The following is a 576,716-nucleotide window of genomic DNA, read 5'->3' on the forward strand; positions in this document are numbered from 1 at the left end:
CAAGGACAGAGGAGGCGTGGTAGGCCCACATTGAGGTGGCAAGATGGCGTGGAGGCGTCCGCCATTAAGACCGGGATAACGGACTGGCAGACGAAGGCGCGAGACCGTGAGCGGTTTCGGACACTCCTGAGGCAGGCCAAGACCGCAAAGCGGTTGTAGCGCCGGATAAGTAAGTAAGTAAGCATGGTTTTGTTCATATGCTTGGTTCTTTTGTTGAGTTCTTTTCTACATTTTATTTTCTTTTAATTTAACCCAGTTTTTGTTACATTTAATCTGTGCTTAACATGTTTCGTAGTTTTCAAATACATTTTACCGCATGTAATTAATTTTAAAACCAAACAAAAAGGTCAAACATCAATCCATTTCGTCAGCCCTAGGTAGGCCCTAGGTAGTTAGCTCGGCAAGTAAGCAAACATACATATCTACACATACTCATACACACTGACGCCCACTTCAGCCGTGGCATGATAAATAATGTCCAATTAATTTAGTCGCCGGTTGGCTTAATTGTTTGCGCTCACTTTTACATTTAAAGCACACCCGCTGCTCCGACCACTCGAACACTCATGTTACCGTGCATTTGGGGCGTTTTGCTTCTCATCCTCAACTGCCCTGCCGATGCCGATGGAGGGGCAGCACATTTTCCCACGACAGCATGGCGCACGTTTCGCGGCTCCTAAACCGTCCCAACAGCGTCCCTTCAAATGCCGAATGTTTGTATATTTGTTTGTTGGCTTGTTTCGGTTTCCATTACCGCGTGCGCGTGTGTGTGTGTGTGTGTGTCCACTCTTAAATTGGCGTTAATTATTCAGGGCCGGGTCGGGTTAAATAAGTTTGCATAATTTTACACATCCGGGGAGTGGTGGTGGGAAAGGGGGGGTCGGGATGGCTGGCCGGGATAAATTGACGCTCCCAAACGCAAAGCGAACCTATACTTCCGGCCCACAAATGCTGAGTGTGATGTAAGCCGCTGCCGGATGATACGGTCGGCGTGGTCGGCCGGAGATGTCATACCGCGCAGTGTGCGCATCAGCCAGTCCACCGAGATACTACATCGGAGGGCAGTAGGGATAGATTTCCCCAAAGTTAATCATAAAACCGCGCACACCACCGCGCCGTGATGTATTCTCGCTTCTCGGCGTACTCGGTTGCGCCAGCAGGATCGATGGCAGCCAGTAATTCCACCCCATTGCTGCCGTGGGTACGATTTTATGAGCGATCAAGAGCTCCCGGCGAGAAAGGGGTGTTAGCCATATGCGCAACAGCATACCGCTAATGCTTTGGTCAATGTAAGGGCTATTTCTAGCGAAACACAAAACCGTCCCGCACTTGGTGCAGCGTTCTGCGACGACGATATCCTTGGGGATAGCATCAGTGCCCTGGAATGGGAAACCGTCCGGGGGGGAGCGAGGGGAAATAAAAAGATCAAAAGTCGATTCTGAACACACATCGCAAACGGGCACACACTGCACTGCATCGTTAGGTAGGTTGAATTGCGCGGAACGTGTGCGAGCTTTTAATGGTCCACTCGATTTGCCGTTGGTGCGGCGGATTTCCCAAAAGGAAACACGTTTGCAGGCAATTTGCCCGTGGCAAACTCCCCTTCTCCCCTCTCCAAGCTCAGCGGCCCTTTTGGTCGACTGGTGGAGAGAAAACTGTGGTAAAAGCAATTTACGCTACACTTTGGGCCGGTAATGTTCGATTCTGAATGCGAGCTGTCAGAGACAGCGCGGCGAAAACAGGAGAGCGAGCAAAATATAAAACCCCTTACGGCTATCGCCTGCAATGGACTTCCCTGCTCAGGAAAAAGGCTCAGGGGTGAGGTTTGGGGCAGTGGCAAGGAGGTGAAAAATTTATTCCTTTTTTGTGTGTATGTGTCTGAATGCTTGTTTACTTCCTCTCTAGCAAGCGGCAAGCGAAATGCGGACAAAGTATATGAATGGAATTTGAAGAAGAGGAAGAAAAAAAAGGTAAACTGTTCACGTACGTTCAATGCAAAAGCACTCTATGTTCGAGATGGACTGATTTCCCAGGACAGATTGTTGTTTTTTTGTTTGGTTTAGGATCGACTAAGTGAAAATATGGCAATCGTTACATGAGTACACCGTACAGCGATACGGTCTGACTGATCAATGGCTGTACAAATCAGTCTACAGAAAATGGACCTGAATCGCAACTTTGCAATGGAAATTTGAAACGAATTTTAATACATGTTTTACATACGTATCAAGCTTAGTATTACGTTGTGTGAAATAAATATCGATATAAAACACATTTTATAGTTTACAGAAACCGTGTCGTCGTTTTGATTTATTGGAAACACTTTTCCATAGCAAACATCACCATTTGGTGCAAAACAAATACCGACTCAAGTTCAAATCCCGTTTACGTGAAGTGATCTAACATTATTTATAGTACCAATAAAAGCCCTACAAAATAGATGGTTGTTATGCAAATAGGATTTAAACCAGCGAATTGGTTTAAATCGTTGACGTGATACAATAATACATTCAGGGGTGGATGTGGGGGGTTTTGCAGCATCAAAAATCGTCGTAAATGTTTACGACATTCAAATGCTTCCGGCTAGGGTCACTCGGGCTATATTTTATTTGCCCATTACTGCATTGGGACAAAGCGAGTCGGTAGAAGTCAATTTGCCAACGTCCGACCGTAACGTAAGTGATCGACCGGTTCGGTTTAAGGATTATTGTTGTTACGCAAAGCATCATTACGCATTATTCTGACATCATGCTGAACAGAACTTTATTTCAACAACAATGGACAACGTTTTGTTTTTTGATGGCAGCAAACGCCATTTGCAATTGCAATTCTTGCTAGCACAAGCACCCAACAAACCAACCGGTACCGATTGACAGCACAACACACTCGATAGGGCTAACAGGGCACAGTGTGTCGTAAATTCAATCTTCACGAAATGTGCACTTCGAAAACAATCCAATACGTACACTTTTACCCCTTCAGCACTCAAACTGTGGGTGTGAAAGTTCAATTCAATTAAACTGGACGACAGTGGGTCGATCGACACACAGCCGTGACTGAAGCACCGAAACTGCGCTGTCTTACTGCTCTCTCCTTTCTGTCAACAGTCTTCTGTCAATGGTCAGCACCATTTCGTTCTGCCGCCGATTTAGTGTGAATCGGTGTCGGTTTGTGTCGGCCTTGGAGAGGATACATGTGCTATTGCAATAGTAGTGAAAAGTTAACTAACAGCATCCGGTCGCAAAACGAAGACGAAACGAAGCTCAGCAGCAACCCTTGTGCCCCGTGTGCCGAGATTATATCAATCAGGCGTCAGCAAACAGAATCCCCCTTGCGGGATTGGTACAGGGGGGTGCAGACCGTGTCGCCCGCCCGTGTCCGCATTGTTGACAACGTGGTGCAGTAGAAATACAGTGCTTACACCGGTTACGGATTCCGTAACATTATCCTGCCCTGCTGGGTATAAGACGTGCCAGCAGCGTACGCGTGGAATGGGGTTTTGACATAATGGTCACCGAGGCAGTCTCCTGTTTGTGCACCACAAACAGCATTCGGAAACGCATGCCAGGCGCAAGTATTACCCTTGTGCACGGGTCCAAAATGAAGACGGATTAGATCTGCACGTCCCGGAGAGTACTTGGGAATGCTAGTTCTTTGCCGGCGAAAACCTCGAAATCTTCGTACGTTTCCTACTCCCTGCAGGCGATCAGTAGCACAGCAAAAAAAAAAAAATGGGGGTAAAAGAACAAACAAGTGCTGGAAAGCATCAAAGGACGAAAACAACACACGAACGAAACCAGAACCAGAATGCTCCACAACAATGGATAAAAACAAAGGCCACAGTTCGCTGTAACCTAATCCTGTCCATCAAATCAGTGCAACAAACACACACACACCAAAACACGCACATACATGTAAGAGAACTGCATAAGAAACTGCACACGAAACGAGCAAAAGTACAATAAAGCACATCCAACTGGCAGCAGAAGGATCACAGAAGAACTTCGTATAGCTCAATCAGACCGGTCGGTTTGATAAAAGCTGCCCACTGGATAAGTCCGGGAAAAGCGATGGTACGAAGCGTTTAGGTTAATAAAAAATGAGACAATAGAGCATCAGAGGGATGGAGAGAGAGAGAGAGAGAGAGAAGGAGAGTCAAAGAGCACGCACAAAAAGTACTTGGTAGAAGCACAATAAATAAAGGTAAGCTTAGGGGTAACTTTTATTGGATTTTGGTGTCACGTGCAAATTGTTTGCAGCGGTACGATATTTAATTTTGAAGCAGGTTTAGGAGTTGTTTCTTTTTTTTACGGGGATGTGAGCGCTTCCAGCTACATTGATCATGTTTGGACGTTTTCTATCTTCTGGAATCATGGATTATTCGCACAACAGCATTGCTCCTACACGATACACGTGAGGAAACCTTATTACGAAAAGATCTATTTCTTTTACAATTTTACCAACACATAATCTTTACCCCTGCGTTGTATTTCCAGAATGTGCTTAGGTAGAAGATGCGGGACATGATTGGGTGGAATTACTAATCAGGTAAGTGACTACGCAATATGTATTACAAGGCTGCAAAGGCTGGCACCTGAGGTGACGATCAATTATGCTATTTCTTTTAACGGAATTAATTGTGCACTGAATTTAGCAATGCATATATTCAGCTTATCTAATGGTATTTTGAAACATCGAATTTCTTAACTTGTGTAACTCTACATGTTAGAATGTTGCTACTGCTCTGCTTCTTTTGGAGGAACAATGTACAATTATGATTTAGCCTCGTGAAGGAAAGCCTTTTTCTTTGCTGTTAAAGGTCAGGAGAGAAGCGATAATGCTTTAGCTTCGCAGAAGTACTTGCTAAAGGCAGTGTTTACTTCCATTAATCTAGTTCTGAGTAATCAACCCAACCCTGATGTAGGAGATGCGGGAAGATAAAAACTCTTCTTGCTCTTAAGAAACATTTATAGCTTCTTTGAATTAAACCCATCGTCACAACCTGTAAGCCAGCTGTAGTCAAGCAACACATTAATGAATTAAATGTACTGATCAAATCCAAAGAGCCTTTGAATGGCAGCTCCATCAAGCTGTAACTAATATTCGATACATTTATTCCATTAGCAAATACGTTTTAATTAAACAAAGTGACCCATACACCAATACACCATACACCCCGAAGGAAGAGAAACATGCGACCTTCCACAATCACAATACATACCCGAACTTGTTGCTTGTCTGTCGGCCAGTCTACGGCTCTACTCCCAACGCCAAGCAAACCTGGCAACCAACTGCTTTAAACGCGCACGCGGTTCACGCTTCCAGCATTGCGGTCCTAGTCAGCATAATTTGTGCCAATAACAAGTAAAAGTACTTTCCCTCCAGCCGACGCGTGTCCTTCATTTCCTTTCATTGGCGCTAAATTTAGGACATAATTCCGGTGCGCGACGGTGCTCGCGTACCTCGGCCGGCCCCGGAAGGAGCATGAAACTGATGATACGTGTGCTAATAAAAATCGATCATCATCACGTGACCGGAATGGTGGAGGCAAAATTTCACCGATGAAGGTTATTAAGTCGATGCCAAAACACCGTACGGAGGCACGATTTTCCCACAGTACATTGGGGCGAAGGAGCCGCCGGACGCGTGGGAAACTGGAAAAAACCCTTGTTCAAAAATCAGGATAAGAAGTCGCAGCCAGCTCGTAATGCGGCACTTGGGGAGCGGGCCTTGGAAGTTAGGCTCGTTTGCACGTAATGGCATTTTTATGGGATCGTTACACCCGGTGGGTGGGTGAACGGGTGGCTGATGGGGGGGGATTGGTGGGGCTCGTTGAAGTCGGAATTATCGAAATGCAAGTGCTCGAGTGTGTCGAGTGTTTGATTAGCTCGGGGAGGGGGAAAACACAGGGAAATGTTCAGTGTGTAAGAAGTCAGTGTTGCTGTGAGTGCTTTAAGTTTTGTACTACGTTGGACTCAATGATGATAGTGTGCCAATAAGACAATACAGAGTGATGGAGAAACATGTTTGGAGAGAACAAAAAATACTTGGATTTTCACAACATTTAGAATGAATTTTGATAAATTAATTTAATTCAAACTCGATGCAGACATTCAATGTTTAGTAGCGTTAGAATAATGTTCAGATATGCATCAGGATTTCCGTTGGATTCCACATGTTTGCTTATGGTTGAGGAATGTTTAAATGCTTTCACACACTTGTTCTTGGACATGAAAATGATGTAAGTATCCACCTGAAATACCTTGCTAGAGGCTATGTTTTACCGAAGCAGTATAGCACAATACAGCAGCATGTTAATGCATGTTCCACGAATTGTGCTTGAACTAAACCCCGTTCAGTTCGAACGACTGACACAAATACAGCCAGCAACAAAGTACTTTTCTATGAATGCATCGCAACGTTTCGCCACATTTTCCGAAATGCATGTTTCATTCATTGCGCTGTGTTTCATTCCATTCAATGCCGATGCCAAAGGCAGAGCCCCGCAAGAGTCCTGCTGGTAATGGTGCTGGTCCGTTGCACAGCTCCCCTTCCCCGTGCAACGATACCTTCCGCCTCAGATCCAGGGCGTCCCATTGTGCAATACCTTGCGGGTAAGTACACCTGCATGGAGGTGCCTCCAGTCCAAGCCCAATCCTATGCATCCTGTGGAGAGGATTGTGGGTGAATTTACGGTTCAATCCTCACCTCAGCGTCGTACCGTCGTTAGTGAATTTGCACCGCGGCAAGCGAGAACGGACAGGCTGGCGGATGTAGTGAGGGCTGTTGGATGGTGGGTTTTAAGTGAGTGTTATTTTTCTCAATTTGCCTTCAGCATATAAATGACAGCGAAGCGTCACACGGCCCCCGGAAACGGGCTGCCGGGTGCTCGGGGACCTCGGGTGCCCGGGGACTCGCGACAAATCCTTCCCGCCCGGGATGCCAGGTGGGCTGGCTGTCGGTCGGCCGGAGACACACGCAAATGGGCCGAAGAAATATGAGATCGTTATCGCAAAGAATGATTACGTGCCGTTGTTAGCATTTATTAGCGATGGTTGCGACACAGCGCCACACACCCTGCCGGCTCTGCTGAGGCGACTGTGACTGTGTAATATCGCAGCACAAACAGCGCCTTTCGCGCCACCGTTCGCGTTCACGTGTGGAAAAGGAGGGTGCTATCAAGAGACTGCGGATAGCGTTCTTGGGTTTTGTCTTTTTTTGTTTTGTTTATCATTACAACCCGACGACATGCAAATGTGCTTTTGAGGGTAGATTCCGGGGTGTCACTGTTCGCGACATTGCCGTGACGGTTTATGACAGCTTGACGGGGGCCCGGTGCCACTGCTCCAGTCTGCTACGCGATGGCTGAAAAGCTCTTTCCACTGTGTATTCGGCTTTTGGAATTTGGCGAGCAAGATACATAGCAAAGGAAGAAGAAAAAAAATGGCAGCCACAATTGAGTTAGAAAATAAGGCATTATTCGATCGTGGAGCGTAATTTCATTTTAAAGGGCGTTTGCCAAATCATCCAAGCGCCCGGAGAAATTGACCTTGCAATCGATTATCGAAGAGCATTTGCATAACCGAATCGCATCGAAGTGGCAATTTCCCGTGCGGTGGGAGGTTTGAGCACAAGTTATCGATTTTCAATGATCCTTTAGAGCAAAGGAGCTAGACAGTGAGAAGAAAGGAGGCGATTATGCTCTTCCATGGTAATGTTTTATTTTTATTTGAAGTTTTTTGATATTACAATTTTGCTATTTTTTGAAACCAATTTTTACCCTAATGCAGTGTAAGTGGATGATAATGAGGGTAATATTTACTTTCCTCTCATCAACCAAAGCCCGTGGACCGTTTTTTACGGCGAAGTGAGTGAGTTCCCCCCCCCCCCCCCCCTTCCAATAGCACCCCAAATTTCCCACTTATCCTTTGGCAACGTAATGGGTTGAAATATAGCCCACAAATCTTGCGGCCATCTCATTGCCGCTACCGTGGCGCACTCGTGAATCACGTACCGTGAAACCCATAATATATCGTTATTGTTTTCAGATTTGTGTATGCGTCTCACACCGCACACGGAAAATAAACCACGGAAACCGCGTGGAAACGCGTGGAAAAAGCATGACTTCCACGCAGGATCACCGCACCGCACATTCGTCCGTTCCCTTTTTTGTATTTTGTGCTCCCGTTAGTAAAGGTGAACAACACACAACCAGTGTGGGCCTGCGCTGTGAGAGGGTGTCTCATAAATCTCAACTTTTCGCCAAATAGCGAATTGATGAAGCACATCGATTAACGATCGGTTCAAACTAGGGGCAGCCGCGTGAAGCATGATATCCGACCGGCGCGCTTAACTGCTCTAATGAACTCCTTCCGGGCGGTTCACTTAACGATCGGGCTGATTCGCTCCCTTCTGATTAATGTGCTTAGGTGAATGTGTGTGTGTGTGTGTAGCCAAGGATGCGTAAAGGATGTGTTACGAGGTAACGCTATGCACATTAGCTGTAAACATTAAGCAACCGAAAAAGGAGTATTGCCGACACCCTTCAAACAATAGAAAAGTGCTTCTGTTTTGCGCGTTTTCCACCCTCAAAACGACGACAAAAGCCGCACCAAATCTGTGCCCAGCATTTGGCGTAAAAAGGAACGACACGAACTCAAATTTATAACGCTTACAGCATGCGCATTACTGGCGTGAGAAATGAAGTAATTATTCGCCGTTAGCTTTTCGGCTAACCCGATGGGCAATGGGGAGGTTTTGGGTGGGCTGAACACAAAAAAAAGGCTTAGCGGGGGTTAGCTAAGCAATCATCCACCCACTTTCATCAAAACGGTTGGCTTGCTCGGTACGGGTTGGTCTTAAATCTAAGCCTTATCTGCATCGTTATCACCGGCCTGCTGTGGGTAGCTGGAACCATTGCATTTGCTACACAAATTGTGGCCAGAATTTCAAAAGGCAGCAGCATAAACGATACTTTTGAGCCGCTTTTTTTGGTTGATGGTGGATGCTTTAAATTTCCGCACCGACCCCCGCATTCGTGGCTAGTTAGAGGCGGCCCCATCTCACAAAAGCCCACTCATTTTCATGGACTGTTTATGGTTGTGATGTATTATTTTTAGTTGCTGTGCTTATCACCCTTTTTTTACAGAAAAAAAGAAGAAGAAGAAGCGACGGTAGGTTGCTTTTTTTGCACAATCATTCGGCAAATAGATTTTGCTCGGGGGTGCCGACGGAACAGACCGTTACCACAGTGATGAAGCGTTTTTTATGCCAATTTTTCGTTCAATCATTGGGAGGCAATCATCGAGTGGTTTTGCAGCCAAGTGAAGGGATAATGAAAAGGGATTGAACTACTATCGTGATGAATGATCGTAAGCGCCAACAACAGTCGTAAGCGGTTATCGTGACGGATGGGGAAAGCGGGGGTATAAGAGGATTAGAGTGTTTTATTTTGGGAACGTGCAATTTGAAACTGGTAATTTGTTACCATTTCCAAGCACTCGAAACGTTTCTATGGACGCATATGTGTAGCTTATTATTTGTCGGACTATATTATGAGTCAAATGCCACGTAACGTAACGTATCTACTGAAATCTTTCAACCCATTCGTACCTTAAACAGCTACATTGCGTCTCCTTTACCCGCACTCAACCTTACTGCGTGTGTGTTCTAATGAGCACACATAAAACCTGACCCATACCCTCACTACCATACCATGCTCATCGCAAAATGGTGGGCAATAAATTTTAATTACCATCACGCGTAACATTGCACCCGCGCGAACATCCACTCCCACAGGAGCTGGCACGTTACAAAGTTACAAGAATGAATCCCGCAAGGGACTTCTACTTCCGCTGCGTTTAGTCCACTGCGGTAATGGAAAATCAATACTTCGTGACATTGGTCACACGGAGTTAAGGTGCAAGAATGTAAATTGCATCATTAAAGCATTCTTTCCTGTTGCGATGTGCACAGTTGTACTATTGATACGTGACACATTTGCACACATTATTGTGTATGTAAATCATGGATTTGAGATTAAAAGAAAAATGTCTGACGGTGAGCTTTGAACGATGGATGATAAAGGAGAGCAAGAAAGGGACACGCAACTAACAGGAGTTACGATCGAACAGCGTTGAGTTTGTTTCATTTCATTGCCGTTTAATTGAGAACAATCCCAGGAGTGAGTTATTGCCATAGGATTCGGCGAATTGTCAATCTGATGCCGTACGCCTGCCAACGACAGCATCGACGCAGATGATGCAGCTATGTCCTGCAGCTGGCTAGCTATTACAAGCTGCACAGAAATGCACTCTCATTTGTGGTGTGGTTTATTAGTCAGAAACATGATTATTGATATTGGCATCTATTTTACCGTGTCCTGGTCACAGTGCTACGTGCTCACTGTGACACACCACTGCTGATCATCGCATCGTGCAAAGCAAAATGGTACAAGCTTGCAATGCCACTGCCCTTGCAGTATTCTAGGAAGCAATTGACAGGAGAAGCTTCGTGTATTTCGAATCAATTTACAATAGATAGTTGAATCAGCAGAAATTGATGTATATCCGATGGAAAATTGTCTCCAACGTTGTTTGTGTGAGAGAGCAAAGAAAAAATAAATCGTTGATCCCGGTTTAGGCTTGTAATTTACTGCAGTTTTGAGCGAGTTTCCGAAGTGTAGAGATGTGAGCAAAAAAAGGTTCTGGGACGCCTACGAATGATAGGGTCTAATAATTACATTTCCGCAGCAGCAAGCAAAATGACTTTTGCGAACAAAAACCATCAGAAAAAAGGGCCGTTTTACTTTGGCACGATGCAAATAAGCGCTTAAGGAGCTCAATTTCTATTGTTTTTTTTTCTCCCCCGCGTGTCCTTTCAATGTAAGCAGGTTGCGAGGATCAGGTTGTTTTTTAAATATGTTTTTTTGTAATGTTTGCTTTACGTTTTGCACCACCATAATCGAATTTCATTCCACGAACTAACACGAGTGACACGTACCGTTGTCGAGTGTCTTCTTTGTTCATTTTGTGTATGTGTTTGTGTGTGTTTGAGTGTGTGTGTGTGTGCTTTTCCCATCCACAAACGCCACCCCGAGCGGATCGAAGCTGTTAAAGATGCGCCCCGGCGATGCGTGGCCAGGAGAATCATAATTAAGTAATTTGAGAAAGTGCCCGGGTGCGCACCAGGAATGTGACCGTGTTCCTCTCCATGCCCGAGCAGCATGCCGCGTACGTACGAAGTTCCCGATCGCCCAAAGGGAATTAAAAATCATCAAAGGAAAAATTCTCCTGCGGGTGGAGTGAGCGCTCCGGTTCGTTTTTCGCCATTTACAATATTGAATTAACATTCAGCGCCACGTCGAGGGCCGTGTGATGATGCGATGCCCCGGTTGCCTGGGGTAGTGGTGACATAAATAGATCCTGTCATGCTTTTGCCTAGCTTTTTCGTACCGTACCGTTGTACGAGGTGTTTGTTTTGTAATAATTTCAATGAAAAGTTTGCTCGTTGAGTTATTCGTACGACATTAAAATTATTAATTTAATATACCATATTTTTAAACTATTTTTGGGAAGCGAATCTAACGCAACTGTAGTACACTGTACAGTCTGAAAGCATGCACCGTTTGTTATTTCAACTTTGCAGAGCATTTATTCAAACACTCCTTGAAAGGCGTTTTTACTTTTATTATATATTGCGGCATACGATGCAATACTGCACGGGTAGGGCCATTCTTACATAGTTCTCTCGTGAGAAATAGTTTCGCCTATCAGGCAGCAGTGGGTAGGTTCACTCCTGAGTACTTCACACCATGAACTTTACCCCTTGACTTTGTTTAGAACTTTGTGGCACCGGGCTTGTGTTGTGTGCACCGGGACCGGGAGAACCTTGGGGTACAAGAGGCATAACCTCCGGGGGAAGGGGGTTTAGATTGCATCGCATTCCGACACCTCGGCATGCGTACCGTTTCATCTTCCCAAGATCCGATACGATGCCGGAACGAACACAGGCTGGAAACACTCATTCTTCAAAATATGCTCCGCGCTAGCGTACTGTGTACATGAGTGCATGTGTTGAAGCGATTGTGGCACTTATAAGTGCTCTTCAACAACTCAATGGGTCAGTGAGGCAGCTGTAGTGCGCAAAACGTCTACGTCTTTAACACTTTAAGCGCCGCGTCATATGAAATCGCACGACGGCTTTGTTCACCGCTCAGCTCTGTATCTGACGCTCACCAATTCTCTTGATAACGAATGAGGTAGGAAAGAGAGAACTAGAACGACATGTGCTACGCCGTTATCGAAATGAAACAAAAGAGTGATAATAGTCGCACGAACAATTGTCGCTCTCATCGCTCTCTTGTCATGCGCTACGTGCTCACTCGCAAACTGTGACGTCAGGCCGGCGGTCAAAGTGTTAATGCTGTGTGAACACCAACACAAACACCAGCGCGATGGAAAATCACTGCGTCGGTGACAAAAGGTGAACAAGCAAACAATGGGCGAGAAAACGTAAAACAAGCGACTGAATCACCACTCCGGTGCACTTTGATTTGCTAGTTGATGTACAGTGTGTAGTGCACACCTTTACAGTATTCGCAAATGCTGTTCAAAACACGTCCACAGCAAAGGACCACAGCTTGAATACATTTCTTTACATTTACCGTCTAGATCAGGGGTCTCCAAACTGAGCCCGCGAGCCTCTAAGATTCTTTAATGCGGCCCGCGATGACTAGGTAAAGGTAAAATTAAATAGCTGTCTTTTCTGACTAGTTAATCAAAATATATTTTTTTACTTCTGAAAGACGAAAATCAAGATTCAATACAATAAAGCTGCAGAAATTTAATATATTTTGTTAGTATTTTCTTATTAAAACGAGTTTTGTACTTTCACTCATTCTAAAGGTAGCGTCAAAATGGCCCTCAACAACGTTGATTGTGAAACAATGCGGCCCGCAAACTGAAAAGTTTGGAGACCCCTGGTCTAGATCAAGAGATGATCCAACAGCAAAATCCTGTGATAAAATACGAAAGTAATTTCTCTCATCTTTACACATAACCCTGTGCATTAGATAGGATATACGTTTTGAATCAAAACCAACTAGCAGCAATCATAAAAAAATATGGACAAATCCTTACATGATGCAGTGCTGATATCAAGAAAAGGCAAAAAAAACCCACCCTGCCGTCTTCCTGCGACAACAGACCGCTCCAAAACGATGTGTGAATACGCTTCATGAATTTCTTAAAGCCTGCCAAACCGGCGCCAGGTCGGTGCAAAAGTTACCTTCTTCAAAACGGCCGTAACACGCGCGCCGCCCGGCTAGCTCCGGGAGAAGAGATTGCAAAAAGATTGGATTGATATTTGCTTGGGCGGTTTTGCCGAGCACACCGGGAAAAATATAATACAGATTTTAAAAATGAATATGCTTACGGAAATCCTCACCACAATAGGAACACAGGCAAGCAAGCAAACGAACGCAGAAAAACACCTACCAGCAGCACACAAACAAAACCCGAAGCCCGATTCGAATGCAGCGAGAGTGAGAGAGCGGAGAGAAAGAGGGATAGAAGAAGAAGAATAAAAAATCAAAGCACCAAGTAGACACCGTGTTTTTTCCCCGTGCGTGATAAACAACAACATTAGAATTTGTAGCGGTCGCGAAACGGCCATCCGAACTGCATGGGATGCCCATTCAACGGTGGGACCGTGCAACATAAGAAACCGTTTTCTGCAAGATAAAAGATCCATACAGTTGTGCGACGACGGGAGGCCCCGGCGTGCCCGGGAAGTTTATCGGATAAGAAATATTCAAAAGGCGGCTAAGAGCAGTAACAAAACAGAAGGAATGTAAAAACCGACCATGACGAAATAAAAACGGGAAGCAAATGTGAAAGCAAAAACAGAAGGTGGGGAAGGTGAAGAAGAAAAAGAAGAAAGAGAAAAAACAGCGACAAACAACAACGCGGTTGTTTTGCACACACTTTACTGTTGCTGGGCTGAGTGTCGTTTTTGGAGTGTCGTAAAATTTTACATTCTCCACGTTACGCGCGCCCGCCCGTTACGGGTGTTGCATAATGAAGTGGATGGGTGGTGGTGGTGGTGGTGAGAGTAGCAGTGGGTGGAAAAATCTGCCAGGCAGTGCTTTCTTTTAATGGCAGTGCTGCGGCAGTGTCCTCGGCAAAGGAGCCCAGATGAAGCGCGCGAACAATATGCGAAGCGAAAATATTACACTCGTCGAGAGGAATAAAGCCGCATTACCAACCCGTAACGCTACTGTAAGATGTAACGGAGCATCCTTGCCTGGCGCATAGAAATGGTTCGCTTTGTTGTGTAAAGTACTGTGCAGTATCCTTTCTTCAAAGGGGCTTGCAGCCTCTCAATGCGCCCGATGAGTCAGCCTTTGCACCCCGTTTCGTAAGGCGGATAATCGTTACCCAACCGCCGCTGGGGCTGCATCAGTAGCTCAGTCCCGAATAAAGCTGCTCAGCTCCTAATAAGTGGTCAATCGAGCGCGTACATTCCGGCCGATTAATTAGCCGCCCGCAAGGTACCGGCTCTCGGCAAGCGGCTTATGTGCCCAGCACTGTCCAATTAAAAATGTAGCAAACAAATTGCGAACCGAAGCGAACCTGGGATTAAGTCGCTCTCTCTCCAGTGCATGGGGATGCAGGCAGGGGGCGGATTGCTGTTATCCGGTTGCAGTAACGAGCATTGTTTGGCCTGCCCCGCAACATTCGGCTCATGACAGTTCATGACTAACCCGATATAGGAGGGCGCGGAAAAAATAACAATCTAAAGAGAGGACATGAGTAAAAAGGACACGAGCACCACGCGCGGTTACAGTGCTGGAAGTTCTGGAACCCGTTCCGTGGCCGTGCGGTCAGTTTATACTGCTTTCCCATATTTGTACGTATCTTTGCATCTGGACGCCTTGTTTTTTTTTTTTTTTCATTTTCGTTGGCGTTATTCGGAAAATGATCAGTCTTTATCAGATACGGGGCGGTTTATGGTAGGACTCGGTTATGGTTATGGTAGGACTCAGGAAAAGGGGTTCCTCGCCTGAGGCAAATGTAAGGGTAAGTGTAGTGGGACAGACAGTTACACGATTAAAAACATTAACGTCACTTATTGTGTCTTGCTTTCAATCGAGCTTTTGATTGCATGATGCCAATGGTTATGATATGAATCCATGAACGAACCACAAATGACACATGCAAGTATCTCTTTGCCCCTTTACATGTATTATTCATAGTTATGATAATATAAAAATAAATAAAATGTTGTTTTTTGAATGGCAGATTCTATATTTCAGCTTTTTTTATTGTAATAGTCTTGCCTGTCTAGAAACTGATAGTAAGTCATAGGAATGGTGAGCACTCTGTCTATACGAGACTTCAGAATTACACAGTCATCGTGTGGTTCAATTGTCAACTCGTACGACTCAATATCATGCCCGTCATGGGTTCTAAATTAGAATGGACCGTTTCCCCGTAGCAAGCATTGACTCTCAGGCTGTGCGAGGTAACGAATTAAGTCTCGAAAGTCTGTATGGGCCGGCATGTCCGCTTTAGGACGCTACGCGAAATAGAAGAAGAACCCATCAGAGGCTTGTTGTTAGATCGTATGACTTAGCGTCTAAATGCACAAATACATTGCAAGCTAACTTTTCGTTTGCTTAAGTTAGTTTCCATACAGCATTCTCCTATTCAACACATTGCAAACTGAACGCTGCAATGTATCACCTCCTTCGTTATGTTATTTATTCCAACAGATTGCTTTGACGTATGACGGAATGACGATTGAACCACCGCACCACCCATCTGCTACACGGCCAATGAGGCGCCTCAGCCATTGCTGCCGCTGCTGATTCACCGAAAACGTGACCGAACAGTGCTGCTGTCGGAAGCTGTCCTCATCCAGGGAGCAGTCTAGCTCAATTGACAGATCGTGCTTTCGTTGCAGCAAAGTGCATCCTAACAAAAGCTGCAACTTCAGTTTTCCGCTTGATCAACTCAATCGCCAAGGGTAAGGCATGGTTCGATGCCGGTCCCGGTTTTGATTCCAGTAGCCCATCGCTATGACGAATTGCTGATGTGGAAGAACGCATTGTAAACGCGTTGATCGAGGTTCCGATCCGAGTGTTTGTATGCTTTGGAGTTGTGGTTAGGTGTCCGCCCGAGCGGTAACTAGTAACGCTCGGTTCGCTGTGCTTGAGTGCCGCCGGTTTGGGTTGAGATTGAGATGACGTGCCAGGGACAACGGGGCAAACACATGGGTGGAAATGTCAAGCGATTGGATGATTGAGCTTGATTCCGGCATTAACGGTTGAGCAAATTACTATTAAGAAATGGCAAGCACCCGTACTGCAATGGTGGTATGGCCTTCAATCGGAGCATATTACAATGAATGTTTCAAACACTGACGGTAGGAAAGGGCGTGCCAATGTAATGGTGACGATGGAATAGTTCAAATGATTTCAAGGATGCAATTCATGTGACATTGTATGCCACTGTCCTTCATGGAATGAATTTTGCAATCTGTTTAATGATTGTTACAATCGAATGTAACTTAATGCTGCCTGTTCTGTGTGTTGTAAAATAAAAGCCTCACCATTTTCTTCATGAAAAATGCATCAATCGCTGGTTAATAAATTGCACACGTAAAAAAGCCCCCAAACGATGTGAAAAGTGCAAAAGCAATAGAATCGAATTCCACCGAAAAATTGCTGTTCATTTCAGCCCCAGCGCACAGCACCATCAATTTCAAGCTAAATGGGTAACGAGAATGGTTATTAGTTTCGTTGGAAGTTGCTGAAGACCATTCCGAAACGCGCGGCGGAAAGAAAACAGGCCACACCGTGCCGCCGATGGAAGCGCCACGGAATTGTGGTTGACTTTGTCGAACGGGGCAATAATAATCGATTGCTACAGCTGCATCGATTGCAAATCTGCAATCAAACTAATAACAGGCTTGATTGGTTACTAGCGCGGTTACATTGAACGGACACCGCGCGTTACACGCAAGCGTGCATTTGATCGCAAAAAAACGTGTTTACTTTGTTAAGCTTTTCTTTTTATTCTGTGAAGAATATGGGTTCAATTTCAGAAACAAAGTGTTTGAAGTGGTCTTTTTCTCTCGCCGCTAATGGAATAGAAATGTTGCAGTGGAAAACTTGCTCATTTTTATGCGGGTTTCATTTGATTTATTTTAAACCCCTCATACCGGTGGTGCAATATGGTGGTGATGATATGAAAATTCGTATTTGATATTAAACCCGATAATCGAACAATTTGCATCAGCACCATCGTCAGCAATTATGGATGCAATGCAATTTCAGCATCGCCACTCTTCATTACTTTCTCTCTCACTCTCTATCTCTCGTCGTAATGCATGGTTTCTTTTCGCTTAGTTCCAAAAAGTTACTACAAACCGTGGGTTAAAGGGTAATAAATTTTCTCATTATCTCTGCCAGTGCCTTTTTTGTTTAATCGCCCAGGTGTAACAGTGCACTTCAACACTTGGAAAGGAAACCAATTTCCGCGTTTCGTTTGCTATCTGCCTTCACACGTGTGCATTCAATCGGGCTGCCCTGTTCCGAGCGTTATCGGTTCATTGATTTAAATTGGTTCCGAAGCTTTTGGCCCATTTGTGGCCATAACCATCCGACCCGAAAACCGCACAATTCGGTGGACTGCGAAATTTGGTGGCCGTTTCGGGCAGACCTGGGCTTACCAAAGCGTGGAGAAAATAATTTTCATTTGCTCAGTGCAGCGGTGGAGCGTTTTTTTGTTCTTCTTCTTCTATTTCCCCGTGTAAGATGGTGTGCAGTCTGCATTATCTTTTACGTCTTTGGTGTGTTTTAAAGGGAGGTGAGAGAATGTAGTCTTACATCGTTCCCGTGGTAGCTCTTTTCCTCATAGCTGGAGCTTTTGTCTTTGTTACATTAAATCGGTTCATTAGCCAGATAATTTTTATCTAAAGTGTGTTCTGTGAAAATGATATGGTTCGCAACACTTCTTTTATTATACGGCCGTTAGACGATGTATCCAGCAAAATGTGTTGATATTTTACATACTTTAGGTTTAGTTTTGCTTTCTTTGCAATTTTATTTTGTCGTATTGCTTTGCAACTACTATCTTCAAAATATTGTTACCATTCAAACTTACAAAATGAAAACGAAGCTTACAATGATGAGCTGACTAGAGAATTCCTGTATCAATTTAATGTTTAAAGGCCGGGGGACATTGCCCGTACTCGCTAGTGTAATTTTGATTTTCACTAGCACATCTGGCGGCGGCTGGTGGACGCTTTTTTTGGTCGTCGGGAGAATGATCGTGTCGGATCGGAAAATATATTAGTTTTTTCACCGTTTTTTTGATGCGAAAACGGCTGAATTACTTGCACAACATATTTATCTATCAATTACAAAGCTTTTCCAGTTAAGTTAAAGTGAAAAACATGGAAAAATAACGTATTTTCTGGAGTGCCTCCAAATTGTTTGGCAAAATGCTTCGGTCAGACGCCGCTAGAAGCGCTAGTGAAAATCGAAATTACACTTGCGAGTACGATCAATGTGCCTCGGCCTTACGAATTCAAAAAAAAAAAAGAAGTCACATTTTACCAACAAGGATGGCAACATCTCGATCCATTTAAAATTATCGGGTTTGAAAGAGAACGACCCGTTATACTGAGTTGTTCAAGTCAGTTTCGAATGTAATTATTGTTAATCGCCACGAACAAAATGTTATTCCACATCGATCTGATGTTTCATTTCCATCATAATAAATTTTAATTTCTTCAGCATGATTTTCAACACTTTTACGTGCTGCTACCATCGTTTTTTAAACGGGGTTTCAAGCCGGATCTTATGACCCGTTGACAGATGAAGTGTTGAAAATCATGCTGCAGGAATAAAAATTTATTATGGTACAAATGAAATATCAGATCGATGTAGAATAACATTTTGTTCGTGGCGAATAACAATATTTACATTCGAACGTGACTTGGAAACCCCTATAAAAATTTAGCAATTTTTACGTTACGTAATTCAAGGATGACAATACTTTGAATTTTAGTTAGCGCTAGCAGTGTTCCGATTGGATGCAGCATCCTTAAAGGGTAGTGGAAGGAGTGAGAGAAAGTATACACGCTCCGCTCGTCATCTTTGCAATTTTTGCGTTACGTAATTGATGGATGACGCCTAAGTGAAAAATATACACAAATATTGCAAAACCGTTTCATTACCACACACTCTGAATGTGACTTTGATTAATTTGCAGGAAAAAACTACCAGTAAAGTACAACAGAGCTTCAAAAACCACACTCAAACTAACGTTGAATTTTCCACCCTTGACCACAAAATCGATGCCTCGTTTGACCTCTTTTGTAGCGTGTAAAATCGATACTACTACACGATAGTCATTAGCTAGTACACCACACTGGTGCTTCCTATACGAGACAGACGGAACAAAACTCACACAATAAAAACCATCATCACCATCACCATCACCACCACTACTACGAACCCCTGCTCCACCAAAAAGCTCAACAGTTCAATCGATTTCCACACCGTAACGTAACGAACGGACACCAGTCAGCCCAGCCCCGTGCCCGATGGTTGCAGCAGGAGGGCATTAATAATTAAATTTTCACCAATCCAATTGCGATCATAATTAGCCCATTGAGTACCAACACCTGCACACACCGTAGGATGAGGGAGGGTATGTGGCGAGCGGACACACAGGAAGCAATAGCAGAAAATGGAATTTAATTGAGCGATAGTACACTTACACTTACGACCGCTATAGCTGGATTAGAAAGTGTCGCCGGCCGATGTCAGCTGTCAAGCGAGTTCTGAGTGTTCGTGCGGCTGTGCTGTGCGCACTTTCATGTTCTTGGTACGTTCTGCTCAGCTTGGTTCGTAATGGAATTGTTTAATTTCACCCGTACCCAAACCCGTCCACCCGGGGATCCGGTTTGGTAGGCAAATAATGGAATCTTTCGATTAGAAGCATGCGGCTGGATGGAGATTCTCGCCCGTTTGGAATGTGCTAAAGCTCATGTGTGTTTGGCTTGTTTCGTACGAATCAATATCAGCACAAATCCAAACGAAACGGTGTTGATTTATTGATGAGCAACCCCTTTTCATCCTTCTACGGAATGTGCCGGTATGTGCCGGAGGCCAACGTCTGGTATCCTGGCTCGATGGTATGCTACGGAGGTATGCTACGGGAAATGTACAGCAAAGCTACGTCACTCCCATTGTCAGATTGCCATCTAATTCTTATTACAAAATGCACACAGCACAAGACAAAGGCCGGGCGTTATGCAATCAACTTTTTGTTGCTTACGCACAAGCACACACACACACACACACACTAGGACAATCACCGGTAAACCAAGTGAGGGTAACGTCTTCATTGGCGGGCAAGCAGGCACCCTGGCTGAGTCAGTACCGAATGGTGGAAAAGTTAAACTTCACCCCCTTGCTTTACTACTACCGCAACGGCATAAGAAGCCGGCCAACAACTAACAAGCACCCACACACACACACACACACACACACACACACACACACACACACACACACACACACACACACACACACACTGGCCCGTGGACTATTTGTTCTGCAAATAGACACATTATTTTAGCTTATCACACTGCGCCACCACACCGTTGCCTGCAAACAGGCCGTAACCGTTGTACGTACGGCCAGTTCGATTGGCAATAGCTCTTCGTCCGATGGGAAACCATCGCACGGGAAAGTACATACTTTACTCACAAAGTACATACGTACCCCGGGCACCACACCGTACCCTATCGGCCGTGGAAAGGTCGGTATTGTTTAACAGCAGCCCGGCGGTAAAATATGGTGCACCTCATGACCAGCTGTCACGTGTCGTGTGAGCACGTGCGTATGTATGGGCGATAAATAGCATAATTTTATTTCATCGCAAGGTGTACAATGTGACTCGGATTCAACCGAGTAGTGGAACGAAACGGTTTACTGCTTACATGTGCTGGTGTGCTGGTGGAAGGAAAACAACAAATCAACAATGAAAATTAAATGTTTAGCTAGCTGCTATCTTTAGAGCAAATGCCATTGTCGTTTAGCTTGTGTATGAAATGTGTGTATGCAATATCAAGTTTAGAAGTTTAAGTATAAAAAAGATGAACATAAAAAATGTATATTCTTTTACAATCTATCATACGGTTTACTCTATCGTTTCTTTGGCTTAAACACACATTATTATACTTGTTTTAGCAAATATTCTTTTTGAACGCATTCGACTGATTACTTTCACGAATAAAAAATAAAACAAAAATACTTTTGCCATCGGTATACCACGTAACAGCAGTTTAAACCAACCCTCTCGGAGTGTCTACCGATGTATTGTTTGCGTCGTAATTTGATCACTTCGGTAAGGAATGACAACAGAGTCTCGGCATCCTCGAGTTTTTTTTGCCCTCCGAAAGAAGAGGCTAAAGTGCGTCCAGAGTGCAACGGCATTCCTGTGCCCTCCTGTTCTCTTGGGGTTGTGAACATTTGAGTGACACACTACCGACCTCCCTACTACCTTTCACACCTTTCCCGGTGCGTGTAAAAATTCGCATTTGTCCCGTGCTGACAAAATCTGTATTATTTTACCAGCATCCATCATCAGCACCTGTCAGTGACAGCGACACAGCAACCTTTTACCCTCCTGGAACCTGTTTAAGTTCTTGTTATTTCTGGCGTGCGTACGTGAGTATGAGTCCTGCCTTTCACACACTTTTCCATTCTCCTCAGCAAAAACCCATCTCCCTCTAATGCTATTGTTTTACTCAATTGTCGACCGGGTGGACGGACGTTCGCTGTGACATACGCTTGTGCTCTCGGGAGCGCACCGTCAGTGAAGTACGCGCAGTGGGAGACTGGCAACCCTTGTCGTGGCATCCTGTCATAAGTTGCGTGCTCGTCACCATTGTCATCATCGTTGTAGTCATCATCAGTCTTCCACGGCTCACACCCGAGCTGGCGGGAGCGATTGTAAACGCTCGCTCACAACGCAAAACCCTACGGCATGCTGCTGAGTTCGGCGAAGCGTCACCACCGGCACCGGCATAAGGGCTTTTGGGCCGCAAGGCATCGCAAATCGGTGCTCCAAAGAGGAAGGAAGCGCCCGAAGGAGCGTCTGTGGGACGGCTGCGACCAGCGAAAACGACTATCATAAAAGCGGCACCTTAGGACTCCAATTAACCCCGCCTTATGAAGAGGTCCTGGCGACGTGCACCAATCCTCCCGGATGCGATCAACAAGCACACATCCCCGACAGGACGGTGCGAAACACGCGAAACGGTCCCGGGGCTTGACGAAAACATGCTATCAAATCATAAATAGGTATGTGGTGTTCAGCATGAAACATAATTAAACCCGATTTCCAGCCTGCCCACGAGGGATCCGATTCTAGCGAAACGACAAACGATCCGACGACATGTTAATCGTTGGCCCGCAGGCTCCAAGTCCTTGGTCGCGAACGGCCCGGCGGGCAGCATGGAACATTTGGACGTCTGCCATGCGGTGCATGCGGTCGGCATCGGTGTGATCGTGCGCGTGCAAACAAAACTAGCGTTGATTTACGAGTGGCTTCGGGGAAGAAATCAATTAGACCTTTGCGAGTGTGCGGTCTTTGATTTGTTGTGCCGTCGAAATCCCACGTTAAGCATCTGCCCCCTTCCCAATAGATCATCGGTTTCGGCTCACGCCCGCCGGTTGCCAGGTAAAACGAGAACGATGTGGCTCCACCATCAACGGCACGCTCAAAATCGCTACGAAATACGCTGTAGCGATTGTCCGTTCTGCGATTCCGGTAATTCTACGACTGGAAATGTGTACTAGAGTGCGTGTTTCCTGAACGGGATGCCGGTGCCGAACGAATGGCGCCAACTTGGTGCTAATGAGTGATGCTTTATTCGCCAGCAGAAGTAAGCGCTCCTGGAAGCTACGTGGGAAGTTTGAACATTATGCCACCACACGTGTTGCGATGCGTAAGATTTTTTGCTCATTTTCCCCCTCATATATGCCACGGCACAAATTGCGAAAGTGTTCCAGATTATTCTACGCAGGATGCAACAGTGTTGTAGAGACTTAAACTATACAAGCGTATGATGTTCTACATTTGACGTTCCAACGATAAAGCGGTTTAGGGGCTTGGTTTCGGATGCTTTTATCATTTGAATCAATTAGATGGTATTATTACTTGTTCCCGGCTCATATAAGTAAATTGGGAATGAGTGGAGTTTGTCTAAATGCAAACCTTCATAATAGCTTTGATAAGATCTAATGATCTTCTAACATATAAAAAGGTTAACGGGATCGGTTGTTTTATAGCTAACGAAAATGTCTCTCTGTGAACTAATGATAATTACTCGGTATAGCAAAGCAAAAGTCACAGAGTGTCATCCTCATTAGTCAAGCCTAAGACATTCAAGCGAAATTACATTGCTGTTTCCACTGTACTGCAACATGTAGCATACATTATGCATCTCTTTTGCGGACACACTTAATTGGATGTAGGCATGCTAATTGCAAGTAAAACTGTAAATGTCAAACCATCAGGTTACGAATGATTCTACTGCTGACGACGATAGCATTAGAGGCTTAAGCAATTAAGATATCATTAATTCTTTCAACTGGAAGTTTGACGTTGATCGAAATATTGAGGATAAAAAATGCACCGATGTTGCTAGTACGGCAGAAAAACTGTAAAATTAAATTAACTGAAATATTCAATTGTATTTTGACAAGGATTGCATTGCAGCGTTGAGTGCACAACGGTTGATTCTGGAACCAAGAGAATCAATATTTTCCTTTTATATTTTTTATCGATCTTCACTGAATTTTGCCATTAGTTGGGCAAACACAACGTTTGTTCGGTTTAGCGTCCTAACATGTCTTGCAGATGTAGAACTTTTGTCCTCTCCTTGCATGTAGTCTTCGTAACGTCTCTGGTTCATCCTTGCAGCTACTTTTCAAACTAATAACGAAGACAATGTTGGGTTTAGAATAATTTCGTTATGATTTTCTGTGCAAACAAAAACATAAACTTAAGCGATGTGCAACTTCAGCTGCAGCTTTCAAAATCATTCAAACAATCATGTTCGAGGAAAACGCAAATATTACCACAGTTGCTTCTGTTGGTTTCACACGTTCCGCATGTGTTGCTCGCAGAGGGAGTAAGATGCCGTTGGCCACAGTGCCCAGGACGTTCGCACCGTGTGAGCCGAAACAAATGAAGCTTCTTTTTCAAATTAGTACCATTGTAATCAACGTACTCAGTGCTCTCGCCGGTATACCACCACCCCGCGGCGGGTAAAGTTTTCACCAGCGAGGTCATTGTTCGGGTTGCACAAATGCATCGGAGAGGGGGAGATGATACAGTCAACGGGTTTGCTCTGCTCCTGCCCGGAAGGTGCAGCAGTCTGTCAAAAGTGTACTTCCATCAAAGCATCGCTCGGAAACATTCCTTCATTGACTGCCCGGTCTGTGGCCCGGTTGCAGGTGGATGGAACGGATCACCTTAGGCAATGTTGTTGTTTTGTCACTGTTTGCTATTGTACGGGGCTGCATATCAAAGGGAAACGAACTCGACAAGCAGGCTAGAGTTCAAATTGTACTCTGCTCCTTGCTGACGGGACGGAGAAGATGTTGAGCGCATTGTTTCGAAAGGTTAATTCCAGGCTCAATCTTAGCGGGAATTTTCATCATTTTCAAAAGCATCCGCTAAGATATCTCCCGTAGAACGCCAGTGACAGAAACATCCCGTTGGGAACTAAAAATATCTAGTCCTATTTTTGGAACCATCTTCATTAGATCCCAAAGAATAGGCTTGGCTTTTCTGACGCGTGTTAAACGTCATTTCGTTTGGTTTGTCAGATGAACCGGAAACGAATTCGCGATTGAGCCAATGGCAGTGTCAAAATCGGTGCTAGCTATCGGTCTATTGTTTGCCCTGCTCTGGTTACTACATTATCCTTCCCGCCGGAAAGCTTCCTGCCATTATTAACAACGGCCATTTTATCGTGCATTACCGCATTTCAATAGTTGTCCTAAAACGACCAGTCCAAAGACGGTTGCGGGAGGTGCGTGGGCACTGTAATGACGGATTGTGGTTGGGGTGGACAGCGGACAATACCTTCAAATTTCACCCCTCCTGCTCCTCCTCCTCCTCCTCTTCTTCCGTACCCTAACAGTTGGGGCCATTTGCTCTACCGGACATTATTTGTCCGAAACAGAACTGTCCCAGCACTGTACAAGCAAGACCCATGCAAGGTTGGGCGCAAGAAAAGCGCCCGGGACGTGCGGGTTTGTGTGTATGTGTGTGCGGTCGACAGGATATGTTTCCAGCACAATGACCATTGTTTGGTCGTTCGTTTGTCTCCACCGGGAGCTTTTGTTCTTAGCTTTTTCATTACCGCAGAGTGTATGTAGGGCAAACACAGCGACCGTAGGCAGCCGGTAGGGTGCAGGGAGGCATTATTCAGTTTTCGGGAGGCAGGTCTCGCGTCATTACACGGAAAAGTTATCACAGAGGCATATATTCGTCTAGTTTTTTTTGTAGTAGTAGTTTGTTTGCTGCGGTTCGTTGTACGCTCCATATTCGTAGCAGTTCCATTGTTTGCAGCTACATTCAGCCTGAACCGGCCAGAGGCATCACCGGTTCAACGACCGGCTGCTTGATATTGGCTACAGGGCGATTGGCTTCGGCATGAGGGACACCTCGTCCTGTTCTTGCCTTGCATCCGTTTGGAGGTTATGACCGAAGCAGCTGTGAAACCAGGTTGATGCAGTACGTGACAATCACTACGGACCTGGGATGGGGTGGGTTTTTGTGTTCGTTGTCGTAAATTCATTGCTGATTCTATGGCTTGCAAATGATGGTTATCCTTAGTGCGCGACTACGCCATGCACCTCAGTTCCCTCGGGCAACTTCTCAAACTCAAGCTCAGGCTCTAGTAGGGTCATAAAATGGAACGATGTGTCACTGTCCGCTGTAGTGAGGTCATAAAAGTACAGTACAGTCGCGGTTTTTATGGGCTCCAGCTTCAGATTTCTTTAGTTAGTTAGACATAATTTTGCATGCACAACCAGTTAGAACGCATTCCTGGTGTAGCCATATGGGCTCGAGAAGGCTTCAAAACATACTGTCCAGACACGGAATCATAGCATCAAATGCAAGACCATACAAGTGGGTCCAATTACGCCAAAGATGCGATGAATTGCACAAGTTGCTCGCCATCGACTCCGCCCATAAGCCATGGTGAGCCCGTCTTTAGCTCGCTTGTCGTCGCCCCTTTCCGGCACTTAAACGTCAATTGCTCATTAACGAGAATGAGTTGCGTGATGATTTGATAGTGCGGACTTTCTACGGGTCAGGGGCGTTTTGGGGCGAAGATGTTTATCGTCCATCCCTGACGTCCGCATCCCGTGTGGAGCCATCATCTCGAATGGCTCTTTGCGGTGGACACCGCAGGCGGAGGTTTTATCGTGCCGGCGAGTGGAAGAAATTATTTTTATGGTGGGAAGATGTTTTATTTTTTGGAGCTGGTCGCAATCCTGCACATTTGCTTTGGAGATAGACGGCACAACACGGTACAATAAGAACGCAATAACGAATTACTTTATGCTGTCTTTGCTATGGGTCAATAAAATATGCCCTAATATGATTGATTTTCAAGTTGCGGCACTGAATAAGCTTGATAAAATATTTAAATCACAATTCTTTGTAATCAAAATTTAGCGTACGTCATGTAGATACGCCCTGGTTAGTTTTTTTCCCCAGTAACACACATTCCATCCCCAATCGGTCGATGGACTATTTGACAAGGGCTTGTATTACGCACCAGCCGCCCACGTTCGGTTCATTATGTCATTTCCATCGAATGTAGCTACGAACCGTTGGTTCAACCTCAATCGACCCGCACTGCTAGCCCCTGTAAAGACGTTTGTGTGTGTGTTAAGAGGAATCGTGTGGCACTTACAGCGCGCAAGGACACAAAACCACCGGCTTAGCTGGTTGAGGTTGGCTTGAAACCATTCCGCCTACCATGCGGTCTACGGTCATCTCGAGAACGTACAAGGAAGCACTTTCGGCATCGAAATTCGGTACAGGTCTGAGCACGATAGTACCTACCTACTCTTCATCTTCATCCACAATGGTCAAGCCGGAAACTTGTCGAAACTATCCACAGAGGCAGAGGTTTGATTATTTGGAATTCAAACCCCGTACGAGTGATTGGTTAGGAGTGGGGAGGCAATTCTTGTAGCGGTTAACTCCTGTCAGCTGTACCAACCCGGGGGGATACCCAGAAGCCACCACTCAACGCACACACTCCACTCGCACACTGACTTTTGGGGCAGCAGGCGGAGCGGTTACCGCAGGAACTGAACGCATCAAACCAATCCCTGTGTTCACTCAAACGTCCGTATAGGTAAATGCGTGTGTTGTGTGTGGTTGTGTTTGCTTTTGACATGCCCACCGAAATGTGGCCAATTTCCCACAGAACAACAGTGCCACTCGAGGTCGATATAATGCTGAAATGCATATCAATTATGCATCGTGCCTTTTGCTTTCTACTCCCTACCTGCCCTACGACCGCACTGGCGATACTGTGGATGCATCTTAATTGGTGGATTGATCAGCGCAACGAAGGAACTGTATTGTTTGCGCAATCAGTGAAGGGCGATCACACCCGGACGTAGATTCGGTATGCACGAGCCGGATGGCCGTAATGACTGTTCAAATTTCAATTAGTGCATAACTGTAGACACTTGAAACATTCGTCAACCGACAGCCCGTTCGCAACGTGCCGACCGACTAATGGGTTAATGATGTACTGATTTACCGTGATAGCATCGAGCTTTGGTTTATTTAAAATTTAAATAATAAGTTTTGAAAAGATGCATCATTCCTTGGTTTTATTTGTTGTTGGTATCACACCTGTTGTGTCGTGGGTTCTGTTGAGCGTTGCTACCACAGGACATTTACCACACCAACATATCCACAATTGCATTATTTCCATCACCCACAGGTCCAACTTTGTCCGACCAGGAACACGGACCCCATTCTAATGCCCCATTACACCCCTGATTGTAGATTGTTTTCAATAAATCAGGGATGTCATGGCAAGGAATGGTTTATTAGAAAACAAACAAATAACTGCTCCTGGGCTCGTTAGCCGGGAGAAGTCAGGAGTAGGTAGAACTTCTGTAAGCTAATGGCTAGGGAGCCTTTGTAATAACCTTGTCCTGGATGTGTCCTGGAAATTCTCTGTTTGAAGGTAACGGCCAACCACAATCGATGGTTTGGTATCATTTGAATGTTATGCGTTTTGAAGAATGGCTAACGGGAGACATAGGACTGAAAAAGGCAAACTTTACCAGGGTATGGTATAAATTTAGATCCGATTATTGAACAAATAGCTGCAAGCAATAATCAAATGAACTGTTCCTGGTATTGAAGAAGGATGGTGCAGTTATTTTCTGCAGCCTTCAAAAGCATATAAAAATATTGTTTATTATTAGAAGCAAAAGAAAAATCGATTGTAGGGTGCTACAAACTCGGAATACCTTGAACTATTTCGCCGCACGAATATCTTCTTCACAAGCACATACTTTTACTCCAACATTTTAATGCAATTTAAACAGAAAGTGCCAATTATCACAATTCTAGCTAAATACCACTACTTAACGCTGCTGCGTTACGCCGTTTCGTACTGGCCCTGTGCCGCCCGGCTGCCATTTAACGCTGCTGTTACGCTCATTTTTTTCTTTTGCACTCTTAATTTCCACGACGGTGTGATTAATTTAACGCTCCACGCGGTAAAGCGACTGTGGTTAACGCCTCTGCCCGGCTCGCCAGTATTATTGCTGCGAGAAATGGTAGTACAAAAAATATAATAAATGTAATTACATTCTGTTTTAAAGCTTTCCTCCCTTGCCTCTAACAAAATATGCCCAGTGTGCCGTCGAGTGCATTTGAAGCCGTCGTTCCCCGAACGCCACCCTATGGAGGCCGTCTCCCGCTCATCCCACACTACAGCTCCCTGACCCTTCTGACCATCCACAGCGCCAAGAACGACCCAACTGACGTCAGCCCAGTTTGGGTGTAAAGTGTAGGAAGCCTTTAACTCGATGTCAAACGAATGTATCGTGCGGTGTCAAAATTAATCATTAATTCTGTGTTATTAGTCACTTTTGAAGTGACCCGCTGACGAGCACGAGGAGTCCCCGGTGAAGGGGACGCCACCCATACAAATGACATTCTTTCGCCCCTCCCCTCTGCTCTTGTTTTTATTTCACTGGCCCTTAATACTCGACGCTACTAACGATCCAATCGACGGTCGGACCACCCGGTGCGAAAAATGCGGCTCACTCGATGGCCTGTGAAGCATAGACTGCGGAGGTTTGGGGATAGAAGAAGAGAAAAAAAGCTGGAAGCCCCAGAACCCACTCGCGGCCATGCCAGTGCAACCATTGTGCTACCTTCACTCGGGACGACCTGGTGAGTACTTCACCGCCCCACAGGTATCGTTATAAATTACAGAGCAAACGCAAAACATGACCCCAAACCGAGAGCATGTGGTCCCGGAATGGATGGGATTTTGTTGTGCGCTAGATACAATGCACTTGGAACGTTTAGAGCCTCCGGACGTCGAACGAACGCGCTGCGTTCAGCGTTGCTTCTGTGTGCTGTTCGCTCAAGATAAGAACGGTGCAATCTATCTTTAACCATCGATCTAGAACGCTTAAACGGCAACCCAAGCATTACCAGCGCATTAAACACAAAGCTTCTTGATGCGATGCACTCGAAGGATGGTCGACCGAGAAGCAGCCGAGTAAAAAGGGATGATGATTAATTGACGGTCAAATTTCACCGCAAAATCATCCCGCACAGGCGAGGGCTTCGAGCTGGAGGGCTTCGAGGGTCGGGATAAAACAGTACGCCGTCAAGCTAAAAGGGGTCAACAGTTTCGACCGGATTGATCTAGGACGTTGTGTAGGGAGCCAAAAGGAGCTAAAGCTAACCTACGAGAAAGCTAAGGAGCTGAATGTCGCTTTTAATTTATATGCCACCGACAGAAAGAAATGGAAAAGATTGACCGTAAAATATAATTTCGAAACCATTGTGCATCATCATTCTTCATTTGCGGAAGCTCTCTCGACGCTCGCTTTGGGAACTCCCGAGAACCCGAACGGTGAAATCGGTGGGATGTCTTTAGTTCAATTTGAAGCGCAGCAGAGTGACGGCTGAAAGTTCTCGAAACTTTCTACCGGCTAGCAAGCCAGTGGCGTGTGCTTACACAGGATAGCTGAATAGTGCTACAGAATTCTACGGTTGAGCACGAGACAGCGTAAATGCTAGAACCATTGAACGTTCGACGCTTGGCACAACAAATGCATTAATCACAGCACAACCATTCTGGCGGCATACCAACCAACATCTTCCAAACCCTCCAAACGGATGGTAGTGCGTGAAACGTTTCAAGCCCCGTCCGAACGAAACCACAGGGTGCTCTCGTTTCAACGCGTTTCTCATCCGCTTTGCGCGAAGTGGCCGAAGAAATGGAACAATTGGCTCAAATCAAGCGGTAAGAGAGTGCGGTCGGTCGGTCGATAAGTACGTGAAGAAGGCGTGATTTTCAACACCCGCGCCCTTATCGTTTTTAACGTACGCGACTTTGATTGACGATTATTCTCCATTCTTCGATTCACCGCGGTGACTGACAAGGATCTGCTGGAGCTCATCGAGCAGCCCTACCTTACCTTACCTTTGCGGCGAAAGCGAAAGAGCTTGTGCAGGACAAAGATCTACCACCTTCCTTCATCCATGGCACTTCAAACATCGGAGGAAAGAAACGAAAGGCTAAGATAACAAATCACCAAACGATAGTGTAAAGCGAGATGCCGATGGATAAAGTGCAGATACGCCACAAATGCACCGCAGTCGGTGTTAAGGTAAAGTGCAGTATCATCGAGCCTCCTAGGTCAATCGGTCTTCCGTTTACACTCGCCCTATTTAAACACGATCCAAACAGGCGACGACGGTCGTGCACATACTTCAAGTGCTTTTCTGGGCTTTCCCGAGGGATGCCTTGCTGTACGCCGTATCATTCTTGCCCACCTCCGCAAAAGGCTTCCTTCCATGTCAATCTATCAAAATGTTTATCCAAATATGTTCGCTTTTTCGGTTGCGGTCACTCAATTATTATGATTTATTCTGATCCATTCTGACTCTCTGGTACTCTCTGTCACTGGAACACTGAAACACTTTCACGGCCGGATTTGCCAGAAATATATGATTCAGAGTGACTGTTAACGAGGTAAGGAATGAAATAAAATTAAGCCAGTACTTTGCAGCTGATTATATATCCATCAACGTCACAGTAATGTTTAGCTTGCACTGGTAGTACATCGTTTGCAATGAAATGGCTGTTTTTAGAATTTATCGAGAATGTTCTATGACATCAGTAATAACATTGTGGCATAATATAATTAGGTACATAGTTTAGGACTTGACTGTTAGCGAGTATGAGAAGGACCGATATAAATAGAGCTTTTGTTTATGCTAAAAATACTTTGGATCACCAAATAAGCTCCAATAAATTGTATTTTTTGATACAAAATAACTTAAATTGCTTACATTCTGTGGTGGATGATTAATTCGGCAGCTACATCTTGAAGCTTTTTCCCTTATCAATGTGTCAGTTTACTATTCAAACGAAACTGTCAGGCTGGAAGCTTTCTGTTTCCCTTCCGCTGCGCACTGCTGAGAGTGAAAGTTCAAACGCCTGGACTGCACGAACGTGCTGTTCTGTTTATTTTATTTTCTTTCTTTTATGCTTCCTTTTTTTTTGCTCCACCACGGTCCAGAATGCCTCATGATATCGATTGGCTTTTGTAAAATATTAATGCCACTTGGTGGCAGCCCAGAAGTGTTCGCAGGAACTCATTTCCCTCTACCAGCTCAAGCTGGTGGAGCCCGTAAATATAAGCCACGAGAACACTAAGCTCCTTTCACTATCGTTTTGGGGGCAGCGTGCTCTGGGCCAGAAAGAAAGAAAAGAAAAAAAAAACAAAACAAAAAGAAAAACAATCTTCCACCGGAAAACACTAAAGGGGCGTGAAAGCGACCACAAACGAAAGCGACAACCACAAGGACGTGATTAGGTACGTAGGTCGGTTAGAGATGGGAGGTGGATGAACAAGCTTCCGCAAAAACTAGCCGGCGACGTGGCCGGCACGAAATGATCGTATTTTTCCAAACTATACACCATGGTGCCACATGGTGGCCGTCGCTTCCGAAACAAATTTGTTACTGCACAGAATGGAACCCGCGCGTGGGGTTTTGTTCCTTTCGCATCGAGGCATTGTTGGAGGTGATGTTGGGACTGCTAACTAGTAGATGGTATTAGAAAAAGGGGGAAAGAGAAAGTAGAAGAAAGTGATAAACAAGCGTGGTAAATAGTATGCAGCAAAGAAGCAAACAGTTACATTCAGCTACAATAAAGTTGGATTGAAACGAGCTATAGAACGATTCTGCAGTGAATACGTTTAATGCATTCAAAGAACATGCACACACTGGTGGTCTTAATTTCAATGCATCGGTAATGCAATTCAAATAGCAATATTTAAACATACATGCCAGGCCACAGGTTAGGTAAACGAGCATACCCGCAAACTGGGCAACACAGTTGGACAAGTTAATTAATTACATTCCCATCAGCACGGGCTAATCAATTTTCTCCCACTTTCTGCTCTCTTTCGTCTTGCGTGCTTGCGTTGCGATCCTGCACATGTGTGTGTGTGTGTGTGTGTGTGTGTGTGTGTGTGTGTGTGTGTGTGTGTGTGTGTGTGTGTGTGTGTGTGTGTGTGTGTGTGTGTATGTGTGTGTGTTTGTGTGGTGGCATAGGATTTGTACAATGTATGCCATTGTACATACATGCCTGCTGGTGGTGTGTCCAATAGGACTTGTTTGCCCAAAAACCGAACAACACATTTAAAGCCATGCCTTCGTTGGCCCAACCTGCCGGTCCAATTACTTGGGAAATCAATATCGATGATAATTAGTTTTTCCGTGTGATTCCGAGTGATAATTAGTGATTGAAGTTTTTCCGGCCAATCGGGAAGCGTTGCGAAGGCAGCGGGCATTGGATTCGCATGGCATATCAAAGCAAATCCGTTCCGGTTGATTTGCTCACCGGGCGATTGCTCGGTATCGGTATCAGTTGCAGTGGTTTGTGAGCATATATTTGGAAAATCAATAATAATTATAAATTATAAATTGATTACATTTATATCCTCCTAGTGCATGTTTGATGTTGAATGTGGCGGTTTTAACGAACATTTAAATTCTCCAACAAAGAGTCTTACCGGGCACATGTTACCCCTCCGGATGGGATTTAAGTGTGTTGGTTGGTTGAAACAAGAAAAAAAAAAAAACGTCGAGCCCCGCCCCAGCACACACACAAAATGGGAATGAAATTTTAAAGTGTGAAGGTGCGAAAATTATCTCCCTAGGTGCTGAATATGCAGGAGCGCTGCTTTCAGCGGGAAGCTCAGAAGCGGCCTTTTTAAAATCGCTACCGCTCATTATGCTGCCATATTTATTAACATAATTGCAGCACGGTTGAGACGAAAGCAGCAAACACGTTTCATCTTTTGGTAGCTCCGGTAATAAGTGTGTGTGTGTGAAGGAAACGGTTTAAAGAACAAAACCTACACATAACGCAAGCCAGTTAACACGCTCAAGGATGCTGCTTGAGACGTCACTTTCGGCCCTTCGCAAGCTGAAGCAAGCGTGGCGTGGCTGGTTGTTTAGCGTGTTCATTTGCTGCTTTGCATACCCTGCCTACCGCATGCACCGTTGCATGTGCCCGCAATCATTTTAATGGGGCTGAATGGTACAAGAGCGTACCGTATTTTTTGTTTGAGGTGTATAAAATTTAAACTGGACCGTTAAGGGAAACGGGGTAAGCTGTTCAAAACGTGAGAGAAAGAACTCACCGTAACCGCAGTCTTTGAAGAAGCGTTCGTTTTATCTCCCTTTACGCCTCAATTCCATGCTCTCCGCCTGGTGTGACGTGGACGTGGTAAAAAAAAATATGAATTCGAAGCCAAACCGCCCCAAAGGTTAGCTCTTTGACTTCTTATTGCCTCGTTTCCCGTTTTCCCGGCCCTCCCCGGCAAGCGGCCCGTGGTGTGTGAGAGAATGGTCCATTTTAACTCATTTATTGGAAAGCAGTAAACATTCATCGCAACGGCGGCGCGTACCATTTAAGGGAGTTTGGTTCGTATTTTTGCTTGGGACGGGAGCTTGGGCAAAGGAAAAAGCCGTTCCGAAACGGTGCCGAGCCGCCGCCTGACACGGTAATACGGTTTAATGTCACCCTGCGACTCGGGTGCTGCGTATCGGTTGGCCCAACGGGGACGAGGGCTACGATGGTGTTGTGCTGTGTTCGATTAACTGGCGACACCGAAAGCTGTGTATGAACGGGGGTGGAGGACTGTCGGATGGGCGGCACGGGTGCACTGGGCCGTAAGCTTGGGAAGATAATTAAATTAATTTTTACGATACCACTAACCGACACCGATGGCAGGGTCCATTGGCTCGCCGAAAAGTCGATCAACGCGGGCTTGGCTCTATTTCGGAGCTCGTGGGCAGGTTCGTTGTTTCACCCATTGCTTTCCCGGTTGGTATTTCCCGGTACGTCTATCTTACGCTACCCGAAAGCTAATCCTTCACGGGCGGGGGCGCTTGGGGAATACTGGGTTTTTGGGGGAGAGAACGTTGCAGCTGAGCTACCCTTGGGTGGTCGGGATGCAATAAAGGGCCATTAGTAGCCACACGAGCTGGGTTTCGGCTCGCAACGGTCGGAACGGACCGGTGGTGCAGCGGTTTCGCATGGGGGAGTGTGGCGCGCGACGCAACATCGTGCCGCACGTTGGACAGTTTTGCGATAGTCGATTCGATTAGGTTTTTAGGGAAATTTGATGGAGAGAGTTTTTGGTCGGTCGAGTTCGAGAGAACGAGGTTCTGTGTGAATGTTGTCGGAAATGGCAATAAAATTGGAAAATAGAATAACGTTGTGTTTCTTTTTTTTTTCGTCTAACCATCCCGAGGTTATTGCGATCGTTCGCTTTTGTTTTGCGTGACAGCTGGTTAATGGTTCTATTAAATAGAGCTACTATTTAATTTGATATGCTCATCCTTCCTTGAAGAGATGCGTAAATGTTTTCTGTAATGTCCACAAAGCTTTCCAAAATAAACTGGGAGATATTGTTCAAAAATACTTTGAAAAAAAAATCACAACTTTATAAAATGTTTGATTTGAAAATAAAGGATAAAACTATGCCAAAGGATCATATTAATGACCATTAAAAAGGAAAATATTGCCACTATACCGTTCCTGTTGATGAGTGCTCAACAAAGCGAGACAAGTCTGGCAAAGTCTAACGAACTGTAACTAATTGTTTTGAAAAATTACAACGAACTACGGCTGTAGAAAATTATCCCACTTACCAGTTGAGCGTTAGTTTTCCTCCCCAAAACGATCAATAATCGATCTTACCCGTCGATCGTTATGACATTTTGCTCACTGATTGACGGCTGTTATGCTCTGAAAAATGGTTTACGTTCCCAGGGGTATGAACACAACTAAAATCATATAGAGAATAAGGAGAAGTAGAGATCATAGGGAAAAGTTTTAATTGAACTTCCGCATCGATCAATCGCATCTTACGAACTGCTAGGATAAGCTGAAAAGGCGTACAGCAGTAAATAATTACTAACAGCAGAAAAAAAAACGATGGGATCGATTGATTTTTTCAAAACTAGCGCTGCACGCAATGATGTTAAATGATGTTAAAGCGAAAAATGTTAAATGGCAGTACCAAAGCGATAAGAAAAACCCGTCTGTGTAAAAGAGAAAAGTCCACGAAACGTAAAAGCAGATTAGAGTGGAGTGAACATTACAAAAAAAAAAATAGTCTTGTTAGTAGCATTTCATGCTGGGGGACGGAATTAATGAGCTGATCAACGTTCAAGCAGGAGTGGTGAGCATTCAAAGGAAGATTGCATTTGCAAATTAAGAGTGGCTGACTGGTTGTGTGGGAAAAGAGAAGCCGTAAGCTGCAACTCGGCCACCCTGCAACGAAAGTGATAAGCGTCATTCAAGAATTGGCCAATCAAAAGGTCAATTTGAATTGGAAGTCTCCTAACTAGACGCCGAGAGAAAGAGAGAGAGAGAGAGAGAGAGAGATAGAGAGAGATTATGTGCCAATGAAAAGAGCTTTGCAATCGTAATCGAATCAAACGACGGTTGCATTGGTGTCGATAAGGATACATTGTTTTGTGAGACAAAAAGGGAGCGAGTTGCATCCAATGAAAAACGCATTAAGAATCCTTTTCATTGGGAAATGTCATTAGTCGCTGAAAGGGATTAGGAAGAAAGGAAAAGTTATTTACGGTCGAGTGCATCTAGTGTAAGAGAAAAGTTTTAATAGATGCAAAGGAACAAAGCTTCTTCGATTGATGAAATTGATTAGTTGTATGAAGCATTCCTTTGTGTGAAACATATTTTGTAAGGAAATGTTCTTGAGAACACATTTAAATCATCAAAGTCTGCGCATTTACATACTAAAGCTTCTCCAATCGGCTCATTTCATGGCTTAACAGCGTGAGCAATGTAAGGGCACGCACTCGCATCCTGAGGATTGTTTGATATGCATGAAGGGTACGTTTTGCAAAAAAACACAAGAGAAACAAAACAGAAAAAGACCAGCGTTTGCTCTTCCCTGCCTGCAGCTCACCTTACTGCCACATCCCGTTGAGGAAAGAAGGAAAGTTAATGCGTAGCCAACGCTTGCTGGGATCTTTCGTCGCTTCAGGGAGACGATGTGTGGAATTTAAAGTACGCGAAATTCCCTTTCCTTAGCGTACAACACAGTGCCCCTGGTTGGCATGCATCGATTAAAAGCTGCTTGATGGATGTTAGACCACCGACCATGGTTGGCAAAGAGAAAATTCACACGTTTCTGCATTGCTCGAAAGTATGGGAAAGATGGATGTAAATAAATTTGCTGCCCAATGCAAACCCATATTGCAATGCGATTGCTATCAGCCAGTGGCTGCACTGTCAATTAATCACGGAAGGTGATTAAAATGTCTGCAGGAGTTGGAAATGTATAGGTCTCTGGTTTATATGTAAAAGCTTTGATTTATGCTAATTAAAGAAAAGATTGATGTTCAAATAAAAGTAGAAAAGCTAAGGACTATAAATAGAAAACTGGTAACATGAACTTGTTATCTTACTGAGGAAATTACTTACTGTATTATGTATCCAAGAACAATAAACCAAACTCTTATTGATGTTTAGCTTCTTGGAAACCAAAGGCCCTGTTTCGATCATTTCAGCAGAGCTATTCTTAGCACGGAATGATTTATTTTCGTGCAGGAGTTACCAAGTTCCCAAGAATACGCACTCTTGCCGTACGAATTCCACGACCTGTCGCCGAAGCGGGCGAAGCCCACCAACGACACCGTAACATCGATGTCATAACCCCTACAAATAGAACTCATTGACACTGGGCGGTGACATCTTCACGGGTCATCGGGTGTGTAGCGAAGTCCCCCCCTGGTTGTTTGTGCCGTAAGGAGAACATTCCCCTGCAGGTGCGGTAAGACGCAAGAGAAGGCATTGTTGTGATGTAAATCCGATTAGGATTGACACGAAGAAAATAATAAACACCTTGCCCGTATCAATGGACCTATTTTCCCGAGCCTTCGTAGAGTGGGCCGTAAGCCCACCATCCCCATCACCAGTACCACCAGAAGCCACTGACCTGGACAGCTTTGTCAACGCACACAACAATCGATTGCAATCTATGACATGCCTGTGACCTGCATCGAACGTGTAGGAACCGTGTTGATGGTGCTGGTGGCAAAAAAGCCCCCTTTTCGGAATGGCTACACTCGGAGCGGGGTGGATTTCTTCCCCTAACTAATGGCTTCTGGGAGCTCTGGCGAGGGGAACTGCGCCTTGAGCCGCAGTGTCCAGTGGAAGCGCACACAAATCCATTAATTATCCAGCAGTTGCAGCTGAGGAGTGCTTTTCCGTGTGAATTAAGGCTACTTGGAACGGGGGGGCTGCTGCTCTCGCTCAACTTTGATCGCAGTGGGCGATGAATTCTGACGAAAGCGCCTACCGGGGCAACTGGATTTTGATGAATTCGACGAAAGCCCATCAATATACCAGCACCAGCGAGAAATTCCGCGCGAAGAAAAGCGTCGTTTCTAGCGCCTACATAAATCATAACTAATTCATTAGCACGTGCGAGATTGAACAAATGGATGGGTAAATGGGGGGACAAAAACACCGGGCGTCATTTTCCTGCGTCCAGCCATGTGGAATTTCTTTTGGGTACCGAAATTGTGGGGGTCAGTCATTTCCATTCCCCGGGTCTGGGTCATCGAGGGGTAAGGTTTCGTCTGCAGGAATTACTCCCAGCGGGGAATTATGCGCACGATTCTACGCAGGACCGGGTGCGGTTCGCATCGTGCAATGGTCCAATAAATTCACCGGACATTGTAACAGATGTCCAGGTGCGGCCTCCAGGTGGGAAGTCGGATCTTTGACAGGATTAACCAAAAAAAATATAAAAAATAAAACAACCTCGTGTTAGCCGTGGTTAATTCGGGCGATAAAGTTGTATTTGGAAGTGGTCCCGTTTTTTCCCTCGTTGGCTCGCAATGGTGGATGATTTACAACCCGACACCAACACACGTACGGGTACATTTGCTATCGTGACTACTGGATTTCTGGAGATGGCGGAATGTTGGGAACATTCGTTTAGGGACACTTTTTGGGCATGTTTATGTGCGTGTTTATCAGAATGTAGTGTAATAAAATGCCTTGTAAACCTGCCGGTCAAGAATTAGCTTACACTTGAGTGATAGTTTTAGCTACGTTCTAGGCTTGATGGCATTTTGAGCTAGCATTGAAAAATAATTTATATTTTAGTAGAACATTAGATACATTTATATTTTAGTATAAAGATGATTTGCAATAAAACAATCTCATGAACGTATTACTGATTCAATAAAAAATGTTTAAACGCCTGATGAAAAATGTTGCTTCCTTCTCAGGAAAATATTCCTTAAGCACAATAAAACACCCCAAAACTCCACCGCAGGCGAGACACTGTTTTTTACAGCGATCATAAAAATGTGGAGAAGATTAAATCGGACATTTTACATACGCGAATTGAGACACGCACGGCGGATGAGCATGCTCGCGCCTGATCGGACGACCCGATCAACATCAGGTTTCGCGCTGCAGATGCCCTGCCTTTCGCCCGGCTCGGCATCGTTCGGCACCGCTTACCCATTGTTTTTCCTGTCAGTCTGGGTCGGGTTTTGTTTTGATTAACGTTTTTATTTCCCATGATCATTGCGTCGGCTTTGTTTCGCGCCGCCGGCGTCTGCACCCACGGGCAAGCATTAACGTTCGCCAGACCGTCTGGCGCATGCCAGCATGCCGGGGCAGCATGAGTGGAATTCAAAATTTCATACCACCGGTTAGGCAGACATCACCGCAAGTGAGTTCATATTTTGACCGATGAAAAATGCTAAACCGCAGTCGGACGCTTGTGGTTAAATGCGATACGTAAAGGAATTGTGTTACAAAAAAAAAAAGAAAATCACCCCTGAATGTTCAAATCATCGATTGCCTCCTGATCGATCCGTGCAGTTGTTGGCTGGGGTAGAAAAATCGTTTTTCCATATCAACGAATAGACAGACACACACTCAGACACACACACGCAACACTTCACACGATCATGCACGTGCACATCACCGAGCGCCTAATGGTGCGGCAATATATTAACTCGCATGGCGATGGGCGCAAGAGCAAATGTGCGGATGTGCTGTGCGCCAAATTTATGACCCTGCACCGGGGAAGTGCAACGATTATACGCGACTGGTGCAGCGCCAAAATTGTCCGCTTTGTGCATGTGTGTAGACGTGTCTGTCTTTAAGCTGGCAAGATTAAGACGTTCCGTTCGACGGGGCCACTCTCCATCCGACGGAGCAATAAAAAAGTGCACATAAAAAGATCGATTTTATGGATTATGAGTTTTCGTTGGACAGTTTGGCGAAAAGCACACGCTGGAATGGTGCACAAAATGCCGTAAAATGGAGCATGATGCTCGAATTTGCGAGGCGATTAACACTTAACGATGGTGAGGTGAGTGGATTCGCTTGAGCATGTAAGCCGATCACATTAAAATCGGCCTCAGCACCATTTTTCGATCGAAAAAATTCGATAGGCGCTCACGTAAAACTGACAGTATAACTATTTCTTTCATACTCCTGCATGAAGTCGATTCCCATCGAGTTCAGTACTTAGTGTAGGCAAACCATTTTTTAAAATATTTAATAAATGATTTTTTATTACCCAAAATATTGAAAAAGAACCAGCACAATTACCAACTTGCTTTTACATAACGTTTTTCAAAACCATTAACCTTGATTTATGGCATTTTTCTGATATTCGAAAATTTCCGCAGCTCAATGAGTTGCGGATTTTTCGCCATACAAAGCGGAACGATCGAATTTTTGTAGCATAGTTCATTTTGCTCGTGAGTGTCATGGTATACCAGTTTTCAAAAAGACCAGTAAAATGAACACCTTGGCGTCGAAATGAGTGTCAAATGACACCAAAATGACAGCCGGATCGATCGAATTTTTTCGATCGAAAAATTGTGCTGAGGCCGAATAACTTGTCGCGCAGTGAAATCTACTTCCACTTGGGCAGTTTATTGTGAGCAGCTTAACAACATACTGCTGACTTGATTGTGCGTTTTACATTTCCACTTAAAAACACCATTTTTTCAAACGTTTGCTCTTCAACAGCGCTTGGAAATGACATATCATCGCACAGCAACATACAATTGTAGCGTTTTTCGTTTGATGATTCAATCGCATCCACATGGTTCTCGGTCCAAACCCGATCGGCATAGTACAAATATTTATCCTATGCAACGACCTACTTTCGTAGCGCTTCGTTGTTTATCACACACTTTGGTTGGGGAAGCATACTCACTTCAAAGGAATTTGTGATATTTCTACCCACAACCTACGGTGTCGATCAATGCGAAGCTGCCTTGCCTTTCGATTGCAACATACACCGGAAATGTTTGCCCCTTTCTGTCTTGCCATTCATGTGCTGGCATGCAGCCCGTAGATGAAAGCTATTACACGCCGATGCGTACACACGCATCATTCGTCAATCTAAATATTGTTCTTGTACCATCGCAATCGCTCCACTGGTTTCAAGTGCAAATGGGTGGGTTTTGGCAAGTCCCATCCCCTCCCTCCAAATGGGAAAGAAATTGTGTTTGAGCATTTGAAATCATGTTGCTGAAGCATCTATTTCTCTGCCTCCTCTCACTTCTAATGGCTTGCTGACACTGTAGCTGCGAGGCGAACCGTTCCGGCCGGATGCTTGTAAACGAAATCCAAACCCAAGCTGCCGCAAGCGCTACGACAGTGCCGCGACGGAAAAGAACTACATCTGGAGCGCAAATTATGAACACAAACAATACGGAAGCGGAACGGAAACAGCAGCCAACTTTTGGTACGTGCAATAAATCGTGCACGCTTTCTAGCTGCACGGTTTCGGTCGGTGCATAATGCTTTTGGGTATGGTTGTTGCTGCGTTCGTTGTTGCTTTCCTTTACAATGCTGCTGACAGTCAAAACTTTTCCTACGACCGAACGCGGAACCGCGTAGCGTGTAGATTGTGCAGTTTTGGTGTGCGTTGGTTGCTGCAAAAACGGAAACCGAGAAAGGATCGAGGGACGATGATCAAATGGCAAAAGTATCCGGTAAATGTGTGTAAGAAGCAGGAATAATTGCATTATGTGCGGATTGTTTCGGTCGTTTACATCCGAGACAGGGAAGACGCAGTGATAGAATAGGCGAAGAAATGGTTTGCATGAGGAAAGTTTCCGGAATGAAGTACAAATAGTTGATAGTGGCAAAATTAAAACTTTGTCAGTTTGTGTCTCCAAACCCGCTTATGGGTGTGATGATAAGTTTAAAAAATGTTGATACGTAAAGTTTAGTTAGTGCTGAACAAAAAAGTACATATTTTTATTGTTTTTAACTCATTTTGAATGTTCAGGAAATCTTCAAACTTTAATGTAGCTTAAATCCACCTAGGTTCGTAGCGATATCGCTTAGCCCGTCCAAGGGCCATGGCTCTACGAAAGCTTCTTCCCTCCTCCCAAAAAAGGACATCAAATGCGATATTTTTATTAACTGCCTGTAGCAACCAGCATCCACAATGATAACAAACGATGGATGCCTTGCACACCAAAACCCAACGTGAAAAAGCCTTTTCCCTTAGTTTAAAAATCCAGTAGCAAAATATACACTACGCAGCTGGAAAAAAGCAACTACTGCTGCCCTGGTGTACAGGCACCATTGGCTTTAGTTGTGTACTCCATGTGGACCCAGTTGAACGAAACCTTAGAAATGAAGAAAAATGAGAATATCAACTCCAACCAAGGCAGTGCAGAATGTTGTTGGTTGTTATGTTTTGGGTGAAAACAGAAATGACCCAAGGCGAAGGAAAATGGGAATATTTATGTTTTATTCCCTCTTTCTCTCGGTGGCTCCTTCGCTCTTCTGTACATGCTTGTCTTAGAGAAGTTAACAAATTTTGATCCAATTATTTACTCAACCCCTACTTTTTGATGACCAATGGTGCTCTCTCACACACACACATACACACACACACACACGCACATACACAGCTAGCAAATCAAATTGCGTTTGGAGAAAATGAACGCTTGCTGTACGCGTGTTGTTTCATCATATTAATTGTGAGGCTGTTTTCGCCTTGTTGTGGCCCATAACACACTCTCACCGGTTAAGGCTTAAACAACGCACGGGGGTCAGCCTAAGAACTTTTTGTGCCGTTTCCTTGCCAACCCCAGGGGAACCACAGCAAAAGGCCTACGTTCGTTTGCTTTCCGAGTAACAAAAGGGTACACAGAAACCGTAAATTGGGCACACTGAAACAACACGACAGCGAGCGCTACCAGCCGACCATTCCGTGTAGTGTCGTCCCCATTGGCGATGGGTTCTGAAAATAGGAAGACTACGCTACACAAAACCTTTCCAGTGGTAATTTCTTCGAAATGATCCAACGGTTTTTTGAAGGCCGGGGAAGCCAAGCTAAAGTACGACTTTGCTTTCACTTGCCGGATGGGATGGGGGAATGCCGTTGCGTTTAGCGCAATGAAGACATCTTCCTTTCATCATCATCATCAGCTTGCGAACAGTGTAACGCTCTCCTGCTGCAGAGCATTCCCCGATTGCATTGCTGTGACATTGCATTTGAAGTGCGCCGAAATTATCTGCACAGTCCGGTTGGCCATGAGCATGGGAATGCAATTCCGTGGGCCCAATTAAGGAGGGAAAAGGATGTGAAGCTTTTAAGCGCTTGCTGTGATCGGATGTTTCACATTTTTTAATGGTATCTTGTCAACAGATGAAGTGAGCTGCTACAATCACCGAAAGTGTTGTTGGGAAAAGGTTAAAAAAAGTATATTGAAAGGACGACCAGAAGATGTGTCCAAACCAGAAGAAGATAAAAATAAGATAAAGCGATATTATTGCTGGCTCGAAGTGTCACAGTTTTGACAGGCGATGTTGCAAAAACCGAAAGCAATTAACAAAGGGTGAGAGTTACACAAATGAAAAGGATGGAAGCGAACAACGTGCATGAAAAATGCAACTTATATTTCATGTTATTGCTCTTATGTGTCGTTATGAGAAGTGTTAGGTCACTCTGTTAGTATCTTACCAGTGTCTTCAGTCGCAGTATCTTGTCAGTAATTGTCAATTGAATTTGTTGAATTACCCTGAACATACACGTTCAAAACTACATTTATTGCTCGTGTGTTGAGCAACTTCGTACCTTCACTACAACCATTCATAAAATGCACGACATGTACAGCCTTAAGAGGGAAATGGTACAAATTTTACGATGTCCAGCTTGGGGTGTGAACTGAAAATGTAGATCGATATCGATCGAACGCCAACAATGCGTCCACATACATACATGAAACGTGGGAGGGGGGGGGGATGAGAGAAGAAACACAACCAACCGTGACCAAAACACCTAAACACGACGAAATAAAAGCAGGATAAACAATTCTAGTCACGTAGTGAATTTTTGTATTCGCTTCCTTGTTGTCAACCGCTGCCCAGGCAGCCCAGGCCCAGAATGCATGCATGTCGACACGCCAACCATCGTGGCAGTGGCAAAGAGAATGTCACCCAAACAAAACAGAACAACAACACACACACAAAATCACTCACACGATCCCTCTTCCACAAACAAGCAAAAAATCCCCCAAATGGAGTGGACCGCTACTGTATCGAATGCGCGTTCGTAAACCGTGCCGGAACTCGGGAAGTTCCACTGTCTGTGCCGGTGTGGCTGTGTGCACGATGCTGCCGGACACGTGCGTTCAATTACCGACCACTCCCAAGGCACGCACGCAGTGGGCCGCCTTTCTTTGGTATATAACTCCGACAGTGGTTGTCCAGCGGGCTGTCGTCGGATCACAAACGCGCGTCGTTCGATCCCAATATGTCGCTAATTAAAAAGTTTGTCTCTGAACATGCTTTTCCCTTTCGTACCCATGCGCGGCGCCGTACGGCGATCTCACCCTGCCCCAAACGCAGCCGGGCGACAAATGGCTCGTAACAAATGGGTCGTACACCGATGTAACGTAGCGTTAGTAATCGATTTCGCTAAGCGAAGTCCTTTGTTTAGTTTCCGAGTGGTTAGTGAGTTTAGGGTTAGAGCCACACAAAAAAGGTTGAGAATGAGATAGTTTTGCAACTGGTAGGTGCTTGGCAACTGGTTCCACCGTGAACCACCGTTGCGCACTGTCCAACTATCGCTCGAACCCGGCGAATAACAGTGCCAATTTTGGCTTCCTTGATTACGGAACTGAAGCTTTTAGCACAGACTGTTTAAATTGAAAAATGGTTAAACGGTTCATAGATAGCCACAATCCCCGGTTGCAGCAATCCCATTTGTCAGCGGGAGTTGTTACCGGATAGCGTTTAGCTTTGTTTGCGTCTAATCTTTATTGTTTATGCACACGATGTGAATGCGTCTTATAGCGCAGATAGCCTTAACAAGAGTGCGTATGTGTAACTGCTATAGTTTGTTGAAATTAGAGCAGTGAATCATGCTGCACAAAACATTGCAAATATGCCTTTTATTACTAGTATGAATTGTTGCTTTCATCCCTGAACGATATGTACATCTATGCCTTTTGCGGAGTAACTCCAAAATAATAATAATAATAATAATAATAATAATAGAAATAATTAAAAAAAAAAAAAATAATAATAATAATAATAATAATAATAATAATAATAACAATAATAATAATAATAATAATAATAATAATAATAATAACAATATTAATAATAATAATAATAATAATAATAATAATAACAATATTAATAATAATAATAATAATAATAATAATAATAGAAATAATTAAAAAAAAATAAAATAATAATAATAATAATAATAATAATAATAATAATAATAATAATAATAATAATAATAATAATAATAATAATAATAATAATAATAATAATAATAATAATAATAATAATAATAATAATATTAACAATAATAATAATAATAATAATAATAATAATAATAATAATTTTTCAGCAGCTCAGCCGTCACAAATAATGACAGCTGTTGAGAAATATCTTGTAAGTTTTGAGTAATGTTTTTCACATTAAAAACTGTGCTGAAACAGTGCTATCAAAATAAAAAATAACTTGTAAAGCATATGGGCTGCATCTTGAAAAAACATGAAAAACAACTGGTAAAGGAACCCTATTTTACGTTTGAATAAGAAAGTCTAGGACTTTCAACGGTCATATTGTTCAGATATATGTTTTCTTTACTTAAAAAAAAGATCTGCTTTAATTCCACATGATGAGCCACATTTCAATCTGAGTTTAGTGTGCCAGAGCACGCTTCTTTAATTTAAATATTTACTGCCAGTTAGGCTGTGCCGCGTGTCTAAAATAAATATATATTGTTTCTAACGCAACATGAAAATGGCAGTTTTCATATCAAACTGAACAAAAAACCCTCGCCGCTTCTATGGGGTCTATCGGATGGGTCACACATTTTTGCAGCGACACGAGGCCCGAGAGCGACACTAATCGTGCGAATTATTGACAGCTGATAGGGAAAATCCCTTTAACCACATACAACCATTCTGTGATGGTCCACTCACACACACAATAGTGGTTTAAATTTGCACAAGCCAAAAAAAAACCCTCAAAACTAACCACAAACGCGCGTTATCTTGCGCGTTCGTAACCACACATGCACACACAAGCAACACACGCATGCAAACACAGCAATCGGGTTGGCTCCAATCGGAAAAGGGGTGCACGTTCGCTCGTCCGGTTTGGCATGGTTCATGGATCGATTGGGGATGTGGCAGTCTGGGATGAGGGTTTGACCGCAAAAATTGAAAAAGGGAGAAGAACAGGGGGAAAAAAGTATCTGCACACACACACACACACAGACGCGCACACAGACGCACACGCACAAATCTGTGCAACAAAGCCTAACCGATGAACAGACGAGCAACGCGCCCAAAGGCCACTCTATCGGACCGAAAGCAGCGTGACATTTGTTTGTTTACGATTATTCCACCATTTATGCCATTATCCTTGTCTGGATCGAGCGCCCTCCAGGAAGTGAACCAGTGGCGAAAAAGCCCGTAAAATGGACCCAGCGTGTGGACGACGGTATGTGTGTGTGAGGGACTACTATCGCAGTGTCATGGCGGAAGTCGAAACGGTCCAGTGGGCCGAGGGCCGATGGGGACCGGTCGCTTGACATGTTTTACAATTCAGCCAACCTGTTGATGATACGCGTGATTTAACATGCGCTTGCAGGCGGTTCACGTGTGCCGGTGTGTGTGCATTCTGTTGTTCTGACTCGTAAGGGTAGCAGTGGCTCAGTTTCAGGGGTTTTTTTTCTTCCAAAATTCCGATAGCCCACCGCTTCAGAGCGTGTCGCTTTAGCTGTGGTTTGGATAATTTTGACGACAAACAGCACCCGCCTCCCTTTGCCCAGGCTCAGACCCTTCGTTGCAAAATCGTTATGTTGGATCAATGTTTGCGAAAAAAACGAACGCACACAAACACACGCTAACTATAAACGCAAACAAACCCGATAATAATGAGGGAAAGGAAAACAGAACATGGAGGGAGAGAAAAAAGCGATTCAGTGTTGAAACTAACACTCCCGAGTGCTCCTTACCACCCTCCACACCGGTACCGCATCCGCTGACAATCTGTTTCAACAAATTAAATCAACAAAATGTCACGCTTAATCCACACGTACGGAAGGCACCAGTAGAAGGGGGCGAAAAGTGTAACGACGAGATAAATAGTGCAAAAGAACTATCATTCTGTGTTGATTTCATCTGTCCTTGCAAGCGTTTTCCAATGTATGTACCCTATGTATCCATGTGTGTGTGTGTGTGTGTGTGTGTGTATTTTTTAATCCGATAAAAACCTGTACAGCGCACCCACCCCATCCCCGAATGTATTAAATTAACCATGTCAGATTAGGGTGGATCAATGGCGTTCGAACGCAATCGTGGGTACGTTTTGAACGTTGTGTCAACAGTGGCGAGAATGACCTCCGCCGGGTGGGAAGAGCTGACGAGCCCCATATCGCAATGGCAATTAGGCAAATCCTCCATGGTATCGGAGCTAAATAGGATCGAACCAAGATAAGGGGCCGGTTTGGCTCGAGCTGTGCCGTGCGCGACAGATACATGCGCCAAAGGGGCCTTCCAGTGGCCGGGCCGAGACGCAACTGGTGGGTATCTTCGCTGATAGTTAATGTGATTATAAGCTCATTGCTGGCTGTGGTTTAATCACTACCAAGACCCTCACGTATCGTCTAGCTTGGCTGCCGTATCGTGGAAGGAAAGGGCCACCGACCACTGCAGCCTGCGAAATGTAATAGCTTGCTAATCCCATTGTACAGAGGATACGTTAAGATAAGGTGCCGAGGTTTTGGTATCTAATTGGAGAAATTATATTCTCGCTACACGTTGAGGGAAGGGGTAGCATTTTTGTGTAATAAAAGGATTAAGCTCGTGCTAGAAAGTATTGGAAGTGTTTGAAGGAAACTAAGATTTGAAATTATCAAATAAGTTTTCAACACTTTCTTAGAATGTCATCTTACAGTTAGAGGTGAATGGCGTTTTTATTGCACATTTCTCACCACGACACCTTGACAGCTGTCAACGGAAACTCATTGCACGATCAAGTTGCACGAGATTAGTGCGCTATAAAGCTTTTGTTTACGTGCAAACGTACTAATAACAATGTAATTCTTTATTATCTTCGTAAAGCGTGGGTCCGTTCTTTGTAGCACTGTGGTAAGCTCTTGAAGAAAGGTGACTCATTGTGCGCTTGCAACCCAATACCCATGCCGTACCAGTATTAACGAGCTTACAGACTTGGTAAAACAACTGTTCAGGAAATGTAACTCTATTTTTAGGACACAAAACACACCATTTTCATTTCACTATTTTGCGGTTGAACTGTGGGTCACAGCAACCCGTCGTTTTGGTTATACACCTCACCCCAACCAGGCCCGTGTGGAATTAATAGCTTCCACTGCATCCGTCCACTCCTGGGGTGAGCTTCCGAGTTGCAAAACGCAGACCGCAGGCCTCCCAGTGGGCCGAAGGTATTGGAGCATTCCCATACCCTGGTTAGGACCACCAACAGATCGCAATTCTCGATTCCAAAAATTACCCATACCCGTGCTCCCGGGAACACATCCCCGTTGCACAATAATTACATCGTTTGGATTGCCGTCCGTCCTCTGTACCAACTCAACCCACACCATCTCTCTAGCGGTGTTAGAGCTTTGTTGAACGTGGAGCGCGCACACACACACACACAACCCAAAACGTGCACAGCGCACCTCACGCGGCGTCGCTTTTAATAATTTCCAAGTTATTAGTCATTTAGACACGACGACGCCAGCATTTTTACGAGCCTCCCATTACCGACGCCCGTGGTGGGCGTTTGCTGGATGAAGGCCGGCACATTGACGTGGCGGTGCGATGCGTATACCGAAATATTAGAGCGTGAGGGGTTGTATGCAGAACCGTCACCTCCACGAGGGGTGGTTTGTGCTTTGTTTCTCGCGGGCCTGGGTCATAAATTTCGTTCCGGTTTTAGCGGGGGCTTGCTGTTGCTGCTGCGGCGGCGGCTGGAGTGCCATTCGGACCACCCGCCGTTTGGCGACCCCGGGCGCACTCCCGGATTGGACAGCGCAGAACGCGTTCCACAGGGAGTGTGTGTGTGTGTGTGTATGTGCGAGAGCGCGGTTTCATTTTATTTATCGTCTATTAGTGTGGCTGTTGATATTCGCTTTATCTTTTTCGCCGCTTTCGCACCAGCCGCGCGGCCCTCGACAGACGAGTTTGATCATCCGCAGGCATCCCGGGGGTGGGGTGAAGATTGCTGGGATGCTGGGGTGTCCTTTTGCTCGCGTTAGAAGAAAGAAACGCACGGACCATATGGGCGCTCTTATTTTTTATTGTGTCGCTTTAATGGTTTAGCCTAGCCTAGTCGATCTATCATGCCGCCTAGTTGCTAGGGATGGTCTACCGTGGAATGCAACAAATTGTCTAATTTTTTAACAGACTTGTCACAAAATTATAAACACCTTATTGAAATGCCACGCAGCTCCCTGTTTGACTTTCTCACGAATTCTACTTTAAGATCGCCATGTTCTACCTTGACTGAAGAGAAGCGTGCATCTTATGGTTCTCGGGAAATTCTAGCCAACACAGGCGTTTGGATGTTTTCGATAATAAGCCGCGCCTCGCGTGTTGATGTGTTGACATTTCTCACCTTCACGCACAACTTCAATGCAATAAGACGGCCCGCTATCGAACGCGTCCAAATCATTAATCAGTTCGAGAGCCGTCCTCCCCCTCGGCTGCCCTTCGATCGAACCCCACCGCCGACTAGGGGTGAAAAATCATGCTCCACCTGCCAGCACATGCCGCGGGAGCATAGGAGAGTGCCGAGCCGCGCGAGAAGTCGTCACACCGTACAATGGCGTTGTACGCCTGTTGTACGCTACACTTTCAGCGTGCCCATTCTCCTCCTGAGCGCAATAATAAATGTGTTCACATATATTTCGGGTTCAGCTTCTACCTAGAAGGGGCCCCAAAACGGCAACCAATATCCAGATACTTTGGTGCAGCTTTCCCCGTGCGTTAGTCGACTCTTCGATCGGGAATCGGGACGGGAGTTCCAAAGGAGATTAATACCGGTGCTGGGATCGTGGTGATAGAGCGGTGAAAATTGTACGCCAGCATTTGACACCTTCCTTCACACAGAGTGTGGCACAAAGGGCGGACGCACGATGAGGTGGTTGGTTGAAGAATGATGATCTCTTTAGGCGATGGTTTGCACCTTTTTGATGGATTGAAGTGTAACTGGATGAAATTAGTTTTCCGTTTTCCGGCACCAGTTTCCCACGCATCGGCCTAGCTGTGAGAAGGTAGTGGATGTTTTTTTTTGAAAGATTAATTTACTCTTTTCACGCGTACGAGCATACGAAAAGCGTGAAACGATACATCATGGGTAAATGTCTTTAGTGTGGAGTTGAAAGAAATCCAAGACCATTTGGTGCGTTCCATTCATTCAATCGAAAGCTTCACTCCCAGTGTTATAAACATAATTTAGTGTTCAAAAACTGTCGTACGAACAACTATCGACCACTAAAACTGTTTTCTTTTGCCCACTAAACTCGATCTAACTTTGCGCGAACGCTTCAACTCACTCAAATCAAACTCCACGCCACGCAACTACACCCGAATCCACCGAATAGACCCCGTGTGTATGGCACACAATTTCCCCATGCAGGTCGGCCCTTCTATTTTTCTAACACTCGACACAAATCCGTCGACCTGTCACCATATTTACACTGCATGCGGCGACCACTCTCGAGTGCATCGCACGGCTTCAATTGCAATTTTAACCCGGAGTGCACCGAGCACGAACGATTCCGCAACGGTAGCAGCATCATCCGCTAGTCTTCCGGGATGTTTGACGGGGGACGGTGCAGAAAATTCCTTCACAAACGCGCGCGCTTCAAAATGAAACCTTCTCCTGCCGCCAAACGCCATCCGTTACGGCCGTTTGGCCTCGACACACAGGCGTGTGCGAGATTTTGCCTCGGAATAGAAAATTTGCTGACTATAACAGTGAGCTGCAACCGTTATCGTCGAAGTTGCGGAAATTCATTCCAGCGAGACGGTGGAGGTGGATTTATTTTCGTCAAGCGATCGGGCAATGCTTTCCCATCAAACCCCTTTCGCTCGCTTCTTGCACCGAACCGGGGAGAGATGATCCGGCAGTGAATCGGAAAGACGGCACACGGTGTACGCACGATACCACGTACCAATACGTCATCATGTTGTGGGATAAGTTGTGCTGGTAGATATTGAGGAGTAAGAAAATAACGTAACTGCATGCAAACGCAAACGCGAAGAACGATGGCTTAATACCCAGCGTAGCCGAGGCAGAACGTGTGGAGCAAGGTAACATGTTCATTTCCCTCAACACGTGACTGGTATTTTATTATTTTTTCGTACTCTACACTCGTGGATACGAAACGATCAGTTCGGGGTTTTTTATTCTCGGATATGCGGATGTGTTTATCTATCAGCGGGAAAAACAGTTTTGCGAACCTGTGCAAAGGAGAGGATAGGGGAAAAAAACGGAAAGGTAATCCTTTCGATGCCGGTAAACCCTCTCAAGGTTTAATCCTGGCAGTTGCTCTTGCCCGGTGGAGGAAATAAAAAAGATGCATCAAGGTAGGTTATTTTCAAAGTTTTACTACAAATTCTTATGTCAAATTTATAACTACAAATAAAATAAAACTTTCGTTCAGATTACGATCACACGTGATACGCTCGGAAAAAGCGTGGCGATCTCACCAGTGAAGCCAGCGACGAAATGAGCAGCTGCTGATGGAAATGATTGTTTTCCATCCGTCAAACGACGCTCCTTCGCACCATTGCTTTCCCAAAACCCACAAAGCTCGGGTCTGTGTGATGTGTATTCGCATATTTTCGCCCTCCCATCATACTGTGCAGCTGATCCTTCTTTCGAATCCCCGCGGAAACGAGCCTGGAAATGGGAAGAAAAAAAGCAGCGAAACTGCGGTACAATCCAAGCTGATTATCCTTTCGCATCGAAAGGCAGCCGAAATCCCGAAATCCGTACAGCCACTTCCGAAATGTACGGTTTGTATAGCGCCGCACCGCAAACCCACACCGAGGAGATAGCGATATCGCAAGCGGCTCAATATCGAGCGCCAAACATGTTTGTATGTTAACACACACCGGCACGCGGCAAATAAAGGCGCTAGACGGGGGAATGAATTTTCCAATTCGCAGCCGTTGTTTGCGATCCGGCTTCGGAAGGATTGAACCGTGGCATGATCCGCGTTGCCACCCCCCTCCAGAGGGTGTGTATGTGTGTGCGAAAACGATGAGTTTATTGATATTTCTTTCCCGAAAGCGGCCTGTCAACATGCTGACGAGGTACAGTTCGGCGTCTTGCTTGGGCGGTGGGTAGTGCTGTTTCGATTGGTTCGTGCGCTCGGTCGAAGGATATGTTCTATTTTCTTACCACCTATACGAACCGCACACATAAGCTACAAAACTCATATCGAGCGAATTGCGTTAGTATAGTGCCAATTCCCGGGCATGTTTGGGCAGGCGAATGAAAAATGTTGACGCAACTGGAGCAGTTGTTCGAGCAGTTGTTCGTGCGGAGCAATCAGACAGATGGGAACATGATCGTAGGTTATTGCTTCGGTTTGGTACGGCGGTTTGCTAACGGCGTGACAGAGGCGTTTCGTGGGGCAGGTTGAAGGTTGATTGTTGTAAAATGTAGCAGATGTACCATTATCGATGGGTGACATCAAGCAGGAGGTTCAATGGCGTATAAGTCGTAGGAAGCATTATCGCAGTTGCTTTGCGAGCATCATAAACATGTATGCGGAACATAATAATGCGACTGCATAACATACGGTTTATAAAGTGAGATTCCACTATGATCTTGTGCTTGCTGAGGCAAGCATTACCTAGAAATTAAATCTTTGGAACTGAGATTGCAATGAAGATGTCTGAATAGTGCCTTGTCGTGCAAGATGATGAGCCTAAAGGAAAAATACCTGAGGAAGATATTGTATGCTGCAATTTTTGGTGCAGCTGTTAAGTACTCATTCTCTTACGAAATCCAACAAAGCGAGAGATTTATTTGTGTACTTCATCAGAAAACAAATACTCTTATTTATTATTCAGAAAGAACGGCTTCGGCCGTATTGCTTAATGTTAGGGTATAATCATACAATTCAAATGATTGCGAGACATTTCCTTCTCGCAATTATGGAAGGACTCCTTGTTCCGGGCGTACTCGGACAGTGCAGATCCAATCCTAGTCCTTCTCGAATGGCCTAATTTTTCGTAGCAGAGGTCGAGATCGTGCAATTCGTCGTCGTCCAATCCAGTTTGTTTTGTGAAGTCCATTCGTGGCAGGGGTCGAGATCGTGTTGTACGTTGTCATCCGGCGTACTTGTCCGGGTCATCATATGGAGAGTCTTGGAGTTTCCGAAATATCCATTGCAGGTTCGATCCAGTCCGTTTTGAATGGTCCAGTAAGCGTAGCAGGGGCCTTTAAAAGGTTTAGCTTCCAACGCTTTCGAGTGACGGTATGCATCTAGCATGTTTTTAGAGACCCTTTTTTACGAAGGACCTTGTCTTTGCCCTTGGCGAGGATCTATATGCCAGGATCGAGGGTTAAAATCTTTGCAAGGACCTCATCCATGCAAAGATCTTCTGTCTCAAGCCGTGTCTGAACCTCCAGCCATACACATCACGCACATTCATTCTACAAATACTCTTAGACATGCTAAAAATCTTCTTAATTCTGATTGGAAATCCGTAAATCTGTAGAAATCAACGCATGACCCTTCAAGTTTATCACTGCGGAGATTATATTAATTTACAATATTATGTATCTGGTTGATGTCTTGAAACCTTCGAGTTTGTAATGCCTCTTATTTATCTGTTTTCCTTATCAACCAAACAATAATTTAGTTTCTTTACCCTTTTCATTGGCAATCAGATTATGTTTCTGGAATTAATTTTTTCGCTTAAATTATTTGAGCAACAATGGCCGGCCTTTATCTTCGGCTGCAATCGATGATCAGTTTAACATCAAGAGTTCGTCAAGCAGACCATTAAACTATTGCCCCTACATCCACTATTCTTCATAATTATAGCTCTCAACGCAGCAAAAGCACATGTCACAACGGAGCTTTTCTTTCTGCTCGGGGTCTTTTGCAGCATAAATCAATGCCGTCTAAAAATGTCAACGTTGGTCAGCTGGTGCAAATTTGCTCCTGTCAAAACCACCTTCAGGCGGGACAACACTTCAAACTACAAAAAAACAAAATTCCTGCCAGCCAATGCAAAAGCGTGTTCTTGCTGACCCGAAATCCGATCCGTCATCACGATCATCTCGGTTTGTCACGTAACTAATAAATTAAACCATAAGCGTACGCACCAACCAACCATCACGCATGTCCTCGGCGTGCTGTGGGCACATTCATCCAAGCATGCCAGCGGTCCACCAGTAGTCTGGACGGGCTGAAGCACAGATCAATAAACCATCTTGATAAACGATCTGCTTAACCGATCTGCCACCTGAAGCTGGCGCGCGCGCGCTCTTTCTCACACAATCGGAAGGCGGAATCTCTCGTGCAGCGTCTGGCGCTAATAACAACGTCTGGCGCAGTGTCTTCTTCCATTCCCCGGGAGCGTTGAGGATGTGGTGCTGCAGATCATGCAGCGAGCGAGCAAAACCAATTCGCCAAACGGCGCCTGATTTATGTGACTTAATCGTGGCTCCCGGGCAGTAAACGGTAGACACACACACACACACAAACTGCCGATCGGCACAGCGTTCCGGAAGCCAACATTAGTGCGCAGCGATGGGAAGCCCGAGATCGGTATGATCTCGTTCCCGATCGGTTGCTTGTGCCATTACTGTGCGAATGTGAATGGGTTTGGGGCTCGAAGATGGGCACCATCATATCTTTATTTTGAATTGCACGATACCGCCGTGTTTCGATGAAACATTAGACTCATTTTTATAAAAAAAATAAAACCGAAACCAATCACGCAGCAGGTCTTTAAGACGAACCAAACAAAAAAGGGACGATTATCATGAACGATTATTATTGTTATTACCCGTAGCAGGTTACCACCGATAAAGTGCGACCATCGTTGATATTTCATTTTCGTTGGAGTTTTTTTTTCCTTTACGATCAAATCTCGTGGTGTTTTGCGATCGTGCTTGGAAGAGCGAGTAAGATGAATCCATTACCGTCTCACCACCGATATACCCTTTACTTTCGGACTGGAAAGGACCGTACCGAGGTTTACGATGCGACACGCGGTGCGTGGGTTTTCCGTTTCCAGCGAGGAAGGTTTCTCAAATTATATCGTTACGGTTTAAAGACCGGCCGTTAAAGTAAGTACCACGGGTGTACGATGCAGCAACGGCAACAGCAGCCGGCATGTTGATAGGCCGTAAGCCTTCCGTAGTGACGATCGAATCGAACCGGGTGCGTAATAAATACACCAATAATGTTCCCCGCCGTCTATCATCGAGCACCGACAGCACCGGTGTCGGTGGAAGAATTTCTTTTTTTTTTTTGGGAGGAGAGCCTCCTATGCTAAGGGTTGGAACTCATGCCCATGACGAGCTGGGATGACGGCACGGTGATGATGACGGTATTTAAAAATGGGGGAAAAATCACAGCTCGAAACGGCTCATGTTACGCGTCGAAACTAGGGCCCGCCGGTTGCATCGTTTCTAATGAAGCTCGTTCCCGAACCGTACCGTGCGCTGGGATGGGATGATTGAAACAGACCGATCGAGATCTGTCAAAGCTGTCAGTTGTGGAGTGGAGTCATGATCGAAAACATCAAATAAACAAACATATTTCATCGGTCGAGCGAGAGGCGAACAGTATTGGGCTGCATTCAAATGTTCGCTTCTTCTGTTTTCGATACCTTTTTTTCTTCTTCCTCCAGAAGCATACTCAATCACAACAATCGCCTAAGGGATCTTTTCATTTGGGTTGTTTTTTTCCTATTCGTTCTGAATCCCAGGTTTACTTTACCTTCAACACGTAAAAATCACACATACACACACGCGCGCGCGGACAGTAGCAGTTGGCGAGAACACGCAAACACGGTTTTGGGGCTTGTCAGAAATTACGACAATCAAAAATTACGTGTTGATAACTACCTTGCCCTATCGGTGCCTTATTTTTGACGCCGATTTTTGTTCACATCTTGCCTTCTCGGTTGGCCTGAAACCCGTTTCTGTTCCGTTCAAAATTGGTGGAATTATAAGCTAGCCAGTGTGTGAGTGTGTGTGCCTTGAACATAGACCTCGCTGCTCTAAAACGAAGCAAGCAAAAGAACGATGCACAGCGAAGCCTTTCCGGGATAACGAGGTTTGACGTATGGGATGTGCTGCAAGGCACAATAAAGAGCGAGAATTGAGTAAAAAACAGCAACACTAAAAAGAGAAACAACAACAGAAAAAAAACATTATAACAAGAAACTGATAGCAAGAAGGAGAGTGTTTCATTCTTGCATGCATATTACACACTGCCGTGCATATTTATCGGTCAAATCCTCGTCCTCCGTCATTCCGCAGGGTACGTGGTTTCATAAATTCCACACCCAGAGGAGTAAAGCGCCAACAGAACCGTTTCCACAAGTCCTTAAAACATGCCACAGAAGAAATGAAGAACGTAAACGATATGAAGCCGGCTTTCGGATCGAGCAAAAAAGAACGATGAAGAAACAACAACAAAAAAGACACAGCAAAACATACGATAAATGGTTCCAGAAGGTGAGAAAGGTGTGAAAAAACGTGGTCAAACCGCTTCACAGCACGGAAAAGGACCCTGCGTTTATCGGGAGGCAGATAAAAAAAACTAAACGAAACCGAACCAACCAGATAGTTGGTGATTTGTTTACAAGGAATTCCATAATGAGGATCGCGATCGACTGGATGAGAAGAAGAAGAGCTCACCTCGATCGAGCGAAGGATGAAAAAATGGGATAAAATAAATAGGGAACAAAAACTATCTCCTAAAATCAATATCGTTGAAGTTGAAGATAAGAGGAAAAAATTGGATCGATCGGTTTGCTGGTTCTACCACATTCTGGCTGCACCGAGCCAAGAACCTTTACCGTCTTTTTTATCATTTTTCAGTCTGGAGCTTTGTGTGAAACGCTCCCTGAACCCCGGGTCCAACAATCTGCTCCTAAAACGTTCTTATTAATTTAATGAACCCCGAAAGCGCTAACCGTGATTAAGATTAGCAAATATTTGCTTAATGGCGATGCGAGGGCCCGTTCGGGTGCACCGGTTGGCGATCGTTGGAAGTTTGGGGTTACACGCTCAAGAAGCTGGGAGATCGGCAGATCGTTTATCGGTTCGATGTTTGGCTGATTCTTAGCTCAAGTAGCTCGTGTTTATCAGGCATGCGTACGAACGGCCTGTTCTTTCTTCCGCACAGCCAATCTCACAGCACGAATATCGATGACCAAAGGATCACAACGCATCGCGGACAACAATGAGCTCATAAATTTTACGCTCATCCTTCTCTCGAGGCAGCGCCCGTGAAGCTGAAGCGGCGCCTGCGACACATGTACCAAACATAATAATGCTGGTGCCGATCTTTATGCATTCAACGTTAACAGCTCTTTCACGCTGGATGTGCGCTACCACGATGGATCGGGAGGGGGGACACGAGCAGTGTCATCTCATTTTTTTGTGTTCCTTTTGGTTTATGGGCGAGATTGTGTATACGTTTTCGAAGGTTTCAATTGTTTTGTATTGTGATCGCTGGGTTGATTTTGTTTAGGCTTTTGCAGGGCACATTGGTGAACGGACGTATATCTTTATTGGTCGATGAAAGGGGTAATGTTAAGAAATAGCTATGCGATAGAGAAAAATAAAAGTAAATAAATTCAGGTTTAAGAGCAGAAAACCAGCAGCTTTTTGATTGAATATGTTTACTTCACTACTAAATGCCACTCATACAAAAATTGAGTTGTGTGTGATCACTGCTTTCAGTGTTTGAAACTCGAGCAGCTAAATAAATAAGACACAACATATCATGTGTCATGTGGCATGAGCGATACTGGCAAACGGGAGCATATACAACCAATCCCAGGAAGTGGTTCGGATGCCACAATTCCAAGGCAACGTGTTTTTGGTCATTAACTGTTGCCCAACACTGGCGCCCATCGAGATATCATTTTTAACCATGGTGAGCTCCCGCTCCAAAACCGACGCTCCACTTTCGAGCGATCGAACCATCTCTTACCGCAAAGGGCAGGGGCAACCTCTAGCTAAAAAGCTACACAGCTCACCCGATACCATAATGAACATCGTCAGTCCCATTTTTTGCTGCTGTCTCTATGCCGGATATCTTCACTATGGTTCACGCTCCCGTGCGTCCGTGAAATGGTGGCAGTTTTAATGGGTTGAAGATGTCCGCACGACCAGCTAGCCACGCTCCGAACATCGAACGACGCATCGAAACCGTCCCCTCGGTGGAATTTGTATTCCTTTCCATACGAAAATGTATATCTTTCCTGTAACCGGCAGCCTTTCGATTGGTGATTAGTTTTGTTTTAATTAATTAGGAGCCACTACCACTCCCGGGCTGGCCGATTGTGGTGTGCCGGGATTTAAAATACGTCCTCCCGCATACGCACAAACTACCCTCGTTTCGGATGAGCGTTTTCACGGGAGGAGGAATGTTTTGCTCCACTAAATGATCCTATCCACCACTAGCGGGCACCAAACGGAATGACCAAAAAGCGGTCTGCCGCCCTGTAACCTGGATCAACTTCACAACCAAATTGCTTGTCACCAGATAAGAGATGTGTTTCAAGCGATATGCAACCACGAACAGCCCAACCACCCATTAGGGAAAGCCCCTTATCCGTCCACTGGCAAGCTTACGTTTATATGAGCTCTCTTTCGGCTTTCGTAGAGACATCGCAAACAAGCAGAATGGTTCTAAGCAAGAACCAAGTGGTCATGTAAATCGATGAGATTCGAAACCGTCAACGGCGAAACGGTCACCGGTTTTGAACAGCATCTTTCGAATGCGTTTCGAAAGATTGCGCTTGCGTTCCGAAACGCACTTTGACCCGATAACCTCGTGTCCCCACGTCAGGTTATCGATACGTCATGTGGGAGCGTGCGTGAGAGAGAATTTTGTGCGTAAATTCTCTCTCAGCATCCTGGGGAATCGGCTTTCGTGGGCTTCGTGCGATCGATCAGCGGATCGATCGAGGATTCGTATACGTGTAGTTGAGTGGAATAAATCGTATGATTATAACGGTGTAAAGACATTCTACGTTCTAGTGTTTTTTTATCCCTTTTTGCGACTTCGTGAAAGAACATTTGGTGACCCCGACGTGATACGTTCTACGTGAAAAAGGTTAAATAATAGTGAGTTGTGCTACGTGCTAGTGAAAAGAAGGCAATATGCCGACGGAGGATCAAACAGCAGACGAAAACCAGCGGATCAAGTTGGAAGCGACTCGCCAACTGACAGGCCTAGAAAGCGCGCTGCAAAACATTTTATCGCAAGTGCGCGAAGGTAGATTGAGCCAGCAAATGGCTAAGAGTAAGGATGAGATCGCAGCGTTATTGTGGAGCGAAGGCAATAAAGCGCTGTTGCAGCTGGAAGCAATATCGGGTCCGCAACCGCGACGCGATACGTTCGTTGAGGCCTACGCGCAAGTGAAAACCGAACTGAGGAAAGTGTATGCGGTGGAAGTGCCGCCTACTCCGCAGTTAGATGTAACACTTGCATCAACCCCTTCCCGCTCCGATCACCTTCCGCGCATCGAACTTCCGAAGTTTAACGGTGATCCTTCGGAATGGCCAGCGTTCGCGGGACGGTTCGAAAAGCGGATTGTCGGTTTGACAGGTGATGCGGAGCGGTACGCGTTCCTTATAAAGTGTTTCGATCGGTGCGATATTGCGCGGAACAGTTGCGAAGCCTTCGAAAACGCTGGTATGCCCTTCGAAAGGGCATGGAGTAAGTTGGAGGAAAGGTTCTACAAGAAACGGGTAGCTTTCCTCAGCCACTTTAACTATCTCAGAGACCTTCCAAAAATGACTGTGGCGTCTTCCAACGGGCTTATGCGGATAATAGATGTGGTCGAAACATCAACCTCCGCAGCGAAGCAAATTGCAGGCGCAAGCGGACAACGGCCTAGCGTGGTGGAGGATGGAATGCTAGTGAGCCTGGTTATGTCCAAGATAGACGATGAAACCATAACCAGAATATCCCGTAGGCTGGACGTCCACACCATTCCGACGTGGAAGGAACTGCGCGACGAGCTCGATAGGTTGTCGAGTTCGCTATACTATGAGCCGCGGAAAAGCGCCGCGTCCCGTCCTGACCGCGCTTCTACTAGTAGCACGCGCCCAATACGTGCGGCATTCGTAGCCACGGTGGATACAGTAAGTACCAGTCAGACGCCAACCCCGCAAACCCAGCGAACTAGATACAGCTCGGTGGATCACCAGCCAGGCACGCGACGCTGCTATGCGTGCGACAAGCCGGGCCACACGGGCCCGCTGTGTCCAGAGCTGCAGGTTCGGTCGGAATGTGAACGCATCAACTACGTGATGAGCAAAGGCAAGTGCGTGAATTGCCTTTCCAGCCAGCACCCCGCTTCGCAGTGCCCCAGCAACAAAAGATGCCAAGTGTGTAGACAAAAGCATCATACTCTTTTGCACGTGAAAGCTTCCGAAGCTGCGAAGTGACAACCACATTCCGTTTCGCCACCACGTGGTGTCCGGCGTCCCTGCTCCGTGCTTCCGTCGCCGCGTTCCCGCTCCGTGCCGCCATCCACAAGCGTTAGTGCCGTGCTTTCAGCGATGGCCGATCCACGTGGTGTCCGGCGTTCCTGCTCCGTGCTGCCGTCCCCGCGTTCCCGCTCCGTACCGCCATCCACAAGCATTCGTGCCGTGCTTTCAGCGATGGCCGATCCACGTGGTGTCCGACGTTCCTGCTCCGTGCTACCGTCCCCGCGTTCCCGCTCCGTGCCGCCATCCACAAGCATTAGTGCCGTGCTTTCAGCGATGGCCGATCCACGTGGTGTCCGGCGTTCCTGCTCCGTGCCTTCGTCGCCGCGTTCCCGCTCCGTGCCGCCATCCACAAGCACTAGTGCCATGCTTTCAGCGATGGCCGATCCACGTGGTGTCCGGCGTTCCTGCTCCGTGCTGCCGTCCCCGCGTTCCCGCTCCGTACCGCCATCCACAAGCATTCGTGCCGTGCTTTCAGCGATGGCCGATCCACGTGGTGTCCGACGTTCCTGCTCCGTGCTACCGTCCCCGCGTTCCCGCTCCGATCCACGTGGTGTCCGGCGTTCCTGCTCCGTGCCTTCGTCGCCGCGTTCCCGCTCCGTGCCGCCATCCACAAGCACTAGTGCCATGCTTTCAGCGATGGCCGATCCACGTGGTGTCCGGCGTTCCTGCTCCGTGCCTTCGTCGCCGCGTTCCCGCTCCGTGCCGCCATCCACAAGCATTAGTGCCGTGCTTTCAGCGATGGCCGATCCACGTGGTGTCCGGCGTTCCTGCTCCGTGCCTTCGTCGCCGCGTTCCCGCTCCGTGCCGCCATCCACAAGCATTAGTGCCGTGCTTTCAGCGATGGCCGATCCACTTGGTGTCCGGCGTTCCTGCTCCGTGCTTCCGTCGCCGCGTTCCCGCTCCGTGCCGCCATCCACAAGCACTAGTGCCGTGCTTTCAGCGATGGCCGATCCACGTGGTGTCCGGCGTTCCGGCTCCGTGCTGCCGTCCCCGCGTTCCCGCTCCGTGCCGCCATCCAAAAGCACTAGTGCCGTACTTTCAGCGATGACCGATCCACGCGCTCGGTCCGATTCGCCGCCGCGTGGTGTCCTGCGTTCCTGCTCCGTGCTGCCGTCCCCGCGTTCCCGCTCCGTGCTGCCATCCCCAAGCACTAGTGCCGTGCTTTCAGCGATGACCGATCCACGCGCTCGGTCCGTTTCGCCGCCGCGTGGTGTCCTGCGTTCCTGCTCCGTGCTGCCGTCCCCGAGTACTAGTGCCGTGCTTTCAGCGATGGCCGATCCACGCGCTCGGTCCGTTTCGTCGCCGCGTGGTGTCTTGCATTCCCGCTCTGCTCAGCCATTGCTAAGTGTGCGCGCCTCTTCCCCTGCAATGGATGATGGTGGTATCGTATCCTCCTGTTCCAATCTAAGCCATCCCCTAGCAGTGAGGATGGCTCCAGCTGCCCAGCGTTCCGCTACGTGTGGTTCAATGCATCTGTCTGGTGTATCATCTCGTGACGTCTCCAACCTTGCCAACCACGTTTTGCTAGCAACTGTTGCGGTGCTTATTCAAGACGGCCTGGGGGAGTGGCAACGAATCCGTTGCCTGCTAGATTCTGGGTGCCAAATCCAAGCCATCACGGCGTCCGCTGTGAAACGGTTGAGGTTACCGTTACTGTCTGAGAAAATTACGCTAATGGGGATAAGTGGTAAACTCCCTGTATCGAATAAAATTCGTACAAAAGTCATAGCAATTAATGGATCCTACCGTTTCAGCTCCAATTTCTACGTCATACCGGAACTCAGTGCGCAACCCTATCGCACAATCAAGCAGGACGAACTGAGCCTCCCACCTGGCAAGCGACTCGCCGATGAAAACTTCAGTCATACAGGGCCAGTTGATGCGATATTAGGGGCCGGAATATGCTATGACTCGCTCGGTGCAGGACTTCATCGCTTACCTAATGGACTCACTTTACAAAACACCAAATTCGGTTGGATAGTTGGAGGGTTGCTATGCAATATGACCTCCACTAATCTCCACTCGCGGAGTTGTCATAAGGCGACCTATATTGACGACCTGGAAGTGAGCCTTGAGCGATTTTGGAAGGTGGAAGAACTGCCACCTGACGTCCCAGACCGGTTAGCTTTACAAGACCATGAGCTCGAGGAACATTTCAGAGCTCACACGAAGATTGCTGAGGATGGTCGATACGTCGTCCGGATTCCCCTACGGGGGGAGTTGACGCAACTGGGAGACTCCATCGAACAGGCTCAACGACGATTATTATCACTCGAGCGGAAGCTGGCTCGGCATGAAGACACTTATGAGGAGTACCGAAAGTTCATGCGCGAATATCTTGAGCTAAGACACATGACTCCTGTACCGGCAGACGAACTACATAAGGTTCGATACGTAATCCCACATTCGTGTGTGATAAAACCAGATTCTACAACCACGAAGCTGCGAGTAGTCTTCGACGCGAGTGCGAAGTCCACCACTGGAATTTCGCTTAACGACCTACAAGCCATCGGGCCAGTGATACAACCGGATCTCCTTCACTTATGGTTGCATTTTCGGACGCAAACAGTGGTGGTTACAGCGGACATTGCGAAGATGTATCGCCAAATCTGGGTAGCTGACTCGGACACCTGGATGCAGTGCATATTATGGCGCGAAGATGCAAGAGATACCGCTCAAATGTATAGGCTCCGTACCGTCACTTACGGCGAGGCCTCCTCGTCGTATCTTGCGTGTAGAGCGTTATATGAGGCGGGCGAGGAAGTGCGTTCATCCAATCCGGAAATCGCTGACGCCATTCAGCGCTCATTCTACGTGGATAACCTGTCCTTGGGTGCTGCGACTCCGGACGAATTACGTATGCTTAGCTGCGGGATTGAACGGGCACTTATGAATAGAGGAATGCCTTTACGGAAATGGGCATCCAATGTCCCTGCAGTAGTACATGATGTGCCAGAAGAACACCTTGACTCTCCGGTGCAAATCGGCGACAGACAGGCTATCAAAATGCTGGGTCTAGCGTGGTGTCCTTCAGAAGACACATTCCAGCTTATCATTGACAATGATTGCCACCTGCCCGTAAACTCCATGACCAAACGATGCTTAGTGGCAAGAATTGCCAAACTTTACGATCCAGTTGGAATCCTGCAACCCGTGATCATCACCGCAAAAATCCTCATGCAAAATCTATGGCGCGACAATCTTACATGGGACGAAAATGTACCACCTCATGCCCTTGCTAAGTGGAACGAGTTTGCGGCTCAACTACCAGTCCTTCGGCAGCTACACATCCCAAGAATGGCGCTGCCAAGTGAAGCAGAAAATAGTACCATCTATGGTTTTTGTGATGCCTCAACAAAAGCATATGGGTGTGCAATATACGTTCGCTACTTGGATGGTAATGGAGAAAGACGATCGCGACTCCTATGTGCCAAGTCAAGAGTTGCACCGCTGAAGGAACTGACTTTGCCCAGACTAGAACTCCAAGCAGCACTCTTGCTAGCTGAACTCTACGTGAAAATAAAGGACGTATTCGGCACCCGAGTCCAACAAACTAGATGGTGGACTGACTCGCAAGTCGTATTAGCCTGGATACGTTCCGATAATTCGAAATTAGACGTCTTCGTAAAAAATCGAGTATCCAAGATATGCGCTGCGACCAATGCATGTGATTGGCACTATGTGCCAACAAAGCTAAACCCGGCAGACATCGTATCCAGGGGACTTCCAGCTAGCAAATTGGTGAGAGGGGAAAATATGAAATTCTGGTTAAACGGTCCGAATTTTATCATTACAGATTCCTGCCCACAAACCAATGATGGTTACGAGACCATATCAGAAGAGGTTGCAGCCCCACCACAAGCTTTAGCGGCAACCGTAGGCCCCGCTTGTGAAGATTTGATAGCTCAATATAAGTACCACAATTCCTTCATTAAGACGAGGCGACATTTCGCATGGCTTAGCAGAATCATCCACAACTTCAAAGTTAATTCTGCCAGGCTCCGTGTGACCTCTTCTACGGTGGAAAGAAAAACCGGTCCCTTGCTGCTGGACGAATTGGAATCCGGACTTCAATTGTTGCTACGGGTAATGCAGGCCACAGCATTCCCCAATGAGGTACGAGAAATGCACGAATCTGGACAGGTTAGCTCAAAAGGTCCTCTTCAGCACCTTAACCCGATCGTTCGAGACAACCTGATACGCGTGAAGGGACGATTGGAGAACGCAGAAATGACGGATGATGCGAGAGTGCCGATCTTAGTGCCGAAATCACATCCCTTTTCTCGCACTATTGTACGGTACCTTCATGAATACAATCACCACGCCGGTACGGACCTAGTTATGGCAGAATTTAGGGCAAGGTTCTGGATGCGAGATCTTCGACGCACAGTTATCGGTGTGACATCGCGATGTATCGTATGTATACGAGCCAGACCTAAACAATTCGTGCAGCAAATGGGCCAATTGCCTGCTGCCCGGGTAACTGTGTCACCCGCTTTCACCCACACGGGGGTGGACTTATGTGGACCTTTCTACGTCATCCCTCACACCAGATCGACACGGCGGATAGAAGTCTACGCGTGCTTATTCGTCTGCTTTGCTACCAAGGCAATTCATCTGGAAGTGGTGGAAAACCTTTCAACGTCTGCTTTCATCTCAGCACTGATTCGTTTCGTATCCCTTCGTGGCAGACCAGACACGATATATTCAGATAACGGCCGAAACTTCGTTGGAGCAGCCAAAGAGTTGCGCCTGCTACGTGAAGCCTACAACAACCGCGCCTTCCAGGACGAGATAGTGAATCTAGCTGCCGAAAAGGGGATACGGTTCTCCTTCATTCCGCCGCGGAGCCCGAATTTCGGCGGCCTTTGGGAGGCCAACATTAAAGTGGCCAAACGCCTTTTCAAGGCTGCAGCGAGGGGCGCCCATCTCAAATTGGTTGAGTTGCAAACGTTACTCTATCAAATTTCATCAATTCTCAATTCCAGGCCACTTACTGCTGTCCATGCCAATCCTGGCTCCGTCGAAGCGCTCACTCCAGCACACTTTTTGATCGCGCGGGCCTCATTCTCCATTCCTGCTACCATCCAAAACGATGATACGGACGGTGTCAAGACGAGATGGAAGCGCGTGCAAAAATTGTCCCAGCAATTTTGGTCTCGCTGGCAAGCCGATTACCTGTCCCAGCTACGATGCCACGCCAAATGGACAAAACGAACTTCGAACGTGCAAGTTGGGCAGATTGTACTGGTTGGCGACGACAACCTCCCGGTCGGTCGATGGCCCATGGGGATAGTTACGAGAACTTACGTGGGACCTGACGATATGGTACGCGTTGCTGACATTCGGACAAGCAGCGGTACTTACAAGCGAAACGTGAGGCTGTTGGCTCCGCTTCCGATAGACGCCACAGAGAAGGACGCCGACGAGACACCGGCTGACCTGCTGGCCCTATCCACCGAGAAAACAGATGAAATTGGCCAGCGTGGATCCCAGCATACGATGCATAATGCGATCTCTGAACTTGAGGATGACCAACCACCTTCGTGCAGCGTTTGGGACGGCCGACTGCGTCCCAAAGGGGGGAGAAATGGTCATGTAAATCGATGAGATTCGAAACCGTCAACGGCGAAACGGTCACCGGTTTTGAACAGCATCTTTCGAATGCGTTTCGAAAGATTGCGCTTGCGTTCCGAAACGCACTTTGACCCGATAACCTCGTGTCCCCACGTCAGGTTATCGATACGTCATGTGGGAGCGTGCGTGAGAGAGAATTTTGTGCGTAAATTCTCTCTCAGCATCCTGGGGAATCGGCTTTCGTGGGCTTCGTGCGATCGATCAGCGGATCGATCGAGGATTCGTATACGTGTAGTTGAGTGGAATAAATCGTATGATTATAACGGTGTAAAGACATTCTACGTTCTAGTGTTTTTTTATCCCTTTTTGCGACTTCGTGAAAGAACACCAAGAGATACCCCGGATAGTTCACCGGCTGCCCGCCAAAACGGTGGCCCGCCCTGCTGGGTCCGACAATGTGTGACTTCTCGCTGGTGACTCCATCAGCATAAAGAGCGTGATTTTATTGGCCGACGTAAAGACAAGCCACATATGGAGAGGAGACCGCACGTGACAGGAAGAGACAAAAAATAAAATTAAAACAACTATTTAATGCGTCCAATCGAGAACAGTCACTCTGCAAAGGAGGAACATTCTGTCGACTTTAGGATTAATTAATGTGAATGATAACAACCGCGTGCGTGCTAAATGGGTGGCAGGGGTTTGTATTGGTAAACCTTTAGTGGAGATTAGTATTGAAGCGCAGAATTAAATGATGTTTTACTTATTATCTTAATCCAATTTTATGTACAACGATTGCTTAAACGCAGAATAAGTACGAAAATGGTTCCGTTACGTTGAATGTATTTTATGCGAGCTGTTTGTTGATCGCTTTTATATTTGCATACTCTCGTAAATAGACTCTGTTAGTGTTTTGCGTGTGAATAGCGTTTTTTTTTAAATTGTCTAAACTTTATGTGATTAATGCAATCAAGTTTCGTGATTTTTGATAACTCTAAACATGTTTTAAAAAAATCAAGGTTAAAATAAAGGATTAGCGCCTGTTTTCAGCTTGCTGGTCCATACAATCCATGCACAAAGCATCACGTAACCGAAGAAGCCCAAATAAGCTGCGGGTGTATGGTAGAAAGCCTCACCATTAAGGCTCATCAATGGAAACCCAGCGTGTCCAATGCCAAGTTCATCCATTCTGAGGTGTTTTAGTTTTTTTTTCGTGTGTGAGTGCTTTTTTGCTCAATACATTCACTTCGATTACTTCAGCCTAAAAACAGTGTATTTTTGAGAGCATGCTTGATTATGCTCCAAAGCTATCAAACTCTCTCACTTTCTCTCTCTTATGTTTCTCTGGAGCGGCCGAATTTCTCCTCCGCTGCAGCACCGTTCGTAGGGAGCCGCTTGCTCTTTAGTACAGACCAGCCGGTTGTACTAAAAATCGGTGCCCGAACGCCGAACCCGAAAATCCGAACGATCCTGCCCTACCGCGGGAGCGAACCGCGTGAGAGAACCGTCAAAACCGCCCGCAACATCATGGCGCACGAGAGAGAGAGAGAGAGAGAGAGAGAGAGAGAGAGAGAGAGAGAGGGGGAAGAAGACAGCTCCGATCCGTGCGAGAGCATGCCAGCCGCAGCAACAGCAGGTTGGGTAGCGCCTGCAACCAGCAGCATCGGGACGGGTCGCGACCACGGCACACGGCAGTGCTGTTTAAATGCTGACGCGCTTCGGTTCGGGGTTTCGGTACGGCGTGCGTTTCCCGTGCCAAGAGTGCGCATACACACGGGGTGGCTAATTTAAGACGCGTTAATCGAACCGCGTACTTGCGTGTACGTGTGTGTATATGTGAGAGAATGTATGTGTGCACCAGTTTGGAGTGAGTTTTTTTTTAATTTGTTTGCTCTGCTACTAGGAAGTTTTGGTGCAGTTTATGTGCATGGTCAGTGCAAGGACGAAAGGTTTCAAAAGATCGAAGCCTAGCCTAGTGTCCAAGGATGTTGCGAAAACGTTCTTCGTTAACCGTAATGGTGAGTTTTGCGGCTAGATGGATGTGGGGGAAATGGTGCACCGGCATACCGGGTTTGCAGGAAGCAGTTGTTGATGCGAAACAGGGTGGTGAAGTGTGTCTTGCAAAGTGAAAAATATATCATTTGCTGCTTTTAAACTGAACGCAATATCTCTTCATACAGTTACAATAAGTGAAACAGTATGCATGTTCCTAAGGATAAACATATGCAAGCGAGTTCAAGGGAACTACAGTTGTGTGCCGTTATACATACAACATACTGTTTTCTTAACAACAACAACCAAAATGCATGGTTGTGTACGTCGTTCACGCTCGTGCTGCTTTCGAATTCAATTACATGATTGATTAAATTCATACCACATGAAGGGTGAATGGAGGGATCGATCGATTGGCGTGGAAATGGTGAATCACATTGCTGACAAATTGTGACGCAAAACAAACCATACAGTATAAGCAACCTGTATGCAACCGAAGTACCAGCAGTACGCTGAACCTGCGCGGAATTCAAACTCATCTCAGGATCTCAGGATATTACAGTTTTCCTGCATGCGTGTATCTATGGTTTAGCTGAAACGCGTTACTTAAACGCAAACAGCCAATAATTGGTACGTGCGCCGGTGTTGACTGTGCCACCAACTGTTAATATCCGGCGAATGATATGAAAATAAACGAATATTAGTTCAATTATCATAATCCAGTGTGTGTATGCTGTGCTAATCAATTCACTGCTACTGTGCGTGTGTGTGTGTGTGTGTTTGTGCAAATAAGCATCAGTGAGTGAAAAGTGCACAGCTTAGTGTGTCAATTTTGATGAAAAATCATAAATAATGTCATTCATCATCTGAAACGGATGTTAATTGTCTGCACCGTACTGTTTGTGTTGTACCTTTTTGTCCAACCATCTCATCAACCGTGGAATTAATCTGCTCAACTGTTCATGATGATAAATTAGTTATGCATCATCATCATCATCATCATCGCAGTAAAGCAGACAGTATTGCAGAGAGAGTGGCATGGTCTCGTGCAGTTGGCTCATCGATGATACCTTCCTGCTTCATAGGTCCGTGTGTGTGCGTGTGTGTATGTGTGTGTGATTGTAATAAGCGTTGCAATGTCCCGGCTGGATGAAAATTGATTTAAAAAAAGCGTATGCAATGCATCATGATATATGGCCAAGGATTAACATGCACCGGCGGACTGTGCTGTGCTAGATTAAGTGAAAACGCAAGAGCCTTATCGGGCCCAACAACCGAGGATTAAGTGATGGAAAAGTGATTCGTACTATAGAAATTTCTTTGAAAAGCATGCATGTTTATCGGCAAATTAATCGGCCGGTGTGTTTATTTTTTTGTTTTGTGTTGGAACGAAACGACCGTTCCGCAGTCGAATGCGCCCACACACCAATTTCCAGCGTTAATTTCCATATTTATCGCTGCAAAATGTGTATTGGAATAATCGGGCAACAACGAGGTCAGCCAATATTGCCCTACCAGGAATACATTACTCGAAAACTACTCCAGCGTGCATGATTGCGGGACGTTTTTCCACAATTTCCCGACTATTTCCGGCAACGAATTAATGCTCCGAAACGTTAAATTTCGGCCAACAATGATATAGGCCGGGAGTTACATTATGCAAAAGCGGCATCGGCGGCGATGAAGCCTTGTGCCGGAGTGAAAGAGCCAGCGTAAATCACGCGCCCGATACAGATCCTCCCGGAAAGCTCTTAAAACACACCTAAATAATGTCTTAATCGGTAGCTTTTGGGTCCCAACGTGCTTCATCTGATTTGTGTTTCGTGAGCCCGTTTGTTAGAAAAAAGGGCCCACACTGTTTGATTCGAACATTTGGACAAATAGCAAGGTGGAAAAAAAGGAACCAGATTAGTAAGAAATGTGAGGTTAAGGGTGCTGGCACAACTTTTCCCTGTTTTGGAGCGAGTCGCTCACATTCCTAGAACGGTGTGTAGTACCTTTAGCCGATTGCAGGTTGCATGCAAATTTCTCAAAGTCCCCGCGCTTGAAGGGCCAGTTTCTTGGAAAGCTTACCTCGTTCACATACACACCGTTCGCGGAATACATAAATTGTGCGCTTCCTGTGCGCTCCTGGAATTCGCCCGACCGCCTAACGACCGCGTGGCTGTAACCGGGTCCGAGGGGGTGTTGAAGATTAACCGAGCTTTCCGTCCGCCAACTTCACACTTACCAACTGCTTGTACCCTTTCCACTTACATGTTTGAAGTTTTGCTTGCATGAGCACCCACCACCACCACCACTATTCAAGGACTAAAGGTTGAGGTGGTTGAGGTTTTGTTGCTCCCATTGCACCCGGCTAGCGTGCATAAACCATTGGAGTTGAAAAATATAAAAAAAACGTTCAGTGCAAATAAAAAGTCCTGGCAAAAATAGTACAAATGCTCTCTAACAATCGATGATAAAACCAACACATCGGAAACAGCTTTCTGCTGCTCTCTGTCCCTTGCCCTCTTTCAGGTACGTTCCAGCTACACTACGAGAGCTGCGAAAAGCATACAACAATGCAACAATGGAAAAAGTAGGCCATGACTTGCACATGAGCGCTGCAACCGGGGTTGCAGGAGGAGGTTGGGGAAAATGGTGTGGAAAAGCTTTTAAAGGGATTATGATAAGATTTATGAAGCGATTTTACGCACCGGCAAGCACACTGGCGCTGATGCCTCGTGACCTCGTCGTGAACTTCTCGGCTTCTTAGTGGAATATTGAACTATCCTACAGAGCACGCAATACGAGGAACTTGTGTAAACCGACCGGAGTAGAGAGGCATTTGGAGCTGTTCGAAAGAATGTCTCGTCGGTCGAGAGGATGCAAACAATTCCAAATAGCATTATTAATGTTACACAAGTTCATAAAGTCATTGACATTGTTTTAGATATTAGCAGAGACTGCAATAGAACGGCTAATGGTGGCATTGTTTGAAGAAATCTTACACTTACACTTACAGAAGAAATAATCAAACAATGTTAACGAGACGAGCTGGCAAGCACGTTTCACCAGTATTTGCAGTAAAGTTTTGTTTTTTCAGCTGTGTTCGTTTCAAATTGAAAACTCAAACAAAAGTGAAGCGAGGAAGAAAGGTAATATAATCTTTCGCCCCGCCTCTTTTGCTCGGAAACTTTCAGCGAAAAGTTGCAGTTTTCCAAACGTCGTAGAAAACTCCAGCCCCCGACGCTCAAAAGCTTAAAGCCGAAACCACTCTTTCCACGCACGAGTGGAAGCGCTGTTTCGAGCGCAAAGTTTCGATCCGTTCAAAAAGCGTCACGCCAGCAGCAAGAACCGATTGACCCTTTTTTCCCCCAGCCCCAATTCCGCTAACAAAATAACCCCACACAGCACGCACCTTTAAGGCTGATTCAATCATTCAACCCGAACGGCGGAACGCACCAACACGGCCAGCATCGTGCCCCGGCATCACTTCCGGGCAGAGAGCTTGCGCCTGTCCCTTCCTGCGCTTTCCGTGGCACGGTTCCGTCCCCGCGTAGGCAAGGCTTTTCCGCATTTGTTCACCGAAAAGGGGAAATTGTAAAATTTGCGGTAACAACTTCCTCCGCCGCTGCCACATAAACCACACCGTCTCCACCAACCGGACTCAATTTACAAGTTTTCTAGTTTGCCCGCGCGAGATCATTGGGTGGTATGAAGGGGGAAAGAAGGAACCGTGGTACGGTGTGGGATGAATTTCCGTACTTTCTGCCAACAAAAAAAGGGGAGGCTGTAAATGCGAACCTCCAAAGCAGCCGCAAATGAAGGTTCGACCGGTTGGGCCCAATCGCCCGGTAAGGTGTCCTTCTGCTTCTGCCGTTGTTTTTCACTTAGCGCGCTAGCGCCCCTTTTTGGTGAGCCAGGTCGGACATCAAGGTCGGACGTTGTTTTTGGGTGGAACCGCCCGTCCCGAAGATGAAAACCGCAACGCAATCGACCTTTTCTTTGGCATCCTTCCATCTGCTGCCCCGATTCGAATGGCCAGGGTGGAATGGAGAGCCTCCTCTAAACCGTACGCCGTCACAGTACCCACAGCCATTCACAGCTCACAATTGTAGTCAGAAAGTGAGGTACAAAAAGGATGCTGCTCGTAACCGTGCTTTGGGACGCATGCAAAGACGAACGCTAGCGAAAGGAGCATTTTCTCACTCACAGTGCGACGGAAAACGTCTTTAAGCCTGTTTGCCTGCGGCCCAGTGGCTTGAGGAGAAGATCCTTGAGAACCGTTTCATTTTCCCTGCCTCGGGCAAATAAAACCACAACCTGGTGGCCAGGTAGCCAGGCCAGGCTTTGAATGATAGACATTTTAACTGCAACCAACCGTGGGCATTCCGTTCTACCAAGGCCTACTAGTAAAGCGCATCGGTAGCAAATTGTATCATTTCCTTCCCCATGTACATTTTGTACCCTGTGCACGTGGTCGCATTTATTTGATGATTTACTCGTTGCCTCTGTTTCGCCAGCCGTTGCGCACTGGTACATCCCCAATGGGGAAAGGTATCCATTTTATTGTTTTCGTTTTTTTACGCAAAAAAGTAGCTTCAAAGAGGAATATTACAGCAAACAAACGGTCTCTCTCGATGAAGCAAATGCGAAGGACCCAAGGACAGCAAAATTGTTCTCTAAACAGCAGCACGTGCGCTGCGACATGAAAAAAAGCGACGAGTAAACCCTGGAAGTACGAAAAAGAACGCAGCCAAACAATAAAGACACCTCTCCAAATCATCAGGCCACGGTGAGACAAAACCTCAGATGAACCTTATAAAATATGGAATCAGCGCGAGAGAGAGAGAGAGAAAAAGGTGGCCAACAAACGTACCTACGAAAATAATTCACATTTATCTCTCTGTTTTGGGTTTTATGAAGCAACCCTCGCCAGGGCCTCGCCGTGTAAATTGCCGGAGAAAATAAAGCCAAAAGTTCCGTGCCAAATTTAATGCGGGCCGCGTGCTTCCTTGCTCTTCCCGCCAGGCTGCCCTGCCCGGGCCCAACCAGTATGGCTTACGGAACTTTCAACGATTTGCGCGCTGCTTTAGTTTTATTCCGCCCGCGTTGTGCAAATAGCATTTGCCGCCACACATCCTTCCTTCTCACACATCTCCTCCATCGTTAAAGCTCCGTGGCGCACGGTGCCGGCAAAGCTCGGTAAGGATTATAAATTAAAAAAGTTTTCCACCTTTAGCGTGAGCGCGAAATTATACGCGAATGCTTAAATGGTTTTAGATTTTGAATGGTTGATGAAAACTGGGAAATGGGAGAGAGAGCAGAAAATATGGGGCAAAACAATGCATCGTCTTTCTTCGAATTCACTTAGGCAAATTAAAAACGTATCGCTAAGGCTCAGTGTTCCGCTTGTGTTTGTGATAAAAATAACGTTCTCTTAATGCCATTCAAAATTGCCCTCCGCGTCCGCGTATGGTTTAGTAATGCGCAGGAAGCTGAGCGCTGGCTCAGGCTCGCCCCACACGAAAGTCTGGACCGCAGTTTGCAGTTTGCACTAATCCACTCACAATCGAGCAACAGCCGCGCGAGTATTTACGCTTAATCCGGTTTGGTTTCGGTAGCTGTGGGGAGCTTTTCCTCCTGTGTGGAAGGAGCGAACTGGAAAGGTGAAATTTTCCAAAGCGAATAAAAAATTAACCCCAAAGCTGGCGGAAATCTTCACCGAACGTTTAGCGGCTTGGGCAATGGAGAGAGAGAGAGAGAGAGCGACACGGGCCAAGATTCCAGTAAGCTGACTTAATCCTTCGGGCGCTATCACTTCGCGCTACCCAGTGGCACTTGCGGAAGGGAAAGGGAACCGACGACGACGAAGCCGTACCACCAGGCACCAGGGCGGTGATGTTCTGTGTGGTCACTTTCGTTAGAACAATCCACCAACCACTTGCCAACGCTACCGTATACACACACACACACACACACACGCTCTAAAGCCCTCGGTTTTGGTTTGGATTGTGAGGTGGAATTTTTATTTAACTAGAAGCACCAAAATAAAGAAAAGAACAAACCGCGGTTCGCCATAATACACAGGGGGAACGAATGTTGAGTGGATTTTTATAATAATGTGGATGTTTTTTTCTTTCTTTCAAATTTGGTTTACCGACCAACTCCAAGCAAGATAAAAATGGCAGACTGGCAAATCCAAGCTAAGCTTACAAAGCTTTTTTCTCCCTCAACTGCTGGTAAGCTACCATTCTTTAAAAAAAAAGTCCTTGTGGATGGAGAGCTTTATTTGGAAGGGAGGAGTACTGTTTTTGTGGCTTTTTTCCTTACAATAAATTACTCCACCAGAAATGTTTTACATGGTGTAATTTTGTTTTTTAGAGACACCATCATCAATGGGGTTTGATTTTGTAGAAGAATCATTGCCACTGACACATGAAAACAGAGTAATGTTTCCTGAATCTTGCATTAACCATTCCATGTACAAAGCAAAGTAAAACTTTGGCGTGATCGATAGCTCGTTAAATGGCATCGTCCAGCTAGCAATGCCCTATTATTCGCACCCCATAATTACGGCCAGATAAGAAAAATAGCTCCATCACACACACACACACACACACACACACACACACACACACACACACACACACACACACACACACACACACACACACACACACACACACACACACACACACACCCACATACACACACACACACACACACACACACACACACACACACACACACACACACATGCGTATTCATTTTTCCCTTACGTCACAGCCGATCAATTATAATTAACTAATCAATTACCGCACTCCCACGGCACCGAAGAAGGTGGTCATTGCTGCTTCCCTCTCGCAGCCCCTAACTAAAAGACCAACCAAACATTGGCGAAAGTAAAAGTTTCTCCAGCCTCACCGCCCCTCAATCACTTGGGGTTGCGTTTTTGGTCCATTAGAGCGAAAATGGTACCTTCGTCTTATTAGTTTCCACAAACGTGTCCGCTTCCCTGAAACATCCTAAATGGTTGCGTTACTCACAGTTTTCCTTCACTTTGCTAAGCTCCAACGGAAAGGGACGCCATGCAAGCGACGGATTATTGTCATAATCTAAGGAAGTGAATTAATAAATTTCGCTCACCATACCGTCAGTTTTGGAAACGTGAGACACTGTTTCACCACCTGCCAGGACGATGGTCGGTGTGGTAAAACTGCCCCGTCCAGGTTAAAGCACGTAAGAGGAAAAATTGGAAAAGTTTCACCAAAAACCAAACAATGTGTTTTTCCTTCCCATCTTGGTTTCCCCGCTTTCCCATTACAGTTGTCTGTTGAGCGATGCTAGTGAGGGGGGAAATATTTCCACATCCTTGCTGTACTGGGCTGAGCTGACGTCCAAGGGGATGAATATGAATTCCAGCATCGGTAAAAAGTGAGCGAAAACGAGTACACAAAGACAACGGTGACTACAAAAAAAGAAGCACAAACTACAATAAAGCCACGCCAAAACGGGATATTGATGGTTGGGAGCAAATGGTTGAAAAAAAAAGTGCAAAATTCTTTGAGTGTTTTTCACACACACAAAACAAAGTGAGGAAAAATGCACCGACAAAGTTATTTAAATAACTTCCCACAACTCCCAAATCCCAGCTCCGGTGCCATCCGGGGAAGTTAATCAAAACAAGTGTCAAACGGTTCTGTTGCTGAGCAGGAAGGTAAAATGCACCAATAAAGTGAAAGTGAGACCGGAAGCTCGACAAAGGTTAACAAGTGAACAAAGAAGATGCTGGAAGGAAGGAATGTTAGAAAAGTGCTTTTTTGTTGTTTTGTTTTGGCCATGACTTTGACAACATATTGGAGTGAGACATTCGATTTTGGTCCTTCGAACCGGATTCGTTGAACTAATAAAGTGATCAAGCTGGCGGTTTCGGATGGCAAGCTGTTAATTTCAGGTGTCCCCCCCAGGTCCAGATTCGGACGAAGTACACGTTTGTGGTTTCGTGCTTGCAGTCAATCGTACTAATCGCTACAGCATCGAAGTACCCTTTGCTAATGCACCAACCTTTTTCTTTCTCTTTCTTCTCTTCTTGTTTGTAGCATAAAGAATGAAGAAAAGTGATGTGAAGTGTCTGAAACTGCAGGTCAGTTTGGTGCATGAAAGATGATGCCAGTGTGTGTGTGTGTGTGTAATTGATACAGAGAAAATCCTCTTTACCGCTTTAACGTGAAAGAAAAAAAACACGCCCCTAACAAAGGTAAACGCGTTGAAAGGTGTAGAGGGGTGGGGAGAGCAGGTGCTAAGTGATCCAAAACCCTGTACCAATGGCTGGTGTTGTGTTTACACTGTGTCTTCTATTGCATCGTTAGAATTGTGAGCTTGTGAGCGTATACTTTTCAGTTTTCTTTCGTTTGCATTATTCTGTGAAAAGAAACGAAGTGAGTTTCCAGTTGGGAAGTGTACCACCATCGCCACATGCCACGTTCAAGAAGAAAAAGAAAAGTGTCCAGTGTGAATGATTATTAGTTTGGAAAAGCACAAAAAATTAAAAAAAAATAATAATACATATCCCAACATGGTGTCGTCTGTGGCCGGGCCGGTTGCCACAACGCTTCGACGGTGTTGTGCAAAAACGCTACCGGCGGCGCTGCTGTTCGCGCTTATCGCGCTTTCCGGAAGGATAAAACCCACCGCAGCCAGCAGTTCCATCATTGGCGACGAAAATGGTAAGTGATTTCATGTTTTGACAGGTCAACCCAACCCAAGCAGCTAGCACCTGGATATGCGGGGAGACATTATTCTTACGATAACGCTTTTACAGCGCTAACCCGTCGCGCTCAGCGTTGGAACGAAATTATAGGCAAAAAAAAAACGGGAATGGGGATTTACTTCTTCCCTCCCCCTACTTTGCATATGATTGTGTGCCAGTTTTATTACTTCTACATTTTAATTACAAATTCGCACGCAACTGAACCCGTTGAAGCCAGAGGCGAATCGCTGCTGCCCTGGACCCGAAAGGGAAGCCGAAAAAACACATACACTCCTATGCTCAAATATCAAACGCTAATCCATCATTCCGAAAAGCTGTGTATCGGTGGGTGTAGCTTTGTCGCGGCCGTGTGTGTGTGTGCTGCTCTTAAGCTTCCTTTCGACCCAACCAGCCACAATCCGATTGAGCGCCGATTATTGGTGCCAGGCATGCCAATATGCAATTACAGAAAATCATACGTCAGTCGGCGCAAAGCAGGACGATAATCTGCAACCGGAGCGTGCTGGACGGAAATCAATAACGCCTCACAGAGGTCATGGTTGGAACCGTCATGTCAGCTGTGTATGTGTTTGTATATTCCGCTCAAGGTAATACTGAGTATGTTAATTCCGTTTTGTCCTTAAAGGAAAGAAAAAAGAATCAGTTTAGATTTTCCGTTTGCAGGATTAAATTGGAAAACTTATTCATAACAGCACACAAACAAACAAGCACCGAAATGAAATCGAAATTCAGCTCCAATTACTTTCTGACGGATGGAAAATTAACTCGAAATTGCTTCATCGGTGCAACTCCCGAAACATTTGTTCGTTCGGGCAGAAAAGAGCTGAGCGATTCTTATCATCCGCCACTAGCGCTATCGCAGCAAAGCAATCTAAAAATCGTTGCCTAAAACAACGATGTAATAATAATGCACAACAGCAAAACAACGGTCCCTTCTGCTTCCTTTCCGAATCTGCCCAGATGGATCAATGTTTTGAAGGCCACTGTGTACACACACCGAAGGAATGGGGGCAAGGCAGCAAACTAACGTCTAAGGATCAAGACTAAGGGTAAAGCGCTTCGCTGACGTACTTGGCAGAGCGAGGCGATCCAGTGCGGGACTGTATTCTGCAGGAAGGAAGAAGCAGAACAAAATCACTCGCTGCCTTGCCGAAGAGATTGTGTGTTCTTACCTTTCTGTAGGAGGTGGTTGAAGTGTGTGTGTTTCTTTTTCCTCGTCCTTTGTTTTTACCTCTCTTGCCAATTCGCATTGAAAGCAAACCACATAGCGCCACACCGAACGTAACACGTTCTGCCCTGCTGCACAGCAATCTTACTGATAGCGTTACCAAAGGACGAAAGAAAATGAAGTTCGATTTTTCCGATCGAATACCGTCTTCGCTGCGGAGGGAGCTTTTCCGCCCCGCATGGCCAGCTATCTAGCCTAGCTGCGAGTGCAGGATAAGGGGGTTTGTTTGTTTGTGCTAAGCGAAGAACTTCGCCAGTCTTCCCCGTGCTCGAGCTGCCGTCGTTACATTAAGATCGATGGCAACGTAATCGAAAGATAATTCCCTTTACTGGATTTATTCTCGGTCCGTGTGTCTGTGTGTGTGTGCATAGCTACTGGACACTGCACTCCGAGGGGTATGAATTAAGCCTTAGTGAATGATATCGATTCACAAAGACGAATGAGGTCTCTTGCAATCATCGCACACACATAGACTAGCAGTTACGTCCGCAAGCGAAGAGAAAATCGATCCCTACGTTGAGTGTTCGCTGGAAGGCTTATCCAGGATAAAAATGGGTAGGATGGCTTTTTCCCCCCATTTCTTTCCTTCCAGCCCTACAGCGGCGAATGCATCAACACGTTAAAGGGAGGGAAGGAGATTTTCGGCGAAGGCTCGCGAACGGCTGGATCATGCCCTCTAAATCCCGGGCCTGTCATCTTTTCGATCCAGTTTTATTTCGTTGTTGCTGTGTCTGGTTTGCCCAAGTTCGCAATCGCTTTGTTTGATTGTTTTTGGAGTATGAGAAAGGCTTTGCGGGTGTGTCTTTCATTTTCAAATCCAGCCGTTTGATCGTGTGCAATTTCAATTCGTTCGTTTTCAATTGTTTGTATCGAGGCCAATTGTAGGATTATGTTTAATTGACCTACCAAGCCTACGGATCCGTTCAAATGTGAAATCAATTCGAATGTGGATTAATTATCAATTCAAATTTTAAATACCATTTTGAGATTAATTGCTCATAGTGCATTTCAAATTTGAATTTATGAAACACCGTATTAACATTGCCGGCAAGAAAGAATTGTTTATTGCATAAGCTATCTCGATTGTTCGTTGTAAACCAACTCAATCACAGGGCAGTGATAAAACAAATGGCCGATAATCGGACCGCCAATTAAAACATTGTAATCCCAATAATAAAAACCCCCGATAAACCATCGCTCTTCGTTCGGATTAATTGATTAGAACAAAGCGATTCTGTCCGTCCCTGGTAAGGCCTTTCGAAGACACCTGCGCCTGCGATCGTTCGCTTCACCTTAAGCTGTCATTAAAGTAGCCTGCATCCCATCATTTCACTCGCGGCATCTCGGTATCACATCGGAATCAAACGAGATGCCGCCCGTAAACATCGACCCATCGGCAATAGGCGAAAAAGTCCCGGCGGAGAAATGGCCGGTGAAAGGGGTTTCACCGCGCGCTGCTCTTCGGTTGAAGATGCGGTAAAAAGAAAGCAGCGCAGCCTCCTCCCCGGACACATCGTAAAATGGAAGCCCCTTGTTTCCCTTTCCTTCACACAAGTGCTGTGTGAGAACTTTTGTGCGCGAGCCGACCGAATGTCGCTCTCCCGACAGGGCAAGATCAAACGGGGTCTCCTTCGGCAGACGGTGGTTCGAACGGTGGTTCGAAGAGAAGGGACCAACCAAAAAAAAGGAGTAAGAAAAGGGCAAAATCGAACCATTTATAACCGTTTGATATGAATGAGAGGCAACTGCTTGCTCGCTGTTGATAAGACGGAGACAGACAACCCCTGACCGTTCCGTCCCTGGGTATAATCGATGAATTGGCTATTGGGTGGACTGAAAAGGCACGCAGGGGAAAAGTGAAAAGGCACGCAGGGGAAGCGATTGGTTCAGAAACGGTAAGCAAAGAACAGACAACAGGCAACCGGACCCGGCCCTTCCGGACCGAAACGTGTCAACAAATCATCATCGTTTCAAACATTTCCATCAGCTTCTCGTGCATTCGTCGAATCGTTCGTCTTTTGCTCCGAACGTCGTGGTGTGTGCCGTTTTCTTCAAAGCGTCAGTCGGAACCGGCCGGAGCATTCCAGTTCTGTGTGTTTTTTTATTTTTTATTTCTTTAGTTTTATTATCATTTGAAATCGGTTTCCATTCCTCTTCGCTACACTGCTACACAAGACAGGTTACGGGCACGGAGAAAATTTAATCAACAACCTTTAGAGTGATTTTTATTGATTTCCTCCACAGTTCCTTACTTCTTACGGAGCATGGTTTCGAGCAGTAAAACAAAATTAGAATCTCATCTCGCTTGCAGACATTCCAGTATCCAAGAGAATAGACCTATTTATTCGTAGCTGAAATGTGAGCAAGTAACTATTTATGTTTAGTTCTTGGAAGGGTTTTTGGAATCTTTAACGCTCGTCAAATTCCCACTTGCCGGGAAGGACCCACAATTGATCCCAAAAAATCGACCGAAAAGGTGTTGCGATGCATAGGTTCGTTTAATTCGGAACCCTTATTTAGACCGTACAATAGCATCAACGGCGTTTGACGTTTGACCACTCGCGTTTAGCCTGATTTGTTCCCATAATTCTTATTATAGAATAAGCGTTTCGGTTTCGATGTCTGGGAAGATCGTCATGTACTGTGATAGACCCTGTTTTTTAAAGATTTTAAATCGTTTAAAAAAAGCCTTAAACCTAACACGGTTCAACCTGAAGCAACCTCCACACGCACGTACGTGCCCCATATTATTCATGCACAACGCAGTCCTCCTTCCGAACCCCAAAGTGTATCGATTTTGGGTAACGAAGTGTGGACCACCGCGTGCGACAGTATCATTCGGTTGAAGATGGAGATCGAAATGAAGTAACCTTCCTTGAAAAGAGAAAAACAGCTACTAGACCGGACATGCCAACGAAGACGAACGTTAGACGGTTAGAGTCGTGGTTGATGTTTTTGTGTTTGTGTATGTGTGTCTGCTGTGTCATAAATTATGTGCCCGGCAATTTATATTTTGCCGCATCCCATTGGGTTCGGGTCCTTTTTTTTTGAAGGATCGTTTTTGTTCTGTTTTATGTATATATCGGGGCCAACTTTTCGCCAAACTACCCTTCAAGGTGGTCGGTAGGATCGATCTTCAGTTCGTCAAGCCAGATCTATGTCAATGTGGTATGGAAAAAAACACGCAAAACTGTGCTTTAATGTGCGGTGAGAAGCTACGTGAACCAGACAAATAAGCTAAAGATGAGGAAAAAATACCAAAACCAAGTCACACCGACACAAAAGGAGGAAAAGATTTCGCAATCATCATCATTGGAGGGCGGATGCCCGGTCCGAGATCCACACATAACTCATCGCTTTCAGCTGGAAATGTGTAAGCGATGGTTTCATCTACCGTCATAAAAGCCGCACAGCTGTCACCTGCATTAAATTGCCACTATCTTGGGTGGTTTATGTACGGTCACACCTTTGAAAAGACTCTCTAATGCCGCTACGCGCCCAGCACACACCCAGGTGAGGAAGTTGAGCTATTTGGTTGATGTACCCCTTTTCCTCGGACCATAACGTTAAGCCGCTTAACGCCAAAACATCAATCGGTTGGAGATGCTTCACGATTGCGGTCTTTTTTCTTCAAATTAAACGCAATGTGGCCCGGGACTGTATACATGACTCAGAAGACGAAGAAGTGTTCGAAAATCCCAAGTATTAAAAATGGCTATTACCATATGTCGATAAATGTTGGGATAATTTAAATTATATCTCTCATTTCGAAGACACCTTCAAAATGTCTGTGTTTAGTCTAGCGCTCCCATCAAGAGTATCCCTCATCGTCCATCTTAATAGCGCACGGTTTGTGGCTTTGGCTGGGAACACAATCGGGGGGCAGCTGTACAGCGCTCGCAAATTGGAAATCCCTCGCGAGTTCCGCCACACGGAATTGTGGTACGTTAATTATGCGAGAAATCCCAAATTCAAACCCTACCCGAAAACATACTCCCCCTTTGACAGGCGGTCAACCGGCCACATCCGTCCTCCGTAACGTAAGCAAGTAGCGTACGCCCTCGTTTCCACCATACATAATGGATGCCACAATTTCCGAATGCTCTTCAACCGGCTGATTACCGATCTCGGGTTGGGCGAGGGCAGTGGTGTGCTTTGTCGTGTTCTCATCGGATTCCCAATTTCCGCAACTTCAAATACCATGGATGACCTACATAGGCGAGGTTTGAAGCGTACAAACACACACACACACCAGGATGTGCTCTTTTTGTACTATTCACTAGTCAGAGCTCGATTGTACAAAATGGCCCGAGGTTTGAAAGTTTGGGCAGCCCGTAGTTCGTTCGTCGTTGGAAATAAAATGGTTCTCCAAAATTTCGTTCGAAGTACAAACACACAAATATGTGTTCATTCATCAATCATTCACAGAAATTCCCTCTTTTCCTGATTACTGCTACAGAGACACACAAACAACGAACATACGCTACGACTTCTGCAAAGGATGTTTGCGTGCTGCGATTCGTAATAGCATCGCACTTGCACACCGACGACCGAAAACGATTCTTGGGACAAAAAAGAGCACCAAACAAACCCGCATGCAAATGGATTCGTGATCGATTGAAAAACTTTCGCACAAACAGCTAATCTCCCGCAGCTAAAACTTTGCTGCGAGTCTGAGTTTTGGATGGCGAACGACGCTGCCAAAACACTACCGGAATCGGGTCCCGGTTCTCGATCGATATGTCAGGCATGCTGGGAGGGGCGTACTTGATCACCGTGTCGGAAACGGGGTGAAGTTTTGTGGAACCATTTTACATCCCAAGTAATTACTAATTGATCACACACAGAAGCTACATGCACTCCCAATAAGAAGATTGTTTGCCTTTCTTCTCGTTATTCTGCACGAGCAGTAATTCTGCTGGAAGCTGCCAGCATGATAAAATACACATTATCATAGTGGAAAGAAAATAAAATCCAGAAAGAAAGAGTGAACGCAAGAGCATCTACTCGCTAATCACATAACACATTCAGACTCTTCTGTTGGATAATTGAAACGATCCTTCGGCTCCCCTCAGTTAGTAACATTTCAGCGCGCAGTTATTTAATGCCCAGCCATAAATCTCGCCCTCGGTGTAGCCTGCGAGTTGTCTGAGCTGCCTGCGAACGATAGGGAGGAACTTAGGTTAGGTCCTACCGCCCCATTCGTGAAAGACATTCGGGCAAGTCCTTCCGCCAACTACTACTCGCTCGCTCGCGTGAAACTAATTTGAATTGCAATGGCTTTGCTGGCTGCCATCACTGGCTCCCGGTTGCAACCCGGTGCACCTAAAATCCGTGGCTCTGAAAGTGGCACGTTGTAAATGGTGTTTCATGCTTGCTCAATCTTGAGCTGCCGTCCCATCTTATTTCGGGCTTCGTGCCTTTTTTTCTATCGGATCCGACGCGATCCCCGTTTTGCATATTACTGCCTCCCAAAAGCGCTGCGCTCTTGGCGCTTGTAAGAAGCTTCACTTCACTCTTTGCCAAACACTTTGCCATTGCACAAAGGGGCGGCAAACCTAGTCAGACTCAGTCTACACACACAGACACACACCTACAGTACCATACTCTCTTTTTAAACTTCAACCCCAAAGAAGGATGTTTACGCGGTACACGGAACTTAAATCCTTCCCGTATCATTACACTCGAAAACGCCTTCCGCTTGTACGTGCATGTTTGCGCTGCTTCCGCCAAGTGGGTCCTTAGCTAAACCTATTCAAACATACACACACAAACACACATATGCAGAGAGACTTATACAGTCGCACGTATTTTTTCCTCCCATTTTCGCATGTTTTCGACGACCGTTCGCGTGGGCTGCTCGGTCGTATTTCAAGGATCACGCGTGCAGGATGGTTTCTCTCCAGTTGTGTAAAATGTGTACGCCCTGGCACGTTCTCGTCCAGGGGGAGCTCGCGCCCGTGCCTGCTGTCGTATTCAATTTAGAACCGTGTGCTTGTGTGTTGTTGCCGATGTTGCTGACTTTAATTACACTCTTCTTTTCACGTTTACCCTACCGACAAACTTTTCCAACAACATTCAGCGTTTGGGAGCGCAAAATTGAACCATAGCAAAGGCCAACAAAGCGGATGAGAAAAGTTTATGATTCTTAGTTTATGCTGGACGTAAGTAAAACACTGCAACCAGCTAGCATTGCAAACGCCGCACAGAATCAACCGTTATAAATCATGTCCGCTACATAACTCACATCAAGCAATCTCAATCAAGCGATGGTGAAGGATTCCTGGCGAAGAATTCCATCATCCTTGAGTCGAGTGCCTTGAACGTGGATTTCATAATAACACTTAACTATATACACACACACGCTGACCTTAGCCCGTTCGACAAGGGCCGAAGTGAACTCGCAATTCTCGGTCACGTAAAACGGAAGTTTACAAGTAGTTCCGGGTGTTTTTCCTCCGTTTTGTGCACGTCGTCGTCGGACCGTCGGACTGGGGCTGCGCGGTTGCTCTTTATTTATTAGAACCGCACAATGACGAAGGAGGCTCCAGGGTGGGCAGCCTGAAATTACAATCTCTCCGCGTGGGTCGGTGGCTCAACTTCTTGCAGTGATGTCCGCAACAGGTTGGTAAGGGGAACGAAGTGGCATGCAACAAGAAAAGTTAAATCACGTCCATGTAACCCGGCTCGTGGTTGTGGTTGTAAAATTGTGGTTGTAAAACGAACAGGGGAGGGGGGGGGGAGGTGGCAAAGCAACGCGGCAAGATACTTGTAGCTCTGTGGGTTTGTATGCGAACGGCCGGATCCAGTTTCCAATTCCCCCGTCGTCGGTACGCGAGCATATCAGATCAGATGCGTCTGGAAGTGCAGGAAGTAAAACGCCAAACAGGGAGTAGCGTTCCATTGTTTCAGCAACAGCGAGCACTGCTTCAGAACCGATATGATAAGAGGTTGTTGCAAGAGCCTGTAAAAAGAGCTGAACCATTCCAAGAAGAAGTTCGGTGATGCCTGCCGCCAACTACGACTACGGGATCCTGTCCTGGTAAGGGTTTAATACTGGTAGCAAACGGTACGGTTTGCACTACGACCTGCAATAAAACGGGAAGACATTGGGTTTGCACTACCGAAAGAGGGTGCACCACTGCTGCCGGTAGCGTACGGGTTTCGATGTAGCGGATATGCTTCAGCGATGAGGTTGCAATTACACCGTGTACACCTTTCTGGAGCCGTTGCAATCGTAGAGCTTCCACCGTCGACCACCATTCAGCGATTCGGCAAGATAAGCCTGTACTGCACACAGGGTGCTGCACAGCCTGGTAATGCATAAGAGGTGTACTACGCTTTGCTCAGTAAATGCTCAGTAACAAGCGGAGGCATGCGGAAGCGAGCTATTTTAAATGCAAGCATTCCATTGTTGTACCGAGATGTTGCAGCTTGGCAAAGCGGTTGATTTACGGCAACAAGCACCAAAGAGCACCAAGAGTGATGCCTAAGGATGTAAAGAAAAAGGTACTTCAAAAATCGTGCCAAAATGGATTGAAAATAAAACCCAATAGAATACAAAGGACAAGTAAAGAACTGTGTAGTGTGTTTGCCACTTTTCCCAATCATCAACGCGCCTGATGGGTGTCGATCTCTTTCCACCCTTTTTAATCATCGTTCATCGCCGGCGGATGTTAATTCATTTGAACCATTAGGCGTTGTTTAATTGATGCCACATCCACGTACCAAGTGCCCATCGTGTGCCCATCCACCGACAGTGGTGGCGTACATCCATTAGCCAGATTGCAATGCTCATACCACTAGAAACGCACACAACAGCACATGTGGTAAATGCTTTATGCAGTAAAACCATCATGCAATTGATTAATGCTCTCAGTTCCAACGGCCGGTGATAGATGATTAGAGTGGTGCAATTCGAGGCAATTAATGGTCTGCTGAGCACAGCACAGCCGACCAGTGCGCTCCCGCTGAAATAGGAAGAACCACATAAAACATTCAAAAAATGGTCTGTTCATTAAGTGAGACCAACGCGTTTGACAAGTGTTTTTGGTACAAGAGTGGCCTTTCGCAAAACTCATGGTTGTTCAAATTTAATAAGTGATTGTGGTTGGTGACCGGGTTTGAAGCCGGGCGTTTTTCAACCAAACAAACGCCGGTACAGTCGTTACCGTGTACCGTCGTGCGAGTGTTTAATGATTTAAAACATAACACCAACCCGCGCCTGTTGTCTATTCAAATGTACGGACAGGGAGTGCATGCAGTGTCCACAATTCTATCAACCCGCATCAACCCACGAGGCACGAGATGGAAAGGTTCATAAAGACAAACGCATACATTATGCAAGGGAAGAGCATGCACGTGGAGAAATGAAGGGGTAGTGTGTACTTCTGCTGTGTGTATCTTCGCATAGTTAATTGAAACCATACCATACATGCCACGGAACTCATCCATTCATCCGCACAAACGCTGTTACGCTGCGGCAATAGCGCTTTCAATATTTTAACGATGCATTCAACATTTTGCTCCAGCTGCAAACTTTTATGTCCCCCAGCCCCGTGGCGCAGTCTAACACACTCCTGGGGTATTTCACCCCTCTCCTTGCCCTGATATACGTTACTAAGCCGATTCCTGCGTCTGTTTCATTCAAGTAAACTGCGACGCTATGCTATCACGCTTTAGAAGCATCAGCGCCAGCACGCGAAACAGAAAAGCATCATTATCCTTTGCGGAGAGAACCGTCTACACGTGGCTTGATATGTCGGCGCGCGTGTAAGTGTTTTTGTCGGTGCGAACAATCAGAAAAACAGCAACTCACCTACCTGTTTTAACAACCCAGTTTTTTCCCATTTTTGCATGTGGCACGACGCGGGGAAAGATTTGTCGGTACGATATGAGAGGGGACACACACACACAAAAAAGCGGGAATAAGGATGCATCATTATGTTCCATGCTGTTGAGGCGCGTAGAAAAGAGCGTTGCTGAAGATATTCTGTACAGGATATACACACAACGTACTTACTGGATGGCATTGAAAGGAAATAGAATAGGACGAAACAAAGCAAAGAAAACTGTCGACTAGACAACGTGGAGGATTTGAATTTAAAAGAGCCCAACACATCCTTGCGCCTGCCTGACACTGGTCAGGAGCCTTTGACATTGCTCTCTCATCTCTCTCCCTATCTCTTCGCTTACACTCCAAAACAACTTCCATCACTTTTCACCCCATCGTGGAGCTATATCTACTTGTCCTAGGGATCTCAACACTCACCCCAACCCACAATCAACCCCGGGGGCGTTTGGCGCAGGTGCCACTGATCCGTGCCGTGGTCGCACTTGAAAGCGCTGTGGATAAGCACAGTGCGGTGAAAGGGCACCGCGGAAGAGAAGGGGTGGTTATTGCCATTGTTTTCTCGTTCGTCCGTGCACCCTCGGGTCGGTCCACTCGACTCGGCGACAGTGAAGATATGGTGTAGGTGACGGTGGTAGCACATTTCGACCATGGACAGAACCCTAGGATGCAGGATGTGTTAAAGTCATTGACATTCATATTCATAGGGCGATCGGGTACCGGTGGCCATTAAGGTCGTGAATCGCAATGGTGCCGACGGGCAGTTAAGGGCTCCGTACTGTATATAGAAAAGGGATTCAAGTGGATGAACTGTGCCATAGCTAGCGTTTTGGTCTGTCCAACATTCTACGAGCGCTGTGCTCGTTCACCAACTTCAAGTGTGAAGATTTTATGTTCTCAAGCACGTGTTAGGCCCAGAAACCGATACTCTTGGACCTGTCTTGCGTCTCGGTTGTCTGTACAATCCAGCTTAAATTGCACACTCAATTTAGCGCCCAGCTAACGAGCTATACGAGCAAAACAAACAATTGCATTAGATCCGGTTTTATTCTCAGCATATTGCACTCCCTCTCTCTCTCCAGCTCTTGCGAACCAAGGTCGTGCCGGTGTTAATTAATTCGCTTCCCAACCCGTACGCTACCGCCCCAATCCAGCCGCAACCGGAGCGGCATCAATCATTGGCACGCGAAACTCTCATCGTCCTAACCGTCCGTGTTAATGCTAGCATAAATTGCGATAAACGCGCTCCGTTCCCGCTCTTCCCGGTTTTTCGCTTCGCGCTTCCAACGCGAAAAGCACTCGTAGAGCTTTCGCACGTACTATGTATGGTAGTGGGCAAAAACTAACACAAAAAAGGGATGTGGTAGCGATCGATCGTACTAGTTTTTTCTGGTGCTCGTTGGGTTTCCTTTTGCCCATCCAATTACCTGCCGAGTGGAATATATGCGGTCTGTTTTTTTCTATTTTTTTGTTTTGTGCTGAGCAAATATTTTCCTACGCTAAACTTAATCCACGTCCCCACGTTGCCGGCGCGCTGCTGTTCCGGATCCTTGACGCGGTTAATTACGCGGTAGAAATAATCGATACCATTTTGCCAGTCACTGCTGCTTCACTGCTGCTGTTGCCCGGTTGAACCTGACAGCAGAAGGACAAAGTTAATCCTTTCGCCGAAGCCGTTCCGAGCACACATACACACACAAACACAGACTGTTCCACTTTCGTGCGGTAACTTTGGACAGCGAGGCAAAGGACTAAAATAGAAGCGCAGTATGAGTGGAAAAATAAATTCACATCCACTAGAAAACTATCCTCCACCGCGCCCCTGTTGCCAGGAAGATCGCGTGCCTTCGTGGCTGGTTAGTATTCATATTTTATGTCTCATCACCGTTTCCCATCGTTTGCTCAACTTTTCTAAGGGTGTGTGTTGTTGTGTTTTTTTTTTGTTCACTCTTTAAACTTCCTTCGCGATCGATTTTGATTAGTATGAGCTCTACTGCTGGTCTTCTACTGTGCCCTTTCATCAAAGGTAGAACACGATAGGGTTATAATTAGACTACTACACGAAGAAAATGACAGCGTTTCGGTTCACGTTCAAATTGATCACAAGATCGAAAGATTTCCCACGCACAGGACTGTCTGTTGTTACCGTTTTTCCCAGCAAGAAAAAGGGTGTGGACAGGGGTGGTGTCGAATTATTTGGGAAAACTTTGGTTACTCGGTTGCCCGGCTACGTAAGCTGAGTCGAGCCGAGCGTGTTCACCCCGGTCTGCCTTTCTTCAAGAGGTTTCTTGTCTCAGCTCAAAGAAACGTTGAAAGGCCAACTACACAACCGTTCGAGCGCTCGAGTAAAAGGGTAACTTTAATGACCTTCACTTAAACTTCTACCACACACACACAGACACTCACATCGGGTGCAACTCCCAGTACTCCCAGCAAGGGAGTGCACACAAATGCACCAGATTTGACTTGAGATTATCGACTCGGAGGTAACATAAAATTGTGTGCCGCACGACGGAATCAATTAAACAGTGCCGGGGCACCATAATTTTCAAACCAGACATCTCAATTAACCAACCAAGAAGCTGCCTCGCCCGTTTTGCCCATTTGTTTGCTGCCCTCGCGCTGTGCGCACACACAGTGCCGCATTATTGCATTTATCGATCCTCACACACACACTCATCAACGCCGCGTTTCCCTTTTGCACTCCATGCTCTGGCGCAGCATTTCAGGCCCGACGATGATTGTTTTCAGAATTCGGGTGTTTGTGGTAAAAATCCAACACCGCGCCCTGCTCCACCAGTCCACCACCAGTCAGGGGATAATGTACAATCCAGCACCAGAAACCAGATACGAGATACCGAGCGGAAGCCCAAGCGCGAGTGAGCGCGACATCTGAGCCGGTTAAAGAGTTGTTGTTTTCTTCTTCTTCTTGGGCCGCATGAAACGCGTAGAATGCGAGAGAAAGCATAAAAATGCACTGGTGCAGCGCGATTACACCGCGTTAAAGTGCACATTCCATTGGACGGTGAATGGGATGGGTTTCTTTTTGTGTTCGCGTTCGGTTTGTTTTTTTTTGTTCTTATGCCCTCTGTTGATCGTTAGGCAGTTACGATTTTTTTTGTTTTTCACAAGCAAAAGGATCGTCGCTGTCGCTGGCACACAGCAGCATAAACCTTCATCAAGTGTCACCGAGTGGTGAAATTATTCCATATTGAAATTAATTATAATTCAACCATTCATTGTGCTGGCGTGCATGTGACTGCTCTTTCACAGCTTTTCCCGTGGTGTGTTGCCATTGTTTGCTTGCCCCACTGTTCGTTTATCAGCGATATTAAGGATGAGAAAATTCATTCAGCTCTTGTTTTTGTACAGATGATTCTTAGCTGGAGGCATATTTTCGTTGTTGGAAGGATAGAATTTTTCTTTAATTTTATGTTTATTGTTAAAGAGACAAACACCATCAAAAAGATTATTTTTATTCAGCCATTATTGTTTAGTGCATTTTAAGCAAAAAAGGCTGCAGATAGGGAGAGGGAAGCTTTAAAGCAAGAGGTTTTTTTTCTACCAAACATGCAATGAAGCTTATGACACAAACTATGTACAAATGTACAGACACTCAAACAATATTTTAAGTATTTTTCTAGACCCTGGAGATACAACGTTTACCGTTTGCTCAATTCTTTTGCCATTTTAATCTTTGAAAGCCTAAGCAGATGATGAACATCACGACTATTTTTAGCAAAAGTTTTCACCCAAATTTGTTACAAATTTGTCACAAAAGATGACAGTTTTCATCAATCAATGTTTTTTTTTTGTGGCAAGCGCCTATAAATTATGCCGCCAAACGCCGAACTTGTTTGATGTTTCGTCGCTCTCTTGCTTTGAGCTGTCAAATCTAAAGTGTGGTTAGCGCTGCTGCTGGATCCTCCAAAGTCCTTCCAAAGCGACCTTGGCGGAGATTGATAACGCTGCCGGCAGCCGTAACCGCAATGAAAACTGTGAAGTGCCTGATAGCGCCATCAGTCACCTAATGGCAGTGGAACCCGTTTGAAGTGTTCAGTTCGCGATTATGGTTTTGATCACAAATTGTGTGTTATTTCTTCGAGCAAAACAATAATTGGTGTTTGGTGTTGCTTGCGGGGGTCGGGAAAACACACAAAACGGCATCACGGTTTCCTCGGTTACAAATTACCAGTGCCTGAAATAATAATAATAAGCCACGCTGTCGTATCTTTTCCGCCTCCTTTACTGCTAATCACTCTGGAAACTCATACCATTTGGGAAATATTTTCAATTTGCACTTGCCAGCGACACTTTGCGAAAATGACAACAAGAAAAAAGCCAATGAAAGAGAAAAAAAAAACACACACACAAGAGAATAAAATACCGACGCAAATTAAAATTGATTCAATGTCATACTTTCACTGGGCAATCGAAAGCAGAGAGCAGCGAAAGAAAAGGCACCGAACCGGGGAGGCATTAAACGTCTCATTTGTACGTCCGCTCATAATTAGCAGCCGACCTTGTACAGTCCATCTCCACCACCATTTCTCGTCCTGTTTGCGTGTCGTTCTTGTATTTTTTTTTATCTTTTTCTTGAACTGAAGCACCAACTTCCCCTTGCTGCAGGATGCTGCTTAATCCTGTTTTGCCAGTTCAATTTAATTAAAAGCTCCGGGGCAGCATTATGCTCACCAGTGGGCGAGGTATAACGAGCGACGGAAAACTAAAAATAATAAACACATTCTCTCGGTCTCTCCCTCTCGCTGGCCGGTTGCTGCACCCGCTTGGTGGGTCCCAGTTCCCCAAAAAACCGGTGCCAATTAAATTTTACCATCACAGAATGGGCAAAGAATCGAAACGAAGCGGCAACGAAAGGGCATCATCCTTTGGCCTCCTTCTGCGGACACTACTCACCGGGCCGCTGGCGTTTCGCTTCCGCTCCATTAAATCATACCGCTGGTGGCCCAGGGAGGAGCCCGTCCTGACGCCGTGGTTTGAAAATTTATTGAACCCTGAGCGAAACGGGGCCCCTTCACTGCTGCTGCCTTTACGTGTCTTGGTGGCGGGTGAGCGCCTGCGACCCATATCGACCGTCGCCACCGTAATGGTGATTAATTTCGCGAGTGACATTTTAATGAATTATTTTGCAACACAGCGGACCCTAGTAAGGGCGGGCAAACAGCAACGAAAAAGCAGGGACGCAATCGAAACAACACACCATGCCAATTCGTGAATTACGAATAATCGATGGAATATGCTTTCAATCGCAAGCAGCTGGAATATGCAATCCTAAAGGGTTTTTATGTGCATTTTGCAGCAGCATGAACTCGATAAAATGGCATTCCAAAGGGCGCATAAGAGGTCGATTGTTTACTTATATTTTTTGCATTATTCATACCGTTCCTCGACGGTAAACATTTTAAACATTAAAACAGATTAAACTTGTTAGAAAATAATACAGATAATTGATATCATAGTTTCTTGTTAACTTGCTCGAGATGGCGGGAACTCTTCCCTGAGAGAACGCAAAACAGAGTCACAACCGCTTATCCCTTTCAATCCATCTTCAACCCACAAAGCCGCTCTTAATTACCAACCATAACCAAGCTCCTCCCGCACCAAAACCCGGTGGCATTGGTGAAATGAAATATATACGCCTCGACCTGGGGCGTGCTGTAGCGATTAATCATTTGTTTTTCAATTATCGCAAAAATCGTTCATCCCCTAGCTTGCTCGGCTTTCGACATTTTCTCACGATCGGCTTCATCATCTCGAGCGAGTGTGTGGCTGTGTTTCCTGCGAAACACACCAGTCAAACGAGGGTGTCTGGACACGATGTTCCAGCACACATACTTACCAACACACACACATATGTGAGTCCACGCCTCCGAGAGGCTGGATTATCTTCTCCATCTTGAAGCATCCGGGGCAAGGTTCCGGGCACGACGACTCGTGCCACGCAGAACGGTACAATGCATCTTGTTGCCATGGTCACGGGTGCAACATAAAAACAAGAGCACCCTTCCATTCCCATCGCTCCCATCACTGCTCGGGGTGCCCCCCCTCCATAAAGGGGTGGCAATGCAGCTCATGGCGTCGCCAGCGAACTGGAACGGAGTGGAAAAACAGCAATCGGGTACAAGAACGAACGTACAAATCAGTACACGGGAAAAGGCTCACTGCACAAACAAACGCCTGCGCGCAACAAACGAATTGTTTCCGATACTTTCGATCGTCGAAAAATGCACTCAGCAGAGGGAGGGAGGGTTGGCCCCGGAATGCATCGCAAGCCGTTGCTTGCGTCCGCTTTTCCCTGGGCACGTTTTTCCCGCTTTCCTCCGCTGCCCGCGTGTCGGAGCCAATTGGTGCGCGTTCTTGCACAATTTATGTCGCCCATAATTACAATTTATATCGATACGGAGTCACGCAGACGCTGGGGGAGGATGCAGGGTTGAGAATGATGTCGCCGGACGCCAATGTGTGTGTGTGTGTGTGTGTGTGTGTGTGTGTGTGTGCGGATGGGATTTTACGCTTACGACCAAAACACGCCGTCATTTGTTCGCCCCATTCGTTAACGTTCGACCTTCGACCATCAACATTTGCTCGCTCGCCGGGGGAAAATGTAAGGGCGCAACGAGTGAGTGAGTTAGCTTTATGCTCATGCATGCAGAGCAGGAAGGGAGGAAACAAGGGAGAAGCAGGGGCGTGTTCGTGAAGAGGAAAATTAGTCGTTTGTTCGCGCTATTGCGCTTTTCCAGCAGCGCACCAAAGCGGGGCAATTTACTCACTGCGGCACAGTACGCTTGGGCGTTGGGCGCGCTCGAGTGCCGGCGGTGGTGGCGCGCGAGTCGTTAGGGCTGATTGAAATGGAAATGAAACTGCAGTTTCGCAACTGAAATTCGAACCACGATACTTAAGTACAGTGACTACAGAACAGAGCGGCATGATGTTTGGTGAAAAATTGAAAGAAAACATCATTTTCACTGCGTTTAATTTATCGACATTATATATATTCCAAAAATTGTCATTTCATACTTTACGTTTTTTCATAATTTTGACCATCAAACTGTGTTAAAAAATAAAACATTAAATCATCATCATCAGCCAGCAAGTAAGGGGAAAAAACTCTGTAAACAACACCATTCCATTAAAATTCTGTACGACATCACACCCGCCTTAAACTCTACCATAAAAGCAAACAATAAAAGTTGCATTTTATTTGTGCAACTGTAAAACATTGCGCCCCACCGTTTGCCGTTGCTATCCACCACCGTGCACCGGCGTGCAATTTATGGGAGCATTCGAGCTATTTATAATCATTTTTAATGATAACCGTTAATTTTAGAGCGCACCGTCACGGGAGATTTGTGTGTTTCCGAGCCGAATTTTCACTCGGACGCATGGTGCTCGGACCCAACGCACCCCCAAAATGTGACACACAGGCACACACACACACCAAGCTCACCAACGCCCCGGTTAAGGGCAAGCATTTGTTCGGACTCCCGTGGGCAAAGCCGGCGGGCAGCGTTCGGCGGGAAAAGAATTATTGGCATTGACTGCATCGTAACTTTCCTTTCGAGGGGGCTCTCCCGTTTTTAGACACTTTTTCCCTTCTTAAGATCGTACGAGCCTGGCTCGCTCGGTTGGGAGGGGGGGTGGGGGCTCGCCCGAGGATCGCTCCATCTCGATCCAAAGTCATCACCATCAATGTCCATCAGCAGCCGCAACATTCGTGCCACAACCACTCGAGAAATGGGGAGAGTAAGCAAGCAAAGACCCGGTGGCAGATGGCACTTAGCAGGGCGGCACAAGACATGCGGAAGCAGCACCACGAAGCGGTTGCGATCGGAACTTTAATTCGAGATCCGTTTCAACCGAAAATAGCACCATTAAAGAGCGAAAACGTTTCTAATGCACCTTTGACATGATCCAAGCGCTGAGCTACGAACAATACCATCCCAACCGATCGCGATACCGTGCTGCTGCTGCTGCTACTACGCACTACTGCTGCTTGTCATTCCGGTCCCATTATGACCTCGCTGGAACGGTCAGGGAAAATGAGCAACATTAAAATTGATAATAAAAACAAATTGCTGCTCCAAGCGAAATGAAATACTCCTGGGACACACGAGAACCAGCTACCTTTTTTTTTGGGCGGCTGACGCCATTCATTCGCAGTGAGCCTAACGCGGCACGTTCGGTATACTCTCAGGAGTGGTGTGTGGTGTGCGTTTAGGAAAGCAGACAAGTAAAAGGGGCTAAAATTCATGTCCAAATAGAATTGAATAATTTTCCCCCGCGTTCTTCTTGCTGCCCTTTATAAAACTCTTCATCCTGTGCGCCCTAATGCCTAGCCAGGTTCGTCATCATCATCGTCGTCGACGTCGTTGTTGTCCGGGTAAAGCACAAACACACATTTTTGGAAATTGTGGCCGGAATTCAGCAGACAGCCAGCGGTAAAACAACGCACGCACAGGCGCTGGACGAGTCATAACGAGTCAATAAATCAACCGTAGCAATAGAATCCAACCGGGCGAAGAGCACAACATCGAGCCACGGATGTCTGTGCAGTGTTGAATGGTGGTGGTGGTGGTGGTGGTCCTGTATTAATGGCCATCAGACCGACAGGGGACTCCCGGGCGCCACCTTGGGGAAATTCTCGCACACGCTCCCGACCTTCCCCGAAATTCCATTTTTACGTACGAATGTGCTCACCACTCCAGGGACACAGCAAAACCCGTGTCGCGTTTCGGGCGAGTGCCGTTCAACCTTTTCCCCTCTCTTCTTCACAAGTGACACGCTTGTCCACGTGTCGTACGTGTCTTTTTTCCAGACAAACACACGCACACACATGGGGTGGAGTGAAAGAAAATAATGCTTAATTCGTTTCCGGTAAATAAACATTCCAACCGTGTGTTCCCCGGGAGAAGGCGGAATGCCTGGGCGAGCATCCTACGCGGCCCGAGTGTTTCATTTTTTTTTGTTTTAGGACCTGTGTACATACATATGCGTCCCAGCACGGAAGGTGATGATACACGCGAGACATTCGGCGAAGAAAAAGGTACACACACACACACACACACACACACACGGCACAGCAAACACACAGTGAAAACATAAAACATTTTCCCAGCGGAATGACACACATTTCATGATGGGGAGGTAGGGAGGATCTTTTTCCGGTAACAAAACGGGGAAAACAAATCGAAAGGCTATATCCGTCCGGTGACAATTGACATCGAGCACCGTGCACCGGACTGTCGGATCGGATGGAAGCATCTCTTCCGGTTATCTACTGTGCAACACGAAAAACTGATACTGGCGCCGCAATGGATGGCCCAGCAAGGCTTATTGAATTCTGGGAGCGATTTGGAAGGTTTTTCTTAGATTCGAGTGCCACCCTCATCCTGTAGCTTGCTGGATGAAACGAACGCCCGATCTACGCCCCCGATGGGTCTATTTTTAAAAGAATCTTTCAACAAACAATCAATTTATCTCACGACGAATCCTCTGCTTTATCGAAGGCCTCCAGAAGAACTCCCCCGTCGTACGGCGTCTCTTCAGGGAAGATCTCATTAAAATAGTTTTGGAAATTGAAATAACTCCTCACCCGTATGACTTTCATGGAATGGATTGTTTGGTCTCAAAAATAAACACACGGGGACGGTACGATAACGTGCTATTGCCACTTGGAAAGCCTGGGAAACCTTTCAGGCCTCAAGCTGAACGGATGAACCAAAATCGCTAACAAAGCACCCAAAACAAAGCGCCCGTAATGAATTATCCAGCGTCCCGGTGTGACTTCTGGTGCTTCTTCCAACCATCGCGACAAAGTGTGCCATGTTATCAAGACATGCTTCATGCTACGCGTAGGCCACCGGCGAAGAATATCTTGTTGAAAAATTACACTCACCGTGACCTTTACAAACCTTCCTGCACCGGAAAGAAGCACTTGAACGCATCTGGAGCTCGGGTTCGGGTCTGGTTTTTCGTAGGACGACTACGACGATTGTGGGAAGGAGAAAATAGGACACACAAATGCGTATTCCGTGCTCTGCCGTTTGAAACGTGTCCAAGAAAATGAGTTTACCGAGAAGTTCTCTCACACAAACACATACAGTATGATACAGATAAACCCACTCGTAAGCAAATGTGTCCTTGCTTCACTGCTCACTGCCGCCTGTTGACGTCCTGGGGTTGTGGGTGTCGAATTACACGAAACGGCAACCGGTCGCCGCTTGACACCGACCGACAGCTCGGCGAGGTGCCCGTAATCGGAGCATCTTGCACTGCTCAAAGCGGACGGGCCACGTGTCTTACCGCTCAGCGTGTGAGCGCATCATCCTGATTTGATAGTAGTTTTTACACCTTACAAAGCGACGTTACGTTAAAAAAAATCCAATCCAATCCGTGATAACGCAAAATTCAATCTATTACAATCGACGGCACGGCTTCAACCTGAATGCGCATCGACCTGAAATAATCGGGACGGCTAGATTCAATTTGAGTAATCTTTCTAGAGGATGGAGAGGGGTGGGTGTGAAGGAAGAAAAAACGCAAATCCCATGTTTAAAGGTCACGGGTAGCAAAGAAAACCCCCTCCGAGCAGAAACCATTTTACACTGCAGCACGTCTTCGTGAGCCAATCAACCGACAAGCATTTTGTTTTTGCTTGTCCTTTTTCATTCCTTTTGACTCCTGTCCCGAAACCCGTCAACGCCAGCAAGGCCCGCTCACCCACACCCGCTTTCGATCAATCAGGAATTGTGTTACATCCCGCGGTGTGATGGAAATGGAAATGGAAAAAAACAGCTCAAACACGAAACCTTTTACATGGTGCAGAACACATTGTACACAGAAAAACGCGCAATGAATTTTGAATCGATGAATGAATTCGGGAAAATTCTATGCTCCGCTGACAGTAGTAGAAAAAAAAACACACAGAAGAAACACTCCGACACCCACTGTCAGAGTTTCGGCGCTGTAACACAAAACCCCCGGTCGCTCATTAAGCGAAATGTCAGCAGCAGAAGCCGTGCAGCGCCCTGTAGTTCGTCATTCGTCTTCGGCCGCGCTTCTTAAGATTACTTGCCAGCGGTGGAAGAAGACCAAATAGCACAGCTACGACCACAGCCCGAAAGGAAGCGGTGAAACTCACCAACCTCGCACGGGCGAACCATTAAAATCTTTTCTTTTATCATCCTGCCAGCCAGGGCGCGATGGAAGAAAGGGAAGCGTGCAGCTAGGGCTTACTGCGTGCGAATATTATTGCTCCCCGAAGGACATTCGCACCTTGGGGTAGGGCGGTCACGGTCGGGCGGGAAGCGAGCGAGGTCTAAATTTACTGAACCATTGCATGTTTAGATGGCCGCGTGGCCGTGTGCTGATTGTTCTCAGGAGGCTGCCAAACAAAAAAGCGAACACCGAAAATGAGGTTCGATTGATTCTGCCCCCAAAAACATAAAGCTTACCTTATGGTGGCCGGCTAGGCGCTTTAGTGCTCCATTGGTGCAAAAATCAAACGATAATAGACTTTAGTGATTTTGCTTCCCCCATTTCTTCGTGCCAAAAATGGGCTGGTGCGAAGACTGGGAAGAGGGGAGCAAATTTGAGCACAGTAGATGGCCTCACCCACATCGGTAAAGTAAAGTCCTACATCAATAGATTGTGAAGCATTTCAAGCTAGTTTATGTGTTTTTCCCACCCAATAGCAATGAGTACAAATCTTTACAAAGCGTCACAAATTACACGGCCCAAAAGATTAGTAAGGAACGCAACGCGAGCACATCCTCGGCAGTGGTTTGAAAGCTCCAGGCAACAGATTTTTGTAATTCAGTTGAGTGAACCTTCCCGGCAGAAAGCAATCATCTGCACCTGAAGCGTACAAAGTGGATGGAACAATCTGAAATGCATTGCCAGTTTTAGTTCCTGCTCACTGATTACGGTCCCAATGGGGGTTGGTTTTCCACCTGAAGCACAGCATATTGAATCAAAATGTACAAAAAAAAAAAACAAATACACATTTGCAGGATTTCATTCTATGCAAGAGGATTATGGTTTCTATGTCTTACCGTCCTAATAGAGGATTTAAATTCACTTCATTGTTTCCAGCAGAAAGGGGCTATGAAGTGATCATGTAATTGAAATGTTGTTTTGCTTTACAAACCTTGCAACAAAAAGCTTCACAATGAGTTCGAATTGATGCTCCAGCAATATATCCAAGCCAACCAAGCAGACAGACAACCGTTTGTTTCTTGCGTAATGTTCTATTACCCAAATATTACGCGCACACACACTGGCCAAGCTTCCAGCCAGCGGATAGTCAATATAGTCAAACAACCAAGCGTAGATTCTGTCTCTCTCTCTGTCTGTCTCTCTCTCTGTCTCTCTCTCTCCCTCTCTCTCTCTCTCTCTCTCTCTCTCTCTCTCTCTCTCTCTCTCTTTCTCTCTCTCGCTCTCTCTCCCTGTTTCACTCCTGCACGGTATCTTCAACCTGGCTCATCCGCCGTATCGAGATTGAGAATTGAGTACGAACATATCTATTTATCGCTCTCGTAAATACTGCTCCGGGCGGGATGGGGGAGGGGGGGGGCAGGGGGTGAAATTCAATTTTCCGGTAGTTGTTTTTTGTGTTCCGCCGCATAAAGATAATGGTTTTCCATTCCCGCGCTCCAATCGACCGTTGTGTCTCATTTTTCCACGCATTTGCGCTCTGCTCTGCTTCGCAAATGCCCGCTATGTGTGTCTGTGTGCATATAACAAAAAAAGGAAATCGTATCCCCATCGTACCTGTTAGTAACTCATCAGTAACCCTAAAAGCCCGAAAAGGATCTGCCAGTTAGTCGAGTCGGTCTACTGCGAGTAAAACGATATGTGCCGTTGCCTTTTTTGTGTTATATCTTTTCCACCCCAAAAGCCAACACTCTGGCGATGTGGGATGAACCTGAGCTGAGACCGATTTCTTCATTTGCTCCGCAGCGCACACGAAAAGGAGACAGAGCGAAAGAATGTGCTTAATAAAATAAAACACTCCCCGGCTCGGAAAAGCACACGTTAGGAAGGAGCTTTAGCGTCCTTTCTACGTCCACTCACTCGGCAAAGTAACTTCGTTTGGCAAGCTCTTGTACTTGGATTACCATTTTTGCTTCCGTTACGCGATACGAACCCTTAATCGCCCGGCGGGACGATGAGCAGCAATCAGTTGCGAAATACACCCCGCGCACCCAAGCAGGACGCACCGAAGTGAGCATCATTTTCCATTCTTTTTCTTTTCTCCATTTTCATTCCCTCATCCTAGGGGGTTCCGGTTGCCCCACTCGACCGTCGTCAGCTACTAGCTAGGGGTGGATCGATTTCAAACGTCAGACAAGGAGACGTACGCCGGTACGGTTCATCGGTACCAAGGGCGCGCTCACTTTACGCACTTATCGCGTAGACAGTCGCTTGCGATCCTACGCCAACCACCGATCTCTTCCTTTGCTGCTGGCAGCAGGTGTGGAAATAGGCAGGCGTTTTCCACCCGTTTTGTCTAGTTTTCTGCTCGCTAGAAGAGACGGGCTTCTGCTTAATGCAAGAATACGAGCAAATCAAGGACGATGAATGAAACATTAGCCAAAGAGCGATACCGTTCGCGCGGCGTGCAATATAGATCGAGTTAATAAATGCCCTTTGCTTTCTTGGAGTTGGCTTGCGTCCTTCTACCCGGGGGCTAACATTACAATTATCTTCAATAGGCACCGCTCCGGCATCGGCGAGGGATGGATCTATGGCCTGGAGAAATTAAACTTTTATTAACATGGTCCCCATCAGCTTCTGCCGCCTGTTTCCTGTCTCGTTTTTGTGGCACGTTCTGGGTCGTGTCTTTTCTTTCCCACCAGAAACTAATGGAATATTTTAACCCCCGTCTGTCCTCTACCGCCTATCCCCATTTGGTTGACTTTCTGACGCTTGGTGGCCGTTCGTCTGTATGGTAATGTTTCTTCGGCAATACAAAAGAAGATCTGATTGCAGCTAACACACACAAAAAACCTTGGCGTGGAACGGAAAAGCAAGTAAGAGCGATTAAAAAAGGGTTAAATTAATTTTAGCTTTTATTGTTTCGGAATACCTTTCCCGGTTCTGGATGGAAAATCCGGAAACATTGCTCTGCCACAGGGTGCAAAAACGCCGGCTCGAAATAATAGCCAACATAGCGTAGAGTTTATCATTGTTCTTTTCCGGAAAAGAATACGACTCCTGCTCCAGGGTCGTGGGTGCTATCGGTGGTGGAGTATCGTTTTTCGTGATATTTTCCCATCCATTCAAAAAGGGAAATTGAAATGTAGAGGCACGCTTTTGTGTTTTAATGCCAAGCATAAAACGGGTTACGGCTAACAAAGAAACGCACCGTACAATCTCTTCTGCGCGTACATTCTCTGTTTGCAAATGCCTCCGTTTATCATTGAACGAGAAGAAGGCAACGTACCATTCCAAACTCAATGTCCTGGAGTGGTCCTGGATGGTAGAATGTCAAAAAAACCCTTTCAATCCGGTGTGTCCCTTCGGAGAATTGCGGTACGCCACCAGCAGCGCTCACAAGTGGCATGTAAATAAACGATTTCGTTGGAATTTGTTTCATTATGGGGGAAATGCTTTACCACCGAAAGGTGCAGCCGGTAAAGAATATGTTTTTCCCTCCCCATACGCGTACATACAGCCAAAACCGCAACCGAAACATACACACATGCTTCGCATTCATTGCTCGAGATTGTATTCGAACCCGCGGAGACGGCGAGCTGTGCTGGGCAACCTCCCAGGGCAACGATTTCGCGAAGCTTTCCTCATTACATTACAGCCCCACAGCTCGGGGCTGGCAGCATTTTTTTTTGTTTTTTACTTGTATTCCACCCGAAACGAATCTATTCATCATTCCTCTAATGGTGTGTAAAGCAAAGACTTGCGGTGTTTCCGTGGGTGGTCGAGTTGTACAAGGGAAGATTGTCGTGTCAATACGCTCCATATGGTTGCCGCTTATTTGTCGATTTATCCCCGCCCATGTTTCACTGGAACAATTATCATTTTCAATTGTTACGGGTGTAGCCTCACGGGTTTTGCTTTGCGAGGATTTTCGCGGTTTGGTTCGAATGGTCGGGGGTAGGAAATGTTCAAAAAATCGCTTAAATGGCACGTAAATTATGCAATGAAGGTTGTGCTAATTGGCCAATGCTTTGTGGCCTCAAGCATAATGCATCGAATTGGAGACACAGTGTCCGAAAAACAGGCCAAATTGGAAACAAAGTAGTGTTTTCCAGGTTCGGCAAGATTGGGAAAAATTCACATATTTTCACTGACAGTTTACAGTGGTTTTGTTCTACTTACTGTTTAATTTTGTCTATGAAAAATGAATTAAATTAAACAAATTATTAAACGTATTGGTGAGATGTTGTAACGAGCAACATTAGCCCACACATTGAAGTATGTTTGGGATTTATTTTAAGTGAAAAGCTTTGGTAGCCGTTGGAAAAGGCACAAAAGCGTCAACCCCGAACAATTGGTGATAACCTTTTTGCAAGGGCGTGGCATCTCTTTGGTGCATGCCCGCAGGCAGGGTATTGTTTCAATTTGTACATTATTTTGAAACCTCAATTTAATTAGCGTACGCATGTAAAATTTAACACACCAAAAAGCTCCGTTTCCGACGGTACACATTACCTGTTACACAGGCCCTATCAATCATTACACGTGCAGGCTTTATGCTTTCCAGGCAGCATGAAGTCATAAACCCCTACCGTGCATGTTTCCGTTCATTGTGTCGTATCCTCGTACGTGGAAGTGGAAACTGCACCACCTCCCATTTGATGGGCAAACCCCAACAGCCATCACGGCGGTCAGTGAAATGCTGTGTGCCTTTTGTTTCACCGCCACAACCTTACAGCGAGTTTTCCTTATCCGTCAATTACAACGAAACCCCCTCTCTGGTTCGGTGTATTTGTTTGTGGGTGTGTACGTTTTGTTCCCAAACATAAAGCATTATTTGAAACAATTATGCTTGAATGCAATACCATTATTAGCATAGGAAGCAATGTTTTTTTGCGAACGCGATACGCTCACCCACCCTCGGTGCTCGGTGCGCTTGTTTTACAACATGTTTTACCTTGCTCGAGCGACGAGTGCGGGGAAATATTGTATATTGTGTAGTTCGTACGTGTTTTCATGCTTTCGTACCCGTCGCACCGAGGTCAAACACAGTGCCCGATTAACGATGGTGTTGATGCGCGTCCAGGCGGTTGCCGGGTTGATTGAACAGAAACAAAAGCAGCGAGCAGCATCAGAGGCAGCAGCAGTCATGCAAACAAACGAACAAAAAGTCAATCAATTCCACTCACCACACCATGGACAACAAGCATATGGACGGAAAAGCCGTGAAACAAACGCAGCGGCACTTGAAAAACAGCCGGGTGTTGATCTTTAAATCGCTCATTCAGCGACGGGGTAGGTGTAAAATATGAATGGGGCTTAATTGTCGGTCGATTTCCATTACGCTGTGCATTTATTTTTAAAACATCAAATTGTGGGGTTTTTCTTTAAAGATGCAGGAGCATCGAATTGCTTTATGAATGCAAATTTTATTTAAAGCGTGTGTTGTACTACTGTCTAGGATTGGGGAAGGAGTTTTCTGCTGTTCGTTGCCTTCAAAGTCCTTTTTCCAGTCTGCTTACGTTTTTACGCTTAAAAGTCCTTCGCCGCATGATCAAGTTAACTGTTTTACCTTGCCTCAGGATGCGTACTTCCATTCTCCTCTTCCCAAAAAGTCAAATTTTACATAAAAACCCAGAATTAAAAAAAACTAGAACCAAAACTGGAACCATAAACCATTGCCATCCTTACGGCATTGTTTTTTTTTAACTTCTAAATAAAAAAAATCCTAGAAACGGCTCACAAAAACGTAGGACAAACCATAACGCTTTTGCCCATTGGGCATGGTACGTAAAACGAAAACAACTATACAAATGTTTCTAATTAAAAGCCATAATGCCATGCCCAAGAGGTTCATCCACCGGCCGTTCGCTCAACAGAACAAACCGAACTGAAAACGCTCCCTGCACACGATAAAAGGGTGGGTTGCAGGTTTTGAAAACGATTCCAAAAAGGGATTTTAATTAAATTATGCTCGCTGGCAAAACAAAAAAAAGAAGGAGCCTGTTGTCTGTTCATTTACTTTTTTTGCACACTAAATTTCCATACATAATGTGCGCAATTAGTGTGTTCATCAGGCATTGTTCCCAGTATGCCCCGCTGGCACACCGGTTAGCAGCAGGTCTACCAACGTGATGTAAAAAAAATATGAAAAAATGGATTCCAAACCTTTAACTGCACTGCAAAAGCGATTCCCTTTCGTTCGCGGCTGAACGTTTTCACTTTCAACCATTTCAAGGTTTTACAAGTAACATTTTCCACTCACGTCCACACGGAGCTTTTCTTTCGCTTGGCTTAGTAGCGCTCACGTACCCTACGTCAATCTTATGGCAATAACTCACCGGTCTCTTTCCGGTCTCTCTATCCTTCCCTCAAGCAAGAGAGCCAGAGAGAGAGAGAGAGAGAGAGAAAAAAGAGAGAGAGAAAAAGAAAGAGAGAGAGAACAAAACCGTACCCATCAATTTCATCAACAAAAAAATAAATACTAAAAACCCTCAGCCCAAAACCCTACGGCAAATAGCACAAAGCGAGTGTGGTTACGAAAAGGGAAAATTTATTGCTTTTTCCACACATTCAACTCGTTCGTTCGTTCGCTGTTTCCACTGCACACGTGGCAGCAAAAGCAAGCAGCGGCAAGTCGGCGAACCAACGGCAAGTCTCACTCACGGTCCCAATTTCTTCCCCAAATGTCTATTTACCTTCATTTGGGTGCTGATTTGCGAAAGGTCGACCCATGAGAGTTCTCTGTTTTGGGGCCGTGGCGTTTTTGTGAAGTTTTTGTCATACGTGTTATCGTGTGTGTGTGTGTGTGTGTGTGTGTCTCAAGCTCTCTTTCTGTGCTGTGCTTGTTAGTGGCGGTGCTTCATTTTTCCCCCCTTCTATTTGCAGTGCAAAGTTCGTTACACTATGTTGTGTGCCAATGTTTAGGGGCAATAAGAGAGAGGCAAACAAAGCGAAAGCAAACCGCTCCCTACATCGGATAGAAAACATTCAAAATCCTACCTTCATTTTTTTTTGTTCGGTCGCTTCCTAACAGGATCTGCGACATGAATAGAAACAGTGGAAATAAATCCTTTATTCGTTGAAATAAATAATGCACCAACTACAAAGCTCGTACAGGTGAAACCGTACCGCACACAGCACGCACGTACGTGAGCTTGTGCTAGGGCAAAGAAAAAATGATGAATTGTGCCACGAAAAAAAAACCGTTCCCATTTTGCGACGACAACAAGCAGAAAAAGAAAGAAACACTCCCAAAACCACCAGAAAAGGCCCCGGAGGTCGCTATTCCCGGAAGTTAGCCTTCCGTTTGCTTTCAGCTCGACGATCCGAAAGTAATTCGGGTGTGACGGGCACGGGAGAGCGGCGTCACACGCCAATAAGAAAATTCGCTTTTCCGCTTCCAATTTTCGACTACTCCCGGTGTTACGCCCAGCTTTGCGCGGCTAAGCGTAACGCGGGCAGGCAGAAGAGTTAGTAAAAGTTCCTGGGGAGTTCCTGGATTCGGGTAGCAGCTTCTTGCCCTCTCGTGAAAGACGAAGGACGTGCCTTTCCCTTAGCAAAGACTTTTACACCGAGACCAACTTGAGTGATTTTGCTCCAGGTTGAGAGGCAAACCGTAATAACACTTACCCTCCCATTTAAACGAAGAAAAACGCTTCAAAGTGCTTCTAGAAAGCGGTACATAATCCGTCAAACATAATAAGGAAGAGGAAACCCGACAGGAGGGTGAAAGACTACCAAATTGGTGGTAATATTTTACACGCACCTTCTCGGTGCGCACACGAAATGAGCTGCTGCCCTCTCATTCTCTCACACACACACCCACAGTAGATGGATGGGGTGGCCTGGTGGGAACACAATTTGTCATACTAGTCAGAAAGGAAAGCATATGCTTCACGGGCAAGAGCGCGTCAATATTTGCCAATTGTGCTGGAAAATCACATATCTGTGTGGTGGTGGTGGTGCATGGCTATAAGGCCTGTTCCGCCAAACAAGAGCCGCTGCTGAAATGGGGCGTTATTAATCTTTTCAAAAAGCGTTTCAGTGAAAGGCTTTCCGTTACAAAGGCAACACGAAAGGGGTTTCTTTGTCGTCTTTTGATGTCGTCTTGGGATGTGTTTTTACAACATTTTTGCATACATGTTTAACTCGGCATTGTTCCAAAATGTTGCACACAATCATGTTTTTTGCATTGTTGAACTTAACACAAGATAATAATGGAATCACAGACTTACGGGAGTTCATGCTTAGTTCATCATTGAATATTTCTCCATTTTCCCATACTGCATAAGCTTCGAAAAGCTCAACGCACTAAAAATAGAAACCCCGTTTCAATAAGATGCTTTGCAATCGATTTTGTCAGCTCCACTTGATACGCTACCCTGCGCGGAACAAAGTCCCAAAAAACGAACAACGCTCTTCCACCGCACCGCCAAGGCAAAGGGAAAACTACCGAAAACAAAGCTTCCTTTGCCATCTTCCCACCTCCACACACGCAGCATGAATGTGTCATCCGTACGGGGCACACCATATTGTGATAACTTTCCACATGTTTTCCTTGCATTAGCATAGAAAAACATTAATACCTCATTTCCAATTCAAATACCTGTGACCCTCGCACCCCTTCCCCGCCAGTGTCACCATCCGTCTGCTTCCCACCACGACCGACACCTCCGAACCCGGGGCCCGTATCGTACCTGCGCTAACGGCAGATACAATGGTGCTAGCGTACAACATACGAGTGCGTCCATTCGGCAGCTTTCCTTTGCACACAGAACAACCACAAAACCACCGTAGAAGATAAAAACGAACGAGAAAAAGCTCACATCCTTTCCAAGAAACCACCTACCATCACCAACACTACCACTATCACAACGTAGGGGAAAATCTTTCATCCTTTTCGTGTTCTTAGCTTTACCAATCCCCCTTTCAAATCCGAATTGATACGATCCCAAGGGAACTGGTCCTAGGGTGGAAAATTCTTTTTTCTGCCCCATCTCAACCAATCACAAACAAACAACAATTCCCTTACAGTTGCTGCAGGAAACAACTTACTGAGCTGCTTGCGTTCCGGGGCCAAATGCTTATCTGCGGCAGAAGGTAGGCACGGTGCTTCTTCAACCCGGCAAGCGCAAAAGGGGCAGCCAGTAATATGCTAATAATAGTCTCCTGTGTGTGTTTTTCTTTGGCACTGGTGAATAATTTTGGCAAAGCATATTCATCGATTATTCAATGGTCGCAAATGGTTCTGCTTGTGTAGCAAGAAGAAGTACCGTTTGCAGTGGAATGCTGTTCGTTGCTTGAATAAACACCACCACCGTCCGGCACAGTATGCAGATTTCTTAATGTATCAAAACCACAACAAAGAGGCAGCTCTGATTGTTTCTAGCACATGAGCTTTGCAGGGAGCGGGTTGGTTTGAGTACGTTAAATTAGGCCAAACACGAACAGTATAGTACACTGGATGGGGAGAGCATTTTTTTACTGGAAAATCGTACCTTTACCTAGGTAGACCTGTATCAAGATTCGTATCGGTGCTCTTATCCGCATCCAAATCCCAGCTCTATTTTGCATTACAAGTCAGATTCAGGCTTTCGTTGTTTGAACACACGTTTTGAGTGCTTTTCTGAGCATTATGTTTTTTTACATATTATCGTATCATCTAGATGTATCTATATTCCTTTCCGAAATTATTCGAGAAAGCTTCCGAGACAGTTTAAACTTATAAAGCGAAATTCCAGTACGGACAGGTCTTGCATTTAGATTATTGCAAAGCTCTTATGCAAACATCAGATAGCCGAAGTACACACAACTTTTAAACGATATTCATGTTTTATCTTAATCGCAAAATGAATCTCAAACCAAACGTAACGAGTATGCGGCCGTGAAAGAGGTTGCTTTGGATTGCTGAAGAGCAAACCGGTATTGCACTGTTGGATTTATTTAATTTTATTTAATACTCTTCCGGTGGTTTTTGCTCTCCTTTTTTGAAGGTAACTCAACAAAATTCAATAAAAACAAGCCTTCATTGGTACATTTTTGTTGTTCCATTCATCCATGCACGTCGTGCAAAAGTGGATGGTGAAATACAAGCTGTTGAAATTAAATCAGCCCAAATACGACAGCACTACGCTCAACAATCATTACACGCCCAGTCGATTAATCTCAAGCACGCGGTTACGCTGCCCTCAATGCACCAGCGCATTATGTCAATAAAAGTCCATTTTTTTTTAAGATACTGCTGTACGAATGAAAGCATCACCGCCGAACAAAAATAAAAAAGGGACACAATGCTCTAGCAGCACACAGCAAATTTCGCTGCCAATTCAATAGTCGTCCGCACCCAGCACAAACAGCATAAAAAGGGTGGTCGAGTTGCATTCCAATACCGATCTGAGCACCCATCCCAGGTGCAAAACGGACAGACAGACAGACATTGGCAGACAGCATGTAGCATAATGCACTTGTGTGTCGCTGGCTCAACAAACACATGCTTCCTTTCACGTGTTATGTATGTGTTTGAAAGGCACAACAGCAGCACTATGTAGGTCAGTACCGGAACCGGAGAATAATAAATCAATAAAATAAATAACAGCTAGCTGCTGCTGGCGATGGGGTGATGGTGGTTCCCTTGGCTGCTAGTGCTACTACTACTACTACTACTACTGCCACTCCAACCCGTACCACACAAACTGTTGCACTGACAGTTGGAATGGGATGCACTTTTTGACGGATCGCAATGGGGAGAAGATGCACCACCCCGTCGTTTGGCAGCACCAGGTGCGCCCCGATTATTTTGAGCACAATTCAATGTGTTTTCCCTTTTATCGATTCTGCCCGTTTGAATGCGGTACCCCGCCAACTTCAACGTCAACCGGGTCGGATACGGTCCCGGGATTTATGCGCACATAAGTGGACGGAAAAACGTTCACGCGAGGCGGTAATAGAAGAATATCTACAAACAAATGGTGGCTGTTATTCAAAGCGATTCGGTAAAAAAAAAATGCTGTTTCGTTCAATTTATCTACCACGTGTTAACATAACTGGATAGCATAAACGACATCAATTTGGCCGTGCGCTTGTTGAATCGTGTCTGGCGTTCAAGTATGCGAGTGGGATAGCAAAAAAAAATGAGCAATCCAGGAAACAACTTTAAAACAACAAACGCGTTCGCGGCGTCACTTACGCGCACGGATGAGCACACTTTCAAGCGCTCATCTCGATGCCGCACCGTGCGCGGTGATTTCAAGTGCATCGAGACAACACGCATGAAAGCCTCTTCTCATACACGTGTGTGTGTGTGTGTGTGTGTGTGGCTGTGTGTGTCTGGGAGTGCACGAGGCCGCTCGGTAATCAACAATCATCTTCCGAATCAATAATTGGCGCGGAGGAGTACTATGATGGCAAATTTCATTTCCAAACGTTTTGAGTTTTGAGAGGCACTGGATATATTTGCCGAGCGCTGGAGGAACGGTGGAGGACCCCTTGTGTATGCATGACGTGTCGATCCACTCGGGCCATAATTGGAGAGGGGCGCTACAATCATATTTTCCTTAATTAAGTGATCCATCGCCGGGAGGCCTTCCAGCGTTTGCGGAGCAAATATTCCTATCAACGGCGGGCATATGTGTGTGCACAGTGTTATCAAACCCCTGCAACTTCGGGCAAGTGCATGTGTGTTATTTGTTCGATATTGTCATTAATTATGCAGCAAAAAGGCATTGAAGGAAGGGTAGTATTCCTACTCAAAAGCTACCGGGTAGATCGAAATTAGAGCAATTAATCATGATAACAACTGTGAGCGGTAAAACTACACTCAATGCCGTATGCCGTCTTGTTGTGGTACGGTTCGGTCACTGTATTAATTTCTGATCGATTCAACTTGAAGTTGATTGCGCAGGTAATTGGGAGCAACATTTTGTTTTAAGAAAATACAAATTAAATGCTATGCTGGAAAACACGTTAACTCTGTTTTAATCATATCCGGCACTAATACCCTGTATTGTTATTGTTACAAATTCTGAACTATCCAATCATAATAATGACCCACATTTACTAGCTCTAGGAACGTTTCGTTGTTCGAAAAATCCACAGACTCGTCTAACAGAAAACCTATCAGTAAGTTTGCACCGCCCTCTTTACTCTTGTCCAGTAGCGCTGGAAGCCTTGTTAGGGCATTGCGATTCTTTTCAGGCTCCACTAATTGCGCACAAATAACACTGCCATCATCTATTGAAAATGCCTCTTTTGTAGGAAGAACAACCTTCTTGTGACAAAACTCATTGTCCACTACACGAATCCTCCAATTTTCTAGGTTTGTGAAGAACTTTTTTCTTCCAAATAAGGACAGTACCGTATCATTTTGAATATGAGGTCCATGCGGTAAGCATATTGGATTCACAGTGCCATCGTATATGATGGCCTTTTTACGTAGTTTTAAGATAGCTAAGTCATTCTGATAACCCTGTTTACTGTATTTGCTGTGCACGATCACTTTCTCCACGTAACGGATCTGTTGTTTCGGCAGTTCTGAACTGTTAAAGCCTCCAAGTCGTACAAAAATCCTAAAATTAAAAGGAATCGGTTACATTATATCACGGTAGCGATGGCGTTGCATCTCTGTAGTCACTTACTCTTGCTCGTTTTCCTGCACTTCTTGTACGCACGTGGCCGATGTTAGTAGATGCCACTCGGTAATCAAATAGGCAAGGCACTCATTCTGTCGCCTGTAGTCGATACCGACAAACTCGATCGTCGTAGCCCAAGGAAAGATGAAACTGTTTGTCTCCGTTCGCTCGCGGACAATCTGTGCCGATTCTTTACCACACTCAGCGGAGTTTATCATGCTCTGTGCAGCGACTGGTTTATTTGTTATTCGCAACGCACTCACCAGAGTACCATTCCCGTCAGCCTCCACTATCCAGTCTAAATACTTTGCCACATCCGTGAACACCGTGTACTGGGTAGAATCACACTTCGGGACACCGTCCAAGTTGGGAGCAAATGACACAATGCCACGGACGTACCACACGCCTCCAATCTCAAGGAACAATCCTCCCCCACTGTCACCATTGCATGGCCCAACACCATCTCGTCCACCGGCACAGAGCATTGTGCGGGCAAGATGCGTCCCGAACGCGCCACGGTTGCTTTCCAAACAGCTCCACAGATCTACGACCGGTACTTCCGCGTCCAGCATAACATCGGACGGCTTATCGACATCGGTTAATCCAAACCCAACGACAGCACCACGCCGTCCAACAATATCCGTGCCGGAAATTGGTTCCGACGGCCACAAACACACCGGCTGAATGAAGCCACTCATGTCGATTTCTTTCGTCACTTTAATCAGCGCAATATCATCCCGCACGTGCAGCTGACTGTAGCCAGTATGAACAATGAACCGCTCGGCTGAGTACGATCTACTCCGGTCGTCTATGACGGATAGTTGTGTTCGGCCAACGTACACCTGTAGCCTGTTTCGCGCAATCACTCCGTGGGTGGTGTAGAGACAATGAGCCGCTACAAGGAAAAAAACATAAATAACGGTTGTAGTATAACACTCTCAGACGCCGGTCTCGTGGTACAGTCGTCAACTCGTACGACTTAACAACATGCCCGTCGTCATGGGTTCAAGCTCCAAACGAACCGTGCCGTCATACGTAGGACTGACTATCCTACTATGGGGGGTAATCCATAAGTCACTGAAACCCCGACCCCACAAGTGGTACAGGCAGGCCTTGCCCGGCAACGGTTGTTAAGCCATAGAAGAAGAATAATAAGAATTCAGCTCTCAGAAAGGCGAATTCAGCTCCCAACACTTACCAGTCAGAATAGTGTACTTATCGATAATTGAACCTCCGCAAACGGCCTGCACGGTATCTCCCGCCCGATGCACTATGATTGCATGCCAAGGCCATTTCCCAGCAGGTGCTTTCTGTCCACCAAGTATGAGATTGTTGTAATGCACTTTGCACACACCACAGCCTCGACGCAAACCGTTAACTGATGCGATAGTGGAACCTAAAACTGCTAAAGCCACCAAAGCACCTAACCCACATGACACCTTCATGTTAACCAGTCGCAAACGCTATTGATTATGCCGAAATAAAACGAATCCCCTATGCTGTAACATCGTTTATTTGGAAACCAGTTTTCGGAACCCCTTTAGCAGTCATTCTTTAGTCCGCTCGAGTAAGGCTAAAAACCAGTTTGAGCGATATGATTTTTGAAGACGAATCTGGTTATGTTATGTATGTTATCCACAACTCACTTCGTCAAAACAAAATATGATCTTCTATCCAACTTCGGTAGAAACTTACATTTGTAACGGTAAGGTATTGGAAGCTTGTTTCAGGGTCTCCCACTGTTGAAGGGATGGGCAGAAAGCTGGAAACTAAACCCAACAGGTATATCTTTTCGCGCCAATATATCGTCACACGGCCCGGCACAGTGATATGCGTCAACGGTAAAGGATGGTATTGGTATAGTTGTCCGAAACATACAAAACTGTCGTCTGACGGTAGGTACCTCCCTAGTTGCGCATACTCCTCTCTGCAAGCCTCTGTATCGAACCGTGTTAAAATGGAATAAGCTGAGCGTGTAGTATTCTTATTTTTTCCTTCCAGTTCATACGTAATCCAATCATTCCCCTCAAACATTGCCGGTGCCAAACAGATCGAGTTTACGAATCCCTCGTCAACGTTTGCTTTTTTACGCAGCTTCAGCAGCGCCACATCGTTGGCATTGTTGGATTTTTTGAACCGCTCGTGAATAATGATCTGCTCCACGTACCGGATCTGGGGTTTGGGTAAGCCTGGAATGCTAAATTTACCCAACCGCACGTAGAGTCTGCAAGTACAAAGCATATAATATAGGCAAGTGGACAAGCGGAAATGTACAAACAGATATGACAACTTACTCCTGCTCGTTCTGATCCACGTCTGCAACGCATGAGGCTAGTGTTAGGAGATGCCATTCGGTAATCAGATATGCTTGACACTCATTGTCACGCCCCGCCCGTTCTTCACCTACGTATTCGATTTTCGCCACCCAAGGTGCAACAAAAGCACTGGCGCTGTGTCGTAAATTCGTGTACACGGGTGCTTCCAAGCCACATCCGTCCCGATTGACCGTGAGCCACGTCTGACCCTCTCGAAAATCGGTCGAATTTGCCATACTTTCGGATGTGGTGCCTTGCGTCACATTGCCCAGTTCGTTCGCAATCCAATCCAAATACTTGGCCACGTCCGTGTAGATCGCGTACTGCTTTGGATCACACTTGTCGGTACCGTCCAGATTGGGAGCGAAAGAGACAATGCCTCGAATATGCCACTCATTACCTGCCCTGAAGAACATTCCACCGCCACTATCACCATTACAGGGGCCCACACCGTCCCGTGCCCCGGCACACAGCATCGTCGAGGCCAGCTGGGAACTGAGCGTACCTCGGTTGCTCTCCAAACAGGTCCAGCGATCGACGACGGGCACCTCCACATCTAGCAGGTGGTTCGATGTGCTACCGGCATCGTTCAATCCGTACCCAACCACAAACCCTTTGCGACCGGTGATGTCCTCGTGACCGAGACCCCGCGGCCACAGGCATACCGGGAAGATGTAGTCACTCATCGTGATCTCGCTCGCTAGCTTTACCATCGCAATGTCGTCCTTCACGTTGGCCTGCTTGTAGCCTGGGTGTAGGATGAGGCGCTCCGGCACATAGGAGTGACTCCACGGTTCTTCAACGGACAGCTCAGTCCGTCCCAAAATTACCACCAAGCGATCTAGCGCGATCAATTTATGCCGATCGTACAAACAATGAGCCGCTTTGATGAAAAGTAAAAAAAAAATGCAAAGATTATTTACAATGAAGAGTAATTTCATCGCTTGCAGATGAGTACTACCGGTTAAAATTGTATGCTTATCGATGACGTTTCCTCCACAAGCGAGCTTTTTTGCGTCTCCCGTCCGATGCATTAGCGTTGCGTGCCAGGGCCATTTACCGGCCGTTGCATTCCGTCCACCAAGAATTAAATTCACACGTTTCACCTTACGCATGCCACAGTGCTGAATCGCTTCAGCTGATAGCAAACTGATCGTCAGCAACAATGCCAGAGGCAAAACAAAACGACACTCCAGCATCGCTCGTGTCGTGTTCGGAACTGAGCTGGTTTATCGCACAGACCAAGGTCCGCAAGGCGGGAACAAGACGTGTTTTGAAAGGACCGGTTTATGTTAAACCTGTTTGAATATGAAGATGATTACAACGCTTCAACACGCGGTTACTTTGCGGGCCTACAATAATCATTGCAAATATCATAATTTGTCAAAACTTATAACAGCATAACCCAATCTGGACATCAAAATGATTTTCCAAAAAATCGACATTTGCCGAAACTTACAAGAAACATCCCATCGTTTGTCAAACTTGTCCATCGTGACACACCAAGTGCCCTTTCCTTCGGTTCTGTTCTGGGAGGTCAAAAATAGCTCTCCTTTTAGGATATTAATGACCTTGCGGTGGTGGTGGATGGAGGTGAAACGCATCGCTTCCGGCATCGGGCTGCCAACGTTATGATGGTCTCTGTTGGTGCCTTCTAGTCTGGACGTCACGGACTGCCCGTACCAGTGATTAATTGATGATCTTTGATGAAATTTGTCATTCATAGCGATCACGCGCCTTTGCCCACCGAATGTGTTCAAAACCACCAAAGAAACTTTCTTACCGCTGCCAAAGTAGAAGCCGCATTAGACAGACCGCGACAGAGTTCTCCTGCCTCCCAGACTGCCCATTCCAGCCGCATTGTGAAAAGGTGGAGGTAAAAGAAGACCACAAAAGGAAATGATCGGTTCGGTTGCACCATTACATTGCCTTAAATCAATAAATCGTCACCGCCACAATTCAAGTGGCAAGGGCGCGTGGTTCCGCTTTACCGAAACGCACCACACTCCATTGTCATTTCTCCCTTCAGCTTCGCAACTGAATAGAACGTGTCGATTTCGGTTCCCGCTAACGTGTGATAAAAAAAACTGGCAAAAGGAAGATGGAAAGGAAATATTTCAATTAACCGTGAAAACCTTCACGTCCAAACGTCGTCGCTTGGGTGGAAAAGTTTGCCCCCTCCACTCCATATCTTGCTACCCCCCCCCCCCCCCCCCCCCCCTATCTCCCTCTCTCTCCCTTGCTGTTACGTTTAGGGTGTGTCTCTTTTCGCATTCCCTTCCCTCGAACGGATTCATCGTTTGCGCCTTCCACTTCCGGCCGTTGGAAGCATGGCCGCACGTGGCGCACGTCCCTCCGATTGGTCCATTTCCGTCCACGGGGCTGAGTGTGCTTTCGGAAAATTTCTTCATCGAGCACCGTGCACCGTCCCCATGGGGCACGCACAACACCGTTCCTCCCATCCTCTGCCACCCACGGTGGCAGTTCATTTGTTTGCCACTTACGGGCCTGCGTTCCTACCGACCGAAAACCAAACAAAAAACTCACACCGTGCGCCGTGGTAAAAGAAGAAAAAAGAAAAGAAAAACTCTAAAAAAACACCTCACTCGCTCGCTCGCCCATTTTCCCGAGGGAAATCTTCAATATTTGTGCTTTGACTTTCCCGTTGTTTCCCCCGTTGCTTGCTCCATTTACTGACCCGTGCCCGTCCCGTCCCGTGGCAGTGCGCAAGGCGTTGAAATATGACGTAATTTATCTCCCCCCTTCCGGGCACACTTCACGCCGTCACGCCACGGTGTGCGTCCGCCGGTCCGATCGGCAGGTTCCCGATGACTGTTTCGGAGTGCCCAGCGAAGTGTAAGGGAATGCTGCTCCCGTGGCGTTGCCGCCCAGTGTTGTCTGTCTGGAGTGGTGAAACGCAATCGTGTGCCGCACGCGTTAGAAATTCGAGCCGGGGTCCGCTTCTTCACATAATTTCCTCCGGCATCATGTTTTTTATTTTTTTGCTCACGTTTTCTAAGTGTGGAACGTGCAGGCATTATGTATCGCTTGAGTTCACTATGCCCGTCTTTTCTTACACCTGCAGTGTATCGATTTTTACTCAGCGTTAAGTAAAGACATCTGGAGCTGCCTGCCAGCAATGGGAGGAACCATCCGCTGTGTAGGGGGCATGAAGTGTCCTTCACCCTGCCGCTCAAGGTGCCTCCTCGCATAGCTGTCCTTCAATGAGAGAGAGAGAGAGAGAGAGAGAGAGAGAGAGAGAAGAACATCGTACAAAAGTTGCTTCAAAAACTTATACAAAGCGATGGGGCAGCAAGAGGCACTGCGATTAAATGAGCAAGAGGCAAGCTAAAAGAATGGCTCCCCTCTTGCGACGTAAAACATTTGGATGCAATCGATAGAGAGTGCCATTGTAGCGGACTGGCAGGCTGTATCCAGCTGGAACCACTCAGCCCTGTCCTAACGCGGACGGCGGCAGCAAGTTTATTTGCTGCCAGCAAAGAGCAAACCATCCGACCTGCGATAGGCCGCCCGACGATCGAGGTATCGTTTCTTGACAACTCGCTTACCGGCTAGGTGAACGAAAGGTGAAAGAAATGAGTTGAGGAAACCCCGTATCGGAAACCCCGGGTAGTCACCATGTCTAGGAAATTGACTGTCTTACTTTGAACGAAACTCGGCACCAGCTTCATGCTGTTCCGTTTTACTTGAAACGAAATGATGATGTCCTTCGTCTGTCGTCGTTATGAACGCTTTTCTCGGTACAGTAAGCAGCACCGGTTTCTCGGTACACAGAGTTGCGTTCTGTGTCCGTGCAAGCGTACTCAGGCTGCAAGTCGAGCGCCGCCACGAAAAGCAAACAAGGTTTGTCAAGACGCCTCCCCAAGACGCTCCACGATGTCGGAAACTCGGTCAGCAGGGCACAAGTGAAAAATCAACAAACCGGAAATTGACGCCGGGTGTGCTGCATATCCTTCTCAGTGCTTTCGGCGACGGCAGGACTGCAGTTTAAAGTTTCCTCGTCGGCATGAAATTGGTGACATGACATAAAAATGGTTCCCCGTCAACAAAAGGAACAGAATTAAGCCGAGGTTTGCTAGCTGTCGAAGGAAATGATAGGCAAACAATTTCCGCGAAGATCTTTCAGCTCTTAAGATGATTGTTGTTTGCGCTTGTTTTTTTATTCGACAGATTCAGATAAACTATTGCCATGAAAAACAGCGATTCCTACAGTACGCTTTCAAATTTTGTAAAATTGTAAAAACAGATGCATCATCGCACTTTTATGGCGTAAAACATGGCATCATCATCCGGATGGCTTTCTACACTATTACGGGGCTTAGTCTTTTTTTCGCGAAAACAATAGCAAATCAGAGACAAGTAAAGAACACCAGCAGATGCAAGAGCATTTCAAGAAGATTAAAGGTAAAGAAGAGTGCTCCGACACGCAATCACCTAGACGCCTGGAGCTACTGTCATGCTCTGCTTTCTCATGGCACTGAAGCGAAGCAATTGCGATGATGGTTTTTGGGGCCATGCATCATCATGGCGCCAGCGTTACAATGCTGAGCCATCACTCTAATGATAAAAAATAAGTAATAAAAAAATAGCACACCTTTCGACGAGTCACGAGTCGCTGTCGGAAACGGTGTAACATTTCAATTTTCCATCACAGCATTGCACACATTTTTCAAACTAACATCAACCTTAGCCACTGTCGGCCACAGCTTCGACAGTCACCCGCACAATAACGGGCAGGCAAACGAGCATCTTTACGATGGTTTAGCACGCGCCGCCCAACACACCCGTGCTCACGTACGCGTACGAAAGATAAGTGCTTTGGCACCTTTCCTGCTGCAGCAGAGCTGTCACTCATCTGGTGAAAGAAAAATCTGGCGTCACTTAGAATGTGGAGCAGGCGGGGAAAAAAATGTTACTCCAAAGGGGCAGGAGATGGTTTTCTTCTTTCTATGCAACGAAACTGTGTCAGGCGAAACGATTACACACACACACACGGGCGCGAGAAGAAATATAGCACCGAATAGCATAGGACCGATGCTCGGAAGTGGATAGTGATACAGCACACACCACTTACCAGGAGGGTTGTGGCAGCTCGGCTTGGGGTCATCGTGCTCCGCCCGGGAAGATCGTCTTCTGTCGGTGTGGATTAGCAGGGGATTATGGGAATTGCTCTGACGAGCTGACTTGTGTACGATGAAGACGTTACCCCGACCGCAGGAATTACCGATTGCTTTTTTTTCGTTCTGGTGCTCGTTACTTCCGTCGCCGGCGTGCTTAAGCGTTCTTTCACCAGCTGGTAGACCTCAAGAAAATCCCTTCCCAATGGAGAGCAAGAGAGCAAGAGCCTGACGTTTAGAACGATTGATGTTTGGTCGAGTTTTGTGGCAAGTTATAACATTCGTTAAGGTGTAGGCCGGTCTCGTAGTACAGTCGTCAACTCGTACGACTTAACAACATGCCCGTCATGGGTTCAAGCCCCAAATAGACCGTGCCGCCATACGTAGGATTGACTATCCTGCTATGGGGGGAAATCAATTAGTCACTGAAAGCCAAACCCACAAGAGGTAAAGGCAGGACTTGACCGACAACGGTTGTTGAGCCAAACAAGAAGAAGAAGGTGTATGCCATATGGATGAAGTTTTTAGAGTAACCCTCTCCAATACGTTTCAAACGAGCAACATAATCGAACCCTTTTTCTACTATCTTAACCTCCTTTATAACCAATTCAAACTACAAAGTCATCATTTAATGACCAAAAAGGCAAAAAGATGCCTTTCCGAACCGTCCCGACCCGACCTGGACAGCGTATCATAAGCATATCCATAAGCTCGTCCTTCTCCAAAACAATGGCTCAAACGGTGCACAAAACCGCTATTATGCCGAGCAATTGGCCTGCGTTCAATGCTTTTAGCATGCTAAATTAAACCCAAATTGTAATATTTCCCATTGTTCTTACCATTTATCTCTCATACCCATTTCTCTCTCCCCCTTCCCCCCTTCGATTTCTCTTCGCAGGTCCACTAATAGACGTCCAAACGGCGGTCGGGCTGGATGTGTCCTTACCGTGCGATCTACTGCCAACGACCATGGCCATGATGACGGACAAGGTCTACCTGGTCATCTGGTACAAGGAGGGCAACACGAAGCCAATCTACTCGTAAGTAGCTTCCACTCCACTTACCACAAGGGGGACAAGGGGGTCACATCGGCAAAGGGCGCGCCTGAGACGTCTGTGTCGCTTTAGCTTGTCATGGAAAGTACATTGTGCTGAACGAACTGGACAATGCTGGGGGCAATCATCGTCTAATCAACCTTTCCAACCACCGCAAATGGACTGGAAATTGGAGCAGACTGCAACGAGTTACGAATGTGGTGATAATTTTACAATGCACTTACAAGTGATCCTAACTAACTGGCTCTTCAAATAAGCTGCTTTCACTTTCACCTTGGCAAACAATCTTTTTTTTTTGTCGAAGAACGTACAATTGGCAGAAGGGGGCAACAAACGTTGTGCTCGTCAACATTTGTCCTTCACGTGCCTTGTTTATCCAGTCACTTGATTCCAGCGTGTCTCCGATCAGAAAGTAAAGTGTCTTTTCTTCGGCCTTTTTTAAGCAATACACCCTTGCACAGTAGCTTACGTACCAACCTGCGAGTACCACACCACAGGCAGCTGAGAGACGGTTTGCAAACAAATTTCCATTCACTGCTTTTTCTTCCCAGACAAACACTTGTAGCGTACAAAAGTCCTTAAGAGCAGCACTCCTTCTCCGGCTGCATCCGAAGCAAACTCTTCCCGGGGTTTCACTTAAAACGGATTTTCACTTTGAGCACAAGCCGCGCAAGCACGGATCGGCACACGCGCCAACAGAAGCTTTGCCAAAGTATAAGCAAATAACGCGCTTGCTACGATCCGATCCGCACTGCAAACTGTCAAACAGGACCTGCTGCACCGCTGCGCAGCCCGGAGACTGGTGACAGTTCTCGAGAGCAGTGTAAATAAATTAAACTGAAACCGTTACAACCTCCGGCCGGGCACGCCGGGCGGGATGTGACAAAATTAGAAGCGAAGCGAACGATACAAGCATCCGGGAGGGTATGCACGCGTGCCGAAACTGTACGGACGGAGCTGTTTGCATTGGTCTGGGTTTGCACCCTCCCGGACGTTGCGATTCGATTTGCGCGAAAAAGCTCCTTTCCCATTTCGCCGTCAGCCTTACGCCGGTAATCTGCTCCAAAGAGCAATCACAAACGATAAACATCGGCATGCTAATGCAGTGGAGAGGTTTGCAGGATGGCGACTGCAAGCAAGCCCAAGCCCGAGCGTGTACAAACAAGGATTGCTTCTTCGCCCTGTTTTTGAAGGGATGGACACACAAGACACACGCAACCGTGGACAAACCGTCAGCAAACGGTCGGACAAACCGTTTGGGTCGTTATCGTAATCGAATAAAATGATCAAGCACCACAGTCCCGCCCGCCCATCACGCGCTGACTGTGCACAGAGTATTATCCATTGTTGACATTTTGTCAGTATGTAGATTACTGTTGATTTTAAATAATTCACTTACGCATCGCTGCTTTGCAAAATGGTGAGACATTTGTGTCCATTCCGGTGAGCATCCGGCAAGCCAGTGATCCATTTTTGGCGCACTGGCTTGGCCGCGCACTGGTTGGCAGTTGATTGGCAGTGGATCTTGATATGTCACGCGAGCCGTGCTCTCGATTGGGACGTTTTGATAGTACCGCTGAAAATGCTCATTAATTCTGGCATGCTCGACTTGCCAGGCTTGCAGCTTGTAAAAACAGCATACCGACGACATGCCGGACACCGGTAGCGGGCAGCGTGCCATCGTTACGCTTGCTTAACTGACCATAAATCAGCGGCCGGCGGTCCCGGACATGACATTCGCGCCCTTCGGTACAAGCGCGCCCGGCCATAAAACTGTCGCGGGAACGTTAAATGCTAATGATGGGCGCGTTCGGCAACAGCATCTTAAAATCAATCTTACAGACCGGGGATGGGGGTGGGCGCACCGATACCTGGTGGGAGCCCACCGTCAGGAGCGTTACCATTTTATGGTAGAGATTTTATTAAATCTTTCTTAACGACTTTTCCCCGGGACCGCTGCTTGGGCGCAGTGCCCTGTAGTGGCGTTTATTTGTTTCTCTCTCTCTTTTTTTGTGTGCGTGGAAGCGGTCCTTCCGGCCACCTGAGCAAACCGAAAACCGAACGATGATGTACTATCGGGGCCTTATCGGTGGCAGAACATGACTCCCACACACGGAGCACACACCACACACACACATGGCCCGTGTAGGCTGAAAAGGCGAAAAAGTCATATTCTAATCTATCCGTCAGCGTTCGAAGTCAATATATGAGCTGTTCGTTGCGTCCTTTGCCACCATGCGGAACCCGCCGCAGCCGCATAAGCCGTGATAAAAATCCCAGTTCAAACAAACTCCACTCGAAGAAGCACTGTCCGGGGCGACAAGGGTTGTAGCAGAAGGAAGGTGCTCTGTGTTTGCAGAGCAAATAGCATATGCTCGTTGAATATTCCGTCCAATCGTTTGGAGCTTTCGCCTACTTCCCTATCCTTTTGCCAACGGTCTTACTGGAAGGAGCGATATCATGGAGCGTGTTAAAGTGTTAAACTGCGTCGTCGTCGTAGGTCGTTAACTCGCTTCAGTCGGTGTAGTTGTGTGCGGGTTGAAAAGATATATTTAGAAATATGACTTTTGCCCCGCCAGGTTCTTATCGCACACCCACTGTCAACTATTGAAGAGATTTGATGCTCGAGGACATTAGTTGCCATTCCATTCGCCGAACCAGGATGGGGCTAAGGTAGAAATCAAATACGTATTAGAACCCACCGGTTTCTCATTAACCCTGTACCTATTTAACCGATCACCTACGCAGCAACCTTTGAGGGATGTGTTAATGCAAAATTTAATTAAAAGTGCCGGTGCGCTCTTCTCCCACAGCATGGTTTATTTCTGTATTTTAGTTGATTCTGCAACCCACCTACCTTTTTTGTTTGGTAATTTCAAACAACTGCAGCTGGTATTTCATCTCACGGGCTGAATGATTTTGATGACATTGTAAAACGCGATCCGAAAAATAACAAACCCTCATGCCACGTGCTTTTTGATGAACATTTCGTGTTACCCTTTCAGGCTATAACAGAAAAAAGTCACACACCCCACTTCACTTCATTTTAATTCCATTCCTACCATACCGAAGCGGATTAACCCACTGATCTAAAACCGTTCCCGGCACGTACGTACGATTGTGTTTGCATGTGAACGCCCCACACCCGCACCAAATGTGTCGCGATCGATTTTGATTGAAATGATGGGAATTCAAAGAGCAACAATAAAAAAAGAGAACCAAGTAGCCAGCCCTCCAACACGCTATTAAAAACTGTACCGGCATGCCTGGCCGAAAATAAGCACCACCGGACATTATCGAACGAAACAAAAAAAAAAAAGGAAAGCCACACGGAAGCCAAAAATCCCCGCCCGGCGCGGCTGAGTGTGGGACTCGCTTCATCCTCATCTCGGGCACGTTTCGATGGCATTCTGTACGACATCTGTTTTAATCGGATTATCAGCTTTAGACGTTTTTCTAATTCTTTTTTAAACATTATGTTTGCCTTTTTTCTTTCTCTTTCTCTCTTTCTCTCTATTGGGTTCATACACACTCCCATCGGGGATGCCAGGTGTGATGTCACCGCAAGGGGGAATGAGCCATCGCTTGAGCCATCCGATTGTCAAAAGTCATCTATCGGCTACTCGAAACTTGAGCTAATGTATCACTGTTACGAAACCTCTCGGGAGGATACTGTTCATGGGGAGGTGTTTGTGTTTGGTGTTTCCTCTGTTTGATGTGTGCTGCAATCAATCGGGTCCCGGGACGGGTTTGTTCGATTTTCTGACCCGGACGGGTTTGTCAGCATCCGGGAGATTTCATTTACGGAAGGTTTTATTAGTAAAGTAGGATTATTTGCTGTCGCTTTTAATCGCTTTTCTCTTGCCTCAAACATCCGCAATCCTTTCGATGGTTGAGCACACATCCAGCACTTCGTCAATGTTAAGTGCTTTCAATTTAATGGTTCAGTTGAAAAAAAGAATGACTTTTTTATGATAAATAATACCATTTTTATGTTTCCCACTATTAAAATTCTATTTAAAATAAAATAACATATACAGCGATGAAAATTAAAATATTTCAACAAATGTGTTCCTGCGCTACAATTTAGTCCACTCCTTGCTAGCTGAGCGTGGAAGGGAATTTAATTCGATTTATTGATTGATTTCCATTAGTAAATTACCCGCCCCGAGCCAGAAGTGTCTATTAGGAGCTTAAAATCTGCTTCCCATGCGCTGCTTGCGTAGATTATTCCACCCAGTGCCACTTCTCTGCTCTTCATTTGTCTCATCGAACGTGAACTACCCTTCCAACCTAAGCTAAGCACGCGTAAGCGTATGCCCCTCCCGTACCATGCCTTCTCGCCCTTCGACACGGCGTCCTACCAACCCGTTCAATGTTTATGCAGCCAGGTGAATGATATTTGTAAACTTCCCTCATCAATCGATCACTTCGCATCAGTCCTTTGCCCCTTTGCTTACAATGCTATTGCCCCTCCGCATACGCTCAGAACACCCGCTTTGGCCCTATTTGTGTGTGTGTGTACACAAGCCACAAAAGACAAACAGCATTGATGAAGAGCGGCATGAATGTGTGCGCAAACAAGCGCACACCGTACGAACACACGAGTACGCCAGTAGCTTCTATGCCAAGGTACGGGCATTCGAGGCGACTGGAACAAAGTCAAACTACCGGAAATTATTGTTTTGAAGCGGTTTCAACTCTTCCCTCGAAGCAGGGTAAACGTATTGTGTAGAGGATGCTAAAAATAAAGCTGGATCATACGATTCATACACGATCTAGCGCTAACGAGTTGCCGCTTAACGAACATTGAGGTATGCAGTTTAATGCTTGGCTCATTTTGATGGAACTCGTGCTCAGTTCACCTTACAAGTCACATCAAGAATTACTGAAAAGAACCCCTTTAAGGCTATGATCATTCGCCCGCATTCACCTTTCCTTTAATAAATGTTGTGATACCAAGTCTTCCATCCAAGGATAGATTTTATTGCCACACACACATCTTACCATAATACAGCACATAACTCCTTCCTTGCGAGACTGCTGCGAAACGGCAGTCAATAACACATCAAATCGACCGAGCAAACAAACACCAGCACAACTAATCTGGGTGAGTTCCACTTCCCAACTTTCGGCAACATCGGCATGTGGGGTGTGATCAAATCGCCACCATTCGAGTTGGCTGATCCACTCATTCAAACTTGCTCACGTGCTACTCCGGTGCTTCTTTTTCTTTTGCCGCTCCTTCTGCCAAGAACTTTGCCCAAAAGTTCGATACCCTACGACCTCCCAGGCTTATCTTATCGGAGTGCCGGAGTGCCCGAATAAGTAAGGCTGATGGCAAGCAGAAGAGAGAAAAAAAAAAGAAATAAGAACTTCTTTTACGATACCCTGCCACACCAGGTCCTTGGTGGTGGTGCTAACCCATCACCGCGCCTAATGGACCACATTCACTGCAAACACACATTCTCCGTCCAACCCCCGGGTCCCCCCCCCACAAGTCCGCCTGGTCGAACGGGGTTTACACAAACCCTCCTCCCGGGTTTGTCACTTTCATTAGCCGGCAGCGTCTCGGAAAATTACCCTTCGCTATCAATTCCCGATGTTTACGTAAGTGATCAACACTTGGATTTTATTGGTCCCGCAAGTCCAACCGCAGGCTTTCCACCACCGGGCATCACCATTTTCCCTCCCGTCCTTTCCGTTTGTCCCACCAGCAGGCCCTGTCAAGCGCAGTACGTTGCCACATTCGTTCACTCGTTCGCAGTTCAACACGTTTCGACAGCTTATTTCCCAAACCCAAGCTACCCAGGTCCGGGAGGACCTACCGGACGTATCGTTGGCTCGTGGAAGTCATCGAAGTCAGCTCGCGTCCGCACAAACACGTACGCCGGTACCTCGTACGTTTGCGGCCTATCGCTTGCTGCTGCTGCTATTCAAGTGCGATCGCTTCATCGCAGCTGGGAATTCGCTTTTAGTTTCCCTTCGCACACTGTTCTCCGCAATGTGTTCTATTTCATGTGTCTTTTCTTTTCGATTTACCTTTCCAGCTTCGATGCACGGGGCAAGAGCCTTCAGCAGGCGATCCACTGGTCGGACGAGGCGGTGCTCAAATCGAAGGCGTACTTCTACTACGACACCAACCCACCGGCCCTGCGCATCAAGGGCGTCAAGCAGGAGGATGCCGGTCTGTACAGGTAGGTGTTGTGCAACGGTTTTTTTCTTCCTCCCATCTAGCGTTTCTTTCTTCGGGTTTGAGTCGTGAGAAGTTCCTGCAGGGCTAGCAACACCGTGGCCGTCGAAAATATTACGAAACTGTTCAGTTGATGCAAGCACCAGCGGGGGAGGGCAAAAGTCCTAAGCTAGGATTTTGCAAACGTTCGGTAAACCGGACCAAATGCACACTGCCGGCACGTGAGAGCGGGGGGGGGGGGGGGGGGAAGTTATAAACGCACACAACTTCGCAGTGCCTCTCAGCAGTTCCGTCAGCAGCAGTATCGAGCTTCTTCAGCATAAAATGGAATCAAGAAAGCGCAACATTATCCTTTCCCTGCTGAGTGCGGGCCAACATCCACCGGCAGCGAACTAAGCGAGCGCAGAATGTAGCGCCATTATGGTGCAATTGGAACGAAATTTATCAAAACCATAAAATAAGCCATAATATCAATCAGGTACAAATCGTTGGTAGAGAAGTGGCTACCGGCTACTCCCTGGAGTTGGGATCTGCATTGGCAGCAGATTTTGGTCGGTGGTAAAAATGGTTCTCAGAACGAAGGTTTTGTTGAAGCTTTGGCGAGGTCCTTTGCTACTGAACGGTGGATTGGAACTCTCTTCATTTCGTCCTACTGTTGGTTGTAATAAAAGCTTGTATTTTGATGCAATTTTTCCACATTTTCTTAAACCATACCGTAGTAATTCAATCGGAAAAACGCTTTGGTGTAAATACTGAAAGTACTTCAATCATTTCAAATGTTGTTCGTGTGAATGGTTGCAGAAGTACTCAAGATTTGACCTGCAATCTTTAAAACAGCTGTACGGTACGCTTCCAACAAAACCGAACCCTTATACGCTGACATTTCACATAAGCATAGAGTGCTTCTTGGATGGTGTGCACTGTAAGAAAACAGGCCAATTATTTAAAGTAACACATTGCTATCCCCGTTCTAGGCGTTAAATTCCTTAAGCATATCCTCGCTAGTCTCATTTGCCCAAAAAGCTTAACTGTTTATTTTACGCCAAACGACTACTGTCGCTACAGTCGTTTCCCTTCCCATACGGAACGTTACCTGCTTATACGTTCGCCTAGAGCTAAGAAGCCATCGTCAGCGAAGAGTGTATTATCCTGTACCACTATTAAGCTCCAATTGCTTCAAACGATGGCGCAGGGCTTTGGAGTGGGCCTTTTTTGTTTTCCTAAAAAGCATTCTCAAACTCATGGATGCTACTTTCTGCTACACCGTAAGGATCATTTTTCCGCCGAATGCTGCTCGTGTTTATTTCAACGCTCGAAACGCATCGTAACCGTTAACTGTGGGCCAAAGTGGCTTTCTCCGTGCGGCACCCCTTCTACAGCCCCTGTCGCAATCCACTTATCAATGCTGGCAGCTAAAATATTCAGCATCTTAGCAAATGTTTGCCACCAAATCAGTGGGCTGCATGCAATGCCGGCGCCTCATCGGAGAGTGGAGAGAGAGAAAACTTGGATCGGAATGGAGCGAAATTGGAATGGGAAAAAAGAACTCAACGACGTGCAATGATAGCGTGTTTCGTGTTATGGCCAACATTCTTTATTCAGCAAACAACCCCTTTGGCAAAACTTTTCGTTTCCGGATTCCGAAAAATTTCGCAACCGGGAACAGCAACAACAAAGAAAGAAAAACCGACTACCGAAGCGAAATCTGAAATTTTGTAGAAAAGCCATTGCTTTTGCGTTGAGGGAGGGGGGGGGGGAGAAGGGAAGCAAAAGCGATGTGATTGAATCAATGGGTTCAGGTTTTTGGTCCGGTGCGTATTTTGCTGACCTCTCGATGGGGCGGCAACTCCCCAGCAATCGAGCTAACATTTCGGGAAACATTGCAATCGAACCGTAACCATCTTAACCTCTTAAACTCCCCTCCTGCCTCCCTTCCTCGATTTTGGATTGCTTGGAAGGCAATCCCAAGCCGGGGGGTGGAAAAAAGGACCAGAAAAGAAGCCAACATTGAACCACTTGGCCCCGAAGCGGTTCGTGTGCTATTTCCAACGCAATTCGAAAGCTTTTCGAACTTAAGGGGCGAAAGAGGTTTCCGTCTGCTCCTTCGTCGAATCGATTGTCGGGGCTCGGCAACTTGATCCACCATAACACTAAACTATGCCGGCACATCGTTTTGCTGCAAAGCACGGCCTGTAGGGCTGCCAACATAATATGGCACTGGCGCACCTTCAACCCACGGCCCTGGCGCCCCCTCCCTGTTACCCTGTATCTGGGTGCAGGTGTACCAAATCGTTGTGCCCAGAGTACGAGAGTCAAATATTGGTGCAGTTTGAGAAGCGGGAAGAAGGAAAGGGATGTGCAGAAAGTTATGTGAAGAACAGAACAAATATGGTGGCGTTTCATAAGATTTTACGAGTTTACGCATTCACGCCTGAGTGTTATGCCACCCGCAGCACACCTATAGCTGTGGAGCTGTGGAGCCGACGAAAAGAATTATTGCAATTAACAGTGGTACGGGCGTGTATGTGGTAATGTTTTTGATATTCGGTCTTTTTTTGAACACTTGAAATAAATTTAAAAAAAAACATACACAGCCACACACAAGTGTTAGTGCGTTTGGTTTCGCCGGCATTGAATATTCTATGCGCTCTTGTACGTTTCAAGCACGATTATGTCCCGAAAATTGGGCGCCAAATTGCTTGAAGGTCATAAGGCGCGGGCCCCGGGGGCTTTACCCATTTTACTTATCTTGCATGGGCGACTACTACTACTCGTGGGTCGATTTGGTTGAATTGGTTGCTACATGACATTGGCTTCTAAGCGAAATGATTGCGAAACACGCAAGAAGCCGGTGCAGGGCGTTTCGCAGCGACTCCTGTACAATTAATTGCATGCCATGCCAAAGAAACATATTGTACTATTGTTTGCGTATTTATGTTTAAAGCATGGTCTCAAATGTTTAATGCTGCCAGACTCTTGTTGACATTTCGCACAGCAGCTCTTCGAGACTGTACGCAATTGACATTGTCAAGTGATTGTTATTACTTTTTTATTACATTCAAATGCGCTTCAACATTTTCTGGAATTTATTCTCGGCCTACTAGAGTGATACTGGAGGATTATGGATAAAATATTGCCATAAATAGGCAGAGTTATTACTATTCCCATTCCTGGTACAATATCATCCCTACCTCTCGCCTGTTTTCATCGAAATGTATCCCTTTGATGCGCTGTGCCCAAGTAGTACCCAATGGCAACGTTAACCAGCCCGAACGAATCCTGTCAATATCCACTTTGACCACTTATCGGTCCCATTTTCTTGGGTCTGCCCTGTCGCACTTCAAACTCCTTCTATCCGGGATCCCCGGAAAGTATACTATCATTCAAATCTTCCCCCCTAGCCCACTTGTTGTTGTCAAGTGTATGTTTCTATGTCTCCCTGTCTATTTGCCATCAACTTGCCAACACTGGCATCCCACATTGTCGGGAAGGTCCCCGTTCCTGGCGATGGATTGACATTCGTTTAAATTCACCACTGCCACGAGTGTGTCCTTGGTGCGACATTTCCTCTCTAGTTTGGCTTCTTTCTTTTTTTTTTGTTTTTGCCTGTATCACAGCGTCGCTTCCAACTACCGGATGCAAATATTCAAATCCAATTTCCGTCGCTAGAAAGGCTAGAAATCGAATCGAGAGCGCTTGCGACAACAACCGAAACTGAAACACGCTGCAAACATGATGGTAGGAAAACGAACAACGCAAGATGACGGTCGCAACAACTCGTTCGCTGGGAGAAAATGGCTAGTGGCTATGGCAGAGCTCCGCTTTGCGGGCCAGGAACCGGGGATATTTGTTAATACAACGAACAGAAAAGAATGCGAAACTTTCACAATAAAATGCAAAAATGATCCAACAGTAGAGGAACAACGGAAAGCATCAGGAGAGAGAAAAAAAGACACTTGCTTGCTTTGGGAGCCTTTTTTCTGGGATTTCTTTGCATTTAATAGCCTTCCCCGAAACAAAACACAAAGCTCAATCGTACATCGAAATCGAAAGGAAGCGCTCAAATTGATCCCTAACAAGCAAACCCCGGGAATGGAGCAGCCGACGCGTTGGCGTTGGTGGGCACATTTGGCAAAACATCTTCCATCCCCAACGACCAAAGGAAGTGGGCTTGCTTTCACGAAGGACATGGCAACACAAAAAAAAGGGATGCATCCTGCCGACCACGAAGGACGAGCCGAAGGCGAAGCAAACTGGCTGTGTTTTTTATTCGATCGTTCGAAAAGGCACAAACATGGAGCCGCTTGTTCGCCGTCGCTTGTCCTTCTCAAGCATTCCGAGCTTATGTTCCGAGTCCCTGCCCGCTACACGTTACTGTACATCGCCGAAGCATTGCAAAAACGAGCAGCAAAAAACCCCCCGGAAGGGATGCCTGTAAGTCGTTGAAAAACAATAAAAGCAACAACAACAGCAGCAAAAAAGCCCCCATCGATAATGGTTCCGATAAGAGAGTGGAGTCGAAAGAAAAAAAAAGGGTGCACACAAAAAAACAACAAAACAGAAAGAGTTATAAATTTTGAATCAATTACAAATATCCTTTCTAGTCAGAGAAACGACAACAAAGAGCAAGACTTCGTGGAAGGAAATGGAAACTTAAGGGGAAAAGGGCGCAAAAGATCATCCGATGAAGATTTAGTTCCGAAAGGGAACAAGCATATTGAAGGTATATCTACAGGGCGCGCATGGGAAATTGTTTACAAGTCAGCACACGGTGGCATATTGTGGAACTAATCCGTTTCGAAATATGAGAGCTAAAGGGAAGTGTCGGGTAATGGACATGTTTTGCTTAAGTTGGTTCTATTATAGAAATTACAAAGATACTTTCTATAATGATTTTAAGATATTATTTGCCAGATAAATTGAAATTAAACGAAGACCCTTTGATAAAACATTGCTGAGATAAATTAAAAAGCTCCTATCCATTCATGAATCCAAGCATACAAGCAATACTATGTATTGCCATGATCCTTGTCACTACTAAACAAAATGTTTTTTTTTCTCTTAATCTGCTTTCCATTCTTTAAACATGCAAAAATAAACCCCTAAACAACGACCCACGATCCAGATGTCGGGTGGATTTTCACAAATCGCCCACGAAAAACTGTCGGATCCAGCTGGATGTTCTTGGTAAGTATCGTACCACCCAAGCGCCCCAAAGCGAGAAGTAGGGAACGTCCCATGTCCCATTGTGCCATCATCACCATCACCACCACCACCACCACCAAGCAAGATGGCCGGAAATTGTGTTTCTTGAGCTTTTCCTCCAAAAGTCACAAGAAAAGAAGCTCAGCACATATCTTCTAGAAAGATAACGCGTACCCCACTATTTCCCTACTTCTCGCTTCACGTGTGCGTTAGCGGGTTATCGGCAGGTTATCTCGTGCTGCCGCTCGCTTTCTTTCTCCACCTATCTGTACAAACCGTCAGTGCTTGTGACACAATTTCCATCCAATCTCTCACACTCTCTCTCTCATCCCTGCACCATCCCAACAGTACCGCCGGCGAAGATTACCATCCTGGACGAGCAGGGGGCGGCCGTGCTGAACAACGTCGTCGGACCGTACCGGGAGAATGCGGACATTAATATGACCTGCATCTCGAGCGGTGGCCAGCCGGCCCCGAAGGTAACCTGGTGGCGGGAGCATGCCCTGCTGGACGATTCGTACCTCGTGCTGCCGGACGGTACGGTTAAGAACGTCCTCTATCTGGAGAAGCTGTCACGCCACGATCTACACTCGGTAAGTTGTGTCAACGTTGTGTGATGGGCCGGATGGGTATGTGTTTGTGTGCTTTTTTGCTTCTTCCCCGCCCGAGACTTTCTTTAGGGCAGGCGGGTTTATTCCCGCATTATGCTAATACGATCCTGTGTCATATCCTGTGTGCACACAGGGATGCGGGAAGCTTTTTTTTGTCTGTCCACCAGTGGGGGGTTTCGTTTTTCCCACACTCCATTCCCTGCCTCCTCTACTGCGGGGCGATGAAATCTTGTTAGGTCGGTGACTTAAAGTTACCGCCTGCCAACGTTTGACAAGTGCGCCAGCGTTCGTCCTTTGGCGTGTCCAAGGAGATGATTGATCGTGTTTAGTAGCACTGTTACGGAGCACTATCATCATCCCCGGGGGGAGGAGAGAGTGTGAATGTCACTAAGTGAATTGTATCAATTTGCGAAATGTTCTCTGTTCGTTGGGCTGTGCTTTTTCTCTGCCCCGTTTTTTGATGCTATTCAATGACGATGACGGTGACAGCTTTTTTTCGGCCCCTACTATCTCGATGAGAAGTGATAAAAATACTTACTTAAGGCAAGGACATCACAAAAATAGAACCAAATAGACAACATTCATGATTTACGATTTTGTGGGCCCAGAAATACACTGGATGACTTACATATTCCTTCCCCGAATGAGTCACTAATCTTAGAAAAGGTGTCTTACAAATAGAAAGATAAAAAAATCCAATGATACTGATATTAAGCAAAGTATTTTTAGTCCAAACACATTGCATCCTACATGACCTAACAATAGCCAGCACAAAACTACATCATTATGAATCGCAAACGACAGGAACCTGTCCTACCCTGTTCAATGGTGTCCTTCGGCTAATCCTCCTTTGAACCTACTTCAATTGAGCCACCTTAAAGACGCTTTTCGTCGCAACTAAGCCCGTCGCGACAACGATGGCCCAGCATACGCCATTGACAACCTTATTTCCTCACCTTAAGCACAAACTACCCACAGAGCACAGCGGCGACATCGATGACCCATGGCTTTGCCCAATGACCTTTACAATTGGATTACTCGTAACAGCCCGATACGTGTTCGGTCGTAGCGTTCGGGTGTGAGGGGCAGTTTTCTTGGAGATTTTAAATAACACAGCACATCGAACAACGACTTTGTCACCACTAATAACAGCCCCTAGGTAATGGTACAATGCTCACCTTACCGCCTCCAACGCAACATTGCAAGAAAGTTCGTGTGTCTCGCGGGTATGCCGGTCCGGTACCGATAATTATCCCTGGGACAAATGGCTACCCATTCCAACCTTCCGCAAGGCTTCGGAATCGGAAAACCTATCGGGTTTCCGTTCGCCAGCCAAGCCCAACCCTTGGCTGAGCCAGCCGTCTTGCCGTCGTGCGGTGTAATACTGTGTCTGAAAGACGTTAAGCCATTTGTGGTTTTGTGGAACGACCACAAAGCTGGTGGTAGTTCACTTTTTGAGGTCAGCCAAAGCAACGCAAGCTACAGAACCGTTTTCACACTCTGCTGAGAAGGGAATATCGTTCCGATTGCTCGCTCTCTTTCTCTCTCTTAGGATCTCTCTCTCTCTCTTCCTCTATTTCTTTGGTTTTCAATCATCGTTTGCTTACCAAAGATTGACCTTTGTATAAGCCCTAAAGGAAGGTTTGATAAAATCCAGAAGGAAGAAAAAGTCCTAAACTTAACCCGAGTGACGTAAACTATCCTTCCTTGGTTTTCGCTTTTTCGGTTAAGTACGGTTGATTGATTAACCTCTGTCGGTTTTGAAGCGGAGGGCAGGGAGAAATGCAAACCTTCCCTCGCTTACCTCTCGCTCTGTCGGTTACGAGGAACCCCATTTCTGCGCTCTTTTAGCGCCGAATATCCTTAGCATGGGCGTGGGATGGCTCAAGAGTGCGCCTCCAGCTTTCCTTACGGCGGTATGTATTTTCCCCCAAAAAAAAAAACGTGTTCCAGCGCGAAAGTGTTTCTCTCGCTTGACCTTGCGTTGCTTTGGCTGTGGCCTGTTCATACCACACGCACCGGAAGTGGTCGAGACCGGAGTTTGAATAGTGTTTATTTTACGCTTATACTTCCTGCCAAGTTGAACCTGCTAGAGAGTGTTCGTGTGAATATGTATTTTTCCTGCCCGCATGAAGCTAGTCCGGATGCGTCCAGGAGAGGTAGCACGTGGTAGCAGGAAACCGATTTATGATTTTCGTAACACTAATAATAATAACGATGATGTTGATGATGATGATGACGAGCATAATGATGTTGATGTTGGTAAGCTTTTTTCGATTGTTATGACCCCCCCGTGCCCGTGGATCGATAAATGCCCGCTCATGGCTAGTGGCCAGCGTTAGCCGAAAGTCATCGTCAGCACACAAAAACCAACGGTTTCACCGGAAACCCATTTTGGAAGGGGTGGATGGATAATGGGTGGATGATGGGGTGGAACAAAATCCGATCGGATAACTCGGTAACGATGCACTGACACTAAACCCCTCACGAACTCCATTGTGTTGTCATTATCATGCATCGGGAGCACACACACACACACACACACATACGCACAAAAGAAAACAATACAAGAGTAAGAAACGGGTCCGACAACAAAAAAATAAATCCCCATTTCAACCGGCTACGAAGCAACGAATCGAACAAAACGGCCCCGTAATCGGGCGGGGGTTGGATTTTCGGATGTACGGAACCACACCACCGGAAGGAACGATAAATCATTCCACCACACATGAGTGTGGGTGTGTGTGTTTGCTCCATTGTTTCGGGAAGGAAGAGCGATGGAATTGAAAGATTTGGCTTAATCCTTGCGATTGAATCGTTCAATATAAAGCGCAGCCCCCGTGGGTGTGTGCGCGCTATCGGTGCATCAGGTACCGACGGTGGCTGAGCTTGCTGACCGGAAGGAAAATCCGAGTGCAGTAAATTCGAGGAGTCCGAGGGTTTTGGTGGTGGGCGGAATGAGAAACAAACAATTGAACATTAATCACCGTTTTGTTCATAAATTGTCCATGGTGTTTCCATGGGGAGGAGGAAGAATGCAATGCAAAAGGTGATTACATTCAGGATACGTTATTTATTCAAGGGTTTTGAGGGGTTTAGGCTTTCAAGTAGTGTACAAATATTGGGCTAATTTCCTTTCTTTTCAATTAAACCGTACAATTTGTGAAATTTGTGTTCATTTTTTATTTTGACTTTAATAGGATTTTTTAAATATTTTGTAATTACATACATAGCCTACATAACGTTCCAGTTTTTTACCATTTTCGAATGAATTTTGAGTAACTAAGAAAACTATCCAAATCATGTTCTTTGCTTGCGGATTTCAATTTAAAAAAGATACATTTATTAAACAACGCTTACATTTATTATCCTTCCACTTAACGATCGAGCAAAGTAATTGCCCCAATCATTGGCAGCCAGTGGCAAAACTTTCAACTCTACTACCAATGCCGTTGCTGGATTGAACTTTCACACGAACACTAATCAATCACGTCCTGTTTCGAGTGGTGTTTCGACCAAAAAAAACCATCCACCAAGCCCACCGTAGATCAGTTCCGTGCTAAACCTTCTTATTCCCCGCCAACTGCGCGAGCTTTGCTTATCGGAATCGCATGTCCACCAGTCCCGGTTGAACAGTGGCAAACCATCGACAATCATCAGACTTGTGCTGGCGGTTGTTTTGTGCAATAAATACAACAACCCGCGATGGGTACCATACCACTACTCCCACCTACCGCCTCCGTGAACCACCCGCCAATCCCGCTTGGCTGCGATGCGTCAGCCAAGGGAGCGGGCTATTCGGGCGTTTCGGAAAGGTAAAGTTTTAATTATGAACAAATGTTTATCGTACCCTCGTTTCTCTTCCCTTCCATTTGCAGGTTTACACGTGCCAAGCGAGCAACGGTCACGTCGTGCCACCGCTTTCCAGCGCCGTCAAGCTGGACATGAAGCGTAAGTATATATATATCTGAGAAATGAGTAGCGCTCTGCCAGCGGGCTCGCGCAATCTTCCATCATCCATTTGCACCCATCGTCACACACTCGCTCCCTCCAGGTTTCGGTTTCGGTTTCGGTTTGTTGCGGTAAACTTTTCCAATCATTAACGCTCGCATTAGATCGTTTACCAAGTGAGCCAAATTCATTTCCCAAGGCTCGAACATCGTGCGCGAGCGAACATCGTGAACCTGTTCAAGAAATGTTAAACTACATTTTCCAGCCACCGAAAAATGGTCCCATCGACTGGACTGTTTTCGCAAGCGCACTGTGCCCTAGTGCTGGTTGGGAAAACTTTCCCTTGTCATAATCACTACCAGCAACAACAATAATGCCAGTACAACAACACAGTCAAATGTAGTCATTTTTCCCGGTAGAGCAAGTTTTAATAGCGGCACGATCCTATCGCGCAAAACAAAACGCAACTGCCCGGAACCGCTCTTCGCAAAGTTGGTTTCGCAAGCGGTGCTTAGAATGTGTTAATTAAAAATTGAAACCATTTCCAATCCAATCCATTTGTGTGTCTAGCGAGCGCGCTACAGGTGGACTAGCGGTGAGGGCATAGTTTTCCAATTGGAAGCAATTGGATCGATTAACAACGGATCGACCACACTTTTCCGACTGCATGTGCATGATTGTGTAGCAATGGTAGAATGCGGCGGATATTAATGTGTTTGGTATGGTTGCAGACTGTTGTAAAATTCAATCGGACATCAATTTGTACAATGATTTGTTTGTGTATTGTAAATTTAATAAGCAATTCAATTAAATCATGTTTCACATCGCTGTGATATTCATTCCATATGTCTCCATTCGAAACATGCACACACACAGATAATATGGCTTCATTTGTTTCGTTATTTTGCAAATCCCATGAAATTGATTGAATGCCGCACGTTTGTGGTTTGTGTTGGCGGTCTTCGACGGTTCGGAGTGTATAATTAAATCCATCGCATCCTTTAATAATGTGGCAACATATGTTTTAAACGCTTCGCAAAGGAGTGTGTTCAGTTGATAGCATTGTAATAGCATACTCTTCAAAGCATTGCTACCTTTTGCTGCGAAACCAAGCGAATGCAATACATTGCGCATAAAAATCAACTCAATCTTAACGTACGTTAAACCACCACTAGCTCCCGCTTTCTTCCCATTTCTTTACACTACTAACGAAGCCGCAGGCAAAGAAAGCTTTCTCGATCCACGCACCAATTATCCACCAGCAAGGGCAGGCACCACGGCAGGAGTCAGTCTCATACATCGAAAATTACCATCGTTGTCAGCGAACGTGAGACATCTCACTTCCTTCCGTGTGCTCGGTTGCTGCTTCCAATTTGTTCCAAGTCAAGTCAAGTATGGTCACCTACACACAGACAGACTCCTATGCGCCATTAAATAGATTTCCGCCAACGTTCCAATCCATTGTTATGCTATTTTTTCTCCTCCAACTTGCTACATCAATCTCCGGACAAATCCGCGCGAAGAAAACACAACCTACGACAAATTCTACGAAACGTGACACACACCCACACCAACCCGAAGCGGGTCGTACTTGATCCTGGTATGTTGCTTTTACGCGATCGAAAAGCGATAGTTTTGTGACCTCACTATCACTGCTCGCAGCAAGCCCGAGAGATGCTGCGCTGCCTGCCTTCGCCAACGACTGCAGCTGTGGGCACAAAACACCGAAGCAGCTAACCAGCAAAAAAATGAAGCGAAATCTGCCCTCGATGCCCTCGATTCCCAACGCTAAAATTGCTAACATATCACGGCACACGAAACGGCACCACCGGATGGATTAGAACGTGCAGTTAGATATTGCGATACCATAAGCGGTAGAAAGGTAGAAAAAAAGCAACGGTTCACCAAAAAAAAGTACACACACACACACGTTCACTCACCCTTCAAAAGGATCCTCCATTGAGCGGTAAGCATCCTTGAAGCGTTGGAACCAACCTCTGGACGCCGTTTGCACATGCACATGCCACGAGTTTGCTCGAGCGGCATTAGAATCACCGAAGGCATGCAGCTCGCACCTCGCCATCCTTCACACCAAAGGAAAGGAAGCTCGTGCACGCGGTGCTGCGTTGCGAACCGGTCAGAAGAGTGCCACACAGGCAGAAGAGTGGTAGCAAAAACACTTGAGGACGCCGACATTGCCATCCTGTGCCGTGCCGGCTATGCGTTCCTTTGATTGTCCGTATCTGTGTGCAGGCCGTGTTGGAATGGAAAAGCAGCAAATGTGATTTTCCCTATTTTGTTTCAAGTGCAGTCGCTCGTTCCCGTTTCGAAAGGGCCAAACAAACGGTGCTAGAACGCTGCACAAACGGACGCACACAATGTTCGCAGTGTGTGTGTGTGTGTGTGTGTTTTTTTATGAGCTGCTAAGCATCGTCAAGTGGTCATCCGGTCATCCGAGGAAATTGAAAAAGCGCTTTTTGATCCACTGCCCGGTTTCGGAAAGGTTAAGTGGGTTTTTCAGTTGTTGTGACTGCGTTAGAGTGTTGTACAGCAACATGCTTACACATGGGTTTGTGCGCTGCCTTTGTGAAACTTAATTCATTGCACATGCAAATACATCTTGATATGTTGTAAAAATAGCGTTGAACGGTAATAGTTATTGTCCTTTGTATTATTAAATGACTTTGCAACACGTGCTAAAAGTTCTCGCTAGCTAACGAAAAGTGCTCACAATCTCCTTCTGTTCAACACTAACTCCACGGCACGGCGGCAACACGCCTTGACAAATAACTTCAAAACCCTTTCATCAAACCAGTCGGATGTTTCCGATCGCGTGCACAGCAGCAAAACAAACAGTCCGAAGCACCAAATATTTTTAAACCAACCAAAGTGAACCCCAATCTACGGTATTTCGTCAGCCGGGGAAGGCTCAAATGCGGAACTAGAATCCGTTCTATCCTACCCGCCCAAAACCTCTCTTTCGGCCCAAGCGGCGTGACGTTTCGTTGCCATCGGTTCGCCCGGATAATGATGTCATTTCGTCGATCCCGAACACGTTTGCCGCTGGTCGCAGCGCTCTGGCTTTAAAGCACCCGCCCCACTCCTTTCGGAGCTGTCAGGCGACGATTTCGATAAAATGCACCCGCGGCTCGAGGTTTGTGAATGCGGTTTTTATTACCGTTGCCGTGCTGCACCCCATAAAGCTGTAGATTAGTAGATGGGCTAGATGAGGGAGAAGACGATGGCGATGCTGCCTGGTTGGGTGATAAAACTGTTCGAGGACGCTGGGGGCTAGGAAACATGCAACAGCATCGCGATAGCACGGCGCATCATAATTGAATCGTGTAGTCTCTCTCTCTCTCTCTCTCTCTGTGTCTCTCTCGGCTTGGATGCGGTTTTATGGTGGCACGGTTTGGTGACGATAGAAGAATTTATGATACAGCCGCGTCTTTTACTAACAACTCCTCCGTTGTTTGAAGAGTGTGACCCGCAAAAAGCGTGCCCTTTTGCCGAGTTTTCGATCATGGCCGAACATGAACCCCCGTGTGCCGGGAGGAGCTCGGGTAAACAGTAGAGCAGCAGCAGCAGCAGCAGCAGCAGGAAATGATGATTCGGATGTCATAACTCACCCGTTCGCTTTAATAGCTAATGGTGAGCCTTTGACGACAGAAGACTCGTGCTCCACTCTACTACCGGGCACTACTGGGAGGGTAGATATCGTGTAGCCGCAAGGGGTTAGGTGGCAAGATACACCCGTTTGCGGAATAATATAAACATTCGTAACCCAAACTCTCTGCACACACACAACACAAACACACTCTAAAACAACGAACATGGTGTGACACAACCGTTTGTTTCACTCATCACCTCTGCATCTTAGGAGGCGGTGTGTGCTGCCGCCCGTTGCTGTAGTTGTGGTTCCGATCTATTTAGGTTTCCAAACACCCTCACCATTGGCTTGCAGACCCTTTCCACAAGCCTCATTGATTTGCTTACGTTTGCGAGATTTCCTGCCAAAATTGGGAAGCAATTTGGTGCGTTGAAGCGGCAAAAACGCTAGACCTAGATTTGCGTACGGTTTGCGCTGCTGCCGCAGCACACACACGCGTATCGGATGTTTGGGTTAATTTCCGTTTCCTGACAAACCCATTCCCCACTATGTGTCGATGCCTAATCGTGGTGGGTAACGCTGTTAGTGCTAATGAAATATTTATTAGTCTTCCAAAAAGATGTCACACACCACCAGTGTGCGCTGGTTGTTGGGTGTAATTAAAATTCATTTATCTATTCAAAAGGCTAAACCTTTTAAGAAGCCGCTTATCAGCACTTAACGCGCGCATAGCATTGAGAGATTGAGATTGGAAGAGAGAGTACGCGCACCCGATAGCCCTTATCACTCACCCAAGCAGTGTGGGCAATTTGGTTAATTGTTGCAGTTGCAATCGAACGTTGATTTTAGTGCTTTAAAATGTCACCTCGAGCTGCCTCACAGTTTAAAGGGCAAATTTTATTTACGCGCTGCAGCTAAACGATCGGTTCAGTTTGAGTGCGCGTAAACGCTATCGTAATTGTTATTGCCCATTATCTGCTTAATGGAATTAACGTCTCACGTCTCAAAGTGTTGCGCCCGAAAGGTAGCGACCGAACAGATTAAAAGCGTTTTAAGCTGAACACATTTGCAGACATTTGTTTGATTCCAATTTGAAAAGCAATCAGTCCCGGCAATTGCCTTCATTAAAGCTACCCCACTGAAAGGCAAATTCATTAACATGTATAAAATGCCCCTTTTTTCCTAACAGCATAACATAATTAACTGAAGGAAGTATCATTTTTCATCGCCTTCTTAAGAAACATCAAAACAAAACAACAGCGACCCTGTACCGAACCGTGACCCTCATTGTGGAGGGGGATTGAAAAATTTGATTCCACTTGCGGCCCATCCCGTTTGCTTCCAACTCATCCCATCCAACCACCTCTCACCTCCCTGTTGCTATCAAAAATTATCGATCCAACGACCAACGTCAAATCAACCTCGCACGCGCTTGAAAATCGATCGAACGAACTGGAAGCTGCAAGAACGATTGATGTCAGCTTTCCAGGGTTTTTGCTACCCCAAACTCGTTACCAACTCTTGCAACACCCTTCCTCGGCGGCGTACACCGCTCGGAAAACATCCAGCACCAGCCCCAGCACCAGTCGAAAGAAGATAAACGGGGTGAAACGAAAGAAGAGGAAGCAAGAAACTACGCATCCGAAAAACATCGCTTCAATCACTGTCAGTTTCGATCCAATTAGTTACAAAACAACATTCATTTCCCTACGTCCCCCACCCATCTCACCGTACCCACTTCCGAAAAAATGCCTCCCAGAAAGGCGCTCTCGTCTAGTGCCTGCCGTCTTTCTAATCCTGTGTGTGCTTGTTTTTTTTTTCTCCCCTTTTCTAATTCTTTTGCAGTACCACCACTGTACGTGCGGATGCAGGGCTTGCGGGAAACGCTAACGGCGGGCGTGAAGACGCAAGTATCCTGCACCACAGCCGGCAGCCGGCCGGCACCGAGCGTTGTCTGGACGAAGGGATCATCCGTCATCCGTGGCTCATCGCAAACGGTACGTACTATGGCGGTTCTATGGCGGCTGCTCTCACCGGCCGGCCGTCCCGACATTCTTTTGTGTCGGTGCTCGTGGGAGGCGAGGACCCAACCGGCGCGGTGACCTACATCGGTGGGAGGAAGAGCTTTCCTGTTCGTCTGCTTGCGGGAGACTTGATTGGGAGGGAGAGAAAGGTTTTCGGCGTTTTTCGCTCGCATGGTTGGGCTTTTTTGAAATGATGTCGGCTTGATGTGCAGCTCGCTGAAGCTCTTGTAGGAAGCAAAAGTGTTACAAAAAAAAGGTCTAAAGACACACCCACACATACACACACAACAACAAGCTTTTCATGTCGGCTTTTTGGCTATCCCAAGCAACAGCCTTTATACCCTTTTGCTTAACTTTTCCAAGAAATCTCAAATTAATTATTCTAGCAAGATTTGCCTCTCCCTATTCAACCGGCCCCAATTTTGTTGGTGTTCTACTGCAGTACGTAAAGCATCGATTTTATACAGGTACACTACACACCTACACCCAAACACACATACATAAACACTCGTACTTACGGAAAAGTTTGTCATTTGTCGGGGCGGAAACTTTTGGCTCGGTTGTCGCGTGAGATAATCTCACTTCGAACGTTGCAACGCGTCGACTTACAAATTATCGTGATATCTTGCCGTAAAGTCCACTCCATTAACCTCCAGTATCCTGTGTATTCTCTTCTCCCTGTTTCTCTCTCTCTCTCTCTCTCTCTCTTTCTCTCGCTCTCTTTCTCCCACACCTCGTGTGTAGACGTCCAACGACGGAAATGTCACCGTATCGGAGCTGGTGTTCGTGCCCGGTCCGGAGGATAATGAAAAATCAATTACATGCTCAATTAGCTACAGCGAGGGAGACGGTCCGACCGTACTGCTCAAGGATACCCACGTGCTGAACGTCAAGCGTAAGTAGTCCAAACCGTCGAGCGTGCGTGCGTCCTTGAGCTTGAGCTCCCTTGGCCCAGTGGGTGTAAATTAGTCAAAAACTCTCCTGCATCAATTACCTGCCGGGCATGGTTTTGCCGTGTCGTTCTTGTGATGCTAGCACGCAGCACAGTATCAAATGATCATACCTTACCTTTAGCATGGACACTTACTAAAGCAGCGTCATTTCTTTCGCGCCATTTCTCGGGCCACCTTTTTCACGCCGTACAGACGTGCCAGTGATATCGCTGGCGCTCGGGGCGCCCCTCAACTCGCAAAACCTGATGGAAGGCTCGGACGTGTACCTCGAGTGCGACATCAAGGCGAACCCACCGGTGAAGAAAATTGAATGGTTTCACAACGTAAGTACAGCAGCGCACGCCTGCACGTCATTGATGCGCGTGGCGAATGCTTGCGTGGTAGATTGGTCTTTGTCTTTTGGAAAATGGAATAGTGTTGTTTGCAGAGCCTGTAATTTCAATGATTTATGATGAATAACTGTTTAAAGATGCACGTCCGCGAGAGATTTTAAAAGAATTTAGAAACTTTAATAATGTAGCTTCCAATATTTACACACAGATGGCGCTCAACACTTTAGTGCAGTGCTAAAAGTCACTTACACAAAAATTATTAAACTCAAAAAAATAATCGATTTAAGAGCCGAGCAATCATCTGACAACATAATCAGCGCCCAATGAAAGGACAAAGATCAATTTGCGCCACCGCCAGAAAAAAGTCACGTTCAAACGAAGCTTATCCCTTACGGCCGTAAAGTAATATCCTCATCGTTCATTCTTTGCTTATCGGTTTACTTACAGAACAAGCTGCTACAGTCGGCACGCGGCATTATCGTGTCCAATCAGACGCTCGTACTGCAGAGCATCACCAAATCCACGCACGGCGAGTACATGTGCCGGGCGTCAAACAGCGAAGGCACCGTCAACAGTAATCAGCTCTATTTGGATATCAAATGTAATTAATAACTTTCCACTACAATCCAATCACGCTACATGCTCTGCATCACGTACCCTCAATCCAGCGGGATGAATTTGTTACACTTTTAATGTTCTTGTTTGTGTGCCATGGTACATACTGTACATACCACCGACGAGAGCTTAATTTGTTTCGTCCGTTTTTTGATCGCTGCCTTGTCCGGAACAATGCACTTTTTTCTCTCCAAGCTGATCGAAATTGCGCCATCAGTGGTAGATTACGGGCATCCGTAGCCCAAACTCATCAAGCTCGTATTTCATGTCCGGTCCTCTTATTTGCACGAGCCTCTTCTTGCGCACGGATGCATCTGCCAACAAAGAATGGATGTGATTTTTTTTGGTCATCAATGAAAGAAATGGTGAAATTTCGCTCCCACACCCGATACCATCATTGATTCATTGTCAGTGAGGAACACATTTTATTGCGAGTGGCATTGGTTGTTGTTTTTTTGCCATCCCTCGCTTCAATGTATTAATGAACAGCGGAAATTAATGCTTGCTGGTGTTTTTTTTTCAGGCCGGACAACCCCATTCTTTAGCCGGAACAGATTTCGTGCTGAAACTGGAAGCGAATGGGGTGTCCTGTTCGGCTCGTAAATAATTTGACCGTCCAGTGTATAAATCTCCTACCCTTCGGTTGCAATGCGTAACGTAATTTATTGAGGTTGAGTTGTGCGTGAAAAATGTGCAACATCTTTATAAGCTATGAAATGTATCGAATATGAGGAGGGAGCTATCCAAATCTAGGGCATGCCAAAAAAGTTTGTAGACATGAGTTGCAACATAGAAGAAAAAGCTTCAAATGTGGATTATCCGATATACATTCTGGATTTGTAATGAATCAGCCAAATGTTTGAGCTCCATCGTTTGGTGTGGCTAAAATCCAGCTTCCACCATCGTAATACCTATATGCCTTCAATTCAAACAATTTAATACATATAAATTCCCCATCACGTTCATTGTTTGTTCTCAACATTAATACCCTCACACCAGCACAGCACTGGCACAGCACCCAACCATTCTGTTTCAACCGCAGATAGTTTGTGCAAGCTAGCGCATTGAAATGACCAAACAAAGGCCACCATTCTCCCGAAATGGCAGCTATTGTTACCGCGCTGACAATGGTGAAAACTAGACCAAACCCCCACCAACCAATGTTTGAGGTTTTATTTTATAAACATCTCGTTGCACCGTTGAAAGCGAAGCTGCAATTATGCTGATGCATCCTAACATTGCAACGTGCATTTGGTGTTACAATGGCCCGGTATCATCAGCTCATCTCATTTCAGGTTTCCGGTTAAGCTTATCCAAAATATCCAACAAGTTAGACGAGCAAATTTAATAGGCCAACGTTGAAACGGCCTACGAAATTCGACGAAATTCAACACACCGGATCTTGTGTCTGTCGTTGGAATTAGGGATTATTGCCGGTTCACCTTATTATTGCAGTCTCACCAGCGCTTCTCACATTTGTGGTCATTCCGAGAGCTCGATCCAATAGTAATTTGCATTTCCAATATCTCACTGACACATACTGATAAACTCCCTCATCACATTGGGTTTTCGTGGAATCGTGATGAGTTTTCAAGCCAGGAAGGTTTACTGAAATGCATTCATTTCATCCATAGTTACTGAAATAATTTAAATAATGCAACCGGAGCTAACGCGCTGAACGGTGTCAATTGCTTTCTAATTAATGACACTTGCCCCTAATTAAACGATGACACATTGTTTAAATAAAACGCCCAAATGCCTGCAATACGCAGTACAAAATCATTCGTCAAATTGCTGACAAAGCAGTAATGCGATCCGCCATGTAATGAAGTTAGGATCAACATGACACTTCTTTATCGTAAATATCGGAACGAGCAAGCGGTGAAAAGTTAAGCTCAAACTAACTACCATCACAGACCGTTTTCACGTTGCCCCCTTTCCCTAACTGACAACAAAACTCAACACATCACCACACTCCCATTCCGATCCACTTCCAGATCCGCCGGTGTGCAAATCGGAGGCGCAAATTATCCGTGCCGCGGTAAAGCAAACGGTCAACATAACCTGCGACATCGACGCCAACCCGATGGTAATGCATCTTGAGCGTCCCCACACAGCGTGGTGGCGTTACGGTGTTCGCAAAACGCAATTATTTCACGCTCTCTATCGTATCCACTTTCCCCCCACATTCTAGCCAAATCTGTTGTTCCGGTGGCAGTTTAACAACTCGCTCGAAAGTATGCTCGAGCTGCCACCGTACACGAACGTCGAGTCGGAAGCGGCCAACCTGGCGCTGGCCGAGATTGACCTCGAGACCAATCACATGGGCCCCAGCCTGGAGGAGATGGTACGGAAGAAGCTGGAACGGTTAGAGCACTCCGTGCGGCAACAGCAGCTGCAGCAGCAGCAGCAACATCATCATCACCTGCTGCACTCGGGCTCGCACAAGGAGGAGGTGCCGCTGGTCGACGGCCAGCTGTACATGTACCGGGTGGACACGTTCAACAGCTTCGGTACGATCACCTGCACGGCAACCAATTCCTACGGCCAGAGTGGACACTGTGCCTATCACATACTGGTCGCTGGTGAGTATTTTGTAGCAGCCCGTGAGCAGTGTGTGGGAAAATCTGATTTTCTATTGAGTTACCGTCACCGTCACCGCCTGTGGACGATTCTAACACGTGTCGTTTTTCTACACGACCTTCTTTTTTTGTTTTTGTTTGGCAGATGTACCCGATCCCATCAAGAGCTGTACCGTGTCGAATGTGACCGCGTACACCGTGCACATATCCTGCGTTGCTGGCAAGGACGGTGGAATACCGCAGCAGTTTCACATCGATGTAAGTATGGGGCAAAGAAGCATTGTTCGAGCGACAATGCTGCACCGCTAAGCCAGAAAGTTATGAATTATTTATCGAAAAATTAAATAAGCAGCTACACTGGCCCACCGTGAAACCGATTTCCCCGAATTTAAGCCACACTAGTAACAGCGCTTGTGGGTTGTTAGTTGCCTAAAGCTGCTCCACTATCCCTCCCCCTGGTCGGCTGGTTGATGGTGTCACAACAAGAAGTGTGAAAAGTCGTTGTCAGTTTTGCACGGTTCGTGTCATGCATGATGGATGTGCTTTATCTGAAATCACACAGCGCGCCACGTTTCGCAAACATCAACCTGTCAGAACGTGACAGATCATTTGACCTACATCTCTGCCCCATTCTGTTTGTCCCGTTTTTTTCTCTCTCTCATATTAATGTATCATTTGTAAAGAAAACAAGAGCAAGAAAGTGCTTTCTGACAGGCAGTTGTTTGAGCGATGCCTCTTGTTGTCTCTTTGAAGAGCATTGACGTGCGTTTGATGTTTAAAGCTTAATGAGTAGCAAGCAAATTTCAGTGAAAGTTGATGAATAATTGAGCACCGTTACTGTGTAAGCAAGCTAAGCTAAGCAAGGCTTTAAAAATATTAACTGTTTTAGCATTTTCAACACTAACTAGCTAAAGAAAGCATAAACATCGTAACTGTCATATCAAACGGTTAACTCAATTACATTCAACAGCGTAAATTATACCATACGTAAATCATTCCTTCGCCTATGAGCGTAGTGCAGCACCTTACAAAAATGGTCCTCCGGTAATTGCTTTATGGCCATCCACTGCCATCCATGTGCCTGCCGAAAAATGTGTGTCCAGTAAAGTCAGCAGAAAATAGCGGACTGAATGGACTTTTGGAGAACCTTTGCTGTGCAACAGTCCACCCTTAACGATGCATCATCCTTTGCGTTCTATCTATGCCCGCTCAGCAGAGCTGGCACTTGGGCGAGCAGAATAAATAGTTAGTCCAATTACAAATACCATTTGGAGAATGAAAAAAAACCATCTTCTCCATACAGCTAAACTAGCAAACCATGCTAAATGTTGCTTCAACGCAGTAACATCATCCTTCATCCTTCGCGGACAACGGCACGGAAATAAAAACTCATACAGTGCGCCACACAAACGCGTCCACCGTCCAACTAACCGAGCAAACAGATCGCAGCCCGCCTTCTACTAAACAAAAAAAACTAGCGCAAAACTGGCGGACGCCTTTTGCCGCGCAAAAGATGCATAATCATCACGCCAAACCATTATCCCGACTGCTCATTCACCGGCGGAGTGCTGTCCCGAGAGCTGAGAATGTAATCCTTTCCATTCCACTGCCGTACTGCAACCGGAAGGGCAAAGCCGCTGTGCAACAAAGAAAGAAAAAAGCAAAAGGTACACGCGCGAAAAAGCTTCACCACCACCCACCAGGCAGGAGCAGCGCCCGAGAGCTTGCGCTTATTAAAAAGTTGCATCGTTACCTTGCTCGCGCGAACGAACCGTCGACACACGGTGTATGGGCGGCGGCGAAGGGGTAATGGGGAGAAATGGTCCTTTAAGGTTTTCACTACGCAAGCTTTTTTTTTGTGCCAGCGCTCTGTTTTGCTTTGAAGAGCAGAGAAAATTAAATTTTTCGGCTACGGATGGTTAGTGAAGCCGGTCCGTCAGATCTGTCTGTTACCCGGCCACTGCGAGGGAAACCCACTCGCAAGGAAAACACGATTCGAGCAGACGGGGTAAGACAGTAACAGCACTGGCTAGCGGAAAAGCACCGCGAACATAAAACGGAAATAACAATTCCACTGTAATAAAAAAAAAACAATGCATAAGCTGCCACGAGATGCGCATTCGGTCAGCAAGGATGTTTCCTTGCCGTACAATGTTTAGCATTTCCAAAGGTACATTGAACAACGCCCTGAAGCAGCAGTGTGGCAGTGGCTGGAACGATAGCAACCATAAAAAATGCTTCTAGTAGTCCATGCGCAGCAATCCCTTTGACAGCACCGAATCTCCCAAAAGGGGAAGGCAAAAATCTGCATCACAGCGTGATGCACATTCAGTCAACATTGTTGCTTACCATTTCCGTTGCACCCACGTTGGGTGTCGTTGGGTTTGCACCATTTTTCTCAACCCAAGTGCAAGTGCCGTATCGTTATGGGCATCGGGTAACGGGGTCGAAAGGGCAGTAAAGATAATTTCCACCGACATTGCAGGGTAGACAGGCAACCTGTAAGCGATGGTTAACGTGTTGTTTCCGCTCGTTTGCTCTCCCTTTTCCCACTTTTCCCGCACAGGTGTTCGAGGAGTCGAAGCGAAAGTTGCTGCAAAGCGTCAGCTACCAGAGCCCCGAGATGCTGCTGAAGAAGCTGCCAAGTGACACGAAGTTCATCATCAAGGTAAGGCAGCTGACACATTTCAAACTTCTGTGCTCGTGTCTCTTTTTTCCCTCAGTAATTTACCACCCAGCAGCAGAGTGATGTCAAGTGAAGCGAACCCCAAACCGACCGGGGACAGAGTGTTCGTTCCGCTTTGCACTGTCAATTATTTCCTTCCCGGTGGTACATTTTTATTAAAATTGTTTACTGTTGGGCTTTATCGTTCATGTTGCACGCTTATGTACATTGTGTCTCATTTGTGTGTGTGTGTGTTTTTTTCTCTTCTTTTTCTTAGATTACGCCCTACAACCTGCAAGGTACGGCACCGACAAGCTACCGAGTGAAGGCACAAACGCTACCGGCTCCGCTGTTAAGGACGGGTAAGTACATTCTAGGGGGAGGGAATGTTCGTTTGTTGACAACAAAAACGAGTTAATAACAAACGTTTGATCAATTCTGGTGACATGAAACAATGTCAAATGTCCATTAGTTTCGTTTTATACCGCGAATGCTGAAAATCCTGCCAATAAACGATTGAACCGATAAAATTTGAAAGCGTAAAGGGCATTCGCGTATAACACGAGTGACAAAACGCCTGCAAGCATGCAATCGGCAAAGCAATGTTTCTTTTATAATGCCATTACTCTATTGCATTATGCATTACCGAGTAATGTCAATAGTTTTAAAGGCATTTATTTCTCCTAAAATTGCCAAAAATGCAAATTTTATATGAATGTTTCGTTCCATTTCTTCATTCACCTTTCAACAATGAAAGTCCTCACTTTGAAAGCCATAATTATGATAGCACTAAGTGTGTGAACTGTCATATCTATTTGTGAAAGCCATTCCAACCTGCACTAATACTTTGTACGCTTGTGTGCTGGTGTTTTAAGGGAGAGAAAGAGCGCCTTTACCCCGTTCCATGCTTCAATACAATCGATCGGCTGGTAGCAAAAAGTCAGCAGCGCTCCATGAGACTCACGCCACGCCACTAACTTACCAGTCGCAGCATCATCGAAACAAGCTATCAGCTAAGAGGCAAACAAATTTTCCAACCATTTTCTACCACAACCACTTTTACCACCGCTGCCACTGCCGAGTGCCATCCCCCCCCCCCCCCCCCCCCCCCCAAGCGCGGATGGTTATTTGGCTTAAAGGTGCTGCTGCTAGTGCTTCCAGCGGAGCGCAGATCAAAACGAACATAAGTGAGCGCCATAAGTTGTGCCGGTGGCCCATTTTCAATAACGAGCAGCTGTGTACGTGTGTGTGTTTGTGAATGCTGGCTGTAAGAAGCGAATGGCATGGGGCAGAATGGCCAAGTGCCGAGAAGCGTACAGCAGCCGCCCCACGGGATCCCATTATGGTCGCTCCCAGCTACCGGTGGTGCTGTTGGGACCGTCTCCGTCTGCTACGGTTTTGTTTCATAAATTATGCTCTAGTTTTACGTCGTTTTCATGTGCTCTTTTTTCGTTCTCCTTTTCCTCCCACTCTCCCCGCAGCTCCATCGAAGGCCGTGCTCGTGCAGCTTACGCCCCTGCTGGGGGCTCTCGTCGGGGCCGCCGTGACACTCTGCCTGGTCGCACTGTGCATCATCGTTTTCGTAAAGTTCAAAACGAAGGTAAGTAAGGATGGTTCTGTGTTCTGGAAGCGTCTTGAATTTTCAGTCCTTCTCCATAAACACACGCCCACACACACACACCCACACACACCCACACCGACATGCATGTAATACATGCTGTGTGTGATATGCAAGTAAAAAAAAAAAACCTCACACCACGGAATGTCTCTCGAGAGCACAAAGTCCAACGGAAAACAAGGATATGCGACACACTTAAGGTGCTTGATGCCTTCGTGCTGGGCAAAACTTCTGCAAAGACACATGCTGAAGATTTTTTTCTTGCGAACTTGCCCCGTACACAGATCACACTTAAAGGCAGCTGAGCTTAAAGGGCTAGAGATTTATGTCGCACATCAGTAGACCAGCAGCTGCCGTAACGCGTTCCCTGTGCACTAACCTTCGCTGTTGTTTTCCTTTCCCCGTACTTCCGGCGCAGAAGAAGCACCACCAGACGGCCAGCACCGAGCAGGACAAGGGCAGCGCGGAACCGCTCAGCCGCAACATCGGCAGCCACTCGAGCATCGACGACAAGAACCCGGACGTGATACCGCACGAGAACAGCGAGGACGACGACGAGAAGCAGTTCGAACGGTTGGCGCTGAATGCGGACGGGCTCAAGTTTGCCGGACACACGGCCACCGCATCGTCCGGTGCGTACTCGCCCACCCACCACCATCTGATGTCGCCGAGCGGGAATGGCTTCAAGAAGGTAAGGAAGCGTACCTTTAGTTACGAATGGCATTTCTTGCTCCGACTGAGCGGAAGGAGACGAGTTTGCCTTTACTTTGAGACAAGTATTTTCACACAAACAACAACGCGCGCCGCTCATGATTTCAGTTCGGTGAGCTATCGCTCACAACCAACCCGGGCTATGCGATATACAGCTCGCCGATACGGAGCTACGGTAAGCCGAGCCCTGGCCAGCAGCAGCAGCACCAGCTCGGCTCCCTGCTGCTCTCGACGACGGCGGGCCCCCAGGGCACCACCACCACGACGACGAGCGCACCGGCCGGCGCCAGCCTGCTGCTCACGTCCGGTGGCCCGGGTGCGGTCACCACGCTGCCCACGCGCACCTCGCCCAACATCTACACAAGACTGCCGCTGCGCGACTTTACGCCGAACAGCTACGACAGCATGCTCAGCACCTCGCAGACGACCTCCTGTTCGTCCTCGTCGAACGGTGGGTACGCGACGTCGCAGATCTACACCGCCAAGATGCCGCTGCTGACGACCAACTACACCGCGCTGGACAGTACGGTCGGGCCCGGGCTCGGTCTCGGCGTCGACAAGTGTTGATAGTGTGTGTAAAAGGTAAGCCGTGGGGGACGGTGTGGGCACGGCACGTGTGTGTAGCTAGGGTAGCTGTGAAAAGCGACGGAACATGTAGCCGCCATGACATCGATCGCGGTCGAGCCGGTGCTGCCCGGGTGCTAACGAATAGGGCAATGCTTTCCGGGCACAAACGCGGCCTACGTCCTTCGTTTGTGGTTAAGTTTTTGCTAAAAAGCGCTTCCAATTTTGCATGCAAAAAGATGAAACTGCAAACTGGAAGTGAATTGCTACAACTAAGATGTGCCATTTTCACGAGTAGAAGAGGAAAGCAACAGATAGAGAGAGAGAGAGGGAGTCACGAGAGAGAAATAGAAATTAAGGAAATCCGCTGGCAAACACAGGGTATACCAGGAATTGGCGTAATGGACATTAAAATCCAGCCGGACGAGAAACACAAACGCTCAATTTTTAGTTCCAATACTCTCCACTATTCTTATGTAGCAGAAGTTTCCGGAATTAAGTTACTTTCACACTACACAATTGAAGCTTAACTTAGTCTAATTGGTAGTAATTTGTTTTTCTTCACTCCTATCACAAATCAAGCCTATTTTCATACAACTACAACAACAGTAACTCATCCTTAGTTAGTTTTATGTTCATTTATTTCAACACACTGCTCCTTTGAGTTGTGAAAAGTACACGAAGCACGTGCGAGTGAACTGATAATTTAATGATTAACTGAGCTGATCAATACTGACGAAAAGCGGAAGAGGAACGTGCACGATCACTCAATTGATACATTTACTGCGCTACACTCGACTCGTGGTGGCCATGTCAAACGGCTCCCATAAAACCCCTTATTCCTTCCCCATCCTCTGTTAGCTCATCGGAAGTGTGTATTTACTCCACAATGGACCGCTCACCCGGCTGCAATGCCGGACAGTGGTAACTGTGGTGTGAAACTAACGCTCTTCGATTTATGTACATTACATTGACACCGCAATTCGATTCGATTATGTAGCCTGTTGTTGCCTCACCATTGCCTTGTTCCTCATATCATTCGTTTCGGTGCCAGTGCGACGTGCTCCGTTAATTGGAACCTACAACCTATTACAACGCGTAATTGGGAAAGCTGTTGAACCACTGTTTCACTGTTTGTCTGTTATCTATGGATCGAAGCGTTCACTAGCCCCTCGTCGGCCTGAATCGAACGTTGTTTTGGAGAATCAAAAGTATTATTTAGTTAAATTTTTACAGAAACACACACTCTCCAGTTCAGAGTTTATTTACGGTGCAGAGTAGTAGAAATAGTAGTGTAGCGTAATTGTATGCGTGGGCAAAGGACGAAGGATTGTGCGGGCTGCCCTCTCCGCACGTGTGTAACATAATGGTAGGCTAAGCTTAGGTAACAATGCGAACGACAAAAGAAACGCGGAGAAGGACAGCAAGGGACAATAAACAGATAGCGCCCACGAGTTATACCGATAGAGTGTAAGTGTGCAGCAGCACACTGTATATAGCACCCCCTCACTTTGTACATATCCTATGCAAAAGATAGTCTAAAGAATCAATTGAACGTGTGGCGTGTATATCCAACCGGAACCGGCGCTGGAAGCATACCCGTAGCGTAGTCAGTACTCAGAGCCGGCCTGAACCGCCGGCCTGAAAAACCGGGGGGAAACAATTACCTAGCTAACGATGTAGGTGATGGAAGGTTATTTTCAAATTAAAAAGAGAAAAAACAAACAAAACAAAGTGATAGGGAAGTCCCCTAACCAGCTAGCAGAACATGAGTGAGTGAATGTAAACGAAGAAGCGAAGGAGGATGGGTGAGTGAGTATTCCACCCTTTTTTCTGCCATCGAAGCATGGGGGTTTTAAAATCGAATCGAATTCTTGTAACAAATGCAGGTGCAAAATGCCACCAACCATGACAACAATGCCAATCAAGGACGATTTCTTCATTCAATGTATCGATGTATTCAATGTTGAGGTGCATGGTGAGTAAAGAGAGAGAGAGAGAGGCGCAAATGAGACAAACCCCACAGCACCGGGTGGGTATGATCGTCCACCAAAAAAGAATTAATCATCAAACGACAAGCATTGAGATCGCGCTAGGAGCTGCTTTTAATTTGGATTTTTTTCCGTTAAACACTAATCAATCGTTCATATATATGAGGGCGTACACGATATAAAGACGAAGGTGAGGCAGTGCGGCGGGGAACAGGAGTGGCAAAATAAACAAAGTAAAACTATTGTGCAGGGAAAGGGAGCGTTCGTTACGGAGAGTTTCATTTTTTTATGTAAAAAAAAAACAGAATGGAAAATAAAATGATGTACAAATAAACAAGGTTTTTCAGACTTTTATTTAACTTTTTACCATACACGGGGCTTGAACTGAAGCTCCATTTCCCACCCCTCGCCACCCACCGGCCTTTGGTTCGTAAGTAAACCATAACCTGCAAGTAACTATGATTAGTTCCACTTAACTTCCCTCGCAATGCAAACGATGACAACGCGAAACTGGCGCGTAAACTTTCCCGTCGACAACGCAGAAACCGTCAATAGAACTTTGTGGAAAGGATCCACCTTTGCTGAGTTACCTTTGCTTTTGCTCGGTTGCGATGGTATTGCGAAGTAAAAGCCGTACTCCCCCACCGCGATATGCTGTCATTCCTTCCCGCGGAAAGGTGATCGTTAATTTTCGTAAGTATCATAAGTTTCACTGCCGGCACAGTTATTTACTTCTATACCCTCTATGCCACACTTCTCTACCGGCCAAAGCAAAGCCGTCCGTGTGTCGTGCGGGGTCACGGAAAATCATTTTTTCCAATGACGGTGCCGCTTTTTATCGCAATGCCCTCGCAACATGGGAACTGAGCTGAACTTATCTTTCGCTTTCGACTCTCGACTTCTCAAACGCTTTCCAGTAAAGTGTGCGTTTCCGACCGAACTTTCCACCCAGGATGCCACCCCGAAACCTCGAACTGTAAACATATCGTCACCGGTGTATGTCGGTGTCTTCGTGCTGTGGCCTGTTGTGTAATGCCATCCCGCTCTGGCACTCAGCCGGCAAAAGCGCGGCTCGCCCGAACAAAACTAACGACCGGACGGAACTCGGAAGCACGGACCGGATTTTCAACAAGTTTGCTCCCTTGCTTTGCTGGTTTTCTGCTTCCCCGTCGCCTCGTAAACGGTGGTATCATGGTGGTCCGGTGGAATAATCGGGTCCGTCTTTCTTTTTTTTCTTTGCACCCGAACGTCCTTGTTTTCGGTGCCACTCGCTCGGTAAACAGCGCTTGGGACATTCGACAAGGTTGATTTTGGTGTGTTGCCTAGTTGTTTTTTTTTTACAAACGATCCCTCGCATACAATATCTCCGGTTTGTGTAGCTCCACCGGGAATGTTTTCACATTGCTTCTGTTGAGCATTATATTTTCATATTCTCATTCCGCTTTAACGAGAACGAGAATGGGCAGAAAGTATGTAGCGTGCCGAGGGCAGCCGAAACCACTAGCCCAACACTAAGAGCACAAAATGTAGCACAAATGTTCATTAGAATCCCTTTTATTGTACGATAACCACGGTTTGCTTTTGGGACCTTCCGGAGGTTGTCATTTTCGAACGTTTCGACCCAACCCACGAGCGTTCCTTTCCGCTTTCCGCTACCGAATAGTGGCCGGTTGCTCTCGACATCGTGCTAGCAAAACTTGTAGAGCGCGCTGGGGAAAGTAGCAAAAGTAGCATTCGCCGTGTTTGCTTCTTGCGTTTTTATTTCTTACTCTTTTGCGTAGCGCAAAACTTCCGCAAAACAGTACACACCGAGGACCGTTATCATGCTGCCATACACACAGCCACAGGTAAGAAACACGCCCGAAGCACGGTGCGGGAGTCGCAGTAGGCGTGCGGGGCTTGGCTGGCTAATTGCTATTTAATTAGCAGCCCGGGGGGCGCTTGGACGAGCTTGCACATTAGCTTCACTTTTGAATCGATACATTCGAATGGCACACTGTGACGAAAAAGGCTTTTCTGATCGTTTATCACAATTGCTTTTGCAGAAAATAGTGCAAAATAAATAGCAGGCTGAAGATGATATTGAAACTGTTGTAAACTTTTACCTTTTTTAATTTAAATATTACACGAAAATGCCATTGAGTGCCATGTTGTTAAGTATAATTTAGGCAAATGAGTAAGTTTATTTGTTATAGTAAAATTCTATAGAATGTTCAGAACAGAAACTACTAACAACATTAAAACTTCATGTTCACTTCGGTAAAAGTTCGGTTCGGTTTACTTTCCTTCACAAACGCTTAATATGATTAAGCTACTAATTTACTGTAAAAAGCTCGTTGCGCACGACTTCCTTCTTCAAAACGGCTCATTAGTGAACTTTTGGGGCCATAATTCAATTTTACCCGCTCCAATGTCCGATGTCCAAGCGCTCACCCCCATTAGAGAGAGCTGCCCACATCGAAACGACTGTTCCGCAACTAAATCGATCATTCAATTATCGGCGAGCTACACCACCACGCACGTGAAACGGTTGATTTATTTCGATTTCTGCAAATATGGTTCGTTTGATAGTGATCCGGGAGCAAACGGGGGGGGGGGGCGAGAACGGTGACACGGCCCCATCCCCGTGCAGCACCCGCCGAACTGTTGCTCATTAATTGCCTTCACAACAAGATACTAATGACTGGCGAACGAGTCCCGCGGCTGGCCGGTTGACACGTAGCCTGGATGGTGAAATGACAATGAAGCTTCTTCCGAACCCGCTCGCTACAACTTTCTTGATTGAGTTTTCTCTTCATCCTTGCATGTTGGCACTTTCTAGGACAAGAACATGCCACCAAGAGAGTCTTGGTGGATGAAAGAATTAATGTTTTTTTTAAATAATTTTTTATGTTTATAGCATTGAAAGCAACTCCAATGCTACATTTTTACCTCATTTACAGAGAACTCAACCACCATCACATGTTGTGCAAAAACATCCAAAGCATAGTGTGCGTGAAAGCACCTAGCACACAACCTCAAACTACATCACTGCCAGCTCTATAAAGAATCTAATAAACTTTGACATAAATTGTGTTCTCATCGCTGGAGAGTCCCTCCCGGAAAACAGCAACACTAATAAGGGTGTTTGATGGAAAAGTTTCCCTTCGCAGTGCAACAGAAAAAGAAGAAGAAGGATGCATTACCCACAAACACACTGGCCCAGCCACACTTCCCTCTCCTTGAGCATTGAGTTGCCGTCCATAACGACCACCTTCTGCTTCCACTAGGAAATATAAATCGGGAAAAACACCGCATTCATTTCATAAGTCACAAGAAGGCCAAAGCATTCCGGCAACGATGTGCCGAAAATCAGTTTCCCCAAGTAATGCTCTTACCACCTTTGCCGTATAGTTTCATTTGCACAGTGGCCACTGCACTGCATGCTATACGGGGGCACTTGGGTATTGGTTTTCAGCGTTCGGGTAGCTCATAATTTCTCACCCATTCTAGCTGGCGAACGTTTGGAAGCGTTGGAAAGTTTTCTCATTTCATCTCGAAAGGCACCCTTTTTTTTTGTGCAGCTCCTCCGGTCCCGGAAGAATTGCCCGGGTTTGGAATGTCCAGGGCGGTTATAAAGTTTTCCCTTTTGCGTTGCGTTCTTTTCTTTTCGGCGTGTTTTATCCTGTGTTAAGCTCTCTCGTTCTTTATTTCTTCTCTCTCTCTCTCTCTCTCGCCGTTGCACCCACCGGTCCGATGAAGGGCACACTATTTACTGGCCACAAAACTTATTCACTGGCCCTGAAGCGAAGTCGTGTCCGTTTCCTCTGCCCAGCTAGAGCGTTTTTCCCTAAGTTGGTGTGCAAACCACTGCAAGATAAACAGACGATGACGAAAAAAGTATACATTGAAACCACTGCATTATTGCACTTTTTATCCTTTCTGATGAGTTTAACGTATCTCGTTTCTTCCTCTACTTTTCAACTGAATCACTGCATAACCTTGCTCTGCACAATCGCTAAACGAAAAATTGAATAAAATCGAATACTTCTGTTTTTGAACTAAAAAAAAATGAGCAAAAAAGGATATTATACAATTGTATTCCTCTTTCGATTATTTATCTTTCGATCTGTGGGAATATTATTGCTATGCATCGCTCTATCTCTCTTGCGGTATAACCTTGAAACCATACTCTCTCTCTCCCTCTCACACACTTGTTTCCATTGATTTCGTTTGCCCATTTTTTCTACATTTCAAAACCCCGTTCTTACGGAGCTTTTGTTCAAGCAATGCTGGAAAACGATCCGGCTCGTTTGCTTTCGCTTCTCCCCCGGGGGGGAGCTAGCATAAATAAACCTAAGCTAGAATGAAAGGTTTCCAAATATCATTCTCAAATCTTCGGGCTTGTATTAAAAACGCATCCCACACAACGAAACGAATGTGGATTTTCGATTTTGGCCCAATAAAACGGAAGGTCCATTTGCGACCCCATAGCGAAACAATCCTGCGCACTGACGTTCACAATCACGGTCCTAATCATTTATCGATGAGTTTGCAAAATGAATAGCTTCATTTTTTTGTGCTTTTGTTTTAATACTACAAACGTTCTTTTTTTAAGGAAAAGTTTCATATTATTACTTTCAATATGTTAGTGTATAACGATGCCATGGATTTTTGTTTCACACTACAAGCTTTGAAAAAGATGTTGTATTTTTTCTAGCTTTAATTTTCATTATTTATAATATCAACTGAAGTTTTATAACAGAATGTAAATGCCGCAGACTTGTGTTTGCTCTTCATGAAAGTAAAGGTTTCTGGTATTTAATAACTATGATTTACATTATGATTAACATATGATTTAAATAAATAAATAAATAAATATTTTCCTATACTATAGCTTAAAACTCCACTATAAAAAAAAACATAATAAATGGCAAACATTTAATAATTTAATAATTTCCATTGAAAAAATTAAAATTATTATGTACATTAAAACGTGCAGCGATGCAATCAAATTCAATCCAAAATGAATCTCTTGCCGGTACTGCTTGCGATATGATCCCACATGTTGATGGAGAAGCATGGTTGTTTCTGTGAATTAAATAAAGTTTTCCATGGAGACGCCTAGTGCCTTGTTTGCTGCAACGTACTTTTCTGCGGAATTATTCAAACCGCTTAATTAGCATTTTATGGAAGCAACACGCACAAATCGAATCCTGCAAAAAGTTTGTGCATCTTTAAGTGCGTGATTATAAACCTGTTATAACAAACTAATGAAGGGTAACATACCACTCCTGGCCCACAAGCAACAACTTTCCCAAACCGTCTGAACCAATTTCCGCTTTCTAAAAAAAAACAACCAACCAACACCCCTCCCAATCAAATCAAACGGCACAGATTGCGCAAAACCAGTCAAACAGTCACCAGTTACGGCACATGGATTGCGTTTTAGCTTCGGCAGTAACACCAACGAAGAAAGGAAGGGAGAGAAAACAGTCAACCCAGTCATGCAAAAAGCTACACCCGAGGATTTCGATCGTACGCTCCATCGAGCCGAGAGGAAATTAAATTTCCCCAAAAAATACGAACCAAAGCCTCGAAACGACCCGCTACGGTACCTGCAAACATGGCTCCACGCACAGCGGCTACACGCACCTCGTTGTAACAACAGTGTGTGTACGCAGGGTATCGACGCACTACGGGAACCAAGTTTTAATCGATTTTATGCACACTTTCCACACGGCATATGCAGCTTTATTTACTTTCCCGAGCGTGTTCCACTTGAGCTTGCAATGCATCCAGAGGCAGCAAAAGGAAGCAGACAAAACACGTGCTTTAAAAAAGCACCTCCACAGTAGCGTTCTGATCGGATGGCGTTTCATTCTGGCAATTTGAAACCGTACACCGAAAGCGTCAATACGATAGGTTGGTTTGATTAGGTTGGAAGAAAACAGGCAACGTTGTTCTTTTGAGCAATTTATTGTTGGATGAATGAATGAGTATTTTCTTTATCGCTGCAAATCATAACCATGAACCGGATGATTTTCGCCCGCGGGTAGTGGATGCAGACAAATTTTGCTTCCATGCGTACTAAACCATGCTGTTTGAAGCGTGAAGTGGCATTGGCACGTTTTTGGTAGTGAGTAGGAGTGTATGCTAAATGCTTGGCAAGCAGTTTGTGTGCATGCAAGACGATGAAACAAACTGTAGGAACACATTCAGTGCTGGCAACTTATCTTTAAAACAACAATTGAGATACAACTATCTTGTTTATAGAGCAAAGATAATAGCAAAGACTTCTGTAGAAGAGTATGATAATGCACTTCATTTTGATTGCAAACCCCCAAAAACGCTACAGCTGATGTGCTTTCAATGTGCAAAAAAAGAACCGTTCCTCTTGCAGTTGATTAAGAGAGCACGAGCACGATGATCCCATTATTCAGCAATGTCGTAAAAAACTAAACGTTTTATCATGTTCACTAAAAATGCAACGAACGTACCCTGGCCATGCCATGAATAATGCTAACGCTTCGTTTTTATTTATGCACTTCATCCAATCAACAGTGTCATACAGTTGAAGAATGTGCATGTCCTCCTATCGTCAACGGACATTCTTGCCGCCTTATGCTTTTATATAACGAAAAAAAAACCCCCGCCGGATCCAAATGAACCCATCACGAACCGCTGCACACGGATATACGGCATGCTGATGAATGGACGTGCTCGACATTTCGATTAGCGCTTTAAAATTTTTATCATCACTCAGGCGTAACATAAACAAAGAAGAAAAAAACACACACACTACCAAGCAATGCCATCGGCTCGCTAACTGGACAGACATGGGAAGCTAGGCAGCTAGGCGCAGCGTACACACACAAAAAACCTTTAGACCCCCATCAGAATGCTTTTTTACAGTCGTGCTTGTCAGCTTCAGATGTCATCATCATCATCATCATCATCATCATCATCACGATGACCATCCTTTGCGGGTGGACTTCGAGTGAGGCTTTCTACTATCGAAAGACATTTAATTTTGCTCCCGCAATCATCCACTCATCACGAGCGCACGTGTAGCGGCGCTGCTGATTGGAACGCACGTCGTTCACTAGCCAAACAAAGCAAAAAAACAACAACCAAACGTTGAAGTTGATTACTTTCAGTCGTTCCGGTTGAAAGTGTGTGGTTCCTACGAAGTGGCAGCTTTTTTGTGACATTAGTTCATTATGAAGTGTTAATTTCTACACGTGTTATCATCACCATTATGTATGCAATGTGTAGGAGAAATCAAAATTGTCTTACTTTTCAGTCACTCACGGTGTTAATATGTAAGATACAGGCTGGTATTATTGAATCCGTTCGTAGCGGCGGCGTACGTCCCGACACTCATTTTCCTAACGTACTAGATGGTTGCTACAGTTATTCACCGCGGCGTTGTATGACCGAGCTCAAGAAATGTGTTGCCATCCCTAAAATTTCATGTGAGCGCCGTACGTTCCCGCTACGAACGGATTCAATAATACCAGCCACAGTGCTTTAAATTGATTTTGAAGCATGCTTTCGGATGCAACTTGGTATTGTAACAAGCAAACCTTTACTGTTTCATTCACTCCATCCATTTTGGGAAGAACACAAAAACGCAAACAAAAAAACAGATACACTCGTAACTTGCATGCAGCATTCTCAAGTAATCGACCTCGTTTTCAACTGTTTTTTTTTTTTTGTATGTATGAAACCCATCACTAGACGCCAACGAGCCAGAAACGCGAAACAATTAGCATGTTCCAGTAGGAGATTGCAAAGTACGTGGCGTGCCATTTTTTACCCAAATGCTCTACACTTTTTGATGGGTATCGTTCAACGCGCGAGTGATTGATTCGTAAATTGAATGGATCGGTTGGTGCTAGTCGAGTTGAGGCAGCATGGCTGAGATCATGCACCATGGCATCGGGAAGGCAATGAAGATGCTGGATGAACATTTGCCAATTCAATCGCTCGATTTATAAGCACAGTGAGGGATAATGCTTCAATTTAAAGCTTTTAGAAAGAGAGCAGCTTCAACTTTGTGCATTGAAAAAAAATGCATAAATCTCTTTGGAGTCTCAAGTTTTACAGTTGAAAAGGTTCAATTATATTATTTAATATATTAACATCTTAAAATTAATATTAATACTAACATAAGCACAAAAAAAGCGCTTCTATTGGCAAGCATAAATATGCGTATCAATTCTTTTCGAATATAGCAAAACCAAACGGTATTTAACACAGATGACACACGTTCGGCACGCCATGCATTAAAGAAAGCTTAACTTTGCCTTTTGCATAGCGCTCGTCCCACTGTATCAGCTAACCGAACGGAGCTAGCCTTCTATGTCAAAGTTCGCAAAAGCGCCCGGCACGCGTAATCCGATCGCAGTCGAATGGCTCTCGCTTCAGTTTCGCATTCAACCGTCCGACCGCCCTTGGACCAATCAGCCCGAAAACACGTTCCTGATGACAATTTAATTTTCATCTGTCAAACCACTACAACCGGACCACTGCCGTCTGAGGGTGCCCCCACCCTGGTGTGACCGCCACCAACTGCCAAATCGAAAAGCGACATTTATTGCTCTGCAAATTGGTGCAGCAGCCAAGGGCTGCGTAGAAACGATACGAGAATGACTACTGCTTAGCGACTAGCAGGACAACTGCTACAAACACGAGAAAGAGAAGGAAAGCAGTCACTAGCTGTTAGCGTACGTTCGTGCAAACCCCCGAGTGGCTTATCGAACGGTTCGCCCTTAGTGAGACAGCTGACGGGACTGATACACCAGCACCGCAACGATGTACAGAGCAACGCGCAGCGAACGCTTTTGATGTATTCAGTATGATTAAACCCTCATTATCGGTTTAGTTGGTGATAATTTCAATTTAATTGCCCTAAGCCGACTTAACGGTTGATTTGGTGAAGCGGGGTCACATCAAACGATCATTTCATTGTGGGTTATAATAAAAGGATATTTAATGCTTGGAACAAGACATGGTTATTGATTTTCATACATGTATTTATGTTTTAACGTTACCAAATTGTATTGAAAATTGAAAAAAAAACTCCTGTCAAATGGGAATTTATTCCATAAAATACAATAAATCGAAGCAAAAGAATGTGCGCGGCTCTTTACCTGCTGCCGAAACCCGGGATTGAACCGGGGACCTTTAGATCTTCAGTCTAACGCTCTCCCAACTGAGCTATTTCGGCTGATGTGTTCAGGTGTGCATTATTACCCGATGCAGCAAGTTGCGATTACGATTTAACTGCAACGATGCGCCTAGTTATTACCTTCCGTTCGCCTTATCAATGACTCTCAGTTACTTTGCGTTTGCCGATCGTCAACACACACACACACACACACAAACACACGGGTTTAATCACGCACAATTAAACGCAAGATGCTGCCCATAGCCCTGACGCTAAGCGGCATTAGGTCAACTGATTAGCAAATAGCTCAAAGAGTAACAGGAGCAGCTATACACTGACGAACGCCTTCCAATGGGCGCTGTAATGGGGCAACAGTAGACGGCAATGGCTTAGCGGATGCAATCAACGCAATCCGCTGCCAGCAAACGCCCCGAATCATTACCAGGAGCACACAATTAAGCTGAGCACTGAGCAGAACACACACTGCCCATCATCGAGGATGAGGATAAAAGTCAAGCGCAGTTTTGCTAGCTAGGATGTTAGCTGCCATGGATCTAGTCCGCCCAGCCCCGGACTTTTGCGAAGCAAAAGATCAAACAGCAAATTCCTCATCCGTGCCAGCGCTGGTGCACAGAGCAGCCGGCAAATCGCTGGCCTGATAAGGCTTGGTGAGAAGATGTTTACCATTTAAGCCCTTACGCCGCTGGCGGTTGGCAAGCGAACAAAGCGCTGCTACTTGCGATATTGCCCTGGTGGAAAGAATCTGGCCGATGGGAGATGTGGAGCAATTAGGAAAAAAAACATCGCCTCTACGCTGTATATGCTCTACACGTGGCTGGAGTAAGCATTAAGGAAAGGCAATTGTTTCCAGCACCGCTTCCTGAAGTCACAAATAATCACTCTAGCATCACAGGTGTTTTTGCCAGCAAATGTCTTAAAACGAGCTAATCAATCTACCATCACTCAAGGCTTTAATGTGAATTAAGTATGTCGACAGGAAGTTCACTCACAATTCCCATCAATTCCCACCAGCGCTGGATTTATGTTCACACAGCCCGTTATGAGTTGGGAAAAGTAGTTTTTGGGACATTGGACAGCTTTTTTTGGGTGAAACAATCCAATTTTCTTAAAAGCAACTGAACCGGATGGCAAGACTCAGCTGAGAGAGAGCTTCCTTCCTTCATTGTATGGGGTGTTTAGTGTCTTCCTCTGAAGAAAATATCAACAAAACAAAAAACACACACACTGTGCTTGCTGGCACAAAATTTCAATATGCAACCGACTCACCGGAAGCGACTTCAATATTCGCAAAGTGTAGCAAAACTTTCACCGCACCGATTCATTCGCACCATCTAGCGCGGGCGCCCGATAACGGGTGTGTGTGTGTGTGTTTGTTTTTGGCGCACATTTCTCCCAAAACCTTAAACGGGTGCAGCAAAAACAAGAGCAAACAAAAAAATCGCATGGCCAAAATGGCATGGCCAAACGTTCGGACCTGATCTCCCGCTCGTGCTGGTGAGTGGGGCAACTCGGAGCCAAAAAGGGTTGGTGTTTGTGGGGTGTGGTGTAAACGCGTAAGGAAATTTATCACTACCAGGTTAGTGCTGCGCTGTAAATATTTTGCACTTGCGCTCCGTGAACTTGCTCCAGCGAAAAGGCTGGCCCAACCTTCTCGCACCAAATCGTATCAGGTAATGGTTAGGCAGTAGGTTGCATTCTACTCTTTACAACACAACGTAAGTAACTAAAGAAGATGTTTTTTTTGTTTGCTTAATATAAATCATGTTTTCTCGTTAAAAGGATGTAGTGTAAACATATAAAAATATTAGTAAAAATACACTGAAACCAAACACCAAACATAATCAATAGCAGTGGAACGTTGTCTATGTTATGTACTAAGAAACTATTTACAACGCTGTCACTTTGGAAAATTTATACCAATTATGGTTCGAGTCACTCTATCATAAGTTTTATATAGGCCTTATTCATACTTAGGTAAAGCTTTTGTAATAAATTTCACTAATATTAAAACCAATCCTTACACTTTGTTCCTTCCGATAGATAACTCCCTTTTTATCAAGCAAACAAGCTGAACGTTCAGTTCCGTTATTCGGGAGCTTTTTTACACTCTTTTGCCAAGCATGTTTGCCCGCCCAGACGCAATCTCATGATATAAGTCACACGCACACACACACACGCACGCACATACCCCCAAAATGGTGAAAGAAGAAGCGATAATAAAAATATACATTCACCCGTACTATAAACGCCCGAAACCACGTTGATAACGAGCTGGCGGCAGCTTTCAGCAAATGTGCCAGAGTTTTCTTCCTTCTCTGTATCGGCTTGTATCTTCTTATTGTGCAAGTATGTGTGTATGTGCATGTGTGTGTGCGTGTGTGGGTCTGATATTCGTGCTTTCCAGCTTTTCTGACACCTTGATCGTTTCGGTAACCGAATTGCAAAACTCGTAAATTTCTGCCACCAGTTAATCCTTCCATCGGTTGCATCCCGAGGACGCGAACGCGAACCGGGCGCACGAAACTTCCTGTACGCAAGCACGCGGCCAAACTTATCCGGGCACCAAAACCATTCCGGCCCTTCTACCCTTTTCCACCCCTCCGGGTATTATATTGCGTTACTTAACGCTCGCCCACACTCCCGTGCTTGCGTCCCTGGGAAGACTTATTTTCGCTGACGCTGGTGAAACTAGCTCGCCCAACAGATAGCGGGAACAGCAGCTGCTTTAAAGCAACAAGGCTAACAAGGCGATACCATTAATGCGAAACTGCACGATCTAATACTTATGGACGTTGCTTCAAAAAATATTGTGCCCCCCTCTCACAGTCAAGCGAAACTTTTCCGCTCATCAGCACTAGGGTGAAAAGTTTTGACGACACAAAGTAATTCAATTAAAAGTGTCCTCCAAAGTCTTTCGCTACATCGGCTCGAGGCTTTTTTCCTATTCATTCTTCCTCTTTTACTCTCTCTCTCTCTCTCTCTCTCTCTCTCTCTCTCTCTCTCCCTCTCTCTCTCTCGGTCTAAAAAAATGTTCATATCTAACCTCCAGTTCCTCTAATGGGCGAGATGAAGGACCGTGTAACGAAAAAGCCAATTTTTGTGCCCCAATTTGTAAAAGGATATTTTACGCTCGGCACCACACCGGTGGAATGAATTCACTCTTACGGCACATTAATTGTCATTTAACTTATTACACACTCATGCTAGCACGGCAGGGAAGGGAAAACTTTCTCTTGGCAACTCTGTGGCGGCTCTGTGCGACCGAGAAGTGAAGACAAAACGGCGGCTGCCTTCCACTGAAGAAAGCTCTGCTAATAAACTCGTGTACAGCGGGGTGATATTGCTCGCTGGCAGTGCCAGTTGCGGAGGTTTTTGCTTTATTTTTCACCTCGAATAGATACCACGATACGATGCATGCCACTTGGAGACACAGGGAGAGAGAGAGAGAGAGAGAGAGAGAGAGAGAGAGAGAGAGAGGGCAGCTAATTTCAAATGATTGGAACAGCTCCAAGTGCTGCACTGCTCGGTGCTCATTACCATTTCCAGACACCAGAGCGTCACCAGCATGGAAGAAGACAGCAGCACGCCATTTCGAAAGGTAGGGATGGCGGAGAGGGAAAGTTATGGTGTTGAACTTACGAAGCTCAAACTTGGCTCAAAGTTTCACCGAAATACACAATGGCTTGCTTAATCGGAGCAGCAGTAGCTAATATTGCAACTACCGTTGTACGTTCACTCCCGCCTGCTACGTTGCCTTCTTGAGCTTTTGCTGAAAATCCTGCCCAAACCACACCCGTTGGACGTTAAATGTTTGATGGGCTCCATTTTGCTTCTTCACAAACAAAAACAAATCTTACCCTACACGGTACAGGGTAGGGAAAACTTTTAATTCAAACATATTTTCCACGAAACCAACCCACAACACTTTGATGGAAATTTTGTGCCACCATGCCACTAAAAAAAACCTCCATCCAATGGCAAGTATTGTGCTTTCCACGGTATTTTTCCCGTGAAAACAAACTTGCTTTTTTGTTCACAAAATGACCACAAAGAGCTGGATCCAGTGCGTGCGTCCGTGTGTAAGTTTTCTGTATTTAAATTTTCGCTTAAATAGTAACATTTTACCTTACATCGCTCCGAGCCCCCCCCCCGCTCATTCTAGGGGTCACAGCAACAGTGTCCACAAACAGTCGACAACTGGTTTGGCTGACACCAAGACACAACAGCACTGACTGAAAAGGGAGGGCCACAGAAAGAATCGCTACCCACGTACACTTCAGGGGCGATCCACAGAGGCGCAATACATGAACAAGCGACACAACAACTTTTCCATATTTTAGCACCCAAGCATCCTGTCCCGGTCTGCATCCTCCCCTTGTGCTGTAATGTTTTGACCTTGCGTAAACATTAAAGTGGCTGTTACTGGCGTACCGGGGGAGTGGGGGACAACAATTGTTCGTCCTGTGTTTCAGCTCGCTGGCTCACGTTTTGCGCGGGTTTTCCCCAACGAATACTGGCTGTGTGTGTTTGTGTAGGTGATATTTAAAGCGAAATGGAAATTTGAAACTAAGTAAACTTCTTTGATTTCCTTGCCGTGCTACAGAAACCGCCTCCACTGTCACGGGGGCGCTAGACTTTGGGGAAGATTGTGTCATCGTACGATTTTATGCACGCGATTTTGATACACATTTTAAGCCTTGGTCCCCAGTAAGATACCGTAATTTATGGCGTATTGTCTGGTAGAGTTAGCGCCAAATGTTTAATTTTTTTTGATCGTGATTAACCCACACAGGAAAAGGGGGAATAAAAATCATCAACAAACGTTCGCGTACAGATGAAACATTGCATAGTGAAGAACGTGCGCGTCACGCCATCTAGTGGCAAAACACATTAAGCACACTAGCTTCTTAACGATATCAGCAGCCACTGGAGCGGAAGGAGTGGAGCAAAGCGGACCATTTGTTGCTAAGGAAACAGCACCTAAACACATCCTATTCTACTTTACTCAACACAAACGCTGCACACGTTCGCCGGGAGGCGTAGATGCGGCGATCCATTTCTATTTCCTTAGCAGCAGCAGCAGCAGCAGCTCACACATTATGACAAACGAGCTATGGCTGACGTTTGCTTTCCACCCAAAATTCTAACCCAAGGTGACCCCGGCCAAAGCCATCACACTGTGTTCGATGCTTTATCAGCGCTGCTGTCCCGGGTCCGGCCAAACACCGTGCGCCATTTGGTCGATGAGCCGGAACGTACGGAATTCACTTTTGGATAACTGCCAATCATACGCATACGGGCAAACCGTTTCGTCGGCCAACTCTCGTTGGACCCGGCTCTTCGACTCTTCGACTCGCTTTGGTTTTGTTTGCTTCCGTTCCGTTCCGTTCGGATATTAACAGCTCTCGACGCGTTAACACGGGCCACTTTCGGCTCAGCAGAGTCGGACATATGTCGAGAATGGTCTTACGCTCTCGAAACGTCCGCCCGCCCCAAAGAGCATTTTCGGTTCTAATCGACCGGCCCGACAAAAAGGGAACCCATGTGCTGCTTCTGGGGATGGATGTATGCTTGTATGTGTTTAGATGGCCTAAAGCCTCAGCAGGCTCAGGAAGCTGGTACTGAAAATAGAATTTCTTTTCCACTATAGAGGCGAAGGAGGCCCTCGGCGATTAACCTCTATAGTATCCGCCCTTCACTCGTTTGTTATATGCTCACTTTAATCCACTCACTCTTGACTGTGGACTGTGTTTGACCATCCTCAGAGGGGGGAGGGGGGGGGGGGTTTAAGGTTGGTTGCTCATTTCTTTTTACTTTTGGATTCGATTTGCGGATCCGGTTCCTGTGATTTCTGTGTTCCAAAGTGTTTTCTTGCTTTTTCTCTACCTCTATTCTATTAGTCAGTTCGTCGTCATCGATCTCTACACGCGCGCCATCGATTTCATGGTTGCTTCTGAAAACTAACCTCAAAAAAATCTATGCCGAAACCCGGGATTGAACCGGGGACCTTTAGATCTTCAGTCTAACGCTCTCCCAACTGAGCTATTTCGGCTGCTGCGCTATTTCCATGCGAGTGAGCATTATAACGCTCGAACCAAAATGCAACCAGTCGTATCACGCGATAAGCACGAGTCAATGCACGAGCTAAACAGTAATTTACACACCGTTGCTTACTTTTGCAATTCAAATTCAAATAAAAGTTCAACTCCCAGGTGCATCGATCCGTATCCACATTGTACATGATAATTGGCCCGCGGCTGCGGCACGCGCGCTGCAAGTTTGGGGCCCATGGGTAGATAAAAGCAACATTAACACCAAACAACAAAGTAGCACAACCGTGTGCTGTGTCACGTTCGGTGGTACGGTAAGCGATTAAAGTTAGCACACTATCAGCACTATCTGCCCAAATCGCGTTGCCTCGCCAATGGCATTTACCGGGTTGGGTAGGGTGAGCCGCTACTCGTTCGTTGTCAAGCGGCAAATCGCTGAGCAGACATAATAAATATTTATTTTTACCTCGAATCGATTTCATTTCTTTTCGATCGTTCCTGTGTTGCACCAGCCCGGTTTGTATTAGAGCGAGTAAAACAGTTTCATATTCAAGTGACACCTTTCTAACAGGTTGTCAGGTCTGTTGGAACAGATATTCCAAGCTACCCAGTGATGCCCATGGCAAGGGCAAAGTGTATTACCACCATCTCCCAACAACATATTTCGACATTCGAAATAACAGATGAAAACTGATAAACCCTTTATTTCGGGTGTGCTCGAAATTTCGCGCCACACATTTCGCGCCACAACTTCCATTTCATCTCTGAACCGGTCTGTTGGTTGTAATATGGCGCATGATTTTCCACCGAAACCGCGCTCACGGACTGAATGTGAACTGGCATTGAGAGAGCATGATTTGCGAGCACCGTGCATTGATACACATCACATCGAAAACAAATATGTAACTTTGTTTTGGCCTGTTCAATGAAAAAAAAAGATAAAACGCTCCCACTCGTACCGTGGGCTGGAACCAACGAACCATCGCGATGGGAATGTAACATTTCTGCCTACGGCAGTGTGCTAACGTAATGAATATTGGAAAGTACTCCACAAACAGCTAGCCTACGCTCACCGCGGAAGAAACGTTCGAGTGGATGTATTGAAAATAAATATTTGCAAGCTCGTGCAAGCTTTGCACTGCATCAGAATATTAGAAATAAGGCGAATTGACTGTCGAAAATCTTCATGCTAACAGAATCGTATTTTTGTGCAAAAAGAAAGCAAGGCATTTTCAAATTTTGGTTCCTCCCACATGCTTTATCCATTTCTTGGTATTCATAACTTTCCTTCCATAACTACATTTCTCACTAAACTTAATCTTTAAACTCCCTTTCCATCACTAAACTCCCTTTCCAAGGCATCCTCCCAGTCCATTCCGCATGCTGCAAACCATTGTCACGTGGTAAAGCCTTTTCTTCGGGGCTCTTCGGGTTAGGACTGCCTCGCAGCAAATAATATTCACATACCGAATTCCGATTTCCGATTGGTGAAAGTGAGTGCCTAAAGTGGCACTTTGATTTGATTTTTCCCACCCGAAAAAGCCAGGTTCACGAGAACAGAGTTTTTTTCTCTCCAGGCCCATCGCAGGCATCCCTTGGACTGGGCACAAAAAAACCTGTGGGCAGACTTGTGAATTCATTCATATATTAACTTTGAAATTCAATATGTATGTATGTACGCAGCATCCACACCGGCAACGGTGACATCGGTGAAACACAAAGCGTATGCCCATCCGCGGCATAGCCGCGGTACACAATTTCTTTTTCCTAGGCCAAGGCCTGCGACGTAAACATGCCGGCAGTCGACAATGACGTGTGAATGTTACCATCACCACACCAAGCGAAACGATCATGTGGAAAGGATGGGGACGTGTACAATGCCACATACACACACACCCAGACAGAGTCAGAAAAAAGGGGCCAGAGCGTGCAGGATGTGGCGAGAAAATTCCCAGAGAATCCAATATGCGTCTGCAAGAGGCAACATTCCACATTCACGCCTTCTCGATAGGATCTAAGATAAGGCGTCCGGTGCCGTACGCGAACACACTTTGGATGAAGCAGGATGAGCAGAAGACAACGGCCAGACGACGACGTGTGGTAGATTTATGAATGTCACCCCACGGGCGCTGGAAACTTCTATCGTATGCCTGCAGTGGTAGGTACTGGGTTCCGGGCCACTCGAACCACCCGACATCAGTTTCACATCAGCCGGAGCCAAATTGGAGGAAAGGTGGGGCTAGCATTTTCGTTAGTCTCATTGTTTGCTGGAGCCACATCTGTGCGATGTCAGCATTTGATCCTGCCGGGTATGGCCAGCAAGCAGTAGATCTTAATCTTGTTTCTTCCGAATGAGCGATTCTCGCACGGCCGAAGACAGGGCACCAGACGTTGCTTCTCTTTTCCAAAAAAAAAAAACACACACACACAATCAATAGCAAGTGTAACCGTTGAAACGTTTCTGTTTCGTGCATTCGTGGCCCCTTTGATGAGACGGTATATGCACCGTACGGCCCCCCTGATCAAATGGGACCGGCAAGGTTGCATGAACACTTACCCACTCCCATCAACATATCACCTTCAGCTACAGCTCTGCTCAGTCCAACACACCAACAAGGCTCATGCAATGTAACAGCCCCGAAATGGTGGCTCATATGTGCATCCGGGACCGTACATCACCGTGCTTGCCGTGTATTGATCAACGTTGCTTCCCTTCTGCTGTATGTTGATGAAAATCGACACATAAATAGCAGCAGAAACTCATCGCCTAGCAAACGATCTTAACCGGCTTTCGGGCCGTGTAGTAGCAACGATGCTACTACTCTGAGAATACGCAAGATGGCGCTTTAGTGTCACATCCAAGAGGATGCTGATTGAAATAATATTTGCTTGTCCTGGTTTGCCGGTAGCAATGCACCGCCGGCTTAAAATTCATCTTCCATCGCCCGCACACACACACACACACACACACACACACACACACACACACACTCAAATGGCCTGCAGGGGGAGTAGGTGATTCCATCTTGCCAGCCTTCTTAATCAGAAATTCTGTTCGATGTTCTTATAAACACTAAATAAAAGTTCATTATCTTTTCATGAGATGAGCCACGATCAAACGCGGGTGAAAGCGGTGAAACAGTCCGCTTTCCACACGTTTTGCCACGGCTATCCGTGGGGTAGTGCCCGCCAGCGTTCGTTAGCTTTTTGGGTTGATACAGATTTGCGCTACACCTTTTCGGTGCTTTTTGTTGGACTCCCCTTTTTGCTGTGGTGTGTTTTGCATAAATTACTTAAACGTGACAAACTATTACCTACGGCGGAATGGGGTTTCTTGCATATTGAGGCCGAAGCTTTTAGCTTTACTCGCTGCCTGCTGCTGTCGAGCCACTTTGCTGCTGTTGATGATACTTCCCGGAGTGAATGGAAAGAAACACCACCCTCCCCCTTCCCTGTCTACCATACTGATTTCACTTGCGTTGGTAAATAGAGCTACGTTAAACTTCCGTCAAACATTGATCGGGAAAAATGAAAGTCTTCTTGAAAACCAATACCGAACCGAACCAGCGTAGGGCAAAACGCAAACGCGTCTGCCAGAAATGGCTTCAAAAAATTGACTTTTTCATCCGCTCATTCACGTCCCCCCCCCCCCCTCCCCAACCCCTTTCACTCTTTTTACATACAGTTTTTGTCCATCATAACGAACACAGCGCTGCTTTCCGGAAGACGAGCGCTATCGATGCGTGCCGTGGCACACTGATCGTGGCACACCTTTCGCACACTCATAACCGATCGTTTGTTGCAAAGTTTTCCATGTACCGGTTGATGGCAAAGTTCTTTGCCCAACCGTGGGAGCCAAATGGAGGAAACCCTTTTTTCGTCGGGTTTCGGTTTTGGTAAACAAAAGCGCCTAAAAATATTCACTTCCGGCACTCGCGGTGCGCTAAAAGTGCTTTTTTCAATACGGTGAAGAACCTCATCGGGATCGCGAACTTTTCGCAGGGCGCGAGCGGGCAGATGAGTGCAACCACGGTTGTGAGGTGGTATCTAGCTGACGCTGAGGTAACTTTCATAAAAGGGAGGAGATGTTGTACATTTTGCTTCCATTTGTTTCTTCCCCCTCCCGTGCCATTTATAACGTTGCCTGCTCTCCGGTAATACTCTACGAACGAATCAGGATTGAACGGTTTTTATAAAAATATGCCTTAACTCGCGTAGCGTAAGTATTTCCACTTCGACGTGAAGGTCTTGTTGAGATGAAACAGTATACTGCCAATATTGTATCCACAATGCGTGTGCAAGCAACGCTATTAAAGATGAAGCATGAGCGGGAAAGAAAAGAAAGTGGTTATCCCTACACTGCAATAATAATCTATCTGCTATGCTCCAAGCGCAATGCATTGTGGTGCAACTTGAGCTTTTCTCTTCTACCTTTCTTTGTAAGGTTTCGGGAGTGAAACAACGAAAAAAGACTTCCCAAAAATACATTAATTTTGTCTCCTGTAAAATGTGCTCTAAAGCAAAGATGTGTTTTTGAAGCGAGATTAAAGAGAGATTGAGTTTCATGTAATATCAACAGCAACGCTTTGTGTAACATTGCTCGCAACGCCACACCGAGCAGTGTGTGTGTGTGTTCAATTCTTTAAACATTCGTCCTCTTTAAACAATTACGAACCACGTAATGAATTTTCGGAAGGCCTGCAGGCTTGTGATGCTTTAAATCTCCCCAGAGAGAAGCCGGTAGCTCATTTTCCCCAGGAGCATGTGCCATGTGCGCTTGGTTCTTGGTGGTTTTGTTCTTTCGTTCCTTCGTTTGCCTCCACTATGGAACGGGGCCACCCGAAGAACGGGAAAACCAACAGACTGATCACTCGGTGGACCATTAAAAGCTCCCAGCTCCTCACCAACCATTGGAAGCAGGGTGAACATCGCAACCGAGGCATGACCGGAAGGTGTCCTCACACACGTAAATGAAAGATAAATGTTGACCGTTCGAGGGCAAACGTACTAATATTGTTTCGAACGTTCTCCGCATATTTGGACACCCTCGAAATCGCGCTGGTTGGCTGGTGCACACATACGTCAAAGGTTTGGTGGCTGGCATGGGCATCCAAAACTACCATGTGCAGTAACCATGAGTGTATGTGGTCGAACGACACTCGAAAGAAGGGAATGAGACACACCGGTACAGCGCAATCGGTGCAAAAGTGCCACCAAATATGGCATCACACACAAGGTACTAAACCCCCGGGCGTGCGGCATTGGTGGTGCTATCGAGATAAAGAAGTCGCCGAGCAAGCGACAGAGCGTGGTGGACAGTTTAACGCCTCCGGGGCGTCCGTTCTTGCTTTATCCGAACCGTGTCGACCACGGCAGGCTGGCGATGGTCCTGGACCTTGGTTTTGACCTACAAACTTATCCCGGCCCGGAGGCCATTAAAGCAAACGTCGTACTTTGGGAGGCTAGCTGGCACACAAACACACAACCCCCAGATTCCCAGACCCTGGGACGTTCCGGCAGGGCTGCCGTCCAACCGGCTAACCGCTGCTTTCAGAGCTTCTGCTTAAATAAACTCTATCTCTAGCAGCTTCAGCTCCCATCGGGTTCTTCTTCGTTTAGCAAAACCCGTGGACAAAACCGACAAACTACAGTCACCACCACCACCGCCACGCAAGGATCAGGTGTTCTCAAGGGAACTATAAAACACTTCCCTCCGTCGGACACTGCGATCCACTGCGGCTGAAGGACCCGTACCCGTGTTTATCCAGCATCCCGATCAAATTAGTACCACACCGAGACTGAAAGAGAGAGAGAGAGAGAGAGAGAGAGAGAGAATCCCATTTTCTTTAGCAACATTTTTGCCTTCCGGTTTTTGCAATTGTTAACGGTTAGCCGCCATGGTTCACCTGCGTGTCAGCGCCGTGGTCTCTCGGGCATTCTCGGGTAGCACGAGCGCCGTCGTCATCGCAGAGTGTGATAAATGGTCACTACCCGGCACGAACTTCCCTTGTGTGCCGATGCAATCAATAGTAACACGTTTCAACACATTTTACACACACACACTCGGCAATGGTAAGCTCGAAGCAGAGCTACTTGGCCTAATACAACTCGGAAATGCATCCCCACTGTCCGCATGCATTATTCATCACCACTTACAGTGATACCCGGACACGGTTGCCCGTGCTATTCACGGAGGAACTACAGAAAGAAGAGTAATGCCATTAGATGTTGTGGTAGTATGAGCGTTTCCGTTCCGTCCTGCGATGCTGGAGGGACAAAGCAACGGTAATTGTCGATTCAATTGTGCACCGGCAGTAAAATGAATTTAAAAACGTTCGTCAATGTAAAATTCATCCTAACAGTAATGTTAATTTGTGTACACCGGTTGGTTACGCTTGCCGTGTTTCCTATCCCATCCCACCCTCTCCTTAGCGAGGGGCTAAGGGCAAATTTAGTTAGCAGCATGTTTTACCACGCAATATTATCAACCGAATCATGCTTTTTTTTTTGTTTTGGTGTGCACAGCGAGCCAATTCGAATTGGCAAACGAACCGAAAGCAACCGATAATGAGGTTTGCACAGCGCTCATTTCACCTTTCATATTCGTGTAATGCAAATTCAATTTTCACTTCATTCCATATTAATAGGCACCGTACACCGTTAGGCATTTTGCCCGCGGCGTGCAACAAGAAGAAAAAAAAGCTCCCCGAACCGGTTTTGTTGGACGCAGTAGTGTACACAGTTTTAAAACAAAAGCTTACCCGCGATATAACCCGCGCCCCTGAGCGAGTCGAGAATTAGGCCAATTTAAATGCATTATGCTGTACTTCCTCGCACAAAGTAGAGTGCTTATTGTGTGAAAATATTGAATGAATTAAAACGCTTTTTTCATTATTCTTTAAGCCAAGGCGGTAAGTAGAGGTTATGGATTTTTACATTATTTTTATTGTTATTATATTTTAAAGTACTAAAATTGTGATGAGCTTGTTGATATAAACTAACACAACCCAAGCGAAACACTTGTCTTTCGTTGCACTAGCTGCTGGGTTGGCTACATTTAACTGTTTTTTTTTCATTTTCATCGTCAGGTAACCCACTACACGTTCGTGCTAGCTTGTTGCAATAGTCACGATTGCTTTTTTGTATAAACTTATTCTATTTGGTGTAATGTCTTCATACGCAGACATGCTGGTGTGTACAGGCTTTCGAGATTTAATTCATTACCACACAGCCGGATAATAGATAGTCAATCTTTGCAACGGGAGGTCGCGGTCCATTTCAGGTTTGAACTCATGACCCCATGACGGGCGTGTTATTGAGTTGTTCGAGTTGACCACTGTACCACGGGATCGCCCGATAAACAAAGAGCATTTTATTCATACATATAGCAACACTGTCTTATGTACTAGCGTAATTACATTGCGTATACTAGCTCAGTGTATTGTAGTTTTAAAAAGTTTATTTTCATTTTAATTCTTCTTAAATATCCTTAAATATTTGATTAAATAATCTACATCGTTGTAATCGTTGTGCATTCTTTAAATTTGTGCTCAAGATCATCGTTAAATCCACATTATTCACAACCGGTGCTTGATTTCACTTCAAATTTATTTTTAAGTTCTTCAGTTATTAATTTTTCATTACCCAATAGAGAGTGATAGTTTCGCTGTTTTAAATTCAGTTCGGTATGATTGATATTACGCCACATCCTGTTCCTGTTTTAGTGACGGTGCTTTCTCATTGTATGTGTGGTAGGGGAAGTGAATTTATAGTTTGGTGGTATATGTCTTTAGCTGACGAAATAACTTTATTTTATTTTATTTTATTTTATCCATTTTATTAGGCTATTACTGTTCTTATAAGCACTAACAACTGATAAAATTATGTTAAATATTTAGGCTTTAGAGCTTAACTGTACAAGTTCTGTTTCAGATACTAGCGTACGAAATTCAGCGAAGCGTTCAGCAGGATTGGCCCTCAGCCTTCTAGCCCCACTAGTAGCAGCAATTTATGTGAGCATAATTCCCAGCTGCATTTAAAGCCGAACAAACTGTTTCACTAGCATTACCTTTATGCCTCTCCTGTTTATAGTTAGGCTACAGTTTACTGTTTTTTGTGGAACCATTTTTGCAACAATGAATTGAACTGTATCTGTCAGACAGGCAGACGAACAAAGCTAGAATAATTAAGATATGTTCCAGTTTTTTCTCATTTTCCTCTTGAAATCGACTGTTGAAATACGATTCGCCGAGCGCACTGGAAACTGCAACGAATGCATCCAGTACAGCGCCTGTACGCAACACAACAAACCGGAACGCTCACCCACACAACGCACATCAAATGAAGCCATCTGCTGTGAAGTGTATGTGTGTGTGTGCTTGGCTTCTTTTTTCAACCCCCAAAACGAAACGAAACCTCTTCATTCCAATTGACGCCGCGTGAATTTGCACGGCATTGCGCGTTTCTGCCTCTCTCTCTCTCTACGATAATCTTGTCGGTCAGCTTTCGCGCAAACCAGAAAAACCACCCATCAGCATCGCAAAAGCTGGCCACCGTTTCAATCAATTTTAATTACTGTTTGAAAAATTACACCCTCCATACCTTCCCTTCCTTTTGCACCTTCCAACCCGCCCCCGCTCGGGTGCTCGCTGTGCAGCTTTTTTGAGTGATGACGTTCGAACCGCGTGCGTGCGTGAAATATTTCACCATTTTGCACCGAACCGAAGGGGCAGACTCGAACGAGCCATCAGAAACAGTTGCCGAATAAATAACGCACAAAAAAACACACTCACTCACAAGCTTCGTTGCGCCTTTCGAACGGCAAACCACGGGCTAATGGCTGACGGGGAAGAACAACATCGAGAACGTTGTTGCCGTGTCACCGCTCGAGGCCGCTCCTTCACTCCCCTGCGCACGGGACGCGAACCAATCGGCACTCGACCGGCTCGGAAACAACACACGGGACGAGAAATAATTTGAAAAGTTTTAATTAAATTTATTCATTGTGCGACGTTTTCGGATGGTGGAAAGACTACCCTCGGGCTAGCCATACTTTCCCATACTTTCGCCCATTCGCCCGCTGCCTTGCTCCCATCGCTCTTACTTTTCACTCTCCTTGGGTCCTTTCCACCGCTCCAAATACGCTCCGAACGAAATCGTACACACACACCCCCCGATTAATGCACCCGACTGCATATGGGTTCCGGCGTGTTTTGAGCCCACTTGCTCAAGCCGTGGGCTCAACCACCCCAAAACTTTTGCACTGCACAGGGGAGTGGGACGTTTAAGGCATCTCCGGAGAGCTCAAGGCTCCCGTAATGCTTCGCGCTCCCCTCCCCTTCACGACCTGATAATTAAGAGTAAAAATCATGTCAACAGCAAGTTGTACGGCGCAAACGGGCGCAGTTAATCGCCCAACTAGAGCCAGCCGCACTCGAATTGGGGATCGCAACATCCAAAACTACCCGCAAAAAAAAAACACGGGAAAGGGAAAACTTTGCACAAACCCCTGCACATCCCCAAAGTGCTGAGCCGAAACGGGAAAAGTTCCTTGGCAAATGTTTTGTCTCCCCGGTGGTGGTTCAAAGCGAAGAGGAACTATTAATTGAAGACATTTATTATCACTTGGTCTGGCGGCGAAAAAAGGGTGTAATGGGTGGATTTGTAAGGCATCTGCTTGTTGTTTTATTCTTCCTTGTGAGCCTTTTGCTGTTGCTGCTTTTGTTTAGGTACCATTTTAGGATATGTCACTCCGGGCCCAAACAAAGGACACTTCAAATGTGTACGAATGTGAGATGTAATTTTCCAACCGACTGACTGCTGTACCGACCAACAAGGAGTTGTAAACTTTTCGCCTCGTTTGCCCTTTTTTTTGGTGCTGTTGTTTCAAAGACACTTTGTCAAAATGTATGCTTTCAGCCGTTAAGCATGTAACTTGTGCACAGCCATTGAAATTCATTTCGTGCGACAGCTGTGCCAGTGGCTTGAGGGAATGGTTCCCGATGTGTATGGAACGAACATTTTTCACTGGGGGGAAATGCACAACATAGAATGCTGCTCGGTTGGATTTACAGGATCAAACCAATCCCACATGTCTCTTCCATTCCGAATCATTTGCTAATTGGGTCAAATTTCAAATAGGTTTGCTGTTGACTGCTATTGCTGACAGCTGCTGTTGTCTCTGCTCTATGCGGCATTCATCAGTATGCTAATGTGCCACGAAAATGGGGTTTTGGCTCAAACAGCTTCTGCTAGTTTATATAATTAGTGTTGTAGAATTGTGAGGTAGTTGTGGATATCTATTCTTTTTTTCCGCACATCTGGTCACATCTGTAATCAATCAAGAAGGTATCAGCTGCAATGTACTCACGTTTGCACCAACTTAAAGTAACATATACCCTCTACTATTCAGGCATTGCTCTTACAAACGGGGTAAACCACATAAAACAAATGTGTCGCCTGAAGGTATGCAATTGGCGATACAATTTGTGCAAAAAATAGCAATATGGTCTTTTTTAGACTTTAAAAGCTAAATGTATTGATGTAATGATGTAAAATTTAAATACATGATCGTAAATAAGCCCTAAAACACAGAAATGATTACCTTGGTCGATGCCAGTCTCAACCGGTACCACTAAAATCCTCTATAAAGAATCCACTCTGCGGCAGTACATAATTGCCCCCCGCGCAAGTGCCCTTAAGTAGACGGTAATTTAATGTAAAAGTAAATGCACCACTCTTCATCGATGCGAGAAAGTGCATCATAGCACCAGTAGCTAGTAAAACGTGTCGTCTTGCGCTACACTTTCGCCAGCCAGCACTGCTTGCCGTATCCATCAGCTTCGTGTAACGCGATAAGCTTGAATCTCGTAGAAAGTATGCTAAAGCAGAGCTCCGTTAAACTTTACTACCACCACTCGTGCCGCCAGATTCGAGGAGGCAAATCAGCGCACCGGAGTGAAATGAATGATGGCACTTGCTGTCCGCCAGTTCGTCGTTGGGCAGTCCTGGCAGTCCTTGCCCACCTTTATGGGCGGACTGGGTGGTCTGCATTATCTGCAATTTATTTCAGCATAAAATTAGCCCGAATCTTCGCGGACGGCCAAAACTCGCTACTAGATCGTGGAGGTACCGTGCGGAGGTGTCAAAACGGAGCAAGTGAGGTCTAAAACTGATCTAAAACGATGGTTTAATCCTTTCGATTGACTTCAGCAAAATCCCATCCACGAACCGTAAAACAAACGCTACCGATACGCGAACGGCACGACACGGAGCAGTCTGATGTCTTGCCTGATTTGCCACGCCAACGAAGGAAAAACTTAGAGCGAACTTATGCGGGTGATGCGTCTGGACCAATTTCCGCAACGTCTAGCAACGTTCATAGCTGCGTCCTGCAAGGGATGCTTCACACAAAATCCACCACTCAATGGCATTGCAGTGAAGCGCTCCGATCTTATCGATCGATGAATGCAAACCTTCCAACCGTCGATCCGCCGTACGTCTGCTTCCTGTCCATAGCAGGGCAGCCCTAATTGAATGGTTCGGACAAATTAAATTACATTTATCACCCATTCACGCGCAAGAATGGTATGGTTTATCTTGCCTCTAGTTTACGGTCAGCTGGACCCGAGCTGACCAGCAAACCCTTTGGAAGTTTACCCTTTTTGGTGATCAGACTACAACGGGTGATGCAGTAGACGGCACTGAAAAGCGCTTCAAACTCACCACAGCATGCTTTTACCACGTCTTCTAGATGTACTTTCTGTAACGATTGTTGGTTGATTTTTCTTTCCAGCAAAATCATGGTTCAGCTCGTTGAGGCAGTAATTCCTGGGCAGTTTTGCGAGCAACCCGACTGAAGAAGGCGAATGTCAGAAGCAAACTTTGGGGATAGTATTAACATTTCTTCGTAGAGCACAGGGAAACATTCGATGGGAAAACGGAGAAACAGAGCAAGGTCAAACGTTTCCCGGATTTTTCAAGACTTTTACAAGTTTTGTTGAATGTATTCTTTTTTTTCTAAATATAAAATACATGTCATGTTCATGTTATTTCCTTTCTAATGGATAAAAATGTACAATTGCTAGTTACAACTGTAAAGAAAGAACCTACAAAAAAGAAGTTTTTTGTCAAGTATCGATTATTTCTGGGGGGAACAAAAACACCACCAAAAGCATGATGTCTTACTGCTGAACTAAGCTCCAGCAATGCAACACTCACGACATGCTGAACACACTGCAGGCCACTTTTACTTCATTCAAGAAAAGCGAAAAAGGGTATCAAAGAAGCTGTTGAATCGCAACGAACACCAACACCAAAAAGTAGCTCACAAAAACTCATTCAATGTCGCTCGACCTAAGGTACATTAAAAAGCTTGCTAATGTATCCTCTTTGTCACAGTGGCTCGTCCGGGCAAGCTCGTTTTTATTCCTTTTCTTTTGAAAGTACCATGTCGAGCGGTCCATTTCATGCTCGGACATGTGTTTACGGGGCGAAACATAGCATATCATCAGCACAGTGCCCGGAAAGAAAGCGAGCAAATATAATTAATCAGTGTTTTCTGTGCGAATGGTTTCACCACGCCCGATCGGTTACAGCCAGCCAGCATGCATGTTCACCGATCCGATGCACATTGCATTGTAACGTCCGGCAACAGGAAGTGCGCTTCATTACGATTTCGGATTGATGCAGATGGTTTCTTCCGATAAAGTTTGATTGATTTTTAAATCATCAAACTCGGTACCGAACCACTCGCTTACCGGTTAGACCACTTACGTAGAAATTGTTTCATTATTCAAGCAGCATTTAATTTAATTCGGTATTTTTTATCTGTCTTACGATTGCAAAATTTGTAAAATATTTTATTCTATTCCAAAATGTGGCATCAAGCTGATGCTACCCACTCATAAAATGAATGCAAGCGAACCAAACCCATACCCACTTACGCCTGTAAGTGCTTCCACTCCCGTCCACTCTTCACTCCCTCACTGAAACGAGTCCACCACCGGGCTCCACCGGGCATCTGTAAACTGGAACGTGCAACAATTCGCCATTTTCCAGCAAAATAAAATGCCAACCATTTAACCATGCTACATTCCCGTCCCGGCAAAGTTTCCTCCATTCCTTTCAATGCCTTCTGCTACTGCTGCTGTCAGTAAAGCAATGCACCGCATTCCGACAAAATGGAACCGAACGAACGCACGGCCTGTCGCCCGGCCCCGAGCACAATCAAACGCCCGGAAATCTGAGCACAGTAAATGTGCAGCAATTAGGGGAAGGAATTCGCACTGCACTTTGGGCGCACACAGTTTGCGCCAATGCCAAATTGCCGGCTGAAAGGCACACCCGAAAGCAACAGATAGAGCGTGGAGAGCAACGAGAGAGAGAGAGAGAGAACGAGAGAGAAGGGTGCCGGCGGAGGAGGGAAATTGAATCACGAGATAACGAAGAAAAGTTTAACCAGTTTCAACGATTTTCACTCAACCCAAACCGCTCAAACTCACCCCATCCCTACCCCGCTTTGGTTTCTTCTATTCAATTTTTATCCATTTTTTTTTTTTTGCAGTGGCAGAAGCTCAACCAACATAAACGACAGCACATTTTAAATGCACTTTCCAGCGTTTTAGAGTTATTTCCTCCGTTACCGGAAGCACTAAAACTGGGCAGCAAAAATGAACAACAGCAACAACAACGAAAAACACATTCTACAATTTGGACAGTTAATAAACTAACTTCTGAAACAGAACGGAATGGGATGGGCAAAAACTGTGCAGATGCATCGCACGGAAAGTGAGTGGAAAGGCCGATTTTTAAGCTGATCTATATGTGTGTTTGTGCCCAAAAAAAAATGGATTGTGTTATAGCCTGTATGCACACCGTCACACCGCCACAGCACTCATATCGCCGATCAGTGCGGGGGTAATATGCAGTCCCCAACAGCAAAGCCTTCCCACCGACCCAACAAAACGAAAGACAGAAACGAAAAAAAAACAGCACAACGAAGCGGCGACCGGTGGATGAAACTTTCCAACAATTCGTATGGCGCAACGCGCCGCACAATCTTTCCGTTTCGATGAATCATTTTAATGAGAATACAGCAGCCAGTGCCGATGCGAGCCGGAATGTTGGCTAAATTGAAGCGTAGTGGGCGGGCGAGGGGTGGAGGTGGAGGTGGTATAAGGAGCTGGTTATGGAAAAGGGAGAAGCTATTTTGACGCATCCCCACCCCAGTGCCGAATTCTCCACACCGGCAGCGAAATGAATCGAGCCAGCAGGCTCTCGTTAGTTCGAGATGAAGCGCCAGCCAATCAACCAAACTGAGCCAGGGCTGGCAAAATTCCACAAGTACCAGGTGTCAATGGACAATTTTCTCTCTCTAGTTCTCTCTCTCTCTCTCTCTCTCTCTCTCTCTTTCTCTCTCTCTCTCTCTCTATCTCCCATTAAAAAATAAATAAAACACGACTCGTGATCGATCGAGGCCGACAAACGATCAGATATTGGTGCGACATTTCGAACAAAATTTTCAGTAATCTTCGATAATGATGATGGGTAGGCTTGGGTAGGGAAGAAAAAATGATAAGTTGGCGAAGGGGAGCTTGCGAACAATGGGCGAATAATGGGGGAGATGGCAAAATAATAATAACATAACTTCCGCCGCCTGCAGCAGCGGGCCTTGTACACCATTTCGTTTCGATTTTTCACACCAATGAGCTTCCGATTGGTTGGTGTGGAGATGGCGGAACCAAACAACAACAACAACGTTAGCCCTCCCCCAAACCTGCCAGATCGAATAATGCAGATTCTGTCCCATTTAAGGAAGGGCAATTATTTAAACACCTGATAGGTGTACACAAGCTTTTTCGATATTTTTTTTTTGTTGATAGGTAAAATTAAAAATCCTTATTTTGTGCTCTCCTTTGCGCCAGTAACCGTACCGTGACAGCATAGCGCACCAAACGCGTAATGACACTTTTTCCACCCCGCCCGAACAGCTCACCTGTGATTGCTATCGCGACCGGGCTCTGCTTCAACAGCGTCACGCTTCGCCGCACACACGCCGCGGAAGTTGAACGTGAAATGCTTATCGGGAGAACTCACCAACTCGCCCAGTTGAGCGCTTTTTGGAGTTTCATTCTGTAATTGAATTGGTAAGAAACGCTGCACATTGGGCTGGGGGGATACGCAATGGGGCCAGCTGTCGCAAGGTTTTGCGAAAAGTGCACCAACCACAGTGCTGTCATGCCGGGAAGGAAGCACCTTGTGCTGGATACAATCGCAGTTGGCCGTGGGGAAAATTAATCACCGCCGCATCGTTGTGTATTTCTTTCTCTCTTTCTCTTCTGCTGTTTAACTTTCAGCATCATTCAAGCGGACGGGTTGTTTCTTTTCACACTCTTTTCCATTTTCGATACAAAAAAGAAGGTTGAATCGATAAATCTTGCTCCACTGCGCGGAGACTGTCGCCGTTCGCCGATCGATCGTCTGAGAATGACAGCCATCCAGTAAGTGTACGCGGTGGTGGGTGCTGCTGCCATCTGGCGGGAAGTCGGAACCGCGCTAAACCGGCTCCGAAGTGTCATGCCGTCTCGAGACGGAAACAGTTGCTGCCCATGCAATCCCATGAAAGGCAAGATGTGGTGGTATGATTTAGAGCGCCTGTTACAAATCAATTCGTTGCATCCTTCATTCAGAATTCTATTTAGCAATTTGTTTGACTTCTAGCCCCGAGCTGCTTGCCACTGCCTTGAGCTCGCCCCCGGCCCAACACTGCACACGGAAGGGAAATTGAATTTGAAACTTACGACAGGACACGACATGAAATAAATCAAAAGTCCCCGGTCACCCACGCCCCGGACAACTGGTGCCGAACTGATGTCCAAGCCCTTCTTCCCCGCTGTGCCTTTTCCTCGCCACCCGAACGGGGGAGCAATGCCGCAGCGATCGTCAACTGCGAAGCCCACTACTGCCTGCAAACCACGCCTGGATCAAGTGGGTGAAATTGAATAAAATCTCGGTACAAGGCAAAGGAGCAAAAATCTGCCTATGACTGTAAGGTTTGAAGATCAAAAATTCAATAGCCAAATAAGCAGTTGCCTGTAACTGGGGTGCCGAAGCCGGCGGCACTTTGCCTAGCCTTCGCTTTGATCGTGGTGGACGAACGGATCCGGCCCACCGGAACGGGGTGTACATGTTGATTTATTCATACCATACCATACCGTACGGATGCCGTTCGAACTTTCGAGCCGTTCGTGGGGGAGTGGATATATTCTGCAATATCAATTCGATTGGTTTGCCGGTACTGGCGGTCAACATGGCGAGCTCCCGGGAAGCTCCCAGTTTTGCAATGGCTAGCAAGCATGGCACGAAAGAGAAAGCAAGAGCACCGAAACGTGTTCGGTGCTGTCAAGTGGCAAAAAGCTTGAAATATTTACCTCCTCACTTGTTCTTTCGGCGTGGCGTTCTGCTTCATTGCTTCGAGAATGCACCGTGGCGGTAGATCACCTCGTGCACTCTGCCCCAGAAATGACAGGTCAACAGGCACCAAGCACAAGCGTGTGATTTGGGGGGAAGAAAGATCCGAAGGGACAGAGGAGTGACGTACGGCACATATGGTACATATTATGTCCAGTGCATTAATCTTACCAATCTTCCCTTCCAAGTGTGTGGGGCCCCATCGGTACCCATCCCGCTGAATCCGGCGTGTCAGTTTTGTGGTTACGGTTCAACGTTTCTTTTCCCACTCTTCCCCTCGAAGCCCCTTTGGCCCCGCAAATCGCTCACTTCCGGGACTGTCGACTGTGTTTCCGTCCGTTGTTTGCTGATGAGAATGATGATGTTGTTTTTGATGTTCGATGTCCATGCCATGATGGGGCTGTTCGTGGTGGTGTCTGAGCCTGTGAGTGATGAGCAACACGAAGCTCAATGTTCAGCAACAGCAGCAGCACACACACTCACACGTTTTGTCAACGGCCAGCAAGAACCGGACCGACCGGATTGGGCAAGGATTTTTGTTTTTTTTTTGTTTAGCCCCAAGCTACACTTTGCTGGTAAATAAGTAATGAATCTCATTGTCCTTTTTTTTGCCGAAGCTTTTGTTTTCTACCCCTTCTGGTGCCCACTAAGCTTTACAGGCTTAGAGGTGACAAGCTCTTCGACAGGTTGTTTTGTTTGGCCATGCATCAACAATGTTCCACCTGCATGTAGGATATGTTTTAGGTTTTGTTTTTCAGCTTTTTGATGTATTTTAAATAATGCAAAAAAAAATCTATTCAAATATAGACATCAATCGCCTGCTGCAGTATAGAATATGATAAGAAATAGGTTGTAGAATGGGGCGAGGTGGCAAGGTATGCTTCCGCCATTAGGACCAGGATAACGAAGGTGGCAGATGAAGGTGCTACATAGTGAGCGGTTACGAACACAACAAACACTCCCCTCCTCAGTCACCCAACTCATCCAAATCGGTAGTCGCCCCTGATACTGCCCTGATACTACCCTGATACTACAAATAGACTGGACCATCTAAAATCAGCTTCGGGCTGGTTGCAATAGTCTCATTTCCAACCGTCATTTTGATGAACTTGTTCAGCAAAAATACCATAACCACCACCTGATCTTCATTGACGAATCCGTACAAAACGGTTCCACTGGGTGTGGAATCTACTCCAGCATCGACAATAGCGCCATCCGACTACCAGGCCATATTACTAGCCTTTATAAAGAACTCTAACCTAAAGCACAAGCGAAACAGACAATATAATCAATCGATAGGCTTAGATTTTAAGCTTAGAATTAATCTACAGAGGCGAATGAGGCCAATCTACAGAATGTGAATGAGGGAGCGGTCCCATTGTACAGTCGTCAACTCGACAAGCCCTCAATAACATGCCCGTCATGGGTTCACGCCTAGAATGGACCGTCCCCCCGTAGCAAGGATTGACTTATCCGGCTGCGTGGTTAATGAATTAAGTCTCGAAAACCTGTAAAGGAGGTCGGGCATGTCCGCGTAGGACGTTACGCCAAATAGAACGCGTTAAGGCAAATGAGGAGGCCAATCGGTTCAAAGTCTCTAAAAAAAAATCTAAATCTAAGCATATTTTTTTAAACATTATTTTTATTGGAAAACATCATCCAATACTAATAATTAAGTTCATTTTTTTTATTTTGGTTTTTTTAAGTATTTATCTTTTCTTCATAGTAAGCATAAATTACTGACTGTACTAGCCGAACACGTGCTTGATATCGTAAACTACCATGCGTCTCCATCAAAGCGTATATTCGAGCTGATGCGTTTCGAGGAAAGAAAATAAATCATCTATTGAATCTCTTCTTATTAACAAGAAACGATGAAGCATTATAAACATATGTAAACTTATGAACTTATTGTTAACAAGAAATTGTGTATCTCACCTTTAAAAAACAATTTTTCAAATTAAAGATTCATGCATAAACATCCATCAGATTCCCTTAAAATGTTAAAAGTATCACTAATCAACAATTTCAATTCAAGCTACATCATTTTCAAACAGTAATAACCAAAAGAAATGCTTATAAGACCAACCGACCCAATGTGGCGGCTGTATATTAAACTCCCATTGCTTCTGCCTCGCTATTAAATTGAGTTACTAATACTCCCCCAGTGGCCTGGTGTAGCAAATAAAGCTTGCCACCAAAAACCCTTCGCACCCTCAACAATCGTTTAGATCGAATTTCCTACTTCCCCGCCTCCCCTCCCATCCCCCCAAAACTGTCCCGCCCTCCGAACACTCTCCCTAAAATGGACCCGATTTGCGCACTGTTGCCCATTCCCTGCCCCATCTATCTATCACACCAAAAACTGACCGATCGACCAGCAAAAACCGGCCGGCCCATACGACACACTCGCCGCCCCTTTCCACACCACCAGGCACCAGCACGCTCGAAGGTGAGAAAAGTTTTCCAATTCAATTTCAACCATTTTCTCACCATTGCCAATCAACTGGACCGGAATCTTTGCTCCCAGCGGGCACCGGCGCCCGGGCATCCCGGTGGTAGTATATTTGTACACGTACCGGCTGTGCCAGTGGCAGTGCCTTTGTCATGTTCGGCTGGCAGGCCGGCACGGTCAGCAACGCCACAGCCTCATAAACAAACAAAAAAAAGGGGAGGAAAATGACATGATATAAGACCTGAAGCGGGTTTGGAAAAAACAAACATGACGCCGGGCAATACAAATGATGCTAAAGTTTGTTTGTGAATGTAGTGAAAGTAGGAGGAGGAGGAGGAGAGAGAGAAAGATGAATTGATCATGTGGCTTCCAGAAAATCTCCCACTCCCGAAGGTAAGGCCGAAGGTAAGAAAACCCCCAACAATGGCGCATCAGCAAACACACACACACCCACAAGCAAACAGTGGAAAAATCAAATCAAGCGCGAAAAGCATCATTCATACACCTCTACCCAAACACATACCAAGCACACACTAGAACGGGCAAGCCTATTGTCCAATTGTTGCTGAAGCAAGCGTCCCATTACCCTGACACGGTTTGCGTGGGTATGTGTAGCTTCACCGTGTAGCTTCGTGTGGTTTACTCCCACTACGCGACAGTAGAAGCTATTGTCAGCCCAGGATTCCAGGCTAATTTCACCATAGCAACGGCACACCGTGATGACTTATCGTGGCAACCCACCCTCCGGGGGAGGCACGTGAAAGACACGTCCCGAACCTCGAATTCTTGGAACGTTTTGTTCAAACGCCAACGATGTCCAAAGGCGAGCGTTTCCTTCGTAGGAAGCAGCCGATCAATGCCGATGTCGGGAAGGACACAGCACATTGAGGACAGCCATTTGGGTAAAACCTAATTTCGCTAGCCTGATACCTTATCACGGCGCCGGCGGTGTGATGGCAAACGGAATCAGGACGGAAGCTAAATAGCTGCAAAACAGGCTGCACAGGGAAGGCAGTTTTGAGAAGCACACCGGATGAGAAAAACACAGGAAGAAAACACTCGGAAGAAGATGGATGACTTCCTCTCTGCCCCACTACTGCTGCTGCTGCTGCTGCTGCTTCCCGTTCACTTTCTGTGTCTTTGAAACACAACCACATCATGGTGAATAGTTCCACCAACTATGGGCCGGCGCTATTGCACTTGCTCGGAACCATTTCCGAGCTCGGTCCCCTTGGGTTGGCTTCAAAGCTGCCCAAACGGAGGCCTGAAAAAGGTGTAACATCGCAAGGCCAAACATCGTTTTTAGGTGAGATGAGGTATCGCTTTGTGCTTACAAAAGGATCTCTTGTGTTTGCTCACGATAGTGTGAAATCTGCCGCTCAGTACGATGAGCAGTTCCGATGACAGTTCACCAGAGAAGTTGGTAAGATAGTTTGAACACATAGTAAGTAACTGAAGTCAGCGTTACTTACATTTTGTTTTTGTTTTGCTCCCTACACACTGTATGCTACTATTCTGTCACGTTTAACACATGACAGCTGTCAAATTAGAGTTTGTTAGTGATAGAATGTGAAACTTTTGTATAGTGTCAGGATAAATTTAACATTTTTTTTGGTATCGAAAAGAGAACAAATTCTTCTTGAAGATCTGAAAATCCAAAGTTTCATCAGAAAACCGTGTCATTCGTTCAACACACATACACACCCGCACAAACCCAAATGATGTGTGCTGCGCCAAAAGGGAACGCTCGCTGTCAACAACCATCATCGTTCCTTGCACTCTCGGGCTGTGACACACATCGCCACGGTCACGAGCCATCGTGGCCACGGCTGTCAATGGAAAGGACGGCGACGACGACAACGATGGTGACAACAAACGAAGTCAACGACGTCGTCCAATTAATTCCAGCCCAGGAAACATTTTGTCCGTCCGTGCCTGTTCCGTGCCGCACCCGAGGGGGGTAAAGTCCTCATTGTCTATCTGCCCGTCCCACAGTTCTCCTCCCCCCACACACAACAACAAAACGCAAAACCACTCATCGGTGAATCGATGAAAGAGCGCCGTGCTGGCCCCGGTACCAGAGATCCGCCACAAGGACACCGGCAGCCTGGCAGGGGCAGAGCAAACGGCCCCGGCGAAAGGAAGCCCACACAAAAGAGGGGGGGGGGGGGGCACAATTAGGATGGGGATTTGGGGGAAAGATGGGAACCGGAAAGTGGTTGCATCGAGCCCTTTTCTCCGAAGAAAGGGAAGAACATGTACCCCGAAGCCGAGATACCGAGTCGAAAGACGGCGTTCTTGGAAGTAAAAGCCGACGAAAGTACGCACGGCTCACGGACCGAGCGGACCGAGCCTTGCACCGGCCAGTGTGTGCCATCTTTTGGAGCATCTTGGGACGTTCTTTACCGTGCGGTAGGACGCATCGAGTGACTTAACAATTTATTTCACTGATGTCCAGCCAAACGTCCAAGGTACGGTGACATTCGAAGTCGCAAAGTTAGCTTCCTCCCTCGAGTGACGCAGTTTGATGATTTCTGCGAACTTACTGTTCATTATAAATCCAGCAATCCCAACAGCGCCCACTGTTGCCGTTGGACACGGCCGCATGGCAAAGATCATCGCAGGTTTTTGGGTGGGTACAAAACTGTCAAAACTTGAGCGTTTTTTTTTCACAATTACTTTGCATTTGTTTCGCTTTGCTTTCTTGCGTTTTTCTGTTGTTTTTTGTTTTTTTTGTTTGTCTAAAAGAAGAAGTTTTCCGGCATTTGGGCACGGGGATTTTTGTGTGTGTTTTTTTTTTTTTTTTTTGTTTGCTCGAGGTCAGCTTCAACACGAGCGCATCACACAATTATGGCAGGCTAATTAAGAGTCTACTTGCGCTTGTCTGTTTCTTGGTAGGAGGATAATTACCTTTGCCTCCCGTTACCATGGGCGACGGCTGCGTGTAATTGTGCATTGGTAAAATTCCACCACCGGAGCCGGTCGGCCAACAGTGCAATGCTTTCTTATTGGAAAGCTTTCCATTACGCGAATGGGAATTTTGTGGGATAAATAAGTGGGCAGAGAGCAAAAAATTAGCTCCCAATAGAGTGATCCAGTTGTGGGTCGCTCAGCAGCCAGCAAATGGATGGACCCCGCGCCTTCACCGCTCACGCTGGCTGGCTAATTAATCGGTTGCAATGTTCTGCCTCTGTTTCCCGATTGGGCATTTCCACTTCTCCGGTGCTTCCAACTTCCTTCCAATCTGGACGGACTTTTCCATCGAAACCGAACCCTTTTTTCGATTAATACTCCCGTTCGAAGCATCGATGTCACGGCAGTGAACGAATGACGGAATGGTTCAATTTCCCCCTTCCTCCGAATCAACCTTCATTTCATAAAGCTTCATGGTTTGCCGAACGATTGAACGTCCCGTGCACCCCGTTTCGTTCAAAACGTACATGATGATGTGAACTGATGCACACAAGGGTAATGTTTCTTCCGGAAGTTATTGCACATTCTCAGCCATAAAACTCGGTCGACCATGGCAGACGGTAGTGGCAGTTTTGGGGACGTAGTTACGAGTTGCAAATTCGGTAAAAGGAACTAAACACTCCCTTGCCGCGTACCGTTTCGTGGTGAGGTTTTTTGGGGGATGGATTTCGCTTCGTCCAGGATTAAAGATGGTACGGGCAGTTGTGCAGTTGCTTAGCCAAATCACACAACTGGCCCATCTCAATGCTTTCCCAAGCAGCGTTCTGCACATCTCTCTATAGGTATTAGTGTATGTGTGTGTGTGTGTGTGTGTGTGTGTGTGTGTGTGTGTGTGTGTGTGTGTGTGAGTTTTAGTATCGGTTTACTAAATGAAAACACTACGCCACACAGGTCGGGCGATAACCATAAAGCACAAGTGTCTCCATTCGCTTCCAATGACCAGCGTCAGCCAGGACCGGGTCGATTGAGGTTTTGCTTTCGAGCACAAGTGAGTGGCTGTGGGAAAAATGTAAATCCCACCAGAAAAAGCAACACAACAAAAAACAGTAACCAACAAAACCAACAGTACCAACCGAGGCACGAGCTATTCGTGTACCGATGCTTCACGAATTCATCCAGTGCACGCAAAACCCCTTGCCCTTCCAAAGCTATCGACAGTGGACAGTGGTTGACAAACGGGGAAACAGCTTCGGGTTGCAAGTGGAAAAGGTATACTATGAAGGGGGGTTGCCTCACAAATCCCCACACAGTGTTTGTGGATAGTTTGTTTAAGGGTAAACGAAGAAATGATTCCCATATTTATCGACATGCAACGCCCCCCCCCCCCCCCCCTCCCTCGTTTTGGTGTACACGCTCTCCGAAAGTGCCCACCAAAAGCTCGTCGCGTTGATTGTGTCGAGCAACGGAAATAAATTGGTTATTGAATAAACATAAATAATGTGGGCTAGCAAAGGCAAGACACACACACACACACAGAGATAGACACAGTGCTGCAAAATGTCATGAGCATCACGAGATTTCCACCAACGAAAACAATGAATATATCGGTGTAAGCTTGATGCTCATTGCTGATACTCAAAACGTCATGACATGCCGAACACGACATGCGAATGTTTGAGTGCAGCGCGATACTCTGACTGACAAGCTTAGCTTAATGCCGGCGCAAGCATAATCATGAGCCACTGGAACGAAGCTCGATCAGGCTGGAACGAGACTCAAACAATTGGAAGATCAATCACATGATTGGTGACATTTTGATTAGCACCCAACTCTTGGTCACTCACTTGTTCACGACATTTTTGTCGGCAATAATCACGACATTCTTGGAATATACTTGGCGTGAGGGATCAAGCAACAGAATGAGCATGCTTTCTCCCTTCTATCTATTTTGATTATCTATCGGGTCAAACAGAGCCGGAAAACATGTTCATTATGTTTCTTGGAACCATTCGTACGCACCACATATCTCCCATGACCATCGCGATGATCACCGACTGAAAATGTCGTGACCAAGTGTTGGGTGCTAATAAAAATGTCACCAAGCATGTGATTGATCCTCCAACTGTTTGAGTCTCGCCTCTAATCATCACAGTAGAGCTCGTGACGCTGACATGGTTTTGTTTTAGCCGGAATTTGTCATGACTATGTCAGTGACATTTTGCAACACTGATCACAGAAACAATAAAAAAGTCATGACATAGTGACTGACCAAGCTATGGTCACAAAAATGTCATGAAGCATGCATTGGTCGCACCAACCGTTTTGAGTATCACCTCGGATTATCACAATTGAGTACGTGACGCTGATATGGATCTTATTTCAGTCAGATTTTGTTCTATGACATTGACAATGACATTTTGCAGCACTGGAATGACAGTACCATGAGTTTAGTAGCCCTAAAGCCCTGATATCGATGAGGCGGCTGTACCGACGTGGCAATGGTATACGATTTGTAGGAACAGCGTTCCGGCCGACGTTTCGTACCAACGTTGTCTCAACTCTGGTTCTCTGGTGTGTAGAGGCCCACCACATGTACCGGCATGGACACGAATTCGACCGCAAATTTGTGGCTCGAAAACCACACCGTCCTTGTGCGTCAATGCAAACAGTTCCCTTAACCCCCTTGGACGCATCTAGGCCAACAAAGAGTAGTGGGAGGGGCGGGGGGGGGGTTGTAAGAAATTATGGCACATTGCGAGGGCCTTCACTTCCTTGTACTAGATTGGAAAGTGCTTCATCAAAATCCATCCCATACCCACACCTAGGCCTAGCCTCGCCAAATCCCACTATGACTAATGGCGAAACTCGGCCCCCGGAGGGGCCTTTGAGAGGTTTGTGTTTGTGTACAGTAATCCGAGATGCGGCGATGTCCGTAGGCTGCTCGCTAGTGGATCAACAATAATTATTGATTTCATTTCCTGCCTTCAGTGACACAGTCTCTTGTTAGATTGCCTCCTAACCCAGGTGAAGGTATGCATTGTTAGCTGCATCCTTAGACGGCGTCATGCTGCCCCTCTCGATCTTCCTGGGAGCAGGGCATGAACTGGAAACGCTTACCGGGGGATGCAATCAATGCCAGGGCCAGGGCTTGACACACCGGAACGTTGAACAAGCTCTCAAAACAGAACCACTCACTAACAAGTGTCAGATGAAATTATGGCCAGGGTGCGGATCAGACATACCGGATGCCATTTAAGCTACCTTGCACTCGGGTTTTGTTTGTTTGTCTTGCGTAGTGGCGTACCGCCGTGTGGCCGGGCATACATTCGATTAGGACAGCTTTCGTTGCATCGAATGCACATCGATTGCCAGCTCACTCTCTTATCCCTATTGAAAACTAATAACATTCCACCCTTGCCCTTCTATCACGTGCAAAAGAAAACCCCGGAACGAGCTACTGGATTGTGAACACCGTTGCGACAGGGCCTTGCACACTACCTTCTAATACCTTGCAGAAAAACCGGTGCACCAATCGCACCAATGCAAGTGGCGACTCATTCGAACCGACCCCTATTCGGAGTAGATGATAAATAAATGGATTTATTTTTAATTATCTTTCATGGTTCGTTCCTTACCCTCCTTCCCTTCTTTCTCCCCTCCTCCTTCGCTGGGGTCGTCCGGCGATGTTGTGCAATGTCTAAATCAATTAAAAAACCGAATGATCAATGCAATTAAAACCCGCACGGTATTGGCAAAGCAGGGCAATGGCAAGGAGTTCAATTAATGCAAGTTATTGGTGTATCATTTCCTCATCACCTCACCAGGCACCGGTGTACCGTAGTTGAAAGTAGTGGTTGCCACTTCTTGCTTTGTGTTTCGTTGTGTCGTGTGTTTCAGTCGTATGCATGATGCTCTAAGTGTAGTAAGTGATTTAGCTTTCGATGATTTGTTCTCAAGTAGTAAAAAGGTAAAATAAAGTAATTTAATTCCATTTTATTCACTTAGAAATTGAATTTAGAAGTTGAATTGAACTGAGGCAAATAATAGAGAGTAACTATCACAAAATAACTTGTTACCAGTAACTGGTCACTAGCTAAAGTAGCGATCGGCAAACTTTTTAGGTAAGCGATCAAATCAAGTAAATGATCGAGAGCCGCGGGCCAGGAGCAATTTTTTTTTTTTACTCTTAAATAATTACATTTGAAAATTTTAGAGCTCAAATAATTGGTTAATGACATCAAACAATGCAATCAGTGATATTAGTGATATATTTTGTAGTTATTTCATCCATGCCCCAAAAATGTGTGCCCCCAAAACATTATTGGAACAAACTTACATTTTGTTACTATCAATTAATGCCTTGTTAGACAAATTGATAACTGATTCCGTCTGAAAAAGCTCTATGACAATCGCTGTAAATAAGCAAAAGTGTATAAACGTCGTAGTTGTAAAGCAAAAATCAGGTTTCGGGTTTTTTTTACTATTCGTGTATGTTTTCAAATGCGCATAGAAGCAATGTCAATCCATATTACGATGATCAAAGTTGGAAGCGTTGGGCGGTTTAAAATTGCATAATAAAAGACGTTCAATAATTTGCATACGAATAGGTTCTTCCCATCTTTCATGGTCAGATAAATGCTTTCTCGGTCCGGTTTAAATGTTGCAGCGGGCCATATTTGCCTATAAAGCATGTAGTATCTGCTTTGCTTAGCTGCTAACATTCCCATCTCTAAAATCAATAGAATGCATGTAGTATCTGCTTTCGCGCAAGGACGCTGGCCGGTATAGCCTGAGAAATCAGTTCACCTCGAAGAACCTATCGCGACGGATGAAGCTGGGACTATGTAGCACCTATATAGTACCGTTACTCACATACGCCTCTGAGACATGAACACTGCCGAAATCTGACGAAACCCGCGTTTAGCCGCGTTTCAGAGGAAGATGCTCAGAAGGATACTTGGCCCCTTATGTGTGGAAGGACAATGGAGGAGCTGTTATAACGACGAGCTATACGAGATGTACGGCGACATCACTGTCGTGCAGCGTATGCATGTTATACGCATCGCAACGGACGACCAAGCCCGTAAAGTCTTTTTAGGCCATCCACAAGGACATAGCGGGCGTGGTAGCCCCAAACTGAGGTGGCAAGATGGCGTGGAGGCGTCCGTCATTAAGGCCGGGATAACGGACTGGCAGACGAAGGCGCGAGACCGCAAAGCAGTTTCGGACACTCCTCCAGGCAGGCCAAGACCGGACCAAAGCGGTTGTAGCGCCGGATAAGTAGGTAAGTAAGTATCTGCTTTGCAGCTTAGATGTTAGGGACGTACTGCCATGCGTATTGCATACTTTAAGGCGTATAGCAATAAAATCATACTATTGTTGACAGCTGTGGCAACGATGGAAAGGTATCAGTTTTAGTAGCTTAGCTTAGTAGCTTAGGAGCTTTACAATCAAAAAGCATAACAATCAGGTGGTTTGTAATTATTTCCAAATAACAACGGATGCCTCAGTAATGAAGATTAATCCCGTGTTGCCGAGCATCGGGTCAAGTGAACGGGTCTAACCTGTCGCATACACTAACCTTAGTCCCACACTAACCAACTCAACATGCCGCCGACACCCTTTAGCGATACGGAATGCCATAATAACACCATCATTAATTTGTATCTCCACCAGACACAACACAACATGGTAGTGTGCACGTCTTCGGGCGTTGGGCGTAAAATATTTATTGAAATTCTCTCCAGCGCCTGTCGCTAGTCAGGCACGGCATTACTGTCCCGGCCCTGACAGGAAGAAAATGCTAATTTCTATCCTGGTACGCATGTACGCCTGTTGTGGCAAAGGCCCGAACCCGGGGTTTTGCCACTTCTACAAAGCGTCAATTGCAGCGCGAAATAGATTTCCGATCGACATTCCACCGCTCTCCGGGTCCACCGTGCAGAAGGCTTCCTCGGTAGCGTTCGAATGCAAACGAAGCTAGGAATCTTGTTCCTTGGCAAAGCATCACCGTCGTAGTCGTCGATACGTATAGGCAAACTGGCAATGGGAAAAGCTTGCCCCCTTCCCGCCCTGTCCCTATCCCTGAAAGGTATTAATCTACCAATCCCCACTATGTGTTCCCCAGGCAAGAGAAGTCACCGACGACATCATGCCGTAGTAGTATCGGGTGAGTTTTCTTGGCTAAATTAAATTACATTCCATCAAGGGTGAATGGGGGAAGGGGGAAGGGAGAGGATGTGTCATGCGGAAAACTGGGACCACGCGGTATCAAGAAGGACGCCAGCGTGTAGGAAAGTGTCAGCGGGACCGCTGGTAGTGCCACCCCCGAACGCCCAAGCCGGAATGTACGCAATAAGCCGACATCTTCGTCGATGTGGGTTTTTGCGGTTTTGTACCCGCGCCGGCATCCATTCTTCCGGGGCTTCCATCCCCGCCCGAGCCAACCGAGGGAAACCGAACCGAGATGCTGCTGACAGGCGGATTGCGTGGATTTCGTTAATTCGATTGCGAACTTTGTCAGCCGGGCCCCGGCACCTTGACAAGATGGGGTTTGAAGCTTGCGCCTGCCGTGCCTGTGTCAAACGCACCCAAAACCGCCACACACACACACACGCACAGTGTTCGAAAACTAGCGTGCAAACTAAGCAGCATGCTAACGAGTTTCGTTGTAAAAATGATAAAAAAACGACGGAAGGCCAACAGCATTAAATCTTAGCTTCGTGCGAAAACACCCACACACATACGGAACTCACTGTAGGGTGGGTGTTGCCAGGTCCCATAAAAGATTACCAAAGTTACCGATTTACCATACAATATGTGCTGCGCTGGAAATGCTGCGCGATATAATTGAATCCTCGTCTACCCCCGTCTGCTCCACGAACAGTACCGAACTGCGTGTCAATCATTAATTTGCAGTTACTGCAATCAGGCCTTAGTGTATGAGCATGTGTGCGCGTGTGTGTCACCTTTCCGTACGTACGTGCTCGCTGTTCTTGGAGAAACTCTTCAGAGCAACATAGATTCGTTGATGAATAATTTAACGAAATATCGCTCTCCTGCCTTTCAAAGAGCACCGCCAAATCGCAGCATTTGGCATCGAAAAGGCATAATGAATTGAGGTCGTGATGAGGGATGAATCTGTGCGCAGATACATCATTAGCACTGCTACAAGGTACGGGTATGTTAAAGGAATTATTTTAATGCGTATGTGTACGGAATTCCTAGTAGTGCATAATTGGATAGTTCTGATAAGAGTGCATATGTTACGGCAGGCCGTGAGTTGCCGTGCTCATTAGCATAATGTAGTACTCGTACTCTGGTACGTGTAATTTCTGAGAAAACATCACATTTCTACCTTGGTGTTGTGTGTCACTGATAACTAATAAACTCATTAACTTCATGCACTTATTACAAACCCACGGTAACGGTGTGATTTCAAACGCCGCTTTCAATTTCGCGCCAACGCTGTTCCGATAGTGCTTACACGCGCGTGAGCGCCATCTATCGGAAACAGCATAAAAGCTTGCAAAAGCTGGCGCAACTGCGATTACGCGGGCATGTGTTGCGATACGTTGTTACAGGCAGACCTTCTATACCATTCCCCTTCCACCCTGTAGACGCGTTTTCTAATGTTTATCCGGTTATGTTCGTTTAAATATTCGTAGCAATAGCGAAACTGAAGGAAAAGATTGCAGGAAGCGAATGTAATGTTTCACATACTTTATTATAAAAGCAGGAAGGATTTGAGCCGTTGCCGGAAAATACTGCACAGCGATTGTGATTCCCCCACAAACCAACCAAAAAGCATAAAAATTTCCAACATTAAACGAGCGTTTGTTAGTGAAACTCAATGTTCGATTACATTTTTTCAGTTAAAAGCTCGCCAGCGTCGTCGCCACCAATCGTATTTAATTATCATACTTCTCTAACCAGTTAACATGTTTCACGCATTTTTAGCTTCGATTACACAACACCTTCACGTCCAATTGGAATGGTGGTGGTTTCACAAATTAAACCACCATCGAATTTCTTCCTCTTCACTAACTCTCTGCCAAACTTAACTGCTCTGTAACAGTTCTAGTTTCGCCTCATTTTCAGTTAAAATAAAAGCACACTTTTGTCGTTTAAGTTCGGGAGAGTCATTCGAAACGAAATTCCTCATCCTAATTAAAATCCCCCCCTTACACCACGTGCTTGCACCAATTTCACCATACCATCGCCCAATGCAGCGACGAAAGCCTGGTGGAATAAAACAGCAGTGACGCGATACCAGGTTGTTAGAAATAGTACCATGTTGGTGGTTTTCCCGATAACATAAATACAAGTTTTTATTAATGTATAGGTTGTTCTCTTCCTTTCGTGTAGTGTAATCCTGGCTGGTTCGAGTCGGTTCCGTTTGTTTTGTTTTCTGTTACTGTTACAGTAGTGGAAAGGCGAGAGTAAAAGCGTTTGCCATTTTTTCTTTTCTTTTCTACGAGAGATACAACTGCCTTCTGCTTCGATCTAGGTTTAACAAATGGAATTCAAAGTACGCGAAACACACACACATTCCACACACGTTTCCTCCTTCTCGCTCCTGGAGGATGGCGCTCTTGACCACAGCATTAGCGCATCGTCGTTTCGTGGCCGCGAACGACACGCGCGGACGTGTGCGCATCGCTTACTAAGTATGGAGTTGTGTGTTGTAATTTAGAGTTTTGTTGTGTATGTATAGCGTATATGATGATGTGGGTGTGTAGCACGGTGTATAATAGACAACTTAACTTCGAATGAAACTTAGCATCGCTAGAGTATGTCGATTATCAGGAATACAAGATTCTTTTCCGACCAAGGTATCTATGCATGCCCGTAGCGGAATTACGACAGAATTTTGCTGTTAATCATTTTCGCTCGTTCAACCACGTTCCTTCTCTCTCTCCCTCGTCAAAACACGTACTGCCGCTGCCTCTTGCTCCCTAATATCCTGCACTTCGCTTTCTAAACGTTTTCCCTATCCCTGTTTTAGTCAGTACTAACTGACACACTGCTTCCTGAAGACTTGGCCTTCCGATTTTCCCTGTTTGTTTATGCGATGATGTTGGATTTTGCTACGGCTACAACGTATTCTGACTCTGTGTGCGTGTATGTGTGTGTGAGTGCACCCAGATGTTGGCGGGGTGTGCAACGAGAACGTCAACGCTCATAAAGAACACAACACACAGAAACAAACAAAATTGTGTTTATGATGGAGGAGCAGCACGTTTCAGATAGGACGATGATGACGACGGCTCGCGCGGCTAAAATTGGTGTAGGTTGGTTCTTGCTATCCATGAATTGACCACACACACTCTACACCCATCCGGCCCTCTCTCTTCTTATCACCTCTCCGCCTCACTGCTGATTACATTCCGGAGGCTGCTCGCCCTTTTTGCCGCCGCCGCCACCGGCTCCACGGCCACCCTTCGCCTTCTTCGCCCGATTGCTCGCCGCCGCCGGTGGCTTCGGCGCACTTTCCTCCTCCTCATCGTCATCGTCGTCCTCCTCGTCCTCCTCATCATCCCCATCCTCCATATCCTCATCGTCGTCCTCCTCTTCCTCCTCCTCCTCCTCATCATCCTCGTCGTCGTCATCGTCCACCACCTCGCCGGTGTAGTACAGGACGGCCTTCGGGATGATGCGGGCGCGCAGGAAGTGTCCGACCTCGAAGTCGCGCCCGATCAGGAACTGCGTTTCCGGGTCTATCGTGTCGTCCTCCTGGACGCGGGGCGGCGAGAAGAAGTTAAAGAACGATTCCGTCGGCTGCGTCTTCATCACCATGCGCGTGGCGTTGCGCTGTTTGTGCTTCTGCTGCTTCTTGATCGTTTTCACCGTCACGTTCTTGCCCGCGTTCCAGTTGATCGGGCAGCCGGTGCACTTGAAAATTTCCGGCCCCTCGAAGCTGAACGGCTCGTCACTGTCGATTTTGCAGCGCAGGAAGTACTTCTTCGTCAGCACCGTGTCCTTGAAGTACGGGTTCGGGTCGAAGTGGAACTCGATCACGTACGACATCGGCTCCTTCTCGTACACGATGTTCAGGTTGCGCAGGTACTCCAGCACCGGCTCGTCGTGCGGGTGCACCAGCTCGGCCAGCGCTTCCGTGTTCTTGAACACCATCAGCCAGAAGTTCGGGATGCCCTGCCCGTTCGCCGGCAGCTCCTTGTGGTAGTTGAGCGCCATCTTCTTCAGCTTCTCGTTAATCTCGTCGTCCTCCTCCTCCTGCTCCTCCTCGTCCTCGCCGTCCTCCTTCTTGCGCGGTGGATCCACCCAGGCCGCCTCCTCCGGCGTCGGGTCGGCCTTGCCGGACACGATCTCCTTTCGCCGGTCGACGATCGGCTGGTAGAGCTGCTGATATTTACACTCCAGCTGGTACACCTCTTCGAAGAACTTCGCCTCCAGCTTGGTGTACTCGACCTGCAGATGCTTCAGCGCGTTCACCCGCTGCTGGGCCGCTTCCGGCAGCGACTGGATGAACTGTTTCATCATATAGCGGCGCGAGAACGGGTCCAGGTAGCCGGGCGCATCGACAAAGTCGGGCACCTCGCACTCCGACGCGGATTCCGTCTTGGCACCGGTCGTCATGTTTGGGCGCTGTCTCTAATTTCCTATGTACGCTACTGAGCGATCACAACGTGTGCTACCGGCAATCTGCAAAAAGAAGAAGGCAAGGAAATTACAGCGTGCAAATTACACCGAGCATGGCAACAAGTTCCCCAGCCCCGGGAAGTGTGAGGTGGGGAGGGCAAATTGGGCAAAATTTTCGATTGATGACTAACTCGACCCCCCGCGAGCATTCACAGCAAGCAACCCAACCCATAAAAGGGAGAAGAGAGAGAGTGTGTGTAGAACGCACATTCTCAATTATGACGCATTAGATTTTTCCGTTCGGCTACCACATTCACACACACGGTAGGCCTTGAAGAATGTATGCAGGGACAGAAGAGGGGAAAACATACAAGCATCATAGCCAAAAAGCGAGGTTAGGAATCGCAGAAACATGAGTTTTTTTTCCCAGAACCTTTCAGACCCACGGCACAGAGCATTTAAGAACAAGCTGCACCATTCCGGACAATATGTTGGGTCCAAAATTTTAATGACGACTTGGAATAAGGCAAGAAAGAGCAGGCCAAGTGCAAGTGAACAAAAAAAAATCATCTACCAGCACAGCGAACAATTCCACCACATGGAGGAACCGTGTGCTACAGCTGCTAGAGCTAAAGCAATTATGCCGAATTTCGCACTCATCCTTCCTTGCCGCATTCCTTCACGCACCCACCCTGCCAGGCTAGCGAGAGCTAACACACGCCACAAAACAGGAACCGGAATTAGCCGGGTCGTGTCACGCTCACCACACACGCGGTTGTCGTGAAACGCACTTTCCACCCGCCTAGTAACAAAGACGGAGGAACAAACTATCCGCCACACCAGTGCACAATAGGATGTATTCAACTTTAATTAAAAAAAACCCAGCCTTATAAAACGCACCTTTGTCCGATTGCTGCTACTTGCAGGGAAACGGGAGATTGCTGCTGGGACGACGGCAAAACCACACACGGGAAGAGAATTTTTACATGGAAGACAGCTTCCGACGGCACACGATGGAATGAAACGGTTCCGCTTATCCGTGCTCATGCGTCCAGCAGTGCCACGGATAACCGAACACCCAGGGCGTAAATATTTGCGCGTTTAGAGTGGCGAGCTGAACGATCTGTAGATGTGTGATATCACTTTTACGCGAAATTACACCAATATTTAGGAGGAGTTTACATTTGTACACTTACTTAATCGTTAGTGGTGCAAAAAGAGCTGCAATTTAGTGTTGCAATGAATTGTAAAGTGACTACGAATGGTGAAATAAACCTACTGACCAGCGTTGTTGTTTCCCGCGCAAACCGGCTGGCCCGCGTTTGACAGCCGGCCGGCAAACATTTGAATTGTTTGTTTTCATTTCATTTGCAACGGTTTTTTTGTGCAAACCGATTCTGTTGAAATCGTGGAAAAATCACGTTAGAATGTTAAGGATCACTAGTTATACAATGGTAAAGGCTCATATAAAACCAAACTTGTATAATTTCTCACCAAGGTCGCTTCCTCTTCACATAGCGGGTATAAAAGTTCAACAACAATGCTTAACGATTTGTTATTTTTAATTCGAACTTATAATAATATAAAGAAAAACATTGTTGATGTGTTATAGAACAGCGAATTGATTTTTATTAACTAAATCGTTATTGTACTACACCATCGCCATCGGCGCCAACAGTGTTCTTAAATAGATAGTGAAATTTATTTGAAAATAGCCTTGTGATACTACCAGCAGCTACAAATATTACATCGCTCATCCGGACAGGCCGCACAGCACACACACCCACCCACAACACCAGCATTACATTAGCTTAGATAAAGTTTCCATTGTATCAGCTTCTCGTGCAACAGTGACGTTTTCCGGTCCATCGGTTCACTCTTGACGGTATCGCCGGCGGCTGCAACATCCGCCGCATCCAACCGTTTCGCCAGCTTGGCGGCAACGTCCCGCGCCGGATACAGATACTTCACTGGTTCGCCCAGCTTTTCCGGCTGCTTCGGCGCGGGGATGGCATACTCCATGTAGAAGTTGGACAGATTGACGACACCATACTTGGACCGCTGCTGGAACCGCTCAACGGTTTCCTTCAGCCGGTTGTACATGTTGCGAATGTCCGGCGGGAGGGCTTTCGTTACTGAAAGTAGAGAAAAAAGGGCAGTTAAATATTTACACTTAAAAGGAGAGCCGTTGTTCCGTTCTTCCTGCTTACGTTTCGGGCTGTACTGCTCCAGATCGAACATGTAGAGATAGTAGCACAGCTGGTTGTACAGATCCGTCTCGGAGTACTGCAGCACGAGCAAACCCTTGCGGCACAGCAGACAGTACGGGTTGTTTTTGGCCGCCACGTGCGAGTACATGCGCGTGTTCGCGTTGCAGATCGGATTGTCGCACACCATCCAGCGCTGGTAGAACCGCCGTATGTCGGCCCGTACCGCCAGCGTCAGCTCGTTCACAATCGCCGGCAGGTACTGGACCGGCGCAGCCGTACAGACGGCACCGCCCTCCTCGTTGGCGCACCGCTCAAACACCGACCGGTGGCGTCCACCGGCCGACGGGCGGAAACCACTGGCGACCGGATTTTTCCCCTTGCAAGCCACGCACGTAAACTCGAACCGATGGCACAGCCGGTACCGCTCCGCCGCCGTCTTGATCAGGCTCTCCCCGTCCTGATACTGGCCCCCATCGGGTCCACCGCCGCCACCGCCGCCGCTCACCATCGTGCGGTACTTCTTCGGATCGAGCCCCAGGCAAAGGGCCAACCGGCACGCGTCCGTACCGTCCAGTGGCTCGCAGATGCGGAACACGACCGGATGGATCTGCTGCGCCAGATAGTACTCCACGTCCACCTTCAGCAGGTCCGCATTGGCCGGGTCACGTATCTCGTCGATGTGGTACGCCCGCTTCATCGCCGCCGCGGACGTCCCGTCCTGGCAGATGATGTAGTTCACCATGTCGCCCCGCTTGTAGTTCCGGTTGCGCTGCTTGTTCATGCGCTGCGCAACCTGCACGTGCGGCAGCTGGCCGGCATCGCCGTACTCGTTCAGCGATCGCGTCAGCTGTTTGGTGATTTCGAGCAGCTGCAGCGACAGCGTGCCCGCGACCAGGTCGTCCTTCAGCTTTTCCAGCCGCAGATGGATGTTCTCGATCCGCTCGTCCATCGGTGCGTCGGACAGGATCTGGGCGAGGATCATGTTGCCCGCCAGCACGGCAATGCGCGACCAGTCGCGCCGCACTATGTCCAGCCCCTTGAGCTCCTGCGTGCACACGAACGCACCGTCCGCCTTCTTGCTGATCGAGACGGCGGCGTACTTTTTCTTCTTCAGCAGCAGCAGATACTTGTAGATGCCGTCCACGTCCAGCTCCAGGCAGCGGTACGCCTTGTTCACGTGCTGCTTGATGCTCGCCCCGATCCGGTACACCTGCTCGTAGTCGGTAATGTTCGTGCTCACCATGATGCTGTCCGTGTCGCCGTAGATCACCTGGTAGTTCATGCGCTCCACGATCGACTTGGTGTTCATCAGGATCTCGCGCCCCTTCAGCGTGATCAGCGAGGCCAGATGCTGGGCGTAGAACCGCGACCGGGTGTACCCGAGACACCCGTACAGCGAGTTGGCCGTCAGCTTCAGCGCCATCTGCCGTATGTTGTACTGCATGGCCAGCTCGGGCGACAGGTCGGACGCCTTCATCAGCTGCTTCACGGCCCGGCGGCTCTCGACCAGCTTGCGGATCTGCCGCGGCAGGATGCCGATCTCGTTCGTCGCCAGAATCGTCGGCTCGAGCAGTGCAGTGTCCCCGTCCGGGTCCGGGCCCTCCTGGCCCTCGCCCACCGCCGGTGGCAGCACGGTCGTGAAGCAGATGTTGTACTCCTGGATGATGCTCGGGTACAGCGAGTTAAAGTCCATCAGCAGCACAAACTTGTCGTAGAAGCCCTTGATCGGGTCCAGCACCAATCCGCCGGCGTATGCGGCCTTATTCTTCGGTTTACGCTTCTCTGCCGCCACCGCCTCCTCACCGCCGCCCTTGCCATTCTTCTGTCCACCTCCTCCACCACCGGCCTGGAAACCGACCTTGTCTGGCAGGATGTAATCCTTCTCGTGGAACGCGTGCAGCAGCAAAAACTCGTTCCGCTCCGCCCTGCCCCCGTGCAGCGTACGGTTCATCAAGTTGCCCGCAATCTGCGTGATCTGCAGCGCCAGCGGCAGCGCATTCAGCTCGCACATCAACCGCAGCGTGTAGAAGTTGTCCTGCATCGTCAGTCCCACCAGCTGGACCAAGCTGTCCGCCTGCTCGTACATGGCCGGGATCTCGTCGAGCAGCACGTCCCTCCGCTCGCCCTCGCCAATCTTCAGCACCTCCGCGCAGAGCGTGTTCAGATCGTAGCTGCGCGACCGGATCAGCTCCTCCGCCGACGTCTTCACGTCGCAGATCATGCGCCCGACGAAGAAATCGTCCACCCGCCGGCTGGCCGGGCTCTTCACCTTCAGCCGGCCGATGCGGCTCCACAGCGCCATCTTCGTCGTCATCAGCCGCTGGCAGATCAGGTCTAGCTGGAAGTCCTCCGAGTCGAACGTGACCACCAGGTCCGGATCGATCACCTGGAACGTGGACAGGAACCAGCTCAGCAGCGTCCGTTCGCTTTCGCACTTCGTCACCTTCGCCTTGCAGTCGGCCGGATTGAAGTTCAGCGGCCAGACCGTGTTGGTGGGCCGGGTCACGCCACAGTACTGCCGCGTGAACGGTGGGTTCGGGGGCGGCTGGGCGAGCGAGAAGCGATCGTTCACCAGCATCGTGATCATCACGATCTCGTTCGCGTTGTTGCGCAGCGTGCTGCGCACATTGATCGAGCAAAAGACGAGCGGCGGCGGCGTCACGGTGGCGGCCGCATCCGTCGCCAGCGTAACGCACGAAATGTCCGGCACGGTCACCTCCCGCTTGCACCAGCTCGATTTCGTTTCGCGGGGCGTCGTGTTCCGCAGCTCCATCCAGCACGGGCCCTTCACCTTCCGCTCGAGCAGAAACTGCTCCACCACGTTCGTGTTGGCGCCGAAGATGTGCGCGATCGTGCGGTAGCGCTTGTCGAGCGGCGGCGCCGCCAGCTTGGCACTGTACCGCACCTCCAGATACTCGGCCGTGACCGGCACCTGCAGCGAGCTGGTGGCGCTCGTGTAGGCGAAGCTCTTCGTCACCACCTTCGTGCGGTACTTGGTGATGTTCAGCTTGGTGCTGATATCGTTGCAGAACTCGTTGTACACGTCCAGCATGCTGACCGGGGCGCCCGTTTCGGTGTGGGTTTCGCGCGCCAGCAGATACATGCAACGGTCGACGTTCTGCACGTGCACGCAGATCGACTGGAAGTCGCGCCCATTGCCCGCCGAGATGCGCCCGAACAGGTACAGCTCGCCCTGGCACTTGTTCGGATCGTTCCAAGCGTCCCAGAACCAAAACTTCATCGTCTCGGTACTGCATTCGGCTTCCCCGCTCGCTTCAACGCCGGTTTCGCCCGTTTCTGTGCCACCTTTCTTACCGCCGTCCTCAATGCCGGAGAAAATGCTGTCCCACGCGTTCAACAGATTCTTCGGGATCTCTTCCTCCTGTTCTGCTGGTTCTGCCTTCTTATCGTCCGCCTTCTTCGGACCACCTTCCACTTGCTCCCCAACGTTCGCCATCTCAGCGAAATCATCATCCATATCGTCCAGGAAGTGACTCTCTACCGTGCTGCCGCCCAACTGTTCCTGGCTGGGTGGTTCCGCTTTCACCAGTTCCTTCACCTCTTCCGTTCTCGGTTCTGGCTGGGTCATTGGTTCCTGCTTGATGGTAGGTGGGGCAGACGTTGCTGCAGCCACCACCGCCGGTTGAGGTGCCTCCTGCTTGATCAAAGTTGCCGTCGTTTGTGTGGCAGGCGGCTTCTTACCCGCCGGCTTTCCCTCCGATTCGGCCATTAAATTCTTCAGCATCTCCTCGTCACTGTCCTCCTCCACCACTGCGGCCTTCTTTTCGGATCGCTTCAAATTCTTGCTCAAATTCGCCATGTAACGCTTCATCTCCTCCTCCGCCGTCAGTTCTTTCGGTTTGACCGGGGCCGTTTTTGTCGCTCTCTGCAGCGGGCGGATTTCCTTCCTGCCCGACGACGAACCTGGACCATTTTCAGATGATCCATCCGCCTCGCCAGCGGCCCCATTTTCCGACTTAATTTCACCCAAAATGTCCGCCAGCGCATCATCGTCCTCCACCTTTGTCTTGGGTGCCTGCTCACGGTTGAAGTAGTTTTTCAACGATTTGCGCCCAGTGACCGGTCCGCTCTGACTGTGGCCTGGCTCGTCACGGACACGCTTCTTGCTTTTGGTTCCCTTTTTGCTTGCCGAACGGCTGCCGCTCGTCAGTGGATCTAGCTCATCTTCGTCGAATATTTCTCGCCCATTTTCGACGTACCCGAGACCGTCTGTGCGGAAAAAGCGTCATTTAGAAAACGTAGGGGAAAAAACGCTTCCATCCCGCTGCTTACCGTCATCCTCTACCCAGTCGTCGTGCATGCGCTCGTTGACGATTTTGGCGTACTCCTTCTCGTCCACCTCATCGTACACGTTCTCGATCTCGTCCACCTCGTACTTGTTCTTGGTGCCGACCTCCTTCACCTTCTTCAGCCGTTCCAGTGCCGCAAACCGGCCATGCTTGTCGATTCGCCTGCGCTTCGAACGCTGCTCCGATCCTAACGAAGGTTTTCGTATGTAAAAATACAATCAATATAATCGCAATAAATGTATCACCACATCACAACACAGCACACCAACACCTTACCAGGAGAATCACACATTACGGGCCGAATGCAATGCCACCGATCGAGATGAATCCTTTCACTTGGTGTTAAAGCTTATAGTTACACTTTTTGTTTATGGGTTAAATTATTATTTACATCGAATTACAGCCGGGAATTAGCCTACGCCACGACAAATGTTGATAAAATCGGCTCGCTGTTTTGGGTCGTGGTTCGTGACGGCTGTGTTTTGTTTTGGCGCGAAACCACTCGCGTAGGATCTCTCACAGTGTGCTGCCGAACGGGACAAAATGTTAGACAAAATTAGTAGAAACATGGTGTAGTTTTCTTACAAAATTATTGAACTTTTTAAGAAAGAAAAAAATATGAATTATTCAGCAGAAAATTTTATCAAAAACAATTTATCATACACTGACAGAAGTTTTCGCCCTCGACTACCACTATGCGAAATGAAATTTTGCTTTTGGAGTGCGTTGAGAAATCGGGCTTTTTATTGATTAAACTTGTTATAAACTCCATAAAAAAAACTCTGGTACATGTGCTCCGCTAAGTTGTACTTTGTCATCATAATATTATATTCTAGACAAACAAATGAAATAAAGCAAAAAAATATTTACTTGCGTGTGTTTTTTTGCATTATTTTGCCACGTAGATTGATTTTTCACGATCAAAACATATAATTTTGAACTGTTCTTTCCGAAAATTCAACAAGCTTTAATTGTTTCATTTTTGGCGTAGAATTCATACAAATTTTGAGTTTGTAAAAATTAAATCCTTCAAAACAAAATGCACGCTCATTCTTGAAACGGCCAAATGAGAATTGAGTGTGGGGTTATAAACGAAACGTTTTGAAATCGATTCTCTATCTTTCAAATTATTATACAATCGTACTTCTAAAAATCATTAAAAACATTGCATTTTTCCTCATTCCATCACACCGTTGATTAAAACACGCTTCCCAAACGAAAGCCAACGAAAATCACAATAAAAATGTGCCCCAAACACAGTCCGCCCTAGTGAAAATGCTACCACAATCGATTCACCTTTCGCCCGGATGACGCCGCACGATTTGTGGACGATTCGAGCGCGCGTTCGGCTCACTCGCGACAACACCGCTTTCGCCTCGTGCCCGTGCCGAATGCTCGATTCGAGCAGCTTGTACAGTGCAGCTAACCTCGAAAAGGTGAAAAGGGAAAAGCGATGGTCAGCACCATTTAATGTTATTTAGATTTCTAAGAAGTTTAATCTTTTTTAGTTTTCTAATTAGTATTTAAGGCATCTTATTAAGATTAAACCCTGAACGCTAAGCATAATTTTAATCTTTAAAACGTAAAGAAGCCGCTAGAAATACTAGAAAGTAAGTAAAACGGCCCGTGGCCGCCCGGGAAGCGAAAGAAGTGTGCCAGCGAGCCAGCCACCCCGTGTACCCGTGTACCGAAGAGGCAGCAGCGCGTGTACGTGCGTACGTATTGCTGTGTGTCGTTCGTCGTTCCCCCCCCCCTCCCCCCGTGTCGTGGCGTATCCGGAACATGGTTCCACCGTAAGGCGTGCGGGGTTTTTTTTTTGCGATCGGTTTTGTGTCCCCGGTGCCAGGAATGGTACTGTGGGTTATTTTTGGACCCGTTTTCAAACTGCGGAACGTGTGAATTAGCTGTAAAATTTAGCCTTTTTGGATGCTTTTGCTACCATTCCACACAACCACCACCACCACCACCACCCCGTCGACATTCTCCTTGCGTGAACTTCCGTTTGTCGTCGTGATGAGTCTGCATTGTACCACCAATCTGGTACGGATTTTGCGAGCAGTATCCCGACAATGGTTACTGTTTCGTGGCGTACCGGATGGACAAACGCCATCGGTGGTGAGCAAGGTAAGGTGGTGGTGACATTTGGTGGAGAGCCGCTTTTCGCTGCTATGGCCACGCTGCCTTTCGTTCGTCAGCATTGACGAAGAAAAAGGATGCTGCCGCTCGCAGATTATGTCGTGATTACGTAGCTAAATGTTGGGTATTTCCCCCGGTTTGAGTGTGACGCGGAATCGTACGGGGGTCGCCTGGTGTGCTGATGAGTGTGTTCTTCTTTCTCTTCTTCGGACGGCGCACCGTTCACTAGATGGATGCGGTTAATCACCTTCCTTTCCTTCGCATATGTATCCGATATACGCACACACACACACACACACACGCACACATATCGATACTCACACACGTACACGCGCGCATCAACACCTACTTGGATGTGAAGATATTTTATTTTGCTTTTTTCTTTTCTTTCTTTTTCTGTGCCCGTGGTGTTATTATTGTTCCATCGTGTCCTGCTCCGTGGATCGTCCATTTTGGTGTGCCTCTTCTGTCCCCGGCGATATCATCGACGGCGCTTCGGGCGATGCAAACAAACGGAACAAACGGATTCAACGGGGACCACCGCCTACGCACGTGTAGTAAGTGAATAAACATATACAAACACACACGCGCACCTCTGCAGGAGAGTGAGAGGCCCCCTCCACCCTCAACACAAACCCCACGCAAATTCGCCGACGGTAGTGTAGGTGAGGAAGTGTGTGTGAGTGTGTATCCAGCCAGCATCCGGCCAGTGTGTAAACAGGTACCAGGCCAGCCTCATCACGACGTATCCCCCAGGCAACGAGGTGTATCAGCAACCGGCGCGGGCCCCTGCACGGAACCGCAACAGTGAGGGTAGCAGCAGCAGCCTCGGTGGCAGGAAGATGCATCCATCGAAAAAGATGATCCCGGCCGAACTGGATGATCATGAGAAGGGCAAGCTGTTCGTCGGCGGGCTGTCCTGGGAGACGAGCCACGAGAACCTGCAGCGCTACTTTAGCCGGTACGGCGAGGTGATCGACTGCGTGGTGATGAAGAACAACGAGACCGGCCGGTCGCGCGGGTTCGGCTTCGTGACGTTTGCCGATCCGGAGAACGTGGAGCGGGCGCTCGAGAACGGGCCGCACACGCTGGACGGGCGCACGATCGATCCGAAGCCGTGCAATCCGCGCTCGCAGCACAAGCCGAAGCGCACCGGCGGTTACCCGAAGGTGTTCCTCGGCGGGCTGCCGCCCAACATCACCGAGACGGATCTGCGCTCGTTCTTCTGCCGGTACGGCACCGTCATGGAGGTGGTGATCATGTACGACCAGGAGAAGAAGAAGTCGCGCGGCTTCGGCTTCCTGTCGTTCGAGAACGAGAGCGCGGTCGAGCGTGCGACGACGGACCACTTCGTGCACATCAGCGGCAAGCAGGTGGAGGTGAAGAAGGCGGAACCGCGCGACGGCAATCAGAACAACAGCAACAGCATGAACACCGACTCGTACCAGTGGGGCTCGCCGCAGGCACCCCCGATGGGCAACGGGCAGATGGGCGGACCGCCGATCAACATGCAGTCGAACATGATCCAGGGCTACCAGGGCTGGGGCACGTCCCAGCCGCAGCAGGGCTACGGCGGGTACGGGGCCGGTGCGGCCGGTGCCGCCAACGCGTACCAGAGCTGGGGAGCGCCGCCGCCACCGCAGCAGTGGGGCAACTACAATGCCACGCCGCAGCAAACGCAGGGCTACGGTGGGTACGACATGTACAACAACTCGGGCGCCGGTAGCGCCGGCGGGTACGGGTCCGGCAACTGGAACTCGTGGAACATGCCGCCGAACACGGCCGGTTCGGCCGCTGGCTCGACCGCGGACATGTACACGCGCCCCCAGTCCGGCCCGACCGCCGGTCCGGGCGCCTCGGCCGGCCCGACGAGCGGTGGCCCGTCCAAGCCGGGCTCGGAGTACGGTGGCGGTTCGGCCGCGTACGGTGGTGGTGCGGCTGCTGCGGCGGCTGCCGCTGCCGCCGCTACCGCCGGCTACAACTACTACCAGAGCGACCAGAACACGTACAACAACCGGCCGCGCTCGGTGTACGGTGCCGGCAGTGATGCGACCTCCCAGCCGCCCTACCAGGCGTTCTAGATGGGCGAGCGGATTGACGCTTCCGACGTTGCTGCGGGCCGTTTGGCGGGCATGGAACGCCCATCGTTGGCAGCGGGAGGATACGCGTTTGGTGGGCCCGTTAGCGGAGCAAGCGTCCAAGCGCCACTTCCAGCAGCAGCAGCAGCAGCAGCAGCAACAGCATCGGTGCTCAATCGTGGTCAGCGTTTACTGTAAGGAGGATCAATAAGAAAATAGAGAGCACACACACACGCACCCATTTTTTGGCGTCCTATAAATTACACGAATCGAATGGAAAGGAACAAAAAGAAGAAAAAACTAAGAAAACAGAAAGCATTAGAAAGCATCAGCGCAGTGTAACAGCAACAACAATAGAAACAGCATCATGCATACACAGCAACATACAGATATAAAAAAATACCCTCTGTAAATCGATTTAGTAGAGTGAAGTGGAACGGGCCCACAGCGTCGAGCAAGGGGTCGGAATTCCATCAGGATTTTAGCAGAAGTAAGCACCCATACGCTAGATAAGAGAGGAAAACTAAACAAAAAAAAATCTGACGATCATGATGATGATGGAACTTTCCGATGAATTGTTTCATAAAACACTGTCCGCTTGGGAAACTCACTCATACATACAACAAGCTAAAAGTGTGGAGGGGGTGGACAGACATCGTATTTCATTCAATTACAAGCAAGAGCATGGAGTATATACAGCAGCAACAAACTCTATACATTATAAATAATTATATATATACATATAACAAGGAAGAAAACAAAACAAAAGGTAAAATCATATAAACAAAATGAGGGATTCTTATAAGGTGAGCAACAACAAAAAAAAAAAAAGAAAAGAAAACACGGAAAAACAAAAAAGGATGCTTAGCAAAGATTATAAAAAAAAACAAGTAACTCTAGTAACTACTATTATAAACAACAAGAACAACCACATCCATATTGCATATAAATGTTCGCAAACACAAAACACACACCCACACACAAAACACACTACAATCCTCCCCATAAAAAAAATGCTGGTGAAGAAATAAGAAGAGCAAAAAACACAACACAAATGGAGTAAACGATAGATAGAGCGATGATGGTGGTATGCGTAGGAAAGCGAAGCTAATTAGAAGGAGAAGATAATAATACTAACTAATTACATTTACTTTGCGCGACTTTAGAATGAGGAAGCAAACAAAACACACAAATTCATGATAAGTAGTTTACGATAGAAACAAAAGCAAGAGAAAGAGAGATAGAGAGATAGAAAGAGAGTTATATAAAGCTGGAAGCTGGAAAACATGTAAAAGATGCAAGTATAGGAGCGAAGCGCTGTAACAACCACGGTTAATATTTGGAGGGGTAATATGGTAGAGTTTGAAGCAAACCGGTGGCGTTCGGGGGATGAGAAGTACTAAAAACTACAAATTTTCCTTTAAATGCAGAACCCACACACACACACACACACACACACACACTTGTACACAGAGAGATTGGATTTAGTGTGAGGAAAGAGAGCGAGAGAGAGAGAGAGAGAGAGAGAGAGAGAGAGAGAGAGATGGTTGGATTTGTTGTTGCATTGAAACATTGTTTCCTGTTCTGGTGGAAATAGTAACGGATTGTATTAAATTAACACTAGTTTTTCACACTTCTTTTTTAAGCAGATAAATGGGTGGAAACTCGGACATTACACACACCTACCACACACCCACCTTACCACCTATCTTTCGAGTTTTGTTTATACACCTCATTTACATACATAAACACACGCGCGCGCTCGCGAATAATTAACTGTTGCCGGCAATATCGGGGAGGAGGGAGAGGGTGTGTAAAAGTAAGTTAGCCTCTGTGTGTTGTTTTAAAGTATAATATTCGTATAGTAACTTTCGAAATAGAAACAGACGAAACGCGTCAATCTTTGTAATTGGGTGTGAAATTGTTATTGAATTGGATTGTGGGAAGAGATTGCTTCTGTTTTTTTTTTTTAAATATAACACACAACAAGAAACAAAAGAAAAACATAAACGTGCAACACTGAACACATAATACCGGCAATTAATATATAGCGAGGCAGAGTGGCAGACAGACAGAGCGAAAGCGCTGAAAGTATCGTTTGTGTTGGTCGATGTGTAGGAAAACACAGTAAAGCTGTTTCGCTTTTTTTTTTTGAAAATTATCTCTGCGTGTATGTGCGTGTGCTGTGTGTCCCACATGTAAAGTGTTTTTTTTTTAAAGTAACAAACTAGATACAAACATACCAATTTGAAGACAAAGTTAAAGAGACAAACACCACCGCAAACGAAAGGAGGATTGTTTGGTTTTGTTTTCAATTATCTTTCCCTCCAACACACACACACACACACCGTTGTACGTGAACTGTTTGCAGCCTGTTTTCTTTCCATTCGTTTAATTTTTTTATATATGATAAATATTATTTTTTCGATTTTGTTTTATAAAACACCATTTACTTTAATTATCGATCTATGAATAATGCTAGCTTGTTCTGTTCTTTTTTAATTGTATGCTAAACATACACACACACACACACACACACACGTACTGTGGTAGTGCCCTCTAGTAGTCACACTCTAGTGTCTGGCCAGAGCTTCCACAAAGACACAAACCAACGGTCGAAATGGTCCTTTTTTGGCACAACTTTTCCTTTCCCCCTTCTGGAGTTTTTTTTGTTTTGTTTTAATTTGATTTGTACCACCTGGGCGTATGTATGCTAAGTTCGCTTTTATCCCTATTATACCGTCATTTTATGGGTAGCACACAAGCGATATGTTAAACGAGAGACACGAGCAGAGCCAGTTTAAAACTGTGGGTAGATGTATTTCAGTTCTGGCATGTCTGGTGTCAACACCAGGGGAAGAACGATAGGATTAACGCACGCAAGAATTCAATTGTGAAAACTTTATCATTTTAAAATAATGCGTAAATATGCGGTAGTTCAGCTTCTCGTCTCGTTTGTGAAGGATATTCTTTTTCCGAGTGCGCTAGTGTACTCACTTTTAAGCTAGAACAAAACAAGGCTAACAATGGCAAGGCTCCCTGCCAAAATACCGGCAATGGCTGCGGATGAAGCATGGCTGTTAGTTAAGAATCATTGTGCAGGTCATACAAAAAGAGAAAGATATGTAATGGCAATTAGCAGTTAATTTCGTGCGCGCCAATATTATGCTAGGAGAAGAAAGCACTTACACACACACACACACACACACACACACAAACCACTATTTTTAGCGGTGGGGAAAGACGGTGATTGTTTTAAACAAAAAAAGGATAGTAGTAACAACACTTGATTTATCACGCCTTGATCATCGAGAAAGGCATACCTAAGGATATATTAGTATTTGCTTTCCTTTTCTTTTAATGTGGAATTCTATTATTGTACATTTTAGATAGCATCCTACCTACCAACACCCCTGTGTATTGTGTCAAAAAAACTGCTCGCGGACGATTAATATTAAAATGTAAAATGTATGCCCCGTGAGGGAGGGCAGGATTGTTCTCACGCGCGCGCGGCTTTTTAATGATTGTAACAAAAAAAAAACCGACTTTGTGCTTTTATTCTGTTTTCCTCATTCCTTTTTCGTGTTTTGTTTTCTTCTTCTATCTCTGTAACAGCTCTTTTATTTAACATTATTTTTTATTTAAATGCCCCCCTCTGTGTCTGTTCCTTTGTTCCCTTTTTCATCTATGAACTAGTTTTCCACGGAGTTTTCGAATAAGTAAAGTGGAAAAACAAGAATATTTTTCTTTTTTTTTTTGCTTGTTTTAAAGACCGCAGCAGGCGGGCTTTCTAATAGTAGGAGCATACCGCTACACGTAAGGTACATAGATCACGCGCGCACGCACGCACGTGTGTATCGCGTATCTTAAGAACGAGAACTGATATTGTGTAACTTTTTAGCGAGGAAGTTAATAACAAAACAAACAAAATCATACTGTATCGAACTGAGCGAATACCGGTGCGTCGGTGTGTGTGTGTGTGTGTGTGTGTGTGTGTGTGTGTGTGTGTGTGCATGTGCGTGTGTTAGCAGATAAAACAACACCCGCAAGGGCACAGGGCTTCTCGCGCACGTGTTTGCTCATTGCGCAAAAAATATTGTTTGTGGTGCGCGTTTTTAAGCGTATGTATGTGCGTGTGTCCTATGTTTCCTAGGAAACGAAAAGGATAACTGCATTAGCGGAGGGGTGTTGTTGGTGTTGTTGTTGTTGGTTAAGCCCAAGTAATTGTTATAATGAAGCATATAAGGAACCAGAAATGAAACAGAAATAGTTTATTTTTTCTCTCTCTCTCTCTCTCTCTCTGTATTATAAGGTGTCCCTTCTTTTTTGTTTTAACAAATTAGTGCAACAAAAACCTAGAAATCAAACTAAAATAGTGGATAAACCAACTTCTCCAACAGCTAAGGTTTAGAGGCGTGTTGTGCGTTTGTTTGTTGAATGCGTGAAAGGGAATGTTTGAATGAGCAAGGCAGAAAGATATCGTGCGTGTGTGCGTGTGCGTGTGTGTGTGGGTTAAGAATTCTGTTCTAAAACAAAAACTACTAGAGTGTAACACAGAAAATTGTTTAAGAAAAAAAAGGGAAGAAAAACTCAACCACCAAGCAAGCAACAACGGATTAAAGCTCGGGAGAAGAGGTCCGAGATTTTTGTAGGTTAGGTGTAAAACAAGTAACAACAATAAGCTAAAAAAGAACATCAGTTAAGATACCGCCGGAAGCCCTGTTTTAGTAGTGTTTTGTTTGATTTTTTTTTGTTTTGCATAAGAACTGGTAAAGAACTAGGTTTAAAAGAAGAAGCGTCAGATAACTTAAACAATAGTGAATAGACATCGTTAGTAGAGACAGATAGTAGACACACACACACATATACACACATACACACACACACACACACACAGCGAAGTGGAGGCGCGCGTTCAACGTCTAAAAGAGAAGAAAAGCGTGAATTTTCCTATTGTTTTCCGGAAACAAAACAAATGGTATCGAATACCCGTTAGTTTTTGTTTGCTTCCTTTTTAACAACACACACACCCCCCCCCAGGGTGCGTGATATTAGTGTTGAGATGTTAATTATGTTTCTTTTTTTTCTGTGTGTGTAGAGTCACTTCCATGTTTTGATGTATTTTAAAAGTAATGCTACTATGCTATGACTATTACTTACTACTAGTACTACTACTACTACTACTAACTACCACGTACGTATGTTCTCCTCTTGGCTGGCCTGCGTTAGCGAGCCGGAAAGTAAGATAGTTTAGAAGCTTATACCCACAGTTGTTCCCCTTTCCCTCCTCCTCCTCCCCATCCATCCATGTTACAATCCATGCTACCTTCTCCTACTCCGACCCTAAGTGGCCCTTTTCTCCCCACCGCCCGTTCGGAAAGCGACTGGCTACGTTAATTTGCCTCACATCGTCCGGTTGATCCTGCTTCCTTCCGTTTTGTTTTAAGAAGGATGTACCGTTTGTTCATTCTTTTCGTTCGTTTGTTTGTTTGTAGTGCTTTCTTAAGGTAATGTGTGTAGTAGGCAAGTGTTAGGCAACTGAACTGAGCTAAGGAAAAGTGAGGAAAAATACAAAAAACAACAGCTACCACCACCCTAGGAGGGCAAAAGCGTCGTGTGCGTCGTGTGTGTGTGTGTGCTATCCCCCCTCCTCCAGCTAGAAGAAAATCCTATGAGGAAAACAAAGTGGCGAACGGTAGCGAGCGAGTGAGAAATTTGCGTTTAATTTTATGTATGTTCCGCTTTATGATTAATTTGTTTATGCGTTTTTTTTTTCTTTAAACTTCACTATCTTCTTCTGTGTAATTTGCTATCTTTTCTTCTTTTTTTTGTCGGATATTTGCATAAATATATATACACTACCATTATAATAGAAGCATACAACCGTATCGTTTTGCTCACTTTTTGCTGTATATCATTTTGTTTACTTTTTTTGTTTAATCATCCCATAAGAGCGGTACGAAAAGATAAAAAAAAACCTTTTGTCACATACAAAAACACACCACTCATGCAAGATCGAATGTGATGTTCATTTAAACTTTCCTCCCTTTTTTCCCTTTTTCCCCCCCTTTTCCGTGTTAGTTAAGCAATGCGTGTCTGTGACCTGCAGGTTGTGGTTGCGCCACACCGTGCGCTTCTTTCCACCCGGTCCGATGCCATAGGACGCAGTAGGACACAGGTGGTTTTAGCAAAACAATAATAATGTAACGCGCCGTATTTTTTAGTGTATCTGGTGTGTACACGAAACAATTGCAACATAACTGCGGCTGGATATGATCCCTGTACACGCCGCCCGTCGATTTAGGTTTGTTGTATTGGGGGGGTTAACGCTCTATCGTTTAAAGGCAAGTTTTTAACAAAACAGAAACAAATCGTACCTATCGCTTAGCATAATAATAACTGCCAAATAGAACGTAAAGGAAAGGTAAACAAAAAAACAAAAAAACACCGCGATATAGATGAGAAGAAATTAAGCAAGCTACTAATAGATTGTGTATGATAAGGAAAAAAAAACCATCAAATTGCGCCAACAAAACGAAGGAGAGCGTAGCGCTCCTTTGTGTGAATGAGATAAGAATAACAAAAACAAAACAAACACACACGGTTTTATTAATTAACAACTAAGTGAGAGGCATCAAGCTAAGTTAGGATATAAATTTTCGTTTTTCCCACACAGTGGGGTGTGGGGATATACTTTTAAAACTAAACATCACCACCACTGTGGAATTCCAAGTGGAGAACTGGACAGCGTGCGGCAGCGACAATCCTCAGATTACAGACACACAATCCTAGACTCGACTAGATAGTTTCTTTCTTTGTTCGAAAACTCGTTTCCTACAACAATCCGGTGTGTGTAATACAGAGAAGAGAAGAGAGAGAGAGAGAGAGAGAGAGAGAGAGAGAGAGAGAGAGAGAGAAAAAAAAAACAATCCAGAACATACACATTAATAACATAAAATGCTGCTAAAACATGAAAAGGAAGCAAAAACCGAACAACCTTACACAGATGAACAGATTATATATTAATGACGCTAATAGGGACAACATTAAGGGGGTGTCAAGTTCATCATTTTTATTACGTTTTATGGTATACATCGTTTTGCTTACTTTCTATCCACAAACACGGTTCAATGGTGTCTAATTTGGTTCTGTTTTTGTGCGTCCTTTTTCCTTCTTTTTTACCCTCTTTAGTTGTGTCCTCCTCCTCCGACAGCAGTTTTTTTTTTTTGTATTTAAATAATCAAACTTAATAAATATAATCATTTATTATTAAAACTTTCGTTAGCCAATGGATTTTTTATTTGTTTTTATATCTTTTCACTTTTTTGTTTTGTATGTTTTTTTTACTTCATTTTTAAAGCATTTTTTCTCTTTATCCTTTTAGGTTTTGAGGATAGGTGTGTGTGTGTGTGTGTATGTCGCACATATGTTTTCTCTTCCAGTATATCAATCAGCCAGCAAAAGAAGCAACATTCACACTCGATTCGGCAGTTGCGTTCCGAATAGCTCCTTTCCGGCTCTCCAACCGCCCTCCCTTCCCTTTTAAACTAAGCCGAGGTTTCTCTAGCTGTGTACACTGGGGTGCTAATACAGCTAAGAAAATGCTAACCACGCTTATAGAAACATCAAGAAGAAAAAAACAAAAACACAGCCAAGGCAAAACAGCGATGTGTAGTAGTTGATGATAGTAGCCGGTAGACTCGCGTGTGTATAAGACCGAAATAGCATACAACGTAAGCAAGGGCCACGAACCTAAAAGATACTTTACAATACGCATAAGCATTACCAAATAGTCCGATGAAAACTAAGTGAAATAAGCGAAAACAAAACACAAAACCGAAGACAAACAAAAGAAAACAAGCATACAAAACACACGGGCACTACAATCGATACGATGCTAGCAAAAGCGGTAGAAAGGAGAGAGAGAAAAACGAAACACGAAGAAGAAAAAAAATATAGCGACACAAAAGGTAAACATGTAAGCTGAAATTGAAAAGACTGGTTAATATCAATTTTGAATTTAAGAACCCATAATAAGTAAGCAAGAGTAGGGCAAACAAGAATTAAGAAAAGAAAAAAACAAAGCAAACAGAAACCTAATAATCATTAATTAACACATTAAATAAGACGGTAAACAAACAAACACATACACACACAGAAACACAACTCACAAAAAAGGGAGAAGAAATCGAGAAAAGGAAAAGAAAGAGTAGGTAAAAGTTGTTGAAACTCCCCTCCCCAGTATCCCCAGGTGAACACAGCAGTAAACATGTTATGTAAAGTTAGATCAAAGCAAGCGAGCAAACTCATACTGAAGCCTAGTGGTACATTTATTCTACATCCTGTTATTAAGAAAGAGAGAGAGAGGGAGGTAGAGAGAAAATAGAAGAGAGAAAAAGAAAGGGAGAAACGCGGAGAGAAAGGGGAAAACACGCACGCGATATTACTATTACAGTGGACAGTGGTCATGCGCTGGTTGAAGGTACTTACTGTCGTTAAGTAATGTCGATTATAGTTCGCTCTAGATCGCCCAAATTAATCGCCCCCAAGTGGCTCCGATGGCCAATTCCGTACAATAATGCTGCAAGGGAACAACGTGGTACTACAACGTGTGTTCTTCCTTTCCGAAGCTCGCGTTTGCCGTGCTACTACACCGTGTGCGTTCTGTTCTGTGTCACTTTTGTGGTTAATGCTCATTGATACTTATTGATAATCATTGATAAAAACATACTTGTTTTGGTTTGGGGGAGATAAAGATAAACAAATTGGGCGAGAATGTAATTTTAAGATCACTCTGATGTACCTTTTTCGATGAAACGATGCGACCGAAACACTTGAACATGTTGCGATAATGTGCGTTCCTTTTTCACTTATCAAAATCGTTACAGAAACAGCCACACACGGGATAGACACACACACACACACATTACACTGTTGGTGTTGGTGCTTTCGGTTGTTTGTTAGAAAGAGTATTGCACGAAGTAATGTAACTAGAAAGGATAGCGTTGAACCACTAACTCTTGGTTTGTGGAGGCGTTGAGGATCGCGTCGTCCGCGTACGCAAAGGCTGTGGATTAGTTCTGACTAGGTCAGCCCCCGTTAGGTGGGCTTTTCCGTTAAGGCTCTCACCTATCCTGGTTTTCCCTTCATCCTTTTCCCCCCTTTCCCTTCTTACGATAAGGACAAAAGGCTCGTTTTGCCCAGTGCCACGCTGTACGATCCGCTGTACCAAGCGGCACACACGCAACCCGCACCCGGCTGGATGGTTGTTATGGCAAACGAGAATGCAAATAAAGATCGTTATAGAGTTATAAGCAGAGATATATTTTTCGAGTGCTACACATAAACAATAATAAAACACTGTTTAATCAGCCTATAGTTGCTAGCTCGTCGCCAGGATCCAGTTGATGATCCAGTATTCTCTCTCCCTCGCCCTCTTGAAGGGGGCGTTGAAGATCGAAAGGGATCAGTTTTACTACGTTCCGTAGAACGCTCGCGCCCGATTACCATAATGTGGACACAGTGTGGGCTGATTTTCCCTCAATAACCCTTTTGTCCCTTGTTATATTAACTGTAGCTGTAAGGCGAATCGTTTTAAAACCAAACAAAACAACTCTCTTTAGCCGCCCTAGTGTGTGGCATCTGTTTTGCGAGTCTGCTGTATCGTGTGTCTTGGGGCGTGTTGTGCAATTGGGATTAAATCGGACAACAAATACAAAAACACACACACACATACAACTGTAACTGTAACTTAGTAAGTTATACATTTATACGAGCGGATATTGTTTACGATACTGAATAAGTGACCCCCCCGGGGCTAGGGACTGTTACACCTTGGCTGGCTATAACAATGCATTGGATGAAAGGAGTGAAAGGAGAAAAGCGAACCAATTTCAGAAGAAATGCTAAACAAACCCGGAAAGGAGCATTTGGAGCGTGCTATCGATGTGAGAAGTTCGTTGCTTTTTTGTTGGTTTTATGTTACTGCAAGCAGAGCAGCTGGAAATAGAAAGGTAAAATTGGGGAAAAACAAAAAACTCAAATGAAGAAATGAACAGTTGTAAAAGATGATAAAGAAAAAACATTACAGAAATAAAAGATTAAATTTGATGAAAAATCTGTAACACAACAATACAAAAGCTCAGTATTGCACTTTGTACACAGGAACAAAACAAACACACATACACACACACACACATGTAAGAACTCCTTCAAACTATATACCCAACCACACTAATGTTACTTAAGCATAGACATATGAGAAACTAGAACATACACTCACTTATACATTTACATATATATATATATATATATATATATATATATATATATATATACACACACACATATATTCTAACAGAGAAGAAAACAAAACGAATAACTCTAAACACAGTTTAAAGGATTTAGGGTGAAATCGAAGAGAAAGAGAAAAAAAAACGAGAGCAAATAATTTTCGTTTTATTGACATTGCCTTATTAACTTTAACAGAAAACATAAAACAAGTAAAGAACAGTAAAGTGGCATGTGAGTAGACGGCAGCATTAGAGTACATTTAGATTCAGATGAAGCAGCGTACGCAGGAGTGGAGGGATGAAGCTTTTCGGTTTGAAGCGCGTTTGAAGCATCGTGTTCGATCGGATCGAGTGAGTGTTGCGGGTGCTTGCATGTTTTCGCCTGTGAAGTAACAGGGCGATCATCACATTTTCGATACTCCAACTTCTGATCTCACCGGTTGCAAACTAAATCAACCTACAACAATAAACGATAGTTACGATACGGGAAATGATTACGTGCCCATCCCATCCTTCAAAAACTGAACCTTGCGGGCATCGATAATAAGCATTTTTAAACCTGAATGATTAAGTAAACGACTCAGTAACCATGATCGAGTAGCGTTATTGTGGTAGTAAGATCTGAAGTAAAAATGCTGCAGGCATTGAATGACACTGTAATGGAACAGAAAGATTAAATTCAACACACCTTCTTCAACATGTCGAGAGGTGTACAAACGATTGTTCTCTCTTTCTTTTCTTTTTTGTTGTTGTGTGCAAAATAATAATAATAATAATAATAATAATAATAATAATAATAATAATAATAATAATAATAATAACAATAATAATAATAATAAATAAACAATGTGTAAAACAACTGATGATGATGATATTTGCTTGACAGTGCGTACAGGAGCGAACTCTGTCTGTATGTTTGTATTGTGCCGAGAGGAGAGCAGTTTGCTGTAACGAAACTCATCCATGTAGTAGTATTTAATCGCTAACAAGTAAACGACACTAATTAAGATAATAATACAATACAATATCAATGTACTCGTAAAATAGAACACAAACAACCTTTGAAATATGATATGATCCTAGTGTGTAAACAGATAAACAGAAGAACCGAAAAGAAGGGAAAGAGAGGAAAAGAAATGTATTAAATCATGACACTATTTTAAAAGAAGATACAAAAAACACCCAAACCAATTCATTCGTTTTGCGTAGAGATACGTTATATTGGGAGGTGAAAGACAGACCAGACAGAGAGGTGCAAGATGATCATATATTCCTTGCAGTAACACAGTAAATCTCCGACTCAGCAGTAGTAGTAGCAGTTGGTGGAATGGGATTGATCGCGATCGTGCCACGAAACGATGGTGCAGTGTATCCCGGGAAACGGCCTGAAACGCATGAAGGAGACAGCTTGTTGAGATAGAGTTTTAGATTTCAGACATCCCTTCACCGACTCCACCCGATTCTTCACAGGCATAACACAATCGTTAGTCTTAAGTTTAGCGGTAGAACCGTAACCTTAAAGGTGTTCGGACCCCCAACACCTTCCCCTCCCCCCTCGTGTCCTTTTGTGTGTAAATTACCTAGGGCAGGTCTAGAATGTCCCTGTCCGACGGGTGGATCGTTTCCGTTCTTTTTGATCAGGGAAAGCGTATCTGTTTTCGTGGATGCGGGTTACGTTCTCGATGCTCATAATAGCCGAACGCAACATGCAGGTACTGTAGTAACTCACGAGTACTATGTTGGTAACATTTAATTTACAAAACAGCTCTTATGCGAAGATAATTGTTAAGGAAAAGTATAGTAGGAGTTGGACAGAAAAGAAAAGAACAGCATCACACAACAATAAAACCAAAACAACTTCTAGTTTTACCGTACAGAGAATACGTATAAGCGATGTTTAAGTTTCGTTTTGATCGAGCGTTGAGTGTGCACCGCGATCGCGAGAGCCCATGTGGGATAGAACATTTTGAGTAATGATAGAAATGATCTCCTAGCAACCTTGCCCCCATATATACCTATATATGTATGTCACAAAATGAGCGATTGTCTCCTGTTGTCGGTGTTTTTCTTTGTGTTGGTTGATTTTTTTTGAACACTAGCAAAACAAAACAAAAAAAAAATGATAAACTAACTGAGAAATGCTAGCAATGTGTTTATTAAGAGTGTAACAAAAACAGACAAAACAAAAATGAGACAGCAAAAACAAAAAAGTATTGCAAAACAAGCATCACTAACAAAAAAAAAACACAAAACTGGTTGTTTGTATGGAAATTATTTAATGAAGAAAAATGGAACAAATTCAATCCAAAACCACCCCCCTGTTGCAGCATTGGCTCTTATTGAAGTTGTTTGAAGCTGTTTCATCGTACATTGAAGATGACATTATTTGTGTGTGGTAGTAGTAGCAGTAGTCTCAACAAAGCCTTTCTTTCTTTCGTTTGGATGATTGGAGGATATTTGCTGTTTTAAATGCCATTTCAAGCTACTAAGAACGTGTGTGATCTTCATCTAGTAGTGATCGATCTCGTTTGGTGCTCTAAAGATGATTCAAGGTTCATCCTTTATTCTCAACATTCTGTTAATGATGATTGAACCCACTGGTACGTAAATACAATGATGTTTCCTGAATTTAATTTCTTTACGATTTAGTATCCTATTTTTTACAGAAAAACTTGACACCTTGCAAGCAGCTTGCGCCGCACAAAATCGAGAACAACAGTATGGTGAAGTTATAGAGAACGTTCTGCCTAATGGTTACCGATGGCCTAATGCTTCCGTACCGTACCTGTTTGATGGAGTTTTTGGAAAGTAGGTGCCACATTAAACCTTCTATCAACTAATCAACCATATTCGTCATTTGTAGATGCTACTGAACTTTCAACAATAAACGATGCAATAGACCTGCTCAGTACGGTGTCTTGCGTGCGGTTCACAAGAAGGACGTCTGAGCTTCACTATCTAGTGATAACAAACAAGCTCGGAACGGAGTGTTGGGCTGATACGGGACGTCAGCGACGTGGTCCAACGGTAATCCAAACTCATAGTAAGAACTCTCAATCTTCTAATCTCTTCCCTTACTTAGTACATGAACCTCCCGAAGCGGTGCACTAAACGCGTTGGAACGGTACTGCACGAGCTGCTGCACGTGTTGGGCTTTCTGCATCAACACACGCGCCCCGATCGGGATCAGTACCTGTGCGTGCTATATGAGCACGTTCGACCACATCCTATCGCGCTGTACCACTACGAGATCGTTCGTCCTTGGACGGACCAAGCGTTCCCATTGCCGTATGACTTTGCGAGCATCATGCACTACACACCGGAGATGTACAGTGTGGCACCGGGTCGATTGCCTACCATGGTACCGCGGCATCCCTGGAGCATGGTTGCGATCGGTCATCAAGCTCGTCTGACGGAGTATGACGTGTTGGCAATACAGTTTCTTTACTGCCTATGCTGATCAATGGTGTGTCTTTGTGAAGTCATTTTTCCCGCACATCCCGAAGTTTGGAGAGCTGTGCAACCGGTTTTGTTTGCTCAGTTTAGGTTTGGTCGCAAGAATGGGAACATTGTTTGGATGGTGGGCGTTGCTGGCGGCGTTGTTAACGGTTTGTGGAATTTCGACCGCTACCGGCGAGCTGATCCCGATCGATTTGTCCATCTTTGGAAGCACACTGTATCGTTTGATCGATACGTCCGTAGGTACGTTTTGGGCGCTGTTGTAGTTTGATTGGTAATGTGGTAAGATGTGGTGTGCTCTCGTAAACAGATTCTCTCGTTCGTAACCATGATCCGTGGTCGTCGGGTGTAGAACCATGGGAGCTCGGCAACCTGGTCGGTGGTGATATGAGACTTCCTAGGCCTCGGTTTCGGCACGCACTCGCCGGACCACCAGACGCAGCGTACCGATGGCCTAATGCAACCGTGATCTACTCGATCGATGGAACTTTCAGTGAGTATTGACCGGGTGTGCGTGTTGAGGGACTTATGCCCTATGCCATTCATATTCCTGGTCGTCTGCTCCAGACTCGTCCGAGTTGAAGTTCATAAACGGTGCGATGCGTGAGTTTGAACGCCACACCTGCGTGCGCTTCCGTCGACGGCGTCCGGAAGATGTTGCCTACGTTTCGATCGACAACATTGAGCCCGGCTGCTGGAGTGACGTTGGCCGTGGTGTGGAGCGTACCGTCGTCAATCTACAGCCCGGATGTGCCAACGCGCTCACGACACCGGTGCACGAGCTGATGCACACGCTCGGGTTCTACCACGAGCATAATCGGCTCGATCGCGATCGTTACGTTACGATCCTGTACGAAAACATGCTGCCGGACGAATGTGAGTGGCCAGTGTTTTGGTTTTATTGTCGCTTAAAATCAACAGCTTCTCTATCTCGCTCACAGCATTGCGGAGTAACTTTGATCTGGTCGATCCAGGAAACACAACCACCTTCAATGTGCCGTACGATCTCGGCAGCATTATGCACTATCGGAAGGATGCGTTTTCGAAACGACCCAGCGAGCTGGACACGATGCACGCCCGGGTACAGTGGGAGGGAGAACTCGGCCAACGGAACACACTGACGTGGTACGATGCACTGCTGATAAACATCATGTACTGTGGTGTTCCGGTGCCGCGGGAACCACTTCCGATACCGTCACGCTGGATTCCGGCCAAAGCGTACGGCAGGAGGGATCGATTCCGGTACCAGCGCGTTATGCGGACTGTTGGAGCGAACTAGTGAGAGAATCAGACGATTCGAGAAGGCAGGAGAAGGTTAAAATGTACATTTTACATTTGTGAAGTAAAATCGTAGATCGGAAGCATCCAACAGCCAACAGCAGCCGAATAGCTGGTGGTGGTTCCGTTCATTTATCCTCAACAAATGCGTATGTGTGTGTCTACTGCGACGTAAAGTATATGTTTCTGAAAATGGGGAAAATAGGACCAATCTGATGGGCTGTCATTTGCACACGTGTTGCGGTAACTTTCTTTTCCGGTCGGTGGAATAAGTTATGGTAGCATAATTAAACACTGGTCACTGGAAACACGTGCACATTCAGGTGGCCGTCCTGCTGTGCCGGTAGGGCATGTGCAAATCCTGCATGTGCAAAAGTTCCCGGTTCGTGGGAACTTCACCGTAGGCTTAGCTGTCGTACCCAAATCGGAAGGTTCTTCCAGTTGAAGTAATTATTTATTTATTTATTTTCGGTACACGGGATCGGTCCGTGCCCGAAGCGCTCAATTTGTTACAGGTAAGTAAGTTTGCGTCACAGTTTTTGGAGAACGTTCCACGTTCAGTGGCGTGCAACAGACATTCAGATAAAAAAGCGACTGGCTTTAGCATGTTCGATTTGTGTGGCATTGCTTTATGCGTTGAGTGTGCGTGCTTCAGAGCACTTCAGCACATTTCCTGTTTATTGATGGAAAGTCAACAAAGAAAAGTAAAACCATCGAAACCTAAACAAAATGCTTAAAACTTTAGCTCGTACCGGTGCTTTCCTTTTTGTACGCCTCACTTGCTGCGAATTCTTTGCAACTTTCCTACTAACCCGCAGGCCTTGGTGTTAAATGCTTTTCCAAACTTTGCGCAGACCTCCCATACCCGTGCTCAGATCGGTCAGAATTTACGATGATTTCTGAAAGCCAAAACCCACCGATGTGGTTCAATCTGGGAGTTAATTATCATTTTGAATTGTTGGAGGCACTAGAAGTTTCATGTTCGGCAATCCGCCTACCCGCCCTTGACGGTCGGTCAGCATGTCGGTCTTGACTTGTTGGCAAATCTTGCCTAATACCTCCAAACCCCAAGCAGGGGGGCCTCCTTAGAACTTTTCACGAACTCTTATTAATTTATCTGTAACGGTCCTGTTGGGTCGTTTCACAAATATGGAAACCATGTTTGGGCCGTTCGGGTTGGGATAGCTTGGGAGCATTGCTGAAAATGAGAAACTCGCCCCTTTACCGAGAAGGACCGCTCTTTGCCTGGGGAATGAGACTGCGTATGGTTGTGTGTATATGTGTGTGTGTGTGTGTGTGTAGGTCTGTATTTGCACATATTAAATCCTTTCTCAATCTACGGTCCTGCGTAAAACAAGAGGGTTCATCCAGTACACGGGGGTTGGACTTGTTTCAAGGGAAATATAAGGATCGTTAGTGGGATGATTAACACGTCGTATGCATGAAAAGTCCATTGCCCCGTATCGGCAATGCTAACACCAACCCACACATGGCGCTGTCCTTCGGGTAAGTGTTCCTTTCGGTCAAATCCCACCGGCCCAGCGCAAGGGGAAGGAGGTTCGAAGGATACGCCAACAATAGATCAAAATTTGTCATAAATTTTCCGGACCAACAACAAAGCCACCACCAACCAATATCAACACCAGGCGCACCAACGCAACCACCGTCGGCATCGTAAACAATCGAATGATGAACTGGTTTGGTGTCTGGTGGCCGTCCTTTCATGTCGGCTGCATATGGATGTGTGCTGTTCCCCCTGGGAGGGGAGAGTGTTTGCAGCAACCAGATCATCCGCAATTTGCAGATCCTTTTTCCAGTCTCGTTTTCCTGCCGATGGTGGTGGTGGTGGTGGCCAACAATTTCGTGTCCCTTTTTTTACTTAGGGACATTGTACGATTTTGCTCCGGAATGTCAAACAGTTGCATTGTTGGGAAGTGATTTATCATGCTTGATTTAAGTGAAGATAACAAACCCCGATGCCAAATAATAATGAAAATTTTGATTTTTTTAATTTTATTTGTGTATAAATTATCATCCACACGATGGCCGCCTTGTAAAACATCATACTCGGATCTTCGCTTTAGCTCCTTTTGCTATGCAAAGTTATCGGAAAATGTTTTATTTTTCAAATTGACCGTTACCCGTCTACTATGATATTCGAACAACGGGCCACAAAGATTCCTGTTTCGAAAATATGACCTTGACAGTCAGCTGACAGCTCAGCGCGCAGTGTTTACATTTCGGTGGTGTGCCGGTGGTTCGCATGTTCCGAGAAAAGTGCTGTATTTTTACACCCGAAAGCGGCAAAACGAAAGTAAATACACACGGCAGTGACCAGCTCACTGGTGCAGGTATGTGGAAGAGTCCCTTTCCAAGCTACAGCTGTGTGAAAGAAATACGAATATGCGTGTGTGCCTTAGTACGGGAGAGCAGCTGCCCGGGAAAACGCAACTGGTAGTGGTGTAGCGTAGGTTCGCTGTATCGTTCTTCATCAGCCCCACAGTGTTTGTTTGCTTCAAGCAACATCATGAAGCTACATTTTTGAACACTCGCATAGTGGGAAAGGGAAGCTCTGTTGTCGGTCGTTCAGTAAATAGAACCAGAAACTAGTAGCAAGTTTCAGCGAAACAAACAAAAATACCGAGCTTTAGCTAACCGGAGCTCCGGAGGAGATAGTTAAACCCCGGTCAGGTAGTAGTAGTAGGTATGTTTACTTGAACTTTCTCGTGTTGCGTTTTCCGAACCGGCACATGCCGCGAGTCCTAACCGTTGCGCCGGGGTTCGGTACGCGGATGAATAGTTGTATCCCGGGCGGTGGACTTTGGGCAAAACTTTCCACCGTAGGAAAAATCCAGCTTTTCCAGCCTGGATTGGCGAATGGCTGTTGATTTCCTTTGCGTGTTTTCCCCCGGCGGTAAATTGGTACTTTGGTCCCGCTGTTGTTGCTATTTGCCAACATTGGCGAATGTGTGTTTAGCAAACGGGGAAGGCTTTGGATACTTGGGGTTTGCCATTTGGAAGACAATTCCTAGGAAAGAGATCTGGCAGGATCTCACAATTTATGTGTATCGTTTAAAATCACTTGAGTTGTTAACAGAAAAATTGAACTTTTGTCCTACAAAAGAGCTAAATATCCCTTTTCCGCCACCGAAGGAAAGCTAAATAAAAAATTTAAATTATACAGTGTTCTGTTTTGCTAAGTGGTTGTGGGAAGTTTTCTCGAGCTTTTCCCAGCCCTCCTCATCCCATCCATCTACACTGCCATCCTTTTCGTACACAAGCACACAATAACCAACTGTGGTACACTATTGATTTAAGCTCCGGTAGACGGATGCGAGTACACGCAAGCGGAAACCGAACTACAACAACAACAGGCAAAGTTAGTGAGTTAGAGTCTTGTTTTCCTTTCCGGCTCGGGGGATAAACGGGCATGGCTTCCCGGTACTGCGGCACCAGTCAAGAACGACTTGTTAGAATCGATCGAGCATTTTCCAAAACCGTTTGCACACACGGCCCATTGCACAAAAACAGCACGGCGCGTCCTAGCCCGTACGGGATACGTACGAAGTTTACCATCCACCACGGGGAGCAGACCCCGCACAACACTGGCTGTGGCTGGCTTTCATTTGTGCGAATGGCAAAGTGAAAGCTCCCGCAAACCCCACAGCAACATTTGTGATCCCTTTTGTTTTCCTATGGGATCGGTGTCTTTGCAAATAGGCAAATGGGGTGATGGTGGTGTTCAGAGAAACCAAAACGCCAGCAGTGAAGAAGCGCAGCCCCTTTGCTTATCATTGTTCCCAAACCCGATGGAACCCCCATCTCGTTGTCTTTCGCATAAAGTTGTGAGGGAACGGTTGTGCGGTTCTCCTGGCGCAACGTAGAGGCGCAGCAATAGAAGCAATACACCATTCGCAAAGGAAAACAAAAGATCTCCATTCCCAGTGTGGAAAGCTTCATTTACAGCCAGGATGGGCCGACGGAAGGAAGTGTAGTGGCTGTTTAAAATTGTCGGGTTGTGTTCCAGTTTCCTTCGGTGGGCGGAGGTTGTGTTGGGAAGTTCAAAAGCTATCCTGTGATGCCAAGCTAATCGTACCGTTCGTACCAGGGCGCATGAACGCATCAAGCAAGTCGATGAAAATCGATTCAATTACATGCTTTTGCAGTTGTTTGGACGATTGCACTGCTGCAACTATGTATGAGGTGGGGGAGGGGCTGGCGTTGGTTTCATTCCGGCCGGCTTCGAGATGGGGATGATATTGCGTGGAAGTAATACTGTTTTGCATGCGACGACAGCATGATTAGTTTTCGTTTCGGTGCAACTGTAACGTCTTCGGGATGTCGATGGTTGCCACTTTGGGTGGGGAAGGTTTTGTGTGTGCTGATTCAGGATCGGTTCCATCTGTGATTCCACCTGAGCTGTGATGCGAATTTTAATGCTTTGTTCGACAAGAAGTATTGAAGAAATTCAATTTGACTATGTCATTGTATTATTGCTATAGGCTAAGCAGCTCGTCTAAATGAACTGTAATACACCCTGATATTGGTATATTTCAAAAACTGTCGTTTAGGACCTGCAGCACCTGCAGCTAATAAAGTCAAGCACAAAGTCAGGTACAGGAAATGCCGATTAACACACATGGAAGTGCCATGCTTTCTCGCCACACTGGAACGTGCTGATCACTCGTACAAATGCGATTATCTTGTCGCTCGTGTTGCAACGGAAGCGCATATTATAGCCAGAATGAGGACATACGCTGACACACGTTCGAAGTTGACTTTTCCTGCTGTTTCGGGGCGAAGGGGGGCGAATTGCATTGTTGCGGGTGCTGGGAAGATAAAATCAAAACTACTCATAAAGTACAATTTAACCCTCGCCTTTGATACACCCGCCCCATTAGGGTGCAAGGATCGTTGCCGGGGATTTGGCCACACAATAGCACCCCCAAGGGAGTGCTTCCCAGAAGGATAGTTCATTCAACCGATAGGGTTAAGGGAAAATGTTCTATTTGGAGTACAATGTAAGAGAGAAAAGGGTTTAATGCACCCTTCTCTCTACAGTGGTACATACATTATTTCTCACCTTCGTTTACGTTGGTGTATGCAAATTGGTTCGAATCTTTCTTATCCGATTCTGAAAGAAAGTGTGTGTGTTTGATGTCCTTTCTTGACTCGACTTTTCCTATCAATCGATGTGATTTTTTTTTCTATTCTAATAAGCACCAGAAACAAATCAGTGGTACAAGTTTTCGCTATCGAAATTCGTTACTTTTTACGAATTTCGCAACATACCACGGAAACGCCATCATACGTGCTTGCCATAGAGAAAGCAGCCGTGCAAGCAAGTGGATGCGTTTGTGCATGTGCCTTTGTCCTGCTGTTGTGTGGCAGCCTGTGCTTCGATTCGAGTGGGCAGACATTAGCTTTATGGATATGGGAAAGTTTCATGCGCGATGCCGTGGGTCGTATGGGTTCTTTCCCAAGCCCCCAACCTCAAGCGCCAGATGGGACCGAGGCAAGTTCTCCGGTGCTTCCGATTTTTGTATACGGTGTGGTGTGTAAGTGTAGTGGCAGTGATTTCGGGGAAGAAACAGGGATGTAACATGGGATTTGTTACGAATAAAAGTATGAAACTGTTGAGTGGTTGGTGTAAAGCAATTTTAACGTGAAATGAATATGTATTTTAATACAACATTATATCGATTGTTTTACACACTTCTTTTTCATTTCAATTCTAACGACTATCTGTGGCACACACTGTACTGTTCTGCTCGGTACGCCACACTTTAGCACGCCGAGAAAGTGCAACGATATGCATAAAACACTCGCGCAATAATAACATTCCCATATCCACCCCTTTCCACATTCACACTCACACAGATATACACACAGAAAGGCACTAAAAATGATCACGTGCAGTCACCGGGCTGTTCCTTCCGCACAACCATTTCACAGTTGGCACAGCCATTAGAGACACCGTTTGGCGCTTCTTTCCTAATGGCTGGCCCGGGGGCACGCGGGGAAAAATCCAAACACTCGCTCGAAGAAAGCCCGGAAATAGCGTGCAATAATAGAAAATAAAGCGGAAATATATACGCGCTACGTGCGGGTGGACACTGTGGGTTGGCTAAGATAAGCTAAGATTTCAGCCCGTGCATCCCTCCCCCCGGGGCCACGCCGGCATTCGAACGGGATGAGTTAGATGAATCGTACCACGGCCACGGCAGCTAGCAGGGCAGCCTAGATTGCTGCAACAATTTAGTTAGAGCAGCTGCTGCTGGCGCTTGCTACCAGAACGTTTAGCTAATATCCGCGAAATGGAAATCGGAACGATACTCGAATAATGCCACTTCGACGATTATTGCATCCAATTGTGCTGCGAGTGCGATCGATGGCGATTGGTCTGATGGTGTCTGGGGCTTCCGTTTCGTCCGGGACTCTCTTACGCTCAGGCGAACTGCTCCGAGAACGGGTGTAGTGTGCAGTTTTATGGGACCCCGTGTTCCCCCTGAACGTTCTTAACACCTTCTCACGGCTGTTGGCGGTTGTTGAGATTTTAGTCCATTTTATTGAGAGCTGCTGCTGCTGCTCCGTGCACCGAGACGAACCAGGACGAAGCGAAGGATCAACTTTTACGGTGGCTAAAACCTTTTCTCCCCAAATCGGTGGTTTTATTTGGTGTGGTGCATTTTAAACTGTGTTGCCGCCTCTAGTGTTGCTCGCTTTCCACCGGTGGTCTCAGCTTTTTTGGTCTTGGTAATCGAAGTGTCGATAAAAATTTCATTTCCAATGAAACGAATTGCTTTAAAGCGAAAGCTGTGCCATAAAATCTTCATTCCATTTAGCGATTTCATGCCGTTGCTGCCGAGTGGAAATGATTTCGCTGCTTGTAGTATGTATGTTTGTGATCTTTTATTCCAATTTAGCCGGCCGAAAGTGGTGACGATAAAATGGAGAAATGATTTACATTGAGGCTATGGTGGGCAGCCTTGTTGCAACGCTTTCCTTAGCTTCAATGGCAATATTTTTGGACAGTTTCGTTTGGATTTTTATTCCCTGTCGAAAGATGGGGCAATAATAATAATGTAGAATTAAGGAAAGTACCGACTTGAAAGTTCATGTTAGAAGGGCAACCGAGGAAATCGTTTGCCAGTAGCAGGAACGAATGGCATTTTCGATAACAATAAATAAAGTTTGATTTCTTGGATAGTAATAAAATTAGTCGTTCCATGGGTGAAGGATTCGATTTAAGGTGTTTTTGTGCAGGATTGGTTTTATGTGTCCTTGCATTCAATTGGTCGTTTTATACCTTAGACTTCAATGTGGACACGCTGTTAAGAATTGTAGTTGAAAGGGGATTTAAGATTCATTGGAACGATTAAGTCGTAAAGCATGTCTAGAAAATAATCAAAGAGCTCCTACAGTTTCTAAACAAAAGGTTTTAAAGTAATATCTTAAAGCATAACAACAACAAAAAATAATAAAGGAGTAATAAGAAGATAGATTTCATTCTAACTAAATATAGGTTGACCAAGCGTGCCGTGTTTAACGACAGTCCCGATGTTTTATACCAAAAGTTAATGTCGCATCGTATATATAATCCTTGGTTGCTATGTTGTATATGTTCCGTCCCATTTCCAAAATTCTTGGTCGCACACCCCTTGGTCGCAAAGCTATAGGGCGCAAAATTCTTGGTTGTAAAGATATGAGTCGCAAAGTTCTTGGTAGTAAAACCAAGATCTTGGTCGCTAAATTCCTGGTCGCAATGATCTTGGTCGCAAAGATTTTGGTTTCAAAATTCTTGGTCGCAAAAGTCTTGGTCGCAAAGATCTTGGTCTCGGAATCCTTTGCCGCAAAAATCGTGGTCGCAAAAACCTTGGTCGTAATGATATTAGTTCCAAAATACTTGGTCGCAAAGTTATTGGTCGCAAAATTCTCGTTCGCAAAATTCTTTGTCGCAAAGTTCTTGTTCGCAAAGTTCTTGGTCGCAAAATTCTTGGTCGAAATATTCTTGGTCACAAAATTCATGTTCGCAAAGATCTTGGTCGCAAAGATCTTGGTCGCAAAATCCTTGATCGCCAAATCTTGTTTGCAAAATTCTAGGTCGCAAAGTTCTTGTTCGCAAAATTCTTGGTCGCAAAATTCTTGACCGCAAGAATCTTGGTAGCAAAGTTGTTGGTCGCAAGTTCCTTGCTCACAAAATTCTTGGTCGCAAAGTTCTTGATCACAAAATTCTTAGCCGCATAGATCTTGGTCGCAAAGATCTTGGTCGCAAAATAGTTGGTTGCCAAATTTCAATTTTGCGTAAAATGATATGCAAACAATTCAAACAATACCTCTCACTGTGAGAAATTTGTAGCTTAGTCAATAAAGAGTCCAGCGTTGAAAAAAAGTAATCTAAGTCGAAGTAAAACAAATAAAACAAAATATAAAATTAAAATGAAGATAATTAAATCTAATCTGTTAGATAGTTCATAAACTGAACAAACTCAACATAATACTCCCATAAAGAATACAAAAATATGACCAAAATCGCACAAGAAAAGCAACCATTCCTGTTGGCGCATATTGGCTTTGGTAGCATTTTCTTGGGTAGCAAAATTAAAAACTTTTATCCACCAGCTCACAGGTGCATAGCCTCGTTAAATGGTTGCAGATCTTTGCAAAAGTAATTCTTACCACCGCATCCACCGCAATGCAGTTCCCTTGAGGTGTGGTGCGTGTGCAGCGATCAACTAGACCATAGAAAAAGGTTCAAATCTAAGAAGTTAGAACAAGAAACGGAAAGAAAGAATACTTCCACATTTACTCACTGGATCTGTTCCCAACCCGAAACGGGAAGGTGTCCGGTAAGTGCCATTCGCCATGCTTTACTTTAGAAACTAACATATCTTGTGCCCGTTTTTAATCTTTTTATTGTGCTCAGCCATTTTTTACTGTTCTTTTTTTTCTTTTCTATTTTTAAACGTCTGATTCGAAAGTTTAATATGTTAGTTAAATCAGTTTCTGCACTGGGAAGCAAGTTTGCTAGATTGTCTCTTAGTTCCATTTGTGCAGCGCACCAGTGTCACCTGAGCGTTTCGCTGGCCCCTTTTCTTTCCAGTTTCGGTAAACTTGTGCCCTTAAAGATAGTGGAAACTCGCTCCCTGCTCTTCCTCTCTCTCTCAAGCTCCTGGCAGAAGCAGAACTTTTCATTTCCCTCCTGTCTGTGTCGTTTTGCAACGCCACACCGCTCTGTGTAGCCATCGGTCAAATGCAAATGTTGTCCAATCCTTTTCATTGTGTTCTTTTCCGATGGTGGGGGGGATGGTTTTTTCCAACTTCTTTTTGTTTTGTCTTGAAGATGGAATCCATTTTTGCAATTGGAAATTGCTTCCCAGTTTTGCACGCCTTTGTTCTTTGAAACTGGACAAACAAACGAGTAGTCGTTCGTAGCGGGACAAAACAAAAAAACATCCTTACAAACCAAACCGAAATATCGCTGAATAATCGCCATAGTTGGCTGGCCCCTTAACCATTCTCGAACCATTCTCCAACATCTCTGCGATGCGGTGTAATGGACCGTTGCTCAAAAGAAGTTGTCCGGCAGTCGACCACGATAAATGTACCGAACGCTGGCCAAATGCTAAATGTCTTTGATGGGTTAAATATTTCCTCCTGCAGGGAAAGGACACGTGTGTGGGGGGAAGCTTTTGTGATTGAAACACGGACCAAACAAACAAACGAACAAATGAACAAAAAGAAAAATTCGCATACAATGCTCATCTCATGATAAATGGACGGTGATTTTCTCTCTCTCTCTCTCTCTCTCTCTCTCTCTCTCTCTCTCGCTCTCGTCCGTCAAGTTGATGGTTTAATTCCTCCACTCTACATCGTCCTGTAGCAGGAAGGACCAACTTTATTGGGAACTAAGAGAGAAGGGAAAAAGAGAGAGAAAAACTCACATCAATTTTCCCTCCCAAAAGCCAAATCATGACTGCTGCTCATTTGGAAACTGCCAAAAACAATGGTTTTGTGCACGGTTGTATGCGGCTCAAGTTGGTTTTGCGGCAGAATTGTTGAAGCTTACCGTCCCTGTTCGGTTCAGCTGAGACGATTAAGCGATCCGCCGATTCGTGGAAGGACTTGTTGTAATGGCGCTGTGTGGAAATTTTCCTAAATAGTTTTTAATCGAGTTTTTCTTTAAAATAAAAAAATAAAATAAAAGTTCACAAGTCCCATCATACCAGGGTACAACCAGTCCCGGCCTGACCGGTACACATCGGTGTGCTGTGTGTGGCTATGGTGCGCTGATTGGTGAGGTGAGACTCCGGTAGGAGAATAAATACATTTTAAACTAGTTTTTGTGGTTGTGTTTGTGTCGTTCCCTTCCTATTGTTTTTACCTATTTGCTGCTCCTATTTGCGATTTGAAATATGCAACATGAAGAAAGTGTTTTTTTTTTGCTCCCTTTCGTTACGCCCATCTCGTGAACTTGCCGGTGAGCAAATGTTTGTTTGGGATGGGATGACTGTAGCATTTTTGGGAGCTGACCAGAAAAGGAGCACAAAGAACTTTGAATGGAAAAAGGGGGAAGACGAAGGTTGGGACTTCAATTTCGGAAAAGGAAAACAAAAGAATATTTCAGAAGATGAATCGAACGTCTCAAAGGGGTTCTCCGGGAGCTGCCGTCTTGACTGCGACTACGGGACTGTGGTGAGGTATACGGGGGATTTTAAAAGAATGACCTGTATATGGTCCCTTTGTTGACCAGTAATGTACGCAGTTTTTGGACATATAGGGTGGTTGATTTTTGTTTTAAAATTTATGAACATTTTTGTTGATTTTCTGAGATTGCTTTGCTGGGAAAGGAATTGCTAAAGGGCCTTAATGCAGTATGTTGGTATTTTACCAATGAAAATAGGGAATAGAGAAAAATAGTACACTGTTGTAGACAGTACCAATATTTTGTTCAAAATTCCAACCAGTAAGAACGAATCTAATGCCCTAATTCCAGCCAATTCTGCTCCACATTTTACACGGGAAAAGCGCCAAAATCAATCACCTCAGCCTACACATTACGAACGATTCCACTTCATTAGCCGATCAATACGCTCCACACTTGAATCTGTCTTGCTTGAATGTGCTGGGAAAGCATCACTCAAGTGCAACCCACACATGTCTCCCATCATCATCATCAGCATCAGCGTAGCAGCAGCATTGTCCCTCAAGGCAGATGAAATATTCATCCCCAAAAATGTCGGTGCCTTTTGCTCGAATCTACACAATCTCCAACTGTGCGGTCCATACCCCCCTCAGGACCCAATTGACGATATGGTTCAATATTTGCATTCGAAAATGTCCCTTCTCGTCATCATCATCATCAACAGCAGTAGCAGCAGGGCTCCTTATGGTAGGATTTGCCAACCGTGCCGTAGCATCCGCACCTCCCGTTTTCAACCGCCTTTCATCACATCGAACACCGTTTGACGCAGGACGAATGTATATTAATAAATTGCTTTCGCTTTGTGGAAGTAAATATTGGCTCTGTGCTTCGGTTCAGTGTTCTTGATTTGCTGCCCATCATCGGCTGGGCTTGGGATCGTCTGTTCGCTCTACAAAATGCGCAACGTTTTACGCACACACACATAGTGCAAGCAAACTCACCCGCCGCGTGTCCTTTCCACGATTCAACCAGTCCTGGGGTTCCCAGTTCTCTGCAAGAGTCTCAAGAGCCTGGGCAGAGGCAAACAAAATCTGCTGACTGGCGGCATGGCAACGGACCGCCATTGTCAGTTAATGAGCGTGCTGCAGGCGCTGGTTGCCTGCCTGCGTTGCTTTTGGGCTGACGCAACTGGTTTCCTTTCCGTTGAGAGTTCCGTTCCGTTTGGGGCGACATTTGCTGAAGGGGGGCTGGAAAAACACACCATGCAAATGGAAATGAAATCTTTTTAAACTGTCGTGTACAGTTGGCATTAGAGACTCGAACGAGACGGTGACGTCGTTTGCGGGACAGTTGTGGTGCTTGGGGGAGTTCGTTGCTTATTTTAATTTCACAAAACACAGCGTGCACAATAGGACCTGTCGAAGGTTTGTTTTGTTGTGTTTTAGCCTCATTATGTTGTTCGCTTTTAACCTAAAACACACACATACACACCAGAGTGTCTAAAGTGTCTCACCATGACATCAAAGCGAACGGCACGGACGTTCTTTGGGCCCTGCTTAATAAGCAATTCAGAAAAAGGAAAGCTAAACCATCTTTTGACAAAAAAAAATCCTTCTTCTTCCACAAACCCCTCCAGTGCCACCTTTTTGATGACTCTCATCACATTCTTACATTCATCGTCATAATTTGTTGGCCCTCCGTTGTGGTAGCAGCTTGCAGGATGCAGGATGAAACCGTTTTGAGCCAACGCGCCCATACCAATAGAGAAATGGAGCCTCTCGACATACTTACGAGCCTTACGAGACCCGCTCCACAACGGATGGTGGTCAGGAAATGGGCCACATTAGTGAAATGACGATGCCAACGACGACGTCGATGACGTTGGCTGCTAGTGTCGTACACACTTCCCTTACTCCCGTTGATCCGTCAGGTTCGCCGTCCTGACGGTTCCTCTAATAGCGAAGGAAATGAAACTGGAACGGCCTGGGAACGCTTTCCCGCTTTGTTTCGTTAGTTTGTGTACTGTTTGTGTCTGTGGGTGAGCAAAAACGATGCTGCAGTCACTCTGCTATTGAGTAGGGTTTGTTGCAGCCGTGCTCTACATTAATGGCTCTACTGTTGGTGAGTGTTGATGTGTGTGTTAGTTCTTTACCGTGAGCCACTTGCGATAATGGGGGCACAACTTAAAAACTACCGGTCGGTTGGTGTTGGATTCCGGGAAGTAAGAAGCCACCCACCAGCACCGGTTATGAAGGACGATGTTGAGTCCTCAGTTTTACAGTGCGTAGAATTGTGCACCGGCATCACTATCCTCCGGGACATCACTAATGGGTGCTTTCAGTGATGGGCATCTAATGGGCCTGGCGATGATACTTCCATATCGCAAAGGCCACAAGCTAGCACAATCAATGTCTCTCGTATGTAAACCCCGTCAAACGACTTAATGGGCACTGGTGGAGAAAGCAAAATTAAAAAAAAAAAACTATAGACATCCCATGTCAAATCAAGCCATCGAAGGATGGAGGATGTCTATCTTAGTTCCGTTCGTTACCAGTGTCGTTTCAAAGGAATGAAAAGAAATTGCTAGTTTCCTTGCTTGCATATCCTGTAACATTGTAACAACTCTATCGTTGACCGACCGAAACGTTAACGATGGAACGATAAAGCGATTTCGGTAGCTAATTGGGAAACTGGCCCCCGTTTGCCGCAACTAATCCTTTAATCTTGCAACCGTCCATCACCGCCACCGCACGGGTTGCAGGATGCGGGGCTGCCGTATTTCCATCTGATTGATTGATAGGCTTAATCCATGTAAAAGTTTGCCCTCCGCGAACTCCCCGCCCCACCATGTTCGATGAACGATGCAAAGAAATTAAAAACTCATCAACATGAGTTCAGCGCACCCAACGGTGGAAGCACTAGCTGGTGGTACTGTGGTGTGCTGTAGACCTGGTGGAAGAATTGTGGTTGATTGACGACTCCTGCTGGAGCAGGATGTTAGGGGGGCGTGCCGCTCCGTGCAAGCGTAGAAGCATCCATTTGTGGTTAAACCTAACCGACAAGTTGATGTGTTTCATCCAGGCGGAATTGCACTCTTCTAGAAGCATTTGGATGCTATGAGAAGGGGCCAACAAAAATCTTTACCAAGAAAGCATACTAATCCAAACCTGCTAGATGCCCGTCAAGTACAGATCTGCCATCTGCTTCATAACCATCTGTCAAAGTATCAACAGCAGAGGTAGAATTAGGTAGTACACTTGTTAGGAATGTCAATTTGGTGGTTTTTTTTGGTGGGGACAGTATGATAAAGTTTCCATGAGAGGACATTTTATCCCTAAAGTTACCACCGTCTGTTTATGGAGATGATAATCTTGATGATGATGATGATGATGATGATGATGACGATATTCTTAGTCTTTCCATAGCAAGACTTCTTTTTCCGCTTCAACTGTGTTGACCTGCCCGCATTTCTGCTTTCCCGGAAGTGGAGATGCTTTCGCGTGTCCCTGATATCGATCCATCCATAGTGTCAAACGGCGAAAAGAAGACCCCTCGTACGTTTAGGATGCATTTGATTAAAATCAATTCTTAAGCCGCTGGTACGAAAATCTGGCTTCCCGCTCTTGTTGATGTACTTCCGGATTGACAAACGGATCAGTCTTGCCTTTTTTTTGGTTTTGTTATTTTGAGGGAGAAAGTAGTGGAGTATACGTTGGTATCGTTTACTCCATAGTATATCCCGGGCGGGGGGTTAAGAAAAGCGTTGGGACAATGTAGGGCACACGCGCACGCACTGTCGGGGGGAAGGAATTGGGAAGAAACGCCGACTCATCAGATGCAGAGCCTGGTGTGCGCGGTTTCTAGTGTCAGTTGATTTGGTGATGGTGACAAAAAGAAACAGCGCCAGTTGGTTCGGGGAGGGGGGGAAAAAGAACTACATGAAGCAAGCGACATCTTCGGTCCCGGAGTAAAACCCCGAAACACGATATGGGGAGACATGATGGAATGGCACAAGGCTTAATGTGGCGGAAGTAATGAGATTTGGAGGCAGAAATGCAATGGCCGGAAACTACTGGAAACCGTACCGATAAAAACAGGGAAAAGGCGGAACAAACCATTCACCATTTGTGTGGAGCATGGGACTGGTGCTGCTGCTGCTGATGATGATGCTGATGGTGATGGTAGAGCGGGGGTATTTGATGAATCCGGAACTTACGCAGCAGTGCAGCAGTGCACGATAAGCGTATATATGATGTGAAGGAATTATTCTTCCCGAGAAAACCCCCCCCTTGTTTCGGTTCGTATCGCAGTTGTACTTTGAAAGGCTGATGGTGCTTCGGTGGCAGGGTAGTGGAGCTATACCCGTACAAGGAATCACTATGGAGTGACTGTGTGGATTAGTGATGGGTAGCCGGAATCGCACCCACGGCTCGGAATCGCTTCCGAGCATTGCTACTCTGGCTCCGATTCCGAAAAATTCAAACCGTCGATTCCGCCCGGAGCCGTCGGAGCCGTCCGGAGCCGTCGGAGCCGTCCGGAGCCGTCCGGAGCCGTCGGATCCGTCCGGAGCCGTCCGGAGTCGTCCGGAGCCGCTAGTCGGCAGCCGGAGCCGTCGGAGCCGTCGGAGCCGTCGGAGCCGTCCGGAGCCGTCGGAGCCGTCGGAGCCGTCCGGAGCCGTCGGAGCCGTCCGGAGCCGTCGGGGCCGTTGGAGCCGTTGGAGCCGTTGGAGCTGTCCGGAATCGTTGGAGCCGTCGGAGCCGTCCGGAGCCGTCGGAGCCGTTGGAGCCGTCGGAGCCGCTAGTCGGCAGCTGGAGCCGGTCGGAGCCGTCGTAGCAGTTGGAGCCGACGGAGCCGGTTGGAGCCGTCCGGAGCCGTCCGGAGCCGTCGGAGCCGTCCGGAGCCGTCCGGAGCCGCTAGTCGGCAGCTGGAGCCGTCGGAGCCGTCGGAGCCGTCCGGAGCCGTCGGGACCGTTGGAGCCGTTGGAGCCGTTGGAGCCGTCCGGAGCCGTCGGAGCCGCTAGTCGGCAGCTGGAGCCGGTCGGAGCCGTCGTAGCAGTTGGAGCCGACGGAGCCGGTTGGAGCCGTCCGGAGCCGTCCGGAGCCGTCGGAGCCGTCCGGAGCCGTCCGGAGCCGTCGGAGCCGTCGGAGCCGTCCGGAGCCGCTAGTCGGCAGCTGGAGTCGTCGGAGCCGTAGGAGCCGTCCGGAGCCGTCGGAGCCGTCCGGAGCCGTCGGGGCCGTTGGAGCCGTTGGAGCCGTTGGAGCTGTCCGGAATCGTTGGAGCCGTCGGAGCCGTCCGGAGCCGTCGGAGCCGTTGGAGCCGTCGGAGCCGCTAGTCGGCAGCTGGAGCCGGTCGGAGCCGTCGTAGCAGTTGGAGCCGACGGAGCCGGTTGGAGCCGTCCGGAGCCGACGGAGCCGTCCGGAGTCGGTCGGAACCGTCGTAGTCGTTGGAGCCGACGGAGCCGTCGTAGTCGTTGGAGCCAACGGAACCGGTTGGAGACGTTGGGACCGTCGGGGCCGTCGAAGCCGACAGAGCCAGTTCGAGCCGTCGGAGTCGTTGTAATAGTCGGAAGTCTTCTGAAGCGCATTAATTTCCCGATATCAGCGATGATTTCATTTTAAAAAAAACAGCTTACGAGTAAAAAAATAGTCTTCTTCATTTATTGCTCTGAAGTTTTTTTGTATTTTTTTTAAACAATAAAGTCAAAAACAATTGTTTGCTCCGTATATATAGGGAAAAACTATGAATCAAACTATTATTGATCTTTATTTTCATAAAAGATGGACGGATGATTGATAGTTATATTCTTTGTTTTGTCCATGTGCCATCATGTTATTCGGTAAAAAACAAGTGCGGCCTAAACCATACACGTTAGTCGATGTAAACAACCGTGCAAAACTGCCATAATTACACTCGTCTGCCTCGTTCGTATTTTATCAAACCCACCTCCCGTCATAGTTCTATTGCTCCTTGACCTCCTAATTTGATTAATTTTTTTTCCTATGTATATATACGGAGCAAACAATTATTTTTGGCTTTATTTTTGAAAAAAAAAACACACAAAAAAACTTCATATCAATAAATGAAGAAGACTCTTTTTTTACTCGTTAGCTGTTTTTTACAATAAAATTATCACTAATATCGGGAAATTAATGCGCTTCAGAAAGCTTCCGACTATTACAACTACTCCGACGGCTCCGACGGCTCCGGACGGCTCCAACGGCTCCAACGGCTCCGACGGCTCCGCCGGTTCCGGACGGCTCCGGCTGGCTCCGGACGGCTCCGACGGCTCCGACGGCTCCAACGGCTCCAGCGGCTCCAACGGCTCCGGACGGCTCCGGACGGCTCCGGACGGCTCCGGCGGCTCCGGACGGCTCCGGCGGCTCCGGACGGCTCCGGCGGCTCCGGACGGCTCCGACGGCTCCGACGGCTCCGACCGGCTCCGGCTGCCGACTAGCGGCTCCGGACGGCTCCGAACGGCTCCGGACGGCTCCGAGGTCGGAGTTTCGCACCTACCTTCCGGAATCGCTTCCAATTTTGGCGGAGTCATCCGGAAGCGATTCCGGATTTTTGTTGAATTTACCCATCACTAGTGTGGATATGAGGTGGTTTAGTTTTTTTTACTGAAAATGTACAAAATTCTGCTATTTGGAGGGAGCTTTATCATCCTTATTCATCGTGTTGATGCTTCCCGTGTACGGTAGTTGATAAGTAGAGTAACTGTTTAACGAATGACCTGCAAGCGATCTCATGCCACTGCTATATCCATTTTTTTGCAATACGGTTACCAAAAGCTTTGAAATAGCGAAAATGCCATTTTATTTTGCTCAGATCTAAGTGTTTCAGTGTCATTTTAGTTGAGTTAAGCAGCATTTTACTTCACCAAGAATGCCTTTGCAATGAGGTCCATTTTGCTGTATGACTTTGCCTCATTGCTGGCGTCCACGTAGAACGTGTACAAAGTACAAAAGGGCACAAAAAACAACAATCGTGTGATTTACTTATTTTATAATCCTCTCAACCTGGCACCTTACCGAGGAGGGTATTACAAAGATACACTGCTTTTAGCGACACTAGATACGGCAACACACAGGCACTCGATTTCCCTTTACCCGTCTGGAACTAATCGCCAACGAAGACCACCATCATCTGGCACTCGTCCCTCGCGATCAGATCAGTGCTTGGTGCTGCGGGTTTGGTGACGATCGTTTGGAAGATTAAACTTTTACGACACCGAACCTGGGTGGGGTTGCCCGGATCGGCAAATGGAACGGACGTCCATTACGATCCCATCGCCTATCGAGCATGGTGGGGCGTACAACGGTGGTGTAACACTTGGCCTTCACCATTGCGAGGACATTTGTGACGGGCTGTGCTGAAATGGTTCTTACGGTAAAACCTTGCGTGTGTGTGAGGCATCTTGCTGTACAGATTTTCCCACCAGCACCGGCTTGATGTCCCGTCGTTGGCCTTGCTGTGCAATAGCAATCGGTCGCTCTTGCCTCGTTTCAGCTGGGAGGTGGAAAAAGAAGACGCAGAACAGAGTGTACTTTCTCATTTATAGGTTCAGGGATTACCTTCTTTTATAGATGCACTCGAAAGGCAGTACAGGGCCTGGGCCACACTACTGGGACAAGGGATAGTGGATTTCCACGAGTGAGCTACAAAGGATGTGCCGTTTTCCCGTAAATAGTAACCCATACGGTAACAGTTAAACTTCACCAACAGCACACGTGCACGTTCTTCGTCTTTTGGACCCGTTCCAAAGTGACCGGAAAACGGTCATCTTTCATGAGAGCGTTGGCTGAGACTTCCTTTCGTTTGTACCAGCGGGTGAAGAGTCGGTGGTTAAACGCCGCCCTTAGCCCGTGCGCCATCGGTGCAGCCGTAAAATGGAGTAGAGAGTGAGAAATAATTGCACTTTATTGTATGACGTGTGTCTAGCTTAGGTAGAGTCAGTGTGGGATTATTAGCTCTGTGCCAAATGTGTATGTGTGTCGTTATCGTTGGGCTGTCTCGACTTGGAATTGGTTGATGATTTATGGTAGTCGATGGTTGAGTTGTTGCTATGGGAAGCATCGTTGTGTCTTAGAACAGGGTGACGATGTTTTAAATTGTAGTATGCTGAGAGGAAAAAAATAAGTAAAAATCCGAAATGTAGTTTACACAGCTCATGTGAGTAATTGAGTACCTAACAACAGCCAACGATTTTGCTTGTGATCATTTTCTCAGGTATGAAACCATTATGCAAATTGCCGGCCGGGAAATATTTTTGGTTCGTCTCGCCCCGACAGAGCCAACCGTCAAAATTGCCTTAAAAAACTCCAACCGTGTAATTCAAATGTTGCTGGCAACGAGTAACCATTATCGATGAAAAGCAAATAAATAAAGCCGTTAACCAAATTTTATTAAAAACTCCGTTGTGCTCGCAATTTTACCGATAATTTTAAATTAAATTCGATCTTTCCGCGATCTTTTTGCAGCTTTGCTAGTTCCGCTACTGTCCACCGCACGTGATGGCGCTCGCCGAACAAACGTCACCGTTCAAACTGCCATAAACGTCAACCAACGTCAAATTCCGATTGGCGGCCATTCAGCATCACAATAACGAAAATCTCGATCGGCGCGCGCTTGTTTTCGTGCCCGGCTGAGCATTAGTTTTTAGCGCTTTTCTGTGTGTGTGTCTTTTCTGCCCTAGCAATGTCCCGCCGGAAACCAGGGCCGGCTGATGCGGGCGGTGCCAAGCGCCCGAAGCGTGCCAACAATCTGTACACCCGGCCGGAGAAGATCCCGCTCGGGACGGTTCTAACCGATGCGCTCAACGTACCGTGGAAGGTGGGACCATCGATCGGTGCCGGCGGGTTCGGGGAGATTTACTGCGCATACTGCTTCACCCATGCTGCCCCTAAAACGGTCGCCGATTATCCCAACGTTGTGAAGATCGTAAGTAGCTGGAGGGGGACTGTTTTCTAGGGAATGTTGTTGTAGCAAACATGTTGTATAAACTCAAATGCCCGCCGGCTCTCGTTTCTTTGTCCTTAGGAACCGCATGAGAATGGGCCACTGTTTGTCGAGACTCACTTCTACCGCAAAATATGCAAGGTGGACGACATCGAACGGTACCGGAAGCTGCGCAAGCTGAAGCACCTTGGCATGCCGCAGTACCTTGCCAGTGGATCGCACACGCTGAACGGTGTCAAGCATCGGTTTCTGGTGATTCCCCGGTTCGGTGCCAGCTTGCAGTCGGTTTACGTACAGAACGGCAACTGTCTGCCGCTGGCGACTGTTTGCCGCGCTGCGATGCAGATGCTGGACGTGCTGGAGTACATCCACTCGAACCAGTACGTGCACGCGGATCTGAAGGGCGACAACATTCTGTTCGGGATGGGTGATCGTGGCCGGGAGCGGCTGTATCTGGTAGATTTCGGCATGGCGAGCCGGTTCGTGGTGGAGGATCAGTTCAAGCCGGACCCGCGCAAGAAGCACAACGGTACGATCGAGTACACGTCGCGTGACGCACACCAGGGCGTGATGACGATGCGGGGTGATCTGGAGATATTGGCCTACAATATGATCGAGTGGGCCGGGGGCAGTTTGCCCTGGAAGGAGGACAAGCTGCTGAAGGATTGCAACAAGGTGCAGCAGATGAAGGAGGAAGGTATGGGCGATGTGGCTGGTTTGCTGAAGCGTAGCTTCCGGAAGCATGCGGCAGTGCCGAAGGTGTTGCAGCCGTTTCTGGAATTTGTGCACGGGATGCGCTACAACGAAACGCCCAAGTACACCGCTTGTACTAAAATATTCGAAAAGGCACTCAAAACGCTGGGAGCATCGAATACGGGCGTGCTGGAGGTAAGCATTGCTAACAGCACGAACGTGAACGATTCCTCGGGACCGATGAACAAAACGAAGGGAAAGAAACGCCGGACACTGGACACCTCGGTATCGAACGGGCTGGCCGACACGGTACCGAACACGCCGGAATACGACGACGAGCACAGCGACAGAGCGCGCACCCCGAAACGAAATCAAAGGTCAGCCGTACTAAGTCCTTCGCTGGTAAAGCAAACGAAAGGGCGCACTACGAACCGATCGCACGCGGTGGTAGCGGACACGGTGCCCAACACGCCGGAGGACGATGATGAAGATTCGCCCGTGCTCTCGCAAAGAGCTAAGCGCAGAATGGACCGTGCCGATGCGTCTGCCATTGCTGCTGCGGCTGCATCACCAAGGGTGAAAAAACCTCTCCTGCCTAACCCACGGAAAATGGCTTTGCCTGACACGGAGCCAAACACTCAGTACGATGAGGAGGACGACGAGCAGGACGAAGAGCTTTCCCGTGCCCTATCGAAAGTGAGACGAAACCCGAAGAAGGAACCAATGGAACCACCGCGTGGAGGAGGGAAGGCGCACGGTGCAAAGGTAGCTGTCGAAGAAAATCGATCCACCCGGCGCAAGGAGAAAACGGTCACGGTGGTACAGAGTGCGTCAGCGCAGGGTATAAACATACGCATCGAAACGCCAAGAAAGAAGCGCACGCGAAATGCCGATACTTCCCAGTCGCCCCAGGAAATCACCATCCAGCTGACGCTGAACGCAAACGTGTCGGTCAATGCGCGGGGCAAGAAGAATGGCGCCGTTGTGATTAGTGCGGCCCAGCAGAACATGTCGCTGGAGTCGAGCAGGAATGACGAATCGCTGGAAGCATCGCAGGATGTTATCGATATCTCGTCGGCCACCGAGGACAACAACGTATCGCGAAGTTTGTTTGATGATTATTGATGAAACCTTGCGACGGGTGCTGGAACGTGTTTCGTTTGATTTAATGGTATTACGTATGAGTTTGAAGTAATTGTTAAATTAATGCTCATTCGCAAAGATAGGTAGGGTAGTCTGCATTGTTGCGCTTACACGCACACACACACTGCTCAGCAAGTAGGAAAAGGTTTCGAATTGGAATTTTCTCCCGATACAACTCTCTGGTAGATGTTTTGTTCATTCCGTTAGAAGTTACAAGCCACCTCAGCTATTATTTCCCCTTTTTTTGAAAGATTTAAAAGAGAGCGAACACGAATGAATTGTTACGTTTTGTGCGAAAACCAGATGGCTTGGCAAATACCGAACAAAGAAGGACCATTACTTAGCCATTCGCTACCGTCTGTTGAATGCGTCGATAAAATACTAACGATCGTTGGCTTTTGTTTTGTTGTTTCAGGCCAATACAACGTCTTTCTGTTTGAATTATTCGCGTGCCAACAAATCAACGAATTGTGTTTTTTTTTCAGTTACTAGTTTTCTTTACATGACACACAGTACTAATTCGAATGATAGAGGAGTAGACATATTGATTGTACGATGTATACTGACACATTCGTCTCTTAATGAAGAAAATAAAACGATTCTCACTTTAAAGCATGATTTGCCTTTTCCCGCGAAGGAAAATTAATTACTTTTTTGCACTATTTTGTAGGAACTTGGGCAAAAAATGAACACACACACTCAAAGAAAAAAGCTCCATTAAAAGCCCCAACACCACCGGAAAGCCTGTCCTGAGAAAATGTCAATCGTCATCGTCCCTTTGCGAATTCCGGGCAAAAGCCTGTAAGCCGTTTTTCAAAGCGACCGACATTTTTTCCTCCACTAGCAGCAAAACAGCGTTGCCTATCTATCCTTTCTCTCTCTCGAGGTCGTGTAAAAACAATTAAAATAGTAAATCACAACACGCCCTCCTCCTCTTCCAGCCTTGGAGCCACCCTCCCGCTTCTCTTTTTATCACTTTCCCACCAAAAAACTGTTGCTCCTTCGGGCGTGACAAAGGTGACAAGGGCCTTTTCCGCCGAACTGAATCTCCATATCGGTGACCCGGAACACTCTCTAGGATAATATCCTTTTCCCATCCGTGACCCACCGACCGGTTTCCGCGGAAAATGGGCGAGCGAATTAATAGTGGAGCGACACTTGAAAGAGGTGCTGTAAACAAACGGAAACGGAAACGAACGGGGTGCGTTTTTAGTGCGAAAAAAGGGCACAAAAGGGTTACCTGTCCACAGGGCCCCCGCGGGGGGAGGAATGGAGAGGTGCGGACGGGGTTTGAACGGTGGATAAAATGTAATTTTTAATTTCATTCCCTTCAAGCACAAGTTAATGAGATTACGTGGAAATATGTAATACTGACACTGGTAAGTGAGAAAGCGTTTCCGGCTGGATTTTGGCAAAGCGTGACATCTTGATGAGCCAATTGCAGCCACCGGAAACTCGAAATCTATTGTAAATCTAATTGTTCGGTGTAATTATTTTAGGGTCAGCTTTTGAAAGGAGCTTAAATACAATTGGAGAAGTGAATGGATATAGAGGTTTAGGGGAGGAAATAGTGTAATAATGTAATATTTAATTATAAACTCCTTATTTTAGGCAACAGTGTACCGAAAAACGTTTTATTAAATAAATATTGAAATTCCGCTTCAAGATCGTATGGAGTCCTGCAGCGACCGGCGAAGAAAAGCCCTACAAAACTGTAAGTAACTTTTAGCACCCTCTTAAAACAGATCTCTGGACCAGCGCACTGGAAGGTAGAAAAACGTCGTAGCTTTTAATAAAAAAGTCCTTTTTCATTGCAGCCTTTTTCCACCGTATCCACGTCATGCCATGCCCCCACCCGAAACTGGGGGAGGGGCGAACGACATCCTGGAATGTCGGGATTAAATACCGGATTGCTAGCGAATTGGTGCGTAAAAGTGTAAAACGCGACTAAATTTGTCCCACCGGTGTATCGCCCCTTTCTGTCCTCTCCTGTCCTCTCACAGTGTTTCCAGTGTAATTCCCCTCAAACTGGTTCTTCCTAGTGAAGAAGGCATCCGAACTCGCTGCAACCACCACTCCACCCAGCCCACCAAAACCCATATCACATTATCGTACTACAAACGCAAACTGACACAGCATAATCTCAACAGTATTTGCCCGTCCGTCCCGTCCCGTCCCGTCCTCATCCTCCGCAAGGGATGGTGGGCTCTAAAACGCCTTTCCCTTCGCCTCTCTCTCTCTCTCTCTCTCTCTCTCTCTCTCACTACACACACACATCCGACATCCAGAGGGCGTGTTCCCGGGGGAAGTAAACCAAGCCACAAGGATACAAGGATGGCAGGAAAAACTCGACAGGAACCGACGAGGTAAGACGGAAGTATTTAATTTCCTTCGTATAAAATATGCCTCTCGGTGGCACGGTCGACGGGCCAAAAAAACCACAGAGACATCGCGTGGTGGGGTGGTGGGAGTGGATGGAGTATATCCAAACAAACGCCGAAGGGATTGTTGTTGTATCTGCCTCTTCCACGTGGCTGGAGGAAGTGCCTATGGGAGGGGAGAGCCCCGGGATCTCCGGGGCTGGCTTAAGAATCTTCTCGTGGGGATGGTTTTAAGGGGGCATTGGAGGCGTGGAATATTGCCGCCGTCTCCTGTAGATTCCTGAACTCTCTGGACTAGATTAAAACTCCTACACTCCTCGGAACTTCTAGTTTGACAAAAGGGCAGGAAAGGGGGGGGGGGACAACTTGTACACGGCGGTGATGATGATGATGATGGTGGTGGTAGAGCTGGGATACCTCTCCATCCCATCAACCCCTTTTGCAGTTCGGAGTTGCTTGCAACAAACGCTCGTTCCTCGTTATCGGCAGCTTCGCGGCAACTCGATGTCGATGGCCTGTGGGGAAAAGCCAATCAGCCCCCATTTCCAGCTTCCCCGCTATACCTTTCAAACCCATGAAAACCGGGGGCCGATTTGTGCATAAAGCATAATGTATGTCTCTCTGGTGAATTCTTCCCGCAAGCAACCAAGCAACCTTCCCTTGCGTGTGCGTGTAAAACGCATTGCGTATATTGTTTGCCATTGTTGGCGCGTCATGCTCGCGAATGTTTCCGGGGAGGGAGTGAATGCCATATCCTTATCGTGTTGGGATGAAAGAAAGAAAAAAAAAGAAACGCTTTACAGGCACCCATGATGGTGATAAGTTTTTGTAAATATTATACACTCATTGCACACCAGCTAGAGATGGAGGGATGAGGAATGTTCCTCCTGCGATTCGTTGTCGTTCACAAAAGTGTGGCACAAAACCACCGTTCACAGGTGTGGCTTTCTTCTTAGGCACCGGTTTGGCACTAAAAAAATGCAACACCCCTCCTCGCTCGCTATTTGGCCCCGGGGAGCTTCAAGGGCCTGTGCCTGTGGAGCGAAATCAATGAAAATGGGCTAACGGCAAGCGGGCGGGTGCGCGCACGCGAAGAACCGCCCTAGAACGATGGTACACCGGAGACCATTTTTCGCTGATTGTTTCGGGTTTAAGAGGGCTCGCAGGAACGCTCTCGGAGCTGTGTGAGCTGGAAGCTGACTGTCCTGTCGGTACTAATGTCCCGGAAACGGTGAGCATCCTGGGGCGTTATAAATATAAACGCGATCGCACCGCGGGCTGAATAATCGGACCGGTTTAAATTAGGGACGATAAAATCGAATGTAAATTAGCGTTAGCAGTTGTTTGAAGAAGGATGAAATTGTTGTTATTTTATTTTATTTATTTTATATTTTATTTTATTTTATTAATTGCTCGGCCAGGATGAGTTCGAAGAAGTTTATACCTATATGTTAACTGGCGCGACAGAAGGGAAGGAGTATCAATCGTATTTAGCAATATGCCAGCAACGAAAGAAGCCTGAGCGACCGAGAAGTGGTGAAGGACGAAGGAAGCGGAATAGAGTGATGACCCAGCGTGACCTACGAAATACAATCCTCGTAAAACGTCTCTGGATCCTTTCAATCCTTTGGAGCAGCGATACTTGGACAGGAGACCAGATGATACAGGCATATTCCAGTACGGAACGGACCCAGCAACAATAAAGGGACTTAAGACAGAAAGGATCGCGAATTTCAGTGGACATGCGACAAATATAACCAAGACTTTTGTTGGCCTTGTTGATGACATAGTCCGTATGCTCTTTGAAAGAGAGACTCGGGTCCAAGAAGACGCCAAGATCCTTAGACAAGGACACACGGGGAATAGGGGCATCACAGACACTATAAGCATGAGTTATACTTGTAAAGGATCGGAAGAAAGATAAGACAGAACATTTTACAGGACACAGGACTACACCGTTAGAAGCACACCATGTAGAGAATTTACAGAGCCAGGATTGAAGGACTAGACAATCAGCTGTAGAAGATACAGGAAGAAATTTTTTAACGTCATCCGTATATATCAAGAAGCCGTTAAGAGGAAGGATAGAAGTACAGTCATTGAGGAACAGAATGAACAGTAAGGAACTAAGGACACTATCTTGTGGGACACCCGAAGAACTAAGAAAACATTCAGAGAAAGAGCCACAGGTTTTAAGTACATAGGAACGATTCTCAAGATAGGAGTTAAACCACGGCAATATAGAGCCACCGAAACTTAGTTTTCGAAGCTAGCAACAAGTAGTGATAGAAGTATACTGTCAAATGCCGCTTTGAAATCGGTATAAACAGTGTCTACTTGCTTACCACTAGACGGGTTATTATATACAGAAGCCCAAAAACACATTAGGTTGGTGGACGCTGAGCGATGGGGCATAAACCCGTGTTGCTCCGACGAAATGTATTTTTTTACACAAGGCATTACAGATAAATGAACAATTGCATCGAGATTTTTTTTTTTTTAGATTTTTTAGAGAAAATGTATCAAAATTTTTATTTTTTTAAGTAAAAGATATTCAGTAATTTAAATGTGAGCTATACAGGCTTTCCCTGGTGTTCTCATAGTGTATTTTCTTATTGCAATTGAACTTTATATGAGGGTAATTTGACTCTATGGCACGCTTTTTGGACAAACTCATTGGAAATGTAAGAAAATGTTCCACAACTATGAGAACCCTTGAAAAAAAAAACCCTGTAAGATGATAAAAATGGCTTTGGAGTACTTGCAGCCTCAACTGATTGAACCATATAATTGAACCTTCACATCTATCTAAATAACCATTTTGCGCAGATACTCAACTTAGCTCAGATGGTCGAAGAATCAATTTAGCGTTCGAATTATTAAACAATCAATTTAGCCCATTGCCAACGGGCTTAATCGATCCTACTACTGCTACTGCTGCTACTACCGCAAACCGATTGATTTATTGATTGCAGGCTCTGCAATAAACAATTAAAATTTACCATTTCGTTCGCTCTCTCTCTCTCTCTCTCCCTTATAAGGCCGGAAGAAACGTGCTGCGGAAGAAACCATAAACCGCGCGTGCCCCGGTTCCAAGGGCCCCTCCAGAAAACCCCATTTGCCGATGCCCATTCGTCAGTGCCATTTACAGTTCAATCGTCGATAGATCATAAAACAAACGACGAAAGGCTCGTTTCCCCCTCCCATTTGGTTCGCGTTTTGCTGGCAAAGCGATTGGAGCCTTCCGACGTAAATGGTAACGGGCAAAATCTTGTGGTTCAAATCTTGCAACAAACTCCAGAACCAAGAAGGATGAGATTTGATTCGTTCTCCATCGATCACGCTGGAATTGGTTGAAATTCCGGGACCGGGTGGTGGTGGTCGGTGATTTTCCAAACCCGGGGAAACCGATGGAAAATGGGCAATAGCAAATCCTTCCCCGGGGACGGCATAAATCGCCTTTTCATGCCCGTTCATCTTAACTAGTGGGAAGTGAAGCGGTTGGGACGCAGCGCACAACCACAACCGCAACCAAGCTAGAGAATGAGGGGGGAGGGGGAAAGGTCTCTTTTAACGTGTGCCGGGTGGTTTCGGGAAGGGGTCGTTCTAAACCATTGGGCATCTAAGGGTTACTGTATGCGCGCGACACACGGAATGCGCGATGGTTGCCGCGCGATGTCTATAAATTTGGTTCCACCTTCTCTCGGCACAAGTCATTTTGGCGGGAAGGGATTGGATGGCAGCTTCGGTAGATTTGCAAATATCTGTTTTGGGAAGGTTTTTATTTAAATATTTACGCTTTTCCTCTTTCCAGCAGTCGGCATAGCTGGGATGGTTAATTTCTTCAGTAGAGTAAGCTGCCCAGCAAAACCACAGGAATGTTCTAATTCCTCTCCGTTGAGTTTCCTTTGCCCAGCTGCCGTGATCAGTATCATCATCATACGAAGAAGGGGCTACTTTCTTGATCGATTTTCTTTCTAGTTTATGCCAACATTCCCCCTTTTCCGTCTCGGCTTTTCTTGTAGTTTTCGGGCGAGAATCGTAGCCACCACCGTCGCCAGTGTGCCATAAATTAGATAAAGCGGCAACACTTTCCCGCACAGCACATTCATCTTGCCGAGTGGAGGAAGACACACTATTACGACAAAGCGCAAGGGAGGGAAAGCCAGTGGTGTGGTATAAGTACTGCCTGCATTGGACCAGAGACACGATTTGATTGAAGAAGATGTTCAGCTCCGAAGGGCGATATCGGTGTCGGAAAATGACAAACAAATTGATATAAATTGAGTCATAATCATCCAAGTGCTTGCGAATGGATCAGGCTTCGGAGCTTGGGGGAATATGAGTTCTGCAATCCATCCATCGTGTACTGTTTACAATTGTTGTAAGAAAGCGTTAGTTTTATGGTGTGGTTAGGGCCGATGAAAAATCTGCCCGAATGAAGCAAGAAAATGGTAATAAAACAACAAGGGCTTGAACCAGGGTTGGGCAATTTCTCCCACGGGAGCTTAAACGGAGCGCTGTTTTTTCCTCCCCAGTGGGACAGTAGGGGGAGAGGTTGGGCAAGTGATAGTTTTAATGCACTTGCTCAATTTTACGCCCTACGGTCTGGTACGGAATGACAGGCAATAGACACAACAGGTTTTCCTCTCCAACTGTGCGAATGTTTATTGAATATTTTATGAGTGATTAGCACGTACAGTGCGGTACGGTAAAGGCTACATAGGAAGTGTCTTTTTGTATCATATGTTTAGTTTTTTTTGAATGCTTTGTTATGGTTTTTTTTTCAAATTTTATTTTAAATAAATGATTAAGTTAGTTTTAATTACTTTTACTTTTTTAAGTTTTTTACTTTTTACTTATGATATAATATTTTTTACCAGATTTTCTATTTTTTCATTTTATTTGCTATACTTTTGTCAAAAAAAAGTGTCGTAATATGTTGTTTTTTAATTTTTTTTTCAATATTTTCTTGGGTTCATTTAAGGAGGAAACGCGCCTGAACAATTAATTAACTTCTTCTTCTTCTTCTTCTTCTTCATTTGGGTCGGTCGGTCAGGCCTGCCTGTACCATTTCGTATGGGGGCACGGTCCATTTGGGGATTGAACCCATGACGGGCATGTTTTAAAGTCGTAAGAGTTGAGGACTATATCACGAGAACGGCCCAATTAAATAATTAACTACAATTTGCTTTATCAGATACAAATAAGTATAAATATAGATGTATTCATACAAAAAGCGATATACAACATGCAACATGCAAAGTAAACAGTAAAGTAATTGAAAGAATAATAAAATCCACCACAAAACAGTACGCAACAGAAGCACAGCAATAACAGCTCACAAGGAGGACGCAACATTTGAGACCGACTGTAGCCGGTTGCGGAATATTTATGCGCTGCGGAGCACACTAAACAGGGAAGCAATTCTTTCTATTCGTAGGACGGGTGGTGCTGCTGCTGCTGCTGCTGCTGCTGCCGTGCTTTTATCATAATTGAGCGTATTCATCATTATCACTCCATATCTGTCTTGATGAAAAATACATAAATTTAATGCCATTCGCTAGCGCTGAGGCCCCTATGCGTTTCCATCCATTACCCCCCCCCCCCCCCTCCCATTTCTTCCTCAAATGGTACTGTATGCGTGTAATATAAAAGAGTATTCATACTGTGTTGTGCAGCAGCCTGTAGCATAGGGGAAGAGCTACAAAACGGTGACACAGTGGTCCTTCCCAAGTGTCGGTTAATGTTGCAAGCACGTGGACATCATCGTTCACGGTGGACGACGTTTCGCGCGCTGTATCCTTTTTACCCGGAGCCACAACACTTTCGTATTCATCGCTGTCTTGCCTTTTCTTTTCCACCGTTTCCCCCACATCCTTTTTCTAACGTTACTCCCTTCCAAGTTTGTCGCTGACTTTTACTTCCACGAAAGCAAATCCGCATCCACAGCAGCAGTAGCAGCATCCCCTTGCTTCTTCGTGTGATTGGGCTCATGATTGTTATTACCATTTCAAAGGTGGAAAAATGCGAACGCACAACGCGCGCGCTGATTGTCGTCGGGCACGGCCACTTTAGGCACTTTGGTCTTTAGTAACCTTTCCTGCCTCGCGGGCACACGTACGCGTCCTCGGCCCTGGTGCAGGTGAAATGCTTACCCTGCGCGCATTCGCCGTGATGTCTGTTGTTAATGAATAATTTAGCAAAGTGCTATCATACAAGCACACCGGTATAGCTGCCGGATGGACGGGAAATCAAGCATGAAAAAACCTGGGGAGGCCGTAGTAGCAAACTACCACCACCACCAATCTTCTCAAACCATTCTCTCGGGCCGGTGGCCCGGTTCTGTCCGTTTTCAGCGTCTTTTGATTTCGGAATTTTATTACCCACAAGAGGCAACAGTTTCGCCTTGGACTGGTGGGCACAACAATTTTCGAGGGGGGAGGGGAAAGAAAAATCTGACACATATTTTAGGGTGGAAAATAAAAGGTGAGCAATAACATTTGAAGGGGTTTGCAGGTTTGTTTGATCGTTCTCGGTGGAAAAAATGCACATGAGGATGTAAAATTTATGCCACACATTTGCAAACATTTCCATCGTTATTTTGCAGCTAAATAATGCACATCACAGTAGTGCCGAACAACCGTTGGAAAGGTTTCGGTTTTATTTATTGTTATGAGCATTGAACAAAAAGGTTCTCTCCCAAAAAGAATTTAACCTGCATATCATACTCATAATATTGATTGATGGAAGACAACAGTCAAAAAGGGGTCCGTTGCGATATTTCTTCCATCTACCATCATCAATATTATTTTTCATCAAAACAGCTCAATGGATAATGATTGTTTTCAGTGGGTTGCACAAACAGGTTAAGCCTCCTTCAGAATAATTATGCTCAAAAACTTCCAAACCGATCCACCTAAAGAACGTCCTTATTAGATTAGATTCAATGAAAACCCTTTTCCCCTTGTTGTATGAATAAGACATTATTCCTTGGGTAAAGGTAATGGTGAAGTATCCTCTTCACAAATTGACCATTTGTTCAATAGTCGCGAAGGAACAAAAAAACACACACAAAGGCTTAGGATAGGAAGATTTAATGGAAAGGTATCCATAATCGTTTTTCTAAATGATTATATTTCCTTGGCGAAATTGACCTAAGATACAAAATAAACCTTTTTTTGGTGTGTTTTGTCGAATATGGGAGTTGATTTCCGATTGATTTCGGCGGTATCGGACACCTTTTGGGGGAATAAATGCTGCAAAAAACAGTCAAGTAGTTCTGGCCATTGTTATAAGCGCTGCCTAAACAAATGTGAAATTGTTTACCAAACACCCATCCAACGTGATGTTTTGTTTTCCAATTGGATTATTTATTTCCAATTAATTTCCAGAATTTTCCAACGTTGTAGACAATTTTGAATTATTTTGATGAACACATTCCCACCACCATATCGATATTTGGCAGTTAACTTTATTTCTCTTTTACTTCCTTCACTATTCTATTTTCAATCACTTCACTCTTATCTTCAATATCATACCCACTGCTCAGCTCTCCCCATGATGGCACTTTGAAACCCGTTTTCTTTGGATCATCATTATAGGGAAAGTGGAAATTAGGGAACCCTTTTCTCTGTCTGCTTTTGTTTCGCTCTGCCTCCTCTTTTTGCGCGACCATGAGTGGCAGAAAGCCGTAAAATCAGTCACCGATCGTTTAAAAAATTGAGTCTGTTTAGGCTGCCGTCTGAGGAAAAATGGATGGAATTTCCCTCCCTTGTTCATTTCCTATCAATATCAATTAACATCGTTAAAAAAAAAATCAGTGGCCCCGGAAACACTTTGATCCCGTCATCTGTTTGACGGCGTGCGGGAAGCGTTTTCTTCCCATTTTTTGTCTCCCCTTTTTTTCCACGACATTGAGTGGAAGACCCTGGAAGAAAGTGGGGACCAGGGGAAGTGGTCCAGGGATTGCTTTTAAATTGAAACTTTATCTTGAAAGAAATAAATTGTATAAATACTACCTTATCGAAAAAAGGGAAAGTGTCCGTTAGTGGATGGTTCTTGCCGCTGGTCAGCATTGGGTGGGTGAAATAATGTATTGGGAGCATTTTAGCACCACGAAGGGGAAGAAAAACAACAAATTCCACCTTTAGTGGACAATACCCAATTGTCCCTTTTATTCCAGGAAAAAAACACCCCCAAAAAATACAAGAGACACTTTTCGCTTGATTCTAAGGACTGGAGGCAGGAGAAAGGATTTGCTTATCATAATTTCGCTTTTAAGGGCTAAGGGTAGCTAAGCAGCTGTGTAGCATCGTACCCGCATCGTTTGAGTGGTGCGATTTTATAACACCTCCAAAACACACACTCTTACACACACATAAACCAAATAGGATTTGAAAAGGTGAGGTTGCACTAAATTGTGGCCCGTCACAGTGGAACTATTATGATATTGAATAAATGTGGGTGGCGTTTTGCGTAATAATGGGGAACCCATCGCACCGTTGGCATCGATGCGTATCAAATCCATTATCGATTACATGTTGGTCGCATCAGCAGCAGCAGCAGCATGATAAGGCACGTTTTGTCGCACACCACGCACGCGGGGAAGCTGAAAATCAAGAGCAAACTCAACCATTAATCATCTATTAGGCAAAGGCAGCTGAGGGTTAGTTTAGTGGTGTGGGCTCTCAGGAGCGCATCCACGACTTCGATTCCGAATCCGGAAAAATAAGAACTACTAGTTCCACCTGGAGTCGGAGTCACCCGGAGTGGTCCAAAGTCGGCCGGAGTCGTTCGAAGTTGTTCGGAGCATTTCATTTCGTTGTGTTCGTTTCTCTATCGCCTTGTGCGTGCACTTCGTGTAATTGTTTCGAAGGCTGATTCCAGACGGCATCCTTACGGCTCCACCAGAATCTGGACGACTTCGGATGACTCCGGCTGACTTGGGATGACTCCGGACGGCTCCAGACGATTTCAAACAACTCCAGATAATGCTAGGCAAGCCTAACTTCCGGAGTCGTTTCGCAAATATTCGGATTCGGCTCGAAGTCGATACCGGATTTTTGTCACCTTTACCCATCACTAGTGTGGATGGGATGGATAGTTATCCTCGCATGTGTGGAATTACATCATTAGTTTTGATTGTTACATAAAGCGCTGTGGATTTGTTCACTTATGAAGCGTGACACGAGGTGGAACATTGAATTTCTGAGGAATTGAACAATTCTGAGTAGAAATTGTATGCTGTAAATTGATATAGCTTCAGCCAACAATGGCCGAATCATCAGAATGAGAATGGCAAACATTCATCTTTCATCCTTTCTCGGGCATTCGAATGTTGTTGTATGTAATTTTACATCAATATTGCTTGCATAATAAACCCATACCCCCTGTGCAAAATTGCGTTTTTCAATTTAATTACGCAGAAAACAAACATCAAACCTTGCAGCCGAATGTTAATTAAATTTTACACGCCTCTCGTTTGCCATTTTCGTTGTTTGCGGCCAAAGGGCACTCATGGTGCTGTTCAATTAACCGGTCGGTCACGGCATACGGTTGTGGCGTACGAAGCTTTTGTATGTGAAATCGCGGATGACGATGGTGCTTTATACACCTGCCAAACGCTAATGCCTCAGCGGAGACTAATTGGTTGCACCCTCTGGTTTGCACCCATTTCACTGGGTGTGAATGGGAAAGAAGGAGGGGAATGTGCAACAAACACACCAATGTCCGAAACAAAGCTTACATTGTTCGAAGCTGCGGGCACACGGTTGGCTCGTAAATCAATTTAGTAACGTTTCAAAAACCGAAATATTCATTATTGTGTGTTGCAGGCTGCTCAAATAACAACACTTTATCGATCGTTTTAGAGCCTGAAGCGATTACTGCGTGCTGTTCGTTCAGCTGAATAGGCTTCACATGTCAACTGGAGCGGGTTGGTGTTTAGGGAGTAAAGTGTGACCCGATGGGATGTTACCATTCGATGGAAGCTTTGGAGCTTTCTAGTGGCAATGGAAAGGGTCAAAAAGGGAGAGCCCGCCTAGAACAAAACACATTCTTTTACACATTTCGGCCCCTAGCAAAGTGCTTAAGTGCTTTAAATCCATGGACTTGTTTTCAATCGACTCTTGTCGCCCGTGCAGGGGTTCTGTGTAAACCACCCCGCCCAAAGCTCTCCGAAAACTCGTCACCATTCCTGGTAGTACTCCCATGGCCCATCGTGCCAGCAAAATCGATCGTAACGTGTCTTGGCAATAAATTTGCCTGTCATTTCTGTTCTTCATTCTCCATCGGTTCTGCATTGGCTGATGGTGGTGGTAGCCTTCCATTTCATATTCACCCGGTTTTACGGTGGATTTGTTTTTCTTTTTGTCCTTTGCCCATTTTTGCAATGAAAAAAAAATCTTCCCCTCCCGATAAGGGAGGAAATTTTGCGCTCGTCTAGCATTTTCTCACCCAACAGCAAGCGCCATGGGACGCTATATCTTATTCACTTTGCATGTTGCACCCGCCTTTAAAACACCCACTTTCCCAACGTCAGTGTTGGGTTTTAATTTGTCCGTAACATCTAACCTGGGGAATTAGGCACATACAAGCAGCTTGTTTGTGCTCATCCAGGCGTCCCTCATCCGGCTCTGCCACACATAGGGATAGGGATTCATTTATGAACGCTCGAACGAAGTTTGGAAAATTTGTTCAGGATGAATAGCTTTCGGTTATGGTTGAGGGAGTACTGGTGTGTCTTTTTTTTTCTTTTGCTTTATTGGACCTAAAAACATGTCCCTGACTTAGCCCTCTTTGCTGTATGCAGATCTCGTTTAGCGTTACCTAATACCTATTAGAATGCTGAAGTATCTCGCCAGGTTTGGTGTAGCTCTCCTCCATGCTCATCCCATTCCGGAAACGAAACAGACATCAACGAGAGAGAGGGGATATTCAGACACAATGGCCAGCTCCCAGGGCTTACTCCCAGGAATACCGGGGACGTATGGGGATGTGGGTAATAGCCACCCGGTCCGACTGGCTTTCGGCTTTGGCGTATGCAATCCCTTCCGGTGGGTTTTTTGTCGCTGCTGCTACTGCACCGTTCGGTCATCCGCACGCGCGTTGGGTGTCCTGAACGCATACGCTTATTTATCTATAACATTTCAATAAATCATTGTGACTAATGGAAGCCACTAACAGGATGAAGAGGTAGAGAGATAGAGAGAGAGAGAGAAGAGGAGAGAAGAGACCGAAATCCAACGGGTGGCCATGACAGGAGCGTCGACACCTGCACAGTGTGAGCACGGTGGCAGACCATAGCGTCACCGAAACCGAAAATGGCGCAGCAGGATGCATCGCGATACATCATGGTTTCATGGTCGAAGCCGCGTGTGTGATGTGCCAAAATGTCCGGCCCGTCCGAACTTTCAGCTGTGTGTGTGATTCGTCCTCCTGGGGGATTCATGTTAGAAAATGAGCCCTCCGGGGAGCGCACTTTACACGACGTGTTTGCTCAGAGGTCAGTTAACTCAGCGAGACGACAGAGTGGTGAAATTGATGTGGTTTTATAGCAGCGAGCAGCATAGCTCAAGGGTAGAGGGTAGAGGCACTGAGGATACAGTAAAAGCAATAAGTGGTGTTTTGCAAAATTGATTTTGCAACCACGGTGTGAAAGTTTCAGTAGGGTGTGGGTTTTTGAGAGTAAATATTCAATTAACTAAGAAACGGAAGAATAAACTAACAGCAGGATCGACCGAAGCTCCAAACTTCTGTTGCCATTAAACAACTTTAAACAGATCGGTACCATCAACAAACAGAACCACCAGCACACAGTCCGTGTACATTTAATTGTCCTTTGTCCACTTCGCTCCGTTCCGTGGAGGTCTCACGCGATCGATTATTTGCTACGCGCTCGCAATTGGTTTTACTATGCTCAATATTTTCAATTACGATAATTTTTCAACGCTTTCGCAACTGCTCATTTGGAAGCGCAGAAAGCTGCTCACTTTCCACCCAGATGGTCCCACATCCATCGGGAGTTTTGCTCTGGTGTATTCGTTTTGCGCTTTCCAGCTTTCCGTCCCAGACGCTGGCTGCTTCACCATACTATTGCAAATGGAATCGATTAGGGTACAATTACTTTTCAATTTCAAGCTCATTTGGGTGTTCTGTCCTGTCTGTCTATGTGTGTGTGTGTGTGTATAAGGTATCTGGGAGTGTCCCACTGGAAATGCAACTGCTTCCTTGGGTATTTGTGTGTGTCTGTGTGATTGCTTCTCTGCATTACAAGTGGGCTGGAGCATGCAATTGGAGATGATTGGTCCAGCTTTGTCCCAGCAGGAAGAAATCACCACCTCAGATGATGACAATTTTTCTTTCTCGGCCGCGTCTGATTCGGGGACATTTCTTGAAGCTCGGAGAAATAGAGGAGCTGGAACATTTTCCTGCACACCGTAGCTGTGGTTTGCAGGGCAGATCTTGTGGCCGAATGGTACGTGACCCGGATGTTTAAGGGGGACCATCCACTTTCCGATTGAAAAACAAGAACTTAGATGCAAGGTAAAAGCTGCTTTACTGCTGTTCTTATTAATTGATGGTGGAGGTTGTGTTTTTTCGCCATAATTTCGTAAGGTTCTTCGCATGGCCGCTAATTGAATTTGAAATTAAATAGAAATTAATTTCTTCATTGTTCAGCTAAACCTCGGGCTAGGTGAGCGGGCCTTTAAATTGAATTTCTTAGAAAATTTCGACCTACATTATAGTTTTATGAATTAACACAATGATGTAGACCTTGGTTTAGTTTAGTTTATTAATCGATGGACTATGAAGCCCTCTCGAGTCAAAATTTGTTTACAATACATTACATTAGATAACGAACAGAACATTTATATATTGTTATTGTTGAACGCATTCCGAACACTTAAAAGTGAAGTCAGTTCCGTTATCGTCATTCCAGGCTCATAGATATCGTTAGCTGAATTTAATAGACGGCACATACAAAGAAGGGGGTTGCGAGAGCCAAATGTTGTTCGGGTTTCAGCGACTGCCAGCATTGGAAGCATTGGTAACGCTTATAAGACCACAAAATCATGGACTGGACTAGATAAAACCGAAGCGTCCGAGTACGCCCGGGATAAGGTGTCCTTCCATGGCTCAGAGAACGAAATGTCTTCCAGCCAATGTGGATTGTATTACCATGAATTTTTAATTTTACGCCGTTCCTTCTGAATAATTATTATAAAAAATATTAAAACAAAAAATGTTTATTTAATTTTAAATCGAAACAAAAAGAAAAAAAATGCATTCCAACTTTTTCTAAATCTTCTTTTTTCAAATTCTCGAAACTGCGAAGGAGTTCAACTATTAGAAAATGAGCCAAAGATACGGTGTGACCGTCTTTACGAGACGTCCCGTCCTATCTGGTCCTTATTTACTAATTTACTTAATAGCTTTTTACGTTTTCTTATCCGACTTTAACCTTCTTGGTGTCAAAGCCGAATAATTTGTACACTTTTGAACGCATTAAGTGAAACGCATGTTAGCAGAAGCTTTCTCTATGTGGATGCTGGGTGCGTGTTTGTCTTTGCAGATTATCCAATCATAAGATGCGTAGGAGATATTTTATTTTCTTGCTAGGACTCACAATATTTCATGAGAAAATCTATTTAAGTTGTTAGCTTTCTTACAGATCAATGCATGTGTCTCCCTTTAGTAGGTCATATGTGCTATAAAAAAGCTTCAATATTAAGATTCGTACATCACCTGTTGTGTTTGATCTACCTGTAAAATCAACACCATCAGCTTCGATTTGTCAATATTAATCAGCTTGCTTGATACAACATCAGAAGAGATTTTTCACCACATGCTATATATTTTCATGTCATGTGTTGTGTGTGTGTTGTGTGTGTGTGTGTGTGCATGTGTGTTGTGCGAGCCCTGCTTGACTCATCAACGTCTTATCTGATCCTAGTTTACAGAACCAGCTCCCTGCCAAGACTTATCCCAAGATGGTCCTCCTCTGACAATGACAGGACAGGACGTAGCATCCCATGGATGGGAAGCGGTTAAATGAAGCGAACTGAAGAACGGCACAACGGTTTCGCTGGATATGGATGAGCGTTTGGGTTAGCGTTGAGAGGTTCTTACGGCTAAAGTGTTCCCTTTCCAACCATGGCTGGCAGAGCGCCAATATTAATCAACCGAAACGAGCTCTAAATATTTGCCATTTCATTTATTCGCTTCTTTACACTTGTGCACATACACACTTACATACAAGTTGCATGCACAAGGCTACAACAGTCGGAGGCAGTGAAATTTTCCACCCAAGACCCAGGCAGCAGAGGCACCAGCAGCAACAGCAACAACAATGGTTAGTAATGTGTCGCGTCTGGTAAGATATCTGGTTTGTTTGTCGTGTTTGTCAATGGTAGTACTTTCTTGGAGACAAAACAGCAAAGCAGAAGAGATCCCTTGTTACGCTTCATCATTGCATTCGTTTTTGTTGCTCGTAATTTTCCGTTCATGGCGACAAACAGCACAGAACAGTTCAACGGAACACCAGGGTGATTACTTTGATTTTCCGCTGATAAATGAATCTCATTACTAGGGAAGTTTGCTTTTCTCTTTTAGTGCTTTTTTGCTTGATGTATTTTGTGTGTGTGTGTGTTCTGGTTTTTCCTCATTCTGAAAGCTCTCATAACGCTTGAATGGATTTATCCATATTCGTGTTATTCGTTTGTAGTTTTGTGGCTTGAAATAACAATCTCGATGGCGTGTTCTATAAGATAAGACCACTTTCACACTCGGCTATGGGGATGAAATACAAATATTCTTCCTTTTTCCTGTGCATTGGGAGAGATTAACTTCTTTCCTCTGAAAAACAGAGCATGAGGGAATCATCTTGCGACAGAGCAAAGAAAAGAATGTTCCGATGCATTTTTCCTTGTAAAATTTTTCATCACTCACATAATTCAGTTGGCAAACTCTCAATAGCTAAAAAAGCGTATCGTGAAAAGTAGTAAATGACTAGTTTCTTGCGTTCGCGCTTTCAATTACTTAAATTGAGAAAAAGAATGAAGAATGAAGAACCATGGCCAGCATAAACTAAACGTTATCTTGGCGTCGTTGGCATTATGAGGTCATAAGGAGAGCACGCCGTAACTGTTTACGACCATTTTATGTCCTTTTTGTCTGGGGCGACAGCGCAGCGAAGGGGCTGGGGTTGAAAATTTCTTGAGATTAAAAATACCATAAAAAGCTCGCGCTGTGCTTTGGAAAGTAGATTTGTCTGGTGTGATGTGTTCTTAATACTTTGGGGAATGTGCCTTTAATTCAATATATCTTTAAAGCTCCCCTTTAACTTGCTGCTGTGTAGTAGTAGCGATCAATCAAAGCACAGAACTGGTCATATACGACAGCGCTTATATGGAGTTTGATTACAGTTGGATTCGCTACGTTTGAATATTTTTTTGCTTTGAAGTACTTTAAATCGGTTTTAATTTCTTATTGGTTGTAAAACGTAACTGATGTTATGATAACGAAGTCGTAATGTTAAGAAGAGGATTGTTTCTTAAATATTCTTCCACTTGCAGGTGCAAGGGAGTTCACGCATCTCGGTCAATGACGAGCACGAGCTTCTATAATAAGTTGATAAAAGATAACTGTCATTTAATAGGTAATAGACAATTCTGTTCCGGAGGCGGTCCCGTGATACAGTCATCAGCTTGTACGACTTAAACTGTTTTCCGGGTCAGTTTCTAATGTGTTGAATAATTCAACAATCGCGCGAAGTTTTTTTTTAACAGTTCAGCTAAGAATGACAAATAATGACAGGTGTTGAAAAACATTTTGCAAGTTTTGAATAATGCTGTGTAACAGTGCAGTGTAACAACATACTCGTCGTGGGTTCAAGTCTAGAATGGATCGAAGTCCTGACGGCTGCGTGGTACTGAATAAGTCTCGAAAGCCTGTATATAGACCGGCATAATTGCGTAGGACGTTACGCCAAGTAGAAGAAGACAATTATGTTCGTAGACCTTTCCTGGACTAGTGGGGGGAGCTCGGAATCGGACCTACCCGATTCCGTGTTCGGAATCAATTCTGGAGCCGATTCCGATGCTGGAATCGATTCCGATTCCGGAGCCGATTCCCGAGCCGATTCCGGAGCCGATTCCGGAGCCGATTCCGGAGCCGATTCCGGAGTTGGCTCCGGAGCCGGTTCCGGTATTGACTCCAGAGCGAAATCAGTCCGTGAATCTCCATGAGAATGGATCTTTTACAAGTAAATTTGGATTTTTGCGGTTATCAATACGTAGTATGATTGGACACAAACGCCTTTTTTTATGGCGATGCCGAAACTGACTCCGTTTGGTAGCCGATTCTAATTTATGAGCCATTTCCGATTCGAGAGCCGACTTCGATTCCAGAGTCGATTCCAGAGTCGATTCCGGAACCGATTCCGATTCCTGAGCCTATTCCGATTTCGGAGTCGATTCCAGAGTCGATTCCGGAACCGATTCCGATTCCTGAGCCGATTCCGATTTCGGAGCCGATTCCGGAGTCGATTCCGGAACCGATTCCTATTCCGGAGCCGATTCCGGAGTCGATTCCGGAACCGATTCCTATTCCGCAGCCGATTCCGGAGTCGATTCCGGAAACTGATTCCGGACCTACTATCCGGAATCGATTCCGACAAATACTTCATTTTTCCCATCACTATCCTGGACTACTCCGGAACAGAAAAATCATTGAATTGGGTTGTTTTCCAAAAGTGCGTTTCGCTCTCCCAACGTTTCATTTTACTGCCTGTTCAAATATATTTTAAATAGACGAATGGTTTATTGGTTTGGAAACGGGTAATTAATAGTAGGTAAGCTCAAAGATGTGATGATAATAATTTTGAAAATACAGTTGACACACACTAAGATCAGAATATCTTTTTTTATTGATTTTGAAATGCAATCAAATGGAATGTACGTTTAGAAGAAAAAAAAACATAAATAAAACGCACAAAATAAAACTGAATAAAACTGTTGAAGCTGGCAGCAACAGTCTGCACTGCACCTGATCTGTTTTTTTGTTGTTTTTCTAATGGCAATCATCTGACGTGCGAGAGAGAACGGCCGTTTTTGCTGTCAGTTCGTGCGTGTGCCGCGCGCGCGAGTACAGGAGAGCGTGAGAGAATGAGAGCGCGCGCTCCGTTTGCCGTGCGTGTGAAATGTGGAAAGAGCAAACGCGCGCTCTCACTCTCACCCGTCAGGCTCATTCGCTTCCGAAGTTCCGTTGCACGCGGTTCGCGTTTCGGTGTTGTGTGTCGTTGTTTTGGGTCCATCGGAATTTGCATCGATTGCTGGCAGCTGAAAACGCGTTCCGATCGATCCTGATGCACGGTGGTACTGAATCTTGCAGCCAAACAAAAAAAAATAAACGGTGCTACCATAGCCAATGTGCCCGTGTAAAGATCGACCCAGTGTTTCGTCTCCTGTTGTTGTTCTTGCTGTTGCTGTGTGTGTGTGTGTGTGCGTTGAAAGCTCGTGCTTCCGTGCGTGCTCGCTAGTGCGTGCCAGTGTGTGTGGTAAGGGCAGGTGAAACGTACGTGTGTATCTCTCGATTGCGGGTGGTTGCGCTGCGTGTGTTTCTGTGTGTGTGTACGTAGGCAACGACGTGAAGAGTGTGCCAGTCAGTGCGCTGGGAAAAGGCAAAAGCAATGTGTGCGAAGCACAAATGTCAGTGAAGCTCTCTCGCTGTCTCACTATCGCTCTCGCTCTCGCTTTCCCAATCGCTTCGCAAGCCTGAACGAGGCAAAGCTCTCTCGTCAGCAGCGTCTCATGCTCGCCGTTCACTTCTCATCGCTTCTCACCACCGGTGAGAAGCTGCTGCCCCTGCTGCTCAGCTGCGTGTGAATCGGAATTTATTTGTCGTTGGCGTAATTTTTTCGGTGCGGGGTTTGCGCGCGGGTGCGCTTTACCTGTACTACACTAAACCCGTACGCTAGGGTAAATGAAGCGAAAATATTAGGAAAAGTCTAACCACTCTTCTCCACACTGCGACCTGCGGTGTGCGTTGCGTGTGTGAGCAAGTGCTTGCGTAAGCAGTGGCGCATTCGGTTAAATCGGGATAGGGAAGCATATGCCGGTTTCGGGCCTTGCCGTGTATCCTTGCGAGTGACCGCGGGTGTGTGTGTGTGTGTGTGTGTGTGCGCCCCGTATCCTTCGTGGTGTCTATTGATTTTGATGCGCGCTTTAGCCAAGTGTGTGGTGTGTGCGGCTGCTGTGTGCTTTTAGTTAGTGTCGCGTTTGTGGGTTGGATTACGGCAAAGCGGGTCGGCTGCGCTCCCAATTGTGTGTGTGTGTAAAAAGAAAAACGGGATGTAAAATTGGGTCGCTCTCTTCGGGCGGCAGGGTACCGTGCTAAGAAGTAAAATCCATTCGGGTCGAAACCATCTGTGAAGTGCTGGCAAGTGGGAAAAAGAGAGAAAAAGAGCGAGCGAGTGAGCCGTACGGGAAATGAAAAGCACGTGGGAAACGGAAAACGGGTCCTGTGTGTGTGTGTGTGTCTGTGTTGTTCGCACACGGTGGTAAATCGGTCGTAGTGAAAAGCGTTCGCAATTGAAGAATTTTCCTCCGTGAAATTGTACGAGCAGAGCCGCGACAGCGCAAAACAAATAAAAAACGGAATAAGAAAAGGCATTGCCACCCAAACGCCACCACCCACACCTCCCTCTCCGATCAGTGGAGCAAGTTGGGAAGCAGCGATTGACACAAAGCCGAAAGCCGACAACGAGAGCGCTGCTGAGGAAAAGGGAAACAAAAAAATGTAAGTTTGAAACTGTTTTTTACACAAAACTGAAGTAGAGCCTTCAATGTAAAGGCTCAATTGTTTCACGCTATGTCTGAGTGGAAGAGACGGGGGTGAATGGGGAATAAAGGGGAGCAACCATTTCCATTCTCATTGTCGTACATTGCACGGTAAATTGGTAAAATAGAACAGAATGTTTCGTTTTTTTGTCTTCTTCTATTTCGTACTGCCATTGTGTCAAATGTCCCATTTTCCACATCCAGCCACTGAGCGATTCTATATCCAGTTTTCTGTGTCGTTCGTTTTCCCGTTTTTTTGTAACTCGACGTTTTGTAAAATCGTTCTACTTCATAGCAAGACGAAGGCGTTTATTAAGGACGCGTATAAGGCTGTTGCCGGGGCAACAGCGCGCGAACAAGAGCGCTACGGCATGCGGTTGCGACCACGGCTCAGCGTTAGCAGCGAACGAGTTTTACCTTTCGGTGTAACAATAGATGCGTGTGTTCTTTCATCGCACCCTCTCCCCCCGCCTTGTCTTGCTTCTCTCACCTTGCACGTACAGGCAGCAGCAGCGAAGCACATTCCGCTCGCTCGCGAAAGGACCTGCCTTATAAGAGCCTCGCCCTTTTTAACAGAACCCTTTTCGGCTCCGGCAAAGGGGTGTGTGTGTGTGCCCTAACACTGCCTGCAAACGATTACAAACGGAACGACAAGTATCTGTGAAGCGTTTTGCATATCATTATCTATGTTCTCTTGTGTGTTTTTTCACCGTTTTTTTAAGCTGTTAATGCGTCAAATGTCTTTTCTTTTTTATTTTTATTCTTCTTCAATGATTAGCTCGCATTTCAAACGCTTCTAACTATTACTTCTACGGCCTTGCATGTAAATTACACTCCACTTTCTGTTCTACCAATCATACACCCAAAACGTCCGTCCCCGTGTCTTCCGGCAACTTATCAACTTGCGCCCGTCAATGGAGCCCTTCACTCAACCGTGAAATAAAACTGCTGGTGCAGCTGTTGCGCCCCCCGGCTGGCCGGCGAGCCATTGCACCGTTGCGCAGTGGAGGCGCAAAAGCCAGGTAAAAAAAGGCAAAACAAAACAGCGCTCAAGTGTGTGCAGCAAGAAAATAAAACCACTTGCGCCGACCACCACCGCTCTCCACTAGAGAGGCCTGCGTCATCGTCGTTGCAATTTGCCAAATACACACACACACATACTGTTCGGTCACAAATGCAGCATTTTTGGGGTGTTGCTCAGTGAGCTCAGTATTGCACCTTAGCGAACGTAACACACCCCCTCGGCCCAGCGCTTAAGGCGATCGTAAATTTCGGTACAAAAATCAACTCGGCAATAGTGTGATTAATTTCGGGGCGGTGTTTATCACAAAGGAAAGGTTTGGCTTTGATGCTGTTACTAGTTTAACTGCTCAAACTGCAATTAACTACAATCATTTGTTTTTGAGAGGCTTAATTGTTACCTGCTGCACTTTTACGACGTGCACTGGAAGCGCGTTGAGTGCAATGAAGCCCCATCCACCCCTCTCCCCTTTACGTCCCTTTACGACACGACTCAACGACTTGTTGATGAACTCTGACATCGGACGGCAGGTTGTGAAACGGGGTTTGTTTTTTTGTATCTTCAATTTTATTTATGTAATTACCTCCACGCTGCTCAGGGGGAAACAAATGTGTTCGATGCATCTGGTACGTTACGTGCGCATAAATTACGTTCTACCTGTGCCGGTGTCACGATTCTGATCGTTTGGTACAGTCTTCGATAAAATTGTAAGCCTTGTTTTGCGTTCTCTCTTTCTCTCTCTCTTTCTCTCTCTCTCTCTCTCTCTCTCTCTCTCTCTCTCTCTCTCTCTCTTCACAAAAAGCTTACGCAAAGGGACGGAAAGACATTTATTGCGAGACGTTATGTCACTGCAATTAGCTGCTGGCGGGCCTAGTCGTGTCTATTTCCCTTTCTTCGATGTAAGGCTTTGGTTTTTTCCCATTTCTTTATGTGGCTTATCGCACTGCTGAGCATCCCCAAAGGGATATGTGTATGTGTGTGTGTTGGGGAGCCGTGGGCAAGTGGCGAAACCCAACACACGATGCGAAATCAGCTCTGCGATTGGCGTACCGTAAAGAGATTTGCTTTGCTATCGATCGTGGAGAAGGTGAATTTAAACATAATTTACGTTTTTATTTTAAAACGTAACTGGTTTCTATTATTTGCTGCTATAACATGCAGTATCTATGCAACAAAATGACAAAACGAAAACTTAAGAAAAAGGGTGATTTGATAGATGAGCTACAAAAATAATGCTGACATGTAAAGTAGGAAAGGAAGTAAGCAACATGTTTGCTGTAATTGATGCGGGTAATGTAGAAAAACACCCCCGTAAACAATGGCAGCACTGGAAAATTGCTATCTGTAAACAAATGAAGACAGAAGAGCAGTGCCACGACAAGGTAAGGCATATGGAAATGTCATAAAAAAACGCTCCTGTCTGTTGCATAGCGTGCAGTACGAATCGCTTTCGGCAGGGCATGGTCGGCAATGCAATTTGCAATGCAGCGTGTAATGATGCTCAAAAGGGCGAAAACAAAAAGGGGTGTACAGTCGAATGAAGTGCTATGAAACAAAAACGAGTGCAACGGGCTTAGCGTTGTACGTGCAGTGCGGCCCTACCCCTCATTTGACTGACTTGCGCTTGTTTGATAAATTGGAGAGAAAAGACACTACACGGGCAGTTTGTAATGAAAGTGTAAAATACTGTTTCTCGAATGGAAAAGAAGAAAATATGACTGAAATGAAATGATAAATAGTAGCAAAAGTAGCTAGAAAATAGTGATTCAATGAAGATTGAACATAAAAAATAGCAAAAAAAAGACCAAAAACAGTAAAAAAAAATTTAAAAGAAAGATAACTATTTCAACTGAAATCTTAAGCTACTGAAAAGGAAGCTTTGGTCGATGAAGATGACTGTATTTAGTAAGCAAAAACAGAACAGAAAGACAGAAAATTAAAAAAAAGAAACGCATGTAAAAGTAAAATTCGAAACAGAAAAAAAGCTTCCATCGGTGCCAACAGCAGAAAGTGGTAACAGAAGAAAGCAAAACGCGGGGCACCATAAACGGTACCAAGAGTAGCTTCCAAACCAGAACCAGAAATAAACTAGATAAAAACCACACCAGCGTAGCAGGGTGGAACAAAACAACGCGGCCCCAAGCGCAGGAAAATTTAATGCAATTTTCCCTGCGCGCTTCGATCGGAAAGTGGTTGGGTTGGGAGTTGCGTTCGACGCGAAGAAAGCGCACGCAAGCTGGGACAGAGTCTGATGCTTTATGCTGCGCTCATAAACCCCAGACACTTGGGCGCTAGAGTTTGGCGTTTGCCAGACGCACACGCACACACACACGCGCGCGCAAACACACCTGGCGAAGGTGCGGAACACGGAGGCGGAAAAGGCAGACAAAGCTGGGAATCGCTGTGTACACCCGGGGGTTGCGTCTCGGGTGAAGCAATGTTGTGTTGTGTTTTCCTTCTCCGCTCTTTCTCACTCGCTCACGGCGTTCCCGCTTTGCTTCGATCTCACCTTTTGCGCCTTTCTTCCCGCAACCAGTGAAACCAGATGGTGGACACACGACGGTGATGACGGGGGTTTTTGCGTGCGTTTCTATTGCTGTGTGTGGCTTGGCTGCATCTCTTGGCTTGGTCGGACCGCCGCTCACCGGGGTCGGGGTTTTGTTTTCTATGTGCCCTCTCCAGAGCCACAGTTTCATTGCATTTGTTGTGTTCATCATTAAGCCGGGCAAGATGCGAGATCGTTAAATCGGTTGCGTCTTTGTGCTTTGTTTGGGGAAGGAAGTGGCCCAGTTTGTTTCGTTACGTTTTTTTTCGATTTCGGTGCGTTCCAGCTTCCCACCGTGACACTGGGATTGTGGCACGTAGGGGCAATATGGGAAAATGGGAGGAAGAATTGAGGTTACTCTGTGGGAAGGAAAGTTTTAGAGCTGTAACTTGCTATTGGGGGTTTTTGTTTTCGTTCGAGTGGAAAGAATTAGAAACGATAAGATCCAATTCATAAAAAAAATCTAAATAATAAAACACTACATCTATCAAGTGGTTATTTAGTAACAGTCTTTCGCCCCAACTAGCTTCTCCAACCCCATCGCTATGGTTTGATCGCTTCTGCTCATACAAAAACAAACCCGTCCTGCATGTGCCGCAACCGCGAACGCACCGTGCGGGACAAATATGGATAAAATATGGTCGTCCAGCGTTGGAACGTTCGCTTGATGCCCGCGATCGAGTTTGATAGTTTTTAACGGCCGATTGAGCTGATTTTATGGACACACACAGCACAGTCGTGCTACGGATGTAGCGCGCGGTCCACGTTCGGTGCAGTTTGCTCAGCGGCAGAGGTGAGTAACGAGTTGATTCCGTTTCGCTGAACCTCGCTACGCTGGATGCACGGTTCCGATATCGGATTTGATACGGTGTGGAACGAAGCAAAATAGGAGGGGGGGGGGAAGGGTATTAGGCGCGTATGAGAATCTGGTCGAATGGAACGATTGGGTAAACATACTGTTAGCAATAGTGATGGGAAAAAGAAGTTTTGGCCGGAATCGATTCCGGCTAACTCCGAAGTTTTATGGAACCAATGCCAGATAGTAGGTCCAGAATCGGTTTCCGGAATCGATTCAAGAGTCGGAATCGGTTCCAGAATTAAAATCGGTTCCGGAATCGGAATCGGGTCCGGAATCAGAATCGGCTTCGAAATCGGAGTCGGTTTCGGCATCTCCATATGATTAAACGTTTGGATCCAATGTAGCATCTTTGGATTGATTGTATTGATAGCAGCAAAGAATCAAAATAAGCCGGTCTCGTGGTATAGTCGTCAACACGTACGACTTAAAAACATGCCCGTCATAGGTTCGAGCTCCGAATATACTGTACCGCCATACGTAGGATTGACTATCCTGCTATGGAGGGGAAGAGGGGGGGGGGAATCCAAAAAAAAACTGAAAGCCAAGCCCACGAGTGGTACAGGCAGGCCTTGACCGAGAACGGTTGTTGAGCCAAAGAAGAAGAATCAGAATTTACTTGTATCTCATGGAGATTCTCAGACTGATTTTGCTTCCGAAATTTCTTATTTGAATTCAAGAACGGATTCTCATTTCGGAGCTAAATCCAATTCTGAAGTCAATTCTTATTTAATTACCTGAGCAAATTGTAAATCCAGAGCCGATTATAGTTTCGGAGCCAATTCCGATTCCGGAATCGAATCCGGAGCCAACGCCGAAATCGGTTTCGGAATCAGAATCGATTCTAGCATCGAAATTGGCTACGGAATTGTTTCCGAACACAGAATTGAATAGGTCGGAATTCTGATCTCCCACCACTAGTCCGTGTAGGACAAACAGTTCAAGTTATTTCCTTTTTATTGTTCAAATTAAAAGTAAGATATTTGTATAAAATGATATTTTTGTCTTCTAAAGCCTACTTTTAGCACTTTTTATGTGCAGTTCGTAATGTGTACGTCTCAATAATTGTCTTCCAAAGAGAGAGAAAAAAGGCAAACAAAAAAGTCTATTTTTATCGTGCATCGATTCCTGCAGTTCTAGAAGCTCTACCAACTCTCGAACTCTCAAACGTGCACGTCCCACCATGGCGTCGTGCGCTAGTGCGCCAATGTTCGGATTTGATTTTCTCCCATAAAAACTCATCGAGCTGGAAAATAACACAAATAATCCCCGGAAACCGTCGAAAGGGTATCGAAAGCTGTCACGCTAGAACAAATAGTGGCTCTCACCGAAATGGACAGCGGGTGGCCGAGGCGACCAGGCTTCGACCGACCGTACAGCACACGGGCTGTTGTTTCAGTTTTGTTTTGCTACTGCTACTACTCTACATCACCTTACGACACGTTCTTCTACGACAGGTACGGAAGTTCCCGTCACGAGTCCTCGCCTCTTCTTCTGGTGTGTGTGTGTGTTTTTTCCTTTTTCTTTGTGTTTTATTTATTTTCCATTCGATTCGTGTCATCCGTTTTTTGCTGCAGTTGGCCACCAGCTCAAACAGCGGTAGAATGGCTTCGGGCTGTACACGAGGACTAGGGCTGCGTGCGGCCAGAAATCGATATATTTAAATTTAAATAACAAGATTACACACACGACAGCAGCGCCACACACACACACACACGGGGTTGAATGTTTATGGGGATATGGTGGTCTGTTTTGACGTTTCAAGGACGACTTTACGGTTGAACAGCGCCATCAAATCATATTGCACGGTACAATGATACAAACGAAAAGTGAACTTGCTTTCTGCTCGGTTGGTTGTGTTGCATCGGCATGACGCTCCCCTTCTGGTGGGTCTTCTTGCATCTTGCATCGATTGGACCGGTACACACCCATCCTTTGGCCTGCAAGTCGTGTGATGCTTTCGGGCAGGATGGTATTGCTCGTTCGCTATGCAAAACCCAAGCCTTTTGCCCTCTTGGAGAAGGAGCAAAGTGGAAGAGAACCCTCGGTGGTTGAATGAAAAAGAGAAGGCAATCAGAGTGAAAGAAAGAGCAAAATTATAGTGCCGAGCGAAGGCACCAATCTTGAAGGATTATAGAGAAGAAAAAAACGAACGTTAAGGCAGAAGACTTGGAGCGTCGAAGTTCATTTAGTGAATAGATAGCTTTGGGTTTTGCTCGGTTGAAGAGCTCCCATTATTCTTCATCGTGATTTAAGCTTGTGGATGGTAAAAGAAGCGAGTGAAAACCCCATAGTGATTTTGATTTTCCTTTTTCATACGAAAATAGACAGCCCGGATACTGGCAGGAATCTTCTCGAGAATAGGATAAAAGCATGAAAATGCTTCTCCTTGAACGGTGCTGTGGGATAGGATCGTTTTTTGTTGAATTGTCTCAGATGAGGTTCCTCGCCTATTTCTAGCTTTATTTTTTCATTCTCCCTTTTAGTTTATTTCAGCCTAGAATATGACGATTCGAGAGGTTCATTTTTCATCCCCTTTCCTCTTCTTGATTTTACTTTCACGGAAAAGAATACTCTTTTAGAAAATACTCGAAGATCGATGTGTTGATGCCGTCGCTTGTATGGATGGTTGAATGTCTTCCGTCTAGCGAGAAGGGCTCTTCGGATCTATCAAGATACGCCTTTGCACTGTTTATAGATTAACTTAACACAATTTGTTTCATGTTTGCTTGTATGTAAAGTTGTGTAAAAGGCTACTTTCTTCGTAATTAATCTTTATTAACGCGTTCATAGCGCTGTTTCCCGTATTGGATGTTAATTCATTAATAAAAACGACACTTCAAACAGCTACACCGACAAACGCGATAATGAATGGGCCTTCTTTTCACCTTTTCCATGTCCCCCAGGTGCTGAACACTTTCAATTTCTTCAAATTAATATCCCTGGTAAACGTCACGGGACATTACATCCTCATCCAGACGGGGGGCGTACGTTGTATAGCGTTTGCTACAAATTTGAATATTCATCGTCAGTTTGTCAGCCTCCTCCTATCCCCGACCAATCGTTGTCTTTGTGCCTTCCTCGTGAGCATCTTTTCGGTCGTGATTGTTTGTGCTACGCACATGTATAAATATTCAATTGAGCAAAGCTCCCCTGTTCTGTTTCGGGTCGGTCCTCGCCCAAAGTCCTCAGACGACACCGGAAACGGTGTACCATTTACTTCCCAGTTTATGTGAAACTGATTGCGTTGAAGATTGTAATTTGCACCTTAATTATGCACACACTCAAGATGGGACTGGCAATCTGTGTTAAAGATGGACCCCGGTTTGAAGAGTAGCTGTAATTGCCCGTAACTTTAGTACGTTTGCTTAAAAAACTGTAAAATTCATTACGTCTTTCAACTTACAAAACATGTGATTTGCTCTTTAACCAGCTGCGAAACGTTACCTCAATTCGTCAGGCCTGACGCACATGTCACTCCCTTTTTAAGCGCATCAAAATGGCAATGCCCAAGATTAGCACACCGTTTTGGAGTGTTCCGATCGAGCTTAGGCGACCCCGCTTAGGCGTTTAGGTTTCAGTTCGGTTTAGGTGCTTTGGCCCATTGAACATAGCAAACCTTTGCTGGCCAAATCAGTGTGTCGAAGGGTCGAACTTGAGTACGTTCACGATGCGACTAATTTAATATGCCCAAAATGGATGCCAATCGTCGTCAGGAGTTGGTGGTAAGGCGGTTGTCTGATACGAATGGTACGGAATTTCCTCAACGCTCCACCATTCGAGAGTGGGACCGAGCGAGATAGACAGCCCTTTTTGCTCAGTGCTCAACCGCGATGACCGTCCTGGGCTGGGCAGGCTTCTCGGGCACACTGTAACACATACCCGGCCCGCCGCGACGGCTTCCCTTTTGCATAAACATGAACCCCGACCGTGCCTGCTACGTCTGCACACAGCTGCTGGGCTGGGCTGTTCAGTGTGTCTGTTTAGATTTGCGACTGTCGGTTTGTTTTTGTGCGTCTTCCACTCTCGTTCGATCTCTGCTAGCTTTGGGTTGCGATTTCATTCACCCCAGACCCCGGCTCCGGTGTTGGTTGTTGGTCAATTGAATCAAAATAATGTTGGTTGGCGCGGTTTTTTTGCGGAGGGGTTTGGGCATGGGAGGGAAATTCTTTCTCACACAGGATTTTTGCTAAGCTAGAGCATGGGGTTGAGCCAATTGACCCAGTTTCGCGAGTTGACATGGTTGCGCATGTTTGTAGCATGTTTTGGCGCTGTGGCAGAAATTGCACTATCACATATTTCTTTACATAAATTACACTGCCCGTGTGCGTCTGGTAACGGTTTAGCGATGGTTTTTGGATAAAGATATTTCATTTGCTCAAAGGCGCGTTGCTATTACACGCACCGTGCTCTTACATTCTTCAGGCAGGCTGGCAAGCCTTTTTGGGGGAACATTGAAAAGATTGCAACATTGCAAAATTACCTTTCAGGTAAATTCCTTCCCCTATTAAGTGATCAACACGTACGCTGGCGATGGAACGCTTGCTGGAATTTAAGAGAGAAAGGCAAGCCATTCCCAGACATTCCCACGTTTTGCTGGAACGATTATAACGAGATAAACCCCCAACACACACGCACACATATTCATCGAATCATAATCATCTGCCTCATTAGTCAAATGAGGTTCGCGGGTGAACCATGCGCAATAATAATCGTTTTATACGATTCGCAGGGCACGATCCGGGCATTCCCGCTACGTCGAGCAAGCGTCCTGCCAATCCTAAAATGGATTTACTCATACTGTGCCCGATCGCGAATCTCGAACCGAAAGATGTTCCGGTCCCATTCACACATATTTTTCTCGCACTGGTCCTGGTCCACTGCCATCACACAGTGCGATCCTCTGGAGAAACGTGATCATCCTCCTCTCCAAACGGTGTTTCAACTCTGCGTCGATTGAAGCCGGTGCGAGCACGGCGGCGAGGTGCGAAGGTGACGAAACATAAAAGACACACATTTATTTGTATCTAAATTGCGCACAACCTTCACCTTGCCGGTGACCTTCAATCCGCGTCCAGCCAGCGATCGCTAGTCGGTCGATTGGTCGGTTGGCCCAAAACCAAAAATAAGAAATAAGCAGCAAGAAAACACACACACACACAGCGCGGACCGCGTATAATGTTATTACTCGTTTGATTGGTTGTGAATTCCGCGTGAAATTGGGGTCAAATGATAGGGGGTTGCGATTGCCTTAGTATGAGGGGTACGAGACCCATCTAATGGGTTGCGGGTGGTTTTGTGATATCGTAAAACGGGGTGATTTGGTGTTGGAAGTGAAGTTGCCGTTTGGTGCGGATTTTGTAGTTGCCAGCCAGCCGAACATGACGTGGCTGTTTTTGGGGGGTTTTTTCCACTTCCCTCCCACTTTCGCTTGCAAAATGCGACACCGAGCGATGGGGCTTAATTTTTAAATCAAACCAAACGGTTTAGTAGTGTCTTGTCTTTCTTGTCGTGGCTTGTAAGGGGGTGTTGAGAGGAACAGGCAAGGCAATTTGTCTTAATTAACGCAGACAGGAGCTGTCGCATGGAGGGCCTTGTTCGTTGTGTTATGATGCTTCATCGGAGCTGGGGCAGTGGTGAGGAGAAGTAATTTAATTTCTCCATCACTGGTACTAGTGTTTGGTTTGAGATTGATTCGTTATGTTGAAGAACTGAACCTGAGCTAAACTGTAGAAGCAGTTGATGCTTCGCAGAGTGGTTAATCTTAGCGCACTCACCGTCAGGTCATTGATCAGGGCGTTCTCTCGTTTCAGGCCGTTGGGGTTGAAACGCGTTATCAACTATTCACGCAATTGCTCGTCATCAGATGACGTTATCAATCGTTCTAAGTAAGCTGAAACGCGCATCACTCATCGGTATGGGGAGCGTGATGAAACGTGTTTGATTTTAATGGCGTAGTACACACTAACGGGTGTACATGGTATTAGCTCACTGGCCACACGCTTTCACTGGGTTTTTGGTTACAATGAAATCAGCAATTATTTACCATCTTGCACCAACCATCGGAGTCGTAGTGCCGAGCTGTGGACAGTGTTTTTGAACAGTTTTAATTCCATTTAAATCAAAAGAAATACCGTTTACTCTCTTCATCTTCTAACGCACCCCTTCGGGCGAGTTCAAACAATCGAAACATCCCGAGAGATGCAAGAACTCAAGTCGTCGTAAACCTCCGGTCCCGGAAATTAGCTTGCCCCCGTTAGGCTATAAGCTATGGGCATGGTTGTCTGTGCGGATCAGTAAACCAAAGACACACACACACACACACGCTCACAAACAATGGCCTATGCTGCTGCAGTGCAGTGCCAGAGACAAAGAAATTAGATTAGATTGACTGAGCTCTCACTCCCACTCACCGGGTCATCATCGGCGATGACTGCAGCCTCAAACTGGGGCGGACTGTTGTGTCCGGATGGGACTGATGTGATGATGAGGCTGATCGAAGTTGTCATCACTGCCGGGGCATGCTCTTGCGCCCGTGTCCAGTTTGGGGAACAGGGAACAGTTCCAGTAATCAAATCCCCTTCAATTAGCTCTCTCTGCATTGCCGCACCGAACAGAGATGTTATTGACCTCTGGGGTGGTGGAGTGTTTAGACGAAAGTAGGCTTTTTGAAGAAACATTAAAAAGAGAATGGAATGTACTTTGTCGGAGAGCACTACATACTTTTGGAGCAGCTAGCAGCAAAGACAGAAAGAAGTTGTTTGCAGACACAGATTCTACACTGATTGCCGAGCAATTCAAGGGTATGAAATAATAAACCACATGAATGCGCTCCGATGCACACACCAGTGCAGTGCATGCAAGTGTTTTGCATGCACCTCCGTCCGTAGGAGGGATGCGCTTTGAACGCTTTCAGTATCGGGGAGCGAAATGCAACGATGGGCAATAACAGTACGACCGGAGATATAACACTACACTGATAGCATGATGTGTGTGTGTGTATGTCAGACGATGATGATCACAGCGTTGATGATGATACAAAATAGGGCCGGGAATTCGCAGTGCAACGATGCCGAGAGTCGGCCACGTCATACTAACACCTCGTCATAGCAGTCGTCATCATAATAATCATAATCTGCATACGCCATTGCGCTGCGACTTCTCCGGCATATACCGGTGTTGCCCGTGCGGCGAAAAGCTCTCTCCTGCCCCTGCCGGTCGATGCAAAGACATCGCGACCGGAGGTGACACAGCGCGAATGACGAGACAACCCTTTTACGCTCCGCTCCGCGTTTGCCCTGCTTTGTGAGCTGGCTGTGTGTGTCTTGTTGCAATGTTCTGGATTTGTCTCGCACTTTGTTTTCTTTATGCGCCTTGCCTTTCAGTCTTCATTTTTTCCGACCGTTGTTGTTTTGTACGTTGTCGTGTCGGGGAGTCAAACACAATCGACATTCCACGGTCACGGAGAGCCAGCCAGCCAGCACGATTAGGACGCCAGCTCCCAAACTGCACCTCAGCGCGCCCGAGACACCTCAGTTCAATCAACTTCAGCAGTGTGGTTTCAACAGCCACAAGCCCGGCGCGCGAATGACGCTTAGAAGTTGATTGGATCGAATGTCTCTCTGGCGCTTCTGGCTTGGCGTTGACTTCTTGCAGCAAGCACAAGACCAGGCCATGGCGACGCCCTCGTAATGCACTGCGGGTTTGTAATTGCACCCTCCTCGTCATTGTAGAGGGAGGAAAGTAAGCTGGCCCTTGGAACCTGGAATGTGTCCCCAAGTTATTTAAGAAATTTTGTTTAGAGTCGTACCACGCGCGGACACCTTCAAGATTTGCAACACACACATACGGAGTGACGGTCTAGTTGGCGATGCACTGTACTCTCCTCCAAGGAACAGGAATAAATGGAGCGCATGCACCAATGGTTGGCTCTTCTAGTTGGCAGAAAAAACGCACACAAAATCGCAGCAGGCCATGTCAGGGTCAGCGTGTCGCCCATCTTCCTCGGTGTAGTAGTGGCTGTGATTTATGACCCGGCAGGAAATAATGATGGATTGTGCACCAAAACAGCTCGCACAAATTGCATTACACATACCTCTCTTGGCCGGTCGGTTGCCTTCTTTCCTTTCGGCCACTGTGCGCTGGATGACCTTTCTGTTTGGCGTTTGGGTTAGCAGCGTTTGTGCAGCTTTCTACGGACATCGCGGCTACCCAACCGGGTGGAACAAATTGTCATCAGGTTTTGTTTATGGTTTTGTGATGTGGCGGGGTTGGGTGATGTGAAACAAGCGCACCAAATTGGATCGATGCAATCTGTCCCCGTTGTGTGTGGGTGTGCGTTTTTTTTCGCTCCTCTTCTTGAGAGCATATTGACGATTGTACTCTCGGGCATCTCGTGACGAGCCACTGTCCGTATGAGCAATCAACTGCAACCGCTGCTGCTGCTACTGCCGGTGGTCAGAAAAGGTTAGGTTTTGGGAACACATTGTAAGCGAATCCCCAACCGCTGCCGGCTGCCGCAACGTTGTACTACGTTGAATTTTACGCCATAACAGCGGGTTATGCAAATCATTCCCACGCCAAAGTGTCCCACCGTTGCATGCTTTCGAAGATGATCTCTGCGCAGATGAGATGTCACTGCGGGAATCCTTCTGGGAGAAGGCAGCGATTGTCAACACTGTTTGGGATAGGAACTCTTGTTTTTTTTTGCTGTTGTTCTTGCAAATGTCGCAGATCGATTTCTTGACGAATCATTTAGAGAAGTATGGTCGGTTGGTCGGCTGGGGGAAGGTTAAATGGAATGCTTTTTTCTGTAGCTGCTTCCAAGCGGATGGAGTTGCTTTTCAATTTAAAACTTACTCTCAACTACAAAAAAAATGCAGCACCATTCGATTGAAAATAGCATAACGATTTTTGATATGATTTCGTGTTTTTTTGCTGTCGTTTCTATAAAGCTCCCCGTGGAGTATGCAAAAAACGGTCCGCAAGAGGACCGGTTGGCTGGAACGAATGAGTTTGATTTGCAACGAACGGAGTTCGGATTCGGCGACCTCGTGACCGATTAATTAGCTTCTCCCCCTCCCCTCGGCGAAAACGATAAGAACCCTGTCAAACGACATTCGTCTGCGTCGAAGGTTAGGGACACACGCTCCGATTGAGAGGGCCACAGAGCTGCTATTTCGCTTCCCATTCGTCGGTGTTCTCTTTTGAGTGTCACTGTTGCGGTACGGAGTATGGGTCTGCGTTTGCGTCTGGGTTTTTTTTCTTCATTCTTTACCAATTATCACTTTGATATGTTTTTTGTTTGTTGGTGTTATTCGGGAAGCTTCGGGACTGGGTGTGAGCTGTGCGCGTTGTCAACATGCCGTGGTACAGATGAACCATGTCCTGCTTATCAAGTGGTTCATTTTCCCAATGTTTGATGTTTGTCACGAGCGTTGGAATCATTACAAGAAGTCGGGAAGATTCGACTGCACAGACGATGATGATGATGATGATGATGGTTTATTAGGTCATCACATTACCAACATTTTGGCGGAGTTTGGGTCGTTCGAGAGTGTGCGATTTTGATTAGCGTTTTACTGATAATCGCCGAACGGCGGTGAGGTGGGCAATGGGGTTGTTTTTAAAGTGCGACGAACAAAAGGTTTAAACATTTGATTAGCAATATTGTAAGAATTTTAATGTGCTTTAAAGTTTAGCACGTATTTGTAAATTATATATTCTTAAAGTAAAAGCTATTAACTGCAATATCTATTATGTCCTCGCTGTTCATTTCGTTTGGTACAATATTAGCAAAACGTTTAGCAAAATGACACTCCTTTAGTCGTCGTTCAGTTGCCAGAAGTTGGAATTTTATCACAGCGGACTGTGATCCAGATTAGACCAAAGATTAGTGATCCAGTGATCCAAAGTGATCCAGATTAGACCGGAAACTGTGAAGGATTTGGTGAAGCTACTACTGTTGCCTACCAAACTTTAAAATATTGGAATTGAACTGCTACTTCAACTTAAACTACGTACCTTAAATGGTCAAAAACGGAAATATAAGAGTTCATTCTCATCGTTTGATTGTCAAAAGCTGTGAAACTGTGTTAGTCAGTATTGTCCGCTCCTTAAACCACCGTGAACCATCGTCTCTTGAGGGAAGCATCCTAAAGGTTGGTTGAACTAGCCGGCCACTGGATAGAAAGTGAAAACCTGTCGTCCGATGTAAGTCAAGCACAGTCGGCACTCGTATCTGGATCGAACCAACGAATTGGTCTCCGGTGACAAGAGGAAAAGTCGTCTCGCTTTCCCATTAATAATTCAGCCAAATGCCAGAGTGCTGCTCTATTTCGACGCTTGTGTTGTGTTGTGTTCTTTCGAAGATGGACACGATTTTCCCCCAAAAACCCCGTTTGGCAGCTGCTCTGATGGTCTGCTTAAAGCTTTGCACGTTTTGCGGTGTTTTCTTACTGATCTGTTCCCACTATCAGTATTTCGTGTAATAGAAATAGAAAGCTAGCTAAGATGCTCGATGGTCAAAGCACACTTCCACGAGCTGCTCTTTTGGCCATCTGAACGAAGCCACTGTAGCCATGCTCGATCCCCGCTCTGAACTTAAACACCTTCTTCATCTTAAATGTATGAACGACTTGGAAATCGTACCGAAAATGGTGCTACTTTAGCCGTAAGCGGGTCATCCCGGGCGCTACCGTTTGCCACGTGGTGAACCTTTTTTTAGAGGTGACAGAGGGGGTCTGGCTGTTTAGGTCGTTTTGTCTTTGGCACGCACCTTTACCATTGGCGCGGGAGAGACAATCGCTGCCTAATCGTTCCGGGAACCGGTGTACCCTGATGGCGATGCGCGTGCGAACGGGTCAGCGGGTACGACAGTGCAAACCAGACGCAAAACGATTGTCCTCTTTCTCTCTCTCGTCCTTAGTTTCTTCGCTGAAAGCTAATAGACTTGTTCGGGGGTTTCGGAAAGGGCAGGATCAGGGCAAGGTGAGCTTTCTGGTAAACGCGTTGGCTAAGGCAAAGTGTGCGGAGGATCACCAACATCCATTTAATGAAGCAAATTAAGCGGCTATTTATATAAATTGACAGAATTGCTCGGTGCTCCAGCAGCAGTGGCCGGGCTTCGCAACGTCCGTGGGATTGGAGAAAATCTTTAAATGGGGAGGGTATTTTATGGGTAAAAAACACGACACCGCGGCATTAGTTTGGACTGGAGGACTTTGGTGTGCGCGCGTGTCGGTTGTTAAAATGAGCTTGAACTCGGCGAGGGGACAATATCATGAGATCAATGCACGAACGCTGAACGACTTGGACGAAAACCTACCATCCTGGGCGAAGGTGGGAAATCTTAAACAATTGTTCACTTTTGAAGCACTTATCTTAATTGAGATAAGGAGCAGACAGATTTTTGGTGAGGTTTTTTTAGAGCGCGCGTTAAAGAACGGTTAATTCACAGCAGGATTATTGGTGGATTGTAGTGTAATGAGGAGCTTTTGTGGAAGGTGGAAGGAAGGAAATTAGATTGTTACTTGCTTAAAGATGGTTATTATGAACACTCTTCCCTTGCTCAGTTTTTCATTAAATTGTATTTCAAAGTGTTAAGAATATACAACACTAGAAATTATTAAAAATGATTTCATTAGGCTACTTTTGCGAAAGATACACAGCCCGTTAACTATGAAGCACACCGGGACATACTACACTTTGTTCCAGGATTCCTTTGTATTTCTTATCCCATCCTTAAAGGAGGTCCTTTTTTAGATTTTTACTTTACACTCCCGCAAAGCATCCACTAACGAGGAACGCAGCGCACCACCTGCCCGTAGTCAAAAGACAAAAGTCACAACACCCAGTAGCAATCCCCTTTTCGCCCCTGTTGTGCTCCCCCCAGCTTTTGAAGAGCATGATTGTCGGAGCTTTTTCACAGCTGAGTGAGGGTGAGAGAAATTTCACGAAATTTAAATCTGCACACCTCACTACGACCATAAAGTTTATGGGACGGCAGCCAGCCCATAAAATATGGCCGTGGTTCGCTTTGCGGAGGACCGAAATCACGGCCAAAATGCCATGGACACACCCGCAGCTTCACCGAATGGTGGATGGTCGAAGCACAGAGCACACGCGGGCCCATGCAGGGGGATTGGGATAAAACAAAACAAAAATAGATGTGTATATCCCAACGTTGTCGAACGCGGTTGCGAAAAGGTCGAAAGAACTTTTCCTGGGTGTGTGTGTGTGTGTGCGTGTGTTGAGGAGTTGGGAGCACCCAAAAACCCACCAGCGAAAGCGAAAGGTCACCGAAAAGGGAAAGAAAAGCAAAAACGCGGGAAACCATGTAGTTGGAGGTGTAAGGTAGCAAAACACAGGGGTTGCGAGGCGGGAAAAGTTGTGTGCGCTCGTTTCAAAGGTTGCGAAAATTATGTAAATTTCAGCCACCACCCCCACTCGTATTCCCCCAAAAAACGATGGAAAAAGCAAGAAAAAGAAGTGCACAGGATTCACACCGTCACACTCAACGAAATAATCGAGTTACCTTGGGAGAGAGGATGTGTTGCCATCCGGGTTGCTAGGCAGGTGCGAGAGTGCGATCGATCGACCCCAAGCCCCACCCAAAGCCCCACGGAAGCAACTGCGCCCACCCTTCCGCCCACTGGTTTTGTTGGGGGAAAAGTTTTGTCATATTTTCATCTTCCCCAGCAGCACCTTCGCCAGAACCGACCCGTCCGTGCCGGCTGAAGGATTGAAGGCATATCGTAAAACGGGCTAAAACAGCGTTTGCCTTGCCTGTCGGTTGAATGGCCAACCTTCCGTTTTGCTTCGGTGTGGTATGGTGCGCGAGCATAAAAATGCGACGCAAAGCTTTAGCGTGATCGTGATGAGCTTTCGCATGATGGGGTTTTGGTCCTCTTCACGGCGCGCGGGCAGCTTCAACGCGCTGATGAAAGCAAGAAGCGAGATTGTTGGCTGCCATTTCTCGCGTGGGGGAGTCACATTTTGTCACGAAACCAAAATAAGGTTAAAAAGGTAAAACACAGAAATCGATATTGCAACCCCGAACGTTGGTGTGGGGTCACGTGAGACAAAAATCGATTCTCTATCGTTGCTTGGTTGTTTGGCGGCAGCCAGCTTACTTAAAGAAGCTGCTCGCTGCTCCCGGTGGTGGATTCTGGGCGCACTCGGTTTGAATCCATTGCCCGAGCTCTGTTCGGATGGGTCGCTTCTCTTGGGCGGCAGGATGCTAACTAAGCTCATCGATTCTCTTTCTTAAGTTTGTATTGGGGTTGAAGGAAAAAAAAAAAACAACACCCATACACACCAAAAAAGGATGCTTCCCGCTGTCTGTACAGACTGACAGAGACTGCACGACGCTTCGGTATGTCGCGGCGAGAATTGAAAGTAAAAGTTTAATATCGAATACGTGATGAAGCCACTTCCGAAGTCTGGGAAGTGGTGTTCGATCTATGCCGAGCGGAGTTCTATTCTACTTCTAGTAGGGCCTAGTACGTGGGGAGTTTTCTTTTTTTTTTTTTTTGGCGGCAAGTGTGTGAAGTAGATCGGTGGAGATGCGTCTTCTTTCATGAACGATAATAATTTCCTCCTGTAAGTGAGTGGAGAATGGAATGGAGGTATGGTGGGCCTGTTGAAGGCCAACTTTTACGTGAAATGATATTTTATGACTTCGGTACGTGTACGGAACCTATGGGTGAGCATTTAAAACAATTTATATTTAAGTGGTTTATTGAATCGTGCTGTCGACTTACTTGAAATGGTTGCAAGCGTAGCGTATTCTGTTTTTTAACGTTTCGCGATAATTTGATAGGATGAAGTTGGTTCCTGAATTTCTTATACTAAATGAAGGTTGAAATAGCTTAAAAAATTATACAAAATGCAAAATTTTAATTTGTTCTGAGCTTGAAGGTGCTTAAATGCAAATGCACCAAATTACTATCTTTCATGGCCAAACATTAGATAATTTGCATTCCTATAGGAATAATTCATATTATCCTTCCACTTCTTATAGCTTCGATTACTCACTCGACACTAAAATTGCTAAAAATAATAATTCCAAATATTATGACCGATGTTTAATCTTCTACTATTTATTAGGCGGAACGAATTGAAAAACGAATGGGAAGCAAAAAATCCTTTGCCAAACAGCAGCATACTTTGTGCAGAAGGTCTAGAATAAGCTCGCTAGTGGTCTAGACTCTAGAGTACAACGGCTGCGGGGTTGATTAGATTTTGATAACTTTTCGCTGCATCAAACTTAGTTTTATGAGGAAATAGATTATGCATTTCCCGGGCGCGCTCGCCCCGATGCCGTCCTCCTCCTTTGACGGCTTTGCCCGGCGCTCGAAAGCCACGAGATGAATGCAAATCACTGCAAAATACTCCAAAGAACCCAACTCCTCCGGACCAAGGTGGTCTACCGCGGTTTGAGGCTGATTTATTTTGTCTTTTTGGAAAAAAACCTAACCCGCTACTTGGCAGAAGATTTGTGTTGTGCAGCGAAAGCCGGTAGAAGAAAGATGAAACCGTGTCCTTGTCATGGTGGTGGCTGTGTGTGTGTGTATGTGTGTGTGTGTGTGTGTGTGTATGTGTGTGTGTGTGTGCGTTTGTGTGCTTTCGCTTTCCCTTGCTTGTTCCAAAACATTCATTCCAGTAGGGTGGATTTTTGCCCCCCCCCTCCCCGCTTTCCGTTTTAAACCCGGTTGAGTGAAGTGAGCGCTACGCGAACGCGACAGGCCCAGGCCGCGGAGCCGGTTGACGTTTTGATGGGAACAACTTGAATGTGAAAAGAAGCGCGCCCTTCGAAACGTATGTGTCGGTGTCAGTTTCGGTGGCTGTTCTGCGCTTCCTGACCGACAGCGAGCGAGGCTGAGGACTTTTTTCGCGTACCGTTTATTCGTTTGCTGGTAGGCGGCTGGTTCCCCGCTGGCTGACGGGACGACGATGTTTGAATGATATGTTTGCATGAATGCGCTGCCACCAGACAGATGACGGAGGCAAAGGAAAATCTCCGGTACAGGCCTAACGTGTGTGTGTGGGCTTTTAGGCGGAGACATTGTAGGTGATTGTTGCTTGCGTGCGATATAGAATGGGGAAATAAAAAAAGAAATAATCAGAAGCAATTGAAGGGAAAAACGGAAATGAATAGTCCTTTTCTTTCAATCCAGCTTGAGGCCTGTACATTTCTGTTGTTGTTAGTTTGTAGATGAGAATATTGCAGTTGATGCAAAAGAAAATACCAAACAAATTAACACCAACTTTAACATCATCTTAAACGGGCTGGCAAAAAGATTTGTCTCAGCTTGCAAATAAATCTTACCAACACAGCAATGTGCCCATGATGGTGCCCTTAGCTAGCCGGGAAAGCAAAGCCGCTCCAAGCCAAGAACTAGTTTCGAACAGCCGAGCAAGAATCGTACCTGTAATTGTTTCTTCACCACCATCATCATCATCATCATCATGGCAGCGATGATCATCAGCCGGTTCGTGTATTGTGCTATCCCTTGCCGCCCGGTTTTCATGTTTTATTCAGCTTGATAGATATTTTAAGGTGTATTTTTAAATCCTTATGAATATGAAATGAGCAAATGAACGTCCCCGCGCCGCCCCGGCCCCCTCTCCCCCGTTGAATCGGTTGGATTTATATTATTTGCACCGGTACGTTGCCACACAGCGAAGCTTCACAGCAGAACCAGCACGAGGAACAAGGAAAGCACGCGGACGTTTCGGGCAGCTTTTTTGAGATGCAATCCGGGATTTTGCCAGGCGGGGTGTAGACATCGGTTTCGGTTGCGAAGTAAGCGACGAAAAGCTCTTTCTCTCTCGCTGTGGTGCTGCACATTGCCAACTGCCAACTGATACTTGAATGCTTGGGAACCAGAATGCCGGATAAGGGGATAAGAAATCGGAACCAGAATTCGTATAAATTGTCACCATTCTGCCCTGGCCCGTTTCTTACACAGCGGCACGAATGTTGGGGCGATCTGTCGTCGAGGGTAGGCGGACAGACAAAAAACGACTGGAAGGCGAATTGGCATCGCCAGGCGCACATGGTCTCTTCCTCGGTGCACACTCTCTGACATCGCACGGCAGCGAGCGAGAAATTATTAGATAATTTTTTGCGCAGCCACCTTTTCACGGTAAATTGTGAGCGTAAAAACCCTTGGCACAGTGGGCGTTGCGTGCCACTACTGTACCGTGCCATCCTGGGGTGGAAATACAGGCGCTGCAAGAAATTCGTGTAATTCGCCCAAAGACGACGACGACTGTCGCGCAATGTATTCTCGGTGCGGTTTCGGTGAAAGCGGGCTAGCGGGCATGCTGGCGGATCTCTACTCTGCTAGTTTGCTAGTAAAAACGAAAGCAGGAAAGGACATCCTTCTACAAGCGATTGCTTTTCTTTTTGCTCAACCCCCACCATCGGTCTGCTGTTATGTGCGCTGGTCTTCTAAAGCGCGGTGATGATGGTGGAATGGTGAACAAGGATGAACGATTTATTTTACGACGATGACATTTGGACCAAGCAAGCATGTTTCCAGTGTCGGCTTTATCTATAAAACGGCATGTTTTGTGTGCGGGCTCGAAGGGTTGAAGAATGTCCACTCGGTTTGATTGTTTCTAACGCTTACCTTGTGTTTTTCTGTGTCAGTGTAAGAAATGGTACAAAAACACCAACGGAGGTTGAATAAATCCAAACCCGGCAATGCGTTGCGGTCGTGTTTGTTATACGCTCTTATTTATGTGTAGTTTCATTCACTAATGATTAAACCGAACCACCACCGCCTCTCCATAAACATGTCACGCTCGTTCTTGTGTATTCCAGAGGTTTGTTAAAGGTTGCCTGCACGGGAGTACTTCCGGGCAGAGTAATTTCTGCTCACTGCTAGAATTAGGTAACGACGACGAACTGGAACACTAAATAGAAACTTTTCCAATATTAGGACCACCGCTCTCCCGTGCACCCCCATCGCCCAGGGCCTCTCAATACTTCCACCCCCGGTAGCTTTGTTGGCGTCAATTCAACGGAATACCCTTCGCCGGTGGAGCCATCCGCTTGAGCGCGCTCTGATTTTAGCCAGTCGCAACGATTTGAGCGTATCGGTTGTGTGTCCTGTGCCCGCCAAAACCACAACCTCTTCCCTTTCTTCCCATTTTCCCGTCATAATAGTCGTAAAAAATGATTTACCGACAATGTGGCCGTGTTTCGCGTGGGGAAGAACAACAACCGCATCGAAACGGTGGCGGGGCAACTTCGAGGCACGCTGTGGTAGCGACAGGAGTAAAACTAAGCAAAGTGCGAATGGAAAGTTTCTTCTTGTCCTGGGGGTAGGCCATTTGTGTTGCCGGGCTGGGCATAATTGGAACCGGAATCGGGCAAAAGGAAGGACCCTCTTAGGAAGGACAACTTTTGCCTCGGACAAGTACATAACGGCCATGCAAAAAGCCGCTCCCTGCGTGATTTCCGTACGAGAGAGAGAGAGAGAGTGAGTGGCGGTAAAGGAAGACTTTTTGGAAGGATTGACCGAAAATGCCACGAATTCCCGTCGGTGGCATAATTTGATTAATAAAATTCCATACTTTCTCCCCCCTCAACCTTCTACTTTGGCAGTGGCTTTTTTTGGGGTTGAGGAGCATGAGCACGCTGGCAATGAGGCTTTTATGTTGGCACCCGTCTTCTCACAGAATAACAAGGGAGGAAATGGGGAACGGACGCGGCAAAGGATAAGGATATGATTAACATTTTCTAACCATTCATCTACATCACGCTTCTGTCGTGTTAGGTGACCGTTGAAGTAGTTCGACAGGCGCATAGAGCTCTGGTGGAGTGGCACGCGAAAAGCGTACACTTCGATTCATTTCCCGTGGACTCCCGAAAGGGAACTTAACCTTTAGGGACACTACACACACTTTAAGTGTATTGTCCAGGAAAAAAACTGAGGACCACATTCGGTGGGACGAAATCTCCGACTGCAAGCTATCGTAGCATTAGGAAAGCAAAAACGCCGGCAAATTTCCCCCGAGGGTTGTGTGTGTGTGTGTATGTGAGCCATGTTTTGGAGCAGGCAGAGCATTGTCCAACACCCGCAGTTCACTGACATATCGCAGGTGCAAAGCAAAAGGGCTCACTCCTCGCCCAACAATGGTGGGCACACTGCTTTGCATACTAAACACACATACACACGAGACACGCTGGGAGAACCTTCCCGGACGTACTGAGGCGTCTTGGTTGAAGGCTTTTGGCATTGAAAGGGTCTTTGTGGATGTGTGTGGGTATGTTGCTTCTTCTACATGTAGGACGCTGTATACAGTGTGTGGCCTATAGCTGTCGCGGTAGCATACCACCTTCTGGGGGGATGTCGATCTCGTTCGCCTGTCGCCGGTTTCTTTTGCGGTGGTTTACCACACTTTCATCACATTTCCGGACAATCGACGTTCGTCGTCGCAGATTGTTCGAAACACACACACACACATACACACCTTCCCGTAGAAAGTGGTCGCCGGGCGACTCGCGAGCACGCCGAACGTAAGAACCAGGGTGATATATCCAGTTTGTCCTACTTAAGCCTCATTCTTCGGTTAGCGTGGTGTTTCTCTTCCACGTCTTTTGTGTGTGTATGTGTGTTTTTTTTTTGCACAACCGCCTATGAACACAGATGGACGCACGTCGTCGGGTGTTTCGGCATCGCTTAATAAATAATTTATAAACTAGCGATTCCATGTTAACGAACTATTATAATAAATTTTGCATTTTATGCGAATAAAATGATAATTATGCTCTGCCCCTGCCTCTCCGTACTGTGTTGTGGACTCTCTGGAACGTTGTGGGCTCTGCATGTGGTGTCGGTATGCAGCGAGCGAATGGCATGGACGTGGGCAGAGGTTCTTCGGAGCACTTTTGGCCACACCGCACCACCGGACCGGGTGCCTGGAAGGTGATAATGGACACACAAATGCGTGTGCCCCGATAGGCTGGCTGGATACGCGAACGTTCTCGCGCAGAACTTGCGACTTGTCTGTTTTGGTCTGATGAAGATTAAGCTCATGTCAACACTTGAGCATTTGCGTAGATAAGTGGTGCGAATGGGGTTGGGGTTGAGTTGCGATGCGAGTGCTACAGAGGGCTACAGAACAGGGATGAGAGAGAAGGTGATTGGACGGCAATTGGAAGGGTGTGGTGTGTTATAAAACAATTCTAAGGAACAGTGATTCTGAGCCACTGCAGGAAGGGCACTACAACGAAACAAGAGTCGTTGTTTATTACTGCTTGAGTTTGTTACACGAACGAAAAAGCCAGTGTGTAATAATGACAAGCTGATTAGAGTTGGCTTGGATGCAACATTCTTATTAGTCTTAGTGTTTTCTTGGAATGTATACTTTGTGTTTCAAGTGAATGTTGCATTGATGTCCAAAAGCAAGCGTTAGATAAGCCTCTATAAATATAGTCTGCCTGGGAATAATCCTATACCTGTAAACGTAGCTCTCTTCAAAGCAACACCGAATTAACAGGATGCTTCATGTTATGCTTCATGTAAAAGACTATTCAAGTAGAAAATTTGAATTGATATCCACACGGATGTGTGTGCCATGTATAGATGCTGGGATTTAATCATCGGTTCGAATAGCATTTCACGGATTGCCCTTGCCTTTGAAATGGAGTTTACAATGCTAAGAGTCGAAACAGAAGATATATAATACGTTTGATAATCACTCTTGTCACTGATAAGCACATATTTCTGCTACTGAAGTTACATTCTCAAACTACTGAATTATGTACTTACAAACGTCCCGTTTTTCGGTGCTCAAACTAAAGAGGATTAAATGAAATGATTCTATGTCTCAGGCCAACAGCATGTGAATAGTTCTCCTACGCCTGGAGTTATACCTAGCTTTTTACTACATGTTTCAAGCCCCGACACACGACTGGAGATCCAAATCGATAAATCGTACGTTAATAAATTGTCACCTCAACTCTCGGGGTGCACGCTCAAACATGATCCTGCTCCGGAGCAGCACTCCGGACATTGGCAGGCTGATCGAAATCGTGTACCACAACCACCACCGGGCACCACCACGCTTTCGAAGCACCCGATGGCCCGGTCCGGTGGTAGTTGTGAATTACCGACGATAAATCATCGGTAATAGGAAATTGGTTTTTCTGCCGGGTGACCGCGTGCAATCAGTGATCCGAAGTGTAGAACGTGCACTTGTAAGCGGCTCCGGTGGCTCGTTCCTGGCTCTGGTGGAAGTACTTCGGTTATAGTCTATGTAGGTTTTTATGGTGCTTTTTAGTAACATTTGGTCTGCAAAAGTTCAATTATATTTAATTGATATAGAATCATTGGATCAATTTAAAGCAGCCGGCATGGTTCAGGTGATATACAAACGAACTATTAAAGCTTTAAACTCTTAAAGCAGTATATTTAAGAATTCATCGAAAATATAAGTCAAATAAAGTCTTTTCTGGTTGATTTTATTTTGCACATAGCAGCATTCCAAAGGTTTGTTACCTGCATCTGTTATCTGTATTCCAAAGATATTCAAGCAAAGATATTGCTTCTGGATGTACCTCTCACAGCAAATACTTGTACAATCTATTTTATTCACATCAGATCACCTGATACGCCTAAAGGTAAACCTCCATAAGTTTGGACCATTCAGAGGGAGTCGAAAGCTCGTCCATCGGTTGGAAGTTTGCTTCAATGGATAATCTTGTTCTATGTTTTCTGAGCGTTCCGAGAAAAGGCCCTTCGTACGCTACCATAGTGGAGTGGATGATTGCATGGAATGAAAACAACGCGTTAAGCTTCCCTGACGAAATGAACGCTTCGATACATTGACTGGTGGATGACAGACGGACACAGCGAATGCTGTCAACCGTTGTGACATTCGGAAAACTTTTCGATTCATTTCCGCCTTCTGGAAGTTGTCCAGTAATGCTTCGGGGCCAAAGTTCGCCAAACGCCACTATGAAGAAAGGAAGAAAAAAAAACTACAAAGTTGTGTAGATTTTTGGGGTCACCGAATCTGTTCGGAATGTTTCGGGATAAAATCTGCGTCGTACTTTCTTCGGCAAAGGATCTAAACGAAATCCCTCTTCAGGGGGAGATTGAGCCGGTCGAGGGAACATACTGCTCACACACAGTTTGAAATATGTTTGTGCTCCAGTTACGTGAGCCGCACGTGAGCTAGATGGGAAACTTTCGCTCCTACGCGAAGCTGAAGCCGGTGGCCCGACGATCAACCTAAGGCGGAAGACACTGTCAGCTACCGGGGCGTACCGGGGTGAGGAATATGGGCAACAAACTCCTGCCGCCCTCCCCATGCAAAGGATAAGAGGGCTGGTGAGGGAAATAAAATGTGAACTTGATGACGCAGCTTCGATGAGGGTGCGGCGGAGATCGGGGTATTCGGTGGGCTGGTGAACTGAGCCGGGCTGTGCATCTTGTCAGCGGATGTTGAAGTTGACGTCTAGCGCGAGGAACTTTGCTGCTGTACGCCCTCGACTTCCTGGTACCGCGGCGGGACGACATCATCATCCCAGCCGTTGAACTCAATATATGTTCTGTGGTGGAAGCGTCTACGTATTACAGCGCAGTGTGGCGGTGGAGTGTCGTCGGGTCGGGCGCAAATCTTCCGCCAGCCAGGGGATGTCACGTTGCACGTATGAATACTAAATAATCCGGCAGGGCGGTGGTGGTCGGGGTGGTCCTACGAAGACACCGGGGTTACCGTTTTCTAGTTGTTTCATTGCTACCGTTGCCGATGCTGCTGCTGCCGGATAAAAAGTCTGATGACTTAGCCGGGGAGGCTGAGGATGGGTTTTGGGTAAAAGGGAAAAGTTTGAAAATTGTGTACATCCTTTGTCATACATTGTCTTGGCCTTACGGCCGCCATGGAAGGAATTTTGCACCGTGCAGATAACCCTGGCCGGTTAATGGTTGGGGGGGTCGTCAGCGCAAGGGCATCTTAGCGACAGGCTTTTCGGTACGGGCAGCTCCCCAACCCCCAAACCAGGTGCCGGCCGGTGTGATGTACGGGTGTGAAGACGGCGAATGTACCTTATTAGCTGAAAGTTTAATTTGAGTTTCTGGTAAGGGGGGATCTCCACACCATACCGGCAGCAACGTGGGCGTCGTATGCTATTTGTGTACCGCTCGGTGCTAATTGGTGTGCTCTCCGGGGCACATGGAATATGAGTGGTGTGTGTGCCGAGTGAACCGAAAACGGAAACTTTTTGGCAAGATTGCTCGCAACTCTGGTGTGGAGTGTTAGGTATGAGGAGAGGGGAGGCCAGGGCAATGTGTACGCTAAACTCACGGACGCGAACAAATTGGTGATTAGTTGGTGTAGGTACGTACAGCACTGTGGGAAGGGAAACACAGGACAAATAGGAAAACATTTGCAACTCTCAGCTACCTGGAACGAGCGAGATACATAGGGTGTGGTTTTCGCTCCATGACTTGGCGTTAAATTGTGTATTAAATATTTACTGCATAACTTTTGTTTGTATTATAAACTTGCTGATGGACTAGTGAAGAGATGTTTAAGAGTATACTTTTGCTTAATTTAAAAATATCACGAGAATCTAACGGCTCATGTGATATGTAATACGCAATACTAGGAACCATATGTTTGCTCATGTAACATGTAACATTCCATTCTTGTAAACACGTTACCGGTAAACTCACTTCAAAGGAGCTTTGAAGTACGGTTTAATTATGCATTTCGCTCGTGCTTATTTTTATCTTATGTGATGTTTCTAATTCGATTCACGTTAAAGAAATGATTTTATTTTCCGTTGCGTTAAGCTCTGTTCATCCTGTTTATAAAGATGGTATTTCAATTTCACTTTTTGACATTCAGTAACATTAATGCGGGACAGGATTTAAACAAGATTTGGGTATAATCAATTATCAATGTATTAAATGTTTGTTGCTCTTATTCGCCATTATGCTTTGGCGCCGCCATTATGCGCCATTATTCGTTAACATGGAATCGCTAGTTTATAAATGCCTTGTGGATCAGTTGTATCTTAAGATCCTTCCGGACCGTGTAATCAGTGAGTAAACAAACTACTTCGAACTCAACCGCTTGCTGTTTGAGCAAAAAAAGAATCCACAAAAAAGATGGTGAAAGTTACAGAACAGTCGTAAAGTGTGATCTCATCAATCGGGTGACGGGTGAAGAATTAACAGGACTAGAGGAATCTGCCCCGCTCCTTCCTCCGTCCCCCTGACAAGGATGTTCTGGTCTGGTGGTGATGAAACCGCTTCAGCAAAAAGGTGTACGCTGCGAGCTTCTTGTGTCACCGTTCTGTGGCTGACCATCAAGCCCGGGATCTTGCGAGCCCCTCCGGGGGTGGATCGGGCGATAGGCAACTAAATGGGGAAAGTTTAATATATTTTCAATTAGTACACGGTTGACTGCAAAAAGTGGACGGAAAAGTTGTCGTGGAAAAGGCGTATCAAGGAAACGAGCACGACGGTACGGTCCCTTGCATTACACCTCATTTTGATGAGGACGGCGTTTTCACGGCGTTACCGGTGTGTTAATGAAAGAAGTTGTATTTTTGTGTGTGTATGTGTGTGTGTGTGTGTGTGTGTGTGTGTGTGTGTGTGTGTGTGTGTGTCTGTACCAAGTCAGACACTCAACCATTTGATGGAAATTGTTTATTTCTTTTTTCAACTCGTTCAACATCGGAACGTAAAATGGGACATTTTTTCAATCATAACCTTCTGAATAAAGTTGTCCAGTAATTATCGTTAAGGTTTCCTCTTGTTCTTATAAGCAATATGTAGCAATAGAAAACTCTTCTTATTATTTCAAGTACACTCTCTCTCTCTCTCTCTCTCTCTCTCTCTCTCTCTCTCTTTCCCATACTAGATACCCTCATGGAGAACATTTTATTCTTAATGTTGTGGTTCACTTTCATCCGCTTTAGTGACATCGTGCTTGTAGTCCTTTGGCAAAAAAAAAACATACACACTAATTTGCAGCTTGTCGTGTAAAGAGCAATGCAATCTACTACACCCATTATCAACATTCGCTAAAAGAATATCGCAATTACTTTGCTGAGCGCCAAGACGGGGCTGGATGCTTGCTGCCCTTTCGTGCCCGGGTCGTATGAGAAACTGGGAAAGAGTTCATTAGTTGTGTTGTCCTGCAAACTGCAACCCATCTAATCGACCGGTTGAAATGTGAATTGCTTTATCTTGACAAGGGTGTAAGAAGGCACGGGTATGTAATGGTTAAGCTGCATTAAGATCGAGAACACGAAGCGATTTAGAGGGTTGGACAGTTGCCAGATGGGGTTGGAAGATATTGCACGATAGTAGAGTACCTTTCGGTACGCTCTTACTCTTCTCGGTAGGATGGCACACCGTGGCCGTCTCGAAGCTCTTGCAAGCGGTATGACTAGTGTGGGGCTTTAAGATTGCAAATGAAAAAAAAAACACGTATCTTTGGCATTTGGCTTTTGTTGTGCCTTTTCCAATGCTAAACTTTAGCAAATTATTCTTGATACAGATTTATATGTACAATTTTTAAGGAAGAATATTACACTCCATTAACCATGTTAAGACGCCACCATACAATCAACCACAGACTTGAATGGGTCTATATGTAAACGTGTGTAGGCGAGTTAATCAAAACTAATACCGATGCTAACACAGCCGCATAAATACGAATGTGATGTTGTACGTGATCGGTTTACGCTTCATTGGACATTCTTCCAAGAAAATTGATCACTTGGCGACGATATCGACCGACGACAGCACTTTGCGTTTGATTCGATGTCGATTGTTTCGCTCATCTTTCCTTCGTTCCATCAGCATGCGTACCTAGCTTTCATCAACCTTTTTTTGTGTTTGTTTGTTCCTTCCATCGATTGTATTCAAAATTCGTAATACTTCATACCGGAGCGCTGAATTCAATTTCCTCTCTTGCTTTCCCGTTTCTTCTACTCAACAGGTAAGTTCACCGATCCCCGGGTCCACGGATTCGGTTCGATTCGACGGGTAGTAGCCGGATCACAGCTGGAATTTCGATTCCTCCCTCCATCGCCGAACAGAGATAGTACGTGAGCGATGCCGGTACCGGTGTGCGTAAGTGTTTCTTCTTGTGTATTTGCTTCATTTCTTCGAATCATTGAAATCAGCCGTGTCTCGCTGTGGAGTCAAAGCGGAATGAGAGCTACGACAAAGTACGACAGGGCGCCCGAAAAACCTTGGCATTGAAAAAGGGTAGTGAGCAGGTGTAGCGCGGTTTAATGATAGGCGCGGGTGGTTGGTGCGTTGTCGTCGAGTAGAGTTACTTTTTCGTTCCGTTTTGTTTTCGGTTTTTAATGTGCGAGTATGTCACAGCGACAGAGCGCTAGACACAGACGGAATTTTAAACTCGCGCTAGAAGGCTGCTGCACGTGGGATTAAAGTGCAGCATTTTCGAAACGGGGTGTTGCATACGAATGAGGAATAATCAATCGCAATCGCGTCCCGCAGGATATGTGTGTGTGTGGTTGGGGTTTTTTTTTTCAAATTACTGCGACGGATTGCTCGTACGAGAGAATTTTGGAGCTGCGTACGTTAAAAGTCGAATCATTTGCATTCTTGAATGGATGGTACGATTAATTTTTTAATTATATCACAAAGGAACGTGAAGGGAGGAGGACGTTGAAATAATATTTAAATAATCGAAGGGATATTATTACGCTGCGGATATAACTCTTATCTCAGTAAAGCTTGTCATATGAGTCGTTGTATAATATTGTTTCTGGTAAATTTAGGAACACAGGAACATTGTTTTGCAAATTCCTTAATATAACAATATTTCGTTCATCGCCAATTCGTGGTATGGCTTCACAAAATATATAATTATCGTTAAGCGGCGTAATCGCGCACATGTACGAATTGGATTCAAATGCAGTTAATTGAAAAATGCGGTTCACGGGTGGTACAACCGAATAAGCACCGATGTTATTTATGCTAGTTACGTGATTAGTTTGCATAGTAACGGTTAACGGCTAACAGTAACAATGTAAGGTTAAATTTTTCCAATTTCGCCAAAAACCCTCTCCTGTAAACGTTTTTCTATCAGGATTTTGTGAAATTAAATTGTTTCCTTTTGCTAGCACTGCCCGGAAGAGGTGGTGTGGCCAGAATGAAATTAAGCACATTCTCTTTCCATGGAAAACACCGACACGGCCCTGGACCCGGCATTCGGTGTAGCGTATTTTTCCACGAATTAAACCGGAAATGAAATGCATCCCCCAAAAGAAATGCACTGCCAAGGGGATTGCTCGTACGAATGTTGCCAAAAGAATCCTTCTCCAGCAGTAGCAGCAGGACCGTGATATGCTTTCGGGGAAATGTAGTGTAAGCTAGACATGTTTTCCTCCCCTCTAGATTCTTACTTGTCTACTTGTATCGTTTCCAAAACTCGTAGCGCGGTGTACGAAATTCACAAAATAAAAAAATAAAACAAGAAACCCTTTCCGAAAACGAACAACAACTTCGGGGCGCCCTTGCGCCCTTAGCCGCACCGTAGCGTGTTGTTGTTGCTCGCCCAGAACTCGATGATAAATTTAATGAAATTAAAGGTGAAAATAATGAAAGGTACGTGGGCGGAAAGCTGAGCGAATATCCCGGAGCTTTTCCCGGCGAACGGACACGCAACGCTGCAACGATGTGTACGTGGTTCCCGCGTTTTTGTTTGATTTTGTGTCGTGAATTCGGTACCGGTGCGCTTGCCAATGAAACCTGCCCCCGAATTCCCCCCCTCTTCCCAGTGGTGCTGTGTGTGCAGGTGTGTTTGTGCCAAAGTTAAGCCAAAACAAAAGGTCCCGCAGCGAAAAATATCATTTCAGCGCAGGGAACGTTCCTGTGATCGACAGGTTTTAGCATGAAAAAAGCCAGCGAGAGCTGTGGAATGTGTTCTGTTTCCCCAACTCGGGCCCGAAGAGCCCAAAAGTTTGGCTGAAATCACGTGCGTGAAATTGGAGCTCGGCATGTGGGTTGCTGCTACCACAAACGTTCGTATCAATAGTGGTGGTGAGACTCGCACATACAGCTATGGTAGCTGACAAATCATATGAATGTGACGCTGAAAGCTAACCCATCGTCCATCTTTTTCCCAGCAGCAAAAAAGAGCAGTCTAATCTCATTTCATTAGTTTCACCACAGTAGCGAACTTTGCATCCAGTAGCGAGAAAAAAAACAAACAATTCAACTCTCAATAGGCAAATCAGTCACGATCCACCACACAATGACACGTCACGCAAAACTGGAACCCATTTGAATGCATGCAGGCTGCAGACAGCAACGAAATCGGATTCCATAAATACGGTATTGGTCCACATTATAATTGTCGCGTTTCGGTTAAAAATGAAATTAGAATGGCCATGGACACCACCGTGGTCAAGTGATTATTTGAATCGGGCCGAAGTGAAAGCCGCTCGTACCTCGATTGATCGGGTTCATTTATTTATCCAATTAGATCGGATGCGGTTTTCGGGCCGGTGGGCACGCTTATTGAACATTCGGTGGGGGGAAATTTTGAACGAGCGATTCAGAATAATTGCGAATTAGTTACACCTATTAGATAATCAAATCAATGGAATTATGGTATTGCGTGTGCGTTGGTGTCATTTTAATTGGAGATTCGAAGGTTTTGGGGGTTTTTGTTTTTGTTTGAACGTTCTAGTGGGAGCTCATTTGTAGTTGGAATTTGTTTGATTAGCACCTATTTGGTTTCATGGTTTAAGTGGAGTTCATTTAGAGTTATTTGATATCGTTAGGATGTTTAAAATGTGTTGTTCTAATCGATCTTTTTTGTTTTGTTTAACATAAATTAGCTACTATTTAACTAGCTGTTGCAATAGCAAGATATTCTTGGGGGAAATCTTTGCTCAGCTGAGTTCAAATTTTCGATATTGCCATATCTTATCAATGCAGATATGCAGAGATTAAACTTCCACCATCACTTCCACCATTCCAACTAAAACAAACACTTGCAAACCACGCTAAACCATCATTCGTGCCGCGCTAGCTTTACTTTGTTGCTCACGATCTTGGAAAATCACGTGGCAACTAGACCGGGCCCGTATCGTGTCATTATGGACTATTAGTTGATGCTGTTCTCGATAATAAGTGCGTGCCCAAGACCATGGCTCAGGTATATTGGGGCAGAACGAGAGGATAGAATAACTAGCTTCGGTTTCGTTTCTATACAACATTCGATCAAGGAAGGAAGTGAGAAAAGCTCGTTCTGGATACGACTTTGGTGTCATCGTTTGAGCACGATTGATCGCATAAAATTGATTGTTGTTTTGTATTGAATTAAGAATAAATCCATTGTAACTTCTTCCTCTTAGCGTAACGACCTACGAGGTCATGCCGGCCTAAAGTAGTTTCGGAACTTATTAGTACCATGCAGGCGGATCCATTGTAACTATTGATATTGAATTGTGAACGCTAGGTTCTACTTTTCAAAACTGATCATTAGAGTACTCAATATTGCGTTGAATTGTGTTGGAAGGTAGCTTAATTGAAACCTTAATTGAAAGACATTTGAGTTACCTGTACTTCGAACACACATAACCTACAACGCTTTAACTTCTTCATGTACTCCAACATTGCCCCTAGTAGTAGTTGACGCTCAATGAACTCGTTGCACACATAGCGAACAGTCTGAACCCGGTGCGTACTACCGTTAAAGGACAATATTTGGCTTTGGCCGTTGCGTGGTGCCCGCCAAGGTGGAAGATTCTAGCAAAAACAATGTTTTCCATGCCGGCGGGCTCGTTAGATATGCGGATCGCATCGTATCGTTTGCATGAAACTCGGTCCACAGTTGACCGAATGTAGTCCAATCAGAAATGGCACGTTCGCGCGTTTTTGGGATGATTCCCGTCTCTGGGTCAGCTGGATTGCCCGTACCGAACCGAACGTTCGCGGGCTCGAGTGGAGGATCATCGATCTCATATTTATGCGCCGGGAGCTTTTCCGGGTTTGGTTGTCGTTCCCGTCTTTCCGAAAACATCTCATGCCCGGCCCGGTTTGTTGTGTTTCGCATTGGGGGTAGCAGATGAACGGAAACCGTTGCCTTTCGTGCGAATGGTCTAATTCTAGCCGGCAACCGTTCCACTCTGTTTGTCTAGGGTCGGCCACTTCCATACCCATCCAGCAGGTGGGTGAAATCGTTCGCGCTCCCAACTGACTGACCGACCCGCCGTAGCTGACCGTAGCTAGGCCCGTTTCGGGACGTGTCCTATCTCAATAAACGCAAAGTGCTTCAAAACAAACTCGGTCTCTCGGTCACTCATCACGTATTCCACGAGGCCCCAAAACTCCCTCTCAACCAACCCATCGGTGTCCTTTATGTCCGAGTTTCCACACCCATTACGCTGCGGTTCGGGAGTTTGAAGAAGTGGCCAAATTAGGGTTACCACTATGTCTTGAATTCTTCAAACTTGTACACTTCAGAAACGTAGTGTTGTTTGCAAAAAATGGGTTAAAGAACGATCAACTTATTCAACCTTTCGGGACGGGATTACTTTCTTCATTTTATTCTCTTCATATGCAAAACAGTCACGTTTGCTCCATTCTTGGAGCACGGGATGGGTTTCTGTTCCCCATGCATCGTGGAAGCGTATCGGAAAATGAGGGCAACCCTGCCATTGGCAAAACTTTCGATTGGTCTAATTTTGAGGCGAACCATCCAATTTTTAGTGTATCCGTTATGTGTGTGTGTGTGGTGCTATTATTAAACCCAATGGCCAGCTCTCCCGCACACCGGTGGCACTGGTTCCAGCAAAATTCATTGCCAACTGTCGTTTACCACCCACGCTTCCTTTCGTTCCAGTCCTCCAGAGTTGTCATCGTCAATGTGTGTGTATGCACCGTGAACGTGGTGGACCGCTGAAGTGAATAAATTTAAATTGGGAATTTAATTCCTTCGGCATGTGCAGCAGCAGCAGCAGCAGCCCCATGCCGGAGGTGCAGACCGTTTGAGACTGTGGTTTTAGCTCCGGGGGTTTCGAGCACCGAGGGACAGAGAAGGTCTTTGGCGGGAGTGTGCTTCTATGCCGTGCGCACTTGGTCGCCCCTCGTTGGAGCGCCGGAGTCCACACCGACCCCACCGTGTCCTACTGGAGAGGGTGAATTTTTGGTGCAGTAATAAATCTATTCCACCTCCTCCCGGGCTTTCTCGACTACGGGGATGTCCTCGTGCAAAACCCTCAAGCAATATCCATGTGGTTGCGGCCTTGGATTCCTATACGGTACGCAAACACACACAGAGACACACAGAGACACTACACCTGTGACATTCCGCAATCGGCCTCGGTAACTACGACGTGGCTTCCATTTCCCCACCCTAAAGCCAATCCGCCACAAAGTCCTAAAGCCAAAGCGTGCTAGTGCCATCAAAGGGGGGCGCTAGGCTGAAATGTGGAGGTATGGGAAGAAGTACAAACCAGCCAGCGAACTCAAGTTTTCCGCTTCGTTACTGGGCTTTCGACGGGGGAGCGGTAGGGTGGACGGATTTGGCGATGGTGGTAGGTGACCGTGTTACCAGGGACCTTCATTTTCGCTTCGCACCAGCGGTGGGCACATTTGGGTGGCAAAGTTTTCCCCTCTAAGGGCACGGTTGGCTAGTTGGCGTTTTTCTTTCGCCAGTCGGGGTTTTAGGTAGCTGCGTTAGTTGGTGGGACTTTTTCGACTCCATTTTACACTTGGTTTTGGGGGCTTGGGTTTTGCTATGGGGATAATTTGGAAAGGAACCGTATCGGGAGGAAGGAAGAATTGATTGAGATTTTTACCATTTTAAAGTGCATGTGGAGACCAATTGAAGATGCGTTAAAGAGGATGTAGATAGTCTAGTAGAATGTTGTTCAAGCAATACTTTTCTAGCACACTATGCTACCATTATTTTAATAGAAACTTGTTTTGTCCTATAATGGTACATTCATAGTAACTCATATTATTTTAATAGTTGAATGTAACAAAACCCTAAACATTTATTTACAAATTCCGGCTATCATTGTGTCATGTTTCGTTTTGAACATGATATTGTCATTTATTCATTAGGAACTTGTACATCGACAATCATTGTTTATTCAAACAAAAGATACCGATTAGCTTAAGTAGCCATTCTCAATACACCGACAAAAAGCGTATCAATTTCACCAAACTTTGTCCTCTGGGCAGTGTATGACCGGTGTCGGACAGCAGCGGGCTCTTTGCTCTCTTTAATCCCTGTACCATTACTATCGTAGCTTGGAGATACACTCTTTAACAATGGTTTCGGCGTTTGCTTCATACGCGAACGATGTGTTTCAATTTTAATCCTCCAGGTTTTGGGGACGACCAACGAATAGTACCGCGAGCTGGGGACCAGACGTTTGAGGTGATACTGCTCTCAACAATCGGCTACAAACATCAGGTGCAGAATCAAGTATTAAGTAGCATTGCACGGTGAGGCGAGGGAAGCCGTGACTGGAAAACGGGAGTCGGAAGTCCTGTGTAACATGAAATAATCGTCCGTACGAAGGTAGCAGCTGCTCTCTGTTGGGTAGAGGGGAAGATTTTAGAAACATCTCGTCCCAGAATCGAGCATACAATCGAAAAGGGATGGGAAAGAACGCGAGCACCACCAATCCGTGCCTGGCCTCAATGACAGCCAATGACGGCTTGACGACAACGACCACTGTGTACCGCCAACGACGGCGACTACGACGACGATGGCAGCGAGTTAGAAAACGAGCAGAGAAAATGAAACTATTTCCGCCCGAATGGATTTCCGACCTGCAGCTGCAGCAGGGTGTGAGTTGTGGTCAGAGAGGAATCGGTAGAGTTGATCGCTTCGCCAGACCGGAACCGGAACTGTACGGTCCTCGGCCCCCTCAAACCGCTGCCCATCTCCTGCGTGGGGATTATGCTTCCGGGTGGCGTGGTCTTACCGACGGGTTCGCTGCTATCATGTAGTGTAGTGGTAGTGGAATGAACGGTTCGGTCCCGGCGCTGCATCATTGGCTCTAATGTGGACTAAATGCTCACTTCAGTCAAAGAACGACGGTAGGTTACGGGAGAAGATAGAATAAGAGCATGTGAATGTTGAGATTTTTCCATCCCGGAGACTTCCTGCAGCTTCCGGAAGGTGTATGAACCTGTGGACAGTCATTATCAGCGGAAATGTCTTCACTGCAGGCCGCTCTGCGCAATGGGAAACAAGGGTTGCATATTCCCTTTGATTGGTTCACTTTTGCTGGGACACTTACTGTGGGTGTGGGATGAGGAAGCAGCTTACGTACAACAGTTACCTTTCTCGTGTCTTGTGCCTTTGTAGGAGAGAAGGCGACATTTTCGTAAGATCCTGAGTGTGCTATTTGAGCTCTTTATCGCTGCAGGCCCCTGCTTTGCACAACCGCAAGCTGTCACGGTAATTAAACCTACCGAGAGCTCTCGCCCAAGCAACACACACGCGTACGCCTTCCGGGTGTATGCAGAATTTATGGGTATGCGCTTCCCCGTGTCTTTGCCGAGACACAGCATGCAGTCAGGTGCATCAAATTACCCGAAAAGCGCAACGTGCGTGTCAGCGCGAAGGACACTAAATTTCTTTCGATCGCTTGCCATCGAGTTGAGCCAAGGGTAAGAAGAACTTTCGTAAAGTTACACACGCCCAAGAATGCTTAGGATCTAGGGCGAAGAACTAGCCGAGCACATGTGCCCGGTGCTCGGAAGACGAATGGATCGTTTTGCTTTGGAGACAAAGTTTTTTTTCTTATAATTTTTTTTGTAGCTTCTCCCAACCGGGAAGCTAACACTCTTAAGGGTACGGTGCATCCGTGTCCTGACATTAATTTATTAGTTCCGGGGAGCATCCTTTCGGTGTGGTACAATAAATTACCAGATCGGATCCATCTGGTTTCGTCCTTTTTCGTTCGTGGTAAAGGTTAATACGCTTAAGTTTGATGTTGCTAACAGCGGACGTATTTTTGGAGCTGCTGGCATACTTTGGATGGCAATCGGTTCTCATTGGCCCCTGGTCACGTGTGGATTGTACGTCTTATGAAGAATAGTTGGAAGCTCTTGTGGAAGCTTATTAAGTCCGTTGGGACCATCGTTAGTAATTCTCGTAGCAAAGCCTGCAAAAGAGATGTAAGAAAGATTAATTAGAAATACTCTTCGCTTCGATGTAAATGGTACTGATTCCTTTTGAAAGAAACTTAACAGTCGCTTCGTTAGAATCGTGTCAAGAATATGTGTTGATGTTTCAAACGGGAGATTTATGCGAGATATTCGTCTGAAGCAGAAATCAAACACCAATGAAAGATTCTACATCTCAAAAGTAAAGAAAAACAACAAACTACCTCAACGCTTCTTGTCTACATGGAAAGTCATCTCTATCTCTAGGCACCACACAACCGACAAGCACAGCCCCGCTTCATAAGGATCGAAAGGTCCTGCCATAAATATTTGATTAAAGTTTGTAAACTGTTCCTTTGCTGTAAGCGAAAAGTAGCCGTGCAGCTTCTGGAAAACCCTTGCGTGTGTTTGCTTGCCTACTCTTGGGGCAAAAGGACACAGCTCAAGGACATGTGCAGCTTCACAGATACGGAGCTAACCAAACTTGATGAACGACCACATCTGTACCCACACCGTACACATGCTACGGAGCGTAATGAGAGAGATCAACCGTCCGAAAATGGGCAATGGGCTGGAAAGTACTTACATCGTTGCAAGTTGCCACCTCGGTACACGATTCTCGGAAGCAGGGGAAATGATTTGCTTGCCAGTGTGTTGGAGAGAAACTAATTAAAAAACTTTGCTCCGAAACGGGTTAAGTATGATCTGCACTGCAGTGTAGCATACAACTAGCGGGTCTAATCAAAGATAACAAGCTCAGCAGGATTTAGTTCGCTAGCTGCTGTGGCACACATTTCGGTCTTGAGTCGTAAACTTTGTAATGAGAGTATCTTTGTAGTATCTTCTTTTGAAGTTACATGCCCTTCGATTTATGGCTTTTACGTTTGAGTTACTTCCCAATATTTTGGATGAGAAGTTGTAGTAAAGATAGAGTGGGTAGGAATTTGTGAGTCATGATGTACCCTTTTTAGGGTAGTGCATTGTAAACTATAATAAAGAACAATTTCTGAAACTAATTTAGATGAAACAAGCGATACGCTTGATTTATTTCAACCAATTAGATGTGAAATTCACCATCAGAAATGTGAGGATTTTATTAGATAATGTCTGTTTTTGTGACGCAAAACACGAGACATTACTTTGTGCTCCCATTCCAACATTTCCACCCAGTGCTGCTGTTTACAATCCATCAAACACATAAACGTGTGCTGGCAGCAATCTCCCACATCGCTACGTATCGCATGCCTTTGAGTACATCGTTATGTCGTGTGAAATTGACACAAATCACGGCTACGAAGCTTCGCGGCACGATGGCCCAGGTCGTTGGATCTGATTTCTTGCCCTTGTGTAGGATGTTGTTGCCTGTGTTTAGCTTTTCCTTTCACACATCTCGGCTTAGTAGACGCAAAGCTCGTTTTACGCGGAGCGCGTCACGGGAGAAGAGAAAAGTCATGCAAAAAGCCAGCGGACCAAGCACACATTGGCACGAGAGCAGCGCTCAATCTCACCGGCAGCGATGTCGACCGGATCCAAGAGAACAAAGTAAAAAAAAAGAAAAACCGGCACAACATTTCCGGCACGAGCACATTTCATGACAAGGGCCACTAAATTATTTAAATCCTCGTCAGTGTGTGTGTGGTAGCGGTATGTAACGATACAGGCAGTCCTTGTCACGTTTCCGAAAGGGAATACACTTGCGCCCTCGAAGGATGATCCGAGCGGGAGACGGAGAAGCGGCGGACGGCGGGTGTCCGTTTATGATCGCCAGCCGGTCAGAAAAAGCTAACGGAGCAGATATTAAGAAGTGGCTCACCGGCTTGCCGTGATTGGCACTGCCACTCGTGGATGGTGTGTAGTGGTGTTCCAGCTTCTCGCCGCATGGAGGAGTACCGCTCTGCAGAATGGACCACTTGGTGTGGTCCTGGCGCTTCATGGCTGAACGGCAACTCCCTGCTGTGCTCAGTGTGTGTGTGTGTGTGGTGTAGCTTGGTTTAGCTAAAAATTTGCACATCTCGTTATTTTTCATAGTTCCCCATCGGTTAATAAAAATGAAATAAAGTGTATCACCACCGGCAGGATCACTTCCTTGCGCGCAGCTTGCGGTCGGCCTTCCGACCTTGAGTGTTCGGTGCGGTCTCGGTTGCTCGCTTGGGGAAGGTTCCGACAAAGCTGTTGGGACATGTCGGTTTGGCTGCGGTGTCGGGGATATTGAGACGATGATTGGAAGAAATTGGTCAAGAATAATGACATCCGTTAAAGCTTCCGTTTCAAAAACGTATAGTAAGGGAGTCTCTATCATTTGAACTTCCCTATTGTAATAGTACATTTATTACTTAAATTTTATTTAATTTAATAGTGTAAAGTACCACTGAACCCAGAAGAGCTCGTTGCTTTTATCCATCCGTTTTGCTGGAAGCTAATCGACTGTAAATTTCAAACACTCCAACCCGTCCTTCGACAGTCTGTGCGCTCAATCATTTCGCAAACTAATGCAATCATACCTGCATTAGAAATGCCTCCCAAACCAATGGATTCTGGAACCATCATGTACAGTACCGAATTTCGTTCGGAGCATTATGAAAATCGCAGTCAATTGGTGTGATTTGCAAACTACCACCGGGTGGACTCCACTTTTGTAAAACCGGACAGCGTAAATGCTTTTGTGTGTCGATTTATATCCGTCCGGCAGCGCACACACGTACCCTTAGAACTGTACAGTTTGCATTGGAAAGGAAATGCATTGCTGCACCCCATCACCGCCATGTGTATATCGTTTGATCTGTGGCGTTTTGCTGCCGACGGGGCTGTTTGAACCGATGCTAGCCTTATGCCTAATCGCACACAGGACTACGCAATAAAATGGTGGGTGTTTGAATAAATGCACCCAATTCGGCCAAACGATTGCATTGCGGTGGGGATGTTACAATGTGCGTGCATAGCAAAATCTCCGGCTGCACAAATGCAATTGCTTTCATTCAATTCGGGCAGCAGGCCATGGCAGGATGATCGCCGGCATAGCGATGCAAATGAGCCGCATTTCGCAATAAATAGTTTCGTCCGTAGCGCAACTGCAGTGGGGCCTGGTGTTTGGTAGCTGTTTAGGCTTAGCTGTATGCAGAAGAAGCTAGAATGTGCAGTTTATCGTACTATTGCATGGAAGTTAGTTAGCGCTACCAGCTCCTGCTTCCTGTGGGATAAGTTTGTGAGTTCGCTTCTCGTTGTGTCTAACGCGCTTTAATTTCCATGGATCGTGATGAAACGAACGATTTTGGAAACTTTGTCTGAAATCTTTAAACCTCCAACGGTGTTATTGTGCGTTATTTGTGATATATTTATGACCCATTGGTTTTACATCCTCCCTTTTACGAATAAGTGCAGCCGCGCATCGTCTAGCTGCGGACGATGTGCATCAATAATTATTATCTTTATCGTTAATTATTATTGTTATTTGCGCTGGCTTTCTTCGGTCCCGATTGGTGCGCCCACGATTATTGCAGTTAGGGGCATGGAAGAGACACCGAGAACGGTTCCGCCGATTTGGAATGTCCCCGTAGGCGAAGAGAGGGAGTTGCTCTTGTGGCGATGAATATTAATACGATCGTAACATCGAACGAACCCCCGACCCCAGTGTTGCTCGGTGTGCCATAATTTTCCTCTGTTCAGAGTGGATAAACTCTTCCACCCGGTTTGCTTGTTGGGAGCAAGAGGTCAGTGCTTCGCGAGCAAGAGGTCAGTGTCAATTGAGTTAGCTTGAGTGGAATAATGCTCATTTTTTGTCTAGCTCCCGTGTCTGAGACGCTACTCCGAGACATGGTGTTACGCATACTTAGCGGCCGCAAAGATTGTGAGCAGTAGCGTGGGCGACGTTGTTTGCCTTTCCGGAAATGGATGGATAAAGCGCATTTTACCATTTAATTTAAACACAGCATTTAGAGTGGCCAGCAGCGGGGATTGCTAGTGAAAGTGGCTCAAAATTCGCAACGAAGCTGAGTTGGGCTTTAATAGGAATAAATCACTTGACCATTACGCTGTGACGCTTTTCGCGAGCAAAAAAGAGCGATAAACGTACACACTCCACTGCATATGAATTATGTTGAAATTGTTTTTTTTCCTCCTACTGTCACTAGTTCATTAGAAATGATTCGGTCGATTGGATTAATTAAATTCAGTTCCAACACTTAATGGACCGTTCGGTGCTCATCCGCGCGCCTTTGTGTGTTTTATGTGGAAAGGTGCATAACGGGTGAAAACTGCAGCTTAAAACAAACATTGTAACTAGACACAGTTCAGCCAGACGTGGACGCCGACGTGGGAAGCGAAAAGCAAAGCGAACCTAATACCAGAGACCCACGTTGCATGAGTTGCATTATGCGGCGTAATTCAATTTGTGCCACAAATCGTTGAATGAACGCCAACAACGGATCAGATACGGTTGTTTGGGTTTTGGCGCCCAATCGAAAGGGAAATGGAAGGGTTCAATTGTTTATCATACACACATCTGAGAAGCACACAGCTCATAATTGAAAATTACTGTCTGTGATGATTTTTCGATTAAGTGCACCGGGCGTTCGGTGGCCATTATTATTTGATTGAAGCAAATGAAGCGTGAAATATGGGAAATTAGTTACAGTTTGATCGCTGTGATACGCTGTGACTGGTACTGATTGGTGAAAGTTGGTAGGAAATTGCGTTTGAACGGATTTCTGTTGCAGGGCATTAGAAATGGTACTGCACATACCGGCACCATTGTATTTGTTTTATTCTGCAGCAAACGTTTCAAATTGATTGCCATCAGTTACGTAGCGCAAAAGGAGTGTGGCGTCGTGGTGATGCGTGGACCCTTTCGATCATCGATTCTTTGGGCAATGTTTCTTTTCCCACTCCCCACTCGAGTGCTCGATTCAAACCCCGCAATGGTGATGGCACACCGTTTGTTGGATCAGTTGCAAACAGACCCTGGACAATTTCCATCATTGGATTCGATTGCAATCTCCGTCCCCGTCCGACCGTAGGCGCAAATCTGAATAATATTTCAATAAAAGTCATCGATTTATGAAAATATATTCCACACAAAAAACCCGGGTGTAAACGAAGACCCGTATTGCTCGATGGGGAGGGAGGCAGGCAGCATGTTTTGGTGGTGTATGTTGTATATTGGCAAATTCTACTGCGCCTAAGCGCCTCCCCAGTGAGGGAGTGATGGGGGCCCCCATATGCCGAATGGAGAAAGAATGCTTTCGCCTTTACCCCGGGTCAGACGGGCAGGGAGGCACAGGAAGCCTGACTGACATCGCTTTCAAATCATGCATGTAAGTGCGCTCTCTCTCTCTCTCTGCCCCACTTTGAAGTACACCATCCACCACCGGGTACATTGTTGTGGCTCCCGGGAGATACATATTCAAACTTGTGCTCGTAATCGATTCGAATGAATCACACCCAATCAAGCGATAGGAGGGGAGGTTATTCCGGTGGAAACATGTGTTTTGGGAAGTATTTTTATTTTCTTTTATTGGCAATCTGTGTGGAGGCACATTTTTTTGGCTTCCATTTTGCGGAGATTTGGCAACTCTCGGTGCTCCAAATTGTTGTGATCCAATGATATCGCCCGCTAGCGATTGTGCTGGGGAAAGCAATAAATGGTTTATCTGTGGGTTGTGTGTTTACATGCAATGGCAAAATGGCGTGCCCCGGAGGGACTGTTTTTGTTGTGATTTGATTGTGTATTACGAGATTCTAATTCGTTTAGAGCGCATCGCTCCAGTTTTTTTGCTGTACAAATATCGATTGCAGCGGCCCTGAGCGATGGGGGTTTGGGGCCACATTTTCCCACGCTGATAATACTGTGAACATCATGCATCTTACTTTACCAAAACCAATAAAGCAAGAGTGCACACATACGCTCAAAAATTGTCCTATTATTCTTTGATTATTTTTAAATTACGGACTAATTAATTGCATTTGCCCGATGTCCGGCGCTATAATGAATGATCCCGACCCTTCCACCGGGCAAGGAGGGGGGTGGGAGAAAGAAGGTTAAAAATTAATCGAAATTGCTCATTCGGGTGTACGTTTTTATGCAATGCAATGCTGCAACCGGCAGGATGCACCGAAAGAGAAAAATAACATCGAGACAAGCAAAAAATGCACTTCCACGCCTATGATATGATGGTTATAAATTTCAAGTAAATTAAATTGAGTTTAATTTATTTATGTTGCTCGGTTGCAGCACTTCGAACCCTTTCGGGACGGGCCATCACATCACTACGCACGGCCGCTTAATGTGATGGATAAAAATCGTGCAAAATAAAACACACAACAGCGTGTGATCGGTGTCGCGCCAGGCTTATCATCTCCGGTCTCTCTCTCTCTCTCTTTCCCATTTCCGGTGTGTGTTCGGTCGCTGTGCGGGATTGATCTGCCGAGCTGTGATGATGCACTTTTGGCTCATCAGCAAGTCCCACATGCATGCTCGTGCCCCTCTCTTGCCGGTGGCGTTTGTTTGAAGGGCGAAGTAAATTATGTTAATTCGACTGTTATGAAGAGTCATTCCATCATTTGAATAACGCGGCCCGGGCGCGTTCGCTTTAGTGCGTTCCGCCAACGCATCTTTTTTTTTTGTTCTTCTTCTTCCTTCTATTCGTTTTTTTGTTGTGGTGCGTGTCGCTTACGCATCGGTAATTTACTCCAGCAACACATGCTTGTTGCTGATGAAATGGATGATGATGATGATGATGGCAGTCGTGGAAGTAGACTTTGGTTAGTTTATCGTTCATGGACCGAGGTGTAGAACTGCATCATAAATATTTAAAAGTTGCGTTTTCGGGATCTAAATCCAGATAGGGGGTTTGTTTGGTCTAACTACAACCTACAAACAATGCTTCAATGTGGTAGAATAGTAAGCACAAACATCTTCAAAAATCTATTTTTAACTCCCTTCGGTTCGATATAATTTTGCAAGCTCCTATTCATAGTTAGATCGTCATAATAAAGAGTCCGTTTACGCTCTTGCACGAAGAGCGGTTTTGTTCGACATACACCGGAACACGTTTTCCAACCACTTCTATCTACAGAGCGACGGAAATAGAGCAACTCTTCCATTGCCCAAAGTTAAACATTCAATCGATTCGCAACATCATCATGGGCTCGTAAAAAAGCGCTAAAATATGCCCTCGATTTCATACTTCACGCTTCCCCTTCACATCAAACTCCTACTCCAAGCCTGGCCCGCTCCAGGGCCGACGGTTTTTGTAGCCGAGTATTATCGAATATTTATATTTTCCGAACCAAATCGCAAAGGCATCTGGTACGCATCGGCCGGCAATCCGTTTTTTTGCAGCCACTGTCCCCACGCACCCCAAATACTGTTTGCATCCAGCATTATCCAGCGGTGGGTGGGGGCGTCTTGTGCAAGTCTTTCCCGCTTTTACGCGAACGGATAATTCCGTACGCACAGCAAACGCAGCGGAGCCCTTTGGAAGGCGTGTGTTGTAACGCAAACGAAACCGTATGCTAATGCTGCTGGGCGTGTTGCGAGACACAGCTGGGTTTGACAGTTTTGCTGCGAAACATTCGCAAACACACGCACCGCGTATCCTGTTCCGTGTATGGGTGGGTAAGATTGTATCGGTTCCGCAAAAGGGGGAATGAAACCCGTGCGGGCAACCGAGTTGCTGCAAAAGTTGCTGTCCTGCTCCCCAAAGATCATCCCATTTTGTCGCTACCGAAATGGTCCCCACAACAGGGAAGCCCTTTTCGCTCAAAGTGGCACTGTACGCGGGGTTGTGGTGTGTGGAAAATCGAATCGAAAGCACTTCCGAATAGGGTGGAAACAAAATGGCAATATGGAACAACACACAGCGGCAAATGAAGTTCTTGCCCGGGTGGGGGCAAGAAGACGCCCAGCTCGCGAATGTTGGCTTGTTTTTGTAGGTGCGTGTGTGTGGATGAAGCACATAAAATGGTGGTGTAAAAGATAAAATTGTGAATCGGGCCAAATTTTCGCATCATACATGCTGCGTGTGTGATTTTTGGTTTTATGATAGTTGGTCTGGTCTGGCGAAGTTGTTGCGAACCTGTTGAAGGACTGTGTTTGTTAGTGACGCTACGATTCGCAAGACGTTTAATAGCTTGTTGCAGTTAATTTAGTGTAATTTTAACCGTAATGTTTGATGAGAATGATTGATTTTTTTCCCGGTTTGCCAGTTTGAGGTTCGATGTTTTTTGTAGAATGTCTGACTTTACAGGGTTTCCCACGATTTATAGGTTGGCAATTTTTTGTGGGTTCCTATATTTTTTTGGTGCGTTCCCACGATTTTTTGGTCGTTTCCCAGAATTTTTTGGTCCAATTGTATTGATATCCAATCGGAAAATACCAATAAATTATGGGAACGAACAAAAAATTCTATGAGATACGACCAAAAAATCATGGGAACTGACCAATAAATCGTGGGAAACCCTGTATGCGACACATTTTGCATACCTTTCAGGCGGTTTGTAATATAGAAAACCGAGACATTCTTGGATGATAGATTTATTATTCTATAGACGTGCGAAAGGCTTCGTTATACGCCCCAGCAGACCAAGAAAGCTTGGAAGTCGCAAGCAGATTCATTCAAGTCATTTGGTTCTTTATTTTTATTTCATTCATTAACAGACTCTCCTTTGAAATGTGTCCTAGTAGTAACGATCACAAATGCAATATATCTCCATCCTAATTACACATTTCTTTGTTTCGCTCGATTTCGCTCCCGCAACAGTTGACCATCAAGCTCCGCTCTTGAGTGGTACATGTTGTGACACCGAAATTGTTATTTTGGGTCAACTAATACGTCAAACTTTTGGCCGATCAAAAGCTCATTTAGCTGCTGTGGCCACCTCAATGCGTCCTGTGTAGTTTTTCCCATCATTCACGTTGCCAACAAATTGCCACCCATATGCTCATTTGGCGAATGCCTTCACCTTATCGTTGGCGTAAACACATCAATCAATCGAGAGCAACACACACACAACCCAAGTCTACCACCTCCGAGATCAGCAAGATAGATCGGTGCAACACACAACTGCCCGCACATTTGATCCAGTGCACACGGCTGCGGAACTACTTCCGCTCCAAGAGCTTTCGGGCTGCCAAAACTCTTGTCATCTGCAATGAATTAGTGGCAGACCGGGGCCGGCCTCCCTTGCCCTTACCTTCCATCTTTGCAGTACGGAAAATCGATTTATTGGATGTGTCATTCGGACGGGGGTTTTGGGGTTGATTTTTTGTCATCTGTTTGACGCACACAACTCGACCTGCTTAACCATTGTTAACCTTGCCCGGTTTGTGCTTGCCTTGGTAGTGATTCCTTTTTCCTTTCCCCGACCGAAAGGTTATTGGCGGGACGAATGGCGAAAAAAAAATCCCGTGGTGACAAATGGGCAGTTTCGTTGTATTCTTACCCACACTTTTCCAAACCCCTCGTTCACCGGGCACGAAACCATCACTACTGAGAAGGGAGAAAAACGGCGAAAGCGTCACCGCGCTTTTCTCACTTAGTTCCTGGTGTGGCTTGATTTATGGTGTTGATGAAAGAATTTTTGGCGCAATGGCACCGAACTTGTGCCGTTCGGGAGTGTGTCCTCCCCAGTGTGCTGGCCCGCGCCCGCCCACTCACTGCTGTGATCGGGCTCGTTAGCGAGAGCGGTGAGGCAAGTGGTTTCGCGAACGATTTTTAGACCATTTCCCATTTCCATCATTGACGCACCTCCCAACAACGCCGGGCTTTTTTGCTGTGTTTCACCCGGTTACCCGGTTTTGCCAAACTGGCCGAACTTTATCTATAAATCAAATTGATAAAAGTTTTCGAGGAAGAAAATCAAATTTGTGTTAATGGATTTATTTGCTTGGTTAGTGGTTAGTGAGGGGAAGCTCCAAGCACTCCAAGCGTAGACTCAGATTTCTTGTACACCACTCACACCACACACAGCCATGATGGCTCTGACGGAATGTTTGAATGCTTATAGCGGAATTTTACTTTTCCATTTGGCCCTGCTCGCTAGGGGAAACAACGTTTCGCAGCAATGCGTGAAAGGCTTCCCTGGGCGAAATGAGACTCTCCATTTTCTTGCTTTCATCTTTGTTTGAACCGAACGGAAGGAGAAGAAAAAAAAAAACGGCGCCGATGATTGAGTGTTTCACGTGGCGGAAGTAATTCAACTTTGACGACAGTTTCTGCTACCTTTTCTGACCTGGTAGAAGTAGAGGTTTCTTTTTTTCAAATTCAAAGCTTACAGCACTTTTGCTGGGTTTTAGGCCTTTCTTCCGGGATTAAGGGGCTTGTACTCGGTCTTCTCGAACGTTGCCGCTTTTGGGCAGCTAGTCTTTACAGTTTGCTTGGTGGCAGTTGAGGACAAACCAGAGCAGTTGCTTTTTTATTCGAATGCCAATCACGCCCTAAGCACGAAATTGTCCGTTTCGCTTACCTACGCACGCGGTACGCTCGGTACGTGTCGGAGCAGCAAGTGTGTGGCCGTACCGGGCAACAAACACTTGAACCTTCCTGAACCGAATGGCGTAACGCAGTAATTATTGACGGTTTTTGTGTGCTTCCCCTATTCCTACCTAGCACAGTAAGGTCCTTTCACGTAGTGCGTAGCACGGTCGATAATTATTTCCAAGCGGTAACGATTATGCAGTAGGATTTAACCGTAACCAATGGTTCGGGACAGCGAGACACAATGTCTTTGGAGCAAACACCTTGCCAGCGTGTGTGTGTGTGTGTGTGTGTGTATGTGCTGTCCCCGAAGGTTGCAAACGGTGGGCAAAAGCGTTGATTGGATAATCTCAACTCGTAGCTGCTTCGGCAATTCGAACGGGCGAACGATCCAATAAAACTAGAACCAATCTCTAGCATGTCTTGGGGCTTGGTATGGGTGTTTGTATGTGTGTGTGAGAGAAAAGGCGAGTTACTGCAAGTTATGGGCATCTGGAAAATCCCAAACCCAGTATTAAGGCTTCAGCATCCAGCACGACGCCTCCCGTCCACACACACACACACCGGGCTCTACCATAAGTTAAATGTTATGTACACTCATTTGACCCATTTGGCACCACTTCTAGGCAGTATCGGGGAGAGCACGTTATGGTGCGGCGAGGAGCAAGAGGGAGATGAAGCAGGGAAATATAGTGTAGTGAAAATTCTGCAGTAATTTGGGCGCACAAGAGTGAGCTTTCGGATCTGCTGGCGGTATACGGAAAGGAGGGGAAGGTAGGCTTTTGTACCAACTCCGGGAGAGGGGCTGAGTGACTAGTTTCGGTACCAAGCAAACCAAATTCCTAATGGAGCACAACGTCAGTAGCGAGGCTCAGTATATTTGCAGTAACACTTCACTGCACGAACGTTTGGTGAGTGGTGCTGCAGTAATTTGCAAGAGGTAAAAGAATGACTCCCGTTCATCCTTTCTCACTCGGTGGTTTGGTTGGGGTTTTGTGGTATTTAGTGCTCTCAAGCTGGCATCCATTTACTTAATGTAAGTCGGCTCGAGCGTTTGGCGGGGGGAATGGGTTGTTGGGAAAGAAAATTGCTCGAACCAAATTGCAATCGAGTACTGCCACGAATTGTGCATGATTGTCGTGGAAGAAGTTATTGGAGCATGTCTCAAATGGCGCCATGTGTAAGTAAAAGGCTCTTGAGCTTGAAGGGTTTCTGCCTTCCAGATCTTATTAGACATCTTGTCATACAGAATCGATTCAATGTGTGTTTTATCTTATAGTATCATCCTTTTGTTGGAATCATTTTTTCCAATTCGAATGAATCTCAACTGAATGCCGCAAACTTATCCAACAATTTGCTACTAAAATCCTATTTTTACGGCAATGTATACAAACAAGCATTGCTATTGTTCAGCGAGCCATATGCTATCGTCTATTTAGTGCATGATGAACAGCTTCACTCATGGTTATTTAATTCCTTCTGCTTCACCCAGCCAACCAACCACTTACAGTAGACACACATAAAAGAGTGCCGTCGTCCCGTGTGCACGTTATCTATGAAAAATCCAATTTCCTCCACGTGCCGCCACTATCATCCCCGGCCGATCATCCTTTTCAAACCCAATCAAATATCTCGCACCCCCCCGCCCCCCCCCCTCGCGCCGACCCACATCTTCATTTCCCATCGAACCTTGGCTTTGTATGGACGCGCGTTTTGTTCGATTTCATTTCGCCCGAATGCGTATCCGATGGGGCCGGTCGTGCGTCGTGTCCCTCGCTTTTCAGCCCCGGAAGTTGAGTGAGAAAATGCGTAACTTACTGGTCACATTTCCAACCACATCCACAAGGCCAGCACGGAAGGCAGTGAAGGCAGTGATACTCTCCCATCCCAGTCCCCTTTCCGCTCCACCAGTGTTGGGCCGTTATGATGGGTGAGAAAATTCTTTGTTGAAAAGTGATAGAGCCCGTTGAATGCGTGCGACGTGCCATTTCAGTTTTTTTTTGTTTTGCTCCGTTTGCTGTTGTGGCTGCAGACTTTGCCATCGCTCCCCCTGCCATCAGAACAGTGAAAGGGGTTTCGGTTGATTTTTTCCGGTTGTTTGGAACAAAATCGGTGACAGCGAACGCACCGGGGGTGATGACGTGTTCGAATTTGTGTATTTTTGTTTGCGGTGTTCAACTGTGATTTTACGGGCAGATGGGGGTAACTGGTGAGACCGGTTGCAATGGGTTCCGGCCCTTGCCTCCTCGTTGCGGTCCTATTCCGTCTCGTTTGGGGACATTTTTATTACGCAGATAAATAATGGGAATGGATCGGATGTGTGTTCGATCTCCCCGTACTCGCACAAAGGCGACCGGTCAAAGCGAGGAAATTTTCCGGTGGGGAAGGAGAGCATTGGAAAGGATATTCGCATACGTTGAGTGGGTTTGATATTCTATTTGAGTAAACTATTTTTTGTTTTGCACAACACACAAAAAAGTGCAAACAAAACATGTATTGTTTGTTGGAATATTTTAAGCTACACTGCCACACTTTATGCAAACAGCTGTTTGGTGAGATAAATGTTCGTTTCGTGCCGTCCAATGTTGCGTGGTGAATAATGTATGAAAAATGTTTGAAATTCTAAAGCCCTGCTTCAAACCAACATTTTCCATTCGATTGTTCTGCCCGCCAGGTTGATCCTGCGAATTGCAAAACATCCTGCGAATTGCATGGAAAATGTGCCGACATTATCGATAGAAACAAGTTGCTGTAGACAAAGTTTTTTGCAACAAAGGTAGAACAAAAACTAGTTATACATAGGCGGTTGTAGATCTGAGTAGATAAGGCGATGAGAATTGAACAGTTTATAAGGAAAAAATGTGTTTTCTATGTTAGTTAATAGATTTGAGAGGTATTTGTTTTTGAAATACATTCTTTATCCCCCGAAATTCCGGACATTGGTGGAATATATCATTGTGTTTTATGGAGCCTGCGATAGACTTATCAGTATCGGTCCAAAAATTGACTACCCGAGAACTAACGTTCGCGTTTCCCAATGAGTTTGCGTACGGGAAGGACATGTGCGTTGAAATATTCAAAATCCGATTAGATTTTTACGCCGACCTAGTGCCTGAGGGCAAAATGGAATTGCGTTTATGCTTCACAAAAGCCATTGGAATCGGCATCGGCAGCAATGAGGCTACACTGTGGTCAAATTCACAAAGGTTCAGCACCCGTTTCCCATGCTAGATCTATCCGCTCTAGGCAAGTTTTGCCCAAAACAGATGATACTGTTGTCCTGCATGCGATTGTGCTCCATTCGATTTGGTCACAAAGTCATTGTGTGTGTGTTTTTAATGAAATAGTCTTCCTTTATGGTACTGAAAACAAATTTCGAATCCGATTGGTTTATAAATCTTTTATTGTCATTTTTTCAAGTGATTTGTGGCAGCAGTGCACGTTTGTTTATATTTGTCTTTATATTTCTTTTTTTCACAGAAATCTGAATGTGTGTAATACGAAACAGTACACAATGCCCGTAAAAGACACACGCCGGTTTCGTCATCTTCGCCGACGGTGTTAACCCGACTCCCGCGCATTCAACACGGGCCGCTTAGCGCGTTCTGGTGCAACCGGCACGAGCCGCCAAACGCGTTCGCAATGGCCGGTGAAAGTCCACCGAGACGACTGTCGCAAATATTCGACCCGCTCATGAGCCTTAGCGAGCTGCAGGCTCAGATACAGCAGCAGCAACACCAGCTAGCCCACCTCAAGTACGCTGGCGGCGGCGGCGGAGGAGGCGGAAGTAGCAGCAGCGGCTGCCCAACCCCACCACTCGTAGCGCATCCACAGTGCACGATGGGGGCCATGCCACAGATGGCGTCCTCCTCCTCGGCGCAAACCTTTTCGTCTTCCTCCACGCTACAGCATCACCACGGTGGTGGTGGTGGTGGGGTAGGTGGCGGCGGTGGTCATCCGAATGGTGGTGCCGCCGGGTACTACAACACTACAGCGTCCTCCTCCACGTCGCTATCGTCCGTATCGAACCAGAGCACGAAGCTTAGCTCGAGCAGCAGCACCGGAAGCTACATCGGTGGAACGCTCGGTTCCGGTGGTAGTGGTAGCGGCGGTGGAGGAGCAGGTGGCGGAGGGGGGCTTCCAGTACCTCCGCCGCACGTGCTGGGCAGGATAATGATGGGCTCCCGTTCGACACCGAACAGTCCACGGTTGATGAGCCGCCGGAATGGGAGCGGATCGAAGCCACCGCCCGTGCCACAGAAACCGACCGCAGCGTACATCGCCAACCCGTCGCTGGTTGCGCTCGACTGTGATGCTCCGTGGCCACCGCTCGGCAACCTAGGGCCCGATCCACTGTCGATGGTCGACGGTCATCATCATCTCGGTGCGGGTGGAGGAGGTGGAGGAGGATATCTACACCATCAACCCGAGGTTAGTAGAGCTGCATTGCGCTTGCGCCCAAATGTATGCAATACGCTGATCAAAGCGTCTTTTGTATGACAGTGTGCTAGCATTTTTAGCTGGGCATTTCAATTGTTGATTGTGATTTCCTTGTTCACTGCAGATCAATTGGCAGGAGCGATGTTTGGAGTTGCAGTTGGAGTTGCATCGCTCAAGGAACCAGGCCGGACGAGTACGGGACATGTTGCGGGAAAAGGTAAACCATCTTGTGTGAATGCACATATGACCTTCATTAGGCATTTATTTCTCGATACGTCTCATTGAGCTGTTAAAACATACATGATTGCAAAGCCGAACTTTTGCATACCTTCAGGCGTTTTGCAACATCCATGCTGGTACAGCTCGGCAATATTTCAATGCAAAAAAAAAAGATTTTTCCTTCCCTGTCATAGTAGAGCGATGTTCCAGAATTAATAGCGTACAGTTTGTTGCAATCCACCTACCCACCCGAAAGGATTTTGATTAAATCCTGTCATGTCAACAATGATCATATCTTCACGGTTTTTTTTTGAATTCCTCCACCCTACCCCATGTTTTGAGCCGTCTGTGCATGTTTTAGCGTTTCAACCGATGCGAAGCAAAACAAACACATAAACCCGGCCCCATTAATTTAAATCGTCCGTCATGTGCGGCCGCTCGTAAAACCGGCACCAAGGGACGTGAATATAATATGACACTACCCGCTTCATGGTGGTCACTCCTAATCGAATCGAATCATGAGCTTTCCCCCCCCCCCCCTTCCGGTTCGAAATGAGCTGCCAAACGCGTGTGCTCTGCTGTGTGATCGAGGCGGAAGGAGGTGAAAAAATAATGACCCTCCCCGCTATCTTGATGATCCCTTTAAACAGCCCATTAAACTTATCTGTGCTTTGTGCATAAAAGCAAAGCTTTAGCATAGATTCGCCCCGCAACCCGAGTCCAGTATGTGTGTTCATGTTCCGCCTGGGGGAGGGCAAGTTTGCTCAAACTTACGCAAAAACTGTTTGCTCAGCAATGATTTGCTCTTGCCCCTCAGGTTTGCCCCTACCCCCCTTAGTGTTTCCATACCTCCACCCGCGGGCACTTTTGCCTCATGAACTGCAGGACATTATTACCACCTCGTAAAAATGATATCCTTCGTTCCGAATCCTTTCCGTGCCGGGGGCAAGGATTGCAGGGAGGGAAGAAAGAAAGTGGGAAGAAAACGAACGGAAAGCTTCAGTGGTGTCCTTCGGTGTCAGTCGGTTGCCCTGAGCATGCTAAGCGCTCTGTGGAAAGCCTCGTAATAATAGCATGTGTATGTGTGTGTGTGTGTGTGTGTGTGTGTGTGTGTGTGTGTGTGTGTGTGTGTGTATATGTGCATGCGTCAGTGTATGTGTGGCTTCTCCTCCACCGGAAACCATCTCGTAAAGCTCATTATTTTATGATTATTCATTTAGCTCCGAAGCATCGTTGCCGCTGGCATCGCAGCTCTGATTCTACCTCCCTCCCAGCCACTACCCCCTTGCTGTCGCTGCCGTCGTACACGTCGTTATTTAAATCTCCATATGCTACGGACCATCGGACCGTTTGGCCCCGAGAACGAGAACACCCCAGAATGGCCAACGGGAGAACATTAGGACGACGTCCACCGAGCGGCGTTAAGCGCATCACTTTCCCCCTTGCTCCGGGCAGGGTTTGGAGGTTGCCACGCTGGGTTTGGATCGAGGTGAGGTGAGATGAACACCATCGACGATCATCACCTCCCAGCAGCGAAGGGAGGGAGCGAGCCTGTGGCATAGCCCGGCAAGGGATAACGGTTTTATGGCGCTAAAGCCGACCATTTTTCCTGGCCCTTAATTTCCGCTCATTTTGACAGCTGAAAAGGAGCAGCCGTTCGCATATTGTCATTTCCAACGTGACACATGGCACACGGTGACTCCACCCAGGGGACGGCGACGCCGGTCCACGGAGTGCGGCAAACCGTCTCGCCCCTCGCGTCCCCCCCTTTTGCACGACGCGCCAGCTTTGGGCAAGATAAAGTATTTTAACACGAAATAAAACTTCTGTATGTGCTCTATCTCGTTGTTAGATTTAATTTACTGCAGCATTTCTCGCCCGTCGCTTGGGGTGTGCTGGGTGCGTGGCCCCACGGGACAATGGTTGGCGTGTGTTTTTTGTGTGTGTTATGCTGTGGTGTAAGGAAGTACTTCCGATGGGGATTCGCCAATGGGACAGTGTATGTATGTGTGGTAGTGTGTGAGGAAGCCATTGGCCACAGGAACGTATTAGACATTTGGCAGTATGTTTGTCCATTTTTTTTTGCTTTTAATTGGACATTTGGCTTGTCGTCTTAGCCGATGATAACCCTCGAGTGCTCAACAGGTTTTGGGTACAAGGCGGTGAGCAAAAAGTGGGTTTTCCAAGTAGAATCCAATTAGTCATCTGTTTATTTACCTCCTTTTAGTTTTAGAAGTAATGTTGTTTTTATATAATGAGTATGAGTTGAAAAAATGTGAATGATTTTCCACGAAGGGTTACCCACTCTAGATGTTTGATTTGTTTCATCCAATATTGCTTGTCAGTGGCAGGTTTTAGTCCCAGCTTTTCAACTTGATTTGTTTAATAATCTCACTTTCATGTGATTCGAACCTATTAGTGGTGGCGATGGTGCCACTACGTATTCTTTGCCACTTCGAGCAAATAATTCCCTTTGCTTCCTCCGTCCGGCACGTGCTACGAGTACAAAGTAACGGTTAAAACCGCAAACTGACGGTGAAAGTCGTGTCTGAAGTTCACGGTTGAAGGAAAATAAAATAGCAAAAAAAAAAAACAGAAAGAACTGTCTCCTCGCGACGTGACAATGAACCTTGAAAGAAGCACATTTCGCTTCCGAGACTCGAGGGCAAAGAACCTGATTTTAATATGTGCTCTAAAATTCTGCACACACTCACAATACAAAAAAAGAGCAGCGCAGTTGATGTGAAATTTGCCGCGAGATCGGCTCCATCCCTTCAACAGGCGGCCATTCTGGCCTTCGCTGTGTGAGCTGTTGGGAACCACCATTCCGTAATGATTTTCCCATTTTATGCAGGAACGTACCGGTTAAATCGGTAAAATTAATTCAGCGACACGAGCGACTGAAATGTTTGCTGCCTCCCCGCCCAAACGGTTTGACGACTGTGTTTGCGAAGGATCTGTTTGCAGGGGCGATGATGGACGATGGGGGGGGGGGGGGGGGCGGATGCAGTGGGTTGGGTGCAGAAATGGGGACATATTTTATGCGTGAGTCAGCATAAGGTCTCGCTGCTAAGTAAGCTGGAAATAGTTTAATGTTCGGTAGGTTTTGGGGTACGTTTTTAGATGAAAGAGAATGGCGTGACATCTCTGCTGCACATTTCTTGTTTTATTTAAATGAAACGCGTAATTCATTTCGTTAGCTGCTTGGGAGAGGAAGCGGTTTGGTTTGTAATAAATTGTAATGGATTTTTTATTGTTTTATTTATCATGGAGTGCGGAGAGTGCATTTGAATTATGAGCAGCATGTTAAGGGAATATCAAATTGGTACCAGAAATGTTTTTCAAATATTTAAATTGCCCTAAGCACAACGAAGTGAATTTAATTTTACATCGTGTTCAATTTTACTTAATCAAAAACAAGCTCTTCTTTCACCTTTTACTTGCTGCAATGCCTTCGGTTGTGCAAAGTTCGCCTGAAAAGGTGCTTGTAAACGTAGGTTTAAACTTTTCCTATAAAACCGGTCCCGATTCTGGTAAAAATCACTTTTCCAAAACGGCATTGCTCATTTCAAGGCCACTCAAAAATTGCCGTCTGGCTTTTTGGGGGCTCTCCCCAGCGCTCTCAGCATCCAGTGAAGCTAGCTCGATGGGTGGGATGCTACCAAAAATCAATATTTTCGTTTTAATTTGCAGCTCCTTTCGCCAGGCCGGCAGGAAGGTATATTTGCATCCCTTCCCGGAGAGGCTGGGATAAATTTCATTTCAAGATGCAGGGAAGGCTAAGAATAGCGGTTAAGTGTTAGGGCCATTCGCGCATAATTGGCTGTCTGGTGATACTTACTACGCCAGACGACGGCGGTGAAGCTTGTTGTTCTGTTTTCGGCCAGCACCAGACCGGTCTCTTGAAGTGGATTAGTAAGAAAGCATTCGTTGTACCGGCGAACGGCACAGTTCTGTATGGAAAGCGTATTTTTGTTTTTGTTCTTGTACGGCTGTGCTATTATCAGCAGCTGAGGCTTTGGCTAATGATCTGTAAGCAAACTGTGTACCAAGCACTTACAGTGCTAACAGTGGCTTTGTTTTTTCGAGCGAACTCTCAATCAATCGTAGCTGTGTAAGCGAGTTACAACAGCTTGCGTGAAGTGTGGTTTGGCTGCTTTTTTCTGTCTTAAAGAGGTAAATATTTGGAAAGGATGCTATAATGTTCTGTGCTAAATGAAAAAGCAAGTTTTTATCGTCATACAATACTTATAGATGAAAAATATATTTAGCTATTGATGGTTTATATTACAATTTATGAAATTTAACGCATTGTAGCTCAGCAATAAAACATACATTGTTCATAAAAGCCACAAAGCAGAAACAGTTTCCCTTAAACAAACACTTCCCTGTTGTGCGATCGGTTCAAATTTGTTCAATTATTCAAGTAATAGTGCATACTGTTATGCATACTGTTAGGCTATTACGCTCGTTCACCAACTCCGGTATAGTTACTTACACACACTGTGTGCATTTAAATTGATTGGAAATGTGTTTGAACAATACATCAACGTTTCATCGTGTGCTGTGCCATACCATGGTGAATCTACCCCCTCTACCAGCGGGCTACACTAAACATATCAAACAAAAGCAAACACTACCGAATGGTCGGTCCACTCCAGCTCTCGAGCGTTGTGTGCTAGCGTTGCTCTGTGATCATCCAGAGCCCTGATGGGGGAGGGTAGAATATGCATTATGAAAGCGTATTTGTGATACGGTGGACCACCTTAGCAGGCGACCCATTCCGGTAGCACGAAGGGAGGAAACATGAACCGGCCATGGTGAGTGAGGTTAAGGTTAAAGGATAAACATGGGTGTGCCTGACGAGTGCAGTGAAAGCACTTTTTGGTATCCCACTTTTCTGCTGGTTTTATCTCTCTCTCTCTCTCTCTCTCGTTTGTTCGCTCTTTTGCCCAGTTATCATAATTGTTTTACGGTGCGATGTAAGCATAGGACGTAAATCAGCTCCTTTCTAATGGAGTGTACTTTGTCCTGTCAGAATCAATTCGGGAGGACTGTTTGAAAGGTTTTTTCTTCGTATCAGAAGGTTCAATATGATGGTGGAAGGAGTTGTGCATGGAAAAACTAAATAACTTCAGCTAAACAAGCTTACGTATGTCATATTGTCTATTTTTTTTTAAATATGTGACCAGCAGCTGTAACATTGTTACATTCGCTTCAGTTACCTAAACTACTGAACAACTGCGGTTAGTTTTCAATTAAAGTTTTCTCAACAACCATTTCTGTGCATTCCGTGTAGCCCGGATTGCCTGTGACAAACAAAGTAGCGAAGAATGTGCAAACCCTCACTCTATCCTTTCAAAACAAGAGATGTGTTTACTGTAATTGAGCTTTTGTTGGTCAGCAGCGCATGGTCAATATTCCTCCCAAGCGGGAACAAACATGCTCGTATGGCGAATTCTTCACCCACTATGTCCATCTACCTGTTCATCAAACATCCGACCTCCCTGAAAACCCTCCAGCTCAACGTAACCCGAACTCGCGTAAACAAATCCGATAAATGGTATTTACAGCAGCTCTTCGTCTCCATCTCTCCCATTTCTTCGTGGCCATCCCGTGAACCATCAGGTCTCGGTAATCGGTAGTACAGCTCGCTGATAGATCCTTTCGAGCCCCAAAAGTCCCCAATGTTCCGCGCGTTCGAATCGATTCAAATCGTGTGTAGTCATCGCGGTGGTCGTTTGTTTCCGCATGTTTACAGCAAACATGGCATACACACACACACCGGCATACGTGACATCGCAGCCTTCCCATGGGAGCAGGCGAGTGAGGAGCAGCGAGGATAGGTACTGCTCCCCATGTGGTACATGTCGGTCAGCAGTTTCTACTTTCCCCGTGCCATTCGTTTCCGGCTGCTCCCTGACGTTTAGTAACATTGATGTGTTTAAACCACCGAAGCAAAAGCAGTGGCGGTTGAATCGTTGGATATTGAGTTACGGGGTGTGGTTTTAGCTCTGTAGCTTCATTGTTGGCTGAAGCTGGCGGGGACTGATAGTTGTGAGCCAGTTCCGAACGAAATAATTGTAACATTTTCAATTAAAAATTTTGTGTTTCAACATGTTTTTGTGGTTTTTCCATCGCTGAAAGCGTGTTCGACAGCGAGCAATATCAATTTAGATTAAAGGATCGGTGTGGTTGAGGCCATCCGATCGAGTAATACCATAATTACCATTTGTCAATAGCTCTGGTACACATATAAACGGGTAGAAGGTTAAAACGTGTTGTTATCGTAGCATTTCCATTTTGTAAAATTGTGTTGGATGTTGATAGGTTTTGCTATTGTATGTTAAATTTGATTTACTAGAGTTTTGTCACACGAAGGAACACATAAACACGTTTAAGCGTTTTAATTAAGCATCTCATTTCCATAACAATGAGCAATAAGCACTGTTGCTTTATGGTTATTAAGTTGAAGCTTAAATATAAAACGTGTGTTTTGTAAGTTTGCATAAATAGTACCAAATTTTTCTCACTTTCTGAAATATTTCTCTCAGTTTTTTTGTTAATTTTCAAGCCTTATTTAAACTTTTAACTTAACAATCATCACAATTAAGCAATAATCGAACGTCCAATTACAACTGATTCTCACTACCTTTTGTTGTTTTGTCGAGTATCACAATAGCGTCGCTAATTGCTGCACCGAATGGCCTTGATCGATGAATCGATAAATCTCCCTCCGGGCGGATAAATCTTCCGCCGTGGAACTGCGCCGGCATGCTTCGAAAGTGAAACTGTCCCAGCAAAGCAAACGGTGCAACCCGGAACGATGCTACCATATCGAGGGTTTGGTGTGTGTTTGTGTGGACTGCAGCCTCAGCTGCACGGCTGCCTGAACTGAGACGACCGAACGCCCAGACAGCAAATTAATAGGAAAGTCAATGTAATCCTACACCAATGCTGATTAGAGGCCTGGAAACAAAACACCATTCGACGGTGCCGTCGGCAGCGTTTAAAACTCATGTGCATGTTGTGTTTGGCTCTGTCGTTCGGGTTGATGGACGAGTCGTGCGATGATGGCCGCCGGCGGGTATGGTTGTCACAAGGCAGCAGCACAGAATCCCCACAGCATGCCGGGTAAACATATGCGCCGTCATGGATGGGATGCGATTTATCTGTATCTCCCCTCTGCTCCGAGCCCTGTCTGTGTGTTGGGTTGGCCTATCCCCTTACGGCCGATGGGCGGATGGCATAGTGCTACAGGGCCGGGCAATGGAAACTGCATCAACTGCAGGAATGGGTTGGTCGTCCTGCAGGAATGAGTTGTAATCAATCACGCGGATGATTCGTCACCCGTTTCGGGATGCTTATTGGTTAGAGGGAGTGCGTTTTATTTTCATTGTGTCAAAACTCCAGGAATTTCGTCCGTATTATGCATGCAAATGATATGACCGTAAAATCTTTCCTCGCAAAATAGGTTGGAGAAGACAGAGAAAGGAAACAAACCTGCAAAAAAGTTAGTCAGTAGGGATTATTCCGCAATGCAAAGAATCCCAAACAGTGTTTGATTGACTTGATGGATTAAACATTCATTAAAAAGATGTGTCATCAAACGAAGAGAGAGAGAGAGAGAGAGAATCTGGAATGGGTAAATGGGTCCCTTTTTGATATTACTCTTTCGTTTATCCCCTGATACCTGTAGCATCCTGATAACTTGGACCATAAGTTCATTAAGGAGAATTCTATGCATGTTCACGTTTCGGCGTTGCTTATCTGTCACTGCACAGGGACGCTAGCGGTATCGAATTCAGCAAACCTCTAAATAGAATGCTCAACGTAAAATAGGCGTGTAGAACAGCTCCTTTACTCAATTTCAGTTTTAGTGGTAATAATAGCTGTTGATGCTGAGTTTCTTGTGTTGCATCAAGGATTTTTGATACTTACAGCTATTGCTCGTTGGAGCACGTTGGAACTATTGTAATGCACTCTTACTTTAAAAATGGATCTTAAACGTTCACAGCGATAGTACACGAACACTTAAAGCATCACCACTAACAGGGTTTTCTTATCGTGTAGTAATCTACTTTTAACGATAACTTAACTGCAATTCCATTCGCTTCGTCGTAAAGTGTCGCTTGGCTTGGTCAAACCGCGGCAAAATTTAATTAAAATATCAATTACAAGTTGGTCGTCCTTTGGTTCTGTGCTTTCCCCCTGCTCCCCGCACTTCTCACTGCACTTTGTAATGTGATGATGGCGAAGAAGTTGGTTGTAAAAGAGTGTCCTTTCGCCTTTCTTTATCTCCCACTTCCACTCATTGCAGCAGCAGCAGCAGCAGCAGGGAGCACAGCGAGAAGCATTTTCTGGTGCAAGATTCAATGCTATCCGATTGCTTCACGGGATAGATTTTAATGAGAATTTTGTCGTACAACCATCGCTACCATCACCAACCCCACCGAGAGCTCGCCTGTACTTTGGGCTTGAAGGATAGATTTACATGGATCCTGTGAGCTGTGTTTGCCCTGGTAGCAAAGACAAGCGGGCGAATGAAATGAATTTCTCGCAGCTTTGAAGTACACTTTGTACACGCATTGTGCGCTTTTATGTCGGTTTTGATTGCCGACGAATGACAAATCTGGCTCCCTGCTCGATTGATGTTTATCGCCGGCATTTGTTCTATTCAAATATCAAAACCCGTAAATAACGGGTGAAATTAGTGTTGATTTTGCAGGCGCGCTCGTGTTTGCTCGCTGAGATGTCTCATAATATTGTGCACTGACTATTCGCGCCTACATTTGTTCTTTGTAACACAACCTAACTCAAATTGTTTTCCAACATGGCAAACAAATTACGTAGCACCGAGAGACAGAGAGGAAACGGTGCCTACAAAACAATGTTTTGGAGTGTTGAGATCTACACACGACCACACTAGAGCTTTGCTGTATCGATACACTATCGGCAAGCTTTCACCGCCGTGTCCTATGAACGTCTGAGTGATCGGTTTCTTCGTCCTGCCGCCAGACCTTTGATCCCGTCAGCCGGGTGCAAATAAAAGTCAATCGATTTTTAAACGAAACAGTCACATTCAATCAAAAAACGGGAACGTGTAACGCACGCACACTTGTCGCCGGGACATTTCGAATAATGAAGGAACGCGGCAACACATGTGTGTGTGTGTGTGTGAGCGTGTCGCGTTGAAAGGATCGTCTGGCATTTGGTGTCAGTGTGTGTGTGTGTATGTGTGTGTGCGCACAAGTTTCAAACACATTCCGACACGTTCAGCAACATCCGTCGGTTACGGATATCGTTTCGATGGAGACGCTTGGCCGCTTTCATCCGGCTCTCTGTTGTACGTGAACACCCGACACCCGTCGTTCGCGGCGCGCTTTGATGCTTGGCAATGGCTGTAAGTTTCTTGCCCGTCCGCAGATGATCGGTGAAGTCACAAAGCGAGGCTTGATTGTCTCTGCGACTGGAAACGGTTGGAATGTGTACATCGTGTGTTGTGCGAATGTGTGTGTGTGTGAGTGTGTTTGATGAATGCTCGTTTTGTCCTTTCATCGACGACAGCACGATTGGCATTGTTGGATGTTGACCCTTTGCTGGGAAGGAAGGGCAAACAGTAACAGAAAAAAAGCGTAGGGAAACGTAGCACACGTGGTAACAAAACCAAAAAATAAAAAAAAGGTCCCAAACGAACCAGTTCGTGTGCATGCAGCTTCACCGATCGTATTGGTTTCCAAGCGGAATCGAATGTGTAAAGGTTTTGCGGTACGATCTGTTTCAACGCGCCCGGCAAACCCGCAGGACATGTTGACACTGGTGTGACAGTCAATAATGGTGCCAATAGAGTGTGGGTTCGCTGGTTTTGCGAAGGGCAAAGCACAATGTGTGGGTGTGTGTTCGCTACCGATTTTTGGGTGCAGTGCAGAAAAAAAACGGTTTGTTTGACTGTGGCTGTGTGTTTTGCGTGGATATGGGAGCGCAAGAGCTTGTGTGTCGTTATGTACGTTGATTAAATACTAAACCTGAACGATGGATAAAGAAATGTTATTGATTGAAGAGCATGATTTGATGACTCGTACTATTGAATGTTTTATCATTTATAACAGTTCCACGAAAATGAGAGTGACTGTAGATAAATTGCTTATATACTTTCGCATGAAACAACAGGTAAAATTAATATTTAATTTAGTGTTGTTTTAAACACACACACACACACACACACATCCCTGAACGTTGACGTCATATGGAAATTTAATCATCGGTGTGCGTACGTTTCGTCTGTTTATTTTAATTTGGCGATGCCGACAAAGTTTTCACTCTGCGTTGTGAAATTCTGCATCCATTTCATTCATTCACCTTTTGCTTCGAGGGAGGGGGGGGGGGGGGGGTGGCAACACTGCTTATGACAGAGTGAGTTTTTTTGTGACGGTTGAACCGAAAGGTATCGTGGGGTACCCGTTTTACACTGAAAACTCCGGTCCATTACTGCCACATTCGCTCCTGCCTGTGCCCACAAGAACCCTATTTGCGTACCTGCTTCCCGGCCTCACGGAACAAACGCACTTTTCTGCTGCAGCAGACCTGTTTTCCGTGCGTTGTGAAGGAAAACAGGTTTTCCTACGGCAAGCGACGAACGGTTCACGAATGGTTTTCAACAACGTGCGCGTGTTACACCAACGGCAACATTTGGATATTACTGTTCGGCTGTTTGCGGCCCAATGAACGGATGGTACTCCAGAGAGTACTGCTACGATGGGTGAAGGGCAGACGAGCCACGGGGAAGGGGAGGGTTTCGGGTCGAGCCAACTAATGTGGAACATGTTTTTGATGTTTCGGAAGCACTCCCGGTGCCCGGTGGCTTTTCATTTTTCACCAAAAACCATTTAATTACGCTCCCTTGCATCCTCAAACCTCGGCTCCAGCTTGTGGAGCTGGAAACCTTTGTGCCGGGTTGTGGGGTGGCCTCAAATAATTATAAGACTTCAAACCAGTACGTGTTTAAATTTCTGCTACTCTTTTTGTCCGGTCCACGGTTTGGGGATGTGTTCTGTTTAGAACTTTTTTTTTTTTTTTGAAGCCAACGTGTGTAATTATCAGCCCCACAGAGCAAGAGAAACTCGTCCACAGGGCGAAACGTTTTGTGCTTCGAATTTTCCATTTACGCATGAGTTTTCTATAACTTTTATTTGCATGGGACATGGGAGGCTTCTTTTACGGGGCCAGTGAAATGGGACAGTACGTTTCGGTGCGGAGGTTTTGTTTTCAATGGCCGTCCGTCGTCCATTACTGTGCAGCATTTAGTTTTGGTATAATTTACTTGTCCCTTCGTGCACATTCGATGTGGTTTAAATGAGAGAAAGACTACGCTCTATAGGCAACTCACACTAACTGATTCTATTAATGGAGTGGACGTGTGAATGTGTTTTGTCTTTTATTATAGAACAGAGCGCGTAATATGTTGAATCGTTCCATTGTTCATTTGTTTATGCGTACAAACAAACAGGGGTCTGTGGTGTTTATTCGCCCGCCTTAAGGGCGGAACACCAAACCGCATCCTAGTTCGATACAAATTGACTGCGGCTGCCAATTTACTAGCCCGTAAATTGTATGCTAAATAATTCTTAACTTGCTCCATGTTTCGCCATGTGAAATGCTGAGAAGTGTCCCGTATACACGCAACGACCCTGCAAAGGTAAACCAGCGTAGAGCGGTGTATGCTTTGTTTATTTTGGTAAGTTTATGTTGCTGCCTTTGCTCCCTCAATGCCACGTTCACCTTTCCCCGCACCCGGCTTGGTGTAGAATCTTAATTATCAATTTTGTGCTGCGGCGGTGTACGGCGCTTCGGTGTGATTGGCACGTGTACATACCCTCCACGCTCTCTGCTACTGAGCTTAGTGGAGCGCTGGGGCTTCGATTCCGTGGCTCGGTGAATGGTAAGAGGGTGGTAGGGCTGCTCTATTACCCCCCTGTGCGGAACATGAACGCTTCCGAAGGTGATCGTATTTCATCGCCATCATCATCTTCTGCTGCAGGTTGTGTGTGGTTTACGTTTCCTTCGGACGAAGTGCACGGGTTATTAACATATGATCCTAACCGCAAATGTGGCGTAACCATGGTTGCGCGCGCGCGTGAGGTAATCAGGTTGTAGTTAATTTGCCGTAAATGCAAATCAAGTCATTACCGTCGAGTGGCGGAGGTTGTACCACAGCCTGTTGGAAATTTCTTTGTGGAAATAACAAGTTAAAATTCTTCGAATTGTTTGTTCAGACTTCAATGTAACAGATACTTATATATGATGTAGCTATCAGTTGAATGAGATTGATTTACCTTACTGTACCTTCTGTTGTGCCAGTCAATTTGAATGAAAACCAAATCGTATTATGTAGATAAGTTATATGATTCTTCATACAAATCATACCTTTCGGGGCCATATTGCTCCCCGTTTTAAACTCACTCAACCCATCCAACGCACCAGTTGTGTGATCCAGGTCCCACTACAAGTCACTTCAAGAGTCACTTCAACCAATGCGCTTGGCTGTCCGAAAACCCATCAATATTTCCCGGTCAATGCCTTCTGGCTTGCGAAGAGATGGGGAAAAGCAGGACCAAAATGGCAGATAAATTGGTTGCATGCAAAAAAGTGGGATCCAATTTACCGGGCACGATGTTGACCGGATATTGCCTGTTTCGTGCCATTCGTGTCCTGCACGTTGGTCTGGTAGCGTGTGTGGATTTCTTCCTCCTATCCCATGCAAACACTCTTACCGAAGAACCCAACCACTAAATCGTCAATCATTCGCAGACTAACGAAACCGCCAGCTTGACGGAGCTATTATCGTTTCGTATCATCGGTGGCTTTCGCCTCACCCGTTCATCGATTGACCAATCGTCGATTATCCCTCGTTTTTTTCCTGATTGTGGTGTTTGCAGGTGGGGGTTTGGCTTCTGGAATGGTCCTTTCTTTGCTGCCTGCTCCGATATCCGTGTGGTCGAGTGGACACTTGAGCGGAGGACGTCTCTAAAACACATCCAGAAATAATGGAGCGCGTCATCGAGAGGACACCCGCCCCCTGGGCAACCAACACCCGCTTAACGACAATCTTGCCATTTTTCGTGCTTTCTTGGGGAGGTTGATGGGTATAGAATGGGTTTCAATGGTTTACCCCTTTTTTTTGGGGGGGAACTGCTCATCCCCAATTTCTATGCTCATTCACATATTCTGTCGCTGCTTTCGAGTGGGCCGTTTCGGTGGCTGTAGCCGTTTTGGCGTAGCACGAATAAATTCAACCTATTTTTGCACTCCAGGTCCCGGCCATAATGGAAACCAATCGGGGTTGTTTTTTACGACCGGCCACTATCGAGAGTGTAAAAATCACATAAAAGAAAACCTACAAATCATGTTGAAAAGATGTGCAAACGGGTACGAACTACTGTTACTGCAATATGGAAATGATTGTAGTGTAGTGAACGGAATGTAAGGAATTGTAGTTGAAAAGGTACACCAAAGTATTGTAATAACTTAAACGTTTGTGCAATTTCCTGTACATAACAAAATCTTCACTGATGCGTTATGCTTATCATTGTCAAATTCCTGATTTTATTAGCGATTCTATCGGTTCTATCGCACTCTCCTTAACGCAAACAACCACTCCATAATCCCCTTTTTTCTTGCACATTCGTTCTTGCTCTTCTAGCCGAATGGATTCGCTTTTTGAAAGACGAAAAAGAAACTCCTTTCCCCGCACCGTGGCTGATGTAGGCTGCGGCTTAGCGAACGGGGAATGACCGACTGGCGCAAAATAAATAAACTCGACCAAAATATGATCCCTGCAGTTCGGAACCAGGCCACCGCCACCGTTTCGTCCTGTTGTCGGTCCATATTGTATGGTTTGAGAAATTGCCAACCAGAGCAACGGTTGGCGGTTGTTTTCGGGGTGTGCTTCCGGTTTTACCGACAAATGGATGCAGAGGGGAAAACGGGGAAAAAAGGAACAAAAGGACGAGTAAGGTTGCAGTGTCAGCACCACCATCAGAACCGTCATTACCGTCTTCATTCACCCTGCCTGTTGGAAGGGTTGGTTTGTGGTGGTGAGTCCGTTTAACCGTACCGGAAGGTTAGTTCATTCCCCGGCTTAGAATCCTTTTGCATCGTTGTTGACCGCTGGAGCGCGATACGGGCAGTAAGGATTGAAGCAAATTCGAGATGCCTTATCGTTGATGTGAATTTCTCCTTTTCTCCTCCAGTCCCTTTCCGTGGCGAAGAATTTGATATGTTGTGATAATTTCGTCGTATTTCATGTGCAAAGCACCGGCTTGTGAGCTGGTAACGTTTCTCTTTGTTTTGGAGTCTTCGTAAGACAACTTTTGACCAATTCGGGTTATTTTTTGTGCCGTAGGGATGTTTCATTGTATGCCTTTGCTACGTGGGATGAAACATTTGTTTCAAAAAAGGTAGAGAGCACAAAAGAGAGAAAAAAGGGTTTACTATTAGATTCTACCTAATGGCTGTATAAGCAGATAATCTTACCGGAATGAGGAATAAAAGGCCGGAAAGTGGTTGCAGTTTGATCGTACCTCATCAGTGGACGTTTCCGGGGCCATTTTCCGGGACTTGTTCGACAACAGGTACAAGAGACAACTTTAGTGAGCACCTTTGTTTTACATTCCTGGATGAGGTTTTTAATGTCAAATTGAATAAAGTGATGCATAGGTATTGGTCGATAATGTTCAAATTGCACGAAATTTGCATTATAGCTGGGTAATTTAAGCAAATTTCAATGAACATAATAAAGTAGTCAAAATAGCAATAAAAAGCACTGCTAGTACATCGCAAAACATTGCGCAATTGCATTCGAATAAATTCCCTTAACAAACAAATTGCCGCCCCGAAAGCTCATCTACTACAATCGTCCATCCATCAATCCGTCAATCGTGCACCGTTCGCACACCGAGTGTGTAAATTGGTTCGTAAATTGAACCCCATCCACCCGGGCACGAAGGGGAGGGGTGAGTGTGCCTGCCTGCTTGCTTCCAGCTTAACAGGATTGATTAATTACGAGTTAGTTTGTGTGTTTAGTTTTGTTCCGCACGCTTAGCTCGCGTTTAAAATGGTAGCAAACGGAACGCCACACAGGTAGAGTGTCGGGCCGGCTGGCAGTCAGGGTTGCGCTGTAGAAATTGCAAATCGACTTCTGGCCCTTCGAGCCAAATGGACAGCTATCAATTAGTGGACGAAATTGGACTCGCAGCATAATTACAAGCTTTTCCTGTGGGCGTTCCACCCCCACAACACCGGCCGGCCCGGAAAGGATTGTTGCTGTTGTAACACGAGTGAATTACAGGACACGAGCAGTTGACAGTGTGGCGTTGTTCCGCCATGTCCGTGCGAAGGGGGTTTTCGCGCTATGTCGATATTTTGACTTGATGGCGATTGGAATTTGTGCGCGCCTTATTTACCCCGGGTGTAGAATTTACTGCGTAATTAACGTAAGGTTGGTGCTTCGTCGTGCGGGTTTAAATTGAGTACAGGGTTGAACGGCGCGGTTCGTTAGTTTTACGCCAGTGCTCAATCAAAGGTGGTGAGGTCGTCCGACAGGTATGACAGGAAGGATTGCCGTCGCAATCCGAAATAAGATCAACGATCGATCGCTTCGGCCGAGCCTTGGAATGTTTAATTAAGTGCAAATGGTCGTAGTGTGATGTTTTGGGGACAGAATGTGCCAATCAGTTAATTAATGTTAATGATAATTAGTTGTTTAATGGTACTGGGGAAGATCATTTTGCATTGATGTTGATAATGTTGTGAGTCAACATACAAGCTTTTTGGTGCTTAAATTATGTACCTATAAGGCTGCAATGTTAATTCAATTTTAATTTCATTACAGCATTAAGGTAATGTTACTGTTACGTCCACATTTCAAATCTATTTCAGCTGGTATGCACTTTAAGAACGAGGATATTTAACTAATCCATACGTTTGATCTGTATAATCGATGCTATTTGCCAATGTTGTAAATGTTGAACATAACATGCAGCAACACGCTACAAGCATTATGTCCCCGGTAAGTCCAAGGGAAAGAGTCCAACATACAACATGCATTAAACTCCTCCAAAAGTACCCATTTAGTTCGCCACTTAATGATTTCATGTATGTTTGTCGGACCGAACCGAAAGCGGCTACATGACCACGATAAGGACGCTAGGACACACACACCCGGTTCGAATGTGATTCCAATCGTGTGCAGGAAATGGAGCATAACTACCGAAAAGAAGCGCAAACAAAACGTATCCCCCCCGCCCCACAAACCGAACGCAGTGCCAGAAACCGAAACCGTTTCGACGCAATAATTGCCACATTTATTGCCCGGGAAACAAGCCCGCTCGACACCGGGGGAGGTAGAGAATAAAAACACAACCGTCTCGCTAGCCCAGCCCCCTTAGGGCAGCGCAAACCAGATATTCGCTTTTTGGTGTGGTTTGAGTGTTTTTTTGCTTCTTTTGCCTGCTGCACCGCGGGAGCCAAATGTAGCGAGTTGGATGGCATGTAACATACCGCACCTAGCCGGCTTCCGTCCCTTCTCGTTGGGAAGTGGCCAATGGAACGCGGGCGGGGAAGGAAATTAATAAATTAAGCCATTCGGCAATTGGCCATATGTGGACATGGTCATTTAGTCGTCGTCCAGACGGAAGCCAACACATTGGGCGGTCGGAATCCAATAGGATACAACCAGAAAACTCCACACAGGACGCATGGGGGGGATTGGCCCGGAAAAACCAAATTCAAACCATGGCGGGAAGGTCCAGTAACCAAAACCGAACACAAATATCCCCCCAACCCCGTCCAATTCCTACCGCCCAGAAACACATGCTGGTCACATTAAGCATAATGTATTACGTATTATTTACTGCCGTGTTTGGAGCTCTTGGACAGCTTGCAAAACTGGTCGCGTGTGATAGTTTGCGCTCTGCGTTTAAGTGTGTGCGTGTGTGTGCGGTATGTCCCTGACCCTGAATATACTGTTGAGCGGAAGGGGGAGGTGTCCTGTAGTCGACAGTACCATGTACATGTATGAATATGCGTGTGTCTGGCTGTGTTTTCCCCGATTGGCCTGATGTCTGCCCTCGGGGAGGGGTGGAGAAAAGTTGTAAATTTTAGGATTTAATTTAAAACCATCCCAAGCTCTTCCCGTACACGCTCCCACCGCTCGTCCGTTGCATCATCGCCCACCAGGTCCTGGTGGCTCGTCTGTCTGGTTGTCTGTCTAGCTGTCTGGTTATCTGCTTGTTTCCGGATGACCCGAGGTCATCCGTTCATCGTTCGTTGGGTAAGAAATATGGTACAATAATGAATTCTACAGTAAACACAATCTTCCCCTCACAACGGCTTAGTAGTTAGTTCGATTGCTACCGGATATTGAATAAATAGCCCCAAGGAATAGCAACGTGTGGTCGCAAGCGTTCGAAAAACGGGGTTGAAAGAGCAATTCCGTTTCATGGCAATGTAATTAACTCCAGCTAGGCAACAACAAAAAAGTACGTATGCTTACATATGAGAAGGAGAGAACAAGACGCCTTGTGATATGATGGGTAAAGATTATAAGCGCATAAGATTGCTAATAAACTGGTGGAAATTAATAATCTCTTAATGCGCAAGCCCGTTCTACCGGTAATAAACTGACCGACCGGATGGGACTTAAGCGGAGGATTTAAAACTTTTTTCATTACCCGTATGCTTTAATCAACTTTGGGTTATCACGAGCTCTTTACTCTACTGACTGGAACAGTATGTGTATCCTTTATGAAGGTCATAAGGATGTGTGTAATTAAAACCCCGTATAGAACCTCAAGCACAGCAGGGAACACGTGCACGATCTATGTAAATAATATGGTGATTTGGTGCTTTTACTACTTAAATAAGTAAGGACAAGGCTCTTCAATCTTGAGAAATATTCATCGTGCAATACAAAACTTTCCGCAAAACAACCTAATCAGTTGGTCCGATTTTCAAAAAAAAAAAACCTTTGAGCAGAAGTTATAACTGTCCAATCTTTCCATATTCCCACTATCAGCACTGGAATACAAATGTGGCCAGGCGACAAAATGATGGTGCTCGGGGCAAGTGAAAATATTAATCGAAACAGCTGGTGGCATTGGGTCGTTTCCGATCGGAAGCTCCAACGGTCAACCGGCACAAACAGAAGCGGGGAAAGTCCTATCGAATCGGTCAGATGATTGGAAACCCAGTCCCGACTCGCAATCAGATCGCTTCGCCTTAGCATGGGTCGTGGTTGTAGGGTGGAGAACTTTTTTAACAAAAGTTACCATGAAACATCGACAGCATTCCGAACATGTTTGTGTGTGTGTGTGTGCTGGCTGGGCGAAAAATCATTGGATATTTCTTAATTTTCTTGTCAGCGGAGCAAGCTTACTGGGCAAACCATCATTAAGTCCATCATTGTTGCTTTTGCCCTCGCACATGTGCGATATTGAATGGAGAGCTTTTTGGAGTGGTTCAGTGGTCATTCGTACGAAGTCGATTTAATTTCGGTCCTAAGAACTTTTCCAAGAATTTGGTGTTCGTTTTCTACAACGGTGCGATGCGATCGGTACAGCTGGGGTCAGCTATTCGATGGAATCAGACGATTCTTAGAAGCGTAAGAGCGTACCTAAAAGTTTTATTTACGATGGAATTTTATAAGTTTTTCTTTGAAAAGTACTTTTTTTGGTTTTCACTGTTTCAATCATATATAACTTATATAACCTAATATATATTTATCACATTTTATGAAATACCTTAGAATTGTGATTTTTTTTTTCTTTAGCTGATAATTTTAAAATTGTATTTTGTTTCTTGTTTCAGGTGAGTGAACATCGTTCTCGGATGCTGCTATCGCTCTACAATTTGTCAACAAAATGGAAGCAAATGCTTCTTCCCTTTATAAAATCGCACACCACCAAACTAATCACGCTCGGGGTAAAGTAGAACCTTTTGCACATTCTTTCTAGCGATGTTGTGTTGTCCGAACAGAAGCCAAACCACCATTTCATTTACGAGCATTGGATTAAATCATCATTCGAGCTGTCAATGGTGTATTTTTCCTGTTCCTGGTTGAGCGTCTGTCTGAGCCAGGATCCTGAAACTAATCCTTCACGTACGCTGCCGTAAGCGAGTCTTTCAAATTGCTGTTTATTGGACAGACGGCTGCAAGCTTTGCCGGTTAGAGCGAGAGGGTTTTAAGCTTGGGAAAAGGCCGGCTGATGAATTGAAACTAGTTTTCGCAAGCCCTTTTGTCTTAATGGACGACAGAGGCAATGTTCCGGGTTCGTCATCTTTTTGTGTGATGTCTTCTCCACAGAGACGTGTTCTCTTGATAGTTTAGTTTAAAATCGTGTTCTGAAGTCTTCAATGGATTAATTGGAATGACTCTGAATGGAACAAGTATTACTGTTAAATTAAATTGTGTTTTGCTCCCTCAAATACGTATAGAATCATAAATAGCTTAACAATTTCTATTAAATTAGACTTAGAGCTTGGACTTAATTGTATTAACTTAGTACTGATGTGGTTTGCCTTTTGAAGTTATTGAAGCTAAAAAGGTAAAAAGTAACGCAAAAGAAACAACCGAACCCATTCCGGGATGAATTGGATCCGTTTTTACCCCCGTCTCGGTCAAAATCTTTGATCCGGTTCACTAGCCGCCATAGGCACTTCCGGTGAAAAATAATGGACCTCCCGAGACATGGACCTCCCATTTGGAATGACTCTCCAAGAGGAAATGAACGTACAAACGAGCATTTTAGCGGTGGCGATTGCTCACATCAACACGAACCTCCACACTCCGGACTCCAGCTTGCGTCTGGCGGGCCCACAAGTGGTGTGCATGCAGGTGACAGTTTTTGCTTAGGAAAGCAGTGAGCCCAGTAGCCGCCACTTGCCGACTTGCGAAAGAAACAGCAATGTGAGAGAAACGGGGTAGCAGCACAGGGCCACAGCTTGCCCTGGGGGACTTTTCGGTGTTTCTCGACCTTTTCCCGTTCATGGGATTGGCGTTCTTTATGGCGTTTCCTGTTTCCTCGTATGGCACGCGGGGACGCGCATACAAAAGTGTCCAGAAATAAAATCTCATCTCCGGAGGGAATAAAGCGAGCGCATGTGTGAGCAGGAAGACCACTCGGCACGATTTATTTGTTGCAGTGGAAAAGATGTTCCATTTTGTTGGAGTTTTAACCGGAAACGTGAAATGATACAAAGTGTTCCTTATCCCCCCGGGGGGCTAGACTCATAACTAAAAGAAAGACAAATTTTAATCAGATATTTGAGCCTTTTTATTCGAGTGGCAAAAGAAGAACAGGATGTGGGTTGTAGAAATCGAATAAAAAAATAAAAACTAACTGCAGCTATCATATTGTAGTGATATATGTCTTATAATATCAAACTAAAAGTACGATTTTTTTAACAGCTATGAAACATTCGCGTAAATTTTCGGACAACCTCATTTTGGTCAAATAAAAACAACTTAAAAGCATGTTCGAGAACGCGAGCATGCATTAAGCAATCTAGCTAGAACAATCACACTGTATGTAACTGACATGCAATCCACCAAAATCCATCCAACAGGGCCACATCCGTTTGATGTAGTGTTTCACATTTCTTCGCTTACGTTGCCCACACTTACGTTGCACAGCAAACCGTAAGCACAGCGACGGCAGACGATGCTGGTCATGCTGTGAGGAAAATTATTTTTATTTGTTCTCCCATTATGGGTTTCCGTTCGCCATTGTCGCGCGCACGATAATGGGTGGTAATGTCTTATGATGGGTTGACACTGCTGTTGTTCGGGGCGAATGTTTCAGTACATCGCGTACCGCTGTTTCTACCACCGCGCCACTCCCAAACAGTGCAGTCGAAGGGAGCCGCTTAGCGCAGGCGAAAAAGCGTCCGTTCGTTTGGGATTTTCCGGCGCTGCATTCCATTTAACGGGACTTTACGAGCCAACGGGTGCACTTCGGACTTCCTTCGGGCAGTCGAAACGGAAGTCCTGTTTTTTGGGCGGGAAGGGTAGTGCCGGCGCACGGTTATCACTCCCGCCGGCTAGCTCGTAGCTCACGGAAAGGCGCAACCCCCGCGGTAGCTCCCGCGTCGGTTGCAAAGTGTGCCATCGAAACCACCGCGTCGATACGCTTCGAGGCGAGGAGGAAAATTACTACGACACTGGTGGTATACTACGACATCGCAACAGCAATCGGCCAAAAACCAACCAACGCATAGGGGGGGAAGGAAGCGAGCGCGCCACTGTTTGTGTGCACTTTGCACCATCGTCGTCATCGGCATCGTCATTGTCCTTCGCTGAGGCGTGTAGTTGTCGTGCACGATCGAATACAGTTCCGGTGCGTCGTGGTGTGGCGATGCAGCAGCAAAGACAAGCGTCCCGGGACCAGCGTCGGTCCCGCCGGTCGGATCGGGGGACGAAAGCGAACCGCTGGAAGCGTGTTGCGTTATTGCGTCGTATCAGCATAGCTCTCCACTGTAAGGTGTGAGCTGCATCGGAAGGGCTGAAGGCAGGGGCTGTAGTCGCAGCGCTGTGTGTTTTTCCAGTGCCCAAGAAAGCGCTTGCCAATTGGGTCTTACATGCTCGAGCGAAACAGAGAGGGCGATGGAATGTGCAATCGCGTGGCTGCTGGATGATTTCCCGAGTGGTGTGGTAAGTGGGCGGCGGTTGGAAAGGGCGGGCTGGTAAAGTAGATAAAGGTTAGCAGTAAATTCTTAGTATCGCATCGTAGCAGCGGGAGCAGGACACACTGTGCCCCTGTTGTCTTTGTGGATGGTAGTAACACTATAAAACAATGGTAATAAATGTTGCTCACCCAGTAATAACTTGCGACGCGGATCTGGTGGGACAGTTTCTGTGCATCCGAGCGAGGTGGTGCGGGAGGGTTAATGGCAGGGATGTAAAAATGTACATTTTCTTTGTCGTCTAATGGCGCAAAGTAGCGTCAATGCAATACAATGTGACGATTAATTTTGTCTTGTTTTTCATCGGTGATTTTCGGTTGCATATTCGTGAGCGATATTGTGTAAAGAAGACTGTGTTGTATTCCTTTTGTCTATGAACATAGTACAATTGAGTGTTATTTTTATTGTTTTAAGTTGAAGTACAAAACGGAAAGACAAAATGGAGTTTTTTTAATGAATTGAAGCTAATTTGAGCAGCTTTTAAAGCTTGAGTTGTCTTGCACATTACATAACTTTAGGCGTTTTCGAGCGGATTGCATAACCTGTAGGTTATTTTAAATGTAGGTTTGGTGAAGAGGTACCAAAAGTCATTTTCAGTTGCTGATTCCTGAATTCTTCCTGTTCTTCTTCTTCTTTTTTGGCACACAAACCATTGTCGGTCAAGGCCTGCCTGTACCCCACTACTAATGGGCTTAGCTTTCAGTGGTCTTATTTGATTACCATATCAGGATAGTCAGTCCTACGTATGGCGACACGGTCCATTCGGTGCTTGAATTTTTAACAGGCATGTTGTTCAGTCGTACGAGTTGACTACTGTTCCACGAGACCGAGCCGGAAAAAGTCTATTTTAGCATCATTGATGAGCTCGATGCAACCACACCTTCGACCACAATCAACACCTCATTATTTGGATTCGCAAACGAAATGTTCACCAAATGGGCGTAAAAGTATAACACAAAATCGCGATATCACCTTTCACGAACACTATCCTCATGCCTGTACACTAACCCAGCTAGTGCAGTACGACTATCTGCGAAGTCTGCTTCCTTGGATAGGTTCAATTTTTCCACCTTCACCTACCCAGCGATCCAAAAGTCAGTGCTTATCTGGAGCTCTCATTGCTTTCAGCACTCACTCAACAGAGCCAACAAAAAATAAAATAGATGGTAAAAAAAGAGAAATTCCAGGAAGGCAAGAAAAAAAAACATTCGCACAAGATCTTCCCATGCCCCCCACGTACAGGATAGCTTCAGCCTGGTGGATGGTTTTGAGATAAGTTGCAGATCGTAAAGTGCAGTAATGTATGCACTCTTTAATGTTAGTGAAACCTCATTTCCTTCGTGTTTTGAGTTGCGAGCTTCGAGGATGTGCGCTCCGGTTCGTGCAAGTGTGTGCCGGAGTTGGTGCCGTTTCATAAATTATCTATTTTCTTTCCACTCGTTCGCCCTGTGCGTGCCAGCCTGTTTCTTTTCCCGTGCACCCGCTACCACGGATAAAGCTTTCGTTCCCTTTTCTATTAGCTTCAAAAAATCCGGCGCACTGAAAGATGCGGTTCACATTCTGTCTTCTTTTTTTTATTTTGCTTTTACGATGTAACTACTTTGCCGACGACGGCTGCACGGTTACCTTCAACTAACCGATGGAAAAGTGTTCTTTCCGCCGCCTGTGGGTTGGATGAAGCGGACCGCCCAACACCGGTCTCCAGAATGCAGTAGAAAGGCTGACTGAACGATTTTCCTACGGCGACCAGGCAGGTGGAAAACATGCCCCCCGTACACATTCGTCCACCTCTTGACCGCTCCTCGTATCGGTTACCTTTCGGATGATCTCGTTTAGTGTCTTATCCTACGCTTCGCTTTTGCGGAAAGCGCACTGGCTAGATGATGATGCTCTGATGTGGTTTAGCACTGTTCCGCGTTACCGTGCCCCCGAGCGAGCCGGTGCGAGCCGTTCCCATGAAGTAAGCATCTTGATGGCAGTAAAGTTAGCTCTCCGGCTTGACTTGGGGTGGGTCGGGATGAATCTAGGACAGTTTAGGACGTGAAAGAGCGTTCTTTGCTCGATAGGGCGGAGCAGCGTGGTGGCAATATGCCTTCCCTCGGCGGCACGGAGATGCCTGGCCTGAGAGAAGCTCTGATCTGATGACTGCAGCTATTCTTATCTTCCCCATGGACATTACCGATGAGTGTCTTCTGTGTGGATGTGCTGGTCGTCGTCCTGGTCGAAGGTAAGATTTCCGATGGGAAAATCTCGCCCTTTAGGGGTAGCTTAAAGTATGTTTTCTATTCCCAGTTTTTTTTTTGTAGTGCTTGTTACACCGGTACCAAAAGCGGAAAAGAAATCCCACACTAAAGTTAAAACGTTAAAATGCATTTATGTTTCAATTTCGCTTGCAGATATAGCGCGAAAGCCAAAAAACTCGTAGCAATGGCAGCTTTATGCTTAGAAGCAACGGTTAGCATCTGGGTTTTAGCTGGTGCAAGAGACCAGTACACAGCAGGGAGAAACTCGTAAGGTAAGAGAGGTTGCACTTACAGCGAGAAATGTAGGTCGTGCGGGCTGTGTCGAATTCCTTGAGCGTTGTTGGCATCACTGGTGACAAGGTTTATGTAGCTCGGGCGGTCGCGTACAGGTGCAGCTAATTCCGTTTTATAAGCAACAAAATAAAATTGGATGTAATGCTGAATTTAAATCAGGAAAATTGCATTCTGCTTTAGGGTGTGTATGTCAGTGTGGTTGAATTTGTGGTAGATTGAAAGTACAGAATGGAAAATATTAAGGTACACAATTGCTTCTTCGTCTGTTGGAGCATTTTAAAAGATGTAGCTTGACGGGTTTCTTCTATAGTGTTTGGATCTTTCACAAACGGATCAACTAACATTCATCGCTAGCGTTTTGATGTTTCTTCCTTTCACTTTAAGCAACCCTTATTGATGTTTTTGAACTGTAAGTTTATTATTTATTATGCCTTTTGTGGGTATTTTCACGCTTTTGCATTGAGCAAGTAGAGCCGAACAGAGAAAAGCAACCCAACATCAAACGATGCTAGGCTAGGCTACTCCTCAGGGAAAACCTTCCCAAAATCCCTTCGGTTGAGTGAAGCGTGATTTAAATTCGTAAAAAAAAGATCCTTCACTATTCCAGTGAACGGTTCAATCGATTCGCCGAAGGATTATTTGTTGGCTGGAAATTGAGGAAGTGAAACGAACTTATCAATGGACTGTGATGGACGAAGGGTAGGTAAATATACCGACACTGATTGGGATTTGGGCATTGGGAAGAATTTTGGGGTCGTTTTGTGAGGAGCATTTCGATATGATTGTAGTTTTCAAGCATTCTCTTATGGATAAGAGTTTATTTAAGAGATTCGCCCGTTAAAATGAAAAATATTTTGACATCTTTCTTTGTGTGTAGCTCGCTCAGTCAATATAAAACATTTCAAACAAAGAAAACCATCGTCGAGATACCTACAATAAACATGTCCTCATGAAATATGAAATATGAAAAATGCTATAAGAAAACTGAAGCTTAAAAATCCCCCAGAATTTCGAGTGTGAAAAAAATGATGATGAAGAGATAACGAAGAGACAAGGAACTTCCCTTGTAAAGCATTAAAAAAAACCTTCATCAATGCCTTCAATCGAAAATCCACAGGGAAGTACATTAATGTATCGAAAAGGAGTGTTTTATTTGTGGTAAGAAAACGATACGGGAAGGCGAAAGATTGGGCCCATTTATTGGCTTTTCGTTCATCGTCCATTGAGTTGTTCTTTCAATTTTGTGAAACTAGTGTATCTCCAACTGCGTGCATCGAGCATTGGACTGTGATAACATTGACGGATGGGAAAGAAAACGGGTAACGCCCTTTTTCCGTTCCCGTCCCAAAAATCCTTGTGACTCGCCATGCCCACTGCCCGAATCGTTATGTTCTCTCGCTGGCCATTGATGTGACCGGTGGTCATGGGAAAGTCCCATGGTTTGGCACTGGCAAAAAGGAAGAGGATTGAAATTCAATTTCAATCATACGTCGAACGTCGGCTAATAACGTCGGTTAATAAAGGAAATAGTTTCGAGTTCAATAAATGGCACCCGTTCCAGCGAAGAGAGAGAGAGCAAACGAACGCGGCTACATATCGACGTATCCTTATCGGAATGCTATGGCTGTCTTTTGTGCAGCTGCAGCATCATCATGGTCGTCCATGGTATGACAAAGTGGCTTCAATTTCGAGCTCGACTCTTGCAGCGGACTGCTGCTTGTGAACCGTCCAATCTGCTTGCTCGTTCATACTTTTCATGAATTTAATTTCTGCTGAAAGCATTTTTTGCATACTGAACAGTGTCCTTAAGGTCAGGTCTGTTGAATTAATAAAAATAAACGTATGCACTGCACTGCTCGGTCGGTACAAATGTGTTATGCGTACATCCATCCATCGCAACCGAGCGGGCCATTCGGTATGGACATGTGCGCACTAAAATGTGAATAATTTACGAGAATATTTCATTAGAGATACGAGGAATGTGGCGCTCACCTTTCGCTGTACGCAACACTGCTCATCCAATAGAACCGGGCGCGCCGCGTTCGGTTCGGATTTGCCGTGCACCACGCCCCAATCAAACGAAATTCATCTGCCAACAAAAGCCGAAAGGGCACACACACTGCATTCCCGCAGTATCTGCGTTGCATTTCGATCGGCACTCGCCATCAACTGCACCCGTGTTACGGTGAATGTTCCGCGCGATTCGACTGTGCGATTCGACGAACACACACGGTACGGTCACGGCCGTGTCTGGTGCCGGTATGCGGTTTCATAATTTATCATAATTAACATTGTGCGCAACAATTCTGGCGGAAATTCGTTTTGATGTTGCACCCAAAGTGACAATGATGAGACGAGCGCTTCGCGATGAGCGCAGACACGCGCGTTCGTTTTGCAGTGGAACACGGGCGGCCCATTTTCCATTCCTTACGGGCCGGGCGAGATTGACGATATCTGGCTGGCGATTTCGTTCGTTAGTGAATTTTCCGCCATTGTGCCGCCATCTCGGTTCCTGCCAGGTTCCGTTTGTGTGCGGAGTGGTAGCGAAGCGACAATTCGATGATAGCAGTTTGAAATGGCACGGGCCTTGAAGTAGCGCTGCATCTGACATGAATGAGTCAGAGGCGTCAATGGGTTTTGCGGGTGTTAGTGGCAATTGATTAAATTTTCAACAGAACGGTTAGGCAGCAAACGAAACAACTTTAGAACAACACTACACTGGGTTCATTGATAGGTGTGAGGATGATATAAAGCTGTGTTTGAATTATGCTTACGTTTTTGTGGATAAAAGGACGACACCATTCTAGCAAAGAGGAATTTTTGGAATCACTTACTAATACAGGGTTTTCAATGATATTATTGACATGTTCAGCGAGTTGTTGATTCGTTCGGGCATATAATTGACACTTTCAGCGAGATATTGAATTGTTCGTAAGCAGGCGTTGACAAGTTCAGCAATTCTGTAGTGTTGTCATTTGTTTTGTTTACACACTGTGCCGCAGGGTTCAATTTTTCATTCTGAAAAGTCCTAAAAGTAGCTAATAATCATTCCCCAAGCTGTTTAATTCATGAATTAGTTAAAACAAACATATTTTTACGAAAACCGTTTGTTTACCTTCTGATGAGAATGATCCAAGCTGCAGTCCAAGGGGTACGAAAGTGACAGCTCTATAGTATCGCCAAACTTGTCAACGCCTGCTTCCGAACAATTCAATATCTCGCTGAAAGTGTCAATTATATGCCCGAACGAATCAACAACTCGCTGAACATGTCAATAATATCATTGAAAACCCTGTAAGATCATGCGCCAACTTTACAGTATATCGTGATGGAAATCATTTAAGTACAGTCGTCTAACAAGGTCGTCTCTCTGTAGTCCTTTAATAGACTTATGGTCCTACAACACTCTAAATGCATCTTTTTAATGAACACTCTTCAAAATAGGACACCTGGTGACGGTTGCTTGACATCAAAATAGGATACTTGGTGACGGTTATTTGACTTACAACGAGCATCCCGCTCGCCCCATGTTAGCAATACTGAAATTATAGAAACGGTGTCTAGTTGCATTTCCACTACACGCATCGTTCCCTTGTTAAAAGTGAATCGCGCCATACCTGCTCTGCTACACACGCTGGCCCTGGTTCGTGGCAGCACTTACGTTACTAATTTCCGGTTCGATGAAAAGTGAGTTGAGTACGAACTGGTCCTACCTGGGCACGTCATTTCCCGTACTAACGCATGGCGACAGCCATTCATCATGCTTACGTTGCTTAAGATGTCACTGCAGAGAAGAACATGGTCTCTGGTTGGGTTGAAGTTTCGTAGCTAAAGGAAGAAGGTGTCCTAGGTACCGCAGGCAAGCATTCATTGCCTTTTGCAAGGTGTGCGCTTGTTGAAGTTAAACAGCACCGCCCGTTACAACCTGATGGACGGGAAGTCATTACTGGTGATAAAGTGTATGAGTGTAAGTGTGTAAGTGTGTAAGTGTGCACTGTTTGCTCTTAAATGTCCGACAAGGATGTGAAGCGCTGCTACCTAATTTCATTACCATTTTTGTGCTGTTTGATAGGTCCAAACTGATAAAACACGTGCCGCTATTAGTTAAAAGTTGGTAGTGATGCTGTGCCCATAATTTAAATGACTGATTTAAATTTGAATTTTAATCGAAAGGAAAAAGAGTAAAATAATCGAGTTTTTTGTTGGTCCGAAGGGAAGAATAAATTAGTGTTGTATCATTAGCTAACCACTGACAAAGCAAGACACAGACCACCGCGTCGTTGTATGACAATTCCACATGGTTTGTGTTGTGAAAACAGAACAACCTTCATCTACCAGATCGTTAAGCAGAGTCATACATTCAGACACAAATCACCTCAATTAGCTCATTGGGGTGTGATTTGATTCGCGTTTAACGAGTGCTAGCGTGTCAAACAACTTGGAAGCCATAACACAAATTCATCCTACTCTGGACAATCGTCTTTCCACGAAAATGCTCTCTATTTTATGTGCAAATTTAAACATTCTGATCGTGTAGTGAAGTGTACCACAATGCATTGGACTGCTCCCAATCATAAGCCAAATCGAAAGTGATTCCAAACATCTTCCAAACATTTCATACGACGTGCTGTGGCAAGTGGTCACTGAAGCATTCCTCGGTACACGCTAACTGTCGATATGATTTTTATTTCGCGCTTCAGTTCATAGAGCCGTATAAAGCTTGCCTCGGGGAAACATAGTTTCAACATACACACACACACACGGTTAGAGTGGACGTATTTGTTGCCTTTCTCCGTCGAACGTTCCAGTACGTATATGACTTTGTGCTGCGGGGGAACAATTTTAAGCGAATTTTCATCCTTCGGGCAAGACAGCACACGACACCAGCCGGACTTTTGCGAGATTTTCGCCCCCCTCAAGTATGATGGTGAGGGCACTACCCATCACTACCACCACACCAGCGGCAACAGCAACAGCTACGGGGCCAAAGGCCATAAACTCGGGACGACGACAACAAAAGGATGATGTGGTGGTGGATGGTGGTGTATGTATGCGCACATGCAACGCCATCGGCTGCGGGAGCCAGAAACGACTTCCCCGAATTGGCTATAAAATAAATTTAACGATCAGCAAAAGCATGAAAAACGAGCATTCGTCAGCGACAGTGGATGGAAATGGATGGAGGAGGGCAGCAGTTAGCAAGCGGCGCCCGTGAAGGAACCATTCGGGTCGTAGGTGGGCGCGCGTGTCTCTTCTTATCGGGTGAGATTGTGCCTGCTCGGTGAGATTTCGCACCTTTTCTTTTTAGCTCGAAAGATAGTTGCTTCTTATTTTGTTTGTGTGTGTGTGTGTGAGTGCCAGTGTGCTGGCGTAAGAAATAGGCCAGTTATTCTTTTTGTTGGGTCTTGAGCATTACATGGACGATAAAGTGTGTTTGTTTTTTTTTCTTAGCAAAACCAGAAACTTTACGCACGATAATACAGGAATCGGCTTATGTTCGGTCTATTTACAGGGCAATATAAAATCAAAACATGCCATTTATGTATCGCCGCTCCGTCTCGAACCAGGTGGCTCTCATCGTGGAGCTGATGTACACTACACTTCAAAAGAAAAAATGCTCCGATCAAGATAAGCTTACCTCTTCTATTCATCCCGAAACGTTGCCATAACGGTAAAGGAGATTTCCCTACCCTTGCACCCCTCCCCCCCCCCCCCCCTCCCACACCCAGTGTAGTTCATGGTATCGACACAGCACACTACGCACCGAAATCGGATAAAGGACATCAAATAAATAATAAAAACAATTCCTGAAAGTGGGCATAAATATAAGAATGCGCGCCTTTCTCCCTCCTGCCGTGGGGCCTTGGCATCCCGTTCGCGCTACATTAGAGAGCTGATGGATGGGCATAAGGAAGGCTGTTTGTCTCTGGTGCGGGAGCACTTTCTAGCCTTAGCTCGCGGTAAACACAGTGCGTGCTGCTCCTGGCTCAACTCACCTGCATCATTGATCAATTTTATTTAGAGGGCAAATTGCTGTTCCCTTTCCTTTACTTCTTATTTACCACAAGATTAGTAGGACCCCTGGCACCCGCCCACCATAACAACGGTACATACCTCGTGCGGCAAATCACGCAATGGCATTAGTGTGTTGGCCTTTTTGGCGTACAATAGGCTGGGATGAATGAAAACATCTTTTTTATTATTATAAAGCTATCAAAGCATCAAATAAAAGTGTCCTTTGTATGCAAAACAGTGCCGTTCAGCTGTACTTGAAGGTATATTTGGTCTTCATTCCGCTGGAGCTATTGCTAAAGAAGCAACAAAAATGGAACAAACAACCAGAACGGTAGATCTGCTCGGGCTGCAATGGCGGGCAGTGGCAAAGGTTGACCAAACACGCAGGCTTAACAATTTATGAAGCTTTCCTCTTCCGGCAACGAGCATCAATTTCTCATACTTTCGCTCCTACCTTTGCAAGGGGCAGAAATATGGGAATAATCGGGAGACGGCGCCGCGCCGTTTGCTTTTACTTCCCAGTTTTTAACTATACGCAGGCACGCGCTTTCCCGATGGTGGTTTAGCGTGGTAAAGCATGCGATGTGGTTTTAAATTATGGAAGGAATTTTCCTTCGCTTTACATAACCGGGACGAAAGGCTACGATAGTGACGATGATGATGGTGATGATGATAATGTCCAGTCCGATACGGGCCATTCGTGGGGGCTTTGGGGCATACTTCCCATTGACTACAGAGACCTCCAACCCCTACCAATAGCCGGCCCACGAGCATACCACCCTTTGAGATGAATTATTTGGCTGCGCTAGTTTTGTGCGTTTTCCCTCTGGGGAAAAGTGTGAAAAATGTGCGCTCAACCACCCCAGCAAGCGCCCGGGATGCGTGCTTTGTGCTTTGCTCCCGTTCAACCGACCAGCGTTTGACCTATTTCTGCAATTCGGCAGCAATTGCCTGTATCGGAAAGAAGCGTGCATGGCGAGCAAAGCAGAGTCGTTGAAAGAGGTCCGTCCGGCTGCGTGTGTTTTTGCGTGCCCTCGTCATCCTTCATCATCTCTTTAACGTCGGAGGGTTAATGAAAGCGAGACCAATTTTATGGTTTTTTATTTCGGTGCTCGACGGGCTCGGTGCGGGCTTGAAGTTGACCAGCACGTAAAGAAACAATCTATGGGTTTTCGATTGGTTGTTGCGAGTTGTAGCGAAGCGAATCCAGGGTGCCATTTCCCTTCTGGATGGAAGCGTGTACATGGGAATGGGCATCATAAAATCGGTGGTTTCGATTAGCTGTTGAAAAATTGACCGACATCCAGGGGAAACAGGGTTTTATTGCAAATAGCTTACATTGCTTGTCTGGACGGTTGGGACAAAAAGTTTGGTCGAGGAGTTCTTTGCCAATTTAATGTTTCTGACTGTTTTTGATCTACAAAAATGATTTTAATTTACAAAAAATAATGGATCAACAACGCAGAAAACTCGTTTTAATCAGTCTAACAGCAATAATAACACCTTCTCTCGTTTGGCGCTTTATTTCGACCCATTATTATCCTTTTCCTTCGCCGTCCGCTTTTTAGAAACTCGTCCCATCGTAATCAACCGTGCCAAAAATCCATCTACTCATCAGATCATTTTTACGACCGAAAACGACCGTTCCACCGCTCCCTTCGCATCGCTCTCCCGCTCTCCCACCTCATCAACGCATCCTCTTTGCTTGTTCACCCGCCCGGAAGCTAGCCGGCGTTTCGTGTGGGCTTTCGACAGTTCCACTTTAATGCAAACGTTTGAAGGGAAAAAATCGATTTTTTACCCCTTTGTACCGTCGTCGTCTTGGGTGGTGCGGAATGCGACACGGAAATGGAATCGAACGAAGCCACCAGGTAGTGGTGGTAGTAGTAGTAGTGGGTCGATTTGGAGTCCGGCTTTTTGGCTCATATTTTATGCCCGTGATGCAACCCCGACCGTCGTGCCGCCGGAAGGAAGAATCCAACGAGCCAATCAAAAAAGTGGCCAATAGTGAAGCGTAACGAAGCGGGTGGGTCGTCGTCGTCGTCGCAGTCGCTGGACGATCCTGACGTGACCTATTGCCCGTGACCGGTCGATGGTGAATTGGGATCGTCTTTTGGGTTAGCCCCGATCTAGGACCATCGGACCTGGGGTTTTTTAGAAGCAGATCGAAAAAGTGCACAAATTATGTAGGTAAGGTGTGTTATGAAAATGTCCACCCAAACGACTGAGTACTGATTGCTAAGAAATAATTGTTTTTTTATTTGAAAGGATGCTGTGTTTACTAAATAAATAAAAATGTATTATCTTTACATTGATTAAAAAAAAACAAATCATTACAAAATAATAATCAGTATCACTCTCTACGGAGGCTCCATTTCCCAGGACATGCGACGAGATAAACAAAGTGAAGAATTTTCTGTTAACCGCCGCCCTTTTCGCTGGTCTCTGCTCTAAGAGATTGTTCCTCGCCATTCTCACCACAGCTGAGAGTGAATTGAGTTCCGCGCCCGATGCCAGCACATTTCTACCCAACAAAAGAGTGGGACATTCATTTCGCCGATGAATTTCCTTTACATTGTGAGCGGATCTGCTGACAGCGAATCCTTGCCCTTTTGCTGCTCACCCGAGAGCGTGAGTTACCTTTGTTTACCATCTCTCTGGTGTACCGGTACGAGCGCGCTGCGCTACCATTTGGCTCTCCTGTGCTCTCTTTGTCCTCTCATTTTCCAGGCCACCAAGGATTCCAGCGCTTTCGCTCGCAGAGGATGCTCGGTTTCTTCGGTACTCGGGGAAAATAGTACGTTCTCGCCGTGTGCGAAGTTAAGGAATGTGTGGCTTTTGTGTCCGCCCGAGGAAACGAGCGCACCCGTCAGGATGCTAGTGATGGGTTAACCGTCGACCGTGCTGGATGTGTCGCTTTCTTACACGGTGCGCGAACACGGCTTACTGAAGGTTGCGCTGTTCCGCGATTCGAGTGTCGAGTGTGTGTTTTGGGTCACATTGGTGGTGAATTTAAAGCATACACTATCAAACAAATCGTCCTGCTTCGCTGTGGTGTGCAGCGGTTCGCTCTATTTTGAGTAGATAATTCTGTAAAGTGAATGAATGAGTGAATGGAAGAGAAATAGTTAATATCGTTTAAATAACGCTCAATGCAGTGTGTGAATTGGTGAATACATTGGGTGTTCGTTTGTGAAAGAAAATAGTGTCTCTTTAATGCGTGAAGCAAGCGAGAATGCTGTGCTTTGGTGTGATGATGAGTTAATGATAGGAGTGTTTTCAGTGGAGGTGTGTTGAATCGTGTGGAATCGTTTTGAAAAAGATACATATTTGCGCTTGCTTTTGTTTGGTTTCTGTATGATTTGCTTCAAAGATTACATGGTTTAGTCGCATTTTGCATGACTTGTCAGAAGAAGTGATTTGACTGATAGCAAAAAATTATAAAACAGCAGAAAGTGTACACAGTTTTGCATTGGTTTTGTAAAGTAAATCATTGCCAAACAATAATACAGAATGCTTACAAGTGTTCTTCTTTTAACAAAAAAAAGAAAGAGCCTAGCTTGCAAAAGCCGATAAACAAGACGTAAAGTACGCTAATAAACCAGCATGAGCAATCGAAACCATCCGGCCAGCGAGAGGCGCCACCGTACCAGCCGCCCATCAGGGGCCGTGCAGCATCCTGCCAGCAGCATGGTGGCGATACGTTCTTTAACCTCATCATCGCGTTGTAATCGATAAGCGTTTGGCTGGCCGTGCAACTCCACCGTCCTAGAAAGGGAAACCACTAATACACACACACACACTCTTGGTGCAAAAGAAGAGCGTGAAAAACATAGAAAAACATTCACTGTATCTCAAAATAAACAAACACCATCAAAGCTACGCCCTAGCAGTGACCGCACTATATTCGCACTGTCGTTCGGGGTTGATAGGATATGTGGGCTCCTTCTTGGGGCCAGTGCTTGAGAAGCCAGTGCTTGCCACTCCACACCATCACTCCAGTCGCCGCCACCGCCAGTGCGCGTTAATGCCGCTTGCCGCTCGCGTTTTGCCGACCCGCTTTCGCTTGCTTGCTTTTGTTTGCCGCTTCGCTTTGCGCCGCCGAACAAATCGTTCGCCCGTATCGACCTCGTTATCATCGGTCCCATCGACGTACTCGTGCCTGTGTTCGCACCCAACACCGATTGATGCGCAATGGACCTAGCCACGATACTGCTGCTGCTGGAAACGCCTCCACCGAAGGGCGGCTACCATAACTTCCTGATCGAGCATCTCGCTGCGGGCAGCGGAGGCGGCGGCACCACGTCTTCGGCCGGTGCCTCCCCGGCTCACAAGCGCCTGTCGCCGTCGCCGCCCGGGCCGCCCGGGACGCTAGCGGCATCGTCCGCCCGCAGCACCCCGATCGCCGGCCGGAAACTGGGCCACCATCAGCATCTGCTGGTGCGGGCCAAAAACTACTACTGCTCCAATCCGATGCTCAACAACAGCACCAACCTTTACTGCAATCTCGACATGGAGTCCCTGGAGGAAATGCTCAAAAAGGTAGGCAAGGATGAGATGTGTGTGTGTGTGGCGTGGGGGGAAGAAAGTGCAGGTTATTCGGTTGATTTTTGGGATGTTCGCATTGTGCATTGGAGGAGGGATGGAACACGGTGATCGACAATTGCAGGCTTGGTGCGCAGCAGAAGATGCAGCAGTTTATTAAAGCAGTGAAGACGTGAGTCTAGTGCAGTGTGTTGATTCGTTATGTTTAACGGTGTAACTATGCCTTAAATCTGGTTCGATTGTAACATTCTAAAAGGATCTTAAAAGATTACGTCGTTCTGATTGCATTCGAGTCGGAAATTGAATCAATTCCATCAATTTGTCAAGTAATTTAGGTTTTCTATTTCTTTAACGAACGATACTTTTAAATAAGCAGCAAAAGCTGTACACATTTGGTTTAGCCATTTGGAGCAATCATCATTTTGGTGTTATTCAAAAATTGTTGAAATAACTTCTTCCATGGCCTATGTTGTCTCTTGGCACTGGCCAATCGTAATTGGTAGGGATGCAAATCATCAAAAAAAAACTTACAATATGTAAATGTTGGAACATACACTTGTGAAAGAACCTTTTCAGAAATCCATCATTTTCCATCAATTGCTTCCTGTCTATGGTGCATCAAAAAACAACCAAAAAACAAAATATCCAATTTAGATTCGTAAAGCCCACATCGCACCAATTCTAAACCTGGATGGGTGCTTGGATGTATGGATGTGTGTAGCGTTACTGAGCTGATGAGTTGATTACTATGCAAAGCTTTCCCATTGCAACTCAGGCAGGATAGCTTTCATTAGAAATGCATGCGACTGCGACCGGAACGGCCAATGCTTAGATAAGGTCGGTGCAGGAGTAGGTCAATTTTTCAACCAGCTCAGTCAACCGCAACCGGCTGCAGTTCACTCGTCCGTACGTTATTATTATTACTATTATTACTGCAGCAAGTCGTTAGTTTTATTTCACTGTATGTGTATTGCCCCGGTACGGACCGCATCGATTTTCAACTAACTCCTCACACCCACCGGTGAGGGATGGTTGCAGTTGCATAATGGAGGCCTTGGCAATAGCGAAGCTAACGAACCACTTTTTTTATTGCCTTTGAAACGAATCGTGTACATGCTCTCGTACCGGGGACTGGATTTGTGTGTGTGTGTGTGTGTGTGTTTGCAGATAGTGCAGGGTAAAAGCCTTCCGTGTACCACCCGTGTTTGGCCCGTTCCCATCATCAGTCACACAGTAAACATTCATTAACTAAGCCGATGGGTGGAAAGCCGGAATGGAAGGATGCGACGAGCGTACGTTTCAGTTGCAACTTCCGTGTAGCCTGCAGGTCAGTTAACTTTCCCAAACGTGGGCTGTGTGCAACAACACCAGCAAGAGCATGCACTGAGCATGCAACAGGAACGCATCAGTTGAACGCAGACAACTGAGTAGCGTTGAATGAATGGTTCCAGCGCTGGAAAGGCGGTGCTAAGCGAAGGGGTAGAGCAGACGGTTTAAGCTTCCGATAAGAATATTTGAACAGCAGCAGCAGTAGCAGTAAGTGAAAAAAAAGAGCGATTTTAAATGAAAATGTTTGTCCGCTTTAAAGCGGAAATGTGTACGCAGGTAAAAGCAGTTAAGCAGGGAAGAGAGCGACGCGCTGATAGCCAGTGCGCCAAAAGGTGGAATGAGTGAGCCCGTGCACCCGTCCAAATGGTGTACATTTTCGCTCGTATGTGCATGTGCATGTTTTATTTAACTGTGTTTTTTCACTTCCTCTCTGCTTGGATATAACAGCCCCATGTCGGAAACGCCACGTTGACGATAAACCAAGCGTGATCGTGTTGATACGGTAGCAGATTGTAGGGTTGCAATGTGCGCCCTGTGGCACCAGGCCGCTCCAATCGCCGATTGTATGCGTGGGCCAGCGTATGTGAGCGATAAAAAGAAGGAATGAAAAAGCCTGTTCGTTGTTTTTTGTCTGTGTAGTACTTCCTGCAGCAATTGCTACTGCAACTGCTCAGCAGAAGGAGGGGGTTGTAGCACGTTGAGTAAACCGAAGCAGGAAAAAAATAATGCTTTATTCTCTTTGGGTAGCGAGAAACAACATTGTGTACAACGCGGTGACCGGAATGGCGAATTAAAAAGTGCCCTCGTAAATAATAAATTTTAATGACGAAACGAAAATGTTTAAAATTGCAACCCCACTTCAGGACTGAACGGTGCAATTTGCATGCGCCGGTGGTAAACGCTTTAAAGCTTACTTTGTGTTGAACGATTTAAACGACTGCTCTCAGCTTCAGCACATCAAAATGTTATATTTTCTTCTTCTTCTTCTTCTTTGGCTCAACAACAACTTTTGTCGGTCAAGGCCTGCCTTTACCTCTTGTGGGTTTGGCTTTCAGTGACTAATTGATTTCACCCCATAGCAGGATAGTCAGTCCTACGTATGGTGGCACGGTCTATTTGGGGCTTGAACCCATGACGGGCATGTTGTTAAGTCGTACGAGTTGACGACTGTACTACGAGACCGGCAAATATTTTAATGTTATATTTTAATGTTATTAAAAAGTGGACGAATGTTCTGACCGTTTTGTAAGAGCAACCTTACTTGTGTTCATAACCTTACTTCAATAAGTAAATCAATAGATTTTGTCGTCTTGTGCCACGCGCGTCCATAACTTATTTTGCATTGATGGTACAAAATGCACAAAATGCCTTTTCTGCTGAATTTTATACATTTTGAGCATAAAACTCTTATTGAAAAACGGGCTGCTTTAGTGCGCTTTAGCTTTAACCGGGCGCCTCCATGACGTTTATTACTATTCTGATCTTTCACCAGGCGTCTCCATGAGCTTTATCGCAATACTGATCATCCACCAGGCGTCTCCATGGCGTTAGCCTCACCGGAGTGGACTTCTACATAAAAAAAAGCCTTTCATCAACACAACCGTTGTGTGATTCTTATTTTTCACATTGTTCTGCTACCTGTATCCGGCATGTTCGATGATACGTACTAGAAAGCAATCACACAACCTACATACACAAAAAAAAGATTTTTTTCTCACCTGCTTTCAACGCGTCAGTTGCATCCGTTGCAGTGCCTGCATTGATCGGGGGCTGGTTTTGTATGGAACTCCGTGGAAAAGCGTTGGATTTATTTCCACTTACGTATTCTGTGCTGCTCTTTATTTAGCTTCCTTTGCACGGTGCGCGATGGAAACACAAAAGAGGCAACCGAAAGAAGATAACACAGACAGTAGCTTTATTCTTCCGGTTGTTTGAAAAAGTTGGCCCATTGCCATGCATTTGGATGAGACGGGATTGTTAAACATCAATTGAAATGCTGTCTGTAGCGTGTGTAGTGTGGCTTTCCGTTCAATACAATGCTCTGTATCTTTCATTCTAAGACACAGCGACACAAAAAAAAGCAACACAAATGGGCTCCAAACTTCATCAGGGAATGGATTGTAGTTTACGGGATGAAGGTATTAGATGTGCTCTAGACCGGAAAACTGTGGTGTGATGGATTAAACCTTCGTTTGGACACTATTTCTTAGACTTCGTTCGTAGAACTTGGATTTTCAGTTTGACCCATCTTGGTTCTTGATTGAAGTATTCAATAGCAACGCAAATATATTGCTCCTTTAAATTGCTCCGAAATGTGTATAGTTTTTCTCCTTTTAATTTCTCGCCATAACCAATTTTCATCATACAACAAATCAAATAACAATCTCGCATACAGTAAAACGTGTTGAGAAATTTGAAAGCAAAAAAACCTCGATTCATCTCGCACAAATAAAAATCGTGACACAAGCTAAACGGAATGAAATCAATCCACCATGTGTGACCATGGTGATGGAAAACGCATCGTTCTTCCATGGGACGAGTTTCAGTTCCAAGTGGTTCAGTTTGCAGCGAAGCCCACTTCTGTGGGGATTTGCTCCAAACTGTCGATACAACTTTTACCAAGCGGTTGCGCAGCAATCGAAACAGTCTTTCAATTTCTAAGACCTTCTATCACGAAACCTTTCTCCCCGTGCCCTGAACCGACCGACGATAGTTTCGATAAGTTTGTACCCGGCCCGGATCCGACGTCGCGCCTTTTCTTACCCACCACCTCTTGCACAGTTGCAGAAGTTGCACGAGAACCACTTGAAAGTATCATTTCTCGTATTATTGCTATCGATTTAGCGTATTCTGTGGGCCAGGAAGGGGAGTAGGGGAAGGAGCGGAGAGTGTCTTCCGTGCATTTGAAGCATTTCAGCTGCGCTCTCGATGTCAATGTGACTCTACTTGAACGCGCTTGACGCGACAGCGCTCCGGAAGGAGGAAGAGAAGTTCGTCAGATTGGTGTCTACGTTCGCCCGGTCGCTCCATCTTGCTCTTTTTTTCTATTCTTTACCTCATTTCGCTCGGAACAGGTTTGTTCCGCTTTCCGCAAACTCTAGTCTATTATTTCTTGTCATGCAGAGTTTCTTGGGGCGGGGTTTTTTTTGCATCCTTCGACAGGCAATTGATATGTGCTAAAAAAGAAAACCTGAACCGAAATATTGAGAGACAAACTTAGCTGAAGCAACCGTACCCGAACCGTTGCAGTGCGGTCGTTTTATCGATGGTTCCAGCAGGTGGCAAGATGGAGCCGTTCGTCCAACTGTTCCACCGGCCGGAATTATACGAGCAGTGAACATGCGATGATTGAATAATAAATTTTAGTAACTCAAGCCAACGCTGGCAGACGGTGTGTGTGCTGTGTGTTTTTTTTTACCCCTGCAAACCAAAGGAAAAAGTTTTATGAGCATCTTTGCTATTTGCTTGCCGTCCAATTTCGGTGTGGGTGGAAAGTAGGTGACTGCGTGATGAATGTAAGGAGAAGCTGATGCAAACGGTTTAGGATTGTCGATTTTCTTGGCAAATCAGGCAAAGGTTTCGATAGCGTGTCCCATTCTGTAGGAGAAAGTTTACATCATTGATGGTACTACATTCTGTGGAAAGTTTGTCAATAATTGAACTGATCGAGGATAGTAAGAGTTGGCTAGTTAGAACTAACAGTATAACTTACATTGTTTTAACATATAGTCAGTTGGAAAAACATCTTTTTGGGAGTTAAGCAGTTTCGTGTCAAAACGTTAATAGACAACAATATGTAGCCAATTTTATTTATCATGTTTTCTATTTGGCATTGTTAAACATGAATCTTGCAAGCTGCTCTTACTTAAAGTTCAACCAACAACTAACGGGCGTAACTATCGACCAAGGCCGTGGTTCATTCAAAAGCGACCGACCATATTCAAGCCAGATTCATCTTTCGTTTTCTCTCGTTGTTCCTCTGATTGTGTTTTCATTTAAGCTTTGCGTCTTCTCATTTTACATCCATTTCTCAATCACCTTTATCACCATCACCATCATCATCATAGTTCGGAGTAGCATCTGAAATGGTACTGCCATCATGCCACGACACTGAGCTAGAAAACTGGCGCGGACGATGGCAAGAAACTTTCGGTACATCAGTCAACCTCTCCCGCAATCAGTCACTGGTGAATGGAACGTAAATTAACCGTCCAACCCTCGACTTCAGTAGCGCCCCATCGTTAGGCAAGATCGACTGCATGTTATGTTACCCCTTTTCTTCTGTACACCGTCTGCTACACAGCTCCTGCTTGCAAGCAAAGTTTGATAAAGCGAGAAAGATGCAGCAAACAAAAAAATAACTATCCCTAGCGTCTCCATGCCACAACATTGAGTAGAAAATAAACACGCTTCGAGTGTCCGCTTCGTCACGTTCCGCCACCGAGATGCTTCGACATCTGTCAAATATTTCCACTGGCAGCCGGCATTGCTTGAGCGATAGTATGTCACTGCAGAACGGTGACGGCGGTGAGGCAGCAAGCATTACGGCGAAATCAAACACGATCGACAACGCACGGCGCGATGGGTTTGCAATGTACGCGAAGATTGATGTAAACTTTTGCCGAAGATCGATTCTTTGCTCGTTTGTTAAATCGATGCGAAGGTTGTGGAAACCGTGGAATCAGATAACAAGGGAACTGCGCTCAGACAAAATAACAAAGGGGGGATGCCGTCATTGGTCGTACGGTTTTCAAACGGCTGATACTATCTAATTTTCATTTCTTTTTTTTTAGCAAATAGGAGAAGGTGTCCAAGCTTCAATACTTTATTTTTTTTTGCATTTTTGTCAAAGAAACTTTGAACATAACAATATATAGTATTCGCCCGACTTCGCCCCCGAAGTACCTAACATCGCTGGGTGCTGGTTTCCCCGTTAAATATCTTGTTTGCATCCACCGGCAGTCTTTGCCAACTTTATTGAATGTCATCTGCTGACAAATGAGCTGGCTGATGGTTTATGCTAATCGGAAACTCTTTCCTTTCAAGCTGGTTTCCTTTCAAGCTGATGCAGGTGGCTGACATTTGCTCGAGCACTATCTTTGGTCGCTCGTTTCAGGTGTTTTCTCGGCATTCTTTTAAAGAAAAACTTTCCCGACTCAACAAACAAAACCAAAAAAAAAACCTCTGATGGTGCTGCCTTTTCGAGCATCGCTTTGGCAGCACCTGATCTACGGTACTGTCGCATGAAACCGCTCAAGCATTCCGCCGCCTTTTTTCTCTCGCTTTTTATGGCGTTGTGCGACCAAAGGGTCCATCTGCTTGAAATACAACCCAGCGGTGAGAGTGTCTCACGGTGGTAGTGAGTGTAAGTTAAAAAAAAAGAAAGCAAAGAAAAAACTAATTCTGAACCATGGACGAAATGGCCTGATGATGGATGCAACTTCAGCTCCTCAGATGATTCACTTCGTGTGGTGAATACACTCTATGCCGTTGCACACTTCGCCAAAAAAAAAATAGAAAGAACTCTACTTCAAACCGTCCTGCAAACGATTTGAAAATTCGATTAAGTAAAAGTGCTTGAGCAGTGTGCAGCTGTTTTACATTCTGATCGGTTTCATGTGTCGTTTCGATTGGGTAGGGTGGGGGGGGGGGGGGGGTATTGTGCCGTAGTTGATGCTGTGCCCGATAATTTTGGTATGCGGATTTTTTATTTATTTCAGGTGTTGAGGTGCAGCGCGATAGTTGCAGTGAGCTTCACGCTATGATAGTTCGATGTGAAATGTTCGCTTTGGCCTTGCTGGCACGTTCTTCTTCTGCCTGCACTGGAAAGGTACACGGGAATGATGAAACCGTAAATGATCTATTTGGAGCACTCGATTATGCTAATGAGGCGAATGAGAGCCTGAGAGCGGCAAATCCAACGAGAAAGCAGTAGGAAAGTATTGCCACCACAGTGCTACTATCTATCATCTCGATCGAATTGCTTAATGCTGTGGAAACCCATTAGATTGATTTGGTTTCCGGTTTTCTCTCTTGTGGTTTATATTGTAGAATTTGTTGCGACATTGATGCAACATACCTATGCTTAGCAAGAATTGATATTGGATTGGATTTTCATAGCGAGAAAGCATGAAAAAAGTAACAGTCAATTTTTGCTCAAGTAGCGCATCTGTTCAACGCTCTTGAATGGCCCAAACACAGCGCCTAAAAGTATGCAAACATTTGTTTAAAAAGATTGTTATGTCGTTTTTTATAGAGAATTGCGTTAGAAGCTAAATAATCGTTAGTTTCATCCTTTTTTATCAAACCAGAAACCCTAAATTTCCTCTTTTCAAGCAAACCAAACTGCGAAAGGTTCATGAGCCAACCATTATTAACCTTAATTTCGCAGAAATGTTCTCCCGCTAACTTCACTTTGTCGATTTTCCGGGAAGATTTCAACAATCGTCGGGGAGACTTTCAACAACATGAAAACGTTTTTTTTCCATTCCACAAGATCACGAACGGAGGCACATTTAGCGTCAAACAATATGGTATAGCGTCTGCAATGTAGATATAGCTATGTGTAAAACTGTCGAACACAATGTGCTGAATTCAAATGGCTGCTGGATGGTAGGATAGCGAAAGCGCATAAAGCCTAGGTCTCCCCCCCTCCCCTTTTGCGGCAAACCATTTCTTATTTCTCGCTGCTAGAAATGCTAAACGAGCAATAATAATGCAACCCGTGAGGCTAACAAATGAATAGCAGCACACCCGGGACCCTGACGACCGGACCGCAGTCCCCCCCCCTCCCCTCAGATCCGCTTTGTTCGCTCATATAGCCCAGTTCAATGCTCCTCTGGTAACGTTGGGGCTCGGGTATGGCTTCGAGCCCGGCAGGACTCGAACTCATTCCAGGAATCGTACGAAAAGAATACGAAGCAAAAGCTCCCGCAAATACAATGTCGGCCGTGAAAATTGATCTCAACACTCGGCGCTGGCAATGTCCCGTGGCCGTAGGCGTGCGAGCGGGGTGAGGAATTGGATTGCCGGTGGTCTGAAAGTTGTCCTGCTTCCATGATGCTGCGGCTACTGCTGGCAATGGTGGTATTATCGAACGTTTCACTTCCCTATCCCGGCATATCCCATTTTAGCAAGCTCCATTATGAACGTGAAGGGTTTTCCGGGAACGGTGCTTGTTAAGATTGGTGTTTGTGTGGATTCTACGGAGCCTCTACTTTGTTGGCTTTACGTTTGTGTTGAACTTGGCCCGCTTTATTTCACACCTCGTGCATTAACGTTTGATAACACAGCAGAACAATGGAGTTGGCGCGTTGTGTGAAAGCTAAAAATAGCTTTAAAGGCTAGTTCAGACAAACACAGGGAAGTAACTCCCAACTAATAAAACACAAAACATGGTCTCATAACAAAACTTTTTCAATATTCCTACATAAAACGACAAATCAATCATCTTTATGTCATTCCCCTCAGTAACAACCACACAGCTCTCTTGCTGATCTGTTGCATCGTAGTTCTCAATAGCATGATAATCTGCTCTGTGTTGCATAATCAATGTTCTGATGTACAAACTCCTCAACTCCTCAGCTCAAGCATGCATTCTATACCAATAGTTCAAGCTACACAGAGCATACACTTCCGCGCCGGTTGCTCTTCAGTGGCACATCATTTCCATTGTGAATAACGTAATGCAACTGAAAAATCCTCAATATGACATAGAAATATGGCAGCATGATGAGGATCATTTCCTCAGACGTCTAGAAGGAAGAGTTTTCGCTTCTTTCTGTAGTAAACTTATGCTAGAATGCATTTGCCAGGAGCGCCACCACGAACTCAAGCTCAAGAAAGCGCACGTGAGCCGGCGAGTATGTTCCTCGCGGTAGACGTATGATCAGATTGGAAACGAATCCCTGCTGTCAGTGTGGGGCGCACTGCCAAGACGGAGTTAGGCAGACGGAGAGAAAAGAAATCTATTGAAAATCTATCTTGATTACGCCACCGAACGGACGACGTTGAGAGCCGTGCGTTGTGGATTTGAGCAAAGCGCATTAATGCATAGAAAATTCCCATCGAGCAAAACAGCAAACCCATGCAACCGTCGTGCTGCTCAGCGTACGCTTGACTTGTGTTGTATTGTGTCAGAAACATCGGAAAAACATCCCGCTCCCTTCCCAAACGTATGAATGAACCAAAGACCCTGCCCCCCCCCCCCCCTCCCAAAGGAAAGGGATACGAAGAAATGAAGCGTGTCTTCGACAGGGCACGTCACGGGCTTAGGTCTGCCGTTCGCTTTGCCTGTTATGATTGATTGAATGCTGAACACGGTCCGGGGGCTTTATTACGGTTCGCCGAATGAAACTGCGACAAAGCGGAAAAGTCTCCATTGAATCTGCCGCGGTACAGGGTACAGGGATTTACAATGGTATTCGCTCGACCCGCCCATGAAGCGGAACCAGTCAAACTGTCGTAACACAACAACAAAAAAAAACAGGATTAAGTTCGCTGAAGTCGATATTTTGCTATCGAAGTGTTTGTAAATTTCGCTCCCTTTTTCGCTTACGCGAGGGACATTTTATGAGCTATTTTGTAGATGCTTCCATCGTCATCGTCGTCGGCAAACAAAGCGAGACGGTTGACTGATGGACTGCGGTAATTGATAGCCGGTGGGTCGGTGTGTTTGGGATGTGGATGATTTTTTTTTTTTTTTGCACGATGCTTTCCCCTAAAATTGGTAATATTCCCGCTTGCGAGGAGAAGAATTGAAGGCAACTGTCCGTTGACTTGCCCGCTACTACACTGCCTAACGCGTGCAGATTATTCAATTTTGGAAGATAATTTTTCAATCAATCTACTTTCCGGCACCTTCCGGTAAGGATCCTTCGACCCATCACCCCCCCCTCCTGCCACAATGGCACGACGGATTTCCGGCATTCTACTGTCGAAGCGAAATTCCAACGTGATGAATTAACGTTTATATCCGAGTTAATTAATAATGGCGAAGCAAAATTCCACCGCCCGACATGGACGCGTCTGCTGTGCTGTGTCTCACCCTGTGCGTGCCTGCGCAGCGAAAAAGCTTCCAATTTACGCCGCAGCCTGCGTTAAACTTGATCAAAGCGGGCCCACCATGACGATGACCACGGTTGAGAAAGTGAGGGCCGGATGCTTTGCTGGCGATGCTTTTAGGGGAATTAAAATCTGCGCCGCAGCTCAGCATCCATCCGCCGACGCTTAGCTTGGGCAAGGGCGGCGATGGAAATGTGGCAGCTCGTTGTCCTCTTGTTTCCGTCCAATTTTCGGAATTCCGTCATTTTGTGTGCGTTGTTGCTGTGTGAAAATGAGGAAAAAGAGACAACAAAAAACCCGCCTCCTCCGACAAGAAACGCGTGCACACGCTATCGGCGTGGCCCAGTGAAAGTGAAGGCAATCAATCTCCTCGCTCAAGGATTGACCGGTGGATGGATGAAAAGTTGTACAGCGACGAAATCGCTTGGACACGGGCGGCGATGGAAGGATGAGCGGGCGCCGTGGGGCTGCCCGAGTGTTTCGGGCGAGATTAATTTTTCGCATCCCTAGCTTCGTCGGTCATTAAACAGGAACGCCAACGAGGATGGATTTTTTGTTCACCATTTTTTTGTAGTCAAGACGAGAAATTTCAGCAATGTGCTGCTTTATCGCTTCTGAAATGTGATCGCAGCTTCGCAATGGGCCTGTTTTTGTGACCTGAAACATACCATCCCCATTTACAGGGCTCGAGTACTAGCAGACTTTTTCGGCAAAAGTTTACACCAAAGTTTTAACAAGTTTAGCAACAGCGAAGCAGTCCTATTTTAAACACGACAGGTTTGAACCGCTTCCTTGGTGTTTGCAACATTGCATGAATAAATGATCCCAAACTTCTCTTGGCACCGTGTTTAATCAATTATGCTCTCAAATATTGACGTTTTACGACCGTTTACCGGGCGTGTCTTGCCTTTGAAGCCGTTGCCAAACCAAAAACATTTGCCCACTTCAAACGTCTTGCCCTGCAGGCGCTGCTGACAGCATCGTCTCAAGCGCCGCTCATCCTCCGTCGCAACCGACATACCAACCGACACCGAACGTCAAACGGGTGTACAATTCGATTACATCCGGAATGCACCCGAGACCACTTCAATCCGACTGTTGTGCAAACGCTGGCAGCGCTTGTCGGTCTGAGAGGAGACGTCTTCATTCTCAGCGTGTCACCTTGACGTGCTAACACTACGCCCCAGACTAAATGAACGAGTTAAGCTGACGGCTACCGGCCACCCAGGTAGCGTCGAACGGGAAGCAAGACGCACGAGACGGGATTCGATAATTAATGAAAATCTTTCCCAACATCCGGTTCTTGACAGGTGGCTCTGGCTATTCAGAGCGGTAGTTGGTGACAGTTTCCGTCCCCGTCTTCGGGTCGTCTTCCTGCGTCTTGATGAGTTTTACCCCGCGCAGCATGGAAAGTGTTGAAGTATTTGATGTGGAAATGGTAGTTTTATCCTATATCCCAGTCGTCTAGCGTACATACATGAAACAGATGTACCTAGACTCTCACACACACGTAGCGCGTCTTCAATGTATGATTAAGTTTTAGTTTCAGCTTCATCAGAGAGCACAAGATCCAACTAAACCGCAACCGTCTGGATGTAAGGGAGGGGGGCGGGGAGGTAAGAATAGCTAACCAAATACACTCGTCCCGGGAGAAATCATGATGCTACCGGGAACGGAACGGAATCGCTCTGCATGAAAGAAGGAATGAATACAGGCAAACCAAAAAACGAACGGTACAATTCCGCAAAAGCCCTCAAGAAGATAGTGAGCTAGCACTGGTATGAGAACACACGCAAACATCCAACCGGTTTGTCAACAACTTGTCTGGCGGATGGCAGTTTACCTTAAAACAAGTGGTTTTGTTGAATTTGCGTCCTTTGGTATGAGCGTTTGTCTTTGATCATACCGGTTGACTTTCAAGGCGTTTACTACATTACAGTTTTATTTGTAGAGTGCAGCTAATGTTAACTCTATCCGAGCATTTACTGAACAAACATTTTCAACTTTAAAACTTTTTGCTAAATTGCTTTAAAAAAAAAGAAATGTTCTGATGACTGATAAAAACCGCCTAAATGTATGCAATGTGCATTTCACTGAGCGTGTTTTAACAGCTTGTAAACATCCCGTTTATCTCAATGCCAGTATATATCCGTCTAATGAGCGCTAACAATCAACTTAAACTGTCCATCTATTATGGATTTTCTACCAGCAAAGTAGTCGGTTCTGCAAGAAATCAATTAAAGTTGAATTAAATCGAGTTTAACTGAGTTTCCACCTTCATTAAGGTGATGCTCCCATGCTCCCGTGTTCCCTCTCTCTCTCTCGCTCTTCGCCCATTAATTGCTTCTGTATTCATTTATTTATTTATTTTATTTCACCATCCCACATCATGCAACCGGTAGCATCCACCCGGCCGGAAGGTTGAAGAAGGTATTTCTTTTTCTCCCGGAAACGAGAGTCCGAGTTTTGCTGACCGAAAGAAATGGACAAGCTTTCGATTCGATTAGATCGTGATTTAAGTTCGAAACGGGGAGTTGCGGGGGACTGTGTCGGGGATACACGCAAACCCACATCCGGTACCCGGGCGTTGCTTAAGAAAGTGAAGTGATCACCACGCTACGAGGACACCAGCTTCCTTTTGCTCTCGGGTTCGATTCGCTTCGTTTCATGCTGATGCGTTCCGGCGTGTGCTGACCTGCTGCCACGGCACGAGCATCCGATTCGTTTAGCTCTTGCCAGCCAGTTTGACAGCAGCTGACAGTCTCGCTTTCCGTCACTGGATCTTTGCGTGTGAGTGTGCGTGTGTGTGTTTTTTCCTTCAGTTCGTGCTCGTTGTTTAAGGGGAATTCTTTGCTGTTTTTTTTTTTTTTGCCTTCCTCTTTGTGCACAAGTGACCAGCACCAGGGCGAGTCTCTGTCATTAGCAGCGCAGTACAGGTTCCGTTTCAGTTTCGGACGCTTCTGTCCGGCAGGGGGTCATCGGAGATACAGCTTCACTGTATCCAGATGGTGGTTTTACCGGATACGGTAGAAAACGGGCGTAGAAATCGAAGACGAAACTGGTAATGGTGGTTGGGAAACAGGCGAGACCTGCCCAGAGTACAGCTATAATTGAATCTAAATTGGATAATAAATAACGACTCACTGTTGAGCTCGGGCTCGATGAAATACTACCGTACAGAGGGTGCCACATCACGCTCTCCGTATGAGAATATGTTTTCTTACCTCTTTGTGCCATATTTTCTTGTTGGAAATATTAGACCTATTAACCATTAGAGAACTCTAATGCGTATCGATCAGGCTGATGGAAAGGAAAATTAAATCGAACATCGCAATCCTCACCAACACGTCATCGGCTATAGCAGACCCCGGTGTCAGTGGTGTGTGCTTTTCCAGATTTTTCCACCACACTCACTGTTTCCACTTCCGTGATCGTATTGATTTTTATCTTCTTTAGCTTTTCTTCGGTCGTACTTTTAACCTCCCCCATTCCTCCGGACAGATGCCAGGCTGAGCTTATCGTTAGTATAGCGCGTGTGCGCTGTGTGTGTGTGTGCGGCTTCTGTGTGTTTCCGCACCAGTCGATCGATTGAAGTGCGGCTTGCTGACCACATTTTCATATAAATCACATTTTTAATCAAGAGCGGCCTCCCATGTAGTGCCAATAAATCTTCTTCGGCCTCGTTTAACACAACAAGCCACACACCACCGTTTGAGTGGCTGTGGAGGGAAAACTATTTGATTAATACTTGTCGGGCTGGAGAAAATGCGCTAGACAGTGTGATTGTGTTTTGCTGAACAAGTTGCCGGCAGATAAACCCGTCACGGGTGTGTTTTAGTGTGAATTAAATAAACATTTTGTACTAATGATGCCGTTTACCATCTCTTTATTTTCAGGTAAGAAATACAATCCAACAACCATGTGTGTTCACGTTAATGATCGACTATTTGGGCTGATTGTTAGTAAGTAAATCGTATCATATCGCTTTTTACATTATAAATGTTCGATTGTGCACTAAATCATAGTGACAATGGTCCCTTTATTTTGTTGCAAAATTAAATTTAAAATAGCATATATCCTCATTTCAAACAAAAAGAAAAAATACATAAACCGCCCGCTGAGAGACAAACAATAAAAACCAAACGGTTTCACTGCCCCACACCTTTTTTTGTGTCATGCCTTTGTGCTCGAATACGGTTCACTGCCAAAAACATAATTTCAATATTTGATTAAACTTACCATATTGAACACCGCGACCGAGCCCGTGGTCCGTTTCTTTCGTTTCGTAGGCCGCTGTTGTGCATCGAAAATAATTGAAATACCATTAATACTCACTCGCACTCACACACACCAAACCCACCCACCGACACCCCACCGTCGGATGGGATGAAAAATAGTGTTCTGTCTCGCGTGCTGTTTCTGAATATGTTCCCAAAACAGGGAGGGTAAACAAGTTATGGTTTAACTGTCTGCTTTTGGGTGTTGTTTTACCGTTCGCTCGGTGTCATTGGGGAAATCATGCCCGGGTCCAATCAACGGTCGCGTCATTCTTTCCCGACCACCTTGCCCCATCGGGGCATCGGGTTTTGGGGACACAGAATCTGTCACGCAAACATGACAAAACGTCATCGAGAGACGGAGGACACTTTCGGAATGGTACGAGAGTTTTGGAGAGATTTTTTTTTGTTGTGGTCCAATTGTACAGCGAGACAGCCTCGCCAAAAGTGACTTATTGCCCAATCAAATGCACACAGCAGAGTATGTGTGTGTGTGTGTGTAGGTGTCGTCAGTGATCCGCTGTCAGCTTGTTACAAGCCCGCCTTGACAGACTGATCTGCTTATCAGTGACACGGTGCGCTTGACGTGACGATGACACAAGCTGCCGCCCAAATTGCCCAAACAGACCCGCCCTCATTACATTGGCACAAATCCTGCCCATCAGCCTTAACACGTCTAATAACCGGAAGGCATAACGATGGGTATTCCCCGGGGATGAGTTGTGGTGCGAGCAGGCCACTTCTGTCATGTGTGTTGGTATGGAAAGGCGTACAGTGGTAGCCCAGAAGTAGAACAAAATTCTCCTAGAAGTTTAGCTGCCGGTTCTATGCAAAGCACGGAATTATGTGCTGAAAACTTTAAAATTAAAATAACTCTTTAACTCGGAACAAAACCCTTCCCCGTCGCGGGTACAACCCAAAGAGGGCCAAAAGTTGGGTGACACATGCTTCCGATGGATTCCTTTTCACGCATGGAGGAAAGCGTCGTACCCCTTTTTACCCGAGTGGCGAGAGGCTTGACCTCCCCGGGAGACCGCCGTCAACACAGATGCGACATACGGTTTGATGAAAAATACAAATCCCTTTTCGGGGCCACATGCTCCGCTAGAGAAAAGAAGAAAAAAATCCCGGAAGCAACCAATTTCAGCCGCGTTAATCCGGGACGAGGAGGTATAGATCGGTCGACTGACAACGAGGAGGAAAAAAACGCCGCCATACTGTTGCCAACTGTGCCGTGTGCCGTCCTAGTGCTCTCGATCTATTTTTCTTTTCGCTCTGGCTCTACACCCGTGTCCCATCCTGCCCCGGGAGGATTTATCACTGTCAGTTCCGACGAGCTTGCACCGGTGAAGCGTAAATAGGCAACGAATTTGGAACGGGCAAACAAAAAACAAAAAAAAACAGTACGAGGAATCTAAATCCCCAAAAGGTTCATCGTTCGTGAATCGATGAGTGGCGGTGGGGTGAGCTGTCTGTATATTGGAATGTCCTTTTTTTTGGGAGGGGTGGGTGGGAGTGGTGTAGAGTCTCGCACACTTCATTTCTCCCCCCATGTGTGCCAAAGTGCTGACCTTTCCATTGATGGAGCCTATTCGAAGGGAAATGCTCTTTTTTCCTTCTTCTTCTTCTTCTGGCTGCCCGTATTAGAGTAACCGTCTCCGCACACATCCGCGTCACAAAGGTGCACACCGTCCCTTCATAAACTTTCTTATCATATCGCAACCAATTCAGGTCACTGAAGCGTACGCCGAAACCCTGACCGTGTCCTTTCCAGCTGTCACAAAGCGCGTGGCGGCGGTTTTTCGGCAGTGGTGGCAGCCGCAGACGCAGGAAAATGATATGTGAAGAAAATAGGGGCGAGCAAGTGGAAAAGGAAAAAGGGAAAGAAAAAAGGGGTATATAGATAGGAAGAAGACACCGAACGGAATGCTCACCCTAATCCCGCGTATGACATATATATGTCAGGGCTGTCAAGCGCAAATGCTCTCCACTCACGAGGCGAATTTATTTGGCCGTCTGTGCTTTGCCAGACCCCGGTGCGGCTGAAATTGGAAGCGAATTGGAAGTGAAGCTAAGGGCTTACAGCGTCTCCCGATCGACCCGAGAGATCCATGTCGAACGTGGCGGGCAGGCTTTGCCCTTCAAAAGGATGGAGTTTGGTTTTTTTTTTGGGTCTGTTCATCCATCTTTTACTATCCCTCATTTGTTTCTAAGCTGGCCGGGCCGGGCAAGTGTTGGATGTCTTTCTTGAAAAATGATAATCTACTCAACGCCCCGTACTGTGCCCGCACGAAAGGCTTTACTGTCTGTCTTGCCCCTTCCGTACAGGCTACCACGCCAGCTCACTTTTCCCGAAATATGTCAACGGTCGGACGAAAGAGATGATCCGGTAAAACGATAATAACCATTGGTACGAGCAGCTGCCCTGTTCAGTTCTCGGGCTTCCCAGTAGACTTAGCTGTGAAAAATTACCACCTGGGCGAGTCGGTTCTGGCTCTGGTTACTGATTGGTGTAGAGAAGGTCTCTGTTATGGGAATAGTTGAAACCATATGCATATGGAAAAGCAGAAGCAGAAAAGCATCGGTCCAATGTAATCATCATTTGCGAATTTACATGCCTTTCATCGACATTCAAAGTTCACCCCGAAAAACAATGGAAAACAAATATTTCGTTCCAGCTCTATTTGGCTGTTTCAAACAAGCTTTTACGCACGTACCATCCAACCAAGCCAGGGGGAAGGCATTTTATACCACCACAAGCGAAGAGTAAAGTAAATAGCACATGTTATTAAATACACGAACGGTACTGATGCACTTACTCAGGGGGTTACAAACGGAAAAGCTTTTTTACTAATTTTGAATTATTATTTTTTGCATTTTATCGGTTTATGCTTTCTCTTATTTAATTGTTTGTGGGTTTTAGTCTCTCTCAGCCAGGCCCTTTTTGAATGGGTTGAAAATGGTCAACTTTGGTTTTGGTTGCAAAATCATCTTAAATTCTCTTTTTGAAAAGAATAATTATCCCCTTTTTACAAGAAGTAAACCCAATCCATGTCATCGTTGCAAAATGGCATTTACAGGCATTATTCAAACTTAATTATTATTATCATTATTTAAACAAATTATTGATTTATGAATTAAAATCAGTACAACACGTGTTATTTATTTAACTTAAATATGTAAACAGAAAATTACCGTCATTTTTATGTTATAATGTAATTTCGTCTTTTTTATCTCATAATTCTATTAACATGTTGAGAGGTCGTAGTTTATTTCAGCTCCAAGTGAGGTCCAAGTGAGCGAGAAAAGCTTCGCCAGCTGAACAACTAGGCGTCTCCATTGCATTTACATGCGATTCTCACGATCGCCAATGTGTTCTTTGTCGTCGCCAAAATACGCCTCCTTACCTTTCCAGATCATGCGCTCGCTTGATCTAACTAACGCCTGTCCTCGGCGCAACACTTATTTTTATTTATTTTCCAACCAAACAAAATGTATATTTATGATGCCAAACCAAAAACGGCGGCTACAAAACGTGTACGCGCGCTGTCAGGAAGGTTTAAGTTCAACGCTGCTTTCAACGAGGTGTGTTGGCTGGCTTTCGGGAACAGCGGGAACACCGTTATTTCAGTGGCAACAGTTCGCATTTTACAGTGAGCAGTTTTGTTTTGGTTTTGGGTCGGCACCGCCGCCCCTCCAGTACGGGTGCGAACTTCCTTGTAAATGCGATTGAATGAAACCTTCCCGAGATCCGAAACGTGTCTTCCGGACGTGGTTTGAAATCTGCCCCCCCTCACGGTACATACACAAACAACAAACCGTGGTTGCGCGAAACAGCACACACCGCACACAGAGATGAACAACATTCGCCCGCGTATGTATGTCTCCGGCTTGTTATTTATGATCTACGAAGGTGAATTTCGTGTGAACGCGGCTTGCTGCTGCTGCTGCTGCTGCTGCTGCTGGCGCTTTCCCATGTGCTACCCGGCGGTACGTGCCGGTGCTACGCTTGAAGGATAATGCAAATAAATAATAACTATCCAAACGGGTGGCACGGCATTGCGAGGATCGTTTCCCTCCGCCTTAAACACACGACCCGAGCTCGGCAGCCCGGCGGAGCCTTGCACATTAGTTTTACCCTTTGGCATCACGATTGCACCGCTTGCCGCAACTAGCTCCCCGCGCTCGACGCCCATGAACCCCTACTTAACCGTTAACCCTTTTCCGTGGCCGTGCCGTGGTGGTACAGCCGTGGCCAGATTTCAAAGCACACTGCCAAAAGCTCATAATTCACGCTTCACGCTAACCTGCATTTAAACAGACAAATATTTATTGGTACATTAACGACCCGTGTGGGTTGTATACCGTCCGCTCGCCCTACGCTGTCACCCGGGTCCGGCTCCCCCGGATGCAACCCGGGCGGTGGCGTACGCGATTGCCGTGGATAATTTACGACGACTTTCCGACGGTGTTCTATCGCCTTCCGCGTTCTGGTTCATGGTAGCGACCGCCGGTGTCTGCTTCATACTCTCATCTGTTTGTGTGTGGTTTGTTTCGCTTCTTTTCGCTTGAGGCCCACTCCAAACACGGATATCGTCGCACTTTACGCTGACAAAACGGTTTTGATGTGATTCATTTGCGAAGCGATAGTGACACTCTCTTCTTTTATACCTGTTTATTTGTCGAAATCATTCAGTTCAGTTCAGATCAAGTATTTTTTAAATTTTGCTTTTGATATTACTACACACATTTCAATAGAAATACAAACAACAAACTGAAAATAGTTGTTATCATCTCTCGTATCCCGCATTTGCTACTCCATGCATAGTTGATTTTTTCTATTTTATTTTGCATGATCATACGATTATGGTTTGATATTTATTACTTGTTACATTTTTTACATATTTTTTACATTTTTTCAATGTGTTAACAATTTTTTTTTCTTCCATTGTACTATACAGTTTTATTCCAACTTATTTTTCCAACTTATATTTTTCAAAAAGTAATTCTTTTTTTCTCATTTTTCCATTCACTAGATTCCTCTGTTTTAAACCTTTTAGTTTGCCGTAGAATTCTTCTCTTGCTTCTGTTAAATCATACAATTTTTTTATCACTTTATTTTTTCTATTTTTCCTTCTGTATTATCTTTGTTTATCTAAGTTTACTTTTGTGCTCTTTCTATATTATTGTTTTAATTATTTGCTACTCTCCTTCATTATTGAATTATTGTAGTTATATTTAAGTTAAGCTAAGATCCTCACTTAAACCTTAAAGCCAGACTGTGAAGGAAATATATAAATTAAAAGAATTAAATGATAGGCAATCGCTTCAAATTGTGTGTTAACCCATTACACCGTTGTTGTTATTACAAACCTCATAACACAGCATACGCAACATTCGACAAAGCTACGTTCGTAAAGCTACAAACCTCATAACACAGCATACGCAACATTCGACAAAGCTACGTTCGTAAAGCTACGTTCTGCTTCATTTTGAAGGTTCGTTTTACGATCGCCAAATTAAATTTGCTCGCTCCAACGCTAAAGGACCAACGGCACATTTTCCCATTATCAATATTGATTAATGAAGTCAGCCGAACGACGACCATCGCACGTCCAATTTGTGGTCGTGCAAAACTGCCAGTGCCTGAATTTAACACCTTCGCCTTGTGCCTTCAAATTTATCTGTCTGTTAATTTCGTGGCCAGCTCGCTTCCGGGCACAAGCAGCACCCACCCTCCTGTAATGAAGGGAAGCCGCTGACGTTCCCTTAGCGTCCAGAATCTTCAGAACACCAGCATCCCGCAGCCAGCTTCCAGGGAGGTTTGGAAAATGGGTCACGCTAATGAGAAACATAAAACAAATAGATTGCGATTGTGAAACTCCCGTGATGGGGAGCTCGCTGAAGCTAGCTGCCGTACACTACCACCACTGCCGAATGAAGCGACGGGGCCAGTATGTGTGTGTGTGTGTCTGTACAGTCTGCGCAAAGGATCGCTTCTTCTTCATGCAGTCATCGGCAGGAAAGCACTCCGGAACGGACGACCAAACCCCGGCCGAAGGCAAACGAAACCGGAACGATAAATCGATAGACCCTGGTCACCCCTGCTGCATCGCTGGTGCCACCCGAGGGTGCGCGGTTTCGTGATTTTGCACCTCCGGAAATGGAGTAATTAATCTTCTCACCACAAAATGCGCTCCACCGGGTTTGCCTGTCGCACTTGCCGGTTAGCTACCTGGGACTTTTGCACACCTCCTCGGCAATCGTGACCGATCGATGAGCTGTTTTTCGATTCTCCACCGTTAACCGTAATGTCCCGTGTTTCTAGGGGCCCTGGATGCTGTTGGTTTTTATTCTCGCGCTCTCTCCCTCTCTCAGCAATTTTCCATTGAAAGCAGGAAAATAATTCATCGTTCATGGAGGAAATATTTTGCACAAGCCTATGAAAAGCCCCGAGAGCAGCTGTTGTGTTGAAATCAATGAAAAATCGAACCTTTGCCACACCTTCCATGCTTAATCTGCACTATTACAGGGTTTTCCAGGAGTTATCATAGCTGTGGGACACTTTATTGACTCCTTCTTACGGGAAATGAACTTAATGTAATGGGAATAGGACTCTATAGCACCCTTGTTGAACAAATCCAACAGGAATTTCCAAGGAACCTGTCGCAAAGGAGTCCAATGGAGTCCAATTTCCATCACAAGAAGTTCACTTCCCATAAGAAAGAGTCATGGAAGTGTCGCACAACTATGAGAACCCCTGGAAAACCCTGTAAAACCGTTTGCAAAAGCTGATACCGTTAAGCCAATACAGCAGCAGCTTGAAACCATGGCAAAATCGTGACAACGCTCGTTTACAAGTCGCTCCCATTGCTTTAAGCGACAACTTAATGTGATTTTACTCCTCCCGACAACTGTCACTGTCATTGTATCACCGTTTGTAACACGATTTCTGTACAATACCAGATCGAAAAGAGATAGAAATTTTCTGGAGCGGGTGGTTCATTTAGGACGAAATTTATAGCCCAAGGTGACGAGATTTGCAGGAAGGCAAAAAAAGTCAAGATTTAGTATTAGAAACAAACGCAAAGTGGCTGCGCGTTGACCCGCCCAAGACACGGAGTAAAATTTAATTTATTACTCCAATTATGAAACCACCATGGTGTCAGTAAGTACTCATGAATGGCGGCAGGCTCCAACATGTTACAAGGGATCAATTCATCCAACGGAAGCAAAGGGAACAGAAAATTTGCAAATTTGCCTACAGTTTGCAGTTAATTTTCACAATTAATCCGATAATTGGATTCGGACTGAGAGCCATGGCAGGCACATAGCATTTTTTTCCCCTTTGTTCATCGTTCCTTTCGGTCGGCTGCATGAAATGGGTAAGATTTATGCGCGATGGGTTCCACGTGCCACTCATAACTGATCGGTTGACATGATTCATGACTGCGGCGTCACCACCGTTCACCGGTTAGTGGCTTGCAGGCATTTGCCCCTCACTTGCCATTCATCATTGGGTAATTACATTTTCTGTGACGTTATACTGTGTGCTGGCACATTGGAATTACAGTATTTTGCTACTTCAAAATTTGTACTAATTTCGTACTGTTTCAAACATTTTTAATTGATGACAAAAAATAAGGATGAATTTAGTCATATTTCGTTTGTTCCCTTTGAAAACAACTTGCTATGAATTATTGAGCTGTTTAAACGTGACAATTAAAATTTTGCCAACAGCTTTCTAACATTCTAATTGCACGTGGCGCGCGCGGCACGTTACCAGCAGACCGAATAAATCGTTCACCAATGTCCCAAATCTGCAAAGAAAAATCGATAGTGATTTTGCGGATGCCAATTAATTTGGGTGATTTATTGAGTCGCGCTTTCCCCACTTTCCAGTTTCAAAGGCACAGGAAAAGGCGCACCACCGACCGTCGGGCGCAGCTGCCATTGCGTACGTGTATGCACAGGTCTTTAAGAAATTCCCCCGTTGCAGTGATTCTAGCTGTTTGTGTGTGTGTGAGTGAAGTGGAAAATAACTCACGCGGAAGCGTTCGCTTTAATTTACATTCCACTTTCGGGGTGCCGGTCGACTCACCACCACCGCCTCCAACCAAGCGATAACGACGAAACGAAAAGCACGAACCACAGGTGCTAAGACAGTGTAATCCGGCGTGAGATTTCTCCACCACCCGGCTGCCTGCTGCTGCTGCTGCTGCATTCGCCATGAAAATTAAGAAAATTACCTTCAAAACTCACCTCGCCACAGGTGATGGGGAGGAACGCAGCCACGCAGCCACGGGAAAGTGAGCAGCCACGGGAAAGTATGGTGCTGAGTTATTTTTCTTTTTTGCTGCCAACTGACGAAAAAATGAGCTTATTTATTACCATGTGAAGTCGTTTACTGGCCTGGGCGCCGGTGCTTTCGTTTCAAAGCTGTGTTGTTGTGTTGTTGTTTTCTTTTCTTTTTCATTCCTTCTTTGGCTTTCCGTTGGCCTGTGTTCATCGCGACAGACCGCATTTAATATGACCTGGGCTGAATTTATTCTCTGTTTATATTCCGGTGCTTGTCCCGTTTGCTTTTGAATATTTTGTTACGTCTTCTACCTTCTACTTTTTTGTTGTTGTTTGTTATCATCTCCCACAGACGATCATCGTGTACTTCGCTTTTCTTTTTCGCTTTTTTTATGTCATTTGCGTACATTCGTTTTTGGCCTCCTTTTTTATGCTCAACCACCATTCGGTCCTTTAGAAGTTCTTGCGCCCCCGGAATGGAGCTCGGAATGTGCTTTCTAGGCCATCGGTGGCCAGCTTTCCTGCATATCTCATTCAAAATTTAAATTTAATTTAATATTGCTTGAGCGATGCGGAGCACCTTTCTGTGGCGTTCCTCGTCGCTTGTTGTGGATGTGCTTCTTGTAATGTGTGTGTGGCTCGTTGACGGAAGAGGCAGCTGTGTAGGTAGCCGCTTGCCTTGCCTAAGCAGCGCTTATCGTGCACCTATATGTGATTAGCTGGGTAGCTGCTCTTTCTTTCCCCCCCTCATCGCATCAATGTCGGAGGTAACAAGCTTGGAATGTATAAAATTGCCGCTAGGCCAGCCTTTTCTAAAGTGAATTTGCTAGGCTGTTCCGCTTCTATTTTCAGACGTTGTTTGGCCTTTGATGATGTAATTTTGTTTGATGTTTTGACCATGTATGTTTTCTTATTCATCAACTCCTGGACAGTGGACTGTGAACGCGTCATGTAGAAATGTTTCAGAAAGTTATGTTTTGTTCCTCTCAAAGATTGACGTATAGCAGTTTGTTTAATTTTCTTTTCTTTTAATGTATGGCTTCCTTATTATTGCTTTTGAAAAGCTGATGAGTTCAATGAAGTGTTAGATTTGTTCGATTTTAGTATGTCTACATCTACGTTCAAGGATAAATTGCGTCTACGTCACATTTAATGTTAGCTTATAACTAGAGGTCTATTTATATGTTATAAATGATCATTGTTATACATATCTTAATTTAATTATAAGGTTGCCGATTAGACACAATGGTCCGTCGGTTGTGTATGAAATAAATCAATAAAATAAATATATTATTTATTTAGCTTATCATTTTACGAACTTATCATTTGCTTTCAAATCTTTATTTGCTATGATTAGTTTTATTTAAACGAAGCTACTCAATAGATATATGTTTTAAATGTTGAAGACTTATTTTTAAAATAAATAATAAAAAAAAAACGTTTCAATCGCTATTTTAAATGGAATTCTATCCGAGTTTGAATGAACACGGACATATACAAAGCGAATGAACAAGTAAAATGAATCCAAAAACTTCCTCTGCATTCTGCACCCACTCGCTTACGTTCAGCATAATTGAGTTACAAAAACCAAACAAACAAAAAACAGCTTTTCCTACTCGGAACGTTTGCTTTTGCCACTTTGTCGTGCTTTCTTTTAATATTTTTGCGAATAAAAAGGCTGAATCCTCTTGAGTGTCCACGGCGCACCCTTTCACCCATCTGCCAACCATCAGCAAGTGATTATCTTTTAATCTATCCGCACAAACACTGCTCGTGCTTCGTAGCAAACTTTCGCTCCGCTGTGGAAATAAATCCTTTTTCCGCGTAACCGCCCATTCCCGCCCCCTAACAGCGCACGGATACGGTGGTGACGGTTGTGCCTAGAAAATGAAGCTTTTCATCGTACGGGCGAATATTTGCTCTTCTAACAGCACAAACAAACCGGTCCCGTTTCACTCCGCCGGTGGCCCTCAGTCGCGCACCGTAGTTGACTCTTGACACGATACGAAGCGCTCTGCGGGCTGCGCGTATAGTTCGTTGTATAGTTTTAGCCCATTCCTAGACCGAGACAACGCATAAAACATTTGCCAATCGAGCGCTTGGCATAAAGAAGAAGAAAAAAAACCTCCCCGAAAGCATCCTAAAACCCGTAAGTAAGTGCTAAAGTTTTTAAGCCCACAGCCCGGGAATTGGCCTGGGAAAGTATGGCCAAACATAAATCCGAACGGCAAACAAATGCCACGCATAGCGCGCGTAATAACCACGTAATGGATTTTAAATCTTTCCCCTTCCGCCGCTGTGAGTAGTAGGTCCCGTAGGTTGTTGGCCATGGTTGCCGAAACATCAGTCTCATCCCCATCCCATCCCTTTCTGTGTTTGCTACAGCTTTAGGCTACTTAGGCAAAAGCTTTTTTGGTGAAATGTCTGGGAAAAAGCACAAAAGTTGCGGCACAAACTCTTGCACAAACGAAAACATCAGCCCGCCCAAACGTGATGACGAAGTTCGTCACCGCCGGGGTTGGGAAAGTTTCGCTCGTGTTGCTGCAAAATCGGCCCCGAAGTGAGTTTTGTCTAATACCTGGCGATTTGTTTATCGAAAGGTGGTGTGCCGGTCCAGCTAGCAAAGATGAAGGCGTCCCTCACCAATGAACATCATTCGATCGTTGAGTGAAACTTGTTCGGCTTAATGTTTAAACCTGCTTCCAGAGGACTTTTAAGCCGGCAGGTTGCTCTGTTGGGCCACTGAATGTCATCTCTATTTGCAGCTACTTCCATCGGGGGGCTACCCCTTTTTTACCGGATGCAATCGACGGGCAATGGAAAAAGCAGCGCGTCAGCTGGCGAAGAATAATTTGCTATTCATCCTCCGCATCGGAGCCCCCTAATGATGCTTTTGGTGTAAAATTCATCATCCGCGCTGTTTTCCTCCAGGCCGCCCCCGCCTTTACTAATGCTCTTTATTTGTGAAGCACAAATTTTAACTAAACTGCTCCAGCGGCAGTCCAAAGAAGCGTGCGAAAACCGGGCACCAGAGCTTCACTCACCAGGAAGCCATTTGTCTTCTTTCGGGGCACAATCTGCGCCAACCCCGTGCTCCAAACGAGGAAGTCATCAAATTGAAATAAATTACGTACGCGCCACCTTAGCCAGAACCAGCCAGCCAGCTAGCTCTAGTAGCAGTGTGCCACTTGGCAAGCTGTTTTTCCTCCTGTTTTTTTTTAGAAAAGCAGCACATTTTAAAGCTTTAAACGCGTGTGCTAATACTTTTTCCCCGCCGTTGACGAAAAACCAAGCGAGACCAAACATCATCACGGTGTGTGTATGTGTGTGTGTGTGTGTGTGTGCCTTAAAGCATACCAGTATTTCAGAACATTTTACGCCCGTCCTCTCCGCCGCCGCACAGTAGTTTTGCGATGGCGTATCTCGGGCTACAAACAAATGTGCCACAATTCGCCACATTTTTACATGCTTCGTGATGGAAATATTTTAATGTTCAGCAGTGACGGGAAACTCTTCACCGACCAAACGCAAAACAGGAAGATGGATGTTTTGTGTTTGTTTACTTCTTCTGCGCTTATGTGTGTGTATACTCCTTTGTTCATATCGCACGCGGTGGAATAATGACTCGGAAGTGATTTTTCTTTTCCCGCGACACTGGGGAGAACCGGGGCTATGCGCGCTTGTCTCTGGCAGCAGCAGCGAAACATAAAACATGCTGCTGCATGTGCGGGACAGACATGTTTGGCAAGATAACAACGGTGAGCCAACATGATATGATGCCACGTCGGCACGTGCGGCAAACGAGATTTAAATTCATCCCTCTCCCACAGCTGTTGGTGACGTGCAGCATGGTTGGCATCTCCCGGTAACTCGTCACATCCAGCGTCAAACGAATTTCTGCAGTGTTTAGTAGTGGTGATTCGAAAACAACGAGAAGAACACTTTGAAGAGATTTTGGCCCGGGATGGATGTAGAGTGTGAAAGGCTTTAAAGATTAAAAGTTACAAAGAGTGTACTGTTAGCTAATTCCTGCTACCGAGCGGTAGAGGGCGTTCAGAGTAATTATTTGTATTGTAAGTAAAAAAATATCATCGTTTTCGAGTCCAAGTAAACAATGTTAAGGTGCTTTTGAACATTTTTCAACTAGAAGTAATCGTTGGATGAGCTACATAAATTCTGATGCCTTTCTGAATGTTGTTCAATCGCTACTAAACATTTGCTTTTCCCGACATTCGCATTCGTTTATATTATCCGGGTTCTTTTCTTTGAAGTTCATTTTGTTGAAATTAAATTGTTTGGAACTTCGTTTTGATTGATTTGCTACTTGTTTTGTTAGAAACTAACATAACCAAAACGGATAGAGTTCTTTGCCAAGCATTTATTACGTGAAACGCGCCAAAAAATTTGTCATTTTTTCAGCTGGTTATTTTAAGAGCCTCGAATCTTGACCCGCCGTCCTTTTTATGCTTTTTCCGATCAGGTAGTTGGCACTTTCCTACCAAAAAGTTCCAACAAATTTAATAGTCATTTATTGATTTTAAAGGTATCGGGATAGTTTAAATACAGATCGGGATAGTTTCCCACGATTTATTGGTTGGTTCCCATCAATTTTTGGTAGATTCCCATGTTTCTTTGCTGTGTTCCCACGATTTTTTGGCCGTTTCCCAGAATTTTTTGGTCCAATTGTATTGATATCCAATCGAAAAATACCAATTAATTATGGAAACGAACCAAAAATCTATGGAATACGATAAAAATCGTGGGAACGCACCAAAAAATCATGGGAACTGACCAATAAATCGTGGGAAACCCTGTATTGACGAATAAATTCAAACTATTTTTGTAAATGAAGTCACTAACAAAAGTCTAAAAGCCGGGGGACATTGTCCGTACTTGCTAGTGAAATTCCGAATAATTCAGAAAATATGTTATTTTTCCATGTTTTTTACGTAAACTGGACTGGAAAAGGTCTGTAATTGATAGATGAATATGTTGTGCAAGTATTTTAGCCATTTTTGCATGAAAAAAACTCTGAAAAAATCACTTCATTTTGAGATCCGGCACGACCATTCCCTCGATGACCAAAAAAAAGCTTCGATCAGCCGCCGCCAGATGCGCTAGTGAAAATCTAAATTACACTAGGGAGTACGGACAATGTCCCCCGGCCTTAATACAGCCCAACATACAGCAAACAGATCATCTTAGGGGTTTCACTTGTTTAGTTACGTTTGAACGAAGTTCAGATAGTCATCAATAGTTCAGATGGACGTCAAATGTATACTTACAGATGAAACCTGTTCAAAAGCAACTTAAATTTGTTTATTTGGGCTCATAAACGGTATATTAAGAGTCGGAAAAGGCCAAACTAAAATCATGATGGAGAACTTAATGCTTTGTTGTAGGCAAAAGGAAAAGTAAATGTCATTCGTGTCGAATTCTACTGTCGAAACGATTTACGAGTTCATTTTTCGTCGTTGCGATTGAGTTTTAGCAAGATTGTTTTCCTTGCAGCCGACTTTTCTCGCCCATAAATCAACACGACAGCAAAAAGGGAGGAGGGGGTAGAGCAGGCAGCACAAAAAAACAATGTAAATTAATTAAAAACATCACCACTTAAATCTTTAAGCCCGTTAAGAGCAATAGCGCCTCGCAATTGCTGCTTGCCGCATTTTAAAAAAAAAGCCCCCTCGACCCTACGCTTCGCCAAAACGTCTACTAACAATTGTCAAAACATTCACCACGGCACTAAAACCATTGCCAAGGAAATCGCCTTCCTCGTCCACAGTAGTTTTCCACCTCCAGCTACGGAATGTTCCTCTTTTTCTCAAATGTATTATTTATTTTAAGCTCGTCCATTTCGCTTCTGCTTTGCCTGTTGTTTTGTGCCGGTGAAATGTGTGTGTGTATGTGGTTTTGGTGCGGGATGGAAACCCCAGAAACAAACGAAAACCCCGTAAGGGGAAAAGCTTTTTCTGTGTTTTTAGTTTTTTTTTTTCTGTGCGCCTCTCTGTGTGTGCGTGTATGTTTGTGTTTTTGGACGCACCAACGGAAGAAAAATAATTCGTGGAATGCGCGAGATGAAATTCCATTTCATCTCTCCCGTCACCGGCCCGAAGGAAGAAGGAAACGACAACGGTACACAAAACCCGGCATACGCCGCAAGAAGGGCATACACGGGCAAATGTGGAACGCAAGGAGGAAAGCGAAAACCTTGCCCCATGTACCGCGGGGCCCAAAAAAGGACACGGGCTCACGGGCCGAACAAAAAACACCAGTGGACCAGTCAACAACTAACCTGCCCGTGGGGATTTGCTACGGAGGAAAAATATTTATTCGATGTTCTTTGCGGTACAGGATGGGGCGCATCGGGCAAACATAACGCAGCACCACATTCACGCACAGACACACACGCACACAGCACCCACACGCTTAAATACGCACAACATACAAAAAAAAGGGCAACACGGGCGAACAAGTTTGTGGGCCAAGAAATTTGTGCTGCCATTTTCACTCAGCAGCAGCGTCGTGCGTTGTGTGTTGGACCGTTGCTGTGTTTCTCGACTTGAACCTTCCCCAAAATTCGGCACAGCTCCTTGGGGCGTGCGGCACATCATCGTTTCCTTCGAGAGCGAGCGCACCGTTCCAAGCTGCCGGCAGCACTTGTCTTACTCGCAGTGCTCGTTCTTGCTATTTTTATCTACTTGCCTGTGCGTTGTGCGTGGGAAATGTTGGCTTGTTTTTTTGGTTGGCTGAACGGACCTGGGTACCATTTTTTGTGCTTATTTCTTGCCAAGCGGGGGAGGGCACCGTTCGGCATCGTAAGCCTCCCACGGGAGGAGGGTGCAGCATCCGGTGAGATGACGGTATGACGGCGTTCGAACGCGTGCTTGCATAATTTGCTTATATCTTCGTTAATTTTTCATACAACCAAACCGTGAACGGGACCGGGCCCACCTCTCCTCACAGCCAACGGTACAGTCCCACAAAAATGATTGCGGCGATGATGCGCTGATGATGACGATTATGCTCACGTTCTTATGCTTGCTGTTTGTAGGCGTTCGTATGTATGTATGTATGTATGAGTGTGTATTATCGCAAAAATGTTGGCCACCAAGTGTCCATCTCTTGCATTCGCTTCCCTTCAACAAGACGCTGAGACTGAGACTCCGGTCGTGTAGATCGTTCTACCGATGGGGAATTTTCCATCGAGCGATTGTGCTTCTTTTTTTTTCTTTTTGGCTGATTTCTTTTTGCTGCTCCATGAAGTCACCCAAAACGGCACAAACACTAATACATTAGGGAGGGCATGACGAGATTTCATCTTTGATTATAAGATGAGCAACCAAATGAATATTGTGAAGCGGTGCCCTGAGCACAAGCCAAGCGTCTTGAATTGTCAGCTAGCAGGAGAAGCGAAGAAGGGAAAGGAAACACTTTTGGTTTGAATCAGTACGATAAGGAGCTCTTCAAGTTCAAGTTGAGTTAATGTAGATTAACATTTAGTTTAGTATGATTGTTTTAAAGTTGAATTGTTTTGCAAAAAGTATGAATTGACTGAATTAAATTGTTGTTTTTGTTGTTTCGCGGCTCTTCTAGCTGGAAGATAAATAAATAAAAAGCCTTTTATCTTGATCTTCTTAACAACAATTGATTTGCTTGTAATTAGACTGCTTTTTTATTGTCGACATAATTTCATACATTAATTGTTTTCTCTCTTAAAGCTTTATTGGTTTGTTTTAGAACTGTGCTAGGAAAAATGTTAATTCCTGCGTGACGTAAATTTTATTTACGTAATACATTTTACACCATATTGCATACCTTGAGGCGCTCTAGAAGAACAACATATGGTTCAGTAAGCGTTTATTGCCTCAAAGTATGCAAACCGCAGAACAAAAGCTTCACTACGCATTTTGCGTCATGAATCCAATTTTTTTAGCAAAAGTTAAATATCTTCTGCTCATTCAAAAGTTTAATCATTGCAGTCATTTTTACAAGACATTCTTAGAAATTCTTTGCTAAAATACAAACACTGTTCTACATTCTTCAACGCATGAAAAATACCTTTTCTTCGCAGTCGAGCTCCCTTTTCCATACCGTTTACCAATCGTCTGCAAGAACGACACAATCGACACAAAACGACACGGCTGCCGCTCCATCAACAATCATTCCGCACGAGATGCGTGCTATTTGCCATCACGATTACGTCATTACGGCACCATTAGTGCAGACGCTGGCGCAGGTTCGCACCCCAGCTTTGTACCTTTGGCTTCGATAGTGCTCTCGTGCTATCTCTCAGTCACGAGATTTTCCGTTACCGAAGCAACGTTCCATCACACAGCATCCACTAACCGGAAATCTCTTTTGCTTTCCTTTCATCTCTTCCCGCAGGTACGTCTTAGGTGCTAGGGATAAAGCCACCGACTCAGCTTTCGATACGTTCACACCGGAAGAAAAGATCAATTAGCTGCCGGTTCGACCGGTGAGTTAATGCGTAGTTCATTCCGAGTTGTGCTTGCCAATCCTTGCAACCCTGGCTCTGGTTGCAGAGGTTATAAATCTCGGCGTCAAGATGAACGCTGGCTCAGATTTAACCGATTTCATTGCGTGAGTACCGTCCGTTTAATTCCGCATCCGTGAAGCAAAGCGGGGTCGTAAAACCCTGACACTCTGTGCACACACACACACACACTGGCTTTCACCCGATGATAGCCATTTTTATCACCTTCATGCCCCCTATGAAAGGAACGAACCCCATCATTACCCTCTTACCTGTGAGCGGTGAGGATTAGAGCAAAAATGGTTCTAGAACCAGTGTTTCATGCCTTCTGCCTTAGTTTTATGGCACACCTCTGTATGTGTTTCTGTAGGGGAGCCAAAAGTAGTGCAGTGCCGTTTAGGGCATTTTCCTACCTGTGAGGCTTTTTGAGGAGTTTTTGCTTTCTCGATTGTTCGTTTCTCATTGTTTCATTTAATAGGTTGCTTTGCTGGAATCCATCGGTTGCTTGAAATGAACTGTACGCTTGTAAGTCGAGTGAGTGGGAAGGACACTCGATGATGAGATACACACTCCCATTGCTTTCATTGCGTGACCATTAGACTTCTAATGGCATTTCTTCCTGGAAAAAGCAATCCTAGCAACTGCCTGTTCGAAGAACAGACAGATAAAAGGGCAACAAATTCTTCAAAGGCTCTGTTTTATGTATTGCTCCATAGCAGAAATCAAATGTAAACTTAACAACAAAACTAATTTCCAAAAGCAATGTGCACATTGTACCACGCTCTAAGTAAAAAACGCACATTCTAGTTTCGAGTGTTTCGTGGTTTTACGACCACTCTGCAGCTCCTGTGCGATATCGAGTGTTTACCGCGCGGGTAATGTGCCTCCAGCACGCAGCTCGTCTTTTTGTGAATTTTCCCAATACTCCAAACTTACCTATCATCCGTACAAAAAGGGAAGTTTTTTTTGTCCAAACGTTAATTCACCTACTTTATGGGGAAGCAGTTGCGTGCGTACACCAGCAATGGTATGAAATGCAAACGCGCGTTTGTGTGTGAGTGGTAGTTTATTTTCCATCGATTGAGACGCAGTGCAGTACCTCGATCGAGCGCAGGAGCGATACACTGAAACGCCAAAAATTATGCAAAATAATCCAACATTACCTCATACTTACGCCTACTGATCGTAGCAAGTAAAATGGCATGTGACAGCACAGGAGACAGTGGGTTTAGGGAAGATTTAATGGGCTCAATCAGCCGGAAAGGAATGATTTGGTTTGCTAATACCACACTCACGCTAAAGTGGCACTCGGGTGAGAAAGAGAGAGATAGGTATTAGAGGTTTTTTTCCTGGAATAACTATTTTGGCTACGCCTACCACTATTTACGACGTACAGTTGTGCCATCGTTCGAAGCGAAGGTTGCCCTACGCTGGTTGGAAAGCAGTAGCATACGTGCCTTAACGCGTCATAAACCCACATGCAAAATAGTTGTGTGAGGGTGATTCTACGAAGAAGGGACGAACCATTTCATTAGTCATTTCTGTTACTTAAAACATAGCTTGAAATACGTACGCTGCTCGAAGTTTCAGAACTGCGCATCAGAGCAATAAGATAATAACCGAATGATAATGGCAACTTTGCGGTTAGTGGAATGTATCGACTACAAATTACGATACTTCCAAGAATGCACAATAAGCCAATCATACTGGTTCGTGATCATGAATGCTTTATACTACTAATTTCTAGAGAATTTTCCAATCTTATGAAGGGTTTTTGTGGAAAAGCTCGATGAAATCAGTTCCGAGAATTTTTATTAATTTGTTGTAACGAGCCGCAAGGCATTGGATTCCGAGTACAACATCCTCCATCTCAACGCTATCACGCACCATGAAACCTGCACGTGAAGACAACTTTAATTCCTTCATTTACAGCATCGATGATTAACGTTGGTAATAGTACCTTAAAACATCTTCCTTCCGACATTCTACTGTTCCTGCTGCACTTGCTTGCGCTGTGGCGGGAACTCGGGCAGGGCAGTATCTTTAATATGTCCGATAGCTCCTCACTCACCAAAACGGACGGACCCCACTCCCCTGCGCTGCGATTCCCATTACAATGCCACCGTTCGTGGCAATAATGTGATGAATCTCGGCGGACGATAAAAAGGTACCGTCGGGGGACCCGCTTGCCGCTGGTGCGATGCCGGGCGCTATCAGCGATGAAAATAAATCTTTCCGGAAATGTGCCGCCTTGCTTTCCTTTTACACGTTGTCGGACATTACGCGTTCAAAAAGGCATCCAGAACAGAACTTCACCAGCAGCAGTAGGGAGTTTGAAGGAGTTGGTTGGTCAAGATAAAGAGACAGGAGAACAAAAATACAAATACACACACTGGTGACGTAGTTACACCGAACCACATTAAACAACCAACCAAGCCAAGTTTCGTCGCCCGGTTTAACATCCGTCGGTGCACTCATTTCGTCCTTTTTGTTTCTCCCGCGAGGATTAGTGGCCGGAACCAGCGTCCGGAGGTCAATAAAAATCCAACCACCAACTCCGACACGAACCGTCAAACGTCACCTGAACTTTCTCAGTTGTGTGTATATCTCATTGGGCCAGCCAAAACAATACGGCCGGTCCTCTACAGTGTCCGGAGGTGCCCAGTACACCGAAACCCGAGGCAGGCTACCCATTTCGAGCGTGCGGGGTCGCCCGTTTTATGACGCTTGCATCTGGAAGTGCGTTCCCTTTTTCCGTTTATCTCGGCTACGCTCCGGTGGGCGATTTATGATTTACTTCCCCAGCATTTCTCTCCTGTTTTGGGGATTCTAACTCCATTTCCCCTTTGCCCACCGTACACTAAGGGAGGATTGCTGTTGCAGGGCATCATTGCTACTCCCCAATGACGAGGCGTACAAACCTCTTCTGGGCGATGCTAAGAGGAGACCTTTATTATATATTTTTCTCCTTTTCTCTCTGTAACCGACGACCGAGTCTACTAACATACCCACTGCACGCACAATATCTCCCCACCGGTGTTGGGAAATGAGAACCTAAGTAGAACGAGAGTGTTGTTTGCACAGTGAGTCTTGCCATAAAGCAAGATTACGCTAAGCATCGGCCGTTTGCTGTAATGAAAATGAACAATAAAATTCCCATTACGATTACGCGGCCCTACCACCATGACTACCGCTACTAGTACTACTACTACTACTGCTACGACTACTACTTTTAGTACCCGAAAGCTTGCCTCTCCCTCATTGTGCCGTTGGTCATTCCAGTGTCTAAAATTGAAACATTTGCATTTCGGTAAGGTGGCACTTTATGGGACGAAATGGATAGATACTGCCTCTTTATCGCATAGTACGGTGGGTTGGGACGAGTGGAACGACAATAATAAAAGAAGGTGCAGTGAAAGTTTTCCAGCAGTCCCGTTTTCCATTCTCTTAAAGTGCCACACAGATAGTAGGTATGTGTAGCGCTGCGTAAAAACACTCAATAATGAGTGTGGGTCGAGTGAAAATAAAGGAAAAAACGATTCTTTCAATCCAACAAAAGTGACAAAAGTTTGACTTTTTTTTATGCCTTTGTTTTTTTGCTACCAAACACACTTAAGTGTAGTGGCAGCGGTAAAGATAAAAATGCACTTTTTGACGACAAACTTTCCTGTTCGGCCGGTTGATCAACTTTCAAACGAGCGGCACAAGAATGTAACTGTGTCAACGAGGGGCAGGGAGTTGGCAGGGTGGCAGAAGGTATATTTGCGGCACGAAAATAGGACAAACTTTAGCGCGAACAACGCAAGAAGTCATTAAAGCCCACTGTCTCACTTAGGGAAAAGCGTGTTGGGGAGTTTTGTTTTTTTGCCTTTTCCTATGAAGCTTACCTAAATACAAACGAACAAAATCATAATCCCGTTGGCAAACGACTGTCGTCTGTTTTCCATTTTCTTTGGTATCCATTTTCAGAAATCAGCTTTATGGGCACGATTTCGATTTTGTACTGGTGCAATATTCGAAATCGTTACGGGTTTTGGTTCTACACGCGAGCAACTTTTTCGTCCTATTTCGACTATGGAGTGTTGGTTGAGAGATTATTGATTCCAATTATATTTTTTTTTATAGATAAAGACACTGTAGTGGAGTACATATGTCGAGGATTTTCCTTCAGAAAAAAGTGTTGATTAATCTCCTTTTTCTCTGTCTAACAATCAATTGAAATTCAGGATCTTTCATAACAACGTATCCTTCACCACACTAAAACGTGTATTGTTCTTAATTACTGTTGGATTTTGGGTTTATACATTAATATTTCGAGTATGAATTCAAATAAGAAAACACATAAGAATTAGAAGGAACTAAACCATAGGATATAGATAAAACTACTTGACTAATTTGGACTGCATGAAATGAACTGCTCGAACTACACGAATGAACTTTGTAATGAACTATGGGAGAAATGAATAAAAAGTTGCAAACAGACCGGCGATTAAGGTGCATCAAATTTATACTAAGCTACTATCACAATCCAGCACTTTAGTGAATATATTTCACAATTACGAAACATGAGCTTCTACCTTGTTTTTCGTCCTTTATTTTCTTTGTACTTTCTATCTTAGCAATACAATACAACCCACAGCTTATGCTACCGATACCACGGGCAAACCAGGACCTCCCCTCCCCCTTCCACCACATCGAAAAGCTGTCAAACGATTCCAAGCTACACGATGGACAAACTTTGCCCAACTATACCAGGAACTACGCCAGTCTACAAAAAAAAAAGATTCGAAACACGAATCCACTTGAAACATAAAAGCAAAGTAAAGTTTACCGAACGTTATGATAAAGCGAACGCCTAACCCTCCCCCCACCGTTATACCATTGTGACGCCCAGTGGCTGCCGTCCGCCATTTTGTTGTTATCGGGGTGGTGGCGGTAGTGAATGGGAGCGGGGCATTTTTATGTTCCATTTTTTCGCTTACACTTTAGCTTTCCGATAGCAACTTTGGCGGATGGAATGAGATGCATTTGAACACGGTGAGTGTGTGTGTGTGCTGTTGTTTTTTTCAATCCAACTTTTCCTATGCGCTTTTCGCTATAATGCTTGAAGCATTAAAAAATCTTCCATCTTTTACGACGTGCGGAAGGTGCAGTGCACAGTGAAAGGCCCCTCCATTTTTGCTTTTACAGTTGTTTGGCAATGTGCATTAAACATGACGGAAGTAAAATGTGTACAGCTCATCAAACATTCACCGTTTGATGGGGTAGCAGTACTTTGATGAACGCAGAAGCGCAGGAAATGTATCGTGCTCCTTTTTTTCACTATGCTGCTGGCAGGAAGATAGCGATGTAAGATAGATCGAATCGGAAAGCTATCAATTTATTTTGGGTCAAGAATTGGGGAGTGTTGGTAGAAATTGAAATCATTTCTGCAGAAACTTTGCACTGTACCATGAAAATACATTTCCCATCGTTTTATAACGTTTTACGATCCTCTTCTCAGTCCTCTTCTTTCAAAATGATAAACAAACTAAGGAAGCTATCTATCATTAACAAAAAGGCCTAGCAAAACAGTACACCAACTTGTTTAATTACTGGCTACCTCTGGGGCAATGAATAGACGAAACGAAATGATATAGAATTATGTTCCTGCTTCCTGAGTGCGGCTGTACCGACCTTCGAAGGCCGCCGATAATGAGAATCTCCCATTCCCACCTTTCGGCAAAAGCAAACTCCCAGGACACTTCCCATCCAATCCGCCCAACACACACACACACACACACACCGTTAACGTCCGATTGGCACGCAAATTTCGCATTACTTTGGACGATATTTTAAGATGAATTACGCGTTGCGGGCGCCCCATCCCTTATCGTACTACAGCAACTGGGCCGTGGCGAGTTTCCGAGGAACGTCGGGGCGAGCTACAACTCCCACCGGGTGCACGGGCAGGGCCGCGTCCCCCCCTTTTCTTTCGGCCGCTTTCCTTTGGTGCTTGTATTGAATGATGAGCTGCCATTTCGATTACGAACGATATAATTCACACTAAGGCTTGCAGTGGGAGTTCGACCACATTTTTCTGGGGAAAAGCAGGTTTTCTAGTGCAGGAGAAATTGTTCAGCCGTAGCCCCCTTGTCCGACGACACGAATGAGATGAATTCAATTTGGCACCTATGCTCGTGAGAGATGGGAAGATTAATGTTTCTTTGAGCCGGAAACAAAACAAAATTATCTGTAACTGTATGAAACTCGGAATGGGGAAGGAAATGATAAGCAATCAATTCAGCGAACTGGAACGGAAGGCAGAAAAACAGACCTGACCTGTGCCCGCAATGCCACCTCACACGGAGCCACGAAAGGTTAACAGTTTTCCGCGGAATACCAACGGTACCACCCCCCTCCCCAGCTTTTACCGATCGTTCCGCGGCACAGCAGCGGCACATAATTTGCGTGCATAATTTTCCACCGGCAGGCGCTCTGGCTTGCCACCACCCAAGGGCGGGCATCCAACCCACTCGATGCCATTAATCAACGGGGAATTGTGCAAACTAATGCTAGGGTTTGGAAGGTCATCTCTGCCATCCGCCATCCGACGGAGCGAAGGAGTTGCAAACACGCGCTAGAACGACGCCGGTCGCCAGCACAACTGGTCGCGTAACTGTGTGTGTGGAGTCCGTGTCGCAAGGAATTATGCAAATCACGACCGATCCCGGTGGTCCGGTGTGAGCGATGGAGAGCGGAAATTAAAGTACCGGGTTAAAGTTTTATTCCTTTTTTTTGTACCGTGTCTGCGTGGACAACCATAATTGAAGGGTTTTGGGGAGCGGGGATTATGTACGACATGATTTAGTATGCCGGGGGATTAGTGCCGGCTGTGGAGTGCCATGAAGGTGGATAAAGGTGGGCGATGGGAGGGATGTTAGCGAATAGTTAATGAAATATCTGCGAATTAACACGATCGCTGATGATTAATTAGCGGAAAGCAGCGCTACGGGTCAATGCATCGAAGAGAATGAGAGCTGGTGAGTGTTATGCGAAACTATTACAGCACCTCGCTTGGGATGTGGGAGTTGGTTAAAGCGCAGAGAGGATTAGTTGGGGATTTATTACACTGGGAAGCTTTTCAGTTTTGCTTCCTTGCTTAATTCTGTATCTTAAACAATTGAAGCAATGTGAGAAGCGTAATAACTCGGCTACCTTGCATACATTTAGGCGTTGTATGCAAACTTGCCTTAAGTTATGCAATCTGCATTGCAGCATCTCCTTAATTCAAGAAATATCGATCTGGAAGGAATATAAAGAACGTATCTGTTCAATTTGGTTGCTACATAAGCAATTAACAATCAACATTTAAATCACACTCATTAAATATCTTAAAATCAGCGACATATTTACCACTACCTAATCGTTCCACTCACGCCAAACTACATGCCACCAACAATCGCTGGAAGGATTTATCGTGGCGCAGGAATGAAACGAATTTCTTCCCTCCCATTTTAGAAGCTTTTAAGTTTTCATTCAAACCCCTCTGCAACGTCTAACCCGTGGGTTCGCCTTATCATAATGCAAAACCACAGCCGCATGTTTAAGCGCCCAGCAAAAAAAAGCATTCACTCAGCATTCTACAACTCATTTCTGTTATTACTTTCCGCTGCTGTTGCTGTTGCTACTGCTGTTTCTACCGCATACATAGACCATACTTTTCCATCCGTAAACCAACCGCTCTCTCCCTCTTTGCACTTTCTCATCATGGATGGTGACCCTGCCGTTTCCGGTTTCCGCCTGCCCCTGCCGGTGTCGTTGATTTTCATAATCCTTCCATAACTTGTGCTTTTGCAGCACTAATTAGCATTTTGCCGTTTTCAAACCCCGTCATGTAATCAATTATGTTTACAACGGACTCCTTCTGCGTTGGTCATCCTCGTGCCCCTGCGTTCCTCCCCCTAGAACCCGCCTCGTTCTGCGTTGGTTTCACTGTGGCTGGGATCAGCAGAAAGTCGGTTTTGCCAGCGATAAATGCATGAAAAGAACATTTTGTTACAAAACTGATTCGAATAAGCATCCCTTTTTAGCTGCCACACGGACATGAGAATGTGCACGTGTGTGTGTGTGTGTGGATTATTTAGCTATCCAATTCCATTTCCCTGGCCTCGCTTAGCATGCGAACATTCTAAAGCTTTTCCCCATCACCACCGGGCCCGGTCCGACGGGTCAAACCCCGGTAATGAGGCGACGACCCCCGTAGCAGCAGCAGCAGCAAAAAGGCCACCATCGCTTTCAACAGCAAAATTCCATTCGCTAAAACTTCCACTCTAGTTGAAAGAAGGTTTTTTTTGTTGCTTGCTTGCTGTGTTGCCTCTACTGCTTTGCTTTCTGCGCCCCATTTATCCCTCGTTTGGATGCGCTCTAGAGACGAGGGATAAAGGGAACCTTTCCCGCCCGAAGGTTGTAGCCTGACCATGGCATGAAAATCCTGAAATCATTTTTAATCTTTACTAATAAATTCAACACTTTATTGCTGGCGCCTGCGCCGCCCCTCCGAAACGGTTGGCCAGTCCGGTCCATTTTTGCGCCATTTTTTTTTCTTCTCCGCCCCGCGCGCTCGATTAGCGAGCTGAAAAGTCAACCGGTTGAAGAGAGGGGGAAAAAGGGGTTCAACGGTGCTTTTTTTCGACTTCCACCATCCTTTTCCTATTCGGTTGCTCAAATCAAAGGCAAACCAGGCCAAAGGTTGATCGGTGAGGGTAGAAAATATAAGGTCGCTGAGTGGTGGACAGTTGGATAGTACAGGTTTACTCTTGCGTTTGGAGTGGAAAACTCAATCGCTCGCATAGCGACGCAGCAGAACCGGGTGGAAGCCTTTTAGTTTGATCGCTTCCGGTGCTTCCTTATCACTCGGGCATGTGTGTATACATCCAGCACCGGAAACGGACACTGTGCACCAACTCGCACCGATTGCGAGTCCGAAGTAGAATGACGCCCTTCAATGCCAGTCAAACGGCTCCAGGGTGCTGTGTGCAGGAGTTTAACTGTGCTATTTATGCACCAGCGAGTATAAAAGCGAGCCACCATTGTTGCGCGCCACATAAAGTGTCCCGCTGGACCATCGATTTGCAGTATGAAAAAGAGCATTGCAAGCGATATTGTGCTGTGAAATTATGGTACATGTGGGGTTATTTTTACACCATTTTATCCCTTTGTGTGTGCATCACCTCACCTGCACGTAACCTATTTTCAATTAATGTACCACGCAGGATGATGGTGTCGGTGAGGATGATGATGATGACGGTGATGGGTTCTGCCGTAAAGCTTTTAGCCATTAACCAGCACAGACCCCCAGTAACCAGTGCCAACCGGTGGGCTAGAGTGCTAATGGTGATGGAAAACGTTTAATTACATTCGCATGCAGGCAGCGGGTGAAGTTGATCAAGCTGGATTGAGTGAAATCTATTCAAATTCAAAGTGGTGGTGGCAATTATTTTCCCGTGCTTCAGTGTTCCAGCGAGCTCAAATGTTTTATCGCTTGCTTTTCCCGGCAGCAGTGATAATTTAAGCTCTCTCATCAAACAGTAAGCTGTTCAAAAAACGCTTCACTTATCTGCAGCTATCATAAACGATCATAGGGTATTAACTTGTTTCCATTAATATTTAAGCTGTATCGGCTTTGTTCCATGATTTTTTTTTATATTGAATAATAGGAAAATATGTAATTGATTGCATTCATTTGTGATTAAAGCTTGTTTAAAAAGAGCAGATACGCCATTTTATTGAGTTAAATCATTTCTCCATAACAAAAAAATGCATCTTTCACTTCCACGCATAGTAGTGACTATCAGCCTGAAAGTATGCTATATGTATTGATTGCAGCAATTTAGGCGCTATATTTAAAATATTAGCAACATTACGTTTATTCATGCGAAAAACACAAAGCACTATTACAACAACACTGCGGGCCGCCAAGCACAACAATGCAAGGGCTCACTCGTGGCGTTAATCATACACAAACACAAACACCGTGAGACAAATTCCGCTCCATTCTTCACTTGAACTGGTCGGTGAATTTTAGAAAACCGTGCCACCATTAACCCTCCAATTGGCGATTGATCGTTTGCTTTGAAGCGATTGCACATTCAATCGTTCCCCCCCCCCCCCCCCCCCCCCTTGCGTGATGGATCTCGACCCAGCGATAAGACCTCGCCTGCAGTCGTACAAAAATAGACCTCCAAAGCCTTTCAGGAGCGCTCAAACTGCTCAAAGCATAACCCGGCTTCGGGGCTGCTAGTACGTTCCATCGCAATCCATCACGTTACGGTTCATCATTAGTGCCGCTAGTGATTGCGATTAATCTTTCCAGCGCGCACCACCACACATCTCAATGGGGGCAAAGGAGGCGTTCTTTGAGCAAGACGAAAAGCCCACTTTGAGAGTTTGAAAGTGAAGAGAAAGAGCACCCCCCTTTTTACCGATACGATCAATCGTAGAAGCGAGAAGGATAAGAAGGGGTGAGAGAGTGACGAGTATTTCGAGCTTTAGTACCCTTTCCCCGCGCTACGGGTGCCTTTTTCTATTCATTTTCCCTTTCGCAACCATCGAGGCCGCTACTCAGATCGATTGGTTTCGGGTACTACTACACGGAAACCCTGCTGGGATGGAAAGAGTAGAGCTTTCAGCGATGAATTGAACTTTAACGAAACACGGCTGGATGAAACTTGTTTTCTGTGCTCAACTCGTCACGAACAAATGCAATCCCGGCAGCAGAAGTGCCGAATAGGAAACTTTACCCAATCTTTCTCCCTCTCCCCATCTAATGCTACCTACCGACACTTTTGCAAGCAATGGTAGCAATTGATGTAAAAAGAGTTCGCTTCCTGAAAAATGGTACCACAGCACCAAGCGAACGGAGCAATTGAAAGGATGAAACAAGAAGGTACGAGAAACACCAAAAAAAACCAACGTAAGCAACTCTCCGGGTCAAAGGCTTGAGACTCAACAGCGGGAAGGAAGTGTCAGAAAACGTTTCGTTGCTATTGAAAAATGCGATGAAAAACAGCACCTCGTAAGACAAGCCCTTTTGGGGATGTCCAGGGCGCTCTCTCTCTCTCTCTCGTTCCGTGTGTCCATTTTGTGCCGCATCACGGACACGGCACAGTCATGGCCGGAGGATTCCCGTTTGTTGCTTCGGAGTCACGGGACCGGTTTCAATTGCATCGCCAGCTGGGCAGCAACGGGGTAATAAATGAATTACATCTTCGTGATTGTTGCACTTGCCTGCGCCTCGGGGGAGTAGCGTGCTGCCAGCCAGCGTTTTCGATTCATTTTTCTTCGTTGTTCCCCGCCGGGCCGGGCCCGGTTTCATCCGTGGACGTGTCTTGCCTCGGTTCCGTAGGGTGGCACGAAGGGTTGCATCACCCCTGAATGACCATCGAATCTAAAACAATCTTTCAATGCCTTGCCCATCGGAGAGCGGTAAACGTAAACTGCTCGGAAAGCTGGGCACACGTGTTGCTGCTGCTGCTGCTGCATCAGGTTTTTGCCTCACCACCACTGGGACACTCCACGGACCAGCATGGAACGAACCGAAGCCAAACGACCAAATGTGCCCTGCCGTGTGCGATCATTTTTCTTTCCCTGCGTGCAGGGACCACACTTGTCCCATGCGTCCGGATGGTTTTGTTCGCAGAAAGTAAAGTTTTTACCTTACCACTGGCTGTAAGGCTGACATTGTTGACAACAGTCCTTTACAAATAGAGCTGGGGTTTTTTGTCTTTAAATAAATGGTGATGAAAGCTTCATTTCCTTCACTGTAACATGCGGAACATGAAGATGGTTTTGCATTTTTTGCCCCGAAAAGAAAGGATTTAAAACCCCAAAAACCTATCATCCTGCCTGCAGCAATTAATTGCTTTGTTTGCTTATGTACCGCTTCAAAGGTTGAGGATCTTTAGAGAAGGGTTTTGTTTGTTTGGTGTAACCTTCCTTTATGGGCTCAGCATTAATTTCCCGCCCGTAGATGATAAGCTGCTTCTTCTTTCACTTGGGATGGTTAATGGGACGAATTTTAATCCTGAACATATTATACACGTAAATATTATATTTTGTAAGGATTAATAACTGTAACGGAAGCTATAAGGATACTTACCCGAACGAGCTTACCCTTCATTTTACCGTATCTAACTTGTAAGAACTTATAATAACAATATGCAACAAACTTTGCAAAATGCAAATCTTAAAGTGTGGGTACAAACAACGGGCCACTCGTGTTCTGCTTCCAGTCTGGCTCTCTCTCTCTCTCTCTCTCTCTCTCTCTCTCTCTCTCTCTCTCTCTCTCTCTCTCCGTCTTTTCTTTCCATCAACTTTTTCCATCATAAATCGTGAACGCGCACACGGACGCAAAAGTTTGTCCGCCGCGCTCTACAGATAATGGAAAATATGTCCCTGTCGCAGGGTGGCCCACCATCCCAACCTGTCAACCCATTCCCAGCCAACCCCCAACACGAAGGGAACGGTGGTTGTTTCTTGGTTGCTGGCCTGGAGCAGCGTGGCATGACGGTCGGCAAGACGGATGAGTAGCGCTTTGTTTTTATTGGATAAAATATGCATGAGCTCCTCCTGCATGTCGGGTTGATCTCCGCGGGCAAGTGTTGGGGCTGAGCCAAAGACTTGCTGAGTCCCCGTCAAGAACTAGTGCACGCCGGGGATTGGCTGGTGGGGCAGGGAAAGGAAGGGAAAAAGAGCAAAACTAACATGTCACAGGGAAATTATTTTATTGTTTTAACAATCATCATCGGTGTTAACCGTACGGAAAACAGTTGTTACGGGGTTCAAAACTCCGGTGCTCGGTGCTCGGTCCACTTCAGGAAACTTTAATCCGTTTCTCTGTTATTTTATTCATACTTTGCACAGGGGGAGGAGGGGGAATACTGATCAAATTTGGTCCTGCACGTGTAGTGCTTCAATTTTGCTATTTGCTAATTAGCAACTCATGTCTTTGGTTATCTTTATCAGCAAAGCTAACGATGATAAATGAATTCAAAGTTATCGAATTTGTAGCTCACTCGTGTGCAGTGCGTAGGGAAGACAGATTTAAAGTAAAAATAAACCCAGAAAGTTGGCAACACTGACTCGTAACCTCATTTTTGGCAGCAATGTGTATGCACCAAACGAACAAAGACGAAGACCATTCATTGCTTTTGCTGAGCTTTCCTTCCTTGTGCACTCGTCAACGGCTTACACGGTGTTACGATGTGCTTTTCTCCCCGGGTACGTTCCACACAATAGCACATGCACCCATCAACCTCTGCTCGGATGCAGTTTAAGTTAGATGTGTGTGTGCATGTGTGTGTGCACCACGTGCGTGCAAGTAGTATAGGGTCATGTTTGTCTTGTACAGCAATGTTCCTTCCCATCGAAGATTTCTTCGCAACGCTCCTTTAAATCACCAAGCAAAAGCGGAAAGAACCATCTTAACCTGCCACCTGCCGTCAGCTGAACTGCACCACATGTTCGCGGGATTTTCCGGGTCTTTCCCAATTGTCAACATGGTCGATCCAGAGTGGCGTGTCGGTGCAGCAGTGTCGGCACAAATGGGTGTTACATGAAGCGTTACATGCATCGCAACACAAAAGGCAACGTAGCACTCTGTGTATGTGCCGTAATTGTGTTTCCCGTTGTGCCTCGTCATGCGCAAGGTAGGAAGGTCCTTTGGGCAAGCATACAATGCGGGGATAGGGATAGGATAGGAATGTTAGGGTGGTTTTCCTAAAATTGGGTCACCATTGGGCGCTAGAGGCCACCCAGTTCTGGGAAAGAAGGGTAATTTAATGGAAATTCTCTACCATCGATTTGTGAGGTTCTTTGTTGAGAGTGGAATGGTTTCGCTTTTTTGGACACATAAAAGGATGGCAGCATTCTTGGCTTTACATGGTTTGTACTTGAATGAAGGGTTTATAATTATGTTATGATATTATGTTTTATTTAATAATTTTGTCACATCTTTACATAAGATGTTTTGCTGTAAATTAGAAGCAGCATCGTATCACTGGTACCCATCACATCGTGGTTCTGGCATTATATTGCTCACATGGGCACCATTGGGCACAATACAGGGTTTCCCACAGTTTATTGGTTGGTTACCATCAATTTTTGGTGGATTCCCATGTTTCTTTGGTGCGTTTCCACGATTTTTGGGCGTTTCTCAGAATTTTTTGCTCCAATCGTATTGATATCCAATCGGAAAATACCAATAAATTATGGGAACGAACCAAAAATCTATGGGATATGATAAAAAAATCGTGGGAACGCACCAAAAAAATCATGGAAACTGACCAATAAATCGTGGGAAACCCTGTAAAATTGCAAACTTATTTTTGAACCATTTTAATTGAATACCGCTAAATAACAAGAAATCCCTCTAAATGATGCTTCACAATGAATACTTCCCGCAAATCAATATCAACAAGTACAACTCGACCGACGTTAACAAAAGCAATCCTCCCCTCCCCTCCCCTCCCCCCACCCCTTCAAAATTGCCCAACGCATCAGCATTTTCGCCACATTCACCTCGACCAAATTTGTTTGCTGTCCTCGATTCACGCCCTTCCTGCGTCACCGAATTGTGCCCAATTTAGTCACGGTTACGCACATTCACCCCAAAACCACCCAACAGCAGTGTCTGCGGGTACAATAAAATTTGATGGTAGATAAAATTCGATTCCCCCTCTATTAGGCTGGGAGTGTGCGTCGTCACCTAGCCGTCGCACACACACGCAAAAAAAAAGGCAAAAAGAAAAATCGTCCAAACAACAAGGGCATAGCGCAATGGAGAGAATCGAGCATGACACGCAGGGGTTTTTTTTTTTACCTGAACCGACAATCAATAGCCGAATAATAGGCCGCCCGCACCACAAAAGCACGCCCGTCTGCACACAAAGCCCCGGCTGAGTGATTCGTTTTTCCACTTCGTTCCCGAAAGTGTGTCGTCCTTACCTGATCATCTTGAAGAATAAATGCTCCTTACCACCACCACCACCACGTGCAACCGGCAAGTTACCAATGGAGACGCCCAGTGCGCTTCAACCCGCACACGGCGCGTCGCTTACCGATTCAAAAGGAAAAAGATTCACCTGACGCTCGTTAGGCTGATTGTCTGTTCTGTTCGCCTCTCCCATTGACCGGCAGCGTATCCATGGTGACGTTGCCGCAGCAGACACCAACAGCTTACCGCAACAAAGGAGCCGTCGTCACACGGGATCCTAGCAGCACTTGAGCATTTTCCACCATCCACCGGCCCTAACGGGGGCTCCTAACGATGGCTAGTGATGGAAATTGTCGTTTAGTGAAGCAAAAACCGAGGGACGGCATTTGAAGAACATTTTTGAGCAAGTACGAAAACTGCGTCACAGCGGCGGGGGTGCGAAAAACTTGTCTCTACCACCTTTTCCCGCATGCGTGTGCTCGGCTAATGCGGAAGAGAACGCAAGCAGACACCGAGTGAATTAAATTTATCAAATTGTAGCTTGTGTTCTGTTTGATTTCGAGCGTCTTAGCATTCTGTAAGAGAGAAGAATGTGTGAAAAAGTGAAATAGCAAAAAAAGAAAGAAAGAGTGGAAGAAACAGCTCAAATAGCAACAAAACTCCCTGCCCGAAGTTCCGTTCATGGAGGCACGATTCTCGTGCGAAACGGGAGGAAAATATCGCCGAGCAACGGTTGCTAAGGGTTGCTGCATAAAACTTCAATCCAGCATACTGACCAGGTAGGACAGGGTGACTTGAGTCGGCATGGTCACCAAATAGCAACAGGCCCAGGATGCCTCTGACGAACGATGGATGGTGGCTTGACGACGGACTCTGCTTGCTTCTGATGCTCTGCCGGCATTATCACGGAGAGCGTTTCGTTTCAGCTTCTTTTTTTTGCGCTTCTTTCTTCAGACTATCATTTTCCAACCACTTGTTGAAGTTTTCCAACGAGCGTGCAAACTTTCCCGTCGGGTAAGTTAATTAGAGAGAAAGTATTTCTTAGGGTAAATGCTGGATATTGATGAAGTGTACAAGGTAGTCTGATTTCTGGATGAGTTTTACCATTTATACTTATGCTCATTGCTCTTCCGCCTGGAATAATTACTGGAAGAAAAAAAAGGAAGTCTTTGTATAGTATCTTCGGTACGTTTCATTTAAACATTCTTTATTTGTTTAAAATTCAAATGTAGTTTATGCTACTGATTTTGCTTAGAGTTTTTAAACATTAAAATAACTCTTACTAAATTCATCCTCGTTTCATTTGCAATCTGAATAAATGCACCGCCGAAAAAATAACAGTCCCAGCCGAAGCGTGCAAGTATTTCAACCCATTTCTGCTGTTTGCTCTACCGTTATTAACTGCTGTCGTGTGTTTACTTTACGAAAATTGGATTCAGTTCCAGCTGGATTTGGCTCAGCAGCAGCAGCAGCAACGAACCCCCCAAAAAAACGAATTGGAAAATCTCAAACCCCCAGGTAGCCCACGGGGTTAGAACACAAACAGAAACCGGAGACGTTTCATTTCCACTTCAACTTACTCTTGCTACGCGTACGCACACGTTAGTGTGCCATGCTTTATCCCGCAACACGCCGGCGTGCAGCGGCTTGGAGCATTTCGCTCCAGCGCTTTGTCTTGCGTCACTGTCGCTCATCCATCATGCCTGTCAGCGTAATGCGCGCGCGCCCTCCCCCTGTGCATCTCATGCCCCCGTAGTAGGCTGCAAAAAAAAAAAAAACAGAAAGTGCTCAAAAAAGTGGAGGGCTTTACCCTATTGCTAGTGGTGCCATTACGGTACACACCTTTTCTGCGCGTTCTAGCCACGGTTTGGGCGCTCAATGCGCGGTGGCTTTCTCACGCTTCTTGGGAAGGAACAACCAGGCGTGCAGCTACTGAGTGGCGTATGATAGCTCTGTTCTCATGTTTCGTTTCATCGTGTGGCCGGGAGAACAAAAACTGCCACCACCGAGAACGCAAGGAAGAAACAAGAATGCCTCGAGTTTGAACGGCGTTTTGGGGTGAACGCGCAATGGTGAACGCCTTCTTCGCCCCCCGCACTCATACACATACACGGGGAAACACATTTATCAAAATAGATTTTCACCAACCGCGCATGTTTTTTCTTCTCGCGGTGTTTTTTTTTTGTATTATTATCGAGTTCTAAACTCAACCAGCTTCCAGCAAACGCTTCAGGCGGGTTGGAAATCTTATTGCTGCTGAAAAATGCCGCCCCACCTTAATGATATGCCAACACGCGTAACCGGGAACCCACGCGTTTCTGTAGGGCACCATCCATTTATACAATGTTCCTTTCCTTTTTACCTCTTACCGAGCAAACTTTCGATGGTGGGTGGCAGCAGCAGCTTGCTCTCCCGTACGTACCTTTGGGGCTTGTTAGCGAAATCGAAAGTAAGCGCCCGCGTAAAGGAAAAGCAGCCCCAGGAAAAGTTCGCTGCGCGCGTGTAATGGAGAGGAATGCTGACGGGAAACCAACGACTCTTCTGATCCTTACGGCATTGCAAGCGGGGTTCCAGGGAGTTTTCCAGCATTTCGTTCTGTGCTGTAGGTGGGTGTGTGTGATTGTGTTGGGAAATTGTTCTCATCTGGTTGGTACATTTCTCTGCAGGTTGGTGTAGTGCCAATTTAGTAAAGATGGGTAGGATTGCTTGGCAGTGCAAAAGCAATGCAATGGAATCAATCAATTTTAAAAAGCAAATGCACTCCGTCAAGGGGAGACACGGTCCTATATTACATTCATGCAGAGCATCGAAATCAAATCTCTATTGGTAATGCCAAGGCTCAAGCAAATTTAAATTTCATTCCCCTTCATCTCAATAACAAGTTATGAATTTCCCGAAAATGTTGTGCATTTATTTATCATTGAATTATGGTTGCCTAACTTTCCCTCCCTCCTTAGTTGCTCGTTTGCACGGGTGAACTAAAAATTCATTATTCATGATTTTAATAAAATATTCAACGTAAAACCGATGGTTGTTTTGGGGGGGGGGGGGGGGTTCATCCCCCACTCCTCATTTCGCATATCATATTCTCGCCTGTCCGCCAATTTCCAACCAAACCCAATTCTTGACCCCAATCAGAAATTTGAACCACCTTCCCGTGCGGTTTGCTCATCAGTCATCAGTTGTGTTGGTTAGTTGACGTGTCGCCTTTTCACCCTTACCAGCTTTATTTTTTTTCTTTTATAAAACTTTTTTCTTTCCCTCCAATTTTCCTTTCCTTTTTACCACGGGCAATGGCCATACTGTGCCCTCCGTACAGAGAGGGAGACGATTTTTTCTCACACTTTGCTATCTCCCCCTTTTTTTTTTAAAGCGAATGATCATTAAATTATCGGTTGATTGAATTAGACCTTCGGTTGCTCTACGGTGTATGGAATTTTTTTTCCCTTCACGTTTAGCTGTTCTGATTTTTCTTCGACACAGTTACTACCAACCAACCAACCGACCGCCTTCCTCCGAAGCCGGCCTTCCGAAGCGGTGGTTACGGCCGTATCCGGTATCGGAAAATCGATCGATTTTCTCGTCCGATAAATCCGGAAATTCTTTCACTTAAGCAAGCTTACCTCTCCCAGATAACGGGCAGGAAGGGAGGGGGGAGGAGGAGGGGGGAAACGCTCCTGTCGCTCCCTTGTCCGCCCGGTATGTTTATCTTCCGTTTGTCCGTGTGGCTGCTGCAGGTGAAGGAAAGCGGGCTTCGGAATAATTACATTTTCCGGTGTCCCGTTTTTGCCCGGTGGCTATCGGTTTTTCTGTGGGGGTTTGGTTGGTTATTTTGGCCCTTTTTTGCGTAATACCCGGAATATCCGTGGGAGAAGGGCGGTTCGCGTTACACCAGGGACCTGTTGACCGCAGATTTAAAGCGAAAATTGACCAGAAAATTGACGCACGACGATGATGCGAATGATTAAAGGTCATCTTATAAGATTTGGAGTAGCGCTGGAACAGTTTTTCTCATTAAAAAAAGCATATTCAATTTGAAAAGATCGTTTTTTGGTAATACTTGTGGACAGTTTTTTCAACAATTATTTCACCATTATACGCTTCAACTCATTTTTTCGGCAAATGGTTATGTTTTATCATTTAATTTGCATTAAATTCTACTCAACTCTCAATAATCCTATACTGTTTGAAAAGTGTATTCCAAGCTCATCATACCATTCAAATAAGAATCCTTCAAAGGCCACTATCGCCACTCATAATGGCCTGGACCTAATCCTGCTCTGTTTCTCTCTGTCTATCACTCTCTAGCTTTGGCCGTGCAGCGTGCTTTTCTCACTTAAACAAACCCAAATCCCTTGCTGCTCGCATCCAGCGGGGTCCCTGGACGTCCGAGCGCCATTCTCTAATTACGGGCTCACAGCCACACACACACACACACACACAATCCGTTCATCTAAACGCAAAGAAGCAACGCTCATTTGCAAACATTTCTTTGCGAACCACATTTCCCAGAACTGGGCGCATTTATTAAATCATTCCCAGCGTATTCCGGCCAGATCCGTGCGCATACGACCGCTGCTAATAGCCGAGGCTGCTGGAGCTGCTTTTATATAATGGCAAATCTTCTCTCGGTTTTTTTTGTCCTCTTCTCTTCTCCACCATTTTGGGAGTCGATTGTTTCGGGCGCTGAAAATCTTACCCGTAAGGCACACAGCCATCCGAAGCAGGACATTAGAGAAGCTGGCAAGTGTGTCCCCCAGTACCACCACTACCACCACTACCATGGTCATTAGTTTGTATTTCCTCACAGCACCAGCTCTACGGTGGCAGTGCGCTCTGGCGTCTCATTTAAATCGGAAATGCTTTGCTTGAATGTTCGGGCGCCGGGTTTGGATGGAAGAGCCTTGCTGCTCTGTGGAGGTTTGTGTATTCCGGTGCATTCTTCCTGCCGCGTTTGATGCGATTGTTGAGGCCGAAAATATGCTTTGACGACGGCCAGCGAATGTTGTTCACGAAACGAAATTTTAATTAGCACTAATTGCCGTCATCAACAACTGGCTGGCTTGTGGTTGTCGGGCGGTCATTGGAGAGCTTGCTTCGCGTCAGGCAAGCAAAATGTGGGGCAGACGGCTCGAATGAAGCTCAACCACCGGGAATCGAGAGGGCTCTAGTGGATGGTTTCGGAGTTCGTAAAATGACAAATCTTTTCGCGCGATTTGGGGAGCTCAGTTTGGCAAAGTTTTCCATCATTTTTTAACCGATAAATTTGAATTCATACACAAGGCCAGAAATGAAGATCCTGTGAAACAAAATTTCGGAATAAATCCTCACTCCTGCCTCCTAGGCCCAAGTATTGTTTTTCATCGCCAAAACCGCTTCAAGCGGACGATGTTTTTGTTTGATGGTGTAAATGCGCTAGCGCCATCTATCTGTCAATGGTAGCATCTCGAGAAAAGAACATCGCCGCCTAGCCGAGACACACGACCGTTTTTCGATGAATTCGTTTTCCAACAGGCATATGATTTCGCACTACAATAAAATTTATACAAAACCTGTCGTATTTCGTTTCTTACTTTATCTCTTTCTTTCCTTTTTTTGTTATAGCTCTCCGAACTGGAGCAGCGCGTCATCGAAGCTGAGGAGCGAGCTGAAGAAGCTGAAGATAAGGTAAGTTTATTATAAAAAATGACCCTAAATCCCAAACCATATTTTTCAAATAAGTTTGTGTAATATAAACGCTGGTATATCTTTTAACTTATGGGATTGAGAATATGCTTTGTGTGCCAGCGGGACATCCATTTACTGTGTTTACACTTCCCCATTGTTTGGAAACCAGCCTGATGCTCAAACCATGCGTTCAACCATCTTATGTGATTAAAAGTAAACAAAGCACAACATAAACATGCATAAAAGATAACGACAGGGATGAAGAAATATTAAAGGAAGGGGGGGAATTCATTACGATTTGCTCGATGTTTTATGGATGATTTATTTGTCTCGAGAAAAAAGAGGGTCCACGTACATTACAATTAAAAAATTAAAAGTTATGTCGTTAAAAAACTATCTTTTTCGATAAGGTTTGAAGCATTGGAAAAAACCTGTATAAAGCAGGTTCTTTCTAAATAAAAAAAACACACACACACAAAACAAAAAATATATCTTCAGTACATATATCCTTTTCGTCCTTATATCCTTTTCCAAATGGGGTTCTTGTCCCCGCTAAGGTTCAAAGGTAAAGCTCCAGAAAAGTTCAGGATAAAATAACCCCGCCTAAAGGGAAAAGCTTCAGGACGTTGACAATCAACCTGTCATAGTATGACATAACCAGTGCCTGTCAGCTTCAGTTCAGTGGACCGTTTCCCTTTTTCCCGTCCACCCTTCCCTGTGGAACTGGCTATGGGCAGGATGAATTTTCCGCATGCGCAAATGGGTGCAAATCTCTACGAGACCGCTATCACAAACACTATTACCAGTATTATCACACACACACACCTTGGCACGCAGGCCTATTTTCACACACTTACAGACAACATGTTGGAAAGGAGGAAAACCTTCACCTTACGATGGGAGGAAGCACAAGCGTCGTGTGCACCACCTTGTACAGAATGGGAAAGGGATTATCCAAAACCAAATGAATTGCATTTTTCGAGCGATTCAATTACATGGTTAAAGGTATTTATTGGCCTGTCTTTACAAACATGTGCATTCCTGGTGGCTGTATTACAATGTGCGTGTATTAGAACGGATCCAATCCCACCCTTAAAACCGCATGTTGACAATCGCCTTCATTTCCCGCAGGCCAAAGCCTAACACTAGCCTGTTTCTCTGTGTGAGTGTATAGAAGAAGCCACTCACACACTGACACACACACACACTTCACCACCAAGTGAACCCCTTGTCCCCCCCTGCTCGCGTACACACACACGCGCGCTCGCGCCTGCAACCCGCCTCTACCAAACGCCACGACAGCGACGACTCGACGGAAAACGGAAACAACGTTTTGGATCGGTGTCGCGTTTTTTGACGGGCGAGATTTTGTTTTAATACTCCATTCAATTACGGGTACGGGTAGTTAGTTTTACGTGTAAAAGTGTATCAAAATACATCCCGTTTCAATTGCTCGGTTTGGTGCAGATTAGTGTGATGTGTGTTGTGTTTATTCGGGGTTTTTGTCTTATCCCTCGGTCACGAAACACACAGAAAGCAACACAACACACGGCGTAAGAGGGGAGGCTTCTTCGCTAGCGTCCACGGATCAATCGCGAAATAAGAATCAACCCCAGAAGCGCCTGGGAATGGCGAAAAACGGCGAGCAACTCAAGTGTGCGTACACTCAACCGTTTCAAAAGGAAGCATGAAGAACGAGTCCAGTCGCAGGCTGCTTGGATTATAAAAGCTGCATCTTTCGGATCGGTGTAATGTGGGTTCGTGGTTGGCTGTGAGAGCCGCAACTTTAGAGAGACGAAGGACGAATCTTTACTGTCCGGGGGGCAGTAGGTAAAACTATAGTCTTTGGCCAATACATGTGATGTGTAGTCTACAAAAAGGCAATTCTTCCAATGCAATAGAGCCCCAATATATCCTGGCTAGTGTGCTCCTATTTCTTACCCGACGCGTATCGGAATCCTTTCCCCGTCTGCGTACCAGTGTGTCCTTCTGTGTGTGTATGTGTGTGTGTCTGTGTATGATCGATTGCGCAAACACAGCTACAGTGTTACTTGGAGGCACCAAGAAGTGTCCTGTGTGTACAATCGTTGTGCAAAAGTGGCGATAGAAAGAAAAAAAACCCTCAATCTCCTCCTCCGACGAAGGTCCTTTTGCCAAAGAAATTCGAAATAGCTTCCAGCCTTTCGGGAAGGAACGTTCAGCACCTCAGCTCTACCCTTCACAAGGGAGCAGGGTTATGAAAGTGTTTGCGGCCGTACAGGATGATGCGTTGATGTTTTCATCCACGCCAGTCGTGCCCGTCGTGCTGGGGTGAGAGAGAGAGAAAATCCATACCTGAAGCGAGAGATTTAGCCCAAGTGAGAGCAAAAACCTGTGAGAGCTGCACACTCCTCCTCTCTTGTTGTGTTGAATTTTCGCTCCAGCGTTGTAATGTCTTGAGTAATGGACAGCAAAAGAGAATAAGTTAAGGAAATAATAAATAGTAAATAGTATGCGAAACAGTGCTTTAATTAAATAACAGTTTTTTTGTGTATTCTGTGCATTAAAATTAATCCAAAAATTATCAATCTAAACCAAATAGAACATGTGGAAACGAGTACCTTTATTGCCGTTTCTTTTGTAATTTGAATACTTTTTTAAAAATATACTATTTTTTCAAACCGGTTTTATAATTTTTTTGGTTAAAAATAATTTCAAAATGGGAATTCCAGTGATACCAGTGCTAGTGTTGTTCTAACAAGCAGTGTGCGCCACCCTCCCCCTTCCGGAAGTGTCACCCAGCATCGCCCAGCAGTCACAACACAACTGCTCCGCAACAACATCACCAACACCAAACCAAACTAAAATGTCGCAGGATCTATGAGATAAGGTAAATCTAGTTGGAAAAGGGCATTTTGGGCTGTCAGAGAAAGGCGACAACAACGACTGCCCTCCAGCACACTGCACTGTGAGAGTAAAAGGGTCCGTTTGGGTTACACGACTTAGGAGATTAGACTTTGCTTTACCCCAATTCCCCGATAGCGTACGCTCTTGCCTCAATGCCTAGAGTTGCTCCCAATTGGTTGGTGGCCGTGTATATTCTGTATGCACATTAACACGCTGAGCAGCTTGAATCTGCTGCTGGTCTGGTTGTTAGCAGCCTTGACCTACATTGTAATTACTCGTTACACTCGGCAGAGGGAGCTTTCGTAGAGCGTCAAGCGTGGCGATGCGTAAGCGACAAGTTAAAAAGACACTGGTCAGAGGAAAAGTACGCTTCGAATGTAAACAAGACCAATCGGGGCAGAGCGTTCAATTGGTCTGCTTACATAACGCACCCAGCCCCACCAGTACTGCATGCGTCGTAGTTAAACCCCCTTCAGGCTCGATCGATTCCTTCCTACCGCTCCAAACATTTCACCCGAAGTAGGCGGACTGTGTGACTCGGCGAACTAAACGGAATTGGCCTTACCTTGCGAACCTACTCCCGTTGGTTTTCTGCTTGCCAACTTCCCCACTGAAAGTGGAATTTCTCTGCATCCTTCCTTTTGTAGGTAAACGTGGACAGACAGTCCTTCCTCCTTTCTGTCTGTCATCTAGTAGCCTTTGGCGAAAGTTTATTGCCACTGGCAAAACTCGAATGGAATGTGGCTCGTTACTTCCTTCCCACTTAGCGCTATGTACCAAAAGCTTTCGCCCAAGCGGGTGCGTTTATCGAACTTTTCCCCTACCCGCAAAAGCCGCCTAGTTACCCTCAGTAGCCACCGCCAGCCCTGAAGCCGGTCGAAGTAAGCGGGCAAAAGCGTGCACGCTCACTTGCGGAAAATTCAATTTTGTCGCAAAGCAATGATAGAAAGCGCAGCTCAGTTGAAAGAGCAAGAACTTTTCGTCGGTATTTTTTCTTCCTTTCTTTTTGGGTTTGCCATTCTTTTCCTTTCCCGGGTGCTGCTTTCCCCCCAATCCCTCCCTTTCCCTCTGGTGGTTGGGGTAAGTTAAATCGTTAAAGGTGCTTATTTGCCGGCGAGTTCAACGAGCTCTCTCTCTCCGGCCAGCACTTCTAAACAAATTGACGAAAGTTCAGATGTCAATGACAAAATAATGAACGTTTCGTGCTTTGTTGTGTATGTGTGTGTGTGTGTGTGTCTTGCCTTTTCATGCGACAACAAAACATGCCAACTAGCAGCCTAGCAAGTGGCATCGGTGGAAATGTGTTAAGTTTTCGGCAAGAACTGTTAAAGGAGCAAAGTTAACGACGATGTTAACTATTTTAAATCAATTTTACCGTTCTGTGCATATTTTGAGCAAGTTGTGCTTGTGTCGCTCCAGCCCGAAGACGCCCAAACAGTTCGCTAGACCGGTTCGTTCGATTGAAGTGTTGTTTATTTACATCCTATTTTTCAATACATTTTTCTGATAACAGAACCATAACTTTGTCTGAATTCACCGCACCACTTTTATCCTGCTTGACTTTGTGACTCACAATATCATCCCCCGAAGCTAAAAATCACTCTGCAAAAGCGCAAACAACTTCCACTTCGTATACGACGGGTTGGGATTTGTTTTCGGGTGGATCCCATTTGTCATTCGCCTTCATCGGCGGCGTCGTAACAATAGGAGCAGGGAAACACTTTCGCAAAATAACAAGTTTATCACAAGCCTGCCTACAAGCCCTCGACGCGGACGGGGGGGGGGGAGTGCAGCAGCTCCTGGCTGCAGATCGTTTAAACCAGACATAACCACACCAGCATGTGGCGTACACTGTAGAACGCGTCCAACCCCTGGCTAGACACTCGAGCCCTCCTGGCTCTCCGCTTGAAGCTGGGGGGGGGGGGGGGGGGGGCAGACGCACGTCACCCTCCCACCAGTGCTGGTGGTGGCGTCGTCAAAATGTTGGCCGACAGCCAGACTGGCCACTTTGGCGACGGCAGAACGAACGCTCTGGATGAGAGTAGGGATGATGCTGCTGCTGCTGCTACGACTGCCCTAGCCACGCATACACATACATGTATGAGGCGTATCTTCAAACGACAAACGACATTATGTATGCATCATCCTCTTTATCTCCTGCGCCTTAGAAGTATGGCCCATGCCGTTTCGTTACGCCGTGAAGGGTTTCTAGTGTGGAGAATCATGGTCAAGATCTCGTAAGTTCTTAAACGGTTTATCTGTGCCGATTTGTACACTTGGCGATTTGGTGCACACATGACGGCTTCCACAACGTTTTAATCCAAGAATTCATGCTCTATGTATGCTATTGAAGTTGTCTTTACAGTTTTTTTAAGAGTATTTTCCCATTTTTGGGATGCTTTGAAGGTTCCTTTTCCCTCAATCATTACACATTCACCTGTTACTCTAAGCCCCTATAGAAAGACAGAATGAACCCAAACGTGATTGATTTTCAAGGAAAATGGCAATACAATCCTTATAAAGCAACAAATGATTAACACTGCACCGCGCTTCCCCCCTGATCCCTGACACAGCAATGTCCCATGACCGTGACGGATTTGAACCGCTTCGATGCCGATTAAAAATCAAAGCGAACCAATATCATCCACCTTCCTCCAACAGCAGTGGATCACCTTCCCGCAACCCCTCACTACCATTGGCTTCCACCATGCAGGGTTTTCATTTTTAATTAAACATTTTGCACCCCAAAAAGGAAAACGTCAAAACGGCGGTCAAAATCCCTCACCGATCGATAATTAATACACCGGGAAAGCGTCAACGCGTTTGCTCCCATTTCCCAACGCGCTTCGATGAGGTGGGGCGAACGAGGGGGGGAAGAAATATTTTCATCTCAATTTCCCACCCCCCCCCCTCCCCCTCAAAACCAACCCGCCGCGTGTCGTCGTGTTGCTGTCAGTGAAAATTTTCTTCCACGTCATTCACGACAGAACCGCTTGAACCGGCGGGGAGGAAGTTGGAAATAAATTAATTTCCTCTCCTTCTTCGCGTTGGTTATTCCCCATTCGAATTCAAAATTGCACATACACACCAAAGGTTCGATTGCGAAAATTCCCCTCACTCCATTGATCCTCCCTATTGCAACATCATTGCATTGGCACAGGTTTTGTGCGAGATGAATCGTCGGAAAAACCCACCCGTTTTTCGTGCCCAGCCACACGCCACGCCGGTGTAAAGAACGCCACGCCGATGTCTGACCATGAGGGTGACAGCGCTTCCTCTCCTTCGGTGTGTTTCAGAACTGGATCAAATTATTGTTTCGACTTCGCTCCCGCCGGTGTGTGTATATAGACACACTCCCACCACCCACCGTTGATGAGCATCGCGTGTGGGTGGTGTACTTAAGCCCCCTCTTGGGAGACGCCAAACGAACTGTTGCCTGGTCTGGCTGGTCGATCACAGTCCACACACACTCACACACAGTGCCAGTGCGGGTAAAATGGAATGAAAACACACCACTTTCACCACGCCATCGTGTCACACTTCCGGCGGCTCCCCCTCTGGTTTTTGGCTCAATGATTTTATTTATAAATCTCCCAGACGCTTGATTTTCCGCAGACGTTCGTTGCGGCGAGGAGTTCGTCTTCTTCTAGCTCATTTCTTCTCCCATACGCGCGTGTGTGTGTGTGTGTGTGTTGGCTAAGCTGTTTTTGTTTCACTTCAAATTGGTGGCGTGATTTTGAAGTGGAGGCCTTTACCACTTACCCCTGCTTGAACTGCAGCAGTCTCTTGACTGCCCCTGGCTGGCTGGCCGGCCTGGGGCTGTGTATGGTTGAGTTGTTCCTGACGTCTTTTGCTGAAGTCGTCACATCCCCAAAGATTTCTAGTCTGGAAATTCGTCACATCCCTCGCACCCAATTTGTTGTGCTGCTGCTGCCCGTTTCGAAAGAACATTACCGTATTACGGCGGCACCGGCACGAATGCACGCTCCGTGTAGCTCCGTTTGTTTTTATTGCCCTCTTTCTCTCTCTGTTCCCACCCTTGTGCAGACGATGGTTTTGCTGCGATGATTAACTACCGCCCGAAGGGTATGTGGGTCTTTCCCTTTGCTTTTATTTGGGGAGGGGATGGGGGGAAAGGACACACGGAGGGCCATTGCATATCAGTTGGTAAAGTCAACAACAATAACACTCCCGGGCGCAGTGAGTGCGAACGCGCACGAAGTGTATAAAACTAGTTTGAATGACATATTTTACAAAAACAGTGAAACACACACATTCCCTTGGGTTTCTATATTGATTGTGTGTTTTTCCCCAAGCATTTTTTTTTTATAATGTTGGACAGTCGGTGGAGAAACCCTCCGAAGCAGTAGTATAGTCATTTACAGGGTTTTTCAGGAGCTCTCATAGCTGTGGGACACTTTATTGACTCTTTCTTACGTGAAATGAACTTAATGTAATTGGAATTGGACTCTATAGCACGCTTGTTGAACAAATCTGATAGGAATTTCCAAGTAGCCTGTCTAAAAAGGGGGCGTAGTGTCCAATTTCTATCATATGAAGTTCACTTCCCATAGGAAAGAATCAAGGAAGTGCCCCACAACTATGAGAACCCCTGGAAAACCCTGTATGTGCCCTCGCCAACTGACGATGATGGTGATGCAACGTGAAATGTGAATAATGTTTTTTTATTCACCAGCAAATTAGCGCAGCAAAAATAAAACTGAAACCTAATACCGGGGCGAGACAAGAGCGAGACTGTGTATTGAGTACACTGAATTTACGATTTGGCGACCCTGTCTGGCAGCGAACGGCGGAGTTGTAAGCGATACGATTTTTAACGCGGCGGTCCCTGAATAATAAAAGTTGACAAATTAACAAGATGACAGTGTGTGTTTATGGTTAATTTGGGACAGATTTTCATGCCGATTAGCGTGTAGTCAACTGCAGAGCACACACCGTCGTTAGTGGGATTGGCGTTTTTATACCACATTAATAAACTGCATTAAATTCGTGTGCAAATAAAGCGATTACTCATGAAAATGGTTTTGCGATTTATCCGGCAATATTGCATACCTTTGGGCGTTTTCAAAAAGTGTTGGCATTTTTGCTGTAAATCGTGTGCCCTAAAAATGGTTTGCAATGGTGCACGGCAAATTGCATACCTTCTGGGCGTTTTCAAAGAGTGGGCGCATTTTTCGGCGTTATTCGTGTTCTCCGCGTCCAATCGTACTTTCCTCACAAAATCAATACTTATTTCGCAAAAAGCAAAACAATTACAGCTCCACACAACTACCCTTCTCCCCCACTCTTTTCGGTGGCTTCCCACCAACGTCGAGGGGAAATTATTTCAAAGGTAGCCACACAGCTTCTCCAAAGAGCTAAAAAAAAACACTCCAATCAGCACACTGTCCCGCAAAGAAACGTCACAAATTGCGCCCCAAATGGACAGTAGTGTGATTGTCCTTGACAGGACGGGCTGGTGTCCGGCAGACCCCAGAAGCTTGCTATCTCAATCCCATTTGTGCACCAGGCTGCACACCACCGTGGTGGTGATGGGCAGAGCGGTCAGACTCCCAGACTCGCAGCCACACAATCGACACTCGTTCCCACCACAACCTGAGCAGCGAGAGAAATACACTCTAAACGAAATATATAAAATCCGTCCTGCCATTTCCGCACGATTTACTTTAATTGAATCGTTCTTTACCGCCGCGACCAGGCGACTATTACCGGGTGGGGGAACAGTCCGCGCTCACTGGGGGATGATGACGCGCTGGCGGACGGTATCTTATCGCTGGCATCTTCTAAAAATAGGGAGTTTGCCGGGCGTTTTCCCAGCGACGCGTTTTGCACTTCACCTTGGCAAAGTTGGCAAGTTAAAATGTGTTTTTTCCTTTTAGTGCTTCAATTTCATGCGAAAACGAAGCAGAATAGCATGGCCCATCGCTGGATGATCGTCCAGTTGGAAAGAAACATTTCCTGTATCCTATTTATACGCGATAACATCCAACGGTTTTCCAACGGTGTGCAGCCCTGCGTACAATGGGTCCGGCGGTGCAATGCATCTTCGTTCGTTCGTTCGTTCGCACAAAGGGGAATACTGTTTTTTTTCTTTTGCACGGTGTTTCCCTTCCCGTAAAGCACTCACCGAGCAGTAAAGCGAAAACTGCAGTAATCCACCTTTAAGTTATCTTTGTACGCGTCCATTCCCGTTCTGCTCCTACTCATGGGTTTGCTTCAGCCAGCAGCGTTTATGCTTTGTCCCGCTGCAGTCTTGGCAGCCGTGCACTGCATCGAGACCGATCCGTCCATCGGGTCTTTTTGCTTCCAGTTCCGGGTTTGATCCTATCCCATTAAAATGATGGCTAGCAACAGCAACTTTTGCAATGCTTTTCGCCTTCCGCCCAGCCCTTGCGATCCTCTTGGGAAGCGGGATAACGTTTTGTAGCGTACGCGTGTGATAGTGATGTGCTGGAAGGAAGAAATAAAACACCAGAAATATAGATATGAGAGAGAGAAGAAAAAAACAAACACATAAAAACACATAAAGTAATATCCCGTTAGTCGGTTCCGTAACGTTAGCACGGTTGGAGGTTTCGTTGCCGTACTTCCGTCGGAGTTTGGACTGTCTGGGGGTAAGACAGGGGCTAAAAAGAGCGAGAAGCGGTTGCTTGGTTTTGACACGTAAAAAACTTCACATTGAAGCATTGTTTCGCTATCCTCGCCAAACGACTGGACGTTTTAACGATAACGCGATGTGTTCCAACTGAAAAAGCGCCCAATCATGCTCCTGCTACTATCCCACCGCTATTGCTATGCTTCAAATCAAGCAGCACTTCCCTCATGCACACACACACACGATTAGGGAGTCATTACATTACGAACAAACCAAAGCACACCACTATAATATGCTGTCATACTTGTCATTCCCAAAGGACGAAAACACCACTCAGCAGAGAAGGGCCATTGACTGATAAAAGCAAGCAAGTTCCGGAACTTCCGACCGGGATGATTTGACTGCTGCCTCCATTGGCCCACAGTTTTATGAGTCCATGTCCTCGAAGGGTGGAGATTTTACCCCCCAAAACTGGTGTGGCCGTTCTAGTTAGGGATCACCAGCATGGAACTGGAGATATATATCGTATATTCCTCCGGCAAGGATGTAAAACCTTCTAAGAGGCTTATCTTTTCGGCTTACTTACTTTTATTCTGTGTGTGTGTGTGTGTCTTTCTATGAAGTGGATTTTATTCCATTTTGTCCTTTTTGTCCCCTCGTGCGACTATCGTTTCAGCGTGTATTGGATTTAGGAGTAAAGGTTCAAACCCGTTCCTTGTGCTTTGGTTCGTACGTACGAGGCTACGGGTCCCTTAGTATTAGAATCCTTTTCCAAGCAAAAAAAGAGGGAAAACATCTTAAACCTCAACACCAGAATACAGACACACACACAAGAAGCGGCGCTTCCCGTACTTCAATTATGCAGCATCGCCACAAACAATACCTGCCATCGCTATTAGCGCTGCTATTTGTTGGAGGCCCCGTAATTAGTGACACATAAATTATTCTCACATGCAATGCGCCCATGGTTCGTCGCACCCGGTTCCGCCGTTTTGTTCGCCGAAATGTGTACTGCAGAAGCGATGAGGAAGTGTTGTTTCGTGCTTTTGCTTTAGCCTTGCTCGTAACGCAAATAGTAGCGAACAGAATAGGCTCTAGCCCTCGGGGAGACAAACCTTATGGGAGGGATGTGTTGTGTAATGTTAAATTTTGCTGCACACTTTGGTGCCCATTAGTGCGGTTAGTGCGGTGGGCTCTCTTCAGTATCCCGATAGGATAATATTTGGAACCCTTTTCTATATGCAGTTTACCTTTATAGGGACATCTAGGTTAGTTTTGTGAGATTTTCTAAACGATAGAATGAATTACTTTATTTTTTACAATATAATTCTCTCAAAAATGAAAACTGTTATGCAACTTATTTTCTAATCAGTGCTATATTATCAGCTTTATTTATTGCGGTAAAACCACAACCACAACCCCCTGAAGCTAATAAGCCTCCTATAAGACATGACGGCGGGGCCAAACGGAATACAAATGTATTTTTCGTATGCAAATTTCAAATTTGAATTTTACAAAATGCGGATCAAGCTCCAAAAAGCTATACCCACCAGTAGCTGGGCCAGTTAGTGGAATTCAATTTGTAAGCTATAGTTTTAGTAGCAGCAATTTCATAAGCGAGACTGTGTTTTGCTGCGTAGTCGCCAGTCTGCTTGTTTCGTTTCCTTTATATTTCTATTTTAATAATATTGTTTTCATATTTCTCCTGTCGCAACGCGCACCGACTATTCAAATGTGGCGCGTGCATACGTTTCCAGTCGTTCATAAACTTTAATTTATTGCCAGTGGAATTATTAGCAAACGTGCAGCATGCTGGGAACGTGTGTTCCCGTTCTTTTGCAAAGGCACTTCATCAGTGCGCGCGTCGTTCTTCGTGGTTCCTCTGTTTCTCCTGCGCGTACCAAGATACAAACGACATTTTTAAACTTGCTTTTTTCGCTTCAAAAACACAAAAAGACATCTCAACAGTAGTAGTAGTGGTGGTTGTGCTGGTAACCAACCAAGTACCTAGAGCACTGCATCCACTACACCCAGCCAATGCAACGTGTACTAGAAAGCACCCAACACCCTACGCCAGCACATCGCCCTGCTGCCTCTGTTGCTCTGCTGCTGCGATTGAGTCGAGACGAGGAAGGAGATTTGATTATGACAAACAGCTCTAGAGCTTTTCTTCGCCTCATGCCGCCGGCCATGTATTCCCTTGACAGAATGCCGTTTCGTTTATGGGTCGTTTTCGTCGTTTGCATCTTGTGCTGGAGAGGTTATAGTTTTGCATGCTGCAACTGTGCAATTGGGGGCATCGAAGGGGGGGGGGGGATTTGACTGCAACGATGACATAAAAGCGAATCATGCAGTCCAAAATTGCACCGAAGGGATTTGATATCCTTGCGGAGCAGCGATGGAACGCCAAGCACGTGATTCAAAGTTCGGGCACAAGCGGGTTCGCGTTCGCTGCACCAGTTTTGGAAGGATATGCCAACGGCCCAAGCAGTACACAGTATTGAATTCCAATAGGTTTTTTTTTACCGGGTAGTAATTTAGAAACCGTCCGACACCGTCGATCGCTAATTGGATTGGGCAACGGAGCAATACAGCAAACCCCGATAGTTTACTTTCACACCTTTCAAGCCTTTACTAACACGAACCTCTTTGTTCTTTTCGTTTCAGGTAAGAAACATCGATTGGCGATGGTGAGAATGAATAAATATATATTTTAAATGGAAAAATGATTCACTGAAATAGATTGTTGGTTTATTGGAACCATAATTATAGAGCTGCTGGCTTCCCAAAGCATAATTATCCTGCACTAATTGCACACTATCATATTCCTGTTACTGAGGGTTATAAATGGCCCGTACTCTGCAGGCCATTCGATCGGGATTTCCTGATTTATGTTGGTAAAAAGGCAACAGTATTTTGTGGTTGGAAATGGTGCTTTGCCTCCCTTTACCTCGAACGTAATTAATTTAAACATGTTTACTGACAACCTACGTTCAGCTTTGCCACTAAGGCTCTCCTAAGGGTAATAAAAATGAGAAACATAATCTTTCATTACTTTCATTACAACCAACATCTATCCTTTACAAACTTTAATTGACTCATTTTCATAAACATTCACCGCCCAAAAAAGCCTATATTTCTCAAAGCGTCCGGCAAAAGATTTTCAATTTAACGGGAACCACTTCCCCAAACATACCCGCTTCCCGTAAAAACCCCAGCCCACACCCACAGCATGCATGCACACGCACGTAACGCACGAAATCGTAATCCATTTCGGATTAGCTGCTGCCACTTCACTTGACAACTGCGGCTTAACCACCACCGACTTTTGGGCCATCAAAAGGGCAAAACATGGTGAACAAAGCATCCCCCGAAACATACACACATTCTTCTCCGGCTCATTGGCCGGCACCACGGTCCCTCGTGGGTGGGTGTGTGTGGGGTTAAGTAGCAGCGGCCGTTATTAATGCATTTCGTTCATAATAATGGGCATCTCTGTTTCCTCACTTTCGGGTAACAATCGGAGCAATGGAGCCGCGCAGTGGTCGAGTGGTCGGTCGGAATTGTGAAATGCTGTTTTAGAACGTTCTTATTATTCGACCATTTGGCGCTCGAACGTACACAACCGTCGAGCAAATGGTGCAATCAAACATTTGGAATAAACACGCAGAACAGTTTATGTTCCGCAATGCTCCAAGTGAAATTAATGAATAAATTTTAGTCGCTCAAAACATAAACAAATATTTAAACATGATTTTACTATATTTTTACCAAACTTTTCACTAAATATGATTCATTATAAAGTTCCTTTAAAAAAACCCCAACTTATTCTCCATACTTACGACTTTTGCATACAACTGCTCTCTCGCTTTCGCCTCACGGCTTGCCAGTTTTCCTTCTCTCACTCTCCCGGTTGCCAGCGTTGCTCAGAGAGGACACGCAATCGCGGTTGCTAGATGCTTAGAGTCGTACGGCGTGAGCATGGCATACTTTGCTTGCCTGCGAGCGAGCGACCGAGGGCGACAGCATAACTTCTCTTATGCTGTGTGACAAAATCATTTCTCTCGTACCGTTCAGCCCGTGCGGATGTGCGTCGACGGCACCCGGTTTACGTTCGTGAATGGAGTGTTGTGAATGCTTTTGTGATTTTGCCCTACAAAAGTGTGACTAGCCGCACACCGATCTTAAAAATCCGAAAAGTGTTGATTTCAAATTAAATTGTGCGATTGTCGTGCGGAGAAATGCATTCTCTCGTGTGCAGAAGTCGTTGCGGCGATGCGGTGTGGCTTGAGATAGTGGCAAGCAGTTGGTGAAGCATACTTAACGGAAGTGTACTTCCACGTGAGATCATGTGGTCAGTGAAAATGTTACAAAACCATGTTTAAATAAGCGTATGCTTTTCCCTGCCATAAAACTCCAACACCGAACAAAGAAAGCAGTTCTCTATTAGATAGAGCGTTTATGGCTTTGGTTCTCTATATCGTTAGTGCTAGGCTAGCGACACGTTTTTTCGCCCTTCGTCAAACCGCTCCCCTCACCAGCACCGAATTGTGCTTCGATTGCTAATGAACGAAAAGCGGTCCCCGGCTCCGGAACACGCCTCGAAACCTCGGAAACGAACGAACGAATCCGAAATTAATTGATCTCCGTCTGCTTCCGCGCTGTTTCGAATCTTGAATCTAACCATCGTACATGTGTATGTGTGTGTGTGTGTGTGTGTGTAATCGTGTGAATCATTTCCTTCGATCGTGCGTGCGTGCGTGCGTGCGTTCGTTTCTTTTCAGTTGGTTGCGTACGTGAGTCCGTGCTGATTCGAAACAATTCTGCCGTGCGTGCTTAACACCCGAATTGTGGAAAAACGGAACCGGACGAAGAAGGAAAAAAACCCAAAAATCAAAACGAAAAATATTACACTTTGATAGTTCTTTGTGTGTGTGTGGTTGTGTGCTGCACACAGTTGGGCCCGATTTACTCATAGATTTATGCTGATTTCGATCATTGTTTCTTAGTTTCGGGCGATTAATTTTAATTCCGCCACAATCGCACGCGCTGCGGTAAGGTCGCAAAAACTCCCAGTGCCTCGTTCGCTTCAACCACCCTTTGGCACGTAATACTCTCGTTGCCGTTGTCGTCAATTATGTTTCTTTGGCAAGTTTTTGTTTTTTTTTTTGCTTTCTGTGCGTTTCATAATTTGTGAAAAGCGAACAATCACGCAACCTTTTGTTTTGTCCACTTGTTTGCCGTCCCAACGAAGACGCATGGAGCGGGTTTTGCCAAAATAAAATAATAAATTTGCTGTGGTTTTTTTTTTTTTTTTTTTTGTTTTTTTTTGCGCACCGTCAGCTACAATCCAAAAAGTTGTTTGAATGATCGTAAAATTAACAGCCTAGCAATGCATGATTTTTAAGGCAAATAATAGCATTAAAATAAGAACTAAAACCAACAAAGAACATTGCGACCGAATGCAACGCACGAAAAATCCATCCACGCCATCCTTTTTTTTCTTTACTTGCGTACGGTTCTTTGTCACTTGCGCAAAACCCAACACCGCCGGCACCACCACCACTGTGCGTCGCCGTACGCACGAGCATAATTCTTGCGTTCCGTTCCGTAGGCGCAAAAAGGAACACCTTCCTCTCTCTCTCTCTCTCCCTCTCTCTCGGGTGCGTAACCGCACGCGCTGTGAAGAAAGTGCGAAAGAGCGAGAATGCGAAGGAAGCTGAAAATATGCATCAAAACCATAACTGACGGGCGCGACATTATGATGCCGTATGTCGGGTGTTCTCGACACCCTTACCCGAGGGGATCCGGTCCAGTGTCTCACCCTCCATGGTAAACGGAAGAGTGTTGTTTGAAGCAACAACAAAAAAACAAGAAGAAGGGACCGCTCGATGACGATGAACCAGCTGACGCGCGCGCGACGCTACCACACTTACGCAAAACGCGGTCGTGTGTGGGTTTAGTTTAGCTTCGTTTTAGCAAAAGATTATTTTCCTATAAATTATACCTCCAATAAAGCAATGCAGAAACACACACACATGCAACATTGCTTGAGCTGCTGCCGGTTTTGCATCAATCCTTTTAAGTGACTATTCGTTCTTTTTTCCCCCTTAACGGTTGTGCGTACCTACAAAAGTTCGTTTCCTCCCCTAGCGCGCACATGTTGCAAAGGGGGTTTGTTTCTCGGTGCATTTAATGCGTGCGGCATGTGCGTTTGTGTGTGCGTTACCCTGGCAACAACGGTAAAGGATGATTGTTTCTATGTGTGTGAGTGTATTGCGATCAAAATTACACGTGTGTTGGTGCGATCAAGCAACTAGATTCTAGTTCGAAACAGAGACGCGAGCAAGCAGACAGAGCGGCGAACCCACTTTATTTTCCAAAATAGAGTTTTTCTTTGCTTTGCGTCGACGGAAATAGAGGGGGAGAAAATCTTTTCCCTTCTTATCGTCAAATGTTTGCACAGTTTTACTTGCACGTAAATTGATGTTGTGCGTTTGTCTGTGGGCAGTAAAAAGATGAAAACTCAGTTTTATGTTTCTATTTGTTACACAAGTTCAGCTAAAAAGAGCATTCAGTGAAGCCCGAAACAAAGCTTGCTGGTTCGTTAATGATAAATGCAAAAATGTGTGTTAATCAGTGTGACATTCAGTGCTTATTTTTAATTAAATTGAATGTGAACAACATAAAATGGTGCTCCTATTTAAGTGAGATTTAAGTGAAAAAGGTCCCCAACTCCCCCTCCAAACAAAAAACACGTGACATCCTTTCCGGTTAGTGGATCCGCATCCGGCTATTTCTAAAGCAGCCAACCAAAGAAAGGCAAAGGACGAAACAGCAACAACAACAACAAAAACAGGATATGCTGGTGGCACCTTAGAAAACTGATATCCCATAGCGAGCCGAGGAAAACAATAAACTCTGAAGTAAAACAGCACACCCAACCCAACCCGATCATCGAACCCGCGCGCGCCATCATCATCTTCACCAGCGTTGCAATAATGGGCCGCCGGCAAGCGGCAACTGGGCCGCGTGATGGCGCTGCACGACAAAATGCTTTTCTTGTGTACGTATATTGATTTGTAACTTACTGCTGCTGCTGCTGTTCCGTGGCACCGTGTACATATATTTCTTCCACCGTTCGCTTAACGAACCCCGACAACGTGTAACGGCGCGGCGCGGCACACGTCAATCAGTGGCAGAGTGAAGTATAAAACAGGCAAACCCAGCCCAGCGCACCCATATTTTGGGGCGGCGTTGCGTTCTTTCGCCATGTGACCAAAAAACCCCCCCACTAGAGAAAGAGTGAAGTAGTCAATGGGTCCACCCAAACCCGTAGAGCTGTAACAAATCGATTCCCTCGCGGGAGGGAAAAAAGGCGTGGACAAGTTGGCTGGAGATTGGCTTCTTTTCAGAAGGGGGGAGCTTTCATAATCTTTCACATTTCAGCTTTTCTGAAGGGTAATTAAGAACAATGCCGCACCACCGAACCGAACCGGCTGGGTGTGGACGTTTATGGCAGCGCTGATTTATGCGCCACTGAAACATCCATTGGGGGGGGGGGGTACTGGGGGTTTTCATCTTTTTACTACCAACTTGCTTCACTGGTAGCAGTATAGAATAAACATTCACTATTCTAATTCGAATTCGAATTGGAATCAATAATAATCAAGCAACTGCAAATGATCGTACACCCCAGATGCATATTTGGTACAATTACCACAGCACAGCAAAGTATATATGTGCAATAAAATCATACGTTTCCCCCTTTATGCCTCAACACACATTCTGCCAAGTACAAACGGCTACGTTCGGCTCTCGTTACTTAAGAACGTAAAGAACGCACACACACACACACATAAAATGTCCATAATTGATTGCGGCCAGAAGACTATTAAACTTCTTTCTGGGCCAACTCAAACCCGGCGTGTGAGAGAAAACAACTTCCTCCCCTACATCTCCATCATGCAAGGAAAAGTAATCATAAATAAACATTCCCATCGATCGTGAAAAAAATCAAATCGGAATCCGTTTTGTCCGCCTGAATAGCAAATTACAATTGTGTTGTTGTGTGTTTGTGTGTTTGCGTTTGCAATCGCAAATCGTCACTCACCTCGTCCCAAGCCTTTATTAACTGCGACGAACACACGATACGCAGCAGCAGCAGCGCACCGATGATTGTGCAGCAGCACGCAACGCACCAGGCCCGTTTCGGTTGCCGCGTCTCTGTTTGCTGATTCGTTTGCAAATCAATAAATAATCAATTTCGCCCTATTCTTGGGTCGCTGGCTGAACACATTTACTACACGAGGCCTAATACGAGAAGAGTGTATGCTTCTTTAATGTTCCCGTTTTCGGAGGCGGTGGGAAGTGTGAAGCAAAGTAATATTCGAATTATAGGCCAGCAAAAGAATGTGCACCAAGTACCGTACTTTTAACGATCCATCGATCGGTCGATCGTTTGTTCGATGCAAATCTGTCTGGGTAATAAAAATAAGTAGCGCGCACGGCTCGAAAAAAAAACTGAAAAGCTGGTATTTTCCCGTACGTTGGAAGAACGTTGAAATGAGCAGCGTGCACACACACCAAAAAATGGCAATTTAAAAACAATCAGCTGCCACCGCTGCTACCAGTCCTGTCCTGTTTCGGGGGAAAGCACATTATTTCCCACACAGAGCCAAACCCCCCCCAGCCCGACAGCCCTTGCATTCCAAACAAAAAACCCATTCCAAACACGGGGCGGCACGTTCCATCGGAGTGAAAATGGAGTGTGTTTTCAGTCGGCCCGAAAAGCGTAAAAGAAGGGAAATTTTCACAATACAGAGCTGCTCGAGGAAACGAGGAAAACCATCCGATTTGTGTACATTTTCAATCTGCTGCTGTGAGAGATTTCAATTACGCCACAGCACAACCCGAAAACGCGCGCTCTCCATCCGGTGTGCGTGCACCCTTGCCGCTGCTTGCTGCACCTGCAGAAGAAGAGAGCGCACCTCGAAGCGAAGGAAATGGAGCAATTTGGGAAAACATATTTTTAGACTCGAATGCATTTTTCCCCTTTTTCCCTCTCAGCTAAACACGGCCAGCACCGTGTAAAACCGGACCCAAAACCCGGGTGGACGACGGTGTGGGTTTCGTCCGGGAAAGTGTGCCATTATTTTGCACAACTGACCTGACAACATGTGTGTAAGCACACTTCTTAGTGTACTTTGCTTCAGTGTCTTGTGTGTTGAGCTGAGCTTTTGTGTTACTTACATACATAAAAAAACACCTCCCCCCCGTGATAGGAATGTAATGGAAATACACATTATTCCACATTGTGATGTCGCCAACCAGTCGGGAGGAGGGCATTAATGCAAAAAAAGAAGAGTAAAGCACAAACTTTGTCCATTATCGGGCCAAAACTACACCATTTTCGCCTCCACCATTAAGTTTTGCATTTCGCGTAGAATTGTTTTCCCCTTTGTCCCTTTGGACAAACCACTGGCGCCACTGGAATGGTACGCTAACGCCTCCCCCTTGCTCTCTATCGTTCGGCGGGCGACGTCTTGGAACCATCAGCAGGCTGTCATCCTGCCTAGGTTTGTGATCACTATAAGGGAGTGGGAGGTCGTTCTCTATAACGCTCGTTTATGGTCGTTTTTTCCTTCTACTGCCCCCAAAGCGTGATCTTTCACTTCTTTTCCCTTTTCGAACTGATTCTGATTTCTTTGTGACGACTGTAAGAAGGGTTGAGAATGGCTCCTAAGCAGAGTGTGTCTCAGCTCGGTACGTCTGTACCAATGGAGAAGAAAAGAAGCAAAAAAAAGGAAAATGAAATTGAACACGACGACGACGACGACTGGTGGTGGTACTAAAACAACGATCAAAGTGCAACGCCAACGGGCCAAGTGTGAAAAAAGCGTGCTGAGAGAGAGAGAGAGAGAGAGAGAGTATGAGTAAGTGAGAAGAAGCAGTTTCCATTTGCGGAAATAGATTGCCAACTTTTCACCGCAGTGGCAAGTGGAAAGCGGGACATCCCCCCTTCCCCCTTCGTAAGAACTAAACTTGTGAAAGATTTAATTGAAATCCGAGCGACAGATTCACGGCGGCTGGGTGTGATGCGTTCTGCAGTCGTTAACCGTGGTGTCGCTTGTCGCGTGCGTCAAGTGCACAAATATAGCAGAGAGGGAGAGGCAGAGAGAGAGGCAGAGAGAGATTCTTAGGAACAAAGGACTACCTTAAATAGCGTCTATATCTTTTCCGCCTTTCACTGTAGTTTTTCTTTTACAGTCAAACAAGCAGCTGCAAATGTGTTTTTAAAAATAATAACCTTTCCATTAAAAGTTTACCCCGTTATTTGAACCTAGAATTTGCCGGATTAACGAACGAAGGTGGGGAATTTCCGTTCCCAGAAATGTTAATTACTTCCAGTGCCTTCACTTCCCTTCACTGCCAGCCCTGTCTTAGCGTGGTCTTGTAACTGAAACTGATGAAGCACGGTAAAGTGCTTCAGGCTCGCCAATCCCTCCACCTTAGAGCCATCGTCTGCAAAGGGGTAGGAATATTCGCCCGTGCAAAAGTTACCAATGAAGCCCTATGCATGATTGAGTGGGAAAAGTTGAAAATTGATCCTGCACAAGCCCCCCTCAACCTCATCTTCAACGGCTCATCATCCGTCGGCCGATGGTTGTCTGCACATTGGAGTGTGCACATGCAAATGTGCAGAGAGTGGATACTTCCCGATGCAAAAAGCTTTACTTCTCCATGTACGAGAAGTTTGTAAATCTGGCAAAGAAGCACACTAACACAATCTATCGTTGTTTGAAACAGATTGCTTGTATGAAAAGAAATGCGAAAGTTGCAACCAACGCTACCTATCAGCGATCTTCCATTTCCAGTTTACAGGGTTTTCCAGGGGTTCTCATAGTTGTGGAACACTTTCTTCACTGTATCTTATTGGGAAGCGAATTTTATATGGTGTCAATTGGACTCTATCGCACACATAACGTGAAAACGGGATTCTAATTGGATATGAGCCATATGAGCTTATCCAAAAAGAGTGCCAATCATATAAAGTTCCCTTACCATAACAAAGAGTGTCAAGCAGGTGTTCCACAACTATGAGTACCCTTCCCCTGAAAACCCCTGTATCGTACAGACTTAAAACTCTTCTCACGATGCCACTTTAATTCACTGCCATATGTGTGCAATGGCGTTGACAATTTTAACTTATCTCGACGCTTCGATGCATATGCCGTGTGCAGTGTGATAAAACTCCTATCCGGTACACGGCGCCTCAATCATGGCAACAGAATTACCCCATAAACCTGAACCTGGATGGATTTGAGCGTACACTCTTTCCACCATCGTGGTAGTAAATGCAGCAGCAATGCAGCCTGTGCATGTTGTGCTGCAGCACATTTCCGACCCGGTTGTGTTTCCGGTTGGATTACTACAGTTCTTCCGCTTCGCGTACCTGGTGCGTTGCATCCTGGGGTATTGTGGAGTAACACCTTCATACGACGCGATCCATACCGCACCAAGCTAGGGAAAATGGATGGTTGTATTTTCGCCTTGCATGGTTTACATTGCCGCAGAGCTGCACAGAAAAGAGGGCGACACACCCATCGGTGGATGGTGGATTTTTGTTGCCTTATGGTGCATCCTTTCTGTTTAGAGCGCGATCCCGTCGCTGTAGGGCGTGCGACGATGTGCTCCTTGCCTCGTGGAAAGGATTTAATCAGTTGCAGTAAGGCAACCACGCCGCCAAGTCGATGTTACTATCCGCTGCCACAAGGAAGCGTGTACAATCGCCGCGTACAGTGAACGCATTTGCAATAAATTATCTAAACCCTGTAGCACTACTAGCACCACCAGTGGACCGAAAGTGGGTATGAAGCTCGTTCGCTTTGCCACCCAGTATGCTGCAGCGTCCCGGGGTGGGTTCAGCTCAGCTCTTTCTCCATAATCTTGAGCCAGTCATTGTCGAACTTCTTGGAACGGTTGGAAAAGTTTAGCTATCTTGCTAGAGGCACACCCAACACGAACCCACCCCTCCGATGGTGGATGCACCACCGATGCAATTATCGTAAATTTTAACTTCAACGCAAAAACAATGTACATGTATACGTATGAGAAGAGGGTGATGGTACCCAAGTGATACAGACTACGCGAGCTTAACAGGTTTTTGGGTGCGGAGAGTTTAAGTTTTCGTAGTTTCAGCTTGGCAACTCTCGGAAGCACTAACGCCGAACAGAAAACAGTATATTACATGTAACAGTGAGCAGCAACATCAACTTTCGGTAAGAAAATGTTCGTGGGGGGAGAGGGGGGTGGGTTGGGGGGCGTCGTGACCCCGGTAGAGAAAGTAACAAATGTGTTCGCCTCAAAACTCATTCATTTTAAGGGGTAGAGCAGCGCGCCCGAAAGGTAGGCACACCGCATCGCACGAGCACACTAGCTTGTGGGACCTCGGTAACAAGGTGGCGCGTTTGTACGCGTTATGGCACGCGATAGCGTGTGCCAATTTTGTGTGCCAAAACTCCCGATACGTCTCCACCCTTGCCCCCTCCCCCCCCCCCCCCTTGCGGTCCCTTCAGTTCCTTCACTCTCAACCTGTTGGCGCTGGTGGTTGAGGGAGTGGTGCCGGTATCACGTAAATCAGGTTGATTAATTCAACAACTCTTTCGTTTATGACGTTCGCCACCTATCTGCTTGTGTAGCAATCCCTCCACCTTAAAATACATCCTTACAATACGTTGACGGTGAGTTGATTACGAGTGGGGGTTTTTTAGGAATTTATGCTCCCATCGTCGTTCCCAGAGTACCACAAGAGTGTACGAATATTTATTAACTCCGATAAAGAGAAGGATCACACAACGTTGGCTCCCTTTTTCTGCCCTCTCCCTTCTATAATCTCTTTGGATCAATTTGCTGGATTGCTATTTGCATAAACAGTGAACTCCACCTTGAACAAACAAAGGATAATAAGCCCCCTTTTCTTTCGTATTTTCCATCCCACCGCGGTGTTGGCCATATATTTCACTGCACAGCGGGTGCTGTAAGGACGGATTTGATCCGAATTGGAATGGAAGATGAACAGACACAGATATACATCCGGTACCGTTCCCCTTTTTGCGTTGCGTGATGGATAGTCTGACTCATCCTCGAACCGATCCTTTGCTGTGCTAGCAAAGACTCCTTCAATAGGAATCAGTACACGTTCGTTTGTTCAACTTCAGCTTAGTACAAAAACCCATTGCATGGGGCAGGTCATTGTGATATCCCGCGCCACAATACGGTATTGTACTAGCGTCTCCCCCTTCATCCGCGTTTGCTCTAGTGTCCACGGGGTCAACAAACCTTTCACCGCCCTAACATTCCGAACTCCCGCATCCCGACTCTGTGTGTGGCTGTGGCAAGCAAACAGCAAAATTCAATCACATCCCTTCCGTGGCATTTCCGTGGGCCAGGGCGAGATATTTCAATCCACACCGACAGACAGCAATGGTGGCGGTTGTTGGTTTCGTGTAACAGTTGACGGACGGACGGTTGGCTTTGGCTAGCAAATTTGCAATATTTCATCCCTGTCGCACTCTTCTCATCTTGCCAACTGAACAAAGGAGGGTGGTTTTCCCTCCGCAAAGAATAACACCACACCATCCATCAAAGAAGTTTTGCATCACCACGATGATGATGGCAGAGGCACAACCGAAACATTAGAATCCTTTTTCCACGTAGCAACAACCACGTGATGGTTTGGGCTGCAGTTTAAAAAAAGCTAAATTCTTGCGCATTGCTGCTCCTTTGCTATGCGCACTTGTTCCTCTATTTCCTAGGAAATGTCACTTTTTGACTGGGATTAAGTTTTCCAACCGGAGTGTATATGTCTGCCTGCTTGCATGTGGTGCCGCAGTAGCAGGGTTCATTTTACGAAACAGAAATATCATTGCCAAACACCATGTCATGAGGTCCACACACACACACCTCGGAAAAGCGTTGACCACATAGCGTAAAAGTTCCCAAACAGGCCAACGGAAACGAACCAACTACCAACGAAAAGAGTAGCAAAGAAAAATGCTGTAACAAATTGCAAATTGTAACGCGTAATGGATATTTCTTGTTTCTGGGTTGGTCGTTCTATGGTTTCCATTTTCCGTGAAATGGGGAACCACTTGCGAAAATCCAACACTATACTATGCCTGTAGAGTGACGAAAGCACGAACTGCAACAGTAGAGTAGTGTTTCGATTTTTCCAAGGATTTTTGTCGAATTTCCGGTTTTCCGAGCCTGCCTAATGCCTGCATTTTGCATTTTACATCCGCAACATCAACACTTTAATTAGTGGTTTCATGTAAAACTCTGTACCGTGTACCACATCACAGATGGAAGTCGCAATCAAGCCGTACTTCCCCGTCTTCGACCACAAACACTTATTGCAACTCATCCAAGCGACCAGCAGCAGTGAGACAGCGCATTCCGTTCGGTTCTGGTCACACACTACAATGTCATCGCCTTGCAGCACCGTGGGGATTGGGATTCCCTCCCTCCCTCTTACAATGGCATGGCCCTGTCCAAAGTTGCGACCCCAAAGGACATTATCCCAATGGGAGGTTTTTGCTGCTGTGCATTGAAATGGAACACTGTCTAGCATATCGGTAGCGGAGATAGTCATGCTTCACTGACATTCTAGTGTACACGCACAAGCCTACCAACGTCAACCGCCACGGTACGATGGTTCATTGTCCTTTCTGGGGGAGCGAAGGTGCGTCGTGGGAGAGCGAAGGTGCTTCAGCTTCCATCAGCCGGCGTCTCAAACGAATAGCATCCCAGGGGAGAAAAATGTATCAATTTGCTGCTTGGTTTTTTCCTATTTATTACAAAACATCTTCAAAGCTGGTGCTTATTTTTCATCTCCCTTTTTCATTGATTAAAGTCTGTTGTTTTATGCTTTGTTTTCTGGCGTATCTCTGGCACCGTCTGCTTTCCATGGCAACGGGGGCCAACCACATTGCGACTGTTTAATATAGAAATTAATTCAACAAGCATGCTTTGACTCTTTACCCATTTCAAACAAACAACACACACGCGCGCCACACTCTTCAACTGAAACCGTTTTGAATGATCGCGCGAATATGAAGTGCGCAAATAAAATACGCCCCAACACACGCACACGCTGAAAACCGGGCGTAACAAACCAACCAGGCAACTGATTTTTGATAATGAAATGTCTTGAAACCACACCACCGATTGTGTCCCGCCGATTTGTCATCATCCCTGTGCAGAGATGGCATGCAGGACGACGACCGAGATGATGGTCGGCACGTGGCGCGGCACGTGACCCTACGGTGAGATCAAATGAAACGAGCGCAAACATGCGAACATTATTTCCTCTGTGTCTGCCCGTGTCGCCAAACTAATTGACGGCCAAAAAGATTTCAACCACAAACTTTTACACTGTTTTTGCCCATCCAGCATCATCTGCACGGAATGTGTGTCTGGGTCTGGGTGTTTTGTGTATTCTTTGTATCTCTAATCCGTTTTTCATCGGCTTCCAATCGTTGTGCTGAGGTATCAACAGCAGTAGCAGCATGAGTTTAGCAATGACTTCTTTTTAGAGCTGTTTGGCCCCGTTCGCAAGATTACATCTTGTTTTATCCCGGCGCTGGTCTTATCCTTTCCGTAGGGTATTTACTTTTTTTAGACGTCTTGCTATCTATCTACACAGCGCCGCGGGAGGACAATGACTGTTTGTTGCTTGCTAGGTTGGAACATGCTCTACGGCTGGGTGTTGGGCAAAAGCAGTGCAAAATTCAATTAAACTCTTGGATGGAAACTAATCTGCCCGGCAGCGTTCCGAGCCGAACTTTAATAATGTCGGTGTGTTGGTGTAAAGATGCTCTCTGTCTTGCTTGCTCGTTGATTTTTAGCTAAATTTTGCTTCCATCGTGGGAATTACTCTATTGAATCTTTTTAAGTTTAGCTAACAACGTTCTCCTTTCCTTCGCTTTCCCCACACCAGGTGCGGGCCATGGAGCAACGACTGTGTGACTGGCCCAAGTCACCGAACTTAACCGGGCCGTCACCCTCACCGAGCAGCAATCCGGCTGCAGCAGCAGCAGCAGCAGGAGCGCAGCAAGCGATCGCGGCAGCAGTGGGCGCGGGACCTCCCGGTACCGAGCAGCCACCGAAGGGTACCGATCCGGTGAAGATCAGTCAGCTCGAGTCGGCCATCGAGGAGCAGAAGCAGCTCCGCTTGCAGGACGCCCGCCAGGTCGGTGCCAAGGCGGCCAAAATCAAGGAGTGGGTCACGAACAAGCTGCGCGAGCTCGAGGAGCAAAACCAGCTGCTGCGCGAGCAGAACATCAAGTGCAACCAGCAGCTCGAGCTGCTGCGCAACCACATTGCGACGCAGAGCACCCGGCACAGTAGCGTCGCGCCGACGCAGCCCGTCCGCACGAGCCTGAGCCTGGACGTGCAGGACGTGAAGCGGCGCAGCGGCCGCCGGCGCAGCGAATCGCTAGACCCGCCCGAACACCGGTCCCTGCACGCCGGCAGCTCCGGTTCCGGCTCGCACCACCATCCGCATCACCATATTCACCACCATCACCATCACCATCGGGGCAACCTTTCGATGGAGCCGCAGGAACTGGCCCGCGACTTGGCGGCGGCGGTCGATGGTTTGAACCTACTGCCGCTTAGCCAGCAGCAGCCGCACCAGCTGGCGGCTGCACCAGCCCAGCCCCAGGCGTCGGGCCACGGGGCGCATCAGCATCACCCGCAGCCGCATCATCAGCATCCGGCACCGCCACCGCCGGGCATGGGCGCCAGCCCCGGCTCGGACGTGGACGCCGTGCACGACTATGCGGAAATCTACACGCCATCGCGCGAGAAAGCCCCGGCCTGGTTGAAGGGGCTGCCGAGCGGTGGCTCGAGCACGACCACGTCCGACTCGGTGGCCGATCTCGGTACGCCAAGGCCGCCGACGCCGCCGCTGCATCGATTCCCCAGCTGGGAGGCGAAGATCTACCAGGTGGCGAACGATGGGCTGGCGGGCGCTGGCAGCAATGGGGCGGCCGGTGCCGGTGGGGAGGAAGGTGAGTCGCAAGATCAGGAGTCCGGTTCGGGCATGACGGCCAGTGTCGGGGGCGGTGGTGGCGGCAATTCCCGCTCCCAGACCGTATCCGGCGGCTACTGTGATATCAGCGTACCGGTGTACGCCACCGTCAAGGGGGTAAGTGGAAACGGGAATGGTCAAAGGATATACAGCAGTATAATGTGACGTTTTTTTCCCCCTTCCAGCGTGCGTCACAAATCCGCTCGATGCCGTTCACCGGCGATTCTAGCGACGACAGCAGCGACGGGGAGGACGGCCACGGTGCGATGCTCACCTGTGCCACCTCGACGCACAACTCGCACAACTCCACCAGCACGGACAACACGGAGACGAGCACGTCCGGCAGTGCCTCTAGTCCCTCGAAGAGCCTCAAAACCTCCTCTAGTCTCAGCCCGGCCAAGCGGTCCGGCTCGGAAAGCCCAAAGAACAAAGGCCGTGGTAAGCAGCGTCACGAATTCGTGGTGTTTTATTTGCTCTGTTTGATTTTGCTGTTGCTTTTTTCTTTTTCTTTTGCCTTTTGTTGTTGTCTGTTTAGCTTTTTTTTGCTTTTTCTTGCTTTTTTGTCTTAATTATTATAAACTTTTCTATTATTTTGATATTTTAAAAGCTGTTTTCTATGTCTTTCGTTGACTTTTATATAAGTATAAGCATTTTATGATGCTATTAAGCATTTTATGCCCTCTTTACTCAGTTTCAACTATCTCTTTTGATAAAAAATAGTTAAGATTCTTGTTACATACTGTTATTTCACTGCTTCATTATTTAGTGCTAGTAAAATTATAATGTTTGATAAGTAGTTGGCAAAATTTGATAATAACTTTTACCATTGTTTGATTAGCTTATGATGAAGCTTATGATATTTTTTTAAGACTTAAATTATGTATACTAAACACAACATACATTACAACATATCTTTTATACAAACTCACACCCATACTTACATAAATATTGATGTTCTTCTTCTTTTTTTTTGCTTTTTTTTATTTTTTCCTTTACTCTTTTCTGTTTTCGTTTTCTTCTGTGTTTGTTTCGTTTTGTGTTGTCTCAAAAACATTCTCACTAACGACACATCACAACACACACCACAACATCATAATACCCACAACACCGGCAACACCGGCGTCACGCGGCTAACTTTTGACAGCTATTTCCGAACTGTCCTTTGAATCAGGCCTCTCGGACGACTACGCCATCCCGCCGGACGCGGTGTCGACGGTCGACACGACCTGCATGGACGCCTCGATGCCGTCGCTGCTGATGCGCACGTCGTACGCCGACTCGCCGAACAAAAAGATGGAAACGCTCGAGAAGGTGGGCCACCTGGCGAAGCTGGGCGGCAAGCTGAAGACCTGGCGCAAGCGCTGGTTCGTGCTGAAGAACGGCACGCTGACGTACTGGAAGAGCCAGCACGACGTGAACCGGAAACCGCAGGGCCAGATTGCGCTGGACGAAGCGTGCCGCATCAATCGGGCGGACGGTGCGTCCACGTTCGAGATTGACACGGGCAAGAAGGTGTACTACCTGACGGCCGACTCGAACGCCACGATGGACGACTGGATACGGGTGCTGCAGAATGTGCAGCGAAGGAACGCCACCAAGCTGCTGCTGAGCCGGGACGACCAGAAACCGACGGTGCAGGGCTGGGTGACGAAGGTGAAGAATGGGCACGCGAAGAAGTGCTGGTGTGTGCTGCTGGGGAAGATGTTCCTGTACTTTAAGGCACCAGGGGAGACGGTAAGATCGTGGTGGTGGATGAGTCGGTGTGTGGAGTGGAGAATTTATAAACTAATATACTGTGTATGTGCAGAATCCACTCGGCCAAATTAACATGCGCGATGCACGCGTCGAGGAGGTGGAGCATGTGTCCGACTCGGACTCGGAGGAGCGTGAAGATCCCGCACAAAGCCAAGCACGGCTCACCGTTGCCATCTATCCTCAGCAGCAGGGAGTGGTAAGATAGCTGTAACTTTTTCGAAATTCACCCGTTCATCCTTACTTACCATATTCTCTCTCACTGCACAGGGCCCGACGTACTTGATACTGCCTGGCAAGCAGGAACGCGACAACTGGCTGTACCATCTAACGGTCGTGTCTGGCGGTGGACCTAACGCCGGCACACAGTACGAGCAGCTAATACAGAAGCTCATGGAAACCGACGGTGATCCAAGTAAGCGTGGAGATTTGCTCTTTCGGTCGCCACAGCAACACATCACGACTTATCTTTCCGCTTTCTTTATTGCAGACTGTGTCCTCTGGAGACATCCGATCCTGCTGCACACGAAGGACAACATCACCTCACCGCTAACCTCACTCCATTCCGAAACGCTCCAAGCGGAAGCGATCAAACTGTTCAAGGTACACAAGGATTGTAGACTACTACTACTACTACTACTACTACAACTCTTACTAATCACACACGTTCACCGTTTGCTTTGCAGAGCTGCCAACTGTTCCTTTCCGTAGCGGTCAATCAGCCCGGCATCGATTATCACGTGGTGCTGGCCCAGAACGCCCTCCAGCAATGCCTGGACATGCCCGAGCTTCAGTCGGAGCTGATCTGCGCACTGATCAAGCAAACGTCCCGCCATACCGGCCAGAAGCTGGGTGTAGGTGTCCAGGTAAACAAGAAACTGGCCAAACCCGCTCGTGTAAGTTTGTCCCGAGGGCGCTTCTATGTGCTTTTTATTACTTCTTCTATCTCTTATCTATCTCTCTCTCTCTCACTATCTATCACTTTACTGTGAACTGTTGTTTTGTTTTACCTTACGTTTAACTGGTTGATTGTGTTTAGATCTAACACTTAGCTCCCTTTGTACGATGGATCGGTTCTTCCTGTTCGCATTCCTGCTGCAACCGCCTGTTTCCTACCCTTTCCTTCAAACAAACCGATCCATCGTTTCCCGGTCACTGCCACGTTCTTCCCTATTTTTTTCTGTACTAATTGGATGTTTCACCTAAAACTCTTACGTACGTTCGTTCGTTCGCTAGCGTTAAGAAGAGAACTTTCTGCACGAATTTTACCACTACTTGCGAGCTGAAACCTTAATAGCCAGCCCCCTTAGCCTGTAGCACAGTGTGCGGTTGATCACGATAAGCCGGCCGCTTCGCGTAATCAATCGCGCACAAAACGAATGCATTCGATTTTAGATTCATTTCATACACAAAATTCAACCCAACCCGAACAATCCACATCCTTCAAGTGATCGTTTTTCGCTGTACAGTGGTTTCGTCATTTCAACTGTACAGTAATTCTACCGTTTAGTTTTCGATTAGACTTTTGGGTTTCCCTTTCATATATCTATATACGTTATTAGTTATCGTTTCCGCCAACCGCAACTAATCGATCCCTCTAGAACTTTCACCCTCCGAAACGGCCAACAATCGTTACACGAGTGTAGGTTACTATATAGCGTCGCGCAATTAAACGCGCATACCCATCAATTACGTGTTCATATCACTCATATCATTTGTTGTATCACTCCACCATCACCTCATGCCATCACCAATCACTTCACTGTTTCCTGCATGATCGTTTTCTTCATCACTAGTAGAAACGCTTCCAAAAGGGCGTCGTTTTTGTTTTTAGAAGGTTGTTCAGGGCTTCTCATAGCTGTGCGATACTTTCTTGATTCTTTCTTTGTGGATATTAACTTTATAGGATGGGAATTGGACTCTGTGGCACCCTTTTTGGGCAGGCTTTTTGGGAATTCCTATTAGATTTGTCCAAAAACAGATGCAATAGAATCCAGTTCCTATCACAAGAAGTTCATTTCCTATCAGAAAGAGTCATGACAGTAGCCCACAAGTATGAGAACTCCTGGAAAACCCCTCTATACGTGCTCGATCTTCATCTCTTGCTTCAACTTAACGTGTTTTATTTGCGAAAAAATCTGCTTCCCATTTGATCACTTTTTTAGTTCAATGATCACATTCTGCTTAAATAAATTATGTATCAAACAAGATTCTCTTCTGTTTGCTTGTTACTCTTATATGTTTAAGTTTGAGGTGTTATCAAAATTGGTTTAATTATTTTTATTTTTAATTTAAACATAAATTGATACAATCTGACCGCTTTTATCTCATTTACGATGGAGTTTCCGATCGTAAGCATGTGCAATAAATAGACATAGCCATCGTTCGGAACAGAATGCCATTTATAGATGCCCTTTCTCGATGTTCTAGATGAAAATTAGACATTAGAACACATTTCGATTAGTTAGTTGAAGTATATGGATGTCAAAACTTCAACATAAAGCATTTTAGATAACTGCTAAAGATCATATTTATGTAGGCAACATGGTTCGAGAGTGCTTACATGTGTCATATTCAAACAATTCACCACCCCAAATCCAACCCTAGCTGCACTCATTGTTCATCAACCGATAGCAATTGATCCACAAAATCCATCTAACCGATCTTTTTTTTACTCTCTCTTCTCTCTTTTTTCTCGTTTTTCTTTTTACCATTTTCACTTGCTTCCCTCGGATTTGCGTTTTTTCTCTTTTAAACCAACGTTTTTATTGTGCAATTTCACATCCACTCCTCTCTCTCTCTCTCCCTGGCTCGGAATATCCACCTTTTTTGGTCTTTTTGTTGGATTTTTTTTTTTGTTTTTGTGTATTCCCTTCTCTCTATCTCTACCTGAATTATCTCTAATCTCTGTAGCAACTACTGCTTTGCGCAACCCAGAGTTTGTTCACTTGCGATACGCAGCAGGGCAGCGTTGCCCAAGCGAATGGGAGCTCACCCACTTCCATTCAGGTAGGAAACTGGTTGATTTTTTGCGAATTTTTTCTTTTGTTTTTGTTTCCTGGTTTCGTTTTCCTCGCTCTCTCTCTCTCTTGCATTTCTTTTTTATGATTGTTTTGTGTTGCCTCCTTTTGGATTTGTTTTTTAATGTTTTGCTATGCTGAATTCTTTGTGTTTTCGGTTTTTCGGTTATACGAGTTTGAGTTTTAAATGTCTTTCTTTTATTTTAGACGCTTTTTTACATAGTTTCCTTGTTTTTAAAAAGATGTTCGAACACATAAAACACACTTTTTTGGTTAAACACATCCACACACACAGACCTCACCGGTCCGGACACGAGTTGCTGTATTGTTTGCACCTGCGCCCACCCACCCAAGCTTTGCGTAATTCCCCCGTTTTTTTTTTTTTTGTTGTTTAGCCGGTAGGATCTTATCGCAGACGGTTTTCAGTTTGGTTTTATACGGTTTTCTACGCCTTTGTTTCTATTACACTTTATTGCCTTGGTAAAACAACGCAGAAACAACACCAGCATACCCTCCCCAGCATATAAAGGCAGTTGTTGATGAACAAAATTAAGTAGTCTAATTGATAAGTTAACACACTGCTTCCGATTGCAGCCGCTTTAAAATTGTAACCCAACCGTTGGCTTTACATTGGATTTTGAAGAAATTACCGTATTTTAACATTTAACACTCGTTTGTGATTGCGTTTCGTGAATCTTTGAACCTAAGCTTGTTACCAATAAGCGTAAGCGTTACTTAATCCCGGTTTAATCTCATTTCCTTTACGCTTTTACAACGTTTAACACAGCAACTTGCCCACTAACACACTGAGTTTGGCTTATGGTTTAAGCTTTTACTGATTGATATTTTACGTTCATGGCAGTAGCTTTTGTTTCGTAGTGTTAAGATGTATGATTTAAGGTAGAAGCATAGCACGGTTCGCTAAAACCCCGCTTCCCGCTCTTCAACTGCAGGCTCCCACCGTACCTCCGATCGATTGCAAATCGAATCCACCGAGCTACACCTTCATCCAGGGCTGGCAGCTGTTAGCGTTGGCCGTTTCCCTCTTCGTTCCTAAAAATAGTCGGTAAGTAGTAAATTTCAATCAAATACACTGTAACCTTCCAAACACGAATCCCCTTGCTTTTCCACCCCCCCCCCCCCCCCCCCCCCCCCCCGTTTAGCTTACTGTGGTACTTGAAGCTGCACCTGTCCCGCAATGCCGACTCGAAAACGGACTGCGGCAAGTATGCGGCGTACTGTGAGCGAGCGCTCGAGCGCACCATGCAGAACGGGGGCCGCGAAACGAAACCTTCCCGCATGGAGGTGCTGTCGATATTGCTGAAAAACCCGTACCACCATTCGCTGCCCCACGCCATCCCGGTGCACATGATGAACACCACCTACCAGGTGGTTTCGTTCGATGGCTCGACCACGATCGAAGAGTTCCACGGTACGCTGGCGCAGGAGATCGGGTGCCGGGATGCTACCAACGGCTTCACCCTGTTCAGCGACGATCCGATCGAGAAGGACCTGGAACACTATCTCGATCCGCAGGCTAAGGTAAGCTAGAGGGAAGAAAGGGGGAGCGTTTTGTGTATCGAATCTAGTCGCTATTAATGCTTTTCCATATTTACCCTTAGCTTTGTGATGTGATTTCCAAATGGGAGACGGCACTGCGCGAGAAAGGTTCGGGCAAGTTTGAAAACTCTCGCGTCATACAGCTGACGTACAAAAACCGGCTTTACTGGAAGCACGCGGCCAAGCTGGAGACGGAAAAGGAGCGGCTGCTACTCTGCTACCAAGTGAACATTCAAGGTAAGCAGCCATCACACATCCAGCGTCCGGCGCTTATATTCCATTACTAACAAACCACTTTGCCTCGCTCTCTCTCATCTTCCAGTGGTACAGGGCCGATTCCCGCTGTCACGTGATTTAGCGCTCGAGCTCGCCTCGCTCATGGCGCAGATCGATATGGGCGACTTTGCGTCGGACAAATCGAAAACCAACTCACTGCAGGCGCTGGACAAATTCTACCCCTACCGCTACCGGGACGCGCTCAACCAGGAAGGGCTGAAGGAGCTGCAGGAGCTGCTCTCCGCCAAATGGGCACTGCTGCGCGGACGCTCCGTACTGGACTGTGTGCGCATCTATCTGACCTGTGCCCGCAAGTGGCCGTTCTTCGGGGCGGCCCTATTCCAAGCGAAACCGCGCCACTCCGATCAAGCGATGGCTTGGCTGGCCGTGTCCGAGGATGCGCTCAGCGTGCTGGAGCTGTCGTCGATGGCCACCATCGCCCGCTACCCGTACAGCTCCGTGATGACGTTTGGCGGCTGTCAGGACGATTTCATGCTGGTGGTCAGCGCGGAAGACACACTGCAGTCGGCTAGCAACGAGCAGAAGCTGCTGTTTGCGATGAGCAAACCGAAGATACTGGAAATTACGCTGCTAATTGCGGACTATATGAACGCGCTGGGCCACACCCTGCCCGGCACGCCCCAGATGAACACGCTCACCCGTAATGGCAGCCATCGAAGCATACGGTAAGGGACTGGGGGACGTTTTCCCGCTCTTTGGCTCGCTTTCTAAAGCACAAGGAACATCGCTTACGCTTGGATGCTTGTTTTTTTTTATCACTGTTCTTCATTTCTCCCCCTTTTTCTTCCTCCGGTATCTTTTTTCTTTTTTTCCCGCAGATCCCGCGCACTGCCCGGTTCGCTGACGGGAACGCCCGCCCACAACACGCTAAACTCCCACGCCACCCACGCCAACAACACGCTCACCTCCCACTCGCACACCCTCAACTCCCACGTCAGCCATACGCTCAGCTCGCACGGTCAGCCGGATATCCTGAAAAGCACACCGGACCATCAGCGGCACAAGTAGAGAGGTGGGACCAGTCCATCCTTTACCACGGCGACACGGCGACGCGTTTTACGTTTGAGTTTTGTGACTTTGCTACCAACGTGCTTTGTTGGTCCGTTGATCGATCTTTTTGACTGCGGTGTTGTGCCGTACTTGGGTGTGGCCACTCTTATCGATCCATCATCATCATCATCATCATCATCATCATGAACGACGAGGATATCATCTGATCGAGCTTACCCGAGAGCGGCTTTTGCAGCTACTGGCATTATCATTATCAGCATGATCATCATTATCATTAGCTTTAGCGCAGTGTAGTAGAATTTTCACCTTGCTTTTCCTCATCTACGCCCTGATGGGGATGCAAAGCGCATTTATCATTCGAAGCATCATCATCATCATCATCATAATTACCTATTAATTAACCAGTTCGGTTGTATTAACCAGCTCGGCCGTTACACACTGTGCTATTTTAGTTCATCTTTTCGTCTGTATCTTCATGTCTTGTCATAGGGTCCTTTTGTAGGTTTAACGGACGATCCGGAGCCCGGTGAAGGCGTGTGTTGTGTAATTTTGTGTGTGTGTCTGTATACTTTATAGCGCCGAGATCGAGTGGATCCCGCCCATGTTTTATGTTTTGTGTTTACGATACCTTTTTTTTTAAAGATTATTTAAACTAAGTCACAAAACTTAACCAACTCAACATTCCTCTCGACGATGCGTTGTTGGCTACAGGGAAAAACAGAAGCAGAAACGAATGAATCTTTGCGGGAACGCCCACAAGGAGACGCGATATTATTACCCAGGATAGTTAGTTTTGTTTGTTTGTTTATTTTAAACTTTGCCAAAGTGGATCGGTGCACTAATATTAACGTTTAGTTTAAGGTAGTTTCGAGTACATTCGTGCATTTAATTGTAACATAGATGGGAGTGCAACCTATACGATAGGGTGATTTTTTTTTGTTTATTTTCTATGTCAGTCTTTGTTTGAGTTTTCGCGCGTGTGTTTGTTTGTGTGTGTGTAAATCCACCCCACCCATTTCCCGGGTTTCTTAAAACCAAACCCAGCAACATTAGTGGAACAAGTTTTCTAATTCAACTAGGGTGCTCATTAGAAGGAAAACGCTCCTAGGTGTTGTAGGCATAAGCAATGCAGGGTTATTTTAATTTTAAATCAACTTACGACTCATTCATCATCGAACGTTTACGCTTGAAACTCGATCAGTTTAACATTAACAGTCCTCCCAGTGGCTATTGACCATTTTACCGCTAAATTCTTGTTTGCAATAGACTTTAAACGAACTTCCCTTCCCAAAGCCCATTCGTTGATCGGGGATGTGTAAAGGCCTTTTTTGTGCGCGACAATGGACGGTGTGGTGCGAGCGTAATACAGTACACGAGAGGAAAGAAATAATCATTGTGATCGAACAGAAGTGTAATATGTAAAAAATGGGTAATATCAATAATCCTAGCTATGGAGATAGGCACGAGCAATGAATGTATGTAGGTGGAACAAAAAAGGTTGAAAAGAAAGATATTATGCGCAACAACCCTGCCAGTAGGAAAGGAGGAATAGGAGAATACGAGTTGTTCGACATGGGAGGAGCGTTTGGTTTTAACGCTCTCGACTCTATGCTCGCGCGCAAATTGGTCACCATTTAGAATAGCAGCGAATGAAATCGGCGTAAAATCATCCAATCAAAATTTAAAAGCATCCCGCAAGGCGCGCACACATGTTATTATGGTCCTTTATGGTAGCACTCAACCACTCACTTACCCTGTATGTAATCCCTTACGCCCTGCAAAAAAAACTCTCGTAAACGAAATAGTCATCGATCGTAAGCAGCAGCATCGAACGATACGATCGTTTCACTATTGTGAATGTTGATGAGGTGTAAAACAAACGGTTTAGAAAGAGCGCGAAGAACCTTACTATAGAGTGCTAAAGTAGTGTATACTCTGCCAGTGTCCAGTGTAGTAATAGGGCAAGCACATAGCGCCACAGTCAGATAATAGTGCGAAACAGCCAATCTCTCTCTCTCCCCCAGTTGTGTACAGTAGTGATAGGGATTTTTTTTCGTAGTAGATCCGGGCATTGGTCCCATTGCAGTGCTCGAAAACGGAGGAAAAAACGTACAGCGAATCCAAAAAAAAACAAGAAGAAGCAGCAACCCCCCGAAGGTGGTCCCTAAGAGGCCGCAAGGATGGAAGGAAAGCAGTAGCAGCAGCAGCAGCAGCAGCAAAAAGCAGCTCCACAAAGCACAACATGTGTTTAGATGCAACGTTTAGATGCCGCAAACGGTCACGCGTAGCTTTCGAAGGATTTTTGTCCGTACAGTAGAGCTACACGGTGGCCGTGGCCCCGGTTTTTGGAGCTTTTATCCTTTTGTGGTCCTTCTTTTTGTATTGTCTCTTGAAGCAACTCAGGTGCAGCAGCAGTAGGAAGTGTGTTTTGTAGCCCGGCGTGCACTATTTGTGCGTGTGTAGTATTTATAAGCCGTAGCGGCGAGAGTGTAGAGTAGAAAAGTAGACAGGGGAGAACTCATGTGGAAACCAGTAGTAGGCAGCGCAACCCAATAGCAACAATTTAAAGCCAAAGCGTTGTGCAGGGGTGGTGTCCCTTTTTGCTGCTGCTACCGCTGCTTCAGCTGTTCCTTTCGTCCGGTATTCTTTTCATCATTTCCTTGTTATTTTCGTGTCATCATCAATAGAAACGCACAGAACGTTTGGCTACGGTGTGGTGTAGCCGTCATGAAGCGAAGCAGGAATTATGTTTGGATAAGGAAGCATGAACCATAATGATTTAACTTCAGACTAACTCAGTAGTAGTACCTCTGTTGAGGACAGTGTGTGAGAGAGCGTGTCAGCGTGCTGTCTGCATTAAGGCCTACAGGATGGTAAAGCAGGAAGATTTCGATGGAATGTTTAACAAGGAACAGGAAAAATTCAACAAAACACGTGCAACCGAATCAGACTCGAAGTGAACTCGAAAATGGAAGTGAAAAAAACAGAAGATATTAACCAAAAACTTTAAACCCGGTGGTAATTTTCTTGCCTTTTTTTGTTAATTTATAGTATTTTGTGCTTTTTACTTCTTTTTCTGTTTATGTTCTAGACTTGAACCTGTAGAATATATCCGAAAACATGGCGAGACAGGTAAAGGTGAGTAATTGATTAGTAAACAATACAATACAATACAACTGGGACATGCAAGGGCTTAGTGGTGAATTAACAAGAGTAGAGACTCGAAGTGGTAGTAGATGCTGTTGAAGTGTTTGACGGAAAGCTCTCTAGAATGATCTCAATCACCAAGATCAAGATGAAGAGAGTTATTAAGATGAAAAAGTGAGTGGAAGGTATTTTTGGGGTCCCAAGTTTGCGTACTGGTTGATCTGCCCCTGGCAAGTCTTTAGCAAAATGTTCGACCAGAGCACAAATCTAGTATGGATCGAGATAGATCCACTTTGGTGATGAGTAATCCCGAGTGGAGTCGTGGATTCACTCCGACTCCCAGCTCTAGAAAACTGAATCCAACTCAGAAGTAAAATCTAATTTTACTCCGCAATTCCGCATGACTGCAATTGAATGTCCTGTCGAGTCCGGATCTAGATTGTTCCGAGATTGCTCCTCATGGATCATGTTGATCTGTTTGTCTCGCTCTCACTAGAGTGAGAATATTTGTAGCTCACTCTCTCTTATTATGCGCTTATCACATGCTCTTATCATAGGAGAGAAAAGATGACGGACGGAGTCTGTATCCTTTCCCTCACTCTTTCTGACACCCCTGCGGGGTGCTGTGACCAATCGAAACGCTACTACCACTACCATGCAACAAATCGTAACGTTTGTCGACACCCCCTCTCACTTCTACAAACGTTACGTAATTGATGGATGACGCCAAAAGCACATTTACTACGTGATTAAAATGGTACCGGACGATCAAGCTCAGCGATCAGCAAGCAAGTACTAGTGATGGGCGGGTCGACCCGAACCTATCGGGTCGGAGCCATCCGTAAACGACCCGGAGTCGTTCGGGTCGACCCGAAAGGTACAAGTAGGTTCAGTGGGTTCAACGACTCCGGTAAGTGCGAGAAAGCATAAGCGACTCCGACCCGTTGGTGCAACGAGTTCGGGTCGGGTCGGGTCACGGTAGGTTCAGTTTGACCCGAGGGTGCAGCGAGTTCGGGTCGACCCGATAGATCAGTAGGTGCGAGAAAGCATAAACGACTCCGACCCATTGGTGCGGCGAGTTCGGGTCGGGTCGGGTCAAGATAGGTTCAATCCGACCCGACCCGAACTCGCTGCACCAACGGGTCGGAGTCGGTTATGCTTTCTCGCACCTACTGATCTTTCGGGTCGACCCGAACTCGATGCACCCGCTGGTCGGATTTGATTCCGACTCCGACCTAGCGCACCCGCTGCACCCACGGGTCGGAATCGATTCCGACTGGCTTGCACCCGACTCCGGGTCGGGTCGTGAAATGAATCGTATGACCCAACACTAGCAAGTACGTTTCTCGAGCCACACTAGTGGCTCTTTACGCCATATAGATGGCGGCTATTTTCGCTTCTGATCAATTAATTATCAATATAGCTCCTCAAATGAAACTTAGTATTTTTTAATAAAATTCAGCACTTTCAATCACTCCAAACATTAAAAAAAAATTGGTCTCAAACTGAGCCAATTTGGCGAAATCAAACTTCAGATTTTTGACGCATGAGAGAACCATCAAATAAGCTACCTTGTTTGACCTATCCCTTGGTAGGGTTTTTTGTTTCGCGGGTGTTAACATTTCGCGGTGCGTGCAAGGGGCTGTTATTTTGCCCCTAGAATGTGTATCAAAGAGTGAGAAGAGAACCGTGGAGAGAAAGAGAGAGATAGATTTCGTGATTCACACGACCGCGTAATGTACACGCAAAATCGTGTACATTGGCACCAGGTGGTGTTGGCGGTGGTGATGGCTGCTACCGCTGCAAATCTGCCAAGGTCTTTCGCGGTTAAAGATAATCACCGAAATGAGAGAAACGGGCAATGTTGTTGAGAAAGGAGAGCTAAATCACAAGAAAGAGAGTGAGCGATGTGTACTCATAAGAACGAGATAGAGTGATAGAGAATGAGAAGGAGAGAGATAATGTGCGAGTACATTGCATCCGAAAAGCATCCGGTACGGCACACCGGAACGACCTTGCTCCTCTTGAACGCTCACAGTCCCAGGTCGTTTGCTTCTCCAGCACAAACGGGCAAAGCCCAGGCTCGAAGGGGTCGAAGCATCACAGTTAGGTTAGGTCACGCCGTGTTCCTCGCCGAACCACCCGGAAATACACGCGAAGACGGATGGTAATGCTTCTGCTGTGCGTGCGTGCAGGCGTGTAGTATTGTTTTCGGAGCCAAGCAAACCATCGCATTGTATCGTTTCGTGCACGTTTGTGTCGGTTACTCTTGTTGTTTTAGTACCATATTCGTGTCCAAAGTCGTCCGAAACGCGTTAAGTATACGTTCAATTGTGTAGGTTCTCACTGGGGCCCCATGCCGCCGTGACAAACAAATTCGGTGCTAATTGTGTGAAAATAACATCCAAACACTCAGACGAACTCGGCCGTATATCGCCGTTCACTGTGTGATGCTTGCGTGTGTGTGTGTGTGAGTGTGTGTGTTCGACGCACGGTTTTTGTCAGTGGCGAATTTCATCGCGACACGGAACACGAAGGGCACCATCGTAGGAAGTGTAATTCCCATTACCCGCCCACCCCCCCCCACACACCAGTTCGCGGGAAATGCTGTAAATGCGCGCCGGCGAGAGCCGATAAGCGCAAAACGCACTCGCTCTCTCTTTCCCTCTCCATCTCTCTGTTGCTGAGGCTGCTGCTACTGCTATTGCCGTGCTGTCGCGAGAGAACAAACAGAGCGGTTCTGCTTCCCCTAAATGTGCGTGCGCGCGGCCTTGCGTGTGTATGGGTGTGCTTGATACGGTTGCCGAAATGTCAGATGGCAAGCAATGTGTGTGCGCGCTGCAGGGGTTTTCATCGCACATTATTTTGATATCGTATGATTTAATTTTCTACTTTTTTGTTTATTTATATTTGGTGGGTGTTGTGACTTTCTTGCATTAGTATAACACACTAGTGCATTGATTATTCGTAAATCATATTGCAAGTAAAACAATGGCACAGCATTTCGTGACAGTTTTCCGTACTCCAAACCATCCAGAGCGAGAGAGGGACAGTAACCCTGTAACACTGAAGTACTAGCTGCACGCTCCCCTGCACACAGTGCAATTGCGCGGAAAAGGGCATATCGCTGTCAAAAACTCGTGCACACACACACACCTGAGCGAACAGACGCACCGGACCAAGCGAGATCGACTGCAAACGAAAAAGGGCAAGCGCGTGCGAAAGAAAGGGAGCGAGCACAGACCGACGACGACCTGCCCGAGCAGCAGCAGCAGTAGTAGTAGTCGCACCAGCACCACCAGCAGCACCAGCAGCAGCAGCAGTGAGCAAACTAAAATTCTGTTTCTATTGTTTCTTGCCCCCGGCTGCTGTGGTTGTGCGTTGGACAGTGTCGTGCCTGGTGGCCCCCACAGAACACTAACACTGTGTACGTGTGTGTGTGTGTGCGGCGTTGTGCTGTGCTGTGCTGTTTTGTGCCAGAGAGAAGGGGTTTGACAAAAGTGCAGCAACAAACCCCGGGTACGACCGAGCAGTGGTTTAGCAAAGTGTGTGAGAATCGATGCTCAATGCCGAAAAAGAACTCCCCGCGGAATGGTTAGTGACCCCTCTGCCAGTCGGATGGTTGCCTTTGGCGTGGTGCAGCAGCCAGCGGTCGCCACCTACGGAAAAACAAAAAGGGCGTGCGCGCGGGCTAACGACACCGAATTATTCCCGTTGCTGCGTTTCCCGCAACGGTGTGTGTGTATGTTTTCGATGTGCTTGAACCGTTGTTTTCCCGTTCAGTTTTCCGCTCGTACCAATTTGCAAACAATTTCGCACGAGTGATTGTTGTGTTGCGGAATCGGAAAGAAAGAAGTACGAAATGAAAAACCGCAACAAAAAACACAACCAGAAGAAGAGAAAAACGTTCGATTGTCCCAAAAGAAGAACAGCAGGCGGTGAATTTTCTTAGCTTGCCGTACAGTGATAGACGTGTAGCGCTGTATGTGTGTGTGTGTAGTTCCTTTTTATCTATCTCACTGTGTGTGGGGCTGGTGGGTGAAAAGATTGCGCTGGGAAGGTTATTTTCCCCCCGAACACACACACGCACACGCAATACAAATACACAGCCAACCGGTTTGGGGGGGAGGGGTCAGACAAACTGGCTCAATTTCCACCGGGGTTTTTTTTTCTTTCCGGCTTTGACGACAGATCGTTCGACGATCAGCAGCCGCGATGTGCGCAAAAACACATCGGGGAAAGCGTGAAAATCTCAATAAACCCCTTCTATGTGTGCGTGTGTGTTAGTAGAAGTACGGAATGTGTTTGTTTGTTTGTTTTTTTTTTTGTTTTGGTTTTGATTTGAGCTGGTTCACGATTTTTTTTACCGGAAAATCGTTCTCCCCTGTACATCGATCACATTCCCACAAAGACATACAAACATTTAACGAGAAGAGTAAACGAGGAACAACACAGTATCCGTACTTTGCGGTTTTCCGCTCGCGAGGTGAAGGAAGATTTTCCACACCTACAAACGTGTGTGTGTGTGTGTGTGTGCGTGTCCATTAGTTTGGTCATAATTAATTTCGTGCAATGCGTGTATTTGTCTATCTATCTTAGCAGCAGCTGCAGCAGCAGTAATATCAACGCCACCTTCGATCGGGCAGGAAGATTGAGGTGTGCGAAAAGAAAATAAATCGTTTGTGTTCGTGCGTGTGTCTGTGTGTTGGTGTGAGCGCGTGTCTCTAGCGTGGGACGGCATGGTGGTACGGCAACCGTAATCGAAAATTGCACGGAACATCATTTCCCACCCATCATTATCGTAGCCATCATCATCATCATCATCTGCACCTCGTTCGGAGTCACCCACGCGCCATCATTGGCGCACGTGCTGCTGCTGCTCCTGTGCCGCCACCGTGAGCTCGGAAAAAGCATGAGCGGAAATCGCTGATTTGTGGCGTATGTGGGTGTGTGTGTGTGTGTATGTGTGTGGAAAACATCACTCGCTAAAGTCATTCCCTTTCGGAAGGCATCAAAACACACGGGTCGGCAGTGTTTGTAATTGAGTTTAGTGAAGCAGGCAAATCGGTGGTGTCTGTGTGTGTGTGTTGTGTGTGCGTGTGTGCGTGTAGCAAATTTGTGTGGCCTGCGTTTTCCTACCGTGGAGGTGTTAAGCTCGATGCTGCTTTTCAGGCGCACAATCCGCAGCGGCAACAGCATCGATATCATCACACATCGTAACGCCGGTTCAAGGTAAGCCGGGAAGGAACATCGTAACGCACTTGGGCGTTTAAACATATTTCTTCCACTGGGGGGGATGAGCTGAGCGTGATTTAGGGCGCACTGGTACACACTTTACTCTTTCTCTCTCTCTATATCTCTCTCTCGGTTCCCCGATGTACTTCACTTACCGATAATCCGGTGCGGTGTGCATCGCGAGAACTGTTTTCTTTCTATCTTGGTTTGTTAGTGTCCTCCCCCCCCCCCCCACGCCCACCTGCCTAACCTAAACGGATACTGTATCATAAAGCAAACACTGCACGCGTCGGTCGCAAATCTTACCCCACCCCGAAGGGGCAGGGAAGGAGAAGGATGCAAGGAAAGAAGCTGTGGCGTACTATTTACAAACGGCGGCATCCCAAAACGCACGGGCAGCCAAAGCCTGTCCGCTTAATTCTGTCCCAGCCGCTCGCGAAAAGATGCGCACAGATGTTTGTCGACTCCGCGCCCCAGGCCCCCGGGGCATGATGATAACAGACCGGCTCTGCATCTCCCCCTTGGCACACTCTTTTTCTCTCTCTCTATACACCTCGTGTTAGATATGTGAGTTGGGCAACATCAATGAATGCCGGCCTAATTCCGGATGGCGGGTGTGTTTTTTTTTTCTTCCAACTACTTGTTTGGTCGGAGGAAACGTACTACTACTACGCTGGTCGAGTAAGACGACAACAAATGTCATTGTTTTGAGTATAGCATCTCCCAGGGGGTGTTGTTTTTGCACACTATATGCTTGATTGTTTCGAAAAGCTCGTCTAGCAATTGGGCCTTAGTTCCGGGATTTTTTTAAAAAAGATGCTTTTTGCCTAATTATGGACAATTTTTGAGGAAATTTCCCACCAATCAGCTTCCCCAGGTGTGTCGATGTGTTTGTACACTGGGATCCGGATCATTAGGCATTTTAAACAATACGAAGAAAACATTTGACTAAATACAACAATTACTTCCAACTATGGGACTTGGAACTGAGAGACAGAGATGTGAGAATGTATTCTTGTTGGTGTTACCTTTTAAATGCCCAAAGCATTCTTAAAGGTCTTTAGATCATCCCTAAAACTGTCTATGAGACTCAATCTGAGATACTTGTGAGAATGTATTCTTGTTGTTGTTACCTTTTAAAAGCCCAAAAGCATTCTTAAAGGTCTATAGATCATCCCTAACACGGCGTGCTCTGCTTAAAACAGTCTTCAAAGTTTAATACACTGTTGTAATCAAATCTCAACAACATGATCCTATTGTTTTCCAAAAAAACACAAAATAAGCAACTCTCACTCTTTAATCACCGTAATGGAAACGTGTCATCGTACACGCCTTAAATGATTAGATTTTACAGTATCTTTCAACACAGGCGTAAAGCAAGTGCGGCCCACTCCCGTTCCCCCAGTAGCCCACTCCCGCGGTGATGTGTACAATCCAATAACTCCAGCAAGCCCCTAATATCTATGACCTTGTCATCGGGCATGACTTGGCCGGGGCCGGGTTGTTCCTACCTGTAACACACACAAAACCCACGAACCCCAACCCCCCGGCACCGAGATACGCCAATGCAATCTAATCTCCACTCACAGAGAGCAGCAGAGCAGAGATGACAGAGAAGGGACAAAAAGTGCTGGCTTAACTTTTTTTTCCACCCCAATCCGGAATTATGCTCGATTTACTCGAAACAGACTCGTGCCTAGACGATTGTGTACGGACGCGCAGTCGAGAGGCAGGGTGCTTTTAGGAGGAGAGGAGAATGGGGCTGAGGGGGGCGGGGGGGGGGGTAGTCACACACCGGCTTGCTTGGACAGATCGCAGTGCCCGCTCGGGGTGGTGCACGGCTGTGTCAAATTAAGTAATTCGATCCAATTACACTCCTTCCTGGGTGGGGGGTGTGGCAGAGAGGACGGGATCAGCCCCCTTCCATTCGTCCGTCCGTTCGTTCGTCTGCCATGAGATGGTTTGCTCGCAAGGTGCGAAAAAAAGCCCTACCGACCACAAGCGGTGGAACGGCGGTCTCTTCTGGTCCCATCGTCTCCATTGCTGGAACGTTGCACAGTAGGTTTGGTGTTTTGCAGAAGTGAGGTGTTTTGGAAGTTAGTTGCTTACCGCCCGTTAATACCGACACGTCGCCACTGGTGACCTCATTTCCGTAGGCTGGAAGGGAATGTTCGATAGGCGGATGTGCCGACTGAGACAAGGATTCAACCACTAGCGCGGGCTCTTTCCTGCAGGCTGCCAGCGTCCAGCGTGGTGTAATGGAAGAAGGACTCATGTACGGTATAGCGGATAGTGATGGCTACGTTAAGAAGCTTCAATTTTTCTTTTAAAACGAGCTGCAAAATGCCTCTGTCAATGTCATAAAAAATCTGACTGAAACAAACTCCATGTCAGCGTCACGCACTCAATTGTGATAATCAGAGGTGGTACTCAAAACGGTTGGTGTGACCAATGCATGCTTCATGACATTTTTGCGACCATCGCTTGATCAGTCACTATGTCATGACATTTTTTTTTTACTGTGATCAAATCTGCAAAATGTCACTGACATAGTCATGAGTCATGACAAATTCCGGCTGAAACAAAACCATATCAGCGTCACGAGCTCTACTGTGATGATCAGAGGTGAGCCTCAAACAGTTGGTGCGACCATCACATGCTTGGTGACATTGTGTGCAACCAACTCTTGGTCAGGGAGATATACGGTGCTTTCGAGTGGTTCCAAGAAACATAATGAGCATGTTTTCTGGCTCTGTTTGACCAGACAGATAATCAAAACAGACAGAAGGTAGAAAGCATGCTCATTTTGTTGCTTGAGCCCTCATTTCAAGCATATTCCAAGAATGTCGTGATTATCGCCGACAGAAAATGTCGTGACCAAGTGAGTTACCAAGAGCTGGGTGCTAATCAAAATGTCACCAAGCATGTGATTGATCCTACAACTGTTTGAGTCTCGTCACTGATCATCTCAGTTATGTACGTGAGCTGATTTGAGCTTCGTTTCAGTCATGAGTGTTGGTGAGACATGTCATGACGCATTGAGTATCAGCAACGACCATCAAGCTACCATGGATATATTTGTTTTCGTTGGTGAGTATCTCGTGATGCTCATGACATTTTGCAGCACTGATTTTGGTGCCCATAAATAGGCCCAATACTGCATGACTACATTGTCATACAATTGACGGTCACGTGAATTTTTGACAGTATATTTCCTTGCTGAAAATATACCCTTTATGGGTTTAACATTTAGTACAGTAAAAATCATTAGCTCTGTGAGCTATAGTTTCTCAGGACTATTAGTTTAATTTGTACGCCGCCTCCTCCTGTCTCCCGCCTAGACCGGATCTTAACCGCGTGTGTATGTACCGTTCGGTTGCGGTCTTTTTTTTTGTTTTGCGCTTGCGTTTCACCCTGCACGCGCATCGTTCACACGGCGTGAGAATCGCCTTTGCTGCTCGCGTGACCTCGCGAGATTGGTTAAGGGCGCGCGGAGATTGGTGTAAACAAATCGGCCGACCGGCAAGCGTGCAAGCATTTCGTTCAGGCCCATCATCCTCATCGTCGTCCAGCGTCCAGCGACGAAAGTGTTGCGATTTTTGTATGCGATAATTAAAACGTGTCGGCTGCATGCATCGTTTTCCAGCCCGGCGAATGATTGGTGGCCGGTGGCGGACTTGTTTGTAAAATCACGAATCGTTTGAAGAGGCATTGAGAAAGTGATGCCGATGCCGAAGGGTCAGCTTGGTTCAATTGATATGACGGGGCCTGGATTGGTTGGCGGTAGTTTTGTCCACTTTACGTTCTCCCAGTCGGTAGTCGGGAGGAGATCATGGGTTTAATTCTCTAGCTCGAGGGCGCATTCGCGGTAGCCCATTTCGTTTGTTGTTGTTGAGGACTTTATTTTTTAAGGGTTTGATAAAACAAGCACGACATGAGAAGCGCTCATTTTATTTACACTCCTCTCGCTCATCCTCCTATAACGGCTTAATTTCGTATCACGACACACAGGCAGGCACACTAAGCGCCATAGGTGTGCTCTCGTGCTAATCAGTGCTGATTGATGCTAATTTTACACTGCCGACGTCAATGGACGAGCGGCTGATGAGACGTTACCCTAGCCCTGTATAAGGTGGGTCTCTTATTTCCTTGCTGGAGAAGTCAGCCTTATTTACCACTCCTTCTGGGCTTGTATTTCCTATGAAACAGGGCCGAGGGTTCCAACTTTATACTGCAGCCGATCAGTGATCTCCAATCTTTGTGGTACTTGGCGTTAACAGGCATGGTCCGCGAAGGAATTTATTTTTGAAAAAGAAAAGCTTATAACTATCCATATCGTTCCCACAATTAAGATAAAATTTATTTACATTTAGAATAAGAATTAAACCTATTTTCGTTCAAAAACGTTGAATTTTGGGCTCTTCCAAATGTATACCCTCAATAGATGTGGGCCGTGGCAAATGTATTTTTAAAGGCCAAGTTGGAGAGCACTGTTGTAGTGGATCCTACCCTTGAGGGTATGCTGTTGTTCTGAGATCAGCCGAACAACGCCACTAAGAGCATTTTGTTCCATTTGAAAAAAGTTCGTCAGCTCCGTTGAACCCTCTTTCCAAGCGATGAGCAACTAATTACCGTTTGAAGCATACACCCTTTCAAGCGACTGATTTGTATATGCAACGGCGCATCTCAACTGTGTGGAGTAAATGGTTTGCAGAAAAAAGAATACAATGCCCTACCCAACGATAAACCATTCTGGTGCCATTCACCCACCCATCATATCCCGCAGGACTTTTCAAAAGTTGATGGCAACTGTCCTCAATGATGGTGCTTTTAATGGGTGCTGCTGGTGCAATGCTTATGGCGGTACCGCAATGCTTCCATGGATATTCGTCTGCACTGAAAACAATCACTGCATAGAGCTGACTTCCTTCATCATGGCTCCCTTCATTTCCCATCCTTATCACGACCCTATCCTAGTTGTTGCCATAGAACCACTTCGTTAGTGCTGGAAGAGTGCATGATACACACCTTGAATAGTAGTCGTGTGGATCGCTCGGTAATTGGTCACTTCTGGTGGTAAAATTTTAATAGGCTACCGTGTTTCCGTGATAGAGCCGGAAAAACGCTGCTGCTGCTGATGCTGCTGCTGCAGCAGGCCCGTGCGAAAATACACAACCCTGCCCTCGTCGGGTGGCACACTGGTGATCCGTTTTTTTTTTTTTTTTTGTTAGAGGCATTTCTTCTGCTATGAATCATAGTCGTACTCGCATACCCATGAGGCAACACTGAAGCGACATACCGACACGGTTGAGAGATGCTCCTAACTAACCCTCAACCACGCTATAGTTCATTTCCGGGGAGCTGTTGAGTATGTCGGGAGTGCTTAACTCACCTGCTTCGTTATGCTTGCTATCCCTTAGGGTGCAAATGCTTAAAGCGGACCGTTTTTTCACACCTTTTTGTGTCGAAAATCCTCCCCACACCCCAGCCTCTTTCTGCTGACGGGGGAGTACTTTATTCTTCCTACGACGACCAGGTGTCGGATTTAACGACTTCAAAGCAGCTGCATCCTTACTTGCTCCTCGGTGGTAATGATGCCTTTCTAATAACTAGGCGCTTTCGTCCATCTCTTCATGTGGTTGTTTCTTAACAGCGCAAGAATGAATTATTCTGGAGTAATGTGATATTTGTCTATTAATCACCGTAGCTTGCGGTAAACTGGTCACCTTCATCACCCATCGAATGTATACTCGTGCGATTCCCCACGAACCAGATGGCCATTTGGGTGGCGATAAAAATGTTTTGCTACTGGTACGGCATTTCTAACCGGTTGTTCATCTTTAAAAGCGAGCTTGGCTTTATGCCAAAGGCGCCAATCGGCAAACGCGTCGCGGGGGTATCCGTGGTGGGAAAGAAAACAGACACGATTGGAGTTTCGGACCGTTAAAACCGAAATCCGTTTGATTTTCCCAATTCATGCACCGGGAGATGGGAAGCGTGCATTGGGGCGTGTTCTATAATTGTTGGGTATCAATGCAAATTCGCACACGATTTTCTTTTGGTTTCTGATCGAACGTGTTTTTCTTTGTTTTGTCTGGGTTAGTGATGGGTAAAGTTGGCCAAAATCCGGAGTCTTGTCCGATCCGACTCCGATAAATTCGGACTCCGCAGGTAGGTCTGCGCTGCAATATCCGGAGTCGTTCGGAATCGTCCGAAATGGCCCGGAGTCGTCCGGAGTCGTTCGGAGTCTTCCGGAGTCGTCCGGAGTCATCTAGAGTCGCCCGGAGTTGTTCGGAGTCGTCTAAAGTCGCCCGAAGTTGTTCGGAATCGTTCGGAATCGTCCGGAGTCGTCTGGAGTCATCCAGAATGGGCTGCAGACGGAGTCATCCGGAGTCATCTGGAGTCAGCCGAGGTCGGTTTGTATAGGAAGTGCACGCGCAAAGTGAAAGACAAAAAAAACACAAAGAAAGGAAATATTTTATCACAAGCACATTAAACCACACGGCTCCTGTTGACTCCGCACGACTCTGGACGACTCCGAACTAGTGGAAAACTATGGGAAAACCCTCGGACTCATCGACTCCGGGTCCGGATCACTCCGGATCCGGAATGACTGTCCATTATCGTTCAGACAATTCTTGATGAGTTCATTGACTTTCAAGTCGTACATCGAATATGTACGAAAACTGATCCGGAGTGATCCGGAGTGATCCGGAGTGATCTGGAGTGATCCGGAGCGATCCGGAGTGATCCGGAGTGATCCGGAGTGATCCGGAGTGATCTGGAGTGATCCGGAGTAATCCGGAGTGATCCGGAGTAATCCGGAGTAATCCGGAGTGATCCGGAGTGATCCGGAGTAATCCGGAGTGATCCAGAGTAATCCGGAGTGATCCGGAGTAATCCGGAGTGATCCGGACTGATCCGGACTGATCCGGAGTCGAATACAGTTATGATCCGGAGCCGGAGTCATATTTTGCGCACCGGAATCGGAGTTGATCCATGACTCCGCTCCGGATTACCCATCACTGCTCCGAACGACTCTCGATAACTCCGACTCCGGACTACTCCGGACGACTCCGAACGACTCCGAACGACTCCGGGCGACTCCGAACGACTCCGTCTCCGGGCGACTCCGGACGACTTCGAACGACTCCGGGCGAGTCCGGACGACTCCGAACGACTCCGGACGACTCCGGGCGACTCCAGACGACTCCGGGCGACTTCGGACGACTCCGAACGACTCCGACTCCGGGCGGATCTAGTGGTTCCATTTTGCCGAAGTCGGAATCGGACTAACAATAGTCGGAGTCGGATCGGAGTCGTGGGTGCGCTTCATACAGCACATCACTAGTCTGGGTAGCCAAATTTCCCGTCCTGCGGTATTTCCTCAAAATTTCCCATACGCTCTATGCAATTTTCAAGCGTGTTCACGTGGTTTGTATTTGTTGGAGCTAAATGTTGGTTGATTCACTTGTTTTGTAACATCATCATACGAATTATTCGCTTAATTTAATTTTTAAGCATTTATGTCTATTTTCTAATTTCTTATTCAAGTGTTGTGTTCAATTGAAATTTGAATTTTGAACATTTCACAGAATTCTCATGCGCACTTTTCCATGCTATGAGGATCACAATCAGAATGCAAACCTTCAATGCTTCATTTCGTTGAATTTCTTCAAGGATCTATCCTAAAAACACACCTTCTTTCGTGTTTTTGGAACCTGCTACCACCGGAAGTGTGCTACTGTTTTCGAGTTCGCTCCTTTCGGTAACGAATTTGGCCGTGAGACTCCACCCGCAGCTGTTAGCCGTCAATTCTTACCCTGTGCTTAGCTTGCGTGCTGAACGTTATATAGCGCACCGGGTACCCTTAATCATGAAATGCCGTGGAAAAGAAGAAAAGAAGCGATGTATTATTACACACAGCAGAGATGTAATAATTATTATTACGGGTTTGGCGGCCGCGAGAGGTGCCAGTGAAAGGTGGACACCGCTGGTTATATGGCTGTTGGCGGGTTGCTACAATTCACATCCAATCCTTTTTCACCTGCCGGGACGGAGAATTATGAGGCCCAATTTTAACTACAAGCCCTAGAAGAGCGTTGGGGCCTTCGTGTTCCAAAATCAGAGCTCATCAATCATCAAGAAAAACCCCTCGACGGAAAAGGGAAAAATACATAAAATTGTATAATGTATCTTTTCACGACACAACTCGCGTATGTGTCTGTGTAGGGTGAAGGGTGAAATAATTATGCCACTGAGAGCCCTCCTGCAAGAGAGTGTGATTAAATCACCACCTTGCGCGCGTTTTTTTATCACTAACGATCGATAAGGTGTGCGGAAAAATGTCGATTACTTTGTTAGCAGCTGTTAATGGAGCTTAGATTGTCCGCCTCCTTCCCACCTGCGCACGGTTGCTATTCATGCTCATGCTAACAATAGACTGCAGAGGCATTGAGTCTACAAAGAGCTTTCAACAGTAGGTAACGATCACGTCGCGATAAGAAAGCCTCCAATGATCCAGAGCTAGAATCATATGCACACATAGCCTAGCTGAATGGTAGGACGAAGGTGTAATGGCCGCACTTTTTAAAGGGAGGAACTAGCAATGGGGCTGCCGCTCCCTTGTGTTGCATCCGCGGGACCATTAAACTGATAATGAGGTGTAAAGCACGTTACGCCCGAGGCGTGTGGCCTACTTTCCAACACCAGAATGGAGAATGCGTTAAGGTTGAGTCCCCCATTCCATGTGCAGTGGACGACGACTTCAAATATCAAGCCTCCTCCTGTCGTTCTACTCCTTTTTCTCCTCTTCCACGCCACGCCTTATAGATATTTGTGCTAAAGGACACTTGCCAAAGGATCCCTTCCCGTCTTGCCCGCCAACTCAAGGACATTCACACTGAAGTGTGCCGCATTAGTCGAATGCCGCGCCGGTCGAGCTTTCATTCAGCGCCGATAATGATGTGGATCAGATGGTAGATCGGGGTACGGGTAAAAGCGAAAGGTAAAAATAGCAAACTGATTGGTCGGGGGTGTGTGTGTTTTCGTATGTTTGCGATGCGTGTATCCTGTCGCAAGTGCGCATTTGCTTGCTTGATATAGCCCCTCAAGCAAGGCACTACTTCCTTTCTGCGTTGCACAATGGGAGCGAACCGGAAGGGGCTCCCATGCGTTGGCAACGGGAAGGAGGTGTCCCAGGAACGTAGATAATGGGGCATTTTTTCGCTCACGATAAGGATATGTGAATATTTCTTTCATAGCTATTAAACTGCGTAAGGGTTGGCAGCGACGACGAGGTATAGTTAGTGTGAAGCAGCAAAAAGATGTTGATCTTTATATTTTATTATCTCTTTCAATACTATTGCTCTTGCGGAAAGGGTTATTTAGAGTAACAACGAAAGCAGCTACGAAACTGTTTTCAAAATTTCAGTTTCTAAAGTTTGCTAAATTGTTCTACTAACAGCTGTTAAAATTATACCACAACTTTCTGCTTCCCTTTGCGCCCTGCGTTCTTCAAACTCAAACGCGCGTCCTGTTCAATAAAAATAGTCGAAAACCCTTTCTTTTTTTTCTTTGCTTTGTTTTGCGCTTCCGACACTTCCCTTCCCGCCACTTCAAACCCGCAAAACCATTTTCCCCGTTCTAACCCCCCGCTCTCTCACAAGCGTTACTTCCGTTGTATCGCGTAACGCGTAACTTCCGCCCGGTAGCTTTTTTTTTGTTTTCTGGATTTTCTTCGACCCTCTACCCGTCCTCTACTGTCCTCTGACCATGGGAGCAGCGCCAGTGCACAATGATGGGGGTGTAGTTTTGTCCACTTTCGGTGTGGTCAAAAAACTTTTTTAATAAATCCACCGAGAAAGGAGAGAGGATGTTGTACCTACAGGCTTTCTACTTCCACTGCTGACGTCACGCAAATTGGTGTGCCGCCGCCTGGCTTGTTGCATATAAGGTGTATATAAGTAACTCGCACGTTTTATGTGTGTCCTGTATGGCTGTGTAAAGGCATACAATATTTAGTTTTCTCTTTTTTCGCTGAAAATACAAACGTGCTTTAGAAAAGCTTCGATGAAGGTGCATTTACTCCTTCCACTTTAGAGGGGTTTTTTTTCATTCAAAGTAAAGTAAACATAGTGTATAGTAGGACCGGGAAGGATGAAACCTTGATACCGCCTTTGGTCGAGCCTTTTTTTCTGCTTTACCTCACTCACAACTACACTGACGCTGATGAGCTTTTTAAATTTTCATCAGCCGCTTTCATGGTCATGAACGATTTGCTTTACACAAGGGGTACCGCATGTGGGATAACCGCTGCCGGTTAGTAGTGTGTGAGACAGAACGTTGGTCGTACAGGTTTTGCGGGTGTGTTGTATTGAAATTGTTGAAAAAGATTTTACTCTATTTTTGTAGATATCTTGTACTACTCATTAGTCTAATGGAACGAATGATAAGAGAGTATGAAAGACTGGCATGTTTTCTAATAAAAACATTTTACTCTGCAGTACATAGTTAAACAAAAAATAACCATTAACGTCTAGCAACGAAGAATCATACTTCAAATTCTTCAAAGCATCACCGCGAACCGAAATGTTGCATACATAATGGAAGCTCAATTAAAACTTGCTTTGCCCCTGCAACCCCTCCTCCTCCCGGTGTGTCAAGTGGTGACGCTCACAACACACAAAAGAAGCGTTCTGCAATATTTAGTGGCCATTGGCAATGGCTACGAACGATATACTCCAAAAAAAAGAAAGAATAGGTTCCATTCTCATCGCGCCCCAGCCGCCAATCTGCAACTGACGTGCAGCGGCGGTTTTTGCTTTGTCTATTGGTTCGCCTGGCATCTATTGTTACAGAAAAAGGGTGAAGGGGAGGGTGGGGGGTCCTCCAGGAGTTGCATTCAATTGAACCTGCCCGCCCTCGAAACAATGCGAGAGAATAGGCATTATGCGCGCACAACAGAGACAAAGCCGCCCTATTCGTTCGTTTGCCATCCCAGCCGGTTTTGGTGACGACACACACACACAGGACACTGCTTCCTGCAGCGGACACACCGTAAAGACGGCAAAGCGAAATCCTTGAAAATGTTGAAACAGTGTGTGTGTGTGTGTGTGTGTGTGTCACTTGTTCCGTTGCACATCTGTCTAAGAACAAAGCCCTGTGTACACCTTCGAGTGGTGCTTTGCTTAGCATTGAAACGGGAAGAATCGTTGATGAGCGCACACTTTAACGAAACACGGCTGTGGGACAAGCTGGGTGCGCACACACACACACACACACGGGACACCGATCGTGTTACACGCGGGGCTTAACCGGAGGCTTTGAACGAAAATCGATTCTCGAACGTCGTCAGGCCACGGAAGTTAGTCCCGCGGGTTTCGTGCTGCCTGCCCCCTTCGGAAAGGCTGCGGTTGTGGTTGCTTTTGCTGCTGCTACGGCAGCTGCTCGATCTTGCTTGGGTCGTGTATCGCTTGAAGCAGCTAACCGTGAGAGTTTCTGTTGATGAAAACAAACAAAAAAAGACAGATAGAAGGTCACAAAAGCTCACCACAATAGAAAAAAACAATTGCATAATATTCCTATACCTCCATTTATAACGAATATGAGACACACTCACAATCCCGGAAGAATGTCGTGTCAATGCACAAATGCAATCAAATCGCGTCTCCCGCACTCTCGTACTCGCGCTAAAAATATGTCCCCACCACCTTTGCCACCGGAGCCAGATAGAAACCGCATCTGCCTGAACATGATTGAAATCGTAGAAGCAAAGGACACAAAGGCATGTGGGGTTGTGCCCCCACCGCTTTACATCGATGCTCTGGTGTGCCTTGCACGTGCTGCTCTGACGTCAAACCGAGCGATGGTGACGGAGCGCCAAGAAGGATAATGTGCTGACGATTAGCAAGCGAAAGAGCTTTCCCTGCTAGCCCCCCCGCTGGGTGAAAGGGTGAAGCGAGTAGAAGAAGATGGGGTGCATACGTCACAAGCTCTCTGGTCTGGCCTCTGTTGAGCCTAAGTCAAAGCTGTAAAGAGGCGCTGCTGAAGTAGACCGAACACACACATTTCCTGCCAAAGCGGATGCTCTATTAAACGACGCCCCGAGGTAGCATCGATTCGGTCTCTCTGCGGTGCAGGTGCAACTCCGCTTTATGGTGCAAAAGTCATTAGCAAAGGTCCTTGAAACGGTGTAACTGTGGGCTTCTTTTTTTAGGTGTAGAACAGGATGCATTTCAACCCTCTGCCGTACTATCGAAGCATCATCTCGTCGGTGGTGGTGCGTTGTTGTAGATTGAATCTGGAAATATTGCTGAATCGCTCTGCCACAACATCCACAGAAAAGAAGGTCAATCGAGTGGAATGGGTAATTGAGTACAGGGTGACAGCACCCTACCCAGGAAGTATCTCGGGCTAGGTCACTTTCCATCATTTATCATGTGAGTTTTGCTCCCTGCGAGTAGTGCGAAAGTTGTAGTGGGATGCTAGGCAATTGTAGGGTCCTCTTTGCGCCACAGCCGGAGAACGAGAACAGAGTGGCAATCAATAAATCTATCAAACGTCGCCAAAGTTCGCAAGTTGGACAGTTCGTTGTGGCTGGTCCGCGGTGGGTAAAGTTAATCAGCATAACTCTTCCTGCCACCAACACAATCGCAGGGAAATCAGGATGGCAAGTTGTCACATGTACATCATCAGGCATCACAGGAGTTCGTATGGCTGTGATCATCTTTGACGTCATTTGTGAGCATGTGAAGAACTCATCCGTTTCGATATCTTCTATCAAGAAATCCAGAACTACTCGTTAGTGTTCAAATAGCGCTTAACTAAACCACAATCACAATAGTTTAACGACTCTACTGCAACTGTTGAAAACTTGAACCTCTCCCCAAACCCCAAGTTTTTGCAAAACAACAGCATTTCCTCTTTCACACCTTCCAACGAACACATTTTCCTTCTTTGCGCTCTTCTATTCTGGGCATAGCGGCGGCGGGTCTGTTTATCTTCTATACTCCGCTGCATCCGGCATTCCCCGGGTGTGTGTTGGCTGCTGTTTTGATGCAGTAATGGTGTTAGCATAAATAAATCATTTTTCCCCAAGCGCAAATTCCTCCTCCTCCTTCTCGCTCGAACCCACCCACTGTCATCCACAGAGCGGCAACAAGGAATGGGGAAAGCTACAATTCAGAAGGCCAGATGTGGAGGCGGCGGCCACCAGCATCCAACATTCCTTTCGCACCATTGTGCCGCGCACAGTTTTTTTTTGGTGGGATGGGATGGGTGGGTTGTGTTTGTGTCCGTACGGACACCTGCTCGTATCATAAACCACCCCTCCAGCACACACACACACACACACACACACACACACACACACACACACACACACACACACACACACACACACACACACAAACACATACGGTGGCGGGGACGATCATTTCCGGCCAGCAAACTCTGAGTGCTGCTGTGCTGTATATTACGTACGGGCGGTGGAACATCACATTCTTCCAATATTTCCAATCAATGTTCCGAATGAGTTTTTTGGGCCACGTGGTGTTTGCTGCCTGCAGCATGTGCCCTATGTACATCTCCTTCTTCCCCGTTGCCATGGGTTTTTGGTGGGCTGTGTGTGGTAGCATGCTTTGACCTTTTCCCGATTGCCCAAAACCCGCCCAACACTCACTGTTGCCTGTTGCTCAGTGGGTTGGAAATTTGTTTTTCCCATCTGCAATTGGCCGGTAGCGCTTTTCCACGGCGGCCGATGTGTTGGCGATATTGTTTTACCTGTTGCTGCTGCTGCTGCTGCTGCTGCAATTGGATATTCATGTTAGTAGGTATGTGCACCACCACCACCAAAACCTACACACGATATGATTTGCCTAAACAATATTTTCCACCAAATTTCGGTATAACATTTATCGATAGTGAAATCAACACATCCATTTATTTATTATATTTTTAATTTCCTTTGCTACGATTTTTATTTCCCTATGTTTACATAATTAAATCACACTATCTGGAATTAAACGTGCCAAACCAGCCACATACTATTCTGCCTCATGAGCTAATGAACAATTTGATCGTGGGAAATCAATCCTGCCTTTGCCTTCTCTCGGGGGAAATCAAGCTAAAGCGCGAGTAGAGTAGTGTCGTCGGAAGGAAGCAAAGCCCTTTAATTTGTCCTCCTTGCGCAACTCCCCTGCACTGTGCACGGGGAACGGTCCCAATCGCCCAATATCGCGGTTGGTTTAAATTTAGAATATTGCGCGCTGGAACAACGTTACTTTCCCAAAATAATCCAGCACGATACTTTCTTTTAAGAGAATGTTCAATTTCTTCTTTGGAAGATATGTTGTGCAGTGTTACGGCAAGAAGCTTGGATGGATTACACACAATCGCGTGTGCAGGTGCTCTCTAACACAGAGAGTGCAATCGGTTTATGCGGAAGGATGGGCGCGCACCCGAAGGGAAGGACAATGGCATATACATAAAACTCTCAAAACGGATTGTGTTTCGCTCCGCGGGAACTGACATTTGCAAAACCGTACGGCGGTCCTGCCTGCTCTCTCATGCACAAATCGATAATGGCGCGCGGCTACGAGACGACGGCGCTCCACCACCACCCACCCAGCACTCACAACGAAGTACTGCCGTGGCTTTGTTTTTTGCTTGTGCATTTCCCGGGCCTGTCTTACACACACACACACACACCGGGCTCACGTTTTCGTGGCACACACTTTTTGCACTGCCCTCGGTTTTACAATTTCCTCTTCAAATGGTGCGAGGTGCACGTGCTCCAGGAGGAACGTGGCCAACGCGGCCACAGCGGCTGGAACACCACCCTCCCTTAGCTCTTCGGGGGTTTGTTGTGTTGTTTGACTTTACCCCTACACATTTGCGGGCTCCGCCGAGTGCTAAAGTGGAAAAGTTCTTCATTTATGTTCAATGTGCCGTACCCTACTGCCACGGCACTGCTTCCACCTTTTACCTTTTGGAAATGAGACATTTCTTTTTCGTTTTTTTTTTGTTTTGTTTTGTTGTATTGCCAACCGACCAAAATGGGTGGGTGAGTGGAGCAAACAAAAAGTGTTTCTGGTGGTTTTAAAATATGTAGCATGCACGAAAATGATTTCTTTATGTAATGGGAGGGAGGAAGGGGGCAGGTTTCCTTCACCCCGTTCCCGGGGGAGAGCTTCTAGGGGGGGTTTGGGAGGGGGGGGGAAGCGAGTGTTTCAACTGGGCGCATTACGTTACTTCGAAGGGCACGGGCGGCACGTATCCCTTTTCCTTAGGTGTGCGTGTGTGTGTGTGTGTGATGTTGTATTATCGCATCACGGAACTCGCGGAAAATACGGGAAAGCATTTTAAAAGTGTAAACTGCGCTAAACGTAATAATGCAAGGTGAAAAGGGACAAACTAAATCAACTTTAAAGCATTTTTTGTTTTTTTTTCTTTGCTTTCGTCTAAATAATTGCACTTTTAAACAATCGATACACAAACAACCAAAAAAAAACATCCACACACTCCAAATAATGTTCACCGTTTGCGCTTCTGCCTGAATGCCTGCACGGCGACTGAAGTAACGACAGCCGCGCGTTACACCAAGAACCGCGCTCACCAAATAGTCACCATTGTGGTGTCCACTGAATGGCTTCTGCAAACGGGAAATTTGCACACACACACACACACACACACACACACACACACACACACACACACACACACACACACACACACACACACACACACACACACACACCCATACATCCAAAGCTCTCGGGGAAACCTTACCAAAGCCTTCAGTGCTGTTAATCCCTACTACGACCTTATGGCGTGTAACAGCTTCAAATCGAAGCCGTGGCGCGGCACTGTTTTACCAACCTACCATCCCCATGTCGGGCCGCACACACACATACACGTACAGTGTCCTAGCGAGGCGATCGAATTTTAAGGTGTCCCCAGACAGGCACAATTCTACCCCAATTCTTCCACTTTGACACAAGTCCGTCCGTTCCCCCTCCCAAGCCCTTTAGGGACTCACTGTCCCGCTTTCGCTCTAGCGATACATATCCCACCGTTACACAAAACCCACCATTCTCGACCCCCTCTCCGCCGGGCCCCTTTGGGACCACGGGGGTGTAAAACTCCCCAAGCAACCACCACACCGACAGTTGTCTCACAGTCCACGTCCAAATCTATTAGTCCGAGTGGCCCGTGGGCCCTCACACAAAACCCGCACCGGTCGGCCATCGCGCTCGCAGACGGTGGTAAGCATCCGTGCAAAAAGCTTGTGTGTTTCTTCTGTGGTGCTGCGTCCTGCGAGAGCTTCGGGCTGTTTTGGCCAGGAGTCAGTCTGTGTGTGGACTTGTGGAGTGTCAGTTCAGTGCTCAGTTCGGAAGATCGGAAAAGCTTGGAAGAGCATTTTGCTAAATTTCGGCATACACAAGTGTGCGCGTGCGACTTAAAGGGTCTTATAGTGTGAGTGTCCTATCCCTATATATGCAGTGGTTTCTGGTGTACGTGGGAATTGCTTTCGTGCTAGCGTTCCTGTACCGGTGGTGGGTCGGTAAACCGGTGCTTCCCCTCTAAAGGTAGAGCTTGGCTTGTTGTTTTAGGATTTGTCTGTATGTGTGTGCATTAGTATGTGTGTTTTATTGTTGTTAATTTATCCCACATTCATCGTCCCAAGCTAGGGATTTCTGGGAAAAGTTGGCCATAATCTGAAGTCGATTTCGATCCGATTCCAAAAAATTCGGAACCGATTCCAACAGGGGGAATACTGGGCAAACCTGCATTATCCGCAGCCGTTTGGAATCGTCTGGAGTCATCTGTTGTCATTCGGAGTCGTCCGGAGTCGGCCAAAGTCCTAAAGGTGCAATGTTTTCGTGGGCAGGCTTTTCATTTCCGACTTTGTCTGCTGTTGACTCCGGTCGACTCAAACCGCTATTATTATAACGACGGGCATGTTTAAGAAGTACAGGCGCAAAACGAAAGAGGAAACAAATACCACGGAATTAAATGTCTCCAGTCTTGATTAAATGCCTCCGGACGACTCTTGACGATTCCGGACAACTCCGGACGACTTCGGACGACTCAGGACGACTCAGGACGACTCAGGACGACTCAGGACGACTCAGGACGACTCAGGACGACTCAGGACGACTCAGGACGACTCAGGACGACTCTGGATGACTCCGGATGACTCTGGATGACTCCGGACGACTCCTGACGACTCTTGACGACTCCGGACGACTCCGGAAGATTTCGAACAACTCCGGACAACTCTGGATGACTCCGGACGACTCAGGACGACTCCGGAAGATTTCGAACAACTCCGGACAACTCTGGATGACTCCGGACGACTCAGGACGACTCAGGACGACTCAGGACGACTCAGGACGACTCTGGATGACTTCGGATGACTCCGGATGACTTCGGATGACTCCGGATGACTCTGAATGACTCCGGACGACTCCGGACGACTCACGACGACTCCGGAAGATTTCGGACAACTCCGGACAACTTCGGACAACTCCGGACAACTCAGGACAACTCAGAACAACTCAGGATAACTCAGGACAACTCCGGACAACTCCGGACAACTCAGGGCAACTCCGGACGACTTCCGAACGACTCCTGTCGTCTCTGGACGACTCCAGACGGAACAATCGGTTCCTATTTTGCCGCACCCGGTATTGGACTAACTATTGCCACAAATTGAATCGGATCGGAGTCGTGAGTGCACACCACTAGTCCCAAACCACGCGCGTAAGCATGGCTTAACCAGGCCCGTTCAATGCACTTTCTTCTTTTTGGCGGGCACAAAATTCAACCACATCATGTCTCTGTTTACTTTGCAATTCGTTTAGTGTTTCGAACCTCCCTCATCCTCATCCCACCCCCACAAATGTACTATCAATTACAGTATTGGTCTTGGCAGTAGCAGGAAGAACTATAACACGGTGGCCCCAATTTTGATCCCGGACACAGTGTGCGCGAGAGTGCGGCACGCGCGCGTATCTTGTTGCGCGCCCCTACACATTACAAAGCTACTACAACACAGGGCCGTGTTTTCCGTGCATGTGTGTTCTTGCATGTGTTCAGTACCCTCCCTACCACCGAATAATACTCTATAATCCATCGTGTCTCTGTACCGGCAGGGAGAAAAACGAAACCCATCCCCTCCCATCCCCTCTCCCAATTCCAGTTGGAGACCAAAGTTGGAAGGATAAATAACACATAACAAGGTTCAAGCTCCCTCGTTGGTCCTCGCCCCCACCCTATTGATCATATCGCTCAGAATAGTGTGTATCGCAAACCGGCGGGAATGTCTCGTCCCCGGGCGTGTCCGGGTGGTGGAAGAGAAGGATGGCCGGTTGTAACATAACCTCACTAAACACACACTCGAAAACAAGATCGATTGGAAAAGTGTTTTCCGTCTGTGTCCGGCCCTCTGCCTCCCAACTTACCCTCCCTCTCATGGGGATGGGTGGATTCTTCCCCCCACCTGACAGCCCCTCTCTCTCGTTCCCGGCGGGAAAGAGGGCACGTTCTACGAAATCTATTTTCGGACCATATTCTTGTTCACTCACCAGCGCATCTCTTTCCTTCCCAGTGGGATGGGGGGGGAAAAGAAGCCCCCTGACCAGCAGGAGAGAACACAGTGGTAGTGTAGGAGTTTTGTGTGTTCCGGGGGTGTTTTTTCTCCTCTCTCTCTTTTGCCGCGTTTCGAATGCACTAAGTACATTCAAGATGGAAAGACAAGATAAGAAGCAACCTTATCGGCCTCTACAGAGAGGGATACACGTACCGGCGTTTTATTTGCGTCCATGTTGTTTGGTGAAGACACCACGCTTTGAGAAGGACAGCAGAACAAGCAGGTCCTTAGAACACAGCGCGCACCCGTTCCACATCCCAGCGAGGCTTCTGCTTGCTTGTGCGAAACAGTGGAAATGCTTGTCTTCCTGGACGATGTGCCCTGTTCTGTATCCACCCGATCGCACAGTTGAGTACACTGTCCATGGATAGCGTGCTCCAGATGACCCCGCGGGGGGCTGCAAGCAGGTTCCAACGGCAGGGACGAAGGTTGTAATCGTTTGATCTGTAGGATTTGCGCTCTCCTCCTCCTCCTCTCTTCTGTCTCAGCAGCATTCAATCGAAGACGACGACGGGTGGAATAAGGACGGAGGAAATGGGAGGATTCGAGCCGGATTCGACCGATTGCTCAATACTTGGCTGCGCTTTGATCCGTCCCCAACCGCTCACACTTAAATCGATGATGTGCTTTGGCTCCAACGGTTAGATCTGATTATCTCGCTTCCCAAATGGAGGCCGAAACGGCCGCAAACCACCACCAGCAACACCCCCGGGCACTTGACTTGTTGTTGTGTCTCTAAAGGAGATGCTGCTGCTGCTTGTGGGGCATCTTGATGTACATTTCCCTTTTTCTACACACCGCTCAACGTTACAGGAGAGAACCGCATGTTCCTTTAATCTTGATATCGTCTCCCTCCGGCTTTGTGGTCGGGGGCGTCTTCACTTTCTGCTGTGCAGCAGTTACATTTCGGCAGCCGCGCTATCGCTCCCGCTTCCGTAGAAAACGCGTCCATCCCACAGCAAATCGAACGCCGACGCGCAGACACTCTCGCGAGCGTTCGTGTTCCGATCGGTCGGCGAAAGGTTTAGAGATACGATTCCATTAGCGGCACCTTCGGCATCGACTGCGGGAGCCGTGAATTGACATTTTCCATCACTCGTCCCGCAGGCAGTGGCTTTGGGGGAATGGAAAAGCAGCTAAGGTAATCGAATAAACGCTAACTTCCGCACAGCTTTCACCACCTGCGGCGCCACCCGTTCTATGGTGCCCTTGAACTTTGCATCCTGTACCATTGCCACCGTTGATTGAATTGTGCTACAAGCGGGAGCGGGAAAATCGAGAAAGCTGAATCGCATCCTGTGGAGGGGGGTATCATCCCTGGCCCTCGCGCTACTGCTTCATTCGGCTTTCATGCAGCTTCCGGTCGATGATCAAAGTGTGACCGTTAAATGGCGACTGATGTGTTAGGGGGCTTGACACACCAAACAAGTGTTAATAGTGGTGCCGTGACCCACCTATTTATAGACGAACGTTTTCCCCCCTCGATCTGCCGCCGCGTGATCCGTGTCGAAGGTTTGGGTTCCTGGGTGCTCTGTGTAACTACACGCCCCAATCTCTTTGATGTTGCTGGGTAATGCTGGGTACTGTGCCGGTGACAAAATGTGAATAATTAACGACAGCAGGCAGGCAAAGCACTGCATCTCGAGGGCTTCGGAGAGGTAAAATACACTGTTGCCGCTAGCTGCTTTTATCCCCCAAATCTCGGCCAATCCTTTTTGTGGGAAATGGAGCATTTTGGGTGGTGACCTTGTCTTGTTGTCGCCTGTTCTGGACAATCGAGCATCACGGCGGTTCATGATGGTGAAGGTGGTGATGATGAGGATGTGCTCAAATGGACGAAAAAATCCCCTTTTGAAATGGATCTAAAACCATTAAACTCGGTCTAATCATGGCGACCAGGTTGGGGGCTATCCCAAGGGCTGGCGTGACTTGGGTTCACCTAGTATCCTTCAAGGTATTGGGGCGGCGGTCCTGTGGTAAAGTAGCCAACTAGTACGACCAAATCCATGTCGGACGTCGGACGTCGGTTGCCCCATGTCGAACGAAGATACGCATGTGTAGTCGTGTTTTTAGGATTCTCTTCGAATTTTGTCAATTCCTCCTCAAAAATTTTTGGAGTAGAGCTTTTGGATCATGTTTCTTTATAAAAACTCGATGAGAAACAGTTGGGCGATTTTGGACCAGCTCGCGTTTTGCCGCTTCAAAACCAATGGATGCGATTTCTGCTTTCTGATATGTTTGTTCATGTTTCCCAGGTACTATCACACTGTTTAGCCGGTTGCAACGACCTCCCAACTAAGCCAACTCTGCGATGTAGCGAATTTTCCCTTGGTTTTCATTTTCAACATCCCTTGGAGCTTCTTGTCGCTAAGAGATGTCGGCCATTCGGAACAAGGCTCTCGTTCGATGCAATGGTTGTTGTCTAATAGTGCCAATATGTTGTACATGCCAGTACAGACTTATACAACGTCCACAAACTGCCACACGGAGTGTACGTTCTTTAATCGCGCACGCTTCTAAGCAAACTTGCTTCACTTCTTTGGCCATCATGGTTAGAGTTCGACCGATAGAGGTGTCAAATTTTGCCCGCTAACTCATGGGATACTATTGTTGAAAGTGCAATTAACGTTATGTTAGAGCGGGTGAAGATAAATCCATGAAAAATCGACAATTGTTGTTCATTATTTTTTAATGAAAAACATAATATAAAATGTTACCTCAAATAATATTGAATTGATGTACTGCAACATATATATTTTATTGCAACTCATCTTAACTCATTTCAAGCTGGAAAATAGAGAGCAAAATGATGTTTCTATCATTGGGTCCTTTCACGATACCAGTCAGTTTTTTGTATGGAGTTTGACAGTTCGAGATTGAAATGATAGCAACACTCCAGAAAATTAAACCCGGTGTGAATGAATATTGCTACTAATACAGGATGAAGTTTAAGCTTTCTCGCATCTCCCCAATATACCAACCTTTTAAAATATTCAGCTTGTTTCAACTCAACTACAACCAAAGCAATCTTACCTTAAAAAAGTAAAACATTTGACTCTCTTTTCACACCTCTGCGATCGTCCTGGCAGCGGTCATTATTGCAATCATTACTAGCTTCAGCTTGATAGATCAGCTGCTAATTGAGCAAACAAACAAACCGAACGGAAGCGGGAGCCATATCGAAGTTTTACCGCGGTAGAGTGCACACACCCTGTGTGTGTACCCCAAAGCACCTGGTGAAGAATTCTATCGCAAACAAAGAGCTACTAGCACCACTTGCACCAGTCGTCACATAAATGGCAATTACCCCGTAAACCAGCTTGGTGGTGTAGTGTAGAGTGCAAGATAAATTAAGACACTACGAACTTGCCGGGGCTGGACTGGCTGGGCTCAAGGTGTGTGCTGCACGTTTCCATTTCGGGATCGTGCATGAAAGGCGCACTAACTACTCCACTACCATGGCACGTGCCCATTTTGGGACCATCGGTTAGATGCCGGTTGGTGCTCGAACCTTCTACCACCTCCCAGGTGAGTTTGAACCACATCGGCCATGTGACATGGTGGTGGATCCGGTCTCTGTCTCTCGTACACTAATCGAACCGTACGCGACGGGCGTTCACGCGTCCACCCGCTAGTAACACGCTTAATTTAATAAATGTTGTTTGATTTATTTAATTACTACAACCTGGGGGGAGGCGTGCGTGGGTGGGCAGAGAAGGCGCCACACTGGAGCATGCGACCTGCTGTTGCACGCAGCTAAACCACTTTACCGCCGATTGTTGTCGCGTGTTGTGCACGGACAAACTTGACCTTGTTGTTTTTTTTACATCAATTTTCCACATTTATTGCAACCAGCTATCGGTACGGAAACGGCAGAGAGTGAGAGAGAAAGAAAGGAACGGCTCCTCAGTCGAGCGGGCTAGAAACGGGATATTGAAGGAAATTAAATTATGCTTTCTTTATGCGTGCGCTCCTCCACTGTTCCTGCCATTTTGCACGCCAACAGAGCTTCTCCACTGTTCTCTATACGCCATTACTTAATGTCACTTCGTTCATTTGCTGTGTGCTTTTTCTCACTCTCTCTCTAGATAAAAACCATCCCCATCGGTGGTCGACGGCGTTCCAGCGTTCCGACTTACGGGTTACGGTTCGGCACCGGCCACAAGCCGAAGAGATCAATCTCTGAACAGCAGCAGCTGCTGCTGACCAGCCTCAGACCCGCGCAGACGAAGGCAGCATGACGAAGAAGTTCGAGTTCAACTGGCAGATCCCGGTGCCGGAACCGCTCCTTACCGGATGCGTGTTCGACCGGTGGACGGAGGAGAAGGACAACAACGAGCTGGAACCGAACTGCATGTTCAAGGTGGACGAGTACGGGTTTTTCATCTACTGGAAAAGCGAAGGACGGGTAATTATCCTTGTTGTGTTTCTTTTTTCTTCTTTCACCCACACTGGCAGCGTCGGGTAACTCCATTTTAACGCTTTGTTTTCTCGTCTCTTTCCTTTCACAAACGTCGCGGCGACAGGAAGGTGACGTTATTGAATTATGTCAAGTCAGCGATATCCGAGCGGGCGGAATGCCAAAGGTAAGGATATACAAAAAAAGAAACAAACTCCGTGCTCCGTTGTTGTGTCGTTAGCAGAGGGCTTAGCAGCAGAAGAATTGACGAAAAAATCGAATTACAAACAAGGAAGCTTAAGAACTAACGCGCTGTACAAACGGATGCAACACCAGTCGGCGAAGGATGTGTTTACATTAGTATGCATTTTTTAGGAGTGCAGAAACAAAGGAAAAGCGTTACAGGAGACTACCTCGAACAATGGCAACCGTTAGTTAAAACACTTTAGAACAAAACTAAATAACGTATCCACATTCGCTGCTGGGATATAGAAAGCTTCTTTAAAAAAACCCCTTCACAAGGGATCTATTTTCAACATGTTGTTTTGACGCAGCTCGTCAGGGGCCACAACAAAAATTCCTATTGTTAACAAAATCTTCCTTTTTGCATTAACTATTGACCAGGATTAGTACACAAGGTACGTGCAGAAGCGCACGAACGAACGGTTTGTGCACGGTGTTAAGTTCACGCCGCTGCCGTCGCCGTCGCCGCCATCGTGTGTGACCTCGTCGTGCCGACGATGGCATAAACGCAACAAATGGTGGTCGTGAATTAATTGCGTGCACTTGGAGAAGTAAAAAAGAACGCAAACACCGACCACAAACTGGCAGAAAACAAGGAAGCGAAACCATAAAGGCGTTCCGTGTGCGAGCGGTAGTTGTTCGTTTCTCTTGGTCGATTTCCTGTTTATGAGTTGGCGTGTGATGTGGCCGCACTACAACAACAACAACAACAAATCCCACAAACCCCAGACCCTTTTCCAACGTTTTGTGAGGAAATGTGAGGCTGAAAAACGGGGTGGAAAATGTATTGAAATTGCTTCAGCTGGCGGCTCTGCAGCTGGAGTTGAAACCGAATGAAAATGGGAGAACCGGAACCGACTATGGGGGCAATGGGCAATGTGCAGGGGCAAGTTCGAATGTTCGATTGCAAATAGTTCCGCTATGATGGGAATGAAATAGACCGATGATGGGTTATGAAGGGGAATTATCGTTGGAGGAGTATCGTTTCGATTCCTCTTGCGTTGTGGAACCAAAGTGATGATTGGTTGTTGAGAAAGCGGTATTACAAAAGGTACTTAGTATAATGACTTTTACCCATTACCATGTGTAAAGTATGCTGAAATCCTTCCACTCTGACTGTTTTAAAAGTGGCATAGCTTTTGCCCAATTTATATCTCCCACATCACAATTTTACAATCCTACCTTCCTGTGTGCCATCTTTGCTACACACAACACTCTTCGCAGACTGCAACTTTTGCCTGCCTTGCACACCATTATGCTCTAAAACAATGTGCTGCACACACACACATACACACACTATCCACTTCTCAGCTATTTACTGTGCTTAAGTAGGGCTAGCAAAGGGTTCTTTTCACTACGCAAAACAAAAAGGGTCCGCTTGCAGCAAACGGCTCAACCTCTACAACGGCACCTTCACATCACGTGTGAATCACTGCAGGGTGTACTTCTCTCGGTCTGGGTGCTAATTGTAAGTCCTTTCATCTCGGTGGGGAGCTTGGAATACACACAGCCTAAGCAGGGAACTGCCCTTCTGGATGGCGCGTCTTTTCGGTGTCTCGTTTTGCTTTCGCCCAAGGGGGGCCTACTTACGCTTCACACTTTCCCATCTGTCGGTCCAGCGTCAGCGGAAGCGAATGCATTAATGCATGAGTATATGCTCCACGTGTGTGGGATAGGAAGGCGTCTGATTAGAGAGTTTGTGCACAGAAAAGGGAAGACTACACACTACAGAGAAAGAGAGAGGGAGAGAGTGGTCATATACTTGGAGTGGTGGGAATTGTTCATGATTATGTTGCACGTACTAGAAGAGACTAAAAAATGATAGAAGAAGGTATCCTCACTTTTTAACTCATTGTGATATGGTTAAGGCCCAAAAGTGGCCCATGAAAACAAAGCTTCAAACAGAAACGACAATTCGGACGCTGTCCACCCGCGAACACTGCGACGCGCTTCGCTGGGCGCTCTGTACTAGGCTAATTGTAATTGCTTTCCGTTTTGATTTCACTTTCGCTAACTCTCCCCCATTTTCTTGCCCCCGCAGGACATGAAGCTGTACAATCAACTGTGCAACAAGCACGGCGAAAATGTGGAGGAAAAATCTCTCACCATCTGCTCGGGCACGGACTACATCAACATCAACTATCAGCATGTCGTCTGTCCGGACGCTGCAACGGCGAAGGTAAGCGACCGAACGAACCCGTTCGAAGTCTCTTTACCAGCTAGCCAGCCAGTCACGACGACACGATTGACACACGGTAGCGTGTACCGGCTGGTTGCTGGTTTTCGGTTATCCCCTTTTTTTTTGTTGACAATCAGCCAACAAAACACACCTGTGTACGGGAAGGGGAACATATAATGGCGTTCGCACTGTGTGACGTTTGAATCCACCTCGACGACGGTGCTGTGCTACCTGTTGCTAGCAAAAAAGAGGCGAACGGAACACACACAGACACACACTGCTTGTGTTTGCACAGGCGAATGGAGCCTGATCGGCGCAAATGCCGTAATTATCGGCTCACCTTACGAAGCGAGTACCAGAATAGTAGTACCTTCCGCTTCTGGACGACATCAACCCAGGAGGAGTCTACTGCCGATAGATGATGGCGTGTGTGTGTGTGTGCACCCCACGATCGAATGTACATTAATTAAACGCAATTTACATCAGTGTCCGGTGGACGGCAGGATCGAAACCATCGTCCTTCACGGGACCGCTCATTAGAGTCACACGGTGTACGGTAAAGAAGACGACGAGGACGAGCAAGATACGCTTTCCACTGAGCAGGCGAACCCTTGATCCGGCCCCAGCACCACTGAAGCACCAGGAACTGCTCCACCGCCCCGAGTGTGTGTATTGTTTGCATTGCTTATGCTGTGCTGGTTGGGATCAAGTGTTAGAAAATTATATCTAGAACCGCTAGAGCCGCCAACTCGTCGGCGCTGGAACGCACAAAACACACGCCGTGAAGCAGAGAGAGAGAGAGAGCCTTAAAAGGCAAGATGGTTTCCCTACGATAACATTGTTACGTATCCTGCCACCGACGGCATCATCCTCTTCATCGCCAGGGTTTGCGCGGCAACGTACGAGGCAAGCTATTATTAATATCCAGTGGCAGATAATTTGCTCAGTCAACCGGTCCAATCCCACCTCTCCGACCCGACCCGAGTTTTCCCTAACACACACACACAACAGAATCATCCCTCAAACACCCACGTGAATGATGTGGCGCGCTTCTCATCCTTTCGTGCCAGCGGAGCCATCATCTAGCGTGTAATCGGCCTCGCATGAACTCTGACCTCCCGCTCCACCTTCCCAGTGAACAGGCGGAGGAGGGGAGGGGGGCAAAATACGGAGAAAACGGAGGGCCCGGTCGTCCGGGATGATAGCTTTCGAATGTCGTCAATAATCAACTGTCGAGGCGAGAAATTATCTTCCCCCCCCCCCCCCCCCCCCCCCCCGGGTGGACGGATTGAACGCACGACAGACGGTGTACCCTGTCCCGGTGGTACTAGTCGCTTGTGTAAGCAGCACTCACACGGTACATAATAGGCTAGCATTGCTGCCGACGACACGCGGGTCTGATTCCGCCCGTTCGCCCTCAACCAACCATTACCTTCCGGATTCTTGTCAGAATCGATTAGCACTCTAGTACACATTGTTGTGCGGCTCTCTCGTCGTGTCGTGGATTGACGGAGGAGGTTGTTGATCTTTTACACTGCACCCACAAGCACTAATCAGGCAGAGACACGGATCTGTTGGCACTCTCTCAGCCGGCTTAGCACCTTACTGGATTGATATTTCCGATAATTTGATACGGCAAACACACGTACCTTAGTAATGGTTAGAACGCTGATTGAGTTGAGACTTTATTTTGAAGTTTGAAGTCGCATCCCGTGCCATCCCCGATTGCCAAGCAGTGCGATTCCTCGCGCACAATACACCATTGGCAACGGGTGGTAACGTACATAACGTACGTACGTACGTAACCAAACACACACACACGGGGTGGAAATATTAATATTAGCGATAAAGTTTAAATGAGATTTTCCAAGGAGTTTCCGTTCCGTTCCAGCGACAAATGTTGACAAAAGCTGAAAAGCGTGTCCCCTGCAGTGTGGATTTGCTTCCGCTCGTCGAAGACAGCAAGTTGTCTCTAATACACTCTTTCCACTTCATTTCCTTCATTTACACTTCCTCTAGATCTGGGTGGATGGTTTGCGTAAAATCACCCACAACGGCAAGGCCAACAACTTCTGCCCAATGACCGCCCTCAAGAAGCAGTAAGTTCTTCTACTACGGCACGGTTTTTTAATATTTTTGTACAAACGATTCCAAACTACTGACCGATGATTGTTAATAATGTTCGCCCCCCTTTAGTACTAACTTTGCATGGTTTTGTGCATTGATTTGTGTTTCCTTCACCACATATTTTCTTTGTTGCATGCTGCTTATGTGTTACGTGTGCGCATGATCGCATGATCGCTGAGATCGGCTTGGGGTGGCGGTGTTGCGGTGCGGCGGTGTACATAAATCGGTGATCACTTATCTGTTATTCGTTGTCCTACAGCTATTCCATCGAATTATGCAGTCCCACTTCGCCATAATGTCAATCGTGCTCGAACTGTTACGCCCTTCGGCCACACTTCTTCCAACCAAGTACCAATAGTTGCCGCGATCCGCTGCAACCATTTAAAACACACACCTTCCCGAGTGGCTAACAAATCATTCGACAATTGAATGCAATTTATTTCGCCTTCCGCCATTCAACGAACGTGTCCTCAGCTGTCTGTGCACTATTCTACAAGCGACGACAAAACAATGATACACCATTCGTGAGAAAATGTGGTCATCGTCTCCCAGGTGTACTTGGGTTTCTAATCGGTTGACCGTTAGCTTTTCCCTCCGTGGGGGTGACCACTCGATGATATGCCACTCGTGAAACAATAGCTTTCGACCAACTGTCAACCGACGAACCCTCTCCCTTCAGATGACGACAAATTGTGCTGTCTGTCTGGAATGGCGCACAAGGAAAAACACGCGCGCTACTCCATCAACAGGCGGCAGGAAGTGTGCTGTAAATTAAATTGCCTTTTAACTCCCTGTCACTTTACACACACACACTGGCGAGGGGGTTGAAATACACTCGGGGGACACGGGGACGATCGAAACACGGGGGACGATCGAAACGATCCACGCGGGAAGGAGGAAGAAACGTGCTGTTTACTTTGGATCGTATCAGCTACTAGCAAATTGCGCGCCTGGTACTAATGTCGCGCGGGAGGTTATTTTCGCGCAGTCGCATTATCTCACCATATTGTTGTGTTTGTTTTGTTCCCTTCGCTTTTCTTTTCTTTTTTATTTAACAGCCTACAGTTTGTCGCCTCCCTCGGTAGTAGGCAATAATGCAGAAAGCTATGATAATTTTACAACACATCGGCGTGAAGTACCTTAATGCAGTTGCAGCCCGTTAAAGGATCGGAATGGTGGAATGGTGTCTGTTTTGTCCTCGCCCCCCCCCCCCCCTCCACGTGACCGAGGACCTGCAATCTATCGTATAAATCTATTAACGTAACTTTAATTCAATCGACACGCTTCCCTGGCCTGTGCTGGTGGAGAGAAAATGGAAGCCCATTCCCCTCGCCAAGCACACGATGGTGGGCTAGAATCTAATTATCTTTGCTGACACCATTTCCTGGACTGACAGAGAGAGAGAGAGAGAGTGTGTGTGTGTGTGTGTGTGTGTGTGTGTGTGTGTGTGTGTGTGTGTGTGTGTGTGTGTGTGTGTGTGTGTGTGTGTGTGTGTGTGTGTGTATGCGTTTACTTCCTACAAAGAAAGAGCACCAACGGACTGGGCTGTAGGCGCCCATGGTGCACTTTTCAGCCGAAGCAGCATCTAACCGGCGGACCATGGGATGACCCGAATTTTCGGATCTCCCGTGAGCCTTGACCTATTTCTGGTGCTGGTTAGCTGGAGGAGAGTGCATACCACCTGCATACAAACACTGCAAGCAAGTGTGAATTGTGTACGATGGAAAAAGGGTGCTTTAGGTTGATAATGTTATCTTTTAGCTCTTGAGTTTTGGGGTTATTTGCAAAAGTTTACAGGTTTTGGTACTCTTTAAAATTATTTTTATTATTTTTTTCTATTTTTTTCTTCTTTCCTTTCACTTATTTCATCTTTGGCTGCTCTCTATCTCTGCTTCTATCTTTAAAACAACCATTTTCGGGGGGTGGGGGTTCGAATTCCACATACCTGTGACAGCTCTGGCAGCAAGGTCTTCGCGACATTACACACAACATCAAAATGAACAACGTATGCGTATGGACCAACTTGATGAAGCAGTAAGTTGTTGGTAGCGAACGGATAAGAAAGCTGCTCCATCTATCGCTACCCGTTACATTTGCTCCATCTCTTGAAGAGATTTGTTCTAATGCGCTTACTTAGAAACACAAGTAGCAAACGCAAACGAGAAGGGGAGAGTACCCTTTACGCTAATGATAAGAGTAAGCATTACTATCGCTTTTTAGCCCTTATGTTACATTCTTAACTCTCTTCGTAAGCTCCCATCCCACCCCCCCCCCCCCCCAAAAGCCCCAATCGAAAAAAAATGGCGGAACAGTTTGCATCGCTCACGGGCACAACACCAGCACTAGCTCCAGCTGATGGATGGTAAATAATTTACGAAATCGTAAAAGGAAGGCACAAACGACCCGGAATAACCGGTTGAATCCTCAACAATCATGCAAATGAAGCAAATTGACTTTCAAGTAGACGAGTGATAATACTCTCTCTCCCTTCCATCCCTTCCATCCTCCGGGACATGCTTCAATCATCACGCAGCGCAGCAGTTGAATCTGGGGGTGGGGATAGAAACCTCAACCAAATGGATGGTGGTGTGATATATCTCTCAATTAAACCTTGCTGTAGCTGTAGCTGCAAGTGCGGGTGCTGTATGATGCTGACCACAAACCTTGCCGCACTCTCTCTCTCTCTGTTTCCCCCTATTTTTAAGCAGTGTGTTAGCCAGCGCCTAATTGAATTGGCACCTTTCTACTACGATACTACTCCGCGCGTGGTGTAGCGCTCCGCGGATGAATCGCGGATCGATGATAACCAACCTAAGGGGGAAGAGCCAACCGGGTTGTTACAGAATCGAATTAAATTATCCGTACCCTCCGAGAGAGAGAGAGAGAGAGAGAGAGTGGTCTTTAGCTATCACTAGTAAACTGAATCAGCTAGCATCAGGGGAGTGTACACGAGACACGTGCAATAAACAGCACCAGGCGCCTCCATTTAGCAATACCGGGGCGGAAAATAAAACACGTGCGCGGCGGTGGTGGTGGTGGTGACACACGGGAACCACGGGAAATATCACTGCAAATAGGTAACTGCAGCACGGTGAAAATGTATTCAATTACGGCTAATAATGCACTAAACATACAGCGCCGTGCTGCAACAAACTGGGAACCATCTATGGCGGGTCAGAAGACGAAGGCGGCGGTCGCCGGGTATATAACGTCACCGTCACCGTTTGTCGCAATCGGCAATCGGCGAAGCCGTGCCGTGTGTACTTGCACTTTAAATATTTACGTGTAGAACATTTTGTTGTTTTTTTTTAATTGTGTTATAGCTGTTGCAGGTGTAAATTGATAGAAAATGATCGACGCGACAAGCAACGAATGCGGACGATCGTTTCTCCCGTTCCCATTGGTGTGGCTGTAAAATATGTGATTAAATCTAGCATTAATATAGTTTATAATATTTATGTTATATTTATCTATCAATTTAACTGATTTGTGTTTTATTGCAATGTTTTAATAATGCATGAAATGCTATCCAACTAACTGTATTAACATCGTAAGCTTTGTAGTTGATCGCCATGTTTTGTTGCTTTGCCTTGCCACTGATCGCTTATCTGCATCTGTCTGTAATGCACCGTAGTTGTTAAATATTTTTGTAAAAACGTTAGTACGATAAACTAATCCCTTAATATAATATATTCCCCCCCTTCCTGCACCCGGCTGCTGCTGCTACACAGTTGGATGAGGTTGGGCTTTCTAGTGGATCCGCGCGGAAAAGTGCCTGTCAAGGTGGTTGCCCGAACGTTCGCCTCCGGTAAGATCACGCCTAGTGTCACCGTTTTATATTGCAAGAGCAACACAACACTAATCTGTTGCTTCCTCTTTTTTCATTTCAGGCAAGACGGAAAAGCTGGTATATCAGATACTCTCCGATCTGGGGCTGCCGAGCGGCAAGAACGATGTGATCGAGAAGGCGGACTTTACGTTCGAAAAGTTCTACGAGCTGTACCACAAGATCTGTCCCCGCAATGACATCGAAGAGCTGTTCCGGTCGATGTAAGTTTGCGAATGATGAATGGAATGCTTTCTCACTGGCTTAAAATCGTTCCTTCTTCCTTCCTTTTTGTCGCTATTGCCAGCACGCAAGGTAAAGCGAACGCCATCAATCTGGATCAGTTCATCAACTTTCTCAACGAGAAGCAGCGCGATCCCCGGCTAAACGAGATCCTCTACCCGCTGTACGATGAGAAGCGTGCGCTGGAAATCATCACCACGTACGAGCAGAACGATGAAGCGCGGGAAGCGAGTAAGTAGTCCGGTACAGAATGGGGGCACTTTTTTGCACGCTCCATTACTCACTTGTTGCTCCATTTTCCGGTTTTTCCACCACCAGAAACCCTCACCAAAGACGGCCTGATCCGGTACCTCATGTCGGACGAGAATGCGCCCGTGTTTCTCGACCGGCTCGACATCTACATGGACATGGATCAGCCGCTGTCCCACTACTACATCAACTCGTCCCACAACACGTACCTGTCCGGGCGGCAGTTCGGGGGCAAGAGCTCGGTCGAGATGTACCGCCAGACGCTGCTGGCCGGCTGTCGGTGCGTCGAGCTGGACTGCTGGGACGGCAAGGGCGAGGACGAGGAGCCGATCATCACGCACGGCATGGCGATGTGCACGGACATACTGTTCAAGGATGTGATTTACGCGCTGCGCGACACCGCCTTCGTCACCTCCGACTATCCGGTGATACTGTCGTTCGAGAACCACTGCTGCAAATCGCAACAGTACAAGCTGGCGAAGTACTGTGACGAAATTTTGGGCGACCTGCTGCTGAAGGAACCGATCCCGGACTATCCGCTCGAGCCGGGGGCCGTGCTGCCGCCCCCGTCCCTGCTGAAGCGCAAGATACTGATCAAGAACAAGCGGCTCAAGCCGGAGGTGGAGAAGAAGGAGCTGGAGCTGTTCCTGCAGGGCGAGTTCGTGATCGAGGACGAGGTGAAGGAGGACGCGAGCGCGGTCGACGTGACGAAGATAGCGGAGCTGGAGGCGCCGGCGGCGGCGGCGGCAGTGGTGCCGGTGGCGGCGGCCGCCGCCTCGCAGGACGGTGGCGAGGAGGCGCCCCCGGTACAGTACACCGGCTCGACGACGAACGTGCACCCGTGGCTGTCGTCGATGGTGAACTACGCGCAGCCGGTCAAGTTCCAGTCGTTCGACTACGCGGACAAGAAGAACGTGCACCACAACATGTCGTCGTTCGCGGAGACGACCGGCATGAACCTGCTCAAGTCGCAGGCGATCGAGTTCGTCAACTACAACAAGCGGCAGATGTCGCGCATCTACCCGAAGGGTACGCGGGCCGACTCGTCCAACTACATGCCGCAGGTGTTCTGGAACGCGGGCTGCCAGATGGTGTCGCTCAACTTCCAAACGTCCGATCTGCCGATGCAGCTGAACCAGGGCAAGTTCGAGTACAACGGCAACTGTGGCTACCTGCTGAAGCCGGACTTTATGCGCCGGGCGGACCGCAGCTTCGACCCGTTCGCGGACGCACCGGTGGACGGTGTGATTGCGGCGTCCTGCGCGGTGCAGGTCATTGCCGGCCAGTTCCTTTCCGACAAGAAGGTGGGCACGTACGTGGAGGTGGACATGTACGGGTTGCCGTCGGACACGGTGCGCAAGGAGTTCCGGACGCGCATGGTACCGGCGAACGGGCTCAATCCGGTGTACAACGAGGAACCGTTCCTGTTCCGCAAGGTGGTGCTGCCCGATCTGGCCGTGCTGCGGTTCGGCGTGTACGACGAGAACGGCAAGCTGCTCGGGCAGCGCATCCTGCCGCTGGACGGGCTGCAGGGCGGCTACCGGCACATCTCGCTCCGCACGGAGGCCAACTTCCCGATGTCGCTCCCGATGCTGTTCTGTAACATCGAGCTGAAGATCTACGTGCCGGACGGGTTCGAGGACTTTATGGACGCGCTGTCGGATCCGCGCGCGTTCATGGGCGCGGCCAAGGAGCGCTCCGACAACATGAAAGCGATGGGCATCGAGGAGACGGGCAAGAAGGACAAGGAGGAGGCGGCGCGGAAGGAGGAGCAGCGCGTCACCGAGCCGCCGCTCGTGTTCGACCCGATCACGGTGGACTCGCTGCGGCAGGAGAAGGGCTTCCAGAAGACGGCCAAAAAGCAGCAGAAGGAGCTGGACGCGGTGAAGAAGAAGCACGCGAAGGAGCGGGCCGGCGTGCAGAAGCAGCAGAACGCGGCGATCGAGCGGCTGGTGAAGGGCAAGAGCAAGGAGGAAATCAAGGCGGACCCGGCGGTGCGCAAGCTGATCCAGGAGCAGAACGCCCAGTGGACGGAGATGGCCGAGCGGCACAAGAAGGAGGAGTGGGAGCTGCTGAAGCAGCAGCTGGCCGACCAGCAGGACATACTGCGCAAGCTGATGGAGACGACGCAGGCCGCCCAGATGAAGCAGCTCGAGGCGAAGCACGAGCGCGAGATCAAGGAGCTGAACAGCCGCCAGGCGAAAATCTCGGTCGAAACGTCGAAGGAGGTCGCCAACGACAAAACGCTCAAGACGAAGGGCGAAAAGGACCGGCGGCTGCGCGAGAAGAAGCAGAACAACATTAAGCGCTTCATGGACGAGAAAAAGGTATAGCCCTGAGGGTGGCCGTTTTTTTCTCCCTCCGCTTCCGCAGTTCCGCGGTGGACTAATGTGTGTTTTTTCTCCCCTCCCCTATTTCCGCAGACTGCCACCATCAAGCAGAACCGGGAAAAGGAAAAGCTGAAAGTGACCCACGACAAGCAGCTGGAGGAGCTGGCGAACGATGTGCAAAAGGTATCGTTGTCACCGGGCAGCGTCGGTCTAGTAGGCGGCGTGCGGGAGATTGTGACGATCGAAACGGTCGTATAGAGGAAGAGCGTCTTGCTCTTTCTCTCTTACCATTCTCTGCCCCTCTGTCTGTTACGAATGTGCCTGTACCTGTTGTCCTCTCTCTCTCCCCTCCATCATCCCCTGTCCCATCATTCCTTCACTCTTCTATACCCCCCCCCCCCCCCCCCCAAAAGACACCATGAAACGAATCATACAAATAGAGTAGTCTACGGTACACGGCAGAAGGTTTTGGTGGCATCCTTGGGGCTAGGTTCTCGCTTTCCTGTGATCGTTCGTTCTAGTGAAGGTTGACCAAAATGGTCCAACCACCAAGTAGTTTTTACCACCGTTGTGATACAATCGCATCAGCGCAGCAGTAGCAGCAAACAGCAGCAGCAAACAGCAGCAGCAGCAGCAACAGTAGCAGTAGTGTCCCCCTATTAGTTAATGCATGTGTTGACCCCTCTCCAAGCCAGCAGCATCCCCCACCATCTACCACCATCCATCCTCCCTCCCCGTTAAGGCAATGCGCTTCGGCTCTAGGCTTCAAAGTATCGGCTCTAGTGTAGGTTAAACTTTTATTTCATTCGCTTACTTTTAGTTTTTTCCCCTCCTTTTTTCATTTGTTTTTCCTTATTTTTTATTGTTTTGGTTTTATATTTTTGATTTCTTCTGTTTTTGTTTTTTTGTTCTTCACTTTACCCCTCAGTTTGTAGTTTGTGACACGGCTTATTATCAAGTGTTTTGTTTCGTTTTTTGTTTTGATATTTTCGTTCCTTGCTTATATATGCTTATTTTGTTGCTATCTTTTGTACTACATGATCGCTAGGCTTTAATTAATTTTTACATTCCGTTATCCTTTTTCCTTCTTTTTTTTCACTTTCATTCTTTTTTCGGTTTCCATTCTCTGTGATCCCGTTCCGATGATCGACGATGCCTTACAAAAACAAAACAAAAAAAAACTCCACCATTAGCTGTCGGCTAACGGCTGTAGGCTTATTAGTAGTGGCAGTAGTAGTAGCACTAGCATCAATGTCGAACAAAAGTCCACCAGCGGCAGCAGCGGCGGCAGCACCACCACCACGAGCGCACCACCGGTACCGTTTCGCAGCTTCTCCACCATTCCCCCGCCGTCCGCGCAACATCTGATCCGGCTGAACACGATCGAGGAGGCGCGCAAGCGCGAAGAAGCGAAACAGTCCGCCTGTCCCTGCATTTGCTCGTGAGCCCGTGGCGTAGGCGATAACACACGGCAAAGGAGGATGGAGAAGCGTTTCAAGGGATGCCGTGGCATCCTTTTGCTGGAAAAGACTGGAGCTTTTGGTGAATGGAGGAGGAAATAGGCCCTTCACCCAGGCATTCGATCTCTACGATCGGCATGTGTGTGTGTGTGTGTGTGCGTGTGTCTGTGTGGTGTAGTGCGGACATGCAGTTGCGCCGACAGCTTTCCGTTATTATGCCAAACGCAAAAGTATTATTTTGTCAATGTAAGCCACTTGAATTTCCCTTTTTAAGTTGATGTATGTATGTATTGATTCCTTTTACTAACTACCGTTCTTAAAATGTGTTGTCTTTTTGTTACGTTCTCGTGCCTCTAAATTACCTTACCTTATTTGTTGCTCTAATGCTTCATTAGAATACTCCTTTATGGGTTTAGTATTTTTCAAAACAAAATAATACTGTTTAACCCCACAGTTGTAGTTACTTACTTACTTATCCGGCGCTACAACCGCTTTGCGGTCTTGGCCTGCCTCAGGAGTGTCCGAAACCGCTCACGGTCTCGCGCCTTCGTCTGCCAGTCCGTTATCCCGGCCTTAATGGCGGACGCCTCCACGCCAAACAGTTGTAGATTGAGCTGAAAACTACACATTTTCAGAACATTTTAAACCACTAACACTAATTTGACAATAATATATTAAGCCAAACTAATTCCTCATTCGTGTTCCTAACACCCCCTTGTGCCTGTTTTGAACGACACCCTGACACGCCCTCTTTCTCTCTCTCTCTAATGCACTATATTTTCTATTCCTCTTCAAAAAAAACAGCTCATCGAAATGTACAAAGTGGACGAGGAGGAATACAAGCTGGCATCGAAGTACGAATTTTTCGCCTAAACGTGTCGAAGCTGCATGACCTCTGCACCACCTCTCGACCAGCACCAGGAGGGTCCTGGAGGGTGGAGACTACACCAAGAAGGGGAAGAGGAAGTGGATGAGATGGAGAAAAGGAGCAGATGGCATACACAAGTCTCAAGTAGCAACAACACAGTTACTCCAAAGTCAGCCTAAAAGCTATAACTACTCCCCCCCCCCCTCCCGGTGCATTCTCCCCCGCTTATCCAGAGGACATCGGCAGGGGGTCGGAAGCGCTGCTAAAAGGAGTCAACTACAGTATGGGATTAGCAGCACATATGCCACACACCACAGACACAACACACGAATAGTAGTTATACACCTATATACCTTAGAGAGAGAGAGAGAGAGAGAGAGAGAGAGAGAGAGAGAGAGAGAGAGAGAGAGAGAGAGAGAGAGAAAGAAAGAGAGAGAGAAAGAGAGAAAGAGAGAGAGAGAGAAAGAGAGAGAAACACATAGACATAGCAGGTCGTATTTATTAAATGAGCGGGAACAAGCAACCAAGAGCACCGTGAGGGCAGAGGCGTCTCCATTGCTTCCTGCATATCACTCACTGGCGCGGAGTCCGTTTGTGTTTAGTTGAGCTTTTCCATTATATTGTACCGTTCACTTCGCGCTGTTTTTTGTTTTGTTTTTAGTTGTTTTAAAAAGAACAAAAAAACATTGCTATTTCTTTCTGTCGAATCGCCATCGCGCCGCCGTCGTCGTCGTGTTTTGATAATGGTTTAGTATTATAGGTTTAAATGTAGCATTCTGATTAATTTTATCCATGTCGTCAATTTGGGGTGGTAAAGGCGGCGGCGAGTCCGTTTTGTAAGCTCTTTGCTCTGTTGCGTGCACCGATTGGTTTCGTTCGATATCTTGCCGGTTTTTGTTTAAATTAACGATAATAGCGCACCTGCTACTTCTTCTTCTTCTTTTTGGTTGCAGTATAGAGCAGAGTCAGCGAAAGCAACGCAACGTAATAAACCCCATGTCTCACCAATAGCAATGTTTACTAAACACACCGTTTAAATATATTTAAAAAAAAAAGCTGTTGTGCGCGGTGTTGTGCGTTTTATAATAATAAATAATTTAACAAAAAAAAACAAAGCGATTATTATGGTGGTCCAAACAACAACAACAACAAAACACGCCAACGCAATGGAAGTGCGTGAAGGGAGATGAGAGAAAGGAAACACATTAGCGCTCTAAGAAAACAACTGGGAAACAACATTTAACAAAAAAGCAGGAAAGGAAGCAAACGCAAAAAAACACAAACTGAAAACAAAAGAACAGAAAAAAACAAACAAACTCTAGTAAAGCGAAATTGTAGTGAGGACAAGTATAGCGGTACACACAAAACTCACCCACTCACAATGCCACAACGTGTGATTAGCTGTGCATGCGCGCGCTAGTGTATGTGTATGTGGTGTCTGTTTGTGTGATTAAGTGCAACCAGCATATTAATTAACTTTTTAATTACGATTATTATGCACGTAAAAAAGGAGGAAAACGCATGAAGAGAAAAAGAGAGGAAGAGAGAGAGAGAGAGAAAGAGAGAGAGAGTAATAATGCAAGTAAAGGAAAAGCAAGCAAACAAAACCAAACAACAAACAAACGTAACCAAAATGATAACCCCATTTTATTAATGATAAGATTAGAGAGATTTTGGAATAAGCAGTAAAGAACAAAAAGAAGAAAAAAAACAAAGAAGAAAACAACAAATGAATATCTATAGAAGCAAAAACGATATATCCCCCAGGTACCTATTAGTATCTACATGCAAGGCATCAATGGGTATATAGAGAATGCACTAAAATGACCAACAGAGAGGGTAAAGGCAAACGTGAGATATAGAGAAAGAGAAATAGAATAGCAAGAGTTGTTAAAAAAACCCTCCCGAAAAGAATGGAAGAGAAAGAAGCTAGTAAAATGTAATATTTCATAAGGCGGCAATATACCTACAACACAAACCAATAATAGTAGCGCAGCTGGCATGAGATATATAGGAGTTGACGAGGAAACAACAAAAAACACGCGATAATGCAAATTGATACAAAATGGCGTTGAGAAGGAAAAAGGAAAACGACGGAAGGAAAACAAGATCAGCGCGTATGGTGCGCAGTGCGCAGGGAGGAAACAGCCCGGGAACGATACTGTTGTAATTTGTAATATGCTCTTACCCTCTGGCTCTACCGTTACACACATCTTCTGTCGCCAATTGTGGCCAACAACACTTGCAGACACACGCATACGGACACATAGACACAGTAATGTATTATTTCCAACCCTAATACGATACCAAACAAAACCATTGATCATATATTAGATCACTTTCATATCAGAACACGAATCTGTTCAGATGAAGTTGGATCCAATGCACTTCACTCCCATACAACAACAGTCGTAGTGTTCTTACAGGTTATTCCAAGAGTTCTCATAGCTGTGGGACTCGTACATACGTGAAATGAACCTAATACCAGCCATTATTGAATCCGTTCGTAGCGGGGACGTACGGCGCTCACATGAAATTCTAGGGATGGCAACACATTTCTTGCGCCCGGTCCTCCTACGCCGCGGTGAATAACTGTAGCAACGATCTAGTACGTTAGGAAAATGAGTGTCGGGACGTACGCCGCCGCTACGAACTGATTCAATAATACCAGCCAATGTTCATATTCCAGTGTGAATTGGACTCTATAGCAACCGTTATTGGACAAATCCAATAGGAATTTCCAATAGGAGCCTGTCCAAAAAGGGTGCCATGCCATAGAATCCAATATGAAGTTCACTTCGTATTAGAAAGAGTCCAGTAAGTGTCCCACAACTTTGAGATCCAGCTGTAAAACCCTGTACCCTATCTCTACGTGTTTGTGTGTTGAAAAAGAGTGTGTTGATTGTATGTTTCATTGCCACACACATATTCGGCCTCATTTTACGGCTCTCCCATCGGGGGAATGCGGATGAAGCCCAAAGTAGCGAAGGAAACCGATCGAAACAAACGTGAGAGTCATATTAGTGCCTAGTTTGGGTTGCAACTTGATGGATATTCCTTCAGTGCCCTTCCTTTCCCGGGAGGCAGGTTGAGAAAAATCGACCGTTTTCACGTAGCACCTCGTCTTTGTTGGTGTCCTTGTTCCATCGTTTGGTATACCGGGGTATCGTTTCACCAAATAAAGAGCGGCGGACTCCCGAGAAATGTGTACACCATTTCATTCACACAAATTAACACACACACACACTTACACAACCCACAAATGCTCACACAAATAGTTTTTTGTGTCCAGTTCCATTGTGTTGTGGTTTTGGTTTAGTTGCCCATTTTGATACAATTTAATAATTGCAGTAATTAATGGACGAAACAAACAATATGCAGGAAAATGTACATGTATTAGGGCTGTTTCCCTCACCCCTTGCCCTTGTCTTGATTCATTCATTGCAGTTTCTATTGTGCATGGCGGGAAGCGAAACGGTTAACCGGGGGTGGGGCACAGTTCGGTGGCAACAGTTCGCAAATAATACACACTCTAGTCGATTATGTTTGTAAGAATATGTTATTATGTATCGTAAGAGCAAATCAAACAAAACAAGTATAAAGGAGAGACAGAAAGAGAAAGAGAGAGAAAGAGAAAGAGAAAGAGAGAGAGAGAGAGAGAGAGAGAGAAGTGTGAAAGGGCGCAGATAGAAAATAAATAAAGCAAGTAGATAAATATGAGACGTGACAGAGAAAGGAAAATGAAAACAGAAGAACAACAACACAGAAAGCTACAATTGTAGGATAAGTGGAAGGTTATGAAAAAAAAACCAAAAAAAAAAGCAACCACGCTATAAAAGCAGATAAATATATACATCATTCCGAAACAGGAGAGAGACAGAACGAAGGGAATCTATGATATGATGTAGAAATGGTGGTCAGGATTCGCTGGCAAGATGATAACGAACGTGGAAAAGAAGGTGTTTATGGTTTGCAAAAAAAAGCATTAAACAAGTTGGAAAACAATCCTTCCCCAGTTTCAACCTATATACATATATGTTATAAAAACAAAAGAATGAATTAGACAAACAGGAACAGGATCGGAGAAGAGTATGAGTCCCTCTTTTTTATGTTTGCTATATCGAGCAGGAGCAGAGGAGTTAACAGAATGAACGAAACACACAAGAGGCACAGAGGGGCAAACGGAAATGGGATTTGCGGCCCCGGGTTGGGTTGGGTCACAAACCTTGCCATCAGAACTTTGCCACAATCCTCTTTTCGCCTCCCGTGTACCACCTCTCCACCTCTCTCTCCACAGTCTGTATCCTGCCCTGTACGTGTGTGTGTGTGTGAACCACCTCAACGCGCCTTCTTCTTCTGCGGACGTTCGTTTCCAGTTTTGTCAATGAATACTTGTAATTACACACACACACACACACACAACCACACACGATCCAGAACAAGAAGAACAGAGAGAGGAAGAGAGAGAGAAGAGTAATATCATTAATAAAAAGAGAAACTATTACGATAGCAAAGTGCAAAATCGGGGTTTTTGTTTTACTACAATTTATCTTCTTGCTTACTTAAACGGCTTTACATGACCGCTTTACGGACTTGGTCAGCTACAGAAGTTTCCGAAACCGCTCCGTTATCCCGGCATTAGTGGCGAACACCTTCGCGTCATCTTGCCACCTCTACATTGGCCTACCACACTACTTTTGTCCTTGTGGCCGTCTCGGAAGGATATTTCCTTTGGCTTGTATGGTTTAAAATTGGGGTCGAGGGTTTGAAATTATCCAACCGTTACGTGGGAGGATTTGAGGAGTCTCTATGAATCGCTCCCTTCTTGTTCGACAATGCTAATCTTTAAGTGCTTCCCGCGAACCGTTGTCGCTGTGCAATGATTCGATTTCTCACTTAACCGTACCCGATATGCGCAAAAAATAGAATAACTGCATCGATTTTGGTAAGCTTCGCACAAACACACACGCACGGTTTATTGGTTTATTTATGTACACAAACTACGACTGCAGCCGGATAATGCCGGGGAAAAAATACATGGGACCCCGTTTAGTTGAGACTTCGTAGCCGTTTGCGCTCCCGGTACAGGCACATCTTTTGAACTGCAAGTAAAAGTAAACAAAAACCGATCAGAGATGGCGTGCCTCCTGCTTTCGTGATAGTGATGGGAAGAATGAAGTTTTCGTCCGAATCGATTCCAGCTAGCTCTGAAGTTTTCTGGAATCGATTCCGGATAGTAAATCCGGAATCAGTCTCTAAAATCGGTTACGGAATCGCAATTGGCTCCGAAATCAGAATCGGTTTGGAAATCGTAGGCGGTTTCGGTATCTCCATTAGAATAGGCATTTGGATCCAAGGATGCTACGTATTGATAGCCGCAAAGAATCCAAATTTAGTTGTAAAGTATTCATTCTCATGATGATTCTCGGACTGATTTCGCTTCTAAAACTTCTTATTTCAATTCAAAAACTATTTCTCATTCCGGAGCTAATTCCATGTCTGGAGTTCTGGAGATTCTCCGGTCGATTCCGATCCCGGAGCCGATTCTGATTCCGGTGCCAATTTCGATTCCGGATTTGGAGTTGACTCCGAAATCGGCTCCGGATTCAACTCCAGAGCCGGCTCCGGAATTGTTTCGGAAGCAGCATCGGGTAGGTCCGATTTCGAGCTCCCATCACTATTCCGTGATGCTACACCCAGCATCCAACCCTCCCCAACTCCTGGGGCCCTTACTGTATGGGTCAAAGCGCTGCAGTTCCAGCTTGTCGGCCAACCGCTCACGGATCATGGTAAACTGATGCCCACTGACGGCACTTTCCATCAGCACGAGGATATTCCTGCGGGGAAAGGAAAATAGCAAGGATTACCCAATACCGAGACCTGCTCACTGCTGCAACCGCACCATCGAGCGGCAGCGGTACCGTGTGCCTTTGACTTACTTGCTTTTCGCTTTCTTCAGCAGTATGTTGGTAATGAACATGATGAGCACTTCTTTTTTTATCACTTTAGGGTGGAAAGCAGGATAATTCTGCCGGCTCTCTTCGTACGGCAAGGATGCGGCACCGATCTGTGACGATCCGGGTAATGTTTACTGAAATTACACATGCAATCGACGACACCGAGCTGTCAAACGCGCTCCCATCCGCACGGTGGGATGCGCACATGGAAATTGGACCAAGGGCCGTGCTCAATGCACTTTTCAATGAACCGCATGGATTTAGATTAAATTTCCCAAACTGGTCAGCACCATAGTACAATAATTTTCGTGCACCTGATTTAATGCATAAAGTGTTTTTTTTTCTCTTTTTAAAAATATTTCCCCCCCAGCTGAAATGTTTGCCCGCTGTCAAACGTGCTTGTCACAACAGTGCAAATACAAAAATCAAGGCGCGTGTTGTGGAACACAGCTTCACACCCCTCGTCGCTCCGTGTTGCGCGAAAAACAGAAGCGCGTGCGATTATTCCCTTCCGTAAAGCAAAACGCAACGCTTGCCACCCAGTTCCGCACGATGGAAACAGCCACCGCCACCCCAGGCCCTCCCGAGCTGGTCCTCCCGAAGGATGAACCCGGCGCCGGGAACGGTGTGACGCCGGGTGGCACTACCATCACCACCAGCACACCGCTAACCGGAAGCAACAAAAAGCCACCGCAGAAAAGGAAAAAACCGGCAGCCTCTCCGCAACCCTCCCCGAGCACAAAGCCAAAGCAGGACAGTGAGGTACGTAGCCGCGATGGCCACTAGAGAAAGGGGGGTTGCAAATGTTTTTACTTTGCCCTTTTGTTTAACCTTCTTTCGTAGCCTGCTGCCGCTGACGGTAGCACCACCAACGGTGAACAGGTGCGGCCAGTGCCGGAAGGATCGTCCCAAGCGGAACCTGCGCCCGTGGTGAAAAAGCAGAAGAAAAAGCACACTGAAGAGGGAAAGCAAACGACGTCGACGACGCCACCGGGAAAGAAGCAAAAAGGGGCCACCGGCAAACATGTGCGCTTTCACATTAAGCTGTATTCCGCATCGAAGCAACCGACCGCTGCCACGACGGCTGGCATTGCGAAGAAAAAGAAAGCTAAGCAGCAGCAGGCGGTGCCGGGCGTGGTTCCAGAACAGCAGCACAAGCAGCAAAATGGAGCCACCGGCGCCGAACCGAAGAAGAAAGCGTCGAAAAAAGGGCGCCCCGCGAAGGTGAACGGCGGTGCGGTTGGTTTGCCGCCGACGAGTGTTGTTACGCCGCTGAAGCGCGCCTCCCAGATCAAGCAGGAACCAAAGACACCGAGCAGGGCGGCCCATTCAACCATCGTCGGCGGCACCTCCTCCTCCACCACCACCCCCACCACTGCCAGCCCGGCCGGCACGGCCCTGCACGAGCTGGACAGTGTGACGATTGGGCGCCAGACGTTCGCGTGGCTCATCGGCCCCACCATATCGGTGGACGAGTTTATGCGCACGCACTGGGAGCGGAAGCCGCTGCTGGTGCAGCGCAACGACCGCGCGTACTATGCCGGCCTGCTGTCCCGCGCCATGATCGACGAGATGCTGCGCACGAACAACATCGAGTACACGAAAAACATCGACATCACGTCGTACCGGGACGGGCAGCGCGAGACGCACAATCCGGACGGGCGCGTGCTCCCGCCCGACCTGTGGCACTTCTACGACGCCGGCTGCAGCGTGCGCATGCTCAACCCGCAAACCTACCTGCGCTCCGTGTACGAGCTGAACGTGAAGCTGCAGGAGTACTTCCACTGCATGACGGGGGCAAACTTCTACCTGACGCCGCCGGGCAGCCAGGGCTTCGCGCCGCACTACGACGACATCGAGGCGTTCGTGCTGCAGATCGAGGGCCGCAAGCGCTGGCGCCTGTACGGGCCCCGCCAGCCGCAGGAGGTGCTGGCGCGCGTGTCGTCGGAAAACCTGCGCCAGGACGAGCTGGCCGGGCCGCCCATCGTCGACGTGGTGCTGGAGGCGGGCGATCTGCTGTACTTTCCGCGCGGCTGCATCCACCAGGCGGCCACCGTACCGGGCGCCCACTCGCTCCACATCACCGTCAGCGTGTACCAGCGCAACTGCTGGGCGGATCTGTTCGAGCAGATGCTGCCGATTGCGCTCGCGACCGCGGCCGACACGGAGCCGCAGCTGCGCGAGGGCTTGCCGCTCGATCTGCACCAGCACTTCGGCATCGTGCACTCGGACGGCATCAGTGCGGACCGGCGCCGGCTGATCGTGCGCATTCGGGCCATGTTCGACAAGCTGTTCTCGGACGCGGCGATCGATGCGGCGGTCGACCAGCTGGCGAAGCGGTTCCAGCACGACGCGCTGCCCCCGCTGGTCGACTTTGGCGAGTGGGACGATACGGTGTACGGGGGCGGGAACTACGAGTTCCGCCCGGACGGGACGGTACGGTGCGCCCGGCCGATCGACGACCGCTCCTCGGTGCGGCTGCTGCGCCGCAACATACTGCGGCTGGTGAGCGAGGAGGAAAAGCTGCGCATCTACTACCACACGGACAATTCGCGCGAGTACCACCAGTACGAGGCGAACTTCCTCGAGCTGGACCACGAGACGGCGCTCGGGGTGGAGCTGCTGATCAAGATGTACCCGCGGTACGTGCTGGTCAGCAGCCTGCCGGTCGAGGATCGGCTCGAGTTCATCCGCAGCCTGTGGGAGAAGGGTTTGATCGTGTGCCGGCGGCCGGGCGAGGATGCGCGCGCCGACACATCCGCGTCCACACCGTAGGGGGGGAGTAGGGGGGAGGGGGGTTCAGGTATGCTAGGAGCCATACAAACCAGAAATCCATTCTAATTTTGCTTTTTGTTCGTCGATTTCGAGATGCTGTGCAGTGAATAAAGTGTCATACATTCGAACTACTACCGGAACAAGCCCGTAGTTGTGTAATTTCGAAAAGGGGAAAACTCCCGTTAAACCTGTAACATTGTGGAAATGAGTTCAAGAACAACATTCGGTAAAAAGAAAAACTCACGTTCATGTTTCCGGAGTCATCAGTGGTCAACGGTCAACAGTACACGGATCCTTCGATCGTTCAAACTAACGGTCGATTCTGGCTCCCAAATTCTCTACCTTCGCCTTTTCAACCGATGACATCGATGATCAGTCCACCACAGTGTGTGCTACAACGGTGCATCAGAACACGCCTACTGCACGCCTGGCAGGGTTACTCAACTAGCGCAATCGCACCCGTTGCTACCGCCTGACATACAGACTGCAGTCATGACGTGCTGCTGCCGCTGCTGTGTTTATGTGCGAGTTGTTTGGCACATTCGATAGCAACAGCGCAGAACGTAATCTCTTTGTAGCTATCTTAGGCTTATCGTTTGCCTCGCTTATCTAAATGGCTTACAATTTCTTCCAGTGAAAACGCGCAGACAGTACATCCGCCGGCCAGTGGATAAGGTGCATCGTATTGAGGGGAAAGCTGGTGCCACGCAGGAGATCGCAAAACAATACTCGCTCATCCGGTGTAGCATCACACACACACACCATGTCGACTGTGCATATTGCCCGCATCATGCACGACTTCCTGCACCGCGGGGTGGAAAGAGAGTTAGACAATTTCCCGCCCGGAGAGGAATTCTACCAGCTCGAAAGCCCACCGCACGCGGCCAATCTGCTGGCGTTCGCGCTCGGCCAGCTGCAGCCGGGCTCGTCAGGCTGGAATACGATGGAGGACATGGGGCGGCCGGACCTGCTGCCCGACCGGAAGCTGTACAAGCAGCTGGAACAGATCGTGTTCCGCATGCCGACGCTCGAGTTCCAGCTCATCCCGCTGGTAATGCAGGTGGACGGAGGAGAGCTGCAGTCGAGCTTCCTGATGCGCGTACGGAAAGCGGCCCGCTCAGCCGACTGCGTGTACGTCGATCTGGCCAACCGCAAGTACGACCGGTTTGCGCAGTTTATTGCGTCGAACACGCTGCCCGCCTGCGTGCTGTGGGTGCCGCAGGATGGCCGCCTGCGCTATGCCGTGCAGGCCGGTGCACCCTACCCGATGCTGACGATCGAACGGCACCGGATCGAGCGTGTGGCCGACACGTTCCGCAACATTACGACCGTCGGGACGGTGGTTGGGTCGGTGCTGTCGATGACACCGCTCGGGCCCGCGGTAGGGCTGCCGCTGCTGGTGCTGTCCACCGCTGCCAGCAGTGGCTTCTCCCTCTCGAGCCTGGTCGATGGCTGCAAGCACGAGAGCGGCAAGGTGGTGACTGGCCGCGCCGTCGCCCTCGCCTTCAGCCTGACCTCGTTTGCCGGCGCCGGGCTGACGGCGGCCTGTCGGGTGGAGAAGCTGCGCCGGCTGATACCGGCCGACCGGCTGGTGCAGCTCGAACGGGCGGAAAAGCTGCTGAGCGGTAAGAGCAGGCGCCTGCGTCATTAACGTGTGCGAATAATGCTTTCATTTCACTCTCTCTCTCTCTCTCCACGATACACTGCAGGTGGGCTAAAGAAGGTGGCCACGGGCAGTATCGCCTCGACGGTGGTCGGTACCGTGTGCGGCTGGAAAACGCTCTCCACCAGCGAGCAGATCGAGCTCGGGGCATTGCTGTGCTTCGCCTACCGGGAGTCCTTTAGCTGGGCCGTGGTGGAGCGGCTCATCTGCACGATGCAGCTGGACGGTGTGGTAAAGTTCTTCTGCACCACCTGCCCCAATCTAGCGTACGACCTGGTGCGCGTGAAGATCCGTGGCACACAGGCGGAGCGCTACCTGCAGCTGGTCGTCGACGTTCTCGAGAAGCAGGTGAGCTTCACGGTGGACGATAATTTCACCACGATCAAGCTGTTCGGCTACACGCTGCAGTTCGACACGATGTTCTCCATCGACTGGGAGCATCTGAAGATGGTGCTGCTGTTTCTGCAATCGTCCAGGAGCGAGATCGGCAATGTGTGCCGCTCGGTCGGGCAACCGCTGACGCAGGATACGCTCGCCGATGTGGTGCGTCTGCTGCAGCTGGTCAAAAGTCTGCCGGACATTGCGTGCGCCGTGACCAATTGCATCACCCTCGGCCGGGGGCATCGCTTTTCGTTCGCAACCGTGCGCGCACTCATGTCCGGGGCGGAAGGGCTGAACCGTACGGAGCTGCTAAAGCAGCTCGCTGCCTTCGATCACGATCGGACGGCAGCGTTAAACGAGCTGCGCGAATCCGGTTGCATCGAGGGCGGCGATCAGGCACTGTTTCGCTGGCTCGGCTGCCACCAGCCCGCCGACTACAACGACGCACTGGCCGCGCTGGAGCAGCTGGCCAAGCTGGGGGTAGGCTCGCTCAAGTTCGAGCAGACGCGGATCGTCGTGAGTGCGCTGTGCGCGTTCGAGGCGAAACCGTTCCTGGCGGTGCCCGTCCATCTGCGTGCCCTCCTGCTGCGGGACGAACGCTTCCTGGCCCTCTGTAACGGGGCCAATCCGGAGCTGCTGCCACGGGCGAACCGTGCCTGGATCCGCACCGTGACTGCCGGTGACGATACGCTCCGGCAGCTGGAAACGATCGAGCTGCTGAAGGAACTGTTCGCGTGCGCCACCGACACCCATCCACCGCTGACGCTGGCCGACGCCCTGGACTATGCGCTCGGCTTTGAGGACGGTACCGTGCCGCAGGTGTACTACCGCGTGCTGGCGCTCTGGAAACAGTGCGCCACCGTCAGCTCGCCGCCTAAAGCAACGTGCAAGGCACGCTTTCTCCGACTGCTCGAGGAAGTGCACTTGCTTCACATGGACCGATACTTTGCGTTCAACCCTAAGCGTGGTGCCGACGGACCGCTGGGCGACGAGGCCGAGCTGATCGGCGAAGTTCGCAAGATGCTTCCGACAGCGGAGGCAGCAGGCAGCGGCACGAGTACGCTATGCTTCGGACCACCGGAACGGGCTGCCTGCTGGTTGGAGCTGATTCCCGCACTGCGCAACGATTGGAGCCACAGCCGCATCTACCAAGCGCTCAGCGCTCTTCTTACCTACGGCACTGCGGTCGTGCTGGAGCAGCGCGATAAAACCCTCGAGCAGCAGCAGCAGCAGTACGTGGAATTGGCGGGCAAAAAAATGCTCATGTTTGCCCGGGGCGATAGTCGCGTGGTGATCGAGGTGTTGCTACCGGCGGAAAACGACAATGGAATGCACCGTGCCTCGTTTTATCTGTGCGGAAGTGCTTTCGGTGGTGCTGACGGACGGCCAGCCTAACATCGAACTGTGAGACAAGCGCGTGCCTTAATCTGTGGTTGCTTTGATTCTTTGTTTGTTTGCAACGCCTTTTTTAATGTAACATGTTTATCACAATCTGCTCGATTGTACATTTCATACCAAAATAGTCTTAATAAAGATACATATCTTGTCTTTTATCATCGGTCTTTTGTCTTTTGTCTTGGCACATCAAAGGACTTCAACGACCAGAAAGAAACCAACTTGAGTGAGCCGGTTTGAAATTTGAAAGCGGTTAAAGTATATTTATTTCCATTCATTTCCATAATTCCTTCCCCCCCTCTCTCTCTCTCCCGGTTTGGAGCATTCCGTCCCATTCCTGCCTCTAGTGCTTGCCCTTCTTCTTCTTGTGCTGGCTCTTGCGTGGCAGCTGGCGGGTGGCGGCGGCAGCTGCCGCATTCTGTTCCAGCTGCGTCACACCACCACTGCCCGGTGTGGCCGGCGAGTTCTTCGTCTGGTTGTACGCCTTGCTCATGTCGCTGTGTGTGTGTGTGGGGAAAGAAAAAAAAAGATACAAAAAAGATTAAAATCAAACTTTGTACAATATCATATCAGTGGAGTGATCATCGAATGCCAAACGCTACTCACAATTGGTCGGCCTGCCCGGACGCCGTGCCCTGGCTGCCCTTGATGATCTCCTTCACGCGGCGGTCACGCTTCTTCCGGTAGCCGGTACGCTCGTACCGTGGCAGCCACCGTTCCGGATCGGGCAGCACGCCGATAATGTAGTTCTTCGGCAGCTTGCCCTTGCGCTTCTTGCGCTTCTGCTTGCGGGCGGCCTGCTGCTGCTGCTCGGCGGACGGGGTACCGGCGCCCGGGGACTGGTCGCCCGTCGTGCGCCCACCGCCCGCCGGCTGGTTCGGCTTGCGCTTGACCGCCTTCGCGATCATCATCCAGTTCGTCGCCTCGAGCGCATCGATCTCCGACACGGTTGTGAGCGTCTCCAGGGCCGGCAGCCGCTTGCTCGCCTGCTGCGCCCGCTTCGGATCGAACTGCGCGTACGCGATCACCAGCTGCGCCAGCAGCTTCATATCGTTCGGGTGGGTGCGCAGCAGCTCCTCCAGGCTCTTGGCGGCCGTTTCCGGCTCGCCGCCCCGCAGATGGAAGCTGGCGGCCTGGCGCCACATGTCGCTCAGATCGCTGTCGCTGATGGTGGCACTCTTCTGCCGCTTGTACCACTCGACCGCACTCTTCAGTATCTCCGATGCCGCCTGCTTGTTGTCGAGGCCGAGATGGAGCGTCACCAGGGCCGATACGACGCCCGGCTGGTAGCGGGCTTCGCCGAGCGATTCGAGCGTCTCGATCGCCGCCTTCCGATTGCCGGCCACCAGCTGCAGCTGCACGATGGCGAACCGTACCTGCAGCAGCTCGGTCGTACGCCCGGCCGGCAGCCGTTGCGCGTACGCCTCGAGCAGCTCGACCGCCTCCCGGTACTTCTTGTCGCGGGCCAGCTGGCTGACGCGCACCAGCAGCGACTGGAACTCCAGGTCGGGATGGGCGTTGGCGAGCCGGCTCGCGAGCAGTCCGCACTCGGACGGGCTGGCGAAGTACGCCAGCAGACAGTTGTTGAACGCGATCGTCTTGCGCTGCCGGCTGGTCAGCTTCTGGTCCGCCTGCTCCGAGGTGGCCACCTTCATCTTCTTGCGCGAGTCGAACACGTTCTGGTCGCGGTTAATCACAACGAGATTGTTGCTGACGACCGCGGTCAGCGCCACATCGTTCGTCTTGTGGCGCAGTGCGTCCGCGTACAGTGCGGACGCTTCTTTGACGCGGCCCTGCATCTGCAGACAGTACGCCAGCTGCACCTTGATGATGGTAATCTCGTCGATAATGTCCTCCTCGCTGGCCCCGTCCTCCTCGAGCGAGTCGCGGCACATTTTCTCGCTCGTGCGCAGCTTCCGCTCCGCCTCGCCGTACTCCCGGCGGCCGGCCAGTGCGCACGCCGCATTGTACGTCAGCTCGTACGTGTCCTCGGGCAGATTGGTGGCGGCAGCCGACTGCTGCTTCCCGCCGCTACCGACGATGCATTGGTTCGCGGCCACCGCGCTCATGTTCGTGCGCCGCTCGTCATCGTAGTCGTCGTGCGTGTTCTTGATGATGTTCCGGTACAGCTCGAAGCACTCGTCGAACCGCTCCAACCGGTACAGGATCTGGGCGAGCAGCTCCTTCAGATTCGGCGCCAGCCCAGCCCACTGGTCCGCACCACCTCCTCCGCCCGGGGCCACGGCCTGGATCGTACGGAACGCGTCCTCGGCCCGGTTCAGCCGGTACTCGCTGTACGCCTTCTCGAACGTGGTGTCCGGGATGGAGGTGCCACGTTCGATGAACTTGATCGCCTCCTCGAACTTGCCGTTCTGTATCAGACAGGCCAGCTTACATTTCGCCGCCTTCCATTCGGTAGCGTCGAGTCCAATAACTAAAACGGGAAGAAGTAATCGTTGCAGTAAGTAAGCTATTTCCATGCCCAAAATGCTTTACTAAGCCAAGGCCACCTACTTTTGTTGGCTGCCTTCAGTGCCTTGTCGTAGTCGGCGCTGGAGCAGTATTTGTTCAGCTCCGTGTAAAGCTGCCGTATGGTGGCTTCTTTCGTCTCGCTTTTCGACATTGCGTCGCGGCCGCACGGACACTCCAAATTGCAAACAATTCACCCAAAAGAAAGCCACACCACACTGCTCAAACAAAACTTTCCTATTTTGCTGCTTTTGCACGCCACCTTTCCAGCTCGGTGGCTCGTCTGACAGCTCTGCGTCGACATGGCAAATGCGCGGAGCGGCGACTGACAGCTGTCAAAATCACATGACGCAAAGGAAAACCAAAACAAGACCCGCCTGCTGCCGTTCTGTTTACGGGGATTGCACACGAAAAATTGGACGATGGAAAACGCCTCCAAGGAGGAGCTGTGCGAGCTGATGGACAAACTGTTGCTCAACTCGCTCGATCTGATCGAGCAGGACGTTCGGCTGAGCCAGGACATTGCGCGCCTCACCACCGAGGGCCAGATGGAGCTGGCACACACGCGCTTCACCAAGGGCCCGAATGCGGTCAGTGCGGTGCAGCTGCCGACGGAGGACTACAAACCCTTCCAGGCACTGGCCACCGTGCAGGTGGAGGAAGCGGTCGAAGACGACGCGGACCCCATCCAGCACCGTACGCTCGAGCGGCATCCGGTGGGCGACGCGGAGGACGGAGCATCCCGTATCGATCCGAGTGCGTGGTTCGGGATTTTGCGGCCTCCGTCGCTGAACATTGCGAAGGAACGGTTTGCCCGATCGCTGGACACGATCGTCGAGCGGTCCAACGTGCGGGTGCGGCTGAGCAGCTACCTAAACATGTTCGAGCTGCTCCAGAAGCGTAAGACGGAGCTGTAAGTGTGTGTGTGGAAGTATCCCGGTGTATGTACATTTCATGTTATTAGTTTCAGTAATTCACCGTAATAAATATCTAACACAAAAAATTAGCCAAACTTTCCGATGAATCATCTGCTATTTGGGTGATGTAAATCATTTCACCTGTTTCTTCACACTTCGCTGTACTTGCTTGTAGCCAACGTTCCACAGGCCCATTGTTTACGCACATGATCATGTTTACCTTTTTCCACGGCTATCTCTTTCGCGAAGCAGCTGCCTGTGCCGTTCACTCTCACTCACTCAATGTGTCCCGTTCGCTCCCGGCCCGACATCGTACGACATTGAAACTTTCGCACGCTTCGGACCAGGACGCTTCTCGTGCCCTCTGGAACACTATAGTGCGTGTCACGGTTTGGAGTGATAACAAAAGTGAGTGTGTGTGTTTGTGCAATTACTGCAAACCGGACATGACGTCCAAGGGCATGTCCGGCGTGGCGTACGCTTGCGGCGGTACGACGGGACAGAAGAAACTTCCACGCGCCCCGGAATACAACCTGCCGCTGGAAACGGTCGTGCGGATTGCTCTGACGTGTATTTACATGTAAGCAGGGCAGCCGGCTCCCCCACCGTAACCCATGCACTCATCTGTTTGCTATTTTTCCTTTTTCTCCCCAGTGCGCTGGAGTTTAAGGCCCCGTTCGTGCGCAAGATCCAGCCGGAAGAGCTGTGGCTGTACCGGAATCCCCGCACGGACAGCTACGTACCGCTGACCATGCTTTGGCCGATCGTGCTCGGCGTGCCGGGGCTGGCATTCACGCTGCACTATCTGAGGACGCGGGACCGGCAGGAGCTGCGCTGCACCGTGCTCGCCTTCACACTCGGGCTCGGCCTGAACGGGGTGATAACGAACACGGTCAAGATTGCGGTCGGCCGCCCGCGGCCGGATTTCTTCTGGCGCTGCTTCCCGGACGGTGTGCCGAACGACGAGCTGCACTGCACCGGGAAGGACATGCGCGCACTGATAGACGGGCGCAAGAGCTTCCCATCCGGCCATTCCTCCTGTACGTTTCCCCTCGAATCGAATCCCAAGTGTGTGTGTGTCTCTCATGTGTCGCTTTTGTACCTCTTTTACAGTCGCCTTTGTTGGGCTCGGCTTCCTGACCTGGTACCTTATCGGCAAGCTGCACCTGATGAACGAACGGGGCCGGGGCCGGTCGGTGCGCGTGATTGCCGCCGGGTTGCCCCTATTTGCCGCCACCATGATCGCGATCAGCCGAACGTGCGACTACCATCACCACTGGCAGGACGTGACGGTCGGTTCGCTGATCGGGATCGTGCTGTCCTATCTCTGCTACCGTCAGTACTTTCCCGCCTTTTCCGACCGCAACTGTCACATGCCGTACGCGCTGCTCGACGCCACACCGAGCAGCCCGAACCGAGTGAAGCGTGCGCAACCACAGCCGGCTGGTGGAACGGCACCGAACACTCCGGCGCACCGGCCGACCCACTACGAGGCGCGCGCTCAGGATGATGAGCAGGAACAGGATTCGGATACCGAGACGAGACGGTTACTGTCCTCGTCACCGGCCGAGCAGAAGGAAGCGAAGTGGATTTAGTATGGCGGCCATGTTGTATCTCGAAACAGCACGAGAAGCATGTCACCTGACAGTAATGACCGTACAGGATATAATCCAACACAGACACACACACACACACACATAGACAGGGAGAACGAATTTATTCCGTTGATATGTTTAAGTTTCTCAACCTCCCCCTGCTACTCATCAGCCACCTGGCAGCGCATCGTCAACAGGTCCTCCCCCAGCCCACACACAATAACGTCCCCGTGGCGTACTGGGCCAGCACCGGCCGGCGTACCCGTCAGCAGCAGATCGTTCTCCTCCAGCGTCATGAAGCGCGACACGTACGCGATCAGCTCCGCGATCGGGAAGATCAGATTGCGCGTACTGTCGTCCTGCTTGCGCACACCGTTCACCTCGCACCAGACGCGCACATCGTCCGGGTTGGGCAGGTCGGCCCGCTGCACCAGCGCGCTGACCGGCGTGGACGTGTCGAACCCCTTGCCAAGGCACCAGGGCAGTCCCTTCGGCCGGGCGTCCAGTATAAAGTCCATGCCGGTCATGTCGAGGGCGAGACAGTAGCCACCGACGTACGCCATCGCCTGGTCGGTGGGCACATTCGCGCAGCGCCGCCCGATGATGACGCCCAGCTCGGCCTCGAAGTTGATTACGCCGCCGAAGACGCGCGGGATGCGGATGGTTGGCGGGGTGCCGGTGGAGCCAGTCGAGCAACTGCCCGCGTCCAGCAGGGACGAGATGGGCTTGAAGAAGATGACGGGTGCATCCGGCTTGGGGGAGTTTGTGAGGCGCAAAATTTCTCTACGACAAAAACAGGAAGAAATTATGTTAATAACCGTTTTTAGTGGACAGACAGGCGAAGACAGCGGGGGGGGGGGAGGGGGTTCGGTTTCGTTCCGAAGTATTAGACGCATTCATTTGCCACACGAACACACTCAGGATACGGAGAAGGAGTAGCTTAGTGGTTGTGGGTACAACGATTAGTTTAGCGCACCCTCAGAAAGTCATTAGTTTCTTCCGTCCTTTATGTGGTTGAAGGCGAAATGAACCAGCGAAAGAAGTGAGAAATTAAGCACGAAAATGCGAAGTTGCATTTAATTGTAAGTAATCGAAACGATTCATTTGAACTGAGCTGTGGTTTTAGGTTCCAAAAGTTTAATTATTTTTTAGTACAATTGTGTTTCCCCCACCCAACCAAAAAAAAAGGGGGGAGCCGTCCTCTTCACCTCAGCACCACCTCCATTCCATTCCTTTGATTTTGAAAGATACAGTGAAGAAAATAAATTAAACCTCTGACCCCGATACCTACTTGTAGTTTACGCCAGCACCGATAATTTTCCGGGTCGATTGCAAGAACTTGGACGTGGTCGGCATCTTGGACGGAGCGCGCGTGTCTCGCCCGTTCGGTGGGGTCTGGGGTACTACTGCTGGGGTACTGCTGCTGCACGTCGAGCCCTTCGATTGCCGCGAATCGTCAGCTGTTGTGTTACTACGCCGTGTATCAATTAGGAGATGGTACGATCGACCGCATACACGAAAGAGATGGGGGAAATATGAAGTATACTAGCACACGCAAACACACCTACACATACACAGCCCTCCTCCTCCAACCGGGGAAGAAAGCAGCACTGCTCGGTGTGTAATCAATTGGGGAGCACAGCACTCGCAACAAACAAGATTGATAAGGGCCTGTACAGCCAGCACACCATCACCATCACCATTGCGACAACATAGGAGGGGGAGCAAGAACGCACACCATTGAAGTTGCTTCTGGGACGCGATGTAGGGCGTATTCGGTCATATCTTCGGCGAGGTGGTGATAGTAGCAGAAAACCGGTCTTGGGTAAGATTTGCGCTGATGTACAATGTGTACAGCACGCACTGTATGTTTGTGATCGTCGATGCAGCAGCACCGGCACGAGTGTACGGACAGGGAAGCAGCAACCAATTCTGCTGGAGCCGTATGCAATATCTTTGAAACTAAGTAACAATTCTTATCACTACACTGGGGGAGGAGAAGGTGTTGATTGCCGCACAGAATTATCTCTTGCACCATATCTATAAGAAAAACAGGTTCACAGGCAGCTTCCACCGAAGTAGCAATACTTACGGGATGTACAATTCGAGTGATGCCATATTTTCGGTTACTTAGCAACGCAAAGAGACGCACGCCATGTAGTCGGGTCGTAATGTTTCGCTCCATCAAATGGTGTAGTGATCAACAGTTTAATATACAATATTTGTTTTCTTCTTCTGCTTCTTCTTCTTCTTCTTCTCCTACTGCTTGTTCTTCCTAATAATCCAACAATATCGCATGGCCCGCAAACGACGGCGGCTTCGTGAGTGCCCTTCTCGCCGCCCGTTCAAACTTTATACGCTCTACCTAGGAGCTCCTATCTAGTGTGCATCCGCCACAAGCACATATCATTATGAACACACACACACACATTCACACAAACACGCATACACACACACACACGCGTAATAACTCGCACATACAAACACACAAACATGCAGAACTATTGGTACTCGAACTAGTAGTATCGTCTTCGATTCTTCCGCGTTTTGCCTCTCGAGTTTAGACTTTTTCACACGCCACCCCTGCTTTCTGCTGGCTTAGGTAGTGTGCCCCGGGAGGGTTAAAAAGTGTTTTGTCCCTAGCCGCTTTTTTTATTTTATTTTAGTGCCTTTCGTGGTGCTGCCTCCGCTCGGCTTTGGCCTTTGGCATTCTACACCTGGGTCACCCGTTCGTTCGCGTTCTTTACTTGCCAAAGGGGGAAAAAATGACACAAAAAGGAAAAGATACTTGCTCCCTAATTTACCGTACCCGCAGTGCCACCACTACTCGTGATGCCGCAGCCCGCAGATGGAGATGAAGGTGCTAAAGTTCTGCAGATGGCAGGCCGGTATGACGGTGTACGCGATGCGGGCCCGGTTCGCCGGCGACACCAGAAAGCTCTCGATCGCATCGATCAGAAACTGTACGGACGGCACGGCATCGACCTGGTAGAACACGCGCAGATGGACCGACGGCGGCGGTGGTGGTGCGGCCCCCCGCGTCGCATGGGGCCGCACGATCTGGTCCTCGTCGCCGGTGCCGGCCGGCTCATCTGAGTTGCTGGCGGCGGACGGCGAGGACGGGCTGGTGCCGAGCAGGCCCGGGTACGCCTGCAGCAGCTTGCGCAGCACGTACGCGATCGTGTCGTGCAGGTGGTCGCGCGTGATCCGCTGCGCCAGCTGGCTGTGATGGTGCAGATAGTCGTCGGTCAGCTCGGTCAGCTTGGTGGTGGAGGTGGCCAGCCCGGTCGACACGTAGCACACGATCGAGGCGCAGTTGTTTTCGTAGTTCCAGCGCCGCCGTATCGATATCGAGTACTCGCCGATCGAGCAGCCCGTTTCCTCGTCTGTACCGGGCGGACGGAGTAGAGTGTTAGGAGAATTAGGAAGGCGAACTAAGCACTTTTGCGGCACAATGGCAACTACTTACAGTCAAACTTGTCGTTGTGCGAATGGGCCCACACCTGCCACTCGACCAGGGCGCCGCGGGGCAGCGCCGGCACCACGATGTAGTCGATGATCGCGTTCGCCGTCCGCCGTTCCCACTGCCGCCGGGCCTCGTAGATGTAGCTCGGGTGCGTCACGAAACAGATGCCCTGCACAACGTCCCGCAGCTGGCCGCCCTGCGCATTCATTGCCTTCGCTATTCGGCTGAGGTGGCGCAGTGTCAGCTTGCACTGCTGCCTGATGCCGCCCTCGATGATCGTCATGCTGCCCGGCACGAGCGCAATCTGCCCAGAGATGTACGTGATGTGGCCAACCTGTGGGGGGGAAATGTATGGAAGGCAAGTTTAGTCATGAGTACATCCCCTTTTCCCGCGTCGATGCTTACTTTGGTCGATTGGCTGTAGGTGCCGATGTTGGCCGGTGCCCAATGAGAAATGCCCTGCACGTGCATTGTCTGTCGTTTGTGTTCCAGTTCCGACGCTGTAGGAATAGAGTGTTTAAAAACCACCCATTAGAGGCCTTTTTATTTGAACTTTGACATGGCTTTGCAAAGATGTAAAGGGGAAGGAAAGACGGACACTACGGGTAAGATGGACACTTCTTATGAATGCATGGAAAATATAATTTTAAGCTCTGTAACTTGCATTGTTTATAGTTTCGGAAGTTTTATTACATGAGTGAGTTGTCGTGATTATCACGAGCAAAAAACTGACGAAAGAACAAGAATGAGAGTAATAAAAATTCTTGTTCTTGATGGTTTATTGACACCAAAGCAGGAAAGACGGACACTCTGTCGTAGGGAAAGATGGACACCGAATTTGTTGATTTATTTTATTTCTTATATCAATTGGTGATGCATGTATTCAATCAAACATCTTTAATAAATGTATTTCGAAGATATAAACCTTCCAGCGACTAGAGCAAGTATTGAAATTAACGAGAAATGAAACACTATTTATGCTATTACTGCTCGACGCTGATGAGGCACTTCACAAAAACCAATATCTTGTAATGACTTGGACAACTTTAATCCACAAAAAGAGCGAACACTGATATGAATTAGTTCAGGAATAGATGAATAGATATTGGGATTACAAATATCAAAAAGTTCAATCTTCAAAGGAAAATATGGCTGCGCCTATTACAGACTCTCTTTCCTATTGGAAGTGAACTTCATATGATGGAAAATGGACTCTATTTAGACATGCGCCTGTGAAATTCTTATTGGATTTGAACAATAGTGCTATAGAGTCCAATTCCCATTCCGATAAGTTCATGTCGTATAATAAAGAGTCAATAAAGTCTCCCACAGCTATGAGAACTCCTGGAAAACCCTGTAAAAAGTCCCTCAAATATGTTGTGATCGCAGAATTTCCGCTGAGTAATTTTTTTTAAGAGAATTTCCTAAAGAGAATAGAAGAGAAGAAGCGATAGAAACTTAAAAGTTTCAACACATTTTCTGATAAAATCCGAGTTTAAGATAATGTACATGTACATTTACATGGTCGTTGTATTAATATATTGCAAGATTTTTTACATTTTCCCTAAGGTGTCCGTCTTTACCTACCTTGCCCTATTTCCTCGATCGTGATTTGAACTTACCACTAGAAACGGGATTAAAAGCAACAGCCTCCAGAACGACGGCGCAATCCGCCGGCAGGGGACATTCCACGCACACCTACCGGGAGGACGGGAAAAAGAACAGAAAAACGTTCGGTAAATACGTTCGAGATCGGGAGGCAGGAGCGCGCCACGCTGCCTTGCTACTTACTCGCGTCGGAGGATTCGGGAATGCGAACACCGTTGAGTAGATTTCGTTGATAAAGCTATATTCGGTCATATTTCGCACGTACAGCGTAATGTAGCATATCTGGCGCAGCGTGAACGAGTGCGATTGAATCATTTCTGCAAAAACAAAACAAGAGAAACGCGAAAAGTGCGTTAGAGGAAGAAAATCGGTCGATCGAACGCAGTTTTCGTGGGACGCTGCCCGTTACCTTCCAGCGTCGCCAGTGCGCTGGCCATGGCTTGCCGCGAGTCCTGCCCGCACCCCTGCACGCCAGCCACCCACATCCAGCCCTTCGAGTTGACGATCGCGCGCGGTTTGTTGGCCAGCGGTCGGCTTTCGCGCGCGTACTGAAACGGAGGCAGCACCTCCACCGGACACACCACCATCGGCCCGTCGTTCAGTGACAGTGAGCCCGGGGCCGTGCCAACGCTACTACCCTCGCCCGCCCCGATGCAGGAGCGCGCCTTCGTCACGATCCGGACGGGTGATTTGCTGCTAAACGGGGCGCACGTTTCGAGGCTCGTGCACAGCGTCAGCTCCTTCGTGATGCTGTTGCTGCGGGACAGCACTACCGCAGTACCTGCCGCCGTCATCCCGATCCCGCTCAGATCGTCCTTGCTGAAGGAGCTGCGCATGACGCTGCCGCGGGAGACCGCACCGAGCCCGGGCACCAGCCCGCAGCTGCTGCGCTCGATCAGCTCCAGCTCGGTTTCGCTCAGGTCCGGGTCGCTCAGATCGCTGTAGCTCGACTCGTTCAGATCGTGGATAAAGTCGAGCGAGTTTTTGATCAGCACCGGCTCGATGCGCTCCTTCGGCACCAGCCGCAGCTTGGTGAAGTTCAGATAGCCGACCGGGCAGACCGGATCGGCCGAGCTGATGACCGTCTGCACGTCGTCCACCACGATCCGGCTGCGGAACAGCGGGCAGTCGAGCGTGAACGTTTCGTACTCGCCGCCCTCGCCGCACACGTTCAGCCCGTACTTGTCGCGCATCAGCAGCAGGTGCGGCTGCAGCTCCTTGAGCGATTTGCCCAGGTGCCGGTCCGGCATGAGCCCGAGTGCCGCCACCTTGATGATGATCGCGTGCACCTGACAGTCGATCATCTCCTGCAGCAGCTCGGTCTGGTCCCGGCGCCACAGGTACGCGAGCGAGATAAGGTTCAGCCGGGTGCAGCTAAAAGCAGGAAGTAAACAAGGGAGGGAGATTTAATTCGATGCATGCAATGTTGCAGCCCAACTCAGCCCGAGAGCACTGTGTGCGTGTGTGTGTGTGAGTGCGTGTGTATTGTAAATCATTCAAATCTGAATCTTCCCGCCCGAGTGTCTTAATCTTGTGGCTTACTCGCGGACGGCTTGATTCGCATCGTCGTTAACGCAAGGTCGGAGCTAGGTCGGATTGGGTTGCCTGTATTACCTCTCTATTATTTCCTCATTTACGTCATGTGCTTATTCTTATCATTTTTCCCCTCAATCATTAGTTACAGGCATAGGAAAAAATAGATCTGTCTACTCTGGTAAACCCGCAACATCCGAACATCCCCGTGCGTCTCCCAGCTGCCGCGAGCACGAGCATGACACAACAATGTAAAACACGTGTAAAGGACCGGTTGCAACGAGACGGACAAACATGCCGTCCGATAAGATAACAGACAAACGCCATTCCCATTCCTGCCCATACCCCGCGGAGTCACAGCGGCAAGTGCAGCACACAGCACACAGCACCGCCCCGGAGCACTTACACATTCTCCACCCGTACGCGCTGATAGTCGGACAGGATGGCACCGACGGCCACCGCCTCGACGCGCTGCTCCAGCTGCACCTCCGCCAGCAGCTCGTACAGATCCTCCACCTCGTCGTCCTCGGTCGGCTCGTAGTGGCCCTTGGTGTTGATCGAGTGGCCGCGCGTCATGCGCCGGTACAGTGGCAGCTCCATCGCCTGGGCCAGCTTCTCGATCCCCTGGTGGCCCACCGTCTGGTACATGTAGCTGTCCAGCTCGTCCCGGTCCTTCGGATGCAGGTTGGCCAGCGCGACCAGCTCGTGGCCCTCCGCCACCACCTGCATCATGTTGTACGTGCTGTCCTTGCCGCCGCTGACCAGCGCCACCACCCGCATCTTCCGGTCGCCGCGGGCCCCGGTCGCCATACTACCGCCCCTTCGCTTGCTTCACCCCCTATTCCCCTTTTGGAACTGTGATTTTGCGCCGCTACTGGATGCGCCGCACTGGCATGAGGAAACACAACACGCTGCTAAAGCGCTAAAGAACACAAACACACACACACACGGCGGCGACGGCACACGGTCGCTTCCGCTGCAACGTGCGATGCGATGGTACGGCGCTCGCTGTCGTCACGGTAACGACAGGGGTGTATTAACGCGGTCAAGTGTGCCTGGCCCGCGCGACGTTCCCACACCACACTCTACAGCCAACAGCTGTTTGTGACGGGCTTGTGTTTTGTTTCACACCTTCTTTTCTTTTTCGTTTTTTTCTGCTTCTTCACTACCACACACCACTTCCTCTGGGTGTCAACACACACACTCACACACAAGCACACACAAATAAATGGATGACGGCAACGGGAAGGATTGCTGTCCCGGCGGTGGTGGTGGTTGAGACAGAGGACTGTGCCGAGTCGGAGTCGGAGCTGGTCACCGCAACAACGGCGGATGCGTTACCATGATGCGATATGCGCAAGGCGAAAAACAATATCGCACCGTCGCGCGCGTTCGTTTGGCGCGAAACTTCGGGGCAACGTCGGGGGCCCTCTAATACGCTGACCGACGGCACCGACGACCTTCACACGTTCTCCCTTTCTGGTTCGCTCGCGACGAAGAGACGAGCGCACGGCCGTCGATGGGCTGGGGATGGGCGATGAAGGGTGGAACGTGCGCGGAACGTGATTGTTGGTTGATTCTCGCACACACTATCACTAACCACACAGCGGCAGCGGCGGCTGCTGTGACGACGACCACTTTCTGGGCTCACTCCCTCCGCCCAGTTTTGCTCCCCGGACGTGTCGCGGTCAGAGCGCGGTCCGACGCAAGAGCTGCTATTTTACGCCCTCGCGGTCCGTTGTGCGTGGGCAAACTCTTTTGTCAGCGTCTAGAGCGCGATCGTATCCCTTTCTTCTTCCGTGCGGCGATCCGCGCACCACAGCATCCCACACTACTCGAGATCTCGCTCGCCGTCTCGCTCGCGCACGGATTTTGTTGCAAAAATATCGGTACCGCACAGAGACAGTCGTCGTGCCCGTCCACTACACAGCCCGCACAACTGGCACGACCGCGGTCGGTCGGTGTTTTGCGCTGAGGTTTAGGCCACGGTAGCGGGACGAGAGGGAAGGGGGGGGGGCACTTTTGTCACACACACACACACGCACACTCGCGCACACATACACAGTCGCGGTCAGTGTTCTAACCGCATGGCTGAGTTTCGGATTTTTTCCTTCAATCAAGGACTTTTTTACGTCTCTTGCCAACTTCGGAGGGAGCACGTTTCTTTTTGTTTTGTTGTTGTTGCTTTTCTTCAGGTTGAAGATGAGGGGAGGGGCAGTGGGTTAGACGGAGTTGCTTGCACAATGTTTCGAGAGCTGGACGGGACGTGCGTAGGAGTATTGGCCAGAGGGAGGAGGAGGAGGAACACGATAGGAACAACACTGAACTATCAATCAAATCACAGCCATCATCGCCCCAGCACCATCATCATCATCATCATCGGCTTCGCGCTATCATATCGTTAGTGCTGCTCCGTGTGCTTCGGTTTGCCTTTTTTTTCTCTTGTTCACCTCTGCTCCCACCAGACCTGGTTGTTGCGCACTTTTGACTTTTGCACCTTTTTTTTTCTACTGCTTCTAATTTCGAAACCATCCAAACCACCATCTGGTCGGGGCAGGCCCGGGGCATGCAGGCGCTACAGGAAAGGAATTCCGCAAACACTCGACACACTAATCCGTCATGGCACCGGGTCTGGAATATTGGGAAGGTGGAGGGCGGGATGGAAGAAAGGCCGTTCTACTTTTTCTCCCTTGGGAGAACACTGTTCGCACCACTACCGCGATGATGGGACACTGAAAGGTGGGACACGGTGGTGCTTTCGCAACATTCAAACACCAATATTTTTGGCGCTTGTTATCAGCCAAAAATTTACTTCCACACCACGAGCACGACGGCTGGCCTGGTCCCCGAAGCAGGTGTGGTGTAGAGTGCGCTCGCTCGCACAACCGCACCTGGCATCTGTCTGCTCGCTCACGCAACCGATTTGAAGGGCGACCAGGGTTTTTGACAAGCGGTTGCTTCAGGGTTGAGCGGGATGGAATGGACATTTTCGAACATTCGAGCCCCTGCCGTTCGATGCTCTTTTTTCCGTTGCAATTAACTTCCAAAGCAGAAAAATGCTTGCAGTTGCACCGAATGAATTTGAATTAAATTTATCTTCATTTTTTCTCGCACCTGCAATCCAAGGTGCAAGCAATTTTTAAGTAATAATCCCCGTACGACTGCTTTCAGGGTTTGAGGCAACCCTTGATGCGCAGTTGACGTTGTCATCGAACGCCAGCCGTGTTTCGAACAGTTGACAGCAGACTCGCTCTCGCTCAGTCCGTATCGATTCCTGCAATCGAATCGTGTTGCGATACGTAGTCGCGTGCGGAGTTGATTTTAGTCGGTCGCTTTTCCTTTATTCCAGCCGCTCGATCGTGAAAATCATCGCGAAAGGTGCCGTAACTTGTCGCAAAACCCCCGCGTCGGAAGAATTTGTACGCCCAACATCGTGCAGATCACTGCCCCTGTTTGTGCCTGAGCTTGTGCGTGTGTGTGTGTGTGTGTGGTAAGCAGAAGTAAACCGTGATGTGCTTCTGCGTGTTTGTGTATGTGTGTGCTATTTTTCTTCTAGCGCATACTGAAAAGAAAGGAAGCAGCTTCCTCTGATAGTAAGAAAGAGACGCAACACTCGATGCCACACACACACGCACACAGTGACAGCACACGCATCCAAAGTGTGTATACGAGTTCGGATCGCTCACATTCTCTTTCCGTGCAGGTGCATAGAGGTGGAGAGGTGGACTGCTCGCTGCTGAGTGTGTGTCGTGTTTCTCCCGTGCTGCCTTGCTGCTGGTAGGCTTTTGCTTGCGTCGCCAATCGTCGCGCAAAACTGAACGCTCAATTCCTCGTCAGCCCGTCGGACGCACTGAACGTGTGCTGCTGGTGCTGCGTGTCCGCTGCGCTACACGGAACAAAAACGCACCTCTGCTTCGAGGTGGAGGAAGATCCTTTGCTGGGCTTCGGTTCGTTCAATTAAGAAGGTGACATGTTCAAAAGCGCGATTTACGTATAGGCGCCGCCATTGTGCACTCCCATTAGCGTGCACACACACACACGCGCGCGCACTCTTTGTCCTTCCCCGCCGTTCCTGGCCCCACGTGTGCTGTTCGGTGTGCTCCGGTTACTGTTGGTGTGGTGTGATCTAGTGTGAATAGATTGGTGTGTGATGAAGATGATGATGATGGCGATTGTGGAGTGATGTGAAATCGTGCCTTTTTTATTGATTACACTCGCCGTGTGTGTGTGTGTGCGTGTGTACACGTTTATTCCTGTACACTCGGATTCGCTCAGGTTCGATGGAAAAACGTGCTGCGGTGGAGTGATGCATTTCAGGGGTTTCTCGTGCTGTAGCTAAGGGTAAGGGAAAACATGGTGCTAGGATGGGTGCCGCGTAGTGCAGTGCAGAGTGTAAGGAACCAATGCTCCAATAGAATGAACCACCGCTCCTGTGGCCCTGCCTCGTATCGATTTCGATTGACGTTAGGTCAGTACATTTGCGGTAGAGAGGATGAATTTCGCTGCCATTTCGCTCTAATCGCCATGGCAAATCGCGAATTGAAAAAGCGAAAAGAAAAAGCATACCCCTTTTGCTTCCAACTAGCCCTTTCGTGTGAACGTATGTCGGCCGTGTCGGGGCGGAAAAAACGGAAGAAAGAAAGAGGAAAACGGCAAACGAGCAGAGAACAGCAGGCGAGTTGAATTCCTTCTTCTTGGTTACCGAAAAGTAGCAAACCCGCGCGCGTACAACGGCAGTATACAAGCCCCGTGTATCGTGGTGTGCGTGCGCACAGGCGCTAGTGTGTGTGTGAACAGTACGTTAGGCGCACAGCTAACGGAATATAGGCGCGTTGTTATGTGAAAATAGTCAAGAGAGCGCGTGTATGCGAAAGCATCTTTTATGCTGCATGAAGGGTGATATTTCGATAGTGCATACGACGAGCAAAGAATACAGTACGTGTGTGTGCTGTGTTGTGTCAGGAACAAAACAAACAAACAAACAAACAAAAAAACTATGCTGCGTAGCAAGGATGGGTTGTTTTCCTTTAATTACGCGACCGTCGTGTGCACCGTTCCACACTAAATGTGTCGCTGACGCATCGCAGTCGTAAGAAGAGTATCCACAAAAATTAAAATAATTGTTGCTTTACTCTTACCTTCGTACGATTTCAGTGTGGTGTTGTTTTTCTCACCCCCCTTTTCGTATTCTTTTGGAAGGAAAAGCTGTGCTGGGTGGAAATAACTGGTTGGAAAAAATATTTTGGAAATGTTCTCGGGCTACTTGATGTTTGTGTATGTGTGTGTGTGTGTGTGTGTGTATATAATGTAGCCCAAGAAAGAGCAAACAACAGGAACGAGCGTAAAGCGAGAGAGAAGGAGTGTGTATGTGTTTGTGTGTGTGTGCGCGCGGGAGCAAGAGTTAATTTTCATCTCGAAGCGGTGAGACGTGGCCGCACCAGACAGAGCATCATCGCCGAGCAGAACAGCAGCATACACACACGGAAGAGCGAGAGAGAGAGAGAGAGAGAGCGAGAGAGCACAAGAAGTGTGAACGGTGGTCGTCGTTGTCGACTTGTTTCTTCTTCATTACATGCACGTTTCGTTTTGTTTTGCTTCTGCAATACTTCGCAACGGCACCATTGGGGCCACCCTACTGCAGCAGCAGCACCACCACACGGTGCATAAATGCATCCTAATGGATTACGAATGCAATGACCTGGTGCGAGCTGGTGGGGAATTCTGAAGGGGGAAGGGGCTGGCTTTTCAATTGCACTAAAGCGACAGGATTTGTCACGAAAGGAAGGCATGAAGAAAAATTGGTGTCTTTCTTGTGGGTGAAAGCCATTTTGTTTGACTAATGTTCAAAACAATTCTTTGATTTTGGGCCGGAAAATGTTTACATTTATGCTTTATTTTTCAACCATATCCATTCCTGTCCGTCTTTAGTCGTCCCGTCGTACTTATGGTACAACCTTTTTTTTTCGACGGCTCTTGGTTTCTCCCTACACAGTGTGTTCGTCTCTGTGTGTGTATGTATGAATGTGTGTGTAATTGTGTAACGGGCTAGATGAATCACGATCGACGATCGCAGAGGGGCATCGATGTGGCAGTGAAAAAGAAGCGTGCAGCTGCAATTATTGCCCCGAACATCAATTAATGTTGTTCCAAGCTTCTGCTGTGTGTGTGTGTTTGTGCTATATGTGTGTTGTTGCACTGTTACGGCGGAAGTGAAAAACACATCACACCCAAAGCTCTAACATTTCTATCGATTCCTATTCCATCATCATCCACAAATCGATTGCTATCTTTCTCTCTACCATTGGTACCGTGTGTAATACAATGATCTGATTATTTCAATATTGTGTGTATCGACAGCCCCGTTTCGCTGCCACAGTAAGCTTTAGCCCTGATATAGTGTGTGTGTGTGTGTGTGTACAATCATAGTGCAAATTTTTACAGTCCTTCACACGTGAAGTGACGACTGCCGCCTGAGTGTGTGTACTTGTGTTTGCAGCATACAGTGTTAGCTCGACGCAAAAGCCGACGATCTATATAGTAGTACCTCACACAGCCGGTTCCCCGGATTGTTTTTGTGGGGCCAACCACCTCTTTGTGAGCGCAAGTGACCCCTGCTCGGCAGTGAACTACCACAAGCACAGCTCCAGTAGCGGAGCCGAAACGAACGCCGTAACCCTGGACACCGATATGATGAAAATGGATACGGACAAAATCATGGACGACGGGATCAGTAATTCACAGGTGAGTGTCAGTCAGAGCGTTGGTGTTACCGTGCATGAGATAGTGTGAGCGAGCGATCGCTTTTTACCAACAAGCAGGAATAAGCCGGGAAGTTGTCGATTGGCCTTCTATGATTTGTATTATCCACGTACAATGGTAGCAAATAAGTTCCGTGGTACAGTGTGGTCTAGTATTTGGACGGGAATTGAACTACATTCGGCTCCTACAGGAACTGAAGCGTCTGCCATGGAACCATGTTGACGTCGCGCTGTAGTGCAGATTATATAGGTACCAATTCAAACACTGAGCTCGAGCATGGGAAAGCAATGTTGATTTGCAAGCAGTGTATCCTACCGATCGCCTTAGATCGCCATAAGTCATTTTAGTGATCTACAATTTTGATTCATGTGTTACGATCCAAAAATCGCAAAAATGTAGCATTATCTAAAAATGCACTACCCATTCACGACATCGAAATAAATTACTTTGGGCCAAGTGTTTCGTGCTCTTAAAGGTAACGAAAAGTAAGATTTCATATATTTTGTTATTCGCGCTACACTACAACACGACGGTTGTGACCTGTGTGTGTGCATCGAAAAGTAACAGCCGGTTGGAAAATTGTGGCATTAAATTAGTTTCACTTTCACCTTTCCATCGATATATACACACACACACACAGCAACACTTAAGGATAGATAGGAAAAGGATTGCAAATGGTGTGTGCAAACTGGGGAAGGGGGTAGAGGTGTCCGGAAAGGAAAATTACTGTTAGATGGTGGAACTCATTCGCCCAGCGCCCCCCGAAGTGTGGTGCAGCCAAGTGCAACGAACGCATCGCCCGTTGTCTTACGCCTTTCATTTTCAACCCGATACCACTTTCCATTCATTCGGTCGATAAATTTCCGTTTTCCGCAAACGGTTTTGTTGGGTTTTTTGCTGTTGTTGTTGTTGTTGCTTCCTCTCACCCGCTTTTGACAGTAAAGTTTTCATTTCTTCCCCCTCCTCCACCCCGCAGCGCGCACTGGATTTACCCCGCCCTTCGGTATGTGAATTAGTTGTGTGCGTTTGTTTCCTCGATCTGTTACGATGATTAAATTTTTACTTTAATACGTAACGACATACACTTAGCGGTTGCTAATGAGCGCGTGCACACACGCACACGCACACATCGTTGCAATTAATGCATTTTTCACGCACTGACCGGCCTGGAAGTGGAACTTTCTCGCCGTGAGTGAGCGGATGAGCTTGACTTGGCTTGGCGGTTGCTCACCGCAGCTGCTGCTGCTGCTCACCTTCAACCTGCCGCCGCCGGGCTGAGCAAGGTTCGTAAAAGAGAAAGTTCTTCATTTGCATCCGTGTAAAGGGGCGTGAGTCCGCACCTTTTTTTTTTTTTGGTACCTCCGAGGTGAGGTGTGCTTTTGTAGCTGACTGCGAAGAAGGAAACAATAAACTCAAACTCTGGGTCTGATGAATGAGGCCAGTGGTGGGTCCTCCGTTGTTGGTTTGGTACGGTTTTTGGTGCAACCGTTCTGATGCGGGTACCATCACCCCAAATAGCTTGATGTTAATGCTTTTGCCCTTAATGCGAAGATTACGGCTCGTGTACTAAAGGTACACAACCAACCTGGCTGGCTGTTGCTACAATAGATGTACATAAATTAAACAATGAGGTTCTGCAGGTTCTCTGCCTTTTTGCGCTCTACTCGAGCTTTATTTCGATTTTGAAGGCTTACGAAGACGCCCTCAATGTCCATTGATCGAAATTCATAACAATGATTTAATGATATAATGATAATAATAAATTACAGCTTTCTGGCTTAATATTTAGAAAGAACCAAGGACTAATTCGTTATAGTACCTTCACCTTGTGAAGAATATTGAGACATTTTTTCACGTAATTTAGGAACTTTAAGCCATTTATCAATTTACGATAAAGATATTAGTATCTTCAGCATATAAGAGTGTGCTGATGGCTGATGATGTTTCAAGTATTCTTTTTTCTAGATCTAGTCTTATGATCTAGTTATGTCCAGATGGGACTGGACAAAACGTTACGCTTTGTGTGAGATATGGGACGACTAGGAGCATTATCCAACATCAACTGTAACAGACAAGCCAAATATATCGTTGCTTAATTCCTCACACTGGCCCTGTCCTGTGGTCCTTCTTCGTTAATCAAAAAGTATGGCTCGTCGTCCGGAAAGTCTTAACTTAGTCTGGAGGCCAAGGGCTCTCGACACCTGTGAGCTTTTCCGCGTGTATCCTTCTCGACGGTTCCGTCTTGATGTAAGGATCACCCGGCGGCCTGACGAACTGCCTTGGTTAGAGAACCCGGTGAATATTAGTGAAACTTACCTTCCTCGTGACTTGGAGACCTAAAGACAAGGACTTGACACTTGTAGATTTGTCCTTTCGCTCTCCATCTAGTAGTTAATTTCAGCTCCAAAATCCTCAATGTTTGTTGTACATTCGACACAGTAATTCGATTCCAATCTAAACAGGCAGGCAATACAATTACTCGTTGGCCGTGGTGCCGCCGTGGGTCTCACGTGGGTCGTCTGCGGCAATGCTTCATCGATCATGTTCACCTACAGTAGCGTGCCGGGGTACTTACAGTGGCCGGAAATGGGTTACACACCAAAACAAAAAAAGGGGGAAAAGGGAGGAAGTTAGCAAAAGGTAGCCGGATACAAGGTAAACACGCTTTTGCATGACCCAAACGTTGAAGACCGTGAATGTCTTGCGACAGTGCTGCCTTTTTCTCTCTCTCCCTCTCCCTCTCCCTCTCTTTCACTCATTCTCTATCTCACGCACACAATGACTGTTTGATACAATGCAAGATCCGATCTGTGCGCGATCGCGTGTGCAAGCGGAAGTGACCTCGCAGAAAGGGAACCCCGATTATGCACATAAGAGAATGAGCGCGTGTGCTGCTGCGTGCGTGTTGGAAAAAGAGGTAAACGGTGGAATCGACCGGGGCGCACCATTTAGCCACCATCTCTATATATGCATGTGGTGGTGGTGGTGGCTGGCTGACTGCGTTCTGTTTCAGATTTTGTTGCGAGATACTACGGTCGGAAATGTTGTTGGTTGGTAGGAATCGTGTGTCGTTTCAGTAAGCCGCGCCAAAAGTTGAACGAACGTTATTGACCTTTTTTCCCCCCTTCACACACTACTTTTGTACGTAGTGTGTTGCAGAGTGTGTGCACTGTGTCGGGGACTTATTTTTGTTACAAACAGGCGAAGGCGCTCGTTATTTAAAAATCAAACCATCGCCAAAATCGGAGCCAAGTCAGACTTAACAGTGGTAGACAGACAACGACCAAACAGGGAATGGTGGGTAAACATCCCGACGATAATGATTAAGGATAGCAAAGAGCAAACAACACAAAAATGGGGTGAAAATGGAGATGTGTCTTGTTGGAGCAAAAACAAATGACCAATAATGGAGCTGTGGGGTGGTGTTCTCCCTTTGCCCCCAGCTTCGATCGTGTTTATGGGCGAAAAGAGCATAAAAATGATGTGTATAATGGGGCGCGATGGTGATGCAATTGCTTGCAACCATCACCACCACTACCATTACCAATTGCAATTGCAAGTTGGGATAGGTCGGAAGCAGCATCATTTGTTCGTGTGTGCGCCTTTCCACTTCGGTGAGCCGCGTGCGTTCGTCTTCGTGTTGTCGTGTTTGCCAAACGGCTGGTGCCAATTGTTTGAGAAGCTACTTGTGTGTGTGTGTGAAGCAATGTTGATGTTACTATAAAATGAAACGTTTTGGCATATTTCAGTAAAAATAGGATCAACAGTCATTGAAAGATGTCAGAATTCAGAGGTTGTTTATGTATAGTGTGGGGTCAATCTGATGGCCTCACGGCTGAGCGTCTCGTGTTAGGCACCTTTGAGCAAGAAACGCCCATTACTCACATGAACTAAAGTTCGATTTGCTTAATTGCATCAGCCTCATCATCGCTGGCACAAATAATAATACATCCAAATCAATTCCATCGATTCCTCCCTCCCTGCAAATATACCTTTCCTATCTTATCTTCCATCCGCTTGATGTCTAGTTGCGTGAGTCATGAACCAAACGAATTGTGTGTATGTTGGGTGGGCACACGAATGTGATAGGCGCATTTCGTACGTAAATGTTTAACTTATGATGTACAGGGTGCATTAAAATAAGAGCCCTCGAAGGAGAGCAGAGCTGCTGCAGTTAGTTTTCAGTATGATACTGCCACTTCTCTTCGAGGCACTTCTCCTCCTCTCAACCCCGATACTGCCCGATCATCACACGCCGCGGGTTTGTAATTAGACACCACCAATTGTGCATGTTAACTGCGAGAGTGGCCAATCTGTCGTTGAGACGATAGGAGGGGGGAAGCACAGATGGGTTGGAGATGAGTAAACTGCGAAAACATTATTGGCGACGACGGACGGCCCACTGACCTCGTGGTCCAAAAATAAATCAATTTCTGTACTGGCGAGCAGCGACTATATAGTTCTTAACTCTCTGCCTCTTTACGTCGTCATCGGTCATCGCAGAAAATGGAAGCCGCAGATTGACAAAAAAAGGGAAGAAGCTGATGATCAATGTTTGCGACACGTCACGCGTAGAGTGTCCAGCGTGTAGCTTTTAGTTTGCGTTTGATTTGTTGTTTGAGTTTATGATGCACACAGCTTGGCTGTGGTGATCGCGTGTGATAAACCGACTGACCGACCAATAAAAGCTTTGCTTGTTGTGTGTATGTGTGCGTGTGTCTTTAGATAGCACCATTAGATAAGAAAAATGGTTCGATTAGAGTGGGAGATCAACACAATGTAGTTGTTGGTGGCTTAGAATGATACGATGGTCCACACTGATACTGCTCTTATCTTATGATGCGAATGTTAGTATAATGTTAGTGCACTTCTGTAAGACAATAGATCCTGTTTCCAAATGAATCTCAAAACTTAGTGGAATACTGTGTTCTATTTTGAAGAATGTAATGTTTTTTGCAAGAAATATCATGGGAATCTATTGTATAGAAAGCTTGCCCTTACGTCTTCAAAGCGCCTACTTCTTTTAACCCGTCTTATGTCCTCAATTTGCATAAATCATTTGAAATAATAGTGGTTCATATAATTAGAATTCATCATTTTGCCTTTCGCCGCCTTTGCTCAAGATAAGAAGCGACCTGCCACTTTCTGTTGTCTTATTTCTTCTCTTGTCTCTTCTTACACAAGTTAATGTGTGGTTCGATTGATGTACCATGTCTGCTACCTTTTATTAATTACATTGCATCCTCTAGACCACCTAGACAAACCCTCAGACCGTTATTAGTTGCTGCCTTATCACAGTGTTGGGCTCTAGGGACTAGTTTTGGGTATTTCTCATTCAAATTCATGAAATGTTTCAATGAATCTGAATCTTGGTTGCAAAGATTCATGAATACCACAGATGATCTTAAGGGATTCATGAGTCACAAGCGATTAATACATCCCCAAAGATTAATAGAACTTGAGTTTCTCATTTTTCTTCTGCTTGGCGCAACAACCTACGAGGACATGCCAGGCTATACAGGCGTTCAAGACTTCTTTACAAGTACCACGCAGCCGAATAGTTTGTTTTGCTACGGGGAGACAATCCATGTGAGGCTTAAACGCACGACGGGTTTGGTAAGATCACGCGAATTCAATATTTTGAAAATCGTACATCTGTAAAGATTCATGAGTCCCTAGTAGTATGAATTTTAATGGATTTATAAATCTTGAATTAATGAATCTTTAAAGAATCATTTGCCTGTCAAGATTCATGAATCTTTGAAGATTTATTTATATTTCAAAATTCATGAATCCTTGGAGATTCATGAAGATTTGAAGGGTCGTCAGTGATGAGTGATTCGAATCTCAATTGCATATGAATGAGTCTCAACGTCTGAAAACCAACACTATTAAGGACCCAATGTCCAGCATGATTAGATCCTATAACGCTTTAGGCAATAACGTATAATAACGTTATCAAGGACTTGAAAGAATTAAAGATTATTTTACTTAGCACCTTTTGACCAGTATAAACTTGTTTGTAACAGGATAGGAATAAGAAATTACGTTTAAGTATGGTTATGTGGGCTCGTTGTTGCCAGATGACTAATTAATTAAATAAATACGAAATTGTGCTACGCTAGCTAGGTGGGAAAAGACTTCGTGCGCCAAAACCACGACCGCACCGCTAGAAGCTGCTAACATAACAGTGCACACAATTATGTGTTCTGTCACCTACTTCAAGGAAGCTTTTTTCAACCAGTAACCGTACAGTGTAACAACCAGATAGCATTCGTCAGTTGTGGTAGGTCGTTGTTGTGGTTGTTGTTGCAGTACAGAGGAAGGAAACCTTCGGCCTGGAGGCGATTCACGTTGTCACCTGCGCATCTAGCACAAATACAAAGCTGCTGCTGCTGCTGCTAGCCTTGCTTCAATTGGAGGCCGTGCGCGCGTTCGTTTCCCTACGTCTGTTTGATGCTCTCTGGCCCCATTTTCCCCTGGTGTGGTGGTGGAGCCCCATTGGCGCGGGCCAAGCGCACGACCTGAATCTGGTGTATCGAGGTCATTGGAGATGAGAAGGTGGATGGCCAACGTGCGCTATACAAGTGTGTGGTGGTGGTATCGCGCTTTTGGGAGACCAGGAGAGTGTGAGGTATCTATGTACGATGTCTGTATGTGTCTGTTCGACGTCACTCCAGCAACCTGTTCTCTCGTGTGAAGGGAAGTCACCACCGGAAGGTGACTGTAGTACTACTACTCCCACGGTATAGCTTCTGGTGGTATCGTCGTAGAGGGGGGAGCAAATCAGCCTGGCGTGTACCTTTTTCCAGAACAGTAGTTAAATTCATCGATAAACCGCACATTGGCAGAGCACCGGAACAAAGGGCAGAGGTAAGGCGGATGGGGTGGGGGTCCCATTCGCGTGATTTATGGCTTCGGTGGGAATTCAACAGCCACAAGATATCGATGTGCTGCGCGTGCTCTTCCAACATGGACGACAACCGACACCCGTTACAGCGTGTTCTAATTGTTTATTATAGGCATTGCTTTGGGTCGTGTTTGGTTAAGGGAAGCATTTGTCTTCATTTTTAGTAGGTTCGCGGGGAAGAATGTGTCTGTGTGTGCAGTAATCCAGGAAGGAAAATTATTCTTCGAAAAGATCTGCTTGCTTATGGTGATAATTTAGGCAGATGGTTTAATTTCAATAAGGAAAAGGTGACTCATTGCACCTCTCTCACTGTGTGTGGGGTGGTTTTTACGCGTCCCCGAGATTTTTTTTGAATCACATTGCAATTTGCTTTAATATGCATGCTGATCGAAAGTGTCTACCGAGTTCGACTCGTTTGTAATAATGAAGAACCATTAGTAAAAACCATTTGATTCGTTTTCAGAATCATTTGAACCCGCTATTGGACATACATTTTCTTTTTATTTCCATCTGTTCCATTCGTCCATAACACATGATCTGTTGTGCCTTAACCTTATTTACCAGCGAGACTGATCATTCCACGGCACACATGGTTTTAGTTCGTGTGTTTGATCCATTTTTTACGCTTTATTTTCCGATAAAAAGCTATCCAAAGCACAGCTCAATCCATCCAGACCCTCACTACCCCCCATATCATTGCCTCTGCACGTGCATTACTTGCCGCCGTGAAAATTCCATTCCGAGCGATGGTTGCGCGTGCGGTGGAAAACGAAAATTCAGGTCACGCAACTCGCGCCTCGCAGCACTGCCGAAGCGCAGCCCCCCGTCCGCAGCCGTCCATTGCACTCTCTCGAGGCGTGAAGCGGCGGCTTCTCCACAGACTACTCTGATACATTTGACATAATGTTTGTGGTTTGTCTATGTATCATCTCTTGCACGTGGAGTAGAAAAGTGGCACACGGGGGTAGCCTCACTCGCTCACCCGGCGGTGCTGCCGTATCATCTATTGCCCTACGTGAGATTGGATTAAAAATTCAAAGCCTTTTTGCTGTGTCTCTTTTCTTCCTGGCTTGGCTTCGGCGGCGACTGTGGCCACTGTGTTGCCTGTGCCCTACAAACAACCGGCAAACACCACTAACAAACTGCGCCCCGGCCGAGAAAGTTACAGCCCAAATGACCAATTCCAAGTTGAAAGTGGAGGGGGGGGTGGGGGCGTTTTCGGCTGTCTGCCACAAGGTCGACTGTCGAAAGGAAAACTTTGTTTTCACGTTGGATGTGTGGTAGTATACATGTGGTTTGTATCAGTCGGAGAAAAAGAAAAGGAAACGAACAGGTAGTACGGGAACCGAAAAGGAAAGTTTCTCGAACCGCTTTACAAAGTGAAATAATTGCATATTTATGCGAATATTCACGTAAAAGTGATAGAAAGTGATCATTTTGCTTGATGGTATCATGTAGAGCATTTTCTTAACAGAAAGAAAAGCAGGTAAAAACCAAATAATAAAGCTTGGTTTTATGCTGTTAAATATATCCCAAACCGCTCTAAACTAAGCTTCTCCGACAAGACGATATGTGTGCTACAGGTTCGGCAGGATGTTCCCTTCACACCTCCTCCATTTCAATCTAGACAGGATCGGTGTCATCTCTCTCTACGGGCCCCGTTTTGGTGCCTTCTCTTCTCCTTTTTCTATGCGAATACCGGAAAAAGGTATCACAATAATCGGACGATTAAAGAGACCTGCCCTAGGAGAGAGAACCAGTTTTCCCTTGAACGACCATCCCGGCCCGGCTCCGTATCTACTGCTGCGCGCGCGCGTACACGATCCCACAGTCTAAAGCCTTCCTGCGCTCTGCAACCTCGATCACACACGGCAACAGCACCACAGGGTTAAAGACTGTGTGTGTGCGCGCGTTCGCAGTAAGTCTTATGCGTGCTGCAAAGGAGTCTCCTAGCGGAAGAAACGAACCCTTTTATTATTAGCGTTCATATGAGCAACGGGGCTGAAACGGGGACCTCTAAAACTAGTTAGCTTCTCTAGCCTGGGTTGGTTGTGTCTGTCGCCCCCGTAGAGCGAGAGGGACGGATAAGGAAGGGAGTAGAGAGGGAAAGAGATTGTGTGTATGTGTAGTGTGGGCAAGAAACAAACCGGAATAAACGGATGTTATAAAGCGGGTGCGGTTTGCCGGGGTCGTCATTCGATATCATCATCCCCATCATATGCCCGTTTTTTCTCTAGGTGATCTTGTGCTCACGAGCATCCGCGTAAAGAAGGAACGTATTCACTGCAAGATTGTATGCATATTGCTTTATGAGTTTGAATGATTTTCACTTAAAGTCAACAAAACTTTTATTACCTGGGAACTTTTCATGGGTTGGGGATTGCCACTTGTTTTAGAACTTCCTGTGGAGCCTATTCCACATACATGACCGCGTCTGATGCGTCACCGTCTTTCGAAACCTCTATTGCTACTGTATTTACAATCTTTTTACTCTCTAAAATGGGCTCAGCGTTTGGTGGGTGTACAGGAAAACAAGCCACCTCGCCTTGTTCGTTGGTGCCCTTAAAAAGATGCACACGAGAAGTACCCAGCAACAACCACACCGTCATCGATTGCAAAAACCACAACGCGTTCGTCTCGGTTAAACATGTTACCACCGATTGCAGTATGCCGTGACATGGCTTTTAGTGCAGCCCAGCGTCGTCGTGTGTACCTTCTGATGAGACTAACGGATGGCGCCAAAGACGACGACGACGACCTATTGGAGAAAGAGGTGTGTCGCGCCAGGCTACTTCGTTAATAGCATTCACCGCACCGAAGATGATGCTGGATGCAATGCGGTGAAGCAACTATAAAGGCAGGCTGTGGCGCGCACTATTCTCTTGATTTTTTATTGGTTTGGTTAAAGGTGTAGAATTGTTTAGCATCTTGTTGTGGCTGGAATAAACGGTGTGTGTGTGTGTGTGTTGCTGCACGAAACAATGGTTCGAAGTTGTTTTCTCATACCGAGAAAGGCGACCGAGGTTGCAAAATCAATCCTGAAAGAGTAGGAGTGCATTGTGGTAAATAGATGGTTTGAAGTGAAGATCAGCAATCTTATCTTTTTAGTAGTAGGTACACTCTAGTAGATATTATGATTCATATTAGGTATTAGGTAGGTATTATGAATTAATAGTAAAACATATTTAGTTTAGTATTGGGTTCTAAGTGTGGGGTTTAGTATTGGGGTACAATGGATGTCAATTACAATCACATTTTGGAGCGAGTTTGTGTTATCAAATATCGATTATACCAAATTAGAGTCGTCTGAGAGCCTTTGAGGGAAGTTTTCGGTGGCATCATTGCCAATTCATCTGACTTATTCTTACATAGGAGATATTTATAGATCACATTGAAAGTAAGCCGCATCATTAGGGTCTCTCGAATTTAACTAGTGCTGTTACATGGGTAGATCGCACCATCGTTTTGAATTTGTATGAATCTCTGCGTCCTTCGAATGTTCTTACTCCATTGCTCTTGGCTCATTGATCTGATAACAGATATCTGAACGCAAATATTAACATTTATTTCACTCTCTTTACGCTTGTGCGCTTATGATCTTGTAACCGCAGCAATTGTTACTCCACAATGCTTTCATAACTCACGTGTTCCATCAACGCGAACAGTGGCCTGGTGGTGTGGTGTGGAGCATGATGATGAACCCTCCCGCGCTATGAGTGTCACATATTTGCATTCATTAAAAGGCGAAACACCCGTATTGTGTATGCGGGTTTTCCCTTTTCAGCCGTCATAAAGGTAAAGGTATGGGAATCATCTGTGGCGCCCCTGACTGTGCCTTGCCTGCCTGTCTGCCTGCCGGCCTGTGTTTACAACCATTTGTTTCAGAAAAATGATTTACGCTTGTGCTTCTGCTTTCTGTGCAGTGCCACCGCGTTGTGGCTCCTCCTCCTCCTCCTCCTCCCGTGTGGTGTATGATGTGACTTCGAAATGCGGGGAAACCGTTGCGTCACACGGATGGATTTTGTTAAATTTTGCGCTACCACACTACCGCGCCCCCAGCTGCTTATCATCACGCGTACCAGCTGACGCAAGAGGTAGTTGGTTCAACGTGCTGTTGTTGCAGCCATGTGGTTCGACGGTGTGTGTGTGTAATAAGCCGTGCTATAAAACTATTACCACTTTTGCAGAGTGCTCACTATTGTGGTGCGGGGTGGTTGGAGCCGCCAGCGCATGTTGGAAATGAAATCGTTTTCTCGTAACTGGGCCAAACTGCCTGCTGGTGCTGCTGCAGTTCGTGCTTGATAATGTTTTCGCTTCCCGCCGCCCACAGCAGAGTATGCCATGCCTGCCAAAATCATCCGACAATTGGCTAATAGATTGGTACATGATTTTCGTCACGATCTCATCCACGAACACCACACCACCACACGCGATTGGTGGTGAATCTAAGTTCACTGTGGAGTTTTTCCACCAATAGTTTACTGTGTGTGCGTGTGTGTGTGTTTGGGCGGGTACTATTGGCATTGCTTTTGCGCCACATTCAATTTTGGGGCGCTTTTTACGAGCGTTTTGTGGTAGCAATTGGGGGCATTTTGTCTCTTTCTTTCTTCTTCGATTTCGAGTGTCAAATGTGCCAATGAGTGTGCACATGCACCTTCACGACGTGTGTTGTTGCTGCCTGCCACCTTCAACGCCGCCATGAAGGAACGTGATTTTATTTCGCCGATGACAAAATGACACTTTCGCGGATTTTGCAACACCACCCGCCACCACCACCTGTCCGTTTTCTTTGTACATCCATCTCCGTTCGTTCCGGGACACTCATGGGGGGGGGGGACTATTTGCTTTGCCAGACATCAACCCATACGCACACGCACAATTTCCTTCCCTTCGGTTGACCGTGGTTTACTTTACCGCTGACATTGGCCTTGTGCGTGTTTTTATCGACGAGTGTCGCACTTTTTTCCCCTCCGTGTTGATTACCAGATGTTGTTGCAAATAAAAAAGTTCCCTTAAAACTTAACACAGCCTGATAAAAAAGGCGAGGAAAGAGAAATAAATATACAAAACCAAAATATTGCTCTCACCTCCTTCCCCTCCCCCCAACTCAACCAACCACGTCGGGCGGACGTCCATGGAATAAAGAATAACAACAACAAAAAAACTGTCCCAACCATTTGGCACCACCATCGGCATGTGGCCGCCACCGTTGGCTTTGGCAGGGTGCTTTGTGCAGAAGTTGCAGTTTTGGTGCGTTGCGTTGTGTTGTGCTCTGGCACAAAGAGAGACACATTTTTCGCATTATCACAAGCGGCGGCGGCCAATGTGAGTCAAGGCGAGAGATGTTCTCGCGTTTTTGTTTTGCTGGATCGATTTTTTGTCCCTCTGCCCTCTAAAGGTTTGTGGATTGACGGGGGCTGCCTCACACACTCGTACATTGCAGTGTATACACACCTACCATGCCCGAAATTTGGGTCAAACAATGCTTTGCTCGTCGGTCCAGTTATTTGTTTTTGTCTCATACACTGGCGTAATAAAGTATTCTCACGCTCTGTGTGGTGGAACTTGGTACGATTGTATTATTCAAATGCAGTACAACATGTATTTTATACATGTCTACACGAGTCGAAGTCATTGTTTTTGATGTGAATGTGAGAAGAAAAAACTAGGTTAAAATGAATAGGAATATGTCCAAACATTATTGCAACTTGTGCTGCTTCTGTGCTTCTTCATTCTCCATTTATTCAACGACACGTTTCGGCAGGCGTCCACTACATCGGATGCGCACGTACCTTCCGAGGAAAGCATTTCGCTGCGGATGTTCAAAATGATACATTAAGAGGAAGATGCATTACACTTTTTCTACACCGGCATATGGAGCACACTTTCGACCGGAATTGCAATTACCACCAAATCACACACACACACACTGTGCAAAAGGACGGGGGGCCAGTGTACGTGCGGAAACACTTTCACTGGAAAAAATAATTTTTGCACTAATCGCTTTGCAACAATCATTAATGTGTGTGTGTGTGCCTGCCTGCACACCCTTGGGCATTACTGCAGCCAAGAGTGCACATGGTCGATGGTGTGCTGCTGCTGCTGCTGGTTGCGAATTTTCGTACCATTCCCATTTCTGGGTCATGTGGTCGCCGTCGGTCGTCGTCGCTGTGCCATTTTTCTTTCAATGGCCTTCCTGGGAACATCAAACATTTGTTTGAACAATTGCACTCCTCCCCCCCCCCACCCCCGCCACCATTGTTTGGCTGGCAGTGGGCATAGATGGATGGCCTTTCACGACGGTGGTGGCCTTAATATAGTGAGACCACCACCACTGCTGGTGGCGTTTTGGCGCTGCACAAGCTCCTGCGTGTGCTGTTCAGGCGCCATGCACGATTTCTCACTGTGGTGGAGTGAACGAACGTGGAAGCCTAAAAGCAAGAGGAAGAAACTCAAATTATTAGCATTAAATTATCCGGATCCTATAGGCGGAAGAGCGAAGGAGTTTTCCTGCTAATTTGCGAACATTTGGTAATCGATCGGTTACGGTAGAATGGGGATGAGAGGGGGGGTTTGCATCAAGCGAGACTGGCTGGCTTCTTGGCACTTTTACGATGAATGTGGGTGATGATGGATGAGAGAGAGAGCCTAGTGATGATGATTATCTTGCTGTAAAAGCTCACCTTTCCTGTTTGCTTTTAGTGGTGTGAGCGATTGTTAGGCACTAGGGGTTGTTGCTGTAATCGTTACCTTTAGTATGAAGTGAAGTGTGTGGCCTTAAGCTCCGCGAGGAGTGCGCTTGAAACCATTAAACAGATACTTCTCCGCTCCAAGCGGTTACCTTTAATCCCCACAGGAGCGCTCACTTAACCACTTGTGCTGCCTTACCAAACATCATATGAGTAACACACAGTTCCAAATAAAGTGTTAGCTTTCTTAGGTTGTAGACCACCTTGCAATGCTTGTCGAACAGCCCAAATGAGCGTTCCTTTGCGTACATTGTTTCAGGAAATAATATCATTCACCAACACAACACACAGCATTTCCGGTTGCTAATAATCTTCTTTTTTCTCTCCCTCTCTATCTCCTTTTTGCAGTACACCACCCAGATACTGTACGATCCGGCGAGGAAGAAAGAACCGTCGCCGACGTTTCAAACCGAGCGCGATACCTGTCTGTCGTACTTCTCCAAATGGAACGAGGCCAACCAGGTGGACTTTGTCGAGCAGCTTCTCTCCCGCATGTGCCATTACCAGCACGGACACATCAACGCCTACCTGAAACCGATGCTCCAGCGCGACTTCATCACACTGCTGCCCAGTAAGTAGGAAGGCAATGCCAAGGTGGAGAGAGTGAGAGCGAGATACAGAGCCCTTTGCCTAACGACGCTCTAATCGAACAAATCGATCGCAACGACATCCAAGCAACCAACCCCCGTCGGCCAAGATGGAAAGGGGGAGAAAAGCGCGCTTGCACACCTTGCCAGTAAAAGTGGGTCAAAGTGAGACTGTTCCCGAGATAGTGAGAAGAAGAAGAAGAAGTAAAAAAACGATGGTCTATGATGTGATGTTGTTGTCCCCCGTAGGTCAGGTTGTGTGGCACTGTTGCGATATCCATCCAGCCCAAGCCGAGATTGTTGGGACTTCAATTCTCGAGCTGAGAATGCCTGGCGGGTACCACCATCATCATCTCATCATCCATCTTGCCCCGCAGCATGTGTACGGTGTGAGCTTTCGAAGCAGGAAACAAAATGGAGAGAATGAAAAGAGATCTCCTTGTACGCCGCGTCCGTACCCGTTAATTTCTACGAACGCCGCAAGAAAGGTGCCAATATAATGTGGCCGCATATTCCGGGAAGCACATTCTCTTTCACGCTGACCCGGCTCCGATGCTGGTTTTGGTGTGTGTTTGTTTGTTGCCTTGCTGTGCAGGTCCCTTCGCCTAAGCAATATTAGAACAAACTGCTTGCTTGCTTGTGGAGACATGGATCGGGTGATTTTGTGTGTCTTGACCTTAATGTTTAGCAGAGCCTAGACCAATTGTAAATGTTTTTACCTTGTGAATGCTTTTTCTTAAAGGTTTTGCCATTATTTTCGCAGCCCATTTGGTGAGAAAATCATAAAAAAGAGTGGTGGAAGTATTTCGAAAAATTGTGTTCGCTACGTGGCCGTCCTGCGCATGAAGTCCTTGGGTACACCCTTCACACGTTGTGTGGGAATAGATTGAATTGATTTTCCTTTTCGCTCGAAAATCCCTCCAGCTCTCCGAATTGGCTCATTTACCGAGACTTTCCCAATGTGAGGCCGAAGGGAAAGAAAACAGCTGGATAACAGAACAGCGGTTAGTGGGAAATTAGCCACACTTCCGCAAATGATGGCCTTCTCAACAGTTGGGTGCTTTGGGGAGAGGTTGGGTGTGCAGTGCCTCTTTTCCTTCCACCTAAAAGATACGTTATAATTCGTTCCCACACCTTGTGTAAACTTCGCTGTCCGCATTGGTTTCGCTTGTCTCGTACCAAAAAACGCTTAATACTCAATTAACCTACTTTGATATCGGCGGAGGCTTCTCGCCCTACGGCGGCGATGTTCTACGGAGATACACACACACACATACACAGCAGGGCCAAATGACCTAACGTGGTAAACGGACGTACGAACGTGTTCGAGTGAGGGATATCGTTTTGGTGACCTATTTCAACCTAAAGACACGAGAGCCTAACCCAACCCGGGCCGCTGCTTGGTGTCCCCGTACTGTAACATGAATGGTGGACGACCCGTGTTGTTGAGACCATTGGAAGGAAGAAGATGACCGGAACTGATCGAAAGTGATTGAGCACAACAACAACAGCAACATACAAACTACCAACCCATGCTCCGTGTCGGAGGGAACGGATTGTTTTTAGCGCAACGACCGTTCAGAATGTCATTAGCCGCCAGGCTAGCTAGGCGCGGGGTTAAGTGGAAACTCACCGACGGTAATCACCCGTCCGTGGATAACCGCATCGGATTATGGATAATTGTCAGTGTTTGAGTCACCCGCCAAAGAGCTGGCGTGGTCCCACCGTCTGTCATAAACATTATGCATAGAGGGAAATATTGCTGTACACTGTAGTGGTGGAGCTCGGAATCGGACCTACCCAATTCCGATTCTGATTCCGGAGCCGATTCCAGAGCCGAATTTGGAGCCGATTCCGGAGTTGGATCCGAAATCGGTACCGGAATCGGAAATGGCTCTGGGATCAGAATCAGGTCTGGAATCAGTATCGACCGGGGAATCGCAATTTGCTCCGGTAACGGAATCAAAATTGATTCCTTAGTTAGAATTAGCTGCGGAATGAGCATCAGTTCTTGAATTGAAATAAGAAGTTTCAGAAGGGAAATCATTCCGGTAATCTCCATAAGAATGGATCGTTTACAAGTAATTTTTGATGCGGCTATCAATACGTTGCATCATTGGATCAAAACGTCTATTCTTATGGAGATGCCGAAACCGACTCCGATTTCGAAGCGGCACCAATTCCGGAGCCGATTCCGATTCCAGAGCCGATTCCGGAGGTGATTCCGGAATCGCCGAAAACATCAGTTTTCCCATCACTAGTACACAGGTACAGGCGAGACACGACCTAGATGTACACAGCTCACAGCTCACGGTCAACTGATCTCAAATCGGTTTAGAGACTTTTAGATTAAAGTACGCTGTTAACGGTAGAGACAGCATTTGTGGAATGGGTTCTACAAGCGTGTAATTATAGTACGACATTTTGTTGACCCTCTCAGTACTAAAACTTCCACGTTGTATGCGTATATTCATCTGATTAGTACTTTGCATTGATGTGGTTTGGTTGAAAATAACAGAAGAACTTTCTCCAAACCTGATCCAAAAATCACGAACAGTTTATTCTGTCTGAGTTTTGATGTTGTAGACATAGCAACCCGCGACGTACGAATGTACATTCATAGTAACCATTGCTATGAAGTTTCCCGTTAATCACCTTAACACACACAGTGGTTCTCAACAAAAAACTAAACAAAAAAAAACGCCCGCACTCCTTCGTATCGTGTGACATTTGACACGGTTTCACATACCTTCTGGTGGTCGCCATTCTGCCACCCTTCATAAATGGCTCGTTAACAACACCCATCGCGCAACATAATCGTTCGTTCGGTTCTTTGTTGACCGAGTCTCCCCTTTGTTGGCCGAGACTAACCTTAGTGGAGAAGGTATTTGGCGTGCGAAAAGTGTTTAATTAACTGCTATGAAGGAAATACATTGGTTATAACAACAGCACAAATGGGGGAAAACACGAAACTGAAAGAAAGGTAATGGTTTTAGTTCGCTCCCCTCTTCCCCCGGGGGTTCAAAGTTTGTTGAACCTTTTCTTTTGCTCGAGTGCTCCTTATATTGCATGTTGAATACGAATCTTATTTGGAATTTGGCGTCCCGTTCGTCTACTACGTACCCGCGGGTGTCTGCCGTTGTAATTATCCTTGCAAATGAGCTGATTGAGGAGTTCTTAGGTGGTTTGGTACACATTTTTCTTGATGATGTGCAGCTTATAGTATAACATTGGATTAGTACCACCTCACGAGGTGCGATGCAGGTTCAATTTCCCTTTGACTTTGATAACGTTGTATGCAAAATGAAGAAAAGATTTGAGAACAGCTTTTAACAGTATTAAATTGTATGCTCTAGCAGAAATGCACTGCTTTAAGTTTTTAATATTAACTTTCTTTCAAATACTTACGTATTGTTTTTTTTCTCTCTCTCTCTCTCCCTCTCTACAGCAAAAGGATTGGATCACGTGGCAGAAAACATTCTCTCCTATCTAGACGCCAAGTCGCTGTGCCGGGCGGAGCGCGTTTGCAAAGAATGGTCCCGCGTCATCTCCGAAGGCATGCTGTGGAAGAAGCTGATCGAACGAAACGTCCGCACCGATTCCCTCTGGCGGGGGTTGGCAGAACGCAAAGGATGGTAAGCTTGATGGCGTGGAATGTGGACGCAACTGCAACACCTTAACAACAACAACAACACTTCTCTTCCTTCCCAAACCAGGATCAAATATCTGTTCATACCGCGGCCGGGCGTCACACTGCGACAGCACAAGTTCTACCGCGAGCTGTTCCCCAAGATCATGAAGGACATCGAGGCGATCGAGAACAACTGGCGCACGGGCAATCACAACCTACAGCGAATAAACTGCCGGTCAGAGAATTCGAAGGGCGTCTACTGTTTGCAGTACGATGACGACAAGATTGTGTCCGGGCTGCGCGACAACACGATCAAGATCTGGAGCCGCTCGACGCTGCAGTGCTGCATGGTAAGCAGCGGCCGCCCCGGGGGGGAGGGGGAAGGCGCTTGTCGACGCAATCTCTAATCCAATGTCTTGTGCCAGCAGATTCTTACAGGACACACTGGCTCGGTGTTATGCCTACAGTACGACGATAAGGTCATCATTAGCGGGTCGAGCGATTCGACGGTGCGCGTGTGGGACGTGAACACGGGCGAAATGGTCAACACGCTGATACATCACTGTGAGGCGGTACTGCATCTGCGCTTCAACAACGGCATGATGGTAACCTGTTCGAAGGTGTGTATTTAGCGGGAGGATGGGGTTTGTTTGCGCGTGTGAGATTCTTTGGGAGAGGTTTTAAGCTCATCTTCTATCTCCGCTCTACCAGGATCGTTCCATTGCCGTGTGGGATATGGTGTCGCCGACGGAGATTGGACTGCGGCGCGTCCTGGTTGGACACCGGGCGGCCGTCAACGTGGTCGACTTCGACGAGAAGTACATCGTGTCGGCGTCCGGCGACCGCACGATCAAGGTGTGGAACTCGACCAACTGCGAGTTTTTGCGCACGCTGAACGGCCACAAGCGGGGCATCGCCTGCTTACAGTATCGCGACCGGTTAGTGGTCAGCGGTAGCTCGGATAATTCGATAAGGTACGGCAATAATCTGGCGGGCGGGACACTATCGTCAGCAAACAACACACCCACACACACACATCTAATCCACTACATTGATGTTAAAACTCTTTGCAGACTATGGGACATCGAGTGTGGTACCTGTTTGCGAATTCTCGAGGGCCACGAGGAGCTCGTTCGCTGCATTCGGTTCGATTCGAAGCGCATCGTTAGCGGGGCGTACGATGGCAAAATCAAAGTATGGGATCTCCAAGCTGCCTTAGACATTCGAGCACAAACCAATACGCTGTGCTTGAAAACGTTGGTGGTAAGTGTTGGCTAGAGTTAGGTGGTAGTTGTTCCGATCAGTCCATCTTCTAACCGTCTGTTCTGTTTCGCACGACAACACACACATTCACACAGGAACACACCGGTCGCGTATTCCGGTTGCAATTCGACGAATTCCAGATCGTGAGCAGTTCACACGACGACACGATTCTGATATGGGACTTCCTTAACTGTTCGCCGCAGGAGGAAACGACCGCACCGTCCTCCGGTGGCAGCATCGTCCCGGTAAGCGCGCATCACCACCCCACCTCACTTCCTTCCGGCGGCAGAGTTTGATTTCCATTTTGGCTTTTTTTATGTTTTGCAGAGCAACCATCACAACAACAGTGGCAGCAGTAGCGGCAGCGGCTCTATCGGTGGCGGACCAGCGATCGGTGGCGTGGTCGGTGTTGGCATGGGCGGTGGCGGAGGGGGTGGCGGCGGGGGCGACGGTGGTGGCAGCAGCAGCAGTGGTGGAGGCGGTGGCAACCTAAACGGCAGCCTAGCGCTGCAAAACAGGACAAACAACAATGGTGCCGGCAACAACAACAACAACAACTTGCAGAACGATGATCTGAGCGACTAAAACTGATGAAATCGTACATCTTCTTGTTGGGAGTTGAGCTGAGGAGTGTGTGACGACGACGATGATGATGACGATGATGATGATCGATCATCGGGAATCTGTGGTGTGAAGAAGAATCCGTAATCATCTCCATACATACCCCGCTTCCCATCAGCCCAAACCGAACTTTTTTTTTCTCAAATGAGCGCGCGTGATCTTATTGTAGAGGAAGAGGAGGAGGAGAAGAAGAAAGTGGCTTGCCTTTTCTGTTTGCTACAAACCACAACAACAACAACAACAACAACATTCATACACACCGGACATACATAGATACTCACATGTTCACACCCAATATGACGCGCGCAGTGATACTCTGGATCCCCTTTTTTTCTTTACCTTTGAATTCGTATGTCTTTAGCCCTTTACACCTTCAACTCAACATCCCCCTCCCCCCCCCCCCCCCTTCCACCTTTTCGGAATTTCATCCTGGCGCTTGCCCGTTCCATTTTATTTATTAAAATAATACATAGTATATGAAGTAAACAATGCAACAGCAATCGTGGCTTTTGCAGCAGCCGCCGGGCTTCTGCACAGTGTAATTGAAGGAAAAGAAAGATTGGTTTACCTTGCAGTTGAAATCGGTTCACTACGATCGATGGGAGAGAGGCACAGGATGCGCGAAACACAAGACACGGAACGGCCAGCACCCATTGCGTGTATATGTTTTGACGTCTATCTTGGTTCTTCGCTAACATCTCTCTCTATCTCTCTCGCTTGATCTTTTTCTCTTTACCTTGTTTTCTCTCTTGCTTATTCTAGTAGCCAACTGCGATTGTGCCTGCCTCAAAGAAATTGCTGCAGGAAGTGTGACGAAGAAAATTCGTCATATTCTCCGTTTTTTTTTGCACAGCGATCGCATTAGTCTAAACCTGCGTTTAGCTCGTTTTCTGACTCAGTATTGCTAAGTCCAGCCGAGGATGGAATCGACGCTTGTCTTAGCCTTGTTGTAGAAGAAACAGGAAGAGAGCGAGAGAAAGCGAGAGAGCAAGAAATAACATGAATTGAGAACAAGAGAGAGAGAGAGAGAGAGAGGGAAAATGAACAAAAGGAACAGGAAAATTGGAAAGAAACAAAGGAAAAGTAGAAAAAAAGTTTCGAAATCTCTAAAACAGCCCTAAAACAAAGAAGAAGAACAAAAAACAAGAGAAAAACACACGATGCCACCCTTTGTGATGAAGAAGGCAGGACAGATCAAACGGGACTGATTCATTAGCAGAAAAAGAAGAAGAAAAAAAGCCCCACAAAAACCGAAGTAGCAGTAAATGATTGAATAAAGCAAAAAGAAAGAAAGAAAGAAAGAAAGAAAAAAGCAAACACAGGAAACGTGAGCACAGAATGTAATTGTAACCTCTCTCGAGCAACAACAACACAAGCAAAACAGAAAATGGTCTGAACTTATGAGTGTAACATATAAAAAGAAGAAGAAAAAAACTAAAACAAACTAAGGTGTATGTGTTAAGTTGTGCGTGTGTGTGTGTGTGTGTGTGTGTGTGTGTGCGTGCATGCGTGTAAAAAGAGAAACTTTATCGAAAGGAAACCGCAATGCAGATGACAAAACATAACATGGAAACAGATGCCCTCTCTAGGAAGGAAAGTGAATCATGTACAATGAATGAGCATTATGTTACGCGCGCTGCATTGTTGCATTGTTGCGTGCTGTGCTGCAGGTGATCCATTCGCGACTGCGCACCAAACCAAACGCCTTTGTTTAGCGCCACGCACGCAATGGAATGTGTTTCTGTCTCTCTTTTTTTAATTTCAATTGCATATACATACGTGTGTGTGTGTTTGTGCGTGTCGGCCGAAGGATAAAAAATCAATAACCGAAAGTGTGTTCATGGTGTAGACTGTATGTGTGTGTGTGTGGGTGTGTGTTCTCGCACGAGACTTTCCCGCGTTTCCAGCGCAAGAATTCCTTAGTTCCGTTACAATGTTCTGAATTGGAAAGGGCGGAATGTATGAGGATGCACCCCCCACCCCCCCTCCCCAAAATACACTCAAATATAGGGGATAAACCCGTTAAATTCAATCTTGCAACACAACAAAACCCAAGGCTGTTCAAGTGGAAGCGGTAGTAGAAAAGGAAGACGCTAGCATAAACCGTGCTGTGTGTGTGTGTGTGTGTGTGTGTGGGTGTGTGTGTGTGTGTGTGTGTGTGTGTGTACAGAGAAGTGTGCAGGGAAAAGGGGAGAAAGGCAAGAGGGGAAGAATTGTTAACAGAGGAGTAAACGCGAGAAGAAGGGATGAATGAGTAGTATTGACATTGTGCGACTGTTACTAGAATTATATTAATTATTATCATTTTCTAATTCTTCTTAGCACGAATTATTATCAACTCTACAAAATGATCATTATGAAGCAGTTTTATTAGTACATCTAAGAGAAAGGCTGCCCGGGTGTGTGTGTGTGTGTGTGTGTGTGGCGGAGGATGCTGCAGATTTGAGTAAAACACTAGAGGAAAGCTTCTTAATTGTGTGTTGGTATTTTTTTTTTAACAGAGAAATAACAAAAAGAAAATGGAAACTCTGGTAAGCGGTGATTACGGATTAGAATCAAAAGAAAGTAACAAAGAAGCTAATCCCTTTGAAAAAGAAAAAAAAACCACTGACGTTATAAAAAAAGAAACTATAAACACATTAGCAAAACACCCAACAAGGGAAAACAAAGGCTCTCATTGAAACACACACACAAACTCAAGCAAAAGGTAAAAAAGAAGATATATTTATTACATACTGACTAAAGTAAATTGAACACAGGGGGGACGAGAAGAATGAGAAGAAACGCAAAACATGTGAAGTAAACAGCAGACAAAAGGAATAGAAAGCGAAAAAGCATATAACGAGAAAGCATATAAATTATGATAAAAAAAGAAACTAATCCAATAAAACAAAATCGTCCTTCATAACCCGTTTAAAAACAAAGCAAGAAATGAGACAGAAAGATATAGAAGGAAAGATAGGAGATAAAGAAGAAGGGAAGGAAAGCAGCGCGTGTTTATGTGATGAAACAAAACAAAACAAAAAAAGAAGAAATGTTTTAGCGTAAGAGAGAATGTGAAAAGCAAAGTAAATAAATATAGTACACAAAAGAACAGCAACTTACATGAATATATAAATAGCTTTCACATGCTCGCATCTCTCTCTCTCTTTCTCTCTATCTCTCTCTTTCGCTGTTCTCATCTCGCAAGAGGCAGATGGGTGATGATAAAGCAAAACAGGCAAACATACATCGATCCCCCGTAGGTGGGAACGGGATGAATTATATATTGAATTATAGAGACCACAACAGACAAAAAAACAGACCCATAAAAGAATAAAGAGGTATGCATCCTAAAAAAAGATAGGGAAAATAACAATACCTATGTACACGTGAACACATCGGTCCTCTTAACCATAAGTAGTGTACCGGAAAAGTAAAGCAACAGCGCAGGCAGGCGGCAGTTGTAATGATATACGCAGGTGATAATAGTACCGAATGTGGATTAGCGCGAAGGTAATAAACGATAGAGTGAACAGAACACACAAAAATGTCTTCATTTCACACAAATTGAAGTCATCCATGTCTAATCTAACGCCGATCAGCTCTCGTGAAGCTACCTCCAATTCTGGTGTGCGCTTCTGGTACAGGCAACCAAACAAGCGAGATGGCAACAGACTGATCAGTATTGAATGACACCTCCTTTGTTTCCTTCGCTCCTGCCATCCCTGTCGCGCGCAAGCACACAAATACACGGCTACTACACAACCTCCACTACTTTGCGTCACGCGATCCTGCTACTTCAGTGCAGCTGGCCGTTGGCCGTGTTGGCGCGTTGCTATGGATACGCGCGCACGGTCGATCGAGGGTGCGGGCGGCTTTACAGTCGCGTGACAGAATGGAGCGCGCGCGCGCACGTGTGTTGGTGTGTCATTTGTTTTCGTTCTTTTAACATGTTTTTAAATATTTGTATCGTTTATTTGTTGAGTAAAATGTTTCAGACTTCTCCCAGACCGCTTAAGCTATTTCGAGTGTTACATTGTGTATTGTACAATTTCATTGTGCTGATAGGTAAAGAAGTGATTTAAGTTGCGGAGGAATAGAACTGTTTGAAATCTGACCATTTTCATAGTTGAGATTCTTATCACGCGGTTCTTACGTGGTACGATAAATATTGATTAAATCCTGTACAAAAATCCTTTCTAATCGATGTAAAATAGTAACAATCACCCCAGCTATTGTATATGAGATTCCTATTTTAAAACAAGCGTATAACAATGTTGACCTCTACCACACACACAATCAATCCTATTGGATTCATTTGAACTTTGCCTTCTTTAACATTTTCCCACTCACTTTACAACATATAAATCTATCCGCGGGACTAGCTATTCAATATACTTCCTTTCTCTTCCCTTACTTGATCGTTTCGGCTTGCCTTGCCTTTAATCATGCCCTCCTGCCTTCCGCTGCACCTCCTGCGCTAATCCTGCCAGATCGGGGTAAAGTACGGCCGCTGGAACGATGCGCTGCTGGCTGCGTGACGATTCGCCCACCGCCGCACCAGCAGCACCTGCACCCGCCGAACCAGCCTCACCGCCACCACCGTCCAGCTCCGGCACCGGTGGCCTGTACCCGGCCACGAGCGCTTTGCCCGCATTCTTGGCCGTCCGTTTGGCCAACCCCTTCGGCGTGATGTAGTTCATGTTGTGCGTGACATTGATCACGTTGCCGACCGTATCGAGCGAGCTGCCCACCACCCGGCCCGCCTCCGTACCGTACCGATGCTCCACTATCTGGACCGTGCTGGTGCTCAAGCTCTGCCCCAGGATGGAAGCGGACCGCTCCAGCCCCTCGTACACCGTGCCGAACCCCTCCACCGCGCCGGCACAGATCGTGAGCGCACCGTTCATGCGCTCCGAGGCGGCCTGCTCGCTCATGCCCGTCCCGTACGCGAGCAGGGCGCTGCCGTGCCGCTGAATGTGCGGCGCCAGGAAGCGGCCGAGTGCCATCGTGGCCGTACCGACCTTGCCCGCCACGTAGCTCGTTACGCCCGCCGCCGTACCGGTGACCGTTTTCGCAATCTCGATGCCGGTGCGCACGTTCTTCGGCACGTGCACGGTGGTGGTGGAAGCGGTCGCATCTTCCGCCACCGTTGCCGCCGGCTGCTTTTGGCCCAGCTTCGAAATAACGTACGGTGTGCCGGTAGCGATGAGCTGGCCCGTCTTTTCCGCGCCCCGCACTAAGCCCTGCGAAAGGTAGAAGGCACCCTTGATGATGCCGGCCGACACGGTGGTCGAGTCGGGCAGGAGGGAGCGCTTGCGAACGCGGGCCGGGCCCGTGCTGCTGGACGGCTGCGTGACAATGCCGTGCAGGAAGGCGACCAAAATCTCCAGCACCACTTCATCGGCCTCGGCCGGCACTACCAGCCCGATTGCGCGGCCCCGCTCACTGTCCGCGCCCAGATCGGGCAGTATGAAGGCGCCGTACTCCGTCCGGTAGCAGGGCGATACGCCCGGGATGAGCGGATAGATGAGAAAGCCGGGTCGGTCCGGTCCATCGGGCCGTTGTTCCTCCGGTGGCGGGTGCGGTAATTCCCCGACGGGTGGCGCTGTACCCTTGCTGTCCGCATGCTCCTCTTTCGCCTCCACCGATTCGAGCTGCTCCAGCGGTTCTTCCGCGTTCTCGATGCGTGTGGCCGACCTTGTTTCGATCACTTGCAGAAACACGGTCGCCTGCAGCTGCCGCCTTTCGTCGCCCTCAATGCGCACGATGCGCAGCGTCGAGTCGGCCATCGTCCGGCTGACCACGCCGTCCGGCTCGATGTAGTACACCTGCACACCGTCACACGAAAACAGCAATTCCAGCCGGTCGGCATCGGATTCGTCCGCCGTCGCCGCATCCGACATGTCCCGCAGTGCCATCGCTAGCTCCGTGTACGTCCAGGGCCGCTGGCCGGTGCCATTTTCGGCACCGCCGCCCGCTTCCGACGACCCATTGCCACCGAGCTGTCCGACGCGCTGCAGAACTTCACCGCGCGTACGCTTCAGCTTGTGGATCATCGCGACGGCCTGCTGCCAGGTTTCGTCTGCCTGCGGGCCCTGCACTTCCAGGTCGGGCATTTCCACGGGCAGGGCAAGCGTTTCGTCGATGCGCCGTATGCCGTCCTTGTACGCCTGCAGGGCCAGATCGGGACGTTCGTGCTCCTCGAGCTTGATCGCACGCTCGATCGTGGCGTACGCTTCATCGTGGCCAGCTTTGATTGTTTCGTACGTTCGGCGCCACTCTTGGGAGGCGGGCGTAGTCGGGGCCGCCGGGAAGACCATGCTCCAGATCGATGCGGTTGTTTCTAGGAGCGAGAGCAATGGGAGAGAAATTAGTTTTTAGTTGGAAAAAAATGAAACCATATTGGATAATCTGAAAATGCTCATTAACAACATAAATAAAGTGCTAGAATGGGTGAGAAATGTGTCATACGCAAGAATAGTTTCATTTTACTCAGGAAGTGCTTGTCAGTTTCTAGCAGTGCTGAACATTCACGTCCGCCCTAGATGGCTTTAATTGACCACAAACACTAATTTTACGTTGTAATTACTAGGAGGAAAACAAAAACGAATTTTACTGCTCTAATCTACTGTTTTTTTCTGTTATAAATAATATTTGGCGTATAATAATCAAACAGATAACGCTAGCGCAACAATTACACCACTTGCGCTAGGCTTCTAATCGCGCATACAAGGAATCGTGCTGGAAGACCCGCTCGACTACACTACGCCTACTAGATACAGAGCTTTGGTGCAAAATTCATTCCCTACTCCGCAAAATTCCAAGCTTACTTTGCCGGCCCTCCCTGTTTGGTGCACCACTCTGCCTGCCTGACTAACCTGCCAGCGATTCCCAAAGAATGTCCATCCTAGAAGGCACTGAAACTGGGCTGTAAAAGTCCCGCCGGATGAAAGAAAATGGCAAAACATTGTGGAACGGGTGGTACGACAGGAACAGAAAACGTCGACAATTAGTGAACAAATTTGTGTCGAATTCGCAACAGGAAGTAAAACTACATTCAACAGGTTTGTTTTTCCTTATTTTTTCTTCATTAGCAGCAGGTAAGTGATGCGCATGCGATTGGAATTGTTAATAGAGCTAAAGACGAAAACGTGGTGTATTATTTAGTTTCACTGTCTGAAAATGACCATTTTTTTCCTTTTGTTCTCTCTTTCTCTGCATTTGCTATCACCACACACTTTTGTAAATCGTCGTTCGAAAAGCCTTTCAAGTGCATCGTGAAAATGATGTGGGGGTACATTCACCCCGCGCCCGCAACCGCACACAATGGTCTATTTCCTCTATATCAAAAACATATAATAGGGAGCTAAACATTAAAATTATTACTGCTAGTACCTTTTACAGTAGAATCTTTCGGTCTGTTCTTCCGTCCGCTTATCAGTACACGGCACGCACACACTGCAGCAACTGGTCGCTTGGAGCGATTTCACGCAAAATTACTCGCCAATCAGCACGGACTACTACTGACTGGCTGTTGCGCGCCCGTCCGCTTCGTTCTGGCGTGACGATCGTCTGAACTTTGGATTGCGAACGGATGATGCGGTGCCCTGCTGTTGCGTCAGCCAAATCGGCCTTTCTTTTGGCCCTTGAAATTGTTTCGCAATACAAAAAAAAATGACACACACTCACGCTCGGCTTCACGGAATCGTATTCTTGGAGAGGGGCTAAACGCTATTTTTCCTTCTGCTGCGCGAGACACTGATGATGATGATGATGCTGATGGTTCAAGGCCAAGTTTAGAGCTTCTTCTCGGCAGCAAATACGCACACGCGACAGTTGGTAATTAGAACACGATAAAAAATAACACTATGACTAAAACCGGTTGAGATTCGGACGTTAAATGCCAGGACGAGATTCGTGCCACGACAAAACCATGCGGCCAGGTGGAGGAGGCGATGCGTTTGTGTTGATTTTCTGTTGTTGTTGTTGTTGCAAATTGTGGTTTGTTTTGACTGATATCGAACAGGTAGGACCATTGGAGCTTGAATTGACAGCTCTTTGCAAACCTTCGGTGACGTGTGGAATCAAAACAGAGAAATTATTTTATCATTTTTTTAAATAATTCGTTAACTTTTTATCATATTTAGAAGCTGAAGAATGCAAAGAATCGTATTGAAATGTCGAAAATAGCACAACTTATCATCTACTATCCGTGCTTGATTTCTCTATTGTAGTGCTTTGATTATGATTTCGGAAAATTCTTCATTTAAGACGTAAACGTGTGTTGTATGGTTTCAATATTTCCGTACGATTTTATTTATTATTACAGTAAAAAAAATGTAGGTTGTATAATGTGTCTGTTTCTGCACATCGCCCCCTTCCTCGTCCTCTCCCTGTCTGTCTCTCTTTCTCTCGAATACCACAAACTCACGCACACAATGATCACGCTTAAATTCGAAAAATTAACCATGTGGGGCTCGTAATGTTTAATTCAACTTCGTATAATAAGCCTTATCCGTTCGCAAATCGCTTTTCGTTCGTTCGCTAATCGTTCGCTTGACAGCGGTTTGCGAACAAATCACATCTCTTCCCTTCCGTACTGTCCCCGGTTATTTTCCATACATTCGTGAAATTAGATTACAGTAAAAATAGCTCGTACACACGGGGGCCTGTTTGGCATTTTACCATAGGCATTCTTTTTTTTGCGCGAAATAGGCGCACTTAGGGCAGCCAACACAACGCTTGGTCTTTTTTTCCCTTGATTTTGTTTTATCATCTTTAGTGTCCTTTTTTTTTGCTTCGAACTGTTGACTCGCCCGATGCCAAATGATACACAAAATGGTACAAAGCGGTGGACCGCGCTGTACGGTTATCCCGAATCAAAAAATGTGGTATAAATATACTGAATGAATGATTAAAAGCCTACCAATGATCGATGGGATGCTGGAGTGACACGCAGAGACACACACACGCATACACGCATACACATACACACAGACACTGATGCAGCGATCGTTAGTATTGGCAGGATCGTAAACTGGTGATTAATAGGGTCCACTACAATGCAAAGACACACGATACATATTAAGAAGTATGATATACTTTCGCCCGCGATGCTTTGGCAGTACTGTCCAGTAGAGGGCAAACAGGCGATGGCTATTATGTGGTTGGCTGCGGTTGCATTAGCAGAATACGCGATCGGACGATCTTCGCTCGCTTCAGACCAACCTGCTGGTCACAACTTGTACATGATATTGTTCCGTTCGCTCACCCGTCCAATCGTCGACGTTTCGATGGTTGGCGAGGAAGCTCCCGAGGAGGTGGTGGCGGTGGTGACAACGATCGATGTCGTACCTATCCCCGAACTACTACCGCCAGCGATCGTACCGATGGATGAGTTTGCTAGAATGTTTCCGTTGTGGTGCGCTGCACTGTTGTTGTGGTTGTTGTTGATATGGTCATGGTCGGCCAGTGTGCCCGTTTCGGCCAGCATCGACAGGGCGGACGTGTCGGACGATAGCGAGGCAGAGCGACTACCAGCACCGCCGGTACCTGGAAGCGCAACTGAAGCCAACCCTCCGCCATTCGATCGACGCTCGCCGCGCTGCGGATGATGATAGCTCTTGATGGTGTACTCGTACACATGGTTGTTGCTGAACCGGGTCGTTCCCTGTCGACGGGCAGTGCTACCACCACCACCACCTTGGCCCCACACACCTTCCGAAGTCGTCGTGTAGCGAACAGCCGTTCCAGCGAGCGGTTGCCTTGGCGATGGTCGGCCTTGCTGTGATCGCCGACTGGCCGTGGTGGCAGCTGCTGCCCGGAAGCATTTTACAGCCGAGCAGATCAAACCACACCAACGCCAGGAACCCTGCGACGATGTGGTTCCCCCTCCATCGCGCCGTCCTCCTCCTTCACCACCACCACCACCACCCAGCAAAGGGGGTAGTTGATGCACGGTATCGTTATTATTCCTGCGATCACCGGCTCCCTGCTGTCTTCGACGCTGGCGACGCTGTTCGTCCTCCTCGAGCAAATCGTCCGACAAACTCCCTTCGCTGCTCCCGCCACAACCACTGTCGAGCGAGGACGAGTTGAACGGTCCATGATAGTCGTCGTGCTCGTTGCTATCGATCGCTACCGCCGGTGTTATAATCAGCAGCTGGCTAAACTTTTTCCCCGTTGAAACGCGCACCGCCGTTGCTTTGGCCATCGTCGAGCGAGTTGTCGAACGGATGCGAGTGAAGTTTGATCCGACCATCGTGCCAGTGCCATCGTTTGTGCTGCCGCCACCTACTCCTCCTCCTCCACTGGTTCCAGCTCCACCACCACTACCACCGTTCCCCTTGCCACCAGTAATGAATCCTCCCAATGTGCCGTTGCTGTTCGGGCCGGTGCTGCTGCTGCTGCCACCACCACCACCGGTGCCACTCGTGCCACCGCCCACAACCGAAACGAGAATGTTGTTGTTTTGGCTGATGTTACTAGCGGCAGAGATCGTCCATCATCTTGCCGGCTCTTCGCCGTTCGCACCGTCGTCCGGTTTTGCAATCTGGTACGTTATCAAATACTCCGGATATGCCTGCCGGGAAGGGAAGTGCGGATTAGACGACACGCGAGTGGCAAAAGGGTCCTACTTTAAAACCTTCCCCTAGCTTACCTGTTCTCCGCGGTAAACGACATACTCGGGAAAATGCAAACCACCGGCCGAGGGTCGCCCGATCACGGAATGATGTCCCGGCGGTGCGTGGGCCATTTTCATCGCGCTAAACTGTAGGAACGATTTTCCAAGCGCCACACGGCACAACAGCAACTGCCTGCAAAGCCATAACCACAAACAAAAGCACGGTTAGTTGGAGACACGAACGTCAGCGGAGGAAAACCGAACGCTTACCGATGGCACTGATAGCAGGATTTGTCTTTGTGCGTGGGACACCCGATACCGCCACCGATACCGTACACGTACTGGTTCGATTTGGAGCTGTGCTCCGCGAAATAGATACCGGCCCCGAACATTCCGCCGATGTACGCGTGCCGCTCGTCGAAGCCCTTCTGCACGATCGCGTTGATGAACGGTGAGCCGTGGAACAGCATCCGCTCGCTCGCCTGGTGACCGTTCTCTTCCGATATTTCCTGCCGCCGGTGCACGTACCGCTCCCAAAGCTTCCGATTCTGCACCTTTTGTATCTGTCCGGATGTTTTATGTGCATTAGATTGCAAGCGGAGAAACAACGCGAACGGCCGTTCAACTTACCCGAACAATGTTGTAACGATTGAAATAGCCACCAGAATGGCCGTTGTCGCGGTGCTCCCGAATGGTGGCCTGCATTTCCTCCTCGACCGCAAGGAACTCCTTGTCGTCGGGAAGAAGATCCACCAGCAGTGTGCCCGGGTTCGGTGTAAGGCCAAGTCCTGCAAATGGATGGACGGATTCAACGTGCGTGTAAGCAATCAAGCGATGGAAGAGATTGCACCATGCTCATCTCATGTTACCTGTAGTGGCGCGCAGCGTCGCAATGCCTTTGAGTATCTTGTGCCGGAAGCCGTACGCCGAAACGCCGACCTGCTTCAGGTCTTCGTGCCCCATCTCGGCCAATATATCCATCGTGATCTGTTCGCGCTCGAACAGATCTATCAGATGCTCCAACTGCAGGCTGGTAAGGAACACCGAAACGGACGACTCAATCGACGGTACGGACGGCATCTTATCATCGTGGTCCACCACAATGCCGTCCACGTTCGCTTCAGCGCCCTGCGCCGGGCTGAGACAGCTACGAACCGGGAGCTGGAGGAAGCATAGCGGTTAAATTAGACCCTCTCTAGCGTGCTTTCACTTTCCACATTGCCGTCATTCCTACCTGTGGCACCGGGACGGACAGTGTCATGGAGGCGCCCGTCGGCAGCGTCACTGTTTCGGTGGTTGGCGAGCAGCTCGTTGCCAAGAGGGTGCCGTTGGCCGACAGGATGCCTGCCTGCGAGGTGCCAGCACCAGCCCCAGCAGCAGTGCCACCGGCCACCGTGCCCTGGGAGGCGACCATCGCGTCCTGCAGCAAACACTTGACATCCTCAGCCGTGGCGAGATCGAGGCTGGTCTGTCCCTCCTGGTTCTTCATGAACGGATCGGCTCCGTGGGCGAGCTGTTGTGTAGTGGTGAGAGCATGATGCGCATTTAGGTTATGGTTTCGCTCCCAATCATTGCAACTGTTGCGATCGTAATACTCACGAGTAGTGAACACAGCTGCGTGCGCCCCTTCTGGGCCGCTTCGTGCAGCGGCGTGTAGCCCCATTTGTCCGTCGCGTTTACCACCGTGTTGTGTTTGATGAGCAGTGCGGCAATGTCCAGATGCCCGTAGGAGGACGCGTTGTGCAGCGGTATCAGGCCGCCCTTGTCTTGCGCGTTCACATCGGCACCGTGTTCGAGGAGATACTCCGCCACCTCCAGGTTGTTGTATCCAGCTGGCGAATACAGGTGGCGAAAAAGGCAGCGTCAGCGTTAGGACTGCTTCTAGCCACCACGGGCACATCCATTTTCTGCTACTTACCAGCCAGATGCAGCGGTGTTGAGTTGCGCCCTTGTGCATCCCGACAATTGATGTTGTCGGCCGAGACGAGTCGCTGTACACGCGCCAAATTGCCCTTCTTGGCGGCATCGAGTAGAGCTGCATTGCCTCGCAGCAGATCGGCCACATCCTGATCACCCTCCCGGACGAGATCGAGCGGCGTAGCGCCGTCACGATTCTTCTTTGTCACGTCAGCTCCGTGCTACGAAGAAAGGCCGTTAGTATTTCAGCACGCGTTTAATTACACAAACACACACACACACCCTCAGCACCCTTTACGTACCTTGATCAGGAGCTTGACAATTTCGTACTTGCCCTTGGCGGCCGCTTCGTGCAGTGGCGTAAACTTCCACAGATCCGCCACGTTCACGTTGGCACCGTGCTTGACCAGCAGCTCCGTCACCTCGTAGTGGCCGTACGAGCACGCGTTGTGCAGCGGCACCAGCCCGCCCTTATCCGACGCGTGCACCTCCGCACCGTGCTCGAGCAGAAACTCAACCACCGGCACGCGATTGTACCCGGCCGCAAAGTGTAGCGGCGTCGAGTGGCGCCCGTCCAGATCGCGGCAATTGACCGTCATCGGCGAGGACAGCACGATGCGCCGCACCGTGTCGAGGTCGCCCGCCTTGGCCGCCTCCAGCAGCTGACACTCGAGATCGACCGTGTCGGACGGTGGATCCTGCAGTATCTTCAGCACGTTCTCCGTCGCGAGCTGGGCCGCGGTGTAGCCCTGCAGCGACACGATGCTGATGTCGATGCCGTACGACAGCAGCAGCCGGCAGGCCTGGATGTTGTCCTCCCGGGCGCACCGGTGCAGCGCCGTCTGGCCGAGCCCGTCGAGCGCATCCACCTTGGCACCGTGCCGCAGCAGCACGTCCATCAGCTCGTAGTGCGAGTTGTCCGCCGCGATGTGGAGCGGCGTCAGGAAGTCTTTGTTCTTCTCGTTCAGCAGCGCGCCCTTGCGTATCAGCACCTCCAGCACCTGTTTGCGCTTCGGGTAGACGGACTGGGCGACCGCGTGCACCGGCGTGTCGCCCGAGTACGGATGCACAAAGTTGACCGTTTCGGTCGTGAGGTTTTTCTTCAGCCGCTGTATGTCCGCCTGCCGGCATGCGTCCAGCACGCAGTGGCCCTTATACTCGTCTGCAAAAGGGGAAAGGAAGGACGTTAGTAGATATTACCCAAACCATCCACACACACACACACATCAACACTTACAGGCAATCTTCTCCTGCAGCTCCCGGGTCGGGGCGGAATCGATCGCCGACTTGTTATGGCAGTTTAGCAGCGTCGGATCGGCCCCCTCGCTCAGTAGCAGGCTGCACACCTCGACCCGGCTCTTGGAGGCGGCCTCGTGCAGCGGCGTAAACGCCCACAGGTCGTTCGCATTCACGTTGCCACCGTGCTTGATCAGCAGCTCGGTCACCTCGAAGTGGCCGTAGGAACAGGCGTTGTGTAGCGGCACCAGCCCGCCCTTGTCTTTCGCATGGACGTCCGCACCGTGCTGCAGCAGGATCTGCACCACCCGGATCCGGTTGTACCCGGCCGCCAGGTGCAGCGGCGTCGATTTGCGCCCATCGCTGGCGTGGCAGTTGACGTTCAGCGGTGTCAGCAGCTCCAGCAGGCGCTCCTCGGAACCGGAGCGTGCCGCCTCAAGCAGCTCGTCCTTGCGGTACTCCCCGGTCAGCACGGGGCGTGTGCACGGGTCGGCCAGATCGAGCGGTATCTTGTTCTCCGAGTTGCGAATGCTCGGATCGGCACCGTGCTGCAGCAGGGCGATGCAAACGTCGATCTTGCCCTTGCTGGCCGCCTCGTGCAGCGGCGTGTAGTTCCAGTTGTCGCGCGTGTTCGGATTGGCACCGGCTTCGAGCAGCAGACGCACGACATCCGCATGCCCGAACGAGCAGGCATTGTGGAGTGGGTGCAGTCCACCGTCATCCCGCGCCTGTATGGAAGCACCGTTTGCCAGCAAAAACTCGACCACGTCCCGTCGGCCGTAACCTGCGGAGTAGAGATTAGAAGATACCAGCATTTAGTAATGATGGATACGGAACCTTGGAAAGCTCGAAATGGGTTGAGGTAACGTGTGAGAAATGGTTGGAAATACAGTCGAATCGTCCAATTAGTCCCACACGGCCTAGGCAAGGTAGAAAATGAACCATTATGTTAAATGATCCGTTCTCCAATCTCGTCTCTAGGTCAGACCATGGCGGAAATCTTCATTGACCATCGGCATCATCTAATGTTAACAATATAGCTAGATCTCCTCATTTGTTCTTGAGCCTCTTGAGGCAAGCATTCCATCCAATTTTTGGTTTTGGAATTTACAACCATAATATTTCCCCCCCCCCCCCCCCCCCCTCTACAAACAACTGGTTCTATCGTTCCTTCTTGACCCAATTTTTTATGTTTCGCACCACGGAACCGGAAGCTTCACTTTTGCCATTATGCGGCACACGACTTCTGGCGGGCGCGCACGTTCGATTTCACGGTCCGTTTAGTTCACGTTCAGTTTCAACGCCGCTGCAGCAGCAGTAGTGGCGGCCCCGCTGTCTGCTGCAGTCGAATGATTTATTACGGTCAATTTCACCTGCTGTCGCTACCATGGACTCGCTTCTTTTGCTGAGAACGGTGAGCTCCGAAACCCATGCCTCCATGGAGTTACATTGGAGTTACAGAAGTTATTGCACAGAACGGAGCATAATATCGTGCCAGCAGGTCGCGGGGTACATGTGTGCCCCTAGAGAGACACCGAAAGACACAACCAACCAACGAACAAAAAAAAATTACCAGCGAATAAAGCCTCACGCCAAGAGACGCGCCTCACTGCGGATTGCCACAGCTAAACCGTCCCAAGGGAGGGGAGAATAAAGGTGGCAATCATACGGCTACTATGATTTTGACGTAGCGCCAGCCAACCAACCAGTCAGCCAGCGAGCGAGCACAGTAGGCAAGCTTTCGTAAGACACACCACCACGGTGGCTCGGAACAGCACACACGTCCGTTTCAAGGCGTGCGAGGTTATACGAATCTGTCTTGTAGTCTGTTTTTTTTCGGTTCGCAATAACTGACTCTTTTTGTAACATTTTATAACCGTCCAAAGAGAGCTTCTTGCCGAAGGGTTCGTGGGTACGGTTGGTTCGTAATGGATTTACGCAGAGGGGAGTAGGGAGTTCATCGAGCGAAAATGTTATGCGAGGCTGAGCAGCAGAGCCAAGCTGGTGGCCGACGACCGTTTCCGTTGGCTCTTGCGTCAAGCGACCCCACCAGCCACCGCCGGATTCGTGATTCATCTTGGTGGATATCGCGAGGAGATGCGTCATCCGGCTGTGTTCCGGTGAATGCAATATTTTGTTAAAACAGCAAATACTAAACAGCGCGTTATCTAAACGCCTCATCGGACCTCGGTCTCGAATCTATGTGCCACTCAAAATAACCTCCAACCTATAGGGACACCCCCATGGGAGGCATGCGGATAATTGGAAGGTGTACCGTAAATAGCAATCGCTTTCTTCCTCAAATATGGATAGCGGTATGAAATATCTTCCCGAAGGTCACACACACCCAAAAGAGACAGCCGTAACGCGTTTAGAGCCTGCTCACGTGCTGCTCTCATATGTGTGAGTTGCTGAACGGTCCATCCAGGGACCAGTGCAAGGTCAGGCAAGGCTAAAGCTCATTTGGCAATGTTCCAATGAGATGCGATATGGTTGCTGGGTGTGTGTGTATGTTTCTATGCAATGGTAAAACCTTTCCAGTGCACGCAGAGCAGCGCAGAGGAAACCTTCGACGAGGACACACAGAACACGCTTAGTAAACATGCAGATGTGACTCCAACAAGAGCAGGCGCATCCCCATAGCAACTACATACGTGATGCATTCTGAAGACGAGTCATTTAGAAATGGCAGCAAGAGGTCCTGATCAACAAAATGGAGTTCCGTTTTATGCGCGACACCTTCCGACGGGGAGCAAACAAACCATGGTGTTGATACAGTTGCATGCAATTTTAAACCCCCAGCCGAGGGCTGGAGAGACAGAGAGAACCGCGCGCACCAGTTCTCCCTTTCTTCCACCCTTTTTGTCTTCGGCTTGGGGGTGGCAAATCTGGCCGACCACACGGTGGTGTGCGGCATCTTCCTCTTACTCTTCTTCTTCGCCATAGTGCTAAAGCCGTGGCCCTCCTCCTCCTCCTCCTCCTCCTCGCACGTACGCCGCGTGCCGGGAGCCTTACGTTGCGCGAAACCAGGTCACGGCGCGCCATCGCGCAAAGCCGTTTGACGTCTTTTGCGTAAAAAAACACACCTAGCTCTGGGTGGCTGGCTGGCTGGCTGGCTGGCTGCTGGTGTAACAACAATTTGTTATGGGGCGGGAGTGATTTTGTAAATCGCCCGGTATCTCGGACGCTCCGCGACCGACGCTCCTGCAGCACAGCGCGTTGGCTCTTCTAACCACAGACGGTTACATTCAGCTGCCTTACTTTGTTGCGCTTGTGTTTTGCAGATTCAGCCGATAGCCGATGCAAGCTTCTTGTGCTTTTGTTTTTCTACGCACGAGAAGCACGCGCAATCAACGACACGCTTGTTGCCGCTTTTCCGCAATGGCCGCATCGGCCGTTGATGACGATATGGGAATAGGGGATGGCGATGGTTTATACAACATTGGCATCGATAGCAGAAGAATGCGGTCCGTGTAAGATCCAAAAATATGAAAAATTCGCTACAAAAATGAACTTTTTAACAGCTTCTCGCTAACGAACGAAAAACCTTAAACTTTATTCCTTGTTCCAAAATTATCTTTCAAGTTCATCGATGAATTGTGTAACTTCTATCCATTGTACTCTACACACACGGTAGTAAAACGGTGGTCTTGTTTGTCTGGCAATTTCCCAGACCCCCCCCCCCCCACTCCCAATTCCCTAGTTCAGTGGTCAACCTTCGCTTTGCTTCACGGCGATATGACTAGATAGTGAAAGGAGACGTGAACAACCCAACGAACGAAGAAGAAGAAGAAAACAAACGACAGCACAAGTAGGGCGAAAAGAAAACAATCTGCTAGTATCAATAGTAAAAGCACAAATCCACCCACACCCACACCCACTGTGTCTTTTGTCTATGGAGAAAGGGTTAGTTTTTTTCCACAGTTTTTTACCCTCCCACTCACTACATCCACCAGAATCTTCACCATAAAGCAACATTGTGTGCGGAAGCATAAGAAGCATATGCCAACAACACACACACACAAACGGCCTGCGAAAAGCAGGCGAAGATTAACAAACAAACCCACACACACATAAAAAAGCAACGCATCGGTTGGCAGGGAAACACAAACCAGCGGCCGCCCTGTTGGACAATCGGATGCGGCTCGAGCAGCTGTTGTGTTGTCTTCTCTTTCTGGCATACGCAGGGGATCGTTTTTCCTTTCTCCAATTCAACGCCTTCTCTAATCAAAAGCCATGGTGTGTATGGGGCTTAATACCCTACGCAGGGAGGAGAAGGTTTGGGAAAATTGATTAACCCCATCGGCACTGACCCCGGGACTTGACACACACACACACACACACACCGGGACTCGCCCGTTAGGCTTCTACAGGTACGATTGAGAGAGATTACGCTCAAAAGAGGGAAAATTTCAAAGCGCAAACAACAAAAAAACGCTCAACTTAAAATACAAAGCTTTGGATAGGCGGAAAATGATCCGACGAGCCAGCCCCGACCAATTCTTTCAAACCTTGCACACACATCGGATGATTGGCCCCATTTTCCCCCCACTCTTGCGCACAGCATTGGAAGGGGGAATGGGCCCAAAAAGGAGAGGTTGAAGGTTTGCGCAGCTGTTGTGGGGTCGTTGTGTTTGGAAGCAATCTGGCCACACGAAATGAGCTTCCCTCGCTGGGGACCTGGGAGCGATGCAGAGGAGAACGGTGCCGGTCGCCTTAAAGTTGATTTGCGCAAAGCGTGTTCTTTTCGTGCGCTTTCACGTCGCTCGGATCGATCGATCGGGAAGATGATCCGTACAAGACCCGACGGAGGCACATCAGTACGGGCGTTTTACGCGCTTCCCCAACTCCGACAGCTGTGTGTTTAGCGGAAAGGTTTAGCCACACACCGAGTCCGAAATACGGGATCGTGCGGGACCATATGCCGCTGCAGACGATCGCGCCGCCGATGGCACACTGGCCTTCTCCGTGTTGGGCAAGGAAACGTGCTGTGAGCGATGCATTCTTGCGATGGGGATTTACAAAATGGAGCATGAAGGCAATGTGAAATGGGAAATAAAATTGGATCGGAAAAATACATTTAATTTTGTGAGAGTATCGATCGTTTTCCACCTTCTTTTTCTTCTCTGCTCAGCTCGAATCGGAAAGGAAAGCGTCCAAAACTGCGAGCGAGTTTCCATTTTTTTTCCCCGATCAAGCACAACATTATCTGCCAATCGATTGAAAGGGTGAGGCCGCTGCCGCCGCTACCGTTCTTTTTGTAGCAAAACTTAACTAGATTTTGCACTGAGAAAAAAGTCAAAACGGGCCAATCGGAACCGTATCGTATCGGTTGGTATTTTCTTGTGACGAATATTGTTAAAAAAAAAACCAACCAACCAAGCAATTAAATTAGAGACGTACAATCGGCGGGTGTTAATTACTAATTCAAACGGAAACGTGCAAACACTCGAAGAAAAAGCGTATCTTCGCTCGAATGGCAAATGGCGAACGAGAGGCAGGGGACGGCGACGACGGACGAGACGACTTTCGTTCGCAATTCACTTTCAGGTGAAATTTTTACCACACTCAACCGAGACGACGACCGTTGTTTCGCGAGCGGATACACCGCAGGACAAACAAACCAAAATGGGACACAACTTTTCTGATTGATTTGTCACAGGTTTGCCGAAGGTACGAGACGAATACGGGACGAATGAGGCTACTGCAGCCACGGACTCCTTATCTCGGTATCTCACTTGTGGTGCCATTTTAGCCAAGGCACTGCTGCTATTAAATGCAAGCGAATGTAAAGATCGTGTGATTACTTATCACAATGAAAACTGGGCGTAGAACCAAAAAAAAAAGGGTCTGGGGAGTTGGTTTACATGATAAATGCAGCAAATGGGGTCTGTTTTTTTTAGATTGCTTTAAATAGCGTTTGATTGCGCAGATGGACAACACTTTGGTAAACAGTTGAAAATTTGCCCATACATAATAGCGTTTGTTGCCTTACGAAACGTGCGAGGCTCGCGGGCAATCCTGGTCACGGCACCGCAGTCGTAATAATTTATCATTTTGCAGTCGACAGCATTTGTCGGTGTAAAGCACGTTAAACCGTCATTTGTAATGTGTTTTCTTACCTTTCCCCGTCATAACGACTATCTGGCCTAAAACAAAACCAAACATATCTAGCAACCATCGATCCGCTCGCGTACGATAATTCACAAATTAGTCCGTACGGGTGCAATCAGCATTCGCCATCAATAATGCTGTTGGAGGAGATGATGATGAAGATGATGATGTACATCATGTTGTAGCATGTGTAAACTCTTCATTAAACATTGTCGGATGCTTGAAAGTATGCACACCACTGTCCACCCCGCACCACTCTGTATACGCACACCAGCCCCATCGCGCAAGCGGCGGTGCTTTATGGCATACCGGTTGCGCATGCATGGAGTGATTGCGCAGATCGCATGCGTACCCCCATCGCAGCCATCGCAAAGCTGCCGTGTCTTGCCCGCAAACGCACCACATGAAGCTGAAGCTGCTGCGTAGGTGAGTCACGATCCAGAGTCTCGTCCTCGTAGCGTGTAGGGGAAAGCGGGGCAAAATGGGCATGTGGGGCAAAATGGGCACCCTCTATTTAAGCATTATTTGACTACAAAAATACTTTCCAATGCTCAAAATGTATTCATTAGAGTGTTCTATGAACACCATGTAAGTATCATAACCCTTACATAATAAATAACCAAGAAAAATGCAAAATAAGGTTAAGTAGCATATTGATATAATTTTTGCCACTTCAAAAATAAGCTTAAACCATTGTCACAGGGATGTGTTGATGTTTTACATGATATGTTTTTAAAGATATGATATTTCTTTACAATTTGTCTGAAGAAATCAAGGCGATTTAATGCGTATTTTTACTAATATAACAAAAAATACAAAAATGCTTCGCGTGGGGCAAAATGGGCAGTTACGCTTGGGGCAAAATGGGCAGATGCTTTTGACATACGGCGCTTGATGAGGCTATGGTGTTGTATTTGTCGCCTCAATAATGATAACAGACACAGCTTCAAAAGATTCAGTTTTGTAGATTTAAACGTGTAAAAACTGTTTTAATTTTGATAACATATTTTTGGAAGAATTTGAAGGGCTTTCCTGACCAGCAAAACAAAAGATAGAACGAAAATACATTTCACGAAACGTGCGCATAAGCATAGACCATTACCTAAGCGCAGTTGTTGTGGCCCATTTTGCCCCAGTGTTTTGACGTTTCACAGTTTGTTTACATATGCCCATTTTGCCCCGGGGTTATGCCCATTTTACCCCGCGTGTCAAAAAAGCTTCTCGTAAAACATCAACTTTTATTTTACATTATTTTCATCTATTTAAGTTGTTTTCGTTCTATGTGGCAATTTTAATCCATAGATAAATGGTGGAGGCATACAATAATGAAAGAAAAATTGAGTTTTGTGGCATATTCAAAGGGATATTCAGTAAACTGCTTAACATGCCCATTTTGCCCCGCTTTCCCCTACATGTGAGGTGTGTACATGTGTACGCACCCAAGGCGGCAGACAAAGGCCTGGGCCCGCTCGTGTTTCCATTTGAAAGAGCCAAAGCACGAAAATGATGCGTCCAGTGCTGTTTTGCAAGGGCAGCTAGAGATTGGCATGACTCATCCGCTACGGTTTTAATGCCAGCAGTACGGTGCAGCTTTTCGTAATTTCCACCAAAATTGGTTGCTAAAAGGAATATTTTCAAAAAAATGCTACCAGAAGTCTGTTTCATTTTGTGCGATTTTCCCATACAGGTTGTACAGAAGTGTATATTGTCACTATGTAAGGGACAGTGCTCTAGCCTTCACTGTCTATGAAGGAAACCAGTGCAAACGACTCAGCTAGCCATATATTTGCAAGGTTATTTTTGGAAACATCCAAGCAAGCCACCGCAGGGAAAATGTTTCACTATTGGTGACGACCTGACTAGTGATGTTCTGTATGGAGCGAACCCATGACTCCGATCCGACTCCGGCAAAATGGAACCAATAGATCCGCCCGGAGTCATCCGGAGTCATCCGGAGTCGTCCGGAGTCGTCCAGAGTCGTCCGGAGTCGTCCGGAGTCGTTCGGAGTCGTCCGGAGTCGCCCGGTGTCAGAGACGTCCGGAGTCGTCTAGTGTTGCCTGAAGTCGTTCGGAGTCGGAGTCGTCCGGAGTCGTTCGGAGTCGTCTGGAGTCGCCCGGATGTATTTGTGATCAGACATTTCCTTTCGTTGTGTTTTTTTGTCTTTCACTTTGCGCGTGCACTTCCTATACAAGCCGACCTCAGCCGACTCCAAATGACTCCGGATGACTTCGTCTGCAGCCGATTTTGGATGACTCCAGACGACTCCGGACGATTCCGGACGACTCCGAACGACTCCGGACGAGTCCAACTCCGGGTGATTCCGAACGACTCCGGGCGACTCTAGACGATTCTGACTCCGGGTGACTCCCACTCCGGGCGACTCCGGACGACTCCGAACGACTCCGGACGACTTCGGGCTTTTACTACAAGAAGAGCTCAGCTTTGTTGTAGCCTTATTACTATAATTTTAATAAAACACATCTTATCCCCACTACACCTCCAGACAACCTTCGCTTTACCCTCCGTTATGCTGATTAATTCGTGACAGCGATCCCCTTTGGTAGCTTCAAATGCTCCACGCCAATCCACGCTTTAGGCAGTTCGACACCAAGCCGACCGAGCTCATATGACTGTCTGCTGCTGCTTCAATGCCAACCTTCAACAAAGAAACAACAGCAACTGCAACCTTACCGGGTACGCGCGTCTGACTTTCTCCGATAGTTCTTAGGCATTGCCGTCACGTACCTCATTTGCAACTTCAAACGCAAAGACCAACAAAAAAACCCCCAGCAACCCCCGCCAAACACGAAAGCCGCCGAAGCTCATTTTCTCTGATTGTTGTTGTTGAAGACTTTCGCAATTACATATACCACACAAGAATTGTGTGTGAGAATGATTTGCGATGTCACGTGCTGCTGTTGTTCATGAAGGCGAAAAGGAAACGAACCATTGTTTTTTGTTGTTGTTGTTGTAGAGTAACATGATCGCAGTTTAAACACAATTAAATGATACTGTTCTGGTGTGTAGCTGATGTACATCCAGCGGCAAGTAGTAAGTATTCTTATTAGTTTCATGCCAACACAAAGATTGGCAAAGCATCTTACCGGGGCACTTCCGTTCCGTTCAACCGAAAGGTCATATACCTCGTTAAGCTTATTATCGTGTATCTTCCTTTCCGCACACACACACACTGCAGTGTGGCGCATTAGAACGTCTTACATACGCGAGCCTGAAAGAAGACTTTATGTGGTTTGGTTTGGGAAACTAAGCTACACGGGAACCAAACATTCCGCCCAACACCAGCTCACAGAGTAAGTGCGAATTAAATCTCGTTAAAGCTAAACCATCGCCCAGGCACACGGGCAAACGTGTTTGCCAAATAATGAAGACCTCCATTTTCATCGTTCAAAATTTCCCAAACGCTGGGCTGGCGTCTTCCTACAGCAGCGAGGCCGAATCTATGCAGCATCATCAGCGTCCAATCTCGCTTTAATTATGCATGTTTCCATCTTTTCATCCCGACCCGACCGGCCCGGGAATGTGAAGGAAGGCAAAGAAACTGCTCCCTCATCTATCGCATTCATCATCATCATCAACTTCATCCTCCCTTGGAATGACCCTTTGCACTTTGCAAGCTGAAACACTACGACCTTGGAGTGGCAATCCTTAAACGCAAAGAACTGCTAAGCATGGGGAGTGATGGAGCATCTTGCTAAAAGGGAGAACTGTAACCCCAGTCTTCGCAGCAAGTCGGCATCGAGCAAAAGCTAATCTACCATAGTGACTGATAATGCCCTTTGGTGACAGTCATGGACACCATGCTCTTCCCATTACCTAGCATCTGCTATCAGCGATTACGTGCATCTTCAGTAATGATGCCCTTGCATTGGGTTCTCTCTCTCTCTACTCTCTACAAACACACACACACATGGCGGATCTTCGTGCACAGGAAAAGCGGTGTACGTGAGATCCGGATGTGCCGGAAGTAAAAGCGCAATGGTGCAACGCTTTCGCTTTCACTCACGCTCACACGACATTCCGTATTGTGTGTTTGCTGGTGCTTTTTAGTGGGCTCGGTGGTCGGTCATCTGGCATGACATTTCGGCTCTTCTTCTTGCTGTCCGGGTTACAACACAACTCGGGAACGAAAAGAATGTATTTTTGCAATCAGCAACCCACTTTTCGGGATGAAGTGGCATTCCCCCCTCCTCCCTCCCGTGCTCCTTGTCTTGTCGTATTCTTTACACTGGAAATATAGTAAAGTTTGGTTTTAGTACCGGATGTTGCGAATGCATACACAGACACACACACACACTCTCTCCGTATAGGGTTTTTTTCTTCTTTATGTGGGTTGTTCATCATTTCCCACCTGTTACCGTACCTGTTTCATCCCCCCCTCCCCCCATAATACGCAGACCGACTACTTACCGGCAGCAAAGTGCAACGGGGTCGACTTCCTTCCGGCCGTATCGCGCGCATTCACCGTTTGCGGCGTGATCAGCTTCTTCACCTTCGCCAGATCGCCCGTCTTGCACGCCTCGAACAGCTCGCGCAGCGGATCGTTGGCCATGGCGGCCGCCTCTAGGTTGACCGATAGCATCGAGCGGCTACGGTTCGCCGACATTTCCCTCAGCCCGATCTCGGACGCATCCAGCTTCGGTCGGGGCTCTTCCGGTGCCTGCGCTTACTACGATGCTTCTCCTCTATCTCGCCTTTGCAAGCAGTGTGTGCCACACAGGGTTTAGAGCACACACACACACACACACACCACGGCTTACGTTGATTGCTGTGGTTAGTAGAGGGAAAGGAGGGAGGAAAGGGCGGATCGGACGTTTTACGGGAGCACACTAACACGCACACACACACACACTCGCACTTTAAACGCACACACTAACAACACTACACTAATCCGGTACGCTGTGCACGTGGGCAGCGTGCTTTTTTTAGCAAATCTGCGATCAAATCGAGAAAATAAAGGTTTAAAAATTTGCAATAAAATAAACAATCAAAGCCATCGAAGATTTGATTCTTTTAAAATAATTGAAGGGAATGGGGTTACCGGTTACCAACGGTTACCGTTACGAAGCTTTGCTGCTCTCTAATTAACTTCTTAAAAATTGAATCAAACGAACGCATCGGCACGGGAAAGTACATTCTCGCCCTCACCAAAGCAATTGATTATTCCGCTTCATTGGTGTGCCCTTACAAAAAAAGCATACACACACACACACAGATCGGCCACTAAATATTCTATCCACGAGCGCATATGGACAGGAAATGGCAGCTGCAGCTTCCTATCGACTTTTCAGCTTTTTGTTGTTGCTTTCCTTCCCCAACCACAAAGCGTTATTATGCAGCAGTGCTCGCATAAAACGGGCGTACGTACAACACCAATGGCTTCTCTGCATGGAGCATGCGAAAAGGGTTTGTTTTTTTTTTTGTTTTTGGTGTGTGTTCGAACTTTTGTTGGCGCTTGTGGTTTACACTGTGACACCAACACAGAGCGAGCAATATGTTTGAAAATCACAACTAACCCTTTCTCTGCTTCCCTTGTAAGAATTGTTGGGCGTGAATGATTATGTATCGATTAGTTTGTCCTCAGAATGAATGATGTCAGCTTCGATTGGTTGCAGACCCATTTTCTCGTCTCGGGATTGTTTCCATGTCATCCCATACAAATGCACCACACTGCACTGCACTAAAACACTACGTAAACCTTTCTTTCCCCCCACCCTCTTCAGCCATCTGCGTCCGTCGTTTGATTGCCGAGGCTACATTTCTGCGCGTCTGTCGTAGTTGGCCAACTAGACCCACCAGGCGAGAGAGCGACACTGCAAATGACAGCAGCAGTGTGTGTGTTTGTGTATGTGTGTATGTTTTTTTTTTTGTTTAGTTTGTTTGTCTCCCTTCTTTCCTGTGCGCGGGGGGGATGGCTGGGGAGGGGGGAAAGTTGCCCGTTTTATTTCTAGTGTGGCCCACTTCCCACCCGACACTACGCAACTACCACGCAGAAACGTCGGCACGGCAGCCTGCGCCGCGTGATTCTGGATGCAGCAGTCCCCCCCCCCCCCCCTTACACACGCCACAACAGCACGGTGTGGTGCATTCGCAACTGCATTGAGTGCGGCCAACGCACCAACACCAACGGCACCGCACGCAAGAAGAAATTGTGTGTCCTGTGGGGCGAAGATGATTCTGGGCGTGTTGCTGGACGTGCTATGGTGGTGTGGTGTGGGTTACGGGGAAGGGCAAAGTTGGGCGAATGGGCTGTGAGAAAACCGAAGTCGATAGGGGTTAAGCGCCTATAACCCACTGCAAATGGTGGAATTATTGGTAAGTGTTTGCAGAAAAGCTAAGAAAACTAGGCCACACGATGGACGAAGAAAACAAGTTCGTACAGGTAAAGGGGTTGCAAGCTGCTGGTTCCCCTGCCGTACGCCAGAGGCCGAAATTTGACACACGGAGCAGCAGCAACTTCAGCATTGGGATTTGCAACAACAAAAAAACATTTCGAAAAAGGGTGAATCCACCAGGGTGGCAATGTTATCGGATACACACAATAGCTCTCTTTCTCTATCTCTCTCACAGACACACACACGCATGCACAATACAGGCAATTAAAAACACACCGCGCTGGTCACATCATCCAAACTGCACGGCACACTACGGTCGACAAGGACAAGTACGTGCCCGTGGTGGAGCTTTCGAAGGGCGGCCTGAGAACTTTCCCTTCAACGTTTCAAGAACGTTCACTTGATTTCGAGCGAGAAGCGCACCACATTGACTACTACGGTCCGACGACGAGGCGGGCCGAGGTGTGGAGAATTGCAATTTGCCTCCTCCATATTCCTACAGCCCCAGGGGGCGAGACATGGGTTTGTTCCAAGAGCTTTGTTGGCTATTCCAACGCCAGTAGAGCCAATGGAACACAGCGACAACAGTGGCAACCGTTTTCGCAGACGGGCTTTTGCTGTGATTCGGAAAAAGGTTAGCTTTGTTTTTTTTCACTCCACGCACAAGCACACCCCCTTTTGGGAAAGGGTGCTGGGGATGAATTTTTTCAGGCTGATTTTATGCACAATAGCGACCACGACACTTCGCACCACTTTGTCTCTGTTGTATCTCGCACACACACACGAATGGTTTGATTATTAAACATTTCCCCTTGCGGAAGGGATTCCACTTACACACAACCGTACCGTTTTTCTTCTGCTCTCGTCAGGAACGACAGGAGCTTGCCGTCTCGCGGACTGTATCGGCCAACGCCAGGAAAATCTTTGTAACGCGGAGCGAAAACAAACACGTCCGTCGTTTTTTTTCTCCCATTTCTTTTACTTCCATTCGTGGCTTGTTGACAGCTGACAGCACACGGTGACGGATACGATGAAAGCGCTCCCTAGCGGATGGTAGGGCAAGCTGTATTTATCTGTTCTGTAGGTACCGTGGTAAAAATACCCAAGCAACAAATTTGCCAAAAAAAGGATTAGCGTAGCACTAAATGAGCGACGGCTCGTCTGTTATTACTTAAAATTAAAAGTACAAAATTACTGTATTGAGTTGACCAAAGCGTGTTAGGCCGAAAATACACGGACAGTAATACACAATTTATGCTTCGAAGTCAATTTGATGGACACATCGGGTCCCACAAGACCAGAACGGAGTTAAATTCCCATTTTGTTTGTCCTCTGGAGCAAAGCATAAATTGCGAAAGGTCCAGTTCGGTTGCATGATACACTATAGAGTCTATGAAGTTTATCTGAACTAGCATGACCAGGGAGGTTCTCATACCAAGAAGAAGAGGAAGCAAGCACTCTGGGTGAGAGTAAAAACATTTTCTTACATCAACAAATAACCTCCACCCAAGTGCCACAAATCCACTAAACGACCACTAAACGGCTTCTAAACGACTCAAGTTCTCTACCTAAACGGAATATAGAAAGACTTCGTTTAGCAGACGGCAAACGAATCATGCATTCTAAAAATAGTGAAAAAGATGGTGGCGCTCTCTGTTGGTGGGATACCCCAACCAGTTGAGCTTCATCGCTTGGAGGAGAGCTTTCTCATTTCTTCTGTACTGTTGTATGGTTTCGCATTGAAGTTATGCATCGCTAGAACTAGAACGGCGATACGATTGTTTAAATACTAAACTCCAACCGAAACCACCAGCACTGAAAAGCAAGTGAGATTAGAGTAATGGTCGTTGGTGTTGATACCCACGTATCTGACCACACGACCATTCATATAGATTTTTGCTCAGAAAGTTAGAAGGCTATATAGGTCATGATAAGATGAAACTTGTCGAAACACATTGCAAGAAAAGGATAGCAATATAATGATGAGTTGTAATACGCCATCTATTGATCAAACCAATGAAGCTGTGGAGCTTTCATTTTTTTACTATGGATATTCAATTTTCCAGTCGTTTAAGCTTAATCTGTGGCGCTTGGGCATTCACGTTGCTAATAGTGGGCATTTTTATTCGTACATAAAATATTTACAAACATTTTACACAATGACAAGAACTCACTACCCCAAATCCTTCCTATTGCTAACTGACCTCTGACATTACACTTAAGCTCTACCAAGCTCGCCGTACATCGTAGGAACTACTCTCCAACTGCGTACAGTTATCGTGAATTTTCACAAACTCTCCCTGTATAATCCTGGTTTCCTATCCACGGACAGTGGACAAACTCTCGCACCGCCCGCTCTAATCGTCCCCATCGCTGATGCTCCGTGCGTCCATCGAGTCGGTGCATATCGTCAGCTCGGGGGAATCCATGGCATTCATTATACGGCCCCCGCTCATGCCGTTTTGCTGCTGCTGCTGTTGCTGCTGTTGAATGTGATGTGGTTGCACTTCGCCGGCAGGAATGGGGACTCCGTTCGCTATCTGTCGCTGTCGGATCAGCGCTAGCCGTTGCTGCGTTATTTCCAGATGATGCTTGCGCCATTTGATTCGCCGGTTCTGGAACCACACTTTAACCTGCGCGGAGACAAGGGCACATTACATTGCATTTCCTATTCCAGTTACAGCTTTCTTCAGCATGCTTACCTGTGCTTCCGTTAGCTGAAGCGTGTGAGCTAAGTACAGGCGTTCCGGTCCGACCATATACTGCTGTCGCTCGAATTCTGCCTCGAGACGCTCCAACTGCTCGGGAGTAAAGATGGTGCGCACTCGTTTACTTTTTAGCGATGCAGCCGACGAGGACATGGCAGATTTCTTGCTCAGGTCTGTTGGGGGGGGGGGGGGGGGAATAGAAAGCAAACATTAACATGGGCGGCTCTGTGGCATTGAGCCCTGTACTTTGAGGCATACCTTTAAACTTTTCCCTATTATGATTCTGTCCGTGATGATGTGGTCCCAGTGCCATATGATGTCCGGCCGCAAGCTGCTGCTGATGTGCTACTGCATGCTGTGGCAAATGTTGATGTTGTTGCGATGGTTGTTGTTGCATTTGTTGTTGGGACTGTTGTTGTTGCTGCTGCTGCTGCTGCTGTCCCTGGTGATGGTGGAAAGGGTTTCCAGCAAAGTGTGGACTGACCTGATGATGCAGAGCATGATGAGGATGATGATGCTGATGATGATGCTGATGAGGATGATGATGATGCGGATGGTGTTGGTGTGGATGATGCAGGTGCTGTTGCTGATGTGCACTCGCCGACCCACTCCCACCGGAGGGATGAAAAGCGGAAAAGCTCCCACCAACAGCACCATGTAGCCCGGGTAGCTGATGCAGGTTCTGGAGCGCACTCAGTGAGCCACCCGCCGGCTGCTGCTGTTGCTGCTGCTGTGGGCCATATCCCAGGGATCCACCGCACGTATCCACACTGTCCACACTGTCGGCACGGTCCCGTTTTTCCATACCGACGGCAGCGGCCGCCATGACGAGTGGCAAACGTCCCATCGCTGCGGCGGCTACCGCTGCCGCTGCAACCCGCTGTTGCTGCTGGAAGCCCGCCCCGGTGGAAAGATTCATCGCTCCCTCGCTGTACTCGCTGGCAACGGCTGCGGCAGCCGCGGCCGCCTCATCCTGCTGCTTCCGCAGCCCCAGGATGGCCGCTATCGTAAACGATTTTCCCACGAAACCGTCCGTGTCGAGCACGGCCGTGGTCGTATCGTTGCACGGGCTCGCACCCGCACCTAGTCGACGGTCACTTTGATCGTCTTGCTGGGAGCCGTTGTGTGGTTTTTTACTATCGATTTCGATTTCTTCATCATCGTTATCTTCCTGTTCGCTAGCAGAAGATGTCTTTTTTAACGACTCTTTCCCATTTGCACTGTCCATCTCGTTACGCACGGTTTCCCCACAACGAGAGGATCTCCCCGGCCTTTCTGCGGAATCCGGATCATCCACATCGATATCGATATTGTTCTCCGATTCACTACCGTCCGCTTGGCACGGCTCGACCGCCGAATCAAACGCTTCGTTCTTCAGCTCCCGGCCACCCAGTGCGCCAGCAAAGCTCTTATCATTACTACTATCATCCTGCTCCTCGTCTTCCTCATCCGTTCGAGATCCCTGGGACGATCGAGCGTAATGGCCGAGAGAGCTGTGGGACCGTTCTACTGGTCGAAGGTTCGCCGAAGGACCTGCGTGATACGCTGGCTGATGCGATGCCGATGGACTAACGGCTGCATGTAACTGTTGCTGCTGCTGCTGATGGCCAACCGCTCCCGCCAAAGTTTGAAGCTGCTGGTGGCCATGGTGAGCATGGCTGTGGCCCAAACCATCGGTTGCCAGCGCCAGAGCGGCGGCGGCTGCCGCTGTGGCGTGTGACGTGTGCAGGTTGAGGAAGTGGGTTAGTGGGTTCGCATGATGGTACTTCGTCGGTTGATGGTGTATCATGGTGAATACCTGTGGACGAAAAGAATCCATTGTTAGTTAGGGGATGTAAGTGACGTGACATGTGGTCAGAAGTGTTGGACGTATCCATCGATCCTTCAGCTGGATCCTTAATGAAGGAGCAACTGTGTTTTTTTTATCAATTCCACAAAGTGGTTTATCTTCTGGTAATTAGTTGTCCCCTGATTTGAGCTAAAAAGTTTCATTAAACAGCTTTCCTTTTTTGCTCATTAAAAGTGAAGCCACATTGGTAACCACATGGTCACTACGTCAGGTATAATACCGACCTGAGAGGATGGGAGGGAAAAGTTTCTACAAAGCTTTACCTTCACCTCACTGCATAGCAATGGACAACCGAAGTGAAACTTTTCAGAGCTTATGAACAATCTAGTATCCAGTGAGTTTGTCATTTTATCATGGAGAGGAATTTATGAACACTTTCGTGACTGTCACAATCACCTAACTATTCACTTGCCGTTAATTGTAGTTTCTTTCCCATCAATCTAGCTTACCTTCTTTCAAGATAATTATTTTCAGCCGAAATTGAGGAAAAAAATTAAAAATAGAGATTAAGTCTACAAAAGATACTTAAAGTCCGACAGCGTTCCTAGAGTGATGAGGTTTAGTTCGTTTCTCACAACAGATCTGTTATGAAATCTAGCTCCATGGTAACATCCTCCATATTAACAGCTTTAGACTGTTGCACATGAAGCCCCCCAATACCGATATGTTGCTTACCCACCGACCGCACCAGAAAACATTGGCCACAGCAAAAGGTTAATGTATTTGCATAAATGCCCCTATGCCAGCGCAGGCCGGGCATCATATCAAATGTCCTGCTTTATGAGGTCACTTTTCCATCAAACAACAACCCGAACCAGCTCTATTGTCCGTTACGGTATCAAACTTCCGCCCTCGTGTTCGGACACACGGGACACAACACAATTGAGGTTATGGCTAGTGATTCTACACTCCGACACACACACACACACACTTCCCCGTGTCTACGATTGCAACACCACATGTGAAATAAAGAATACACAATACCGGGCCATACCTTCACTAAGCTCACTAAGTAAGAGCGGTCTCTCCATTGTTCATCGAGCGAGCCAGTTTATAGGGGACAGAGTTAGTAAACTGAGATCCACGTTTTAGTTCCTTTCTGTGGCATCCATATTCTTTTCTATTTCTTTTTCTCTTTTTTGGACCAACCCGTCAATCCCCATTGCCATTACATTTGCATGCCGGTTGAAGCCTTAGAAGCCACCCGGCGGCAACAAGCACAGCCGGTGCAGAAAGCGCATTAAAACATCTCGCCACAATCAATTGTGTTGATTGCTGTGGAAAATTGACACTTACGTTTGGGCAAGTCGGTCTGTGGCACATGTATCGGTGACACACACGCATTCGGGCGAGGACATTTGATAGTGGTGCAATTTAGTGGCATAAATGCATAGATTGCAGCGCCAAATGGGGTTGAAACTTTCGAAGACAAACGACAAAGCAATCTAATAAAAGAAAAACGGCTATCTATTCAAAGGCCGACGGCGAGGGGATGAGAAAGAAACCCCCAACGTATCGCATTTGCATGAGCAACAGCTAATAGGGGAAAATATGATATTGCTTTGTTTCAATTGTGTTGCTCCTATTGAAGTCAGGTTTCATGCTGTTATGATTGATTTCATATTTAAGGGCTTTTGTTTTGTTGCAGTTTATGCGGCTTCGGTTGCCGATATCCTTTCTCCTTACTTTTATGGATTTATTAAATAAGAAAATGTGCTATTAATTAATGCTTTTTTTCTACTCGCATTGTCGCAAATTATTCCTGCTTCTGATGATGAGGATGATAAGATAAAAAAACGCAAGGTTTGGTGATTTTAAAGCAAGTTTTGTTTTTTAAATTTTTTAAGAAGATACAAATAAAACTAAACGTGTTTGGAATTTAAAATGTTTCATATTTATAGCTTAGAAGGGAATTTTTTACTAAATTTGAATGTTTTACATGATTAATCATTAATTATTAACCAAAACTAGCTTTAAATGGCCGGTCTCGTAGTACAGCCGACAACTTGTACGACTTAACAATATGCCCGTCATGGGTTCAAGCCCCAAATAGACTAGACCGTGCCGCCTAACGTAGGACTGACTATCCTGCTATCCTGCTATCCAAAAGTCACTGAAAGCCAAGTCCGCTAGTGGTACAGGCAGGTATTGATCGACGACGGTTGTTGTGCCAAAAAAATAAGAGGAAGTTTTAAATGCCAAAAAAAAGCATCAAATTCCCTAAAAATATTTTTAAAGAAGTGGAAAAGCTATACACGTAGAATCAATAATTACCTTTTTCATATATTCAGCTAACAAACAACAGAATTGTTCCTCTTTTCTCGCTTCTCCCTTTCAAGTGTTTGTGTTTTTTGGTCACACACTGTGCCAATATTTGGCCCACTTAATTAGCTACAAATTAATTGCTTTTTATCAGCAAACGAACCGAACTCAGCACACACATGATCACACTGCCACCTGAATGTGAAAGCTTTTTCATAGCCTTTCGTGGAATGCTTTTGCCGTCGTGTGCAATGCAACGCGCAATGCCGCAAATTTAATGATGGCAATAGATCTTAATGAGTCGAATCAGCTTGTACCACCACTTGAACAATTAAGCAGGCAATCACAATAACTTCATTTGGGTGGGCATTTTAACTGCACGTTAAGCTCTCAACCACACACAAAGCTGATTTTTACTGGCACTTTTATCATATTTAATACAAATGTAATTTAATTGTTTTTACTTCACTACCCGTTCCGTATCGTGTGATGCACGTGTGAGTTTAGCTTCGTATCCGTAGCAACTGCCACGGACGCTACGAAACGGTTACGGTTCCTTTGATTCGCCACCACGAGTGTTGGCACCAAACTAAACAGCATTGAAGTGTGAGCCCTTTTTACTGGGCGGTCCAACAAACGGCTGTAGTTGTACGCTGTACGCCGTACGCTGGGTGTAACATAATCCGGGTGCAATGTCTCCACCTATGGCCGTTGATGAGTGGTATTGATGAGATGTATTGCCCTCCGGTAGGGGTGCATCGGTGCTTTACCGTCGGCTATTAGAAGCTAACGGGATGCAAACTGTTGGTGTAGCATCGTCATTATCGTTCAACCACAAAATCAACCTGTGCTTAACGTAATTTCAGCATAGCGAAAGCGAACTACTTCTGCAAATCGCAGCAACTTCTCGATGTCCGACGGGTTTCTTTAGACAAGCACTTTAACACTTCTGAGTGTTCCGTTTGTATTCAACACTAATGTAATTAACACACATCACATCAAAGAAATTACTTTTCGTTTTGGCACATATTAACGCACAGCTCATTAAGCTAGCTTTTAGGGTGACCGAATCCCGGATTAGGCGTTTAACAGTAGCAACCATTTAAATGCTCCAGTAACCGTAAACTCTAAGGCAAGCGATACCGTGCGTACGAGCGTCAACAACTGACTGACTGGCTGGCTGGACCAGACAGGACAACGCGTCCACAGGACCTGCACCGTAACGAGCCCGAACACCCTACTATCCTTCCGTCGCGCTGATGCAACCGATACACGGACCCCTCGGAGGGTGAGTGAGTGGCAGCCACCTCACCCAATAATGATGATGTTGTTTTTGCAGGTGCATAGGGAAGCATAGCAGGGGCGTCGAATGGAAAACGGGCAATGATGGTTCGTTAATTTGACCAGACAATCAAAACCATCCCGTCGTGCTCGCTCTCTCATTTCTCTCTTGCTCTCTCTCTCCACCCTTCTTGGCAAAAACAGCACACACATCGGCTGGTATTATTGAATCCGTTCGTAGCGGCGGCGTACGTCCCGACACTCATTCTCCTAACCTACTAGATGGTTGCTACAGTTATTCACAGCGGCGTTGTAAGAGCGGGCTCAAGAAATGTGTTGCCATCCCTAGAATTTCATGTGAGCGCCGTACGTTCCCGCTACGAACGGATTCAATAATACCAGCCATCGTCTCACTAGGACTTGCTGCTGCTTTGATAGAACGGAAAGGCTAATAAAAATACCATAAAGTCATGAATGGGAAAACGCACCACGCAGCAAGCGTTGAAATCGGTGGGATGACAACCAGTACGATGCGCGGAAGAGGGGGGGAAAAGGTCGGCCTGAAAATACTGTGAGTAAAAAGGCTAACCAACCCGACCAAATCTGGTCCCTAAATGTTCATTCTCGGAATAAACCGCACCATGCTTCGCTTTTCCACCTCCCCTTCCCATTAGTCAAGTTTCCCCATTTTGTACGATACGCTTTCCCGACGGCGAGCTTTCCCAACGCAATAGAGCCTCCAAAACCGGGCGAGTGAGTGAGCGAGAGAGCCGCGTAGCACAAGTGAGTTTGTTGGTACGTGTGTAAAACTGTGAGAAGTGGTGGAAGGCAGGTTGGCAGGGAAAAGGATGGGCTAAAATAAAATCATAACACTTGACAACAATATTAGCGAGGGAATGTGGAACATTTGCCTTCACTATTTCCACGGCAATCCGCTCGTGGGTGCGTGTGGGGTGCGAGTGTGTGCGAGGTTCCTGCACGGAAAAGGGTAGATGTGGGGAAAGAGGGTGATTAGGGTAAGATTACAAAAGACAAGTGTGTGAGGGACAGAGAGAGAGAGAAAGAGAGAGACTAATAGCGCTGTAGGCGGAAAGGAGTCAACTAGACGTAATTTTCCACCCTCCGAGGGAAAACGCTAGCCGTACGCATGCGTCAGTTTTCCACTTCCGGCTTTTGCTTGCTCGTTTGTTTCGCCTTCCTTCCCTTCCGCTCTCGGGAAAACCCATCATCAAGTTGCGTTAAAAACGTAAAACGTCGGCCATTTTTCCACGGTGTGGAGGGCCGCACACGGGGATAGGGCAAGAGCTTCGGCGGAGCAAAACAGTAATTTACCAGCCTACTGTTTCATTTTCTCGCTCTAGTTCCATCCACTCTGTCATTCCATCTCTCTCTCTCACACACACTCTCTTTCTATCACATCTTCCACTGAACAAACAGTTGAGCTCTGTCTCTCTCTCGCTCTCGCTCTTTTTCGGTCCCTTTTTCCCGAAGTGCCGAAAGAAAAATGAAACAGCCCGCAACCTCATCTCATTTGAAACACTTTTGGGTTCGTTTCGGGAAGGAATTGGAGAGCGTTGGCTGTGGCCCGAGGGAACGATGTGCCTTGCCAAACAGGCAGAAAGCTAAAGCCTCTTCCCCAAATGCCCCTTTGTGGGGAGGACTGATTAAGTTGCTGTGAATTTTCGGGCTCATTTTCTTAACGGGAAATTTAATTGACAGCAAGATTGCGCTGGTCGAAAATGGAGCGACGAAGGCGCACGAAGGCGCACGATGGCTTGTCTAGCTGCTCAGGGACGGTCGCAGGGCTAGGCAACAAAAAAAAATGTGTGCCCCCTTCCTCCCCTTCCGTTCTGTGAGGGAGTTGGGAGGGAAGTGCAGTGCCGCTATGTGCAGGAACGGAATGTGCTAGCTGATCGGAGCAGGCCAAGGCGAAAGCTAATGGCGAAGCATTAGGAAGCGTAAATTAAATGAACCGAACACACCGACCGACCGACCGACCGACCGGGTTCGAATGGGGTTAAGGGGGGTTGGGGCTAAGGATGGTTATGGTAAACACCGGTTTGGTTTTGGGGTTGGATGTTTTTTTGTTCGTTTGTTTTAGATGCTTTTGGGGGGGTAAAGAAATTAGATAGAAATGTAGAAAGGATACATAGAAAAACGTCTGCCAAGGATTTCGAAGGCGTGTGATCTCCTAAGAAGAAACAGTGTGTATGGAAAAGGATGGAAGTTCAGTAAGATGTTGCAGCATGAACTTGGAAAGGAGGCCGATTTTTAAAGCGATTTAATTCAGCACTGAACATCAGATAAACGGCACCAATTGATATCAATCGTCGTTTTAGATTATCACTATTAGTATATAATACAGATTAGCACAACGAGAGGATATTATAAATGGAAGCTTAAGTTAAAAAAAAACAATAATCTCATAACTAATCAAACATTAATAGTCCAGCATTCATGGTATGCCTTAGACGGCCTATTCTAACCTGGTTATTTGTTTTGCCTTATGTTGTTCTAAAGGTATGCAACACGCAATACAATGTCGTGCTATTGACGTCTGTCTGACTCCTTTTTAACACTTGTATCCCATTAATACAAATAATAGATTTAAAAACACTCTGAATGAACTCTGAATTAGCATTCAAAATTACTTGCTAGTTAACTTTGGGTTGTGGTTACCTCATGCTATTTGGTGTTTATTTTGTTTCATTTGCAAGCTGTATTTATGTAATTTTATGTCTACACGTTCATTACACACAGACATACTAAGTATGATCTCCCCATTAGAACTACAACAAAAAAAAAAAAAACACGGTATGAGCCGGAAAACTCCCTCGGAAAGCGAAAGATTCGCTCCAACACTCCCTGGGATATCCAGCCTCCAAATAACAAAACAAAAAAAAACATCCCCCTATAATATCCTACCTTCACGAGTACCCGTCGGTGAGTGTGTATGTGAGGGTGCTGGTGAAGGAATTCTAATTGAAATACTTTTCGGTGCGTTTCACTTTCGTGTTTCGCCGTTGACGGAAATATCAAAGGCACTCCACGCCAAGGCAGGAATGTGCGCTTCGGATTGCCTTGGCAGGGGGGAAGGAGGGTGGTTGAGGGAACCGAATTTGTCCGTACGTAAAACAAGTGCGCCAAGCCAAACCCTGCCTGGCCGCTGGTTTTGAGACAGTCAGATTGGGGTTCTATCACTTGAGAAAGATAGAACTTGGTTTGAGCCGTATGGACGGTACATTTGCTACAGAGTTTGATGCTGTAAACTGGCCAAAATAATAAAAAAAAACCGTTAAAATGACAGTTAAAAAAGTTACTTACAACAATACAAAAAGTGCCTAGTAATATTACGGAAGAAAGTGAAAACAGAAACCAGAAACAGAAGCGACACCAGTGAACCGGGAAGAGCGGATCACATCTCCAGGAATTTCCCGCCGGGGTGGTCCTTGATATTCGACGGCTCCATCTATAAATGACCCACAATTGCGCGCTGCTTTAATTGAGTTATCAGACGCCCAACGTCGTGCCAGAGACGAACCAAGAAACGTCTAGAAGTTGAGGGTGGGTGGGAAAATTAAGAGCAAATTAGACGCTGCCCGCATCCACCAGGGCATCCTCTCCGCCAAGTGGCAAACCAAATGAACTGGAAAACG

General features: G+C 46.6%; 23 protein-coding genes and 2 non-coding genes across 67 annotated transcripts; 12 read left to right on the forward strand and 13 right to left on the reverse strand.

Moving 5' to 3' along the window:
- Nucleotides 1-4,060: 4,060 nt before the first annotated feature.
- Nucleotides 4,061-218,844, forward strand: LOC120952452 (heterogeneous nuclear ribonucleoprotein 27C). 4 transcript variants are annotated; one of them, XM_049606617.1, is made up of 2 exons: nt 4,061-4,073; nt 210,396-218,844. In XM_049606617.1, the coding sequence occupies exon 2, from the start codon at nt 210,680-210,682 to the stop codon at nt 211,916-211,918; it is 1,239 nt and encodes a 412-aa protein (XP_049462574.1). In that variant the 5' UTR covers nt 4,061-4,073; nt 210,396-210,679; the 3' UTR covers nt 211,919-218,844. The 4 variants fall into 4 exon arrangements, with proteins under 4 accessions (XP_049462574.1, XP_040227716.1, XP_040227715.1 ...); XM_040371782.2 differs by lacking the exon at nt 4,061-4,073 and adding an exon at nt 209,067-209,157; XM_040371781.2 differs by lacking the exon at nt 4,061-4,073 and adding an exon at nt 209,164-209,311.
- On the forward strand, nt 68,268-153,866 carry LOC120949596 (nephrin-like). Of its 3 annotated transcripts, none has more exons than XM_040366993.2 (19): nt 68,268-68,768; nt 76,827-77,453; nt 119,735-119,876; nt 125,942-126,088; nt 131,210-131,271; nt 131,638-131,882; nt 135,779-135,851; nt 141,307-141,458; nt 142,230-142,380; nt 142,631-142,761; nt 143,218-143,371; nt 145,383-145,474; nt 145,580-145,970; nt 146,113-146,225; nt 148,534-148,635; nt 148,910-148,994; nt 150,114-150,232; nt 150,669-150,941; nt 151,070-153,866. In XM_040366993.2, the coding sequence occupies exons 2-19, from the start codon at nt 77,243-77,245 to the stop codon at nt 151,526-151,528; spliced, it is 3,102 nt and encodes a 1,033-aa protein (XP_040222927.2). In that variant the 5' UTR covers nt 68,268-68,768; nt 76,827-77,242; the 3' UTR covers nt 151,529-153,866. The 3 variants fall into 3 exon arrangements, with proteins under 3 accessions (XP_040222927.2, XP_040222928.2, XP_049462563.1); XM_040366994.2 differs by having other exon boundaries at nt 68,268-68,617; XM_049606606.1 differs by having other exon boundaries at nt 68,268-68,596.
- On the reverse strand, nt 110,700-112,848 carry LOC120949598 (prostasin-like). Its single transcript, XM_040366996.2, has 3 exons — nt 112,582-112,848; nt 111,390-112,278; nt 110,700-111,320 (listed from the first exon to the last, which is right to left on the reverse strand). Exons 1-3 carry the CDS (start codon nt 112,826-112,828, stop codon nt 110,768-110,770), a joined length of 1,689 nt encoding a protein of 562 aa, XP_040222930.2. The 5' UTR covers nt 112,829-112,848; the 3' UTR covers nt 110,700-110,767.
- Nucleotides 113,030-114,924, reverse strand: LOC120949597 (prostasin-like). The gene is made up of 3 exons (XM_040366995.2): nt 114,660-114,924; nt 113,678-114,581; nt 113,030-113,607 (listed from the first exon to the last, which is right to left on the reverse strand). Exons 1-3 carry the CDS (start codon nt 114,895-114,897, stop codon nt 113,034-113,036), a joined length of 1,716 nt encoding a protein of 571 aa, XP_040222929.2. The 5' UTR covers nt 114,898-114,924; the 3' UTR covers nt 113,030-113,033.
- Nucleotides 162,658-162,730, reverse strand: Trnaf-gaa (transfer RNA phenylalanine (anticodon GAA)). The gene has a single exon. It is a non-coding gene; the product is annotated as a tRNA-Phe (tRNA).
- Nucleotides 168,671-168,743, reverse strand: Trnaf-gaa (transfer RNA phenylalanine (anticodon GAA)). Its single transcript has one exon. It is a non-coding gene; the product is annotated as a tRNA-Phe (tRNA).
- Nucleotides 198,287-202,217, reverse strand: LOC120948596 (nucleosome assembly protein 1-like 4). The gene is made up of 2 exons (XM_040365117.2): nt 202,082-202,217; nt 198,287-201,244 (listed from the first exon to the last, which is right to left on the reverse strand). Exon 2 carries the CDS (start codon nt 201,176-201,178, stop codon nt 199,952-199,954), a length of 1,227 nt encoding a protein of 408 aa, XP_040221051.2. The 5' UTR covers nt 201,179-201,244; nt 202,082-202,217; the 3' UTR covers nt 198,287-199,951.
- Nucleotides 202,786-208,297, reverse strand: LOC120950955 (DNA polymerase alpha catalytic subunit). Its single transcript, XM_040369392.2, has 4 exons — nt 207,978-208,297; nt 207,685-207,888; nt 203,392-207,621; nt 202,786-203,316 (listed from the first exon to the last, which is right to left on the reverse strand). The coding sequence occupies exons 1-4, from the start codon at nt 207,991-207,993 to the stop codon at nt 202,988-202,990; spliced, it is 4,779 nt and encodes a 1,592-aa protein (XP_040225326.2). The 5' UTR covers nt 207,994-208,297; the 3' UTR covers nt 202,786-202,987.
- A 6,113-nt stretch (nt 218,845-224,957) lies between the features above and the next one.
- On the forward strand, nt 224,958-225,667 carry LOC120952455 (astacin-like metalloprotease toxin 4). The gene is made up of 3 exons (XM_049606924.1): nt 224,958-225,015; nt 225,071-225,234; nt 225,290-225,667. Exons 1-3 carry the CDS (start codon nt 224,958-224,960, stop codon nt 225,665-225,667), a joined length of 600 nt encoding a protein of 199 aa, XP_049462881.1.
- Nucleotides 225,668-225,671: 4 nt separating this feature from the next.
- LOC120952453 (low choriolytic enzyme-like) lies at nt 225,672-227,015 on the forward strand. Its single transcript, XM_040371784.2, has 4 exons — nt 225,672-225,909; nt 225,977-226,159; nt 226,234-226,542; nt 226,608-227,015. Exons 1-4 carry the CDS (start codon nt 225,768-225,770, stop codon nt 226,943-226,945), a joined length of 972 nt encoding a protein of 323 aa, XP_040227718.2. The 5' UTR covers nt 225,672-225,767; the 3' UTR covers nt 226,946-227,015.
- Nucleotides 227,016-229,186: 2,171 nt separating this feature from the next.
- Nucleotides 229,187-248,995, forward strand: LOC120951047 (serine/threonine-protein kinase VRK1). Of its 2 annotated transcripts, none has more exons than XM_040369537.2 (3): nt 229,187-229,295; nt 246,070-246,529; nt 246,629-248,995. In XM_040369537.2, the coding sequence occupies exons 2-3, from the start codon at nt 246,287-246,289 to the stop codon at nt 248,363-248,365; spliced, it is 1,980 nt and encodes a 659-aa protein (XP_040225471.2). In that variant the 5' UTR covers nt 229,187-229,295; nt 246,070-246,286; the 3' UTR covers nt 248,366-248,995. The 2 variants fall into 2 exon arrangements, with proteins under 2 accessions (XP_040225471.2, XP_040225472.2); XM_040369538.2 differs by lacking the exon at nt 229,187-229,295 and adding an exon at nt 245,725-245,818.
- An 18,946-nt stretch (nt 248,996-267,941) lies between these two features.
- Nucleotides 267,942-446,502, forward strand: LOC120953582 (uncharacterized protein CG43867). Of its 15 annotated transcripts, none has more exons than XM_049607518.1 (17): nt 267,942-269,565; nt 321,136-322,086; nt 322,220-322,312; nt 409,192-409,254; nt 434,757-435,968; nt 436,037-436,289; nt 436,996-437,585; nt 437,659-437,802; nt 437,874-438,018; nt 438,094-438,206; nt 438,290-438,499; nt 440,517-440,612; nt 441,577-441,689; nt 441,787-442,165; nt 442,246-442,420; nt 442,506-443,145; nt 443,981-446,502. In XM_049607518.1, exons 2-17 carry the CDS (start codon nt 321,298-321,300, stop codon nt 443,991-443,993), a joined length of 5,028 nt encoding a protein of 1,675 aa, XP_049463475.1. In that variant the 5' UTR covers nt 267,942-269,565; nt 321,136-321,297; the 3' UTR covers nt 443,994-446,502. The 15 variants fall into 15 exon arrangements, with proteins under 15 accessions (XP_049463475.1, XP_040229589.2, XP_040229593.2 ...); XM_040373655.2 differs by having other exon boundaries at nt 267,945-269,565; nt 443,299-446,502; XM_040373659.2 differs by having other exon boundaries at nt 267,945-269,565; nt 438,290-438,469; nt 443,299-446,502.
- A 2,114-nt stretch (nt 446,503-448,616) lies between these two features.
- On the forward strand, nt 448,617-489,604 carry LOC120952289 (1-phosphatidylinositol 4,5-bisphosphate phosphodiesterase). Of its 16 annotated transcripts, none has more exons than XM_040371549.2 (13): nt 448,617-448,805; nt 451,238-451,870; nt 474,617-474,936; nt 475,055-475,114; nt 477,212-477,349; nt 479,369-479,448; nt 483,208-483,284; nt 483,367-483,526; nt 483,610-483,776; nt 483,864-486,121; nt 486,218-486,307; nt 487,318-487,830; nt 488,389-489,604. In XM_040371549.2, the coding sequence occupies exons 3-12, from the start codon at nt 474,766-474,768 to the stop codon at nt 487,567-487,569; spliced, it is 3,453 nt and encodes a 1,150-aa protein (XP_040227483.2). In that variant the 5' UTR covers nt 448,617-448,805; nt 451,238-451,870; nt 474,617-474,765; the 3' UTR covers nt 487,570-487,830; nt 488,389-489,604. The 16 variants fall into 16 exon arrangements, with proteins under 16 accessions (XP_040227483.2, XP_049461976.1, XP_049461980.1 ...); XM_049606019.1 differs by having other exon boundaries at nt 451,241-451,870; XM_049606023.1 differs by having other exon boundaries at nt 451,244-451,870.
- A 97-nt stretch (nt 489,605-489,701) lies between these two features.
- On the forward strand, nt 489,702-497,327 carry LOC120952293 (bifunctional lysine-specific demethylase and histidyl-hydroxylase NO66; the record flags this gene model as incomplete). Its single annotated transcript, XM_040371560.2, has 3 exons — nt 489,702-489,871; nt 494,742-495,171; nt 495,253-497,327. Coding segments are annotated over 3 exons (2,532 nt in total), but the record flags the coding sequence as incomplete, so codon positions are not given.
- LOC120952300 (39S ribosomal protein L33, mitochondrial) lies at nt 493,389-494,559 on the reverse strand. The gene is made up of 3 exons (XM_040371572.2): nt 494,392-494,559; nt 494,186-494,289; nt 493,389-493,554 (listed from the first exon to the last, which is right to left on the reverse strand). Exons 1-3 carry the CDS (start codon nt 494,430-494,432, stop codon nt 493,502-493,504), a joined length of 198 nt encoding a protein of 65 aa, XP_040227506.1. The 5' UTR covers nt 494,433-494,559; the 3' UTR covers nt 493,389-493,501.
- An 81-nt stretch (nt 497,328-497,408) lies between the features above and the next one.
- Nucleotides 497,409-500,781, forward strand: LOC120952291 (uncharacterized). Of its 2 annotated transcripts, none has more exons than XM_040371556.2 (3): nt 497,409-497,758; nt 497,819-498,809; nt 498,894-500,781. In XM_040371556.2, exons 2-3 carry the CDS (start codon nt 497,948-497,950, stop codon nt 500,621-500,623), a joined length of 2,592 nt encoding a protein of 863 aa, XP_040227490.2. In that variant the 5' UTR covers nt 497,409-497,758; nt 497,819-497,947; the 3' UTR covers nt 500,624-500,781. The 2 variants fall into 2 exon arrangements, with proteins under 2 accessions (XP_040227490.2, XP_040227491.2); XM_040371557.2 differs by having other exon boundaries at nt 497,409-497,747.
- A 77-nt stretch (nt 500,782-500,858) lies between these two features.
- Nucleotides 500,859-503,383, reverse strand: LOC120952294 (signal recognition particle subunit SRP72). Its single transcript, XM_040371561.2, has 3 exons — nt 503,138-503,383; nt 501,230-503,057; nt 500,859-501,120 (listed from the first exon to the last, which is right to left on the reverse strand). Exons 1-3 carry the CDS (start codon nt 503,244-503,246, stop codon nt 500,967-500,969), a joined length of 2,091 nt encoding a protein of 696 aa, XP_040227495.2. The 5' UTR covers nt 503,247-503,383; the 3' UTR covers nt 500,859-500,966.
- A 40-nt stretch (nt 503,384-503,423) lies between these two features.
- On the forward strand, nt 503,424-504,098 carry LOC120952299 (uncharacterized). The gene has a single exon (XM_040371570.2). The coding sequence runs from the start codon at nt 503,515-503,517 to the stop codon at nt 504,007-504,009; it is 495 nt and encodes a 164-aa protein (XP_040227504.2). The 5' UTR covers nt 503,424-503,514; the 3' UTR covers nt 504,010-504,098.
- Nucleotides 504,099-504,116: 18 nt separating this feature from the next.
- On the forward strand, nt 504,117-505,612 carry LOC120952297 (phospholipid phosphatase 4). The gene is made up of 3 exons (XM_040371568.2): nt 504,117-504,589; nt 504,664-505,049; nt 505,123-505,612. The coding sequence occupies exons 1-3, from the start codon at nt 504,216-504,218 to the stop codon at nt 505,602-505,604; spliced, it is 1,242 nt and encodes a 413-aa protein (XP_040227502.2). The 5' UTR covers nt 504,117-504,215; the 3' UTR covers nt 505,605-505,612.
- Nucleotides 505,613-505,707: 95 nt separating this feature from the next.
- On the reverse strand, nt 505,708-507,831 carry LOC120952298 (uncharacterized). Its single transcript, XM_040371569.2, has 3 exons — nt 507,697-507,831; nt 506,896-507,075; nt 505,708-506,387 (listed from the first exon to the last, which is right to left on the reverse strand). Exons 1-3 carry the CDS (start codon nt 507,720-507,722, stop codon nt 505,766-505,768), a joined length of 828 nt encoding a protein of 275 aa, XP_040227503.2. The 5' UTR covers nt 507,723-507,831; the 3' UTR covers nt 505,708-505,765.
- On the reverse strand, nt 507,774-515,176 carry LOC120952292 (uncharacterized). The gene is made up of 7 exons (XM_040371558.2): nt 512,618-515,176; nt 511,088-512,052; nt 510,862-510,995; nt 510,693-510,768; nt 509,476-509,570; nt 509,074-509,404; nt 507,774-508,990 (listed from the first exon to the last, which is right to left on the reverse strand). Exons 1-7 carry the CDS (start codon nt 513,019-513,021, stop codon nt 508,428-508,430), a joined length of 2,568 nt encoding a protein of 855 aa, XP_040227492.2. The 5' UTR covers nt 513,022-515,176; the 3' UTR covers nt 507,774-508,427.
- A 254-nt stretch (nt 515,177-515,430) lies between these two features.
- LOC120952295 (beta-TrCP) lies at nt 515,431-539,847 on the forward strand. Of its 6 annotated transcripts, XM_040371565.2 has the most exons (11): nt 515,431-515,589; nt 515,915-515,988; nt 518,569-518,952; nt 532,978-533,200; nt 536,665-536,851; nt 536,933-537,197; nt 537,276-537,467; nt 537,559-537,821; nt 537,921-538,110; nt 538,206-538,355; nt 538,438-539,847. In XM_040371565.2, exons 3-11 carry the CDS (start codon nt 518,899-518,901, stop codon nt 538,693-538,695), a joined length of 1,782 nt encoding a protein of 593 aa, XP_040227499.2. In that variant the 5' UTR covers nt 515,431-515,589; nt 515,915-515,988; nt 518,569-518,898; the 3' UTR covers nt 538,696-539,847. The 6 variants fall into 6 exon arrangements, with proteins under 6 accessions (XP_040227499.2, XP_040227500.2, XP_040227497.2 ...); XM_040371566.2 differs by lacking the exon at nt 515,915-515,988 and having other exon boundaries at nt 515,431-515,630; XM_040371563.2 differs by lacking the exon at nt 515,915-515,988.
- LOC120952301 (protein spartin) lies at nt 539,117-546,719 on the reverse strand. Of its 2 annotated transcripts, none has more exons than XM_040371573.2 (2): nt 546,112-546,719; nt 539,117-545,059 (listed from the first exon to the last, which is right to left on the reverse strand). In XM_040371573.2, exon 2 carries the CDS (start codon nt 545,034-545,036, stop codon nt 543,156-543,158), a length of 1,881 nt encoding a protein of 626 aa, XP_040227507.2. In that variant the 5' UTR covers nt 545,037-545,059; nt 546,112-546,719; the 3' UTR covers nt 539,117-543,155. The 2 variants fall into 2 exon arrangements, with proteins under 2 accessions (XP_040227507.2, XP_049461981.1); XM_049606024.1 differs by lacking the exon at nt 546,112-546,719 and adding an exon at nt 545,595-546,074.
- A 1,232-nt stretch (nt 546,720-547,951) lies between these two features.
- LOC120951715 (uncharacterized PE-PGRS family protein PE_PGRS46-like) lies at nt 547,952-549,221 on the reverse strand. The gene is made up of 2 exons (XM_040370573.2): nt 549,202-549,221; nt 547,952-549,146 (listed from the first exon to the last, which is right to left on the reverse strand). The coding sequence occupies exons 1-2, from the start codon at nt 549,219-549,221 to the stop codon at nt 547,952-547,954; spliced, it is 1,215 nt and encodes a 404-aa protein (XP_040226507.2).
- Nucleotides 549,185-572,706, reverse strand: LOC120948844 (poly [ADP-ribose] polymerase tankyrase). The gene is given in 15 exon segments (XM_049606027.1): nt 549,185-549,298; nt 549,377-549,533; nt 549,611-549,903; nt 549,971-550,128; nt 550,210-550,501; nt 550,575-550,853; nt 550,940-551,172; nt 551,259-551,478; nt 551,560-552,419; nt 552,495-553,277; nt 563,036-563,319; nt 567,298-567,593; nt 567,663-567,841; nt 567,927-569,466; nt 571,792-572,706. Coding segments are annotated over 15 exon segments (5,661 nt in total). The 5' UTR covers nt 571,801-572,706; the 3' UTR covers nt 549,185-549,220.
- Between the last annotated feature and the right edge of the window lie 4,010 nt (nt 572,707-576,716).

The sequence above is a fragment of the Anopheles coluzzii genome, chromosome 2, assembly GCF_943734685.1.
Source record: "Anopheles coluzzii chromosome 2, AcolN3, whole genome shotgun sequence".
Taxonomy (NCBI): domain Eukaryota; kingdom Metazoa; phylum Arthropoda; class Insecta; order Diptera; family Culicidae; genus Anopheles; species Anopheles coluzzii.

Excerpts from the sequence above, each read along its gene's own strand:
- LOC120949596 (XM_040366993.2), top strand. The coding sequence starts at position 77,243 with ATGATTATTAGTTTGGAAAAGCACAAAAAATTAAAAAAAAATAATAAT. Across the intron at positions 119,877-125,941 it reads AACACGAAGCCAATCTACTC|CTTCGATGCACGGGGCAAGA; the intron begins GTAAGTAGCTTC and ends TTACCTTTCCAG. Across the intron at positions 131,272-131,637 it reads GATCCAGCTGGATGTTCTTG|TACCGCCGGCGAAGATTACC; the intron begins GTAAGTATCGTA and ends CCATCCCAACAG.
- LOC120949598 (XM_040366996.2), bottom strand. The coding sequence starts at position 112,828 with ATGAAGGTGTCATGTGGGTTAGGTGCTTTGGTGGCTTTAGCAGTTTTA. Across the intron at positions 112,279-112,581 it reads TAAGTACACTATTCTGACTG|CGGCTCATTGTCTCTACACC; the intron begins GTAAGTGTTGGG and ends TTTTCCTTGTAG. Across the intron at positions 111,321-111,389 it reads GTGCAGGAAAACGAGCAAGA|GATTTTTGTACGACTTGGAG; the intron begins GTAAGTGACTAC and ends TTTTAATTTTAG.
- LOC120949597 (XM_040366995.2), bottom strand. The coding sequence starts at position 114,897 with ATGCTGGAGTGTCGTTTTGTTTTGCCTCTGGCATTGTTGCTGACGATC. Across the intron at positions 114,582-114,659 it reads TAAGCATACAATTTTAACCG|CGGCTCATTGTTTGTACGAT; the intron begins GTAGTACTCATC and ends TTTTCATCAAAG. Across the intron at positions 113,608-113,677 it reads GTGGATCAGAACGAGCAGGA|ACTCTACGTGCGGTTGGGTA; the intron begins GTAAGTTGTCAT and ends TTGTACTTGCAG.
- LOC120948596 (XM_040365117.2), bottom strand. The coding sequence starts at position 201,178 with ATGACGACCGGTGCCAAGACGGAATCCGCGTCGGAGTGCGAGGTGCCC.
- LOC120950955 (XM_040369392.2), bottom strand. Across the intron at positions 207,622-207,684 it reads CGACTGGGTAGAGGATGACG|ACGGTCTCGGGTACGTCGAA; the intron begins GTAAGCAGCGGG and ends TTTTCCGCACAG. Across the intron at positions 203,317-203,391 it reads GGAGCAGTACAGCCCGAAAC|TAACGAAAGCCCTCCCGCCG; the intron begins GTAAGCAGGAAG and ends CTCTACTTTCAG.
- LOC120952452 (XM_049606617.1), top strand. The coding sequence starts at position 210,680 with ATGCATCCATCGAAAAAGATGATCCCGGCCGAACTGGATGATCATGAG.
- LOC120952455 (XM_049606924.1), top strand. The coding sequence starts at position 224,958 with ATGGTTACCGATGGCCTAATGCTTCCGTACCGTACCTGTTTGATGGAG. Across the intron at positions 225,016-225,070 it reads TTTGATGGAGTTTTTGGAAA|ATGCTACTGAACTTTCAACA; the intron begins GTAGGTGCCACA and ends CGTCATTTGTAG. Across the intron at positions 225,235-225,289 it reads GTCAGCGACGTGGTCCAACG|TACATGAACCTCCCGAAGCG; the intron begins GTAATCCAAACT and ends TCCCTTACTTAG.
- LOC120952453 (XM_040371784.2), top strand. The coding sequence starts at position 225,768 with ATGGGAACATTGTTTGGATGGTGGGCGTTGCTGGCGGCGTTGTTAACG. Across the intron at positions 225,910-225,976 it reads TTTGATCGATACGTCCGTAG|ATTCTCTCGTTCGTAACCAT; the intron begins GTACGTTTTGGG and ends TCTCGTAAACAG. Across the intron at positions 226,160-226,233 it reads CTCGATCGATGGAACTTTCA|ACTCGTCCGAGTTGAAGTTC; the intron begins GTGAGTATTGAC and ends CGTCTGCTCCAG.
- LOC120951047 (XM_040369537.2), top strand. The coding sequence starts at position 246,287 with ATGTCCCGCCGGAAACCAGGGCCGGCTGATGCGGGCGGTGCCAAGCGC. Across the intron at positions 246,530-246,628 it reads ATCCCAACGTTGTGAAGATC|GAACCGCATGAGAATGGGCC; the intron begins GTAAGTAGCTGG and ends CTTTGTCCTTAG.
- LOC120953582 (XM_040373655.2), top strand. The coding sequence starts at position 321,298 with ATGGCCGGTGAAAGTCCACCGAGACGACTGTCGCAAATATTCGACCCG. Across the intron at positions 322,087-322,219 it reads ATCTACACCATCAACCCGAG|ATCAATTGGCAGGAGCGATG; the intron begins GTTAGTAGAGCT and ends TGTTCACTGCAG. Across the intron at positions 442,166-442,245 it reads ATCTCGATCCGCAGGCTAAG|CTTTGTGATGTGATTTCCAA; the intron begins GTAAGCTAGAGG and ends ATTTACCCTTAG.
- LOC120952289 (XM_040371549.2), top strand. The coding sequence starts at position 474,766 with ATGACGAAGAAGTTCGAGTTCAACTGGCAGATCCCGGTGCCGGAACCG. Across the intron at positions 483,527-483,609 it reads GAAGAGCTGTTCCGGTCGAT|CACGCAAGGTAAAGCGAACG; the intron begins GTAAGTTTGCGA and ends CGCTATTGCCAG. Across the intron at positions 486,122-486,217 it reads GCTTCATGGACGAGAAAAAG|ACTGCCACCATCAAGCAGAA; the intron begins GTATAGCCCTGA and ends CTATTTCCGCAG.
- LOC120952300 (XM_040371572.2), bottom strand. The coding sequence starts at position 494,432 with ATGTTCATTACCAACATACTGCTGAAGAAAGCGAAAAGCAA. Across the intron at positions 494,290-494,391 it reads CTGAAGAAAGCGAAAAGCAA|GAATATCCTCGTGCTGATGG; the intron begins GTAAGTCAAAGG and ends CTTTCCCCGCAG. Across the intron at positions 493,555-494,185 it reads GCAGCGCTTTGACCCATACA|TTCAAAAGATGTGCCTGTAC; the intron begins GTAAGGGCCCCA and ends TTTTACTTGCAG.
- LOC120952291 (XM_040371556.2), top strand. The coding sequence starts at position 497,948 with ATGTCGACTGTGCATATTGCCCGCATCATGCACGACTTCCTGCACCGC. Across the intron at positions 498,810-498,893 it reads GGCGGAAAAGCTGCTGAGCG|GTGGGCTAAAGAAGGTGGCC; the intron begins GTAAGAGCAGGC and ends GATACACTGCAG.
- LOC120952294 (XM_040371561.2), bottom strand. The coding sequence starts at position 503,246 with ATGTCGAAAAGCGAGACGAAAGAAGCCACCATACGGCAGCTTTACACG. Across the intron at positions 503,058-503,137 it reads ACTGAAGGCAGCCAACAAAA|TTATTGGACTCGACGCTACC; the intron begins GTAGGTGGCCTT and ends TTCCCGTTTTAG. Across the intron at positions 501,121-501,229 it reads TCCGGGCAGGCCGACCAATT|CGACATGAGCAAGGCGTACA; the intron begins GTGAGTAGCGTT and ends ACACACACACAG.
- LOC120952299 (XM_040371570.2), top strand. The coding sequence starts at position 503,515 with ATGGAAAACGCCTCCAAGGAGGAGCTGTGCGAGCTGATGGACAAACTG.
- LOC120952297 (XM_040371568.2), top strand. The coding sequence starts at position 504,216 with ATGATCATGTTTACCTTTTTCCACGGCTATCTCTTTCGCGAAGCAGCT. Across the intron at positions 504,590-504,663 it reads GCTCTGACGTGTATTTACAT|TGCGCTGGAGTTTAAGGCCC; the intron begins GTAAGCAGGGCA and ends TTTTCTCCCCAG. Across the intron at positions 505,050-505,122 it reads CCCATCCGGCCATTCCTCCT|TCGCCTTTGTTGGGCTCGGC; the intron begins GTACGTTTCCCC and ends CCTCTTTTACAG.
- LOC120952298 (XM_040371569.2), bottom strand. The coding sequence starts at position 507,722 with ATGGCATCACTCGAATTGTACATCCC. Across the intron at positions 507,076-507,696 it reads TCACTCGAATTGTACATCCC|TAACACAACAGCTGACGATT; the intron begins GTAAGTATTGCT and ends TACACGGCGTAG. Across the intron at positions 506,388-506,895 it reads GGTGCTGGCGTAAACTACAA|AGAAATTTTGCGCCTCACAA; the intron begins GTAGGTATCGGG and ends TTTTTGTCGTAG.
- LOC120952292 (XM_040371558.2), bottom strand. The coding sequence starts at position 513,021 with ATGGCGACCGGGGCCCGCGGCGACCGGAAGATGCGGGTGGTGGCGCTG. Across the intron at positions 512,053-512,617 it reads CGCGTACGGGTGGAGAATGT|CTGCACCCGGCTGAACCTTA; the intron begins GTAAGTGCTCCG and ends TCCTGCTTTTAG. Across the intron at positions 510,996-511,087 it reads CGCACTGGCGACGCTGGAAG|AAATGATTCAATCGCACTCG; the intron begins GTAACGGGCAGC and ends TTGTTTTTGCAG.
- LOC120952295 (XM_040371566.2), top strand. The coding sequence starts at position 518,899 with ATGATGAAAATGGATACGGACAAAATCATGGACGACGGGATCAGTAAT. Across the intron at positions 537,468-537,558 it reads TGATGGTAACCTGTTCGAAG|GATCGTTCCATTGCCGTGTG; the intron begins GTGTGTATTTAG and ends CCGCTCTACCAG. Across the intron at positions 538,356-538,437 it reads CCGGTGGCAGCATCGTCCCG|AGCAACCATCACAACAACAG; the intron begins GTAAGCGCGCAT and ends TATGTTTTGCAG.
- LOC120952301 (XM_049606024.1), bottom strand. The coding sequence starts at position 545,622 with ATGGACATTCTTTGGGAATCGCTGGCAG. Across the intron at positions 545,060-545,594 it reads TCTTTGGGAATCGCTGGCAG|AAACAACCGCATCGATCTGG; the intron begins GTTAGTCAGGCA and ends TCTCGCTCCTAG.
- LOC120951715 (XM_040370573.2), bottom strand. The coding sequence starts at position 549,221 with ATGGACGATCTCTGCCGCTA. Across the intron at positions 549,147-549,201 it reads ATGGACGATCTCTGCCGCTA|TGGCACCGGTGGTGGTGGTG; the intron begins GTAACATCAGCC and ends CGGTGGCACGAG.